Below are 505734 nucleotides of genomic sequence, written 5' to 3'. Positions count from 1 at the left end.
TGCATCTTAGTAGTTCGTTAACTAATATACGTCACCCCTGTTTTTAGTTGTTGATAGCTTGAAACCCGAATTTATCGTAAGTATTCCGCCATATAATAGCAAAGTTGGTTTCGATTTTTGAAATATTTGTAGTGGTGAAGAATAGAAGCTGTAGAATGGTAAATTGAAATTTCAAATTTTATCTCTATTATGACTTTGGTACCAAGTTATATTGGATTCTTAAACACTCGGAGATTATAAACGCTCAAGTACCTGTTGCAGTATATTTGAAGTATCCTTTGAATTCTGCTTTTATCATAGCTGTGATAATAAACATGTGTTATACGAAACAAATCATATCATAATCTTTACTTGCGCATTTAATGCTGTAAACAGAAAATGTACAGAAAATGTTTTCATCCATCATTCATATGTACCTATACTATACCTATCCCTTACTTTTTATAAGAATTAAAACTGACATTTAATTTTTGAAATGTTCACGTAAGCAGCGAGCATTTCCAACACTTAATCAAATTATTTTCTTCACATTTTCTCTCAATTTTACTTACTGCAGATCTTGTAATAGATTTTTCTGAACGAGTGTTAAACAAATTACGAACATCTTCTTGAGTTCTCGTTTTGTCATTTTCAATTCCCTGAGTTTTATATAGATATTCACTTTCGTTACTGACAATTTAAGAACTTTAGTGACACTAGCTACTTCATTTCATTAAATTTCTGTCTTGTATTTTTTGCTTATAAAGAGTATGGCTGCAAATAGTTTTGGTTAGTTTGCTATATGAATGATACGTGAAATCTGACGAAGAATTATAAAATAGATTTAAAAAACTGATGTTAAGTTCAAAAAATTAAGTTGATATCTAAGGTGCTATGCATAAAGGGATTGTCCTGTCGACAGCTGGAGTTTGCTGAAAATACAAAAAGACAAGAGCCTTACAACCCAGTGGAAACCTATAAATTATAAATTAATAACTCTATCCGAACATTATGGAAACTACACAATAAAACAATGAAACACAACAAACGAAAATCAAATGTCTTTCTAAATGTGTGCCTCCAGTCATTTTCTATGAACATTGTGTATATTTCATTTATTTATTGTACATATTTAATACGATTATACTAATTTTAGCTCAAGGTTGGCTACAGTATTTCGGATACGATCAATCATATTTTCAGGGCTAATAGGACGAGTTTGATATACAGTATCTTTTAGCCTACCTCTAAGATAAAAGTTCAGGAGAGAAAGATCTGGAGATATGGCAGGTCACGGCAAAAAATTGGCTCCTTCCTATCCAACAATTTGGGTAAGTCTAATCTAAAAAACTTCTAGCTTCTTGAGAAAAGTGTTCTTTAACTTACCATTATAGAAAAATAATTCTATAATTTCATTACCCAAAATACCACACCAGACGTTTACACTTCATTAATTTCGATAGGCCACATCACACATCCAATAAAGATTCACTGGCTGCCAATAATGCGAATTATGCAAATTGATTCTTAAATTGCTTGAAGAAGTAGCTTCATCGGCTCGTAGTAACCGCAATTAAAAAAATTAATCTTCATCTACCATAGAATTTAGCCAATTGCAGTAATCTAGTATGGAGTCTACATGGTGATCTTTATAGCTTAATTTTATTCTTGTAAAGCTTAAATGTTGTTTAATGTGGACATAGGCAAGAACACTGATGAGTTTTGTTTTGTCCCTAATGCGTGGATTATTTCTATTATTTCTAGGCACTGTATAACGATGAACTCGTCAAACATTTACTAAGTGATTAAATACCATTCTATTAAAATGTCTTCAAATAGGATAATTTACTGACACTGTTGATTAATTGATTACCATTTCCTGGTAAAAATAAATTAAGATTAAGATTTAAAAAAAATCAATAAATACGTCAAAAAGAATCAGTCGTTTAGCTGAAATAAAGTAGTATTTGTTAGGTCATTAAAATAGTAATTGCTTATGAATGATGAGTTGACCTTGGAAACAATAATATTTAGGGATATGTCAAAATCATTATAGTATATTATGCGGCATTTGAGTTACGAGTTTATTTGGCACGAGCGGAGGGTAGCGGAGCTAGTGATTAATATAAGAGTGACTAAAAAGTTTAGCAAACTTGCCGGAAATGTCCGAATTTGCTTGGAGCCGTAGAAACTGATTTGGTAAAGTGACACTTTCCGCATGCCAGATCAGCATCAAGTAACGACATAAAAGATGCATATAACGTTATGTTAGATAGGTAGATTGTCCGATTTGTCAAATTTCACAACCTACTAAAAAAGAAAACTAATATTTTGATGACAATCTCGACAATTAGGAATGGATAATTTTTTCAAAAAGTCACTTGAATCGTGTAATTAATGTACTTTTTTAGTCTTTAACAATGTTGATAAGTGACTACATCTAATTTTTTATTAAAAAAAGTTGATAATGCCCAATATTTGAGAACAGATAACGCTATCACAGCGTAGTAATAACATCTATGGTATTGCAAAAAAAAAAACTAATATAAACCAAGAGAAAAAACAAATTTTTATTTCAATAGCCACTTGTAGATTTGAGATGCTTACCAAAATTCAACTTCTTTTGAGTTTTAAATTCTATAATTTATATTCTAGGTTCGGAGGAAATGCGCTTTTCACTGCATCGTTTTAATTTGACCATCTAACGAAAAAATATCATATCATATCATATCACGTTTGTTAACCTAGGAAAAGCGTGTTTTAACGACTCCAAGATTATTAGAATCCATTAAGCCATTTTAGGGTTATCGGTATTAATTTCCGGAAATGTTGGAGCAACCTCACCACTTTCCTTTTAGGGATAGAGTAAGAAGCATATGACAAAAAATATTTGAACTTATCTCAGCTTTAAAACAGTGTTCACTCTAAGTATCACTAATATAAGAAAAAATTGTCGATAACGGATTTTTAAAACTTAAGATGACAATTTCAGAAACTCAAAAATAATTCCCAACATTTTCTCTTGACCGATTGGCTAAATATATTTCTTTAAAATTTTTATGAAGCAGAAAAAAGTAATAGATCGAAATATATTTAAAAGCAAATCAGAATATACAAATCAAATTTTTTTTCGTTATATCAATTTCATATTTATCTCAGAAAAGTTTGCGACAAAAAGCCGCAGCATCTCGACGTTAATCGGCTTTTTATTTAAACGTTTTTCCTTAATATACGAAATTCAGAAAGGCCATACCATATTAAGATCCATTTTATATTCCCGAACGCGCTGGATTAATTCCTTTGTGGTCCTTTTGCGTTTGCCGGAGACTTAATAGGTTTCTGAAAAGAGTTCGAAGTTTTTGAAGTTTTGCCATTGAAACATTTCGCGTGGGAAGCAGGAATTCGTAGTTCTGGGTAGATTTACGACGAGTGGGTAGAGAAAATTTATGGAATTCGATCATTAATGCAGAGCAAACGTCCCATGTGTTTAGAACCAAAATTTGGAAACAGGTCACAAAAGAACGTAAATGATTCCTATCGTATTTTATTGTGGTGGTATTTTGCACTTGCCGATAATCGGATGGTTCAAAAGACAAAACTTGGTAACCTTTTGTACCAATCTTCTTTCCATGTTATGTTAATAATTCTTTAGCAAATTTTATATTTTACAATTTTGTTATAATATATATCTTCGTTATGTGTTACAGAGCTTGATTTTTGATGGTCGATTTTATTTATTTGACAATTTTGGTAAAGTTTGAAATGGCGTTTTACATTATTTTTTTTGTTTACTTATTAAAATGGCGTGTATGTTTATTAATGAATTTAATTAAAATTTAATTTAAATTTATGAATTTATATAATGAAGAATATTTCTTATTGTCTTATTTATTTTTATAAATGGATTTTCATCAAGTAAAAGCCACCTCAGTTCACAACAAAATAATCGAAGCAACAATCCAATCAATGATCAGTGATCATTTTAAGATTCTTTACAACAGCATAATCGGTATTTTCAGCGTCTACAACTTTTAATGATGTACAAATTAATTGTGATTAATGCAAATTGATTTTTAAAAAGTCCATTAATTTGGGTACGTAAAAGAAATATTTAAAAATATATATCACTAAAACCACTATCGAACTAGCGATCTACAGCACGACCGATAGTTGATATCTTAGGATCTATTTTGACTCTCTCTATAGCTATTCAGTGTTTTCTTCCACTCGCATTAAGCTTAGATGTCTCTTAAACCGGCAGTTGCCCGTCAATAGACCTACCATTATTCTTACGGCTTTTCTTTTTTGGCTTAGCCGGTCTTTCGTTAATTTCCTGGATTCCTTTTTCATCCATTATGTGAAGTCCACCTTGTCCACCAATAAACCTTGAAGAGCCTTCACGGGCTACTTTGTTGGCTCGTTTGTTACCTTCCTGGCCTTTGTGCCCTGGCACCAATGACAATTTACTCTGACTTGTTATCGTATAGATCGCCATTTTCTTGTTACAAATCTTCTTCACTCCACTTCAAATTTTTGTTGCGGTCTTGAGTTCGTATATTCCACCTCTTTCTACTTTTTTTTGTGTAGTCTGTATACCAGAGTTATTGACTGGACATTTTTCCAATGTTTTCTTACCGATATTTCTGTCTTGTAATGTTTAACAAATTAATAGTTGGGTGTGGTTCTGCCCATAGCCAACCCTAGGACTTCACCTGACTTTATCTCCAGTCATATTTCTTGCTATGTTCACCAGTTATTGGTGACTGGTTTTGAAGTAATCTATATTCGAAGGATCTCGCTTCACCTTGAATACAGATTAAATTGAATTGAATTGAATACAGATTGTATTGATTGAATATCCAATAGAACCTCTAGCGCCGCAGTGGGCGTTGTGTTCATGACTCCAGCAACGCACAGGCTCGCTAGCCTTTGCACGCTATTCAGCTGATTTATCGTTTCCTTTTGCATGATTCTTATCTAACAAACAACTGCTCGCTGTACGCCATCACCGGTCTTACTTCCGTTAAGTACAGCCAAAGTGTTATTTTTGGATTTAGCCACAGTTTTTTCCACACATTCTTCTGCTCCTTTCAAGGAGAATGATCCTCTGAATGTTTGTTTTCTGGGTAATTCCTTGGTCCAATGCGACTCCCAACTACTTCGCTTCTTTGAAAAAGTGTAGTCTTATCACATATACTACTATACTACAGGCGGTTTCAGTCTTGTGAGGACTCGCATGTTCGTAGAATAGAAGCCCTCTGCTGACAGATTTTGCAGCAGATCGCCAACCAGTATGCCAGAGGGGAAAGTACTCCTACTAGCGGCCATACCATCCCCCCGCTGCCTTTATGGTTGTCTGTCATTCACGTAGCGCTATTGAAGCTGTCCCCCTTTTTAGCATATACTCTGGCAGTGCCTCATTGGACGTCCTATATAGATTCGAGTTAATATAGATTATTGTAAATATTATTAATTATAGCTGACTTCAAACACTAAACATTTTTATTATATTAATCAAAAATTTGTTGGTCCAAAATAAATATTTGGTACATTTATTTCTATGCAGTTTTTGAAATAAGCAATTCAGTTATTCTACACGATTTAGTTTATATCTAGGTCAATTTAAAAAGACAGTAGCTTTTAAAATATCGACATGAATTCGGGGGTTCTTCGAGATGGTGAAAAATATTAGATTAGAGAAAGTATACTACATTCATTTCCATAGAACGTACCGTTTTCGAGATATTTTATTACACACGAACAAATGGCAACAATGCTAGGTCAACTTTTATTCAGAAATTCATTTGGGCATATGGCATATTAATCACTTGAAGTTATTTAGGTAAATGAATGCCAATGTCAATGTAAATGAGTAAAAGAGTAAAGAAATGAACTGGGTGATCTATTTAGTTTAAATTCAAAATCTTTGGCATGCCTCGCATGTATTTCATTCGTAACCCATTCCTATCATTTGCTTTTCTTTCCTCTGGCTGAGACTTCAGTAGGCGATAGTAACCTATTTGCCTAGGTATCCTGTCCGATGAGAGTGCAGCAGTATTATAATCTGGTGAATTCTTCAGTTTTTTTGAGGCTTTAAGTAATAATAATAATAATAGTCTTTATTGAAAATTGAGATACATAATACACAGTATAAAATAGTAAAATCTTATAGGTCGAAGTCTAGCTGGCTAAGTCAGCTGTTGTACACAATTAATCCATATGTTATACACCTTTTTGACAATTCAATTTATGACAAGAGAACCCGTAGCAAAGAAAAAGAAAATATAAACAAAACAAAAAGAAAGCAAGTAATTAAAGTGATAATTCTATCTTCTTTCGAAACAGATGATAAGTCATGTCTATGCTGATTAAAAGTTTTTTGTACTCCCGCCTGTAAAATACCTAATTATACACCGATCTACCGCACGGGAAGCGTCATTTTACCACGTCAGTTTCGTTTTCCACGAATCCGAGCCACTTCGGACATTTCCGGGATTTTACCGCACGGGTTTGGGAGCAATCGGATGTTTTCGGAGATATTTCCCACGCCTTGAATTTTGTTTGTTTTTATTTGTCAATTCTGACGGTCATGTCAGTCAATGCATTCGTGTTATTTTGCGAAAATGTACCCAAAAACTAACGGTCGTAGAAAAAGTATAGTATGCAACATTTTCGGTAAAATTTCACTCGTTTATTAAACACTCGCTCCGCTGCGCTCAGCTCGTGTCAAATAAACTCGTAAGTCAAATGCCGTTTACCGCACTTGTTGCATAATATACTATTGCCGCATTATAGGTAAACAACCGATCGTAAAGAGCAGATCTGTGTCTTGGCACAGTTAGCGTATTATACCTATTATATTTACATTGTGGCTTCACAGCATAAAACTAACTTATTTCTTAAATCGGGAAGGCTAGAAGCCTTTAAGTTTATGCATATTAACACCATGAGTTAGTTATCTATTCTCAAGCAATGCAATAATTTCATTTTAGGAGGCTCGTGGTCATATTTCCTTAAGCCATACACAAACCTACAACAGTTGTTTCGTATTTTTTGAAGACATTAACTATCAAGGAGTATACATGGGTAAAAGAATACGAGGCAATAGGGCAGACATAATATATGAATCGCAGAGTTTTTTTCTAACTTTAATGTTCAATATTTGGCATAGAGTCTTAAGTAAAAGATAAATTGTTTTACTTAAATTGGAAATGTACTCACTAAATCTTAATGATACGTCCACCATTACTCCCAAGTTTTTCGCCTTAGTAGCAATCGGCAAGGGTTTCCCATTTATCTCAAGATGCATCTTTCCAGCAAATGTATTACAGAGTCGCGTGTAAAAGCATGTCTCTCACTAGTTGAAACCCGCGGCAGATCGAAATTAATATCTGCTTCAGCTTCGTCATAACGGAATGGATCAAAAATATAAACAAGCCGGGTATCGTCAGCAAATGACTGACACATATTAGGGCAGCGCCAAAATTTCTCGGCCTGAATATGAAAGAAACAAAGTAGAGTAACATTTTTTTATTATTTTTCAATATAATCCCCCTTAACTCCAATACACTGATTACATCTCTTTATTAACAACTCAATCCCTTTAAAAAATATATTCTTTTGGTTTGTCTGCAATATGAGCTAAAACAGCCTCTTTTAACTCAACTTCGTCGTTAAACCGCCGTCCACGTAAGTCCTTTTTCAAATATCCAAACAAATAATAGTAGCTAGGGACCCTATCTGGACTATACGAAGGATGATCTATGTGTTGGAACCCACACTCTAAAATGGCAGCTTGTGCAACACCAGCAGTATGAACAGGTGCATTATCGTACAAAAGACGCACGCCTCTCGTCAGTTTTCCTCGACGTTTTACACGTATGCAGTCTCGCAATTTATGTAATAATGTTGCGTAATATTTACCATTGACAGTGGTATTAGTATCTTTAAAATCTGTCAAGAGAATTCCTTCACAATCCCAAAATATCATGGCCATCACCTTTTTTGTTGACTGCCAGACTCTGAATTTTCTTGGAGGTGCTTCACTCTTATGACGCCACTCCATTGATTGTTTTTTCGATAGAGGGTCATAATAGAGAACTATAGTTTCATCTCCCGTGACAATAGTACCTATCACGGCTTCCGACCCACAGAGTTCCAAAAAAGACCGCGCACACTCGACACGGCGTTGTTTTTGAATAGTTGAAAGGTTTTTAGGAACCCTTCTTGCACTAACCTTATGCATACCTAAATGATCATGCAGGATGCTTAGTTTAAATGATCTCTAGGGATTTTATAGAAAACAATTTTTCACAATTCGGTGAAATATTTAACCGGAACGGTTAAATATTTCCAAAACGGCCAGAGCTGGAACGATAAATTCAATACCTGGGAATTTGCAGAATTCAAAAATGCTAACGGCAATGTCGTCAGTTTCATCACTTAGGTTACATTTTATTTTGTTATTTTGGAGGGAATGCCCAGAAGTGTATTAGTGAAAGATTATCGAAATTATAAATATCATTGCCATAGCTCAATAACTAATAGAAATAAAATTAAAAACGTATCTTGGTTGGCTCAAGGTTAAGTCTGGAGTTCATTTAATAAGAGTCTTTGTTACGGGAAGACTGTTGCTATTATCGAATGCAATTGTAAAATTCATGTTGGTGGGTATGGACTTTAAATAGTTCGGAAATGTTTAACGAGATTCTTGACAGGGTGGCCAGATATCGAAAACATAATCTTCATATCTCTTCTACAGCTTCGGTTTTAGATTGAACTTATCAATGGCTAGTTTTTAAAAATTTTCCCATAGGTGATTTTGATATTTGTTCTTAAGTTTGTCAATTAAAATAAGACGGTGTGCAGGAAGATTATAGGTTTTTAAGATGTTTAAGATGATACTTAGTTCCTCAGGAACAGGAACTTTAGTAAAAGGAGATTCATACGTCGTCAAAACCTAACTAGAATATCGTCTGGATCTAATATAATACCTTCTATCTCTTGAATAAGATGAAAAGAAATTAGTAGAAATCAATCATCAAAGATTCTAAAAAATAGACAAAAAAATGTGTACCTGCAAAATACTCTAAAAGGAGAGTAAAACTTTTATTAGGAGCTTCTCCTCTATCAAATTAAACAAAGTCTGGTTCCCTGATTTGCTGGATTTAATTGAATAAAATATATATTAGATTTTCCTCCACGATTTTCGTTTTATCGGCAACGCATTTAGCGTCCCATACTTTCAGATTATCTCGTAGGAAACATCCGCGCTGCACAAAATCCCCAATTATAAAAATGGATTTTAAAATCGGATTACCTGAAAATCTCGCAGGGGCAGAATATAATTTTTAAGAGTAAAAATATTTAAAAAAGCTATTCGTCACTTGTAATTGGTAGCAGACAATTTTAATTTATGTTGCCCTTTCTTAATACTAACTTTACCTACTGAGTTGGTTGCGCCATCTCAAACTAACCAAAGTAAGTAGACTTATGCCAAATTTCCAATTTATCTGATCTATTTTTCAAACGATTGCGAAGATGTTCGTAAGTACAAACTCAAAATTTTCAATATTCGTTTAAATTTTACAATTACAAAAGTAAGGAACTTGACTTTCCCTTCAGAAATAGGTAGGTTGCCTTTCTTTGTGTTCCGTTAAAATATATGTGTTATGAACTTTTTGATTCAAACAATTTTTTAAAACACGCGTTTTATTATATTTCACAAAATTACAGATAACAAAATTTAACACACGTGTGTTGCTATGAACGAATGAATAAACTAAATAAAGACTTCTTAACAAAACTTGGATGTTCTTTCGGAATCCCGTATTTGTAGGGGTTTCTTCCAAGGTTGCACACAATAATTCTTTGTTAACTTTTCATATAACATGCATATATATATCATACAAATAGAACGTTATAAGACCAGCCAATACATCTGACAATAAATACAGTTTTTGAATTGAATCGAATACTTCCCAAGGATACTATTAGCTAGACTATAAACTAATTGGCCAACTTAAAACTAGTACTAAATTCTATCCTTGAAGACATTTTTTTAAACCTTGGTAGAACAAAAAAAAAGAAAAAATTACTAGAAAAAGAAGAACATTAATAATTATGGATTTTGTCGCTGATAAATTAGCCTTAGATTAGATTACTAATTTCAAACTGCTAAGCCTACAGAATAAATATAGATACAAAAACTAGAAAAAAATCAAAAGCAAATAATGGATAAATGGATAAAATTAATAAAGTTGAAATTATCGGTTCTTTTTCAAATCTTATACTGTGGATTTCACCTCTATTTTAATTGTAGTATATGCTTTTAATCTGATTTTAAATAATTATAGGCTTCTACTATTAAGCAATCCTATTGTTTTTGTGAAACTTTTACAAGTAAAGAAAACATATTTGTCCTATCGTTTTCGATATCTTAAGTTTGACGATGGCTTTGTTTATTCTGTTTCTCATAGGATTTTTTTCTAAAAATATTTAGACTGCTATTTTTTGAAAGTAGAATTGTCTTGCTTCGAGCACAACTGATTCATTAAATTTGTGTTGTTGGATAACGCCTATCCTTTTATAAATAATTTTTAAAATCCATCTACTCTTTAATGAGAATATCAACATTTTCCTGGACGTTTGCGCTCCGTTGAGTATACATCTTTTCAAAGAAACATTTACCCTGAATCGTAGAAAGCTTATCATAAAATTAAGAAATAAAGCCAAACTTAAGTTCAAAAAGAACAAAACAACTGAAAATCAGGTCTGCTATTGAGAGGTTAGAAATTTCACTAACAAAGTGATCCAGTGCAAAGCATATATAAAACGGATAAGTATTTTGGAAATTTCTAAAAAAAATAAACGCCATAAACAATTTGAAAAACACGTGAAAAGAATTCAGCCACAACCACCATTTCCAAATCATTGAAACAAAATACCATGAATACCTTTCAGAAAAACTAATTGTTAGGGCAGACGTCAACAACTTTGTTGTTTAATATTCTTTGGTTTGGTATACTATTTAGTTTAAGTTTATTAGTAATCATTCTTAATTCGTGTGTAATACAGCGTGCGTTGAATCGTGTGCGAATTATGCAAAATATGTGCGAGTCTAGTGTATTTCAGGAGATGCTCCCGCCCAAATGTAGAAAACACTATTCTATTGAGACTAAGGAAGGTATAAACAATGTTTATTTGACTCTCATTGAACGTGGTGCCCGCAAGCAAGCATCTTTAGAAGAAACGGCCACATTGACGAAAATTCCAACATCAACTGTATGGGAAATTATGAATAATCCCATTTCAGCGAGAAAAAAAGAAGCGATGCTGACATTTTCTCGAGTGTAGGTGAAAGTGATCAAGATATAATACGGAGTAAAATTTACCTATTATACGAGGAACAAAGCATGCCGACATTAGATATCTTAATTAGGAAGCTTGAAAAAGATGAAACCTATGTTAAATGTGGCAGAACTACCTTATGAAAGTATATTCAACACATGGGTTTTAGATTTAAAAAAATTGACAAAAGGCAAGTTTTAATGGAATCTTTTAGAATTCGGAAATGGCGACTGGAATATCTAGAAAAAATTAGGATTTACACAGAACAACAAAGGCCAAGTATTTACTTGGATAAAACCTGGTTCGACACTTATGATACCCCGGAAAAGGGTTGGGTTGACTCAACTGATAAGTGTAAAACAAACGCACCATCAAAAAGAGGTAAAAGAATAACTATTTTGCATGCTGGCTCTAAAGATGGTTGGATTCCAAATGGGCTTTCTCTGTCTGCGAAAAATATTAAAGATTCTTCTCTGAATTACCACGAAGACACCACCGCTGATTTATTTGAAGGTTGGTTTAAAAACAAACTAGTTCCAAACATTCCTCCAAATTGTAATTGTAATTGACAATGCAAGTTATCACAGTAGATAGTTGACTAAAACCCCTTCCTCATGTGACACAAAAGCAAAAATCCAAAACTGCATGGATAATAACGACATTTATTTTCACGAAGATTATACCGAAAAACAATTAAAAGAGGTTCTACAAAGCTTGAACCTACAAAAAGAATACGTCTGTGATAATTATGCAAAAAATCTAGGCATACAGTTTTAAGGCTTCCATCTTACCACTGCATATTGAACATGCACCATTGAATATGTTTGGCACCAACTGAAATCTGCCATTCGTCGTAACAATGTTTTTCCCCGTGTTAACTGCAATGTCCTCAAAGTTATAGAAACCGAAGTTTTTAACATCCCTCCACAAAGTTGGGCAAATTCTGTTAAATATATAGAGAAAGCAGAGCAATCGTATATCCATATAGCAAATAATATAGAATAAATAATAATTAGAACAGGCGATGATAGTGATACTGATATATTATGTGAATAAGTTTAAGTAATTTAAATAGGTAATAAAAATAATTTGTAATTTTATTTTAGATTTAATCATTAATACATACATAAATAAATAAATATTGTTTAGTATCTTTCCTAACAAAACCCCAAATAATTAAATTCTAAGCAAAGTACGGACCTCTTCTTCCATATTTATTCTTACAGCTTGCGCGGTTCTTTCCTTAATTCGTATCAGTTAGTCACTTTTTTGTATCTATGAACAGATGCTACGGGGCTATAAGATGTTGAGAGTTAAAGTTAAAAAAAGGTTAAAATTTTGCTGATCAAGTTTCTTTAGTGTACCACTCAGTTTTAATTAATCCCTGAAAATTGTATATGCATGTGTGTGTGTGTAAAACTGAGTAGTACACTAAAGAAACTTGGTCTTCATCATTTTAATTTCCAACGTTCTATAGCCCAATAAAAGTCAGTCATCCATGAGCGAAGCGAAACAGGCACTAAAATTAAATAATTACCTAGAAATAATATAATATAATATAATCGAAATCAACTAAAAAATAATAAACTTGAATCCAAAGAAAAAAAAATGACCTCTCCTTACCCTATATACCGGGTATATCTGAAAATCTCAAGATTTTCATAAAGCATAATATTACTGCGCACATGAAAGTTTTATTTTAATGCGACATAACTTCAGTTATCTAAAACATAAACTTCCTTATGAAAAAATAGACACGTCATTTACGAAATACTATGCAACGATTGTGAGGGTATGAACATTGGTCAGACAATCCAGTACCTTAAAAACAGATTAAATGGACAAAAATATGACAAGAAAAGTGAGACCGCCTTTGAAGAGCCATTGCGCGATTGTTTTTTTTTTTTGAAAAAGTAAAAATTCTAAAATCCGAAAACAATACAAAGAAAAGAGAAATCTTAGAAATGATTGAAACTCAAAAAAAGAAAAATGCTATAAAAGTGCAAACTGGCTGAAACTATGAACATATTTTAGCGAAATGTGTACCCACATAAAAAAATATCGAAAATAGGATGTACCTAGCCCGCCCAATTACCGAAGCCATTTTACTTTTTGAAGACATCTCGTATAGAACATTTTCTAATTGTATTTTGAATTGTTAGGTACCTAAACAAACATTGATTTAGTTTATGCATGTATTCTGTTTAATGATAACTTTTGCCTAATTTGTTAAATATAATTATTAATGGGTTTAAACACTTAAAATAGTTTAATAATTTTTTATTCAGTGCATACATTTAAAACTTAATTGCTCTTGGGACAAACAGTATATCAAAAATATTGCACAAGCCATATAATATACGTATCCCTTAATATACATTAAGACAATAAAACATGGAAACAAACAATAGTATTTATTTTATTTAATTAGAATCGACACTTTCGTTGAATTAAAATCCGCAACCTTTGAACTTCCACTAGACTATAAACTTCTGACGGGGTGAAAGTACGAAGCGAATATCGTGTGAAATTGTCAACGACAAAACTTGGGGCATCAGTTGATTTCGAAAGGTTTTTACACTCTAAAATTATTTTATCCGTTACTTGAAGTTCGACATGCAGGAAATGTATTCACGGTCACGCAGCTTCCATTTATATCAATGCCTCTTTTTGTTGTTATAACACCTACAAAATTTTAGGTTCATTAGGTTCGAAAATTACAAGCTGTAACTTTTTACTGCATTGACGAGACAAAGCAATTTCGTCTGAACAATATACACGGTTCTGCGATTGTATTTGTAAGCAGTGCTTAAAGCTCTTGCCTTGAGAAAACTGGCTTTGAAACAATTGCACTGTGGGTATACAAACGTTAAGACTAAAAGAAACAATTTGAAATTATTTAAAATATTCAGACTGATTCATAAATATGTGGGAAACAGAACTTATATTCCTTTAAATGAAACACTCTGTATATAATTGCATTGGTAGATACCTTTTTTTTGTTCTCAATCACCCAATGTATGTTATGGTCTATACTAATACCATCTATTTTCCTCGTGGAGAAAGTATACGACATTAAACAGTTTGCTTTGGCTTAATTTGTATATTTTTGTTTTATATTTTAATTGCATTTTTGAAGTACTAATTTTTTCTTCAATCTGGTATGACTCCTATTTTTTAATAACCTTCTGATTATCAAAATTCCAAACTGTTCCCACGACGTACAAATGATCACATTAAAAAAGATACAGGGATGCTAGAACAATAAAATTAAAATTACAAGTGTTGCGATAATTTTTGAAAATTTTGTTTCCTAATGTTCCCCATATGGGCAGTAGATATATAAAGCTTGATTTAAAAAAGCATGCTAGGTCGTGTTCTTATTTTCTCTTTAATTAATAGCATCTATATATAAATATTGCATCGATCATGGGTACAACTTTATTATCTTTAGAATTTACCTGCTCATTTCAAGTAAATTTTCAATGTCACAAACAATTCTAGCAATGGTAATAATAAAATGGTCATTTTAGTGATGCGTAAGTTAGTTTTGATTATCTATTTCTCGATTATTTTATTTATCAGTATAAGCCCATTGTTTTCTGACATAATTGCATTGCATCGACAGATTCAGTTATTTTGCAGTTAATCACCTCACTATTTTCTTGTAGCGAATTGACATTAAAATCCTCAAAGATCAAGTATTTCTGGCCATACCTCAGAAGAATTTCCTAGAAAAATTGCCGTAAACTCTGTGTGTTGAAAAAGTGTTGGCTATAAACTACATAAACTACACTTTTTTTAGCGTTTGCTCATTCAAACTCTCGCACAAATCAGTTTATTTTACTATCAGCAAATTTCATATTCTCTCTAATGTATATTGACACTCCACCTCCTGTTTCATCATGACAGGAATGAACTCAATTGTAATTTCTTTGGTCCTATAAGAATTTTTTTTTTTTAGCCAAGTGTCTATTAATGAATGCAAATCACACTCATCTTTCGTCACAAACCATGTTAATTAATTTATTAGACCATAAATGCTCGTGTAAGCAACTTTCACTTTTCTTCCAGGCTTCTCCAGTTGTTTTTTGCTCTGTACTAGACTGTGCATCTTTTTTAAAAAATATCTCTGCCTGGAAAACCAACAATATAGAATTATTTTTTTTGCTTGTGCCTATGTTTCAAAATTCAAAATTTTGTTCTAATTTTGACTTTTAATGTTGCCATCGTGAAATATTACACTAGATAGGTGGAGTCTTTCGGATTCACTTAACCTCCAAGGTTTCATCTGCCGACCTAGATTAAACTTAAGTTTAAGCTTAAGTTTATGTGAAATTTTCTTAAAAACCACGGGTAACCTGTTCAGGCGAAAGGCTAAATATTAATTCCAAGTTTTGACGCAACCCGGCAACACCGCACTAGGATAAGGATGAAAAAGACAGGTCCCGACGGGATTCACGCGTGGAACGGGTGTGGGTCGAGACGCTCCGCGAATGCCTCCTAATTTCAATTAATTTTGATATGCAATACAAATGTTTGTTTGTTTCTTTCTGTTTGGCTTGCAGAGTACCGTATATTTATTAAAGTAGTGAAAAACAAAGTTAAGTGGTTATTACTCCGCTGAACCTATCGGGAATTCAAAAAATTCCTAAGTGGTCCTTCGAACTCTGAAAACAGCGTTAGCCCGACCATATTTAAGGTCCCATCGAGCCGGATAAACCGTTCAAGTCCTAACAGAGACAATTTAGTGCAAGTCAAGGTAACAACAACCAAGAAGCAAGCAGCAGCAATTTCAGTGTGGCAAAACCGGCAGCAACAAAGCAAGAAATCAAATCAAGTGAGTCCGTTCCATTTTTCAATTCTATCCTAGTTGTTTTTATTTCTCCCAAAGTCTAGCAATTTCTATTCTAAAGTCGATTCAATTTCGAGCAACCGAACCGAACTAACCGTGTTAAACAAGAAACGGGGGCAAATAAAGTCAAGCTTAACAAAAGCTGTAAATTATTACAATTCTCTAGATCTAGAAAACATTGACAAAAAGACCTATTTTGAATCAAAAGCTCGATTAGACAGAATTCTTCCTCTATTAGACAATTTCAATGACATTCAAGCAGAGATCGAGTTACATTCCGATAAGACTGATTTAGATGACGATGAACGGGATAATTTTGAAACAATTTACTACGATTTAATAGCAAAATTTGAGCTAGTATTACAACATTTTTCTGAAACAAATCTATCCAAACGCGACAGTGACAGGAAATCTGTGCTTTCCAATGCAAGTTCTAGTAATACTTCAAGTGACGATCAAAATACAATTCAAGTTCAATTACCACCGCTTAAATTAATTACATACAATGGCCAATACGAACAGTGGGTGGAGTTCAGAGACATTTTTAAAGCTCTAATCGATACCAATCCTTCTTTATCAAACATTCAAAAAATGTACTATTTACGATCATCGCTGGATAAAAAAGCTTTAGAAATTATACAAAAAATACCGATTTCTGCAGCTAATTATCAAGTGGCTTGGAACCGATTACAAGAAAGGTTCGAAGATAGTCGTTTAATAACTCATTTTCACATACGAGCAATTTTAGATTTTCCACGTATTACAAAGGAATCTCCGAAAGAACTAAGAAACCTATTTGACGCAATTTCAAACAATAAATTCGATTCAAAAACACAGCGCGATTGGGAATCCTATAGTGCAAAAAACAAGAATATTGCAAAAATAAGCGATTTACATAATTTTCTAAAAAGTCGTTGCGAATTTCTAGAAAAATTCGAGATTAACAAGCCAGAAAAACAAAATTCGACTTTAAACAAAAAACAAGTTCCAATGTTTACGCACGCTCAAGCAAACCAATTTTGTTTCTATTGTAAAAAAGATCATCAAATTTATAATTGAGTTATTTTTAAAAATTACACCCAAGACACGATTAACGGAAGTTCAGAATTGTTTACTTTCGAAGTGTCGTAAATGCGGACGACCACATAATTCGTTACTTCATTACAATAAATACATGAAAACGCACGAAAACACACCACCATAAAAAAACCGCAAACAATAAAAGCGATTCAGCAGAAACGCATAATAAAAAAGATTCTCAAAGCGCCGCCGCAACGTCCACCGAGACCCAAGTCCTAGCCGGCTGCGGAACCGCTGCCAATTTTACTAGTCAGGTCCTTCTATCAACCGCAGTAGTTTTAGTTACAGATTCAAGCGGCAACAAAGTCAAAAGTCGAGCTCTTTTGGACAGCGGTTCAATGAGTAACTTTATAACTTTATAACTTTATAACTTTATAATAGTTGATTTACGATTAAGTTCGCGAGATAATGTATTCAAAACAACAGCACCTTGCTTAGTTTTAAAACTAATAACAGACAGTTTACCCATTACTCCCTTCGAGAGAAAAGAAATAAACATACCCGCCAACTTACAATTGGCTGATCCTAATTTTAACCAGTGCAGTCCGATAGACATTTTACTAGGGTCTAGCGTGTTTTGGCAACTTTTACACGTCGGAAAAATTCAATTACAAAATACAAACTTCACCCTTCAAAATAGCAAGCTCGGTTGGATTATTGCGGGTCATTTAAGAAACGCAAATCATTCACATTTAAAGTCGATAAGCTGTTTTACTCAAAATTCACCTTTAGACGATCAATTATTAAAATTCTGGCAAGTTGAAGAAATGGATCACGCAAAGAATCAATTATTAACCGAGTCCGAACAATTCTGTAAAACACATTTTTTAAACACGCATGAACGTGAATTCGACGGTCGTTTCATAGTAAGCATTCCGTTTAGAGAAAACGTTAAAGATTTAGGAAATTCGCGAGAGTTCGCATTGAAACGTTTTTACGATCTAGAACGACGATTAATTAAAAACGAAATATTATACAAGGAGTACTCAAAATTCATGTTAGATTATCAAAAAATGGGTCACATGTTTGAAATTACCGAAAATAACCATTGCGAGCAATTAAATTACTACATACCACATCACGCGGTAATTAGAGAAGCTAGTAGCACGACAAAGGTACGAGTAGTTTTTGACGGAAGCATGAAAAGCGATAGTGGTCTTTCTTTAAACGATGTACAACACGTTGGACCTACGATCCAAAACGATTTATTTTCTATTTTACTTGAATTTCGGACTTACAATTACGTAATGACATCGGATATTTCGAAAATGTATCGCATGGTAAACCTAAAGGCTGACGATACGCGTTTTCATCGAATATTTTGGCGAGATAATCCTACAAGTACAATTAAATGTTTCGAGCTAGCTACAGTTTCCTACGGCACGGCCTCGGCGCCATTTTTGGCAATTCGTTATTTACATCAAGTGGGGGAAATTAATAGAGACAAATTTCCATTGGCGTGCCACGTAATTAAGAACAATTTCTATGTAGACGATCTTTTATGCGGTTCAAATTCAAAGGACGAACTTTTACAATTACAACGCGACATAACTTCTATTCTTTCTGATGTGGGTTTCGAGTTAAGAAAATGGTTATGTAACAATCTAGAGTTAAGCGAGAAATTTAAAATTAATAATCAATTAGAATGTAGCGTTCTAAAAATAGGCGAAAACGAAGCTAACAAAACCCTAGGTATAGTTTGGAATGCAAGTTCAGACCAAATCCAGTATTATAATGTTAATCCTAAAACCAACTAAAAACTAAAGACAACTATCTCGAAAAGATCAATTTTATCAACTAGTAAACATTACTATCCCTAGACAAGTTACAGCGTCCGACTATGTGCAAATCGAACTACACGGCTTCGGAGACGCAAGCAAAAAAGCTTACGGAGCTTGTGTTTACGTACGTTGTAAAACCAAAGACGGACAATTTCATTCACAATTATTCGCCGCGAAATCGAGGGTAGCTCCACTAAAGCAGCTAACTTTACCCAGACTAGAACTTTGTAGCTCATTATTACTAGCACAATTAATGCACAAAACACGCCAATCAATTAAGATCGATTTCAAAACATATTTCTGGTCAGACTCCACAATAACTTTATCTTGGATTAAAGCGTCACCTAAACGGTGGAAAACATTCGTTGCAAACCGCGTAAGTGAAATTCAGCGTTTGTCAAACCCAGCTGATTGGAATCACGTGTCTTCAAGTGACAACCCGGCCGATTTACTTTCGCGCGGTATGTCAATGCGAGACTTACAAAATTCATCGATATGGTTTACAGGATCGTACTGGCTCACTAGTCAGGAATTAGAACTTTGCGACTTCGATTCAGAATTAAATCAAGTAGAAATTCCAGAACAACGGGTTAATGTAAATTTAACTATTTTAAGAAACAGCGAATTATTCAATAAATTTTCAAATTTACGTAAATTACAACGAGTTTTTGCATACATTTTACGCTTCATTTCGAATTGTCGTTCAAATGACAGAAAAACTAATACTCTACGCATGGAAGAATTAGAAAACTCATTACAATTTTTAATTCGACTAGCACAACAAGAATCATTTCCACACGATTACAACAATTTATTAAAAAATAAGCTAGTTCACAAACGAAGTAATTTGTTATCACTAAATCCATTTATTGATAAAAACAAATTAATCCGTGTAGGAGGTAGGTTAGAAAATAGTGACCAAGATTACAATAAAAAACACCCAATAATTTTACCAGCAAAACATGCGTTAACAAACTTAATCTACCACTATGCTACTTTCTTCGATAAGAGAACGTTATTGGCCCATAGCGGGACGTGATTTAACAAGAAAAATAACGCGAAATTGCACCATTTGTTTTCGAGTAAATCCAAATTCCTGTGAATATTTAATGGGTAACTTACCTGAGTATCGAGTTAATCAATATTTACCATTCTATAACACCGGAGTCGATTACGCCGGACCTTTCCTGTTAAAGGATCGAAAAACAAGACACCCAAAATTAACCAAGGCATACATTTGTCTTTTTATTTGTTTATCATGTATGGCTATTCATTTGGAACTAGTTTCTGAACTCACCACCGACTGTTTCTTGGCTACATTAAAACGATTTATTGGTAGACGCGGCAAACCTTTGAACATTTATTCAGATAATGGTAAGAATTTTGTAGGCGCTGGTAACGAACTTAAAAAATTTCAATCTTTCTTACGAGACAAATCGGAGAAAATTTATAATTCTCTAGCTCAAGACAATATAACCTGGCATTTTATTCCAGCTCGATCTCCTAGCTTTGGCGGGATTTGGGAATCAGGAATTAAAAGAGCAAAATTTCACATTAAACGCGTAATAGGAAACGCACCTTTAAATTTCGAGGACTTTAGCAATATTCTTGTTCAAATTGAGTCGGTTTTGAATTCACGACCTTTGTGTCCTTTAACATCCAACCCCGATAACCTAAATCCTCTCACTCCGGCTCACTTTTTGATAGGAAAAAGTTTAACTGCTATACCGGAACCAATTTACACACAAGTACCAGAGAATCGATTAAAACGATTCGAAAGACTTCAACAAATTTTGCAACATTTCTGGACGCGTTGGCACAAAAGTCGCAAAGGTTGTTACGACCAAACATGGTAGTTCTGCTTAAAGAAGACAATGCTCCTCCATTAAAGTGGCATATTGGAAAGATAACGGAACTACATCCAGGTCAGGACGGAATTGTTCGAGTAGTGAGTGTGAAAGTGAACAATTCAATCGTGAAAAGAGCAGTGTCAAAGATCTGCACTTTCCCATTCGAAAATTCGGACGATAAAAATTAAGTAAAAAATTTCTAGTGTTCAGTTTTGAAAGTGTTTTGACCAACACGTTCCAAGGCGGGCGGCATGTTCAGGCGAAAGACTAAATATTAATTTCAAGCTTTGACGCAACCCGGCAACACCGCACTAGGACAAGAATGAAAAAGACAGGTTCCGACGGGATTCACGCGTGGAACGGGTGTGGGTCGAGACGCTCCGCGAATGCCTCCTAATTTCAATTAATTTTGATATGCAATACAAATGTTTGTTTGTTTCTTTCGGTTTGGCTTGCAGAGTACCGTATATTTATTAAAGTAGTGAAAAACAAAGTTAAGTGGTTATTACTCCGCTGAACCTATCGGGAATCCAAAAGATTCCTAAGTGGTCCTTCGAACTCTGAAAACAGTGTTAGCCCGACCATAACCATTATAATGAGAACGAGATTCTTACCAGCAACAATTGTGTATTTTCGTCCACTCATATTATTTTTTTAATACTTTCAAATGATGCATATCGGATTTTGTTGTTAAGAACAAAGTTGGACAAAAGCGTTTGAAAATAATTTTATGTGAACCATTCGTCATATTTTTTCCCTCAATTTTAGAAACAATATTTTTTTTGTTATTTTCATTCTTCAAATCCTCTAGAAAGAATTAAAATACAATCTCATAAATGTGAAAAATCATCTTATTCAGTCAGACTTATTACAAAATAAATAAGAACTAAAATTCCAGATTTTCACGAAATTATATATTTTCACTGACAATTGTTTGGACAATATTTAATCGAATTTAATATTTACAAACTACCTGTTACTAGATATACCGAAAAATGACATTAAAACCTTAATTAATGTTATTGTGAGAATTTAAGCTTAATAATGGAGAAGTATTTAAATCTAATTGAAGCAATACATTTGAATGTCTTATTTTGTTGATCTACATTTGTCCAATTGTCGTCAAAAATGTGTTCTACTGTGTTTAAGTGTGTAGCATAATTAGAATCTAGACTGCTGTTTTTAAACGCTCTTTTATGTTCGTTAATGCGTTTCTTGAAGGATGTAGCTGTTTGTCCAATATAAATTTTAGGACAAGATCCGCATTTCAACCTGGACATTTCGATTTATTGTTTTTTAAAAATTTTCCTTTCGTGTTGTTAGTTCTGAAAGCTATTTTTAAATCACATTTTGACAAATGTTTTGAAACTTTTTCAAAGGGATCTCCTATGTATGTAATTGTTTTAAATTGTTCCGTGTTCTGTTTAGGTTTCGGATAAATAGAGTTTACTATTTTCTGGATTTGTTTTTCATGTATCGAAAATGGACGGATTGTAGCCTTGTTGGGTGCAATTTGTTTGATGAAATTAAGTTCGTTGTTGTAATTGTCTGTTTAGAGTGGCGTATTAAGAAGTCTGTGTATAAAAAAGTGAAATGCAGCCATTTTGTGTGTATAAGGGTGATTTGAGATGTTATGTTTGACTGTGTCCGTTTGTGAAGGTTTATGGTAAATGGAAAAATCAAATTTGTTTTGAGTTTTCGTAATAGTTAAGTCTAAAAAATTAATAGAGTTATCCTGTTCAATCTCGATAGTGAATTTTATACGATTATGTAATGAGTTAATGTAATAAAAAAAAATAATTCAATTATCTGTCCGTTCCAACAAAGCAAGCAAAGACATCATCCACGTATCTATACCACCACAGAAAATTTTTACTTAAAAGATGTTCTAGTATGATATTTTCCAAATTATCCATAAAAATCCCATAATCAAACCTTCCTTAGAGATGTAAATGTATTCACTAAATTGAAAATAATTTTGGTCTAAAGATACTATTAAGCAATCTAATAAATCTTATTTCACCAATGGGTTAACCTGTTTCCGAGTGAGGGTGAAATCTACTACAAAATCTATCACATCCCTAGGTGGGATACTGGGAAATAAGTTTTGTACATTAAAAGACGTTAGAAGGGATTTTGATATCTTTAATTTTGTTGATAAATTCAAAAGAATTTTTTATTGCAAATTTTGGTTTAAAATATTTACTAATTTTGTTGAGAGTTTAACTGCTGGAGCTGTTACATAAGACACGACTGGTCTAATGTTGTCTAGTTGTGAATTCATAATTGTTAAAAAATACTTGCCTTTGTCACTAAATAGTGTGGAATTAGTACTCCAGAACACGAATAATTTAAAACAATTACATACATAGGAGAACCCAGTGAAAAAGTTCCAAAACATTTGTCAAAATGTGGATTAAAAATAGCTTTCAGAATTAACAAACACAATAGGAAAATTTTTAAAAAACAATAAAACGAAATGTCCAAAATTTTAAAAATCAGGTGCCTAAAGGCTGAAATGCGGATCTTGTCCTAAAATTTATATTGGACAAACATTAGCGAACATAAAAGAGCGTTTAAAAACAATAGTCTAGATCCTAATTTTGCTACACACTTAAACACAGAAAAACATATTTTTTAAGAAAATTTTGATATTTTACATACAGCCACAAAAAGTAGAAAATTAAATTTAATGGAAGCCATGGAGATTAATAAAATGAGACATCCAAATGTATTGCTTAACGATCAATTCGACTTAAATACCTCTACATTATTAAACTTAAATTCTCCCAACAACATTAATTAAGGTTTTAATGTCATATTTCGGTAAATATAGTAGCAGGTAGTTTGTTAATATTAAATTTGATAAAGACACGGTGTTGTCGAAACAAATTTCATGTGAAAATCCGAACTTTTAGTTATTACTTATTTTGTTACATGGATTTTCATCAACTAAAAGCCACCTCAGTTCAAGACTTATTACGTTTGTTCGTGGGGTAGGTCAGTTCCAAAGAGAAGATATTCAAACTTCGCGGTAATGTATTCGTCGAAGTTCTGAACTTATTGTCTGCCACCGATGTTTGTCGCAAGCTTTCGGCGTATTCGTTAAAAATTTTAAGTTTTACAGAAAGTGGAGTGCTGTCTAGGAGGAGAGCAAACAATTTATCACTGCCGAAAATAAAATGATTGGTTGTGCAATAATCAAACTTTTCGGCTATTTTATTTTTTAGCCTAAATTGTAGAACCATTGAAATATGAACTATCAAGGAGCGAATTAAAAAATTCATACAATAAAGCAATACAAAAATATAGAACGTATAGAAGGTTAGACAAAAGTTGTGGAACGACCATATACCTCAGGAATTGTTGCAATTAAATCTATGAAATTTAATATACTGGAATTTCTAATTAGGCTGGACGCAATGGTGGCATATGCGACATTGCCACATTTACATTTTTCCCTAAGCCGCCAGACTTTATTATTTTAAATAGAAAGGGAATGTTTTTATCCGATTTTTAGATTGCTCTTAAAAGCATTTTTCATGTAACATACTTATACTCAAATTTAACCGTTTTTACAGGAATCACAAAATACAAAAATAATTAATGATAATTAATAAAAAAGATTTAAATATGAAAACGACTTAATTTATGATTTTAATGAATTGGTAAACTTGATTACCAATGAAAATGATTAAAAAAAAAAATAAAAAAGGTACTATTTACAAAACTTCTGGATTCCTCCAGCCTCCATTGTTGTTGAATCGAACTTGATGACTGTTCGCTTCATCAGAGTTGAACTGAAACTCGCATTCTGCTCTGTACCTGCTTACATGTTGTTTGAGAGGAGCTAAATAATGTCTCGGAGGACTGATTGCCATATTGGTGACAGGATATTTTGGTCCGTTTCGATGTAGAATCCCTCTTTACTAAACTCCGTACTCCTGATATTCGCGACATTGCCTCAGATATATTAAAATCCGAAAATCTGGAACCAAACCTTCCTATCTTAATTGAAAAATAATTGTCTGGAAAAATTTTTTCTTATAACGGTCAAATTTTCGAACATATGTCGTGAACAGCTATGGGTTCTCCAATTTCACCAGTCGTCGTGAAAATATTTATGGTAGCCTTTGAGAAGACACCTTCCATCTAAAACTAAAATTATGGAAACGCTACCTTGATGATAATATTGTTATTTGGCCTCATGCCCACTAGATTGTCTTAGCCATTTAAACTCTACACACCCTAACATACGTTTTATCATTGAAGTAGAAAGTGATAATAATCTCCCATTCTTAGATATTCTCATCAATAGAAAATCAAACCTGATATTTGGTCATTGTTTTTACAGAAAACCTACGCACACAGACCGATACCTTAACGCATGGTCACATCACCATCCGTCACAAAAATCGTCGGTTATCAACTCTTGTTTACAGCCATAAAACTATCTCAGCACGAAGCACTGAATGCAGAATTAATTAAAACACCTTACATCTGCTCTTCTCTCTAATAATTACTACCTTAGAAATCACAAATCCATCCATCACAAAATACACTTCTTCGCAACCTTCTAAAGACAATTCTTTGCAACTCCGCAATTGCAACGGTTTCTGCCACATATTCTTATTCACGTCTCAACATCTTCGATTAGTCAAGGACAAAATTCCGTTGAAGATACCAGGAGTTTACAGCATTCCATGCAGATGCATGTGTTGCCTCGGCTAGCCAATCGGAAATAAACAACAACTGATGTCGTACTTTCTGTTTTCCTTTCAAAACTGAATTACACGCTTACACATTTGGTAATTTAACAAGACAAATTAACAAAATAATACTCGCCAAATTGGCGCGTAGCGTATCCCGCTACCGTCTTCTTACCCCCCACAGTTACTAATTCAATGATGCGTTTCACAGAAAACTGTTGGGCACGACTACCAGGATCATTCGCCCATTGCCGACTTCCGTCGAGGATTCTCGGATCTTCTCCAGGAAGGAGACAGAATTTTGAAGTTTTAAATGTCGAGGATTTTCGTATCTTCTCTGGCGAAGAAGACTGATTTTTGAAGTTCCAAATGTCGAGGATTGTCAGATCTTCTCCAGCGAAGGAGACTAAACTTTAAAGTTCCAAATGTCGAGGATTATCGGATCTTCTCCAGCGAAGGAGACTAATCTCAGAAGTTCTAAATGTCGAGAGTTTTCGGATCTTCTCCAGCGAAGGAGTTCTTTTGAAATTCTAACTAATATATATGATGATTAAAACCAACCCATAGACCATGAGCTAGCAAATCCAAAAGCGGTTATAAGCAGATACCACATGCATCAAGGAATCTAACCACAAGTCGTGCAACAAAATCCATACATCCAGGGTGAAAAAGTGCAGAAAAGGCACTAATAGGAGCGTATAAGCTGGCATCAATGAGGGACTCATACAAAATTTGGGAGTTATTCCGATGCAGAGCACAATCAAACAAAATATGTTCAATATCTCCCACCCCTCCACAAGCACACCGGTTAGATATTTTGACGTTTATCTTGTAAAGATGTGCTGGGGAACTACAATGATTACTCCTCATTCTGCACACTGTTGTAATCTCCTTTCTAGACAGCTGCAGTTTATGGAACCATGGAACTGTGGAGGTGTCTTATAAACTGCACTATAAAGTCTACCCTTTGAACGGCCCCACTCTCTCCACTTGATGGCCCAGATGTGCCACATCTTTGCTCTAATTATCGGGATAAATTCACTAAAACGGGGCCTTAAATTCAGCGGGTCTAAAAGTCTAGCTTCAGAGGCTATTCTATCCACCGTTTCATTATGTCTTATCCCCGAATGGCTTGGAATCCAGCATAACGATATTTTCCCCCCAAGTCTGCGCTTCAAAATATCAATCTTTGCTTTAATATCTAGTAGAATGTAGCTGTTGGAGGCTTCAACCGCACTGCATCCGAAGCTCTGCAGGGCACTTTTGGAATCGGAGACAATTACTGCCTGTTTAATATTATAATCTAATATAAGATCTAGGGCGTAACTAATAGCTACCATTTCTGCAGAGCAAATACAAAACGCGCTATTCAACCCATGCCCGACCCTAACATTGAGAGACGGAATAAATACTAAAAAGCCAACTCTATCATCTGGTCCCTTAGAGGCATCGGTAAATATAAATGTCTCTTCCCCGGTCCACATTTTAGAACAAAATTCCCGAAACTCAGTTTCATTTAGACCCACCCCTTTCTCAATTTTGGAATCAACAAAATTAATAGGCGTAAGCTGAGGGGCCAGGTCCTTATTAAAACACGCTAGAACATCTCCACTATCGATAATATTATGATATGTGGCGGTGTAGTCAAATGCCTCAACTAAGGGTAAATTCGCCTTCCTTCTAAAAAAGTTATGATTTTCTTGTTAGGCAATATATAACCGTTAGGTAGCTAAGAAACTGGGATTATTTCTGATTCTAAGGGACTTGACCAAAAACTTAGAAGCCAACATAATCCTCCTCACCTCCAAACTTGTTTCACAAGCCTCTCCCAATAAAATATTAATTGGAGTTGATTTCATCATACCCAATGTCACTCTTAAAGCCTGATATTGAATCCTATCCAGACCAGACAGGGTTTTTTTCCCACAACACCGCAGTACCATAGAACCATAATCAAGATGGGAACGCACAAAAGCTTTATAAAATATCAGAAGAGTAGACGGGTGGGCTCCCCACCATGTCCTGGATAGAAATCTCATAATATTAATTCCACTAGCTGCCTTGTGAATCATTCTGCCAACCTGTGGAACCCACGTAAGCTTAGCATCAAATGTAACTCCCAGGTACCTAATTTCATTTTTCCAGGGAATATTTACACTGTTAATTACCAAGTCGGGAAGTCCAACCAAAGCAGATCTAGAAAATAAAATAGCAGACGACTTTTGCGGACTAAGCTGCAAGTTAAACCTATGCATCCAATCAGCCACTGCCACCAAGGCTTTATTCATCAAGCCTATAGCAAAGAGGACATTGACATCGCTACATAGAAGAACAATATCATCCGCATACTGGAAAATAGAAACCCTATGAGGAATTACTAATTAATTGAATTTACGTATATATTGAATAAAAGAGGCGCTAAGGGAGATCCCTGAGGGACCCCCTTACTGGTTGATCTAGGTCCGACCAAAAGGTGCCCAACAGCATCCTTAACAAATAGGTTCCTGTTGAGGAGAAGTCGATTGATTAACCCTATAGCATCCCTAGGTATACCCTGCTTATCCATCTCTTTTATTAGCATGGGGATGTTAACATTATCATAAGCACCCACAATATCCAATGCAACCATAACAGTAGGAACACTTTTGCTCTGAGCACACAAAATATGACTTGTTATGATGGAAACATTATCCATAACGGACTTACCGCGCCTAAAGCCGGTTTGAGATTCTGATAACAATCTGTGATGTTCAAGAAACCACTCTACTCGGCACTTTAATATTGACTCCAGCACTTTACCGAATGTAGATGACAAATTAATCGGCCTATAAGAACTAAGAAGATTAGGATCCCTAAACGGCTTTAATATTGGAACAACCAGCTGCGTCTTCCAACTATCAGGTATACTGCACTCATTTCTCAATAATTTGTTGTAAAAATTCACTAAGAACACGGCTCCCTCTATTGGTAGATGCTTTATTAACTCAAAAGAAACTCTATCCAAGCCGGGGCATGTGTTTTTACGACTTCTAACTACAGCGATAAACTCATCAAGAGTAAACAAGGGAGAAACTGCAGTGTTGTTATCCCCCTCTAAACTTGTCTCCTCTACGACAACATCGACATGACCCACTAAGGAGTCCAACAATTCCGCCGGTACTGAAAAGTTAAGTGGGAGGTGACAATTAGCCTGGTTAATAGCCTTTGAAAATCTTTTCACACATTTCCATACATACCTAGCACTCTCATTGGGAGATAAACTCTGGCAAAATTTTTTAAATCCCGCCCTTTTCTTTTCCCTAAGAAATTTTCTACAGCTGGCCCGAGTTCTTTTTACATTAACATAATTCTCTAGAGTAGGGGAAATTTTATAATTTCTAAAAGCCTCTCTCTTTTTAGCGATCATTAACGACCACTCGTGATCCCACCAAGGAAGTCCACATTTACGCCCGCTCTTATGAAGGGGTATGGAAGCATCAGCCGCATCCATGACTACCTTGTAGAACTGGTCGTATGACGTAATAAGGGGGTTGCTTAAACCAATACTCATCAATTCAGAGAATTTGTCCCACTCTGCCTTAGAAACATTGTGCTTCAGGAGATACGCTTGAGCAGGATGATGTAAACTGTCCGGTTTACACCGAATATGACACAGTATCGGGAAATGATCACTAAACCCTCTGTCGAATAACACCCGGAAATCGGCAACATGAGCCAATTCGTGTGAACAAAATACCAAATCGGGGACAGAACGGGAGTCATTCCCTGTAAATCGAGTGGCAGACCCGTCATTAAGAATAAAGAAGTTGTTATCATTAATAAAGTCTGATAGTAAAGAGCCGTTAGCCAGACCGACATAGCTTTTAATTGTAGAGCCCCACTCTTTATTATGAGAATTTACATCACCAGCAAAGAAAACGGGTTTTGACCTAAGTCTATCAACCAAAGTGTCTAAGAACAAACGAGACATAGGAAGGTCAGGAGGATTATACATCGAAACTAGAAAAAGGCTGTCCATCTCCAACACTATAACCTGACATCTATCCGGCCTGGGGATATCTGACACATCTAAAACATTATACCCGATGTTGGAGCGTAAAAAAACAATAATCCCTCCATACCCATCCATACGATCGTCCCTGACAAAGGAGAAACCAGACAAGGAAAACTTGATATGTGGGAGTAAAAAAGATTCATTAATCATGACTATATCCGGACCAAAGTCACGAATAAGTCTAATAATACTATCACGATTATTTCTAATACCGCAAGTGTTCCAGTGAATAATTGAGAAATTACTAATTTTAACAGAAAGATTTGACTGTCGATCTGGTAACATTAATAAATTAAAACCTGCATCCTCCGGGAGGAGGCAGGGAGTCAAAAAGACTCTCAATTTCATGGTACGCACTTTTACTGGATATATTGGACAAAACTTTTTTCTTTAAATTTTCAAACCGATACCAAAATTCACCAGAGGAAGAAACCCCTGGAGAAGCAGTGTCCATCTCGGACTCTGACGATAAGTCATTTAAATATGAGGGAGAAGATTGACTTTTGCCAGTGTGATTCAACTTCTGCCTAGTCAAAGGCGGCACGAGACAATCCCTGTGGGCGTCCCTATCATACCCTGGTTCTATTTGGGGGGACTTACGCTTTTTTGCTATGACAGAATAAGTTTTAGAAGCAGATCTAGGGGAAGGCTGAGAGACGGGGGCAACCGTGTTATGAATAGGAGGGAAATTTTCATTAGAGCGATTAAACTCACTTGATTTGGGGCCTCTTGGAAAGAGTTTGGCCGCTTCAAAAAAGGATAGGTTGTACCATGCCATAGCCTCATTGATTTTCTTCTGTCTGTCCATTTCCGGACATGATCTATCAGTGGCCTGATGAGAGCCTTTACAGTGGATGCAAGTTGGCTTTGGAGATATTTCGCAATTACCCAGGCTGCATTTACCTTCATGATTTAAGTGGTCTGTCGGGCATGGTTTCTTCTTATAAAACTGTTCTTTCAGTTCACAATGAAATACTGGATGATCTCCAGCGCAGAAACTACATCTACCCTTGCTTTTGCATTGGTTTTTCCAATGACCAAACCTGCAACAATTCATACATAAGACAACAGGACTAACATATTTTTCATTTGAACACTCATTTTTATAGATACAGATTGATTCTGGAAGAGTTTTACCCTCAAATGTTATTATATAATCATTAGATGGAACTGTCTTGAAACCAAAAGTGCCAATCAGAACACCTGGGCATTTGACCCTTTTAGTTAGTCTGCGAACATTAACAATCTTAACGCGCTTTAGCGATCTTCCGATGTTAACCTTGACTTTTGCCTCAGAGTAAAAATCATCCTCATCAATTAAGTCACCAATGTCCCTCACCAACCCTCGGCAAGTGACTAGTCTTTGAGGTATATACTTATTATACCCACCAGCTGTCGAATATGTTTCATTAGATAAAAATTTATTTGCAGACTCAGAGGTGTTAAACTCCAAACCGATTTTATTGGCTCCTTTTCTAGAAATTTTCAATATCCCTTGAACTTTCTGCGCTTGAAGTAACTTCCCAAAGTTCATAGGATGAAGAGTCCCCACTTTACCTGTAATCCCCTCCACAATCACCATAAAAGGCCCCTGATCGGTGATTTCATATTTTGTTTTCCGATTTACTGTCCTTCTTATGTTTGCGGAGATTTTGGCAACTTCCCGCAGGATTTCAGCGTCTTGCTCGAACTGATTCTTGATAATCTGGATCTCTGCCGATAACTTTGACAACTCTTCACCTGAGGGCACATCAAAATACTGGAGCCTAGAAATATCTTCAGCAGTTTTTTGGCAATCCGGTGGCAAAATGTTACAAATAATGGCGTTCAACGGACGATTTTGAGAATCAATGGATAAACTGTCATTTTCTTGTGCAGCATTAACCGTCGGGGGGCCCTCGCCCCCCGAAGAGTCCCCCATGGTTAAGGTTAGAGGGCCAAGAGGAGGAAACTACCAGCCACAGAAACTGATATATAACTGGATGCGTTAAATGGACTCACCAAATAACAGAAAACAATTAAGATTAGGGCCGATGCCTAAAGATTTGCACAACAATACTCAGGTAGTCTTCACTCCTTCGCTGTTGTACCGAAAAAACTTTTCCCCACAGTTACTCATTTCGCCGTTCTCACTCGTCTTCTTCTTAACTTCTGACACTTTACCACAAATGCAACTGGGACAAGGTATTGGGCGCACCACATGCACCAAAGGAAATATTGGAGAGACCGCACAAAAAAATATCGGCTAGACTCAAAGAACATGAAAGAGCCTTAAGACAAGGACAAATACACTCATCAGCAATTGCCGAGCACAATCACGAGACCGGACATAAAATTTTACTCAATAAAACTAAAATTCTTGCATGTAATTGTTCTACCAATGAAAAATCCGAGATTCTATAGAAATCTATAAACGATCCAACAATCTTAACCGCGACTCAGGTCTTCATCTGTCACCAGTATGGGAATCAATTAATTGCCCCTCCTTTGCTCCTCCCCCTCAAAGAACATAAAGCAGGTATAGTGTAAAATACGAGCCAGTTTCAGTTAAGCTCTGAAGAAGTCAACAGGTTGATTAGCGAATCGTCACCAACAACCGACACAAGAGGCATCCCACAGTTTTGTAAATAATATTACAGTATGCTGTTGAACTTTCTTTGAAAAATTAAAGAAAAAAAGGTACTTGTTTTAATAAATGCTCAAACTGACATCCTTCTGCTACTTAACAATGTCTTAAGCATTCTGTGAATTCCCGTGTGGTGTCTTGCAGAGAATCCGCTCTTCTAAGTCAGCCAGGGTATTGGATTTGGTTCTGTACATTTCAGTTTTGTGGTGACCCCAAAGAAAAAAATCTAGATTATTTAAATCGGGTTAATGAGGCGCCTACTCGATAGTCCCTCCTTACCCGAACCACCGACTCCGAAACACATGATCCACACAGATCTTGTCAAAACCAATTGTGGTTATCGCCCTATAGATACAACTTGAAAAATTTCGATTGAAAATTGATTCATCCATAACACAACCACAAAATTGCTTGTCCTTGTCGTTGGGCGGTCTTTTACACACCCCAAATTCTGAAACTAATCTGGCCACAGTTGACTTCGTAAATTGAGAGCTATCTGGGACAATGATTAATATTTAAATTGGTTTGCATTCGCTTAAAAACATTATTATTATTATAATTGATGTAAGACAAACTTAATTTGACATGCAAATAAACCAAAAACTAGACAAACAAAAAATAACGAATTCAATTATTTCTCAAATCATGGCAGTGGTGACCTACCATCTTTTTTAGTAATATTTCATTATGTCGTTCATAAATTTGGGTAAAAGGTTTGCTTTTTACTAAACAACACTATAGCAGTTGCCGTCATTGCAAATTAAAAAGTATAATTTTTCCGAAACTTAACTCCTCTGGGAAATTATACAGGGAGTTACTGAAATGACATTATAGAATTTAGTTAGTGATTTTGAACTCCCACCTTAAGCCGAACTGATATTTTGTTCAGTCTAAATCGCATAAAAAACATTTCGGTAATAATTCGCAATTTTGCTGGCATTTTTTTTTTATTGTCTCTTTTTTTTTGTCTCAATTTTATTTTTACGTCTACGTTACGTTTACGCCTTCCACATTATCTCATTAATGTAAACCGCCTAGGAAAGTCTGGAACCCAGAATCACCATCTGGGATCAGTACACAAATATTGCCGTGACGAAGTACAACGAGCAATTTGCTTGCTTCATATAATGTACGATGGTGTTTTCCTAATGAAAATTGAGGTTTCAATATTATATTGCCTACAAAATTTTTATATGTCGCACATCCCAAAGAAAACTGTATTAAGTGCCCAATTAACAATTTTATAGGAGGAGCATTTAAAGAATTGATATAATACATTTTGTTCTCAGAGTTTATTATATTTTCAAAACCCCAAAAAACTTTGATTTTGTTGACTTAATACAGTTTTCTCAAAAAAAAAATCTGTTTTTTTCCGAATTGTCGATGAAAGGTGAATTAAAACAAACAAATAACTCAAAAATTCATTTATTTCTAAGCATTATTAACACTTAGGTTAACACAATTTTAAAATTTAATTTAAAAGTCATAAAAAACATTTTCAAAAAACCATTAAAACAGAGGCTCGTAAAAATGGAATTTGAAATCCTTTTTTTTATTCTCATTAATTGGGCGTTTTGAATTATACGGTTTTTTAAGTTTGAATTCTGCTGGAGTTATGTACAATGATTTCAACGTAATAAGGATAGGACACCGATGTCAGCATTTGGTCACGATGGTATTATGAAGAGACCGTGAGATTCACATTGTTAGCTTTTCGGATACGATCCTTAGTTTTAGTTTTAGTCTTAGTTTTAAGTAATATTATTATTCTTGTTGTAACTGCTGCTGCAGAAACTCTTATTTTTCGATTGTATTTTGAAAATAAAGTTTTTAAAAAGTCACCTCGTCTTCACTTGAAGATAATTGGCGCAGTCGGTAGGATTGTGCCCTCGGAATTCAGAAAACGAAAAAGCAGAGACAATTAATGTGTGTACGTCGCATCGTGCGGAAAAGTGACACTTACCGAATTAGGATACCCTGAGGAGTGGTTTCAACCGCTACAGCGCAATCCAAAGAACTTGTTGGCGAACCCAGAGAAGACTCTCGTAGGCAGTGTGCAACAAAGGATCAGGGAAGGCAAAACCGTAAGTGCGATTTTTTCCTTTCGCCCCTTTAAGATCCTCCGTTAAGGCTTTTTAAGATGTATCGGACCTCAAGTAGTTAGGGAAGTAAAAAAATTTATTTTGTTTTTTTTAAATCGATCAATTTTTGATATTAAATTGTGAATCAGAATCAGAAATTTTCAAAAATCTAAAGTTTAGTGAAAAAAAAATATCGGAAAAAATGACAGACCAAGTAAATTGGAATTTATTTAAATCAAAATTGCAAAACATTCAACTTTACGAAGGTGATAGCAATACCTTAAATAAGTTTATCAACAGATGCGAAAGCTTAATTAATGGTTACGCTTCCCTTGCAAATTTGGAATTTAATATACATATTTTTGAATGTATCCAGGAAAAACTGGTAGGCAGAGCCGCAGTTCTAGTAGGTAATCGCACAGAACACCTGATAAATTTTGGAGGTAGACTTCAATTGTTAAGGAGCGACATTGCACAGCGTATAAATAACGAGTCTAAATATACACCGGAAGAAAAGCTTTCATATATTAAACATTATGATCAAAGCGACCTAAATACATTTATCGCAGGGTGCACAGGTGTCTTAAAAAACAATATGCATTTAAAAACACCGCAAAGTCTCGAAGACGCCATGCCATATGTAAATGAATTCGAAAATTTTGAAAGATTGTATGGGACTCTGAACGAGCCTTATAAATCTCAAAAACCGAACTTCCAAAATTTAAACAGTGCACCGACAAATCAACATCTTCAAAATTTTTATCAAAGACCGTTTAGCAATAATGCGTTTGTACCACCCAATCTCGCTCAATTTCCAAATCAGCAATTTAGTAACCCCGCACAATTTGGTAACTTAACGCAATTCGGTCAACAACCTTTTAATCAAAATTGCTTTAAGCCCCCACAAAAAATGTTTCCAACTGGCCCAGTTGACGTGAGGCCCAGACAACTACCCCCTCAAAAATACTTTACTTTAGCAACAGTCAAGTTTTCGGTAAACCAAAAAATGTATTTAAGCCCGGACAAACAAACCGACGCGATTTGCCCAAGCCTGAACCTATGTCGACAACGTCTAGGACACCTTCCATAAGACGAGACCAATATCGAAACCAAAACGACTATTTCCGATCGAACCCAAACACGTGAATTAACTTTGTCTTTGAAGAATTACATTCAAATGACGTGACGAACTTCGACAACCAAGACTCTGAGGATAACTTAGATTATTTGGACCCGCGTTTTGAAAATAATTTTCCTCAAGAATATTTTGAGACAATCGATGAATCAATACAATGTCAATTAGAAAATCAAAGCAATCAAAACTTAGATGTATCCCAAAATTCTTGCGAAATAAACGTATCTTCGTATAACCCCCTTCCTTACTTGCCAATTAACTCTTTAAATATTAAATTATTAATAGACACTAGTAGTAATAGATCAGTATTAAAACCTATTATTGCAAGCAGTATTTTTGAGGCTACTATAGCTTTACTTACAGAGTTTGGTATCGATTACGAAATCGATTTTATCCTTTTCGATTTTCACGACTTTTTCGATGGCGTTATTGGATTAACTGATTTGATGAAAATGAATTTAAATATTGACTTAAATAACAAAATACTTTGGAATAAAACAATTCAAATTCCTTCTAAGTTCCAGGAACCCGCAGATTCAAAATTTTCATTTTCGATAAACTCTCATGAGAAAATTATTAAGAATTTGCCAGTTAGCGTTTTTGAAGGCGATATTTTAGTACCACCTACTGAAATAAATAACTTGTTTATTCCTAGAACCCTATCCCACGCGAGAAACGGATTCGCACCCGTTGAAATGAAAAACCACACCTATAAAACCATTAACACGACCTTATTGCAACCAATTCCCGTAGAATCATTTATACAGGAAGCATTCGAAATATATTCTTTTGAAACCATAAAAAAATTCGATAAAAATAAATATTTTCAAAATTCTCCTTCAAAAATCGATATAACCAAATTAATACGGCTATCCCACATGCACTCAGAAGAGCAGCAATCAATCACTAAATTATGCGACGAATTTAAAGACATTTTTTATAAACCAGGCGACGCGCTAACATTTACATCCAAAATTCGACACGAGATAAAAACCACTGACGAAGTTCCGGTACACACAAAGTCATATCGTTACCCGTATGCCCATAAAGAAGAAGTAAGGAAACAAATAAATGAAATGTTAGGGAAAGGTATAATCCGTCCTTCAACGAGCCCTTGGAACTCTCCCGTTTGGAACGATCCAAAAAAAATCGATGCTTCAAACGTACAAAAGTGGTGCGTAGTAATAGATTATCGTAAATTAAACCTTAAGATAATCAACGATCGATACCCCATTCCAAACATTTCTGATATACTAGATAAGTTAGGACGATCACAATACATTTCGGCCTTAGACCTAGCGAGCGGTTTTCACCAGATCGAGATCGCACAAAATTCGATAGAAAAAACAGCGTTTTCCGTGGAAAACGGACATTATGAATATCTACAAATGTCATTTGGCTTGAAAAATGCGCCGAGTACTTTTCAACGCGTTATGGACGAGGTCCTTAAAGATCTTCAGAATAAAATTTGTATGGTCTATATGGACGACATAATTATTTTTAGTACAGGCTTGCAGGAACCCATTCAAAATTTGCGCCTTGTATTTTCGAAATTACGCGATGCAAAATTAAAAATTCAACTGGACAAATGCGAGTTCCTAAGAAAAGAAATCGAATTTTTAGGGCACGTAGTGACGCCAGAAGGCATCAAACCAAATGCGAAAATGATCGAGGCCATTCAAAAATTCGCGATACCCCGTACACAAAAAGAAATTAAACAATTTTTAGGCTTGCTCGGATATTATCGTAAATTTATACAAAATTTTGCGAAGATCACCAAACCACTAACTCAATGCCTAAAGAAAAACCAGAAAGTAATACACTCTAAAGAATTTGTGGATTGTTTCCAACATTGTAAAAATATACTAACATCAGAACCAGTACTTGCGTACCCCGATTTTACCAAACCTTTCGAATTAACAACTAATGCATCGAACTATGCTATAGGAGCAATATTATCACAAAATGGTCATCCAATTAGTTATGTATCCAGAACGTTAAACCCCGCGGAAATAAACTATTCGACCATCGAGAAGGAACTCCTATCAATTGTATTTGGTTGTAAGTACTTTAGACCATATTTGTTTGCACAAAAGTTCTCTGTCCTCACGGACCATAAACTTTGGCTTTCAAGTTTAGAAGAACGAAATAGTCGCTTAATTCGCTGGCGCCTCAAACTCGAAGAGTTTGATTGTATTTTAAAATATCAAAAAGGAAAGAAAAACTAAGCCGCATACGCACTTTCGCGAAACCCCGTAGATACTAGCGAAAAGATTGACTTAACGCCTTGGAAACTTTATCTACGACTAATGAACTCGGTGATGCGAACGAAACTATACAGAAATTCTTGGAAAATGCCGAAGAATTACCTGAATTAAATCCGGACGAATTAGAATCAATTCTAGGCAACAATTCCCAAAAGAAAATAAATATTTTGTCAGACATTGTTCTGCGACCCGCTCAATATTCACAAAATCAACCGCCATTACTAGATACTAGCGATTTAGAAACGGTACATACATCTCACGAAAATCCAATTTTTAACATTCCCTTTACAGAAAGAATATTGAATATTTATAAAAATCAAATAATTGTAACCGAAGGAGATATTAATTGAATCCAATGCCAATTTTCAAATATTTTCAATAACACTAGAATTTTAGTAGTATTTCCAAAACTGAGCCTATCCCACATATAATTAAATTCTTAAAGGAATTTATAGACCCCAAAAATCTTTACGCACTTTATTTTAGAACCGAAAAACTAGCTCAAATCTTTACTGTAACACTACAAAAAATAATTCTAAATTATTCCTACAGGTTTGTTCAATGTTCAAAATTCTTAGAGAATATTGAATCCCAGGACGAACAACAGGAAAAATTAAAAATTTACCACACTACAAAAACTTGCCATAGGGGCATCTCTGAAATGAAAATAGCATTGACCACTAGATTCTATTGGCCTTAAATGATCGACGATATCGAGCGGTTTGTAAATATTTGTGATACTTGTCAGAAAAACAAATGCGACAGAAATCCCCCTGTCATTAAATTTAGTCTAACACCTATGACATCTAAACCATTCGAACAAATTCATATTGACTCTTTTAAAATCGACAACCAAATATTTTTAACCATTCTTGACGCCTTTTCTAGATACATTCAAGCGTATTCTCTTAAAAGTCTGAAACAGCTGTCATTGATTGCCTGCTAACTTTTGTATCACACCATGGTTTACCTTTAAAAATCACGTCAGACAGTGGAACGGAGTTTAAAAATAAAGACATAGAGGACTGTTGCAAATTGTATAAAATTGAGTTGCATTATACCACTTCAAAGAACAGTAACTCTAACTCCCCAGTGGAACGTTTTCATTCTTCTATAATTGAAGCATATCGATGTCTTAAAGAGGAACATAAACAATACAACCCGGAACAAATCGTAAAACGCGCTTAATTAGGATATAATAACTCCATACACAGTGTCACGAAATTTACGCCTTTTGAAATAATCAAAGGTCATATAAATGACACAAATCCTTTTGACATTAGTGACCACGTGATAATTTCGGACTATGTTCAAAAACACAAAGAGAGTTCGAAAAAAGTTTACCGATTAATTGCGGAAAATAATCAAAAAACAAAAGAAAAAATAATTGATAAAAGAAACAAAGAACGCGAATTTCGAAATTGAATCAAAACCAACTAGAGAAAGCAATGTATATATTAAAAGGATCTGTTGATAACACGATCAATAATCTTCAGTTATATATAATCTTTCAAAGTGTTTTATCCCAAATTATACTCGACTGTCAAAACCTGATAGATTTTCTGGATAATTTAGAGAACGCAATTGTGTTTGCACACACTAATGCTTTACACAATTTAATAGTTTCTGTTTTGGAAATTTAGAAAATAATCGATTATTTAAAATCAATTTATGATATAAACGAATTACCAAAATTTAATAACACGTTATCTTATTACCAATTTTTAGGGACTCAAGTAATATTTACAGATAGTAAAATAATTTTTGCTATTCACTTCCCTATTTTAAGGCTTAAATATTTTTCTTTCCATCACCTGTTTCCTGTTATCCAAAATAACACGATAATTATTCCAAAATAACCCTATGTCGCACGAGAAAAAAAAGATATGCATTTCAAAGAGTCCTGCTGTCCCGAAATCGAGCATACTTTCTACTGCCACGAAAACTACAACTCGAAGGATGAATGCACGATTCAATTGCTTGAAAATCAGCCTATAAGCAATTGTCGAAAACACCATATCGAATTATTACAACCTCTTGTACAGCAAGTAACGCAAGAAAAAGTGCTTGTCTTACCTGTTAAAAATACATTGGTATTTGCTAAGTATAAAATTGATCGATACCTTAAGATCGATATTCCAACACTTATAGAAATTCCAGCTGCTTGCAAAATTACCTTGGGCAAGAACAATTATTACAACAATGTCAAAATTATGAAAGGAAAGCCTTTGCTTTTATCTGAAGTCTATATAGAAGAATTGAAACCAATTACGTTACCCAGATTAGTGAAGATGAGTCAAATTAACTTGCAAGACCTATATCAATTAAAACAGATAACAAATGAACTACAATCGATTGAAGAAATTGTCCAGCCTATGTCTACAAGTTTAGTAACTAATATTGTTGTTATTATATTTTTTCTAGCGGTCATTGTAGCCCTAATGATCGTTTTTAGAAAGAAACTTCTACCGAAATGTCAACATAATCAATCCGAACCCAATAAATCCAATCAGCCGGAGCAAACTCATTCCATTATGTTTGCTTCTTGAGGAGGGAGGAGTATGTACAATGATTTCTACGTAATAAGGATAGGACACCGTGAGATCTAAGATGTCTATGAAGAGACCGTGAAATTCACATTGTCAGCTTTTCGGATACGAACCTATGAAGTTTTAGTTTTAAGTAATATGATTATTCTTGTTGTCACTGATGCTGCAGAAAATCTTAATTTTCGATTGTATTTTGAAAATAAAGTTTTTAAAAAGTTACCTCGTCTTCGCTTCAACATAAGTCTGGCAAACAAGATACCGCAGATCTAGATTTTCTCGTTGTTTTTTTGTTTAACATTAACACACACATAAAACATGAAAGGCTGTTCCTTTTCTACTTTTACAATTTTAATCTCGGATAAGTAAACCTGTTCATTTTCAACATCTGTTGTTAATTGTTTGACATCTATAAAGTCTTTGTGTGTTAATTCTTTTCTTTCTTTAAGTTTCGGAAGTTTTCGAGAACAGTTTTATAGGAAAAAAAATACATCTTTTTCAATTGTTGAATGTGTGCTGTCTCCTTCATTTTGCGTGTGTCCGGCAATAAGGAATTTATGAGAAATGCTCTTTTATCTTGAGTACACCGTTTAATGTTTATTTGTTCACAAAATTAAAAGTACTTGTTTTATTCTTCGTTATTGACGGTATTTGCCTTCTGTTCTAAGTACTTAAAAGTGCAAGACGTTATTTCAGTAGCACCAGGAGCAAAGGAGGAACCTTTCTCTTTTAAGTTAAGAAAAATTTAACTTTTTTACTGTAAAAATGTATTAAAAACTTATACCACCTTTTTCAAATTTAAAATTTCATATTATAAAAAAATTATTTGTTAAAAAAAGGTATCAATCTAGAATAATACTACCCACACGCGAACATAATTGAAGAATAACGTATTATCCTCATATAATACACCTATCCATAAAAAAAATAGAATTTTCTTACCTTGACAATTGAAGGAAAAGCGTATCAAAGACAAATAATACGTTTTTCTTCGAAAAATTATAAGAAATTTATATCGCAATCGCAAAATCAGAAAATCCGGCGTAGTACGCCGAAATAATACCGTTTTCAACGGGCGACCAACATAATTTTGACCTAGCGCCATCTAGTGCATAAAACATAAAATATTTGTTGGCTTTGTTGGCTTGTTAGGGTAAAGTAGAACCCTAAAAAGGGTTGTTTTTAACAAAACATGAAAAATTGTAATTTTACTACCTAATACGGCTTTCTTCGGGATTTGCGATGTGGTCAGTAATGATTTGAATATGTGGCGGACTCTTTTTATTCATAAGTTTGTGGTAAAGTGCATGCGGAAATTTTGAGAAAAGTGCAGATGTTAGGCCTTTTAAGCTTCTTTTGTCCAATGATCCGATTAAGATGGTTTCACGACTCTGTAGACAAGAGAGTTGATAACCGATGGGTTGTGGACCGCATATGGTATCGGTCTGTATGCGTAGGTTTTCTGTAAGTGAATGATAAAATGTTATCCTGATCCTGTTAATAAGATTATAATTTCTATTAATAAGAATATCTAAGAATAGGAGATTATTATTAATTTCTAATTCAATAGCTAAACGTATATTTGGGTGTATATAGTTTAAATGGTTAAAGAAGCCTCGACGGGATTTTGAACAAGCCAAACCACCAACTTTACGTCTTCATAGGAAATTCAATTTCGAAAAATAGAAGACCACATGAAAACAAGTGTCAAAGAATTAAGAGAATTTATCCTGTCTAGGACAAACCTGCATACAGCTGATTCTGAACACACAAGAAGCAATTTGAGCAAGAGTGAGTTAATTAATAGGATATCTAATTTCGATGAATCCATTCAAAATTCAACACACTCCATTAAAACTGAACTAGAGAAGATCCGAGGCAACTGCATGTTGAATAAGAGAAGGATAGAAAGACACAAAATCTTCGGAGGCAGATGATAGACGTGACAAAAACAAAACTAAAACGAATGTTATTGTATATAAATTATATAGAACAATTAGAAAAAGGAGGGTCGTCAAAAACCGTGTCCAAAACGGTAGTTCTACTTACAAACAATAATGAGAATATTTTAAAAGGCAGTGCGAAAGCTTAATTAAAAAAACAACATCTGTATAAATCGGCAAGTGAAAAAGACGAAAATAAATGTGAAATCTTCATATGTGAAGCAGAAAATCTTTAGCGAAGTTTTTCATTGTCTATTTTAAAAAAGTTCCAACAATTAGCATCCAGTAATTTAAGATATTTTCTGGTGTCAAGGATACACTATTTCGTTTTCTTCTTATTTTTCTTTTGTTGTTTGTTTTGGATAACTTGACACTTGTATTAATTTCAAACAAATTAAATATTGCGGTTAAACTTGTAGTACTTGTGACAATATACCACTTATCAAATATATGAGTAATGATACGCAGATACGTTAATTGTACACTTTGAAAATTTTTAAAACGAACATTTTTCAAAAAAATTTGCTGTAAATTTGGTTAATGAAGGAAAATAATGATGATCAGGTTACTGTTAGTGGGTACAAATTTACAAATTTACAATAACATCTATAAATTTATTTAACTGGAATAAATGTTTTGCTTCACTGAAGCATTGTGAAATGCTTATGCGTAACACAACAATATTAAACCAAACCAATAATAATTACAATAATACCAACGAGGCAAAGAATCTACTTGTTATATTTATAGTAATATAATATCTACTCCTACATGTAACTCATTAGGCACATGGGTATCCATAATTTAGGGTTTAGGTAAAAAACTATGCTTGATTAAATATAATTCAAATCTTATTTACTTTGATATTTTAAATTAATGAGGTAATCAAAAAGTCGTTTGCCCGTCTGAAACATCGATATTTTGACACCTTTTTTAAATTTCGTAAAAATGGGTTTTTCTCTTATATATGCGGGTAGCATATTATATAACCTAGGTGAGAAATACGTATATGATCCTTGTCCGTGTGTTTTTGTTCTAACTGTTTTGTTTTGTTTTGTCTGTTGCGGGAATGATAAGTGTGATTAGCATTAAGAACAAGATTTTTTTCTTTTTGGATGTCTTTTAATATACTAAAGCAGTATAACTGACATATATCGAGAATTTTATTCTCCTCAAACAGTAGGTCCGATGTTTGTTTGCTATAAATTATTTTTAGAAACTACTTTTGCAACACATTTAGATTTTTCAGGTGATTTTTAGAGACCCCGCCCCAACCCAGGATGCCATAGGAGAGGTGAATTTGTACTAATGACATACATAGGTTTTCCAATTGATGCGGCTTAAAAAATCTCGTAGGTAATTAAATTTTGATAGAAGTGATCTGATTTTTTCTACTATAGATTTAATTTGCAGATTCCACTTGAGCTGATAGTCAATAGTAATACCAAGATAATTGAATGATGTTACTTGCGGAATTTCTGTCATTTCAACTGTTAGCTTTCCGATGTTTGGGAGCTGATTTTTGTAGGACGAGAAAGGTAGATATTTGGTCTTCTGTAAATTCAATGTAAGTTTATTGTACTGATACCACTTTTTGAGAGTCTTTAAGTCCTGCTCAATTTGTAACTTTAACAATTGCCATGTTTTTGGCCGTCCAAAAATTACAGTGTCATCGGCGAAACTGAAAACTGTACTATTGGTTTCTAAATTTAACATATCATTTACGTATCTCGTAAACAGTAGCGGTTCGAGAACTGTACCCTGTCGTACGCCACATATTGCTCAAAACACCGTCTATATAAAAAAGCATATAACATTTGCTGTGATATCGAGTAGAATAGAAATAGTGCAGAACAGTTGTGGCTTCAAATGAACTTTGCGGTGTTGTGAAATTACATTCTCTGAATTAATACTTACTGTCGATGACATATCTTGTATAGTAGACTTTTATGTTAATTTGTGTAATATTGAGGAACAAGAAAGGAAATTCCGTAGCTTCGAACTTTATCAGTTATTTGATCAACCTACCAGAATTAGTTCAGAAGGTGCGACACTAATCCACTACATGATAATAACGAACAAAGATTTATTTTCACATGTTGAAATTGATGAAAATGAGTGACCACGTGTTAGTAATTTCTTTTTGCAAAAGACTGTAAAAATATAAAAAGTTTTAATAGTTCACTATTTCATGGAGAACTGCGATCATTACCATGGGATAATATTTTCGAATATTAACATACTGATTACTGTATTACTGATGCCCTTAAACCTACAAAAAAAATCGCGATAAGGCTCTTTGGCACTTATAACACAAAACAAAAATGCAAGGAAGTGGGACAAATACAATTTATTTTCAGTTGGTAAAAAGACAGGAAAAGTGTTTTATAATCAAAAGGTGGTAAAAAAAACAAACATGTTTAATGGTTACTTTCTGAATTTATTATCTTATTTTCCAGCTGACCCTGATCAACATTTTTCTTTAATTTCCTGGCTAATGTAATATTTTGTAATATTAGTTACACATTTTCTGGATTCCTCCTGCGTCGGTTCATTATAAATTAAACTTGCTGATGTTGCTCCAATCATCCTGTGGGCTTGTTTAAAGCTTAACTGGCAACTAACTTAACAATTCAGTTTCAGTTAAGTTCTGAAGAAGCCGAACAGGACGCAGAAGGAATCCGTTTTTTATTGTCATACATTATTTAATTTTTGTATTTTTGTTGCCAATGTAATTTTTCTTGTCAAGCTCTCTAATTCTGTAACTTTCAGTAACATTGAACTAATTATCTTACCTACCTTGTCAACACAGCACTACTGAGCATAACAGACGATATTATTAATGCATTAGAAAAGGGATTAATTACAGTTCTTATAGTGTTCGATTTTACAAAGGCTTTTGACACTTTAAATCATCGTTTGCTAAGCTCAACACTTGAATATACCGGTGTTTTAAATCAGACAATAAATATGCTGTCAAAAGTTCTTGAAAATCAGATGCAAGCTGTAAATTTTTCCACTGGGTTCTGTATTAAGATCTAAAATATATTCTACTTATACTTCAAATTTTCCCTCTGAATGCTTGTCATGTTCATATAATTTTTTTGCGGAAAAAATGCGGTAAGCACTAGCAGCAATAAATTATGATTTGCGTCAGCCAAATTTTCGAAAAAACAGCAAATCCCTGGGGATTATTTTTATTGAATTTAAATCTGTTATTAAATACCAGTTCATGAAAACAAATGTCTATAAATAGCTTACATCACTGTGTGAAATATAGAAGGTATATTTGTGTCATAAAATTGTCAATTAAAAATAACTACCATATCTCTCCAATTAAATAAGTTTTAGAACTGATGTTCCAAATTTTGATATTATCTAGCATTTATCCGGAATGATTGATGAAACGGCAGCCAGTTGGACTAAACAATCACTGATACCGGAAGAATCTAGACCTATTACTGTGGAATTTTCTTTGGAAAATTAAAAATTGCCTTAAGTTTTTCACTTAGATTAACATGCGTGCAACGCCTGATTAAGCAGTGCATAGGTCTTTGAAAATCGAACTACTTTGCAGATATAAAGTTATGCTCTTTTGAAAATCCTAGAATTCTTTCTGTGATAAATTGTTTAAAAATTTTGCCAAGGTATGACATCTATGGAATTGGTTTATAGATGTTTCAATTTTCTGACCTGCTTTAAATATCCGTCTAATTTCGAGCAAGATACATCTTACTCCTAAAGTGAATGAAATGGATCCACAAACTTCATGAAGCAAATTTTGCACCATAATGATAAAGTGACATCCAGACTTAATTTGATAAATTTAATACGAGAGTTTTCCAACAGCAAACAAAAGCATATCATAATGCGTGGACGGACATTAAATATACCATACGGTGACTTGACGGGGGTCTAATGAGTGAGTGGAAGGCCGAAGCAGCTATAACTCGTCCAGCACCATTGTTTAGCAAAATTTTGACCTATATTAATAAATATTTCTTATTCGCCGATTTTTTTCACCGACCTGGATAAAGAAACTAAGGGGTATCGAATGACAAATTATCAAAATCCATTTGCCGGGGTGCTTGCAAAACATTTACCTAACGTAGGAACTATGGTGTGTAAAACTTAACGATTTTAATAGCCGTAGTGGTGTAGGTAAAGTCTGTTCATAGATATAAGAAAGTGACTAACTGATACGAATTAAGGAAAGACCCGGGCAAGCTGTAAGAATGAAATATGGTCGAACAGATCCATACTTTGCTTAGAATTTAATCATTTGGGGTTTTGTTGGGAAAGATACTAAACAATATTTATGTATTTATTTATGTATTTAGGTTTAAATCTAAAATAAAATTACAAATTCTTTTAATTACCTACTTAAATTACTTAAAATTATTCACGTAATTTATCAGTATCACTATCACTATCATCGCCTGTTCTAATTATTATTTGTTCTATATTATTTGCAATAAGGATATACGATTGTTTTGCTTTTTCTATATGTTTAACAGAATTTGCCCAACTTTGTGGAGGGATGTTAAAAACTTCGGTTTCTATAAGTTTGAGGACATTGGGGAAAAACATTGTTACGACCAACGGCAGATTTCAGTTGGTGCCAAACATGTTCAATGGGATTAAATATACAGTGGTAAGGTGAAAGCCTTAAAACTGTATGCCCTAGATTTTTTGCGTAATTATCACAGACGTATTCCCTTTGTAAGTTCAAGTTTTGTAGAACCTCAAAAACATGAGGAAGGGGTTTTAGTCAACTGTCTACTGTGATAACATGCATTGTCCATTACAATTACACTATTAGGGGAGAAATAATTGGAACTAATTTGTTTTTAAAAAAAACTTTCAAATAAATCAGCGGTGGTGTCTTCATGGTAATCCGGAGAAGAATCTTTAATATTTTTCGCAGACAGAGAAAATCCATTTGGAATCCAACCATCTTTAGAGCCAGCATGCAAAATAGTTATTCTTTTACCTCTTTTTGATGGCGCGTTTGTTTTAAATTTATCAGTTGAGTCAACCCAACCCTTTTCCGGGGTATTATAAGTGTCGAACCAGGTTTCATCCAAGTTAATAATTGGTCTTTGTTTCCGAATTCTAAAAGATTCCATTAAAAATTGCCTTTTGTCAATTTTTTTAAATCTAAAATCCATGTGTTGATTACACTTCCATAAGGTAGTTCTGCCACATTTAACACCGGTTTCACGTTTTTCAAGCCTCCTAATTAAGATATCTAATGTAGGCACGCTTTGTTCCTGGTATAACTGGTAAATTTTACGCCGTATTATATCCTGATCACTCGAGAAAATGTCAGCATCGTTTCTTTTTTTCTTAAAGATGCTTGCTTGCTGGCACCGCGTTCAATGAGAGTCAAATAGACATTGTTTATAACTTCCTTAGTCTCAATAGAATAGCGTTTTCTACATTTGGCCGGGAGCATCTATTGAGATACACTAGACTCTCACATATTTTGCATAATTCGCACACGATTCAACACACGCGTGATATAAAAGTCATAAAAGGAAAATATACATTTTTGTATATAGTTTCTTTCAGGAAGTTGTTGACAACGTACGTTCTCGAAAACGGCTGGTGTTGCTCCCAAAACTTAAATTCTCAGAACAACATTAATTAAAGTTTTATTGTCATTTTTCGCTATATATAGCAGCAGGTAGTATTGTCGAAACAATTGTCATGTAAAAATATAATTTCGTGAAAATCTGAACTTTTAGTTCTTACTTATTTTAATAAAAGCCACCTCAGTTCAATATTATTTATTACTATGAATTACAATAATTTAAAAGTGATAGGCAAGCTTTCTGGGATGAATGGAATAAAAAAATCCTCAGGAAATGATAAAAGCTAAATAATACTTATTACTTACACTGGAAGCAAAGGATAACATCGCAATGAGGAATATATTGGATAAATTGACAGCATTAGAATGATAGTATAGTATACAGCTGACGAAATACGAAAACCGATGTAATTGATGAATTGGTGACTTGCACTGATGAAATTGAGATTCGGTTCGTGAGCTTACTGATAGACAGAGAAAGCAGAACTGCATAATAATCTGTAATAGACGTGAAGACACCCTTTTAGAAGACCAAACCGGAGGGGCGCATGATATTGCATTAGCAACTGATATGCCAAATGCCTGATGTAAACATGAATAATTTCGAAGTGTTTCAAGGTCGTTAGAATTTACAACATGCGCAGGCTAATAAAAGTTGTTATGATATCCTCAGCTGATGGAACATGGCTGATGAGGCAATCCAAAGAATTTAATATATCCACTTGTACAAAATAAGTAAACGCCAAAACGCCATATCAATGGATCGAAGAGTAACTAATCGCAAGCTAGCTAACAGAATCTTAATATTGATGGCTGCAGAGAACAACTCTGAACATTAAGGAATTTGACAACCGATACACAGTTTTCAGTCCTTCGAAGTGTTGATCTTTCACGTGGTGGGTCTGTCATGTAAGGATTACTCAGATAGCACACAATATCACCAGTATATCCGGTCAATGTCTCATTTAAGTCGCATGTCCCGGGACATGTGAAGGGTATTCTTAGGATATACGTTAGCATATATACTGAGGATATGCTCTAGAAAACATCAAAGGGATATCCTCTGAATGGATAGCTTGCGGATTTACTGTACACGATATACCACAGATATCCTCTAAATAGCTGGTCTGAAGATATCCCCTTGCGCCATAATGGGAAAATTAGAATAGAAACCTAAAAAGTTAAATTTTGAACAACTGATAAGTTTTGTGGCGTTTTGGGAGACACTTTATTGGCAACGTTTTTGTGCACCGCTACATCGACGTCAGTGTTGGCAAGTCCTAAAAAAAAAACGGAAACAAACCGCCTCAAATGAAATCTCCTCCGTCTCGATGTCCGCCATTTTTTCAGTCTTGTTTTTGTTGGCAGCATACGGTATGCGGCGACTGGGCGTCTATTTTGAGTATTTCATGTGCTGTGCTTACTGCTTTCAGTGCTTTCATTTCAGTTATTTTTTTGTGATATAATTATTACTGAAGAACTAATAATTCATGTAAGTAAAGCTTTATGGTAATATATAATATGAGATTTGATAAATTCTAAGCTTAACGAATTACTGTTGTGGGACTACCAACATCATGCCTTGTTTTTTATTATTTTGCTAGGTCAATGAGATATCAAGATCAGGCGGCGGCAGCAGTTATGAGTTGGTAAAACAAGCTCTGCCCCGCTGACTTCAAATGAACTTGCAATAAAATTTAATTGGTTGGGCATGAAGAAAAAAAAGAAATTTTGTTAAAAATGGTCAAATTAATACTTGGTGGCTAGGTATTATGTTAAAATGGATGCAAGAATCACCCCGCAAAAACAAAGTATTAATTTTAGGAACCAGCCTTCATAAAGTACCAATTTCAAATTAAAATGGTTGTTGGGTTAATTCATGAAAACGTTTTTATACGAGTCTCATTCTTTTTATTTATTTTTTTTATAAAGTCCAGATGTATAAAACCTGTCTTTCTAAAAACTAAAATATTTTCAGATCCGAATAAGAAGGCAAACGCATCACAAACAGGAAAAGAATGTGAGAATTCAATAGTTGCTGGCTGAAAAAAGCTGCAAAGAATGACAGAAAACCTGTCAAATATTAGTTATTCTTTTAGAGTTGCTCTATTTTTAAGATAATTTAGGTTAGGTTGTTCTATATTTTTTCTATATTATATAACTACATTTTTTTCATATCTACAGTAGAAAAAAATTAGATTTGTATAAAATGTGTTTTATTAATTCACTTAAATTAATTTCCTTCACTTTTACCATCAAAAGCAAAATTAAAGATTAAATATTAATCGGAAAAAACTTGAGCATTTCAAATATCGCCTGCTATTCCAGTGATCACCGACCACGAGTACCAGATACTGGGATAGAATTTTTGTAGTTGTACAACCAATTGGACTACTGGACATTACCTTTCCAGCATTTCTGATAGGCTGTTGGAAATAATCTAATAATTAAGTAAGGTCCACTGGTATATCTATATAAGATCCTATATCCTTGAGACAGATTAACAGTTGGGAGAGCTAGCAGTCAGCCTGTCCGTCACTGCGACCCAGAGGATCTATTGTCACTCTCTCCATAGCTATAGAGCTTTATCTAGGTTCGTCTCTCTAACCAGACTCCACAATTTCGATAATGGCTCCCTCGTATAGCTCTCTGCCTTTGGTTTGGTATCGCCCAGCAGATTGAAACGCACTCTCGCTAGGCCTTGGCAGTGGCACAGTACGCGTGCGGCTGTTTCCTCCTCTTCCTGACCGAATCTAGATTCTGTGTTTTCTTCCACTTCCATCAGGCTTAGATGTCTCTTAAGCCTGCAGTGGCCCTCAGCAGACCTACTATTATCCTTACGGCTTTCCTATTATAGCTAGGTAGGTCCGCTGTAAAATTGGCCGATGGGCCCCTTAGGAATTCCTTGGCCTGTCTTTGTCCCGACATGTCCCTCCACTATCGTCGGGATTCTCGGTCCATCCAATCCCTGATGGCTGTTTTTGCAACGGGTTTGGCCACCCCACAAAAGGGTTCTGGTCCAATCAGGCGCATTGACGATCCTTCGCGGGCTGCGTCGTCTGCGCCTTCATTACCTTGTTTTTACCATATTTTACGGACGTCCTTGTGCTAATTGGGTAGTTTAAGACCGATACTGGTGGATTTTAATATGGTCAGTTACCCTAGACTCTGCACTTGGAAATCCCCTGCAGACACTCAACAACATAATAAGAAATCAAATATATAACATCTCTGTTCTAATGAGAAAAGAAACCCTGAATAAAATCAACAAAGGCGTACTCGGGGGCTGACGAACTCCTCAAAATACAATCCAGTTGTATGCAACTTTGAAATTAAATTTAAGACCCTTATGGAAGAAGTCCCCCAATAAAAAATTAGACATAAAACATCTAGATGACAAGAAGCTCAGAAACTGGAAGAATTTTTATATACGGAAATTAGAGAAGTTAATAAGATTCATAAAAGAGATAGGCAGACAACAAATACAAAGTTTCTAAGAGCGATGCAATGCTAGGTTTGTTTAAGAAAAGACAAAAATACAAAAGCAAGAATAAAACAATGTATCGAGAAACTCACAACGAAATAAGAACCAAAGTTAGAGGCGGTAACGAAAAACTATTATCTAAAAAAAAGTTCAAAGAAATACTTCTAAGAAAAGGAACAACGGTTCAAATAGACCTAAAGGAAGATGTAAAGAAAATCTTGCCGTATACTCTACGTTCTCCTTTATCATGCCGAAGCTTGGACTATGGCAAAAACCTAGTGAGCAAACTCAAAGCTTTTGCGATGTATGGGTGTATTCTTCGGATATCTTGGAACAGTGTTTTAAGCAGCCACAGATAACTACTTGATTTGAGGTAACAGTCGCAAATGAGTCCTTATCAATAGTTACCTATGATCCGAACCATCCTGCGATGAATATTATCATTATTCTTAACTCTCAAGGTTTTAAACCAACTGCATATTCAATTCAGATTTATCTAATTTACTCAGTAATAAGCAGTTAATGACGCATGCAGCAAGTTGTACCATTATATAAAAGTTTTGAATTTTCAGAGATTTTCACTAACTGAAAATAGAGTTACACCAGTCGTCAAAGATCAGGTGAAATAATCTTTTAATGCATTTATTACAATTAGTCATTTAGCCCATGATACTTAATTAAGTGCATTTCCATTGATTAAGAACATCCTATGTTGAGTTAATGATAAAGTTGCTAGTTTTATTGTGCAAGGTTGCGCATATGCGCTAGCAAGACACACTTTCCCAGGTGTCTGGAAGGAATCCTGCAAGTAGATATAGTATACACCTTGATTTTTCAAAGCCTTTTGATAGGGTGGATAGCATTGTAATACTCTTTAAACTGGAGATGCTTGGTTTCTGTTATGACCTAATGGCATTGATAAAATTATATCGGGGTAACAGAATACAGTATGTAGAGATCCGAGGTCACCTGTTCCTTAGGTTTATGGCTGGTAGTAGCGATCCCCTGGGAAGCAATTTAGCGCGTAAATTTTGCTCTTTCCTCATGATGTGAAATTATTTAGGATAATTTATGATGCCCATATTACTGCAGAAAGACGGAAAAGCTGTTGGTCCAGATGAGATAAACTGTGAAATACTCAAAATATGTTCAGAAGAAAGTTCATTTATTAAACAATTAGTAGTCCTATTCAACCAAATATATACAACACGATAAATTCCCCTCGACTGGCATAAATCGATCTTCATCACCATACCCAAGAAAACAAGAGCAACAAAATTCGACGACAACGGTTTAATAAGCCTAATATCACACGTTCTCAAAGTCTTCCTAAGAATTATACACACAATTCTGATTTCGAAAAGGCTTGGGGACACGTGAAGCTTTATTTTCTCTAAATGTAGTTGTCCAACTCTGCTAAGATATGAATGTAGATGTTTATGCATGCTTTGTAGATTATAATAAGACATAATAATCAAAAATCTATAATGGAACCAATCAACAGAAAAGAAAATTGGACAAGAAAAATCAGAGACAGTAAAAATAAGTCAAGGGGTGAGACAAGGATGTATTCTCTCGCCACTCTTGTTCAACCTATACTCAGACGCCATATTTAGGGAAGCGTTACACGAATCCACTGAAGGCATAGTCGTCAATGGGAACCACTGGCGATACGCGGGTGATACTATTCTAATAGCCAATAACATGCAAGATCTACAAAACGTAATAAAGTCGTATATCATATTAAGGAAGACTAAATGGATGTTAATAACAAAAAAAGAAAACTGCTACTCACAAACATCATAAAGTTGGAGAGAAATATTTATATACATTTCAATATTTGGGTACCAACGTAAATGAAAAGTGGAAAATGAAAACTAGACTTAATCTGGAACTCAGAATGAGAAAAGACTCGAAGCTTTCGAAATGTATATATGCAAGCGTCTTCTTCGTATTCCCTGGGTACAGAAAGTGAGAAACACGGAAGTACTAACAAGGATGAACAAAGAAAAAGAACTTTTAACAACTATACAAATAAAAATAAAACCAATACTTTGGACATATCATGAGAGGCCCAAAATACGAAATCCTACGTTTAATTATTCAGGGCAAGATAAAGGGTAAAAGATCTATTGGAAGAAGACAGAATATGTTTTTCAGAACCTAATATTTTCAGCGGTGTCCAAAGTTCGTTTAGATGTATGGACCGCCAACCTTCTTAAAGAGACGGCGCGTTAAGAAAAAGATGATGTGGAAAATAGACCGAATATAGATAAATGCTCCGCAATGCCTAAACTAACCAAAACTTTCGATTACAACCTGGCTAAGATATTATTATGTAGATGTGACACTTTTAAACACTTACAATCCTTGAAGGTATATTACCCGCATTTCACCCAGCCAATCCAAAAAACTATTTTTTAATCAAAAATTCTCTCAATCAGTTAATAAAATTATTTCATCACTTCTGTAATATGTTTTTTGTCTTAGTCGCTCCTATTTTACCACATTAATTCACCATAATTTTCTGTTTTACAGGAGAAAATATAGTTGAGCACTTATGTTTTATCGATGAACTCCGCTGTTGTGATTCAAGAGCTTGTCCCTGGTTGTTAGATTAGCTGAAAACAATTTATAAATGATCGAAGTTCAGTAATGTAACTACAAAAAATAGTTAAAAATCACGCAATCAGAATTTCCACAGTTAACGTGTCGAACACCTGCGTTGGCTAAATATAGAAAGGGATGGGCATGGAATTGACCCTTTTCTTTCTTAGAAGTCCTTACACGACACTGGGCTCATTGACCGATTGCGGTTAATTTATTCGCGGAATTAAGTAAGAATATAATTTCCGTCGCTGGGTGCTCGACTTACCTATTTATTCAGGAACTGATTCGATTTATTGATATTGATGTATATTGTTCGTTTTTTGTTTTTTTCTAATATGCAGTATGAACGAGCAATCCCCAGTGTAGATGATCTTTAATGTATAACTCGGCAACTTTAGCAAGTGCAATGCAATAATTTATAAATAACTTGAAAATAGGGTCGAGTATTTTTTATATGGACAGTGCTAAGTACAGTATCATTAAGTAATATCAAGCACAAATAGCAAATAACAAACAAACTCTCCTATGTTAAAAACTTTTCTATACTCTGATGGGCTTTCTCGTCTAAATAATTACTTAATACATTTTTTTTTAAAGAAAAAGGCTACTGTTATGTCTTGGAAGCCAGATGTAGGGTTATAAGACCTTGTCAGTTTTAATGATATTTTGAAATACATAATTTTGTGTCCTGGTGTTTTGTGAATATATATTCCTGCAGTGGATTATTTTAAAATTTTTAAAACGCAATGCTTTATCCAGCTTCCATATTTCTCAATTTCGGTACAAGCCTTTCGTGTGAGTTAATCGGTTTTAATTAAATAAAATATTTAATTTTTATTAGGCAAAACTTGCATCGAATTTAAGTTTACAGTCCCAGAGGTACCCCACACAGGAATCAAATTCCTGAGGTGCGCTAAAAAGTAAGAATTCTATATATTATTAGCATTATATACAATGGAAGTAGAACAAGATGGACAACTCACATTCTTTGATGAAATGATAAACAGCAGCGAGAACATCAAATTGTCGGAAGTTTTGTCCACGGAGAAGTACTATTATGCACGACTACATCTAGAGGCCATCGAAATACATAACACAAACACAATTTTAACAAGATTTCTTTCGAAAAATCGTCACTGGGCGGGGTAACTTTGGAGCGCGTAGCGCGAAGCAGCTTTGTATTTCAAAAGGAAGCCGTTTCGCAGTTTCTTGTCCTACAGGGACGCATTGCTCTTCTATTGTGCTCCGTCCGACCACTTTCACAAAATCGATGTAAATATATTGTGCATACACCCTGGATATAGCGTCTTTCACGTATCGCCGAATTTCAAAGTCACGATAAACTTTGATAAATATAAAAATAACGATTTCCAATGATATTATTCCAAGTATCTCGCGCTCCCTGTATGATAGACGAAACCTGAAACTCTCTTGATACAGTTTACGACACTGCTTAAACCAAATTACCCCATGTTTTGTAGTTTTCAATTTACGACTAATAATTTATCCACAAAAATTGTAATTTTTGGGGTGTTTTAGATTTTTTGACCCATAATCGACACACCCTGTATATATTTGAAAATATCAGGAAATGGAGGTTATAGCCCTGGATCTTCCACGTTTCCTGGTCCAAGAATTTTTACAAAATAGTAAATGGGTTTCGAGAAAATAAGTTTTTTCTGAAAAAATGCAGTCGTAATAATCGATCGAATGGATTTTATCGATTCTTCCAAGGTAAAAAGAGAGAAGAAGAGTTACAAGTGAATGAAATATGGCACAAAATCTTAATGAAAACACTCACAAAACCGTATAAGAAGTACTCGGTAAGGGGTCGGGCCGTACTAACACCCGCTTAGTCCGCCGTCCGTCCTAGTGTTACAAAACAGATAAGACTTCGACAACCGGCACCAGTACCCCAACAGTCGTCGCGATACAGTTGAAAGCTTTGGTAGCAAAACCAATAGGCTAGGGCCTAACAGCCGGGAAAAACTCTGCCTACAGAAGTATCTTATCCTATTAATTTTTAACTCATGTGGAAAAAACCAATGAGCGATGCCCGGTTGACTAGCTGAAATGGACAATAAATCAGACAACGCGACAAGGTGTTTGTTGGTTGGATAATGTCTTTGTCAGTGGAGAACAGAACCGAACAGATCTTGATATATCGGATCATTTTGGACAAACTGTAAACATTTCCATTTCCGTTGCTAAGAAAAATGTGTTCCAAACAAAAAAGAAATTTACACTCATTACTCAGAAGTGTCTATGTATGTTGTGAAACCGAAGAAGACACGTAGAGCTACGATTGGACTCATTTATTATTATTCGCAATAAATCCACTAAAACGTGAAATTCTCAAAACTTTTACTGGTCCTTCGATTACAGCACGACATATGCTTTTCAACCAAATTTCTGATAGATCGTGGGGTTTTGTTGATTGTGTGAACCTTGATGTTGACTGTAAATGTGAAAGGTTTGCAAATGCTAAAATTTAAATTGTTTTAAAATTTATTATGTAAGTTTCCATATTACCATATTCAATAAATTACTAATTTTTGTTATCACATGACAGTTTTTGATAATAAGCGTTATAATAATTACACTTTTTGTAAGTTTGAGCTGACATTTGAGTGCTCATAATTTAGGCCCCCTAACTTTAAATCTGATAAACATTTTCCTCTATCGATATTAAAAGAATTAATAGATGAAAATCTCGGTTTATCAAAATGTCATTTTCATTAATTAAATAACATAGTCATTAACAATAGTTAAGTCCATTTATTTTTTGAAGATCTCTCCCTCTTGGTCGAGAAACTTCGTTTACTGGATTTTCTTGCTTTATTTAAAGCTTACATATCTTACAAACAATATCACCAATAAACGCAGTAATGTTTTTTAAACAGGGGTTTAATTTCGCGTCTAAATTTCTTGACTACAAAAGAACCACACACATAGCAAAACGTGTCCGGAATTTTTTCACAAAGTTTTGGCATAATTCACTCAAAATAAACATTTGAATTAGCAAAAAATTGGCAGAGAGCTAAAAATTGACAGAGATGTTAAATACACCATTATACATGAAATTTCAAAAATTCCCTTTAATTCGACTTGTGCAAAAAAAATATCCAAAGTCAAACTTCCAAAATTGAGATTTTTTCCATTTTTCTCGAAAACGGCAGTACATACAACGACAGTATATAATCCCTTTAAATTCCCTTTAATTCGACTTGTGCAAAAAAAATATCCAAAGTCAAACTTCCAAAATTGAGATTTTTTCCATTTTTCTCGAAAACGGCAGTACATACAACGACAGTATATAGTGAATTATATATCTCCTTTACTTCCTTCAAAAATAGACAGGTATACGAAGGGGATTAGGGAATTAGTCCTTTATCTTATTTTAATTTTTATTTTATTATTTTTTTAATATATTTTTATTATATATTATTTTATTTTTTTATATTTTATTTATACTGAACATCGGATGACCCTGGGAACCTGCTGAGTGTGCAAGACTCGCAACATATCACGATGGGAAAGATGCGCAGTGGGCAGTCAGTTGAAAATATTTATGTTATAATCAACCACGGTCAAATTAGTTAATCGGCGCAGTCGGAACGGATTTTCCGGAATCTATACGTATCGAACGAGTTCGATTTGTTTCATTTCAATCGAATTAACCGAAAAAAAGTACTGTTGGGACACTAGTGAATCTGTTTGACGTAGTGTGGAGTTTTTCCGAACATTGAAAATCTGTCAATCTATCGAAGATCTGTGGATTACAATCAGCTAGTCAATCAACCGCGGATAGGACCAGCATCGTCTATCTTCGCAAGGACCAGGCATTTGACAGGAAACAAATCGCCTCCAGAACTCGAATCTATATAAAGAAGCATGACCAGAGTTGACCTATTGATCTTAATGTAAGTGTATTCGATAATTTAATTTATTTAATCTTGTCTGAACTACAACTTGTAACTATAAGTAATTATAAGATATTGTTCATATATCACTCCAGTGTCTGACGCATTTCACAGTATTTTCATTGCACGTCCAAAGGTCCCGGATGGTACACGGGGCTTGTAGGGATTGACATGCTAGAAGGTGTTCCATTGTCTGGGATTCTCCACATTCACATGTTTCCTTTTCCACATATCCTCATTTCAGGAGGTTGTTCTTGGATCTCCCCATTTGGCATCGGAGTCGGTTGAGGGTTTTCCAGGTACCCAAGTCTAAGTCAAAGCCTGCAGAAAGTTTTTCTTTTGTATTCCAGGTTGGGATGTCGTTGACTGCTAGGCGCTGTTCCCATTTTGCCTCCTTGGTAGCAGTTTTAGAGGCTGTGACAGGCTGTGTAGATTGCATAAGGCCTCGCCTTGATTTTAGTCTGGCCGCTGCCGGTATATATTGGTACAGAGGATGTCTGGCATGTTCACATTGTCTGGTTCGTTCGGCTATGGCTAAGGTTTTCCTACTTATTTGCGCTATTGCAATGCGATATGCTTTCTGAACGTTAGGGAGCGGTCTAATGTAACACCTAGATAGACTGGGTTTGGGCAATGTTGCAGTCTGACTGAGTTACATTCTATTTGTAGTTCCCTTCCCGCCTGTCGATTATTGAGGTGGAATAGGCAAGTCTGCGTTTTCGCTGGATTTGATCTATAATGATCATTCAGTCTTGAGAGGGATTCTGTTATCTGCTCCTCTATCTCTGCGATGTTTTTTGACTGGCAGGTGATAGCTACGTCGTCGGCATATATAAAGCTTCTTGTTGATGAGTCGATTGGTTAGTCGTTGGTATAAACATTGAAAAGCATGGGTGTTTGCACGCTACTTTGGGAAAGGCCATTCTTCTGGTTCCTCCAACGGCTTCTTATTCCTTGGAACTCTACATAGTATCTTCTGTTAGATAGCATTGTTTTTATCACTTTCGTCAACTGATAGTCTCCTGTCATTCTGAAATTTTTTCCCAGTAATATTTTATGGTTTATGGTGTCATATGCCGCCTGTTGTTTCTTTTCTCTCAAAGCCGCCCTCAATGTGTTGGGTGAGGCTTAGTACCTGACCAGTACAGGATTTTCCAGGTCTGAATGCTGTTTGCTGGGGAGTTAGATGGTTCTCGATTTGGGGCCCATACTTGTTAAGTAAAAGGCGTTCGTAGAGTTTGAAAGAGGAGCACAACAGTGACACCGGACGGTAGCTTTTAGCATCTACCCTTGGTTTCCCCGGTTTAAGGACCGCTAGCTTTTAGCCACAATTTTGGGATTGTATTGTTGGTCCAGCAGGAGTTATACATTTGAAGAATCCAGTTCAGGGCTGATGGGCCTAGGTTTATCAGGAACTCATTCAGGATTTCATCTTTGCCTCGGGCCTTCCTGGCCTTCAGAGACTTGATTACAGCTTTCAGATCTGCAATGGTAAAGTAAACCTCATTAGATTGTCTAGGCTGTTGTGCCATCCTGAAGGTGGGGGTCACTTTTACAGTTTGATCAGGCTTACCGTTTAGGAGTAGTTGATGTGCGATTTCGTTGGCGGTGACATTTACTTGGTCTTTGGAAGATGTTGGGTCTCTTGATAACTTTTTTATGAGGTCCAGGCTTTTCTGCTATTGTGTCTCATATCCAGGCCCCCTATCGTGTCTTTCCATGCCCCCTGTCTTTTTCTGCTTATGGAGTCAATCAGCTAGTCTCCTAACTGTATGGTTTCCAGGGAGAAGAAGGGATTCTGACTATAATGTTCTAAATATTCCTCGTATGTGCCTTTAATTTACTTTACTTTTACTTGGAGAGGCCGGGTATATAGAAGTTCTGCAGCCACGGGGAAGGCAGCGCCTCGCTGACTTATTGATTGTAGAGATGAACTCATCATAACATGCTGGGGTCGGTAGAAGATTTCTAATTTCTTCGTCGATCTCTTTTGTAAATTGGTTCCAGTCAGCCTTTCTTAGGTTAAACCGCCTTTTAAATGCGGCATTATTACTGGTCTGAATTTTAGCATAATTGGTCGATGTTTGGAGTGTGGAAGAGGACCCATGACTGTTTTATTGCTAGTTCCAGCAAGAAAGTTGTCGGTGAAAATAAGGTCCGTGTTGTAGCGTCTCATCCATCTGTCACTATTAAAGGAGGCTAGTGGTTTCTGGTCATGGAAGTCTCCTATTACCACATGTCGTTGGTTAAGATGTTGGCGGAATAAAAATCTCTCGTTCGGTGGTTTGTATATTCAGGATATCGTTAGGTTTCCCAGGTTAATCATGATCAGCTCTATGTTGTTGAGCGTGGTGGTAAGTACATTAGTTACTTTGGTTCCTAGTTTTACGCTACTATATTGGTCATGGGGACATTCTTTCACTAGCGTCATACCTGGTATACTTGGGCGGCGTTGTGTTGGAGCTCTATGTATCTCCTGAAGGCATAGGACGTCACTTGAGTTCTCTTTACATAGGTTGGAGATTAAGTCTTGCTTAGAATTTGAAATGCCTTCAACATTGAGAGATATGATTGTCAGACTTGGCTCTGAAAAGGGCCCTTTTTTCATGGATTCGATCTGATCGCAATCAGTGTAGCTCAGTTTGTGGGACAATTTTTGTGGAGAATTGTATGATCTATAACTTTTGCCTGACCTATTTTCACGATAAAACTTACCGTTTTTGAGAAAAATGGCAAAATACTCAATTTTGTACGTTTGACTTTGAATTAAATTTTTCGCACAAGTCGAATCGAAGGGGATTTTGGCATTTCATGTATAAAGGTATATTTAACGTCTCTGCCAATTTTCAGCTCTATGCGTATTTTGTCTAAGTTTTGACTTATTTTTGTCTAATTTGATGGGATTAGCATTTTAAAAAGAAATTAAAAATGATTCCCCGCTAATATTCTGTAAATTTATACAAAATATGTACCAGTGGCTTAGCATTTTTTATTTTTAGGTAATGTTCCTATTATTAAAACAATAAATATGGCATCTTAAAAATCAATTCCAAAACGCTGCGTGATAGATACAAAAAACATTGTTTCTTATTAGTAACTCCAAAAATATGAAAAATACCAACTCACACAATCTTTGTTAAACTTTGTTACTCCTCAGAAAAGAGAATCATACTCGACCATCTTTTAACGGCATGATTTTCACAGCGAATTTCCCAAATCAACGTACGGCGAGCGCAGACTCTGTAATTTAACAACTCGCAACTGTAGGACGGCCGGCTTCTCTCTTTAGGCGTCGCGACGGTACATTCCATTCCGACACGTCTTCGGCGTCGCTAGAGCGCCACGACGTCTCGGGAAACGCGCGCGTCGCGATATCATTAAAGTTATGTGAATAGTTTTAAAACTATTTTAAGAACGCTTTGAGTTTTTAAAAGCTTGGTTTACATGGAGTGCCGCGATTAGCTTCCGCTTAGATGGATAGAAAACAAAAAAATCCGATGATCGAAACAAAATCCATGATCGACTTCGACAATTTCGAAATAAACGATATCAAATTAGATGACTTTGTAACTGACGGGGAGTTTATTGAAAGTGTTGATAGGATGCTCTCCTCCGAATATTTTGGCGGATTCTTTGATGCAGTGCAGGTTAGTCAAGTTAAATAATAATAATAATAATAATAATAATAATAAATATAACAATCAACTTTATTTCACGTTGTGTCACAAATACATTACCTAAATATAATATACCAATCACAAAGGAAATCGGCGTCAAAAAAGGAAAAAGCACTAGATATTGTTGCAAATTTCAATTACATTGTATTAATTAAACAATTATTTAAATATTACGGAAAAAGTCTTCTATGGAGTAAGATTCTAACTCTATCAATAACTTTTTCATTGTGCATTTAAAGATTTTTAGATTTGCAATTGGTTTTACCTCATTTGGTAATTTATTATATAATCTCAGGCACATGTAATAAGGACTCCTTTCAGTTAAGGTTAAACGGTGATTCGGGCAATTTACATTTAGGGTTCTGCTATTATATCTATGAAATATCTGTAGTTCGAAGTCCTTTCGATTTTTAAAAAAGAATATCAATGCTTCATAAATATATAAAGCATGTGCAGTAAAAATACCTTCAGCCTTGAACACCCCTCTACAGCTCTCTCTAAATTGTATTTTTTTTTTTGACAGTGCCAAGAGTGCTCTTTTGAACCACGAAAATTTTCTGTAAGTGACCAAAAGATAGTCCCATACCTCATGCGGGACTGAAACTTTGCAAAGTACATAATTTTTAAAGTTTCCTTATTCATATTATTTCCAACGACTCTAATTCCATAACATATAATAACAATCATAACATTATCAACAATAAACGTCCCTTATTCAACAAAATTCTGAAATGCCAGTTTCTTGACAGGCTTGTCTTTTTTGAAACAAAGTTCATCTTGATTTTTTATGATTACCCAAGAATATTAAATTATTTCTCATTTCGTTATGGATAAGGGAGGGGTACATGAAAACTTGAACAAAATCTACTTTGTTTCTTGCGTTGCCATATTTATACAGGGTGTTCGGAACATGAGTTCGGACACTTGGAGGAAAGATTCAACTTGGTAAAATAATGGTAGTAAGTCATATTTTCTTAGTCATAGCTTGTTAAAAATCGTTTATTTTATTTTATTTCATTTTATTTTTAACACAGTGGGTTTCATTCTCAACGGAATATGCTGGTATTTTACACACAGTGCTGACGTAGTAAAAGTCATCGTTACAAAATAAAATTGTTTCAAAAATCTGTCACTAGATCGCACTTTACCTAGAATTTTTTTTATTTTCCCTGTATTTTATTCATTTATACTGATACTGCAAAATAGAACAGATCGTATTAAGCAGAATAACAAATCCTCAAAAATGTTACTCTTGTTTTAAGTCGATAAATGTTATCGTTTAGCCACAAATCGACTTTTTTATTCTCGGAACGAATCCCCGCACATCTGATTTGCAGAAAAATGATACTGGATATCGCGATATGCATTTCTGTTAAGGAAAAGCAATTGGAAATGCATGCTACCATTATTATTCTGCAGGCGAGGTGCACTAAATTTTTCAAAACAGTATGTTACAAATTAAAAAAGTGAAAAAATGTGTTAAAATATGTTTAATTTAAGTAACATAAACGTAATTAACAATTTCGAAAATAAAAAATATAAATAATAATCGGGAATTAATCAGTTGACCACGTTAATTACAATTAATTTTCCAAATGCCCACAGTTCATTTCTGAACATGTTCTTATACGCCTAATCAATTTCTAATGATTTCGCAACAGTTTATTATTTTTTGTCGTAGATCATTGATATCTGTTATAGGTGTTTGATGCAGTAAAGACTTTAAGTGCCCCCAAAAAAAAGAAGTATATCGGAATAAGGTCTGGTTAGCGAAGTCTGCCCCGACCTATCCGTCAACGTTCAAATGCCTGATCTAAATACCTTCGTACAACCAATGTAAAATGGGGCGGAGCGCCATTTGGCAGAAACCACATGTTTTGTCTGCACTGCAAGGATACCTCTTCCAGCAAAGGTGGTAGTTCCTCTTGGCAAAATTGCAAATACTTTTCTCCATTAAGTGATCAGTTAAAGAAATGATCCGAGCCCACACATTTAAAGGAAACATCATGTTTTCCTTCAATTTTTGCATTTGTGTTTTCAATGTTCCACTGATTCACATTTCGACTGAATGCAGTCAGGTCAGTGAACAAAATGACATTTGAAAATTTGACAATGAGTTTGACAGAATTGCTGATAATTTTGAATTTTTCCTAAATTTTGATGGCATAAAATTACTCTTAATTGCTCATCACCCTCATACATTGTTAAACCCTTTGAACATGAAACGATCGAAGATCATTTTTATGCAAAACTTTCCAGAGTGTAGAGCGAGCTGAGCAGCAAGTTTTCTCGTACTCGTTGACGGAGCAGCCTCTACATTTTGAAGTATTCTTTCTTCTCTTGGAGAGATTCTTTTATACCTTGGTCTCCCTTTATTCATATTATCAAGATTCAATGATCCTCTTTGGCCATTTCTTCTGTGTATGTTGATGAATGTCTTAGCAGATGGCACCTTCCTATTGGGATAAGCCTCGATATAAAGCTGGTCTGTATTTCCATTTGCTCTTCCGTAGCAAATTCAGTATTTGAATATTCCTGACGAGACATCACAGTAGCAGTTGGATGATAAGCTCTTTTAATAGAAACTAATTTTTAACCGATTCTGACAATGACTTTTTCAAATTTCATTAAGTAAAGTTATATAAAATCACATTTATTGGTAAAATTCGAGCCGAGAATAAAAAATCGATTTGTGGCTAAACGATAACACTTATCTACTTAAAGCTAGAGTAACACTAACAGAAAATAAAAAAAGGCCTGTGTGTAAAATGCCAGCATATTCCGCTGAGAATGAAGCCCACTGCGGTAAAAGTAACATTAAAAAAAATGAATTTTGACAAGCTATAACTCGCAAAATAATATGATTTCGAATTTTGTTACATGACTTGCTACCATTATTTTCCTACGCTGAATCTTACCTCCAAGGTTCCGAACACCCTGTATAGAAACAGCAACGCTACATACAAATATTTTAGAGCGATAGAGCAGTAAGCAGTAAGTAAATCCCTTGATTCGTTCGTCAGATACATCTAATAGGGCACTCACTGTGGGCCATCCGAAAAGGATTATTTAATAATGGCAGGTATACTGAATCTTTCCCCAAAAATGCTACATTATTTTGAGTTGTTATTCCTTTTACTTTTAAAGATTCTTAGGTGGCTATCCTCCCGAGAGGTGTTTTTCTTAATAATAATTCTGTTGAAGTAGTTAATCATATATATTTGGGAGTTACTTTTTCTTCTTTGCTTTGTAGGGCAATGGCAGAATCTTCTGTCACCAGAGCCCGACAGTGTATCACTGTTAAGCATGTTCTATAAATCGAAACTGTATCTCCTGGAGAGCATTAATAGGGGTTTTTAATATCATTTAAGCCCAATCTAACTTATTCTGCTCTTTTGCGATTAGAGTGTGGTATAAATCATTTAAAAGTGTAAACTTTCGATCACCAATTAAAATGGCCAGACACTATGCTAAATAATAAATAATCCAAGCACCCTAAAATGCATTTTGCAATCTTTCGAAATTCTCACTACACGGTGTCAATAGTTTATATATTAGTAACTGTTTTCAAAGTAAATAAGCCCTAATTTACCATTCTGTATAGCAAAGAATGTAGCTCAACTTAGAATAACGAATAATCACCTCACAAAATTCATATAAAGTCAATCATACTGAACGTTGCACTGTACCTCGGCGAAAATGAAAGTCTGTTCCATGTCCTCTTCATATGTATGTTTATTTTAAAACATAGATCGTTTCTTATTAACCAATAATATAAATAAAATGTATCATGTCAGGTTGGCATTTTATTATTATCATTATATTAACATATGGGTTTATTTCGTTTTGTATAAATAGTGACTTAATAAATAAAAACGTTTATTTATAATGATGGCGCAAAACGCCCTCTCACTCCGACACAAGCAAACAAGCTGAGGGCAGCGTAGGTAGATTAAAAAGAGCCCTTTTCAACAACTCCAAGTTTATTTTCGAACACGAACAATAATGCAATTTAGTCCCCTGGCAGCCATTCTAGAAACTTAAGAATAATTTCTGGCGTTTACCCTTGGCCGTTTTTTTTTGACACCAAGTCTTATAATCGAATTTTTGCTTGTTGGAATTTTACCTTAATACATCGACAAAATTTCCAATAGGACTCCATGTACGTATGAACCACGAACAACGTATTTTAAAGTACAATGAAGAAGCTTCATTAGTGAAAACTATTTGTCGATAATAAATTTCCGTCTCGGTTATCGACTTGTATCTTTAAAGTTTAAGGATTTATGCCAGGATTTATGCTTTAAGTTCGACATTGTTTTATAACCTAACAAATTGGCAAAACTTCTAGCGAGATTGTTTAGCAAACAAAATAAAATTTTGTAAGTAATGTTTGTGGTAGTAGTAGGGCGTAGTCGTATTAATCTACGACAGAGGCCACTTATCGATTTCGTATTTTCTATTTAGTAATAGTAATGTACAATATGTGAAATTTAATATTATCACCGAGTGATCTGTGAAAGTGAAGTAGCGATTTGAAATTTTGGAGAAATCAATGCAGTTCAATTTACAAATTTTTAACCATATACCATACATGCCACATACCTTTTGCCTTCGCACGAAGGAAATATTTTCTTGAATTTTCTATATTTTTTTATTTTATGACCTCAATATTGTTTGATGATAAGTTAGTTTGAGATGATTGATCTTAAACGATGTTCTACTCATTCAGTTGAGTTTAGCATATGGAATAGTTCAATGGAGAATGTCTAGTGAAAAAAAAATTGAAAACAGAGTAAAGTACGAAAGCGCTGAAAGGCAACTAAAAATAAAATATAGGTTTGAGTTAAATCAGGCTATTTTTTTAAGTATGTCACAATTTCTTCTTAGAAAGATGTCATTTCTGAGTCCTTACTAAAATCAGATTTTCTGAGAAACAAATAAATATTTCTGATATCTCTAAGAAATAGGTTAGAACTTATCTCCTAAAATTATTTATTTATTTTTTCAACGCCTATGTCAATTTAAAAAAAAACAATGCAATAATAAATGAATAACAGCAACTTAGGTAAAAAGCTTTTTTAAATAACCATCTAAAAAAATAAAAAAAAACAGAAAAAAGAAAACAGTGTCACACTAGTCATTTACGCTTCTTTTAATTTTGTCTTAAATGGTCAAAGACCGTGAGCAGAGGGATTGAAAGAGCAGTTAAATAATGTCGAGTTAAGGAGAAAAATAGCCATGGTTGGCGTGATGAAATAGAATACAAAATATTGGTGTAGTGTAATAGTGTAGGAGAAGAACCTACTTCTAAGTTCCAGCCCATTTCTTAATTAATTAATTAATGTGATAGTTATCGCAGATATTTATACCGACTTTATATGCTAGGTACCTCCAAAATGCCCCTTGGACAGTCACCAATCAATCAATGTATTGTGGAGACTGTACCACTCCAGTATACAACTCAGGAGCAATAAATTATACAATAGGGTGTACGATTACGGGTAATAAAATTTAGACTTCATGGCCTTGTTAACAATGTCTTGCAGCTGATCCAAAAAGGCCAGTATACTGTAAAAATCAATAATCAATAAATCAAAGTTGCTGAAGTTTTGCCAATAATCATGTTGGCTTCTTCAGAGCTTAACTGCAGCTGGTTAGCATTCTACTATAAACAACCGATGCAAGAGGAATTCAGAAGATTTGTAAATAGCATGTGAGTATTTAGTTTAAAGTTGAACCTATGTTTTTTTCAATGGAACAACTTTTATGCCCTCAATATTTTTTTTTATTGTTATTAGCTTTTCAAAAGGGTTACTTGAGTTAGTTCAGTATACATTCTTTTAGTTTTATTATTTTAAGAAAAAAAAAGATTAAAATAATTAACGGCTCAAAAATAAAGAATTCTGGAGAAAATTGCTAATTTCAATTTCAGCTTGTGGGGAAATGGGGGCCAGTTTTGACTGTTAAATGGTGACTACACTTTTTGCATTTGCATGCTAGAGTCATTTTCTCGTATTTTTGTTTATTTTTTTGATTTGAGTGTGGCATTGTCAGTGTACCCACTAAAATTCCCAACATATGTGAACATTTTGTTATTAATATTTTAACAAATTTTGATGTTGGAAATGCTCATGAAGAATAAGATTTTTTAAACCTTTATCTTTACCTACTAAAATTGACACATCGCAATATTAAAAAATGCATTTTTTTTAAAAGAAAACCTAAAAAAAGATTTTTTTATTATTCTTTCTACCTAACTTTTTTTTTTTGGTAGATGTAGGAATCAAATCACTTAGATTATCTTGAACACTCGATTTCACAGCAAATCTTCAAATTCACCTATGGAAATGGTAAAAGGAAATTACATGTCATCAATATTTTGAAACCAAATAAAGTTTAGTTTATTTGGTTACCATCTAGAGCGGTAAATGTCTTGAAAAGTACAATAAAAAAAAATAAATTAATGAAATTCCCATATGAGGCCAGAGACAAAAATATATTCGCCTATTTTAAATGTTTACTTTTTAATTATTTTAAACAGGAACCTTTTTCCAATAGTTCAACGCCAGAACTTCGAAAATTTAAATTTAAGAAAAAATTACATTAGCACATAAAAAATTATAAAAAATGCTCGAGTCGTTTTTGGGTTTGGGCTAAATTTAGATATCTTCCCGACCGTGTGTGTGAATTGTATTAATTTAGTTAAAGCCTTAAGAATATCATTAATATGATTATGTTATAGTTGTACAGCACAGTTATTAACAAAAGGATTAAAAAATATATATTAAAATGTAAATGCTCTACAGAAAAATAAAATTTTTATATTTATATAAAGATATTTACATGCCTTGGTGTTATTTCCAATGCATATTGTAATATGCAAATAAGTAAAAAAATGAAATAATTGATATATTTTGACTTTAACGTTAATGTTTATAAAGTGAGTTTATTTAAGTCTTAGTTAATTTTTTATTTAAATTATTATCATTATAAGAGAGTTGATTTGATTTTTAATTCATTATATCTTTTCGATCATTGACAGCAATTATTTCCTTTTTAATATATAACATTTCTTTTAGTCTTTGTTTTTTTTTGATAATTTTTTCCTTGTGTTACTATTCCAGTTTCTTTAAAATTAGGTTCATGGTTTATTTAATTTTCACCTTTTTGTAAAGCAGTTGATGCGTTTGTAGTATATTTATGTCCATTTAGAGCAGTTGTTCTCAATTTAAGAAAGGTATTCAAAGTGGAACATTTGCTTCCTTTAACTGGATTTTTTCCTTGTAATGGTGTAAAAATGATTTTTATCAATTTTAAGTTTTGTGGAAAACTATAATATTTTATTTTCTCAGACAAATTATTTGTATAGGGTATTGCAATTTTTGGATATTTTGTTTACTTGTAATTTTTTAAAAGTTAATTTTTATTTTAAAACACTGTAAAAGCTTTTGATAAAATTTCTGGCTTATTTTCAGGAAAATAGTTAACTTCTTTAGCTTGTTTATGAGCCCCACTCAAAAATACTATTGAGCGCACCTCAAAGATTTGCCATTTTTTCTCATAATCGCGTTGGTAGCATCTATTTACTAATATTAAAAAAAAATAATAAATTGGCCAAATTATTTCATATAAATTAAAAAACATATTGCTGATTTGAAAAATGTCTGGCTGCTCACGTCTGCTAGGTTCTGTGATTATGTGTGTTATAGGAGCAATGTTTAAATGTAAAACACAATTTTTAATTAGCTTAACACGTACTGTTTTTTTAAACCAAATACATAATCGGGACTGATTAAAACGCACTTAAGTGAATATAAATTATATTGAATATTTTGCGCTTCGTGTGTTGAGACTATTGAACCAAAAATTTTGATCGTGCAAAATAATTTGTTCGTGTTTCTAATCCCTGAAATACTATCAATTGCATAGCAGAGCTAGCTAATATTTAATGTTGTCTGCTACTGACAACATTTTCCAACGTTCTGTGTACAGGGTGGGCCAAATTTGAGGCATTTAAAAGGAAAATGAAATTTATATAAAAAAAAAGAAAATGGTAAAAAACGTAAACAGATATCTGTTACCGCTTCAGAGTTATAGTTTTTCCGCAGTTGACATATCTAGAAGTCCCCAAATCAGACGAAGTAAGTTTGCGATAGCGCGCCAGTCTGAAAGGAGAAAATCAATATTAATTGAAGACGAAATGTCGAACACTAAAAATGATATGTTTAATGAGGGAACGGATGTCACTAAACTTATTGAGTGAAATTTGTTTCGTAGCAAAAAGCGGTAAAATGTGAAACTAAGCGTAACATAATATGGCCTTGTTTGTCACAGATGAGATGATAATAAATGTAGTTGCTTGAGCTTATACGCAAATTGCATGAAAACAATATTCACAAAATAATGAAAATATCGTCTTTTTCGGACTGACGGGATTGGAGAAATTCGGATTAACAATGTCACTGGAAACATTCAAAATATTGCTACAGAATTTTCTTCTCGATGACAAAAAGACAAGACCCGAAAGACAAAAATAGCATAAACTGGCAGTAGAAAGGGAGTTCTTTGATACCTTTAACAATAACATGCCCATATATTTCTTCATTTCTCAATATGCATCGGTTGATGAAATCTTATGGACGTTAAATAGTATTTTAAGAGTATACGTTCTCTCTAAACCCAGCTGATACTGAATTAAAGTATATTTTTTGCAAAAATGGAAATGTATATTGACAACAACCAACAGGTCTATATAAGCTTGACACATACCAACACGCGGATCTAAGAGAAATATAACTTTGAACTAAGGAAGAATATACCGCAAATTCCGACTGAAATGAGTTTAAATAGATTTAATAAAATCTGATCTAATATAGTTCTAAATAACGCAACAAAAGGGGATGTAGACAGCGTAGTACCAATGTGTACGTTGTTGGACGATGGTCATTTTCTATGGTGCCCGAAATATAGCAGTCATTAACTTATATATTATATATGATATATATTTTTAGAAAATCTTGAGCACCAGCAGGTAAAACCGTATATCAAAAGGCGTTTGTATATGAAAAACTTTTCTAAAACCATAAAGCTGAGAATTGAGGAAAATTAAGTTCTTAACACTATACCGGCCGTTTAGAAATCCTAATTACGTACGGCGCTTGCCGAAACATTGTCCTGATACCTAACTACCGAATACCGTCAATGCTCAGTGATGTTGTTATAGCTGAGAGCCGGCATATTTTATTTTAAAGTAGGATATAATATTAGGGCTATTTGATTTCAATTGAAAAAACCGGTTTTATTTTTTCGATGGGGGGCAGGGGGGCGAAGTCGGGGGGGCTATCTCGGAAACGGTACGACCTGGGGGGTCGGGGTTCTCGCCATCGAATTCAGAAAAAAATCTCGAGGAGGAAGCGACCTCAAAAAATCGCTTTTGAGGAGGTAGCCCTTTTTCGGTTTTTCGAGGTTTTCGGAGTTATTTGAGGTCGGATCGGGGCGCGGACGGTATATTCGCGTAGAGGGGCCCGAGGCGCACCGGAACCCTCAAAAAGGACGCCCCTCAAAATTGAGGAGGTATTGAGGTTAGGGAGGGTCTCGTCTCCTATGGGACGGATCGAAAATTCGAGTACCTACGTCGACGCGCCTATACCCGGGCGTCGTTCTGAAGGCCCATGTCCTATACCCGTCTGTGGAGTTTTTTTTGAGGGCGCCTCCTCAAAGTTCAAAAAGTTTGCTATCTCCGAGGTTTACCGGCCGAATCGCTTCGAAACCGGCACGGGGGGGTTTCTCGGGTCGGAAACGCCGGATCCGCCCTCAAAAATCTCCTACCTCAAAAACTCAAAAATATGACCTTTTTCAATGTTGTCGTTGAACGCGTCGATTAAGGTCGCGTTAGGTCCGGCCGGGTTCGGATCGATACGGGAGGTGGTCGAAGGAACGGCCTTTCTTACGATACCCTCCTCCCCGATCTCCTCCCAAACGGGGGGCGACAAGGGGGGATCAAAAAAAAGGACCGCGTTTTTCACTTTCCCAAAATCGGAAATCGAAAATTCCGACCTCGGGGCGTGAGTGAGGTCGCGGAGGGGCGTCGAGCGCCGCCTTGCCCTACCTCCTCAAAAATTCCTCAATATTGAGGTAGCGTCGGATTTTTGAGTATTTGAGGTCGGGGGCGGACCCGACCCGGACGCCCCGAAAGCCCTATACTCAGGCCACGCGTCGAGCCCGAGATCGACAATTGGCGAATTTTTTTGTTGAGGTTTTGAGGAGGTCAAAGGTCAAAAAGTTTGCTATCTCCGAGACCGTCGTTCCGATCGGGACCCAACTCGGTAAAGTTCTGGAGGAGGTCGGGGGAGGAAGTACCCGACCTCCCTCCTCCTCCCTCCTCAAAAAAATTTTTGAAAATTTTTCGGCGGCGTCCCTTTCGAAAAATTCCCCCTCCCGCCCTATGGGACCGGGAGGGGCGCCGAATTTTTTTTAAGTAAAGGGAGGACGGGGCTTTCGCCTGACGCGGTCGGATCCGAGGTCGGTCCCATAGGGAGGGAGTGCCTCCCACAAAAAAAATGCTCAGTGATGTTGTTATAGCTGAGAGCCGGCATATTTTATTTTAAAGTAGGATATAATATTAGGGCTATTTGATTTCAATGCTACATATTTCTCAATTTTAGGTTTTTGTAGTATGATAAAATAGTTCACTCGGTTGCTAAGATGGATAGAAATATAGTTCTGTGCAGTGTTTCGATTAATAGATTTTAAAATATTTAATCTTAAAAAAAACAAGAAAAAAATACCAACAAAAATTATTTTTATTATATATTGATTTATTATTTAGATTTAATAATTTTTTTTTGTGTGATAATCCTCAAAACATTTTCCCATACATAAAGGAATTACACAATATGAGCACATGAAACAGGTTTCCTTCCTTTTTCCGTTTTTTTTGCAAACTCTGCAGCGCTTTTGAGGAAACTTCTTATTGCCTGAACTAGTAATTTTCACAATTTTATGTTGTCTCATGTCTGCAGAAAGTCTCATTGGTGCATCTTCGCGAGAAACTCTCTTGGATACATTTCCTGGACTCTCTGAATGAACATATCCTTTTTCAATCCAGTTTTGCGCAATATTTTTCAAAAAAGATGAAAATTTTATTTTTTTTCCTGGATTCAGAACCTTGAAGACAACAAATGAATTGAACAGTGCAGTATTTAATATGAACATAAAAGCCTTCTTTGTCCATTTCACAGTTTTTCTTATAATAGGATTATAAGCAAGGTATTGGTCTGCTATATCAACTCCCTTCATGTACTTATTATATTCCAAAATTGTTTCTGGTTTTTGTATCAGATCGCCAGTTTTTCGATTTATTTTCTGGGTTTGTATCATTCGAGCCTGGTGTATTGTTGAAATCATTCTTACAACTCTTTTATCTTTCCAAATATGTATTAGAATTTCACCTTTTCTACGGAAGTTGTGTTGTCCTTGTTTTAAAGTAATTTTTTTTAGATCGTGTGGTAGCCCGCGGTTCTCTCTTATAGTTCCACAAATTCTTATCTTTTTGTAGAGTAACTTCTGTGCTAACTGAACACTGTTGTAGTAATTGTCCATGTAAACATGGTGCCAAATATTTCCATAACCATCTAAAAGGTTTACGACCAGGTTTTGCAATGTTTCTCCATTGCCACTATATAATTTAAATTTGCATATATATCCAGTGTCGGATTCACACAACATTCTCACTAATAACCCATACTTTGTAATCTTTCCTGGGTTGTACACTCGGAAACTTACTCTACCTCTGCAAGGAATCATGGCTTCATCCAACGATAGATTTTGTTTTGGTTTATAGACTTTATCAAACTTCTCTATAAAGTATTGCATTATTGATTCTACTTTAACAAGTCGACTTGCGTCATCAGGGATTGCACTATTATCGCAAAAATGTAGTGATTGTAGTATTTGCCTGAATCTATTTCTAGTCATGATTTTACCAAAAATTGGTGTTTCCATGTACGGATCAGTAGTCCAATAATCGTTAACATTATTTTTTTTTACTTGTCCCATCAATATATTCAAAGCTAAAAATTTCTTGATTTCTGTTATCGTGGTATCTCGCCACTGCTTTGTGCTTTTTACACGTTTATATTTATGCATGTTTTGCATATAATATCTATTTGTCTCTGTTACTAATAATTGAAAAAAATCATCATCTATAAACAAATCCACCACGTCTGAAATATTTTCTGCATTTCTTGGGAACACTTTAACCCCAGAATTTCCCAAAAATGGGTTTACTGTAATATCGTTATCGATTTGGGACCAATTTGATGTTGAACAGTTCTGTTCGTTTTCCAATATCGTGTCTTCTGAATCGCTGCTTTCAGATTCACTTATAATTGGCAAAACATTTCTTTTTCTGCTACTTTCTGCTAAATCTGTATCGTCGCTGTTACATTCTTCATCATTTTCAAACTCAGATAATATATCGGCACATACCTCATTACATTTATTAATTAATTCAAAGTCGTCTTCTTCCATGATATCGCAGGGCAAACAATTAAATTAATATATAAATTACTTAATTAATCAGTCAATTCGTAAGTTAATTATTGCAGAACACAAGCTAACTCTTAAATTATCAGTTATAATGTGACATTTACTATGACAACAAAAAACGTACTACTACGTCAACGGCGCCTAGATTTACAACCAAAAATAACGTACCACTACGTCCACGGCACCTAGATTTGTCACAATTAATGACGTATTACTACGTCAACGGCTACAAGATTTTGGATGAAAAAAACGTATTAATACGTCAACGGGCACTAATGTGTTAATATAGAAAATAAGTTCCAAATGTAAAAAATTCTTGTGTTTAGAACATGTTACACCAGGTTGTTAAGAATACGTTGATACCATGGACTAAGTCTAAAGGCAAAAATTTCAAGGTGGAAAATGAAAATTTGATATTTTTAGTTATTTTTAGATAGGACTAGTATTTAAGGAAGCAATTTTTGCAATTATTTGCATTAATAAGCAATCAATATTTTTGTTCATATCTTTATTTTTATACTAGGATCAATATTTTAGGTTACCTGGGAGTTACTTAATTTCGTGTATTATTACTCGAATAAATTGAATGAAGCGCAAAATTTTTTCTGTGCACACATCAATAATTTTTATCAACACTTTATGTCTGGATGCCTCAACAGGACATGTTCGCTGCGGAAGGTTAAAAGTCGCTGTAACTTTTTGCTACTTTTCCGCTTATCCACAGATTGCCAGTCATTAGGGAGACAGCTAGCAACAAATATGGTGGAGAAGTAATGTTTTTCATATTTTTTCCTTAAAAACGAAAGTAGATAGTACAACAATAAAATATAATACTTTCTGCATATTTTTTTTAAAGAATTAGAGTATTAGAGTAACCCTGCAATGCAATGACATAAAAAATATTATTTTTGTATTATGTTTTACTTATAAACTTTTATCTCCTGCAATTTGTCCATTATACATACCGTTTCCAAATAACAAATAAAATCTGAAGCAATGCATAACGAGATAAAAACATGTTGATAAAAAAAATATATTGGGATGCTGTCAAGTCTTGTTGCACTATTTGACGTTGCACGATTAGCTGAATACAAAATAAGCCTAGTTTATTAAAAAAAAATATTATCTAATATTTTAATTGTTAAATAAGAACAAATGCTGTTCGGATTTTCACATAAATATATTTAAATGACCGCTGTTTCGGCAACACCGTGCCTTTATCAAATGCATTTTCGGTGTTGCCGAAACAGCTGTCATTTGAATATATTTATTTGAAAATCTGAACAACGGTTGTTCTTATTTAACTATTTTAAATGAATTTTCATTAAGTAAAAGCCACTTCAGTACAATTATTAATTTAATTATTCAATACTAAGAATTTTAATAATAAAAAAGTGAATATGCTAATTCAGGATGGTAGATATGCATTCTGTGTACAGGGTGTCCGAATTAAAGTATTTTTGCGGCGTTATTTTTATATATAAAAAAATAATGTAGAATCCGAAAACTTTTTGACCTCGCTTCGTGTACTATTTCCGAACGCGGATTTGAGCTCGAAAAGAAAAGTTAGGTAGGAGACAATTTTCACATTTTCGTTAAGTTCTTTGATAGTCGGAAGCCGAGGGGTGCCTTACAATGCAACAATGTAACAAGTACCAGAAAATTGCAGCAAAATGAAATACTGTATGGAAAATAAACAACAGTGATAGTTGTTTTACCAAGAGATTCCGATTCGAGGATGATTTTTCCCGATGAGACTGTTGTTCTCTTTCTGAAGGGAAACAATTTAGTTCACACCAGAAGATAATCTGATGATCTCATTAGCAGGTTATGAATATCAATATCAGTTTGACATTAAAATTTGGTTAGGAATTATCGATGATCATTTAATTGGATCATAAGAATTACGTCCTTTGCTAGAAAATGTATCTCTGTTAACCGGAAGATACATGAATTACATGCATGATGATGCTCCGGCACATTTTAGCTTAAATGTGAGTACATTTTTCAATCATAAGTATGCAAACTGATAAATAGAAAGAGTTGGGCTTTATCACGACGATATCCAGATTTAAAATCTTTGGATTATTGTATTTGGAGATCTCAAAAAGGATTAATCTACACTATTATAATCTAGGATATGGAAGACCTAAGCAATCGGATAACTGCGTTTCTTAATGTCATAAAAAATCATCCGGGCATATTAACTTAATGAGGAGGGCGTTTTGAACACTTGCCAGAAGAATTGAATTCTTTTGAATAATTTTTTTGTAGCTACATTGTTTAAATAAAAAAGTTATTAGTATAGTTAACGAGTAAATGTTTATTAATAAATTATTTTCAAAATGAAATTGTTTGGTTAATTTTAGTTAATTGATAAATGTTGGTATAAACTACAACTATTTGCCAGCATCCAACAAAATTATTTTTCTCAAATATTTTTCAACATGAAAAGCTAAACATTTTATATTTGTACTTGAGTTGTAGAATAGCAGGAAGCAAAAAAGTTTATAATAAACGTGTCTGTCAAAATTTATTTTTTCCCATGTCATTGCGAAATCTTTTCTTTAAATATAGTTAAGGGGAATGATAGGAAGAGCCTAGTTCAATCGACTCCATTCATTAAAAAAAAGTAAAATATATCAAAAAGTTGTACAATAGTAATCTTTTATGGTTCCATCTATTTTCGTTTTTAAGATAACAAACAAAAACCTTATTTTTCCGCCCTATTTGGGGCACGATGTCCCCTAATGGTTGGGCTTTGACCCAACAATATATAATATAACAATATATAAAAATCAATAATCAATAATAACAAACTGCTTTTTATTTTTAATAAGGAATCATTTGCTTAAGTTTTTCTCACTTGTTTTGAATCGCCGTGTATTATAGTATATAAGGTAAACCCCAAAAGAGACAGTGACACAGACACCTTCATTTCTATAATTATAGTTATTTGTTTAAATTTAGTTTTGGTTCAGAGCAAAAACAATAACAATAGTAACATAAGCCATCCAAGGCCAATGTCAAAAATACATGTAAAACTGCTTCTCTCACGCAGCGAGTCAATCGAAAAAATGTTAAACTGCAACCAGTACTTATTAAAACCTCATTAATAATTCTAAATTAGCGACGATGCGTTTAAACAGCCTACTGTCTAATGCAAAACAAGAAGAAATAGTGTAAAACGTTCCTCGACATATTCTTTACAATACATTTGAAATGTGTTAGCATTATCTTTCATATTTTTGTTTTACACAGGCACCACTACCTTATCTGAGTAACAATAAAAGATTGAACACAAAATTAATTACAAAGTAAGTCCGAAGCTGCTTACTGGGTCCGATAACTTTCGAACCTGGCCCTGTATATTAATTTCAATCAGATAAGTTATCTGATGGTTCAGATACAGGGGCGATGATATCTTTATCTAAAAAGTAATGCACAGTTGGTACAGAATAAAAAACGCACATACAAAACTGCATTGAAAATTTCACTGAGTAGCACGGAAAATTTGTGGTCGCCTTTCCAATTACTGTAGTGACGAAATCGTGCCAGAATCGAAATTTTAAGTGAACAATTGAAAATAATTAAAATTTTGCCGAAATTGGAATCTTAATAACCATGTCTGGGGAAAAATTAAAGGATTTCAGCTATTTTTAACCCGCCAGCTTTAAGAAAAAAAAGGCCATTGGACCGGAAAGGAACGTCTGGCATTAGGAAACTCCCATTTCGAGGGAAAATCTTTTAATCGAAAATTCTCTTTTAATTTGACGACTGCTTTGACATTGGATTTAATTTATCCGCAATTTAATTCACTTCCCTTACATTTCGCAAACCTTATGAAAAGGCTTACGCGATTTTTTAATTGACGCGGTTTTCCAGCACCAGCAGCTCGATTTACAATCCCCATTGTGTGTTATATTGCTTTTAAGATTCCCAATTTAATTGAGATTAATGCCGGGTGTCTCAGTTAGAGCAACGAGGTGCGATATTAGGCAAAGAGAAATTTCTGAAATGGCCAAAAGATTACACTGCAAACTATATGATTTCACTTCTGATTCCAGTGAGTCCATTCTTGACATCATGCCGGATGTAGCTGTCTAAAGCCATGATTAATGGTAATACCAATCGGGGACTGTGGTCAATAAGTTCTTTAAGATTGCTGGTTGCCCTTAACGCTGCATGGAAATCTTTCCTGGACACCAGGTACAGGTTCTATCCTTCCCTGGTAGTATGGAACTCGTCGGGATTCAAGTCGATCTACTAAAACCACCTCTCTCTTCACTGATAGAATGAATAGAATGAATAACGTTCACGTCTTTAAAGCCTCTCCTTACGCTTCTTTTTCTCGACTTTCATTATAAGCTATTGATCCCAATTATCTAACATTTTATTAATCATATGGTCTGCTGTAAGTGGTCCCAATTGTCCTTCCCATTTGTGGCAGTGAAAGAGTGCTGCTCCGGATCGTCCCTCATTTTGCATTCTTTGTCATATGTCGTCTTCGCTTATTTTTATTTTTCATGTGTACGTTCGGAACGACCCCTGTCCTGAGACAGCCTGATAATATGGTAGTTTATAATCTTTGGATATTTGTACCATTTCACAACGTCTGACATTAATCTTTTCGTCCACTGTGTCTTGTGATGCTAGTTCCACTCTTCCTTTCACTTTCCACTCCATGTCTTTTTTTGTTCTCTGGTCGAATCTTAGTTTCCAGGTTAAATACGATCATCAACACCTGATATAATGCGGTGGCGACCTTACCCTTCTAGTGTTCAGTCCTGTTTCTTTGGACCGATTTATAACTCCAGGGATAATACTTTGTTGGACATCAGCAAGTTTTCCACGGAGCGTTGGCTTCGTCCCTCCCCAACAACAACAATGGCCTCTTCAATTTCTATATCTCTGCACTTTACTATTACAATCTAAAATTGTGTAAAATGTTTTTCTGTTTTTATTGGTTAATAATTATTGATATTGTTCTGTATCCAACGTGTTTAAAACAATTGTATTGTTGATGAAATAAGTTCTACGTACGGCAAGTGAGAAAAATTCATTTCTTTCTCGTGTCTAACAGTATTTTTTTTCCACAATGGTGCTATTTAAATCTTGGCATAATTTTTATTTTAGCAGCTACAAAAATCAAATGGTTTTTTCAAACTACTCTAGCTAAACATACACTTTGGATATTCTCAATTCATACAAGCAGCATAGCTGAAAACTGTGGCATGCTCTTTCAAAGATATCTGCGTACTACCAACTAAAAAAGGCAAAAACCATTCTAGAATCCTTACTAAAAGGTTACAAATATAGCTTATACAAGAAACTTTCTCAACAAAGAATCCTTAGTTGCTGCTCTTTTAAATACACACTACCAAAGAACGTTTCACAATATATAAATCCAATTACTTTTTTTTATCAAAAAAATGTTGACACCAGAATTTCAAAAACCCTTATAATTTACGTAATTAATTTCAGAATCATGTATCCACTGTCTGAAAATGTTTGAATGTAAAAATAAAAATAGTGATTCACTCCACAAGCCCCAATATAAAAAATACACTAATTATAACAAACTCAGATATGATCTGCGAAATACAGATTTGATAGGTGTTTTTGAAGCAAGAGATTTCCAAGTTAAACTTTATAGAAAAAAATACAATTCTTGATAAAACGAGATAGACGAACAATTAAATAAGAGCACTTCTCTAAAAAATAAATTATAAAAATAAACGTTTCCGTGAAAACATTCTTCCCAAAACAACAACAATAACTTAACAGAAAGACATATTAAAACCTTAAACGAGTTGATAAAGAAGATTGAAAAATATAAAAAACAATACAGCGAAAAGCTGAAGGTGAAGGTGAAAAAAGTTTCTAAATACCAACAAAAATGAGATATTCAATTATTTCGACAATTTTTTAAGGAAATTGGTCAGAGTTAGAAATACATCAAATAGGCTGGACAGAAAATGCACTTAATAATAATAATAATAATAACAATCGACATTAGTTACATAACTCTTCCAAATGTCTCAGCTTCAGAACCAAAATAACTAATAAAATAAATGAAATAAAATAGTAAATAATAAATAAATAAATAACTGCTTTCCAGCTTTTACAAACAAGTTGTGCGGTTTTTATATTTCTCAGTTCCTTATTCATACTATACTCATCCACGTGATATTAAAACTTAATCTAAGCTGCGTATCATAAGCACAAACTACTGAATACAATATGAAAAGAAGAGGTCCCAAATGTATAAATTTGTTACACCAGGCGTTACCGGTAAAGAGGAAGAAACTCTGCTCCTGACCATCACCGTTTGATACTCAAATAAGAAGACAAATGTTGCAGTTAAGTTTGGTACAAAACAGTTTGTGCAACACTAGTACCGAGATTTTACCTGCATCCCAGTGTCTCGCTGCCTTATTCAAAATATTGCACAATACAGAAGCTGCACTGTATCCTTTTCTAAATTCTGATTAACGCACTGGTATAACTTTTTCGTTTAACGCGTGTCAAAAATGTCAAATAAAGCAAGGCAAATGGGTCATAAAACTGATCAAAATTAAATTGTTTAAAATACCTAAAGGATACAGTTTTGGGTTTGATTTTTTGCATTTTTATCGCAAGCTCACAGATGGCAACTTGATGATCGGATATTGAACCGGAATCAAACATCAGTGATCCTGTGCTGATATGTCACGGAGAAGTAAAAATTGGATCCAGTAAAGTACCAGTGCTGTAAGATATTCTTTTGACTCATTAATTACCAGACCCAAACCATATTCATTGAAATAGGTAGAAACAATTCTGTCAGGTTTCATAAGACTTATATTAATATTATATCATTAATATAACGTTATTAGGAAAAGGCAATATAAACGAAAGGATGCTATCATGCTGTTCCAAACTCAAATGTTGTTATAAAATTAACTTTGGACTTATTCCAAGATTGTTCAATATTTTCCTCAGAACTAGTATTAATTATTTTAAATTTATTACTATTTCATACATAACCTGCAATAGAAAATGCTTCCAAGCCAATAACATCGGCTAACTAAGTATCCCATATCTCTCGTCTACCAATATGCCTATCCGTATGGTTCTACTTATTAGCGCTGCCGCTTCCAAGTACTCGTAGCGCTATTCTTCTTTGGACTCCTTTCGCCATGTTGCCGAATTTTGTTACCCGCATTTAGTTCGCCCATTCCGGTGCACAGTATAACAGAGTAGAGTCGAAATGGAGGTATCTGATTGATCGCTGGTGGGGTATCAGTCTCCCTTTGATGTGCAGTTATACTTTTTCCAGTCTTATAAGTACCAGCCATTTGTTTCGCTCGCCTTCGGAACTTTATTATTTTCTGCCGCTAGAATTGTGGGTGGGCGCTCACGAAAACCGATCTCGTTTGGCAAGACCCCATCCATACTCTCCAGTTTTTCGACTAGTGTCACGTTGGCAAGTCCCTCGTACATATTGCCCATAGTGTTCAGGAGACATATTGATCTGTATGCGTTATGCTGTCCAGTTTTAAGAATAAGAAACAGTTTGGTCTTCTTCCAAGAATTAGAAAACGTTTGCTATATTAGGAGTTGATTCATTATATAGGGAATTGTATCCGGAGTATATTCAACAAATTTTTTGATAGCCTCCGCTAAGTTCAAGACTCTTCTCGATGTTCTCAATACCCCAGAGGTATATTTGAATAGATTTTAGCTTTTTTTTTTGCTTCTGTGAAATTAAAAATATTTATTTAAAATTGTTGTATGAGAAACGCCTAAAGCACCAGAATCTTTCATTTAGGAATTCGAGGGGTTTTTATTCAGAAACCTGCTTTTAACGATTTTATTTTTAATTATCAGAGATACCGTCTTAGCTGTAAGAAGGAAGTATAGCTGTCATGCTTTTTTTAGGAGTTCTACCGGAGGATCTTTTTGTATTGCTTTATTATTTTTTCTTCGTTTTGCATATCTATTCTCGTTCATTCGATCTCTCCAGAATCTGTTATTCCTTTATCAGCTCTTAATACTTTCATTTCTGTCGTTCAGGGAATGCTTTTTCTGTTAGCTGTTTCTACCGCATATAAGAACACTGATCTCCCTACTATCTTATAGATGCAGATTTTGCTCTCAGTCCATCATATACTTGTTCATCCAATGGTGCCTCTGAGAAAGAAAATTTTTCAAAAATGAAAAAGGCAGTGATCCAAGGTGTCGAAGACTTTGCTATAGTCCAATACTATGAGACAAGACAGTTGCACTCAACAAATCATTAGTAATATGAGGCAAAGCAGAAACAGAGTGAAGAGGTCGAAAACCAGACAGAAAGTCTGGAAGGAAGAAATTGTGTATTGTTTTTGTTCAGTTTTATATCAATATTGTGTGAGGCCCAAGCGTTAGATCTAATACTCATCAGTTTGAATTATTACCGAATGGTTTATTATAATAATTTGCAGGCACAAACCCAGGATCAGTTCTGTGTACTCGTTTAAAGCCTTATCTGACTTGAAACGTTTGTGTCTTAAACGTGACTTATTTGTAAGTGTTGTTAGAAGTTTAAGGTTTTCGGTAATTAAATTCGTAAAAAAGTCAACAAGACTATCTAAGACTATTCATAAATAATTTACCTGAAAAAGGGTTGGACAGCTTAAGATTGCAAGAAACGATACATTGACATGACTCATATAATTATATTTTTTTATTATATTATTTTTTAACAGATCAACATTCAAATCTCTGTCAAACATCAAGAAATCTAATTGATAAATAAGTGCGGTAAGGGCGTTTTCCAGAGAGTCGAGACGTTGAAGTAAGTAACATTTCCTATATATCTATAACTTTAACTTCAAAATAACTGTGATAATAAAAAGCCACCCCTCCACCACGTGTTTGGCAGTTATACTCAATAGTGCTATAACCATCAATGTTAAGACCACCATTAGGTATATGAGTTAAAAACCAAGTTTCCGAAAGACCCACAAAGTTCAGAATCCAAGATCTAATGGGAAAAAAATCAAAGTTAGAAAAAAGCGATCTTATATTTTCCCGCCCTACTTATCTATTTATCGAACACCACGTGGTTGCCCATTACTGTTTTCCTTACACGGTCTCTTCTGATTTTGCCAGCTATCATTGTCGATACCTTCAAAGATGACAATTGCTACCAATTATCAACAATCCATTGTTCTTGTATAAGCCCCGTTGCCTACACAATACCTCCAAACTGTCAACGGTTTATCACTCGGTTAGGAGTAAAGACTTTATTAGTTCATATGTTTATTTTTCCGTCTAAAATCTCGAGACTTTCGACTTTCTCACTGCACTCCATTTAACATTGATGTTTGGATAATAAAACAGTTTACTGAAATATACTTCAAAAAAATGCCGAGTTGTAATACGAATGCGTGTTTGCTATACTTTCGAATCATCGAATATAAATCATGAATTTCTTTTTTCAGCAATTTAACCCAAACGTTCCCATTCAATTTCCCCAATCGTTTTATATATCATTAATTCCGTATTTTCGCCATGAAAAGCGAATGCACGCTTGTGGCCGATTTGTTTTTCTATGCCAAGGGTAAATGAAAAAGATTCGTGGAGATCCATTTTAATTCTCACATCCCATTTCTGTATAATTCGTGTGAATTAAATCCTCATTTGCTATACCCTCACGCCGGTTTATCGTCTGAATATCTAAAAATATTAATGAATATTTTGCAAATTAATTGGCTGATGTCTCGACATTTTTTCAAAAAATTTGAATATTCAAAAGGAATGAGCAATCTCCACACTGGAGAGATTAGATACCAATATATTACTAATAAGCTCAACACGACGCATATAAATGACACTGGTTTTACAGATATAGATTCTATATTTTCTCATATATTGTGAAAGCTTTTTTAGTATAATGATAAAAATTCTTCGTCATTAGTTTTATGTTTTTTAACATGACAATTACCAATTTGAACATTGCTAGTAGAGAGCGCTAATTTGACAATATAATTTAGACAAATCGAAGCATATTTTTTTATCTATCCACTTATGAATCAAATGTGATTAAAATCTTACACAATGTTCAACTCTTCTTGGAAAACTTGAGGCCGTCTAATTTAAAATGATGTTGGCAAGGATCATGGCACATTCTTTTCCATTTTGGGTTGCCCTAAATAATGTATACGTGCCCTAATTTGTTGCTGGGTTTAAGGGAATAAATGTAGTCTTTTACAAAGCGGTATCATAGTTTGAAATCGAGTCCCTGATTATTCAGTAGTTTTCCCATGTTGAGGAATAGCTTGTTCAATTCTGCTGATTATTTCCATATCAGCAGCATTCAAGTCTTCAGTTATCCAGCAACCGAAGTACTCGAATTTCAGTTAAATAGGTTATCATACACGAGTATGTTTGTGGGTGTATTTGGCCTTTTAGTCACAATCGTTGCCTTGGTCATGTCGATGTTAATTTTAAGCGATAATTTGTCTCCTTCGGCTGTTATTCTATTGACCAATCATTGGTTTCTAGTGTTTCTAAACTATCGGCAATTATAACAGTGTCATCCGCAGAGCGTAGGTTGTGGATTACTCGACCATTTATCTTACTACCGTCATTTATCTTTTTTTAATAATATCAAAGTGAAAAGTGTCGAAGTATCTTCCTATGCCGGTTATAACTCAAAAATAATTGCCACTATTTTCTCATGAAAATTTTATTAAAAACTTTTTTATACAGTCGCTTACCTCGCTTAATTGGCCACCCTGTACACTAGCGTCCCTTAGGTCACTTTCATATACGCGAAATATCGCCCTACTTCTTATACAATCAGAGAATTTTCTTCTTTCGACGCTCTTATCGAAAACATTTAAGGATTCATTTGTCACAAACCAAACTTTCGGAAACTGGAGTTTTATTCCAAAGAGCCGGATGGTGTCATCTATTAAACGAAAGGAAAGTTTTGGTACTTAATTTGATGAACCACATTTTTTGTACCCCTCGAAGAGAAAAACGGAAAAGTTTTATGAAGACTGAAAAATGTCAGTATCTGAAGTTATCGTTTTCATCCGAGAAGTAACCCACTTTTATATAGGCTAAGAGAAAATCTGTATTCTTAAAAGTTTTGCTCCAGTTATATGCCTGACGGATTGCTAAAGTGACAAGCTCAATTATTTTCATTTTTAGTGAAGTCTGTCTATGCTAGCATTATATTTCAAAGCTTTATGGATATTGTACTCGTAAGTGTAATTAGACGAGCAGAATTTTTGCGTTAGTTTGAGCAGTTCAGTCTGAAAAGAGGTTATGCGAAAGAACCGCTCAACGCAAAATATCGCTGTATAACTTCAAAGTTCGTTGCTGGTCCCCTGTGGGTTTACTTTTTAAAGTTAACAACATAAAACTAAAGGTTGATTTGTGATTGTTTTGTACCAGAGATAAATTATTCACCATAAAGCTCAAACGATTATTTTTCAAGTAGATGTTTAGCTCGGTATTTATTGTTCTATAAACACAAGTGAGTACAATCGGGAAAATAAGATTATTTTACCCACATACATGCATACATTAAGTCTCGGTGCATACATAAATCAGTAACTAATTGAATATGGGACAATTGGTTTCAAGGAAACTGACTGGAAAAGAGCTGAGGTTTTAATGCCACGAATAATCCACAAGTTGTTTTTTTATTTTTCAGATGGTCTCTCAAAAGGACGCACTAGTTTTTATTCCATATTTTTCAATCTTAGTAATTAATTTGGTGTGGTATATAGTGTTGAAAGCTCTCGTGGATCTTCGAGAATGCAGGAAGCTTCCTTGTCGTTGTTGCCTTATAGATTTATAAACTAATAGTCTAATTTCATTCAAATTTAATCAATCAGAAATTAACTATGATACTTATTTTGTTGTTTCGGTCCTAATTTCGTCCAGTCTCGGAGATTCTTTTCTTTTAATTCCCGAATAATATTGTCTACACCTTTTTTCTCTAAAAATGCGTATCTGCACGAAAGCATGTCAGAATTATCCTATAAATTCCCTCAGGGTTCCATTTTGGAACCTCTGTTATTCTCTATTTGTCTATCGCAATTCTCAAAAGTCTTCTTATGGTGTCTACATCATTATTATGTAGACGATACTCAGATACAGCAATCATTTTAGTTCGATGTGATCAATCAGGCTATTTCTGGGTTAAACTACTGCATTTAAAGGCCCACAGTATTTTTTAAAAATCGTTTAATTTTAATAAGAATCGTAAAATTTTGATAAACCTAAAAAATAGACTTGTTAATTAGTTCAAGTAATTGAGTGATGGCATATTGTGATCGTAAGTACAGTTTACAGAAATTAAATTATTTTTGTGTATGCCTGATATCTGCCATTTTCAAATTTCAAAACACTGTAGTTTAAAACAAGTGTATATTTCCTTATGTCGGATACTAGGTTTAATGTAAAAACAGTCAATATTAATTTATTGTTATTATTATTATCAATATTATTATTATTATTATTATTATTATTAATATTATGCTCTTTCTAACCTATCTATGGAACATATTTCTATTTTTCTGCCCCAAGTCCGACAAATTTCGGAAAAGAAATTGCTGAAACGGTTGGATATCTTATGTTTCTTGGTATTTAGGAACTGTGTTTTTGTATTTTTTCAAAACTGCTTTTGGATTTAATTTTTTTTTTGGTATATATCATTCATACATCTCCATACATCACCTTCAGCTTTTCGGCGTATTGCTTTATACATTTTTAAATACAATGCAATTGTTTTACAAACACAGACAAACATTTTAAACAATTTTGGAATGTAGGTGCTGCCATGTATTTCTCCAAAGAGTAAAAGATCAAGTAGAGGTATGCAATATCAGTGGCAAGCACATTTGTTTGTTTTTGTGTGTTTCAGTGCCGTGAACTTATGGAAGTTGAAGAGGCCATTGTTCTTGTTAAGGAAGGCCGAAACGAACGGTACGTGGCAAACTTGCTGAATGTCCAGCAAAGTATCATCCCTAGAGTTATAAATCGGTCCAGAGAGACAGGACAGTCCACTAGCAGGGCATGGTTACTACCGCATGAGATCTGGTGCTGATGATCGTATTTTACGTATTACAGCTTTAAGACAGCAAGAAGCACTGACTTAAATCCGATTGAGCATGTCTGAGACCATAGGGTATGGCAGATTCGGCAATATAGAAGACCATTTCGATCTATATACCAAAAAATTATTTCTCAAAAAACGGTTAGATTATCGAAAAAATTATAGGATCAAAAGATACGTAAGATCCAGTGCTATAAATCTTTGTTCTCGATAATTGAAATTTGGGTTCCTTTTTTCATGAAAGTTTGCTATAACTAGAAGACCGGCAATAACTAGATATAGCCTGTTGAGGGCCCTAAAACATTTATAGTTAAGGTATTCCGTGCTATAAAAGAAAGTTATTAGGCTATCGACTTCAGATTTGGCAGTAAAGTAGGAGTGCATACCCACAAGTATTTTTGAAAAATGTTTTGGGTTATTTTGGGAAAAACTATTAAGCCGATCGGCAAAATTTTTGAACCAGAAAACGCAGGAGATCGGTAGTTATAGTTATATAAATTGTCGGTAACGTATCAATCCATTTTTCATATATATTCCGCGGACTGAAAAGCCGAATAAATCTCCAATTCAAAAACCAACAAATACAAAGTATACACTAGTAGTCTCCGACGACTACCCTCTATAAACTTTTTCGAAAATTGGCGATGCTCAAAATTTTCCTTGACAAACGATCGTAATTTTTTTTTTTAAAAAGATGTTTTAGTTTTGGTTAGTTATTCATGTGGGAAGGTTGAAATTTTGATGGAAAACGGAAGTCTATGAAGACTCTCTGACCGTAGGACACTGCGTTTAATTTTAATTAATTAAAATTTCGGTAGTTTTAAATAAACAGTAACTGAAGGCAAACGATGGACTACTGCTATCGACTTTTTAGTATGGTTGGATAGAAGAAGGACCAAGTACTACTGTATAAATAAAGCAGATATAAAATTTAAAAAAATTACTATCAAACACTGAGCTGTTATTCAACCGCAAATGTGATTTCGAGGTAAATTTTTAAAACATACTTGGGGAAGCAGAAGTTTTGCATCGGAGGTATATCGGGGACGAAGAATCTGTGTTCCATATTATTTTTCTCCAGTATCAACAAATAGCCTATTATGTATCAATAAAATCATGTGCTGTACCTATGGTATCCGAGATATGTGAAAATATATCGTTGTAACTCGGTATTACTTATGCAAATTTTTACATTTATCAAAATTCGACATGACGCTAAGCCACGCAATGGCACATTATACAGGGTACTTTCACAATATTATTACAGTTATTTTGCGAAAATTCCGTACTGGTCCGCGCAGCAACTAGGTTAACGATACAATATTCTTTTTTGTATAGATTCTTGCTTATTACATTTCAAACTGTTCAACAATATATACATTACTACATAAAAAAATACAAAACATATTTTTTTAATTACATGTGTGTATTCGAATTAGAAATAGCTTACATTCTTCTCTTCTTTGCAGGTACATACGGAAACTAGTGAGCTTCACAAGACGGCCGTTTTCGAAATCAAAGCCAACGGTGCAACTATAGTGATGAATGCTTCGTTAAATGCAACGGAATCCGCTTTCATTCCGGAACTTTTTTATCGGCATTCGGCAGCCATGACAATTATTTATTGTGTCGCATATCTTTTGGTGTTCGCTGTCGGTTTGGTTGGAAACTTTTTCGTTATAGCTGTGGTGTTTCGATCACCGCGCATGCGGACGGTCACAAACTTTTTCATTGTGAACTTAGCCGTTGCTGACATTTTAGTGATAGTTTTTTGCTTGCCGGCTACGCTGATGTCCAATATATTTGTCCGTAAGTACCTAGACTTTCGAATGCTTGAATGTTATTTTTCCGGAAAAAAAATTTCGGTTAATTTGTCATTTTTATAAGTTTATTTATGAAAATACATTTTTTGTCATCGGATACACCATAAATAGAAAATTATTATTAAAAGACGCGAACAGAAATAAAAAGGTAATAATCCAAAAATAATATTATTTTTTATTAGTTGTATTAGGCTAATTACAATCAAAATGTGAAAATTCTGCACATTCTAAACATATAAAATTTTTTAGTTGACAAAAAACAACCGTCAGCCCTTTTCTTCTAGTTCTCGTCACATTATAGGCTTCGCAGAGTTTGTCTACTCTATTTACTTCTCCTTTTGCGGACTTATAGGAAGTTATAATTTCTGGTATGCATTTATCCCCCGTGTCCATATCAATACCATCGCCATCGTGCACAGTTGCAACTGCAACAATAGATTTATCCTCTAACGGAATATATGAGATTAACACCATATATCCTGGATACTGATAGTGCATCCGAATTTTTGGCACTTTTAAATTCATTTGACCGGCCTTTTCAATTCTTGCAAACAGACCTTAATATTAAGATTTCCAGTTGTCGCATGTAATGTTACGACCAGTGCCTGATATAGGAGATAGGAGTCGTTCCATAATACTCAGTTAATTATTCAAGCAGTTTGATGCTGCACTGCGTACATTTCCAAACTTGATCAACTAGGGCAAACATTTTTGTGTCATTATTGGGTTTTTTGGTAAATATTCTTCTTCTGAATGCTAATTGTTATTTAAATTTATAGTACAGAAAATTTTGCAGTTGCTTGCAAACATTTCACCCACTTAACACAGTTGTGTTAAGCGGCATATTATTTTTGTTTTTTTTTATTTATCTCACCCACTTAACACAACTGTGATGATGGACACTTAACTGTCATATGGACACTTAGCACAACTGTGTTAAGTGGGTGTGATAAATAAAAAAAAACAAAAATAATATGCCGCTGGAATCTTCTGGAACTGACGCTCGCTCAGTCCATTGTATTTTTTTCTTGCACATTTTTTGCAGTAAACAGAAAATATACAGGGTGCGTCAGAAGATACATGCCGATACCAAGTTCTTTTTTCTTAATGGAACACCATTTTCAAATTCCGCGTCATATTTCATGCTCAATGTAGTACACCCTATACCTATCTCCTACCTTTAATGAGCAAGCGAATAAAGAACAGAAATTTATGAAATTGAAAAATTTCTTAAATTTTCACAATTATATTTCTGTCATTAAGGAAATTGAATATGGCGCATTTAAATGAAACTCAGAGAATTAAAATTTTAATTTCTATTTGATATGGAGACGAAACGACACTTCAAGAAGAACTTTGTAATTTGTGCGACACAAAATATTGAGAATGACCCATTGTAAGATTCACAGCGAGTGAAGTTACAAAGATGAACTTTTTGACAATGTGGTAATCTAAAACATTACCCGGAATATTTTCATTAATTTGCCTTATTTCGTATCCAATTCAAAATTTTTAATTTTGCGGTCTCAGTTGGAAAAAAATTGGTTCATTTGAATTCAGAAAAGAAACTGGAACAATAGGAATTAAGTCATCTGTGGAAGAAAAAATGTACATTTTCCTCATTCTTACTTTTCTTCTTTTAATACACGCCACAACATTATGTCAAGTAACTTCAGAAGATGCATGATAGGGATTATTCTCAACGTCTAATAAAATTCTGTGTTCTCATCAGTTTTTGAACGACTTGATTGAAAAAGATCTTTTCCATGCCCCATTTCTATAAATTTTCTCTCACTGTGGACCGTGCAAAGGGTCCATGTGTCATAGAAATTAAAATTTTAATTCTCTGGGTTTAATTTACATGCCCCAAATTCACATGACAGACATGTAATTGTGACAATTTAACAACTTTACTGGTACAAGCCACTTACCTGTTCAGTTCAGAATAAATGTTCTTTTTTGTTTTCATTCTTTTGCTCATAAAAGGCAAGAAATCTAGGGTAAGCTACATAATTTAACATAGACTTCGAAAATGGATTTAAAATATGATATTCTATTTAAAAAAAAAGAGAACTTAGTATCAACATCGACTTTTTTAGCCACCCTGTATATTTTATTTACCCCAAGAAATGGGCAAGAATTTTTCTTGACATTCACTACGTGATTTTTAAACGAATTTGTTCAATATTTTTGCCGTTCACTCTATGTGTACAGTGAAATTCGTTGGAATTGCGGTATGTCTCGGTTATGAGTAAAACTAGAGCCTTGCTGTTTTGTTTTTTTGTGAAACATAAGATGCCGTAAACAGATTCTTTTATTCCATTGCGTTTCTGGGCTACAAGCTGATTTTCAAAATTTCGCAATTTGTGATACCCCTCGTATATCTGTTAATATTCAAGCTATCGAAAAAATAAAAATACTTCTATATAGATCTTTTACTTAGACTCCAATGGATTTGCTAGTTTCGGCAATCTTTTTTTTTTATTTTTTGAATTATCACCTAAAGTTTTGTATTTTTAAATCGGACACCCCGTATAATTTTACGTCATTTTATTGCATCTGCCACAAGCTTTTAGTTGTTAAAGTGCAAGTTTTAATCTAATTTATTATTTTAAAGACTTGGCTCTGAACGAAACAAAAAAAATGCTTTGTCTGTCTAGTTATCAATGTTACAAAAATGACTGAATATTACTTCGGCAATTTTAGTAAGACATTTAATTTGTTAATTAAGTTGTTCTAAATATCTGTCAACGAAGAGTTTCAAAATTTTCAAACATATGACATGCTGTGTTGTTTTCTGCTGTGTAGTGAAAATACGGATGAAGCATATAAACTGTATTTACACAGATATAATGGATAATAAAGTATGATTTACTTCTAAGTAACTTTTACATATGTTATATGTATGTATCCAGAACGAAGACAATCCAATAGAATAATATTTAGTAGGTGTAAAACCAACCTAATTAATTTTAGTTCTTTTCGCATTTATCTGCCAAAAACGTATAATAAACCGTATCGAGAAATTAGTAAAATTATTTTTTTGGCGAAAAAATCCAAAATCTACGATATAAGAAATTTTAAAAAAGGACAAGTTTATACCTTATAAATTAAAGTTAGTTCATAATTTGCATCTCGGGGAGCAACAACGAAGAATATAATTTTGTCATTGTTATTTACAGAATAATAACATAACAAATATGATATTCCTGACCTTTTAAATAATCCTAACGAAATTAATAACAATTTCATTATGAACTGCGGTAGTAAATATCCACTTAATAAGAATTTACTAAATTTTTACAATCAAAGTACAAGAAAAAGTTTAATAGATTGCTTGTTTTTTTTTCACAATATTCTTTTTTCACACATATTCTAGAAATTGAATTTCTTGCGATGGGTGTGTATAAATTGAACTTGGAAATGATACTTCTGTGCTTTGATGGAATACTTCCTTTTATCACGAACGTAATCAATAGCTGCATTATCGAATCCGCATTTTTTAAGACTTGGAAAATTTCTAAGGTCATTCCATTACCTAAATCAAAGAGTATCATCATAACAATGGACGAATTAAGACCGATAAGCATCTTACCCGTATTTTCAAAGTTTCTGTTCTGGAAAAACAACAAATTAATGATTATTTAGATATTCACCAGTTACTTCCCTCCTTGCAGTCAGGATTTCGAAAAGGGTGCAACTGCATTCAGCACCAGTGGCGTGCAGTACAATGTATTGCGGGGTAGGCAAAAGGAAAAAAAATAGCGCCGCAGGCGAAAAATTTTTAGGGTTCCACGCCCTAATTATGTTTTCCCATCAATGACATAAAAAATAGAGCGTATAGTAGGCAACAGAACCAAAAAAACGAAAAACTCAAAAGAAACACATGTATTATGTACAATGTACGTGGATATATTACAAAATTTACTTAACATATTTTAACTTTAAACTCGAACAAAATAAAAATCAAATAACAGCAAATAAATTTATTATTTATAGATTAATTCAAAACAGCGATTTTTTTTCAAAAACTCTTTCAATACGTCATCCGTCATCATAAAAGTTTGTGGTCCATTTTAATTCTTAGTTCTGTAATAACATCGGCATTGGCAATAACGCATGCGGCCGGCCACAGTATCGCAGTGCATCCGACGGATCGGACGGTCCCGACTGCTTTCGTGTGTTCATTGCTTGCAGCAACGCACTGCTTTTGCTTGCCCATTTAAATGTAAGCTTCGGCCATACGTTCGACTTCGAATAATGGGATGCGTTTTTTAGGTAATAATAAGACGTTGAACAGGTGGCGTTTGTTTTGTATGATGTTTCCGGCTTTGCAACCGTAATAAAGACTATACTAACTTACTATTTAGAAAAAAAAAAATATGTAGGTCGTTTTAAATAGGTATGTCGTACGTAATGAATGAGCGTTTTTTGATAAATAGATTTTCAATTTATGTTTGTCTTGAATAAACGAAAGGGTAGGCAATGCTTTTTTGCCTATATGTAACGCATGCCACTGCTCCGCACTATTAAATATAACAGAGTGTAATGTAAGCAAGACAACTGCACTTATTTTGTTAGATTACTCAAAAGCTTTCGACAAAATCAATCATGAAGTTCTACTGTCAATACTGCACTATTTGGGTTTTTCAAGTGCTGCAGTCTCTTCACTGACCGCTTTCAGTTTGTTACATCTAAAGGAGAGTCAAGTAATATTACTATTCCATGTGAAGTACCCAAAGGCTCAATATTAGGGCATCTTCTTTTTAATTGCAATTTGAGTAGTTGTTTACGGGACTGCAAAATTTTCACCAGGCTATCCAAATTATAGACAAGGATATTAATCGCATTGAAGAGTTGAAATTCGGTACTAAACTTTGATGGCGATTTGCGTTTCAAGCCCCACGGAAATAAGTGCATTCCAAAAGGCCATATGAGTTTAAAAAACATTTATCCCAGTCGTCACCTTTTAAAAACCAACCTTAAAATTAGGCTGGCACGTTCTCATTTTAATTATGCAGATGCAGTTTATGGTCCTCGTTTGGATCAAGAAGATTGATTGATCTACAGTTTCAGGTGACGTGATCGCATATCGTATAAACTCAGTGAGGCAAATTGGCTATCAATGGAAAAACCTAGACAGTTTCATGCAGTCGTTTTTTACCATAATATAATTTTAAATGACTGCCCTCCATATCTCTTTGAAAAAATAAAACACCGAAATGATATCCACACAATCTTCGACATAGAGGTCCTATTTCGCCTCCTCCGCACCGTAAAGCATTGGTTGAAACATCATTGTCTTACTGTGTCGACAAATAGTATAATGCTGTTCTTAATAACGTAAAGAAACTGATTCCCACAAATCTTATAAAATTATAAGACTTTTTTTATAGTCAATCTATTAGCCAAAGATAATTAGCCGAATTAGATTTCTACTAATGAGATACTGTACATTGTGGTCCGCAATAGAAAATAATTTAATACCTACCTTGGTATACTACTAATACAGCATGTGTTGAATCGTGTGCGAATTATGCAAAATATGTGTGAGTCTAGTGTATTTCAGGAAATGCTCCCACCAAAATGTAGAAAACACTATTCTATTGAGACTAAGGAAGTTATAAACAATGTTTATTTGACTCTCATTGAACGTGGTGCCAGGAAGCAAGCATCTTTAGAAGAAACGGCCACATTGACGAAAATTCCAACATCAACTGTATGGAAAATTATGAATAATTCCATTTCAGCGAGGAAAAAAGAAGCGATGCTGACATCTTCTCGAGTGTAGATGAAAGTGATCAAGATATAATACGGCGTAAAATTTACCAGTTATACGAGGAACAAAGCGTGCCTACATTAGATATCTTAATTAGGAGGCTTGAAAAAGATGAAACCGGTGTTAAATGAGGCAGAACCACCTTATGGAAGTGTATTCAACACATGGGTTTTAGATTTAAAAAAATTGACAAAAGGCAAGTTTTAATGGAATCTTTTAGAATTCGTCATAACAATGTTTTTCCCTGTGTTAACTCCAATGTCTTCAAACTTATAGAAACCGAAGTTTTTAACATCCCTCCACAAAGTTGGGCAAATTCTATTAAACATATAGAAAAAGCGGAAGAATCGTATATCCATATGGCAGATCAAATAACAATTAGAACAGGCGATGATAGCGATAGTGATACTGATATATTATGTGAATAATTTTAAGTAAGTTAAGTATTTTAGATTTAAACATAAATACATACATAAATAAAAAATATTGTTTAGTATCTTTTCTAAGAAAATCGCAAATATTTAAATTCTAAGCAAAGTACGGACCTGTTCGGCCATATTATATTCTTACAGCTTGCCCGGGCCTTTCCTTAATTCGTATCAGTTAGTCACTTTCTTACATCTATGAACAGACTCTATCATAATATGTTAAGATATGAGCAGCTATGAAATTAGGGCTTTGATCTTTTTTAAAATTGTTTCCCTGTTCCTGTTTTTGCACTGTGCTTTTGGTTTACTGCTACTAGATAAATATAAATAATGAAGTGCAAAAAATAAAAATATATTATTATTATTATTATTATTATTATTATTACTAGAGATAGGGATTTTTATAGAAAACTTATCTGGGCTGATGAAGCATATATTAGCAGTGCATTTTAAACAGGCAACGTAGTTACTGGTCCCATATTGTTAACATATTCTCGAGAGTAACAACGCAGACTGGGCTTCAGTATTTCCTGTTTTATTTTAAGAAGTAATATAAGATTTTTGTATATGCGAAGGTAGCTTAACCTCAGTTAAACAGTATATTTTTTCAATAGTCATACGTCCATATTTAGACAATACTTTTCCTAATCGTTGAATTGCCACACGCGGTCTCATAAGATGGCACCCAGGTCTCCCGACTTATCAATAGTTGATAAATTCTTATACCACTAAATGGGAGTTAAGGAATGTGCAAGCCCGCCCCATTATATTACTTAATGCCTACGCAGAACAAGAAAATTTTGCCAATACTGAATTCAACATAATGAAGGACAATTTCAGCAGTTTCCATAACTGTAAATTTAGATTTTTTTTAATAATTAATTGTGCGAGAGGAAAATAGATAACACAAATAAAAATATTTCTTAAATACTTTTTTTAAGTTAAAATAATAATTTAATTTTAAGCATAAAGGGCCTTTATTCGATTTCGAGGGAGATATTTTTAAAAATATGTAACTGTAGGAGCGGCATCCAGCATAAGACACTATTTGTAAGATAAAATATAGCATATAAATTGCATAGACATTTTTTTCAAAGTGGTAGAGTTAATATGTGACAAAAATGGTTTTCAATTAAAAAAAGAAAGGGATAAGAAAAAATAAATTAACACTGTGCATATATACAATTTTATAGTTAATAGTTTTATGATCGGTCTCTATTATGATAAATGTATTGTTGTGCAATTGTAATTTTTTGTTTGAATGAAGTTGTTGAGGTGATTGGTCTCAGATGGAGGGGAAGTTTGTGGTAAGCCTTGGTAGCATGATATATTAAACTGTGCTGGAACTGTGCCGAAGTATTTTTGGGAATGGTAAGCAGTCCCCTAAAGACATGTCGGACGTTGGAGATATATTAATTTTTTAATTAAGACTAAAAGCTGTGATTTAAAACGTTCGTCTAACGTTAGCCATTGAGAATCCTCTAGGCTAGTAGATATGTGATCCAATTTACGAATGTTGTATGAGAATCCGAGACAGGCATTCTGGACACGCTGAAGACTGACCTTGTCCTTTTGAAGTAGGGCAGGTCAGTAAACTACCGTACAGTTTGAAATTGTTGTCTTCAAAAATCGCTTTTATTTTATAATGTTGTCTTTGCAAAGCACACATTGGACATTCACTAATTATGGAGATGTTTGTGGGTAAGAGTTTTGTGTGGTGTAGACACTCTAAAAGCTTTCACTGCTTTAGTCTGCATAGATCTGTGTGCTCATACTTGGCCGTTACTTCTGGTATTGTTTTTCGAAGCAAGGTGTTACATCCAATCTAGCTGCTTTGCCAATCCTGGGGGATTTTTTCGTTAACAAATTGTTTGAATTGTTTTCTTCTTGGTAACAAGTTGTTTGCAGTTATTACCTCATCATCATCATCTATCAGTTCCTAGGCTAAATTCAATTTTTTTGAGACACTCTCTATATCCCATTGCTAAAGGATGTGTAATACTTCTTCGATGTTGTCATTGCTACTTTTCTTCGTAAGTTTAGTGACATCAATCCAGATCCACAGTGGAGTCTGTTTTTGGAAAAGCACCCAGGCAATATCTAATTACCCAATTATGAATACGATCTAGCAGATCTAACAAGCTTTTTATTGCAGATAATTAAAAGATACAGCCATAGTCAATTTTTGACAAGGTTTTGTAAATAACGTAAACTTTTCAGATGGGCTGCCATTTTGTGCGAGAAAAAAGTTTCAGGATAGGCTCTGTGGCCAGTTTCTTAATTTGCCTTTGCCAGATAAGCCTGCTCTCAAAAACAAGTCCTATAAATTTTATTTTTTATTTTTATTTGAGGTTTTTTATTTAAAGATTTTAAATTTCTCTTAATAAATAACGGGAGCTTTCCTTTTACACCTAGTTTTTTGAGTTTTTATAGTACTGCGAAACGCCGGCTCATGTCGAAAGCTTCCTTTATATCAAAAAATATTGATGCCACGTGCTTTCTTTTTCTGAAAGCTGCCCGTATGTGATGTTCGAGCAGTACTGGATGGTCGATTGTCGATAGTTTGTTTCTATATCCTAATTGTCAAATATAACTACTAAGTAAAATACTTAATAATAATAGTAATATATATTTGGACAGTTCTTAGTGGATGCAATACTGAAATAACTACCTACTCCATTGGATTTGGCGTAAAAAAAATTTCTAAACTCTGTTAAATATTAACGGAGATACTAGGGATGCCGTGTACTTTTCAAAATCTCTTGAACACTCGGTACATTGCGCTAGCCAAAATGGTAACGCTACGTATTCGCTGTCTTGTTGATCGCATTTTGAAACTATCGAAACTATGCGCCCATAAATTCAAATGCGTTTTCCAACTTCGCAACTATCTACTTTATTGGATGAAATACATCCTATGTGATATGCATACGATATGACTTGCGAAAGGATAAAGGGGGATCAGCAGAGAAACCACAGACGCAAGTAACACAAAGGGAGTTATTCTTTTTGAATGTCTCGCAGCGGCGATTCCAGATTCCGGAGAAACCAGGCACTTTATTTTAGTTTAGACATAAAATATTTTCTAAAATTTTACAACAATTTTATTATGTCGTATATCAAATATACAAAAGAGTTTGGAATTTATTAACATTTTTTTGAACAAAAACTGAATTTATTTAAGAAAAAAATTAGTGCTAAGGCCAATTTATGGTTAATTATAACTAAACGTGCATTGAAGTGCTTTAAAATAAAGACGGATGTCATAGACCAAGCAATTTTCGATAAGAAATAAATTATCAACCTCTAGACGTTACTTGGTAATTAAATTATCTTACGTAACTTTGTTAAAGGTCGATCCGACGTCGAAATATATATACCCAAACAATAATCCTCACTTGTGTCTGGTACTTTTTTTGAGTTTCCTGTGTGCGTTGTAAGGTTTCTTGTCATTCTTTGCTTCTATAAAAACTAATGAAACTGGGTTTCACATGCTATCCTTCTATTCTTAACAAATCGAAAGCAGCATGTTGAAATAAGGCATGAGGGGGGCAACTTTTGTCAAATAAAAAAATCTCAAGTCCAATCTGTAGATAGAGGCGTACCGCAAGGTACAGTGCTTGGCCCTGTTTTATTTATCCTTTTTATCAATGAACTTTCTGCTTACCTACCTAGTTTGGGTCTATCACAGTTCGCGCTGACGACTGTTCAAGTTTAGTGCCCTCACACTGTTATCAAACTCTTCAAGACAGACCAATGAACTCTTCTTGAATGTCCAAAAAACAAGTGTATTGATATTCAAATGCCCACAAAACAAAAAAGATCTATCTGTGAATGGCAGCGAGGCCGTTGAAATAAAAAAGTAAGCTAAATTTTTTAGGACTAGACCTCGACGAAACCCTATTTTGGAAAACTCAATGCCAATTACTTTCTTCAAAGCTGCACGGTTAATGTTTCCTAACAAAAAAATTGAAAACTGTTTTGACTGGAAAGTGCATGATACATTTCTACTATGCTCACATCTATTCGAGATTACTCTATGGTATTCCATTTTGGGGAAATTCAAGTCATGCGACATCTGCGTTCAAATCTCAAAAAAAAGTCCTTTGGTGTATTGCTGGAGTGTAGCCGGATAGTTTGTGCAGGCCCCTCTTCCGGGAGTTTTTTTTTGCGTGTATATTCATATTAGAAGTTTGCTTATGGGTATATAAAAATAAAAATACCTTACAAAAAAAGGAGATTTCCACGACTATAATACACGTAAAAAAAAAAAAGACTAAAATTTTCAAAAATATATTTTACGAACACCGTTATAACAGTGTGCAATGACTGTCCCCAAATCTAAAGAGCAGTGGTAATGTAAACATTTTAAGTCCAAACTAAAGTTTTTTCTCCGAGAAAACTGTTTTTATAATTTAAAAGAATATTTTACCTATTAATGTTTGTCATCACTGTATTGTTGTGCACTGTCATATATTTTTATTACATAAATTTTTAATGTAATTTTCTGCGTCATTTGCATGATCTATATGACGAAATCGAATTATTATTGTTATTATCCTTAAAAAAGTATTTTTTTCAAAGAAACTTCCACAGGCTACTGCAATACTTCTCACAAAACATCTGGATTCATCCTTAAAAATGATTATTGCATGAGACTTTATAATCACCATCATAAATATGTGCATCAATATTTCTTGAGTCTTCAAAGAATACCAATGCGATTCCAATTACAAGGTTTTAGAAAAAAATATGCATGCGAAAATGAGTGACTTCTTATTCAAAAACGAGGTAATCCCAGATACACGTCCGAAGTGGCACTGCGCTTACAAAAATAACTGATGGCTTGTCTTGTGTTATTCTGGTGGGATTACAGCAAAGCTTTTGATACTGTTTATACTAAAATCCTTTGTCAAAAGTTCTCTTTTTTAGTTTTTAAGATAGGTCCACTAAATTATTTACCTCGGTGTCTATCACTCTTTGTGAGTTCCAGAAGGCTCGATTTTGTGACCTCTGCTCTTCTTAACATTCATCTCTGACTTTGCTTCGGTTTTGAAACAATAATTATGCTGGTGATTTGTAACTACTTTACTCTTCTCAGGCAAGTGAAGTATTTGATGCAGCTACAAAGATTAACGAGGATCTAAATTCTCTATTCGACATATCTTTAGCTCACAACCTTCAGCTTAATGCCCATAAGTCAGTCGTCATATTACTTGAACGACAAAAACAAGTAGACTACGTCAGAAATGATCGAAAGTTAACAATGAATGAAGTGACATTGAGTTTAAAAACAAAGCAAAGAATCTGGGGCTATGAATGCTTACCTACTTTCGATTCACCAAACATGTTAATTGACCCTGTCAATACTCCAATGGATTGCTTCAGGAACTTTATTCAAATCGTGAAATAATAGATTCAAACCTTAAATTATCTCTATGTGCGTCATTAATTTTATTCAGGTCATCATATGCTGATTCAGATTATGGTCCGGCTTTAAAGGCGAGGGATATTGATAGAGTCCAGAAAGTTTAGTATTCACATTACAAATTTAAATCTTCTATATATTGCATTGAAAAATAGTTGCTTTCTTTCACAATTCAGTATTTGTATTTGCATTTGTATTTAAAAAAAAAGATAAGAAAGCCAGTGTAATTTAAGTTTTGCGTCAAAATAAAAACTTATTTTATTATGTATTTATTAATTTCTAAACAAGTCTTTCCAACAGACGGACGCAGCTGTCCACTAAAAGGAAAGCACAAAATGCCACAAAAAATAATTTATCAGTGGATTAGTTTAAATTATTTTTTACAAGCTAAATCTAGTTAAGAACTAATTACAGCTGTTAATTACAGTATGTTCATTGGTATATAATCTTAAGAGTCGTTTAAAGGCTTCAAAGCTCAATAGGTCAAGATGCGGAAACGCGTTCTCTGTTACAAGTACGGGGACATCTGATAATTGGAGAGTTAGAAGAGTAGTTTGAATGATATCTACATACAGCGAACGTTTTCCTGTTTCGAAGAAGGATTACAGTTAAAGTATATTTTTTCCAAATCGAAAGGAGATACATCACACTGTTGCCGATTTTACATAGATATAATAAATCAAAATTTGTTCTACAATTTTCCAAAGACTACGGACAATAGAAATGAAGGTTTTCACTATAACTAAAAAATGTATCTGTCTATTAAATCTATAATTTATAGCCTTTACAAATTTTCGTTGTACACTCTTCACCCGTTCGATATATTTAAGATGCATTGGATTCCAGACTGGCTTAGCAACACGGATCTGACAAGACTGTAAAAAGGATTATTACAGAATTTTTATTATTAAACCCATTAGTCGCCGATAAAATAATTCCAAGACTCTTTAGAGCCTTTTATACAATGCTTTCTATGTGCATCTCAAAAAGAAGCCCCTATCCAATGTAATACAGAGTCCGAAAAAAGTTTGTAATTACCTAGGTAGAGATCACGTATAATTTGCAGTTCTGGTAATTTTCGTGTAAACAAAATACAGTGACATAATAAGGCATAGTGCAAAAAATATTTTTTGAATTTAGTTAATTAAAATTATTGCTTATCACTAAATTCTACATCACAATCTAAATAAAATTATACGGATTTTAATATTGTTCCTGTGCTGCTTTACACAAAACTACTAGCACAGTACAGATAAAATTATGGTAAACCCAATGGACACATAATTTGAAATATCTGGCACTGTAGACATCTTTGTTGATATAGAAGTAGTTTAAATGATTCGAAGTTGCCTTTTCGATCGGAAATGGAATTTTATTAACTACTGACCTGTACACGATGTTTTACCAGTTGAATTAAAATTGATATAAGAAGTTATCTTTTTCCGAGGGATAAACTATCTTGGAATTATGGTGTCCACTATATAGGAATCCCGGTAGAATTTCAGTGGAATTCCAAAGAGCACCAAAATCCATTTTTTGGTTCGAGATATTTTTATGACCAGTGGGGTTTCGACTAAATATTTTTGAAAGAAAGAAAGATAAACCAGTGATTTCTTTCCAAATAAACAATATTTCCTAAATTCTCATTCAATTTGGAGTAAATTTCTGTTTTTTTCATACAACTGTGCAGTGTAGCGTAAAAAGATTCTTTTCTTTACTCATTATTCTAGAATATGATATGATGCACACACGAAGCTTGCAAAATTTTTACATAGTATTTTAACGTTTGCCAGTCATGGCGGTCATGTCACACTCAGTAAATATGCAATTATGCACTGATCAAGCGTACGCAAGTTGTCACTTTAAAACGTCATCTTCATTAAACACTGTTGTGAGCCAATAAAGCGTTTCCTACTATGTCGTAGGTAGCGAGTTCGATCGCTATGTTTTGATCTCAACGGCAATTTTCTACATCATTAAAAATCTTTAATCAATAGGCGAGGCCGATTTTAGCTTGAAGTCTGCAAGGAATCACAAAATACATACCACTTTGAATTTTCCTTCGAGTGCTTTAATGTGGTTTGTATGGGTATATTTAATAAATCTTTTATCTCCTGAAATTTGTTAAAATTCCTCCAAATTTCTCTTATGTCCAAACCCTAAAACATATTTAGTCGCATTAATTAATTGATTGCTACGTATTTTATGATTCTCTACAGACCAAGAGCATAATCGGTATTTCCAGTTTCAGCCGCTTGTAATGATACACAAATTGTAACAGTCATTGAGAGTCATGACTAATTGATTTTTGAAAGAGTTAAATGAAGTTAATTTTGGTAGTTGGTATTATTATTAAAGAAAGTCTATTTAGATTTATTACTACTAAAATTAAAAAGTATAATTTTTAGAAATTACTAATACCTAATCAATTAAAAATGGTTATTTATAGATACATAAGTTTTTGAAATAAGCAATTTAGTTATTCTACATGATGTAGTTTATATCTAAATCAACTTAAATTGATAGTATAGAGGGTGGTACATAATGAATGCACCACAAAAGAATCTTAGATTGAAGTGGTAAAAATAATAGTCTTGAGCCAAACAGGTGTTAGGTTAGGAAAATATCGCCCATTAATAAGATACAAAGTGTTAAAGTTTAGTTATCAAAATTGTTATTTTTCTGTGTCTCCAGCAGTTTCTGAAATATCTACATGAAAAGTTGAATTCGAGGGTTTTTACAGATACCAATTTTTCACATATTACGAGAGGGCTATAGTTATACTCTATAATCTGGCTATTTCATACGATAACTTTCTCCATTGTAATAGACCGAAATAATCAGCAATTGTGCTGTGCAGCTAATTTTTATTCAGAATTTGATTTGGGCATACAATGAACAACAATCTACTAGCGTGCATTTGTATTAATTATCATTATTAAAAACGCCTATGGCACGCTAATCCCTGTCAGTTATTTCATATTAGAACCAAAAAATAGCGTTTATTAATTTATATTAATGCTAATGTCAATGCGAATGTGTTCATTTCTAATCCATTACCTACTTATTCTTAATGAAATGTTTTTGATTCAGCGATGTATCCAGCGAAAAAACTTAGTTTAACTTTTTTGCTCACAAAAATCTTTAAAAGAATGAACTATCAAAAATAACAAAGACGCATGAAACATGAAAACTTGGATTCAGTTTTTTTTAGATAATATGTAGTGGGTGCTAGTTACTTCGCTATTTCAAGCAACACATTTTTGATTGCTACCGCTCCGTTTTTTTTGAAAATTATGGTCATTTCTAAGCAAAAAACATATATTATATGTCTTCGGATAAAGCATACCGTTTTCGAGATACATGCAATGTAATTTTTTTATTTCAAGTAAATCGCTGGACCAGAAAAGTTCATCAAGAATAAGTAGGCTATGGATGAACAAAAGAACACATTTACATTGACGTTAAATTAAAGATTTTTGAACGTTATTTTAAAACGGCATAAAAAATAATTTCAAGTGGTTAATATGTCTAACCATAAAGAATGATGACAGATAATAAGAATGTGCCTTAGTAAATGGTAGCCCAAATTAAATAGTCAAAAAAATATCGGTTTTTGATTGCTTTATAGAGCATTAATTATGGACTCTGTATAACAATATATGAATTTTATTATCTACACAATGTACTAGCTCAGTATGATTTTTAAAATAACAGAAAATAAGTTTAAAGGAATTCCAAAGGATTCCAGTGAAATTCGGACCAGTTATACGTAAAAGAGGAACTATGCTATACACTTTTACCTCTGGGGTTTACGCCTATGTTTTTGCTTTGTCTCAAAAGTTAATATATACCTGAAAACATAATAATAAGTAATTATTACAAGAATTCCAGTGGAATTCTGAAGAATTATACGTAAAAAAGGGATAGGGAACTTGAACATTTTTTTAAATTGCTTTAATACATTTATTTATGTATAGAAAAATTGCGTACCAAATATCAAAACTCAAAACCCAATATTTAGTTTGCAATAAATAATTCAAATTGTTACACTCGACTATTCCTTGTAGTGTTATTCTCTGGTTCTAGGCCGGGAATTAAATTATTTACGTTTATATTTGGGTCGGGGAAAGGTGTGTGTATTTAATCTACGACAGTTTGTATCTGTGCTTAGTGTCTTTACATGATAATAATCGAACAACACAAAAACAATATTATAAATCGTGCCGTCGTGTATGAGTACAACCCGCAAAACGCCAGATAAACTTTTTACAGGAAATAAAGGCCAATATACTTTAAAATTAGTATTTTGGTTTCCACTAGTATTTAAAATCCTTTTTCTAAGAATTTTTAAAAATTTAAAAACCGCTCTTGCAGGGTATCGAGAAAAAAATCATTTGTCCAAGACGATATATGCGATAGGAAAAATTCTTTAACCAAACGATGCGCAAGATCCTGACCAAAAACCTTTATTCTTTATAATTTTTTAAAAATGTACAGAGCGCGTCGGTAATTTGCAAAAAACTGAAAATTGAGGCCCCTTTATATTGATAATTGACCATAACTAGAAGGCTGTGATTCTGTTGTCAGTTTCTTTCACATTTCTATATATCCCGTATGGACAGCTAGAACTTTTGCAATTAAGGTTTTCACAAATTGTACAGGGTGTTCTGAATATTCTGTGCTATATTCTAAAACGTCATAGGTGTCTCAAATTTGTAGCCATCGACTTCAAATTTGGCAAGGAAGTAAAATTTCGTATGCACATCTAAACACTAGAAATTGTCCGTAACGAAATTTCACCAAATATTTTTTTAAAAATTTCGAAAAATTTTTTTCGATTATTTTGTCTACCAAAGAACATGATTCTCGAAAACTATTCCGCAAAATTTTAGAGCCAGAAAACGTGGGAGAACCGAGGCTCTGACTTTTCTTTTAGGCATTTTTTAAGGGTTTTTCAATTGTAGTCTAAAATCTAAAAGTCTGTGAAAATTGTACTTTTTGGGAATAAATTATTCACCGCAAATCAAAATTCGTAAAAAATATGGCCAATCGGTTCAAACAGTGTTGTAGGCCGCATCAAGAGTAACAATTTTTGTATTTGCGGTTTTCGTCTATCACACACGCTGCTCGAGATATAAAAAATATATTTATTGAAAACCATTTACTCCATTGAAAAAATTCTTGGACCAGGAAACGTTTGAGATCTAAGGCTAAAACCTCTATTTCCAGCATTTTTTTAATTATTTACAGAGTGGGTCAATTATGGACAAAAAATTAAAAGGACACTGAAAATTGCCGTTTTCGTGGGTAAATTATTAGCCGTTAATGAAAAACCATAAAAAAGGGAATAATTTGGTTTAAACAGTATTGTAAACTGTATCGAAAGAGTTCCAGGATTTGTCTATCATACGCGAAGCGCCTTCTTTTCTACGCGCTACGATCTTACCCCGCCCCCTGACGATTTTTCGAAAGCAATCTTGTTGGTGCTGCGCATATAATTCTGGTTTGGACAGTTCACTATGACGTGTCGGAAATTGCTTTCTTCGTGTTTTTCTTAAGTTCCCGATTTCAAGAATGAATGAATCTGATTCCCTCATCAAATTAATTTTTCATGTTCTTCTAACTGTGCATCTAGTACCAAAAACTCAACACGTGCAGTTCAACTGGTGATCAACCTTAATTACAAAATAATTCCATACTCCCCTTTAGAGCGAACAACTAATCTCACCACGATTTGTAGTCGCGTCGGTCATTTAAAGGTATTTTGCGGCCTTAAAAGGCTATTACAGGTATAAGCCCTTGCAACTCAAACCTACCGTAAAGGGGTTTGTTATTGCGATTTAATTAAATCATGACGGGTCTTTCTTAGAACATCTCGTAGCAAATGGGGCGCTCTAGTCGTTACGTTATCGCACCTTAATGACTTTGTCACGGAAACCCCAATAAATAGACGGGGGCTATAATTTTCATATCAATTCTTCTGTCCGCTATCAACGATGGATACACTTGTATCGAAAAGTGGGAAGCCTCTCATTACGATCGACGGATATTATTTCCGAATCAGTTTTATAAAAAATGACGGAAATATTTCGTGGCGGTGTGCGGCGAAAGAGTGTAAAGCGGGAGTCGTGACTACTAAAGAGAACGTCGTTCTACAATTTCGGAACTTTCACAATCATCCACGACCGACGAAAATTCCACGGCAGAGACTCGACGATTCAGTGAAACAACAACTCATGGACAACTTGATACGAAGACAAGCGAAATGGTTAAAGAAACGTACCCATTCAGATGGAGTGGACAAAGCTGCCAAAAAGTGCAAGCAGTCGGAAAGTGAGGGCGGCGATGAAACAGGAGAAAACTTGAGTGGCGATGGTTTAGAAAATCGCGTTGCGGTACCAGCACCAGTTTACTGTCAGGCAGGGTTGAATGATTATTGGCAAATGTGGTATCAACACCCGTACATATATTCTTATTATTTCTGGAATTTGCTACGCAGTTACCCTGACCGCAGCACGTAATATGGACTGACTGATATGGCTGCTACGAAAACTTATCGTGGGTACTAATGGGTAGTTGTAGGTTATGTATAAAACAATGCACTAATCCTTTCAAAGCGGTACAATCATTGTACATATTTTAATAAACTTTTTGCTTTCCTTATTCATTATTTTATTATTGCCCAAATCCTTGTCGATACTTGAACACATCACCCGAAGTCTTTATTTAGTTTTCTTTATTGACTGTTTTTTGTGACACTAGTCAATAAATTCGTGAAGTAATTAATTAAATTATTATTATTATTCTACTCCCGTCTGTAAAATGCCCAATTACACACCGATCTGGTGTGCGGGAAGCGTCACTTTATCACGTCAGTTTCGTTTCCCACGGATCCGAACCACTTCGGACATTTCCGGGATTTTACCGCACGGGTTTGGGAGCAATCGGATGTTTTCGCAGATATTTCCCACGCTTGAATTTTGACGTCTGTCAATTCTGATAGTCACGTCAGTGAATGTATTCGTATTGTTTTGCTTAAATGTACACAAAAACTAACGGTCGTACAAAAAATATCTTATGCAACACGTTCGGTAAACTTTTTAAGTCGTTCCGCTCGTGTCGAATAAACTCGTGAGTAAAATGCCGTTTACCGCACTTGTTGTATAATATACTATTATGCAAATCTTGTATTACTTTAATTTTTCCATATAGTCGGCGGGGGCTAAATCGTTTCAACTAAATCTCAATGAATATGTTCCTAAAGCAACAGTCGAACTATCAACTGACATTTTAATGACCTTGATGACATTCCTAGTTGACTCATCATTTGAATTGAGGTGGCTTCATTGTGAAAATCCATGTAACAAGTTAAATTAGGACAAATAATTTTCAAATTTGCACAAATTATTTATTGGTGTATTCCTTAAATAACATATTATTCGGGTCAGCAGATACAGGAAAGACAATCATAGCCATTTATTTATTTAAATATATTTCAAAAACAGTTTCTTAAACCAGACCTATATATCAACAAATAAAACAAATCAAACAATCAAAGCAATAAATACTAAAAACTATTATTCACAACCTCCAACATTATATTTATTAATTAGAATACGCAAATAGTATATGCCAATTAAGAATGTAGTTTAACACTAAAATTTTAGAATCTTAAATTTGTCATAAAGAAATTATTTTGAAATTGTCAATAACGTTAGAGACATTGATGTTTTGATGTACAAAATCTACTTCCGAGTATTCCACCTATTGATGTATTAAACATAATAGACAATATTCTTACTTAGAAACAAATTAACCTCATTATTACACAAAATTTCATAGTTTGTTTAGACAAAAATTATTTTGAATTTAGTTATTAATTTTATATTAACTTTTCAAAGAAATTTCCGCAGGCAACTTTAATAATATTTACCAAACAAGTTGCATGCTATACTTCTCCTACCGCCGTTAGTTTTTGGGTACATTTTTGCAAAACAACACTACTTACGGTCAGAATTGACAAACGTCAAAATTCAAGCAGTGCCGTAATATCTCCGAAAACATCCGATTGCTCCCAACCAGTGCAGTAATATCCCGAAAATGTCCGAAGTGACTCGAATCCATGGGAAACGAATCTCACGTGGTAAAGTGACACTATCAGTACGCTAGATCGGTGTATAGTTAGATATTTTTCAGAAGGGAGTAGAAAAACTTTTTAAGTCACTCGTTTATTGAACACTCGCTGCGCTTGTACCAAATAAATTCGTCACTCAAATGTCGTTTATCGCACTTGTTGCATAGTATACTATTAAAAATCTGCGTCGGTTGTCTAAAAATCAATATTCCTAACGTTTCGCCAATCATCCAGTTGATTTCTCTGCTCACCACACTCGTGACGAAATAGACCGAATCAATACGACTCTCCTCTCCGAGTTTAATACCCTTTCAAATAGAATGCATGACAAAGTCTAAAATATTCGTTTATCTTCTTCGACCCAGAAACACATTAAAAAATTTCTCAAATATCAAGCACTGTGGCGAAAGTATTATCGCACCAACTTTCTAAGACGGAAAAATTAGTTCTTGAAAAATTTCCAACTTCGCCCTTCCCCCATTGTATTTTCCCATCTTAAACAGCTAATGAAATTCCATTTGAAAACGCAAAAATTATTAAAAATCCAAACCTCCAAAAACCGAATATTCCAGGATGTTCTCAAATCTCGAAAATTTAATCCCGACATCGTAATCCTAAAAGCAGATAAAGTAAATGCCACAGTGTTCATGAACAGAACTGCCTATCAGGAAAAAAATCAAGATATTCTTACCCGAACTTATTAAAAGATCACTTTATTTACCCCAGATAAAACACAGATCCAAAAGTTTTTTAAAATAATGAAATTCGAAGGAGGACATAGCAAGAAATTTTCCAAATATCTCTTTAAATCGGATCCCAATGTTGTTTTTAAAGCGGAAAAAACTATAGAAAAGTATTTAAAGAGCAACTAAACTAAATTACACAACACTTAAAAATCCATAGTCACACTAACGTGGACAAAATTTATATTGGAAAAACGGGTAGAACATTCAAGCAACGCATTAACGAACATAATGTCTTTCAGTTAAATAAAAAAATACATACAGCTTTGCTAAATTATCACCTTTTCGTATTGAGCATCGTTTGTTTTAAATTATTAAATGGATTTTCCTTAAGTAAAAGCCATCTCAGATCAGTTAATGAATTTATTCCTAAAGTTATTGACATAAACTGATATTTATTTGACGTTCCAAAATGTAAGTTGACAGTTGAACTAATTCACAGTATTTGTATTATCTTTGTATGTTTTTAGACAATATTCATTTATGATCGTGCTTATTTGGTTCAAATATTTAGGCCACTGTCTGCTCTACAGAAAAGTAAATATTTTACAAGATAATAAAATGTTGCCCTTGCCTTTAATATTGTTGCTAATAATAATAATGGTAATAATAAAAATAATAATAATAATAATAATAATAATAATAATAATAATAATAATAATAATTTTAAAATCTTAATATCAATATACTAATATACTTGCACCTCAAAAGGCGCAGTCTAGCTTAAGATACTGATATATTAGAATCATACTAAAGCAAAAAGCAACAATAATGGTCTAAACTTGGTAAAACAATAATTTCTTTATTACAAGAACCTGAATGTTAGAACTGATCTGGATTGAACATATTTATTATAATTATTATAGAGTTTAATGGCATGATAGCGAAAATAGCGTTAAAATGTTGCCTGGGCATATTCAGAATGTTTTTCATCCGAGTAGCTTTGTAATACCAAAACACGTCAAGTACCATGTTTGAACATATTTCATGTCATTTTAACCCCAATGTTTTTTTGTGATACACGATCAAAGTTTCTCAAACCATAAAGTAATCGATGACAGCTGTTCTCGATTTGTGCTATTCTGGTTTGATCAGCAATAGTTAAGAATGGGTTGTACATTTCATGGCAGCATAGAACTTTAGAAAAGATGTCTCTGCACTAGAGAGTACTGGTAGATTATGTGTAAAATAATGCACTGATCCTCATTATAATAATTTTACATCTTTTCTTAATTCATTCATTCAAATCCTTATCGATATGTTGCAGTCAAAGCATTCATTTAGTAAATGTATACATTTACTAGTCAATGCATACATTTGCTAAACTCCGTAGTTAGTAGCTAGTGGATGGATGTATGCATTCACGGACTGCTTCTAGCCAAAGTGGGAGTGGGTTAAATTTACCAGGAAACCTAAAACCTAACCTCTTTATTCGTGCTGCACCGTTTGCTGTTTGTTGTTTTTCCATTTGAGATTCTTGGTAAGTGAATTGTTTAAATTGTATGTGTCCAGACTAATTAATAATTATTAATTATTTTTTTAGTCATAAATATAAAATGGATAAAGAAGCGATGAAAGTTAAATTCTACGAATATATTAACAATACTCCACAAAAAGCAAACGGCTTTCGTATGACTGCGGAAAGATATACAAAACTAATAAATGATGTTAAATCCGCTAAATCTGCTCAGAAAAAAGAAAATCGTCACTTCCGGTTAATAAAACATTATGATATTATGTGTATGTATGTAATGTGGATAAATTAATTGCACCAATAGCAAATGAAAAAGTGTTGTATTATGTTACTGTTGAAGAATTGTTTGAAATTTTATATGAAACTCATTTATCAATTGGACATGGTGGACGAGACAGAATGAAAAAGGAACTTAACCTTCGCTTTAAAAATATAACAGCACAAGATATTGAAATATTTTTAAATAATTGTGAAGTGTGCCTTAAAAAAACGGAGGAATGAAAAGAAAGGCTTGGTGATTAAGCCAATGGTGTTTTCTCATTTTAATTCAAGATGTCAAGTAGATTTAATTGACTTCCAATCACAGCCAGATGATACTGGACAGGGATTTTCTAAATGCCAATGTAAAACAAAACGCACAACAAATAGATGTGCAAAAAAATTGTGCAATTCCAAATGCCATGGAAGTTTGAATTGTTCAAACAAATAAAGTGTTTTTCTTATTTATAAAGGTTAGGTGCTTTTGTATTTTTATGTTATAACTAGCTCTAGTGCAATAATCATCGAGTCAATAATTAATTAAATTATTCACTACACTAAATTTTATTTTGAAATTCATCAATTAATGCTTTGACTGCAGTTGGTTAGTAACTGCATGCATTACCTACTTAATGCATGCAGTTACTAGTTAAAAGTGTTCATTCCAATAAAATGGAAAGTGAATGTATGCATTGGCTAGTAAATGTATACATTGACTGGAATGTACACTTTGACTGCAACAGATACTTGAACACTGAGAACACATCACCTCAAAATTTTATTTGCTGTTTTTTATGGAAATTTTTTGTAATACTACTTTTCAACTAACAAAAAATTCGGGAAGGAATTAATGAATTATTAAATGTCGTATAACTTTTAGTTTTCCATAGGGGCCATGTCCATTTCAACTAAATGTAAGAGCATATTGTTTCAAAACCAAGAAAACAGTCAAACTTTTAAAACCTTGTAACTATCAAATGACATTTTGGGACGTAGTTCAGTTCCAGTTCATTCCTTAATTGAACTGAGGTGGCGTTTACTTGATGAAAATAGATATAACAAGTTAAATTAGGACAAACGGTTGGTGCATGACAGCTCTTTGAAAACTTCCCAAAATAACACAGCATTTGGGCGAAATATATTTCACAAACCAAACAATTTCTTAAACTATACCTATAATAGCATACCCAATAAGATCCCACTTACTTAAATATAAAAAAAAAGTCAACACAGTCAAAAAGTAATCCCAAACTCCAAAATTGTATTTATTAATTAGGAATTTAGTTTAACATTAACAATATTTTCAGAATCCCACCCTGCCTTCAAACCTTAACTTGCTTTTATGAATTATTTCGAACTAGCCAACAAGGTTGGAGACATTATAGGGGTGATTTTAATTCTATACTAGTTTCTTTTTATGCCCAAAATGTACTTCCGAGTATTCCACCTCTCGATGTAATAAACATAATATACAATATTCTTACTCAGAAACACACTAACCTCATCAGAAATCAAGATTTAATAGTTTGTTTAGACAAGTATTTTTTAGAATTTAATGATTATTTTTAAATTTCTGAAGAAGGGTTAATAATGAAAACACCACTTCCCGAAATTCCGCGATTAGATCTTTTTTTTTGCTGGTATAGATATGTGATTGATGTTTTTGCTTGCTTCATTAACACTAAAAAACAACTACAGACGGTATAAGATAATGATTTAATTCTTCTATACTTAACTACAACTAAATTACAAAACAAATTAGATTTTTCCGTTTACACAATAATACATAACTTAATTCACAATTACATACACAAAATGGCTTTCTTTCATTTTTTTATCAAAATCCTGCTTAACGTAAACATTTGTGCACAATGTTTTCAAAAATAATTAAATATTATCAAAACAAGTATTTTTTAACAATGGTTTTGGTCCCTCTTTGATAGATAAGCTTATAAATCGAAACCGTTTCAAATAACTCGGAATTCAATTTACCCCAGATTAAACACCAATACAAAAGTTTTTAAAATATTAAGCGTGGTCTTAAAGTTGCTTTTAAAACTGAAAACCCATAGGAAAGTATTTAAAAAACAACCAATCCAAATCACAAAAAACTTACGAACGCGGACTTTACAGATCATTTCAAATCGGACAAACAGGTAGAACATTCAAGAAACGCATTAACGAACATACAAGGGCAAATAAAAGTTCTAGTATTGTCATTTACTTAAACTGAATAGTGCACAAGGTTTGATAATAATTTTGATATTTTACATATGCATTAAATGATCATAAACTAAACTTATTGGAAGCTATGGATATAACCAACGCATGGTATTTGAAGCTTATCTATGTATGTTTTTGTTAATTCTACACAATGTTCGTTTATGATAGTCCTTACTTAGTTGAAATTTTTCAGAAAAATAGAAATTATTCAAGAAATGACCTGCCTTTATCACTGCTGCTAAGAATACTAACTTTTTAAACTAATTAATACCAATACATACATACTAATATAGTTGCTTCTAATGTAATAGCAATAGTCTTAGACAGAAAAAGGGTGAATATTGAAAAAGTAAAAATTAATCGCAAAGTATTAAAAATAGTTGATATATTTAATCAAAGTTGCAGGTTATTGTAAAATTGTAATATCTAACTATGCCGTGTCATTTAGGAAAACCTCGATTTTTCAACTTAAATTGACCGAAATATGTTTGTTTATTTTGAACACCCACATGATGCAATTATCATCATTTTTAGCAAAATTCGTTTTTTTAGAGTTGGTTATGATTGAAGACATTCGGAAAAACAAAAATCTTGGCAGACTATTTAAATTAAAAGTCTCGACAGTCCAATCAATGCTATAAACATAGTGAGTTTAAAAAAAATAGATTTCTTTATTGGCAAATGCGTTTATGGACAGTAACATCACTACATTTGCAATACGAGAAATTAAAGTGCTACATGTCATTGTAATACACGACAAATACCTACCCGCAAACATTACAGCCAAATAAGCAAATCTTTGGAAGACTGGTTACTATTTTATTAGAATACGGTTCCTTTTAAACGTCGGTCACTAAAAGAAATAAAACATGCGATTATTAAATTGAAAATAATGTTCTGTTACCTGTAACGAACGACCTTACAACACCGGTTAGAAACACAAAACAAGGAAGTGGATGAATTTAACAATGTGTTGAATTCCCGAGTTAGACGATGTTATGTATGCTTATAAAATAATGGACATTTACGTGGCCATTTTTGTTAATTGCGACTGTAAATATTACTTGATTACTTGATTGAATTTGATTATTTTATTCCCATGTAATTAGTAAAATTTATTTAAAATTTATTTTAGACTTTTCAATTTTGGATAAACAATGAATATAATTCAAACACAATGTATGCGGTCAAAAATTATGTTTTTCGAAATGTCTTTTTCTTATAAAAGTGTATAATAATATACATAATGTATTTTCAAGATCATGTTTGGCGTGATTTGAGCTCTATAGAGAAAAATTAAAAACCCAATTTTTCCTATTTTTTTCGATTCACAATGGAATCATCTTGCGGGCAGATTTAAGATTCAAAATTTAAAATTTTACCACTTACGGACCCTGAATCTCCTATGGTTTCCAATGCTATTCCATTCTTATATTGGACATACTATATATTCACCAACCTGAGTCTGAAAATGACTGTTCATTTTCTGTTAAATATCGAATTATTTTTTTGTACTGCGCGTTATATTTCGGGGCAACGTTTTCATGGAGAATAGCATTATATTATCAAGAATTTCTAGTTCAATTTGTTTAAGGAAACGATACTCTCTACGCGGCGTACACAACCAGCCATTCTTAAAGTACCTAAAACGAAAAGCCTTGGCAACGGTTCATTTTCTTTCACTCTCTTTGCCACGTTGTCAGATTTCGTGGCGCTATTTTGCAATATTCTACCTCAAAATTGACAAATTAAAAATTAATAAGTGATATGCAACTGCAACTCGATATCATCAAAAAAACAATATGTTTTGTTGCATTCTATTTCTGATTGCGCCGGGTTTCCATTAATTTCAGTTTTCAATGCGCTTAGGATTCTCTATTTTATTTTTGATAAACATAATCTCTCACCTTACAGCTTATATAAACAATAATTTAAGCTTACCTACCTACCTAATATACAAGGTAGGTTGTTTGCCGTTATAAATACGCGTGTTGGTTATTGTTTTTTTTTGTCTATCTAGGTTATCCCACTTCCACTTATTTGTTCAATATCATTAAATAGCAAATTGTGTAAACTATAGTTATGTTTCAATGATCCTTTCGTACTTTCTGTCATCGATATTCTCATAATTGACTGTGTTAATTCTCAGATTATGTCTGGTGAAGAAGCTGAAATAATAATAATTCTAATAATAATACTAAAAATAGGAATAATTTTCTTTTTTGACAACTAAATCAAGATATGACAAAGCAACGACAAACAGATACGACTCTAAAAAATATAATTTAAACATTTCGAAATAGCTTTAAGAATCAAATTTAAGGGTATAGACATATCGATTTTGCAACTATTGATAAACGTCCTTTTTATAAGTTTTAATATTTCTGGGTGCCCTTATGTAATTTAATATTAATTGCCATAAAGTATGTTTCTCTTTGAAGTTCCGAAGAATTATGCATGGGAATACTCAATTCACATCTATGTCAATATTTCTATGTCGCCAGCAGATAAATCTTTAGGCTTTAGACAAATCAAAATACAGACCTACAACTTTAATATTATTATCAAAGTTAATGATCAGTTTCATGTGTATTTAATATATTATTCCTAGTTAAATCATTCATAACTCTAAAATAAATCGCTTTTTAAAAAATCTTAGACAATGAAGATAACATGGAGACTGTTATATAATTTCGAATGTCCTTCCTATCCCCCTTCTTAAATACTGGTAAAACCTTAGCATTTTTGGAAATACCTGGTTAGAAAAATATTCATTGATGCCATCAGACAAAAGATGTGCTAAATATTGAGTAGCAAATTTAAGTACGTCTGCTGGGATTTTATCAAATCCAGAGGAGTATTTATTCAGAAGTGACATTATTGTTTTAAATATATCAAAGGGATCTACAGGATTGAGAAACCTAGTGGAATGATACCTACTAACCTCATTAACATAATGATTTCGTAGTTCAAATTGCAAATCAAAATTATCAGCAAAAAGTTGACCTAGAATAAATTGATTGATTGATTAATTGAATACCTATGTTGTTGTATCTATGTTGTTATTTGAGTTAGCTTTTTTATTATCATTGTGATAGTCAGATAGAAACCTTCTATATTTTTTCTCTCCTCTTTCTAAACAATATATTCAAAGCCAGTCAATTTCTGGCACACATAAAGGTCCTTGGTATAATTGCCATATTTACGGATTTTAGTTTTTACCCAAGAAGTTTTAACTATGGTTGTACGTAGCGGAAATCAAGATAATAGTGTAGAATTCTAGATAAAGTATAAAATTTTCTTGAGCTCCTACCGAGGAGTACACTTCCATACACTTTTGTCAATTGTGTCATACAGTTTGAAAAAGTTAAAAAACGTAAAAAACCTCCATCTAACTAATTTTAGATGACTTCTTACGCTACCCTTATCAAAGTCTAGAATTTGGCCATAGTGGTCAGAAATGTTAGCAACATGTATTTCAGTGTATGTATGTATATGTATTCTAGTGAGGTTACCGAAAATGTTGTCAAACTGTGTTTAGTAACGTAAAATTAAAATCGTCGCGTACAATAAGATGATTTGAAGTTTTATATAAGTCATTCAGAAAATCAGCAAGATTCGAAAAAAAAAACCTGAATATGTCCATTTAACTGTTTTTGAATATTGCCGTACTTCGGCCATGCAACCACCGGCATAGTTACCCAAAACATAGTCCAATTAGCTTAATGAAGTTATGTCATCAACTTTTAGGCAATGCTCGGTGACCATAACAATCTGAGGTTCACAGAGTAATACATGAAATTCAATAGTCTTATTGTTTATGCTCTGAAGATTGATGTTGAACAAAATTGTAGTCGACTCATCTACTTTTTCTATACAAGTTACAGAAATACTTTCCTTCTGATTTTCGTTTAGATGGTTTTATCTTTTTCTACAAAATTGGTCCGTCACCTTTAAAATTCAGAATTTTCGTGCTTGACAATTGTCTTCTCTTCCAGCTCCTTAATAATCTTGAGCAAATAAATCGTTTCAGGTGCACCGCCAATTTTAAGACCGCTAGCATACTAAACAGGCCTGGTAACATGACTACTGACATAATTATTTTCGTTTGGCTTGACATCACTTTTAAGTCGGCACCATCTTGAGTGAGTACCACGTTTGATTTCAGGAAATCGTATTTTATTTTATGGGACTAAGATTTACCTGTCTTCTCATTCATAAGTCGACCCCTTTTTTTGTGTAAACAACATAACAATAACAATAAAAAGGTTCCTCAATTTTTTGGTTAGTTGTTTTGCACGATGTTACTGATTGTCTTAGCCCCATGGTTCACTAAGTATTATATACAGTTGTGATGTTCTCTGTTTGGGTCGGTACGAGAGGGATTTTTTTTCCGAATTTAGTGACGGCCTAAACCCTTAGACTTCAGGATCCAGATAAAACACCTCAAAGAATATTGGACCTTCAAGTTATTATTGAATTGTCGAAAAGCATTAAACGAGTTAGCAAAGCAGAAAAGCAGAGCACAAAAGATAGGAAATGTTTCGTTTTATGGTTGGGTGGCTAAAACTCATTCCATATCAGCAACCAAAAAATGGCTACAAAGGCAATACCGACAATGGTGGAAAGATATTCCAGGACAAAAACGTGCCAAGCTGGAAAAGAAATGCTGTAAACACAAAGGTTAATTTATGAGTCACTGCTGGTTTAAGTGAAAGAGAATACCGGCAATGATGTAGAGGAATGCCAGGACAAAGACCGGATAAGGAATTCCTCCGGAGTATATCGATTTAATTTACAACAGAACACTATGCTAGAAAGGAAAAGCCGTAAGGCCGAAGGTCAATTTACTAGTGTCTGTCGGCTTAAATTGAAATGGAGGATCTAAAAAGAGAGGCTTACATAGGTAAATCGATAGGTAATGTAGATAGCATTGATTTGAGTAGAAACTTCCAAAGGTGGAAATCAACAGAGAAAATATTCCCAGTAGCTTTAACCGGATATTGGAAAGTGTGGGCATTCAATGTGTAATAACAACTAGTAATTAGAAGTTGAATAAGAACAAACGTTGTTAAGATTTTCACATAAATATTTATATGACAGCTGTTTCGGCAACACCGTGCCTTTATCAAATTTTGAAAAACGTTTGTTCTTATTTAACTTTTAAATGGATTTTCATCAAGTAAAAGTCAGTTCAGTACAACTAGTAATTACTTTTTTCTACACCTTTCTGTAAAATACCCGATTATACATCGATCTAGAGTGCGGAAAGCGTCACTTTATCATGTGAGCCCCGCTTGGGGATCACCCCGTGTGTGAGGCGGGGAGCTCTCGAAGCCTGGGCGAGAGACCGGGCCGCGGTGGGCTGGAGAGTTGCTCCGGGAATGAGGCAGGCGAGGCTTATGATGGATGGGCCCGCCCTCCGTCGGACCAGGGAGTTGCTTAGACTGACCAGAAAGGAGTCTAGAGCACTAACAGCGGGCTACACAAGACATTGCAGGCTTAGGAGGCATCTTTGCTTGCTAGGCATTGGAGACGACCCGGAGTGTAGGTGGTGCATGGAAGGGGAGGAGACCCTGTATCATCTGCTCAACGAGTGCCCTGCCTTGACATGGGCAAGATTGGGAGTCTTCGGAACGGCCCTGATCGATCCGGACTCAGTGCACGGTATTGGGCTTAAGGAGTTGCTGACCTTCTATAGGAGGGGCGGCATTCTGGACGCCCTCTAGAGCGGCCTGGGGACACAACGGGCCCATCTGGTGGCCTAAGTGCTTGGACGCCGGCGGGAGCGCCCCCCTTTAGTACCAATACCAATACCAATACCACGTGAGTTTCGTGTCCCACGGATCCGAGCCACTTCGGACATTTCCGGGATATTGCCGCACGGGTTTGGGAGCAATCATGTCAGAGAATGTATAGTGCTGTTTTGCCAAAATGTACCCAAAAATTAACGGTCTTAGAAAAAGTACAGTATGCAACACGTTTGGTAAACCACTCAAGTCCCTCAAATGCCGTTTACCACACTTGTCGCATAATATACTATTGAATACTGCTAGACATTGTTCGATATTGAAATTGCGTATATTATTTATCATTTTAAAAATTTCTTTTCCGTATTCTGTTACTCGGAGATCACAGGCTCTGGGCAAATTTAGATTGTGTATATCAAATCGAAACTCAATCATTTGAAAAAGATGATGTTTCAAAATTTTAAGTCATCATGTGCAATCCTTATCCCTTCTTCAGGTTAATACTGTTAAATTCTGACGGTGATAATCTGCTAGAAATCCATCTAAGTCTGTAATGATAATGTTTGAGATGAGCTAAACGAACAGTCTGTTTTTCACTTTTTAAGACTTTTATAAAAATTTGGGCCTTATCAATGATAAAAAATTAATATCTAAACTTTGATTTTATCAACTTTAAATTTTTCTGGCAAATTTACTTTCAAAACTTCAAAATGTCTTTTTAAACACCGTAATGATGTGCATACGTTGACAACATTTGTTATTTAAAAAGTATTTTTCCTACCAAATAGCACAATTAATAAATATAAAATAAATGATTTTACCATGTCCATTTAAAAAAATTGTAAAATATCGTGGTGTAGCAATGACCAGAGGAGCGGATTAAATTGAGAGGGTCCAGAATACAAAATATCTAGGTCTCATAGATCTAAACTTTGAATGATAGGTGCCATGTAGAGTAGGCAATTATTCACAAGCATAATACACGTGCCAAAAAAAAATATAAAAGTGCATAACGTAATACCAATGTAGGACTTCTTAGAATTAAAAATGTTAAAGCATACAACTCATTGACCGATGAGTGTCTAGTTTAGGTAAATGAAGAGCTATAGCCTGCTTCCATAATGTACGTTATTGTGTAAAAAAATGATAAACGCCACACTCGCGTGTTTAAAACTAGTTACTAAAAAAGTTTATCATGATCTTGATATACTTTATATTGCTATCGGCAACACCGCGAACAAAAGAAAACTCTTTCCGAGGAAAGTGAATCTGGCCAAGATTTTATGTTATTTTATAGGTTACTGCTTGGAATAAAATACAAGGGAGATCGCATATGCATTGCCGGATGCCCTGGAAGTAGAGATTTTCTCCGTAATGATTTCGGCAAGAGCTTTTAGAAAGAATCAGCAAATTCAAGTCCGATATGGCTATACGGAGTTAAATAATTTTCTTTAGCGACAATGGTTCTGTGTCCACACCAAAGTTTAATTGGAAGCGAAAATGAAATTTTGCTAGTATGTACTTTGCTTAGCTAAAAGTCAATTTTAAAACTTAGTTATTAAAATTCGCAAGATTATTGGCATCCAAAAAAATACATAATAAGGCAAAATGTTAAATTCTCCTCGCTCTCACCACTTATACACTCTCTCATTAACCCATTCTCTCAGTTTTTCTGAAAAAAATAATACTCCAAGGGGTATATTGTTTTACTCAATAATTCTTTTAGTGAGTTTTTAAATTTGCTTTCATTGGTAACCAGTCTAATAGTCTGGCCAGTAATTATAATTTGTGATAACCGTTAAATAGCTGCTTCTCATGGTAGGACTCAACCCATGCTGTGCAACTCGCAAGTTATTATGTGATCTAGTAATTTAACTGTGAACTTAAGCAGATGTTTAAGTTCTGTTTATGTAATGATATTACAGTTTATGTAATGATATTACAGTAATTATCTTTAGCTCCCTCTAAAGCGTTATTGTTCTTATGATGTTTTTCAGCCATCGTGTAGGCGTGCGATGTTCACCTTGCCATCCCATCCGACTATACATGAAGTTAACATGTGCACAATAAAAGGATAGCATAACCTCTCTATTTACAGAATTTTTCAGTTTCCACAACATAAAAGAGTAACTGATTTGAAATGATCCTCCCACGATAGGTTAAAGTCTAACCGGACAGGAGTATTTTTATAACCTCAGTCAGACTTTAATCTATCTGGGGAGGGTCATTTGAAATCACTTGCTGTCTGGTGGGACTCGTTTATATTTATAACTTCAGTCAGGGATTTTATACGGCAAAGCAAAGTAGTAAAATTCTTGGGCATAAACTTTAGACTTTAATCTATCTTGGGAGGGTTATATAGACAACCGTATATAAGAAAATGGAACTGACTCTGTTTTAGTTATATTCATAGCTAAGCCGTTCTCATCACTGAAGGACTACATCGTCCTTGCACAATCATATGCGAAACCACTCAACTGATGAATATCAGAACTTGCCACAACAGAAGGAAAAGGCATATCTTCTCCAAATAAAATTTAAAAAAAGAACGAAAGAAAGAATTCATATCGCCTCTCTTTTATTCATTTTCTGCATCTGTCCATCCAGATATAAGAATAGCCAACTATAAGGCGCGCCCCGCACTCCATATTCAATAAGTTTCTGCTTTAAATGCTATCGAGCAATAAGTGAATTTCAGAGCCAATAGTGTCGAATAAAAGTATATTAAGAAGACAACTGGTTAATCGGATTTAAAATTTGGTATGAAAAGGACCTTTTCACATGCTCTTTTCGGTGTTATGGCACACTAAGGAGACCGTCTACAGAGATCCAAATTGAGAACATCTGGGCGAAATCTAATTTTGTTGTACAGCCTGCTAAGTTTATTTCGATTGAACATCTTCAACCAGCTTGACCTAAGTAGATGTGGTTAAATATGAGTTCTATGTCTAACTCCATATACCAGTCTAAAAAATGAGTTTTAGACTTTTTGAGTAAGATACTTCTCTATTTTATCTATTGTCCAAGTCACACTGAGAATATAATGTGGTTAGCATAGAGAATGCAGAGTCTTTTCAGCCCATTCAGATCCGGGTAAAGGTGTTTCACAGTGGGCACCACAATCTTTTGCAATATTTCGTCATTATTTTGACCAACAAATCTTCCCTCAATATACAGTACCACTTCCATTCCCGTAGATGAAATCTATCCCCATCTGGAAGACTGGCAGATCCTTTCATAAGAAAATATGTCTCTGGAGAGTGAGTGCGGTCTTTTTTGCCGCAGCCCGACACTTGAGATGCGATGCTTTAATTCTTCGATAAACTGTGATTTTACTGTCCAAAAATTCCATCAGAAGTCTTTTGATTCCTCACACTTTGGAAAGAGTCATCCTTGACTACCAGAAGGAGCCCCTGATCTTCTTCAACTGAACAAAGTGTTTGTCTGTCAGATCCCCTTTCCTTTTCAAAGATTTCCTCTTCTCTTTTATTAATGGAAAAAAAGGTTGTTCTGTTTACATTAAAATGTTGAGCTACCGCTGATAACGACCAACCATCTTCTTGGTCACAGTTCTTGCTTTTAATTTTCTGCTTATATATTGAACCATTTTAGGCTTCCTTTTATTTTTTAACATATCTGTGACAACGCTGTGACGTTTATTTGACAGTGTCAGCATTATAAATATGAAAACAATGAAGTTCGCATAACATCGACTTGGTGGACCATAACACACTACTCAAAACTTTGAAAAAAAGTGCTCTAAGAGTCGTATCAGTTTTTTATGAATCCAGACGTACAGGACAATTAGGTAAAGAAGATACTTCACCGAATCAAATAAAACCAAGGCAGTAATTTTGTTATCATCATAAGGTCCTGGGTTAAAAATAAGTCGCACCACATAGAAAAATGTGGAACTTGTAAATCAACAAGTTATGCGATTTGTGAAACTTATTAGGAACAATCAACCGGTATTATCAATCCATAATTTAATTGACGGTGCTGTGCTGGCGAACTCAATTATTTGAGACAATCTCCTCATCTAAATTACTTAAACTTTCATTGCGAGGGATATTTGGTGTCAAGGTTGACTCTGCCGCATCTATTTTCTAATAATGCATTTCCTAATGCATTATAAGTCATGCTAATACATTTTAGCAACGTCAAAGTGGAAAGTTGGCGAGATGCAAGTTGGAGGTTCGCCAAAATTGAAGTTTTATTGTTTCCTGCTGAACTATCGAGACACCGGCTGCTGAATTCGCTGGCAGTTTTTGGGGAAATTACAATTTTAACGATGCTGACCAACGAGTAATATCTTGCAGTTAGCAAGACATTAAAAATGGACGAACAATATTTGACTGACGGGAAATCATTTTCATGAGCTTGAAGGTGGCGAATGGAATAGAATATTAATGTGCAAGAACGCTCTTTACGGAGAACCCAGTTAACGCGAATAGACGATAAACGACCACTATTATGTTATGCCTGATTATTATTCAATTCTCAAAGTTTAAAAGAAATGTGTATGACAGGATATTGAGTTTTATTGAACGAAGTTGTACAGAAAGAGATGCAGCAGATTTGATAGTCGGCAGCCGAAATTTTATCTGGTCTAATAATTAATCTATTCTAACATGTTCCGTGTGGTCCAAATTCTAGGGACCTCTATGGCATTTGCAGCATAGTTAGCCCAAAAGTAATAGGCATGTTACCAGCTCAATTTTCGAGAGAAGTCAAAAACTGAAAACCCAATTGTGATATGTAAAGGCGTTTTTGAGCTACAGGTTGATTCTCAAAAATGTGCGATTTTAAAGGCCTTCTATAACTTTTTTAATTGTAAGAATGGAGTTTCGGGAGAAAATATTTATTTAAGATTTTTGAAGTGGGAATCTCCCTATTTTACCCATTTTGTCTTAGAGTCTTTAGTTCCCGAGATATCACACAAAGTTATATTTCTTTAAATGGTATTAATGGTATATTAAATTCAATTTTTCTAAAAAAATCCGTTTTCTAATAAAATTTCCTGTCGAACGATGTGCCATACACAAAGATATATGCAATTTTTGATATTTACCATAGTAGGCACTGTACGCGTTTGCAATAATTACCAACCATAAAATAATAAACGGAAATAAAATTATTAAAAGCAATTTTTTTACTTAAATTTTTTTATTAATTACTCACTTAAAATCTGCATCTAACAAGTTTCTTTAATTCTAAAACAAATGCTCAAATTGATGGCTGTTTTCTTCTTAAAATATCCTACATTTTCTCTGGAAGTGCCTCTTCCAATTCCCTTCTAGTAGTTGGGCGATTTGAAAATACAAGGTCTTTGATTCTCCCCCACAAACAGAAGTCACAAGAGGTCAGGTCTGGAGACCTGGGTGGCCAATATATAGGACCTTTATTTCCGATCCAGTTTTCGGCCAACACATTATTTAGCAAATTCTCGTACATTGTGAGGAGGTGCACCGTCATGTTGAAAGTAAAGCTCATTATTTTGGTGAAGTGGCAAATTGTCGATAAACGGAATTACCTGCTTTTCTACAATTTGAAGAAATATATGGTCCAATAATTTGTCCTCTGTAGATGCCTACCCATAACTTAAAACTCAAACTTCCCTGATTAGCTTGTTCCACTATAATATGGGGATTTTGATGTTCCAGTCTGTCGATATAACATTTTATCATGTAGTACTTTTCAAAGTTTTTAAATATTTTTGTAGCTTGACGAAGTCGCCACTTTTGACAATTGGGCTTGTGTATCACGGCAATTGTTTTTATCTGATCACAGCTACCTAGATAGACATCGTAAAACTGCATAGGTCAGAGTTAAGCACGGCCTAATACGGTAATTATTAAAAATTGCAGATAACTTTTTAATCCCTTAATAAAAATAGGTGTATGGCACATCGTTTGAGAGGAAATTTTATTAGAAAATTATTAAAAAAAAATTGTTTATTCTATTAAAAAAAATGTAATGCGTTATATATCGTGAACTAAAGGCTTTAAGACAAAATCGGTCAAATAGGTAGATTTGCCCTTAAAAAATCGTCAAGAAAGTTTGTAATAAATATCTCTATCTTTAGAAATAAAAAAGTTATAGAGGGATTTTAGTAACGCACATTTTTAAAAATCATCCTGTAGCTCAGAAACGCTTTGACATATGATGATGCGGTTTTTAGTTTTCGACTTCTCTCGAAAAGCGAGCCCGTAACTATGCTAACTATGCTGAAAATGCTTAAAGTCATAGAGGTCCCTCGAATTTGGACCACGAGGTACATTAAAAATCATCGAATCAGCATAAGAAAACAAATTAACTACTACTTTGAAATTTTTTAATTAATTCAGCAATCTGGCTCAAATTATAGTCAAATGTTGGTGATTTACGATATTCCTTACTATATTATTATATGTTTCGACTTGGTTGCAAATTCAAAATTTTATATAAATAAAACGTCAAGAAACAAACAGGGCCTAATAATGGTATCAAATCCCTTACTCATATACCGCCTGTCAATGAAATTACTAGCCGCACGATGATGTAAAAAAATTGAATTAATTCGAAAGTATGGCTTTTGATATATAAAACAACCTGGAATACCACTTCCGGTTTTGCAGCAAGTGAGAATAACTTTCTTATTTTAAATGAAAGACCCTATATGGTTTAGCTTTTTTGTATTCTACGGTTTAATCCAAGTAGGAAATGTTCTTTATCTTGCTTAGATAGCTCTAATAGCTAAAATTCTAATATTCCATTTTTTCTTATTCAATTTAAATAGTAGCTAATTTTTTTAACTTTGCTTTTGCCCCAACTAAACTGAAAATTGGAATTTGAAGTAGTTTTCCTGCAAAAACTTCAAATAGAAACCACTCTAAAAGTCCCATTGTTATTATTCTGATTACAGTTTAGAATAATTTTGTATAATAAAGAGTTTCAGTGTATCTCCAACACTTCTTGATATATTTGCGATCTTAATTTAGGAGTCCAACCAAATTTAAACCGTTTGCCTTTCTCTTCCCTTCTCTTCCCTCAGGATCTGTGGATTCGTGCTAACGAACATTACAAAATTTTTATAGCTTTTCGTCTGTTCGTCGTTATTACGACTAGTATGCTTAGACATATTCTGGGTGTTTGAAATTCGAGTATCGATAACAGTGATACAGCGTGACTTAAATTAGCGCAAAGTTGCGAATCGGTGAATTCAATAATATTCCGTATAGAAATTGAAGTTATCTTTGTTACTTCGGGAACTATGGCGGAAAATCTCAAACTTTCGGTTTTCATTTTTATTTTTTTATATCTTTATTTTAAAAGTTAGCAAAAATCTGTAAATATATTCTTACAGGAACCTTTTAGGTTTCATCTTATGACCAGGTCTAAAATGTCTTACGACGTTTCGTTTTTCTCAATTCATCATCAACTTTATTATTTCTTATGGAATATTAGAGTGATGGGGGTGACAGGAGTCTGATAGAGAAGAAGTCTTAATAACAGATTTATGGTTGCGATCCATAGATGAGGTGGGGTCTTTTTTAAGTTGACGATATGATCCATCTGTTAGAATATCTTCAATCTTTTTCTTTCCTTTCCTTTATCTTTATTTAGGATTACGAGGTCTGGACTGGATTTTAGGGATTTTAGTTCCAAAGAAGTATAACGTCAAAACCAGTTTTAGCACTTATCCAAAAAAAAATATGTCAAGGACACTCACATCTAGACACCTGCCTGGCCATCTCGCTGGTTCATTATTCCCGATCCACCCGTCACCGAACATTGTAGAAAGATAATCAGATATCTATATTGTATTGTGCAGGCGGGCGCCATCCTGCTGAAATCTCATCCTGTTGTAGTGTATCAATGTTAAATCATCCAAATAGTCCTCAAGAGCTGACCTCAAAAACCGATAACACGGTTCTCCATTCAGAGTATCGTTAAAAAATATGTTCATTGTTTCTATTGAATATTCCACAATTTGTAACTCACATTTTCGGGATCACCTGGATGTAATTTTTGGGACATATGACTTTTGTAGCAATTGAAACGACTTTTTTTGAGGTGTCTCCAAGAGAAGAACCACCTACATCAGAGTAAACTTGGCGTGTGGATTTTCCCGGGTTCATATTTACCTGCAAAATTCCAACTTTTATTGAAAGAAATAAAATAATTTCAAGTTAATCTTACCTCCTTAACTAAATTTTCTTTAGTTTCCTCATCCATTGTGTCTCCAAATTGTTGTCTTAGTTTTTCAAACGAGGCAAACTCAGCGAGATTTCTATCCAATAATTTAAACAAAGTTCGATGAGGTTGTCGTATTTCGGGATACATGTTATATATATATATATATATATATATATATATATATATATATATATATATATATATATATATATATATATATATATATATATATATATATATATATGTTTATATGTTATATAAAGTTGTATATTATGCGAAAAGTGCGGTAAACGGCATTTGACTCACGAGTTTATTTGACACGGGCGGAACGAGTGTTTAATAAATGAGTGACTTCAAAAGTTTCCTACGACCGTTAGTTTTTAGGTACATTTTCACAAAACAAACGTCAAAATTTAAGACGTGGGAAATGTTTCCGAAAACATCCGATTGCTCCCAAACGCGTGCGGTAAATTCCCGGAAATATCCGAAGTGGCTCGGATCCATAGGAAACGAAACTGATGTGGTAAAGTGACACTTCCCGCACGCTAGATCGGTGTGTAATTTGGTATTTTACAGACGGGAGTAGAAAAATACATTTCCAATTTATTGACACCGCTATTATAATAATGTTTTACCATACCTCGTTTTTCTCAAATTTGAACGACACAGTAATGTACTAGATAATAAAATGTTGATTTGAAAATTGAATATTCATTACTATGATATAAAAGTTTTTGTTCAATATTTCGAATTTGAGGGAACACAAATGCAACTTATGATACATCAATAATATACGGGAAAAGGAAAAATAGACTTGATGATGGTTTGAAAAAAACGAAACGTCGCAAGACTATAAGTACATCAACATATGAAATTGCGAAATTTTTATTTCAAAAATTGTAGAGACTGAGGTAGGCACCTAACATTATTGCGTCTTTAGAGTAAGTCAAACAACTTTTATTGGAAAACTAAATAAAACCTCACAAAACCCGCGATATCACAATTAAAATTTCGTGTAAATTGAATCAAAACTTTCATCAAATTTTTGTCACCAATACATTGTCTATACCGCAATGGAGTTCGTTCGCCCCTTAGACTCAATTATCAGAGTTTTATGGTGGTTTAACAGCGATTCGCGCGTTCTGTAATTACGTCTAGTCCAAATTTCTGGATTATTGGAAAACTTATACATACCGGGTGTTTTACACGACTAACTTGGTGCGGTATCAGGAAAACGGATGGTTCTGATGGTTCTTGTTCTTTAGTCTTAGAAAGAGTGCACAAATAAAAACCATAGACGCAATCTCACAGTTCGAACAGAGTTACCAAAACTTTTGAATGACGCCATGTATATCCTGTACAAATTCAGAATAAGCAAAAAATTGTAAGAACAGGAATGCAGTGGAAATACTAGTAAATATAAAAAAAATCCAAAATAGGCAGCATGCTAATCTCTAGAAGAATTAGAAAAACAACTTCAGACCCAAATGGATTTAAGATGATCTAAGACAGATAATAGAGGAAGGAAAGACGATTACCAAAGGCGGCAAAAAAGAAAAAAGACGAACAGCGGCTAAAACTATCTGAAAACGTGAACAGAACAGTAGGAGGAAGTAAAAGTAGAGAAGCCTGGAAAGTTGTCTCCAACACCTATAAGAATCAACCAATATAGACACCAGCGACTGCCAGAAATATTTCCATGAGCTGTTAAAGGAAGAAAAAATATAGATAGCTCAAATAGAGACCCGATAGTTGGCAAGACTATAGAAGCAGTAGAGGTATAATGGTAAAAGAAATAAATCATGCACGGACAATATCTTTTGGTTGAGACAATTAATCAAAGGTTTGTTGGAGGGATACTGCATGGCACTTACTTTTCCAAAATGTAAACAAGCAAAAAACAGTTTAGATCTTAAGTAGAAATTCAAACTGTATCCTAGATATAGAAACTCGAATAGAATAAGTCAAGGACGAAATATTAAATGGTATATGCTGTATCTTGTAAAATGCCACAAAAAAGAATACCGATCTTTTGTGGAAGGAATAACGTTATATAACGCAGAAACGCAGGACCTCTCAAAAAGTACAGCGCTAAATTGCTGGCTGGGAAATGGATGTGATACGTCGAAATTGTGGATTGTCATGACAGCAGCATATCCCAAAACCATTCAACTATGCTCAGATATCTGAGACAGGAGAAAATAGCGCATTTGTCATGGAAAATGGCGCACGATGTAATTTGATCCGTACGTATAATAATAATAATAATAATAATAATGTCTTTATTTCCACATTGTCTCAGCAATATATAAACAATGTATTCTAGTAACAAACGAAACATATATACATATACAATGCAGAAATCGGCGAAGTTTAGTGATGTACTGACCATAAGTGACCAGACCACCCTGCTCCACTCAACAGTAAACTTAATATGGGAACTATAACATTTGGCACAGCACAAAAAAACCAATACATAATTCTTTGGACCAAAAATCATTAAACAACAGGTGATATCAATCATTGTAGGATTTGTTAAAATAATACTGAAAAATGTGGCGTTTAAAAAGGACGATCTGTGGCGAGGTGGTGTTATGAATCCGCTAAATCGAATATTTATATTATGTACATGGAATCTGAATATAATTTTATTATGCAGATATGTCGGAGATTTAAAAACCGAAGTTCGATAATAAACACTAGCTAAAAGCATTTCTCTCCTACACTTCATACTCAACCAATTAGCATCCTTAAGTTTATATGATATTCGCCCAAATTTTCGGACTCCGTACATCATTTTTACTGACAGTTCATGGAGACTACTAAACAAAAGCTTTAATCTTAACTATGCGCGTTGAATACAATTTGATATATGCTTCTCAAACCTCATTGCAGAATCAAAAATAAGTTCGAGCTTTCTTACATTGTCTTTAATTTCCAAGCTACAGTCTCCTATTTTTATAGTAATGCTGTTTTTTATATTGGAAACGTCATTTTTTGGACCAAAAATCACCACCAACATTCCTTTGGGTTGAGAAATAGGGAATGCTTTAAGGAGATTGTTCTTAGATTTTCCAGATCACTGCTTATTGCTCGACAAGATTGGAACAGATATTCTTTGTGGAATGACAGATATACCTGCGTATCATCCGCATAACAATGGAAACTACAGCGTTCGAGTACTTTAGCGTGAATATTAGAAGTGTAAATAGCAGACAACAGGGGGCTAATAACGGACCCCTGTGGTACCTCACAGTTCATTGGTATCTCTTCCGACACTATTTCGCCAATCTTAACACGCTGTGTTCTTTTACTTAAAAATTTTTCCAAAATTGTATAGCCTCACCACTTAAACCAATATAGTGCAAAACTGCTAACAATGTTTTGTAATTTATTGTATCGAATGCTTTTGAAAAATCTTATAGTGCTAAAACTGTGGCTTTACCCGCGTCTGTAGCCCTGAAGATGTCATCACTGACATTTGCCAGTGCCGAGGAACACCCGTGATACCGCCTAAATCCAGATTGATTTTCGGAAAGAATCTGAGTTTTCTCAACGTGTTCTGACAACTGGTTATTTATAATTTTTTTTAAAACCTTTGAAAGACATGACAGGACACTAACTGGTCTTAAATCTTTGAATTCTTGAGGATACAAAAACTTATTTACTTCGTCGGGGTTATTTAAAACTTCTGGAATATATTTTTTTTGTTTTGAATTCCCCCACAGTATATTTTTTACTTCTTTCCAGATATTATTACTTGTCGCAAATCGCGCATTAATAAAAGCTTTTTTTTCATTTTTGATGGTCACACGAGTTAAGTTACGTAAAGTCTTATAGTACTCCCTATCTGCGTTACTTTTGCTTCTTTTAAATTTACTAAATGCTTTATCTCTTTAGCAAAGTTTGGTAGTTTTTTTGTGATTCTCACTTTTTTTGCATTCAAATCTAGCAGAGTGTTAAGATTTACATTATTAACATTTATTTTATCATTAATGTCGCATACATGAAATATATTCCGCCAAGGAATAGACTGCAAATCATAATTAAACTGTTGTACTTTTATATTTTTAATGTCCCTGTATGTAATGAAATTAATCTTTTTTGTAATACTTGGCAGCCACAACTCGCAAAAGATAAATTCATGATGAGATAACCGCGGTGAAGGCAGTACATCAGTGTTAATCACATGAATGTCATTAGACATAATAAGTAAATCAATAAGAGTACATGATTTGGTAGTTTTTTTCTTAGAAAGGCCTAAATTCTCTAGTAACGAGTAAAACTGTATGACATCGTTCCGAAGCATGTTCATATAACCCAAGTTAAAATCACCCACGCAGCAGATGTCGCTTAATATGTTGATTGAGGTGGAAACATTATCAAAATCTGACACAAAGTTTAGAAGTTTATGGCCTGTAAACACATCCGACAATAAGGTATATGTTACTATAACATATATCTATAACATAACAAAAAACGTACTCTGAAATGAAATAAACCCTTTCTCCAAAGAAACCAACTTTTTTAAAATCCGTTCAGTCGGAATTACGGGAAAACGTTGAGTCACCCCAATAATTTATTTTAACAACTAGGTATTACTCAAAAATAACTCGAATAAAGCTGAGCTTCAAAATGCATTTAATTTTTTAGTATACTTACTACGTGGATATCAGAGAAAAAGTTTAAATGCTCCCTGGCGCTCATCTTGGAAACCTGAAAATATGGCGACTCTAGTAATAAAAATTTTTGCCTCTAGTTTTGTTGAGATGCATTAATTTGAAAGCTTATTTGGACATCTTCAGCTTTTCGGTTCTAAGAATATGGTATAAGTGGCAATTTAAACTGGTAATTCTAATGGTAAAACGGCAAAATAGATTAATAGTCTGTGAATAGAACTTGTAGCTTCGGTAATTGGGAATTTTGAACTAGAACGCGAGAATAGTAGCTATCAAATTATGCTTTAAGGTTTAAGGACGTGCGTACAAGGCAGAAGGTCGCTACTAATTTATCTTGACTATTGAAATATGGAAATGAGTAAATGATGCGATTGGTAGTTTCAGGGAAAACATTAATTTAAAAAGTGTGAAAATTACCAAAGCCGATGTCAAAAGCCGACAAGTGACGTAGCTTTTCACACCTGCCAATCATTTATTTTATCATGTTATTCAGGAATTGGCGCTCTTATATGGGCCTCAACAGTGGCGCCTGGTCTCGCAAACCCAAAAAAAAACTAAGCATATTTTTTTGTTAAAATATATATTTTTTAATTTTTAGTTAATTATTAAATATTTATCATACTTTAGAGGTTTATTCAACAAAAATACAATTAGGAAACTGAAAAATACATCCTATAAAGAGGGGCGAACAGAAATTGAAAAAATAGAAAAATAAATTTATGCACTACTATTTTTAATTAATTGTACTAGACTAATTACAAGAAGAACACGAAAATTCTGCGTGTTTTAAACATATATTTTACATTTTTTACAAGAATATTTTGTTTTTCTGTTATTGTGGCACATATAACGTTTTCTTGTATCTGGTGGAAACTCATTTCCAGTTGGATGTACGAACGATATTCCTGGAACTGCTTGTCAGCTTTGCCGTACTTCCAAAGAAATATTTGTAAGAGAAGCTCTTCGATTTTGATGTTCTCTTCTCTTCTCTTAGAGCTATTAATAACTCCCTTAAGTGTAACCGTTTGATTTTATTTGCTGATTTTGGTCTATTTTTGGATCTTTTAAATTGATTTGGTAGACTTTTTCGATTCTTGCGAACAGTAACGACATATGTAATATTGTGATCTTGATTTAGTTTCCTTATAAGCGGAAATGTGGTAACCCAGTTGTCGCATGTATTGTTACTACCTGTTCCTGATATAGGAGATCCATAATATAGGGTGTTTTTTTTCGATGTATAGAACTTTAAGTTGGCATTACTGTTCAAGATGGCGACCGATTTAACAGCTGTCAAGTGAACAACTCTTGCAAATAGTGCAATTTTATTTCGAAAATAATGGTTCTGTGCGGAATATGTATCGCGCACTACGTCCATTTTATCGTCGACAAAATCGTCCATCAGAGCAGTTAATTCAATTAACCATGGAACGTTTTCGCACCACGTTTACTCTTATTGATAACTCGCATCCCCAGAGATGCCGTACGTTGCGTAGAGAAGAAGCTATTGCTGCTGTAGAGAGTAGCATTGAGGAAGACCCGAATGAGTCCATCCGCCATCGAGCACAGGAATTGGATCTGTGTCCATCCACTTTATCGAAGATTTCGCGGAAGGATCTTGGTTTACGTGTTTACAAAATCCAACTCCTGCAAGAATTGAAGCCAAACGATCATCAAGTAAGGCGTAGATTCTTCAAATGGTCCCAAAACGAGATTGCCGTTTTTCCCGATTGTCATAAGCGAATTTTATTTACCGATGAAGCGCACTTCTGGTTGAATGGCTACGTCGACAAACAAAGCTGCCGTATTTGGAGCGAAGCTAATCCTCAAGTGTATGTCAAAACACCGTTACATCCAGAAAAACTGACGGTTTGTTGCGCTTTATGGGCTGGTGGAATTATTGCTCCGTACTTCTTCAAAAACGATGATCGCCAGAACGTTACAGTCAATGGTGATCGGTATAGAGCTATGATTACTAACTCTTTCAGTCCTGAATGATGTCCACGAGATGTGGTGTGAACAAGACGGCGCAATATGTCACACAGCTCGTGCCACAATCGATTTATTGAAAGACACGTTTGGTGACCGCCTAATTTCACGTTTTGGACCTGTGAATTGGCCTCCAAGATCTTGTGATTTAACATCGCTAGACTACTTTCTGTGGGGCTATGTAAAGTCATTGGTCTATGCGGATAAGCCACAAACGCTTGACCATTTGGAAGACAACATTCGCCGTGTTATTGCCGATATACAATCTTGCCACCCCTGTTTGTTGTTTGTTTAGAATACGTTATGAAATTCTTCAACTTTCTTGTTAATGATAATACACTAAACCTAAACGTATTTCCAATACTTTAATGATTCTAATAGTAACTACTTTTCACACCTGCAAAAAGATAAGACTTAAAAGATAAATGGAACGGAAATTGAATTAGATACTACAGGGTGTTCAGAATAAACAAATATTTTGAAATGGTACACCATATTTATTATCATTTTGTCTGAAAGATGTCACAAACAACTGCAACTTTTATTAAGTATATCATATACTTATTTTTAATAATTTACTTTGCGATTTATTTTAACTTTTCGAATATTTGCCCTTCTTTCTGTCTAAGACTATTGTTATAAAAGTGAACAAGTGAGAGAACTTTATTGAAGCCGTAGATAATGTCACAGTAAGTTATTAGCAATTTTGGTGAAAAGTTTTAAATTCACCTACAACACAACAACACAACATCAACAAATGAACTTGTCCTATTTTTCTGCACTTGTCCCAAATGCTATTCTCTTCTGGTGTTCCAGGGGAATTCACATAATCACGATCTTTAAGATATCTTCATAAAAAGAAATCTAGTGGTGTTAAATCACATAATCGAGGGGGTCATCGAATGGATCCACCTCTAACGATCCATTTCTGTGGGCAATGACTATTTAAAAATTCTTGAGCTACTCGGTGGTAATGCGTAGAAGCTCTATCTGCTTGAAGAAGTTGAGGTAAATCATTCTGCAAAAGCTATAAATATTTATACCCGTTGAGTAGTTCGCGAAAAAAAAATATGGTGCAGGGAAAGAATTTTATTGGAGCGCTAGCAGTAGTTATTAGCAATTTTGGTGAGAGTATTTTGTATACTTGGAATGCAATTTTCATGGGATTCAGGTAAACGCGATATTTAACATTTACCTAGAAATCTGGAAATATTAATAAATGTTTATTTAAAAATTCTCGAGCTTATCGATAGTAATGCGGAGGACCCCCATCTTTTTGCAGTCACATTTGTTGGATTCCAATGTTGTCAAATGCTTGAAGAAGTTGAGATAAATCATTCTGTGAGAACTGTAAATTACTCTACCCACCATTTAAAGGTCGCGAAAAAATATGATAGAATAACTTTAAAGTGGTTTGTTTCACTCCACGCAATAATTGACCAATTGACCAATGGTTTGGATTTGAACTTCCCGTACCCAGGATCGATTAACTCTTAAAGAATAATGCAAGTTATGACGATTAACTCCACCATTACTGCGAACAGTAGCTTCATCGAAAAACATTATTTTATAGAATAAATTGGAATTGGGTTCAATTCCTTTATTCATAACGGCACAAAAGTTAAACCCTTGTACAAAATTACGGTCTAGAATTTCTTGATGTAGTTCCATATGGAAGGGATTATAGTTGTTCAGTGTTACGATAAACGGTAGATTGGGAAGTATCACATAAGCTAGGTACTTGACGGCTACTGACCTAGTTATTATCTTAAACTTGAAGTTCTCTTTCCTCGTTTGCATTTTTAATATTCAATACTACTACTGGCATCAAACCCTTCAATTAATTACTGAAGAGATGGTGTGGTTGGTATACGTGAATTAGGGTACTTCGCCTTGTAAAACCAACAAAGTATTTTTTCCACCTCACCAAGTGTATAAATCATATCACAAATTAAATTAGAACAAAAAATGTTCAGATTTTCACAGTTTTTAGGGTTATAAATTTAAATTTAACAACGGAGACGCATTTAAATCCAATTGGTCACTAAGCAATAAATTCGAATATTCCAACAAATTTAGTTTTTTGCTTTTTGAATGATCATGTAAAATATCAAAATTATCTTCAAAGTTGTGCATTTCTGAATTTAGATAAATAGCATAGTCAGAATCCTAACTTCTATTTTTATACGCCCTTTTATGTTCGTTAATGCGTTTCATAAATGTTCTACCTGTTTATCCGATATACATTTTGGAACAAGTCAACTTGTAGACTCCGGATTTTTGAGTTTTTCGTAAGTTAGTTTAATTGTTTTTTAGAAAATGTCCTATAGTGTTTTCAGTTTTAAAAGCAATATTAATACCAAATTTAGAGAGATGTTTCGAAATTTTCTTGCTAGGTTTTCCTATGTATATTATTGTTTTATAAATTTTGTTTTCGGTGTTTAATATGGGATAGATGGAGTTCAGTGTTATTTGAAAGGGGTCGTAGCCATTGTTAAAAGCAATTTGTTTTATAATATTTAGTTCTTATTCAAAATTTGTCAATGGATTGTCATTAAGTAAAAGCCACCTCAGTCCGACTAAATCATATCAATTAATTCTGATTTGGGAAAGTTCATACTTTTTGTAATTTACTGACACCACAATAAATTTTATGAATTTATGGACTCAGTTTACAGGTAAAAATTTGACAATGTCAAAAAAATTTGAAAAATAATATAAATGGTGTGCCATTTAATACGCTGTAGGATCTAATTCAAATTCAAATTCCAAATATATATACAACGGAATATATATTTGATATATTGATATATTGAAATATTGAAGAAACCATTGGGCTTAGGTATGTATTATTATTAATAATTTTAAAAATATAATTGTTTACTCGTTGCGCTTTTTTAAGTAACTTTAAAATAATTTTAAGTTGTGCTTCCTAACAATCTTTACAACTTTTTAGTATTTCACCTCAGCTTATATTAAATCAAGCAATTACAGGAGCGTCTGATCGTTTGCTTTTCCTCCCTGCTGAAATTTTAATGCCTTTAGATTCTCGGGGTCTCTCAGACCAAGCGCCAATTCTGGACGCTTAAAAATATAACACAGGAAAACTGAATTTTGTGCTTGATGACGTACAACGGATTTTGTTTTTAATCGAAAAGCCAAATGCAAAAGTTACCGCACAAAGTGAAATGTTTTTGGTGATTCGAAAACTAGTCCAGTGAGCTTTCAGATGGCAGTTGCTAACTTCAATTAGTCTCTTCAGACTGGGACAGAAATTTCGGGTAAATTTATCGTTTGATCGCGGTTTCTCTGATGGAGGACTCTGCAGACCTTCTACAACATTTGGTCCTTTAGCAAATTCGACGGAACCTTGTGTTGCTTTGTGATTTCTCACTGCATAAAGATAACTTTCGAACATTTTGGGTCTCATCAGTTTGGCGAAGAAGTAAGGTAATGTAAGGCTTTTGATATGTAACATGTGCTTGATGTAAAGAGACTGAATTTAAAATTGAAAATGAATATCGCATTTAATAATATGAAATTTAATATCTGCTCGTTTCTAGTGAACACATGAGTTTTGGCAACTGGTAATTTTTCCATCTTGTGTACAATCTAAAAGTATTTTTTTCTGATCACCGATACTATCGTGAATTATCACATTTACAAAACAGTTTTCTCGTATTGTCAGGATAATTTTTCAATTTAATCCGATGCTAAGGTGGTTTTAATAGTGCATATTTTTAGAAATAATTTTTTGATCCCGATACTCACAAACAGAGAAATATTTATCTCTCTTACTTTTTGACATGTAGAGATAGAATGAAAGTCTTATAGCTTTTTCTTAACTTTTCGAACAAAAACAAGGAAATATTCAAAAAAAAAGTTTTTTTTTCGTATTGACATTTGTGAAATGGTACACCCTGAATATTGTTTCACAGAAATAAAGATCTTTTTTCCAGTTTTGAAAAACGTATCTTATTTTAAAAAGTTGTTAAAAAAATTTGCTTCAAAGTTTTGAAAATGTGTCAATAAACCCCGAGCCATTAGGGTCATGGCAGCTGATAAACAATTGAATGCGGTAATATTATGTAATATTTTCACGTTTCACCGAGGTCAAAAAGCATGAAATAATGAGTGCAAATTTATTTTGATATAATTTAAAAAAATTCCATTAAATTATTACAACGTATTTCAAAAATTTGAAATTATTCGATTATTTTTTGGAACAAAATAGTAAGATATCTCAAGCAATAATAGAATACAATTATTTGACGAACTTATGCCGTATCACGTTAAATAGTGTATAATCATGTGACCCAATTAAAAAATATTACGTTATACATTGCGAATTATAAGTAAACATCCTGTACATTGTAAGTTGGGCGAAAAAGCAATTTTTAGATATTTTAAAAAGGTGAAATCCGTCAGGTCGAGTGTAAATCAAAATAGAATGCTAATTGCAATCTTTAATAAGTTAACGGCTCTTGGGGATTAAGTAGAGACAAAGAGACACCTGCGGCAACGAAATTTATTTGCCATTCGCAGGTGCAAGTTTAAAAGGATGGGACAATTTTTGATAAGATAAAATTAGCATGGAAAATGGGGACGATAAAATGGTTAGTTAATATCATTTTTAATGGCGATTTAGCGAACGCAAATGAATTTAAAAAAATGGTTTCGATTATATGTCACCTGCGAAAGTGAGTTTAGTTAATTATTAACTCTAGGGATGCCAGAACATTTATCACCATGAAAAAGCTGATTCAATAAGAAAAACATTTCTTATTAACCTATATAATGTCTGCCGTATAGATAGACAACATTTTGTATTCTTAAGTGTTTTAGAAGGAATATTTAGCTGTCATCTCTAATATTCGCAATAATAATAATAATAATGATAATAATTATAATAATATAAACACCTTAGTCTAAAGCAGGCGCTAACCGCTGACCACAAAGCGATAAAGTAAGAGGTCGAGGAGAATCTTTCTTGTACGCGGGAGCCCAAATTCATGTTATTAACTCATCGGCTCTACCTTTGGTTAGTATACTTACTTACTTACTTAGTATACTTACTTTACTAACTCCACGGTAGCTGCCAATAACTACTTTCCACTGAACCTGGCTTCTGCTACTCCTCAAACAAAATGGAATACTCCAATTTTGGAAGAGAAGTGGAGAAATAAACAACCACACGGAAAATACGCAGCGGCTTTGCACAGCATTGATGTAGACAAGCAATTCAGGATCAGATAACGGCGACAAAAATTTTTATTAAGTATATCTAGAAAAGAAAATACCCGATGACCAGTGTAGAAAGAAGAAAGAGATAGAAAATATAAAAATCTATTGGGATAGGGAAATGGTAACAGATAGAGACACTCGCCACAATAGACCAGACATAGTTGAATTGGACAGAGAGAAGCAATGCGCGAATATCTGTGATATCACGATACCACTCGATGATAACATCGAAACAGCGAGAAATGAGAAGTTAGATAAGTATCAGAGAATGACCCTTTAAATAACGGACATATACGAGTTAATTCTGTCACAATTATACCAATAGTTATCTCCGCCCATGGCCTAATTGAGAATCAGCTTCTGAAGCAAGGTGAACTCTGGGTCTCGAAAACAATTGTAGGTCTCTCCCAAAATTCTATCTATCTACATACACCACAGTTATAAGAGCTTTTTGGCGTGAATAAAACGTTGACTAAGCCTAATCCCGTTTTGCATGAAACGTACCGACGCAAGTTGTGGTTAAAATAATAATAATAATAATAATAATAATAATAATAATAATCATAATAATCATAACAAAAACAAAAAAAGGAAGAAAAAAAACTAACTAAAATAAATTGCAGTCCTTAAATACACCTCAAAGGGAGATGAAAATCAAAAATTAATATTCCTAAAAAAGAAAAGACAGACTCTGGAGAAAGGATAATTTCTTTGAGTGTAGAAGCTGATGAAGAAGCAATAATAGCCAGTAGAACTAAGTTGAAAGTTTTAATAGAGTTATATGTGAGTGAGCTCTGAAATGCATCCGTACTACTATACTTAGGGAGTGGCTGCGGTGACCTGTTGTCCTGTTATATACATATCACTACCCGTAACCAGTCTATCATAGAGATATCGATGCTTCCCATACAATGCAATTTTATACACTAACATAGACAGATGTACAAAATACCTTTCAAACAGATTTAACCACTAAGAATCTTTGAGTGACGGAGTTATAAGAACAAATTTACGCAAACCAGAGCTGTATCTCATTTGCATTTATTGCATTTTGCAACTTTTATAAGCTGTATTGGTCTTCCTGTCTTAGAACCGGTCACTATACAACGCCTGCATACCCCAATACAGAGAGTATGAGAAAGTCACACCATTTGAGTCTAATCTCAGTAGATCAGTAGTCTTTATAAATGCAAAGTAATTTCCGTTCACCACAGGACTTCTGCAGTAAGGAAGAAAAGTGAAAATCAAAAAGCAGCTTACTAGCAAGAAAAACAGAATTCATTCCATTTAAGGAAAGTTTTTTATGACCATAAAGAACAACCTGCTTCTTGGAATCATTTAGTATCAGACCATTTGGAAATTCAAGAAATCATTTTAAGATCCTCATTTATGCCATTGAATGACAAAGCTACAGAATGATACGTATATTTGCATAGCGAGAACAATTAAATGCTAAAATGCTGCCCTAAGGCACTCCCCTAAAAATATATAGAAAGTCAAACACCACTCATCCCAACTTAAACGAAGTACTTTACCTTTAAAACAAGAAGATTATGTTTTAATTTATCAAATTCCTTGCTACAATCTAACAAAATCAAACAAGTATTTGTTGAACCGTCCTGAGCGCAAAAAAGATCATCAGTGATATTAACTAGTGCTGTGTTGTCGCACTGTGCCCTGGCCTAAAAGCAGATTTGGAGGCAAACAAAATATTTGGATCAGCAAGATGATTATTAAGTTGATATCCAACCGTCTCCAATATTTCTGACAATTCACAATAGGTATTATATTATATATTTTAAATAATAATATTAAATATTTGCAACAATTTTTTTAGCCTTTTTCAAAATTGTATTACATTTACAAGCTGCAGATTTGTAGTATTTAAAGATATTGGACATGCATTTTTTTTTCTTATATTGCTTTAATGCCTATTGACTAATTACGAATTTGAGGAAATGGAGAGAGAATTAAAAATCAATAAATCGCGTACAAACGTTACTATATTTCATGTTCTAGATTTGTTTTAATTTTGTATGTCAATTAGTGTGACCCGCAGTGGAATACAAAGAAATTCCCGTCGAATTCCTTGAAATTCCGTGGAATTCCAGTGGAAATACGTGAAATTTCGGGGGAATTCCGACGAATTTCAATAGAATTCCAAAGAACTTAATTAACAAAATGCAATTTATGGGGTTTCGACTGAATATTTACCACTTGTCGAAAAATTTCTCATCATCCTCAATCCTTCATATATAAAAATCGTTCGAAATTCCCAAAATACCAGGAATTTACAGAATTCCAGGCATATGCGACAAGGAATACATTCGATAATTCTGCATGTAATCAATCAATCAATTCATCAACAGTCGACGCAGTTTCTTTGAAAAATTATAGATATAATAACTTACAGTTAAATGGTTCATTTCAAACACCACCAAAATCAAAAAGTGTAACTTTTTACGAAACAATAAATGTAAATAAATAAATGTTAACTATATTTATTTATATGTGCTTTTTTAACATACAATTTCAAATAGACGGTAGAGAGTGGTACGCAATGAAAGAAGCAAAAAGCAATCTTAGATTGACATCATAAAAATAATGAGCCAAATATGCTTTTGGAACAGGTCGCCCATTAGTGAGATCCAGAGTGTTAAAGTTTAGTTCTCGAAATTGTTATTTCTCTATGGTTAAACAATTTTTAAAGTATCGACATGAAAACTTAGATGAATCAGATTTCATTCTAGTTCTTCACTTAATATGTTTAGTTACACTCGATAATCTCGCTATTTCATGCCATAGTATTCTCATTCGTCCCGCCTCGTTACTTTTTTTTTAATTTGTGATAGAGTAATGATTTCTAGGTAAAAAAGGTATACTACATTTATTTTCATAAAACATACCGTTTTCGAGATACTTCCATTATAATGAACCCAAAAAGTCAACGCTAATTTCAATGTGAATGTGTTCATTTCTAATCCATAACCTTCTCAATGGACTTTTTTTAGTCCAGCAATTTACTTAAAATAAAATATAGCAATATAAAACGGTGCGTTCTCTGGAAAAAAGGTGGTACAGCTTTTTTGCTTACGGTAATCTTCAAAAAGGACTGAGCGCTACCAACAAATAAAGATGAAATAGTGATATTATAGGATGTAACCAGCGCCCTCTACATGCTATCTCATAAAATAAAATATAATCATCTTCATTAGGACAATTCCTTTTACAGAAATTGTTATTTCCTTACGTTTTTGAGACATGAAAACTTGTGATCGAGATTTTTTCGAGAAGAGAAAGAAGATTACATTTTATTTCGAGCAATAAATTTTTTGTTAGTACCGCCCCGTTACTTTTTTTTTAATTATGGTAGAGTGATCAGTTGTAACCAAACAACTTATACTATATTTATTTTGATAAAACATAGCGGTTTCAAAATATTTGCATTTAAATTTTTTATTCGGAGTAAATCGTTGGACCAAAGAAAGCTCATTAAGAATAAGTGGGGTATGGATTAGAAATGAGCACATTAGCATTGACAATTATTAATCTAAATAGAAGATCTTTGACCATTATAAAACGCAGTTCAAAATAATTTTAATTAGTTAATATGCCATGGCCATAACGAATGATAAGTACCAATCAAAACATGCGTTGGTAAAATGTCGCTCATTATTCCACCCCGTATATGTCCAAATTAAATTGTGAAAATATCGCCTGGGATGTTAAAGGAATTCTGGTTGAATTCCGTGGGAATCATTGCAATTTATGTGAACTTTAAGACAAACTTTAAGGGGTTCACCCTGTTTAATGATCTCTGTCATCGAATAAATACAAATTATTACTCTCTCGCATTAAAAAAAAATAGCATAGTGTTGTTTTTTTTTTAACAAAGCATCATTTTTATCAGATATGAATAATAATAAAATGGATAACATTATTTTTATGATCTATAGGCAAATATTTCATTTACCTCTTAATAATGACTACCCAAATATTGATAAACATGTAGGAGAACAATAATTAATTTATCTAAAGTTTACTCTCTCGCATTCAAAAAAATTGCATAATGTTGTTTTTTTAACAAAGCATCATTTTTATCAGATATGAATAATAACAAAATGGCTAACATTATTTTTATGATCTATAGGAAAACATTTCATTTACCTCTTAATAATGATAAACATGATATTGATAAACATGTAGGAAAACAATAATTAATATATCTAAAGTTATTTAACTAAGTTAAGTTCAATTATATCCAAAGATATTTATATCCATATTTGTATTTATTACCACCTAAATTGCCATAAACGATATCTGTGATTCTTTTGCGTTTTACATTATTTCCGTAGTTTGCAATTTTGTAATTTCGGGTAAATCAATACTGAATATAAGACTTTTTCCGTTGCATTGTATACGCGTTTCGTGTAACCAGTGTATTACGCTGCACAGCCTAAAACATTCCTTTTCCGCGGTGTGTAATAAATCAATGCACCTGTGTTTGGATTCTCTCAGCCAGCTTGTATCCAGGTCACTACCCTTGCAGGTCACCGCACACGCGCAGAATTCGAATCCCCGGTCGTGTATTTGGACGACGACCGCGTAAAAATGATACGCGGTTGCCAGAAGTTTATTGCCGGCATTAAAAGGTCAAGATAAGATTTTGCGTAACTCGAGGAGAATCTGTGCGAATACTTTAACAAACAATTCATACTTGCAACTAAGTAACGTTTGCGGCTCGCTTCTGAAACTAATCGCAGGACCGGTTAGTCCCACTGAATATTTTTTAAGTACTGTTTTATTACACGGCAATTACAGTCAGTCTAAGAGAAAATTCTTCAAAAGGTAAGTCAGGCAAGTTGACTGCCCCTTTTTAAATAAACCAATAAATATATAACGGCGTACGTATATGTTGATAACTAAGGAGCAAGGCAAAATATATATTTTTTGCGTTTTATTTCTGTTTTGTACCGTGCGTTCAATTTATCTTGATAACATTTTAACTGACTGTAACTTTTTTTTTCTAAATGGCGTATAAAACAAAACACTATCAACGTTCTGACATATAAGCCTACATATATATTTTTTAATGGAACACCCCGTATATTATATATGTGTTTAATAGAATATCTTATTCCGATTGCAATGATGTAACACATTTTATATTTTAGTCCACTCGATTTTGAAAAATAGGCAAAAATAGGAAATTTTTATATAATTTCAAAGAGTGCCCTGACTGATTGATTGCTTCTGAAATCCTAAGCCGAAGTTCCACGACATTATTACAAGGACTTCTGTGCACGTTATTTTTTATGTGTCGCCAAAAGAAAAAATCCATTGAAGTCGAGGCTGTCGGCTATCCAATTCATAGTTTTGGTTAGTTTTAGGATATTCCATGTTAAGAAAATTCTTAACTTGCACAACATTTTGAGGAGGAACCCCGTCGTGCTGCCATATAATCAGCGTTGATTTGTTTAGGAATTAGTCTTCTATATATTATTCAATTTGGTGCTCTAAGGTTTGCAAATAATGATCTCCAGTTAGCTTTTGATCTATAAATATCGAATCCAAAATATGACCATCTATGACACCACAACATACATTAATTTATTGTCACCCCTTCGTTTTTATTTCTTGTATTTGTCTACGATTATTTAAAGACGAATATCTCGTATTTGGTCTATTAAAACCTTTTCTAGTGAACGAACTTTCATCAGTCCCTAAAATGTTTTCAACAAATTATTATTCTCATTATGTATATTTCAAAAAATCCAAACGAAACTGCACTCTTCTTTGACATTGTTATGCACTTAGTTGTTGAGTTTCAGGAAATTTAATTGCATTATATTTATATTCTTTCAAAACTGAGTGGATTGATCCACTAGAAATAGCTGTGTCTTCATATACTCTAGTAATAGAGGAAACTGGATGTTTTTCATAGAATCCTAATATGTTTGCCTTATTTTCTTCATTTAAAACATTATGATTCCGGCGTACCTTTTTAGCATTTAATACGTTACCGTTTTCTACAAATTTCTTTGTCAGCCAGCCTTGGAAATATCTGTTTTGAAGGAGCTCGGTGCTCTGGATGAAGTCCAATATACTGACGACGAGCTGTGGTTGCAATTTTATTATTCAGAAAGTATACTTGAAGCATGTCACTTCTTTCACGGAAGCAATATTCGCGAAAAAAACATTTTAACAATAATCACTTGGACAATAATTCAACTATCAACGTTGTTTACTAATATGTCAAAAATAAACATATTTTTATTTGTCAGTCAGAGCACTCTTAGAAATTATATAGCAATTTCCTACTTTTGCCGATTAATCAAAAACAAGTGGATTAAAATAAAAAGTGTGTTACATCATTGTAATCGAAATAAGATATTTTATTAAACACATTTGTGATATACAGGGTGTTCAATTAAAAAATACATGATGTAGGCTTATATGTCAGAAAATTGATTGGGTTTTGTTTTATACGTCACTTGGAAAAAACTTGGCTACTAATCCTACATTTTGTTTCTACCTCGATATCTCTGAAAACATAAAAGTTACTGCCAATAAAAATGTTATCAAGATAAATTGAGCGCACTTTAGAAAACATGTATTTTTTCCAACAATAGAGAATTGTCCGGCTCTTTTCGACACGGCACGACTTAATTAGTTTTTTATATTACAGTAACGCGGGTTCTTGTGTGCCTTAATTTGTATATCAGAAAGCAGTAGAGTTCTCCAAACCATATACCGTTTCTCCAACCTTCTTTTCAGTACGGGTAACATAAGCCAGCATTGTTTTAAAATGTTTGCCGACAAGAACTGTGAAGTGCGGACTGTTGAATTTTAAGAGTAGGGAAATTTTCTTTGATTAATCTGTTATATTAATTGATATTATTGTGCTTTTTATAAATCTTTCTAAAACAGTCTCTACTTGAGGTAGCTCGATTTCAAGTTGAATTTGATTATCAGATAGTGGAGGATTTGAAAGAAATCCAAGAAATTCATGCTAAAAACATACCAATCATATATTTAGATGAGACCTGTTTTTTTAGCCACAATACCGTCAAGCAGGAAATATTTGTTGGATGTGCCAGTTTGGCTGTTCAAATAAATTATCTGAAGCTGGTTGGGTACAGAACACTTTGTTGCTTTCTGCAAAAGATGTCAAAGAAGCAACCACGAAAACATGACAGCAGACATCTTTGAAAAATGGTTTTCTGAAAAACTTCCCACTATTCCGCCAAACAGTGTTGTGGTGATGGACAAGTCAGCTACCATTCTGCACAAGCTAAAAAATACCGAATTTATTATCGACTAAAAAAGTCATTCCCAATTTTTTGTTTGAAAATGATATGTATTTTGAAAATTCATAAACATAGAGGCAGTTAAATTGGTTAAGGCTTTCGCGGCCCGTTGATAAGCTATTATCTTGGTTCGGGTTTAAAGGCCGTCGTCGATTGGAATTACTTCCTAACGTTTCGCTAGCACGAGTGGCGAGCTTCTTCAGAGGTCCTTCCATCTCCGATGTTGGACGTAGAGTCTACGTCTCGGCAGTTATTGGAAGTCCTTTGGTAAGCAAAATAATGTGCACGAGTTGGCCATGGAGCGGGGATTCAAAGGTGTCTTCCATCATATCACCGCAATTTTAATCCGATAGAACTGATATGGGAACAGCCGAAACCCAGTTTATGAAGAAACAACACCTCGGCGAAATTTAGTTCTGGGGCAATAGAATTAATTAGAAGTGAATTAGAAAAACATCTGCTTCTAGTTTGAAAAAATGTGTAGAACGTGTCAACGAACAACAAAATGTTTATAGAAGTTAACTAGTGCCAGAATTCATTATTAATGTGGGGGACAAGTCCAGTGACGATAGTGATTATTTTGATGCAGAATAACTTTTTTTTATAAATATTCTAACATTATTTTGTAGCTAAATTTACTCCTTCATTTATATGTATAATAAACATTTTAAAGTTAAAATGGATTTTTCAATGCACGGACTAATAATAATCGAGGAATCTCAAAAATGAGACTCTACAAAGATCAGTCAGCTTTCAGCATTTGTATGCACGAATTTACTAGAGTTATATACCGGATTATGTCGTAAAAACGGTATATCGTTTGGAGAACTCTATATGATTTATGGAATTACCCAGGATAAACCTTTACTATAGGGTATTACAGTAAAAGCAAAAAGGTTCGTCTTTAAATTAATGAAATAATATTTCAAGCAGTGTTCGATCGTTCAAAGGAGTGGCAGTTTTTAGTATCTTTGTTATCGCCTGTTTGAAACGTTCTTGTGTGCCTTATTTTTCAAAGTGAATTGCGTCTGTGTCTGTCCAGTGTTTGTTGAAATGTCGAAAACTAACTTCTATATGTCGTAGATAAAGAGGTCTCGGGAGTCACTTGGGATGGCACCAATTTGTTTTGCTTATTCAATTTTAACACGGGCTTCAAAATCCAAAAAAATATTTCAGAAGTTTTTATAGGCAATTTCACTGATTTCGAAAACTAAAATTGTTGCGTGTAATCGATTCTTCTATCAAAGAATTTTTGTTTTGTTTTCTTTAAAAAATATTGACCACTTGGTGTACAGTTTTTTGAAATGCAGGAGGAATCCAAAAGTTTTGTAAATTGTATTACAGTAGCCTGTGAAAAATTATGTTGTTGTTTGTAAAGTGCATTTTTCTTTTCTAATTGTAAGCCTCTAAATTGGGATTTTATCATAGATCACAGAAAGCAAGGTCAGGGCTTGAATATTGGACATAAAGTAATATAAATAATATGCACAAAAAGAGAAAACATTTAAAATGATATGCAACAATTTTTTTAGCTTTTTTCAAAATTGTATTACAAGCTGCAGATCGGTAGTAGTAGTATATTGCTTATTACCTATTGGCTAATTACGAATTTGGGTGCCAATAATGGCCAGAGTTGTACAGAGATCACGTCGGTAATTGCTCTGTAGTAATACTTTGTTCCTTAATGAGAGAGAATTAAAAATCATTAAATCACATACAGATGTTACTATATTTGATGTTCTAAATTTGTTTTCATTTTGTATGCAAATTAGTGTGGCCCGCAGTGGAATTATAAAGAAACTCCGCTCGGATTCCTTGGAATTTCGTGGAATTCCAGTGAAAATACGTGAAATTTTGGGAGAATTCCGACGAATTTCAATAGAATTCCAAATAACTTAAGCACCAAAATGCATTTTATGGGGTGTCGACTAAATATTTACCACTTGTCGAAAAATTTCTCATCATCCTCAATCCATCAAATACAAAATTCGTTTGAAATACCGGAAATACCAGGAGTTTACACCATTAAATGCATATGCGGCGAAGAATACGTTGGAGGCACCAGACGAAAAATATCAGCTAGGCTCAAAGAATATGCAAGAGCCTTATGACTAAGATAAATAAACTCATCAAACGCAATCACAAAACCGGAAATAAAATTTTAATCGATAAAATTCGATAATTCTTACATGTAATCAATTCTTCCACCAACGAAAAATCCTAGAATCTATAGAAATCTGTAAACAATGTTCTGCCCCTCCTTTAGCTCCGCCCCGGTCAAAGAATATATAAACAGGTGCACAGTAGAATACGAGGCAGTTTTGACGTCGAAGTTGAAAAACGTTGAACGTTGAAAAATTAAAAGTGGTATTCGTAATTCACACATTGTCTTCTGATGAGATGATGACGTTCATTTCTGGCGCTGGAATTTTAAGAGCTACTTCCTGGTTCAAATGAAAATTTGCTATCTGAAACCGTTTGCCGGCTAGAGAGCGCTTGCTAAAACTCTGAAACAATGTCAACAGAATATTCCGTTTTCGAGTTATTAATACAAAATTCTTATTTTCTTATGAAGCACCCTATATACCGGGATATTACCGCACGGATCTGGGAGCATTACGATGTTTTTCTACGATATTTCTCACGGCTTTAATTTTGACGTTTGTCAATTCCGACTATTATGTTAGTGAACGTATTCGTGTTTTTTTGCAAAAATGTAACCAAAAACTAACATTTCGATCAAAATGTGGATCTTTTTATCTATATGTATCAATAATCGAAAATACATACAAATATTTTCTAAAATATGTATATAAATAAGGGGAAAAATTAAATACTTGATATGATAATTTTGACTTGCATATTTATGTTTATTACGTGTTGCTAAGAGTTTATTCAATTGTTGGTTCATTTTTAACTTGAAATCATTAGAATAATAAAGTTGATTTGATTGATCAGTTGAATTTATTTTTCAATATTTTGTTTAATTTTATTGTTTTTTGATATTTTCACAGGTTCGTTTGTTTAAAATTTTTATTAATGTGATATCATTAATAAGAATACCATAAATATCATTTTTTGGTGTAGCTCTTAAAACAGTCATAAGAAGCTTTTCGGAAAAATTAAAATAAAATTGAAATAATATGTGGCCACTGTTGGCCAAACTGGTGAGCTCTGTGCACATTCAATTAGTAGTTGTAGTAGTAGTTTTCTCCAATGTTAAAATAATTGACATTCAATATTTGGTTGATTGCTTTCATAATAGTATATTATCCAACAACTGTGGTAAATTGCATTTGAGTAACGAGTTTACCTGGCAGGAGTTTAACGCAGCGGAGCGAGTCCATATTTTACGAGCTACTTTAAAAGTTTACCTATCATCCTCTACTTTTTCTACAAGCTTTTCCTCACTCCGCTCGTGCCAAATCACTCGTGGCTCAAATGCCGTTTAACACACTTACGTAATATACTAATGTTTATTTTGTATAGGACTATAATGTGTTTAAAAATTGCATAAAAATCGTCATTTTAATTTTATCTTTGCTTCGCTATCTATTCGCCACTGCCTACGTGTGATAGATAATTAATTGATTTGTTATTTTTTGTAAATGTTAAGTGAGCCATGAAAATCCAAACACGCAGCATTTATTTAAATGTCTAGCTTTTTGTAAAAGTTTTCAAACAAGTTTATTTCATAATGTTTACTTCGTATTGACCGTTAAATAATTATATTCATTGTTATATTATTTAACAAAAATTTGGAAATTATGAAAAATATCACATGATTAAATGTTATGACGATGCTAACGAAAATTCTAACAACGTCGCTAATTATTACCTGTGGCAGTCAGTTTAAACGGTCAAAAGCACACCTTATTCTGCTGCTCTCAAAATCTAAAAATCGAAAAAGGAAACCTATTAGAAATGATCGGAGAGAAATGTTGAAATTAACCGTTTTGGAAACTATGGGGCAAAACCCGTAAGTAGTACTAACATTTTTAATTCATATATTTGGGAGGTTTTAAAATGCTCACACAACTTTTGAGCGGAGGCAGCAGGAACATTTTAGCATTAATGTTTTGAGTTGGGATATTTCGAGAAATATTTATGATAGTGTCTTGAGTTCAGAAATTTAGTTGCGTATTTAAATTCAGTTATTACTTATTTATAAATATTAGAAATTATTTTTGAATATTTAATTTCAAAATAAATAAAGAAATAATTTGCAAATAAATATACTTTTCGTATTGCACTTACGTTGTTATCAATATTATTAAAATTAAAATTTCCGATAATCTGCATGTACATTCTTTACCGGAAAAATACTAGTAACGCATAAATCATCATCAAGCAAATGAGGGAAATATTGACTTTCTATAAGTGTATTATAAGGGTATTTATTTTTTAACAAAAGGCAGAACCTAAAAATGCCAACAGCAATATTTCCAGATTTACCACTTTTACGTTACATGTCATAATTGTTATTTTAAATGGGATGCCGTATTTATTTTAATTGCAATGAATTGCGTATGTCTCTAATAATAACCAGCAGTGTTGACAGATTTACCACTGAATATAGCAAACTTTAGAAGATTTTAAAATTGTTGAACTTAAATCTTTGGACACACCAATTCTTTAAGCTATTTTCTTTTCGAAACTGGCGTCAACAACAGTAAGCTGCAATCTGAGCTTTCATTCTGAAACCACTACAACAATACGCAAAAGTCAATAAACTATTTTTATTGCAATACTTCTGGCTCTCAGACACAACACAACAGAAAGCAACTAAACTTCAAACTATGGAACCGAAATAGCCGACAGCCCGAGTTTTGCTTTGCCGCATATCATGGTAGCCAGCTCGTCAATAAATTATTTGTTTGATTGTAAAATATTGCTTGTTTTTTTCAAAGAAACTTCTGGATTCCTCCTGCGTCGGTTTTTGTTGACTCGAACTAGTTAACGTTTCGCCAATCATCCTGTTGGCTTCTTCAGCGCTTGACTGAAACTGGGTCGCATTTCACTATGTACCTGCTTTTATATTGTTTGAGAAGGGCGGAGCTAAATGAGAGACATAAACACCGTCTCGGATGACTGAAGTTGTTCTATAGACTATCGGATTTTTCGTTGGTAAAAGAATTAGTAGAAGAAATTCTTGCATGTAATCAATTTTTCTACCAACGAAAAATCCGAGAGTCTATAGAAATCTATAAGCAACCTAATAATCTTAAACGCGACTCAGCTCTCTACCTGTCACCAATATGGGAATCAGTCATTCGAGACGGTGTTTATGTCCCTAATTTAGCTCAGCTCCCCTCAAACAATATAAAAGCAGGTACAGAGTAAAATGCAAGCCAGTTTCAGTCAGCCAACAGAATGATTGGCGAAACGATAGCTAGTTCGAGTCAACAAAAACCGATGCAGGAGGAATCCAGAAGTTTTATAAAAAGTATTGCGTGTTTTGTTTCATTTTTTAATTTGCTGCAATACTTATGTCGGATATTTCTGTAATAAGAATCCTGGTCTCTTCGGGCTTTTTGGATTTGCCTAGTTTTATAACGAACAGTATACATGGTGCCCAAATAGTGTGTCATTTATTATTTTTTTTTAGGAAAAAATACAAAAGTTATAGACAAGACTAAAAGAAACAATTTAAAATTATCTTAAAATATGCAGGTTGATTTATAAATATGTGGGATACCAAATTAAATATTTTCAATGGGAGACACTGTATATTATTGCATATCAATCACTTGTCTTGAAATTCGTTCGAATCGTTTATACAGGGTGAGTAAAAATGAAAAATATTAATTTTCGTGAAAAAAATCAAATGTAACACCCTGTATACGATACTTTCATTAATTACTCCACCGAAACTTAGTAATCTTTGATGTATACACATTTTTGAGAATTACTTGATTATTGAACTATAAATAATATTTTCAGACTGTGTCTTTTAGTGTAAATGTAATTGGCTTTGCAAATCTAATTTTAAAAGGAAATAATGTTGTAGTGCCTCTTTTTTTTGTAAATACAGTGAATGGGCAAGTTTACTTATACTTTTTAGAGCAGTTGCAAAATATGTTTTAATTTACGAACTACTTAGATAATTTATTTCTGTGGGGATATGTTACAGACCCGATGTATAAATCTGTCTCTACAATAAAAGAAGGTTTAAAGAATGCGTTAGAGCGTCTATCGAAATCCGGAAGCATTTCGAGCGATAAATAAAGTGAAACTTAATTGAAGAGTTCTTTTTTGTTTTGCTCTCAGCTTTTCAAAGTTTTTTTCTGAACTTTTATCAATATTAATATTTCATTTTTAATATTATCCCTATGGTAAAATACTGTTTAAATTGTTTTTCCAAAGTTGCCAGTTCATAATTTTATTTTGTTTAAATCCTGGATTTAATAAATAGACGAATGCCATTATCTCAAAGAATTATACTTCATTTGTCCCTGTAGTATTTATTTTGTTCTCAATCTTTAGTGATATTTTCGCGCGGTTTGAGAATTTTTTGTATTTGGTTGGTAAAAATGTGTATACCTGAAAAAATACGTTCGAATAAGTTTAGGTATAGGTAAAGCTTAATAAGGTGGAACAGCATTAATAGGAGTAATCAGTGCAAGTATAATATACAGGATGTGCCATTTCATTTTTCCAAGAAAAATCAATATTTTTAATTTGACTCAAGGTGTATAAACCATTCGAACTAATTTCAAGACCAGTATAACTCTACTGCTTTATAAAATTGTTGGCATAATAAAATTGCAGCTGTTGGAAACGGTGTCAAAAATATACGGTATTAAACACAGGCCATTTTTGACTAAAAAATGGGAATAAACACCGGAAACACTAAATATAGACCACAACAACCCTACCATAATATACAGGGTGTTCTGTTTAGACAATATGAATTTTATTTTCATTTCTTTGAGCCACTGTGTATATTTGAAAATAATTTTAATTGTTTCCTGGTCTCATCTATAACTTTGGAATTAAAGATTTTTCTCTAAAAGAAATAATAAAGGGGATATATCTCTTTGACAAACTGTTAGGACACCCTGTAGAGTGATTTCGCTGACTAACAATAGAAATTGAGTATCTACCACAGTTGTGCAAATATCGTAAAAGGTAAACTACTTCACGTAGTCATAAAATAACAACGGTTTCGAGCAGGTCCGATCTGATATCTCCAAATTCAGTATCTAGTTTCCAATAAATTATTTCTTTCTCCCTACTTTACGTTCGAAACATGCCATAACTTCTCATAAAATTGAATTAATGCTTTACGACGTCGTGTAGACGTTGTTAAAGCGTAGCCTGGAATAAAATGAAAAAGGTACGCCGCGACCGGGCCATAATAAAACTGGAAGCACTCCAACGACTTCATCTTAATTTCAAATTTCACGAAACTTTCACTTATCGACGAAATCCAACTTCTAAAACCGAGGTTCAGCGTTGCGGAATTAACTCGCAAAATACTCGGTCTGGGAATGTCTTACTCGCTCCCGAACTCCACATGGGATGGCCAACGATAGAAACACAAAAAGTAATACACACCTTGATCTCAAACTATTGGGACATATTTTTAGATTGTTCTTGTATAAATGGGCATATTTCAGCGGGCGCTAGAGGAGATTAAGCAATGCCAATAAATTTGGATCAGTATGAAGCATGAAAAAACAAATCTATTCCAAATTAAACCAAATTAGAGACCCAACAACTCATAAATCCAGTCTTAGGAGAATCATTCATAAACTTTCAAAAAAACGCCATAATATTTTAAGAATTGACAATTGACAAAGCTTCAGATATACTTCTGCCGAAGGTATAGGTAGCCAATATCACCTCCATTTTCTTTCTCTGCCATTGAAAGTATCTTTTTTAAATTTTGGTTGCGAAATGCAACCCCTCGTGAGTTTGTTTTCTCTATAGATGGATTATAAAATTCCAATGCATTTTTAAGTTATTGGTCAGATTATTAAACCCCTGTTGATTTGGTAAGGGTATATAAACAGGTGAATCCGCGATTAGGTCCTTAAAATAAGCTTCTAAGTTGTAATTGCCAAAAAAAATGGCCCTAACTTTACTGCCACGACTAAATTGACAGACGCCCAATAAAAAGTTAGTGAAGTTAACTTGATTTTACTTCCCTCTAAAACAACTAAACATTGAATCACTAACTCTTTTTGTAGCGCTGCACTCTAAACCATCAAGAAAAAAAAATCCGATTGCCTAAAATATATTTAGAAAATTAATGCATCAGCAAAGGCTTTTCAAATATATTTACCTTATTTATTTCTCTGAATTGTTGAATCAGACTGTTCCGATACATATTTTTCTTGTGTAACATACTCTTGACATTTATAATTCTGGAACGTAACCTTCGCACAATCATCCGTAACTTATGCACTCCCTTTGCAAATTTTCCTAAGTCATTTATACTTTCTTCAAATTTTTAATTAAAAAGCCACTAATTATTTTGAATACTACAGTACACATTAACCGACATTCAGCACATATGTTATTAAATTAAGAATATTAAAGCTTTAAAGTTGATTACTTTGTATTTGATTTATTTATGACTTGCTTGGCGATACTGTTGATTTTTTTCTACTGTTACTTCAACATGTTCCCAATCATCAGCTGTTTCAGTTATTAAAGATGATTTCTCAATTGCATCAGTTGATATTGGAATAGTCAAAATTTAAAAAATAAACTAAGTTGAAGTTAACTGTCAGTTTAAATATAAAAACATGCATCTCTAAAATACACTGGCTTGTTTAATGAAAAAAAAAATTAAAAAAACATGTAAGCATGTGACTACAATTTCATCAGCTGCATCAGTAGCCGAAGAATCATAGTCCAATAGATTTGATTATTGATTAGATAGATTATAGGCATCTTACCTTATTTGAAATATTCAACAGCATCTTGTTCATACGAAGTTTTTGAAAATAACATTATTTCGTCATCTACAAAATCCTCTAGTTACATGCTTAAGACTTTCGCTTCTATCCACAATGAATATTGGTCCAATGACTCACTAACTGAATTAAAAAGCAATATTATAACAAACGAATGCAAGTTGCTGCTCCAGTTTTGTAATTATTCTAATTACCTTACGTTCTTGACGCACCAGGAGACTGGGTCAAGTTTATCAGACCATAAAGCGCATGCCCCGAGTGCCCATTCTGCTAGGTATTAAAAACAAAATATTTTTTTCAATTTAGTTTAGTGTCTAACCCAATCATTTGTTACGAAAACTGTGTAAACATATTATATTTCATTGTACATATCAACAATTTATTCTTATTTTTGCAACAACCACAACTAATCTGTTAAGTAGGTATATCTCTACAAACAAAACACGTTGATATTGTTAATGTTTCCCTTTACTAAATCTATATACGCAAAAATTGTACGGATTATTATAATAAGTAACTTGCTTGTTTACCTTGTCTAATCTTTTCAAGTCATTTATCACTGTCGAGTTTTTAATTACAGCCTCATTTCAGCGGTAGTGTATATGATGAAACATAGGTATATTATACTTGATAGATAGATAGTAGTAGATAAATACTCCGTATTACTTCCATTTAAATGGATTGAACTTAATACAAAAAACATATTAGTTCAGTAGAATTTAAAGCGCTTATACAGTTTGAGTCAATGTTAGAACAAAGTACATTATCTCAAAATCTGTGAGAAAATGATCAATACAAAAGTTGCACAGATTTTTGGGATGTATAATTTAAAATTATTTTAAAGTGAAAGCGAATTTTAAATTTTGCTACGAAAGATGCTAAAGGGCGTTCAAAATAAAGGAATGTATTTGGACCTTTTTCTTTTTCTTCTTATGGCGCCGTCCCCTTTCGAAGGTTGGCGATCCAAATAGCTAACGTGGTTCTAGATACGGCCACACGGAAGATGTCGAGCGATGAGCAACCAAACCATCGTCGAATGTCCTTCAACCAAGAGTTTTGGCGCCTGCCGACCGACCTTTTGCCTTGGACTTTGCCTTCTATGATTAGGCGCAGAAGTTCATACTTTTCACCTCGCATTATGTGCCCAATATAACGAGTTTTTCTTTCTTTGATGGTAAGCATAAGTTCTTTTTGTTTTCCCATGCGATTGAGAACTTCTACGTTTGTTACTCTCTGGACCCATGATATTCTTAGTATACGACGGTAAATGTACATGTTAAATGCGTCTATTTTCTCTTATAGTGATGGGTTCTGGGCCCAACTCTCACATCCGTATACAAAAACCGAGAAAACATAGCATCTGACCATGCGTACCCTGAGCTCCACGCTCAAATCTGATCTCACGAAAAGTCGTCTCATATTCAACAATGTTTTTGTGGCCTGACTTCTGACTTCTTTCCTTGCAGCGTTTTCGCTATAACGCACTATTTGATCCATTAGCCTCTGCAGGTCCTGCGAATTCTCGGCTAACACAAAGGTGAAAGGCAGCAGTTTCATCAAAATCGGGCTATGGCGTGAGAACGGTGTAATACCGAACACCAGGAGGCGACAAGCAACAGTTCAGCGAACTCGGCTTCTGTACTGCGGTTTAGAAAAGGAACGGAACCCTTACTATACAAAAACTTCCAAAACATCGTAATGGCTGACGAAAACAAAGACACGGCCCTCAGTCCGGGGCACCTCTTAGATGAGGAGAGGGTGCTAAGAATCCCCCCACCGTCGACTATTAAGAGCAATAACAAATTAAAATTTAGATTTTCTTGAACGGCATATGATGTACATAATCAATTTTTCTGAAAGATCTTTCAATAATCAACAAGTTTTATTAAGAATGTTATATACCTATTTTTAATACTTTATGGTTCCAATATTTACACATTTTTCTGTCCAAGACAACAGCCAATAGCCAGTTAAAATTAAAAAATGAACATGAGAAATAATTTTGTTGTAGCCGTAGATAACATTAGCAATTTTGTTGAAAATAACGGTCAACTTTTAAATTCACAGAAAAAGTAAATAATATTATATATATAGTAGTACAAATTGAGTAATCCCATTTTTAATTTTTATTAGGGCATATTTTTGAATTTTCGGTACACATGTTCATTATTTTTCGTATATTTCTTGGACCATCCTTGGCATGGACGCGTCTTACATCCTAGTGTTGTGGGGAAATTCACATAATCACGATCTTTAATATATTTCCAAAAAAGAAATCTAGTGGTGCTAAGTCACATGACCGAGGAAGCCATGCACCTCTATCGACTCATTTCTGAATTTCTCGATGGTAATGCTGATGAGCTCAATCTGCTTGAAGGTAAATAATAAATATAAACATTTAGGCTAGTTAAGTGCTGCAATAACTTTAAAGTGTTCTACTTCACACCACACATTAAATGACCAATTGTTTTGGTTTTGCACTCATATCCAGAATGGATTAACTGTTGAGTAATAATTCACGTTATGACAAAAAATTCGATTCGTCCCCTATTGCTTAATTTATAATGATGTAGAAGCTTGCCCATTTGTCAAAATCACGGTCTAGAAGTTCTTGGTGTAGCTCTATTTGGAAGGGATGATATCTATGTTTTCTATTGCATCTACGTATATCATAAGCTAGCTACTTGATGACTGGAGATTATCTTGAATTTGAAGTAAAATTTCCAATTCTTTTGCTCATCCCGGTTTACCATTTTGCGTCCTTCACATTCAATACTTCCACTGGCATGAAACCGTTCAATTAAACACTGAAAACATTGCCTAGTTGTTATACATCTATAACTATGTAAGCTTTAGAAAAATCCATGCTTATTTTTTTTTTTAATTTTTTTTTACTGACACCACAATAAATTTAATGAATTTATTTACTCAGTTGTCAGTTAAAAATTTGAATATGTCATTTTGTCATAGCCAACTAATGTAATAACAATAGTCTTAGACAGTAGGAAGAGTAAATATTGGAAACATTAAAATTAATCGCAAAGTATTAAAAATAGGTATATGACAATCTAAATAAAAGTTTTTTCTAAGGTCTTTCAGAAGTAATGATAATACATAATAACATAAGGCACAATAACAACATTTACTTCTAATTAAATATATCATAAACAAAATAACACATAGAAGCCCAAAACTAAACTGAACAGTAAAAAAGTTTCCTCTCCAAGACATTTAGAAAGTTGATGCGTTAATTGATTAAATGATAGGCTTTTCCAGCTTCTGGAAACCTTGTTCCATATTTTTTTAATTGACATTTCTACATTTCTTTCCATATATGTAAAGTTAGATATGTGTTGGTTAGTTTTGGTTAGCCCCCAGATTCAAGTCCACAGGGTTATCCTAAACCATAATTCCACAGATAAATATAGTTTTTATGTAGGCGTGATATGCTAAAAGGGCAAAATACAAAGCTATCGCATTTGAGAAGTTCTAGTTTTACTTATTCTTCAGGTGTAGTCAAAGGAATACCATCTGAAAAATCACTGGACCTAGAGAATTTAAGTTTGAAAAAAAAAGACATGAAAAGCCACTTTCATAATTGTACTGAATTTGTATTATTGGAGTCAACTTATTAGATTCTGTTTATTGGGTAAATATACAGAAACATAATGAGAATGCGTCAAATATTATACCAAAACAATTTGTGGATTCAACTTTTCGGCTGAATTAGATACAACTCTAAGTGAGCACCTAAAAAATTCTTTGATATTTAAGGGCGCTTCTAAAGAAACTCGGAATACGCTGTTACAGTGCATGCTCGAAGCTTGTTATAAACAAATAATTGAGAAAATTAATAATTCTCCGATTTTCGTTAAGGTAAGTTTCTTTGTAAGAAAATGTTACTCCTACCTTAAATCCGATTAATATAATTTATATTACTATATAATATATTAATCGAGAGTTGTAGAAATTCATTGCAGCGCATTTTAAAAATTGAAGATTTGATTTCGATTGAAACAGTATTAATCATCGTATTAGTATTAATTCGATTTTAGAACACCTAAATATGCATAATGAAATTTTTAAAATACCTCAAAAGTATGCCAATGATAGTTCTTATTCTTCTTCTTTTCCTAATGCTCTCTCTCAAAATATGGACGATATACTTAGAGGCCAAGTTTACAAGGAATGTTCAACATTGACAAGGAACATGAATCGGGTGAATACTTAGGATGTATAATGGTTAGAACAGTTTATAAGCTTGTCCCTTCTGTCAATTCATTATCAGGCAGTAGTCTTACTAAAAAATTATACTCAACCAGAATCCAGTGAAACCGCAAGAAAACTACAAATATCAGCTGAAACTATCATTTTTTGATCGAAACAATTACCATTTCATGTCAATATCGTTCAAACACTATTGCGCAAATTTATTGAAATAAAAACGTTAATAAACCAGTTGATATCGATGTAAAACCCCCTTCCTGGGACAAATGGTTGCTTATTTCGATTAGATTCCGGTCAGAATCTGCTTTTTCAACTCTTATTGTACCGAAATCTACCTTAAAAATGCAGATATGAACTTAAAACCCCTATTTTTGGGACAAATAATTAGTTTTCCCTATTGATTGAACTTTTGAATTTGATAAAACCAATCATCAAAGCACTTTTCCCACATCGATTCGGGCACCTTCAAAACATGCTTTTTAAACGCATCAATCGCTTCTTCTGGTGTCAAACATCGTTGTCCACGTAATTTATTCTTAATGTATGGGAATAAAAAGAAGTCATTTGGTGCTAAATCAGGACTATATGGTGGATGGCTCATCAAATCAACGTTTTTCATGCTCAAAAAGTTCTTTGTTTGTACTGATCGGTGAGAGTTAGCATTGTCGTTGTGGAGAGTGATTCGTCTTCGGCGGTTGGTTTTTCTAATTTCTTCGCAAACTTTCAGCAAACAAGTGTTTGTGTATCACTCAGAATTGACTGTTTTACGTTTCACCAAAAAAACAGTTGCAACGTTTTTTCCTGAAACCATTTGTTTCGAAGTGCTTCACGCATTCTGAAAGACCCACACAATCAGCTGCTGCTTAATTTCAGGTTCATATGCATAGATCCATGATTCATTACCTGTCACGATATCATAAACGTGTTTGGAAGCATCTCGACCGTATTTTTTGAGCATTTCCTTCGACCAATCAACACAAGCCTTTTTTTAAGTTGATGTCAAATTGTGTGGAATCGAACGCGAACAAATTTTTTAGCGGCCAAATGTATGTATGTTGGTCCCACTAATGCCCAAAGATATTTCAATCTCCTGGTAAGTCACATGACGATCCTGCAAAATTAGTTTCCGCACTCCATCAATGTTTTCTTGGATAACCACCGATTTTGGATGACCTTCACGAAATTCATCCTTAAAAAAACTACGATCCCGACTGAAGCCCGAAAACCAGCGATAAACAGTAGTCCTAGATGGTCCTTTAACACCAAAAGTCGAATTAAGTTCATCGATGCATTGTTGTTGAGTTAGTCCACGTCTAAAGTTGTAAAAAATTATTGCATAAAATTCAATTTTTAACCATCACAATTTGTTTAATTTATGACAAAAACACAAACAACATTGTTTCGCCAAAACCTAACCTCAAAATGTCTAACTTCCCTAAAAAAACAGATTTAATACCTCATCAAAACTGCAGATATTAGCTTAAACTATATTTTTTTGATCCAAACAGTTACCTTACCTATAGCAGAGAAGGTGATCCCTGCCAGCACCTCATGATTTTGTTTAATTTGTTTCGTTTATTTCTTTATCGCAACATCGAGAATTTCCTTTGGTTGTCGATTTTTGTTGTAACAAATGGTCGAAACATATATTTTATTCATTTGGCAGCAATGCGGCCGCGCGAACTTCAATTCTCTATGAAACTTTAAGTGAATTATCCGCTGACGAAGGCCAATAAAAATAAATGCCGGAAGTGGTCTGGAGAAATAGGTCACATGAGATACTCGAATATTCAAATGCGGGCGAAATTTTAACCGCCGCCATGAAACTACCAGATCGCGATCGTTTTTTTGGTTTGCTATAAATTTAAACAAATCAACATGATTACTAGCACATCGAGGCTGATTCTCAAAGGAGTCGGTATTGATAATTTTATCTGTTTGTTTAATCCCTAAATACTTTTTTTACGTTTCCCGTTTGGTCGATTTACCCAATTCAAGTATGCGATTTTAAATCGGGCAGAGCGATTTCGTGTCCTCTAGCCCATTTTCTAATATTTTGTCATATTACTATATGCATACATATACTCAGTGCTTAACAATTATTATCCCAAGGTGATGATAAAAATTGTAAGCGGAATGGAAATTTTATTTTTCAAAACGAAACTGCATATTTTCAGAATTTCAGAATTAAAAAATTAAAAACGAAAAGAAGACCAAATAAAAAACAATTATATAAAGGAGAATTGGATAATGGTTTCCCACCCATTCCTGTTACAAAACGTTTTTATTTTAAAAAGCTCACATAAAATATATTCGTTATAGGAGTAGTGATATTTACATTTTTCTGGTGCCTTTGCTTCGCTTTAAAGTTACATGTCGAATAAATGTTCGTCCAGTGATTCGTCGGATGATTCAGCTTTTACCTGTTTCATCAGTTTCTGTTTGCCTGTAAATTTCTTGGAACTTGGAGCTTCATTATTCATCTGAGAACAGTTTTCTTCTTACCAGTTTTCTCTTTTACCCTGCTCCTTAGGTTTTCTTCCCTTGATCTTCTCTTTTTTTCAGCGGTTTCTAGTCCTTCCCTGTGTTGCTCTTTGTCAAGACATTTTTTTTTACTTTTTTTGAAACATTTTTCTTTTATATAGGATCCAAAGTAAGAAAAGAGTTCTCTTTGGATGGGCTGAAGATGTTGAAAATCTATTGGGCAATGCGGCTTTCTGCAGCGAAATCTTTTGAATGATCAAAGCGAGTAAAGCATCATAATTAAACCCGTCTTGATGTAAGGGAATTCGTGAAGTATGGAAGACGGAAACACGTGACGACTTTCAAAGTCAAGTCTAGCGGGTGATCATGATCGCAGCTATGCGGTGAAAGAAACACCATATGACATCAATCGAATTGTGACTATTTCATTCAGTTGGCACCTTTCCTAACCCGACGGTCCGTCTCATAATATTTGTTTACGGCATTGATATGGACACATCACGTACTGGTCAAAACTTTTTTCCATATACCTTTTACTTTGATAATAAAAATGTAATTTAAAGTTGTACGTATTAATATTAATATTTTAAAAAGGAAGCCCGGTCTGCGAGGTGACACACCTCGTTCGCATCCGAAACTAAAATAAAAGCAAGGAAAGTGGCAAAATGAAACGAACTAAATATGACTTAGTTTCATCAGAAAACACAAATAATAAATATTTAGTTATCCCATAAATTCTAGGATTAAAAGCACGTTGGTATTAAGGGCAGAGGCACCAATCGGTGTATTGGTACTAAGAGCATAGACTCAATAGTACTGATTATTTCGACCGTGCAATGAATACTAAGGGCAGCAACAAGCGAACGCAATAAACAATTAACAAGTCAGGCTATAACATCTTGAAGGCCACGGAAACAAGTGGAAATCGCAAGTGGTTGCTTGCGTTATACAGTCAGTGTATACAAGGTGGTTCAAAAAAGCCCAAAAAATAAAACATACATTTTGTTTGTTTGTTTTTTGTAACGTTTTGTTTTAAATTCGGTTTGAAATTCTTCAATTTTTTTGCTAATAACAATAAATATCTAAACCTAGTAGTTTTTCTGATATTTTAATTAAAAAAAATATTAGTTTTGCAAAAAAAACGATAGCGTAATTATTTTTGATGGTAGTTCACTTATATTCGAAGATGATGTCAACGATATATTCAACGGTTTTTGAATTAAATGCTACGAGGTGTTCAAAATAAAGAAATATATTTAGATCATTTTAAATTTAAAAATCTAGATTTTCTTAAATATGGCACGCCATACATAAACATCAAATGACAAAGTGAAATTGTCAAATTTTTACCTGTCAACTGAGTTAATAAAATCATAAAATTTACTGGGGTTTCAAAAAAAAAGTATGGATTTTCCGAAAGCTTAATTAATTGCTAAAATGTATTTACTGGATAAGGCGAAAAAAAAACTTTTTTGGCAGTAAGATTTTACAAGGCGAAGTACCCTAAAGTATAACTACTAAAAAAACTCTTCAGTGTTTAATGGAACTGTTTGATGCTATTGGTAGTATTGAAAAGTGCTGCCCGTTTTTTCATTTCGTCGATGCAGCCTCCTGTGTCTATTATCGCTAAAGCAAGGTATGCAAACTGACTAATAACTTTCATGTCATTAATGCTTTTGATTTCTGGTTTGTTCTTATGATGCCTATCAATAATGATGATTTTTGTTTTTGATTTGTTGTTCTTGTTCACTGTTGGCAAATGGCGCGGGATTATCGGCATACCTCAGATTGCAAATCTTTCCTCAATGTAGCTTTAATAATGTTGGTTTCGCCCTTTGCATTGAAGAGAAGAGGACTAACAACATATCCCTGTCGTACACCTTTTACCTCGCTGAAGGAGTCAGTAAGTTCATCACTAACTTTTACTCCTGCGGTATTGTTTTTATAAAAAAAAATTATGAGGTTTATGAAATGATTGTGTGCTCCCATCGCCTGGAGATATCGCTACATATTTAGTCCAGGCATATATGCGACTTGTTGTTCTGGAATCTCCGGTAGTATATGTCTTTAATCTTTCAACAATTATCCTTAACATGACCTCGCTAGCATGTGGTATAAGCGCAATTGTAATATATTTATCGCATATGCCCCCCCCTTCCCACCATTGAATTTCAGTCCAGTTTTCATCATTTTTTTGGTTTTATTTGTTTGTCAACCTTAAGTATACAAAAAATTATAATATATTAAAAGTATAAGCAAGTCCAAACAACTTTTGTCTGTTTTTTTACAGTTTCTGAGCTAAGGTATAATCCCAGTGAATGTATTGTTTTGCAAAAATATAACCAAAAAAATCTTAAAAAAGTATACTTTGTAACATTAAACGTTGTCCAACACACTCACTTACACTTGATACTGATGTTAATTTTTCCCAGCACTTCACCTAAAGAACGAAATTTGAGGAATAATTAATAGATTTAGCGATAGGTCGAACGGCGCAAAGGGAATAACTTTCGCGTAGTTTTTCAGGAATTATATTAAATCAGTTATTCGCACCTGAAAACGCACATACATGCTCAGGCAAAATAGGCCATGCGTTTTCTCTAAGGTACAATTCGGTTTAAACTTCTGGCCTAGTTCATCCCTTAAAGTTTCAAAGCCCTTGTGTATCACATTGTCGGTCCTTTCACCAAATACCTCTCTCAAAAGTTTCGCAAAGTTCGAGATGATTTGGGTAGCCGGTGGAATTTACATTTTATGTTGTTAGCCCAACAATAATCGTCAGTTAAGTTCAAAGACCAAATACTAATATAACAAGTATTAAGTAAACAAAACTATTGTGGTTGCTTTTTGAATTAGTCATTTTCAAATTAAATAGAAGGCTAAAAAGTTTAAGCGATGAAGACTTGAGAGAAATTGTGAATATGGAAGTACGGAATGTGAAAAAGGAGATTGTAATTTGTTTAACACAAAATATACAGAAATCCCATTACAAGATCCACAAAGAGTAAAATTGAAAGCAAATTTGTAGAGACAGGGTGTAAAGATAAGATTAAACATTGTATGGATGATCCCCATCTCTGAAATAGTTTGAGATAATGATGCTAGCCAACGAATAGCTTTACGTATATTAAAAGGAAAAAAGGATCATCCAAATAATACAAAAGCTTATTAGTGTGCTTAGTATACTTACGGCTAGTATTTATTAGTTTTTGTATTAAGTTCCATAAATGTTCAAGGTTATATACGGTGTGTCGCATTTCAGATGAAGACACGCCTATATTTTGACTAAATAAATAAATACAGATTTGAAGGTTCCTGTTCAATTCTGAAGAAGTCAACAGGATGATTCATCAACAAGTGACGCAGATGGAATCCAAAATATTTGTAAACAGTATTACAGTAGCCTGGGGAAGTTTCTTTTTAAAAAAAATTACTCATCTAAATATTTTGCATCACATTCGAGATATCCGAAAAAGTTATTTGAAAATATGAATATTATTATAACCCCACATACCTAAAAGCCATGATTTCATTCGCATTTTTAATTTTCACATTAATTTGCTCAATCCCTACACACAATTGTTTTATTCGATAAACTAATGTCCTATAGAAAGTAATGTGAAATCATTAACGTCAATCAGATTTAAAAATTACATTAATGATCACCGAATTAAAACCGATTGCTGGTGATTTTTCTAGTAGTAGCAGATAAGTTACTGCAGGGTTTTAGCTAGAGACTTCCGCAACGTGTTCCCATTACACATGGAACATCAGCCGCTCTTTTCAATGAAACTGCGATAGTGATGATGTGCGATAGAAAATAAAATTTATAAAACAATGACCAGAAAAAAAAATTGCTTTACGATTTTGTTACGGTCCCCTTGTGTCCAGCGTATCATATATCTTATATCAAAAAGACATTATTAAATAAGTTATATTGTTTGAGTGCGGTTGAGCTAAAGGAGGTGTAGGAACATTGTATCCGTTGGGATTTTTTGGTTGCTTATAAATTTCTAGGGATTCTCTGATATTTCTTCCTTATTCCATATTTACAATAATGAGATATCTAATAATTCGTCATATTTATTTCACAATCTCAAAAAAATCTGACTTTGTCCCAGATATTCAATTACACCTTTGATGAACTACTTATGAGAGCTCCAAAATGATGAATAATGAAATATCCAGTAAATCGTTATAGTTATTTCGCAATCTCACAAAAACATGACGTCGTCTCAAATATTCAATTCGACTATTCGGCAACTGCACACGAGTTTAGTTGTCATAGTCTTAACGCTCTTTCATGTTCTTTTAGCAAAGTTGATATTTTTTTTTTTACGTCCGGTCTCTCCAATGTATTCTTTGTCGCATACGCATGGAATTACGTATACTTCTGGTATTTCAAATGTAATTTTGTTTTTGCGGGATCGAAAATGTTAAAACATTCTTTAGAAGTTTTGATATGTGCTTTCGGATTCATTGTCTTTGGAAGTTTGTGTTGGAGTGTATTTCCTGATGAAAGGCTTGATATCTCTAATGCGTAAATTATTAGAGACAAGAGCAGATATTAGAAATTTTAATTCAATGGGTTCAATGACCCTGGTTAAGAGAGTTTTACGGCTCTGTAAACGACAGAGTTGATAACCGAAGAATTTTCGCCCAGACGGTGATGTAGCAATAGTTAAACGTATGTTAGAGTTTATAGAGTTCAAAGGGGTAATAAAATCACAGAGGTATTTCACCACAACCATCAAAAGACAATGAGACTGAAAACAACCCCACACTTGCCACTGTTCTCTTCCTTGTATAAAGGAATATAGAGAACGCGAGCGAGTTTTAGATGGGATCTGAAGAAGCTAACAGGATGATTGGCGAAACGTCAGCAAGTTTTATTTATCAACAATGGACGCAGTAGGAATTCAGAAGATTTGTAAATAACGTTGCAGCAGCCTGAGGCTGAGGCAACATAGCATAACCAAAATTGGAATAGTTCTGGAAATTGAATAGTTGATAGGATTTCTTTCTTGCAATTTGTAGTTTTTATAAAAATATTGTTCCAAACGCCAATGTATTCAATTCGTCGCTGGAAATTTCTCACTACCTTCACACATAGATTGCTCATACGAAGTTTTTAACATTAAGTGTTTTATGAAAATTAAGCACCAGGTACTGACATTAGTTTTCATTAATCTCCAACAGAAAGCGGACTTTATTTTTTAACTTTAATATTTACTTTCTCTCGACAAATCTGTAATCGAAACAATATGTAGGAAATATCGCTACAAAATTCATAATAATAGAATATAATGGAATAGAATAAAATAGAAATAGAATAGAACTTTATTAACAGTTATACAACAACAAACTGTACGTCTAAAATAACAAAATTTTGATTCCATTAAACAGAGAACTAACTAATATGAAATACTTGATTGTATAAGATAAAGGCACGGTGTTGCCGAAACAGCTGTCATAAAGCATTAAAAACTGGGAAAATCTGAACATTTTTTGTTCTAATTTAATTTGTGTTAAATGAATTTTCATTAAGTAAAAGCCACCTCAGTCCGAATAATAACTATTATATTACACACAAATCTAATAATGTTAGTATACAAGATACGAAAGTTCATTGTAGCATATTATGACTAAGTAGCTTCAAATATTCATTAGTGTTGTAGAAGGCAATCTGAGAAAAAGAGTTTTTCATTTTTATTGTTTAAAACGTAGGATCTTGATATTTGATAGGAGGACATCTCATCTTATTAGATTGCGAGGACGTCAGTCTGAAGCAACAGGTGTGATCATATCTTATTAGTTGATACTCGATGGACATCAACGTTTTCAAGTGTATATAAAACAAATTGGTACATTCTGGCATCGAAATAAAATGAATGTGAACAAAAAGCTCGCGAATGCAAGGAACTTCTTATAATTGAGAACATCATTGCACAACAAGCAAAATCAACGAAAAGAAAATTACCTGTGGCTTGGATTGAGTATAAGAAAACTTTAGGTTTATTTATGGCTGGTGAAAATACTAGACAGACATAAAATCCACCCATAACTTAGCAAATACTTTAAGATAACATGAAGAACAACACTTCAAGCCAATAGAAGAGAAAGAGATTGAAATCAATAGAGATATTTTTCCCAGGGTGACAGACCAAGTCCAACTCTGTTTTTCAGATTTTAAAATCCGAGGATCTGGAACAAAACCTTCACATCGTAACTGAAAAGTGCTTGTCCGGAACATATTTTTCTTATTTTTCTATAGGTTGTCTATAATCAACAGCGATGACGAATATATATATATATATATATATATATATATATATATATATATATATATATATATATATATATATATATATATATATATATATATATATATATATATATATATATATATATATATATATGGAAGCTTTTGAGAAGGAAGCCCTCGACACCTTCCATTTAAAACCGAAATTATCTAAGCGCTACATTGATACTTTTGTTATTTGGCCTCATGGTCAAAAATCCCTACGAGATTTTCTTAGCCATTTAAACTCTATAAAAGCCAAAATTCCGTTGAGGAGTTTACGCATATGCAAAAAATACTCCTCCAATAGAACATTGGAAAGACCGAACGAAAAATATCAACTAGGCTCAAATAACATGCAAGGGCTTAAGAATACGGACAAAGAAACTCATTTGCTGCCAAATCGGACACCAAATTTTATATATTCTTTAACCAACCAAAAATTCAAGAATCTATAGAAATCGGAGATGAGACGATGTCCATGCCCCCTCTCCTTTAGCTCCGCGCTCTGAAACAGTATATAAGCAGGTACAGAGCAGAATGCGAGAATTATTGCTTTGGTAATAAAAATTTGTACTGCTGCCTCTTGAAAGAAGTGTTAGTCATTAATATTTTAAATTTATTCGGTAGATTATTAAATACTTTTGTCACGCGATAAGAATAGAATAGTGCTTTAGCTTTAAAACTAAGGTTGAGATTATGAACTTCAGTCTGAACGCTATGTGTGAGTTATTTTGCATATTTAAACATTTGGTTTGAACTAGAGTGTGACTAACATGTTGAAATTTCGGAATACCATAGATCAATCGTAAGCAAGAATCTTTTAGCTTTTGTATTCTGTACTTATCATGGACTGTTAAGCTTCCACCATAGATAACATCAAAATATGTCATTTGAGTGAAGCCTAATAAATCGCAAATTGATGATTTGAGGGGTCTATAGAGACTTTTAGATTGAGATTAGACAGACTTGCAGACTTGCACAAGTGCAGACTGGTTTCATCGATCAGAAACGATACATCTGAGTATCATCTGCAAAAAAAGTAATGTAGATACGACAAAACGCTTTTGCCACCAAACGGGTGCTCACTGGTGATAAAATAATTTTTAATAAGCTTTCGCAAAGATACACTCAAACCAAAACGAGCAAAAAGCAAAACGATAAAAACAAAAGGTATGTATTAAACGCTGTACAATAATCTACCACGCTTTACTTGCTGTTCTTCTAGAACTTAAAAATATCATCAGTAATATTGAATATTGATGTTATCAAGGTCTAAATCCAAATTGGCTTTCGGGGATTATATTAAATGTATTTAGGTAGTTAACCAGTTGTCTTCCACTTAGTTTTTTTAAAACCCTTGAAAACGTTGTAGCGGCATTAAGAACTTGGATAGTGGCAAAATTCGCGCCCTCTTCCATTCGTTAGAAAAGACGTTAGCACTTGAATGGCCTAACAAAAAAATTTAAACTACAAGCTACAAGATAACGGGGAGGTAGACTCTTTTTAAAGCGCTAAAATAAGGGTCGTCAGACTATAATTGTACTCGGTGATTCACTACTCGAAAGTTGTTGGGTACTTCCTACTTCTGCCCTGGCCACCCATTTGATGAGAGGGGGTGGGTAAAAAAGAAGCAAGATTAAAGAGACTTTGGCGCCAGCCGTTTTTCACCGGACGTAGCTCATCGAATATTAAAGAACTGATTATCACAAAACGGGAAAGAAGGAGTATTAGCTACAAAAAAAGTCTAGGCCTTAAGTTAACAGCAAGCGTCTATTGGTATTCAAAAAAGTTAAAAAAAAGGGGAAAACCAAAATTATGAGTTTGGTCTCATATAAAGCATAACCTTCCAAAGAAATGGAAATCGTTTCAGCTCTGCGGTCTTGAACGCTCAATCCTTACATAAGCCGGCCGCATAACAGGCACGTAATACACAGATACTCAAAATCAATCTGTCAATCTGCTCTACAACAGTATAAAGTAATCAAAAATACCAAATTTTAATGCTACTTCTATGTTTTTCTCTGGTGGATGTCAATCATGATGGACGGTCCTCAGTTTCAAAGGTCGTCGAAACACGAGCTTCACCTTTCACCTTCTTGGCGGGATTGACAAAAGAAACTGCCTGTGTTTGTTATTTTTATAGGGCCATTTATTATGCCCGGAAATAAAAGGCCTAAAAGGAAGCAGAACCACCCTAAGTACCCAATTACATCATGCCGCGCCAGAAGAGACCACGTGATAGGGAACAAAAAGTGAAATTTGTTAGTGGCCTTCCTCGCTAGTTATCGGCGTTGTTTAAATTCGCTTTACCCAACATATTCAAATCCACAAAACGTGATATCAACTGAATCAACCTTAAAATATGCGTGCGAAACTCCTATGAGTTATATCCACGTTAGCGTTCTAAATCAAAAAGAGCCTGATACTAGCTTGTCCTTCTAATGTTGAAAAAACCAAAAAAAAAAACTCAAGAAGAGAAAAAGCATCCAACCGATTTAATACTCCCTGGCGATGACAAACGGTTGCCACTCTGCTGACTTCTGGGCGAATATATTGACATTTGGCCTGCGATCTATTAAAATAGTTTCGTATATGAAAGATGAATTTTATTGGGGAACAATGCCAAATCAAGTGCATCAATCTAACGCAGCATGATAACATAGGTAAGTTGCTTTCCTTTACTTTACGCGAAAGTGCTTCGACTTTGGTAGTTCTAACCTTAATAGTGTTTGTTTACATTGTAGCTGAGATAAGTGAGAATTAAATTGGGATTCCCATCGCTACCCTATTTTGAAAGTACGACTAGTGTAGCGTAGTTAATGTTTAAATATGTTAGCAATCTGTATTGGAAACCTCGATGTCGGCCGTAAAATTGAGCAAAACCAATTATTATGAACACCTAACTGAACATCAAGTTGCCAAAATTGTTCAATAGTTGAGTAATCGATAAATATTCCTAAAACTGATTTACAAAAATGCTTTCCATTCTTTTTTTTAGCGTTTTACTGGCGCACGCACCATTTGTACTTAGAAGGATGGGAAGTAAGGACGAGACGTGAGGTGAAATATAGGAGAGCTGGAACTATCCCTTTCATATCTGTGAGCATGCCTATTATTTGGTAACTGATAAAATTATATTAATTAATATTGTGGAGTAAACTTAGGGATTTAACTAAAAGCAACAAAGACTTTAATGGTTAAATGTTAATACCGTTCGTTCCGGTAGCTAGGTTTTAATGTTATTAATAATTTCAAGTATTCCAATTTCCTTTATTCGTCAAAATTTTATACCGTAACGCCCCAACAATTCTGCAGACTGTGGCAAGCAATGAAAAACTCAAATGGAATTCAAATTAAATAGAATTAAGTGAATATTTTATGTAACGTAAAATCCCAAGTCGAAAGTTTCAAAATTCTTTTGATAAACGCGACTACACATATTCCAGAAAGCGCGCTTTATTCGAGTCCCTGAGCACGTTTCCCACTCCATTCGAAAAAGCTTTAGTTCAAACTTAGTACTTCCGATATTAAATATTTCGAGTGAATTGGTTTTTCTTTCAATGCTGACGAAAAAAAGAACAGTTACGCCGTTGGTTCGGTTAAAAAACGTATGCATTAGAGTTTTATTTGGCAAAAACGGAATAATCACTAACATCCAGTAAAGTGGAATTTTTTTCCAAAATCCAACGTTTCGTCAGCGTTACGCTTTTTATTGGTATCTTAGATTATGATAAAGATTTTGAGATGCGGTTTTTACTGAATTCCCTTATTTGACTAATTGTAACAAAGTAATATCGTCCCATTTAATCTTTTCTCAATTCTTTTTCGCGAAAATGTCATAAAACGCCATTTAGTGTCAACGTCTCGTCCCTCATAGCATTATTGATAGCCTAGGAAAAGATTTTCTTAGGACTCCAGAATTATTTAAATGCGGCAATTGTTTGGTAGATATGTAGCGTCGCCTTGATAGCATTGTGTTTAATACCAACAACAACTAAATACATATTCGTCACTTTTGTTTTTTTTGTATTTTTTGTGCCCGTTTATTAGAGAATGCTACCGTAACTCAGAACCTGTACAACCTATCTAAAAAAATTAAACAGGAAAGATATTTGGATTCACTTATACTTTGATAATAGTGTTGTATATCCAGGGTGTTAGTGGTTTTGTAGACAAGTAACAATTTTCTTATTTTAAATAAAACACCCTACACGTTAACGAGATTTTGAATTCTTGGAAACTTCCTAGACATATTTTATGTCATGTCATATCTAAGTCTGCATCAACCGTCGGCCAACAATTATTACAATTATAAATAATCTATAGAAATTATTGAATATTATATTTTTTGTGAGGAACTGAATTCACTCATTTGGTTAATTTATAGATTTTTTTTTTAATTCTTGATGTCTGTTGCTACAGGTGAAAGTTCTTTGCAACTGTAAAGGGGAATTTTAGAATTTTAAAAGTTTTCTTTTCTTAATTTTGAGCTTTAGTAATCCGTAGGTAATGTATTTATTAAATATATCAAACTCGTTTAATAAACCCAACAGCAATCGGTCGGACATACTGGGGAAACGAACGAAGCATCTATTCTATTTGTTACTACATACTATTTGTTACCACATACTATCTGCAACAAAAATAGCCGGAACAGTATAATAATTTATTATTTATTATTTATCGTAGGGCTCTACAAGTGCTATATAATAGGTTACAAACAAAATTCTTATGAAAGGTAGGTATAAATGACAATTAATACAAGTAATGTAAAACAACAGTAATACACATTAAATATGACACAGACAGTACATATATCTGGTGCATGCGAGCAACCTAGCGGTATGGGAAAATCAAATCTACAGGTAAAAATCCAGTTCAGATAACCATGCAATGGCAGCGGGGCTTGCATCAGTAAAGTCTTTCCATTGTCCAGTAAATATTCTCAGTGGGCAGTCTTGGACTATATGTGTTAATGTTTGCTCTTCAGCTCCACAGTCACATGCTGGATTGTCGGCAATTCCCCATTTGTGCATCGCCGATCTCGTTTTTGCATGTCCAGTTCTAACTCTATTTAATAGGGACCATGTTTTACGAGGTAGTTGCATCCCTGGGAGCTGTTTATTAGGATCTTCTATGTTGTGTTGATTGACGTTGCTGTTATTCCATACGGATGTCCATGATTCAGAAGCGTCGTAGGTTTTTCCTGGAGCAAGTGCTTCCAAGTTCCATATTGGGGCCCTTGATTTCAGTCGATTCACACAGGGTTCATCGATTACCTTGTGAATAGGCCACGTTCTTGGCTGGTCTGGGTGATTTATCTTTTGCCATTCTTGGAATGTAGCCTGTTGTCTTCGGATTCCTGGGGGAGCGATATTTGATAGTACGTGGAGCCATGGTAAAGGAGTCGACTTCAGTGTCCCTGTTACTACTCTCATGGCTTCATTAAGTTGGGTGTCAATCTTATTTACATGAGAGCTTCTGCCCCATACAGGAGCGCAATACTCCGCTACAGAGTACACAAGTGATTGTGTTGCAGTGCATAAGGTAGCTGCATTTGCTCCCCATGTGGTGCCTGCCAATTTACGTATGATGTTGTTTCGGGTTTTAAGTTTCTGGCATGTCAATTCAAGGTGCTTTTTAAAGGTGAGAGACCTATCGAGGACTACGCCTAGATATTTGGGGTGTTTGTTGTGTTTGACTGGTTCTCCACAAAACGTGACACTTAGTTCTCTGTGCGCCATACTGTTATTTAAGTGGAAGGCACATGTCTCTGTTTTATTTGGGTTCGGGCGCAGTCTCCATTTTTGTAAGTATTGGTTTAAGGTTTCTAAGTCGGCTCTTATGGTTGTTTTTCCTTCTTCAAGGTGTTTATTTTTAGTGGCTATAGCCATGTCGTCTGCGTAACAAAACTTACGTGACGTAGTATTTGGGGTGTCACTTATGTAAACATTAAAAAGTAGTGGAACCAGTACTGAGCCTTGAGGGAGACCGTTTTTAATGTTTCTTGATTTGCTACTTGATGTGCCTAAAGTGACCTTGAAATAGCGACCTTTCAGCATTCTTTCCAGTAATCTGGTTAGTTTCATGCAAGGGATCATTTTCATGAGTTTCACGATCAGCCCATCTATCCACACTGTGTCGTATGCTGCGCTAAGATCGACAAAGGCCACTGATGTTTTTAGGCCTTTCTGAAACTCTGCTTCTATGTAAGAGGTGAGGGCCAGTACTTGTTCGCAGCAACTACGGTTTGGTCTGAATCCTGCTTGCTCATGCGGTAGATGTTCATTTATGATAGGGCATATTCTGTTGTAGATCATCCGTTCCAATACTTTATAACAGATGCACAGCAAGGCTATAGGGCGGTAGTTTGCTGGGTTTTCAGGACTTTTTCCCGGTTTGAGGATAGCGAGAGTGTGAGACATTTTAAATTTATTTGGAAGCCGTGCTGTATTCAGTATGTCGTTAAAGAAGTTTTTAATCCATGTTCTTGCTTTTGGGCCTAGGTGTTTAATAAATTCAGGGAAAATGTTGTCGACGCCAGCTGCTTTCCTTAATTTAAGGCTTTTTATAGCAGTGTTCACCTCGTCGTTAGTAAAAGGGGTTGAAAACTGTGCGTCTTCTTGTAATGTATTCCTCTTCTGATTTAGTTCGTTTTGTACTGATGTCATGTCCTCTTTGCTTATGGTTACGCACTCGGCTCTTTCTTTGATGTGTATCGCAATCTCATTTGGCGATACTGCTGGTTTGGGGATTGGTATGTGGGTTGCAGCCCCCAGTCGTCTCAATAGGGACCAGCTTTTTCGACTTGAGTGGGTAAAATTCAGGTTTTCTGTAGTTTCTTCCCATCTTTTCCTTCTTTGTTGATTTAGAGATTCCAGCAGTCGACTCCCCACTTGAGGATTATTTGTTTCCCTGTACTCTTGATATAAGTTTTCTGTATCAGAATTCCAGCATGGTATGTAGTGTTTTCTATGTCCCCTGGGAATATTTCTCTTGTCCGACGCAATCACGAGGCCAACAAACCTGGTGTAGTTTCCGACTTTAGGTTGAACAAACCGTATATTTGATTCCATTTCTCTTTTGTATGTAGGCCAGTCCGCTTTCCTGAAGTTCCATCTTGGCTTTTGGACTGATTCTATCAGTGGGACCTGTATACCAATAGTTACAGTGATTGGACGGTGTTGAGTACGAGAGAAACTAGGAAGCACCCTCCTCATATGTGGCAAGGGGGTTCGTTCCTCATCAGTGGAGAAAATACATAAGTCAGGGTTGGTATCTGTCTGCCATCGTGCTGAGCGGATGGTTTTCAGGTCTTTAGCGTCATAAATGAGATATAGATCTTGTTGTTCAATCCATTGCGTCAAGGTTTCTCCATTGTCGTCATTAGTATTGTATCCCCAGCTGGTGTGGTGGCTATTGAAATCCCCGAGAAAAATTGTTGGGGTGTTTTTATTTAGGAGTGGAGGATTTGGCCATCTTATGTGAGGTGGTTTATATATTGAGACTATACGTACGGAAGTTCGATTGTTATTGTTTCTATGTCATTTGCATTGGTCTTCTTTCCCACAGTAAAGTTGTCAAGATCACTGCGCAGGTACATGATAGATCCGTACGTTTCCGAAAGGATTGCTTCCACTGCTTTGTAACCGGGGACCTTAGCTCTAGTTGAAATTTCGGTTTCATTTGCTAGATGTGTTTCCTGCAGTGCAATAACATCAATTTGGCTTTCCCTGGCCACTCTGCCAAGGTGCTCGCATTTGTCACGGCTTATACCCTCTATGTTCAATTGCAAAATTCGGACTGAGGGTCCGATATTTATTGTCTTCTTACTCTGAGAAGAGCGTTTTTCTCGTTTTGGTTGCACTTGTTCGTGTTGTCTAGTTCGGCCGCCATTTGTGTAAACTTTTTGCCGCTCTGCTGGCGCAGTGCGTTGCCCAGGGTACACCATCTTGGAGGTTGTTTACACGTCGTACCCCATGATATTAATAACTAGCAACGATAAATCAGTGTCAATGGAATCATTCTTATTGATCAAAAAAAAAAAAAGGTTGGTGGAGGTTGTTTACACGTCGTACCCCATGATATTAATAACTAGCAACGATAAATCAGTGTCAATGGAATCATTCTTATTGATCAAAAACTCACATCGACTACTCATATTGACTATCTTGGCAGGCAGTTCTATAGATATTTTAAAATTAAAATATTTTGGTGTTATAGAATCCAAAGCCAAAGCAGCTTAGAGTCTCGCAGAGAATATTTTGGAAAATACAATATGTTACTTTTTCTTGTCTCTACTCTTTGATAATGTTCACAAAGGTTCATATTAAAAATATTAATAAGCGATGCGAAACGCATGAATATGACATTAGGAATAAAACCATATAGCACCTACCATTTTCATGATTACTTGTTGAACTGCAATATATAAACCATAAAATGCCTAATAACTTATTTGAAATAAATCTCGAAAAGAAAGTGTGAAAATATTAAAATCTTTTTTGCAAAACAAAAACTCCTATTCCGTGAAAAAATATTTTGAATGAAAATATAAAATGATGTTTGATCGAGATTGATCTCCAATATAGACTTTTTTGAATTTGCTTTCATAATTATTTTATTATAATTTTATAGCTGTGTCTGTGTAGCAATATGCAAATTTTGGGACTATACATCAGAATTTCTGAAAAACAAGTGAGAATTTCGAAAATATACGTATATCGCGGGTTTCAGAGATACAGGATGTTTAATGTGTTATTTTTATTTTAATTGTTTCATTAATTGAGTACTTTTTTTATAGGATAGTAACAATAATTGTCCGTTTTAAGTTTTTTGACATGACAGTAACGAATTTGAATCTTATTTGGAGGTTGTTCCTAGGAGGCGGTAGTTTCACCATATTATTTAGAAAAATCTAATGATATTATTTCAACCAATCTGATTTTCAAATTTTCATAAAAATGCCATCTATCTGTAAGTTTTTGCATTTAAAAAGTTAAAAGTATTTTTTCTGTCTTTTTTTACAAATACTGCAATACTAATTTCGATAATATTAATGAAAAAACTTCGAATAAAATGTTGGAATTTCATAATATTTTGGTTTCTATTAGCTCCAGTAGAGAGATGTTTATGACTTACAATATATATATATATATATATATATATATATATATATATATATATATATATATATATATATATATATATATATATATATATATATATATATATATATATATATATATATATATATATATATATATATATCTAATGTTTCGATTCGCAATGTTCCATGTGAAAGTTTTGTCAGAAATTCTGCCGTGTTTTTCAGAAATCCTGACTTTTCTTAAAGAAATGTTCACTTAACTGTAAATAGCAGATGAAATTTTTGAAAATATGCCAGAAATAGTAAAACTTAGGCACAAGAGATTATACATGAAATATATCTAGAACTTTCCGAAAAATTCTAAAATTTTGAAACATACAGGTTGTTCTATTTAAAATAAAAAGTTCTTACTTAAATGAATTGAAAGTCGTAATAACCGGGTACTTTTGCTGGGTATCTTCGATATTTTTGTAGATACAAGTTTTTTGTTTTCGAGACAGTGCGCTACTTTTTCGTGAAACTGAAGACGCCGTTAACAACAGCTTCATAACCATTTTATTTTTTAAGTTAATGAGCTAAATTGAAAATATGTAGGTTGCAGATTTAAAAAAATAATAATAAGAATAGTAAAAATAGAAAAAAAAACCCGGGCGGACGGGTTCTGATGGCGAGCGAAGCAACATAGGGTTATACTTCTCGGACATATTAAAGGACTGCACATAACACAGTGCTTGAAACAAAGAAATAATCTAATCACTAGATCAACTACAAAATAGCTAATCAAAAATAAACTATCGGGGCTACTTTAAATCCGACTTAACCAGTGCTTTTTTAAAGCCACTTCGGAAAAAATACCAAAGTGGATTCCATGGGTCCACAAAATTGAATGACAAAATTATAGCTCTAGACCCATAAATAATACGAGTCATAAATATGCAGTCCATCAATCGACCACTAAAAGTTAAGGGCGCCGACAGGCGTATCTCAACATAACTTATCGAAGATGTGAACACTTATATAACTTTTCCCATTAAACTCAATTCTGCCTACAGAATTAGTACACAGGGCCAGGTCAAAAAGTTTTCGCCCCCACAGTTTTTTAAAAATAGTAAGCAATTTTTTTAGAAATAAGCAAATAAATGACAATTTCCCAAAATAAATACTTAATTTAATTAAAGCCCCTAAAACAAAAATAAATAATCGAAAGTGAGATACTACTTACGAAGAATTAGATACATTTTAAGTTCGATAATAACAATAAGCTTACAACAACAGTTTTGTAGAATAAAGTAATAATATAATAAACCTCAAAAAAACAATACTATGAATAAAAAAAGAAACATAAAGATAATTTTCAAATTGACGATCGCTTGTGCTAATGCGAAAATTGGCACATTTCTATAGGATAATGATAATGATAATGATAATGAGACCAATGGGTCTGATTCGCGAATTTTGAGAAGCTAAACGAAGTCATATGATGTTTTATATACTTCCATATCCCCTTTTTTTGCATATTTTAGGGCCCTACTGAATAAACAATCCTTGTTCAGCTAAGTTTGCTTTCAAACCAGCAAATGTCTCAAAAAATAGTTCTAAGAAACACAAACCTATAATGATAATAGAGATTTTTACACTCATAGTAGCTTCCTCAACTTTGGAAATATAATATCGATGCTGCTTTAGAATTTTCGTCAGTCTTTGTAAAATATACCATACCACATTTTTCATAAATTTCAGCTGCTTTTATTAAAAGAAATGGAAAACAATAACCGCTTTATTTATTTATGAAATTTATTTGTTTGTTTCTCAGGAAAAGTACATACTATTTCATATATTTTTGAAAAGGTAAAATAGGAGCACATTTTATAGCCCTGTATACTATTCCGATGGCTGAATTGAGTTCTACGGAAAAAATTATATAAGAAGTATTTTTCACATTTTCGAATAGTCATGTGGTAGTTCAGATACGTTCCTATTCACCCAAAAAATTCGCATTAGCACAAAAGCGTTGTCAGCTTGCTGGAAAAATTTAAAGCTTTTCAACGATTAGATATTGTTGAGTTGCTTAAAAACATAGCGAAGGACTTAGGTATAGGGCATGAGTACTGTTGCAGAATAAAGAAAAGATTGCGAAAAACTTGTGTAGTGTTTTGTCATCGCCGACCCCGATATTAAAAAGTATGAAAAGTGGTACATACGAAAAGGTGGATGATTCTTTAGTTTTATACTTTACATAGAAACGAGAATGTGGAATACCAATGCCGGGAACCATTCTAAAACAAAAAGCAGTGAGTTTAAGCAAAGATTTGCGGGTTATTGAAGCGGCTGAGAGTATGATGAACGTCAACTGAAAATTTGTCGGAACAAGTTGTTTGCCGATGTATCTGAAGCAAAGAAATTTGCAGGGAATTTTATGAAGCTTATAAAAGATAATGTTTTACAATCAGGGCAGATTTACAATTGCTACGAAACCGGATTGAACTACAAAATGTATCCTCAAGTACCTCAGCTTCAAACACGGAAGTTGGTATCACTGTTCTTGTATGACATTTTGTCTCTGGTAAGTCAGAAAGCCCACGAGCCTTCAAGAATGTTTGTCGCAATGCTTTTCCCAGGCAACATGACCACAATGCTGCTACTCACCTAAGTGCTGAGCAACGTAAAAGTGGGGAAGTAAAAGCATTTTTTTTCCTCCTGTTGTAACTTCTCTCATTAAGCCCATGGATCCTAGAAAATTTGAAACGTAATTACTGGCGTTTGCTATTAGAGCACATTTTGGAAGAAGTAGATGAGCGTGCCGATCTCATTGAATGTCTAAAGGAAATAAACTTAAGCAATGTTGTATATTGAATAGCTTCCGCTTGGAATCACTAATCTAAATACCAAGATATAACACTGTTACAGGAAGAGACCTTTATGAATGGTTAAACAGTGATGGTGTAGAAGATGAAATGACTAACCAAGAAATAGAAATGCTATTCAAATAAATAGTGATGAGAATGATGATGAAGTAGAAGGCACTGACAATATTCCAGTAATAATGTCACATTCAGAAGGATTCCTTGAAGAAAGCGTTAACTTATGTAAAACAACAAGAAAATGCATCTGCCGCTGATGGTGTTTTTATCAAACGTTGGATGGTGCCAAGCGTAAGTGCACTCGTTACACAAAATTACCTCATTTTAACCCTTTGCACTCGTATATATGCTTACCTTCCGCAAATGTTGCTTTTTTGATAGAATCATGTATAAATTTGCGGTTGATTTGAATAGTACCTGTCAAATGAACATTTAGTTTTAACAGTTCTTCTGCAAGTGGCAAGCTCGTATAATATCTCTCGGTGTAAAAATGATATCCTTTTCGTCCTAGCTTATTGTCTAATAATTTTTGGACACTACTATCCTTGTGGTCACAGGTACCTCAGGTCTCACTAAATCTTTCAATGTCAAGCTTGCTTTGTACGGCAAAATTGAATAATCACATCCGGTGTTAGCATCCGCCATTACCTACATAAATTCGTATCCCCCATTTCGTAGGCTTTTTAGGATTATAAGTTAAAAAACTAATTTTATAATTAAATCCAACAACAGATTCGTCTACCGATATCTCTGTTGATGGACCAAAATGTTCTTTGAATTGCTTGTTCAAATATTATAAATAGTGACTGACTTTTTGAGTTCGAGCCCAAAGAGAGATGGTTTTCATGGAAGTGGAGCATCCAAAAAATTTGTAAAATCGTTCTCCTCTAAATATGCTACTAAAAAAAGGTATTTTAGCGGTAGAATTTTGTGACCAACACTCGTGGAAATTAGATTAGATTAGCGTACCCATATTTAGGACAACCCGAATAAATGCAGTAAACTCTTCTACTCTAGTATCTACCCACGTTTTGACAACCTCTTCTGTGCTATTTTATGTCTAGCATTGTTATTTGTTTGTTCCACTATTTTTATTATTAGCTCATCGGTAAAAAAGAGTTGTCTGATACCTGATCGGGGCATGTGACGTCCTGCCATGGACCAAAATTACCAGGTTGTGTTATATTCTCGTTTTCTGCTGCTTGAACTTGATGGTAAAGGTATGGTTGTCTGTCTTTTAGTAATTATAATATCACTCACTACTAGAGTCACTAATATTATCAATATCCAATCATTTCCAGGCTCGTCAATATAAAATTCGTCGTCACTACTTTGCAATTCATTTTCAAATTCATCTTGGAAAAATTTCTTGGGCCTTTAAAATATATATTTTTTGAAATATACACCGAAAAAATACACCGAACTTGTTAGTTATAAAACTGAGTAATATTCAAAATGCAAAAATGGTGCAAATGTGAACTGAAGTGATTGACATCAACAGTTATAAAATAAACAGCTTACGATGGCATGTATAAAATAAATATCATGCTGTCATTTATTTTTACGTAAACTTGTGCTCAACGAAGGTTCAGGAAAGCAATTTAGTAATATTAGAAATGAGCTTAGGGGATGACAGACCGGCCAACCTGCTGTAATGATAAGACATGGTGTGCCGCCTATAAGGCGACATACGAGTTTATATATATATATATATATATATATATATATATATATATATATATATATATATATATATATATATATATATAATATGTCGGCGTCCTTTCATAGAGTTGACTTGCTAGCGTCCAATATACACGGGAAAACTTTTATATTCCAGCATCCCAGCGTCTTTATGTATATTTTTCATTTATTGCGCAGATTTCTGAGCGTCCGAGCAACGTTGCCCGATTGATTTTGTATTAAAGTACATATAAATAGATATTGTATTTAGGACACGCTTCTCCTTTTTAACATAACGGTGCACAGCGGGTATAAGGCGATTCATATTTTCGCCATATTTTGGAAAAGACTTTCTTGCGAACTGTTTTATATTTTTATTTTATTATATTTGTTTTTGGTAGATTTGTTAGTTTTTAAAGCTTTGCTAAACTTAATTTCTTTGTGTAGATGTTTTCTTTAATACGTCGCCCGATTGATTAATTTTAATGCAATATGTTTGCCACAAATATTGCACTTGCATAAAAAGTGAAATCTAAACCATTTTTTTTACAACTTAATAATTGAAAATGAATACTAATATTAATTTTTCAAAGAATCTTCCACAGGCTACTGTAATACTTTTTACAAAACTTTTGGATTTCCCCTGCGTCGGTTTTTGCTGAGTCGAACTTGTTGACGTTTTGCCAATCATGTTGTTGGCTTGTTCAGAGTTTGACTGAAACCAGCTCGCATTTTACTCTGTACCTGCTTATATATTATTTGAGGGGGCGAAGCTAAATCAGGGTCATAAACACGCGGTCAATATTGTTAGATTGTTTGTAAGTTTCTATAGACTCCCGGATTTTTCGGTGGCAGAAGAATTGATTACATGCAAGAATTTTAGTTTTGTCGAATAAAATTTTTTGTCCGGTTTCGTGATTGTGTTCGGCAACAGCTGCTAAGTTTATTTGTCTTAGCCGTAACCCTCTTTCGTGTTCTTTGTGCCTAGTTGATATTTTTTGTCCGGTTTCTCCAATGTATTCTTTGCCGCATATGCATGGAATGCTGTAAACTTCTGACATCTGAAATGGAATTTTATCTTTGACGGACCGAAGATGTCGAGAGATTTTGGATGGACAAGTGGTAAATCTGTTTTTGACGTTATACTTCTTTTAGAACTTTTGATATGTGGTCAGTGATATATATATATATATATATATATATATATATATATATATATATATATATATATATATATATATATATATATATATATATATATATATTCTATATATTGCATATATTTAGATTTAACGTTGCATTTAACATGTCTTTATGTATGTACGAAATAAATACTAATTAAAATTCAAAATTAAAATTAAATTAATTAATATTTCTACGTTTTTTTTAAATAAATTCATAAATTCAAGTAAAATATTTCATAAATGTCTCTAATTATTGATTAATGATATATGAAATTTCGATTATTCGCTTATTATTATTTCATGATTATTATTTTGGATAATCGGGACTGTATAGCATAACCAGTTCGTTTTTATTTATTATGCATTCCCCTTACCACAAAGTGAAAAAAAACCGCTGCCAAATCCGCAAACTCCGCTTTATTAATTAGGATTTTCATAAACGAATTCAAAAGTGGGAAGTTTTAGGGGCTCAAAGTAATCAGTCGAAATTCGCCGGGCTCGCTCCGGTTTAATTCAAACCGGCATACAGCCTGGTGCCTGTCGACAGTGTGCGCTTTGAGCTTCGGCCTAAATACGGAGACGCCGGGCGTCGCGAGCGCGCGGCGTTGCGACGCGGAACTGGGGCACCGACCCGGTCAGCGTAGGTGAAAAGGATAACGAACGAAGCCAAGGCCGTGCAGGTGCATCGGAAAATTTCCTTTCCGTCGATGGCAATATAACTTTCCGGGATTATTACCTTTCAATCGATGTCGGATATTTCGTCTGGAAAATGGGGGCATATAGATCTAAAACAACATTTTCTTGGCGCTCGGAGAGAGCTCCCAGATTCTCTTAGCCATTTAAACTCGACACACCATGAGGAACAGCTATGGGGCCTTTATTTTCACCCGTTATAGCAAATATTTTTGCGGAAGCTTTTGAGTAGAAACCTCTCGACACCTTCCATCTAAAACCAAAATTATGGAGACGCTACGTTGATGATACTTTTGTTATTTGGCCTTATGGTCAAGAAATCCTAGTAAATTTTCTTTGACATTTAAACTCTATACACCCTAATATTCGTTTTATTAGTTGGAAACTAATAACCTTCCGTTCTTAGATATTCTTATCAATAGAAAATCAGACCTCACAACAAGGAAATCATTTCAAATGTTGAGTCTATCCTAAACAAACTGCCATCTAAAACAGCTAATGAAATTCAATTTGAAACCTCCAAAATCCATAAAAAATCAAAACCTCCTAAATCCAATATTACAAAGCCTGAACGCATTACCCTAAAATCTAATCCAGATATCGTAATCTTAAAAGCAGATAAAGGAAATGCTACGGTGGTCATGGACACAAATGAATGTCAGGAAAAAATTCAAGATATTCTTACAGACGGATCATATCGTCAACTTAAAAAACATCCTACATCATCTAGGGATCGTAACCTTAAATCAGATATTAAGGCTTCTTCTCTATCAGACAAAACCCTTAGAGGTAAAACTGACAGTTTCGTACTTAATTCCTTTCACTTCATTAAACAATTAAAGAGCATTAAATTAGATACACAAGATATTCTAGTCAGTTGCGACGTAGAATCCCTCTTTACCAAAGTTCCTATTCCTGAAACTCTCAACATCATTCCAGATATATTAAAGTTCGAGAATCTGAAACCAAATCTTCTCACAGATTATCAACTTCTTTGTCTACAGAGCTGTTAAACCAAATTCCGTAACATCCCAAAGAAAATGATTCGAAAAGCAACCTCACACTTCCCATTGGGGTCCTTTCTTACATTCAAAACATCACTGATCACACAACCAAAACTTTTATGAAATACAACCAGTTATAACACTTCTCCAAACATCTCAACATCCTCGATCTGTCAAAGGCGAAATACCGTTTGAGATACCAGGAGTTCAAATCAATTCATACATATGCAGAAGGAGAAAGAGGACGAAAAATATTAACTAGAACATGAAAGGGCCCCAATACTATGTCAAATAAACTCATCAACAATTCACAGAAATATTTAAGCAACCAAAGAATCTAAACCGCAACTTTTCACCAATATGTAAATCAGTCATCAGAGAAAATAATGTTCGTGTTCCTCCTTTAGTTCTGCCCCTGGAAGAGTATATAAGCAGGTAGTAGTTCTGGAAGTTTCTTTGAATAATTATACTAGGTATACCTGGTGTACTTAATTTGGTTGTAAATGAAAAACATTGAGGTTTCTGCTTATGACGATTAAATTAACTCGAATGTATATTTTATGAAGAAGAAATTAGTTGTTGGAAAACTACTCTCAATCAGTGGTTTCTTACTATCACAGCTCTATTTTAAAATTTGTTTCGGTCCACGAGACATTTTCAAAAAACCAATTTAAAAAAATATATTACACCACCTACTCATTATCACGGAATCAAGTTAGCGAACACACCGAGTGGAGACACAACAAAAGATTATTGCTTCTCAATTGTTCTACACTAGACGATTCTAGATAACTTTTTCAATTTACCTATAGAAGCGGGTGGATGCCCTAAGCTTTAGTTAAGTTCCGTTGGGGCTACCGAGGTGATAACTTTAACAAAAAGTTTTGGCATACCGTGCTTAAAATTAGTTGGAGTACGCACAGATGGTGCATCTTCTATGTTTAGCTTACGCATAGGATTCATAGGAATTTTGAATGAAAATGTAACTGAAGTGAATGTGCATTGTTGATTATATTCATTGCAGTATCCAACTACAGAACTAACCAAAACAAGGACAATTAGTAAATGACTCGTACAGCATATTTGAATGCATTTCATAACAAAATCCGCTTGTGGGAGGCACAGAGATGTCTTCTGGTAATAGTTACCATTTCACCACGCTCTGTGCGTATGAAAATATTGCTTATCCTCAGTAGGTTGAAGAACTCAGGTTATTGTCGGAACAATTTTCAATGCATTTGTAAATGGAGTTGATCGAGATTCGAGGAAACACATTCCTAAAATCTCCGACGTGGAGTTGTGCGATTTCTAAAAAAAAACCTCGACGAAGACAATTTTACGCAGCTTGGAAAATTTTAGCACAATTCGCAATTCTGAAAGTTAATGAATCTTACAATGTTGACTGAGGATAATTTGGAAAATTCTTTACGCCTGTGTATCAGTGGAAGTAGTCCAAACATGGACTAGTCTCGCAAATGGAAGCTCCAGTGTCTCATTAATTTCTGTGAGGTAAAAAGTTGTGCAATGTTAAAGGTAAAACTACGCTCAAACATTGCCGTCCTATGAAATGGTGGCGTGATCTTTCCCCTAAACCTGATATTTAAATTATGCACATGTCTAAATACAAGGCGTCTGTATAAGTACTTAGGGCATTTGAAGTTTATAATTTTATAAAAAAAATGCAAGAAGAATGTAATTCTCTCCTCCTCTCCATTGAATAACCTGTGTTCTTCAACCTACTGAGGATAAGCAATATTTTCATAAGCGCAGAGCGTGGTGAAATGGTAACTATAATCAGATGGCATCTCTGTGCCTCCCCAAGCGGATTTTGTTATGAAATGCTTTCAAATATGCTGTACAAGCGATTTATTAGCTGTAGTTGTTTATGAAGTTTAAAATTTAAATCATTCAAATAAACTGTAAGGTCAGCAAGAAGTGCCAAGTCAGATATTACTTGCATAAAATCCGCTCGTATTGATATTTCAACGCAAAAGCCTTCAACTAGGGATGTAATGTCTTTGAGATCGAATCAAATGTTTACTGATCCAAGTGAGTCAAATGGACTTAAAATACAACTTCTGTAGTTGGATACTGCAATGAACATGATCAACACATTTAGTTCAGTTACATTTTCATTCAAAATCCATATGAATCCTATGCGTAAGCTGAACATAGAAGATGCACCATCTGTGCGTACTCCAACTAATTTGATGTATGCCAAAACAGATTGAGAGGAGTTTTCCAACTAATTTGCCAGGTATGGAATTCTTCTTCGAGATGTTGTTTCATAAAATATACATTCGTGCATACACTGTTAATTTAATCGCCATAAGCAAAAACCTCAATGTTTTTCATTTAAAAGCAAATTAAGTACACGCTCTTCCAGGGACAGAGCTAAAGGAGGGACACGAACATTTTCTCGGATGACTGATTTACATATGACTGAAAAGTCGCGGTTTAGATTATTTGGTTGCTTAAATATTTCTGTGAATTGTTGATGAGTTTATTTGACATAATATTGAGGCCCTTTCATGTTCTAGTTAAGATTTTTCGTCCTCTTTCTCCTTCTGCATATGCATGTATTGATTTGAACTCCTGGTATCTCAAACGGAATTTCGCCTTTGACAGATCGAGGATGTTGAGATGTTTGGAGATGTGTTATATCTGGTTGTATTTCTTAAAAGCTTTTGTTGTGTGATCAGTGATGTTTTGAATGTAAGAAAGGACCCCAGTGGGAAGTGTGAGTTAGTTTCTAACTCATTGGCAAACAAAAGTATAATCAAAGTGGCGTTTCCATAATTTAGATGGAAAGTGTCGAGAGCTTTCTTCTCAAAGGTTTCCATAAATATATTCGCGAAGACTGGTGATAGTGCAGAATCCATAGCTGTTCCCGACGTTTGTTAAAAAATTTGACCGTTATAAGAAAAATATGTTCCAGACAAGCATTTTAAGGTGAGAAGGTTTGGTTTCAGATTCTCGGACTTTAATATATCTGAAATGATGTTGAGAGTTATCTGTATTAGATTTTAGAGCAATGTGTTCAGGCTTTGCAATATTGTATTTAGGAGGTTTTGATTTTTTAAGGATTTTTGAGGTTTCAAATTGAATTTCATTAGCTGTTTGAGGTGACAGTTTGTTGAGAATAGACTTGGCATTTGAAAAGATTTCCTTTTTTCGGATAATACATGGGGCAAGGACGAAGTTGAAAGAAATAATTTTTCCGTCTCCGAAAGTTAGTACGATGATACATTGTTGGTACAGTGTTTGGTAGTTAAGAAGAGTTTGATGGTTTTCTTAATGTTGACTTTAGTTTTTCAAATTTCTGAATATGACTTTGGGTAGTAGATAAATAAAGATTTAAACCTTTGTCCTGAATCATGTTTGAAGGGGTATCAAACTCGGATGGAGACAAAATGGAAAAAACTTCAAGGTGTAGAGACAGAAGAGCCTTATTGAGCCTTGAGATTTTCGGAGAATTTTATAAGCGGATAAGGTTTTTGTTTTATTCTGACGTAAGCTCTTCGACAATAAACTATTTATATGAGTGGTAAATCTAAGAAAACCATCAAATACTAGGTCGAGATTACGCATTGTCTCCTTTATGGGCAACACAGTATCCCGGATGTCAACCCTTATATTGTCCTTTGCACTGTCAATATCTAATTCACGTCCTAATAATAATAAGCAACATTAAGGGATTAAGAAGGAGGGAGTGCTTTAAAGACAATTCTTTCAGTGCATTCAGCTCCCTACTCAATATTTCACAGCTCTCCCCGACGCCCCCCGTACTTAACGACAGATACACCTGCGTATCGTCAGCGTAAAATTGCGCTGAACACTTTTTTAGTGCCTTTAGAAGACCCGATATATAGCTAGCATAGAGCAGCGTGGAAAGAATTGATCCTTGCGGAATACCTCGAAGGAAGTTCAGTGGTTCTGATAATGCAGATTCGATTCCGACACACTAGGATCTACTTGATGAAAACTTAAAAAAAAGAATTATCGATGTGTTACTAAGGCCGACATAGTGCAGAATTGCCAGAAGCAATTTATGATCAATCATATCATATTAACAATACAATGCTACGTATCTTTTCAATGACCGTTGTAGTGATATTGTCATTTTCAACCTCTCCTATAATCAAATCAGTTATCAAACATTCTCGGAACAAAATTTTTTGTTTAGGCAATTGATATTGTATCACGCATAGGAACTAAGGTACGAGTACAAGTGTGAGCTCTTTAGTTTGTTTATACATTTTGCTATATTGTGTTTAAATGATGTATCCTATGTTTGTCAGATTGTCTTGTATATGGATGTGGAATCTGTTAGAGAATAAATTATTATTATTATTATTATTATTATATCGAATGCTTTCGAGAAATCCAATAAAGCCAGCACCGTGAGATTAAGCGGTACTGTAGCAATACACTTTTCACAAGTTCAAGTTCTTATACTACTTATCTACGTATATATAATTTAAAAGATTTTATCGGAGAAACTAACGATTCGAGGCACTCACTCACTTCGCTTATCTTCAGGCGAATATTAAAACTCAAAAGGTTTTAGAACTTGGCTAGCGAAACGCTCGTTGGGTAGGTACCCCTAAAAATGTTTATAGGTTGGTGCTAAAACGCGCATTGTATTATTAGTATAGCGTCGAATCTTCCAATTCCGGCTTTAAGAAAGAAATGGAACAGTTTCCTTCCGGGAGTAAAGGAAAACGTCGGATGGCTATAAATTTAACAATCTGGTATTAACGGCGTGTATTGTTTATGTGCCAAAAGATATTGCTGCATGTTGGGAGTTTAAAATTTCTTTATTTCTTGGTGAACTAATTTAAAAATATTTTTTTAGTAGGTAGTATTATAGAAGCAGTATTAGTGATAACCAAGAGATGACATATTTATATATATATATATATATATATATATATATATATATATATATATATATATATATATATATATATATATATATATATATATATATATATATATATATATATATATATATATATATATATATATATATATATATATATATATATATATATATATATATATATATATATATATATATATATATATATATATATATATATATATATATATATATATATATATATATATATATATATATATAAATATATATATATATATATATATATATATATATATATATATATATATATATATATATATATATATATATATATATATATATATATATATATATATATATATATATATAAATATATATATATTATATATATATATATATATATATATATATATATATATAATATATATATATATATATATATATATATATTATATATATATATATATATATATATATATATATATATATATATATATATATGTATATATATATATATATATATATATATATATATATATATATATATATAAATTTCCAGTAAAGGTAAGTAATTCTACTGGAATCTTATCTGGTCCTGCAGATTTTCCCGTTTTGCAATTTTTAAATAGCGGACCTGTTTCATTTGGTATGATTTCATCATTAAACAGTTCTTCTATGTATTCTGACCATCTCTTAAGTTTGTCTTTTATGTCAATAATGAGTTTATCCTCTTTGTCTTCTAGTGTGGAAGCTTGCCTTGATGTGTTAATACCTGTTAATTATTTGATCGTTCTATGCATATATCCTGCTCATATCTTTTGTCGTATTCTTCTGTTTCCTTGCAATTTTCGGACAACTATCCCTTTTCAGCGTCCTTGATTTTTCTTTTAAGCTTTTGATTCAGTTTTTTGTATTTTGCTTCATTCTTCGTTTTATAGTCTTGTATTTCCTCCATCAGGTTCATAATTTCGTTCGTTATCCATTCCTTCTTCTTTACTTAACTTTATTAGGATTTAGGGTGCTCTTCCCCTGCTCGCAATAATGCAAATTCTATTTTCTTCTACTTGTTCTGGACATCCTCAGTATTCATATTTTCTTCTCTGATGTTTGCGAGATTTTCATTTATTTTCTGAATGTTATTTTTGTGTTTTACTTTCTTTGATTTTATGTTTACTACTGCCACTACAGGGTTATGATCCGACCCCAAATCGTTGATGTGATAAAGTTCTTAAACCTTCTGATTTCTCACTGTGTTATGTTCTCTATTCATAGGTGATTTCTATTTATACAACCTACGATTTGGTAATTTAAATATCGTGTTCCTCATCACCCGTTCATTTTGACAGAATTCTATTAAACGTTCCCCTAGCTAATTTCCCGGACCGAAGGACTGGGTCCATCCTTCCGTTTTAATATTCCCAGCTCTTGCATTGATCTCCCATAATTATATGGTGACCTCTTCTTTTCTAGTAGGTGTTCCAGATTCTGATGGAATTCTTCAATTTTTCAATTCTTCAATTGTTAGTTTTAACCTATATTACAATAATGCGGTCGGAATATGGACTAAAGCTTTCCACTGAATTATTTATTTCTCTTTAAAATATAATCTCCGTTTTATGTTGGACACCTGCCATTGAACATCGCTGACACCTAGTATAGTCAGCTGTAGTCTTTCCATCTCCATCGTTATGTTAGCTAATTTTCTGGATGCAAACATTCTTCTCGCACTCTAAGCAGCAATTCTTATATCCCTTTTTTGTTGACTGTTAGTTTCATAACATTGTCTTCCACTGCTTACCCTGGAATTTTTAGTTTCGAACTTTGCCATGATGATTTTTACTAAGAATGTCCATATGGACCTTTAATGCAATGGTTTTGCAATTCGTCAGGCATCCTTATGCGGTTGATTACTGCTAGTAATTCCTGCCTTTGAGGCCGATTTCTCAACCTCATTTAAACGCTTCAATAATAAAGCACTGTGCTGAGCCAGTGGTTTTGACTTTAGTCCATCTTTTCAACTCGTACAAGAGACGTTATTGGTGCTTTAAAGGTCGGCCTCATGGTTCCTATATTTAAGTTTGGCTAAAGGCCTGGCCTGTCCAAGATAGATGATATAACTGACACCTTAGGCAAGGCCTTGGATTGCTTTAATCATAAAATTCTACTAAACAATCTAGAATGTTATTAAGGCTTTACGGGACCAAAGAATTAATCAGATCTTTATCTTGCAGAAACGGGTAGTAACGATGGGGGCTAACCAACGCGCGCTCTGCCAGCTATTACTTGTTTCCATAAATATTTTGACAGTTCACTCAACAGATATCTTTCAGTAGGTCATTGAAATACACAAAAACAAAAATAAACTTGCTTGTATCCGACCAGAGGAGTACAACTTTTGCTTGCACCTCGCCATAGACAATCATGTGGGCCTCTCCTCTACAACATGAAGATGATTTCCTCTAGATAACTACCACCACAGTTGTTCCAAAGGAACCTAAAGGAATATTTGGCAGGAATGTCTTTTTACTCCTTGTTTACAATTGTATTGTTGATTACATGAAATAAAATGTGTAATATAATAAATTAATTTTTCAATATCCTTGTTCGTTTTGGATATTTTTCCTTTCTTTACGAAAACAAAGAAGAACTGCAGTACAATTTTAAAAATAAGTCAGTTTTATAAAAAAAACCGCTCTGAAAAATCGAATTTAGTTGAAATGCGGCGCGTAGTGGATGGATCAAATTGAATGCAGAACAAATTCGCAACCAGGCTCCAGCCTAATTTTGTAAAACTTATTGGATAGATGTTGCAATTTATTAAAGTGTTGTTTTTACCCACTTTAGCGAATCGACGATAAATCCCCAAACTACACCTCGCTATGCGGGTGATCAATGCAGTGCCCTACGTGATCGAAGTCGTAACTGGCCAATTTGCCTTCTATTGGTTATATCGGCTGGAAAATTGCTGGAATTGAAGCGATAATGAATTCGAAATATAAATTTCAGGCACCGAAACAGTTTAAATATTAACGGTCCTCCAGTGTTGGCAGAGTTTGTTGTCAAAAGAAAGAATAGTTAAAGATAAAACTGTAGCTGAATGTTTCAGGAGTCAACAAACACGATTTTCAATTTGCAAGCCGTAAAATGTGTACAGAGTTATACCTTTAAAATGCTCGTAACTTAGGTGACATTTAGTGTTATGATTAACGGCAAAATTTTCATAGTTCCAAAAATTTCACACATAATTTGTGAATGTTAAAATTTCCGTGGAAATTTTTTCATCTTGGGAATTTTTTGTTGATGGGGGCCTTTTCGAGCCTTATTTCAAAGTCATATAATAATTTATTTTCTAGGTAGAACTAGAGCACACAACATGACAGGTTACAGACACACAAAATAAAGATCGGTCATCACTCATTAAAAAGAATTTAAGACACAATAACGTATACTCAACAAGCAAAGTGCAGCTGATTTAAATTTTGTTTTGAATTTACAGTTAATGAAATTTTTGCTTTAGTTATTCTGCTAATAACTGACAAATCTTTAATGTGTTATAAGTGCATATTTTTTATTGCTTCATCTCCTTTTATGTAATTTTAAACGAGTAACACTCAAGTATCTTCCGCCTGAAGCCATTGTGTAAAAATTGTAAAATAAACATTAATATATCCAGCACATTTTTTTTAAATTTCTTATTGCGTTTATAAGCAACATGATATTTTATTTAAGAAAGGCTTTATTAATTAATTCATGTATTTATATATTTTCTGCGAACTTCAAAACGAGTTAATAAAACACTACATAAAATGCCATTATCATTAAAGTTGTAATACAAAACCTCATTCTTCAGTGTGCACCTCGAAAAAGAATTTAATAGGACATATTTCTGGAAAGTAAGTTAGTCGAAGTATAGCCAAATTTGTACATATATTTTTAGAAGATAATTTTTAAATGGGAATTTGTTGATGGCATACACGATGTAATTTTTTCCAGTAAAGAAATGACACTTTTTTTTTAAATTGTGATACAATAAACAATATGCAAAGATGTTTTTGCCATGGATATGTTTTGTGGGTGTATCAGAAACATCCATAATCACATTATTACAAACGAGAGAAATGAGGATGGGTCGTCACCATTGTTAAAAGCTATTTGTTTTATATTTAATTCTTTTTTCAAAAATTTCAGTGGAAAGTGGTATATTAAGTAATGTATGGATAAATAAATAAAAGACAGCCATTTTGTGTGTGTGATGGTGATTTACGTTATTATATATTACTGTATCCGTTCGTGAGGGTGTAAATGGAAAAATCTGTTGTTTTCTGCAATTCAGGTATAGTTAAGTTCAGAAAGTTTAAAGAGTTATGTATGGTAAATTTTATGCGGTTATGTGTGGAGTTAATATGATTCGAAAAGGACTGTAGTTGAAGAAATATTTTAGTCAGATGTTTTTGTATGATATTTTTTACATTGTCAATTAAAATTTCTGCAACTAGCGGCTAGTTCGATTGCCATAATTAGCAATATAAATTTGAATTTTCTTGGGTTGACTTGTCTCTGAGTGAAACTAACTTAGACGGATATAGTCACATCCTGTTACTTTATTGTTGATTTAAATATTGATATGGTATTTATAATTATATTTAAAAACTGGTATTGTCATCCCTATGGAGTAAGCGTCATTTGGCAGAAATTGCAATATACCTTAAAATTTTAAATGATCTTCAACCATGAAACATAACCTAAATATTTTTTACGCCAAATATGAATACAATACAATTGAATTGGTTAAGGCTTTCGCGGCCCGTTGATAAGCTATTATCTTGGTTCGGGTTTAAAGGCCGTCGACCGACGACGGAAAACTTAGAAAAAAAAAGCATTAAAAAGCTATAGTCAATCCAAGCTTTCGGTACATCAAAATTACTATAAAGTTCAACGGCTATCACAACAGACTAGTCAGGGAAGCCATTGAGATACAAAAACACCCACACAATTTCAACCGAAAGGAGGAGACCCTTAGACTCAACCAAATCTGGAACCCGATCCTTAGGAACGCCCGAGCAGTACCGATCGATATCCCGAGACCAACCGAAGCGGAACAAGCCCCGCCCACCACCAATCGGCATAAATACAACCTGCGCAGGAGAAATCGTCAGTCTACGTCCAACATCAGAGATGGAAGGACCTCTGAAGAAGCTCGCCACTCGTGCTAGCGAAACGTTAGGAAGTAAATGCAATCGACGACGGCCTTTAAACCCGAACCAAGATAATAGCTTACAATACAATTGGTTTTGTTTGTCATATTGCTTCAAAATTAAATTCAATAAATAAATTAATTAAATTAAATCGATTAAATAAAAAAATAACTACAAATATCCAGTCCTGCTTGTTTGCATTTAGTTTTTTAGACGTGATTTAAACTTACAATAAGAACAGCTCAGAGATGGGAGTGATCCCGTGTCATTACCAGAAACTAGCAATAATAATCTTAAATAAAAATAAAGAGGTATTGGGCAGGACCTTTTAACAAGCATGCATCAGACTCCTATTAGCCGATGCTTGTCAGAAGTGAGAGATCTTATAGTGATTATATAATAACGTTCCCCGAAACAGATGAAGAAAACAGGCGTAAGGAGCAATTGTTAGTTTGTAATCAACTGTATATAAAATATTATTTATCAATGAATGTATAGAATTAGGTAAATGGGTGCTTTTCCTTGCACTTATATAGCCCGAATTTTTCCAGTGGTAATCTTTTAGTTCAGGAGACAATGTTCGAGTTTAAATGTTCAAATAGTAACGATAAAATGTTGACTTGTTTTGTTTTTACTTGTATTTTTGAAATTCAATATTAAAAATCTAAAATATTAATATCAGGTTTCCAGGATCGCTGTATGATTAAGTAATAATGAATAGGAAGAATTAGTCTGGCAAATTGATTTAGAGAAAACAGAAAACAGATGATATACATGTTTTTTCATTCAGAGGCGCCTTTCCGAAATCGTATTCAATTTTCTTTTTTAATAATTTTATCACTAGTTGCTATTATTGGAGGCATCTGCAATAAAAATTTGAAAATAAAATCAGAAAGATTAGGACTCAGTTGGTACGATCACAACCCAGAATTAGATAAATATGATTATATGCAAACAATAAATATAAATGCAATTTTTATATATACATATAATGGTTTTTTTTTTCGATGTTTAGAACTTTAAGTTGGCATTACCGTTCAAGATGGCGACCGATTTAACAGCTGTCAAGTGATTTATTCTCAGTTTGGTTTGGCAATTCATCATGAATAGACTCACGTCTGAACAACGCTTGCAAATAGTGCAATTTTATTTCGAAAATAATGGTTTTGTGCGGAATACGTATCGCGCACTACGTCCATTTTATCGTCGACAAAATCGTCCATCAGAGCAGTTAATTAGATTAATCATGGAACGTTTTCGCAAGACGTTTACTCTTATTGATAACTCGCATCCCCAGTGACGCCGTACGGTGCGTACAGAAGAAGCTATTGCTGCTGTAGAGCGTAGCATTGAGGAAGACCCGAATGAGTCTATCCACCATCGAGCACAGGAATTGGATCTGTGTCCATCCACTTTATGGAAGATTTTGCGGAAGGATCTTGGTTTACGTGCTTTAAAGATGCAGGATTGTGATAATTAAGGAATATGATTATTGCCACTGGCTATTGAATTTCGTAGCTGAAAATCTCCGGCTGATGTCAATGATATTGTGGACCGACGAAGCCACTTCATGCACGGTGGACGAGTGACGACACATTGGGCGGAGTTATAATTGGACCGTTCATTTTCGACCAGCCTCTAAAATGGTGAACTATATTTGAATTTTTTAATCGACAATTTGCCTGAGCTTATGGAAGATTTCAATGGCTGAAGTAGAGACTGCTGCATTGAGAATGATGGACGCCAGTTTGAACATTTGGGGCTCCATTAATGACTTTGTCATTTGTGAAGTTGTTTTTTTTTAGTGTTTTAGTATTTTGTTTAGTGTTGGGTTTCCTTTATTGTTACATTTTGTTTAGTGTTAGGTTTTGTTTGAATTAAAATAAGGTTTATGGTGCTAGAAATCACAAACAAGAATAATTCTTTCTAACCTAATTTCCTCTCAATTAGGTTTTATATATAAAATAAAATAAAAGTAGTATCGAACCTTTACTGGAAATTTATATATATATATATATATATATATATATATATATATATATATATATATATATATATATATATATATATATATAAATTTCCAGTAAAGGTTCGATACTACTTTTATTTTATTTTATATATAAAACCTAATTGAGAGGAAATTAGGTTAGAAAGAATTATTCTTGTTTGTGATTTCTAGCACCATAAACCTTATTTTAATTCAAACAAAACCTAACACTAAACAAAATGTAACAATAAAGGAAACCCAACACTAAACAAAATACTAAAACACTAAAAAAAAACAACTTCACAAATGACAAAGTCATTAATGGAGCCCCAAATGTTCAAACTGGCGTCCATCATTCTCAATGCAGCAGTCTCTACTTCAGCCATTGAAATCTTCCATAAGCTCAGGCAAATTGTCGATTAAAAAATTCAAATATAGTTCACCATTTTAGAGGCTGGTCGAAAATGAACGGTCCAATTATAACTCCGCCCAATGTGTCGTCACTCGTCCACCGTGCATGAAGTGGCTTCGTCGGTCCACAATATCATTGACATCAGCCGGAGATTTTCAGCTACGAAATTCAATAGCCAGTGGCAAACTGAGAATAAATCACTTGACAGCTGTTAAATCGGTCGCCATCTTGAACGGTAATGCCAACTTAAAGTTCTAAACATCGAAAAAAAAAACCATTATATGTATATATAAAAATTGCATTTATATTTATTGTTTGCGTATAATCATATTTATCTAATTCTGGGTTGTGATCGTACCAACTGAGTCCTAATCTTTCTGATTTTATTTTCAAATTTTTATTGCAGATGCCTCCAATAATAGCAACTAGTGATAAAATTATTAAAAAAGAAAATTGAATACGATTTCGGAAAGGCGCCTCTGAATGAAAAAACATGTATATCATCTGTTTTCTGTTTTCTCTAAATCAATTTGCCAGACTAATTCTTCCTATTCATTATTACTTAATCATACAGCGATCCTGGAAACCTGATATTAATATTTTAGATTTTTAATATTGAATTTCAAAAATACAAGTAAAAACAAAACAAGTCAACATTTTATCGTTACTATTTGAACATTTAAACTCGAACATTGTCTCCTGAACTAAAAGATTACCACTGGAAAAATTCGGGCTATATAAGTGCAAGGAAAAGCACCCATTTACCTAATTCTATACATTCATTGATAAATAATATTTTATATACAGTTGATTACAAACTAACAATTGCTCCTTACGCCTGTTTTCTTCATCTGTTTCGGGGAACGTTATTATATAATCACTATAAGATCTCTCACTTCTGACAAGCATCGGCTAATAGGAGTCTGATGCATGCTTGTTAAAAGGTCCTGCCCAATACCTCTTTATTTTTATTTAAGATTATTATTGCTAGTTTCTGGTAATGACACGGGATCACTCCCATCTCTGAGCTGTTCTTATTGTAAGTTTAAATCACGTCTAAAAAACTAAATGCAAACAAGCAGGACTGGATATTTGTAGTTATTTTTTTATTTAATCGATTTAATTTAATTAATTTATTTATTGAATTTAATTTTGAAGCAATATGACAAACAAAACCAATTGTATTGTAAGCTATTATCTTGGTTCGGGTTTAAAGGCCGTCGTCGATTGCATTTACTTCCTAACGTTTCGCTAGCACGAGTGGCGAGCTTCTTCAGAGGTCCTTCCATCTCTGATGTTGGACGTAGACTGACGATTTCTCCTGCGCAGGTTGTATTTATGCCGATTGGTGGTGGGCGGGGCTTGTTCCGCTTCGGTTGGTCTCGGGATATCGATCGGTACTGCTCGGGCGTTCCTAAGGATCGGGTTCCAGATTTGGTTGAGTCTAAGGGTCTCCTCCTTTCGGTTGAAATTGTGTGGGTGTTTTTGTATCTCAATGGCTTCCCTGACTAGTCTGTTGTGATAGCCGTTGAACTTTATAGTAATTATGATGTACCGAAAGCTTGGATTGACTATAGCTTTTTAATGCTTTTTTTTTCTAAGTTTTCCGTCGTCGGTCGACGGCCTTTAAACCCGAACCAAGATAATAGCTTATCAACGGGCCGCGAAAGCCTTAACCAATTCAATTGTATTGTATTCATATTTGGCGTAAAAAATATTTAGGTTATGTTTCATGGTTGAAGATCATTTAAAATTTTAAGGTATATTGCAATTTCTGCCAAATGACGCTTACTCCATAGGGATGACAATACCAGTTTTTAAATATAATTATAAATACCATATCAATATTTAAATCAACAATAAAGTAACAGGATGTGACTATATCCGTCTAAGTTAGTTTCACTCAGAGACAAGTCAACCCAAGAAAATTCAAATTTATATTGCTAATTATGGCAATCGAACTAGCCGCTAGTTGCAGAAATTTTAATTGACAATGTAAAAAATATCATACAAAAACATCTGACTAAAATATTTCTTCAACTACAGTCCTTTTCGAATCATATTAACTCCACACATAACCGCATAAAATTTACCATACATAACTCTTTAAACTTTCTGAACTTAACTATACCTGAATTGCAGAAAACAACAGATTTTTCCATTTACACCCTCACGAACGGATACAGTAATATATAATAACGTAAATCACTATCACACACACAAAATGGCTGTCTTTTATTTATTTATCCATACATTACTTAATATACCACTTTCCACTGAAATTTTTGAAAAAGAATTAAATATAAAACAAATAGCTTTTAACAATGGTGACGACCCATCCTCATTTCTCTCGTTTGTAATAATGTGATTATGGATGTTTCTGATACACCCACAAAACATATCCATGGCAAAAACATCTTTGCATATTGTTTATTGTATCACAATTTAAAAAAAAAGTGTCATTTCTTTACTGGAAAAAATTACATCGTGTATGCCATCAACAAATTCCCATTTAAAAATTATCTTCTAAAAATATATGTACAAATTTGGCTATACTTCGACTAACTTACTTTCCAGAAATATGTCCTATTAAATTCTTTTTCGAGGTGCACACTGAAGAATGAGGTTTTGTATTACAACTTTAATGATAATGGCATTTTATGTAGTGTTTTATTAACTCGTTTTGAAGTTCGCAGAAAATATATAAATACATGAATTAATTAATAAAGCCTTTCTTAAATAAAATATCATGTTGCTTATAAACGCAATAAGAAATTTAAAAAAAATGTGCTGGATATATTAATGTTTATTTTACAATTTTTACACAATGGCTTCAGACGGAAGATACTTGAGTGTTACTCGTTTAAAATTACATAAAAGGAGATGAAGCAATAAAAAATATGCACTTATAACACATTAAAGATTTGTCAGTTATTAGCAGAATAACTAAAGCAAAAATTTCATTAACTGTAAATTCAAAACAAAATTTAAATCAGCTGCACTTTGCTTGTTGAGTATACGTTATTGTGTCTTAAATTCTTTTTAATGAGTGATGACCGATCTTTATTTTGTGTGTCTGTAACCTGTCATGTTGTGTGCTCTAGTTCTACCTAGAAAATAAATTATTATATGACTTTGAAATAAGGCTCGAAAAGGCCCCCATCAACAAAAAATTCCCAAGATGAAAAAATTTCCACGGAAATTTTAACATTCACAAATTATGTGTGAAATTTTTGGAACTATGAAAATTTTGCCGTTAATCATAACACTAAATGTCACCTAAGTTACGAGCATTTTAAAGGTATAACTCTGTACACATTTTACGGCTTGCAAATTGAAAATCGTGTTTGTTGACTCCTGAAACATTCAGCTACAGTTTTATCTTTAACTATTCTTTCTTTTGACAACAAACTCTGCCAACACTGGAGGACCGTTAATATTTAAACTGTTTCGGTGCCTGAAATTTATATTTCGAATTCATTATCGCTTCAATTCCAGCAATTTTCCAGCCGATATAACCAATAGAAGGCAAATTGGCCAGTTACGACTTCGATCACGTAGGGCACTGCATTGATCACCCGCATAGCGAGGTGTAGTTTGGGGATTTATCGTCGATTCGCTAAAGTGGGTAAAAACAACACTTTAATAAATTGCAACATCTATCCAATAAGTTTTACAAAATTAGGCTGGAGCCTGGTTGCGAATTTGTTCTGCATTCAATTTGATCCATCCACTACGCGCCGCATTTCAACTAAATTCGATTTTTCAGAGCGGTTTTTTTTATAAAACTGACTTATTTTTAAAATTGTACTGCAGTTCTTCTTTGTTTTCGTAAAGAAAGGAAAAATATCCAAAACGAACAAGGATATTGAAAAATTAATTTATTATATTACACATTTTATTTCATGTAATCAACAATACAATTGTAAACAAGGAGTAAAAAGACATTCCTGCCAAATATTCCTTTAGGTTCCTTTGGAACAACTGTGGTGGTAGTTATCTAGAGGAAATCATCTTCATGTTGTAGAGGAGAGGCCCACATGATTGTCTATGGCGAGGTGCAAGCAAAAGTTGTACTCCTCTGGTCGGATACAAGCAAGTTTATTTTTGTTTTTGTGTATTTCAATGACCTACTGAAAGATATCTGTTGAGTGAACTGTCAAAATATTTATGGAAACAAGTAATAGCTGGCAGAGCGCGCGTTGGTTAGCCCCCATCGTTACTACCCGTTTCTGCAAGATAAAGATCTGATTAATTCTTTGGTCCCGTAAAGCCTTAATAACATTCTAGATTGTTTAGTAGAATTTTATGATTAAAGCAATCCAAGGCCTTGCCTAAGGTGTCAGTTATATCATCTATCTTGGACAGGCCAGGCCTTTAGCCAAACTTAAATATAGGAACCATGAGGCCGACCTTTAAAGCACCAATAACGTCTCTTGTACGAGTTGAAAAGATGGACTAAAGTCAAAACCACTGGCTCAGCACAGTGCTTTATTATTGAAGCGTTTAAATGAGGTTGAGAAATCGGCCTCAAAGGCAGGAATTACTAGCAGTAATCAACCGCATAAGGATGCCTGACGAATTGCAAAACCATTGCATTAAAGGTCCATATGGACATTCTTAGTAAAAATCATCATGGCAAAGTTCGAAACTAAAAATTCCAGGGTAAGCAGTGGAAGACAATGTTATGAAACTAACAGTCAACAAAAAAGGGATATAAGAATTGCTGCTTAGAGTGCGAGAAGAATGTTTGCATCCAGAAAATTAGCTAACATAACGATGGAGATGGAAAGACTACAGCTGACTATACTAGGTGTCAGCGATGTTCAATGGCAGGTGTCCAACATAAAACGGAGATTATATTTTAAAGAGAAATAAATAATTCAGTGGAAAGCTTTAGTCCATATTCCGACCGCATTATTGTAATATAGGTTAAAACTAACAATTGAAGAATTCCATCAGAATCTGGAACACCTACTAGAAAAGAAGAGGTCACCATATAATTATGGGAGATCAATGCAAGAGCTGGGAATATTAAAACGGAAGGATGGACCCAGTCCTTCGGTCCGGGAAATTAGCTAGGGGAACGTTTAATAGAATTCTGTCAAAATGAACGGGTGATGAGGAACACGATATTTAAATTACCAAATCGTAGGTTGTATAAATAGAAATCACCTATGAATAGAGAACATAACACAGTGAGAAATCAGAAGGTTTAAGAACTTTATCACATCAACGATTTGGGGTCGGATCATAACCCTGTAGTGGCAGTAGTAAACATAAAATCAAAGAAAGTAAAACACAAAAATAACATTCAGAAAATAAATGAAAATCTCGCAAACATCAGAGAAGAAAATATGAATACTGAGGATGTCCAGAACAAGTAGAAGAAAATAGAATTTGCATTATTGCGAGCAGGGGAAGAGCACCCTAAATCCTAATAAAGTTAAGTAAAGAAGAAGGAATGGATAACGAACGAAATTATGAACCTGATGGAGGAAATACAAGACTATAAAACGAAGAATGAAGCAAAATACAAAAAACTCAATCAAAAGCTTAAAAGAAAAATCAAGGACGCTGAAAAGGGATAGTTGTCCGAAAATTGCAAGGAAACAGAAGAATACGACAAAAGATATGAGCAGGATATATGCATAGAACGATCAAATAATTAACAGGTATTAACACATCAAGGCAAGCTTCCACACTAGAAGACAAAGAGGATAAACTCATTATTGACATAAAAGACAAACTTAAGAGATGGTCAGAATACATAGAAGAACTGTTTAATGATGAAATCATACCAAATGAAACAGGTCCGCTATTTAAAAATTGCAAAACGGGAAAATCTGCAGGACCAGATAAGATTCCAGTAGAATTATTTAGGCTCATACACGATAGCAAAATTGACATAATGGTAAACCTTTTTAATAACTATAACAGGCTTCATTCCAGAAGAGTGGTTTTCATTAAGGTTTGTGACTCTCCCAAAAAAAAAACAATGCAAAGGAGTGTACAGAACATAGGACTGTTGCATTAATTAATCACACATTGTATTTCTGAAGATTATTCATAAAAAGATTGAGGAAGACATAAGTAACACATAACTGGGATTAGGAACAAGAGAGGTGCTATTTGGTGTGCGTGCATTGATGCAAATATATATAAATATGTGTGTTTTATAGATTTTGAAAGTGTTCGTCATGAAAAACTGTATCAAATTCTCAGGAGGAAAACCAGTGATAGTCGAGATATTAACATAATAACGAACGTGTGTTTTATAGATTTCGAAAATGCTTTTGAAAGTGTTAGGCATAAAACACTGTTTCAAATTCTCAAGAGGAAAAACGAAATTAATGGTAATATTAACAAAATCAACTGTCACTGCTGACATGATAATCTCTAACACAAAAATTGAAAGAGTCAAATAATACAAATATATGGGGTCGTGATTAATGAAAATAATGAACGAACTGGAGAATAGAAATAGTAAGACAGGCTGTTATTAAAATGAAAAGGTTTCTAGGCTGTCGAGAGATCAACTTAAATTTGACAGTTAAAATGCTGTATTATATGGAGGCATGGACCCAAACAAAACAATATCAAAAACATTGAAGCAGCTTAGGAGAATGTGAAAATTATAATGGACGGAAAAAGTGACAAACGAGGATGTGCTGTCAAGAATGGGGACTGAACGTGAACTAATAAAAACTATAAAAAGAAGAAAATTGGAATATCTCGGTCTTATAATGAGGGGCGAAAGATACGAGCTGAGCCTTATCATCCCAGCAAAGATCAAGAGATCAAGTTAAAGAGAAGTGTATAATGTAGGAGTGTCTTCCTGGTTAAAAGATTTGAGAGATTGATGTAGCTCGACAGAATTGTTCAGAGCCGTAGTCAATAAAGTTAGAACAGCGATAATGATTTCCAACCTCCGATAGAAGTAGGAACCATACGAAGAAGAAGATGCCTGCACTGCATACAAAATGAGTTTAGACAGCGGTTGATATAAAAAAGCCTTTAAGTATTCTGTGTAATATTTGTTTAAAAAACTTGTTTTATTATTATGATAACCAATAAATCTGTCGTAGACATGTGTCTTTGTTACTTTTATTTTATGCCGATAAGTTTTCCGATATATATTGAAAACATTTTTTGACCTTTCTATCCTGAACTGCTGAAATGTCAGCTTGGTTCACAAGTGAACCCATTAATAGTTCATTTTTGATTAGAGCTGATTTTTTTTATTCGAAAATTATTTATTTCTCTTTAAAAGTTAATTTTTTATAAAAGGTAAATCCCTAAAATGGTTTGGCATTGGCAAAATGCGTTGAAGCAGCTATTATGGCCAAACAAAGGAATAAATTGAACTATAAAAAAATTACCTGAACACGAATTTAAATAAAACAAACATCCAATAAGTCACAACATCTTACAAATAAAATAACACCACTCTAGAGACCGTACAACAATACATGTATCATACTATAAAAATTGCTAAAGAAAACCAAAACGTCGAAGCGAATAGACGGGTAGGTATCTCATGGATAGTTATGACTCCAGCTATTTTGAAAATGAAAAAAAATTGCTTCTCTCTTTTTTTTTTGTTTAGCGAACGAAAACCTCCAGCTCAGGAGAGCTTCAAATAAACAATGTATGATAGAATTCGCTGCTCTTCCTCAGTATCTCACAACTGCAGTTTAGTAACTTCCCAATTTCGAGAGAAGTTTTCGGATCCCATACTTACGGAATCCGGGAAACTCAAAGGTTAGCGCGGTTAACAAATTTAAAAAAATGTTACCATAAACGAATGTTTGAATGGAAGATTTTACATTAAAAGTTCGCTATAAATAAATTGGAAAATTACTCCGTTACCCAATAAAGTAAAAAAAATCCAAAAAGATAAAAAGCCCAACATAAAATAAATTGACTTTCCTTATGTAATAACTAACAGAAAAACTAACATCATACAAGTGTGCACAGTCAATTTTCCAACAACAATATCCCATGGACTATGGACTTCACAGTCCTGGGGTGCACTCAACATGGTGCTGAAAATGTATTCTATATTATGGCCTATATATTGCACAAATTTATTTTTTGTTTTAAGTATTATAACATTTAAAGATTAAGTATAAGAGATACACAAGAAACGAGTTTTAAAGAATGCGTAACAATATTAAACAGAAACTATGGCCAGAGTTGTTAAACAATTCGTGCTAAGCACAGAAGTAAGTTATTTTATTATTTATTACTATGAAATGGTCTATTCTTAAATTCAACGGGTAACACGTTCGTAGTATAGAAAAATTATATTATTTTCATTTATCTGACTAAACCTTTCCGCTGATTTTATATACATTTAATATACATTTGATTAATGCCTATTTGGGCATCATTTAATAAATCTCTACTAGAATAAATCTTGTTTTAACCCAACATCATCTTCAATGCCTATGTTTGAATGACAATCAACATCTGATTTTTTTTCTTCCACAGGCGACTGTAATACTTTTCGTAAAACTTCTGGATTCCTTCTGCGTCGCTTTTTGCTGAGTCGAACTTGCTGGCGTTTCGACAATCATCCTGTTGGCTTCTTCAGAGCTTGACTGAAACTGGCTCGCAGTTAACTTTGTATCTGCTCTTATATTGTTTAAGAGAGGTGGAGCTAAATGTGGGCATAAACGCCGTCTGGGAATGGTTCTCATATTGGTGACCAGAGTCGCGGTTAAGATTGTTAGGTTGCTTCTAGATTTCTATAGATTCTCGGATTTTTCGTTGGTAGAAGAATCGATTGTATATAAGAATTTTAGTTTTATTGAATAAAATGTTATGTCCGGTTTCGTGATTGTATTCGGCAACTGTTGACGAATTTATTTGTCTTAGTCTTAAGGCGCTTTCATGTTCTTTGAGCCTAGTTGATATTTTTCGTTCCCTCTCTCCAATGTATTCTTTGTCTTGAATTTTGTCCTTGACAGACCGAAGATGTTGAGAGATTTCGGGACAAGTGGTAAATCTGGTTTTGACGATATATTCCTTTAGAACTTTTGATGTGGTCAGCCAAACAATCTAAAAGCAGGTACAGAGAAAAAGGCAAGCCAGTTTGAGTACAGAGATTATATAAAATTTATTAATTTCATTATATATTATACATTATAAGTTTAAATAGAATACTTAAAGAACAAGAACTTGCTCTTATCAACAATAGTCCTTTGCAGAGAGTATAGGTTTTAAATTAAAAAAAGATTATTACCGAAGATATCTTGTGGAACAAACCAATGCTTAATTATTTCGAACTAAATTCTTAATAAATTTCGAGTAAATCATCACCTTACTTTTATGAACGAAACGGCTCTTTCATGTGCCTAGTTGATATTTTTCGTCAGGTCTCTCCAATGTATTCTTTGCCGCATATGCATGGAATTCTGTAAACTCCTGACATCTCAAATGGAATTTTCTCTTTGACGGGTCGAAGATGTTGAGAGATTTTTGAGCAAGTGGTAAATCTGGTTTTGACGATATATTTCTTTAGAACTTCTGATATGTGGTCAGTGATGTTTTGAATATAAGGAAGGACAACAGTGGCAAGTGTGGGATGGCTTTCAGTTTTATTACTATTAAAAGGTTGTGGTGAAGTGTGTTTTGTGATGGAACGTTTAACATCTTTAATGTGGAAATTATAATTGAGAAGAGCAGAAGAGCAGAGGTAACGTATTTTAATTCTGGGTCTCAATTATACTTTTATTGGCTGCATCCAATGCAGCGATACAGTGATTCAATAACGCAAAGTATACCTTTTTCGCATTTTCGTACTCATAAGCTAAATTGATAATATTTCCAGATTAATTCTATAATTTTAGTAAAAACGTGCTCCTGCTATCTTATATTTGAATCTGTAATGTCGCCAAGATTTTATTAGTTTTATTAATTTTGATGGCACAATTGCAGGGGGTCGATTTTGACAGTCAAATCTATGAACAGTTATGTCGGAAATAGTGGAGTTTATCAATTTCGTTAATGAGAAGCTATGATAATTTGATTAATCAACGTTCGGTTTTAAGTAACCTTTATAATACCAACTTTTTATATGATTCATCGTCTCTACAGCTTTCTCGTTTCCCTCAGACAACTTTTCGCCACTAATGAATATGGCGATGTCATCTGCTTTTATGCTAAATAGTTCATTTAGCTAAATATAAAGTGCACTGATGGAGATGGAGACTATTAGAGAGCTACTGAAGGCATTGTTCAATGAGTTTTTGATTCGGTACTCATTAACAGCTTCCTCAATTTTATGCCAAAGTTATTCACGACGTGCCGGCAGTTCCAGTAGCGAACTTCTCCTACCAATCCATTTATGGGGAAAATTTAAATTAAGATTACTTCTTAGAATTAGCGCATAATCATATGGTGCTCCCTGAAACAAAGGTATAATGTCATTTCTTATAGCAAAAAGGTAACTCATCCATCCAATCTATGAAGTGGTGTTGTGGAAAGTGCAATTTAGATGGTTCTAGTACATAATGCCTGCCCACTCGTTTATCTTGAATTCGTGCTGGAAATGTCTTTCCCATACCAAAAGAGAATCTTCTAAATCCCAAGAAGTCTGTTGGGTGGTAGCGTTTTATTGTTCTAAATACTGACTTTACTTATTTATTTAGCGTGTTTAGTAGTATATTCCTTTTCGAAATAAAAATATCTTTTAATAAATTAATAATTTCAAGGAATTGTTACGGTAGAAAGTATTTTACATTGGATTGCATTACATTGCATTAACTGTTTAAAACAATACCTTCTCTATATAGAAAATGCTAGGAAATGACCCTGTCTTATCAGAAATCGAATTTGAGAATATATGAGAAAAATATGATGGTGGTTTTGCTAAAAAATGTGCGCAGGTGGAGCCATCTACAAGTTATGGCAAAACTCATTACAGCATCTAATTTCCGATCGTCGAAATCTCCCACATTCCAATTTTTGTGTCTATACAACATGAAAAAAAAATCACCATGTGAGTTTTAACTTTAGGACAGTCTAAATTTTGAAATACCCTGTACATATGGGAGCCACAGTGAAATACGCACAAAAATATGAAAATGCGCAAAATAGGCAAAATATAATCCAAGCCATACTTATGAGGTAGTTTGCATAATAGCATATTTTCATTGCATGCACATTCACATAAAAAACTTTTTAATAACACAAGTACAAAAGCCTCACTCGGTAGTGATCCACCATACATACCATATATAAAAGCTAGCGAAAACTAGACGAAAACCAAGAAAACCCACACTTCAGATCGACCAGACTCCATTTAAATTCAACACAATCTTTTATGTAATAATTCAATAATCCGGTAAATCCACGGTGCATAAATTATACGCGAAGGCTTCTCTGTATTGTTGGCTGCAGACTACACACGACGCCCAGGCGACAACTTATTATTGCAGATTTGAACGGTTAATTACCGGCGAGACATTCATGCGTTAGTTCGTGCAAGAATAAATTGCTTATTGTTGTACTAGAATTGCGAGCCGAAATTGGAACCTCGACCAGAGTAATAAACTTTACCTTATTTCAGACACATGCGGAGTCTGATGATGAGACAACCGTGGAGTATGTCTACGATATTATGATGATTTAATTACGTGTTCGCGTAAATTTAACAGACTGCAGCCCATACACAGGGTGTTGTAATACAAAGGTGAAAAACTCCAACTTCTTTGTATAGAGTTTTTTCAAAGTTTCACTATTAAAGACCACTAAAAATGCTTTAAAACATAGGATGATAAAAATAAATAAAATGAAACGATATATTTAATAACGAAATATTTTTGGTATCAAGGATTTTAAGTGAAATAATAAAGTGATAAAATAATAGAAAATTTATTGCATTTCATTTCCAAATAAAACTCTGTCCTGCCCTAGATCCCTGTTTAATTGCATCCAGACAATTAGAAAAAGCCAACAATTTAAGTGTTCCGACAGAAAAATTCACGATCCTACCGGATGCTGCATCCTATATGGTTAGGGCAGCACAAAATTTAAAAATATTTTATTCTAGCCTAATTCATTTTGCTTGTTTGTTGTTTGTATAACAGACTAGTTTTCATTGGTAAATAATTTAATTATTCAAATAAAAAAGTATTTCTAATATCACTTTCACGTGATTCATTTTATAAGAAAAATTGTCCGAATGCTCAATGGCCACCCCAACCAGTAATAACTCGCTGGGGAACTTGGTTAGTCGCTTTATTATTTTATGCCGAGAACTTTGGATTAGTTAAAAAAGTTGCCGAAGATCTAAACGACTCGTCTTCTGCTGCTCCAATAATTGCAAAAGCTGTTTTTCCTAACTTGCGGTTATACAAAAATTTATGTCAGTAATTGAAAATAACACGGGCTTCAAAATCCAAAAAAAATATTTTAGCACTTTTTATAGACAATTTTACTAATTTCGGAAAAGTTTTAAAACTAAAATACTGTCTACTTCTGTAGATGCGATTTTTTTTTAAATTTTTAAATATATGTTTACAGATAAAAGACATAATTTTCATTTGGAAAATTTTGTTTTCAATTGTTTTTATAACTGCGAGATTGTTAATTTACGAATTATATGTTGTGCAAGTTGTATCCTAGATTTTTTTTCTATAATGACAAAGAATATTTTGTAATACTTTTATGTTTTGTTTTGCCGTTTGCTATGTAGGTTTAAATGTGTGTATCTATGAATAAAAAACTTTTATGCTTATTCAAATAGGTCCGTGGTATATCTAAAAAAAATATAGGATTTCTGAAGAACGGATTTAATTTGTAAAAAATAATTTTTCATATCATTTTTGAGTTTTCGAAAAAATGAACTTTTAAGGAATCAATAAAAAACTCCAACATTTCTTCCGTTATAAAGGGTGTCCCAAAGAAAAGAGAGAACATTAATAATAAATGTGCTAAATCTAAATCTCCCTTTAGGTGATACTTCGCCTATAATGCTTTTTTTTTTAATTTATCATGGTTAAATTATTAAACTTCGGTTTGGATAATAAAGACACATCATAAACGCCTTAACAATTATTAACCAATTATTTTTTCATTTGGAAACGGTAAGTATAATCTACAAAAATACACGAGGAAAGGTTTGTAAATAAAACAAGAATTGCATATGTTTTCCTTAAATTTAGTTTAAAATAATTATAGGCGTAAATTCAATCTCCTTGTCTCATTCAAAAATGTAAACGATATCCAAAAAGTTTTTTTATAACAAACTGATCTTCATTTTAAACAAGAAATCATCCCATCGCATTAAACACAAGACATGAAGTCTGATCCATTATTATTATAGTTAAAGTCTCATCCTGTACCACGTTCTTTGTGGTTTATTTTCGTTTCAAGAGCATTTTTGCTGTATTTTTCTCAAAATACGTCCATGTGAGGACATAAAAAAATCCTTTCTAGCGTGATCTAAAATGGGAAGAATGGAATTATCGGACGAAAATATGGATCCGAATGCTCCACCACTGACATGTCAGAAAAACGACCATAGGAATGTTTATTATTAGTCAGATAATCTTCTCAAGCTACATTATAAAAACTACAGAAAGGCCTCGTACGGGGCATCTCAGTAATGGCCTGTTTCTACAAAGTGAAGAGAGTCAAATAAGGGCCCAACAGCCGAGTGAACTCGAATCTCAATATCGTTATCCTAACTGAAAATATGAGTTAAAAAAATTGCCAAATAAAACGCAAATTTATTACTTAGGATGGGAAACTTCCTTTAAAATCAAAATAGAATGTTATTATTTCTCTTTTTCTTTAAGTTTTAACATCCTTACACGTTTCCAAATATTTGGTTTAAGCACTAACCCGATCACTAATCAATGGTTTTATGTTTAGTAATTATATTAAAAACTGACATCTGTAAGAGTAAAATGTGAAAATCAATTTTTCAAGTCTTTATTTGATGCTAGTCAAGAAAAAGTTCGCACACCTGCATCATAATTTTTTCTTGGGAGTTTTTTGTAGTAAATAGAGAATATACAGTGTGCCCTCAGAACTAGATGCTTATACCAAGTAAATTTCTTGAAATTCATTTTCGAATTCTGCGTGAAATTTCACGCATAATTCATATAGCGCACCCTATACCCTATATCATTAATTTGCCTTATTTTGTATCAAATTGCAAAGATTAAATCATCTTGTGTTTTTTTTCGTATACTTTTGATTTGAAGTATCCCCATAGTAGATACGCCAATCTACAGAACTTGCAGGCCATTACATCCCCTTCTACCACTTGTCGAGAATACTCTTCACACGAACATGATTTTTGTCTAATTTAACCATCGTAACAACTATCCCTTATAGTTTCCAATATCGTTGGACACACTGTAACCCCGCTTACGGCTATTCCCTGTCGTATTATTATTATTATTATTATTATTATTATTATTATTATTATTATTATTATTATTAAAGCAGAAATCCTTATTTATTACAACATACGATTATCAGTAATAAAACGGACAACAGAAATTTCTCTATTAATCACACTGTTGATAATCTTACTTTTTACACTCTTACATTATACGATGGGGATGATTTTGAAAAGTTTTTTTACTTGCCCGGGATGCGAGCGCTCTTGGCTACTATTTTCTGCAGAGTTTTTCATTTCCTTTAACGAATAAATCACTCCAAAAGCAAGGCCAGCAGCTTGACAAATTTTCCTATTATATGGATGTGTCCGTGTTTGGTTTAATTTACGGACGGGCAATGTATAATTAATTAAAAATTTATCAAACTAAAACAAATTAAACGAGAGGGCTCAAAACCAGTGCAGCAGACGGATATTGAATATTCGGAAATTATCAATGTTGAAGCGTCAACAAACTGCCCATATCAATTCGTTGTCATTGATAAGTGCATTTAATATTATGGACTATATATTGCAAAAAAAAATATTTATTGCTTTAAATATTATAATACGTAAGGATTATTTACTATAAGAGATATAAAAGAAATGAGTTTTAAAGAATGTGTAACAATAAAATGCAGAGATTATGTCCAGCGTGGTTGTACAATTCGTACTAAACACACAACCAAGGTAATTTATTATTTATTAGTTTGAGTTTATTTTTTATTTTATGAAATGGTCTATTCGTAAATTCAACGTTAAATATTTTTGGAATATTGTTAGTCTTGCATTTGAAAAAATACAGGTGATATTGCTTTGTGCAGGTATTTTTGATTTTCTGATTTTATATACAGTTGATTAATTTGTAATCCGTGGGCATCGTTAAATAAATCTGTACTAGAATAAAACTTTGTTTTATGAGTCATCTTCAAGATATATTTTTGAGCGTCAATCAAAGGTTCAATTATGGTGTTATCGACTGCATCCCATATTATGATACAGTAAGTACTAAATCAACTGACGCATTTTAGCATTTTTATAGTCATAACCTGACTAAGCTGATAATATTTATAGATTAATTTTCTCTTCTTATTATAGATGTATTCAATATGCTCTTGCCATCTTAAATTTGAATTTATAATGACCCCGAGATATTTAATTTTATTAGTTTAATTTATTTTAATAATTTTCATTCACTTTTGTTATTGAGAAGCTATGAAAGTTTGACAGCGTTCAGCGTTAAGTAATTATTATTTTTCTATATGTTCTATAGCCTTGTCGGCTTTTACTTTCACTTCAGGCCACTTTAGGACCGTGTCTCCTTATTCCTTCGATATTAAGCTCAATAACTCATTGATGTAGGTATTAAAGAGCACTTGACCAAGCACCGTCCCCTGCACTATGATGAACTTCGAAGTGCATTGTAAGTTTTTATACTCTGAGCTCTATTTGTTATGTCAGATTATTAAAATATTTTAAAATAAAAGCAAATAAAAACTGAAGATATCAAATACACATCCATTGAAATACATAAGACACAAAAAGTCAAAATTCAGGAGTTTAATTCAGGTACTCGATTGGTTAGTAAAAAGTGCCGGAACAGTTTAATATCTCCAAAACTACCAAAGCTGAAACATGTAGAATTCAAAAATGCTGACTGCAATGTTGTCAGATGTCGCGATGATAATAATTCTGGTAACTTTTCACTGATACATTTATTAATTATGTTTAAAAATGTTTAATAACCTTCAAGACAGAATAATTTTTTTTATTACCAGTGGTAAATCTAACAACATTGAATTGCATGTTCAAAAACCCCCAGATATGGAATTTTATGGTTCCAGCCCTAGATTTTGTGCAGATATTTAAGTGTTACGTTGCTATTTACTGAAAAAGCGATGTTAATAGAAACAAACAACTTTACTTTTTACTAAATTCTACATGCCCAATTCATTGCAACAAAAATAAATGTGGCATTCCATATAAAATAACAACATTTTGACGCGTAATCTCTCTATTGGAATATCCAAAAATTCAGGACCTCAATATAACTTAAATACAATGGGATTTAACTTTAAAAAATGGGAGCAAAGTGCTAGAATTTCTTTAAAAAGCGAACTTTTATGTCATAGCTTTTAGATGTTTATCACATTCCCTTGCATTACTCCAGCAGCTTACTCCAGCTATCACTCGGACAGTTCTCCCCTGTAGGACAAATATTCTAAAGAGAATAGTCCCACACTAGGTTATTGTAAATTAGGAAATACAATAACAATAAAATACTAATTAAGACTTAACTTTGCAAAGTGTAAAATCTTTTTTCTATTCCCGTCTGTAAAATGCCTAATTTCACATCGATCTAAGGTGCGGGAAGTATCACTTTACCAAGTCAGTTTCCGCATTTAACGCACGGGTTTGGGAGTAATCGGATGTTTTCAGAGATATTTCCCACGGTTTGAATTTTGACTTCTGGCAATTCTACAACAAAAACTAACGGTCGTAGAAAAAGTGTAATATGCAACACGTTCGGTAAACATTTTAATTCACTCGTTTATTAAACTCAAATGCCGTTTACTGCACCTGTTGCATAATAAACTATTGTGCCCATGTGAGACATCACTAAACTGGGAATTTTACTCTCTTTTCAAGAATCCAACAATGCACTATGGATCCCATAAGAAAAATGAAAATTACACACTCTTACTCGTCCTATCAAAGTGTCTGAATAACGTGAAATTTTGACCGCTGTCAATTTAACCGTTTTGGAGTTAGTGGCGAAAATCGATATCTATCATTTCCTTTTTTTTAATTTCTTATAACTCAAGGTGCAGCAAAATTCAGATTCGATAGTTTTCTTTTGAAATCTTGGCTCGGCTTCCATTTTATACAAGTTTATCTAATATACATAAACATATGTATGTATTTGCTATAACGTATTTTAATTATTGTACAAGTACATTTCACTTTCGATTAAACCAGATAATTTATTCCCATCTATAGATTCCAAGACCAAGACAACAAAGATTTCATTTCGTGTTTAAAACATAATCTTAATATCTCGAGCTTGAACACAATTTATATTTATTTTGAAATGCTCCTGTCAATATTATACCACCAATCGAATTATTTTGCAAAGTTACTAAAATTTTATTTGCGAACGTCTGAAATTTCATTTTCCATTCTGAATTTGGCTATATTGCCCTTAAGCATTCGATTCTGTAGGCTTTCACTTATACAATAAAAAAATGATTTCGCTTTTCTCCTAAACTTGAAATTGAATTTTCTATGACAAATGTCCGAATCATTTAGAACGTCTTCGTCATGTAACGAACGGGCTTACGGGCTACGCTTCAAGGGCAAAAGTTTTGCCTCATAATAGCGTTGAATCTTGACCTTCCCCGATATAAATCGTTTGAAATGAAACGATTTGTCCGACTCTCTTTTTGACGGGGACAAAGCGATATATTAAGCGCATCTCTTACTCTTTAGTCTCTCCGTTCCGGAAGGCGACTTGCCAAAATAGTTATAAATTTTCTGGTTACCCTGTTTTCTTCCGAAATAAGTCCATTTTTTACAAAAATTCGATTTTTATGCCATCGTGTTAAGTACTTTATTGAACCATCCAAATGGTTTTGCTTTAATTTACTAGATGACACTTAAAAACAAAGGATTTAATTTAAATGGCCTGCGGAAATCCTTCCAAGACATGACTTATTTGCCAGTCGTTACGTTTATTTATTTTTTTAGGATTGAAACAATTTCTCCTGGTAAGTAAATTAAGTCAAAAATGTTTTATATCGTTACTGTATTTAGTGTTTTCTAATACAATAAAATATATCAAATTTGGCATTGGACATAAGAATTTTTCATTTTTAATCTAAAATGCACACTAATGTTGGTGATATATGTGAAGTGCTTCTTAGCATGCATAATTATTTTCACAATGACTTTGTCAGCGTCTTAGGTTTACATGATAACCTTTCCATATATTTTGGAATGAAAATCTCGAACTAATTTTAATTTAAATTTACTTTCACAAAACGTTAAAATCTCGTATTTCAGGAAGCGCGAGAAAGAAATGTATAAACTATTTTGAACAATGTGCATTGATATTCGCTACGCTGATAACTTGGTACCGACTACAGTTCTGAAGATTGACTGATCTAAGAGAAGCCTTAAAGCTGTTCTTTTGCTTCTGTATCTGTTGCTTATTCTGTGCAAATGAAGGAATGCTACGAAAACCTGAACCCAGTAGATTCAAAAAATATTCTTCACGATGGTCTTATTTGTCTATTAAAATAGGACTGATGAAAGAGTCCGTTAAAACATTAACTAAAAATGGAGCATGATACAAAAACCTATATGGAAAATTTCCCGCTCTTTCAGATGCAAAATAAAATGAAGGATTTTTTGCAAGTCCTCAAATAAGGTGATTAATGGAAGATCAAGGCTTTGTGAATACCATAATTCAAGCTGAGAATATTGATACTGATGCAATAAAAGGTTTTCTAGGAAACAAAAAAGATCCAAATTCCGACATTGTAGAAAAGATGTTAGAGGAATTTTGGGAAATGAGTAACAATATAGCTATACACCTTTTACACTCACATTTGGACTACAAAGCGAGAGGGTCTCCAAGTTCGAAGCTCCAAGGCTATTAAATACTACGTGACGCTTCCTCTTTGGAGCTTAACAACGAACAAACGACACCTAATGCAAATCAACTGACAACATTACTAATTTTCCTTCAAACTCCAATGCTTTAGATAATTTAAAATATTAGTGTACTCGGGCCTATAAAATTCTTAATGTGCCTGAGAAAGATTTACGAGAAAATATTGATCCCAGTTTAAGGGAAGATGAAGATTTTCTAACTGAAGTCATAGGTCTGGATAATACTAAGAATTTAGAAGCCTTTATAGGCCCATTATCCAAGTCACACTGAAATCACAAATTTTGCTGCTTGGGTCCAAATTTTTATCAGTAAAATTTTTTATTCGTGATCGAGATCACAACTGTCCCCAGAATTTACGCTAATAACAAGATAACCTGGAGATCATCAGCGAACCACATTTCCTTCTCAGTTTTTTCTATGACATGTTGAACATAATTACTCCAATCTTGTACAGTAACATTTTAACGAACTATTACCGAACGAACATGTCCCGTATTTAAATCGGGGTTTTTAAAGGCTAAGCTCAGTGATACGGTGGTAAACGTAATATATTTCGCAGCGATTTCTTAAATTTTTAATTTGTCATACTCATTTCTGTATGCGTGCGCAACTTCCAGCAGCTCTAAACTCAAGTACGATTCGTCAAAGAAAATGTTTTTGACACATTGACACAACTCTCATCTAAATACGTAACATCTAAATATCACATGATATTACAATTTTATTGGCGATATTTCCTGAACGAACTTAAACATCTGTGTCGCCAACTAGTAATGTCTGTTCTATCATCATACTTTTGCTACCGCGCTTCACATATTCAAAACCCATATCATTCACTAATTTACCTAAGTTATTTAAAGAATATTTTATGAAATTCTTATCCCCTCGAAAATTCTTTACTGCAATTAAAGTTGAAGGAACGTTTTCGAAAAAAAACGTTATGAACAATTTATCTGCGCAAACTCTTGAAACGTTCATCATATGGTTAGTTGCGAGAATTTGAAAACTATTTTCTCGCTAAAACCACTCGGTTTTAAAGCGCAACTCACAGCTGCACCTAGACTTAACTTTTTTTTTAATTTTCGCACTCGCACTTGCCCTTGTACTTATTTAACTAATCTAACACACCTTATCTTAAACACTGACACTATTTAACTTTTATTAACTATTTTACAAAGAAATTTAATACACACCGTTCTATCAGTATATCAGTATCAGTAATCCATTTAATATGTTAATTTCTATGTATTTAAAATCATATTATATGTCCGCATGACACACGGGCTGAACCGACGATTCTAATTACCTCCCTATGCCACCCACCTGTATTCTCAGTGATATGTTCTTAATACCTCACAACTTTGCTGATTTGGTTTTATGGACAAAACATTGACGAACCTTCGTTTGCGGCTGGATGTTTGATAATTTCAGTAATTTGTCTAGTAGAGAGGGTGAGTTATGATGATTGTAAATTATGGTTTATGCATATTTTAATATTAAATTAATTAAATAAAATGTCAGCTCTGATACACACAGGTGATACAAATATTGAACTCTGAGTACATATTGTCTTATATTGACCGTTATGTTTAAATCTGACGTGTGTATTTAACTCCTCTTCATCCTTCTTGTATTTACAATAGTATATTATGCAACGAGTGTGGTAAACGGCATTTGACTCAGGAGGTTATTTGACACGAGCGAACGAGTGAGTTAAAAACTTTACCGAACGTGTTGCATACTATACTTTTTCTACGACCGTTAGTTTTTGGGTACATTTTCGCAAAACACGAATACATTCACTGACATGATTGTCAGAATTGACAAACGTCAAAATTCAAAGCGAGGGAAATATCTCCGAAAACATCCGATTGCTCCCAAACCCGTGTGGTAAAATCCCGGAAATGTCCGAAGTGGCTCGGATTCGTGGGGAACGAAACTGACATGGTAAAGCGACTCTTCCCGCACGCTAGATCTGTGCGTAATTAGGTATTTTACAGACGGGAGTAGAAAAAAGTTTTTAATGAGGTATATTCATTCAATAGTGCTTCAATCTATTTTAGAATTTGTGAGTGGTTGTCAGCTGCATAGTGATCGTTTGACTGTGTTTTGGAAAAACTGGATTATCACTTCAATAAAACTGAATTCACCTAGCAGCATTCCAGTAGTAAATTCTTTTGGAAACGACATTTTTGTCCAATAATGTGATGTTATTTAATGTTCTAGAAGCTTTGACTTAACCTCTAATAAACGAGGAAGGGATAAATTATTGCAAACTGAAGTTAGAGATCGAAAAGCTAATGGAGAGAATGAGGTTGTCCTTGGAAGAAATCTGATTGACCTTCGCTATATGTAGTTATGTTCAAGGATTTGTGAAGATTCTCTCATAACTATCCAACTGCTTTTTATCAGAAAATTCTGGGCTTAAATATTAAATAGCTGGCTTTAAACTTAAATGTTGCTTCGAATTTTTATTTTTGAACACTAATCAATGTCAGCTTGAACTCGAGCTGCCTGATCTTCTTGCGAAATACTTTCAGTCGGTAACTATTTATGAAGAAATGCTTAAAATAGGCTTAAATAAAGGCCCTGATCCTTACGCAGTTCTTCCCTTGGTTTTTAAAACTTGTAGTTTTATTTTATCCTGGGTCATCTTGCCTGATTTCTGAAAATTTAATTATTAAAAACCCATTGTTAAAACTGTGACGTGTGCATCTATAGACCCATGGGAGACCAAGATTGTATTCCATGACTATCGAAAAGCTCAATGATAATTGACGAGTGGTTTGGTTTTTTTAACAAGAGGCCCACAGAATTGAATCTGGTTACTTATGATGGTTATCGCCACTCTTGGATGTGGGTGGGGAAGTTAATAATAATATATTGTTCAGTAAATTGAAAGTAGCTAGTCCCCAGGGAACTCTTCTCCACTGGATAACTAGCTATCTAACAGATTGCCTAGACAAATAACTTCTCTATAATTTCTTTTCCAACATATGGTACAGCACAGGGATCCAACCTGGATCCTTATTATTTTTAAGATTTATTGATGACAGGGATGAATGCTTTAAATTTTCTAGATTCTTATGGTTGGCGGATAATTTAAAATGCTATCGGGCTATTTTCTCTCAAAATGAATGTCTTAAACTGCAATCCGCACTTAACAAACTCAATGGCGTGGAGCTCAGTTATTAATCTAATGTGAACATAACAAAGTGTTACTCCAATATAACACTGTCGTATTATATCTAACTATTGCGTAAATGGTTCTCCATTGTCTCGGTTTTCAAACATCACTTGATCTTGGGGTAATAATGGACACTTTATCATCTCTTACTTGCTTACTTTATGTCAAAATTCAAAACTTGAACCAGCTGGAATAACTTTGATTTAACTACGAACCGAATGTGGCAGTAATTTGAAAAAAAAAGTAAATCGACAGACAATTTTGAAAAATATTTTTGAGGTTCTGAAATGACCACCCGAGGGAGTAATTTCCACCTTGATCTTTAATGCTACATTTTCTCATATTATCGATGTTATAGTAAACACATTTTTGCAGGTCAGACAAATTGAAATCTTTTTTGTTAGATGCTTTTTTCTCTATCTTTAAAAGGAATGTGGTACAAGGTTCTCCAACACTTTCAGAAATACGTATCGATAACTCCAAAATACCTTGGATTTTAATAAACTTGTTTTCCTAGATTACCAAAAGTGGTATGAGTGAGATGATTGTGATCGAGTACCTTGCTACCAAATGACTTGTCCTGACACAAGAGTTAAAAAAATTCTTTTTTTCTTACGTCATTGTATAGAATAAAAGAAAGAAACAATAATAGAAAGAAAGAGTTCGAATTTTGGTCAGCATCAGCTCATTGTTTATTTTAGTTTGTATTAGTTTTTTACAATACCATGAAGATTATTAATAAGTTGTGATATTCTTATCTGATTTTTCATAAAAATTTTCCATAAAAATAAGGTTTTCCAATTTTTTCGTTTTAGGATACAGTTACACGAGCACTTTATCTTACTTGCCATAAAAAGATGATTCAGATTAGACATCACACAAAATTATTAAGGGGAATGCGATATAATGAATTTTGACGGTAAAATACGGTTCAAAATTAAATTTTACACGATTTTTATAGTCGACACGTGCATGCTTAAAAGGTTTGAGTGCCTGCATCGTTTTATGAAACCGAACATTACAGCTTTTAGTAATTTTTATTAAAGTGCCTTGAGTTTATCATGCGGTTTTTTTACGTAAAATAATTTTTCACCGAATGTATGGAGACTTTGTTCGCCTTTAAGTTTAAATATTACAATCTGGTGTTTTATATTTTTTATTTTGCATAAAACTAATATATAAAATAAATATAGATAAATTTCTTCAGTATTTGCTTTACTATTTTTACTGAAATAAAAACAGATAAATAATATGTTTAGTTTGTTTTTAAAATCATTTAACATTTAATTATAAAACAGCGTTAATAAAAACGGAAGGAGAGAATTACCAACAATATACGCGGTACAAATAAATGAATAAATAAACAAATAAACAGCAATTCTTTGGGACCTGTTTTAAAACTATACGTGAGAATCAACAGATAAAACATAATAAATAAGATGGACTTTATTCATTACAATAGTAGCAATTAATTGGATCCTACCATATTAAAACCTAACTTATTAAATTGCAGCCCAAATTTATATAGAATTAAATTAGAAGAAAATATGTTCAGATTTTCACAGTTAGTAATTAGTTTATAACAGCTATTTCGACAACACGGTGCCTTTATCAAATTTAAAATATTACAATATTCCCATATCTATAAATAAAGAGGTAGTAATAGATCCACTTAATAAATAATTTGAAAAAAAATAATTGAGGTTAAAAGTAAAAATTTTCTTATAGGCACCCGTTATGTGCTAAGGTGTAAAAAATTGTTTTAAAGACTTTCTAAAGCAATAAAAACTATACTACTTAGTTAACCATTATGTACAACATGAACGTTATGTACATGACATCCATTGATTTCTTAGATAATAAATCAAAGCAACTCCCAAAATTTCATTTTAGCTTTTTTTTTTGGTTATTTATTTAGGTAGAATATATATACAGTGATTTTGTTTTTTTTTTCTTATACTAATTTCTAAAAGGATTATGTTATGATAGTTTTCTCTAAATTGTATTTGAAGTTTTGATGTAACATCTATTTGCAATATTTTATCCAGTCACTGGTGACCAAATCAGTAAGTTGCGCACTATTTTCTCCACAATATCATTACTGTGTCATCGACAAATATATGCTCTCAAGAATTGCAGTCGCAGAACAAAAACGGAAAACAGACATAACTCGACGTATTTTTTTCTATGCAGAAATATGATCTAAATAATTACAGAACGATTCCTTGGAATCCCATTTTCGCCAACTTATTTCTGATGATCTCATGATTAAAAATGTCAAATGTCTTCCATAGGTCGACAAACACAGCAATAACCATCTCACCTTTGTCTAAATAAGCTGTTGAATAGGAATAAAATGTCAAAAGTTTATATCGAATCCCATGTGTGCTAAAAAGTCAAAATTTTTGTTATTTTGCTTTTTTTAAAGGGCAAGTTTCGCCAAAAAATATGTCAGATATAAACTATAGATCTACAAAAATAGTCCTTAGATTCGTTCTAAATTATATGCAACCATATTACTCGTACATACAAGCTTGCACTTAATATAACTGAGGAAGCCTATTTGTGCATCTTATATGCACGAACTATACAATTCTGCTAAGCACATGAAACTTTGTCTTCGCCATTTAATTACAAATTGCTTCCTAGGGGCAGACGCACTGAACTTTCTGAAGCTAAAACAAACAGGCTATTCTAAATTGTAGGTTAGTGGTTATTTTTGTCACTGCGACTAAATAAGATATTTAGTTTGTGGTTGTCACTTTCTCAAATAGGAACAGAGTGTAAGAAAATAAACGCATTCTTTATTGAATTTTCTTTAAATTGTTTATCTCATTGCGGTATTAATATATTAGTCAAAAATTTTCTAAGTTGATAATCAAGGTTATTGTTTGAATCTCCTCTTACTCAATAAGATGTCTATATATTGAGCGAATACCGCTTTTCATACTCCTACCTTTCATGAATATAATTAGGATCATCAAACACTAAACATTAACTCAACGTACTTCATATTCTCACTTTATTTTACACTTCATATTCTGTTAACTACTCCTCAACTCGTTTCATTTTACCGAACATTTAAATAACTGTAGCTAACTTTCATTAAATTCTTACAAGCATTACAAAGTTTGATTTGTTTTTATTTAGAGAGTGAGAATAAAGAAAATCACTTTGTGTTAAAATAATAAAATTTTCAATGAGTTGTTAACATGAAAGTTTTTAAATATTTTTTATGTCTAAAAATGGACCAGCAAGAAAAACAATTAAACATTTACTAGAAAATATCCAGGTGTACAAAAACAAACAAATAATATTATATATTATAAAAAATATATGTTTTCACAAAAAATCTCAATTTTATATATATTTTTGAAGGTTGCAAATAACAAACTTAGTCTTTTTTCAAAGAAACTTCCACGGAGTACTGTAATACTTTTGACAAAACTTCATGATTAATTGGTTTTTGTTGAGTCGAACTTCCCTACGTTTCGCCAATCATCCTGTTGGCTGGTTCCTAGCTTCAGAATTAACAAGTTCGACTCAACAAAAACAATAAACTTAGTCGTTTTAAAAAAAAAACTCTTTATAGACTTGAAATCATTTTTTTATATTATAATAACCGTGCAATGACTAAGTTATGTGGCATAAAAAAAATTGTAGTGCTGCATGTTGTGTGCATGTTCCTTAGTCACAGCATTTTTGCAATGGAAAAACAAAAATACAAAGCCACCCCTTTTTGAAATGCGAAATACAATAAAATTACAAAAAAAAAATATTTTCTGATCTCGTTGAATTTATTAATTTTTTAAATATCCCATCCCCTTCTATAAAGCAGTGATCCCAAATATTCAAGAAACGCTTTCAGTCGGAAATATTTTGATATAAAATTCATCAAATATTTTGATATAAAATTCAGAATAGGTATAGAATATGCAGTGAACTGCCAAAATAAGGAATAAATTCAAATAAAAATCAGGTATTCGATTTTCATAAAAATACAAAATAAAAAAGTCCGTCACAAATTTTTCTTGCGCATTTTTTGCAGTAAATAGAAAATATACAGTGTGGGTTAAAAAGTACATGTCATGTCATATTTCAACCATAATTCATGTACCTTATTCCTATATCTTACTTTTTATGTCTTTACATTATCACAATTACAATTCTGTCTGAAAGAAGTGAAGATAACTTAAGCTGGGATTTTTATGAAGGACATGGAGGCAAAACGAGAACTCAAGAAACAGTTTGTATTTAACGTAAAATATCCAGAAAGACCCATTACAATATGCATAGAGAAAATCCACAAAAAATAAATGTTTGGTCAGGAAGTTTGAATAACAAAAGCATTGGACCTTATTTCTTCAATCAAAATTATACTGAATTCGTGTTCTGGTAATTTCTTTCAAAAGTCGAAATGAACATGATATGTCTATTTTTCTGTTCCTTCCCGAAAAGGGGATGGCCAGATATTAGTGGATGTCACTGGATTTGTTCCTTTAAGAACATTTAAAATAAGGAAAAACAACAAAATTTAGAAGATTTAAAATTTAAAATTACATACGGAAAATAAGACAAATTAATGAAAATATTCCGAGTAATGTTTTAGAAGGATTTATAAACCGATTAGCATATTGTCAAGAAGTTAATTGTGGCCGATAATATGGTATGAAATGGTATGCGAATTGAATTACGCGCGAAATTTGACGGAAAATTCGTAAATCGATTTAAGAAAATGTCCTCTTTAAAAAAAACTTGGAATGGTCATCTTCTTTTTAACTCACGCTGCATATTATAAAATTACTTCAAGAAATGCACAAGAAAAAATTATATTCTTATATATTATATTTCCATATTGTTGCCATTCACTGTATAAGTTATTCATATACTGGGTGTTACTTATCTAAGAAGTAACAAACACCTATTATTTATATTAATTTCATATTTTAAAGTTATAAAGAAATCCAATAGCTTTTGTGTCTAAGTTTTTTGGATAAATACTATACATTCATGTAATATTCTAAATACTTAGTACATCGAGAGAATATTCGACGAATATCCAATGCTTTTTTTGTTGTTAATTGGCGGCTTCGACGTTTTGGTTTATGAAGTTAGTCAGTCTTTACATATTTCAACTCGCTTCTAATCTGATTTACCTCAAAACCGTTAACGAAAACTCTATTTAACGCTCACGTTGTCCACTTACCCATTATGTTATGGCACTACGACACTGGCTTAAAGCCAGCGGTGCTTTTTACGAGTTACGTAACCGTGAACTCGAAAATGTCATTACAGAGTTCATGGTCATTCCTTATGCTCCAATTTTATCTTTCCAGCGATCATTTGACCGCCATAAAAATGACACGATACGATAAGTTCAGAGCTTTGCAATTTTATTTAGTTATATTTATCTTCCTGTGTCAAGTCATATAAGTAAGCTGTATTTCAGGGGAAGCGGGAAACAGGATAATAACTTAACAAAGGATAGATGAATACTGCATTCCTGTATCGCGTTAGTATGCCATTCACATTAGAGACGCTTATACTTCTAAAGTACTAAATTAATGTATACAGTCTGTTCAAGATAAAGATGTTAGAAAAAAGTTGCAAAATTTGAAGGTTATGAAATTCGCCGATTCCGTTTTTTATTTTTTGTGGTATTATTTAAAGAATATAAAAAATTAAGGGTCACTTCTCGTTGCTACTTTTTGAGCTCTACAAGGTAGCATAGATAGAGATTGGAAATGCAACGTTTCGGAGAAATTATCATCAACTTTATTTTTTCACATGGTCGGTGAATACAACGAATATGATTCTACATTGTTTAAATCATGAAAAGGGATTTTTATTAAATATTCAATGCTTTAGTGAAGTAGGCAAGTGCTAGGAGAAGTTCGATCTGCTACAATGTTAAAACTTATACTATAGTAACACCGCTGTAAAAAGCACTAGAAAAAAATAAGGGAAGAAGAAGATTTTTTTCATTTTCCTAAAGGCACTTTTTTAACCTTTAAATTGTGCTACTTCCTTCTAATTTATGCATTTTCGTATTTCTTATGACTTGCAATCTTGGGCATAATATACGCACAAGCAAACAAGCAAAAATTTGATAATTTCAAATGAAATTAATATTGGTGAGGGCAGTTTAGCTAAAATATTGTGGCACTGGCACTGGAAGTCATGTTAACGTTCTTATTTTATTCTCATATTCCCGGAAAATTCTCGATGTTCTGTTTGTATATCTAATACCTAAACTTCACTGTTTCTGAGATATTTAACTTTTTATGAAAATGACGTTTGCAGAAAAACGAGATATTTAATTTATTTCTAATTTCATTTCAAATTATCAACTAAAATTGTCCTTGAAAATATGCTTACCAAATGATGATACATGCCATATATCACACTCTGAGCAAATTTGGTTACACATTTTTCCAAATAAAAATAATTGGTGAATTGCTAATAGTTAGTGTGATTGTTGTATACGAAAAAATTTAGGGAATTTTGTGTTATTAACATAAATTCAATTTAACAACACGGAAGCATTAATCATATTATTTAACAGTTTGTATACAAAAAGTACTTCAGACACATTTTTTTCTGTTTGTAGAAGATGAAGATTATGTGATCCCCATAATGTCCGTCTTTGTTGTGAACATTTGGTACACACCAGTTTTACGGTAATTCAAATACTTCATAAAATTATGTTTCAAGTTTATACTTATGATTTTCATAACAACGACTCCATATATATTCATTTTTTATAGTCCAGTCATATATTTTCTGTAAGGTTCGTTGAAATGTTAGACAGTAAATTTATTTTCGAATCAAAAACTAAAGCAACCAAATCAATAATAAATAAAATAAAAAGTAATGGATTAAGATTGGAACCCTATGGTACCCTTCGCATAATGGTAGTAGAGGGTAGTAATCCCTTATAACAGTGGTGGGATTTTTTTTTTAATACGGGTCATTTGTAATAACTAGATGATCGTAGCGGGCCAAAGAATAATGCTTAATCATTAAAAAATTTATGTGTTTTAAAAACATGTACATATATTGTTACATGTATATTACATATATATTGATTTGAAGTATTATCACGTTATTTTCTGGTGATGGTACATGAGAAAAATGAAATTGAGATTGTTTTATCAAAATTTCATCATAGTCAGGTTCCATTTGCGAAGCAGAAGTTCTTAAAACTGATGAAAGGTGCTCATTTGTAATTCTGTTTCTTAAAGAAGTTTTCCTAAGCTTTTTGAAAAGATTTGTTCACATATATAAGATGAGCCGAACATTGTCATTATCTTCATTGCATGAGCAATTAGATTTGGGAAAATATATGGACTACTGTATGAAAATTTTGTTTCAGGAGAGTATTACAGTTCACTTCTATTAACTCAGGTTGAAATTTTGCATCAACTTCACATTGAATGGGGTCGAAACAATACCAAACTCTGTTTCCATTTTTCTAAAGTCCTGAGATCTCCTTTCAAATTCTGAAGATAGTTTTCTCACATTAATTTAGTATTTTTTAATCTTATTGTTTGATATGGTGAATTTTAAAGATTGTATTCTTGGAAAATGAGAAAAATCAGATTTAAAGATCTAGTTAGCAAATAATAATAGCTGTAATTTGAAACTCTTCAGGTATTGCCAAACATCGTGAAGAAACTGATTTTTCCCTTGCAATTTGAGATTAAGTTTATTCATGTATACGAAGAGGTCTATGAAAAAAGCGAAATCAGAAAGCCACGTTTCGTTTTCTAAGACGTCAAGAAGAAAATTCACAATATCGTCTTTTAAATGTCAAATACTTTTCCAGCATTTAACCAACGAACTTTTGAATAATACAGGATATCAGAATGCTCAGCATGTACGGACTCCAAAAACTGTTGAAACTAGCGATCTAATAATCCTCTGGTACAAATCATGTTTATTAGTTTTACAACAATATTAAGTATATGGTCAATATCTAAAGCCGATTCTCGCGATGGCACTATTAAACGGACCGGATTAAACCTTTCCGCGGGCCGGACTTGGCCCACGGGCCGTAGTTTCCCCTTATAACAACTCGTTTTTATGAGAATCAAAGTTGTTGAATAAGTTTTGCAGAAGGACATTATGTAATACGTTGTCAAACTCCCCAGAAAAATCTGTATAAATAACCTGAACGTGACTTTTCTTGTCCAATTGCTTTAGTTTCACAAAGATTTGTAGATCTAGATTTTTGAAAAACCATGTTGCCTTGTCGATATTTTGTGCTGCACAAAAGTATGTAAATATATTCACATATTGCGGATTCAAAATATTTCAGCAGAACAAAAAAGCAATGATATAGTTCTTAATATCAGTAATATCATATTTTTCAAAAACTGGGAAGATATTTGCTTCTTTCCATGCTTAAGGATACGTGTTTGTCTTTAATAATGTCCTAAGCGGCTCAGCAAAAAAATCAATCATACATTTAAAGATAAAAGGAGGAATACCATCAGGACATATCCCTTGACTACTCACACACATCCTGTTTCAGCTCTATCGTACTTGCTGTTCTTTCTTCACTTAATTTTTATCTAAAACATTTTATGATACCCTGAAACATTCAGCTAATATTCAATCGGGCAGTAAAGACTCTGATTTATCTACCGATAAAACCGAAAATCCTGTGATACCCCAACTAGACAACCAAAGTAGTCCCACAGGCCAAGAATCTGGCTATTCTTCGGATCATGATGCAAAGAAGGTCATTTGATAAAACCGGATAATGAAACACAGTTTAGAGGAAATCAAGATTTACCATCAACACTTCGTATGCTTCAGACTTTTTCACATTACTTTTTCCAAAAAGCCAAAGTGATCTATATAAAATTCAGTGTCATCCAGTATATATACCTCATTCATACAGTTACCTTCCACAAGAAGGTTATTGGAATACGAGTTTCGGTCATCCAGCAGTATCTTAAGAAATGAGCTGCACTAGATTTAGAGTTATACATAGATTTATACATTTCAAGGACAATTTTAGTATGTTTGATAGAGGTCAGTCTGAACACGACAAGTTATTCAAAATTCGGTTATTTCCCAATAAAATCCACGTGAAAAACACATCATAACTACCACAGCTAGGAGTCAGTTGGAACAATGTAACCCCAAAATACCTCACTGATATCCAGATCAGAAACAATTTCGGAAAACCAAAATTGTAAATTGTTTTTTGATGAGTGGTTCATCAACGTTCCCCTGGTAATTTACCTACACAATGAAGCAATTTTCCTTTAGGCACTGTTAGGACCAACTGCATTAATTGCATTTTACCAAAGGAAAAGAAATGAAGGCAACAGATCGTGAAACTATCTCAGAGAAGTTCTTGCGTGTTGATGGTGAAGATATTTCAACCGTATCATGGATGGTATGACAATAAAGTCGTAACGATACTTCCTTGCTACGTTGGTTCCAAATCTATTGGAGCCAAGAAAAAAATATTTTTTTTTACTAAAAAAATACACATAAAATGTCCTAGAAGTGTTTTCGTTTATAATGATTACGTGGGAGGGTCGATCTCCTAGATGCTATGAGGGGATACAAATACGATCAAGAAAGTGGTATTTGCGAATATTTTTCAACTTTTTGGACTTATGTTGGATAAACGGTTGGCTACTATGGAGGCGCCGTCAAAAGAAAATTGAGCTTCAATTTTAAACTAGCGGTATGGTAAATAAGCTTCAACGAAAAGAGAAAAACCATTCTACAATGATTTACAAACTTTGATACTATGAATAAAAAACGTGGACTTACAAACAAGGTTCGCCAGCTAGAAACTCGACTTGATAGCCTTGATCTTTGGCCGGAATGACGTGAAGATTCAAGATCAAGGTACAAACATGTTTCAATTCGATTTAAAATATTTGTATTCCGCAATCAATGTAAGACTTTGTATCATCATGTTCCATAAATATCACATACCAATTTTTTTGTGTATTTACTTCTAAATTTCTGGTAGCACAATAGATTTTCAAACGAGTTCATAATGTCGGATATAATTAGAAATGCGATGATTACGAATAGCAACATTTATCGCAGCCCTTGGCCTCATTCAAGAAGATCGATGTATGCATTAGCTGTGCTTTTGACGTTTAAATCGTATCTAAATGACAGATTCGATATCCCGAATGAGCAGTTTATTGTGCAAGGTCGGGCGTATAATTTTAATTCGAGGTTGCTACACATACCGAACTGTTTTAAAGCTCTCGATATAGGTGGAATGGCAGTGCCCACCTACTTTCAGAAATCCTGCACAACTTTCATTTTTCTGTTAAAAAAATGCAGGCAATGTGAGTCTGATTTACCAAATATGGAACTTGCGGAATTGCAAAATGATGAGTCAGTAAAAATTTTATTTAACATGAAAAAAGATATTGCGATCGCAACCAAATGTGCAAGAAAACGATTGTTATCGTTTTGTCTTCATATTTAGTTAAATATGGATCAAGTGTTGTAAATGATTTACTGATAAAAATAAATCGGCTGGATATAAGACAATGTGGGGACTTGGGACTGACGCTAATTGAAACCCAATGTAACATTTCTGTACGGCAAGCATCCAGAGTAAAAAACAAAGTAGTATATCTTGTTTATTATTTGTTTTAGAGAAAAATATGAAATGATGAGTTATAGATGAGACTAAGAGAAACAATTTCAAATTATTCTATCAAATGAAACTTATATGTTATATATAGATATTCCCTTTTATATTCAAGCACCCAATGTAAGGTAGTTATGGTCTATACTGAGTGTTTTCGGATTCATGGCCAGTTTTTCGACAAAAAGTATCTGTGTTTAATACCCTAGATTTCTGGCTCCATTTCCGACAGCTATAATTTTATTAACCAACAATTTTATAAAGTAATGCAGTCATTTATCCTATACTTGAATTAAAGTTAGTTTGAATCGTTTGTACAAGGTGAGTCAAAATGAAAAATATTAATAATTGTGAAAAACTTCATTCTCTTTATCTACGAACCGTGCGAAAATATGACAAAAGATTGAGAACAAAATAAATATCACCTGAACTTGAAAAGAAACGAATTAAGTATAATGCTTTCAGAGAATACCATTCGTTATACGTTAAACAAAATGTAATGCGGAATTAATTTATTAAATCCGAGATTTATACAAAAATAAAATTATTGACTGCGCAACTTTGCGAAAACAATTTAACCAGTACTTTATGCTAGTGATAATAATAAAAATGCAGTATTAATATTGAGAATAGTTCCGGAAAAAAGACTTAAAACCAAGAACAAAACTGCAAAACAGAAAGGAATTCTTTAATTAAGTTTTACTTTATTTATTGCTCTGAATGTCTAACACTAAGACAGATACACATTCTTACACGAGCTTCAAACGATTGGGCATTATTTGCTTTCATTCATTTCGTTTCATATCCTTGTTTCATCTTTGTTAAATCAGGACATCTAGGTGTATAAGTATTTGAATAGTTCGTAACTTGATGAGCATGGTGTGTATTAGCTCCATCATGCCTTCCCCTTACTTACTTACCTCTTCACTGTATTTAAAAAAAAAATAGGCCCTGCGACGTTATATTCAATTATACATATTTCATAGCCAACTTAAATTTGCACTAAAACACGCGATCTGAAATAGTATATTATGCAACAAGTGTGGTAAGCAACATTTGAGAGCGACTGTTTAATAAACGAGTGACTTAAAAAGTTTACCAAATATGTTGCACAGAAACATGAAAAATTAAAGCGTGCGGTAAAATGTCCGAAAACATCCGATTGTTCCCAAGCCCGTGCGGTAATATCCTGGACATGTTCGAAGTGTGTCGTGGGACAAGAAACTCGCGTGGTAAAGTGATACTTTCTGTGTGCTAGACCGGTGTATAATTGGATATTTTGCCGAAGGCAATAGAAAACCATTATTTATAGTTCAACAACATTTTCTGCTTTAAGAAAGGAAGAATATCCAAATGAATTGAAAGAAAAGACAGATTTCTTTCATAAAATTGAAAGTTTGTGAATTTATTTTTCTTGGCTTATTGCTTTATTTTCTCATAATTTGAAAAGTTTTCAGACCTTTGTTCGTAAAAATGTATTTTCCTCAAAAAATACTAAGTTTAGTTATTGGGAATTAAAGGAAGTATAATATTCAGGGTGTTCCATTAGATTTTTGACTCACCCTGTATTAACTATTAGAACGAACTTGAGGGTATGCCATTTAAAAAATATGAGTTTGGTTTCACACATATTTATGAATCACTCTGTATATTTGAAAATAGTTTTAATTTGTTTCTTTTAGTATTGTCTATATTTTTTTGTATTTAATATTTTTTATTAAGCAAATAGTAAATGAGATATATTACCTTGACAAACTATTTGAATTTTAATTTCAGCTATTCATTGTATGTTTTAAAAATCTAATTACATTATGGGATTTCTTCCTAAAACTTATCATTTAAGTTTCGCAAGTGAACAATGCAATGCACAAAAAAGATTGGGAGACATTATTCCAAAGCAAGAAAAAATTTATTCCACTAATTTAGGAATTATACCGGGTGACTAAAAAGTATTGAGAAGGTGGAATGAGTGTCTAGAATTACGCAATCGAAGATAACAAAAAAATGACTTTAAATATCTAATTAAAAACTGTTCCATAACACGAAACATGATCTTGTATTCCAACCAACTGAGTTGGGGAGGGGGCAAGTTTGCATTCTTAAATGGAAATCCACATTATGACAGACATGAAACCTTATCGACATATTGTCCTAAGTGTTTTTATAAGTAACCTATTTATTAGTACAGGATCTACAAAATTGAGCGGAACTGGACGGAATTTCCCATTTCATTATACTTTTCAGCAATAGACTAGATAGATGTTTTGCTTAAGAGTATGTTGGTGGCCCAATGGTGCCAACGATAGACGGAGGAGGTAATTTTTTGTTGCGAAAGAGCGCTTTTTTTATTCATTCCCGAAGAGGCGAAGCTTTAATGGCAGATTCAATTCTATATTCTATCAGACTATTAGGATCTTTCTTGTGCTCGCTATAGAAGCTGTATGAGAGAAAGTCTTGAATTTTGACATGGTAGTAGGCAGGATTCATGGCAGTGGCGTTTCTTTTGTTTTTAAACTTACTTTCTCCAAGTGCGTGTCTTGGATATTAACGATTTTGATTCAAGCAACTTTGCCATATTTGGTTTGGGGATTTAGCTTCAAAGAATTTTGGTTGCCTCCATACGGATTTCATTTACAGTTTGGAATGATAAGTTAATTTTCGCACTGGTATCACATTATTTCAAGTTTTTATTTGATATTTTCTGTTAGGATATCAACATGCGGTTTTCACTACCTTTTTTAGACTCTCATTTGACCATAGTTCATACAATAAAAATAATATCGTATTTAATTTTAATGCGAAAATATTTTTATTATAGAAATTGTCCAAAAAGAGCCATTTTCAACAAATCCGCAAAAATAAGTTCAGCCATTCTGAAGCTATTGACATTTATTGCCGAAAATATTCGAAAACCTCCACCACTTTTCCTTAACAGATAAATCAGAAACAATTTATCTTAGCCATCTGTAATATTTCTTATTTTGTTTGTTTGCTATTTATTATTAATTATGGGATTATTATTAATTAGGGGATTTAAAATTCAAGAATGCGATATCGCTCCCTGACGGGCATTCATGAAACTTAAAAATAAAACCTCTAGTCTCTAAGATTTTTTACTTTTCGGACGTCCTATAACCGTTTACATCTAAAGTGCATAAAAAATTTCGAAATTTGACTAAATATATCGTTGTTTAATAATCATCCAACAATTCCCCGCGGACTTAAAAATATTATACCACGAATTAGAAACTTCTTATTCAATATCCGGGGTCGGAAACCTCTCGCAGGAATTATTCAGTGGGAAAACCGAACAAACGGCTACGGCGTTTAAAACTCCGCGTATAGAATTTATGCAGTGGAAAATTCCTTCGGTTCTATAAAAGTTTCAGAACGAATTTGAAGCCTTTGTTTGGCGTAAAACAAGAAAAGCAAAGCCCTTCAAAAAACCTTCTTAGGAAAATTCTTTTATGCTGCATCTCGTCCGTTTGGAATATTTTAAGACGGGAAACTTTAGAGGAAATGATGCCGTGAATATTCCTAGTTTACATTTCCGCGATCAATATCAATAATTTGGGGCCAATTGAAGCCGTGAATATTCAATCAAGTGCGGATGGAACGTAGGATGGATTTCTAGTAACGCTAGCTTTTACGCAAAAATGAACTGACAAGGAGATTCTAATTGCGTAAATAGATGTATGTCTGTATATGGCGCTGTGAAAGGTACAATATATAATAAAATTACAAACACACACCCACTTAGAAATTAATTTTACAATAGAAAAATGTGATATATACTGAAATACTTATTTACATATAGGAAATGTACATAATTAGAAAAAAGTTTTAATTGTCTTCTAGAATAGCTCCTGCTTATTACAGAGTGAGGGGAATTATGTAAAAATAATGTAAGATTGAAAGGGAATAAAATAGCCACAGTCTAGCCAGTCTAAAATATCAAAGGTGATGCAACTTTTTCGAAGAATCAGTAATTTCAATTCGTAACGGTCTTTGCCACGATCGTTCATCGATCTATCCATTTTTTCAATTTTGTGCAGAATATCTAAACTTATTATCGTTAATCACATTATGGAAACCGATCCCTCTCAATTATTTGAAATTTAAGTTCCTATATATTTCTACAAGTTGAGTTATTAAACTCTGGAATGCAGCTTTTAAAAACATATATTATGTGTAGCCATTTTAACAATTCCATATTCAAGCAGAGAACTCTTTCAAAAACCCTTTTCTTAAAACATGTTATAAATATTTTTATTTCGTTTTTTTTATGCATATTTACTAATTTTTAAATTAGTTTTAGACAAATTCCCATTGATTTGATCTATCTTCCTAGCTTTGATTTAAAATTATAAAAGAAAATAAATGACATTTAACATTTTGAATGAGCCTTAGATTCTGAGAAAATAAATGTATCACACTAAACAATAATAATTGATAACAAATCTAAATTTAATTACATTTTACTGTGGTAACTAATTATTATAGGAGTAAAAATTGAAGATTTTAAAATAAATATAAAAAAATATATTATTACCATAAATCAGCAATAATATTCAACTGAAAACCGGAGAAGAAGCCAGCTCACATTTCTCGAACCAAATTGAGTAGTTCATTTGTCATGGAGGGTCTCAGGATTTAAACGATTTTTTAAATAAGAAGTAATCCATTGGATTTATATCGGGACTTCTGGCAGGCCATCGCATATGTCCTCGATTTTCGATCCACTTCATATTCGCATTGTCCTAATTTGCATTTCATTTTGAAAATATCTGATTTATCCTCAAGAAGAAAGTTTTAATTGTCTTTTAGAATAGCCCCTGCGTATTACAGAGTGGGAGGTATTATGTAAAAATAATCAAAAATTGAAGGGGAATAAAATATCCTAATGTTATTAACCAAATAAAAAAAACAGATATAAAATATTACTATATTGCCGAATTGCGACAAATTTCTATCCAATTTCGCAAACAAATTTGGATGCGGTTGCACTCATTGGGGATATCGATGTAGCTACCGTTCACTAACAATTCTGGAATTTCTGAGTTTATTGTAAGAAGTACGTAATATATCCCGTTTTTCTACTTTTGAAAGCAAATTTTTTCTTAAAGGTCCATAATTATATACAACAGTGAAAAGTAACTTTACAGTTTTTTATTAACAACTACATCATGTTTCATGGCCACCTTATTTTTTTTGTGTAAATTTCTGTTTGTCAATTCTAAAGCGCTAGTGCTTAGTGAATCGATAAATGTTATATACGTGATTTGTCAAAATGACAAGCTTTTTCGAAATGGGCTAACAAAATCGAAAACTCATAATTAAAACTAGATAATGAGAAAAATTGCAATGAGAATGTGTCATTTGTTTTCATATATATATATATATATATATATATATATATATATATATATATATATATATATATATATATATATATATATATATATATATATATATATATATATATATATATATATATATATATATATATATATGTATATGTATATGATGACACTAAATTCCAGGATATCATCCGTTCGCTCGTTGAACTTCGACTGAAATCCTGCAGACGTTTCGCCAAAATCTCACTTGGCATCTTCAATGCTCGCGCTCCGAGTGTTCGAAGTGTTTTCGGAGCGCGAGCATTGAAGATGCCAAGTGAGATTTTGGCGAAACGTCTGCAGGATTCCAGTCGGAGTTCAACGAGCGAACGGATGATATCCCGGAATATAGTGTCATCACATTTTTCCATCCGTGAATCAATACGTGGGAATATATATATATATATATATATGTATATATATATATATATATATATATATATATATATATATATATATATATATATATATATATATATATATATATATATATATATATATATATAATTTTTTTCTGAACTGTCCCATTTTAATCGCCTTGTAAGTTGTTTTTAATTCCTATCTATTTATTTAAAAATTAAAATTGATTTTTATCAGTGCCTACGGTAAAAAAGCATATCAAAAAATCCCAACGGGCATTGACCTCCTAATGTATTTAAATCTTGACCACAGACATTACTCAGAGATAAAAGGAAATGGGGTTTTTGCCCCTGAAACCACAAAGCGAAACTTGATGGAGAGATGTGTAACCCGGATATAACTACTCATTACGAATGAGAGACCCGGAACGGAAGAAGAGTAATTTCCACTTAAAACGTTTGTGTCGCAGACGGTTTCCAAAACATTTTAAATCATCTCAAATTTTTCTGTTCATTCGAGTATTTAGCGGAATGAAATATGGGAGTACATATACGAATGATTTATTATGAAAGGACGAATAAATTCTGCGAAGCAACGACGCGTGACCTTCAACAATTTTTGCGCGGAGATGCAGACATCCATGCCAGATGTTTCATTTGGTTTTTTTATTATATTGAACCTAATAGAGTAGGTTGTCTGGACCTCTCTATCGCACAATAACATAAACTATCTTCTTATATGCGTGAATTGAGGCAGCCAGAATCATAATAGGAATCTGGTCTTGTCCACCTTAAGTATAAGATTATTACATCTACTAATCAACCAACACAAACCACTCATTTATTCCATTATAAGCTAAACACAAAAGGAAACCCTATGTTAAATGGCGCTTCAAAAGATTCACAAAACCATTAAGGCTGGAATAAAAAGAACAAGATGATTAGAATATGAGTTAGCCACACGTGGGATGAACGAATTAAGTCCAACATTCGTGCGCCTAAAAAAATCTGGTATTTCTAGGCGAAGCTGGAAGCATTAATGAAAAAGGCAATATCAACAATCAATCGTATAATTAAAAAGCTTTAAAAATATGTCAAGAGCTGCCTGACCTCTTCTAACGCTCAATATCTGTGGTTTAAATCTCTCCTGGAGCAATTTAAAGTAATAGCTGTACCAGTCACAGGGGTGAATGTTTGATTTAAAAGCTAGAAACCTCAGAAAGATTCTTTCTGATCTATTCGAAAAGTTTGAGAACACAGCTTATATCACAAATGGGTCTATAGTTGCAGACGTCTGCTTTATTGCCCAAGGATGAAACAAAACAGCGAGTTTTAAAACCCGAGGGAGAAATTCCATCAGAACCAATTACTTAAGTCAAAAAAGTCAAGCAGCTTAGGTCCAAGCTGTCATTTATTATTATTCAAAAACATCAAGGATTGTAGCTCATTTTCACCATGACATTAAAAGTGTTCAACGTCATTGAAGGAGTGTAGCATGTGGCTATTTAGTTTTTTACGTACGTCACTCCCCACCCCCTTCCAGATCGAGTTAGGGTTTTTGTCACAACACTAAAGTTTTACCTTTTATACCTTTTTCTTTCCCTAGAGATTAATGCAACGCTTAACAAAGATCGTAACCTAATAGAACATTAAATAATATCACATTGCCGGCATGCCTTTGATTATACTCGAATTCCAATTCCAAAATGTCGGGACCAAAAGAATTCAATACTAGAGCGCTACTAAGTGAATTCAGTTTCATAGAAATTTTCTTGCCCCAAATTATCAATGACCTTTATAAGCGACCGTTATCAGAACCTTGACAGGAAAATTTAAACTGACGGATACTCCTAATTCACATAACCTAAATATTTGAGCATTGGGCAAGGCTTTCTGTGAAAAAGGCTGGTGCAACTTTTTCAAGAGTTCATTGGCAGGTACGACCGTTTTACATTCTGTATATATTTCCGACATATTGAGGTTATAATTAAATTCAATTTACACTCATCACAAGTCAGCGTATGCACTAGACTAATTTAGTCTGGATATTTAACAATATTTTGGATAAATAAAGCGTTCAAGTCACACTGAGAATACAGTGTGGGTAGCATAGGGAGGTAAATCAACAGACTGTGTTGTTAAAGAACGCGGAGTATTTTCACCTTCCCATTTTGCAGATATATATTTCAATGTCGGGACTTATAATCGGGGAACGACATACCTAATAATCACGTTATTTAAAATTTATTACACAACATTTATTATTTAGAGTCCACTTGGAAATTTGCCAGCAAACTGCGAAGATTTACTCTTATAGGTTTCAGTGTGATATAACTAAGTGACTCTGTTAAATTTTATATTTAAGAACAATGAAAATAAAGCATAACAATCATTATTGGAATCTAAAAATTAAATAATATACAGGGGCGCCATTTAGATCAAACGAGCTATAGCAGCATCTGGCACAATTACTTCACGATGTTTTAGATCGGCGCTAAGTTCTGGGTAGTTTTGGGTGTTTTGAGGGGTATATCCGTTAATTTGATATATCGAAAGTTGCAATTTTCACTAGAGTTTATTACTTTACGTAGAACTCAATGCCCCTTCGGAATTAGTATACAAGACCAGGTCCACAAGTAGTCGGACCCCACTTAATTTTTTTAATGGAACACCCTATATATTTATTGATTATAAAATTTGTCATGTTTTTAGCCTTTCAAATTAATGACAATTTTCCAAAAGTAATGCTTACTTTAATAAAAGGCAATGAATGATTCCTTTAGTAGTAAGAGCAAGCTTGTAACAACAGTTTTGTAGCATAAAGTTAATAATATAACAAAATACAAAAAACTTATGAAAAAAAAAGAGGTACTGGTAATGGTTAAATTGGCTAACGTTTTGTATTTTCTTTTTGAAAAGTGTTAGAAAGAATCATTGTCAATGGTGTTTTATGCAGAGTGTCCCATAAATAATGGTACATGGTGATAGGAGATTCTGTAGCTAAAAATATTACGAATTAACAAAACTTGTTTTAGTCCAAAAGTTGATATTAACCGAGATACAGAGTGTAAAAGTTCCAATTTCATTTTTGATTTTTTTTAATAATTCCTGAAATAATCTAGCCTTTTGCACAAATTTTGACAGATCGGGACGAGAAATCCAGTTTCGTGAATACCTCTACAGCACGCTACATACCTTTCGTGCATTTGATAGTTCCTAACTTTTTTGCGCAGATGTTGAATGAAGAAATTACCTCTTATACCTTTTTTACACAAACGCCTTTTAAATTTCGCCGATAGTGATAGATATTATTCAAACTTTTTCATGCTATCAATTATTTTAAAACAACCTAGATAATGCATTTAATTGAACTACTATGGTACTAGAGACCTTAAAAGAGTTTTTAATGATATTCGATTTTTACAGTACTCAAAAAAACTTCGATGTCAATGAAAATAATGTTATGGAAATTTAGTTTTGAACTAAAGTAAAACACAGTAATTTCCATTTATTAAAAGTGTGCCTGATGTTGAATAATATTTCCTAGTTTCGAAATGATCCAGCGGCATTTTCAATATAATAATTCATCTTATGCATCTTCATGCACTAGCCACTTCATATATACCCAAACACAAAAATTAATAGGATTGAAATCTGCAGTCTTAGACGGCCAAAGTGTTTGACTCCCAATACCAATTCAATGGTAAGGAAATTGATAATTTAAGTATTCTCTGACATATCTCGAAGAATGGTCTATCGAATTGATTTTGCAAAATTTTGCAAAACATTGAGGTACAGCTCGCCATTAAAATTTGGTGGTAGTTCGATGTAATTATCAATTATGCCGCAACAAACGTTTATTTGAAATTCATGTTTGAAACGGCATTTAGTTGTCAAATGTGAATTTTCTAGATCTCACGCATGTTTATTTCAAAAGTTACAGACACTTCTGGGTGTAAATGTTGCTTCATCTGTAAACATTATTTTATCTAAAAAAATTGGTGGCCATTTTACCGAGGAAATCGCCTTCTGAAAGATTTTGCACAGGAGTAAAGTGATATGGAAACAGCTTTTCTTTCTTGTATTCTTTGCGGCATATGCATGCCATTGGAGAGAACGGTCAGAAAATATCAACGAGGCTCAGAGAACATGAAAGAGTCTTCAGACAGACAAATAAACTCATCAGCAGTTGCCGAACACAATCACGAAACCATAACGTCAGCAAGTTCTATTCGCCTACAGCCGATTATATTTATTACATGTTGTAGGCACCCTGCACGACTATGAAATACCCACCATTATATACCTCCTACTACATGCCTACCATGTAGCTTGTACAGGGTGGTCCAAATTCGAGGGGTCTCTATGGCTTCAAACATTTGCAGGATAATTAGCCCAAAACCCAAGCTCAAAAACATTTTTTTAAGCTTTGTTAAGAGGGAATCTTTCTATTTTACCCGTTCTGTCGTAGAGCCTTTAGTTCCCAAAATATCATACAGAGTTATATTTCTTTAAATGGGATATCCCAAATTTTTGTAAAAAATCAGTTTTCTAATGAAATTTCCTATCAAACGACGTGCGATACACCTATTTTTATTAAATAGTTTTAAAGATATATGTGTAGATAAAAGATAAATGTGTAGATAAAATTTTATTGTTTCTTTTTCATACAAAATCAAGTTTCCTACAACACGAGGGGACACAGCAACCTCGCACTTTGATTTCTAGTTTACAATAATTATCAACCCTAAAATAACAAACGGAAATAAAATTATTAAAAGCATTTTTTTTTATTTAAAGTTTTTATTAATTAAACTATGTAACAATTAAAATCTACATCTAACAAGTTTCTTCAATTCTTAAGCAAATGCTCAGATTGACGGCCGTTTTCTTGTAAACACATCCTACATCCTCTCTTGACGCTATTTTCTGCATTAAGAAATTCTACCCGATGAAGCTGCCTGAATTTCCTCCTAGTAGTTGGGCGATTTCGAAATACAAGGTCTTTAATTCTTCCCTATAAAAAGAAGTCGCAAAGGGTCAGGTCTGGAGACCTGGGTAGCCAATATATATGACCTATGTTTCCGATCCAGTTTTCGGGACATTATTTAGCAAATTAGAAATATCTCGTGCATTGTGAGGAAGTGCACCGTCAAGTTGAAAGTATAGCTCATTATTTTGCTGAAGTGTTAAATTGTCGATAAGCGGAATTACCTGCTCTTCTAGAATTTGGTGGTATCTTTCGGCATTTAAATTTCCATCAAATATATGTCGCCCAATAATTTGTCCTCTGTAGATGCCTACCCATACCTTGAAATTGAACCTTCCCTGATTCGCTTGTTCCACCATAATGGTAGGGATTTTGATGTTTCCAGTAATACCAGTTATACCCGGTAAATATTAAATCACCAGAAATCGTTGCCTCATTCGTCCAAATAACTTTCCTGGAAAAATCGGGGTCTTCTTTGCATTTATTTAGGTACCAACTACAAAGTGCACGTCTTGGAACAAAATCTCGTTGCCGTAATTGAAGCATCTGTCGGGGTCGATAGGGCCTAAACTTGTTTTTTAAGCACCCTCACGGCATTGCTGGGTGGAATTCCAGTGTTTCTCTTCCTAGCCCTAGTGGAAGTATTCGGGTTAATTTCGGTTTTTCCCAGAACCGTTACTTCTTCCAACTCTCTTTCTCTGGCTAGGTTTCTATACGTCCTAGGCCGCGGTTTTGTAAAGGGTCCGTATTCTTGTATGTAGATGACGTTTTAATTTCAAAAATATTTTTGAGCTAGGTTGTCTTCTTTTCGGATATCTCTGGAAATATATATTTAACGCCGTCTGTCGATGTTCGTTACATTCAATATAACATTTTATCATGTAGTACTTTTCAAAGTTTTCAAACATTTTTTTATAGCTTGACAAAGACGCCACTTTTGACACTTGGGCTTGTGTATCATGGCAATTGTTTTTATCTTATCGTAGCGACCTAGATAGATACCTCAAAGCTGCTTAGGTCAGAGTTAAGCACAGCCTGCTATGGTCATTTTTAAAAATTGCGGATATCTTTTTAACTATTTAATAAAAATAGGTTTATGGTATATCGTTTAACAAGAAATTTTATTAGAAAACTTTTTTTTTTTAATTGGGACATTCTATTTAAAAAAATTTAACTTTTTGTTATATCTCGTCAACTAAATTCTTTAAGACAAAATCAGTGAAACAGGTAGATTTGTCCTTAAACACTCTTCAAAAAATGATTGTAATAAAAATGTCGATCTTTACAAATAAAAAAGTTATAGAGGGATTTTAGAAACGCACATTTTTAAAAATCACCCTGTAGCTCAGAAACGCTTTGACATATCACGCTGCGGTTTTTAGTTTTCGACTTCGTAACATGCCAATTAGTTTTGGGATAACTATGCTGCAAATGCTTAAAGCCATAGAGGCATTTATTTTGAAACATCCGGTAGGTAATATGAAAATATTTAAAATAGGTATTTAGGTCCGTATTACATCTAAAAATCCTTAAAAACTATAGCTATAAATAAAGCTTAAAGGGTTTTGTTACCTTCTTATTAGTCGCCAGGAACTAAATGTCTCCTTTCCACTTTTTTACATGCTCATCATTTTTCATCTTGCCTCTAAACACATGTTCCGTAACTTTTTTTAAGTATTCCCTGTTATTTATATTACTTCCACATGCATATCAAGACGTTATCTTCCCAACAAATGTCAGACAAATATGTTGGCGTTAATGCGTCCTCGTAAGAGGATCCCGTGTTCATTCCTATCTGAATTTCAGCACCTTTGAACATTCTGCTATCGGTTTCAGCACCTTCGCCTTTGAGTAGTCCAGAGGTTTAAACCAACCAGTAGATTTTGAGCGGGTAGTGAATCGACCATTTCTGTACTGGAAGATTAAATTGCTGGCCAGCGCTTGCAAATGTTGTCCTACTTCAAACTGATAGTCAATGGAAGTTCTAAATTCACATGCAATGCCTGTTTAACACCACAGAGCATTTGGTTCACCAAGCAAAATCAAAGGTCATAGCAGATATTGTTACTCCTTCTTTAAGTCTTCTTTAAATAAACAAAAAAAAAAAAATATTACCAAAACCTTTTGAGAATTCCTCCCTAACGATCTCTGCTTTAATACCTATCGGGCCAGAGTTTTATTGCCGCCGGCAGGTAACTTCCATAATTTCGGGCAAAAGCGAGCACGATGAATGATGAATTGGTTCTCAGCGATGACGAGGAACACCGTCAAGATTTTTTTTCTGAAAATAACTTAATTGTTTTGAATAATATTTAATTATCTTTTCCGATGCCGCTAGTCAAAATATCACCAACCAGGACGATCCCCCAGACTATTCACAGGATGACGAAGATGATCCGGAAATGAATGGAACCCTTGATCAGAGCGAGAGAGTTGGCTAAGTTTACATGTTAGACATTCCCACACCCAAAAATGTATTTCTATATTTGCTTCTATTGTCGCTGGTAGTGACTCAATCTTGCAAAGACAATGAGTCCGAAAGCAACCTAACATTTATCACTATTGTCTCTAAACAACTAAACAACAACCAATGCCATCGCCAAACAGTATATGAGCAGCTATAGAGTAGAATGCGTAAAGTCTGCTCAGTGATATAAGAAAGTGACTAACCGATACGAATTAAGGAAAGAGCCGGGCAGGTTGTAAGAATGAAATATGGCCGAACAGGTCCGTACTTTGCTTAGAATTATTGTTTTTGGGGTTTTGTTAGGAAAGATACTAAACAATATTTATTTATTTATGTATGTATTTATGTTTAAATCTAAAATAAAATTACAAATTATTTTTATTACGTACTTAAATTACTTAAAATTATTCACATAATTTTATCAGTATCACTATCGCTATCATAGCCTGTTCTAATTATTATCTGTTATATATTATTTGCAACATGGATATACTATTGTTCTGCTTTTTCTATATGTTTAACAGAATTTGCCCAACTTTGTGGAGGTCGGTTAAAAACTTCGGTTTCTGTAAGTGTGAAGACAGTGGGAAAAACATTGTTACGACGAATGGCAGATTTCAGTTGGTGCCACACATGTTCAATGGGATTAAATATACAGTGGTAAGGTGGAAACCTAAAAACTGTATAATCTAGATTTTTTGCATAATTATCACAGACGTATTCCTTTTGTAGGTTCAAACTTTCTAGAACCAAAATTAATTGCTTTTTGGTTTAATTTTCTTGAAAATTAATGTCGTTATTATACATGTAGTTCTGGATTGTTGTTGCTTTTGTGTCACATGAGGAAGGGGTTTTAGTCAACCGTCTACTGTGATAACTTGCATTGTCCAGTACAATTACGCTATTAGTTTGTTTTTAAACCAACTTTCAAATAAATTAGCGGTGGTGTCTTCCATGGTAATCCAGAGAAGAATCTTTAATATTTTTCGCAGACAGAGAAATTACATTTGGAATCCAACCATCTTTAGAGCCAGCATGCAAAACAGTGATTCTTTTACCTCTTTTTGATGGCGCGTTTGTTTAACACTTATCAGTTGAGTCAACCCAATCCTTTTCCGGGGTATCATAAGTGTCGAACCAGGTTTCATCCAAATAAATAATTGGCCTTTGTTGTTCTCTGTAAATCCTAATTTTTTGTAGATATTCCAGTCGCCATTTCCTGATTCTAATAGATTCCATCCAAACTTGCCTTTTGTCAATTTTTTTAAATCTAAAACCCATGTATTGAATACACTTCCATAAGGTAGTTCTGTCACATTTAACACCGGTTTCATCTTTTTCAAGCCTCCTAATTAAGATATCTAATGTAGGCAGACTTTGTTCCTCGTATAACTGGTAAATTTTACGCCGTATTATATCTGGATCACTTTCATTTACACTCGGGAAAATGTCAGCATCGCTTATTTTTTTCCTCGCTGAAATGGGATTATTCACAATTTTCCATACAGTTGATGTTGGAATTTTCGTCAATGTGGCCGTTTCTGCTAAAGATGCTTGCTTGCTGGCACCACGTTCAGTGAGAGTCAAATAAACATTGTTTATAACTTCCTTGGTCTCAATAGCATAATGTTTTTTACTTTTGGGCGGGAGCATTTCCTGAGATACACTGGACTCGCACATATTTTGCACACGATTCAACACACGCTGTATTACACACGAAATAAGAATGATTACTAATAAACTTAAACTAAGTAGTATACCAAACCAAAGAATATTAAACACAGGTGGGTATAAAATTATTTTCTATTACGGACCACAATTTTACCTGAATTTAAATTCTTTAGATAATAATCATGTTGCATTGTATGTTAATGACTACCCTTAGGTAATCCCTTTCAAAAGCAATTGGTCACTTTCTTATATCTATGAACAGACCATACCAGTGTTAGTGCTTCTGTATTTCATAGCAGAAGGTGTTTGCACCTCGCATCAGCAACATGTACACTAACAACCATATCAACTTGGCTCAAAGAACGTGAAAAAGCCTTGAGACTGCGACAAATGAACTCATCACAAGTGGCAGGCTACAATCAAATCTTATTAGATAAAACTAAAATTCTCGCTATAAGCATCCTATAATCTTATTCGCGACACAGGTCCTTCCTTTTACCAAATGAACCTGAAATTGTATAATGTTTTGCCAGGTACCGTGAAAAAGATGAGCAATAGAAAATTTAAACATACTATTAAACAATTCCTACAACGTCATTGTTTTTACTCCATGCGAGCACACATTGACACTGTCACTGGTATAGATGCGCTATAAAACTGTATAGTTCTGTATAATTTTGTTTGTATTAGATGTGTTTTTATGTTATTTTTTAATGTGATTTTATTACACTTGAATATAACTTCTGACTTGCTACAATTGTACGTTCCTTTTGTACGAAACGTAGTCAATAAATGAATCTATCTATCTATGTCAGTGATCAGACGGTCACAGACAATAGAAAACCAGGTACAGAGGAGAATTTAAATTGAAAATTTAAAGTTGATCTGCTTTTTCTCATAGGTGAGCCACCCTGTATATTAATAACGGAATCTAAACAAATCGTTAAATTTGCCTTCTCGTACTTAAGCGGGGATTAGTTTATCGTGTCCCTAAATCGACGTAATCAGAGCCTGAGTGAATGTGGGAAGATATTTATTTAGGATAGGGTCGGCAAACTTTAACCCATCACGACACTAAGAAGGGGGATTTTTGGTGTTCCATGATTAAGTAATCCGTTTCCTGCGTTGGGGTCGTTGGCACGTGGATTAAGACTTTCCCGATGCGAAAAAAATATATTTCTTTTATTTGCTTATTTAGTTCACAGGTTCAGGGTGCTTTAAAAGTTAATACGGCACTATCAAAAACTAGAGAAACGTGAACTCAAAATTTTTGTTCTATTAATATATTTATTACTCGCTTATAAATGGAATAGAATGTAGTCGCATGACTGAAGACATCTGGCATCATGCCTATGAAATCGACTAATCGTTTATAGTAGATGGTGGATGGTCTATGATTCCAAGCTCATCAAGTGTCGACACGTTGATTCGGTTTGCTATTCAGGTTAGACAGAAATATAGAGTAATTCCAAAGTATCCACTATGATTCTCGTGGTATTTTTGGTTACTAATCGGTTTATCCAAATCTTAATCGTGGTTAACAAGGTATTATTATTCGCATATCTTAAAGTATTTATCCTTCCGCCGTTGATATATTGATTCCTCATGTAAAGTAATCATTACGTATTCACTGTCGATGTTAAATAGTCTTGGCGACTAAATAAATCACTGACTAATCCCTCTCTGTACCTTAAAGATGTCTTCTATTCTACTTTCGAGGATGGTTGCTAGTGTACAAGTTGGTAATGAGAGGTGCGAGATGGCGGGTGACTCAAACTTCCTTAAATACAGTCCCCTTCAAACAGAATGAAACGCAATGAAATACATAAACACTAAAACTGGGACGCATTCTACTCTATACGTCTTTATATACTGTTTGAGGAGGGCAGTTAACATTGTTTGGTTGTTTGGAGATTTCTATGGGTTCTATGGGTTCTCGGCAACTGCTGAAGACTATATTTATCGTAATCTTAAAGCTCTTTAATGTTCTTTGAGCCAAGTCTTGTTTTTCCAATCTTTGTCTCATGTGTATGGAATTTCCTGGTACCTCAAAAAAAATTTGTTTTTGATCGAAGATTTTGAGAGATGTTCGGACGAGTGGTACATCTAGTGCCACAGAGGCAAATGTGAAGTTGCTTTCGGGCGCTTTCCCTTTTGAAGGTTTTGGTGAAGCCTAGTTTGTGATGGAAACCTTAATATTATTAGAGAGGAGAGCAGATGTAAGATGTTTTAATCGTGAGTTCAGTGACTCTGTAAAAAAAAATGAGTTGATAACCTGTAATATTTGGACCGGATGATGATGTGACAATGAATTAATGTATCGGTCTGTATACGCAGGTTTTCTGTAAAAAGAATGACCCAATGTTCTCGAAAGAATTCTTTGCCATCGTTATCATCGTTTCCCTAATTTCTGGAGTTTAGGTGAAAAGTGTTCAAAAGCTTTCATAAATATATTTGACACAAATTAAATTAGAACATAAAATGTTCAGATTTTCACAGTTTTTAATGCTTTATAGCAGCTGTTTCGGCAACACCGTGCATTTATTAAATATTTTGATATTTGATTTGGTATTTGATAAAGGCACGGTGTTGCCAAAACAGCGGTCATAAAGCATTAAAAACTGCGAAAATCTGAACATTTTTTGTTCTGATTTAATTTGTGTTAAATGGATTTTCATCAAATAAAAGCCACCTCAGTCCGAAATATATTAGAGGTAACTGGGGACCATAGCTGTTTCCGATATTTCTTCGTATATTTGACCGTTACAAGAAAAATATATCCCAGACAAGCATCGTTTAATTAAGATGAGAAGCTTTGATTATAGATTTTTGAATTTAATAAATCTGAAATAATGTTGAGAATTTCAGCAATAGGGACTTCAGTAGAGACAGACTCTACTTGGAAGTTAACCAGAATAAAGTACAAAATGGTGTTACCAATAAGCGGAAGGGATTATCCTGGTTTGTGAATCTTATTTAGTCCGTAGGAACGAGCATATTCAAAGTTGCGTTCCGTAGAATTGCATAGGATCTTTTTTAAGTTAATGATAGGATCCGTCTCTAAGATCGTATTGCATTTTTTCCTCATCTTCAGTTGTGTTCATAACTACCGTATCAGGGATATAAGATTTAGGATGTTTGGATTTTTTGAGGATTTGTGCGGTTTCAGAACGAATTTCACTAGCTGTTTGAGATGGCAATTTGTTTAGGTCAGACATCTGAAATGATTTCTCATTTTGGGGTTATACATATGGCAACGATAAAATAGTGTTTTTTTTCAAAAAGTGATTTTTTTTTAAGTTGGGAAGAGTTTCATTCATAAAAGTTTGTTAATTTCGTTAATCCTGTCGATTTTTTCAGAGCTTTACTGAAACTGGCTCGTATTCTTTTCTTACTTGCTTATATACTGTTTGAAGGAGCGGAGAAAAAGGAGGGGCACGAACATTTTGTCGGATGACTGACTTCAATATTGATGAAAGGGAGAACAATATAAAAGAAGCACGTATGTGCTAAATTCACGAACCACGAACCAAATCATGTTTGTCCTGGAGGGATCTAGCTAGTCAGATACTGCCTGCCCATTATTCTGAGTAAGATTTTATTTACATGGAAGATCGGAGATAAAGCCCTCAGTTTGCATTGGAGTGGCATTAAGAAGCTGTGTTTATATTATTTGTGTCAAAAACTGTCCCCAAACAGATTCCGAATGTTACTCAAGTTCCGGTTGTTCTTGTCACCGGTTGGAATTGGAGAGGTAAAATTGTTTAAGGCACTACTGGGTGTGTAATACTTATTTATTGGGGTGAGACACTGAGTTGAGCTTTAAAGGAAGAAAAAGAACATGCACCAGTGGAAATAAGGAATTTATGTAGGTTTTAGCAAAATTTCGTAGTTTATAATAACAACTAGGGACACATTAAAACAAAAAATTGCTGATTATCGCATCAACTAATTAGTCAAATCGGTAATATAATGTAATTTAATATTGAAATCCAACGGATTATTACAGATTTGGATCCCAAAAATCTAAGACAATATAAGGAAACAAGAAAACATTTGAAACTAATATATACGAGCCTAATCTATTGTTCTGCGGATAAAAGAGAAAAATAATAAAATGAAGTTGACAGAGCAACACAATTGTACAAATATATAAGATGTAAAGTAAGAGTGGGGCAGAACTGCTCTTATTCCTTCATCATTGATAATGGGCTCAAGCAGGGTAAGTTCCTTTCAAACGTAGCACATAACATAAAATTAGAATAGGATTGACACAACAACTGCTTTATTCCGTAATGAGGGACCTACTCCTGGCATTTGCAGACGACGTGGACATGATTGCTAGCGGCACTATCAACCTGAAAGACACATTTTTGAGGTTTAAAAAATTAACGGAAAAACATTTATAAAAAAAATGAAGAGAAGACCAAATATGCGTGTCTCATAGGAATATCATAAATATCTGGGCATGAGTATCAGGGAAGACAATCACGGGGTACAATGGAACAAGGTGGAAACACTCTTTGCTCTTCTAGGTTTAATGAAATCAAAGGAACTTAGTAGAAAAACTAAACCAAATCTATAGAGAACAATCATTAAACCTATAGTAATATTTGGTTTTAAGACTAGACACCAGCCGTTGCATACGAAGAATGACTAAAGACATTTGAAAGGACGGTGCTAAGGAAAACATTCGGCCCAACTAGAGAATAGAACCTAACCAGGAACTCGAAGAACTGCATACAGTTTGAAGATCAAATAAGAAGCTAGTATGGTGGACTGCCCTACAAGAACAACGTCCTTTAGGTTGACCACACCATGGATGGATAATATTGGAAAAGACCCAGGAGTCATAATCCTTCACGATGGCCTGGAGATAATGATAGATAGAGGAAGATGTAGTAAACACAGCAAAATCCCCATAGGAAAATAATTAGTAACTAATATATTGCTACATCATAAAATTGCTTTCTGGCATCTAAGATTAAGAGTGAGTTAAGAAACCAACTAACCTCATCAATGTTATTAGCTCCACAGCACCTTTTCCCCAAACACAACGCGCTAAGCAGATTATATATGTCATATATTGAATTTCACATGCATTATTTTTCCATTCTCCCGTTCTATCCATTTTCGCAAACTGCATTCTGTCGTAATTATCCATCCACGGTTTTTTATTGCTTGAATACAAATAGGATTTATAATGTTTGAAACGCAGCGTTCCGCCGGAATTTGCTGTATATTTCGCTTTTCTGTTCAAGTTGATGTTTAAATTTTTACATTTATGTCTTTACCAGGTTTCTCGGAACCAGACTACATTCAGTTATAGGTATGGAAGTAGTTGCTTAGAGAGAACCTTTTAATAAAACCACAAACACTATTTCAGCAGCATAGGTAGGTAATAATATCGTGCCTATGCAAATACAGGGTGTTTAAAGGAGGCGTTGCAATCTTTAGGGGGGTAAAAGCGTTGGTTCCAAGATATAAGGTCTTAAATTCAAAATATCCTTTCACGGATTTGTTTGAAATTTGGCAACGTTGTATCTAGTGATAAAAGGCTGATTTGATAATTATCATACCAAAAAAAATAGAAAAACCGTTGAAAATGATCATCTCCATGCAAAAATCCTATTTTCTCCTCATGTACTGGCGATCTATATCAAAAATATAACGCTGCCAAACTTCAAATAAATTCATTTTATGACCTTTATGGAAACTCTTTTCATAAAATAATATAAGGAATCACCCTCTTAGATATTGCGTATTTTTTACTAATTTATGGACAGACTTTATTGCAAAGAGTGTAATTTAAATTTTATTGCATAAAAAATCAAATAAAATGTATGATTCGGAAGCTGATCTGGTTTTTTCTTTTTATATGATATTGTCGTTGCAGCACAAGTTGGCTAAAGGTTGTTCTAATAAATTTTAATTATAATTTTAAGAATTGAACTGAAGTAGCTTTTACTTGATGAAAATCCATTTAACACAGTCACAACATGTTTAGATTTTCACAGTTATTTATTGCTTTATGACAATTGTTTCGACAACTCCATATGATAGTCAAATAAAAAATATGATAATATTCCGAAATATGCATATATAAACAGGTAGTAATACATTCTTAATTAGTGTTGTAGGTTATTATTATTATTATTATTATTATTATTATTATTTCTTAGGTACCAATTGGATTTAAATGGTTGTCCGTTGTTAAATATATACTTAAAACCCTACAACGGGTAATTAAGATTCTGTTACTACCTGTTTATACATATCAGTGGTTCTGTCATTGTTGGACCTGTCCAAGGCGTTCGAAACCCTAGACCAAACTAAAACCAATAAAAACAAACACAGAGTGCTCTCTAAAACACCGTAGGGGAATTTACAGACCGCTTAGGACACTGTCAAGTAGCAGAAGAACGTCACTTTGAGCATTTATTAAAATAACTAACCTATATTCTTTGTTTTTAAATAATTTTTATTGTTATCCAAGTTTACCAATTACTTTTTACAAAACTTCCGGATTCTTCCTGCGTCTGTTTTTGCTGAGTCGAACGTGCTGACGTTTCGCCAATCATCCTGTTGGCTTCTTCAGACCTTAACTAAAACTGCTCAGCAAAAACAGACGCAGGAGGAATCCAGAAGTAAAAATTATTACAGTAGCCTATGGAAGTTTCTTTGTAAAATTAAGTTTATCAATTCGTAAAAAGTTTATTTATTAAATTATTAACTACTTTCGTTTTTGTCGTCGCTCCAGAAAAATGGAATATAAACATACCCTTTCTATCTTAAATAAGAAAGTTTGGTACTTTATGGAAAAAACTATCAATGTTGCAACGTTTACTATGTCACCATTAGATTCACCCTAATTAGAAACCTTCGCATACTAAATTTCACAAATTTAAGTCTACTAATTCAAAATTTACTAACCCTGTACATGGTTAAATATGAGTAGTCGCAAGACTAGACTTCGTCTTTTATAAACTTGCAATTAAAACTTTAAATAAAAATATAAGGAAAATATAGTACTTCGCCACGCAATTACTTCTAGTATAAATGCCCTAAAATTTGCGTAAAAGCTTTGTAACCCAGGTATAAGCCCCACTGAAGGTAAATCTGAATAACGTAAGGGAATTCAATGCACCAAGTTCATGTCGCCCTCGCGTAGGCAGTGGGCGTTAAGTAAATAGACCGTTGCTTGATTTTATAAATGATTTGGCCTAAATTCGAGTCGATGGCTTGCATCGGTAGACCACGTTTCCTGAGAGTTGATGGGCTGTGATAAACCTTGACGGATTTATCAGGTTTGACAATCTGAGGTCTTCTACCCCGAATATTTAGGCCAATATCGTTATTGTACCGGGCGTCCCAGTAAAGACCACGAGGTAAGGGATTAATCTGCCAAGACAAAATCATTTTTGAACTTTTGAAATTACCAAAAAGGCAGGGTAATTATTGTCTTAAATATTCTCTAAAAATTTCTGACGTTAACTATATTTAAAGTAAGTGTTTAAAACTTAGATAATTTCGAATCTTTTTTTCATAATGCTGTTTGCTATATCTCTGCAGGATCAGTGGTGGGGGTATTTGAAGACTTTCGTAAATTAAAATCCATATCTCCTAAAAGCTTAACGCATTTTAATAAAGTTGAAGTTGTTAAGAAGGGCTTTTCCTTTGCTAAAACCAGAATGTCCATATGTTGTCTACGTATAATCGATTCCGTGAATTATGAAAGTTATCAAATCCCATGAATAAAAAAGGCTATTCAAGCATCGAGATCAACGTTTTGGAAGAAGTCTTCTGGGCAATAGGCGGAAAAATTGTTGTCCAAGGGTTTGTTCATTGGTTTCAAAAGCAATTAGATGATGGTAAATACAAAAGTTGTAAGGTTGCTAATTGAAGTTTCAAGAACTAAATCATATGATAAAACTAATTTCAAAGACGAGGTCGTAAAAAAATCTGGTAATATAGACTTTAGATTACCACCTTATCAATGCTATTTGAATCCTATAGAAATGATATAGGAGGAATTAAAAAACAGTTATTGGCAATAAGATAACCCACACATAAACGGTGTATTTAAAACTGGGTGGGAATTAATACCAGAGAGCAGTTAGAGAGAGTGTGTTAGTTATGAGAATGAGAATGATAGCAAAAAACTATTTTGATAATTAATTTTATTTAATATGAATTTATTATTTATATAATTAGAATTATAAAGTACGTACAGAATGTATTCATATATTTTGTCTTGCAATTTCCTTACTACTTTGCTTGGCCGGTTTGATGTATTGACCCAAAGATGCCTACGAGCAGATGAAAACGTTAATAGCATTTGGCTATTTGTAATTAGATTAACTGATGTCCACAGAATACTTAAAGAATAGAAATTTAAGTACTACAAAAATATTTATTTAGATATGGCTTTGGCTTATGATTGTAAAAGGAAAATAAAAAATTATTGACTCGAGGAAATCACAGTATGAAAACTGATTGAAGGGGATTTTTTCGCTACGGTCGTATTCGCGGAGGACAGGAAATTGAGAATTAAGTCGACTTGATGTTATTTCCGGTCGAGCAGAAGCATTTCGTATCAAACGATTGACGTTGGGTTGTGAAAGGAATAACAAAATGTCGGCCCTTTGAGAATTCAAACATTTAATGGGCTATCGCTCTTCGTTGTTTACTATTCCATTACAACAATTGTTTATGATTTACAAAATTATCGATAAAATCGATAAAACTGCTTAACCTCCAACAAGTATACAACCAATTACAGAAAATACTAAAAATAAATCTACATCTACATCTAATACCTCCCCAAAAATAATAATTCTTTATATTTAGAAACAACAGGGTACAGTGAGTTAATGTCACACTTGGTTATCATATCAATCTTACCCTTTAAATTATAAAAATTGAGAGTCTATGTAATTATTGACGAGCTTATACGGCGTGGTCATAGATAAACAAGTTGGCCTAACCTTAGGATACAACAATTGGAGTAACAAAAGTTGAACAAATCTCCCCTTGGCGTACTTATTCTTCATGTGCCATGTCCGTCATCGAACGTTGGCTATCATACTTTATCCACGGTAGCTCTAAATAAGGCTGTACTTGACGTATGTAAATTTCGAAGTAATGAGATTCTTCTGCCACCTGGCCTTCTTCTTCCTTCTAGCTTGCCTTGAAAAATGAAGTAGAGAGCATTAAAGCTCTCTGGATGTCGGATTACATTCGCAAAATATTCTTGTTTTCTGGTCTTAATCATTTTAAATTTTTCAGGTTATTTATATAGACGCTCCAATATTTGTTCGCTGAGGATTCTGTCAACCCAGTCTTTTCAGCAGTATTTCCGTCAACGTCCAGCTTTCGATCCCATAGAGCAAAGTCGAGAATATGTCTTCATCCGGAAAAAAAGCAGCTCTAGCTTTTTCTTTGCGAATTTCGATTTCTTGGCTCATATCCCAGTTGTTGTTTATATTAGAGCCAAGGTACGTAATATTGTCTACCTGCTCAAGGTGGACTCCATACGCTGTAATCACATACCCGTCTACCAGTTGTTTACTTACATCATACATTTCGTCTTTGAGTTGTTCATTTTTAGTCCATATTCGTTACTTACATTGGTGAGTCTGTCGCAAAACATTTGTAGTTCTTCCGAAGCATTGGCTAAGAGAACAGCGTCGTCAGCATATCTTAAGTTATTGATGCTAATTCCATTTATTTTAATACCTTCATGGAATTCATCAAGAGCTTCCCTGAAGATATTCTCAGGTTAAAAAGCAATGGCGACATAATGCATCCCTGTCTTACACTCCGGCGAATTGCCACTGTGTCAGAGATGTTTTGGTCAATCTTAATATTTGCTCGTTGATGCCAACAAAGGTTTTTAATTATTCGTATGTTTCTGTCGTCCATATTTACTTGCTGGAGAATTTCTATCAGCTTGTCGTGCCTGACCTTGTCGAAAGCCTTCTCAAAGTAAATAAAGCACATATAAACGGGCTGGTTGACATCTCTGCATCTCTGAACTAGAACTACAAAACAGTGCTTCTCTGGTTCCAAGGTTATTACGGAACCCAAATTGCTGTGATGTGTTATTCGAAGGAAAATTTTCAGGACATGACTCATTAAGCTAAGTGTTTGGTAGTCAGAGCATTTCCTCGAGTTTCCTTTTTTGGGAAGTGTCACAAACGTGATTGATTAGTTGGTATGAGTTTCATATATTTTATTGAAGAGGCACAAAAGTGACTGTTTTCCTTCTCTTTTTTGTTTCTCTTTCTCTTATTCGTCTAATGATATTGAAGGACCCGTTATACAACGTTGCATTTCATTTTCTGATCTATCGTCACCAAACGGTACTTCTATGTATTCCTCCCATGTTCTTAGTTTGTATGTTATATTTCTAATAAGATTGTCGTTCTTGTCAACTAGTCTATGATATCTCTTGATGTTTGCGCCTGTTACTTCTTTCATTTTCTTATGCACGTCGAATGCATCATGTTTCAACTGCAATTGCTCAATCTCCCTACATCTGTTTTCGTACCATATGTAGTCGGTCATCCATTTCTGTTTCTTGTAAATAGGTCTTGTTACATGTCCAATGATCTTCGATATTGCAATCAAGGGATTTTTTTTCAAACTGCTCTTCCATAGATACTCTGAGGAGGTTGTATAAGATACCTGTAACTTAAATTGTAAGAATTTTTAGCATTTATTTTAGACACTCTACAAACTACACGTATTATTTTCGTAGATAGTTGACCAAATTATAGATGAACATTTCAGTTTACTCCTTATAACCATTGAATAAATAGGTTTAAGAATAGCGATATTGGACAGACCTTGCAAGCTTCTAATACAGTAACCCAGTAATTTAGATGAGCTTGAAGTTATCCTTGTTATGTGCTCAATAAAAGTAAAGTAGGTGTCAAACACCACACCAAGATTTCTGAACGTATCACACCACTTCACGGGCACACCGTCGAGACTGTAGTCGAACAGGAGACTTATTTCGATAAAAATACAGAACTTTGCATTTGGCAACATTAAGTTTTAGAAAGTTCACTGATTTACCATGCGTAAAGCCTTTCGCAATTCTTTCACATTATTCTATTGTGATGGCCACAAATATTTATTGGTCATCCACAAACAACAAATAAGGTAAATTTAACATAACGTGTTGATGAAAATCAAAAAACTCGAGGGACCCAAAGTTCGACTTTTGCGATATCCCTGCGTAGCAATAAAATATTTAGAACACACTCGAACAAACTCGAAGGTTCAAAATTTTCACCCGCCAACCCGAACATTTACGAAAATTCAAATTTTCCCGCCAAAAGTGGCTTATAAGCTGCACTAATATACCTACTATAAGTTTATTGATCCCTACATTACTAATGTCATAAACAGCTGGAAGACCGGAAAGGGAATTCCTCTACCCAAAACCAAAACACTAACAACTCTAAACAATTCCACAATTATGGAAAAAATCTTATTCTCTCAAATATTGTCTCAATATTATCAAATATTGTCTCAGTCCGGACAACGAGGTACGATATTATGGTATTCCTAAAAATTTGAAAAAAGCCATGAGAAAATGCTACAATTTATTTTTTGGATCCTAAAATTTTTCAGCAAAATGTTCTTACATTTTTCCTCTATCTCTAAAAACAAAGAGATTGGCGGTGGGGAGGGGGGGATTGCTTCAACATTTCCGGAAATAAATGTCGAAAACTAAAAAATGGATTAATGGATTAATGGATTGTAATACACTTGGAACTTTAAAGAGTTTTTCTTAGGCTAACAATCGTGCTATGAGCGAGATGATTGGCAAAAAAAATGACTTTTTGAAAAAAAAATATACAACGATATGACTTTTTTTACGTCATCACATAGTCTAACAAAAGCCCAACCTAACCTAAAATATGAATTAAAAAATTTAAAACTTAAAAAAAGTTGAATTTTGATAAGTAACTTCACTATATGGATTTTTATTGAAACAAAAGTTCGTTGATATTATAGAAATCGAGCCACTAGGAACGAAGAAAACGTCATGTCCTATGTCCCCATCAATCATCATTTAAGTTTAAGAATAAGTTTTGATTGGGATATTAGCAAAACATCGGTACACCGAATCCTAAAAGACCACTATCTACATCCATACCATGTTGAAATATATCAGACTCTTTTAAAAACTGATTTTGATGGAGATAATGGTCATACTCTATGGTTGATGAGGATCCCAATTTTTTATCACGAAAATTATGGATCAATGAAACAACTTTTTCGAGCAATGGACGAGTCGCCTGCAAAGGTGAGTCTCTGCAAAAGCCTGCAATAAGGGCTGAAATCCATAGGAATCGTGGAACATGTATGTACTAAACCACACAAGATCCCGTACTGCAGAAGAAACCCCATATAAAAAAAAGGTTTTTCATTAATAACAATGGAAACATCTTTACAAATCCAGAAGTGGAAACACCTACAATCTAGTAATCCTTAGTATAGTGCACCAATGTTGGCGTCCTAGTGGAACAACCTCATGCTTGATGATGATATACCTCTATAGGAAACGTAGAGTAAACAAAAAATTAAGGCAATAGATATTCGACAATCTGTTTGATAAAACATAGCACAAATACACGAAACAGCAAATATTAATAATTACTTAATTCAAACCGCCAAGTCAAACTCAACAGTATTATATTATTGTATTTTTGCATTACTCTTTGTAATAGCAATATCCAAAATCACCAGTTTCCGTTAAGCTCTGAAGAAGGTAACAGAATGATTTGCGAAAGTTTGATTTATAATCAACCGAACCAGTAGGAATCCAAAAAACTTGTAAATAGTATTACAGTTGTGTGGAAGTCTCTTTGAAAAAAAATGCTAAAACACTTTCAGAAAGTCACTTTTCTTACACAAAAACAAGCAAAATCATCATTATATTCATTGTAAAGTTGTCAAATTTACGACATTCCTTGCAAACCATATTGCTATTACTAGAGAAGAGGCTACATTTCATTTTAGTGAAATATTTGCAAGATATTATGTTAAGGTACATTGGTTAAGGTTTATGGTGTATCGGTAAAAATCCTCAGCGATATGCAACATGTCTCAGCCTTACAAGATATTATCATCATGTCAAAATGAAAGCAACGCTGTTTTCCTTGATTATATACGAGGTGTGTTCAAACAGTATTGAGACTTTTAACTTTTATCAAAAATTATTTATTTATTCATCAAAATCAATCCTCTTCAAAGTGACCCTTCCCAGATATAATGTATTTGTGCCAACGTTTTTTTCAACCCTCCAAGCACTTCTGGTAAGCGCTTTCTGATATAGCCTTGAGTTCTTTATCTCCTCAATCGTTCCAAACTTCCTTTCATGGGTTTCTTGAATTTTGGGGTCCAGGAAAAAGTCACAAGGGTCATATCCGATGAATATGGTGGCTGAGGCATGATTCTGGTCTTGTTTTTGGCCAAAAGATTAGACACAGGCAAGGCAAGGCAAGGTTGCATTGTCGTGATGCAAAATCCATTAATATTTTTCCCACAATTGGTTAAGTTTTCTTCGTATTGCTTCTCGCAAACGGTGCATAACTTCACGGTAATACGCTTTGTTGACCGCACGAGCTCGTTATAAGATCTTTTGATGTACTACGCCACGATAATCAAAGAAAACATTAAGCAAAACGTTGACATTTGGTGGAACTTAATTTGCTTTTTTCGTTTTCGGCGATTCTTGGATCTTCCATTGGGACGCCTGGACTTTGGTTTCGACTTCATAATGATATACTCATGATTTGTCACCAGTTATAATTTTTTGACGATATCGTTTAATAGCTCTTGAGTGATGCTCCTTCGATGACCCTTTTGTCTAAAATTAAGCAGTTTCGGAACAAATCTTCAGAAAAATGCATGGGACGAGCCAGCAGAGATTCTTTAGTCTTTAGCCAAAGCTCGAATAGTGATTTGACGAACACAATTTGTTTCACTTCTTCAAAGCTTCCATCAATTATTGACCTGCTGGGGCGTCCAGAGCGAGATTGGTCTTCGGCGTTTTCTCGGCCAGCTTGTACCACTTATAAATATTTTTTTTTTTGCTCAAAGTAGATTTACCATATGTCGTTGTCAATATTTCAAGTATTTTGCAACACTGTATTCCATTTTTTACACAACATTTTATGAAAATTCATTGTTCCAAAACACGTCTAACGCCTCTTTCTCACAAAAAAAGTAAACGTGAAAACTGGCTGAAATTGCGAACATATGTTAGGGACATGTGTACCAACCATATAGCTATTAGATAGTATATTGCTCCTACTACGGTAAAAAGTAATGCGCCGCAGGTGGCTATGATATTCTCGTAGAGAAGGTGCACATGCGTCACCCCCAAATAACTGAGTTGCCACATTGCCGTAATTTTTCTGAAAAAAATTGACTAATTTTCATAAGAACGCAAAATCAGTATCTGAAATCCGAATATAATTGGCAATTCCGAGCTAGGAATTGTTGATTACATTTTTGGTGGTTATGATTCTCTTTGTACTTTTTTCGTGTTTTTCTGAAAAACTTATTGTGTTTGTGGTCAAAAGTGTAAGGAAAAGAATGTGCCTATATACGGGTAAGTGTTGCCTTATTTACAAGTTAATTTAAAAGTGGTTTTTATAAGGCTCCCACTCACAAACTTGTATAATTTGTGCTTTCAATACTTGCTCCTTCACGAAATTACAACAAGTGTGGCAAGTATGAGGACCTAATAGGATCTTAGACAAACCCGAGTAATTTAACAAACTGCAAGGTACCCTTAAATAGCTACATAGGAAAGATGCTTGGGTAATATGTTTTAGCATACAAGAATTACAGGAAATATAAGAAAACTATAAAGCTCCAAGTTTTACTAGAACAATCACAAGAAATACTTCTTTACAATTACTAATCCTGGTAAACCTCACTGTAGGAAAGTTTTCGTTTGTCATCACGCTTAGCGAAAATATAATTGCCATTCGGTTGGTCAAAAATTACAGAAATTATTACCGCAGAAAGTGGGGAATTACCAGAACCAGTTCAGCTGCAACTGCAACAGAAAGAATTTAAACGATTAATCTGCAGGATATTTTTGGGAAATCTGAAGGCATTGCAGGAAATTTTTGAGAATTACCAGGAACTCTAGGCAACTATTCAAAATTTTGGGGTACTTTATTTGTAGGTCACCTACTTACTTAGTAAGTGAATACTGCAGTACGTACACACACAATTTGACACGGATTAAATAGAATTAGTTCTATCAATAAATACTGATTTTGTAAATCTTCTTGTTGGATTTGGGACAACTTGAGTAGGTAAAATATTATATGCACAACTTGGGAAGAAGACATCTTGATTAGTGTCCCACTATTTTCCCAACTCTTGCTTTCTATTTAGTACAAGTTTCTGGACAAGAAACTGAGACTGATCCATGTTCTCTATCCCTTTTTTTTGTGGACTTGCATATATTCAATTTACATTTTATTTTTTAATTTACCAATAGATGAAATTGTAAGGAAACATTGGGTAACATTCTTTGTCAAAAATGGAGCTGCCAGGGAGGCTGATAGCTTTAGAAGCTATAGGAGAGGTGGTAACAACTTGATAAAGTAGGCAGTGCAGTGTCTTTTAGGTAGATATTTTGATCAGTTGTAAATCGGGTTACTTGTTTTCTGGTCATTCTGTTTGTTGATGGTACTTAACAGCCAGGCCATATTTAGAATGCAAAATGGTCCCTTTTTTTGTCTCACCTGACTGATAAAATTTATCAATATATTACCAACTTAATAAATAACTAAAATAATTATATTTTTCCTGCAAAATTTGTGACTGAAAATTTTCCAACTCGAACATATGAGAAATTTTTGTTGATAGGGGGATGTTTTTGGGTTTATTTCCAACATGTCAAAATAATAATTTCTTTCCTAGAGCAGACACCTGCAGATCTTTAATCTTCAGTGGTAGTGAAAATAGCATTACAAGTTATAGAGAAGCCTGGCACAAAATAACCAGTGGTCATCAGTTTTTAAAAAGAAATTAAGGCACAGTAACATATTGTCAAGTAAAGTGCTTTTGATTTAAATTTTGTTTCGAATTTACAATTAATTAAATTTTTGGTTTAGTTATTCTACTAACAATTAACAATAGGTTAATGTATAATAAATATACATTTTTTTTATTGATTTCATATTCTTTTTTGTATATTTTAAAGGTGGTGATCCTCTCAAATCAAGTAATATAAAAGTTTCTTGAAAAGAGTAACACTGAAGCATCTTATGTCGGACGCCAATGTGCAAATGAAAAATAAATATTATTATGCTATTAAAAAATGCAGCATTTATTTTTATTTAATTTCTTATTGTGTTTATAAGCAACAATGTACTTTATTCGGTTCAATAAAGGCCTTACTAAATAATCCATGTTGTTATTCATTTTTATTATTACATTGTGTTCATTCTCCAACTATATCTTCTGTCAACTTCAGAACGAGTTAATAAAACACTATATAAAATGCTGTTATAATTAAAGGTGAGTCGTAGTTGTGGCTACAAAACATCTGGAAAAAAAAATTCTTAATAAGACAATTTTCCTTTTAGAATGTTTCACGTGAGCTTACACTTAAAAAAAATTGGTTATTTACATTTGAATCCAGACGGCAATAAAATAGAGGTAAATTATTGTGTAAACGTCATCGTTGGTAAATTGCGACGTTTCGGTTTCACCTCGTAAACTCTTATTATCTTAAATGAAATTCAAAATTGCCAATAACTATATCGTGACCCATAACTCGCTCTGTTATCCCAGAAAAATAAATAATAAATAAATATGAAATACAGAAATCCGCTGTCTAAACCGAATATAATTATAAATTTGTGCATAGGTTAAACCGGATTTCGGGGGCGCTGCAACGCGGAGCTTTATTGACTTTTGGGTATTGACCCAATAAACTACTCAGGAAAGGTAATTTATAAATCAGCTGATAGGCGCACATTTTCAAGTGGAAGGTGGTAGGGAACGCGTGTTCCCGTGTGGCCGGGTCAAAAGAAATCGGGTCAACGTAAAACTCCAGGTCGGGCCATTGACTCGCCGTGCAACGTTGCCGGACCAAACCAGACTGAGATTCGCACAGGTGTTATATCGATCATGTCATTTATTTAGGTACTCCATTATATATTTATGGGACTACCGTTCGTCTGTCCCAACCTATTTCATATAAATATCGGACGTCAATGAAATTACACGCCAAGCGATAACGCTGTCAAAAAAATTGAATTAATTTGAAGTTTGGAGATGCTATACAAATAAACTACGTCTAAATAATGACATATTAAACAATTGAATGACACAACGTATATATTTTTCCATGTTTGTATTCTAAGTCCAACCAGCAAATGTTCTTTGCGCTGTTTCAAAAGCTCTAATAATTTTGGAGATAATAGTGTTCAAAAATTTCAATGTGTCATTGCGGTGCTGCTGTCTGAAACTGATTTAATGATTGCTCGGCACGTATAGTCTGTCTCAATCTTCATCGTGTTGGCTTTAAACGGAACCTCCCCAATAAAACTTTAAGGATATTATTACCTATTGTTATTGGGAAAAGTCATTAACAAAACATATTTTTCTGTAAAATACCTAATTACCCACCGATCTAGCGTGCGGGAAGCGTCACTTTACCACGTCAGTTGCGTTTCCCATGAATGCGAGCCACTTCGGACATTTCCAGGATTTTACGGCACAGATTTGGAAGCAAGCGGATGTTTCAGCGATATTTCCCACGCTTTGAATTTTGACGGTCGTGTCAGTGAATGTATTCGTATTGTTTTGCGAAAATGTACCCAAAAACTAGCGGTCGAAGAAAATATGCAATAGTATGCAACACTTTCGGTAAACTTTTAACTCACGAGTTTATTTGACACGAGCGAAGCGCAGCGGATCGAGTTTTTAATAAACGTTTACCGCACTGCATCATATACTAATCCTTACTTGAGTGACAAGGCAGGGGTGGATCAAGTATATTTCTCTCTTACCTATATATTTCTTGAGTGTTGGCCATTTGCGGAGATGTTGAACAATCATTTTTACTGCGCATTTCGAAACTGTAATATTACCAGAATATAACAATGTCCCGTCGAAATCATTTGTTGCTTGATGTAAAATAGGTTGTGAAAAATGTGTATAAAACTTTAATCAGTAGTAGACTTTAAGATAAACCTGTCTACTTACAAAAACGCCAGTTTCGTCGATATATTATTATTATTAATACTGGAGAATTTAGGAAAAGGAATAAACGTAGTGATATTCAAACACACCGCATAGGCAATAGTGATCAGGACCTAATATATTGTCTTTATCAAAGCGAAGTTGTTCCTGCCTTAAATAAAAAGAAGCTAGAAGAAGTTGAGACTAATATAAATATAAGCCCTGCCTCCCTCCATAGAGTTGTTTGTAAAATGGGATTTAAGTACTGCAAAGTAGACAAAAGACAAGTAGTAATGGATTCACGCAGATTACGCACTTGGAGATTTAATTACCTTCAAGAAATTAAACGATATAGATCAGACAATAGGTGCATAATTTACCTTGATGAAACATGATTGGACGCACACGACACTCACGACTGATTCCATTTAAAAGTGGTCAAACGAATGCACCTTCATATAAAGGAAAACGCCGTAATACACACTGGGTTAGAAGACGGATTTGTCCGAAACTATTTGGACTATTATGAGAATACAAGTGCCGAACTTTTTGAAAAGTGGTTTTTAAACAATCTTTTAAAAAATATTCCCAATAACAATGTTACTGTCATGGATAGCACAACCTACCACAGCCGTCTACTAAGCAATGCACCAGCCTCATCAAGTGCAAAAACTGAAATAAAGGAATATTTGTTGATATTTATTTTGAATTCAGAGCAACTTTTGGAAGTCTTAAATTGCAATTAAAAAACAGGTTGAGCATACTGTCTTACGCCTTCCTCTATGTCATTGGATGTTTAACCTCATAGAGTATTTGTGGAAAAGTAAAATCAAAAGTCAGAGTACTACTACTTTAAGCCCCAGTGTGATAAATTTGATAAAAAATGTAAATAACATTACATTTTATACATTTAATGACATTGTTTTTTATTAGTGCGATTTAATGAGATTATGTATAAATAAAAAAAAAAATCTATTATAACCAAAACTTTTAAGAGGCCGTCCCTAATGTTCAGTCCTTTAATACCTACCGGAACTGAGTGTTATTGCCGTCGGCAGGTAACTTTCAGAATTGCTGGGAAAAGCCAGCGCGATGAAGATTGAGACAGACTATACTTTAATTACCTGCCGGAGATCGTAAAGGCATAATGTACCACTTTTTATAAAACTTCTGGATTCCTCCTGCGTCGGTTTTTGTTGAATCGAACTAGCTAATGTTTCGCTAATCATCCTGTTGGCTTCTTCAGAGCTTGACTGAAACCGGCTCGGATTTTACTCTGTACCTCCTTTTATATTGTTTGAGAGATTAAGATTATTAGGTTGCTTATAGATTTCTAGAAACTCTCGGATTTGTTGTTGGTAGAAGAATTGATTACATGCAAGAATTTTAATTCCGAGAATCTGGAACCAAACTTTCTCACCCTAATTGCTTGTCTGGAACATATTTTTCTTATAACGGTCAAATTTTTGGACAAACATCGGGAACAGCTATGGATTCTCCACTATCACCAGTCATTGCGAATATATTTATAGAAACCTTTGAGAAGAAAGCTCTCGACACCTTCCACCTAAAACCAAAATTATGGAAACGCTACGCCGATGATACTTTGGTTATTTGGCTTCATGGTCAGGAATCCCTAGTTGATTTTCTTTACCATTGAAATAGAAACTAATAACAACTTCCCATTCTTCCCATTCTTATCAATTGAAAATCAGACCTAACATTGGGTCATTGTATTTACAGAAAACCTACGCACGCACACCAATACCTTAATGCATTGTCACAGCACCATCCGGCCCAAAAATCATCGGTTATCATCTTTCTTGTTTACAGAGCTGTAAAACTTCTCAGCTCGAGTTATTGAACCCAGAATTAAAACACCTTACCTCTGCTCTTCTCTCTAATAAATTACACATTAAAGATATTAAGCATTCTGTCACAAAATACACTTCAGCACAACCTTCCAATAGCACTGAAACCGAAAGCAATGCCACACTTAGCACTGTTGTCCTTCCTTATATTGAAAACATTAGTGACCACATATCAAAAGTTCTAAAGAAATATGATGTCAAAACCAGGTTTACCACTTGTCCAAAAATATCAACTAGGCTCAAAGAACATGAAAGAGCTTTAAGCCTAATACAAATAAACTCATCAGCAGTTGTCGAAAAATTCTTGCATGTAATCAATTCTTCTACCAACGAAAAATCCAATAGTCTATAGAAATCTATAAGCAACCTATCAATCTTAACTGCGACTCAGGTCTCTACCTGTCACCAATATGGGAATCAGTCATCAGCCGTCCGCCCCTCATTTAGCTCCGCCCCCTCAAACAATATAATAGCAAGTACAGAGTAAAATGCGAGCCAGTTTCAGTAAAGCTCTGAAGAAGCCAACAGCATGATTGGCGAAACGTTAGCTAGTTCGACTCAACAAAATTCGACGCAGGAAGAATCCAGAAGTTTTATAAAAAGTATTATTAGTAGCCTGTGGAAGTTTTTTTGAGAAAAGCATAATGTACCATTATTCAGAGCATTTGTTTTCTGAATCGCAGTATACTATGGCTTTTCGTCACGCGTTATTGTAACAGAGAATGTATTTCGCGATTCAGAGCACCAGCTGGTTGAAATGCAGTTTATAATGGATTTATATAATTGGCGTTACAATAATCTGTATCACAAGTTAATGCATAGTATTTTTTTGCTTTTTGCTTGTTTTTGACCAACTGTCTTGAATTATCCAACCATAAGTTACTTTAAATTTAATTTTCAGCAATTTATACTTTCGTTTGGGTGTTGTTTTCAATTACAAACATAATTGAATTCGTTTCTGCTCAGATGTGTGATCATTTCGGATCCTTTTACTAATAGCTGTAGGTTGTACCCCTTTGCTGCATGACGATTCCCAAACACAATCGTTTTGCCTTTAGCACATTGTTCTTTTCGTTTTAGTGAATCATTATCAAGGAATCGAAGTAAGGTTGACCTTGGAATGCCAGGTATGGCCTGCTCATAGATATAAGAAAGTGACCAATTGCTTTTGAATGGGATTATCCAAGGGTGGTCATTAACATACAATGCAACAAGATTATTACCTAAAGTTTTGGAATTTAAATTGAGGTAAAATTGTGGTCCGTAATAGAAAATAATTTTATACCTACCTGTGTTTAATATTCTTTGGTTTGGTATACTACTTCGTTTAAGTTTATTAGTAATCACTCTTATTTATCGTGTGCGAATTATGCAAAATGCCCAAATGTAGAAAACACTATTCTACTGAGACTAAGGAAGTTATAAACAATGTCTAGTTGACTCTCATTGAACGTGGTGCCAGGAAACAAGCATCTTTAGAAGAAACGGCCACATTGACGAAAATTTCAACATCAACTGTATGGAAAATTGTGAATAATCCCATTTCAGCGAGGAAAAAAAGAAGCGATGCTGACATTCTCTCGAGTGTAGATGAAAGTGATCAAGATATAATACGGCGTAAAATTTACCAGTTATACGAGGAACAAAGCATGCCTACGGCTTGAAAAAGATGAAACCGCTGTTTTATGTGGTATGGAAGTGTATTCAACACATGGGTTTTAGATCCACAAAAATTGACAAAAGGCAAGTTTTAATGGAATCTTTTAGATTTCGGCAATGGCGACTGGAATATCGAGAAAAAAATAGGATTTACAGAGAACAACAAAGGGCAATTATTTACTTGGGTGAAACCTGGTTCGACACTTATGATACCCCGTAAAAGGGTTGGGTTGACTCAACTGATAAGTGTAAAATAAACGCGCCATCAAAAACAGGTTAAGGAATAACTATTTTGCATGCTGGCTCTAAAGATGGTTGGATTCTAAATAGACGTTCTCTGTCTGTGAAAAATATTAAAGATTCTTCTCTGGATTACCACGAAGACACCACCGCTAATTTATTTAAAAATTGGTTTAAAAACAAACTAGTTCCAAAAATTCCTCCTAATATCGTCATTGTAATGGACAATGCAAGTTATTACAGTAGACAGTTGACTAAAACCCCTTCCTCATGTGACCCAAAAGCAACAATCCAAAACTATATGTATAATAACGACATTTATTTTCACGAAGATTATACCAAAAAGCAATTAATTGAGGTTCTACAAAGCTTGAACCTACAAAAGGAATATGTCTGTGATAATTATGCAAAAAATGTAGGGAATACAGTTTTAAGACTTCCACCATTACCACTGTATATTTAATCCCATTGAACATGTTTGGCACCAACTGAAATCTGCCATTCGTCGTAACATTGTTTTTCCCCGTGTTAACTCCAATGTCCTCAAACTTATAGAAACCGAAGTCTTTAACATCCCTCCACAAAGTTGGACAAATTCTGTTTAACATATAAAAATGGCAGAACAATCATATATCCATATTGCAAATAATATAGAACAAATAATAATTAGAACAGGCGATGATAGCGATAGTGATACTAATATATTATGTGAATAATTCTAGGAATTTAAGTAGGTAATAAAAATAATTTGTAATTTTATTTTAGATTTAAACATAAATACATACATAAATAAATAAATATTGCTTAGTATCTTTCCAAACAAAACCCCAAATAATTAAATTCTAAGCAAAATACCGGCAATATTTCATTCTTACAGCTTGCCCGTGTCCTTCCTTAATTCGTATCAGTTAGTCACTTTCTTATATCTATGAACAGACTTTAACTGCAGTGTCCTCCCCACGGTAGCTTACACGCCCTCTGATGTTTTGATAAGGTTTGGAGACAAGTTTTGGCAATAAAAAGTATAAATTATTATTATCATAACGTTAACTGATGTGTTTTCAAACATTTTTTTAAATTAATTTAGACATGTGAAATTTTACAATAATAAAGATAAAAATGCAAGTAATATATAACTTTTATCTTAGCTTCATATACTCTTGAAGAGATTCTCTTGCAGCACATAACAAAACAAATAATGACTAATGGCAAAACGCAAAGGATTTTAAAATTTCTAAGGTGGATGGGCGGATAAACGCTTGTAAATCTATTTTTTTTTTGTTTATTGTTCTGTTTATTGAGCGTAAAGGCTTTATGATAGGCATGACCATTTATCTTGTGCTGGATTATGCAACTTTGGTTTTGCCTTAGATGGACTTCCTCAGTTGTTGTGTTTTTATTTAGTTACATTGTTTAAATAAACGCAATTATTTATTCATAGTTTACGCAGGCATAGGTAGGTAAAATAGTTTCAGAAATGTTTATTAAAAAGTTATTTCTAAAATGTAATTGTTTAGAAGATAATTGGTAAATGTTAGTACAAAGTGCAACTGTTTGACAGAACCCAATTAAATCATTTTTCACATACTTTCGTTTTGTTATTTGGAAAGTGTAAGTATTATCAAGTTTTTCTTTAAATTTAGTTAAGAAGAGCGATGTACTCCTTAGTCTATCCACAAGATTACATGTACCGTGGATTCAATTTATCTTGATAACATTCTAATTGTAAATATAACTTTTTTGTTTTTAGAGATATCAAAGTAAAGAATAAAACAAAATGTAGGGTTAGTAGCCAAGTTTTTTTCCAAGTAACGTCTAAAATAAAAAACAATAAATTTTCTGACATATAGGCCTACATCATATTTTTTTAACGCAACACCCTGCATATTATATATGTAGGAATGTTTATCGTTAGTCTAAGGTTCTGAGGAAATAAACACAGTCCGACGTTGTGGCAAATTAAATAAGACTATATTTTCAATTATTTACACAGTGCACAACAACTTCTTTTACACTTCTCATGGACAACAACAATTCGTTTACTCGCCTTTCGTCTAACAATGCGTCTACTCGTCTTTCGTCTTATTAAAGAAAAAGATTAAACGGCATGGCTTTCCGCGTTACTCGCGTCTTTTACGTCTTTTTAGTTTAATCGTTTAATACATAATGACCCCGGTCAAGTGTCGTGACCTGCTTTTAAACCCTTCGTCGGTACGCATCAAAAGTAGACTCGAACTCTCGGGAAACACCGCAAAGTGGCTTGTAAACATAACTGTTTATAATTGCATGCAGAAATTATAAACAAAGAAATACAGTGGTGGCGAAAACTAAACTAAAGGATATATTTTATCTACACTCGGCCGTCTTGCTAAGAATCCGCCTCGGATTCACTCAAATTTTTCACCCATGGCTTCATGAACTCGGCGCAAGTTGATGTTCGATACGGCCCTTCTGTGTTGCCGATTTTCACCAAGTCGTAGCGTTCATTCAAGTTGAGTTTGGTTACTTCATATGGCCCCAAAAATTTTTTGCACAACTTTAAACCCGGACCAAACTGAGTTCGTTTAATTGCGACTAACTCACCTACTCTATACGCACGTGGTTTCCTCCTTCTTAAATTATACTGTTTCCGGTTTTCTTCTTGAACTTTAATTATCTGTTTTTTCCAATTATCCCTTAATTCGTCTCTGTCTCTGTTAAACGCTTTGAATGCTTCTTTTTCTAGCATTTCCTAAACAAATAAGTCTTCTTTGTTTCTCATCTTAACACCTATCAACACTTCAAAAGGCGTAGCTAATATGCTGCGTTGTAAAGTAGAATTTAAGGCTCTTTGATTTCTATCAATGTACTTAAACCATTTATTCGGATCATCCATACTTAGTTTACTGTGAACTGAAATTATAATGCGATTGATTCTTTCAACCCGCCCATTACCTCTTGGTACTCCGGTAGTTATAATAACATGATCGATTCCTTCGTCGTTGCAATATTCTTGGAATTCCTTTGAGGTAAAGGCGGTCCCTTTGTCTGAAATAATCCTACTTGGGTTACCAAACGTACTCTGCTGTAACTTCAGTTTATCGATTATCTCATGCGATATCGTGGACTTGGTGGCATACAACCATGCAAACTTCTATTCAGCCAAAATGTGCTGGTAATTCTTGTTAGTCGAAAGTAGAGGTCCTAAATGGTCTGTATGATACGTGTTAAGTGGACCTTCACCTTTAGTTATAGGGTGTAACAATCCGTCTTGGAAACAGCGAAATGTCCAATTTCATGTGCTTTCCTTATTATTTCGGTTTGCATCGCTTTGGGAACCACTACCAATTCTAAACCATCGTCATATTTAGACGCGAGTAACGCGGAAAGCCGTGCCGGTTGCTCTTTTTCTTTAAAGACGTAAAAGACGTGGGTGACGCGGAAAGCCGTGCCGCTTATTCTTTTTCTTTAATAAGACGAAAGGCGAGTAGACGAATTGTTAGACGAAAGACGAGTAGACGAATTGTTAGACGAAAGACGGGTAGACGAATTGTTGTTGTCCATGAGAAGTGTAAAAGAAGTTGTTGTGCGCTGTGTAAATAATTGAAAATATAGCCTTATTTAATTTGCCAGAACGTCGGACTGTGTTTATTTCCTCAGAACCTTAGACTAACGATAAACAATCCTACATTTTGGGGACTCGACCGCGATGGATGGTAATAGGAAATAATTTGTAGTCCGGACGTCGATGTAATCGGTAAAGTGTCAAAGTTTCAGTGTTTTAAACTTTTATCGAACACCGACGGACATTTGAACTGTGAAGGTGGACGTTAACTAATTCGTCGGCTGAAGCATTTTTTGTGTTTTGCCGTTTTTACGGCGAAGTCAGTGTTTCAAGGTAATATGGTGATGGCAGCTGATGGTGTTGGAAACGAATAGTAGATTACCACCAACAAAAAGGTAGGCTGCACGATGCAGGTGTCTATTTACTGTTGTTGGAAGATCCAGACTGTCCAAAGTGTTTTATGTAACAAAAAAAAAACTGGAAGGTGCAGTGTGAGTGAAGTTTATTGGACGTATCTGTTTAACGAGATACATTTTTAATTAAGTACTGTTTTTTTTAAAGCTAATTCAAAGAAAACAGACGGTTCTTTATTGAGTCAAAAAATCGTTTTATTATGTAATTAACTTTTAGTTAGAATTTGTTTTCAACAAGTAAAAACGGATAATTATTTTTTTTTAACTTTAAATATTTTTGTAATGTTTGTGACAATAATTTCCGGATATCAACTTTATGAAATATTTTGATTTTTACCTTTCTGTTTGGTTAAAGAAAAAGAGCAACCGGCACGGCTTTCCGCGTTACTCGCGTCTTTTACATCTTTTTAGTTTAATCCTCTAATACATAATGACCCCGGTCAAGTGTCGTGACCTCCTTTTAAACCCTTCGTCGGTACGCATCAAAAGTAGACCCGAACTCTCAGGAAACACCGCAAAGCGGCTTGCTTTTGTGATCGGCTCACGTCCGTTAAAAGAAGTAATGTAAACATAACCCTTTTATAGCATGCAGAAATTATAAACAAAGAAATACCGTGGTGGCGAAAACAAAACTAAAGGATATATTTTATCTACATATATGTGTTTAATAGAATATCTTATTCCGATTACAATGTTGTAACACACTTTATATTTTAGTCTGTTATTGACACATCGGCAAAAATAGAAAATTTTTATATAATTTCAAAAAGTACCTTGATTGACAAATACGAATATGCTATATTAGTAAACAATGTTGATGGTTGAATTATTGTCCGAATCAATATTGTAAAAATGGTTTTTCCCCAATTTAGGGTCCGTGAAAGGAGTGATATGCTTCAAGTATACTTTCTGAATAACAAAAGTGCAATCGCAGCTGGTAGTCAGTATATTATACTTTATCCAGATCGCCGAGCTTCTTCTTAACAGATCTTTCCAATGCTGGAAACGGTAACGTATTAAATGCTAAAATGGTATGCCGGAACCATAATATTTTAAATAAAGAAAATAAGGCAAACATATTAGGATTCTATGAACCGAATCCAGTTTCCTCTATTCCTCTATAATACATTTAAATTTCATAAAACTCAAAAACTAAGTGCAGAACAATGTCAAAGGAGGATGCAGTTTTGTTTAGATTTTTCAAATAGACATAATGAGAATAATTATTTTATGGAATGATGAAAATTCGTTTAATGGCAATATAGAAGATTTACCCCTAAATATATCAGCGCTGATTATATGTCAGCAAGACGATGCCCCTCCTCACACTGTTGTGCAAGTGAAAAACTTTTTAACATGGATATTCCATGTTGAAGTTGGACAGGGAACCGCGGAACTATGAATTGGAGAGTTAATAACCCCGACTTAACTTTAATGGATTTTTTTGGGGCACATAAAAAATTATCTGCACAGAACTCCTTCAGTTAAGGGACAATCCGGAAAAGTTACTGAATGCAAGACATCATACAATTAGAGTGTATGGGGAATGTGTTCAGGAAAATGGTGGTCATATACAGCAGCATAGAATAGTTAAAGAATTTTTTACTTTAGTGTGTCTTGTCATTTTTAATGTTCTTGTTCTACTTTAATTTGTAAATAATTATTGTTGTTGCAGTCAGTCACGGCACTCTTTGAAATTAGATAAAAATTTGTAATTTTTGCCGATTTGTCAAAAACGAATAAAATTAAATATAAAGTGGGTTACATCATTGTAATCGGAATAAAATATTCTATTATACACGTATATAATATCCAGTGTGTCCCACTTCAAAATATATAATGTATGCTTATATGTCAGAAAATTGACAGTGTCTTGTTTTTTACGGCATTTAGAAAACAAGTTGGCTACTAATCCTACATTTTGTTTTTTTTTTTTGTTTACCTTGATATCTCTAAAAGCAATAAAGTTTCAGCCAATTAAAATGTTATCAAGATAAATTGAACGCACGGTACAATAATACAAAAATATAGCTAGCCATAAAGTTAAAATATTAAACTAGAAATTGTTTTTGCAATAAATTTTCATTGTTAACATTAATCAAGTTGTTGACTTTTGAAAGTTTGTTGAACTCGTACACTGGACTTTGAGAAAACATCAACTAGACTAGAAATATGCATAGTTTTTCTTTATGATAATAATACCTCCGTAATATGTTATTACTCTATCTGCTTTTGTTTTTTTAGATAGAAATGAAAACATTATTTTTCCGCCATTTTAGCGCAACATGTTTCTTATGATCCAACGTTTATTTGAAAAACTACTCTTTATTTGACACAAGGAATCCCCCCGTATATTTTTGGAATTTGTTTTCTTTTTTTAGAAGCAAGGCAACTGCATCAGACCACAAATTCTTAGCTACGTACACAACAATTAGCCTTTCGTTGTTCGTAAAGGATGTTGTTTCTCATTTATGTAGAGTGACCGATCACACTCGAAGCCGCTAAGTAGGAAGTTGACCTACCCAAGATAACTGACATACTTTCTCCATCCACTTACGAAAGTCCTCAACGCGCCGAGGGTTAACAGCCCAAAAAGCTGAATATTTCAAGTTCTATTAACGACAAAAACGATAACTTGGGAGAAACAAATGATCCAAAGGAAGGAAACCCGTATCACTTTCCGGCTACCGTTTGATCCTTCAGTTTATTAATTAATGGTATTTTCAACTGGGTTAAGGTAAGGGCAGAGATAACGTACAGCGGACGCAATTTGGTCAAGTGACTCGGAAGAGAGGCAATTTGTCAGGGCGGTTTTACCTACTTGCTCAACTGAGTCTAATGCTCAAATTATTACAGCGAGAGATTCTGGAAAAACTAAAAAATTTATTGCATGAATATTAATCGTACAGTGCGTACATTTATTTCTCTCGAAAAATTAGAAAACCGTTTTGTGAGTGAATTTGCAGATAGAGAATGCGGTTTATGAATTTTGCTTAGAATTTTACGAGTCTTCAAAAAATAAATTCGTATGTAGCATCGAAAAATATAATAATAATAATAATACCTTTTTACAAAACTTCTGAATTTCTCTTGCGTCGGTTTTTGCTGAGTCGAACTTGCTGACGTTTCGCCAATCATCCTGTTGGCTTCTCCAGAGCTTGACTGAAACAGTTTCAGCAAGTTCGACTCAGCAAAAACCGACGCAGAAGGAATCCAAAAGTTTTGTAAAAAGTATTACAATACCCTGTGGAAGTTTCTTTGAAAAATTAATAATAATACCAGTAATAAGTGTATTGCATAAACCATAATACAACAACAAAATAAAACATTCGAATGAATTTCCTAGATATTGTTTAAGTCTCAATATTTGAAGTATACTGGGTCTCCCAGTGAGAGGTACGTATTGGGGAAACGGATGTTCATAAAAATTTGAATAAAAAACTAAATCGGTCAAAACAAAATGCTGGAAATTATTTTTGCGATTTTGCAATGGCCACCAGAGGGCGTCATTGCCATTTTGAATTGTAAAACCTGTTTTCTGCAAAATTTTCTTATATTAATGATACTTACAATGAACACTGGTTTAAAGCTGACACAGATTCAGTTTTTCTCCATTAAATACTTGAGCTCTTTCTCTAACACTTCTAGCTTAATAGCTCATCTTTATTCTAACCTTAAATATGAATAAAAGAATTTAAAACTCAAGAGGAGTTGACTTTTGGGTATAATCTGCACTCTGCGGGTTGTTATTGAAAGAAAAGTTTATATTAGTTTGTTTATTACTAGGTTGTAATATCCCTATCAGTTTTTTAATAAAATATTACTGTTACTCACTCATCTATATTGTTAAAAGCTAACTGAGTTTATTAATTACTGACGTTTTTAGTAGTAAGGAGAAAACCATAAAAGAAATATAGCATTTCCTTTGACAGAAATTATTCATTTATAATTATATAGATTGCCACAAAAATAAAAACGCTATTCGCATCTTTCATGTCCTTGTTGTGAAAAACTCTTAATTATCTGCCGTTTTAAATAGTCAGAGTTTAAATTTATCTAACATTTGAGTTTTTCTACTGTGATTACGCTTTTAGTATATTATGCAATAAATGCGGTAAGCGGCATTTGAGTGAGTTTATTTGGCACGAGAAGAGCGAGTGTTTAATAAACGAGTAACTTAAAAAATTGGTACATAGTAGAAAGGGGTTAAGGAAATGTTTGCGTTAAATGAATGGGATGCGGTTTTCACTAGGTTATTGGGCTCTTGCCTGACTATCAAATCACCACACTAATAGCACGTTTGATAGCCTAGGAAAAGTTCGTTTTAACGACTCCAAATTTATTAAAATCCATTTTAAAATTATCCACGTTTATTTCCGAGAGTGTTGGATCCCCCTCCACAATTTTCCCCTTAGAGATAGAGTAAAAAGCATCTGACAAAATAAATTTGAATTTGTCTCAGCTTTAAAACGGTGGTCACTCTAAGTATCAAGATGACAATTACGCCCTATGGTAGTCAGTTCAGAACCTCGAAAATAATTTCCTCTTGGTCAATTTATTTATTTGTACCAGTTAAAGGTCACTATTAAAATCTAGCAACAAAACTATGGGAGCTTTCTCACTGTCAGCGGCTACCAACAAATAATCCGTCACATCAACAACTCTGAAAACTAAAACTATGACTGCTTTGCGGCAATATTTTATTTTCCATTACTTTCTCTAGAATTCTGGAGAGTGTGGGTAGAATACCCACTGAACCAAAATGCTCGAATTCAGTTGGAATATTATTTTTTGTAGGGGGAATTATTTCCTCTTGTTTCCAAATGATTTTGTTATATAGGACGGGATTCTAGGGCATTATATTTGCTTCGGTTTTAATATTTTTAATTATGTTAATCCAATAGAGAATTAAGACCAAAAGTTCGCCCCTTGGCTCGGTATTGGCGGTATTTGAAGTAGCAAAATAATTCCTAAGAGCATCAGCTTTTTTAAACTCACTCACTCAAAAATGTAAATAATATATAACTGGGTTACTTTCTTAACACTCGCTTATCTTTGAAACAAACAAAATGTACTAAAATTTTTATTTTTAATAAGGTATCACAATTTATTATTGGATAAATTTGAACTAACCATCATTCGTCCTAATTTTTTTAAAACTTTCTTATTGCGACAGCTATCCAATAAATTACAAGCGATAGCAACAGTGCTTGATACGATTTTTATTTCTATAAAGAATAACGAACGAACTTGTACGATGCGTTAAATTTATCATAATAATATTTTAATTGACTGTAACATTTCTATTTTTAGAGATATCAAGTTAAACAAAAAAAGAAAATGTAGGGTTAGTAGCCAAGTTTTTTTCCAAGTATATAACAAAACCCTTCATATATTTTTAAATGGAACACACTGTATATTATATATGCGTTCAACAGAACATCTTATTCCTATTACAATAATGTAACATAATTTAATGATGTAACACGCTTTGTTTTTTAATCCACTCGTTTTTATTTTTATGTAACTTCAAAAAATTGACTAACAAATAAAAATATGTTTGAATATGTTTGACATATTACTAAACAATGTCGATGGTTGAATTATTGTACGTGACTTACTGCAACAACAATAATTATTTACAAATGAAAGTAGAAGAAAAACACTAAAAATGACAATACACACTAAAGTAAAAAATTCTATAACTATTCTAAATACTGCTGTATATGACCACCATTTTCCTGAACACATTAACTGAACGAGTTCTGTGCACAGGATTATTTATGTGTCCCCAAAAAAAAAAATCCATTAAAGTTAAGTCGGAGCTGTTGGCTTTCCAATCCATAGTTCCGCCGTTTCCTATCCAATTTTTGAAATTTTTAACTTGCACAACATTGTGAGGAGGGGCACCGTCTTGCTGCCATATAATCAGCGCTGATATATTTAGGGGTAAATCTTCAATATATTGTTATATTTGGTGCTTTAAAAGTGGCAAATAATGATCTCCAGTTAACTTTTGATCTATAAATATCGGACCCAAAATATGCACATCTATGAAACCACACCATATTTGCTTCCCCTAGGTTTTTATTTCGCGTATTTGTCTAGGATTATTTAAAGACCCTTGTCGCGTATTTTGTCTATTACAACTAAAATAAATAAGAACTAAAAGTTCAGATTTTCACGAAATTATATATTATGACGTGAAAATCTGAACTTTTAGTTCTTATTTATTTTGGTAAATGGATTTTCATCAAGTAAAAGCCACCTCAGTTCAATTCTATTAGAAACCTTGCTTGTAGTGAAAAAACTTTCATTAGTCCATAAAATGTTTTTCCCAAAATGATTATTCTCATTATATCTGTTAAAAAAATCAAAACAAAATTGCATCCTCCTTTGACATTGTTCTGCACTTACTTTTTGAGTTTTACGAAATTGAACTGATGTGGCTTTTACTTGATGAAAATCCATTTATCAAAATTTATCAAAATAAATAAGAACTAGAAGTTCAGATTTTTACGAAATTTGATTTGATAAAGCCACGGTGTTGTCGAAAATCTGAACTTTTAGTTCTTATTTATTTTGATTTTACGAAATTACTTACTTATATTCTTTTAAAACTGAGTGGATTGATTCCCGAAAAATACCTGTCTCTTCATACACTCTAACAATAGAGAAAACTGGATATGCTTCACAGAATCCTAATATATTTGCCTTATTTCCTTCATTTAAAACATTATGATTCCGGCATACCTTTTTAGGAGCTAATACGTTACGATTTTCTGCAAATTTCTTTGCCAGCCTTGGAAATATTTGTTTTGAACGAGCTCGGCGCTCTGGATAAAGTCCAATATACTGACGACGAGCTGCGGTTGCACTTTTATTATTCGGAAAGTATACTTGACGTATACTAAATTCGCGAAAAACCATTTTAACAATAATGACTTGGACAATAATTGAACATCAACGTTGTTTACAAATATATCAAACATAAACATATTTTTATTTGTCAGTCAGGGCACTCTTTGAAATTATATAAAAATTTCCTATTTTTGCCGATTTGCCAAAAACGAGTGTACTAAAATATAAAGTGTGTTACATCATTGAAATCGGAATAAGATATTCTCTCACACATATATGATATGCAGCTCCATTTAAAAACATATGATGTGGACTTACATTTTGTTTTTTTTACCTTGATATCTTTAAAAACAAAAACGTTACAGCCAATTAAAATGTTCAAGATAAATTGAACTCACGGTACTTGTTTATTTATAGTAGGCTATGCATGATAGACGACAGGGATCTACAACAGATTGACTCTTAAGAAGTTGTATTGGGAAGTTTAAGTATAATATTTGTCGTTGTTAAAATTATGTATTAAAAAATATAAATTACCGTCTAATTTTTTTATTTGCTATATACCAATATCCCATAAATTTTCCGAGCGGGACTGCTTATCGTTCACCATAAACGCCATCCACCTTGAACCACCCTATATTTGAATTAATAGTAATATAATAAACGCTTGTCAAATAATTTCAATTACTCTGATTGCGTTTGCGTCATATACATTTTACGGTAACGTCGGGAAGAACAAAGGTTATCTGTCCGAGGGCAAGTTCCATTTTAATTTTAATTCTCAATCTAGCAAAGCATTTTCGTCTCATCTGATTTCATTGAAACCTAATTTAATTTTATAGTCTGCCAACTGCAGAAGCGTGGTTATAGGATTACGGCGACTTAGACATCTAATTCGCGGTGCTTCGGAAGCAGGCGCTTTAATTTTCATAACAACGGAGCTACGTGAAACAGCGAGTTAAATGAAATAGCAAAACTTTTTTCGAAAATTGCAAAAAAGAAAAATTAAATATCGAAATGTAATTGTTTGAATCGATTATTTCTGAAAGCGATGTTTCCGTGTGAAAAATCAGTTATTTCTGTACCATTTGGTACAGAAAGAGTCTACTTAGGGTATAGTCCAGCATACGATAAATGGTCATTATTTGGGCGGCCTGTAAACGGAAACTCTTTGGCCTTAATTAACCGAACAATGAATAAAAAGCATTTCTCAGTAGAGAGGTATTTTTTTTTGCAACTAGTCTTGTTACTTTCGAAAAATCGCTTGGCAGCGAAACTTATATCTCAGCAACGGTAGGTCCTAGAGGACCGCCATTAGTACAGAAATGATCAGCGTCGAAAAAAAAACTTTTTTTTCTGTTCTCAGTCTCAGGTCTCAGTCAGTCAGCTGACAGTTTACGACAGAGACTACCGGGGTTACGAATTAAGACGTTTCAACGATTGTTCGATTGTCGATCACGATTAGACTTTGTATTGGGCACGCCTCATAATTGTTTACGTACATTATGGATAAGTGGTTGAAAAGAAGCGCTGAAGAAACATCAAATGACGAAAGAAATGCTTCTGAAGATTCATCAAATAAAGTAAGATAATATTTTTAATATTGTTATTACTGCAAACCACCTCTCAATAATTTTGCTATACTAGAAGAATCACGAAATTTACATTATAAATAAGCAAGTACCTACAAATAATACAACCGATCGTTGCGGAACATTGAGTAATAAGTACCTACGTGCCGCGCTAATGTCATTGACCTCCCAAACGCTTTACAAAATTTTCACGCCCATAATACTTCAAACTATGTATTAGTGGTAAATGCTGCTAATTTTTTGGAGTGTAGTATAAAACAATTATCATTTGGGAACTGTTTTTTTAAGCTGTTACCTATTTAAATATTCGAGTATCAATGACAACTGATGGAGCTCCTGCAATTACAGGTATTCATAATGGTTTTATTGCTCATTGTCACAAAGACGAAGATTTTCCAGACTTCATTAGCTACCACTGCATAATTCATCAACAAGTACTGGCTAGTAAGAGATTAAACACGAAACATGTGATGGACATCCTACCTACAATTTTATTTCTAAGAAATATACGACAGAAATTAGGGCAGTGGTAGCAGACTTCGAAATTCGCTTTGGTGATTTCAGAAAAATTGAGAACTTGTTCCAATTCATCAGTTATCCGTTCAATGATTCCAGTGATATCTATGAATTGGCTACAAAATTTGCAGATACATTTCAAATGGAGCACCTGATGTTACAAAACGAAATTATCACTCTGCGCTGCGACATATTTCTTAAAGCAAGGTCATCGTCAGGTCAAGATTTCTGGGCATTGGTTTCTAACGAAAAGTATCCAAATTTGAAGAAATGTGTTGAACAACTTCATTCGTGTTTTGGTTCAACATATTTATGTGAGTCGGCATTTTCCTACTTAAAGCAAACAAAAAGTACACACCGTTCTCGCTTGACAGACGCTCATACATTGGATTCTTTAAGGTTGGCAATCTCCAACTTCAAACCTGATGATGCTAAACTAGTGGAAGATACTCAGACGCAATGCTCACACTATTATATAATATGTAAATAAGCAGTTAGTATGTATAATTTTCACATTTATGTTTTTTTCTCTTAATAAAATAAAAAAATGCTACATGATTGTGTACTGAACTATGCTGTTTCATTTAACATTTCTAGAAGTAGGTATGTAATTGGTAGATCGCACAGGGTCTCGTTAGTGATCAAGAGATATTAGGTCCAATCAAGTTGGCCACCCCTGGCATATACGATCGAAAAAATTCTTTAACCAAACGACGCGCAAGATCCAGACCAAAAACCTTTATTCTTGATGATTTTTTAAGAATGTACAGGGTGCGTCAGTAATTCGCAAAAAACTGGAAAGTGGTCTCCCTTACAAAAATGATAATTGACAATAACAAGAAGGCTGTGATTCTGTTGCCAGTTTTTTTACATAGCTATATAGCCCGTATAAATAGCTAAAGCTGTTCTATTTGAAGTTTTCACATACTGAACAGGGTGATCGGGATATTCCGTGCTATATTCAAAAACGTCATAAGTGACCCAAATATGTAGCTATCGATTTTAAATTTGGCAAGGAAGTAAAAGTCCCCAACTATACAATAGAATCAAGACGCAATCAAGCATCACAAAATATATTTTTTTAAATTTTGAAAAATTTTCTTTGAATATTTTGGCTTCCAGAGAACCATGATTTTCTCAAAAACTATTCCATCGATCAGAAAAATTTTAGAACCAAGAAATGCGGGAGATCGAGGGCTATGACTTCTATTTCTCTATTATGGACAAAAATCTAAAAGACCATGAAAATAGTTCTTTTCGCTATTAAATTTTTAGCCGTAAATCAAAATTCGTGAAAAATATGGCCAATTACTTTAAACAGTGTAATAAGCCACAACGCGAGCTACAATTTTTGTATTTACGGTTTTCGTCTATCACATACGCTGTTCGAGATATTTGAAAAAATCCAAATGAAAATCACAATTTCTCGCCCTCAATCGAATCGCGATGACGTCATTAATTTTTACGGGGTACTGCATGGTTTCAGAAAATAAGCATTTTCTTGAAAACCACTTTTGCCAGAAAATCTAAAAGTTCCTTAAAATTTCCGTTTTCGTAAGTAAATTATTGGCGATAAATGAAAAACTGTGAAAGATGCGATAATTTGGTTTGAACAATATCGTAAACTGTGCCGAGAGAGAGTTTCAGGTTTCGTTTATCATACAGGGTGCGCGAGATATTAAAAAAAAATACAAATACCAGTTATTTGTACAATTTACAACATTTATCAAAGTTTGCCGGCACTTTGAAATTCGGCGAGACCTAAAAGATGCTTTATACAGGGTATATGCATACTAAAATTACATCGATTTTGCGAAAGTTCCATAGTGGTCCGCAGGAGCACAATAGAAAAACAATGCGTCCCTCTAGGACAAGAAACCACCAAGCGCCTTCTTTTTAAAATAAAAAACTGCTACGCGCTACCCGCGTATCCCGAATTTGAAGCAATCGACTTCATATTTGGCACATATAAGCAGCTTTGCCTCGTGACGCATCCTATTGAAAATGGGGGAGCTGAGGGTCGGGAAGTATTTAAAAAAAAATCGCGTGTGCAAAAGTCTACAAAAAAGACCATTTTTCAAAAAACCGTTTACAAGATCGAAAAAAATTTTGAATCAGATCCATAAACTTTTATTTTTGACCATTTAAAAAAAAAAAAACAGCGTGCGCCGCAAATTCATAAAAACTGAAAAATGAACCCCCCTATTATTGAAAATTGGCAATAATTTCAAATCTGTATTTTAGATGTCAGTTTCTTTTACATGACGATGTAGCCCGTATAGACAGCTTAAACTTTTGTATTTACAGTTTTGGTTAGTTTAGTAAGTATTGTACAGGGTGTTCGCGATATTCGGTGCAATATTAAAAAACATAATAAGTACTCCAAATTTGCAGCTACCGACTTCAAACTTGGGAGTGAAGTAGAAGTCTAGAACCGCATTTAAACTTTTTAAATTGGGAGAAATAAAATAACGCGAAGTACTTTTTTTATTTTACATTTTTTTTTTTGGTTATTTTGGCATCCGATAGGAAAAATTTTACATCCGTAATACGTGGGAGTCCCGGCGCTATAACTTTTGTTTCACTCATTTTTTCGATTATATACAAGGTGTTTTATTTATGGTCAAAAATCTAAAAGATTTGTTCATTGTTCTTTTAAAGAGAAAATTATTAACCGTAAATCAAAATTCGTACAAACAATAGCTAATCCTTTTAAACAGTGTTATAGGCCGTATCAAGGGCTACAATGTTTGTATTTATGGTTTTCGTCTATCACATACGCTGTTCGAGATATTTGAAAAAATCCAAATGAAAATCACCATTTCTCGTCCTCAATCTAGACGCGATGACGTCGTTTAATATTACCACGTGTTGCGTGATTTCAGAAAAAAAGTAGTTTATTGAAAACCATTTACTCGAACATTGTTGTAAATATATACAGGGTACGTCGTTTGTTGGCAAAAAATTCTAATAGATCCTAGAAATTTCCGCTTTTGTGGGTGAATTGTGAAAAACTTTTAAAGATGTGATAGTTTGATATGAACAGTGTCGTAAGTAAGATATTTGAAAAAATTAAATTAAATTACCAGTACAAATTTTAATATTAAACGAAGTGTGCCGTACCTTTGAAGTTCGACGAGATGTGAAGGACACTTTATACAGGGTGTATTCACAATCGAATTACATCGATTTTGCGGTCTGCAGGAGCACGATAGAAAAACAATGTGTCCCTCTAGGACAAGAATCCGCGAAGCGCCTTTTTTTTTTAAACAAAAAGCTGATTCGCGCTATTTGCCACGAACTGGCCCCGCTCACCGACGATTTTTCGAAAGTAATCTTGCTAAAGTTATGATTTGTTATGTTTAAACCGTGGGTTAGAAAATTTTGACGACAGAACAAATCAAAACGAAAGTGTCATTTGATTATATGCGACAAGAGTATATGAAGGCAAATTTTGAGTTTGGGAGTTATTGTTCAGAAATTTTCACTAACACAATTTTCGGTAAAACAAAACGTCGGAAGATGACTAACACTGTGTATTTTGTAAAAGAAACAAATTATACAGACATTCTTAGTAGACCACTCTGCGCAGAAAACTGTGAAATTAAGCAAAAATATTTAAGAACACTTATATTTTTATCTTTATTATCGGACTAGCGTAAGACACATTAAGGAGTTAAGGAGGCCCGGTGGAATGGAGGCAAAAATATTTAACTCAAACCGAAATATTTATTAGAGACTCGACTTAGTTCGACACCCATGGCACTATAGAGATGATAATTATACAGTACTCAATACAATAGGTCCTATTGTATTGAGTTACATTTAAGAACTGGCTACTGTGTTTATTTTTTTTGTGATTTTACGATTAAAGATGAACTTTTGAAGTTTACTCCACTGAAAGGACAGACTACTGGACAGGAGTTGATCTCTTATTTAAAAAATATTATTTCCTCCGATAAAATTCCAATATCGAAAATGGTAGGCTTGAGAACCGATGGCGCTCCAGTGATGGTGGGTTGTGATAAGGGTTTGGTGGCGTTATGTCGTAAAGATGGAAGTTTTCAGCAATTTCTCGGTTACCACTGCATTAATCATCAGCAAGCATTATGTGGAAATTTCCTGAAAGTGAACAACGTTATGAAACTGATGGTAAAAATTGTGAACAAGATTAGAGTTCAAACGTTACAAAGAAGATTATTCAAAACCTTGGCCGATGAAGTTGAGTGTCAGTACGGGGACCTACTCCTTCACTCTGAAGTCCGATGGTTAAGTCGAGAACGAGTGCTGAGACGTTTTAATGATGTCCTATCTGACATAGTTCAATTTTTTCAACACCGCGACGAACCGACTCCGGAACTAGAAAATTCAATCTAGAGATTTTGGTTTTCTCGTGGACATTACAGAGAAATTAAACGAACTTAATTCTCATCTTCAGGGGAGTGACTAAAAACTAACGGAAATGATTTCTGATATAAAAGCATTTATCAAAAAGCTGGAGTTTTGGTAGCAAAATCTAATTAACAGCGATGCCAAGCATTTTCCTATTCTTTCAGAAAATATATATCAAAATCCATTATAACCCTATGATAGCATATATAATGTACCTGAAGGATAACTTCAAAAATCGTTTTAAGGATTTCAACGAAATGGCTTTGTTGTTTCACCCTTTATGGAAATTGATATCCGACAGTTTGCAACTTGTGTTATGTAGAACTTTGGCGAAGACATCACTGCAACAGAAATAGAACTGACTTTCGAAATAATTTAGCCTTAAAATCGTTAGTTTCCCTAATACCAAATGTATCTGGTCTAATGTAAGTAAAGAAATATTCAGTTCTATGCCGTGTTGACTTGAAAGTGAAAGCATCATTCACTTCAACCTATTTGTGTAAATCTTATTTTTTTAATATGCAGTTTATTAAGAACAAATATAGCAATCTTACAGATGAACATTTGGATAATTGTATTCCAATGGCTGTATCAGTGTCAGCCTTCTCATTGAACGTGGTTTTTTATTTTTCGATGTTTATGTTCATGATAGTGCGTTACTTTTTTGTTGTTATTATTAACTATTTTTAAATCTTACTTGACTGGATAAAAGTTTGTGTTTATTTTTCACCTTCGTTTGGTAGGTAGGAATGTAGCTATGAACAACTACGTACTATTAATATTAGTTATTTTGTTGTTAGTTTATTATTAGTACCTATGTATTATGTATTACCAGTTAAAGTTAAATAGTAAAATAAATACATATAATATTAAATTAACCCTGGATTATTTCATTTACGTTGCGTTACGTGGCTTCAAATTAACAAAGTAGCTCAACACATTGAAGAGGTTGGCGACCGCTGCAATAGGATGTATCCATATATTCGGTGTTTCAATTTCCTTATTACTAGTCTGGACTAGAGTCATGACCATTTATTGCTTGTTGGCCTATACTGCGTAGTTTTGTTCATTAGGGATGACATATTCACGAACTTTTTTTCTATTTCTCTCGACAATAACATTATTTTTTCTGCCTGTGGATTAGATTTAAATATAAAATGTTGTTCTAGCTGCTTATAGTTTAGTTTAGTTGTTTCAAATATATTTGCGTCGGAATTTTTCAGAACTTCCGTCTCAGTTTTACGGAAATATTGTTTCTTAAGTAATGCAATCTGTTATACTTCAGAAAAATTGTATGTAAAGTGTAATACCGCCTAATTATTTGACTGAGTATATGTGTAGATTGCTGTAGTAAATTTTTCGGAAATTTATTATTAAAACTATTATGATATTTCCTCTGATTCTGTGCCTCAGCTAATGAATTTAATTTATTTTTATTCCTTCATTTATTGTATTGTAATAAGTTGAGTAGTTTAATAGTCTTTAGTTTTTTGAATCCAAATCAAACAGGATTCTTAGTTTTAACCATCGAAAGTTTTTTTTTTATATTGTACGTAAAAAATCTTAAATCAGAATATGTGTCAGATTACATCGAATATATCAATTGAAGTTCAAAATAACTTGGAAACATACCGCCTAATTCTGATTTAAGTGAGTTTTTTAAATAGCTTTGAGCATGTTTTATCCAATTTATATTCTGATTGTAAGAACATTGTTTGCTTTGTATATTTTAATCTTTCACAATTTTAATATGGACGACGTGATAAATGAACCAAAATGACTGTGGGCATTGGATCTGATAAGCATTATGACTGTAACTGGTGGTTTAGATTATGCCGATTATTTTTTAGTATGTTTTAATTTCATCAGTTCAGTGGAAGATTGATCCAGAGTACGCCCTGACACAATGTTCTTTATTCAAATAGTATTGATAAGAAAATCTCACTATTCAATATCTATATAATGAATGTATTTGAAAAGTATAGACAGCTTTAAAAATTTGCTAACAATGTAACTACTTTAAGTACAGCCGTCGAATAACCTATTATCTTGATTCGGGTTTAAAGGCCGTCGTCGGTTGGAATTACTTCCTAACGTTTCGCTAGCACGAGTGGCGAGCTTCTTCAGAGGTCCTTCCATTTCCGATGTTGGACGTAGACTGATGATTTCTCAGCTACTGCTACTGTCTGTTCTAGCCTGCAGCTTGCTTTATGCTCCTTAAGTCTCATTCCCATTGATCTCTTGGTAGTTCCGATGTAGACCTTTCCGCATGAACATGGAATGCGGTAGACTCCTGCAGCTGAAAGTGAGTCCCTCTTGTCCTTCGCTGACCTGATGGTCTGCTGGATCTTTTTTGTAGGCTTAAAGATTGTTTTGATGTCGTGTCTTTTCAATACTCTGCCAATCCTGTCGGTGACACTCGGAATATACGGCAGATATGCGTGGGAGGTGGAGGGTCGTTGTTCGGTATCCCGTGATCTTGATGATCTTGAGCTCATTGATCTCTCGATCTCCCTCTTGCTGTAGCCATTTGCCTCGAACGCAGTTTTCAGGTGTTCAAGTTCCATCTGGAGGTTCTCCGGTTCGCAAATCCTTCGGGCTCGTTCTGTGAGGGTTCTGATAACCCCATACTTTTGACTTGGGTGATGCTTGGATAGAGCATGCAGGTCTCTGTCCGTATGGGTTGGTTTTCTGTACACTGTGTGGCCCAGCTTGTTACCTCGCTTCCTCACTAGTACGTCTAAGAATGCAAGTTGTTGGTCATTTTCAGTCTCCATAGTAAACTGGATGCTGGGATGCTGACTGTTGAGATGCTGCAGAAAGTTGTTGAGCTTGTCCATACCATGTTTCCAAATCACGAAGGTGTCATCCACGTACCGGAACCACGTTGCTGGCTTGTATTCTGTTCCTGTTCGTAAAAGTTTCCCCTCCACACGAAATAGCTACCGGTCAGACAGACTTCAAAAAGTTTGCAAATATTGACAGGAAATATCCTGTTCACCAGGTCCAAGCAACTCTTCAGAGGTACTTTGGTAAACAGTGAGACGACGTCGAAGCTTACAAGGATGTCGTTTTGTTCAATATTGATATCTTGAATCTTGCGCACCAAGTCGGTAGAGTCCTTGATGTAACTGGTGACGTGTCCTACGTGTGGTTGGAGCAGCGATGCCAAGTCTTTAGCCAAGAATTACGTTGGTGATCCGGGTGCGCTAACTATTGGTCTTGGACATCTACTTTGTGTATCTTAGGTAGTCCATAGAGCCTTGGTGGAACAGTCTACGTCCTCACAATGCGCTTCTTGATTTCTTCTGACAGTGATGATGACTTGATGAGCCGGTTGGTAAGACGTAGTCTAGCTTGCGTCGGATCCTTTTTTAGGGGTTTGTAGCTTCCCGGGTCCAAGAGTTCCTCAATCTTCCTTTCGTAGTAATCGGTCTTCAGAAGAACGGTTGCGTTTCCTTTGTCCGCTGGGAGTATGATGATACCCTACGCTACGCTACGCAGTGCCAGTCCTTCACTTCTCGTCAGGTTGGACTTGGGTGGTTTTGCCTTCCTGAGGATGTTGGCTGTCTCGATTCGTATCTCTTCGGCATATGGTCCGGTAGGTTCTTGATGGCTGCTTCCGTGCTGGAGACGATCTCTTCAATCGGAATGTGACGGGGAGTGATTGCGAAGTTCCCTCCTTTGGTTAGCACTGTTCTCTCGACCTCCGTGAGTACTCTGTCCGTCATATTGACCACGAGTCACTCACTGTCTAGGCTTGCTGTTTTGTGCGCTTGTTTTTTCGCAAACTTCTCGTACTTCCTTAACTGTTGCTTCTTTGTGCGGTCCAGTTCGTTCCTCATGTTGGAATGTGAGATTGCATCCATTCTGTCCCAATTCTGTTGTTCGATCTTGTTGCCCAGTGTCAAGTGCAGGCCAAGAAGTTCCACGTCCGTCTTCGCAAGGCTACGACGAGTGTGGTGAATTCGTTCCCGGAGAAAAGCTTTCTCAGTCCTGACGTAGATCCTGTTTGCCTTCGCTGATTGGAGAATTCGTTTCTGTCTAAGGAATGCTGGTCTGATGTTGGTGTCCCGGCAGCGGCACAGAAACGCTAAAGTGGCGGGTAAATGCGCCTTTTGCTTCCTTATTTTGTCCAGTCGTTGATACTGTTTACATGTTTCCTCCCCGTAGAGGCGTCTGATAAATTGGTTAAGGCTTTCTCGGCCCGTCGATAAGCTATTATCTTGATTCGGGTTTAAAGGCCGTCGACCGACGACGGAAAACTTAGAAAAAAAAAGCATTAAAAAGCTATAGTCAATCCAAGCTTTCGGTACATCATAATTACTATAAAGTTATTAGGATTTACATAACGATGGTCGTTCGGCAAGAACAAAATATTTACCCAAATAGCACAAGGATGTCCGTGAAACGTCCTGGGGATATTTGACGGGACATAGCGTATATCAAGGATATACGATTTACTAATTGGAACGTCAACAGTATATCAGATACGTATGTCCGTAGGATGTTTGTTAGGCCATACTAAAGATATCCAGTAATTCTAGTTGAGACGTCGTTAGTATACTGTATACTGTTAGTAGACTGTAAGGATATAGGATCTTATATAAATATGTCAGTGGACCTTACTTAATTATTAGATTATTTCCAACAGCCTATGAGATATACTGTAAAGGTAATGTCCAGTAGTCCAATTGGTTGTACGACTACAAAAATTGGGTATGGTTGGTGAAGTCATCACTGGAATAGCAGGCGATATTTGAAATGCACTAGTTGTTTTCAATTAATATTAAATCTACAATTTTACTTTCGATGGTAAAAGTGAAGGACTGCCGATTGATACAATTAATAAAACACATTTTATACACTTTTTCTCTATTGTGGATATCAAAAAATTACAGGCATATAATATAGCAAAAATATAGAACAACCTAAACTTGAACTAAACTCTAAAAGAATAAGTAATATTTGACAGGTTTTCTGTGATTCTTTGATGGAAGTAGCCCTTTTCAACCAAGCAGCTATTGAATTCTCACATTCTTTTGATGTTTGTTGTATATCTGTATTTTATAGAAAAAAATAAAAAGAACGAGACTGGTATCTTATATATTTTTTAAATATTTAAAAATCCCTACATCCGCCTTTTAAGTAAAGGCTTGATTTGACGCCGGTAGTACTCTCATGGAAGTGATCTCAGATGCTAAACTATAGGATGATTTATGTATTCCATTTCATTAAATACAAACCTCATTTTAAACTTTCATCGGTAAGATCTCTTTCATGAGAATAGATACTATCGCGCGCCAAAAAAAACTAGAACAAAAATTTTCCTAGTTTTCACCAGGAAAACAAGCCTTGAAAAATAGGAAAATTTTTTTTATGAATTAACCCAACAACCATTTTAATGTGAAAATTGTACTTTATGAAGGGTGATTGTTTTTGAATGGTGATTCTCGCATCCATTTTGAAGAAAAAATATACTAATTATACTATATAACTAGAAATATAATTTTGTTATGGGAATTTTCTCTAAGATTGCTTACTTAAATATAAAATTAGTTTAGTTTTATATGCCTAAATTTAACTGCTCAAAAAACATTGTGTGTGTGTGTGAAAGTGGATTTTATTTTTGATTTCAAAACCTAAGCAATGAGATAAGAAAAGAAGTCTAGAATCAAAAAAGATATGTATTCTAAAACATATAGTATTGGTACATAGGTTACAAAAAAGTCAATCAACTAAGCAATCACCCTAATATATATTTTATTAAATTATATTTCTTATACTTTATTTACATTACATTTACGTCCTATTTATTTTTAAAAAACATAATACCCACTTAACAAGTATTAATTTGGCCAATTTTAATTTTGAAAATTTCGCCTTTTTCTTCATGCCCAACCAATTAAATTTCATTGCAAGTTCATTTGAAATCACCGGGGTCAGAGCTTGTTTTACAAACTCATAACTGCTGCCGCCCCCTGATCTTGCCATCTCATTGACCTAGCAAAATAATAAAAAACAAGGCATGATGTTGATAGACACCAACAATGGTTCGTTCGGTTTAGAATTTATCAAATCTTATGTTATATATTACGATAAAGCTTTACTTACAGGAATTATAATACCACAAAAAAATAACTGAAATGAAAGCACTGAAAGCAGTAAGCGCAGCACACAAAATACTCAAAATAGACGCCAAGTCGCCGTATACCTTATACCGCTAACAAAAACAAGGCTGAAAAGGTGGTGGACGACGAGACGAGAGAGATCCGACGAGACCCGAGCGAGTCCGGCACGGCACGACCGCTAGTAGTTACGTCATGGGTTGCAGCCGAACAATGTTGTCAAATGGGATCTTATAAACAAATATATTATTTTTACGTTTTTGTAATTTGTGTACTTTGATAAATCCGTATTTTCTGTGGTATTTTTATTAAAATAGCGTGTCTTGTCTCGTTCGTGTCCAAATATAATAAGAACAAGATGGTTTGAACGGTTTGATTTCGGGTTTTTTCAGGACTTTCCGACACTGACGTCGATGTAGATGTGCACAAAAGTGTTGCCAATAAAATGTCTCCCAAAACACGACAAATCTAAAAAAACTAAGTATTTTCCTTCTCAGTTGTTCAAAATTTAACTTTTTAGGTTTCATTTTGTTTTACGGTTTTTCATTTCTTTCCTTGATTTTCATTCTAATGGTCCCATTATGGCGCAAGGGGATATCCTCAGGAGGATATTTGTGGTATATCGTGTACAGTAAATCCGCAAGCTATCCATTCAAAGGATATTATATCATTAGCATATATGCTAACGTATATCCTAAGAATTTCCTCAAATGTCCCGGGACATGCGACTTAAATGGGACATTGACTGGGGATATGGTGTGCTATCTGGGTATGTCTAAACAAAACTAAAACTTCACGTTTTCAATTGTAGAGAGAAGTGGCGTGAACTAAGTAAACTTAATATTATAAAAAGCACAAGGCAAAGTCGTTTAAACAGAACGAGAAAAATATGATTATATTTTTTTAGTAATGTTTATGTAAGTCTTATATTATAATTATAAATAATTTATAAACTTTTTTTGGAGAACATAAAACGAAATGTAATCTTTTGTTATTAGTTATTGTACATTGTACTTAACCATATTACAAATAGGGAACATTTTACAAACATTCCAGGTTTTACAAGAAAAAATGTTTTTGCTTTTCTCGAAACTTACAAATATCACTCAAGCCATTCAAGAAATAACCGATTCACCGATATTTAATTTTTGGCTACCTTTTTTGATTCAGTTATTTAGTCAATACCATTTTTCTACTCCCGTCTGTAAAATGCCTAAATACACACCGATCTAGCGTGCGGGAAACGACACTTTACCACGTCAGTTCGTTTCCCACATATCCGAGCCACTTCGGACATTTCCGGGATTTTACCGCACGAGTTTGGGAGCAATCGAATGTTATTGGAGATATTTCCCACGCTTTGAATTTTGACGTTTGTCAATTCTGACGGTCATGCCAGTCAATATATTCGTGTATTTTTGAGAAAATGTTCCCAAAAACTAACGGTCGTATAGAAAGTATAGTATACAACACGTTCGGTAAACTTTTTACGTCACTCCCTCCGCTCGAGTCAAATAAACTCGTGAGTCAAATGCCGTTTACCGCACTTGTTGCATAATAAACTATTATCATTATTTATTGTTCAGTTTTAGGCAAGGCGATTTAACGGTATATGTTTGAATGCTAACCTTTATGCTTATTAAAATGTAACTTTTGTCAAAATCTAACCTAATTTCAATATTTTATATTTACTTTGTGTGAAATCTGCAGAAAAATACTTGCCGTCTTCTAAATGAAACAAAACTAAGTCATTTTATTTATATTGAATGCCATTTGTTTTTAATTTGCCATAAATTATAGTGAAGATTTCGAATTGGCAACGTACAGCCAGCAATTTTTTGCAGAATCCGTCAAATAAGCGTTTTTGCTCCATTGATGATTTTCAATTTAAAGTTTAATCCATCCAGTTACCTGTGGGATTTATAAATGTCGAATATATATGAACTTTAGTCTGCAAGTTTATTTAGATCTGGCTAAATGTCAACGCTTGGTTTTAAGCCTAATTGAATTTAAGTTCCTTATTTGGACGTCCATTGGAGCGACCTATCTTAATTGAGCATTTTTATCGATGATGATACATTAATATTTAGTAGAAATATTAACGCAAAAGATGGGGCAATCAGTCGCTTGCCACTATCGTACACCTCTGCTAGTAACTAGAAACTTTTATTGTTTCTTTGACATAACTAACGAGATTATGTTAATGAAACACTCCGCATGCTACTACTCACTGGCAAAAAACGACCGCTAACAACTGGCACCAATTTCAAAATTAAACGGCTCCTTTGATTTTCATGTTTTGGGCGCATATACGAGGTGCAACGGTGAAACGAAGTTTCTGTTGTCAAAATTTGGAGTACCATGTAAGAGGCAACAGCGGTATCAGTTAGCAACTAGAATAACATTGCAATATGATCTTCCCTGAGAGTTTTGTTTTAAATCACATGTTTTCTATTTCTATTGTAGAAACGCCGGTTCAAAGGGAACACCGTAAAAGTATAAAAACTACAGAAATAAATGTCAAAGCCCAAATTAATCAGAAATTGAAAAAAAAGGGATTTGAAAAATAAAAACACATTTTCTTTTGAAACATCGGTTTCTACATACCCCGAAAATTTAACAAGAACTAGACATATTTTTAGAAAATACTGCCATAAAAATACGGCAACCTAACTATCAGCGGCCAAGTTGGTTGTTGAATGCCATAGAATATTGGTTAAAAATAAAAATTTCAAAAAATTTGCATAAATTGGTGTTTCATACGTTTGTGCATTATCAGCATAGTCAGCGAATTTATATTCTTAGTACCTATATGGCGGTAACACATCATTTTGCGTGAAAACGAAGTTGAATCCGATAAAATGGTAGTGGGGAACCACAGCGTTCCGGAGGGTTAAAATGTAGTTCAGTTCAGTTCAGTTTGAGTTTCTAAAAATAGTGTTCAGCCTTCCTGAATATGCTTAAAATCTTTTATTAAACTTTGTATATAATTATAAAGTTCATTATAATTATTGTTATTATTTAATATAAATATTATTAAAATTCGCTTCCTGCTCGGAGAACTCTGTATATATTAAGGTATTTTTGAGCCCTTAGAACTTTCGAGACATATTTTAAGTGTTACCGTTTCTGACATACACTAGAAAATAAATAAACATAAACGCTGTATTTAACGGTTTTCAGAGTACAAAAATTAGTTTTCATATTTTATTTGGAACATCGAAGTTAATAATATATTATGCAACAAGTGTGAGTCATATGAGCCACGAGTTTATTTTGCACAATCGGAGCGAGTTGATAATAAACGATTTATTGTGAGTAATTCGATTATTTATTCCAACGATCCACAACTTAATTATTATTATCGTCCTATCTCTCTATTGTTACACTTTCCCAAGTTTTTGATTCGTGATTAAAAATCACATATATCCAAATCAACATGATAATAAAATTTGGGAATTTCGGTGTACATTTCAACTTCTTTTAAAGTTATGTTATTGATATACAATTTGTTGTTGTCAATGGCAAAAAATCTCTTTGTGTAATTTGACATCGGGTGAGCCCCAATTCTACTCTTCTCTTGATAAATGGCAATGTATTCTGTTTACCAGGAAAAAGGATTCTATAGATATTAACTTAATGCTTGACAATATGCAGTTGAAAAGAGTTAACCAAGTTATAGACTTAGGAATTGTTCTATAGTTTTAATTAAACTTTTTGAGGCTTTTATCTAAAAGATTGTCAAAAAGTGTCTGAGAAATCTGAACTTCTTTATGAGAACTACCAAAAAGTTCAACCATATGCTTTAGAATTCTGATTCCCAGCTTGGAACCCTATTTACATTAAATCAATCATTAGATTAGAAACCACACAAAAATACTTTTTAACAAATTAAACTTCAGATACAACAACGGTCGACACTTTTACTCGTATGAAGAAAACTAAAATATTCTAATTTAAGATCTCTGGAAACTCGAGGAAATTGTATTGATGCTGCATTTCTTTACAAAATTGTAAAAAATCTTCTGGATTCTTCTTTGTGTATAAATTATTTGAGCTTCAATGCTAATCCATGTCAGGTGAAATAGAGATTGACATTTTCTACTTAGCGGTTTATATCGAATTACTCTCCTATAATAAGATGTGCTTATGTGGGCGATTACCTTTTTACTTTAAATTTCAGCGATATTAAAACTAGACTTTTTAAATATTTTATTTTACTGTAAAAATTAAATTAAATACTACAAATTAATTACTACAATGGCAAAGCGTCAAAAACGAGAAACAAATTTCAAATTTTCCATACCACGGTATTGACTCGTTTATCCTATTTAGTCATAAAAGAAATTTCAGTTCTAAAATAATATAAACTCTTTGCACTATTTCATCAACTCCATGTGTGTAAACAGTATTCAGATAACATACTTTCAACATGATATACGTTTCATAAATCTCAAGGTAGACACTCGAGCCATATAAATTCAAATTTAAAAATTCGTTTAATTTTAAAGACAAGGTTATTAAACCGTAATTCAGTAATAACACAAAACATTAACAAAAAAAATAGTTTAAATCATTTCTTGAGACAAAAAAATTAAACATTTATAAATCAATTTTAAAAATGGACATAAAACGGTACTGACATTTAGCTGATATATTGCAGAGTCTCACTTTAAGAACAATACAGGTAACAACAATAACAATACACTAAGAACAATACAAGACATATAAAATCACAGATAAAACAGAATCAGATTCTAAGAAAAGTTTTCATTATCTAATAAACGGGTCACCCGATACCCAATTTATAAGCAACACTTATGTGCTTTGGTCGTTGTGTTTACAATTATTTTATCAACACATCGCAATAATACAGGGATATTATTTTCGATATATAGAACTTTACGTTGGCATTACTGTTCAAGATGGCGATCAATTTAACAGCTATCAAGTGATTTATTCTCAGTTTGGTTTTATTTCGAAAATAATGGTTCTGTGCGGAATACGTATCGTGCACTACGTCCATTTTATTGTCGACAAAATCGTCCATTAGAGCAGTTAATTCGATTAACCATGGAACGTTTTCGTACCACGTTTACTCTTATTGATAACTAGCATCCCCAGAGATGCCGTACGGTGCGTACAGAAGAAGCTATTGCTGCTGTAGAGCATAGCATTGAGGAAGACCCAAATGAGTCCATCCGCCATCCCGCCATCGAGGACAGGAATTGGATCTGTGTCCATCCACTTTATGGAAGATTTTGCGGAAGGATCTTGGTTTACGTGCTTACAAAATCCAACTCGTGCCAGAATTGAAGCCAAACGATCATCAAGTAAGGCGTAGATTCGTCGAATGGTCCACAACGAGATTGCCGTTGTTCCCGATTTTCATAAGCGAATTTTGTTTAGCGATGAAGCGCACTTCTGGTAGAATGGCTACGTCAACAAACAAAACTGCCGCATTTGGAGCGAAGCTAATCCTCAAGTGTATGTCGAAACACCGTTACATCCAGAAAAACTGACTGTTTGGTGCGCTTTGTGGGCTGGTGGAATCATTGGTCCGTACTTCTTCAAAAACGATGATGGCCAGAATATTACAGTCAATGGTGATCGGTATAGAGCTATGATTACTAACTCGTTCATTCCTGAATTGAATAACCATGATGTCCTGGAGATGTGGTTTCAACAAGACGGCGCAACATGTCACACAGCTCATGCCACAATCGATTTATTGAAAGACACGTTTGGTGACCGCCTAATTTCACGTTTTGGACCTGTGAATTGGCCTCCAAGATCTTGTGATTTAACATCGCTAGACTACTTTCTGTGGGGCTATGTAAAGTCATTGGTCTATGCGGATAAGTCACAAACGCTTGACCATTTGGAAGATAACATACGCCGTTGATGCTGATATACGGCCACAAATGTTGGACAGCCGTGGCTGTCATATGCCAGAAATCATATTTAAAATGTAATGCAACAAGATTATCTTTCGGATAAATAAAATTCATGTCAATCGAATAATCCATCGTTGTTTTATTGCAACTTAAAGTTCTATACATTAAAAAAAAAACACCCCTTACAATATTTTTAATGCACGATAAGTTTTTTGTCGGGTTTATATACGATCTTTCATACTTGAGAACCTTTGAGAAAGTTCAGCTACTGCAGCCATCAAAAGCAACGAAAAAATCTTAAACAACGATGTCAAATGCAATTTATCACTTATTTATTAAACGTGGATCGATCCAATTAACTCATCATTTCCTATTAATTTTCCGGCTGACATAGATTTTCTGAACTCGCGCTCTTACTGAGGGTAAGCTTGTTAACCGGTCGAAGATTGCCAAGATATTTAAATTGAGGAATTTAAATTTTCATTAACAGACGTGCATTTAATTAACGACTGCTTGGCAACACTTCTATCTTTGAGCTGGTTGTTTGAGTAAGTAGATAATGCGACCAGGAATGATAAATATTCTTTTCCAGGTATCAATTAATTAATTTACCGGGTGTCTTCCTGAGAGCAGCGAGGCACGGTTATAGGGAAGAGTACGGTACGGTACGGTGTGTGTGTGTGTACACACATACACACACACACACACACACACACACACACACACACACACACACACACACACACACACACACACACACACACACACACACACACACACACACACACATCATCCGTTCGCTCGTTCCGACTGGAATCCTGCAGACGTTTCGCTCTCTTGGCGAAAACACTTCGAACACGGAGCGCGAGCATTGAAGATGCCAAGTGAGATTTTGGCGAAACGTCTGCAGGATTCCAGTCGGAGTTCAACGAGCGAACGGATGATATCCCGGAAAATAGTGTCATCATATATATATATATATATATATATATATATATATATATATATATATATATATATATATATATATATATATATATATATATATATATATATATATATATATATATATATATATATCGGTTATCAACTCTCTTGTTTACAGAGCCGTAAAACTATCCCAGCCCGAGTCACTGAAAACAGAATTAAAACACCTTACCTCTGCTCTTCTCTCTAATGATTTCCACATTAAAGATATTAAACGTTCCATCAAAAAATACACTTCACCACAACCTTCCAATAGCAATGAGGCCGAAAGCAATCCTACACTTGCCACTGTGGTCCTTCCTTACATTCAAAACATCACTGACATATCAACAGTTCTAAAGAAGTATAACGTCGAAACCGGATTTACCACTTGTCCAAAAATCTCTCAACATCTGCGGTCCGTCAAAGACATAGTTCCATTTGAGACGCCACGAGTTTACAGTATTCCATGCATATGCGGCAAAGAATATATTGGAGAGACCGGACGAAAAATATCAATTATGCTCAAAGAACACGAAAGAGCGTTACGACTAAGACAGATAAACTCATCGGCTGTTGCTGAACACACTCATGAAACCGGGCATAAAATTTTATTTCATACAACTAAAAATTTTTGCTTGTAATCAGTTCTTCTACCAACGAAAAATCTAGGAGTCTATAGAAATCCATAAACAACCTAACAATCTTAATCGCGACTCAGGTCTCTACCTGTCCCCAATTTGGGAATCAGTCATCCGAGACGGTGTTTATACCCTTCATTAGCCCCCCCCCCCCACCTCAAGCAATATATAAGCAGGTACAGAGTAAAATACGAGCCAGTTTCAGTCAAGCTCTGAAGAAGCCAACAGGATGATTGGCGAAACGTCAGCAATTTCGACTAAGCAAAAACCGACGCAGGAGGAATCCAGAAGTTTTGGAAAAAGCATTTATATGAATTTGTATAAACATTTGCCATATGTTCCGATATATTTGGGAAAACAAAAGAATTTTTTTGAATCCTCGCAGAACATAAGGTTTTTGGGTAGCTTTTTATCAGAATGTCGATGAAGTTGCAGTTTCAGGAGAAATGTTTCTAGCATTTTTTCATATCTTTCTCTGTTTTTGACATTATTAATTATTAAAAAAATGCTATCATTGTTTACCCAGAGGCACGCAATAGAGTGATTTATATTATTGGAATTATAATTGGATAGAACAATTCCAATTATTTCCTTCCTATTATAAATAACCTTGCAAAATATCAACTCAATCGGCTAAAGTATTATCACACATAGGAAAGAACATTTTTGTTTGTTTATTTGAAAACTCGGTTTGAATATTTTGAAAATTATGACAAGAAACCGCAAAATGATTTCATTATCTAAAGCGCAAAGCAAAGAAATACCCTCCTGCACCTTTCTCATTATGAATCTGCAAAATCGAGTTCGGATGCTGAAATGCTGCGTTGTCTGAAGATTTTAGAGAGAAGCATGTTTTATTTAAAAAAAAAGGTGAAACTCGTAATGCTCTTGAGAGTAAAGTTTCAAAGAAAACGATTTTTTACAGAGAAATTGGCCATTTCAGATTATTTTTTCTACTCCCGTATGTAAAATACCTAATTACAAACCGAACTAGCGTGCGGTAAGCGTCACTTCGGACATTTCCTGGATTTTACATCATGGATTTGTGCTCAATTGCAAAGATCTTTACCGACACACTATATCCATCCTCTTAGATTATAAACACAGTGGTGGACAGGTGTGATGCAAAGATCTGGGCTACCGTGTTAGAAACTGGTGAAGTCTAACGAACCTCTGTATCCTGTACACTCTTTACGCAACATTTATAAAGAGTAAATTGGAATATTCCATTGTAAATTCTATAAAAATTACAGGCATCCTGTGCAACGTAAATGTCTACAATTATGTTTTCCTCCACGAATATTTCATTTTTACTTATTTATTCATCTACGGCCAAGCTGTATAAACTTGTTGATAATTATATAGACAGTCCGTGCTTACGCATCAGAACTCAGTTTTTTTTTTTAATTTTACCCTACAATTCACGCAGTATTTACCCATTTTATTATTTTAAGGGAGGATCAATGTGTTGACTAGAGCGTCTAAAGCATAATTAGTTCATTTTCCTCCTACTTATCTTTTCACCTCCCTTTAATTATCTTTTTATTATTACTATAAACGTTTTTTGCTTTTCCATACATATGCGACAAAAAATACATTGGAGAGACCGGACGAAAAATATTAACTACAACAAGTAAACTCACCAGCGGTTGCCGAACACAATCATAAAACCGAACATCAAATCTTATTCGATAAAACTAAAATTGTTGCATGTAATCATTTCTCAAACAATATATAAGCAGGTACAGAGTAGAATGCAAGCCAGTTTCATTTATGCTGTGAAGAAGGACAACAAGATAATTGGCGAATCCAGAAGTTTTGTAAATACTTTGTATAAAATGTATTTAGTGAGTTGATGAAAAAAAAAGTTTTATTTTTTGCGTTGCATTCACATCCTTGTTCAAAAAATCAATATTTGATTAATGACATCAAGTATTTTTGAAGTTATTGACATTTCTTTCCGAAAATAATAAATAAAATTCTCTACCCTCTACCCATAATTCATATCAGAAAACATTACATTAAATGAATTTTCAAAATCACGATTGCAATTACGCCCCATGTTTCGATTTCAGAAACTATGTATACATATAATTTACAGCCGGTCATTTTTTTTTCAATTTCTAGGATCATCCGTTTTGCTAATATAGTACCTTGTAGCACTTATTGGGATGACAAGTGTACTTTCGAAGAGACGAAATTAATCATTCACGATTTAAAGTAAAATTTTACTGCCAGCATAATAAATAGTAACGTATTTAAACGAAAACAAAATTTAGAATGTATTCCCCAACCACAAAATCGATGAACTACCATGAGAATTTTTTAAACCCAAGGGTATGCAGAGTGACACTGAATTAACATTTAAATATTTGAATATTCAAACATCTGAAACTTGCATTCCGCTCTTTGTTTAAGCCCTAGTTAAAAATTTACGGCCGAAACCTGGGAGAAATGGTTACTTTCCAACAGATGCGAGTTAAATCTGCAGTAAGATAGATAAAGACGTTAGAATAAATGCCAAACACAAATTTTATTGCTCACCTTCACATTACCGTCTTATTCCGCACTGTTATACAATTAATCAAGTGACACTGCGAAAAAAGTATATTGAGAAACCATTAAAGGAATAAGAAGCAATAAGGCAACCCCTATCTCCGAAGTCATGATACTAACAATCTGCAGCTACCGCCAAGTCAACCAACGCTGATCAATCAACTTTTGTGAGTCTGAAGAAGCAGCTTGAAGAAGTTTCTATATGGATGTTATAAATGTAAGGAAACAGATCATATGACAAGAAATTGCCCAAGGAAACCCGGAAATTGTTTTAGTTGTACCTAGTATTATTTTTAACTTAAAATTCTTAAAAGATATTAAAACTGGACTTTTAAAAATTTTATATTCTACCGTAAAAATAAAAGCCTAAAAGGATTTTGTGTCGAAGCGTCAAGAATAAGAAATAAATTCCAAAATTTCTGTTTCTTTCTTTTTCTTAAATGATCTTAGTTCTAAGATCATTTAAACCCCTTGAACTATTTCATCAACTTCATGTTTGTAAACAGTCCACAGATGATGATTCACTAGAGGCTTCATAATTCTCAAGGTACATGACGCTCATATAAATCAATTTCAAACTAAATGATGAATTATTGCATGAGGAAAATGAGTGAGTTTGTAAAGAGTATGAGATTATGGGATGTGTCTTTTAATGTACCACAAGTGCCACTAAAGGCTATATTTCAGAATATCCATAGTCGTTTTAGTTTACCAATTTACAGACGACAACGGGAGTTTAGATCCATTCTTTCTAATTTTTATTAATTCCTACGTGGAACATTTTGATGATTTTTACACAGAAGATTATATGAGTAGTAACATTCATAACTTAACCCATCTTAACGATAAAGTTAGAAAATCTTGTATTTGTAAAGTTTTAACTCATATTCCTTTGAAAACCGATTGCCTTTGTCCGCAATCAAACGCCCAACAAGCAACAAATTAAGTTTCATTCTTGTTGCAGTCGAAGCATGTAAAATGGTCACTAACTGTTTGTTAATGGTTTTGAAAAGGACATCAGTGTAAGTGTCGTGTTTTCTCGTGGTCTTATGCGCCATCTGGCGAGATACTTTATAACCATTTAAGGTGATACTCTGGTTAGCTGAGCTATAAATTGAAACCTTTAGAAGATACAGTCAAAGTAGAGATCCGAAAGCAGTAAAAGCAATCTCACTGAAGATTCATATACACGGAAATATAGGTCACACATTCGTCTTTAGGAAGTATTCGAAATATTATAGGAAGAACAAGAAAACATTGGAAGTTGTTTCTTCAAATGTATGAGCTCCAGTAAGACCATCACTATGGAAAATTTATTTATGTGTATAAGAATGTCGCATTTTCAATAAGATAGAATGCAACTGTGCAAAGTTATCCTTCCTGATTTTAAAGATTTTGTTTTAAATAAAACGAAAGTTCTACCGAAAATCAAACAGCTGTGCCTAGCTACGAGGTTTGACCACCTAAACTGAATTTACAGTACAAAGTTCTTGCGTGGTAGTAAAGGGTGGTAGAAGAGGAGAGGAGTTTGGTGTTTTATTTCAGTTACTTTTGAATAGAGTCTAAAATCAAACAAGAGGAATTGGAAATACGGTAATACTTTCACTTTTGTATAACTTGTATGAAAAAGTCGAATATTAAGCGGAAAATATGCAACGTTCTCTTAGGAAGTGAAATGATTTGAAAAAACTTGTAAATACCACGGCTATAGGAAAATAGCTAGTTCACTGGTTCTGTAACTTTAAATTTTTCCAAAAATTTGAAGTTTTAAATCAAGTTTTCGAAAAGTCTAGACTAGTTGTGTAAACATATATCCAAATTCCGCTAACAAATTCGGCATCGATTTTCCTCATTTTCCAACTACACTGTTTACCTTCTCAAACATTTGAACCCACATTTACCCCCGGAAGGTAAACTAATTTTGGTAAATGAAACCCTAAATTCTATTGATAAAGCTGGACGCTTTGTTGATATTGGAGCGACATTAACGTGGATCTAATTGCTCAAACTCTCGTTCTAATTCAATCTAGTTTTACAGAAAGAAATAGGTACTTATATAAATGTGCTGCAAATGATATTCATCAAAATTCTAAATTAATATTGTATTTTATTTTAATTTATTTAATATTGTTATTAGGACCTGGATTATAATTATTTTGTTTGCTATATATTACGATTATAAAAAAAATTGGAGAAGAAATCGTGTTCTGAAATCGCTTTTGAGATTGATCGGACAATCATGAACCATGAACACAACCTTCAAGCATCATATAAGAAGATTCTATTCTTTGAAAGCCCCAGGAGACGGTGAAGGGTAGATTTGGTTGATTACATAAGCGGTGATACTCTATCGATATAAAATATTTTTAACGCTACCATGTTGCCACTAATACCTTATAATTGTTTTTGAATTATATATTCCTATATCTATCTATCGTAGTATCTGAAAACTTCATTATTACTTTCGACCAAAAGATAACTTTAATTAAATTTTTATTACTGCGACACTGGAGCCAGTAGAAAATTAAAATTTTGTACATTGCTTATAGAGATATTGAGCAGACTTTCTCAATATCGATGTTGGTTGATTGGATGATTTCCGTACTAGATGTGTATTTTCACATATTCGTTTGATTTCTGAAATAAAAGCAAGTTTATCTGAAAACTTTATTACTTTGGCATGATTCACCTTGTAGTTGCAACGAAGCAACATTTTCAGAAGAGGATGTTTTCAATTGAAGTTATAAATAAAATAAGCTTTTTAATTTACGATGAACCATTCCTGCAAATACCGTAAAATCATATCGGATCATAATTTGGTGGTAGCCAAAATCCATGTAAAACAAAAGTAACAGTAAAGAGGAAAAGTGGCAGGTAGAGAACAAAAAGGGGAAGACAGTAGATTGAAATTACAGTTTCCAGTAAGATATGCGATTAAATTTAAAGTCATCTACACTGAGACCAACAGGGGCATCTATTTATGAAAATAAAATTTATAACCCGGCAATTCAAACCAAAATCATGAGGAGGTTATATGGCTTAACGATAGCTATAACTCCCCAAAAGTCATATACACCAAGGAACCGGTTATCTTAAAGAATAAAATAAGAACGGCAACAAGGCGACTGGCCCTAATAACATTAGTATAGAGAAACTACAAGCAACAGGCGAAATAGCCATCGATATATTGTACCATCTGTGGAACAGAATCTTTAGTGGCCAGGTGCTCAGTGATGGAATAGTTTTTTTTCAAATGACAGCAAGGTGATGGTAGCTATCCAGAATGAAAGACTGAAAACTTACGTAATTACCCAGATCCCAGCAGGGTATGCGGGCTTCAACAGAGGTGAAGCCAGCCGAGAGTAGATAACTGAGAAAGCCAGCCACCATATATATGCTTCATCGATCACAAAAAAGCTTTCGATAGAGTCCGATGGTTATAGCCGTGGGTCCAGCGTGAAATGATAGCCACCTCATGCAACAATACTAAAAGGTTTGTCAAACTCGACGTCTTCTGCTCATCTGAATCAACATCGATGTGGAGTGCGCAAGGGCTATATCCTCTTAACAAAATGTTTCAATCTCTACAGAGAGTTTATAATAAGAAGAGCAATGGGACGATTATAGATATTCTACGCTTCGCAGATGACGCTGCATTACTGACATCGTCTGACGAGAGTCTATATGAACTAGTCAATAGAGTAGGGTCAGATAATAAAAAACTTGGACTGGAGTTTAATATCTATAGAACCAAAATTATGATTGCGCCAAAAAAAAATAACAATAGGTCGGAAGTCGCTTAACTTGGATTTAACAGAGGATGAAGTAAGCAGGCAAACACGAAAGTGGCAATGTGAAAGCGCAGCAAAATCTAGCAATACAAAAATATATCAGTAAACATCAAGAAATGCTTAGTACGGCGCCTGGTGTTGTTCAGAGTCTTCGACGATGAGAGAGAAAAGATTGACTGAAATGTTCTGCGGGTGTAAAAATCTCAGAATATCCTGAACAGAACATAGGATGATCGTGCATCGTTTCATAGTTCCCAGAAATCGTCAGGCTAGGCAATGCTCTAAAAATTTTTGGCCATGTCTCATGATCTAAAGAGGAGGTAAAAAAATCAAGAGGGCGTTATACTACTTGATGGATAGAAATAAAAAGAAGAGGCGATCAAAGCAGTAGAGGGTGGGCACTCTGAAAGAAGATCAACGGAAATCACTATAACTACATCGCGTCGATTCACTATTTCATTGTTTTCTTTTTCTTAAAGGAACGTTTTTTTAAGTAGTTTTTTTGGGCTACTTTGGTATGGGATGCTGTTGAACATCATCGGTTAAATCTGGGAAACTAGTGAAAAAGTCATAACTGAAAGTTATAGCAAAGTATTTTTTACTATATAGGTGCACGAGAAATAAAGGTAAAAGAAATATAAATATAAAATTTATAAATTCTAACTATTAAAAACCAGCAATAAAAATGGGAAACATTATTTGAGGAATTCGACTCGCTTATCAAATGGAAGCGTTTAGAAAATCGATTCAAGGGAAATTTCTTTATAGTCCAGTGAACAATTAGCCCAACGTTGAGCGTAGCCGCATAGGGATGTCGAGGAAAAGGAGATTATATACAAGCAAGATTAAAGAATTTATGGTGCTATTAAGTATGTCTTAAGTGTAAATCTGAAAAATCATTCAACATAGGAAACACGCAAAGCAAACTTCAAATATGTTTCAACTACTTCAATATCAATAAACGATATGTAGAAAATAAAACTACTAAAATATCTACGCATTTATTATTAAATTTCACTGGGAATGGGTTTATCTTTTTTCTTTTCTCCTGACTTGATATATCAATATTTATCTGAGTACATTTTTGTAGGAAAAAAGATACCAATATAAAAATTAAAAATACCCTCAGATTGACATTTTCGTCAAAAACCAATCCTTAATGATTAATTTTTTAATTTAATTTAAAGGAAGGAAGGTTATAATTTGATGCAAATATTCAATGAATTCATTTATTTACAAATGACCTATCGGCAGTGATATTTCACTGGTCTCTAAGCGGTAAATTGACAAACTTAAAGAATACAAAAAAAAACGATTTCCGATAAACCATATACACAACATTTACAGGGTGAGCCAACGATCGATTAAAGTTTATTATCTCATTGGCTTCAAACTTTGAGAAAATAATAAATATAGAAGCTGTAAAGATTGTTAGGATGTACAATTTAAATTTTTCTTAAAAATATATAGGGCAGCTCAAAAAAGCGTGACGCTTAAATTTTTTTTTATTTTGATTTTTTCAGATTTTGTATCTAATTTCCTTTAAAATAATTCAACGCTTTTATTAAATATAATACATACCTAAACAAGATAGTTTTAAGAATATTTTAATTTTTTTATAAAAATACTAGTTTTTACACTTGCAAAAAGTTGTTCGACGTAAAAGATATATGTAACGCAACTAGATGCTAGAATATCTTCGAAAAAAACGAATATATTTAGATCATTTTAAATTGAAAAATCTCGATTCTTTTAAATAGCACACCTTTTTTTTTGAAAGATCCTACAAAAACTTACAACTTTTATTTAGTTTGTCTTATACCTATTTATAATACTTTGCGAATTATTTTGACTTTTCCAATATTTACCCTTCTTTCTGTCAGACTATTAATAACTTAACATTAACATTGTTGGTGAGGATGTGATCTAATATAGTGGTGGTAGTTTCTGTTGCTCTCGTTCCATTTTCCGTACTCAATATATTCTGGATTTCGAAGCCATGCATTTCCACAATTGACAGTTTCCACCCGAATGAATGAATAAATATTTTTAATTGTATACATACAGATGATTGCAGTATTCAGTTTTTGCAAGTGTATCGGTACCTTGTTAAACTCTTTCTCTCTACATCTATGTATATTTTTAATGAATGTGATTGCCATTTCTACAGGCACAAATTGCAGTATAATCTGGAAGGACTAGGAAATTTGCTTCATCCGGATATATCCGCGTTTCTTCTTAAATAAAATTCAGTTACTGTAAGTAAAGCGTTCATTGAAATAAATGTTTTTCTTCCCTCACCTTAATCCCCTTTAATTGTGTTACTCCTTGTAACACTTGAATTTTAAGTCATGGTTTGAAAACTTTGCTAATACCGGGCCATCTTCATTGTCTTTGATTCTGTCTTCACGATGTCTTTACTTGTCAGTTACAGTTTCATTGCTCCCAATACTTTTTGAAAAACTTGTTTAGTGTGCTATTTCGAGTTTACTTTTTTTTCACGTCCTAATCTTAATTTCTGTAATTAAATCTTCTGATGCCGATTTTGCTCTTCAAATTTGCCCGATATTTACTAAACTGATTTTTATAATTTTTCATATCATATTCCATTTTCATCTTACTGGGATTAATATATTCGATGAACAATTTGTCCATTGTTTCAGGCAGTAGGCATTTTGTTCACTTTTATTTGTCGTAACCTCGTTTCTGCAACGCCATCGGTAACATATAAGTTTATTTTCTTTGATAAATTTAGCTTGGTTTCCATAACTTTGATGAAAAGAATTTTTGCCGAACTCCGCAGCACTAACGTTTTTCTCGAAATATTTACAATATTCCTTTTGTCTTCTGCTTTAGTTTCTGTTATTGTTACCATAACCTATAAACTTGATTTTCACAAATATAATACCAGGCTAATGTGCAAAAATAAATTATTTTCAATAGTAAAATAATATAATTTATATTTTAAAAATTGTTTTAGGTGATTTTAGTGATGACATAATAATTTTCGACTATGTGAAAAATGAAAAAATGTATAGTGAGTAGTTAGTTACATATTTCCAAAATGAAAAAGTTAAGTCAAAAAATTATTTTTGTTTAAGGCTTGATTTATTGGAAACGGTTTGTCTGATGAAAATTTTCAGTTAGAAATTTTTTATAGAGAATTCAGTTTCCTACAAAAGTATATTCTTTTTTGGCCCCAATAGTTTGATAGTTTCGACGCAATATTGAGATTAGGACAAAAAACAAATTATAGACTTTTTCTCAATAATATTAAGCGTTTCAATTTTCACGATATTTTTTTTTAATTTTTTTGTTCCAGGGAACTATAAATATGTATTTTTCCTTCCGAAATTTTGGAATAAAAATGCCACTTTTAAAACTTGTTACAAAACATAACATAGGAAACTGAAACTACGTTAACTTTTTCATTTTTTTGACGTTTGTAGACGTTAAAGTAAATATTGAACAGCATAATGATTTTGGTAGTAGTTGACCGAGAATAACAACTAGCCAGAAAATTGTGAGCTCGAAAAGTATCGAAGTTTTGAACTCGATATTAAATTCGGCTAAAGGCTTTTAAATTCGGCGGTCGATTTTCGATGATAAGATATTACTTCAAGGGCAATTTTGGGGCCAGTAAGGCGCCGCGCCGCATGTCTAAACCAATATAGAATTTCCGCTTTAAAACTGCATTCCCTTCTTCAAAAACAGCCATGTATTTTCGTTACATTCAATATAAAATTCAGCGCAGATGCATATCTCTTGCTGCCACGTTAATTCAGCCCAGAAAATTACTTAAATACCCCAGTTATTGCAATTATTAACGCAGAGTCTTATGCACAGGGTGACCCCCCTACTTTTTTCTACATATTTAAACATGTTAATTTGTCTTTTTCACAAAGTAACGAGTGCATAAATCCCCATTCCAAATTGGCAGCCCCACGGCGAACCTTCAATGACTTTTCCGTTTTCCATCATTGCCTACTAGTCACTATTCAGCTAACTTGTTTCTTAATGCGAAGAAATTATAAATTATAAATTTGTAATGACAGGGATCATCACCAAATCACCAAATTAGAGTCACAATAATTTATATACAATAAAGTTTTGAGAATGGAAGTAATGTGACAGTGGGTATTTGCTATAAAGCTCATAAATTAATAAAAACAATATTTACTCCATCAGAAAATAAAATTCCTTTTAAAAATAAGTTAAATGTATATTGCACACAAACAATCCAATTTTTGGAGAATAGTAGCAATCGGCATAAATATACTAAAAACTCATCAAAACCATGATTTTAATTTTTAAGGAATTAAAATTTTAACACAAGATAATAATTATCAAAAATTAGTAATAAAAAATGTGATACATAATAAAAAATAAATAAATGCCGAAATGCCTAAATTACAATACAAATGGTGTTCAAAATAAACCACCAATTAAATAAACTCTTAATAAACATAAACTTTAAAGCCTAAATATTAATGTCAATTATTTCATATTTGTACTTTTGAATTAATTCAAAATATCACTAAGGTATGTTAAATATTGTTATATAATGTGTTTATTTGTTGAATATTTCTATATACTTTAGATTCTTGATAAAAACCCACATTGTGTTCGAAATATTGAATAAAATTTTAAAAAATTTAAAGAATTTTTGCTATTACTGAACAATCTCAATCCACTGCACAACTGTACTTTAATAATTATACATGATTTATTTATTTTATTTATTTGTTTGCATTTTGGGACAAAAGCAGATTAAACGCACAATAGTGTCCTTTTACGAACTACAATAGAAGTACGTAATAATATGCAAAGCTAAGTTAACAACACAAAAAAGGGAAAAAGAAAAATAAATATATGTATAGAAAATAAATAATTAAAAACGATGAAGTAAGTTCAGAATAAACAGGAAAGTACAAAAAATAATATTTCAAATTCAAAAGTGCAGCAAATCCACCAAACTTATAATAAAAAAAACTAGAATTATTCTATTTATTTATTTATTTATTTTGTAGTGCACTTTAATACGTGCTTTAAGGAATCGTACGAGATTATGAACAAGTCCTGATGTAAGCGGTGAAAGTTTATAATACATTCTTTCTTTGTAAGAGAGAAATTTCAAAAATTATTAAATTATTATTATTATTATTATTATTATTATTATTATTTTCAAAAAATATTAGCTTTTCGTCCAATATCATCCCCAAAATCCCTCACTTGAGATAGTAATTATCAGCATAAAAAGAGTACTAATTGGGGAATTCTGCATTGGCAGAGGAAACTGGACATAAAGCGTTACGACTCCAACTATATTGCGATGGAGTGTTAATAAAATTAAGTTTATTTATTTATCATATATATTATCATATATGAGAGTGGATAGTTATCAAATAGGTATGAGTAATGTTTCAAAGTTTGTATTATTAATATTTTGCATTTCATTAAAGTAAGAAAACGTCATTTATTATTATTCTCTTCCTTCCTCAGGGCAATGCACTAAGTTTTTCTACGTCGCTCATGTACAGCATATTTATTTGTAATCCCTTTTCTATAAAAGGGACCAAGGATCGTGCATTTTTCTGTGAAAGCGATATATATATATATATATATATATATATATATATATATATATATATATATATGACAATGACGAGAAAAAAATCATAAAAGGTTTGAATTAATGCGAAGAATTCTATCATTAGTATTTTTTTATCCTGACCTTAATACTAAGTGAAAACCGTCAACAATTGAGGTAAAAATATTTGTCTGAATTTATTTTTGTAATTAAAATTAAAATTTTCATCACAATTTCCAAGAAATTAATAAGTTTTAATTGAATTTTTTCATATTGAAAGTATCTCACAAGCAACTCAATATATAAAAAAGAAGAGAATTTATTTTGAAAAGAAGTTTAATGCTTTGCAAGAAAGCTTAATTAATATTTTTTGTCTATATTAGTCTACATTAACAAATATAATATTATAGCACTGTGTAAAATATTATAAATAAATAATTTTCATTGGTTAAATAACATATCTGTTATTTTGAAAATTATTTTTAGTGGATGATATTGATGTAGAATACGAATTTGATTCAATTACGTGGAAAAAAATTTGTGTACAACGAAAAAAAAACAAGGTTTTCATTGTTCCTTTAATCGTGAATAAGGTTCAAAAAATAAAATTATAAAATGTATTAAGAGATCGTTTTTGTAGAGAATTGTATTAAAACGATAAATTGAAAACCAAAAAAAAAATTAATGCTTAAAGCTTGATTTAATGGAAACGACTCATCAAATGAACATTTTCAATCAATACTTTCTTATAGAGGACCAAAAAAACCAACCTTATAAATGAAAATTGATAAATTGGATTAATATAAAGGTCTCAAGCTTTCACGATATTTTCTTCCATTCTTTGAATGATTTTATCGATATACTGATCATAAAACATTATACTAATTTTTTTTTGGCACAGTTTACTATAGAGTAACGATATATATCACTAACTGAAAAACAGTAATTATCCGGATAACTGTTTTGCACAGGCTGTTTGTTTTATAATGTTTTCGTCAGTTGTATTGAATAGGCAACGTGTCACCCTTTTGTCTCAGTTTTGATTAACATAGCTAACGAATGTGAACAATGATTTTCTTTTGGAGTAATGCACCTAATATAAAGTGAACTTGTAAAAGAAAAGAGAAAGTTCCTTACATTGTTTTACTTGCATTATTATTCAAATGCAAAATATCCAGAATCATCCCTTATAGAAACGCATACCCAATCGTAAATGGATTACGGTGCATTTATGTAGACTGACCTTTGCACCGGTCCATAAATCTATACAACATTATTACGATATATGGCCGATGGCGGTTATATAATTCTCAACGAGGAACGAATGCATTGCGTTCCGTTGCCCAATATTCCGACGAATATTTATTTAAAATAGGGTTAAAATTTACCTATGAATGCATTAGTTTTCGGGGAGACTTATGGAATGCCACAAAACTGGATAAATTATGTTGGGATGTATGTTCTGAAGTTCCTAATTTTCCATTCAATTTTTATAATCATGGACGGTTCTTCTATCGTTTATTGTTGATATCAGTATTGCATGGTTTACCATAAGTGCTCAAGGGTACCGATATAGGTTTTTTTCTGTCTGTTGTGAATCACAATTCACACATTTTGGAGAACACTTGCACACGATTTTTGACAAATATAGTGCTCGCAATTAAATTTTGGGATAATACAAGGAAACAGTGAGCTTAAACCTGTTATACAATCCTTCACAACTCAACTAACTATTCTGCATCAGCATACTCAAACAACCTGCTCATTATAGTGTAATTAATGTTTCATTATTTATACATTTTTCAAAGAAACATCCACAGGCTACTGTAATACTATTTACAAATCTTCTGGATTCCTTCTTCGTCCGTTGTTGATAAATAGAATCTTGCGGACTTTTCTCCATTCATCTTCTTGGCTTCTTCAGAGCTTAACTGAAACCGGCTCACATTCTACCTGCTTATATATTGTTTGATTGGGCGGAACTAAAGGAAAGGCATGAACATTGCCTTGAATGACTGATTCGGGTATTGGTGAAATGTTCAATTCATCAACAATCGAGGAATTTAAATTATTCATTTGTTAAATATTCATAGAAAACGCGTAAGAACATGGAACTGATAAGAGAAACTACAAAACCCATTATGTATCTTTCGCGAACTTTAACAGAATCTAAGAGAGAGCGGCGAATACGGTATTAATCTAAAAGGATTCGTTAATGGTTTTAGGGCCCGTTCCGACGAAAATAGGGCTTTTAGTGGAAGCTGAAAATGAACGAGTGTCGTTATGATTGTTTTCGCCAATTTGAGCTAATGCATTTTTAGTGACTTTTTTGGTCTCGAAATTTCAATTGCTTTAGGAGAGCTGCACAAAGTGCAAATTATCATTACCATTCGAAGAGGCATTTAGAGAAAAATAAATTTCAAGGGCGTTCTATAAATCAACTGATTAGGCCTATTAGCCTATCTAGTCTATGAATAATGGCATTGATCTCTATCCCTATCCGCTATCTTTTTCAAAGAAATAGGCTAGTGTAGTAATATTTACAAAGGGTCTGGATTGACCGTGCTTTGTTAATTGATGAATCAGATTTACTGAAGTTTCGCGAATATTCCTCTTGGCTTCTTCAGAGCTTGTTTGACGGAAGCAGAGAGCGATTTCTATGAATTATTTTTTTTTCTTTCCTTTGATAAAAGAATTGATTATATGGAACAATTGTGGGTCGAATAAGCTTTGAGGTTCGTTTTCACTGCTGATGAGTTTAGTTGCAGCAATTTTAAGGCTCTTTCATGTTCTTGTAGTCTATATATCTCAGCCTGCCTCATTGGATAATTATATTGCTTTCATATCAAAATCTATCCATAGATATGATAGCGATTTCAATTTCTTGCATTTTTTAATTTTACCTACTTAAATTGGGAGATTGCAGAGATGTAAATTGCGATATGAATGCATGTTTAGTTGACTATGAAAAGAGTGAAACATGAGAAAATGATGGTCATACTTAAGGAATCCGGGATTAACGCCAAAGACCTCAGAATAATTGAAAACCTCTACTGGAACCAGACGGCAAACCTAAGAATAGAAGGAAAACATATAGAACACGTCAAAATTATGAGAGGTGTGCGACAGGGATGTATACTATATTTAACGAAGCCCTGTATGATATGGAAAAAGGCATATTTCTAAATGGACTCCGATTAAACAACATAAGGTATGCAGACGATACAATTGTATTTGCCGACAACTTAAAGGATCTGCAAACCTTAATGGACAGGATCACCCATCACAGTCAACAGTATGGCCTTAACATCAATGTCAAGAAGACAAAAATGGTGATAATAAGTAACAATAAGATAACAGGAAGACAACTCTAAATAAACCAGATTCCCATAGAAAGAGTAAAACAGTGCAACTATCTTGGTACTATTATAAATGAAGAATGGACCAACAACAACAATCAAGAAATCGGAGCACGCATTGCAAAAGCTAAGTCCACATTCATCCTTTAAGAGCCACAACTTATCTCTTGAGACCGAAATAAGAATGTTGCGTTGCTACGTCTTTTCCATCCTCTTTTATGGTGTATAATCATGCACCGTATATGAAGATATGTGTAGCAAGTTCGAAGCGTTCGAGATGTGGCTATACAGGCGAATATTAAAAATCCCGTAGACTGATCGTGTTACTAATGAAGAAGTATTTCGACGAATGAAAAAAGATCGTGAAATAATCAACACCATCAAAATACGCAAGCTACAGTACTTCGGCCACATAATGAGAAACGAACCAAGATACACCGTGCTTCAATCCATCTTGCAGGGAAAAATTTTTGGAAAAAGAGGCCCAGGAAGAAGACGAACGTCCTGGATGAAGAATCTCAGGTCCTGGTTTAATAATACAACACCACAACTTTTCCGTATTGCTGCTGACAAGATCAAAATTGCCGTGATGATCGCCAACATCCGTAACAGATAGGCACTTTAAGAAGAAGACTGTGTCAACGATGCTTCTGCTTTTGCGGCCTCTGGTGCGGCGGAACATTATACTTCCCAACATTTTCTGTAGCTAAATATGTTTAATTAAAGGGAAAATTGGTAGCTTGGCTTAAAACGATATCCTAAATTCTGATTTGATCGACCAGGACGTGTGCCTGTCTTTTATAATTATTCCATTATACCAGACATTATCCAATATCACCAAATACCCACTATCATAATAAACATGACTGAGTTTCCCATTTGCATGACAAAGAGAATGTTAGGAGAAAATGGAAAAAATTTAGAAATGTTAATTACTACAATCTATTTTCGCTATTACGGAAAGATTTTAAAAAAGTAAAGAAACTAAAAACTGAACGTAGCTGATAAAAAAATACAAAATCATTACCCTCCAAAGTAAGCTGCAGCCTTGCATTTCATTCAATTACTCCAATAAGAGGGATCTACAATTTTCCCGAGATATCTGTACTTGCTTGAGATAAAAAAAATCAACGCCTTACACTGCGTCCGAATATCAATTTTAATAAATGTTTAGCCCAGGTTTCATTGTCTCGCTCATGTCATTTTGCCAAAGTCTTTGAAGCCAAAACTATTTACACACAATTATTTTTCATGATAAAAATGACACAGATGTAAATCAACATCGATTTCGTACTGTACTTCATACTTTCTATCCAAAATATTCATTTTTTGTATGCACAATGGCTTGCACACTTCTGTATGCACGGTAACCAATAGAACTCAGTTTGCTTTTTGGAGTTCCTCATAGAGAACTTTACTTTTGAAACACGGAGAAATTGCTCAGAGAAATTTTTGTGTATAAAATTGTGAACAATTTTATGAAACCTTCCTAAGCAATTATCTTTTAACGCTAGTCCTTATTAAGTGCGGATTAGGAAAACATTTTCTATAGACAGATCCAGATCTAGCTATTTAAAAGCTGTGTTTTCCTAAACAGCGAAGAAACGGACTTATTCAACGTAAGCCTAAATTTGTTTAAAAGAAACATATTTAATAGTCTTTTAATACTGTCTGGTAGGTTAGGAAATATCTAGTCAAATTTCTTTTTATTCACGACTATGTAATCTTACATACTTAATATGAGTTATCCTGTAATTGGACAGCCTCGTCTGCCTGTTGCATAAGCAGTGGGCTTTTAAATAAAATAAAATAATTCAATGGTTAAACCTGTGTTATGGTGTATATAATTTAAATCGTTAAAAAAAATCGAAGAAATGCTTGACCATGAGACCAAGTGGCAAAAGTACCATCAGTATACCGTCTGATGTTTTGGTTTTAACGTCTGTTCCTGGGATTTATTCATTTCAAACAACAAACAATATAACTAGGTACAGATTACAATGCAAACTAGTTTGGTTTGGTTACCCTTCCAAGGGCCTCTCAATACGTATCGGTAAGTTCACATTTTGAAAACCTCGTTTGTATTGAGATGAGGAAGGATAGAGGAAAACCTAGTCGCTGGTTATTTCATAATTAAGCTTGGGTAACGTAGTGCTCAGTAAAGGTAACATTTTGCATCATTAATAGTCTATAAAAAATGATCATGTGAACCAAAATTTTGTTACTCTAACGACAGGCTTACCAATGAATTGTTTAACTCTGTTTATGTTCAGGAAATGGAAGTCTTCTAGGCGATAACTTCATTAACATAGCTACGATTAATTTATGTTTAGCTTTTTTATTGCCATACATGGAAAGTTGGGAAAGTAATTTTCCTCGCCAAAGTTTCGAATTCTGTAACTTTCAATAACATTCGACCAATTAGCAAGGTACCTACTTTTTCCAGAAACTTTTAAACCGAGAAATTGATAAGCATTTGAAAAAAAAAGATATTACCTCAAAACCAGCCTACCAGCCTATAAAGGTTATCATACTTGCAAGACATAACTGCGGAGCATAACAGACGGTATTATTAATGCAATCGAAGAGGGAATTATTACAGTTCTTACATTGCTAGACTACACAAAGGCTTTTGCTGCTCTAAATAATCGTTTACTAATCTCGATCAGGCTATAGATATTCTGTCAAGGTGTCTTAAAAATACAATGCAAGCCTCAAGTTATTATTATTATTATTAGCATTATTTTATTAGTATTTATGGTTTATCAGAAATTATATTTCCACATTAAGCGCACCCTTTATAAACGAATTTCAGCAAAATGTAATTACTCAATCTTAATTGTGCGATAATTCTTAAAATTAGTTACTCATAGAATATTTCCTATTTATACCCCAAATTTTTCATTTGCTTTTTAACCATATTATCACTTTTTTGCAGATGATACATAGAGAGATATTTCGTTTAAACAGCAGTAGTAGCAAGAAACTGTAATTTGTGTCCAACAGAGAAATTTTCCGTAAAACATTGTTCAAATCTTAACAGCAGCAAATCCGCTGGAATTATTTTTGGTAGTAAGGCAAATAGAGAATTTTTCAGAGCTAATTTTTCTCGCCGAATTAGAATTGGTAATAATTTTATTGAATTTAAATCTTTTATTAAATAATAGCACACAGCAGATAGTGAACGCATGCAAAAAAAACAAAATTCCTGTCTCCTACTAATACATAAAATAAGAAAGTCTCAGGGAATTAGTCATAAAATTAAGGAAACTTGTTAGCTCTCTGTCTAACATTCACTTTGTTTGTACCAAGAAATTGTTAATTCGGGATCTCCACCTTTTTATATAAGTTTTAGAACTGATGTCGACAATTTTAATATTCGACACAAATTCGTCCAAATTTACATTTTACAATAACAAACTCCAATAATACATATACTCAATTCCCAAGCTGGTTTTGATATTGATTTAAAATACATCCTTTTTTAGGTAAAACCTAAATTACTATCCGACTCTGTCATATCATATCATAAATCGCCATAATTTTTCCAGATGACTAAAAAGCAAAATGTTATAAGATGAGATTTATAAAATGTTTATAAGATATGTTTTTTTTATATAAATATATAAATTTCCCATAATTTATGGCTGTTCTCCTTCATAAATAATATTATTTGGTGTCTAGTAAATAAGTCAACTCCAAGGTTAGCTGACCAGACATCAAGAGAACTAATATCTTGACGTTGACTGGCTAAACTCGCGTATAGCTTTAACCGGAACAACAAAAAAATGGATGTATTATTGTAGGAGACCTATTGAAGCAATCACAACCTATCAATAATAAAAATGAGTGGCTTTAAATTCCAAAACATAATCTTGCCACAATATGCAACTATACAAACTAACACTACAGCATCTATCCTGGATCACATAATAACAAATAAAGATTTAAAATGCACAATCAAACTGAAGGACAGCGACATATCGGATCACAAAGTATTGAACGTAGAATTGAAGAAAGCGGTAATTATAAAGTAGAAGGAAAAATTAGAAAGAAGTTACCTAAATGAAGATAAGTGGCTCAAGAGTGTACAAGAAAAAATGCAGCAAAATGAACCAAAAATGTTTCAACAGCTAGCTGAAACAATAACAACCACCAAGAAATCCTTTACAAAAATATACATAGTGAAAATAAAACAAAATAATTACTGGATAACTAAAGAATATCTAACCAAACTTAAGGAAAAAGAAACGATATACGTTAGATGGAAAAAAATTAACAACGAATACTGTAAAAACGAATATGAAAAAGCAAGAAATGAATTAAATAGCTTAAGAACAACGCTCCAGAACAATATGCTGCAAAGAAGTTTAATGAGGCAAAAGAGAACTCTAAGAATATCTGGAAGATTTTAAAGGAAATAACACCAAGGAAAACAAAACCAAAAAAGTACATCAAATAATTAATGCAACTGGACAACCGACTAAAGACGATAAAGAAATAGCTAAAGAAGTTAATATACACTTTTCAAAAATTGGAAAAACTTTAGTCAGCAAAATAAAACAAAATTCCAATACCAATTTTGAAGAACGAGAAGTTGTGGCTAGCATATTTTTGGAACCAACAACGATCCTAGAAATAAACGAAACGATTAACTCATTGAAAAATATTTGTGCCCCAGGCATCGATGGTATGACAAAAAAAGATCTGCAGGCACTAATCAATATCATTGGACAAAAAATGGTAGAACTTACTAATAATGTCCTGCAAACTGGTAACTACTCTGAAGAACTGAAAGTGGCTAAAATCATCCCGATATACAAAAAAGCAGCGCACGACGAAATGAATAATTACAGGTCAGTCTCCCTACTCAGCACTTTGTCCAAGGTACTGGAAAAAATGATTAAGGCAAGATTCCAAAGTAAAAGTAGTACACAAGGAGCGGTTGTTGATATGCTGGAGTTTATGACGAATGAATTTGATAATAGCAAATATGTAATAACAGTGTTTGTCGATCTTCAAAAGGCGTTCGGATGTACAAAGCCTAAAATATGCAAACTTAAAAGCAAAGCTTAAAGCACTAGGGTGATAGTGCGGAACAGTTTGAAGAACTTAAAGATTTACAGCAATATTTTGATTGGCTGTGCTATAACACACTTTCCTTAAACGCCTAAAAAATAGTTTATATTATTATATTAATTATTAATTTATTATTATATTAAAACAGGCAGAAAAAGCACGTTGTAACCTAAATATAAAAATAATTGAAGCGGCACTCAAAGAGTGTGTGAATATAAATACCTAGGGCAAACTATCTCTCTATCTCACTTGGGATAAATATATGGCGACTGCAATTGACAAAACTGTACCAATGCAGGGTGCAATAAAAAGATTTACGCATTAACTCAACCAAAATACCAATCAGCTGCTTTATAATAGCTTCATAGAGCCACAGCTGATATACTTGTTAACATGCTGGGGAAACACCAACATAGCACAGCTAAATGAATTACAAAAATTACAAAATAACGCACTTAAAGTAATATTTCTAGTGAACTTTAATATATCTAGTTAAGAAATCTACACAAACCTACCATATTTAAAAACATGTGAACTTAAGATACCAGAACAAACAAAATTAATTTACTTAATTCAAAACAAACTGATTAAAACAAATGTGAAACTGACTGGAAATGGACAGTGTTACAGCTACAGCTCAAGAAACAATGATAAGTTAAGTAATATATACGCAAGGACCAAAAAGAAACAAGACTCGCCAATATACGCATTCAAGTGTTTAATAAAATTCCACAAACTCTATTATAGGGCACCACCAAGAAAATGTGTCATAACCGTAAACACTTTATAAGAAAAAATAGAATGTAAACTTATATTAACAAACTATTATATTTAATTTTACCAGAATATTATTGTTATTAAAAAAATATATAATATTCTGTGCTGGCACGATTTGCGACAATTCCTCATTCAACATCGCCAACGTATGTGACTATTGAATAAATAGTTTGAATAAAACGCAGAACTTCATCATGTCACGTCCGCCTTTGCTCGAAATCTATATGGGTTAGATTTGTAAAAACGCCATGGACCATTCGTGATCTATCTCAGGAAGAGGATGCGTCTGACACCGAGTCGCGACCTTCCCCAAAGCAGCCGGAAATTCCTGGTCACACATTACATCGAAATATCCCCTAAGCTATATTGGATTTCAAACAAATTTTAAGTGGACTAGGGCAAGGTTTTGTATTCAATATTACGGCCAAGTCGATTTGCTTTTGTGCTATTTGAACCTCAAATTCTATTTGCGATGTCCACGGGGAACTTATTGCGCCACATTCCACATTAAAATATTAATCAGCTCTACTTTCGAATGAATTTATACACACAAGTTTATGAACTGAAATATAACAAGATTGCTTTCGAAAAATCGTCGGTGGGCGGGGTAAGTTCGTAGCAGCGAAGCAGCATCGTATTTCAAAAAGCAGTCGCTTTGCGGATTATTGTCAAAAAAGGGACGCATGGTTTTTTTTATTGTGCTCCTGCGGACCGCTATGGAACGTTCGCATCGATGCATTTTATTGTGCATACATCCTGTATAAATCGTCTTGCAGGTATCGCCGAACTTTAAAGAAACGACAAACCTTGATAAATATAAAAAATTGTACAAATAATAACAATTTCTAATGATATTTTTCCAAGTTTCTCGCGCACCCTGTATGATAGATGAAACCTGAAACTCTCTCTCGATACAATTTACGATACTCCATAAACAAAATTATAGTTCTTCATTTATGGCAAATAATTTACTCACAAAAACGGCAATTTTCAGTGATTTTTCTGATTTTTGGACCATAATCGACACACCCTGACATAATCGAAAACATTTCGGAAATCGAGGTTATAACCCTGGATCTCCGACGTTTCCTGCTCCAGGATTTTTTTTCAAGAAAAAAATTTTTTTTCTGAAACTATGCAGTACACCGTAATAGCAAATGACGTCATGGTGAATAGACTGAGCCAGAGGAATAGTAATTTTCATATGGATTTTTTCAAATATCTCGGGCAGCGTGTGTGATGACAAAAACCGTAAATACAGAAATTGTAGGTCTTCTCGTTAAATTTGATTAACGATTAGTAATTTACTCCCGAAAAGAACAATTTTCAAGATCTTTTAGATTTTTCTCCATAACTAAAACACCCTGCATATAATCGAAAAAATGCCAACTTAACCAAACAAAAAACTTTTTTTTTTAAATACTTACCGAAATTTGATTGCACTCAATTTCTACTGTTTAATTGTGGACACAGACTTTTACTTCTCTGCTAAATTTAAAGTTGATATCTGCAAATTTAGAACACTTAACACATTTCTTATATAGCACGGAATATCATGAACACCCTGTACAATAGGTGAAAACCTTAAATACAAAAGTTTTAATTGTCTATACGGGCTATATCGTAATGTAAAAGAAAGTGACCACTGAATCATAGTCTTTCAGTTATAGCCAATTTTCAATAATAGGGGGTTCCATTTTCAGCTTTTTTGAGTTTACGGCGCACCCTGTACGTTTTTAAAAAATTCTCAAGAATAAAAGTTTATGGAGCAGTATCCTTTACATCTCCTTGTTCAAGAATTTTTTCTGCCTCGTCAACGGTTTTTGAAAAATGATCTTTCTCGTAAACATAAGCGATTTTTTAAAATACTTCCCGACGCCCCATTTTCAATAGGTTTCGTCACGGAGCAAAGCTGCATATATGTGGTGCCAAATATGAAGTCGACTGCTTCAAATTTCTGACGCTTATCATATTTCATAGCAATATCCAAAAAAACAGTAGAAAATCGTGAAAAAAGATGAATGCCGGCGTCAGATCGAGGCCATTTCCTACAAACTTATATATCTCGTAGAAAGTTAAAAAGGAGGTAATTCTCAATTTCGTAGCCCAAACGGTTACATTTCGAAAAAATGTAGCCAGAAAGTTTTCGAAATTTTTGCGTTTTAGTAATTCATTCAAAAATTATAAATGTTTGATAAGGAACATAACTTTTCAAGGATACAGGTAACGTAGTGGAATTACGGTATACATGGTGGTCGTAATTGTAGTATTTTAAAAGGAAAACCCCACTTCTGAACTAGAACTTCGACTTACATGTCCAGGGCTCGATTCTGGAGAAATATTTAATGGTTAAAAAGCATAGCGATATCATCATTACCAACTGAGATGCTTGTCAATTTTCTGTCCTTTTGAAAATTGCCAATAACTTTTTTATTTATGAAAATTTTAGAATCATTGCATTTGCTGTGGTGTACTCAGATTTTCTATTCTATCCTTAAACATAAGATCTTTTAATCTCCCTCATAAAAAAAAACTAGAGTTAGATCACACTATCTCGCAGGCCTCAGAGTGAGGCCTCTAGTTCCAATCCAACATTTTCGGTTAGGTCTCTCTAACGCTTACAATCCATGCTGATAATAAATACGTCTTCTAAGAATCAATGGTAGGTCTTCCGAAAATGCTTCCAAACTATTTATATACTCATCCGCTGTCAGATTTTAATTAAGAAAAAAAAATTAACAAAAATCTACCCCGAAAAATTCCCACCCATACATTGAATCCAAATCGGCATTGCCGATTTTGATACACCACAGCATGAGGATTTTCTGTACTCCAGCGATACGAATTGTATCTGTTAAATATTCCGGAATAGTCAATTATTCCGGAACAGTCAATTCTCGCTTCACCACTCCAAACAATGGACAATGGAATTTCCCATAAACCAGTTGCGAAATTGTATTCTACCGTCATCCCCTTCATGTAATTGGAGGACTTTTGTGGCACAATATGGCATGGATTTATGTTTTTTAAAGTAGTAAAAACTTCAGTTTTTCCAGAATTTGTTGCTTCGGCTACTACCCATGAGAATATGCTTGGATATTTCATTACTTCTCCAATTAGATTCATTTCGTGTTCTTCATTTAAATGCCTTGGCTTTTTCAACCTTCCATATTTGGATAAATTATTGTTTGGTTGGTGTCGCTCTACATATGTATTGAAAAAAAGTTCATTGATTGCCTTTGCGTTTTCGGTTAACAAAATGTAACACTCTATCATATCATACTTTTCATGATTTTGGTACATTTTAAGTTTCTAATTGAACAAACAGCTTAAGTTTGACCACTAAAATTAAGGGAGACAGAACACAAAATTGAATAAAAGTTATGTCCTACATACACTGTTTAGTAATTCCTTCCTTCCTCCGTAACTTTTAAATTCGGTTTATCGGATTCTTTAGCATTTGAGTCTTCGTAGCATTGATTGCCCGCCACGGAATCTCACGACAAGAAGCAGCAGTTAATTACTACGCCGCGTGGGAGCCTTACATTGCCATTATTCATTCTCGCCATTTCCATTAAATTAATGGTAGAAGTTTATTGCGGAGATTGCCGATGTTCTAACGTCCTAGTTATTCATTCCTGGATGTATATTGTTTTAAAATGGAATTTAATTATCCTGGTTTATAGGCATATATTTTTGTCACTGGCTGCCAGCAGAACTTTAAATCTGTTAACCTTTATGAAAACCGAACTTTTACCATGACCTTGGTTAATTAATATGTTATAAATCTGATCAGTAGATAGGCTATGTGCGTTCAAGAATAAATTTTCTGATTTTTACATGTAAATTTCCGCAAGAAAATTTTAGGTTCATATTAGCGGAAAACATATAATTACACATCGATTTTAATATGCCCCGTTAGCTCGGCGTTAAAGTCGTCGCTCAACACAGGACGGGTCCCGAGTTCGTTCCTGGAAAACAAATTGAAATGCCGACAAAATTAAAATGCCGCCCGCCAAAAATGTGGTCTAACGAAAATACAATAAAAATTAAAAATTCCTTTATTCCAATCATCAAGACAATGGTGTACCGATGTATTCGACAAATATTTATTTGGTCGTAAAGACTTTCGGTGGAAAAACGTATAGCTAAAATGGCCAAGAGAAAATGCTGGAAATTATGTTTATGTTACTTGAATGGCCGACAGGGGCGTAATCGTATTCTTGATTTTTCAAATGCCGTTCTTCGAGAAATACTCATTACAGATAGCTAAAATGGACAACGATGCAATGCTTTGAAAATTTGAGAAGGAGGACATTTTGAAAACATTCTATGAAAATTTCATCTTAAAATAAATTGGTTATTAAGTAAATATCTATCGCACTTATTTAATTCAAATAAATACAAAACTCCAGTTCCAAAATGAATGAATGAATATTGTGTTGAATTATCCCAAAAAAGCGACAAAAAAATATATATATTTCTGTTCTCTTGTTCTTCTGAGTTTCCGGTAAAAAGTGCTTGTAGCTTATCACGTACGTATACGTACAATAATTACGTTAGTTTTTGATTGAATTCCCGTATTCCAAAAGCATATCAACTTTTTACCATAATAAAACCCCTTTAAAAAAAATCTAATCCCAGAAGAAACTTGATTATTTTTTTAATATGAATTTCTTTTTTGCCTTTCCACTGCATGACCTTCTCGAGAGTTTCTGCTGCATTTTTAATCTTACCGACTTGACAATTAATAATGAATAGGAGCATATTTTGTTTTTGTAAAAACATATTTACTTATCTGGTTTTTTCCTTTATGTGAGCATACTTTTTAACGGATTTTGAAAATTTTGGTGTCAAAATGTTGCGAAAAAAGTACCGGTTTTAAAAATTTTTTGTTCTCACTAGGGTGCTACATAAACTGCCAAATATTTGGAAATTCAGCCTACATTAGCCCGTCCAAATTTCAAATCGTTATCGTTTCAAAAGTTATAGAGTCTCCCACTTTCTTTTGTCACCCGGTATACTTCTTTTAAATAGAAATGCAGCAGATAGCAAAGGTAAAAGAGGAATTAAAGGTAATGTACAATTTAAAAACAAATATTTAGAAATATTTAGAAATCAGAACAATCATAATAATAAAATTCATAAAATTTAGTCTACGGCCGCTTCTAATTAGGCTACAAAACCAAATCCAACACCTTGGCTGACTAAGAAAAACAGATAAAATCCAAAATTCTAGCTACACCACTCTACACGTGGGGTTGTTACTTCAAACTAAACCGAAATGGTGTTCGTTAGGAAAGCAATGATTAACTGTGTCCATGCGTAGCTTTTTCCTGAATATAATCAAGTATTGGATGTTTCATTCGGATATCTCAATAGCTTCCTAGCTCGTTAAAATTTTCATCCCGTTATTTCAGAAATTGTTTACGGAAGTTTTCTTTTGTCAGCTCTTTAATGACTGATGTTGCTAGACCGACAGAAAGTTCCGATCCTATAAAGTTTAATTCGACAGCCCTCCTGGCTAGGAAGTCAGTGGCATGATTTAATCTGGAAAGATGACGACATTGTTGACGACATGTCAACGAGGGCACAGTGACATCCCTATGCTAGGTTTGACGTAACAAAACTTGGGTTATAAAGTAGCAGAACTGCCAGAACTGCCAGTAGTCGACCAGAACTGCAAAGATGATTACAGTTTTACCAGTTACTTTGCGTCTAGTGATTTATTTTACGGCTACGGTAATAGGATAATGCTCCGTGTGTAGCACAATGGGCATCTTAGCCATAGCCATTATAATATCAAGTTTGAGTTATTTGGAGTGCACTCCGCATCCCGAACCATTTTTACTCCTCTTAAAATAGGTTATATTAAGGTAAAAAAGCAAACTAAATCACAATAAATAATTCAAATATGTGACCGTAGTATTTCTGCAAACTGTATCAAAGCATACCATCCTTTCGCAATTAAAATATTATGGTTTAGACAGATTTCAGAATCTCACTCTTCATTTTTGATCTACTGATATACCATGCAATAGAGTACAATAATATTGTCATGGAATTTTTTTGCTGAGAGAGAAATGTTAACAAGATTTTTGCCGCATTATAGCGATGTCGATAACGATGTTCTGACGTCCTATTTATTCATTCCTGGGTGTATATTGTTTTAAAACGGAATTTAATTATCCTGGTTTATACGCACACATAGTTTACAAGATTAAAACGAATCGACATTGTAGACGATCTTTCCCTATTCAAGCATCAACTGGTAGAAGCTGTAAATTGTTTTGCTAATTTAGTTACAAGTTAAAAAATATTTTTAGGTGTTATTTTTGGTAGTCGCAAAAAATCGAGAACGTCGTATTATTTTGCGGGTGTATTTAAACTAAATATAAAACCATAAGTTTTGAATTAAACTCCGAAGTTGAGGTCTAAAAAAAAATTTGTAAAATGTCACACGTGTTTCGCCTACAGACCTATAAAAATAATTCCTTGAATAAATAAAACAGCTTATATAGACCGAATCCGTTTAATTTTACTAAGATTTGAAAAGTTAAATTAAAAATGTTTGGGGTTAAGAAGTAAAAATATAAAACACAGGGTTCCAGTGGTAACCTGCAGTTTATACTATCAAAAATTCATTTAGGGTCAAAATTAAAAACACCATTGTTTGATCAAGTTTTTTACTTTTTGACCACTCATGCATTGTTCGGAGAAAAGTTTTGGTCTCTGCCACCTCAGGATCCTTGTACTTTTTCAGTAAACTAGATGTTTGTGAACTCTGATGGAAATCTTCTTAACAGATTTTTTGAAAGTCCACTTCCACTGACAATTTTCTCCAACTGAGATACTTTATTAACACACTGGAAGCTTTATATTTTCATTTGTTTAATTCTCATCTAACCTATGGCATTACCAGGTGGAACGCGGAGCGCCACTTACATATGGAAGGCTTATATATCATTCACAAATGGATTTTAAAAACTAGATCCCGAAAACCCTAAGCACATATCCAAACAATCCGATATGCAAATCCTGGATGGGAAGAAATTATTATAATGATTAACAACTAAATCATTTAAAGGAAAAACATTACTTGCAGACAACAAAAATGCATATTTAGAAGAAAAGAGAGGCCTCATACCTCATGCTAAGACCGCTCAATATGTTACCAAAATCCATCTAAGATTTGCAGTTTTTCAGAAAGTCTTAAAGTGCGGTTAGGTCTCTTTTTTTGCCGACAGGCAGAGGTGCGATGTAAAACCATTGGAAATACTAGAAAAGACAATTTTTGCTTGAATACTACAATGGACATGATATTATATGAAACTATAGACCATAGTTTTGTGCTTAATAAGACTAATTGAATTCCTAATCAATTAACTAATTAACTATAGTAACACTACTATTCGCGGTAAGGAGGAAACATTTTTATATTGGGTGTTACTGAAATCGGTTGGTGGACCCTTTAACAAAGTTGCTATAATCTATGGTTTAAGAAATAAATATTAAATGAGCTGGCCGTGTAAAAAGAACAAACTTAAAAAGAATGTTTTAAATTGTAACATTATAAAGGTTCAAATGTTTAAATAAACTTATTTTAATACTCAGAAATTGTTCAGCCTTTTTAAGCTGCCAACAAGAGGCTAGATGAGTTTCTTCTTGTTTTTTTTCGCGACGGTACTGGAGCTAGTGGTAATTAGTAGCAGTTACTTATAATAAGTAGTTATAGTAGTATTTACTTATAATAATATTTATTATTATCACCATTTGCTAACGATGGAGTAACATTAACTCTTGACTTTTAAATGACACTTACTTGGCATAATCTTTAAGTAAAACAGATACACTGGATCACTCGAATTTCAAGCAAAGCCTGCAACTTCCAAGTCCACTTGATTGGATTCCTTACGACTTTAATCTCCATAGCATTGGTCGCCGACAAACTGATATTACTACAAGAAGCAGCAGATCGCAGTTTTTACAATACATGGTTTAATTTTAAAACGTTATTTTACTAGTTTGAAATGGTCGTAATTTATAGGTCTTCACTATGCGATATTAATTCATCACTAATTAAGACATAGACATAATTTATTTGTTTATTTCGGTATTTAACATAATGTAGAAACGTTGTATTTGAAGTAACTTGAAATAACCTCAACTTTGTTATTTTAAATGAAACATCCGGTATATTTTTCATTTTTTGGACTCGCCAAAGAATTTTAAACAACTTTTGTCTAACACAATTTATGTCGAAAATCAATGGTATTAGTAGGATTATATTAGTAAATATGCCACAATTCTACAAAAAACATGCACTTATTACACATATCAGTTATTAGAGGAAGCGGTTTCTTTAACTGTCAAAATTCAGATTGTGTTAGTTTTGTTTTGAATCTATGCCAACTACGCGACTCGTATGATTGTTTATAGACGATTGTGCCTTTTTATTGATTTTCTTGCGCAAAGGGATTGTTAACGACGTAAAAAAAGGGCATCTTGTTTTAAATTTTGACGGAATTTGTAGTCGCCGAATTTACCATAATCAAAATTTAAAAAATCTACACGCGATAACTGCCTTTTTTTGAAATGGCGTCAAATTTTGTTTTTAAAGTTTTATTGAATTGCGTTTGGAATGAGGAGTAAGTAACCGCAATATTTTTATTCTGGCTTACTTTGTTTTTTCATAAGATATAAATATTTTGCTATTATGGTAAATTTTTGAACGGTTGTATTTCAATAACTATTGATTTTAGATGTGGAATGTACTAGACAAAAGTTGTTGAGAATTGTTGAGCGAGTACAATAAATTAAGAATGGATAAGGTGTTCATTTAAAATCGCAAAGTTGGGATTATTTCCGATAAAATCGGGATCTAGATTTAATTGTTTTTTTTTTCTGACAGTGTCCACCATATTCAACCCTAGCAAGTTACCAAATTACATAATTTGACCTCATGCCACTTTGAAATGTGGGCAATAGTTTCGTGGTCAGACGGTAAAAAAAAATGGTTCAAATAAAAAAAAATACAAAATTAAAAATCATCAAAAAACATCAATAGCTACTTTTTTTAGTAGAATTGAGAGTCATTTGTACATATATATGTCTATGTGACTAAAGTAGTGATTTTAGAATTAAGAGTCAAGTGATATATGTCTATGTGACTGAAGTAGTGATTTTAGATCATTTGTATTTGAGTAATTTTGGAGTTTACTGCCTAATTAGTTAGTTTTGGTTAGTTAAATGTTTTATTTTCTTACATAATTATAGATCCTAATATTTCAATACATGCAATTTTATTACAGAATATTTTTTGTATAAATAGAACATATGAAACCGATCTTCGGACTGAAAGTAATTTTCGTTTTGGTGTTCAGTTTGGTTAGAATTTGAACACATGACAACTTATACACGTTTTTGAACCTTTTCTATTATGTTTATGTATTTAACATTTTTCCGAATCCATACCAAGAGTATTCCAAGTTGAAAATATGAAAGAATCAAAGATTTAGGACTGTTGGAATTTCTAGAATCTCGCACTATATATTCAAAATTGCGGTACGATTTATTAATTATTGTTTCAATATGTTTCTCAGACAATAACTTGAACTCTAACATCCTACACATGCGACTTTTTTTCAAGGAATATGTTAGTTAAGCTGTAACTAAAATGTAGGTTATTTGAAAGCACTTATCTTTAATTTTCTTTTTCACAATACTCTGTGAAACTATTTAAGTCTGCCTGTAGTTCTCATCAATCACCAATAGCTTAGAGTACATATGGCAATTAAAACTATCTATGATAGATGAGAATTAAAGGCAGACTTAAATAGTTAATGTGAACAAAACAATTTAAAGTGCGTTAAAATAACCTTCATTATAGTTTACATTTTGCTGATGATGTTAATCATCTCATAGTTACCTAAGCCAACAGCAATCTCGTATTAGCTTAAACCAAAATTTTCATTTCCTTGTTTTGTTTCAGCTTGGGTTCTTGGATGGTGGATGTGCAAAACAGTCCCTTACGTACAGGGTGTATCCGTTGCTGCTTCTGTGTACAGCTTGGTGGCAGTATCTCTAGACAGGCAAGTTAATAATGATCAAGATATATTAATTTCATAAATATTGAAATAGGTTCTTACAATTAGTGAATCCCGGGGTCGAGAAAAAAGTAGCAATATTATATTATACAGTGTGTTCGTTTTAGTGTGCAGTACCTTATTTCAAAAAATTGAGCAAAATATTACTAAGGAGAATTGGCTAAAATTCAACGTTTTGCTTTAATATCAAAACAGGGCCTACCAAGAAAAAAAAAAGTTTTTTGTTCGAAAAATAATGATAATTAACATTTTTTTCAATAAAATTAAAGATTGTCGCAAATTATTAAAAATCCGACCAATTTAGCAAATGTCTGTTGCAATTGAATTGAATTTGTAAAAAAAAAATTTATCCATAGAAAAATTTTATATTTGTCGCAACGATATTTAATAATGCCTAAAAAAATAGGCAAAGCATTGCCTATTTTTTTCATTTCATTGCCATTACCTCAATATTAACTTGCATATTTTTGAAATTTCTGAAAATTTGTTCCTCATATTTGGCAAAATGATAAAAACGAAGCTAAAGTTCACGTTTTTGTTATTGATGTTGTCTACTTTTATACAGGGTATCCAAAATTAGGACATAAACATTCAGATTTTAAAAGTCGCCAAAGTCTATTTTTCCAAAAGTGACACCCTGTAACTTACAGTGTTATGAACTCCAAGATTTATTTCTCTATCAAATTGTATTAGGGATACTTTTTCCAAAACTTCTGGATTCCTCCTGCGTCGGTTTTTGCTTAGTCGAAATTGCTGTCGTTTCGCCAATCATCCTGTTGGCTTCTTCAGAGCTTGACTGAAACTGTTTCAGAAGGAATCCAGAAGTTTTGTAAAAAGCATTACAGTAGCCTGTGGAATTTTCTTTGAAAAATTAAAATATATTAGGGATGGCCAAAGCTATTGCGAACTATATTCGAAAAAAATTTTCGGTTGATGATTTTCAATTGATTTGGCCATGGAGAAACAATTATTATTATTATTAGACAATAGAACACAACAATCGTTTTTTCACAGTACGTGAGGTAAAAATGTTCAGCAAATGCGATACTATCAAAAAATAAATAAATATTTCGAATATTGTTCGGTATAAGTATATGTAATACTAGACTTCAAACTTAAAGTTACATAGTCCCCCATTAGGCAAAAAAGAATTTAGCGATTTCAAAAATGTGAATATTAAAGTAGATAACAAAAATGACAAAAATGTCAGCTTGCTACTCTTTTTTAACGTTTTGGCAAATAGGTGAATCAAATTTTCAAAACCTACAAAAGCATGCATTTTCTGGAGCTGGAGGTCCAAGGTCAACTATTTTAAAAACTGTTTTATATACGTACAGGATATACACAAAATATGTTTAGAATTTTACACAGAGTCTCAAATTGGACGAAGAATTTCGTTTCCGGTGCGTAGCGATGTCTATTAACAATGTCGGAATTCCTTTTTTGTAAACGAGCGTAGAAGACGCTCAGTTTATTGAAGATTTGTTTTGCACGACTTTTGACAAAATAGGTCAACAACAAATGCAATTTTCGAATCGAATTGCAGAAGAAGCTACTGCATTCTACAAACCGGTATACGCATGCATTTTAGATATAGCTAAAGCTGCTGTGGAAACAAAACAAACCCAACAATATAATATTGATAATTCGCGACCTTAATGCAAACAAGAAAACTAAAAGAAACATAAGCAACGAACTAACACTAGGAGTAAATGTAAAATCTTTTATAATACTGCAAGGAGACATCCTAAACCTTGTTTTACACCTCTGATTTCTGTCATTATCTTAACTATCTCAGCTGGCATCAATTTCCAAGATGACTTTCAACTATATTTCGGTTTTAATTTCACAGTTTTCGACATTGCAGATTACCAAATAAATCATGATCTAAAAAATGTAAGTGAAATCTACCTTCACCTTAATAACTCTAAATCTCAGCTAGTTTTGTTTTTCAACAGCAACGATGCTGATAACAAAATGGGATTTTGGACTTCACTTATGTTATCTAGCCCAAAAAAGTTATTGAAGACATTGGTATACTGCAGTGTGTCGTACGCACTTCTTCATGAATGAGACAAAACTTCCAACAAAACAGCTGTATAAGGTTTTGTTTAAGATCGAACCGGTTTGATCATGTCTCTTCTTCATATTCAAATTCTAATCGGCTTAGGCTGGAGACTCGATTTTAACTGTGTTTGGTTTTAAATTTACCTTTTCACAATAGCTCTCGTATTTATTTGATAAGCTAGTCAGAGTCTTTGATGTTCGTCATAAGGACATTCTCTGTTATGTTTCAAAGATCGTTTAGTTACAATGCAGTAAAATATTTCAACTTTATTGAACGCAATTTCCGTAAGTGACCAATGGTGTTGGTTAAGTAATAATGCATGTTATGACGATTAAGTGCATCATCACTGAAAAAAGTGGCTTCATCGGAACACATTATTTTAGAAAAAGTATTTCAATCGGCCTCTATTGCTTCATTTATAACGGTGCACAAGTTTGCCCTTTGTTCAAAATCATGGTCTAGAATTTCTTGATGTAGCTTTATTTTAAATTTCTAATTCTTTTTCCTCATTGCTAGCATTCCGGTTTACAATACTATCACCAGCATCAAACCGTTTCATTAAACACTAAAGAGATTATCTAATCACTTTGTAACCAAACTGACAAAAAAGTATTTTATCTGTCTCACTCAGTATATAAATCACATCATTTAGTTTAGCTTTAAAAAAATCCAACTAATGTTTTTGCAATAGTCCGAAACAGAAAGAAGTGTAAATATTATTGAAATTATGATAAATCGCAAAGTATAAATAAATAAAGGTTGTACGTTATTGTAAGATCTTTCAGAGAAAATAATAAGATATATGGTACGCTATTCAAGAAAATCGAAATTTTTCAATTTAAAATCCAAAAAAATTGGTTTATTTTCAACACCCTGTAGCATCTAATTGAAATTCCGGTGCATATTGCTTTTACGCCATCCCCGAATAGGGCTCAAGTGATCTACCTTCGAAAAGTTTTTTTCTTCAAGTGTTAAAACTAATATATTTTTAGAACAATTAAAATATTTTAAAAACTATTAGGTTTCATTATGCATTATAATTAGCAAAAGGTTGAAGAATTTCACAACGAATTCAAAACATCTTTCAAATGACGCGTACTCTCCCCTGGTGTCACAGTTTTGGGTCCCATTTTGCTATAAAAAAATGATAATTTTAAATTATACATCTTAACAATTTTTAGAACTTTTTTATCTACCATTTTCTTATAACTTTGGGACAGATAACCAATGAGATCATGAATTTTACTCTATCGCTGACTCACCTTGTACAATAAATTACCGGTGAATATTAAACGGATTGATCAAAGTAAAAATCAGAAAACTATCAATTCGGTTGACTTGGTCGGGAGGCTTATTATGTTTATATAACACTTTTGTCACGTCTGGTTGGCGTTTTTGTGATATTATGTAAAAAATTTGACATAAATAGCATTGTTATTATTATTATTATTATTGCCATAGTTACGACTAACTTTATTTAATATGTATTTATTATTAATATAATTACAATTATACAGCACGCAATACAATAGAATGCATTCATATATGCTGTCTTTCCATTTCTTTACCATAATAGCATTACTAGTCACGACCATTCACCGTGTGTCGGGCTATGCTAATAAAATATCTTGTTCTTTTTAAAATATGCACATTAATGAGTGAAGAATAAAGGAAAGCAATGAACATTTTCTTTATTTATTTTATTATTTACTGTGTATTTTGATCTCCGTCTATAAGAATCAGAATTATCGCAACAACTAATGGCATGGCAGTGAATATACTCGTTTGCTTTCCATTGAAAATTAATCGGAAGGAGACTGGAATATAGATACTTCGTTTATCAAAACTGAATAAATATTTTTCACCGAACGGATCTCTCAAAAAATATCGAAACTAAATTATGCACCAAAATACGTAGAGAAGGTCCTGGCAACAGATTTGCAATTCCGTCACCTTCACCCAAATTCCAGGGTATTACGATATTTTTCATGGTTCGTTTGTGAAAGATAACCTTTTTTCGCAGTTTTTATCTCTTCCTCTTGGCATCTGTGAGTTTTATTTACAACCTGCTGACGGCAATATATATATAACTTTTAACCCAGTAACAAATCCATAAAAATACTTATATCCATCGTTCGATATCGAACTGAGGCATAAAATTGCAAATTTTTGATCGAAATCGGTATATCAAGGACAAAATTCGATGAGGTTTCAGAGTTTGATAAATGTCTCGTTGGCTCTTCTATCTTTTATTAAACTACGTATCGGACAATTGCTTTCTGCAAAGCTACTTACAATAAATTTGGCATTTCCAATTTCTTAATAATAAGAATATAATAATATTTATTTAGTAAAACACTCTAAACAATAACACATAATTAAATACACGAGCAAAAATCCAGTGAAGCATCAATGCAATGCTTGTTTATGGCGTATCACTTAAAACGCATTTAATATAATTAAAACTAATATAGATTAACACAAAAAAAAATATATATATATATATGTATATATATATATATATATATATATATATATATATATATATATATATATATATATATATATATATATATATATATATATATATATATATATATATATATATATATATATATATATATATATATATATATATATATATATATATATATATATATATATATATATATATATATATATATATATATATATATATATATATATATATATATATATATATATATATATATATATATATATATATATATATATATATATATATATATATATATATATATATATATATAATATACTTAGCAATATAGCAGGCGACACGGTCGGTATATATTTGACAAAATAGGTATAAAACTCTAGTATAGTATATATTGAATAGTGTATTATAAAACAAGTGCGGTAAACGGAACTTGACTCACGAGTTTATTTGACACGAGCGGAGTGAGTGTTTAATAAACGAGTGACTTAAAAAGTTTACCGAACGCATTTTTCTACGACCCTTAGTTTTTGGATACATTTTCGCTAAACAACACGAATACATTCACTGACATGACCGTCAGAAATGTCAAACGTCAATATTCAAGACGTGGGAAATATCTATGAAAACATCCCATTGCTCCCAAAACCGTGCGGTAAAATCCCGGAAATATCCGAAGTGGCTCGGATCCGTGGGAAACGAAACTGGCGTGTTTCACTTGAGTAAGTTTTGTTGTAGACAAAGGATTCGAATAACGGGTTTCATAATAAATTTCGATACATAATAATACAAGGAACGCGAAAAATAAGAATAAAAATGAAATTAAAAAAATTGCCAAAAATTTTTTTTTAATGGAAACTACCCATTCTTATAATCTTGTCATATTTAGCATCAAAAATTGAGATAATTTTATATAAAGTTCTATATGCCTAGTATATTTACTTTTTGAAATATTTCCTTCAAAACATTTGTCACAAATAAGATGCTGTTGCCATTAAATTCAGTTAGTGAAAGGTGGCTATGGCGGCGTTTAAATAAAACAAGTGCTAGAATGCTGCTTGCGTATTATGTTTACCACTAAGGAAAATATTGATATCTTAGAAAGTTACATGTAGTACAATAAAAACCGGGAGATTATATTAGAAAATTTCCATTAAGGCGGCGCCCAGAGAAAAAGATCTTTGACAATATTTACCAGCACTTTAGAATATATGGAACATGGAACATGGAACATTTTGAATAATGAAGAGAAACTTAATATTTTGTTGCATTTTGCAGAGACCCTGAAGATTTAACCCGAATCTGTTAGAAATGCTATTATGTATTTAAAAACCCTTTATACAAAGGGCCGGATATGTGGAACATCTGTTACAATAATTATTATCCTTTGTAAGCTATTCATTTTTTATTGATTGTTCATAAACAAAAAAAAAATCAATAACGTTATCGTTTATCCTTGGTCTAATTTTGTATAAATAAAGCCTTCATAATTTTTGGATCGTCATAAGGGCATCGGCTAGATTATGGTCAACTATGAAATGGTAAATCACAGTGGCAGCACTTTAGAACTTGTTTTGTTCAAATGCCGTCATAGCCACCTTAAACGAACTGAACTTATATTGCAACAGCATAATATTTGTGATAGACAAATACCTTCTATAAAATGGCCTTAATTTTTAATGCTAAATATGACAAGATTATGAAAATGTTGTTTGTTTTAATTTCATTTTTAATCTTATTTTTCGCGTACCTTGTATTAATATATATCGAAATTTCTTATGAAATCCGTTATTCCAGTCTTTCGTCGACAACAAAACTTACTCAAGTGAAACAATAAATGCTTCCGAATGAACAAATTGGCAGATATTTCAAGTCTTGCAAACGTCACTTTTCGCATAAAAAATTAAAAATGTCAAAAACGGGTAGAATTAGATTGTGCACAAAATATGTTTAGAATTTTGTCTGGAATTAAAAAATGAAGTAGTATGCCAGGTGTTTCATTTAAAATAAGAAAGTTGAGACTTGCCCACGAAAAATGAAACACCCTGTATATACAAAAGTAAAATAAATTAAAGGTTTGCAATACCCCAATTAACTTTTGTAAGGTGTGTTTTTTTTTTTCGATGTATAGAACTTTAAGTTGCAATAAAACAACGATGGATTATTCGATTGACACGAATTTTATTTATCCGAAAGATAATCTTGTGACATTACATTTTAAATATGATTTCTGGCATATGCCCGCCACGGCTGGCGCGGATGTAGTCCAATCTGGACGTCAAATTTTCGATGACTTTTTCCAACATTTGTGGCCGTATATCGGCAATAACACGGCGAATGTTGTCTTCCAAATGGTCAAGCGTTTGTGGCTTATCCGCATAGACCCACAGAAAGTAGTCTAGCGGTGTTGAATCACAAGATCTTGGAGGCCAATTCACAGGTCCAAAATGTGAAATTAGGCGGTCACCAAACGTGTCTTTCAATAAATCGATTGTGGCACGACCTGTGGCATGTGTGGTGACATCATGGTTATTCAATTCAGGAATGAAAGAGTTAGTAATCATAGCTCTATACCGATCATCATTGGCTGTAACGTTCTGGCCATCATCGTTTTTGAAGAAGTACGGACCAATGATTCCACCAGCCCATAAAGCGCACCAAACAGTCAGTTTTTCTGGATGTAACGGTGTTTCGACATACACTTGAGGATTAGCTTTGCTCCAAATGTGGCAGTTTTGTTTGTTGACGCAGCTATTCAACCAGAAGTGCGCTTCATCGCTAAACAAAATTCCTCTTTAAATCGTTATCCAGTAGTTTCTTCAGAGATTGCCAAGTAGGTAGTAGGTAACATTTATTGTCAGATTTAGTATATCATTTACATAAGCTGTGAAAAAAACCGGATCAAGAACCCTATGGAAGGCCATATTGCACAGTCCTTGTCCCTCTCCTCGCCTCTACACACAGTTGTCTATCGCACAGATGACTTATAATACAAGGGGTATTTGAATCACTGGATTCATTTTTTTTTGGTAAAATATTTACTGGCTTTTTATGTATAAATATCCCTTCTAAACGATATTATTAAACCAGAGCAATCCAGTATTTGTCCAAGAATTTGAATATTCTATTTTTTATTAAATTTTCAAGAATTTTAGTGCAAATATCGACCTATAACTTCAATTTTATTTTTCACTCCATGTTTACGTATACAGACGTTTCATTATTCCCACCATGAGACAATCCTCAAAACAACCAAATTCAAAGCATTTATTAATAACGAATTCAAAGAAAACAATTTCATTCTTCATTTAATTTAATGATCATTATTTGATCGATATATTATATATAGTTCTTAGTGAGATTCCAATCTAATGCTTCAAAAACAGAAGTAACCTACTTCCATTTAAACAATAAAATGGCCGACAGAAAACTAAATATCCACTTTGATAGCACTTTACTTAATCACAACAAAAAACCACCCTTGACAGGACATTAAGCTTTAATGCACATCTGACTAACAATGCGGTAAAACTAAAAACCAAAAATAATATAATAATATATAATATATATAATAATAGAAGCTCTCAGCCGCCACCCCAACTCAACTACCAGTATTGAGCGACATACCATATTGAAGAAGCCAACAAAAACCGACTACAGTCTAGAAGACCACCAACAAATACTGCAAAAATTGCTATAGATACTGAGTTTGATATCACAGACAAGTGGATTCACGAATGGTCGAGAGCTCAGCTGAACTACAGCTTGTCCTGCATAACAGAAAGAGCCCCTAGATTTGATCTACCCGGTGAAACCTGGTGCACATTGAAGCGCAATAGGGCCCAACAAAGTAAACGCTCATACTTTCTGAACAAGTGGGGAAACCTTTTTTCCCCCTCGTGCGACTGCGGAGGGTCTCAGACAGTCCAACATATAATAGAAAAATGTCCCCAACAATCGTACGGGGGCAGACTTGAAGATTTCCTGTTTCCAACGTCAGATGCGATTGAATATATAGAAAATCTTGATGTTTGTAAATTATTAGCTAGGTTTATTTATTTATTTTTTTTTAGTTTAGTTTTTATTTAAATAAAACAAAATAGTGTAAAAAATACCATACAAGGTACTTGCCAGGTTATTAAGGAGGTTACAAATGAATCAAACTGCCATGGAAATTTATCATATATCTACGATGATGGTATGAAAATTCTAGAAGGTAAATGTATTTTTAGAATACTGAATTGGCAGAAAAAAACTATGAAATAAAATTATAGATAATGATTACAAATCAAAAAATAAGATATCACGATGGAGCATATTCTTGACACCTATTGCATACGGTGCATTACAAACTCAAATTCAGCCACTCAAAAATAAATCGTCGGCAAATCTTGATAATATATCAATGATTTGGAAGGCAAACTGTTTAGCTCAACAAACTATGGCTTGGTTAACGATTCTAGCATTCATGAAATTTTGTATACGTAGGCTTCTAGTTAGGCTAGATCAAACTTTCTTATTTCAAATAGATTGCAGCTAAAATTTTAGATATTTTTCACGTAACATACCATATACCGAAATTGCAGGAATGGCAAAAAAACAAAATAATTATTGATATAATCAAAAAACTAGAATTTATTTTATAAAGGATATACTTAATGCTCAAACTGCCGTCCTTTTGCTACTTGCTTAGGTAAGATGTTTTAAGTTGGTTTGTAGATTTCAGTTTTACGGTGACCCCAAAAAAGAAAGGAATATAAATTTGGTGAACGAGGCATTTGATTCACATATTCTCGTTTTCGTTTGACCGATTGTGTCGATTAACGAAGCCATTCAAACAAAAAGTCACCTCATCCGGAAGTATCTGAATCAAATAACTTACGTCCTTAAATATAAAATTTTAATTTTAATATAAAATTATAATATTTTTCACCGATGAGAATGCCATTAATAAAGTACATATCAAACTGCACTTTTTTGGGGTTTATTTATGCTGTAACAATTTATAAATCTCTACCAGATTAAAAAGTCCGAAACGATACAAACAGTTTAAGTATTTGCAACACAGTTATACCTGTGCATTGCATTGGTTTAAATAATCATTCTCTATTCTCACTTAACTGCATTTTGGACTTACCTGTTTTGATCGAAAGTTCCATCTAACAACATACGTAGGTGGCTAGATAGAGCAGCATTATGTTAGATCTCTACTTATCTATTATTTTGTAATGTTAAAGCACAGTCACTGTTACTAAGTAAGGCCCTCTAACCATCGTCCATTACATCAGAAATTGCAGCAGGACAGGTGTCGTCTGCAAGAAAAGCAGATTGTTTTTCTGATAACATTTTTCTGATAATATTTATTCACAAGTTTATAGCTTTTTTGTTCGAAAATCTTTGACAGTGCCGGAAGAATGGAAATTGAACCAAATTGGTAGTTAGTGGTACATACTACAACTAACCAAAACTAACCACAAATAAACATAATAGGCACTTCTTCAGATGTCTGGCCGTTAATCCTTGTGGGAACTGTCCAATCTAGTAATAGTTGGCTAATATCCAATATCGGCCGACGAGGTCTATGTCATTTAGTATAGCTATCGCCTTATCATGTTGAACAGTGACGAAAGTCGTGATCTATGAATTAGACGGTTTCCCAGAATCACTGCATGAGAGCCTGGTTGTTAAGCAGAGTTTTTTTTGTACCGAAGCCATCTTTATAGACCAAATTGAGACTTCCCAATGTTTTCTTCGTATTTAATGTAGATTTGAAGGCACCGTCTAAATACAACTCGAAAACACATGCGACGCACCAATCAGACTGAGCAAAAATTAGGACGTGGTTATAGGACAATAAATCGAAACGAAAAAAAAAAGCGTTTTTAATAGCCGACCCCGTTTCGTACTTTTTAATAAAAACTGTGACTTTTATGCAGCAAAAATTTATTTTCCATAGTAGCTCATGTCACAATCATGTGTGACCGAGTCCGAACAATTACTACAAAAGAGTAATAGATTCCGGCCTTTGCGTTACCTTCACCCAAATATCGCCACACTCATTGCCGGTCCGTTTCGTTTTTTATTTCTACTTTTGCGAAGTTGGCTCTCGTATTTTCATTTTTTGCTTCACATTTCCACAGTTTTTTAATTATATGATATTTATATTATGGCATCTAACTTTGTTTTGTAATTCGGCCCATATAATTGATATAATATCATGTCAGTGATAAGGTGGTAACGTGGTTAGTAAGTCTCATCGTGTGATTTGGAAACTCGAGATCTCGGTAACGGTAAGTCCTAGAGGACCACCATTGGTACAGAAACGGTCAGCGTCGAAAAAAATTTTTTTTTGTCTGTCCGTTCTCCATTTCTCCGTTCTCTGTTCTAGGGTTTTTCGACGATAAAGGCCACGGGGCGTATAAGATAGGTAAAAATGCCTGCCGTCAAGCTTCGGCGTCCATCTTTTTTTTTTTCGATTTTCGACATTAGACTATGAAACAGGATAAGTGTCCGAAATTTGAAGCTATCGACTTCATATTTGCCACATATATGCAGCTTTGGCCCGTGAAGGAACCTATTGAAAAGGGGGGGGGGGGGGGGCTGGGATGTCGGGAAGTATTTTTATAGAAATAAAAATCGCGTTTGCAAGGGTCTACGAAAAATATCATTTTTCAAATTTACGAGATTGAAAAAATTCTTTATCAAAAAGACGCAGAAGGTTCGGCTCCATAAACTTTTGTTCTTGACATTTTTTTCAAAAATAGGTCCCCTATTATTGAAAAATGGCTATAACAGAAAGAATATGATTCAGATGCCACTTTTTTTCTATTAAGTTATAGCCCGTATAGACAGCTAAAACTTTTGTGTTTTTCACCTATTTTACAGGATGTTCCCGATATTCCGTGAAATATAAGAAATGTGTTAATTGTCCTAAATTTGCAGATATCAACTTCAAATTTAGCAGAGAACAAAAAGTCCGTGCTCACATTTAAATAGTAGAAATTGGATGCGATCAAATTTCAACAAGTATTTTTTAAAGAAATTTGATTTTTTTCTTTGTTATTTTGGCTTCCAGAAAAATATGTTTTTCTCCATAACCATTCACCCCATCGGCAAAATTTTCAAACCATGAGACGCAGGAGATCCGGGACTATAACTTTCATTTAAGCCATTTTGTCGATTATGTACAGGGTGTTTGAGTTATGGACAAAAATCTAAAAGACCTTGAAAATGGTTCTTTTCTGGAATAAATTATTAATCGTCAATAAAAATTCGTGATAGGCCGCATGAAGACCAATTTCTGTATTTAAGGTTTTTGTTTATCACACACACTGCCCGAGATATTTGAAAAAATCCATATGAAAATCACTATTCCTCGGGATTAGTCTATACGCGATGACGTTATTTAATATTACGGCATACTGCATAGTTTCAGAAAACAATTATTTTCTCGAAAACTACTTCTGGCAGTGTTTCAATTATATACTGCTGTGATAACCAACATTTTCATAAACTAATAAGCTGCCTGGTGGGATATTTGGAATAATAATTCCTACCCAATTTGGCACCCAATCTTTTTCCTCTTCATTTCTTTCTATAGTGATGGATATTAAACCGAGTTTCGTCTAATAATATAATAATAAATTGTTGAATTTGAGTTAAATATTTTTGTCTCCATTAAACCAATCATTGGCCCCAGTGATTCATTATAAAGGAATCGAAGCAAGATTGATATTGAATTGCCAAGTAACTTCACTCGTCTCCCAATGGCTCATTTCAGCCCTTTGACGTTTTTGGAAGACCTGGAGACAAATTTTCCATTAAATGACAATTTCTCTTTGGTTCGTTACTATCCTCCATTCAGTGGACAAACTTTTCTTCAACTCACGGTCTGAACATAACAAATAATGACTGGAACACCACTAGAAATACATCCCTGTCCTGATTAAGGCTGCGAAATCGGTTTTTTCTCGGTACGATTTAAGAGTCTTCGGTTATAGCATTCCTCCAACTCCAGTCCTATTTAAATGTATTTAAAGAGCTTTAAAGACATTGAGCATAATAATATTCTCATCTTAAAAAAGCGCAGTTTTACTAATCCTTTTCTCAGCAAAAATTGGGAAACACCGGCCATTATCTAAAATGGACTTTGCCAAAAAATTCAGGAATGTAGTTCTAATATTAAACACCAAGGTTCGTCCACTACCTGTCCATCCCTTTGCCACTCTCGGGAGCTTTGGTAATGATCATGGGTACAATACTACACTAGACAGCTAAGTTCACTAAATTTTGTAGTTCAATAATGATTTAGAACTTTCTCGCATTAAAAACAGAGCATAGTAGGACTGAACAGCATTCTTTTTTTTTTCTTTCATAGATCCGAAAAATATCATTCAATAAATTAATTAACGCTACCTGTGTCAAGGTCAAAAAAAATGCTTTTGATTGTTACATAGGATTCCAAATTTATGAATCCCATTCAATTAAGCAAATATTGACGAAAATAAATCTTATTCCCAATGACCAGCACGAAACATTGCTGTTTTTCCTGCTTGTGATCCAAATGAAGGTAAAAAATAAACAACTTCTGATTGCTAAGTCGAATCACATAAACATACGGTTTTTTATTCCCACTCCGCCACATAAAATTAGTTTTCTTTCACTAAGAACAACTGCTTAATCGCTCGTAAGCTGCCTCAGATTTACACTGGATTTCATAATTCCCTTAAGTTTTGGAAAACAACTTCAAGTGAAAATGCATACGTCGACAAGGTTACAATATTAGTACATGGCGAGCCAATGGTTTTGATTTGGCACTTTACGTACCCAGAATGGATTAACTGTTGATTAATGGATGGATCAAATATTGTGACGATTCACTGCACCATTACTGCGAAAAATAGCTTCATCAGAAAACGTTATATTCCATATAGAAGGGATGACATTTGGGTTTTCTAGTGCTACTGACTTAGTGAATATCTTGAACTTGTAGTAACTTTTCCTATTGTTCCTCACTTTTATTTTTTTTATATTCAGTACTACGACTATCATGAAACCGTTCTATTAGGGTACTTCGCCCTTAATGCTAACCCAGTATATAATCATATCAATTAATTCAGCTTTAGGAAAATGCATACTTATTTTTTTTTTATTTACTGAAACCACAATATTATGGATTTTTTTACAACTAAATGAGTCAGGTACAAATTTGAAAATGTCTTTTTGTCATGCCCAACTAATTTTATAGCAAAAAAACTTTCATAAAAAATGATAATATATTATGTCATATACCATATATAATGTAAAATCGGGTAGCTTGGAAATTTGCTTAAAAGAGACAGCCGCACTGATTGATGGCGTCAGTAGAAATTGAGCATTTTCGCAATTGATTCATTTACAGCAACTATAATAAGAACTGGTTGTTTTTCTTCTTTTTTTTTAATTTCAGCGCTTATATTAAAGAAAAAGTATGGCACCACGTCATCGTTATTCAAAGTATCGAAATACAGAAAGACTCGTTCAACAACCCGAGGAGGCCCTTCTAAAAAAAATAAATGGCAATGAACTCGAACCCAATGTGGCAGTAATCTGCATAGAAATAATTTTTTATTTTATCTCATTAAAGAGATGCGGTATTGTGAGAAAACTTATGTATGCATAATGCAAGTGAGAAAATGTTTTGTTGTTATTTTGGACGACAAAAGTATCTCAACTTAGGTATACAATTCGCATTGGCATCTCCGGTAAATTAGGTGGCAAAAATGATACCAAACAATACGTCTCAGTAATCATCGATGCATTTATCAAATATGATTTGTTATATGTTCTTGAACTGCCGATATAGTTGTTAATTGCTTAAAAGATCTTAAAATTTTTTGGTGTTATTTCTGTTATCAGTTGTGTAAATTTCTTGCTACAGTGAATTGTCATTTTATAGCAAAATTTATAGAGTTATCACATCACCACTTAAGAACACAAAATATAAGGTTACTAGGTTTAATTTAGCAGAATATTAAGTTGGCGAATTACAAAAAAAAAGTTACATCAATAACACTGGAGAAATCTCCTTCACTATCTAAAAATTGCTATATACCAAGTAAAAACATCGACAAGGTCTAAATAAAATTGTGAAAATAAAAGAAAAGTCGGAATAAGTTATTCAATTATTTTACAATTTCTTCGTAAATTTCGAGGTCCATTTGAAATTACTGCAGTTTAAAAAAAGTGGCCGTTGTCAAATTATTAGACACAGCTGTAAGTGCAAAAGTAATTTTTTCGAATTTCTTTTTGATCAGCTTATTCGTGTACCTGATGAGCAAGATAAAGCCAAGTGAGAACCTGGAAATGAGCAACAGCATGAGCCTCTGTCGGCGAATTCTTAAAAGAAATAAGTAATATTTCGATAGACTAAATTCACTCCGTCCTGGCAAAACTAAGTAAAAATAATTTCGGTTTATTTATTTTTTTATTAGTTGTCTTGAGCATTGTAGCAATTTGGTGGTTCAGATTTCTGTTATTTAACTTAACAGGGTCTATCTGGTGGAGGCATGTGTTTGCCTAGTTTTGTTTACTCAGTAAATTACTGGAGATGTATTGTTGTCTGGATAGTTTACATTAAGGTAAACGGTAATACCAGAAGTGGCGTGTGTCACCGGTGTGCATTGCTTTATTGGAGAGGCGTGTGTCGTCGTAGGTGTTAATCCTGATAATCATTGCATTAGTGAAGAGGAATGTTTGCCGAAAATGATTGTAGCGATAAGCAATGCTTGGTTGAAGAGGCGTGTGTCGCCGTGGGTGGTTATCCCGATAAGCATTGCGTTTTTGGAGACAGACATGTGTTGCCCAAGGTTATTGTTTCGATAATCATTGCTTAATTGGAGAGACGTGTGTCTACGAAGGTGATTATCCCGACAAGCATTGCGTTATTGAAGGGGCGCGTATCGCCAAAGGTCGCCAAATATTTCAGTGAACAGTATTTTACTGGATGTTGGTGGTGGAACCGACTTGCAATGCTCTTGATTACTGATGCTTTCATAGGTTTGCGAAATTATATTACATGGCAAGTTGCAAGTAAGTTGATTTTGGTTTACTAGTAAAAGTTTTTGTATATCGGTTAATGTTAATAAGAATAACTGAGAATTGCATCGCGTTTTTTTTATTTTTGTTGGTTAGCCAGGATGGACGAGTGAAGATAAAGCTTTCGAGGTCTAGACGACCACCAGGTGTCCGAGGACGTGCACTATAGTCAGTGTCGGCGCCCTTAGCTTTCTCATATTTCGGTTTGGGTGATTGGATTGTTTATTTTTGATTCGTTCACTTTGCTATGTTACTGAAGTGAACGGATCCCGAAACTATGAGGATAGTCTGGCTTTATAGAAACACTGGTTAAGTCGGATTTTGAGTAGCTCCGATAGCTTATTTTCTCATGGCTATTTTGTAGTTGATCTAGCGGGTCGCGGATCGTTGGATTCTTTTTAATAATCAATCAAGTGGTTAGATTATTCATTTTCTTTAAGAACTGTGTTATGTGCAGTCTTTTAATATATCCGAGAAGTCTAGCCCTATGTGGCCTGGGTCGCCATCAGAACCCGCACCACCGGGTTTGTATTTCTATTGTATTACTTTCATGCGACATATATATGGTGTCCCATTTAAGAAAATCGAGATTGTTCAATTTAAAACTATCCAAATCTCACTCATAAAGAAATCAAATTAAATATGTATTCGTTGCAATTGAAGTGGATCTTTTGTGTTGCGTATTTTTAAAAAGTTCATAACAACGAGCATAATTGATGTTCAAATGAAAAGAAAAAACAAGTTTCAAATTTTATATTATTAATTTTTTTTGTGAGTTTCATAAGGCAACTAAATGAGGTACGAGTTTTCACTTTTTCAGAGGATATCTAGTAATTCAAAATTTTTCAAATTTTCCATTTGGTGGACCCCTTCGTTTCAGAGTTTTATGTTTTCATGGTTTCTAAGTTACTTCGTTTTTCAGATACACATGATCCAATTCACTATAAACGGTTCAGGCAACAATACTTCAGCCATGTTCATAAATATTTACCTAGTGTTGTTATTTCCTTCAAAACTAAAACGCGACTAAAAAACATTTGCTAATAAACATGTAATTTAATTTTGCCAAACAAAAACATTAGTAAACATTTCATGATACGCAGACTAGTGGACTATAATGGAATGAGCTCTGACCACGGGAACCACCGGATGCAGTGTTTTCACTACGGGTACAGTGTGAACCACGGGAGCTGCGTGGACGACAGGAACAGCTTTAACTACGGGAACCACATGATGAGTTTCTACTATGTGACCGGTGGCTACTATTCCCGGAGCTGCGTAAGCATAACACAAAATAGTGGCGAATAAAACCTGTAATAAAAAATTAACATTAGTTGAAATAAAACAGGACAAAGATTTGAATGATGAATTTATTTGATATTTTTATTTCAAATGATACATCAAAAATATCAACTTACACATTGTTTGTGTAAAGAATACACATTGTCATTAAAAAAACCATTTTAACGAATATGAACCCCCTATTAATAATTAATAATCTATCTAGTGTTTCGTGTTGTCATTCACTTTTATAAAATTAAAGATGGCAGATCTCCGTAACTTATTAGCAGTAACAGGCAGGCTTATTGAATGTTAAGAAGAAAAAGAGACCAAACTATTGAATCCAATGAGAAAATAATGTTAATGAAGTCCCCAATGTCCATTTGTTAGACGAATTAAAATTAGAACCACAAGATTAGTGTATTTACCCACGCATAAATGAAGAACTGCTCAAAATTGCGACTCTGCAGATAGAAAAATTCGCCAACATGTTGAATTTACGAAGACTTAAAACATAGTTGTTCCATATCTCTTCAAAGTTAGATATGTTTTCAATGCTTTAATTTTTTCACAGTCATATTTTTATTATATATATATATATATATATATATATATATATATATATATATATATATATATATATATATATATATATATATATCTCACGTATTGATTCACAGATGGAAAAATGTGATGACACACTCGAAGTGTTCGAAGTGTTTTCGGAGCGCGAGCATTGAAGATGCCAAGTGAGATTTTGGCGAAACGTCTGCAGGATTCCAGTCGGAGTTCAACGAGCGAACGGATGATATCCCGGAATATAGTGTCATCATATATATATATATATATATATATATATATATATATATATATATATATATATATATATATATATATATATATATATATATATATATATATATATATATATATATATAGACCACATTTCCTTCTGTTTATCTGTGTGCTCCTTACTTTTGATTTTCCACAAACAGTCATTTGGTCGCCGCTTTGAATGCAAAATCACACAACGACAAGCCATCTTTTCCTTAAACTAGTTGGTATAGTACAGCACAGAATAAATGGTTTGACTCGTATGTAAATGTTGTTTATAAATATAAAATCCAAAAACATAACTTATCCAAGGAATAATTTCTGTATATATTTTGTGTGATGGATTGTTCTGAAAATTTGGTTTTCTAAGTTTACTCTATCGATCTAGAATATCCATGGCTATCGCTTTACTAACTTCCGGTTAAACCTTAAGATGCCAATGGATGGGCTATTAAAAGTTACGCCTTCGGTTTTGCACTAGGTCTAAATTCTACAGCCAGTCTTTTTTTTTTAATACAAAATAATTAGATATACATCTTTCTTTCAACATTTCTTAACGATACAGCTGCAATAGCAAATTCAGCAGTAGTTTTGCAAGATATTTGTCAAGAACAAATATTTTAAAATTTTCAAAATTTGTTTCAACGTACTTCAAATACAACGCACTCTGTTAGTAAAGTAAAAATGTCATTGCAAAATTAATTATAATTATAAATTTCAGTTTTTTGCTATTCTCTTGTTTTTTTTTATTAAAGTTATTGCTTATGTTAAGTTAGATTTTAGGTCAAATTTCATGCCTGTGTTAGGTATACTTTTTTAAAATTAATAAATAATTGGATAGTTCCCTTTTAATATACCATTTTATATTCCCTTGAGAAATGACTATGACTATGACAGCATGTAAGATGTTGGGAATTTTTGTTGTGCAATTTGCAAAGGATTTGTTAAAAAATAATACTCACGTATTTGAACATGTTTGGTTTGCTTAAGTTCTTTTTGTTCTGGAGGCACTTTAAATCGTTGATGTTTACAGCGAAGTGTGACATAAATCGTAAATCTGCGAAACTTTATATATTTCGAAGACGGCGGGTATAATTAGTCACCCTCTTGGGATATTGTCACAAGTATTGTACCAATGACGAGTTTTCCTTCACCTTGTGTTTGTTTTAGATCAGAACGAGAACCGGAAAAATCACGCTATACAATGCCCGTCCAAAGATTTTTCAGTTCTTTAATGTGTGATGCCCAAATCGATCCAAGTCAAATGTGCAGCATACTTTAGGGATTTGTGAAAGTTACGTCGCGATCATTGGCATCAGTTATGGTATTTCATTATTGCTGCAAAAATACTTTATGTGCTCAAAAAAATCTCATTCGCTTGCGTTGAGCAGTATATTTTAAGACACTTGAAGAGATTGATCTTGTAATTCGAAAAGGTACTACTTAAAGATGCAATGAGGTTAAAAATATTCTTCAACCGGTCGTGAAAATTTTGCATTGCAGTTCGCATTGCATCACAAAAGTAAAAGAACGCACAAACACATTTTAACTTTTTCGTTTCATGGTAATCGTGTCCTGGCGTTTACCATAGATCAAACTAGCAAGTTTAAATCTGTGAAAGAGGTAGCTTAAATAATCAAGTTGTATTACTTAACAAAAATTAAATATAAATTTAAAGACCAATTTCCTTCTCGAAGTTTTTCTATTCATACCACTTGCAAATACCTCAACATTTCGCTTCCAAATGGCAAAAATTTTAATTTTGACAAAAAGTACTTCTTCCCAAAATGTACTGTTTGGTGGGAAAATAAATTTGCACACGAATATGTGTATTCTAGACATATAACGTGACTTCAAACAGTACCGTATTAGAAGTTTCTTTTGTTATTCTAATTACGATGTAAATTCAACTTTAGCACCAAATTGGTTTAAAGCTCTAGTATATTCGTTCAAATGACCTGAAAATTTGTTAGGTGCGATTGACGAGAGGTGCCTAGAAACTAAATTCATTTGAACTTATTTTAACTGGAACAATAGAAGGAATTATTTTCGGTTAAACTCATACTCATACTTTCTAGCATTAATATCTCCTTAAATAATTTCGCTTCAATATTGAAATGTCTGACCAATACGAATTTAAACGGAAATATACAGATTCAAAGCAAATAATCGCTTACTTCTGCATTAATTATACTTGCTGCTAATACTGCTACTTAAGTAGTCAACAGCTGTGAACTGGTATCTTAAACGGCCATAAGAATTGAGGCACACAAAGATCTACAATATCCAAAATCAATTATCTTTCTTGACTAATATGTAAATGAAAAGGTATATTGTGACTTCATTGTGGAGCTTGCATCCATGACTCTGCTTCCGCAGTCTCCCTGTCAACAACAAACATTTTATTTTATAAAAGGATTACTATGTTCCCTTATGTCCTTTCTTTAGAGGCTGCTTATGTGCCGTATAGAAATTATAAAACACACGTACATGGTTTTTAATACTTTATAATTAAACGAAAACATTCTCATCAAAATTCTGTACAGGCTGAGTCAATGATAGAGTAACCCTATTTATTTTCAAAGGTTATGAGAAAAAGATAAATACATAAGTTGTGAAGATGGTGGAGGTGCACAATTTAAAATTATTTTAAACTATACAGGGAAAATAGAACACAATATTTTTAAATTTTGTTTGGAATTCGTTCTTAAATTTTTCAACTTTTTTATTAATGATAATACATAACTAAACGTAACGATTTTTTCAATATTTTGTTTTTATAAATAGTACTACTTCCCACACTTGCAAAAAAGTAACGATAGCACTATAATTTTTAAAGGTAGATCACTCATATTTGGTATTAGCGTCTTTCGAAGATGGCGTAAGAGATATGTAAAACGGAATTTGAATTGGACCCTACAGCATGTTCAAAACAAACGAATACATTTCTATCACCTTAAATTAAAAAATCTCGATATATTATTATTTTTTTAAAAAAACCTTTAAAAATCCTACAACTTTTTACATATTTTTTAATATTTTTAATACCTTGCTATTTATCATAACTTTTCCAATATTTAACCTTCTTTCTGTATAAAACTATTGCTATAATATTAGTTGGCAAGCAACAGGCAGTTATTAACAATTTTAGTGAAAATTTTGGCCAAATTTTAAATTCGCAGAAAAAGTAAATAATATTAAATACTTATTACTAAAATTCCTTCCGAATCATATTTTCCACATCTAGGGTTGTAGAGGATTCACATGAACACGATCTTTAACGTATCCATACAAAAAGAAATCTAGTGGTGTTAAAGCACATGATCAAGGGGGCCGATCCATTTCTGTGAATAATGACTATTTAAATGATCTGAAACTTCTCGAGAAGCTCCATCTTGCTAAAACCACATTTGTTTATCAACTTCTCGAATAAGTTAAGGTTCGCAAAAAAAAGGTACAATAACGTTAAAGTGTTTTATTCGACACATTGAGGAAATAATGGTTTTCGTTTTACAATTCTCGTACCCAGAATGGATTAACTGTGGAATAATTATGCATACTATAGTGATTAACTGCACCATTATTGCGAAAATTAGCTTGATCCGAAAACATTATTATTATGTATTTCCATATGGAAGGGCTGATATTTCTGTTTTTTAGTGTTGCGATTAAGAGCAGATAAAGAGGTATCACATATTTGACAACTACTGACCTGAGGAATATCTTGAACTTCAAGTAAAATTTCCAATTTTCTTGCTCACGCCTCAACACCTCATACTATACATACTCAATAAAAGTTGTACTTTCTTGTAGGATCTTTCAAAAAAATTAATTATATATGTGGTGTGAAATTTAAGAAAATCGAGATTTTTGAAATTAAAAATGATCCAAATATACTCGTTAATTCTGAACGCACTGTACGCCATCTTAGAATAATACTAATATAAGTAATGGCACTATCGTTATTTTTTCTAGAAGTCCGAAAACATTTTTTTTTGAACAACAATTCAAAACAAAATTTTTAGTTAGGTTGTTCCAGTTCAAAAAATATATATTTTATTCGTCACACTTTTTTGAGGCATCCCGTATAATTTAAAATAACTTTAAATTGTGCTTGCTAACAATCTTCACAATTTTCGTATGTACCATTTTGAATCTAACAAGAAAATCAACTTTAACCGCTTACTGCATACCTCCAGGTAACGTCTACCGGCAAAATTGTGCTGCTGGGTCTCAAAATATTACAGCTCCGTATGAGTCACGGTTAATATAGAAATATAATCTTCCAAATATTTTAAGCTTATACTATACTTATGCTAAGACTAGAACCATTCTCATTCTAAAAGTTACCTTTTTCATGTGCGAACGTGTAGTATATGCAGTTATATTTGAAAAGCCACGACATTTTGCTAGAACAGGTTTTACGCTAGTCTAATAATATATATTTTATCTCAGGTATGATTTTTTTTATTGTTGAGTATTCAGAAATTTATTTAGCCAAATGTCTGACCAAGAAGATTTTCAATTTGAGTATATAGATGTATCAGAAAGCGGAAGTGACCATAGCGAATCGGATTCGGAGGAACGCGAGGAGGATGACAAATCAAATCATATCTGGCAAAAAGTAAATACAGATATCTTGGATTCAACACCACCACGTTTCCAGTTTATTAATGTCCCAGGTTGTTGGATTATTTCCAATTATTTTTTGATAATGAATTGATAAACTTATTGGTCACCGAATCAAATAGCTATGAAGAACAACAACCACCAAGATCGTCTGATGTTTTATTGCCTACAAAAGCAGAGGAAATGCAAATATTTTTATGTATGAATATAATTCAAGGTATACTAAAAAAGCCAGAAGAAACAATAAACAATCAAAGACATTTTTGCTACTCCAATATTTCCAAAACTAATGTCTTTACGTCGATATTTATACATCAAAGACCAAGACACATACTTTAGAGACGTGATAGATGAAAATAAGCACAATTCAAGAGAACTATAATCTCTAGTAAATGTTTTTCCAAGCCAAGGGAAATTGTTTTTGATCAGGGAATGGTGAATAGTGATAAGGATATATCCAGTGAATTTAATAAATATTTTGTGCAGAATATTGAAGAATTTATATCGGCAATAGCTAGACCATCCATCAATTTGATGTGTTTAGATCTAAACCAGGATACGGAAAATCACAGCGTCACGGAGTTCGTGAGGTTTGAAAACATTTCATTGATTCACTTAAAAAGTTTTGTGCGTGGAATGAAAAATGTTGGTGGGGTGAATTTGGCATTTCAACAAGAGTCTTCAAGCATGCTTTTGCGGTGGTTGGAAACCGAATATTGGACGTTATCAATGCGCCATTTTCTAAAGGCAAGTTTGCAGAGGAAGTCATTTTTGGTGGTTCCGGTGTCGAAGGTTCCAGGTACTAAGCTGCATTCTAATTTTAAATCGATCAATACTGTGCCAGTGTACGAGAAATTATTGGAACTAGTTGCGGAGACATTGTGACGAAAACAATTTAATTGACCGTGACATTCTTTCGAGACTGTGATAGTTAGTATCTGTGATGAATTCGTTGGGGCTATCGATGACAATAGTTTTGTTTTTGCTGTGTTTTTGGACTTTAGAGGGGCTTTTGAGACTGTCAATAGGGATGTTTTAATAGATAAGCTAGAAAATATGGGTATAAAGCACTTAGCCCTGGATTGGCTAAAATCTTACTTACCGCAGAACACAAAAAGTAAAGTATGAGTCATCTGTGTCTGAGTCTATCTTAGTGGATAATAGGGTACCACAGGGATCTGTTTTGAGCCATTATTGTTTATTCTGTATATTTTTACATTATTTGCCGACGATTACATGATATGTGTCGTCGGTAAGGATATTAATTTAAACTTTTGTATTGTCTGAAATTTTATTCTGAGTTTTCCTTTATAATTGTTCTGCCGTGATATACTTTTGTTCTGTGTACTTTTGAACTTTTATACTTAATCAAATTTTACTACTGGCTCGTATATTTAAAATGTAAATACGATTGTTTTCTGTGAAAGCTTTATGCTAAATAAATAAGGTATTTGTTGTTATTTATTAAAAAAACTAAACAAAACTTGACCTATTTATAAAGCTCTAAATAGAAAATTTAGTACATTTTATATACCTGAACGAGACATAAGTGTAGATGAAAGTTTGTTATTTTACAAAGGACGATTGGGTTGGATCCAGTATATCTAAAACGATCTCATTTTTGGGATAAAATTCTACATGCACTACGAATCTCAAACAGGGTATTTTTGTTGGTTCATTATTTATAATGGAAAAGGAACTATAATATCCCAAAAATGTAAAGACCTGCTTATGACTTCACAGATCGTATTGTCGTTAGCAGATTATTACACGTCGCTACAACTAGCAGATTTCCTTATATCCAGTCACTTAAAATAAGCATAAATAATAATTATTTGTGCCTTAAATTTGTTAAAAAAATGTGCATTAAGGAGTTAAGATGGAACTGTCAATACTGATGGTCATTAGGCTTCCTGTAAATGTGGTTGCTAAGTTAACAATAACTTTGCTATGCAAGTGGTTAAAACCGGAGATCCGGAATATCCTTTGTTAGCAATTATTGTTATTTCTCGAAAATGGTTGAGTCAACCATCACCTTTACTGTTAACTTGAAACAGAATCGGTATGATTATTGACAACCACGCAACGGACTACTTCACCACAGCAGTTCGGTATTGTAAATATTAAGTATCGAGAAATAATGGCTGTAATTGTAACTTCGATGGGAAGTTATTGACTCCAAGGTGCTATTAAAGAATTCCAATAAATAACTAAAATTCATATTACCGAAAAAGAAAAAACATTCAGAAACGGAAAGAGCGGATAACCGTGGGAATAATAATGTCCTCCGAAACAAAGCAAAAGTTCTATATTTTTCACAAGAATGGGCTACAATATAAAGGACAGGAAACTGCCTAAAGAACTTATAAAAACACTTAGAAAGCATTCCCGTGAAAACGAAGAACGGTTTCTTTGCGACTCTCAAGTGAGATGGGTATTGTGAATGAATGTTAAAAAAACTTTAGCAAAACACGAAAACTGTAAAAGTAAAATCTTCCTCCGGAGAGTTGTATTTTTTTTTCGATAAACATTTTGATTGCCAACAGTAAAAAGATTAACGTACGAGGATCTAATTATGCCTGAGCTGTCAACTTTGCATATTTCTAGATTTTGCAAAAGCATTGATTCCGTAAAACACAAAATCATGATTTACATCTTGAAGGCTTTGGGTATTAAAATTTTCTGAAAACTTGAAATGCTGTGATATATTGCTACTGGTGATATAATCTAATGTTAATCTTTCTGCAAATTGTGCAAGGTTTTGATATATATTATGATAAGAATTATGATATGATATGTACTATGATGGGACACTGGTGTACCAAATGCTCTTTAAGCCCAGTAATAAGCTCAGAGAAACAATTACGTAGAATGTGTATATGTTTGCTATTGTCCACCAAATTGTGCTAAATCCACTGAATTTTTTGAATTATGAAGCTTTTACCTAGATGGTAAGACAAAGGCCGAGGTGTCATATTCTTAGGAGACATTAACTTAAATACCTTGGACAATAATAACTCACTACAACTCTCTCATGAATATAAATGGATTATTTTCAATATATGAGAATATTGCAAGGCCGGATCCACAAACTTGACTTGACGAAGTTTTCCTCAAAACAAAAATGGAGAAATACCCACCTAATTTAAACGCATAGATTGTTGACTATGACATAACTAATCATTTATTTGTGTTGGTCATTATTTCCTTAAATATAAACAAATCACAGTGTTCAAACAAAAATGATATATTTTTCAAAGAAATTTCCACAGACGGCTAAGTCAAATAAACTCGTCAGCTGTTGCCTACACAATCACGAAACCGAACATAAAATTTTATTAGATAAAACTTGCATGCTTGCATGTAATCAATTCTTTTTCAAACGAAAACTCCGAGAGTCTATATGAAAAAGGAATATAGAAATCATAGAAATCAGCTAACTGAAATTATTACACAAACAAAAAATAATTACTACAAAATGAAAGTAAATGGAAACAGTAAAAATATATAAAAATTACAACCTTATAAATTGAGCTCTAAATGATTATATATATATATATATATATATATATATATATATATATATATATATATATATATATATATATATATATATATATATATATATATATATATATATATATATATATATATATATATATATATATATATATATATATATATATATATATATATATATATATATATATATATATATATATATATATATATATATATATATATATATATATATATATATATATATATATATATATATATATATATATATATATATATATATATATATATATATATATATTTCTCTCAAAAATAGCAGCACTCCTGGTAAGGATTAAATATTCTTAAAAGCTTTAAAAGTAGGGCATAGGACTTTACTAACATTGTGAGATGTACCAAAACATTTTAAAGTCTCTGTAATAAATCCAGCTGTCAAAGCTGGAAACACACAACAAATTTAAAATTACATTATTGATTCACCTATGGGAAAATGTGATGACACTATATTCCGGGATATCATCCGTTCGCTCGTTGAACTCCGACTGGAATCCTGCATCCGACTGGAATCCTGCAGACGTTTCGCCAAAATCTCACTTGGCATCTTCAATGCTCGTGCTCCGAAAACACTTCGAACACTGCAAGATTCCAGTCGGATGCAGGATTCCAGTCGGTAATTCCAAATTGCAAAACTAGTTTTTCTTTTTGGCTGAAACAAGACTGAATAATTTAAAAAATTAACCACAATCGAATACATGACATGATAAAGTCCAGTCAGAGCAATTGTGCAGTTACGTCATACCATGAGATCTTGATCTAAATTGACACAGGAATTTGGTCGTCAGTTTTGAAATCGTTATTTATGGTTATGGTAGCAATATTGCTAAGACATACGGATCATTGTTGATTACGTCACTATAAGCGACATAACTGCACAACTGCCGTGATTGGAGTATAATAGTTCTCAACGATTTTTTTATTCCATATAGCAATTACTAAAAAATCCGTTTAAATATAGAGAAACATAATTACTGACCGGGCACTGGACGTAACTGACTATGCAAAAGGTGAGGAAAGTTGTAATAACCTTCTCCTTGTCCTGTTCTTCCAATATCTCACTTGGGGGTCTCTTTTCTGTATTGCAATTGTAATACCTTTCATAGTCTTCTATCAGTTATCAGTTCCTCTTTTTCTCCTTTGGGGTGGCACCTGCTTAAACCTTTTTTAACTCCCATTTAGCTTCGACTGCGTCCATAATGGATATAGAAATTCCCATTCTATTTTTGCTCTCATCACCTCCGTAAATTGCAACAGTATCTACTTTCGTTTTAATAATCCTTTTAGTTTAAATTTACAGTTTTTTTTACAAAAATAAAGGTAATAAAATATGTGCACGAAAACACTAAATTATGGTTCATGTTAGAAGGATTTCCTGCGGAATTCTTCGGAATTCCTCAAAGAACTAAAGCATCGAAACGCAATTCGTATTTCATGATATTTTTATAATCAGTGGGGTTTCATTTGATTATTTTTGAAAGAAAGAAAGATAAGCCACAGAATTTAATTTTATTGAGTAATATTCCCTTATTTAAACATAGAAATAATACCCGTCCGTCAATACCTCAGTCGATTCGATTATTAACGTTTTTCATTCTGGATTCGGAATTCCGACAAAGCACTGCGGAATAAATAATAATAATAAACACAACCACGACAATCATCAACTTTTTCCTGGCCGCAGAATAGTAAAGTCAGCTTTGGTTAGGTGGATAGGTTAGGTTTGGCGCCAAGCTAAATTTTCTAATCCTTTATCGTGTGGTGGATGAACTTAATGTGATCCGTGGTCATTATTAAGCTATTTGTTTTCCGTAGGGCACAAAACTATCTTCATTATACAATTTTATTTATTTTTTAAAACGGTGTAGCATCGAGAAAGTTATTTTATGGTTAAATTTGTTTTATTGACTTTAACGAAATTTCGAAAGTTAGATGGACCTTCATGAACACCGTTACTATCGAATAATTTAATACGATAGAATAATAATAACGGGTACACTGAATGGAGATTAATAAATGCTGTATTCCTCTATTGACAGATGTGCATATATATATATTTATTTTGTATTTATTTATTCAATAAGAATGAAATAACAATACATGCAGCCCATAATCTAAAATGTCCATCCATTTTCAATAAAAAGCGATATAGCTATTATAACAGTATTAATTATTTATATTAAAATTAAAATTCGAATTTATTCAATAATGAATATATCAGAAAAAATATTGTATGCCAAACCTACACAAAGAGCTAGTGTATATAAAGATTTTTTTTATATATAATATAGGACTTTTCTAGGTATGTAATTGTTATTAAAAATGGAGAAAGTTTGTGTAAGAATTTCTAAATATATCTGAATAAAATAAAAGAATGTCTATGCAGACGAAATTATTTTTCTAAAGTAATGATTTTTTTTTAATGTTTGTTATATAATTTAGAGCAGGTGCGTTAAAATTCTTTTTTACTCCATTGTGTAATATACCTAATTACAAACCGACCTAGAGTGCAGAAAGTATCTAGCACGTCAGTTTTCGGAGATATTTCCGCACGGCGTGAATTTTAAAGTTTGTCAGTAAATGTATTCGTGTTTTTTTGAAAAAATGTGCAAAAAAAAGTAACGGGCGTAGGAAAAATATAGTATGCAACACGTTTGGTAAACTCTTTATCTCACTCATTTATTAAATACTCGCTACGGTCGTGCCAAGTACACTCCTGACTCAAATGCCACACTTGTGGCATAATATACTGTTAATTATTTTTTAAAGATTTTTAAGGTTGTCTTCAGATGTCCCACCCCACAATAATATTAAATATCTTAATAGAGGTACAATGAAGACTTTGTATAATAACACTATCGTTTTGTAAGAAATTCCCGTGAATAGTAAAATTTATTAAAATTAAAATAGCTTTCGAATGCGTATATATATCCAATATTGTCAAAAAAATAGTACGGCTTTAGCGCGGGGATGGATACAGTTGCTACCAAGCATGACCTTATTAAAGGTGTGTCCTTGATTTATCTAAAGCATTGATACGGTTTCGCACCCATGGTATAGGAAAAGCATGCCATCAAAGGAAATGCATCTAGACCTTTACAAATTACCCAACAGATCGGTCACAGCACAGTAAAATAGAAAATGTTATTTGGGAACCAAATATTGTTACAATTGGAATACCCAAATTACAGTACCTGGTACATTGCTTTTTAACATCAATATAAACGAAATTAATGACTTAAACCGTTGGTGCAGAATAGTGACATATGTAGATAATACAGTATTTGTGGGTGAAACAGGGCAAAAAACAACTCTCGGAGTCAATATTTTTTGCATTCATTCGAATTATTATTAAATCGAAAAAATCCAAATATTTCTATAAAAGACGCAAATAGATCAAACTATCCAAATATATGTTTTAACAATATTGTGCACTCCATTGAACACATGAGTTCTTAAATATCTGGAAGTACAAATGGACAAAAACATAAAGATAAAAAAGCATTATTCCATAAATTTTACTATTCACGGGAATTTCTTACAAAACGATAGTGTTATTATACAAGGCCTTCATTGTACCTCTATTTAAGATATTTAATATTATTGTGGGGTGGGAACTTTAAAAATCTTTAAAAAATAATTAACAGTATATTATGCCACAAGTGTGGCATTTGAGTCAGGAGTGTACTTGGCACGACCGTAGCGAGTATTTAATAAATGAGTGAGATAAAGAGTTTACCAAACGTGTTGCATACTATATTTTTCCTACGCCCGTTACTTTTTTTGCACATTTTTTCAAAAAAACACGAATACATTTACTGACAAACTTTAAAATTCACGCCGTGCGGAAATATCTCCGAAAACTGACGTGCTAGATACTTTCTGCACTCTAGGTCGGTTTGTAATTAGGTATATTACACAATGGAGTAAAAAAGAATTTTAACGCACCTGCTCTAAATTATATAACAAACATTAAAAAAAAATCATTACTTTAGAAAAATAATTTCGTCTGCTTAGACATTCTTTTATTTTATTCAGATATATTTAGAAATTCTTACACAAACTTTCTCCATTTTTAATAACAATTACATACCTAGAAAAGTCCTATATTATATATAAAAAAAATCTTTATATACACTAGCTCTTTGTGTAGGTTTCGCATACAATATTTTTTCTGATATATTCATTATTGAATAAATTCGAATTTTAATTTTAATATAAATAATTAATACTGTTATAATAGCTATATCGCTTTTTATTGAAAATGGATGGACATTTTAGATTATGGGCTGCATGTATTGTTATTTCATTCTTATTGAATAAATAAATACAAAATAAATATATATATGCACATCTGTCAATAGAGGAATACAGCATTTATTAATCTCCATTCAGTGTACCCGTTATTATTATTCTATCGTATTAAATTATTCGATAGTAACGGTGTTCATGAAGGTCCATCTTACTTTCGAAATTTCGTTAAAGTCAATAAAACAAATTTAACCATAAAATAACTTTCTCGATGCTACACCGTTTTAAAAAATAAATAAAATTGTATAATGAAGATAGTTTTGTGCCCTACGGAAAACAAATAGCTTAATAATGACCACGGATCACATTAAGTTCATCCACCACACGATAAAGGATTAGAAAATTTAGCTTGGCGCCACACCTAACCTATCCACCTAACCAAAGCTGACTTTACTATTCTGCGGCCAGGAAAAAGTTGATGATTGTCGTGGTTGTGTTTATTATTATTATTTATTCCGCAGTGCTTTGTCGGAATTCCGAATCCAGAATGAAAAACGTTAATAATCGAATCGACTGAGGTATTGACGGACGGGTATTATTTCTATGTTTAAATAAGGGAATATTACTCAATAAAATTAAATTCTGTGGCTTATCTTTCTTTCTTTCAAAAATAATCAAATGAAACCCCACTGATTATAAAAATATCATGAAATACGAATTGCGTTTCGATGCTTTAGTTCTTTGAGGAATTCCGAAGAATTCCGCAGGAAATCCTTCTAACATGAACCATAATTTAGTGTTTTCGTGCACATATTTTATTACCTTTATTTTTGTAAAAAAAAAACTGTAAATTTAAACTAAAAGTATTATTAAAACGAAAGTAGATACTGTTGCAATTTACGGAGGTGATGAGAGCAAAAATAGAATGGAAATTTCTATATCCATTATGGACGCAGTCGAAGCTAAATGGGAGTTAAAAAAGGTTTAAGCAGGTGCCACCCCAAAGGAGAAAAAGAGGAACTGATAACTGATAGAAGACAATGAAAGGTATTACAATTGCAATACAGAAAAGAGACCCCCAAGTGAGATATTGGAAGAACAGGACAAGGAGAAGGTTATTACAACTTTCCTCACCTTTTGCATAGTCAGTTACGTCCAGTGCCCGGTCAGTAATTATGTTTCTCTATATTTAAACGGATTTTTTACTAACTGCTATATGGAATAAAAAATTCGTTGAGAACTATTATACTCGAATCACGGCAGTTGTGCAGTTATGTCGCTTATAGTGACGTAATTAACAATGATCCGTATGTCTTAGCAATATTGCTACCATAACCATAAATAACGATTTCAAAACTGACCACCAAATTCCTGTGTCAATTTAGATCAAGATCTCATGGTATGACGTAACTGCACAATTGCTCTGACTGGACTTTATCATGTCATGTATTCGATTGTGGTTAATTTTTTAAATTATTCAGTCTTGTTTCAGCCAAAAAGAAAAACTAGTTTTGCAATTTGGAATTACCGAATCGATTTGTCTAACTTAACGAGCTGAATTTTAATGGCGTTGTTAATAAATCAAATATAACCAAGATACTTGTTAACCATAATAGCATGGAATAATTCTTACCCACAAAACTTAATTGATAGATTAAATTTAAAAACCTTGTACCCAATTTAACTCCAATGATTGTGACATAACTTTAAGAAATTTTGTTTGAAGAAAAATTGTAGATATAGTTCTTAGGCACTAAATGAGAAGATATTTTTGTCTATTTTTGAAAAGAGAATAGCATATCATTCGCTTTGCAAAAGGGGTCCGCCAGTGTATACATAGAGGTTGATGATATAAACTCATTACAATTCCACAGCAGCGTTGGGTTTCTTGCCTATTTGTGCAATGTGCAACAAAATGAAAAAAAAAAAACGAGAGTTTCGTGTTAATGGAATGCTTTATAAATGTTTTTATAAGTTCTTTAGTCACTTTCCTACCCTTCATCTTGTAGCAAATTCTTGTGTAAACTATATAGTTTCTGCTTTGTTCCGGAGGATATTATTAGTCATTAGTCCTTTACGTTATTTATTAGCGTTTGAATTTGCGTCAACGTTACACTTAATATAGTCCAGCACGCGAAAAATGGTCATGATTTGATTGGCCTATCATAAACGAAAGGCCCTTTATCCTCAATAAAATGCCGATTTGCAGGTATTTATCACTTGAACTTTGCTATTAGTGTTACAATCATTATTTGTTATGTTAGACCGTGGATTGCAGAAAATATATGTGCTGCAGGAAAATATTTTTACGAGCCTATCAAGGTGAAATTTATATAATACTTATGTGTTTATCTTTATTATATGACATTTGCACATATTGTTTCTACGTATTTAAATTTTGAAGAGGTATTTGAAAAGACGTCAGTAAAGATTTATTACAGCCCTGCTGAAAATATAACATAGCACACTAATAATTTATAATTTTTAATTCAATGTATCTGATGGTCTTCCAAGAACGTCAACTGAAGGAAGGAAAGATGTGACAAACGCATAATGAAAGTGTTTAGAAATAATAAAGCAGTGTGAAGTTGCTTAAGTGTATGGTTAACATAAATTAAAAGAAAATCGTCATCAGTAGCGGATTTCTGCACAAAATTGGATTTAGATTTAAAAATATCGTCAAACGTAGTTGCATTAAAGAGACATAACGATTAGTGTAATGGCCAGCAATATAGTTGACTAAAATTCAACAATTTCGCCTAGAAAAAAGAAATATATGCTATTAGACCAGACTTGGTTTAATATGCATCACACTTGAATTGTACTCTACTTTCAGGAAAAACATTAAAGACTTCTCATAAGGCTACCTTCAGGACAAAACAAGTGAACTTTCTGAAAATTGCTGAAAAAATTATCTACTTCTTTCTTACGACTACCCTGGACCGGATTGATTTTATTTACCCAAACAGTTAAAATGGTTAATAGCATTAATACAGTCATGACTATTCATGACCAATACCATTTTTTTATCCAATTCTTGATCCCCCTCATTTAGACAAATCGATAGGCATTCGAAAGCTATTTGATATATGTATACAAACACATTTGTAGTCCATGTTTATAAAACTTCCACAGCATAATTGAAAAATGGAATAGTTAATAAAAAAAAAAACAAGGAATCATTAAAACCAATATCACCACATTTGGAGAGAATGGCACAATATGATAGGTGATTTAATTACCAAATCAACAGCTGTTAAAATAAATTACCAAGGAGCGTAAAAGCAATTTTAAAGTTAACAATAGGTATGTTTTAATTAATGTTTTTCAGAAGCATATTTACTTATCTATCCAATAAGCTGACCACAAGGCTAGGTTAGTTTCGCCAATAAACATCCACTTTATACTTGTCATCGAATAAATCTTAAGTTTATAAATTCTGCTATCTAGAGTTTACTTTCAGTTTTTAGTTCCACTTTTACAATTCTTGACAATGAACTTAATAAAATCTCTACAAAAAAAAAAACCGAATGCGATATCGATTTCCGTTTCATATACTGAGTATACTGAGGTGCTGAGTAGAAACAAACTATTTTTAATACCTATAAAAACATTCTTCAAATGAATACATTTCCAACGCTTTTCCAAAAAAAGATCAAACTGTACTTATTTATTTTCCGAATATAAAGAACAATAATTGTGATTGAGAACAAAAAATACAGTGAATAAAATCATATAACTATTAGTATCTCAGTATCTCTTTCTCCTTTACTAGTTATTATTACCCATAGGATTTAAATTTGTTTACTGCTTCAAAGTTCTTAGATCCTATTTTGAGCAGAATATTGTCAGTTCTCCACAGATACTCTCCTTTATTTCCCTTCTCTTTGTGGTTGGTTCGATATCGGCTGCATACGATAATAGTTCCGATATTTATGTTTCCTTAGCCGATGCTGCACGGCCAGATGAAATAACGTCGCTGACAATCAATCTCCCTGTTTAAGACATTTATTGGTATAAAATTCCTCCGTTTCTCTCCGTTTTGATACTAATTACTGTTCTTTTCATAGTCGTGGTACTCAGTCTTATCACTTTTGGTGATACATTGTTCTTAAAAATTATTCTCGTTTAATTGAGTCAAATGTTTTGTCTATGATTTGTTTTAAACCATATTGGTGTTGCCCAATTATATTCTTTTATTCTTCTATCAATATTTCTTGTATAAGTGTGGGTAAAACTTTGTAAGCTGTATTTCGAAGTGTTATTCCTCGGCAATTTTTACAATGTAGTTGATCTCTTTTTTATGCGTTGTCACAATTTGTCCATTTTACCATTCTTTAGATGTTACTTTTGCCGATAATACAGGTATTTTTTAAACCAACACTTTTGTGTGAGTATGAATTCCGGAATTTTCATATACTTACATGTCTGTATTTATTAGATAAATATTATAACTTCATCGATCGCTTCGATATTTTGGTAGTCATTATTGACGGTACTTTCCGCACTTCAAAAACCGATGGATAAACCACCTTATTGAAGTAAATAATTTATTCAAAACAGTTGATTCACGTAAATCTACTATAAGAACTGAATACTGCGAATACAAACTTCAAATTTTGGAAGGTCGTAAGAGTGAGCAGGGTCATTTATTCTTTGCATACAAAAACTAATTTGGCACATTAAAGTTGAGCTTTTCTCACCTATAGTTTTGCACAGAACGGCACAATATAAAATGTCAATTATTTACTAGGTCTACAACTGTTATTGGTAAAATCGATTTCTAAGATCGTCCCATAGCTTTTGTAAAGTACTTATCTATCTAATAAGGATCCACAAGTCGAGGTGACATAAGGAAAATAGGTTAAAATAGGAAGCTGGACTTCAACTTTCAGTAATAAATCTACATACCACTACTTTATACTCGAGAATGATCGAAGTAGTCTAAACTAGTCTGGACTAGACTACTAAACAAATAAATTCTACTTTCCAGTTTATTGTTAATTTTTAGTTCGACTTTTACTTCCAGCCGAAGATGTCTATTGCATGAATTTATTAAATTATTAAAGACTATATAGAGAAAACGAACTAAATGGAGTCATTTTTGTATTGCAGAGGTGCGCTAAATATTTCTTAGTTCTTCCCTTACTTTTATAGTACGTGTGGAATACAATACAGAACAGGTAAATGTGTACTGAATCCGTACGTCGGGAAACCCAATCGATGTCGGTTTCATATACCTTATCATAAACAGATATTTTATAGTAAAAGTGGAAAAAAGTATTTATAGTAGCTATAAAACCAATGAAACTTTTTCCAACACATTTCCAAAAAAAAAAATCCAACGGCACTTACCTATTGACAGAACATAAGAATTCTAATTGAAAAGAAAAAACAGTGGTTATTGCTATATACCTATTAGATATATCTTTTTTTTTTTTTAATTCTGGAGTGCTTCGATGCGATAGAAAGTCAGAATTAGCTTTACGAAAAAAAGTGCCTCTTCTTAAAAAGTCCTGCTTGGCGAGAAAAAAAGTTGCGCCAGAAATATGTTGATCACAAAAGGTGGCTTCAAAAAGTACCGTACTGTACCGTAGTAGCAGTCGTAAAGGAGTGTGGAATGTGCTATAACACGAACGAATACCAATAACTCAATAAAACACTACTGAAGAGAATTACTTTTATGATAGATAGATAGAGAGATAGATATATAAGAGGTGTTTTTTTTTCGATGCATAGAACTTTAAGTTGCAATAAAACAACGATGGATTATTCGATTGACATGAATTTTATTTATCCGAAAGATAATCTTGTGGCATTACATTTTAAATATGATTTCTGGCATATGACCGTCACGGCTGGCGCGGATGTAGTCCAATCTGGACGTCCAATTTTCGATGACTTTTTCCAACATTTGTGGCCGTATATCGGCAATAACACGGCGAATGTTGTCTTCCAAATGGTCAAGCGTTTGTGGCTTATCCGCATAGACCAATGACTTTACATAGCCCCACATAAAGTAGTCTAGCGGTGTTAAATCGCAAGATCTTGGAGTCCAATTCACAGGTCCAATACGTGAAATTAGGCGGTCACCAAACGTGTCTTTCAATAAATCGATTGTGGCACGAGCTGTGTGACATGTTGCGCCATCTTGTTGAAACCACATCTCCTGGACATCATTGCTATTCAATTCAGGAATAAAAGAGTTAGTAATCATAGCTCTATACCGATCACCATTGACTGTTCTGGCCATCATCGGTTTTGCAGAAGTACGGACAAATGATTCCACCAGTCCATAAAGCGCACCAAACAGTCAGTTTTTCTGGATGTAACGGTGTTTCGACATACACTTGAGGATTAGCTTCGCTCCAAATGCGGCAGTTTTGTTTGTTGACTTAGCCATTCAACCAGAAGTGCGCTTCATCGTTAAACAAAATTCGCTTATGAAAATCGGGAACAACGGCAATCTCGTTTTGGGCCCATTCGACGAATCCACGCCTTACTTAATGATCGGTTGGCTTCAATTCTTGTACGAGTTGGATTTTGTAAGCACGTAAACCAAGATCCTTCGGCGAAATCGTCCATAAAGTGGATGGACACAGATCCAATTCCTGTGCTCGATGGCGGATGGACTCATTCGGGTCTTACGGCGTCTCTGGGGATGCGAGTTATCAATAAGAGTAAACGTGGTGCGAAAACGTTCCATGGTTAATTAAATTAACTGCTCTGATGGACGATTTTGTCGACGATAAAATGGACGTATTGCGCGATACGTATTCCGCACAGAACCATTATTTTCGAAATAAAATTGCACTATTTGCAAGCGTTGTTCAGGCGTGAGTCTATTCATGATGAATTGCCAAACTAAACTGAGAATAAATCACTGTTAAATCGGTCCCCATCTTGAACAGTAATGCCAACTTAAAGTTCTATACATCGAAAATAAACACACATTAGATAGATAAAAAGAGTATTGCAATATAACTGCTCTTCTATGACGTGACCGACGTCTAATTTGGAAGTAAATTTTACAAAATTGTTCTTACAACCCCTACCACTTCCCGTAAAGATATAGAACATAAAGTTATTTACAAAAAAGGTTAGAATTTATCTCTGTTTTAAAATGACGTGCATTTTAGCTATCTTTAGTTTACGACTGTTGGAGATGTAGCCAACATCTTTTATCAATTTTAATTTAAACCCTTTACTATTTGAACTCTTTGTATATCCACTTAACCAAGTAATAGTAAAAAACGGAAAGTTTTCGTCGTACTTCCCAGCTTTATGTTAATATTTAATATACACTTTCCCCACTTCAAAAATGGATAGATACACCACCATTTCAAAATAAATAATTTATTCAAAATAAATACAAAGAGCAAACAGTTGACTCACAGTTGATAACTAACTCATCATAGAAATATAAATAAAGCAACGCGCTAATGGATTATGGTGGCGGTTTTAACAACCGGTATTACGGGAGCTGCGTGAACTACCGGAGCTGCGTGAACCACGGGAACTGTTTTGACGATAGGTGCTGCGTGAACTACGGGTACTGCTTTTACAATCGGCGCAGCGTGAACCACAGGAACAGCTTTTATAACAGGAGCAGCGTGTACTACGGGCACAGCCTTAACAACAGGCGATGGATGGTGGATTACGGTGCTATGACTGGATACTGCTCCATGTACTATGGGCACTTCCGCTAAGCCCGGAGCAGAAGCTGCATAAGCAACAATGCTAGCGAATATTACCTAAAAAATAAAACAAAATATTTTGTATTTTGTGATTCATTAAGACGTGTTTTTTAATTCTAATTGAAACACATAAAATGGAATTGTATTGCAGAATCTTTATTATGACATAAGGAACAATCTTTGTTATTAATTTTTTGTAAATAATTTAAATGTTGGTCGTGGTCTATACCGAGGTTCCAATTTTCGAATATTCGGAACTGGTTTAACAACGAAGGCTTTTGATATAACATAATCTCCAAAGTCCAAGGGTAGGATATCACATGTCCTAAACGCGCTGTGTGTGCCGTAATTCTGTTTTGCTGAAACCAAATGTCCACTATTTCTGTTTCATACTTTTCTGGCGATGTTTCTCCATTGTTGGCATATCGTTGTCGTCTCTCCTGCTTTGCACAAATGCTCCAACCTCTCGAATTTATTTTATTCTCCTTACTATATACCTGTCATTCAGCAGTACCTTGTTATTGGTTTTTCTCTCAAGAACTTCTCCTGTCGTAGTTTTTTGATAAAATCTTATTTTTTGGCAGGTCGTTAATGGCATAAAAGGCTCTGTTGGCCGACACTAGTTTTTTTTTCAATTCAGTATCTCTTTATCATTCACTAGTTATTATTACTCCTAGGATTTAAATTTGTTTACTGCTTCAACGTTCTTATATCCTATTTTGACCACACTATAATCAGTTCTTCCTCCACAGATAGTTATTTTCTTGAACATATTCTCCATTATTTCAATTCTCTTTGTAGTTTGAACGATTCGTCTGAATAGGATAATCATTCCATTATCTATGTTTCTTAGCGTATGCTGCATAAAATAATAATATAATAATAAATAATAACATAAATTATTGACAATGAATATCCTTCTCTGAGACATTTATTGGTATCAAAATCCTCTGTTTCTCTCCGTTCTGTTCTACTGTTTTTTTCATAGTCGTGGTACTCAATCTTATCAATTTTGAAATTATAGTGCTCTTAAAAGTTGTTCTCGTTTAATTGGATCAAATGTTACCACTTTGAGTGTGGGTAAAACTTTGTAAGCTGTATTTCGAAGTGTTATTCCTATGCAATTCTTCCAATATAGTTGATCTTTTTTTTTTAAGTATTGCCACAATTTGCCATTCTCTTGGCACTTTTTCCTTTCTGTTTCTTCTTAGATTCTTTTTATTATTGTAAGTAAATGTACATGCAGCTGTCCTCTCCCATATGTTCATATTTCCATATTAGTGCCATCTTTTTTACAACACGGCTTACAGTTATTACTTGCTCATGTATTCCTCACCGTTCTTCGTCAGTTTTCACTTATCTTTTTTTAACAAAATCTTTGTGTTCCTATTTATGTGAACAACCAACCGTCGGATAATACTCCCCACTTTTGAACTTACCAACAACTTCAAATCAAATAATGTTTCGATTTCGGATTATTAGAATTGGGAATTTTAGAGTCGGGCAGAACAGAAACTTAAATATTTTCTTCTATTACGCACCTCGGTTCACCTTTAAGTGAGTGGAGTAACGCTATCCAACTAATTGAAATTATTGTCGAAGGGGGTGAATTTTAACATATGTATTGTAAGAAAATATTTATATTTGTCAATTAAACCTATGTCTTAAAATGAATACTTATGAAGATGCAGGTGTATAGTAATTGTATTTTTCTACTCCCGTCTGTAAAATACCTAATTACCCACCGACCTAGCGTGCGGGAAGCCTCACTTTACTACGTCAGTTTCGTTTCCCATGAATGCGAGCCACTTCGGACATTTCCGGGATTATACCGCACGGATTTGGGAGCAATCGGATATTTTCGGAGATATTTCCCACGCTTTGAATTTTGACGTTTGTCAATTGTGGCAGTCGTATCAGTGAATGTATTCGTGTTGTTTTGCGAAAATGTACCCAAAAACTAACGGTCGTAGAAAAAGTATATTTTGCAACACGTTCGGTAAACTTTTTAACTCACTTGGTTAATAAAAACTCGCTCCGCTGCGCTCCGCTCGTGTCAAATAAACTCGTAAGTCAAATGCCGTTTACCTCACTTGTTGCATAATATACTACTTTCTACTCTCGTCTGTAAAATGCCAAATTATACACCAATTTAGCGTGTGCGAAGCGTCACTTTACCACATCGGACATTTCCGGGATTTTACCTCACGAGTTTAGGAGCAATCGGATTTTTTCGGAGATATTTCCCACGCCTTGAATTGTGACGTTTCTCAATTCTGATGGCTATATCAGTGAATGTATTTGTGTTGTTTTGGGAAAATGTATCCAAAAACTAACGGTCGTAGAAAAAGTATAGTATGCAACACGTTCGGTAAACTTGATAAGTCACTCGTTTTTAAACACTCGAATCGCTGCTTCAAATGCCGTTTGCCGCACTTGTTGCATACTATTTCTGGTTTTTTATAACTAGCGTTCACTTTTTTTAAAATAAAGACACAAAAATTCGCATGCGGAGGTCTTCCGGGATGTGAAATTAAATTGTGCAATCAGTTTTGTGATAACTTGAAGATGGCGACACCTGCACACATTTTTTTGCAAAAATACCGATATTTTTTTTTGTATACTCCTAAATTTAATTTCAAAGACGGAGTAATAAGTTAAGTAATAAAGTTATTAGTGATTCATAATTTTAAGCCGCTATCAAGATATTTACATTTTTCCCTAGCAATGTATTACAATTGTTGGAAATTATTTATTTGTTACCAGATATTTTTATTTCAAAAAGAAGCATACTACTAAATATGCTATTTTAGTTCTAGTTAGTTTTCTATCTTATAAAATCAAAATAGGGTTTGGTTCTCAGTAAATGTTTTATAAAATTAAAGTAGGCTCTGATTCAGTAAACAATTGAAACCACAAGAGCCATAATACGTTATAATTTTGTCAGTTATGTGGTATTTGAAAATTATTGCTGGTGTTTATATTTCGTTCCGTAATTGCTGATACAAATACCCTAGCATAATAGGTTTTCAAATCGAGAAATGAGAGATATGATTTGTGTTTATGTCCCATGGTAGTGCTGCACTTCGTCGGTATGTAGATATCTTCCCTCACCAGTACCATCCAGACGTAACATTTATGACCATTTGGAGAGCATCAGCATCTTTTCATCAAAAGAAGCACAATGGAGGACGTTCGAAAGTATCGCACTAGATTAGGAAAAAGAAATCCTAGCCCATGTAGCTGATGACCCACCAACAAGTATTCGTCGGTTAAATGCTGCTACTAGAATAAGTTCTAAAAAGTCCCTATTATTTTACACCAGTCTAGGATTTGCGGCCTCCTCAGCTACAAGCAAAGATAAATTTTTCTACCTTTCTTCGAAACCAGCAAAATGAAGATACTAGTGTTATTAACAACATATTATTTAGTAACGAGGATATTTTAATCGTACACGTATTTTTAATGTTGATAACAGACATTCGCAGAAATTAGAATATCCTTATTTAATATTGGAAAGACATTTGCAGCACTAATTCAAGATAAACGTGTGGGCGGGCATAATAAATAAGAAATTACTTGACACTTTTGTTTGACGGAGCACTGCCTCCATTAAGTTATCTTAATTTAAACTTTCGCTATTGGTATTGGTATATGGGTTGGTAGAGGTCCGCTTCTTGAATGACCGAAACCTAGTCCGGATTTTAATCCAATAGATTTTAGTTTTTAGCTTTTGGTAGATCCAATAACTGACTCCCGAATCAAAAACTTGTTTTTGAAAATAAGACAATTGTTTAACGAATTACAAAATGTTTCGCAAGGTGGTCACGTAGAACTACCGTTTTTAAATTTTTGTTTTTTGTAATAATTATTAACTTAGTTAACTAAATTGAGTTTTATTTCATTACAATTAAATGTAACAAAATGTTCCCTATGATGTTTTTTAATATCAATAGTAATAGAAAACTATTAATGAGTTCATTTAAATGTAATATTCTTAATAATAAATTACGTTAGGAAATCCAATTTGAAAATATAACAATAAATTATGATGCCAATTTTCAAATAAGTGTGTGCTACTGATTACACAATCTAATTTCTCATCCCTGACAACCCCCCATGCGAATTTTTGTACCTATATTTTTAAAATTTTGAACGTAACAGTAAGTTTCAATTTTACAACATAGGTTTATTTGGCAAACCGAAATATCTTGATACCAAAGTGTCCTGGCATTCTAACTCTATATTGAATGTTAAAACTAATCTATGTAGACAGTAAAGAATTAATTTTTGCTAAGAAAATCCGTTGATAAATTTTCCACTGTGAACACTTGTCGTACCTATAATCATTTGCTTATTTTTTTTACCTGCTTAGGGCTGGTTGATTCTAGGTTTCTTCTTTGATGTAAGAAATGAAAGCGTGCGAGAATTTTAGGTTGGTCAAGTAAGATTTGATGCCCGAACTCATGAATATGTTCGGTAACTGCTTGATTCCTAAAGCTCTGACATATTCTTTTAACCTAGTTGCATTATGTATTATTTTTTGTATTATTTGCTGCATATGAAGTCTAATTTTTCGAAAGCATACGCGCTTGACAACGAAACTTATATCTCGGCAACGGTTAGTCCTAGGGGGCCCCATTGGTACAGATCAGTTTCGAAAAAAAAACAACTTCGATCCGAACTCGTGGGAAAGTTGAAGCTATCGACATCAAATTTTGAAAGGAAATAGGTTCCCTTGGAGGTATTTTAAAAAAATTACAAATCGCGTTTGCAGGGGTCCAAGAAAAAAAATAATTCTCGAAAACCGTTTATGAGATCTAAAAAAAATGTGAACGAGAAGATCCGCGAGATCAAAGCCTGTAAACTTTTATTCTTCACAATTTTCAGAAATAGTAATTGACTATAACTAGGGGGCTTTAGTTGTCAGTTTCTTTTACATGGTCGTATGCGGATAGTTAAAATTTTTGTATTTAAGGTTTTCATCTATTTTACATGGTGTTCAAGATATTTTGTGCTATATTAAGAATTTCCACTTCAACTTCGCTAGGAGGTATAAGTCCAGACCCACATTTAAATTGCTGAAACTCGGCGCCATCAAGTATGGCTATATATTTTTGAAAAATTTTAGATTTTTTTTTTTTGTTATTTTTGTTGGGTTGTTTCCACAAAAAAATCGTTTTCTCGAAAACTATTAACCCATCGGCAAAATTATTTACCCACAAAGACGGGAAAGATCCAGTTCTATAACATTTTTTATTCTATAACATTTTTTATTTTAAGCATTTTTTCGATTATATACAAGGTTTTTCAATTATGGACAAAAATCCAAAAGACCTTTTCAAAGTAAATAAAAATTCGTAAAAAATATAGTTAATTGACTTATACAATATTATAGACTCCATGGAGATCTACAATTTTTGCAATTGCGGTTTTCATCTATCACATACGCTGCTCGAGATATTTGAAAAAATCCATATGAAAATCACCATTCCTCCGGCCCACTCTAGACGCCATCACTTCATTAACTATTAAGGCGTACTGCATAGTTTCAGAAAAAGATTATTTTCCCGAAAATCATCGACTCTATTGGAAATTTTCTTGGAACAGAAAACGTGGGAGATCCAGAGCTACAAATTCTGTTTCAGAAATTTTGTCAATTATCTACAGGGTGCGTCGATTATGGGAAGAAATTCAAAAAGGCCCGTTAAAATTGCGGTTTTCGTGTATAAATTATTAGCCGTAAATTGTATTGAGAGAGAATTTCAGGTTTCATCTATCATACAGGGTGCGCGAGATACTTGAACAAATATCATTGGAAATCGCTATCATTTATTCAAATTTTTATACTTATCAAATTTTGCCGTGACTTTGCAAAACAGGGTGTATACACAATATAATTACATCGATTTTGCGAAAGTTCCATAGTGGACCGCAGGAGCACGACAGAAAAACATTGCGCCCCTCTAGCATAACAACCCCGAAGCTGCTTCGTTTTGAAATACAAAGCTACTTCGCGCAACGCGCTACAAACTTGCCCCGCCCAGCGAGGATTTTTCGAAAGCTATCTTGTTTTTGGTGTTACAGACGGAATTTGGTTTTTGATGAATCGAAAATGTTGAGAGATGTTTGGAAAAGTGGTAAATCTAGTTTTAACATTATATTTTTTAAGATCCTTTGATATGTGATTGGTAATGTTTTGAATTTAAGAAATGGCCACAGTGACAAGTGTCGGGTTCCTGTCAGACTCATGCGGTGTGGTGAACTATATTTTGTAATGGAACGCTTAATATCTCTGATGTCGATATTATTTGAGAGAAGAGCAGATAAGCAGATAACAAAAGTTTCATCAACGTAGCGTCTCAATAGTCTCCAAGCTATTTTTATTTTATCCTATGTGAATATATATGCACTTAGTTTTTTTCGACTGAAGTTGAAATGGAAATAAATTGTTTTTTAATTAATTCCAGAAGATCAAATGTTAAATCGTTAGATAAATTTTGATTAGTCTCTACTTGCCAAATATTACCATATAAATAAAAAAGTGAGTTTATAAATTCCACTTTTTACTGTTTATACTTAAAGGGGAATGTTTCAAATATCAAATAAAACAACTCAGTCTAAAAGTTGTACTATTATTTGCTTTTTCAAAGTAAATATCACAGATTGTTAAAATACTAGAGATAATTTCTCTCGGAAAGAAGACAGAGGGTAGTAATAATAGAAAATAATAAATAAACGAAATCATGTACTACTGAAAATAGCAGATAGATTATTTTGATAGTCAATGTTTTCCGCAAAATTAAAAAAAAATGGTGCCTCCAAAATACCGGAAGAGAACATAGTTAGACCGAGTTTCAGAATTGTTCATAGAATCCAAAAATAGAACAATTTAAATTGTATAAAATATAAAAATGAAGATAGTGACGCAGTATTGCCAAACCTTCAAAACATTTAAGAGAATTGTTCTAATTCCAATATTAATTAAAATTTGTCCTATAGATGCAATAATGCTCCAAATAATAGAGAAAATCACAGGAACCGCATCTAAGACCTATATTGTGAAAAAATGTGAAAAATGTTTAAAATTAATAGTTGCGAAAAAGCTCCAAATATCCAAATTATTTGAAAAAATATACAAAATTGTTAGAAAACGACTTCATGGCATTCGTATACATTGATTTGCTTGCAAGAAAATTAATTAAGCAACTATCTGAGAGCGACATTGTGAAGAACTACACTACCACCTAATTGCGTATCAGATTTTTTCGGAGCTCTTACCCCAAAAATTTGACTACTAAAAATACAAACCCCACATTTTGGCCGCTAAACGAAAATGCTTAAAATTAAATCTCGCAAAACAAATGGAAATTTTGTTTTCAGTAACTCACCAATTTGATCATCGTGTGTTCCGTTAATTGAAACGTTTACTTCACAAGTTACAGCAGATCGATTGAATCTACAACGTCGATCGGACAACGGTCAGCTTAAATACGGTGCAACAAGTGATGCACCCCCTGCACGAGAGAGTTTCGCCAGTGGCGCGCACCGTCCGATCCGCCATGTAGAAATATGGATTAATTAGATTTATTGTTTTAAAAAAACAATAATTGTAATTAGATTGTCATATTTTTTACGAGAAATTTTGTGTTTAATTAGATTATTTTTGGATCCAGGAAAAAATATATTCTCTTTCAATTATAATTATAAATAAATATGTTTTTATTTTCTAGTTTAAAATAAGTAAGTAAAATTTTACAAAAAGAAATTTAAAATTATTTTAAATAAACAAAAAATTGTTGTTCTTAACATTTTACAGTCCTAACAGTTTAATAAAAGTCTTCTCCGTTAATATTTTTATAGTTTTCTCTGTGGTTGGAATATTTGAACGTTTTTTTTAATCTACAAGAAGATCATAATCGATATAAATTGAAACATGCGTTTTTTTTTAATCAAAGACCTTTTCTTATAAATTAGAAAAATAAGTGGATGTTTAAATCGTTTTTAGTATGCAAGGCTCTTGCCAAATCTATTTGTTTATTTTTTATTTAATTTTTGGTTTCAAGCTGTTAGATAAGATATTGTGAGCCATTGGGTCATAATTTTGAAAATATTTTTGTGCAATTGTTATTAATTTAAAAGTCACGATTTGGATAATAAGCTACGAATTTTTCAAGTCACTTCATTAGTTTAAATATCAAATTTTAAACGGCGGTCCATGGTTATAACTCGACACTTAATTGATTCAGCTTCGATTATTATATATTTTTATTGATATTTATATTTATTATCAGGGCATGCATATTTGGTGGTCTTGATATAAAGGTGTTCGACGTGTTTCTTTAAACGGAAGAGAGTTTAGAGGCAAACAGGACATTTTTTGATATTCGCTTGATTGATTGATACAGTATTATTTTCTGTTAATCAAATATCTTAATTTTAAATTGGTAGGTGGATATCGTAAACATAAGAATACTCGATGCAGTCAAAAAATGTACAGTACATCATAGGATTATGGAAAATCAATTGAATAAAATTCCTAGCTGGAGAGATTAACTTTAAACAGACGGTTATAGTTGTTAATTACTACATAAGTTTAATTTTTCAATTTGAGTAGCAGCGAGTCTAGACTAAAGTAAAGTATTACTAGCGTGTGTGGTTGCAGTGCTTGGGTAAACTTCTCAAACCAATATGGACTTTAAGAAGGTTCTAGTGAGTGAAATAGGAAGGTAGATTCAATATTTTCAAGTTTCAAGTTTTTAAAAATTTCATTTCCGCATTCCAAAAGGATCAACCTGGAAGATTTTTCAACCTGAAGAACCTCTCGGCATCCGATGAGTTATTCCAACAACAGAACATTGGAACAATTGCAAGAAACATGACAAAACTCTTATTTTTTTCGGAAGACTTATTTAATATATTAGTTAATAAGTAAGCCATAAACAAGAAAATGAGGGCTTTGGCGAACCATATTTTAAGCTTAATACACTAATTAAAGGTGTAGCTCATTTTTTTATATTAAAAAAGTGATCAAGTTTCCTTCAATGTTAGAAAATATATTTCTGTGATAAATTAACTATACCGGGTGGCAACGAAAACTACTGTGCACGGCGGAATTTCGAAATGGCTTTAGATAAAAATATATAATGTGCTAAGTTGATAGTTTGATATTTTGAGCTTTGTTATTTTAAATAGAACGAACTGTACATTATTAATTTTAATACAGCCGTTCAAAAATTTACTATCACACTAAAGTGTTGGTTGAGTCTGGTACCTCTAAACTTTTCTTTAATATTTTCCTTGCATTTTTCCTGTTCACCCTAATTTTCTCTTTAACTTGACTGGTGGAAATATTAAACATTTATTTATTTGTGTTTCCACCGACAATAAATGAAGATTTTAAAAATGTTGCACTAGCCACTTAAAGTAAAGCGAACTGTATGAAATTCCATTAGGATACCCTTGCTGATACACTATTTTAAGTTTATTGTAATTGTAATTAATATCTACTTATTCTGATTTTGTAAAATGACTAGTCATATTGTTTTAAATAAAGGAAAACTAAATTGTTTGTTGATAACTATAAATTAAAAATTACTTGCTACACACATGGCTTTTATCATAATTATCATCATAATTGGATGCAGGATAAAAAGTAGGTCAATTTCCAAAAATATTGTTTTTCTAACCAACTAACGAAAAAAATCTAATATTTTGAAATGAATCTGATTTTACAATAAAAATAGTTGTTAAAATAGGTTCGAAATATTTAAGAATTAGACAATTATTCTAATGTTACCTTTGAAGGGTATAAGCATTTTAACTGAAATTCTTAGATATTAAAAGCATAGCAGTAAATAGATAAATTAGCCTTTTAAACTCTTTTTTTATTCTGATATACATTATTTCTGTACACTTGATTGAAAAAAACGGTTTTTATGCCATTTTCGTGCAATAAACGGAGTTTACCAAACACTTTAGATATGTAAAAAATAAACACTATTCAATAAAGTCGAAAGATAAAATAAAATGCTTATGTTAACACTTTATTATGTATTAACGACGTCACATTTACAATGTGGTATTTTGAGATGGGAAAAAGTACTGGATATTTCCTAAAAGTCGTCTGTTTAAAAACTGGAAATTTCTCTCTGTTAAATATAAAACATTATAATAGAGAAGAGAGAAATGTTATAACAAATAGGTGTAAAAAACAAATAGGACAATAGGACAGTTTTAATCTTCTCCTGAAGATGCCGACTTGGTTGGCGAAACGCGCGTCGAGTACGTAAAATTGAGTTTCGGTTTGTGGTAAAACGCGTTATTGTGTGAAGTAGGACAAAGATTTTTCCCATTTTTATAGACCGATTTTTATTATTTCCTCGATCAAGATTTATGTGCTTTTAAAAAACATCCCAGTTAGAATTTTCATTCATTCATTTATTTTTAATTTATAATTGTTGTCTACTGCATTATTAAGCATTATTGTTATTTCTAAATATAACACTAAATTTGTATATATTTTAATTTCTACCTTTGAAGCCTCTAACACTACGGTAATGTTTTATCGAAGTTCGACATTGTCTGCCGTTGTCTGTATGGTCAAATCCATCTCGCTTGCCTTAACCTTGTCTTCGCAGACGCAAATTCAATGTTTCGCAGATTTATCACACCAGGGAAAGCCATAAACAATCTCCAGTTGGAAGTATTGAGGTTACGGTCAGTGGTGGTGCATGTTAGCGGGTCAAGAGTCATGGGACCATTAAGCAATATCTCGGTGGGTTTAGCTGTTTATGATAAAGCTACCCCGAATAATTCTCGTGGAAAATCGTTTTCCTGTTCACGCATGACACGACCGTCGCACCACCAAACCAAAAACTTCAAATTTTTTATACAGGACGTCTGAAAATGATACCTTTCGAAAAATCAAAATTACGGAATTATAGCGAGTCAAACAAAATGAATAATGAATTTTCTTTAAAAACTTCTACATAGCCGAGTAACTTTAAAATAAGCTCCTTTACTAACGTTATTTTTTATTTTGGGGCCAAATTTGACATAAAACCCTTAATACCAAGGGGCCTTAGCTGTCCATGACCGTATAAAAATGTATTTTTTAGGCCTCAACTGAAAAACGGCGATATTTGTTATAAACAGTATATTTTATTGTGGTGTATCAAGAACATTTTCCACACTTCACGCCTCACAATCGCAATGGTTGATAGATTAATATAACTTGGAATGGAGTCTTCCAATTGAAGATTTCTGTTCAACACCCAGTAAAAATTAATTCACGAGTAAATTTTTCAATCATTTCATTTTCTCGATTATGTCTTTATTAAGAGTTGATACTTTCCTGGTACATCTTTTTTAAAGGGTTAAATTTAACAATTAATGGCTTATTTCTTACCAAATAGCCCATTGGGAATAACCGTAGTGCCGACTGTAACAAGATATTAAAACCATATGCAGAAATAGATATTGCTTTATAAAGGTAAATAAATGGAAGAAAAGAATAAATGTAATACAAAAAATAAACGAAATTCGCCACTAAGGCAATGGCAAAATCGAGTTTTTAGAATTTTGTACCTTAAGAAAACCTATAATTCTGCGTTGGATTTAAGTCAAATTTTTCAATAAATCTTATGCAAGTGATAACAACAACAACTTATATCTAAGAAAACGCACAAATTTCGCACAAAATACCAACAAGTATGTAGTTTAACTTTTACACTAACACAATATTAATGGTAGCAGCTAAAAGTCCGTTTAAAATACCTCAAACTCAGTGTTATACTTTTATACACTTGCATTACGAAAACTGTATCGGACATAATAAAAATGAGAAAGTCCTTGTGTTGTAGTAAACTATAACAGCATATTCTACTTCCAAAATAAGCTCTAATTTTCCGTATAAACATATGTCCAGACACGCCCTCTAAGGCTTTATAAGGAATGAGCCTGAAAATTGGTTTATATTAATATTTTAGTAATTTTGCCTTTCTGAATATTATTTAAAAATTATAACTGTAAAATTTGGTCAGTTTAATTGACTTTGAAAGTCAACAAATCTTACATGTAAATCTTAGACTTTTTATTTTTGGCATTCTCTCTCTTTTTTTTGTTATTTACTTTTTTTTCTAATATTTAGTTTACTTTCAGGTATTTGTTGCTTCAAATGTTACAAACACAATAAATTTTTGAGATATTTTTAAAAGCGCTAATGATGTTAAGAATATGAATTTCTGCAATAAATCCTCATCTAGGAAATTATAAAAATGGACCTGTAAAAATGTGTAAGATCTTGGGACTATTTCTTTTTTAATCTTATTTGCTGTAACATGTTCCTTTCCTCTATTTTTTGTATTGTCAGATTGACTTACTGTTTATAGTTCAGTTTTGTTTTTTAAAATATTTAAAACCGTTGTTTTAAATAATAATTGAAATAGCGTACAACATTTCGACTCCCTGAACAGCTGTACAGGGTGGCCCGTTTAGGAGGGGCATATACCTTATTTCGAAACCTACGGGCGTTACAAAAAAAATTAAATACAAAAGTTGTTTCTATTAAAATGACCGTTTTTTGTTTTCCTAATCGTCACTTTTTTATATACAGGATGGTAAAACAAAGATACGCTTTTTTAAATAGAACACCCCAAATTTTATTATATTTTTGGATAGTCGTCTACAAGAAAAAAAGAAAAATACGACATATATGAGTATGGATCTGTGATGCACCGTTTCGAATTTATTAAACTTTTTTCCATTTATTATTTTTACTAAAATAATTTAGGCAATGATCAAATCAAATCAAATCAAAACGATACTTTCCTCGTTTTTTTTTAAAGGAGACAGACTGTATATTACTGGGTTTTCGAATAGACACTTTAATAGCCATTTCAAGTATATAACATAGTACAGGAGAAACACTTCAAAAAAATAATCATTTTCTTAATAATGTAGACCAAATATCTTTCAAAAATATGTAGAAACCTGCTGGTGATAGGCAGATACACAAAATTGATGATATTATTAATTTTTGACCTTGTCGACATATTTTTACAACAGTAGCTTTGAAAACAATAGTAGTTCCATGCTGTGGTAATATTAATGATTTTTTGATAGGTATCAGTGCATTATAATATTTTAAGCGTATTTTCTATTTATTTTATTAAGTTGCATTTTTGTTGAGTTTATTTTGTATAACGTATACGAAGGAGGAAAAAATTGACCTATTAGAATGTTGAATCAATTGAATAACTTTTGTGGTGTTATTTAACAGAAAAAATACGCTTTATTGGAAAATAAAAAATGTGTGAAGTGTGCAATCATTCGATTTTTTAACGAAAATTTCAGAGAGTGGATTGGACAAAACGGAACCATCTCTTGGCCAGCGAGGAGTCCAGATTTGACCCCCATAGACTTTTTTTTTTGGGCACATTGAAAGATAAGGTTTACAAAGATAAGCCGTCAGCAGTTTTGGACGAGCAAATACACTATCTGAATGAAACGAATTACGTCTTAAATACCATTTAGAAATAGCATATACTACTTGTTTTCTTCAAAACGGCGGTCATATTAAAAAACTAATTTAATATATTTTACTTGTAAGTAATATACACTAGTAGTTAATGTTAATTTTTGTAATCATTTCAGGTAGACGCTTAAACGAAGAAAGAGGTAATTTGCGAAATTTGACAACATTGCGAAAAGATTGATATATTGGTTTTAATATGACTTCATAACAATTCTCTAAAACGGTTGTGAACAAATTGATAAGGAGCTTTTATACCAAGTTTTTAATTTTATATGCCAATTTAATTTATGTTATAAAATTGAAATTGCTATTAAAGTGGTTATTCGAAAATCCATTAATATACAGGGTGTCTCATATAAGAAAAATCATTTTGCGAAGCGTGGCAACACGGCGTATTTTAAGAAAATATTTTAAATTTGATCATTGCCTAAAGAAAAGCATTCTGAAGATGATCGCTAATAAGTTCGAAACGGTGCATCAAAGGCCCATACTCATATATATCGTTGAATTTATCTTTGGAAGGACTATCCAAAAAAGCAATAAAATGTAGGGTGTTCTATTTAAAAAAATGTAACTTTGTTTTACCACCCTGTATATAAAAAGTGATGATTATGGAAATAAAAAAAAGCCATTTTAATAGAAACAACTTTTGTATTTTTTTTTGTAACCAGGTTTCGAGATAAGGTATGGGACCCTCTTAAACGGGACACCCTGTACATTAGAGAAATTTCTATTTTTAAAAAGACGATTTTCAGGAAATATCCAGTACTTTTGCTCCTCTCAAAATAACATATTGCAAACGTGACTGCACTAATGCATAATAAACTCTTGCCATTTGGTGTTCATTGTTTATTGTTTGTATATCCAAAATGTTAAAATTAGGGAAACCCCGTTTTTTGCAAGGAACTGATACTATGATAGCTGCCCAAACAGTGATAGAAAACTTATGTAGAAATGAGCTTCTTCCGATTTAAAAAGAAAACGTCTAAATGTCAATACCCACAATAGAATTATTGTAGGCCGTTTTTTTCACCTGTATTTCTCAAAAGTGATATCACTGACCAAAATTTTACACATATGTATTTAATCAGATTCAGGATGCCAAAATTACTAAAAAGCAAAAATTGCAAACTAGTTTTTGACCTGTTTCGGGAATATTAATAAAAACAAATTTTCAGGTCCATTGCTATTAGAAACGTTGGAACAATAGGGCTTCTTTTGGAAGCATAATGTGCTACTAATCTTTGGTCCACTATACAGGGGAAGTATATTACAAGGGTATTTCAAAATTCGATGCCCTCTGTTATATTAAATAATATTAATATAACTTTATTTACGGCAATCCGAATTTGTTTTCCATCATAACTGCAGAACTAGTTCGTTTAAGTATAGGAACGTATTCGATAGAACTTGTTATTAACTTATCGTTTTGACTATAAAATAAATTTAAAAAATTTAATTCACAAAGAAAAATCCATGTTTGTGGTTGACAAATGTTTAATATTAAACTTATTGTTTCTGATACATTCCAAAATTTGCCGAAACTTCTGTTGCTAGTACTAAAGTTATTTACTGGCAATTAATTTTTATATTTACTTAATACTATTTGTTCATAAATAAAATAATTAAATTTTTATCATATTAATTTACTAATACACGTTCACATAGATCAACGAATCATTCATTCCCTAAAATTAAGTTATCGTCACAAAACTTCAGAAAATAAGAGTCTACTTGCAAACTGATTTACATAGCAGTAGAAAGACTGATTGTTTTCATTATAAACATTAAGACATTTACATTACATCAATACATCACATTGCTACAAAAAATTATGTAACAATACAACAAATTTTGAACTTAACATACATTTTTACAAAGCTTCGCATGGATTTCACTGTACTTAGATATATTTATTGAGTCCAAATCAATAGGCAAACTTTGTTTTGGGGGACCGCCATATGGGAAGTTACAAACAATTGTATTTGGCAACATGACTTCCCATAGACACGCTTGAGACATCACCTTCTTAAGATTAGTAAGAAAAATTGATTGACATTTCGCACAAGGTAAGCGGTTGTTACTGTGCGACAAGGATTAATTATTTTATGGAAATTAGAATCACAATGCCGAATAAACCTTGTAAAATAGAAGGAAACGCTATCTATTATTAAAAGATCTTAGGGTCTTAAAATCCAATCAATCAATGGCAGTACAGTATACAGGGACTCACTGCAATGGCATGTATGGTTTTCGATAAACAAAACCTTTTTAATACAGTTACTTGGATTCGATTTTTATTCAAAAGGGACGTTTTCCGACTTAATATCACGTCGGCAAGCCAGGAAATCATGGTCATCACGAAAATGATGTTACAGTATAGTAAAATATCTCGAAGACTTTCTGCTAAAATTTCGAAATGCGCAAAGTATCACATTGTCGTCAGACACTTCGGGCTTTTCGGGTATTTTAATCACTGGTTTGCGAGTGATCAGAGTTGTCAGTGCTGAGGGTAACATCACCTCTTCTTTAATTTGTTTGTGTATTATTTTTCCAAGCACATTTGAGAATGCGGATAACGTATTGTGATATATTTTAATTTAGGTAATGGAAGGAACTCATAAAATGTCCTAATCTAAGCGAATAGGATTTTATCCGCGAAAATGCAATAATATATATGGTGTCCCATTTATAATTTCAATGTTGAAGCGGCAACGTCGCAGCATTAAAAATATTTTGTATCGAAAGAGCATCGCGGACAAAATTTTTAGAACAATCGAATGTACCGCCGTAAAGGTCTAAGGCACCATCAACCGTGAAACACCCTGTATATATTTTTTCATAATTTTATCAGGAAGATGAACTAAATTTTTTTTTAATAATCATTTTCATCCTCCTTTTTGTCAATATTTATGACCAAATTTGTATTTCGTTTAAATGATTGTGCATTGGTTTGGCAAATAAAACATTTATATATTATTACTATTGTTTTTATTATCATTAATATTATTATCAATTATTATTATTGTAATTATTATTGTACCATACCATACATTTTATAGCAGTATATGCCCAATGATACTCACCCTCTCCGATTTACCCCCCGTTATTTGTGGTTTGGAGTGTATTTTTGAATGCAAAATTGATTTTTATGATCCGGATAATCAAAAATACTATTCAACTTGTTTGGTTCTTTTTCTTTATGAAAACATATACATTACATAATAATACCTAACTAGTGCGTTAATATGTAACAATTTATGGAAATACAGTACATTTGTTATACTAATAGAACAAAATTTAAATATACTAAAACAACGTATAATTATGGTATTATTACATACGCGGAAAAAATAAATAATTCTATAAACAAATATACATAATTATATAATAACGAAAAATTTATGTTTAATGTTCACCTCTTCTCTCTGATTTTGATCGATTTTTCTTTTCCTCTTTATTTGTTCTCTTGTCGTTTGCTCTAGACTGAGCAACCTTTACATGTTCTTCCTCAGCTCGATCACTTTTTTCCCCTTCCTTCCCCTTTTCTTCTCCGTGCTGAATTTTCCGTCCATTTTTCGAATCCCGATGAGTATCATGCTCTAGACGATGATGGCTATCCTTGTCTTTTTCTTCTTTCGGCGATTTTTTGTCTTCCTTCCTTGCTTTAGACTTTTCTTCTTTATCTAATTTTGTAGTATCGACTTTGATGTCGTCTCGCTTTCTATCCTGCGACGTATGGTGAGACGGTGGACGTAATGGTACACTCTTTACAGATGGGGCATCACTACTGCTATCTCCTTGTGCTATTGCAGTAGACGATTTGGATACTACGCCGGAAGTAGACCATGTTACAACAAGTGCAGCAATGCACACCTACAAGTTAAAAAGACAATGATTATGAAACATAATGTTATAAGTTATAATTTATACATATTCCTACACATGAATTGCTAACTGCAGAAAGGCAACAGTCACATTTAAAAAATTCTTAAGAAAACGAAATAAACTTTTTAAAGGAACTGTAGTTTAATTCAATTTTTTTGCAGAACTTTTTTCATTTTGTTTGTTTTTTTATTGATTTGCTGTCAAAATTGACAGATGGAGCCGACGTTTTCTGCATTAAAATAAAAGCACAAGCATTTACTATGACTCTCTCGAATGAAATCACATTTTTTTCACAAAGACTAAACTAACTAAGAAATATAAAATAACAAATTAACGTCGTATCTAAAATATCTTCGGACATGTTTTTTTTCTACTCCCGTCTGTAAAATACCTAATTACCCACCGATCTACCGCGCGGGAAGCGTCATTTTACCACGTCAGTTTCGTTTCCCACGAATCCGAGCCACTTCGGACATTTCCGGGATTTTACCGCACGGATTTGGGAGCAATCGGATGTTTTCAGAGATATTTAGACGTTTGTCAATTCTGACGGTCATGCCAGTGAATGTATTCCTGTTGTTTTGCGAAAATAGACCCAAAAACGAAGGGTCGTAGAAAAAGTATAATATGCAACACACTCGGTAAACTTTTTAACTCACTCATTTATTAAAAACTCGCTCCGCTCGTGTCAAATAAACTCATGAGTCAAATACCGTTTACCGCACTTGTTGCATAATATACTATTATTGTGTTCAATATGTAGGTCTTTTTTTTCTTGGTTTAGGCTTTTTTATACAATACGTTATTTCTTCTAAATTAGTTCGATATATTCCTGCACAGTACAAATGTAAAGTAATATTTGTATATCTTTGAATCAGCTCAACCAAACTCATTGAAAAGCGAATCATTGTATTGTTTTTATTTTGCGCACAGCAATTATCGCAAAAAATATACAATCTTGTATACTTCTTATTCTCTTTCTCATCTACGTAATGTTGAAAAAAGGAACAAACCTCATCCGCGTTTTTACCCACCTCTACTTGATGACATTCGTAGCAAGACATATTTTTGGTTTTTTAATTGTGAATTCCAAAGTTACAAATGGTCAGCTGGCGAAAATAATATAGATCCTGTACAATTTCCTAATACATCATCGTCCTCTTCACAAAGTTTGCTACGTCTCTTGCGAACCATAAGGTCAGTGATTGCTACCCTACTAGCATTTTCTTTCAGAGTCTCACTTTTAATTTTTGCATTGAGCTTCCCACAAGTACTACAAATATCCTTCACGAGCGACCAATATTTAAATCACAGTTTTCTTAAAAATGGGACTATAAAAATTTGTAAGAAATGTTATTACTCCGATGTCTTTGTTGAAACATTTCCAACATTGTTTTTACAGATAACACACGCTAACAAAGATTTTCTAATTCGCTATTTTTCATATTTTTCGAGTTATAGGAATTTAATTTCTAAAACAGTGTTTTTTTTTTGTTTTTATCACGCAACATTTTGGAATTCATTTTTGAGATGTCATATTTATTATTTTAATAATAGGAACATTACATAATATTCTAAAAATTGAAATTACTACGCCACTGACATAAATTCTCAGAATAATTCTACAGAATATCAGCGAAGCGAATTTTAATAATGGAACCAGGCGATGAGCCAATCGATCACCATGATGCATTCTGCATGTGCAATGTTCGTGGTTATAATACTAAAAATTTGAAAAATAATGTTTATCCCAACCTCAAGCCTGCAATTAGGCCAGTACCACACTGCCCAGATGTTTCAATACCTGAGAATCCAGTCAATTTAGAAGATACCACCAGTTTTTCTGAACGTGAAATGGTTAAAGATACCCTACGCGATGTTGGTGATATACGGAGTTATTTTGATAATCAGCACTTAATGATCTAATGAGAGACTTAGGTGTACCTAAGAATCTTTCCGAAATTTTAGCATCTAGACTATTTTGAACAAAGTGCTTCACTTGTTTATTGCACCGATATTCCTAATCTAATAATACTTTATATTACTTGATACAGATTACAATTCTGAGGACTGGATTCTTTTTATTGACTCACCCAAGATTTACCGAAGATCAAGGCTTTGTGAATACGATGATCGAATGATGTTATAAAAGGTTTTTTAGGAAACAACAAATATCTAAATTACAAAGACGTTGTAGAAAACACGTTCTAGAAATTTAGGGAAATGGGATTCAAAACCAGTATAAAACTACACTTTTTACACTCACATCTGGACCACCTTCCCGAAAATATTGGTGCCGTGAGTGAGAAGCAAGGTGAGAGGTTCCAATATAAAATATCAAAAAGGGACAATCCGGCCAAGAAAATCCACAAAATAAATTAACCATTGTTTGAGACTCTGTTATTTAATTTGGATTTTTTCCTTCGGTTTTTGTTCTTGTACTAATAAAAAAAATGTTAAAATCAACCGATATTTTCATTGACTAATTCTTTTAATGTTGATAAAAATCCTTACGAGATAGAGGAAAATGCTTATCATATTTAAATTTAGAATGCCTAAATTATACACACTCAAATATCAGATCGAAATCAACTGTCAAAAATATAAAATATTTGACAGTTGTGTGTGATAGTGATTTCGGTTTACTAATAACTGAGACAACAGGGTTGCTGTCATTCTCCTTCTTAAAATTGTATGTATTTCTACCAAGCTTTGCAAGCGCAAATCTTATTGATCCTCGTTTTCAAAAATAAAATGACCGAAGCATGTTTTTCCTTTGCACTCAAACCACTTAAATATTTCTTGTAGCAACTAAGAGAACAACAATTACTATGCCACTGGCAACTAGAAAAATAAAAAATACTTATAATTCATTATTCATCTCCAGAAATCAATTTTGCAGGAATAACTTTTCATAATAATTTGCACAACTTGCACTTTTGCATTCCTGATAATATTTATCTTATAATTGTCACTATTTATAACACCTATTTTTTTGTCGGTCTATCTGATTTACTTTCTGAGTTCGAAATCATTTCAAGCTCTAAGCCAATACCACACAAGCACGTGTTATTTTATAAATTAAGAAATAATCAAAGAAGGTAATCTACCTGGGACTAAAGGAGGTACTTATATAAATAACAACGCCAGATTTTCAACAATATCGGCAAAAGAAGGTTTGAAATATTAATAAAATTGGATTTCACAACACCCTTTATAACGAAAATACGGATTCACTTGCTTTACCTCTCGGAAAATTGATGTATTGAGTTCCGTACTTTATTAACTTTATTCACTTAGCAAAAATCGTTTTTGACGGCGCATTATTTCCAAAAAATTAGGTTGTCACGCAGACGGCACTGATATTTTGGTAGAGCAGCTAATGATTTTCCTCTCATGTCTCCACATTTCTCTCTCTACAGTATATTTAAAACTATTTAATTAATTAATTTAAAAATTATTTAATTGATAGAATAACCCAACTAGTGACCACAATATTTATGAAGAATATAGCTCGTTTAATTTTCTTTGCATACGCACATATACTTTGATCTTGTGGTGGTGGATATAAAAAAATATATTTGGGATAATAGATTACCACAGCTAATTTCAACTGTGATTGAATCTGAGTGGAGTCTCCGAGGTTTTAGTATGTTAATTTACTTTGGGAATACTAATTCCCAATTCGTAAAATATTTTTTGCACACTTCCAATGCTGCCAATGTACCGTGCGTTCAATTTATCTTGATAATATTTTAATTGGCTGTAACTTTTATGTTTTTAGAGATATCAAAGTAAACAAAAAAACAAAAGGTAGGGTTAGTAGGCAAGTCTTCCAAGTGACGTATAAAACAAAACACTATCAATTTTCTGACATATAAGACTACATATTTTTTTTTTAATGGAGCAAGCTGTATATTATATATGTGTTTAATAGCGTATCCTATTCCGATTACAATGATGTAACGCACTTTATATTTTAGTCCACTCGTTTTGACAAATTGTCAAAAATAGGAATTTTTTATATAATTTCAAAGAGTGCCATGACTGACTGCAACAACAATAATTATTTACAAATTGAAGTAGAGCAAAAACACTAAAAATGACAAGACACACTAAAGTAAAAAAATCTTTAACCATTCTAAATACTGCTGTATGTGACCACAATTTTCCTGAACACATTTCTCATATACTCAAAAGAAATACTTCATTAAAGTTATGTCAGGGCTGTTGGCTGACCTATCCAACCCCTGGGATATTCCATGTTAAGAAAATTTCTTACTGCCATATAATTAGCGCTGATATATTTATGTTGTTCTATTTGGTGCTCTAAGTGTTGCAAATAAATAATAATCTTCAGTTAACTTTTGATCTGTAAATATCAGAGGCAAAATATGCCCATCTATGACACCACACCATACATTCATTAATTGGTACCCCTGGGTTTTTATTTCGTGTATTTGTCTAGGATTATCTATAGACCAATATAGCGTATTTTGTCTATTACAACCCTTTGTTGTAGTGAACGAACTTTTACCAGTCCATAAAATGTTTTTCCCAAAATTGTTATTCTCATTATGTCTATTTAAAACATCTAAACAAAACTGCAACCTACTTTAACGTTGTTCTTCATTTAGTTTATCGAGTTTTCGTTAGTGAAATGGTTAGTTAGAAATTTAAATGCATTATATTAATGTTCTTTCAAAGCTGAGTGGATTGTTCTCTGAGAAACACCTGTCTCTTAATATACTCTAGTATTAGAGGAAACTGGATGTGCCTTTTAGAGTTTAACACGTTACCGTTTTCTGCAAATTTGTTTGCAGGCTTGGAAATATCTGTTTTGAAGGAACTCGGTACTCTGGATAAAGTATAATATACTGACGACGCGATGCGGTTGCACTTTGGTTGTTCAGAAAGTATAGTTAATATCACTCCTTTCACGGATGTTTATTTTACCATCAACGGTGTTTACCAATATGTCAAACATAAAAATATTCTTAATTGTCAGGCAAGGCACTTTTTGAAATTATATAAAAATTTCCTATTTTTGCAAATTTTTCAAAAACGAGTGGATTAAAAGTGTGTTATAATCGGCATAAGATATTCTATTAAACATATGTATAATATACAGGGTGTTCCATTAAAAAAATATATGATGTAGGCTTATGTGTCAGAAAATTGATAGTGTTTTGTTTTATACGTCACTTAGAAAAAAATTTGGCTACTAACACTACACTTTGTTTTGTTTTTTTTACTTTAAGATCTTTAAAAACAAAAAAGTTGCAGCCAATTAAAATGTTATCAAAATAAATTGAACGCACGGTGCACTCGATAAAAAGGAGACCGTACACCTGGCTTGCTGACTACACCAATGAGCGAATCAATTCACAGTAATTTTTTCAAGTAAGAACATTTATATGATTCGCAAAAGAGACTTTGGTATCAATTATTATTGCCAGGTCCTTAACTTCACTTACTTGCTCTAATGCAATGTAAATTGTTTTACGTTTGAATTCAATGGTTGAAGTCTTATACAAAATGCGTTTAAATTTGTCGAATGAAAATTTCTGCAAATCCTAGGATTTGGATATCGCCTGATATTGGAATGTTAATTTTAATTTTTTGTGCTGTTTAATAATATCGTATGCTTATCGTAGAATGCTTAGAATATCCTGCGAAAGACGAACAAGACACCAGAGCTTATGCACCTCATATAATACATAAATTTTGGCGACGTTATGAAAATCCAAAAATACGAATAGATCCGTCTTATCATCGAAGGTCAAATCAATAAAAAGAGGTGCCAAGAAGAAGGCGCAACTCCGGGCCTAAAAACCTACGACACTGGACAAATATTACCCCCCTTTAAATATTTAGAGCCACCACATATGGGATTAAATGAGCAAATGTCCTTTAGAAGAAAAAGATTTTTTTTTCTGTGTCTGTCTGTCATTTGAAAATTCTATGAATATCAACTACCTGAACAATATATGCAAAAGCATTCAACAGAGTCTCTTGGAGAGTAAAGGACTTTGCTAGTGCACATCACCCTGAAATGCGCTCGGTGTTCTAAAAATATCCTTCCAGAAGTCTGGCAATGAAGGATTGAAAAATGAAGGAACACGATCAGGACCACTAGCAAGTTTTGACTTACAGACCTTAATCATCAAATACTGACTTGAAATTATTTTATTATTGATTTAGATACATCGAATTTGATCTGTTTAGCTTACTGCCATGTTTGCACTGCATACGAGGCTCCTGAGCTATCTTTTACTAATTTTCTCACTGTAGCATATTTACTTTACTGTAGACTGTTTATTTTATTTTAAGAGATTAACTTTTCAATAAAAAAATGTTTGAGGTCAGGTGAAAACCTGCTAGGAAAATTAGAGCTGAAAATAATAAATTATATTGTAAAAGTTCTCTTAAGCTGAATTGCTAACAAGCCCTTAAAAAATACAGTAAACGGAGGCTAGAAAATCACTTATGGTTTATACCTTAAGTTTTTATTGGTTAAGACAAAAAATTATGCTGTTTATTAATTAAATTATATTAATTAATTAATTAAAAACATTGAAAATGTTTCACCTGATTAATTGAATTTCTCTGCGTTTTTATACCTAAATAAATCTAGTATTTATATTAAAATTACGGTTTTAACTTACCAGTTTCAACATAATTCCAAACCTTAATGACGGTCGACACAAATATCTACTCTGGTGCAATAAACTACCGTTTATGCCTTGATTAAACAGATGAATTTATTTATATTTGTCCTGCCGCCCCGCTTAAACCAAATTAAATTCAAACCTTTTCATATGATTAATTAGATATTTACCTTGATGTTGAATTTCATTGATTTTGTTTTACGGTTCAGCGGTAAAAAAAAACTGGTGATTAAGTAATTTGCCAACGCGTTACGCACTATGTGTGTTTGTCGAATTGAAATTAACACGGTTGAATGCGAAGCTATCTATACCTTATACTCCGTCGTAAAATCAATTAAATAAAGAAATTATTCAATAACAATCCAAAATAATAATTGACGACGCATTCAAAAAAAAGGTATTGAAAGAAAAAACACACAAAATAGCAGCAATAATCCATTTCTTAAAAAAATAATTTACAATGCCAGGAATCATTAGACAGGGTTGACACCTTACAAGATATATCGCAAAGTACAGATAAAATATAATGATAGCCTCCGATACATTCCGTACTTCAGTTTTTTAGACCTACACATCTCCAGTCGTTCCCAAAAAGACGAGTTTGGTGAATGAAAGTTGGTGAATAAAAATTGTTATAGAGATGGGTAGATAATTGAGACATATAAAGAGCTTTATTGCTTTAACCATTATTAACAAAAAAATTACAAAATTATATCCCGAATTAAACTTGGTAGCAAGAGGCTTAAAAACCTCTCTGTCTTTTAACAAGGCAAAATTTTCACTATTGAAGAAGGATGGTCAATTACTGTCCTAGTATAAATTTAAGGCAGAAATAAGAGCATAGTTCTGGAAATTAAAAAGCGTTATGGGCAAGAAAGGTCGTTGAAAGGAAAGCCGGGTTCCCGTAGTTCTAAAATTTGCACTCCTCATGAAGATTCTATGCTTCTCGACCCCTGAAAAGAGACAGTCCCTTGAAAATAGCGAGGCTATAAATAATACACTTTCGTGGCACTCGGCTTACCTCATTCTTTATTTTTTAATTGGTTTATCCGTTCCATTATATTAGAGACAAGATAAGGGCTAAACAGACTTTTCTAACAGTTGAATGGTTGGGACTTCATCCCAAGATATTCTTCTCTTTTCTGGTCCACCGTCTCTGTCATTTACTAATCATCATGTTTTTGGACTTTTCTTGGTTAAGTACTAAGTCGAATTCTAGGCTCGCAGCCTTGTCTTACCCCACGAGAAATCTCGATCTGATCTGATATTTCGATGTCTACTCTTACTAAAGATTTTTGAACCCAACACTGATTATCACCATCTTTTAGCGCTTCTATCATTTTCTCATCTTAGCATTTGTCAATTACCTTTGTGGAAGTCAAGAAGCACGTGTATACATCGCAGTTGAAGACGCTGATATCCTGGAATTATCTTTGGATGACAAAATGTGCTTCACAGGTTCCCGAATCTGAAAACCGAACTGCACGACACTCATATTTTCTATACACTTGCACAATTTTCAATGAATGTTTTTTGTTAATAGTTTTAACCCATGTAACAACTTCAGAGGAATATCATCTAGTACACGAGTTTTGCCATTTTTAACAAAATTTATGACATATTGTATTCTGATTAGTTAATCTCTAGCCCTTCTGCGTATTGGGGTTTTAATATGCTTAAATAGTTCTGCAATATTTCAATATAGGAATTAAGTTCTTCTTGAGTATCCATTATGGTACTTCCAGTGCTGGTGAATGATATTATCCAAAGTATTCTTCCTAGATGTTACGAAAGACTCCTTCATTTCGTTGTGCTTATTAAATATGTCATGTTTTATCTCCAGTTGTTCAACTTCATGGCATTTGTTGTTCATCCATTCCTCATTTGCTTGTCTAATTTTTAATTCTTATGTGTTGTTGTACTACAGGCACTTGGACTTTTAAAAGGATGTACACGCCGGAAAAAATGCATAATATAAAACATGAAATGAACAAACTAGATAGGGACATCTGGAGTATTTGCGAGACAAGATAGCCCAGCAGTGGAAAGACAAAGGTCGGCGACACAGTATTATTATACGGCGGAAAACTAACGAGCTGGTCGATTCTCAAATTCGACGATAAAATTTAAAGAGAAATTCAAATATTTTAGTCAGAAATAAAGCAACTACTACTATACTATACTATATTATATACTATACTACACTACCAATATACAAAACATGATGAAGTAAGCCTAATTCTGGCACTCCCTAAGATACGTTTTTCCATTAAAAAAAAACTAATAACAACCTCCCATTCTTAGGTATCCTTATCAGTAGAAAATCAGACCTAACATTAGGTCATTGTGTTTACAGAAAACCTGCGCACATAGAACGATACCTTAATGCATTGTCACATCACCATCCGACCCAAAATCATCGGTTATCAACTCTCTTTTTTACAGATCAGTAAAACTATCTCAGTCCGAGTCATGGAACCCAGTATTAAAACACCTTACCTCTGCTCTTCTCTGTAATAATTTCCACATTAAAGATATTAAGCGTTCCATCACAAAATACACTTCACCACAAACCTTCCAATAGCAATGAAAACGAAAGCAATCCCACAGTAGCCACTGCTGTCCTTCCTTATATTCAAAATATCACTGACCACATATCAAAAGTTCCAGATTTACCACTTGTCCAAAAATCTCTCAACATCTTCGATCCGTCAAATAGAAAATTCCATTTGAGATGCCAAGAGTTTACAGCATTCCATGCATATGCGGCAAAGAACACATTGGAGAGACCGGACGAAAAATATCAGGCTAGGTTTAAAACGTGAAAGAGTCTGAAGATTACGATAAATAAACTCATCAGTAGTTGCCGAACACAATCACGAAACAGGACATAAAATTTTATTCGATAAAACTAAAATTCTTGCATGTAATCAATTCTTCTACCAACCAAAAATCCGAGAGTCTATAGAAATCTATAAGCAGCCTAACAATCATAACCGCGACTCAGGGCTCTACCTGTCAATATTTGCATCAGTAATCCGAGATGGTGTTTATGCCACTCATTTAGCTCTGCCCCCCTCAAACAATATAAAACCAGGTACAGAGTCAAATGCGAGTCAGTTTCAGTCAAGCTCTGAAGAAGGCAGCAGGATGATTGGCCAAACGTTCGCTAGTTCTTTGTCAGGAGGAGAAATTGTTTGCTTCTAACACCTGGTTCAAATTACTACCCGGACGATTTTATCACTTGAAGTCACCAAGAGACACACCCGAATTCAGAAACCAAATTGATTTCATATTAGCCCAAGATATAAAGAAACTGTGTTTAATAAACATACCCACTGTCAGATGTTGGTTCGGACCATAATCCAGTTATCGCCAAGATCAGACTGCGACTAAAAAAATGAAAAAAATCTTCAGAATGCCAGATTTAAACTTCCTATGAGATAAATGGAGGATAGAGTAAAGTTTTGCACTCACAAAATCTACAAAATGCACAGAGAAAACGTGAAGAAAATGCAAGACATTTGGGAGCAACTCAAAATCTCATGAACCACTAGTGGTCGTAAACAACGATCAACAGCAACATGGATAGCCGATAAAATATTACTGCTAATGGTCGAATAGAAGAAAGCTTAAAAAAATGCGCCGAGTTCCGCCAATCATGAGTGACATATTGTAATTATTTCTAGAAGTAATGCGAACCGCATAAAAAGAATGCGACCAAGACGTCAATGGCAAAACAGTTGGGTTTTTGGGGAGGGCTAGGAACCCGTGAGGCGTTTTTTGCATTGTCGATCTTAACTGCAAAAAACCAGAGACCACCGAAAGGTATATGTGTTTTAGCGATTACACCAAAGCTTTTGAATTTCCAAGCATAAAGAGCTGCTAGAAATACTTAAAAGAACGATATAAAGATCATACAGAATTTGTACGAACACCAAATAGCTTCAGTAAATCTCGCTAGTCATGAAACGAAAAAAAGTGCATATTAAATATCTATTAAGTCAGGGTGTAGACTTAGTCCAATGTTGTTTAATATATACTCCTAGGCCTTGAAAAACGCACGATGGCATAAGCAACAACAGACGATATGCAAACGACACAGTCATAATTGTAATAAAAGTAATCGGATAGGGCTGCAAATAAACATAAACAAGACAAAAACTCTTGTAATAAGCCGAAATCCGAACCAGCTACATTAGAATACACGAGACAACTAATGCAGAAGTTTAGATATTTGGGATATTGGATTGGTGAAGATCTAAATCTAAATCCATGAATTTGCCAGACTAATTGTCAAACTTTAGTAAATGGAGCAAGTACCTGAAGAAGAAAATTTACTACTCCTACATATCTTTTTATATGCATTCTTGACCTTCCAAAGTTCTTCCATCTGTGATTTTGTTTATTATCCAAAGCTAATTTTTATGTTCTTTTTTTGTTGTTAGTAAGGGTTTGTTTTACTAATAATCTTGTGTTCACTTCGTAAAATATTTTTAAGTGTTACTTCTTTTAATGATCTCCAGGGAAGAGTTTGGCCCAACTAATACACTGCCTCAAGTGACCTAGTAACAAGGCTCAATAATCAATATTTAATTTGTTCACATTTTTATAAAATTAATATAATAATAACCATATTAAATATTTATTAAATATTATTGTTATAACCATAATTAACAGTAACATTAACAAAGTTTTGGTTAGTTGCAATGGAATAACAGGTCATTAAGTTTCTGCCGATTGAACATTTTAAAGCCAGCGTGACCTAACCAGATATGGTGAAACATGAGCTCTACATCAAACTCCATATACCAGCTTAAAGTTGAGCTTTTTTAATACGATACTTCTCTATATTATCCAGATAAGTATTCATGTCTGTTACAATAATTGAACTGTGATAGTGCTAGAGTATTCACTATCCTGTGAGAGACACATTTTAATGTGTTTTGTAAATTTTATTCAAGAATCTAGAGTAAGTCCTAAACATTTGCAACTGCTACAAAAAGGCAAAACGGAGTTCTTTATATAGAATTTTACTTTGCTTTTAACATTATGAATTTGATTGACATTTCCAAATATCATCACTGAGGATTTATTAGGCCTAAGTACGAGCAAATGTTGATTGACAGAATAGTAAAATCTATTTAAATCAGAAAAGTACAATTAAGTGTTGTCGGCATATAGACGATAATTACAAAACTGCTATAATATTGTACACTTGAACCTAAAAATCGCAAAACAGAAGTTGACCTAAAATACTAAAGTACTCCCTAGTTAACAGTCAAGTGCCCAGAGGTTAATACGATAAGTAGTACTTTTTGTGTTCTATGATTTATCATGTCAAAGGCTTTGCTAAAATCAAGTAAAATCAATTAATTTTGTTGTCTTCAAAATACTGGAAATATTGACAAATGCTTCTATTTGCTTGTACATTATTTACGAGAAAAATATTTTCGGGAAAATATCATATTCTCGGATTTGAACATATAGAAGTGAAAGAAATTAAATACCAAACTATTAGTTTTCGCTCTAAGAGGTTTTGATATAAACGCTTTTTTCTCTAGAGAGCCGGTTGGAAAACCTAGGCACTAGGTTCTCCAACCACTAGGTCGACAAGTCAATCCCCATTGGTGAGCCTTAGAGAGTGCGTACATACTAAAAATTTAATGGTCATGAGGGGTGGCACTCGTTCTAGTAGCAAGTTTAAGTAAATAGTATTATATTAGCATGTGGTCAACTTTTTGAGAACCATTTTTGACAGGAACGTATCCCTCTCGAATTAGGGGGGAACCCTTTTTGATATAACGTGACGGCATGAGAAATTGAATACGTTCTTGGAATATTTAAAAATAATAAGTTCCCTGGGCTTGATGCCATTCCTTATGATTTTTTTAAGGAACTTTCTACAATACTGATCTTTTACTCCAATTTTTTTAAAATCTTACTCAAAGGTAAAGTGCCCTCGAGCTGATGCGACATTCACAAGCAAGGAGACAGAAATGATCCTCGTAACTTCAATCAATTGCTTTGGTGAATACGGTTGTGAAAGTATCTACGAACAAACTCCTGAGGAGGCTTCTGCTGTCGGCATTATACGAGAAGCCCAGTCAAACTTTCACAACGGAAGGCTGTATTGATAACATCTATTATCTGCTATATCTACTATTGTATAGGGTGTTTTTTTCGATGTATAGAACTTTACGTTGCAATAAAACAACGATGGATTATTCGATTGACATGAATTTTATTTTTTGCCAACATTTGTGGCCGTATATCGGCAATAACAATTCGAATGTTGTCTTCCTTCTTACATAGCCCCACAGAAAGTAGTCTAGCGGTGTTAAATCACAAGATCTTGGAGGCCAATTCACAGGTCCAAATTGTGAAATTAGGCGTTTACCAAACGTGTCTTTCAATAAATCGATTGTGGCACGAGCTGTGTGGCATGTTGCGCCATCTTATTGAAACCACATCTCCTCTGGACATCATGGTTATTCAATTCAGGAATAAAAGAGTTAGTAATCATAGCTCTATACCGATCACCATTGACTGTAACGTTCTGGCCATCATCGTTTTTGAAGAAGTACGGACAAATGATTCCTCCAGCCCATAAAGCGCACCAAACAGTCAGTTTTTCTGGCTGTAACGGTGTTTCGACATACACTTGAGGATTAGCTTCGCTCCAAATGCGGCAGTTTTGTTTGTTGACGTAGCCATTCAACCAGAAGTGCGCTTCGTCGCTAAACAAAATTCGCTTATGAAAATCGGGAACAACGGCAATCTCGTTTTGGGCCCATTCGACGAATCTACGCCTTACTTGATGATCGTTTGGCTTCAATTCTTGCACGAGTTGGATTTTGTAAGCACGTAAACCAAGATCCGTCTGCAAAATCACGAGTTGGATTTTGTAAGCACGTAAACCAAGATCCGTCTGCAAAATCTTCCATAAAGTGGATGGACACGGATCCAATTCCTGTGCTGGATGGCGGATGGACTCATTCGGGTCTTCCTCAATGTTACGCTCTACAGCAGCAACAGCTTCTTCTGTACGCACCGTACGGCGTCTCTGGGGATGCGAGTTATTAACAAGAGTAAACGTGGTGCGAAAACGTTCCATGGTTAATCGAACTAACTACTCTGATGGACGATTTTGTCGACGATAAAATGGTCGTAGGGCGCGATACCCATTCCGCACAGAACCATTATTTTCGAAATAAAATTGCACTATTTGCAAGCGTTGTTCAGGCGTGAGTCTAATCATGATTGCCAAACCAAACTGAGAATAAATCACTTGACAACTGTTAAATCGGTCACCATCTTGAACAGCAATGCCAACTTAACGGTCTATACATAAAAAAAAACACCTATTACAATTGCAGTTGCGACTGAAAGCAGAAAGTTTTATGCCGTCTTTGTTGATTTTCGTAGTGCTGTCGACTCTGTCAGTCATAACTTACCTTGGGCACTAGCTATGGTGCCAGTCTCAACTTTATCAATCTTATAAAGAACTCATACGAGGATGCTTCAGTCTCTGTCAAAGGCTTTGACCGATGTTCAGAGAAGATCTCTAGACCTTCTTGACTTCTTTAAGCAATACGGTGTGTCAATTGATGCCACCAACGAACTTCTTATGTTAATGACTCGAGGACTCTGAGACGGACATTAGATGCAAGCTAAAAACTCTTGAAATACATTCAGTTGAACAATTTATTAGTTAAAATTTCAAAAACCAAAATCATTTCCTTTGGTTTTTCATTTTTAACGAAATGCCAGAATCTTGCGTAACCAGGGTAAATCCTTATTGCTCAATAATTTGCCTTCTTGACGGTTTAAAAAAAAAATGTTGAAGAGATCATTTATCTAAAATATTATTTAACTTTGTTTTGTTTATTGCATATTTTTTCCAGTAAGTGTTTGTAGAATTGACCGAAGCAATAAGAACGCATAACCCTTTAGATATTCTTGTGCTACGAACGTTTGTATTTCCTTATAAGCAATAATTGATTGATTACTGTACCCTGTAAAAGTTCCCTTTTAAACAGAAACTGTCTACCTATCTATATGTCAATTAATAGAAAAGTAGAATGCAAAAATAATCTGAATGAAGCAGTGAATTTAAATTTTAATTATTAGAAGAGACAAAATATTTTAATTCGGTAGGGCAGACTCAACTCAAACTGAGACTCAGAAAAATCTATTTTCTGTTCTCCGTCTAGTCAACCATCGACCGTCAGTCACCCAGTACTTAAATTGCTTTCTAACAAAACAAAACAACCTGATACAGGTCCTTATTACTTTCGAAAAATCGATAAAATCCATTTTTTCTAAAGTATACGGGCTTGGCAACGAAACTCATATCTCGGCAACGATTGGTCCTAGGGGACCCCCATTGGTACACAAATGATCAGGGACGAAAAAAAAATTTTTTTCAATATCTGTTCTCCGTTCTCTGTTCTCTGTCAATGCTCATAGGAAATGGCTGCGATTGGAAATTGGCATCTGTCTTTTTTTTGCGATTTTCGTACGTTTTTCGTACATTGCTATAAAACACGATAAGTGTCCGAGATTTGCAGCGATCGAGTTTAGTCCCTTAACGGAACCCATTGAAATTGGACAGACTGGGGGTTGGGAAGTATTTTTAAATATTTATAAACCACATTTGTAGGGTATCGAGAAAAAAATCATTTCTCAAAAACAGTACATATGTACAAAAAAGTTCTTGAACCAAACGACGCGCAAGGTCCGGACCAAAAACATTTATTCTTGATGATTTTTAGAAAATGTATGAGGTGCGTCGATAATTTGCAAAAAACTGAAAATTGGGCTTCCTTTTAATCATAATTCACTAAAACTAGAAGGCTTTGATTTTGTCTTCAGTTTCTTTCAAGTGATTATATACCCCGTATAGACAGTTAAAAGTTTTGTATTTAAAGTTTTCACATATTGTACAGTGTGTTTGGGATATTCTGTGCTATATGCAAAACGTCTTGGGTGACTCAAATATGTTGCTATCATTTTAAAATTCAGCAAGGAAAAAATTACCCGTAGTCACATCCAAAAAGTAGAAATTGAGCACAATTAAATATTAATAAATACTTTTAAAAAAATTGAAAATTTTTCTTTGATTATTATACAGAAAACCATGATTTTCTCAAAAAGTATTCAACCTATCGGCAAAATTTTAGAACCAGGAAACACGTGGTTTTCTAATTATGGGGAAAAATCTAAGAGACTGTGAAAATTGTACTTTTCGAGAATGTTATAGGCCGTATCAAGAGCTACAATTTTTGTGTTTACGGTTTCCGTCTATCACATACGCTGTTTGAGATATTTGAAAAAATTCAAATGAAAGTCACCATTTCTCGCCCTCAATCTAGACTCGATGACGTCATTTGCTATTACCACGTACTGCATGGTTTCAGAAAACAAGTATTTTCTTGAAAACTACTTACTCTGTTGGAAAAAATCATTTACCAGGAAACGTGGGAGATCCAGTGCTATAACCTCTATTTTGAACACTGTTTGAATTATATAGAGACTGTGTCGTTTACGTGCAAAAAAATCTAAAACATCCTAAAACTCTCCGTTTATATGGGGATAGATGAAAAACTGCTAAAGATGCTATAATTTGATTTGAATAGTATCGTAAACTATGTCGAGAAAGAGTTTCAGGTTTCGTCAATTATACAGGACGCTCGAGACATTTGAAAAAATATCATTCGACAACGCTATTGTTTGTACAAATTTTAATATTTAACAAAGTTTGCTAAAACTTTGAAGTTCGGCGAGGCTTGAAAGACACTTTATACAGGGTGTATGCACAATAAAATTACATCGATTTTGAGAAAGTTTCATAGTGGTCCGCAAGATCACGATAGAAAAACAATGTCTCCCACTAGAACAAAAAACTGCAAAGCGTTTTCTATTCAAAATACAAAGCTGCTTCGCTCTACGCGCTACGAAATTGCCCCACCCCCCGTCAATTTTTAGAAATCAGTCATATATTGATTTTGCAAGGAAATAAAAAAACCACTTGGAAAATTTCAATTACGATACAAATTTTATTAAACAGTCAATATTAAAATCACAGTCTACCATAAGGCACCATGAGCGGCATGCACGACTGGAGCGGCGTGGACGGCAGCAGCAGAGTGGACAAGAGACTGAGCTTGAACGGACTTGTGAACCACCGGTGCAGAATAAGCAGCGACAACAGGCTCTGCGTGTACTACTGGAGCAGCGGCGTGAACGACTGGCGCTGCGTGAACAACAGATTGAGCTTGAACGGATTTGTGAACCACAGGTGCTGAATACGCAGCGACGACGGGTTCAGCATGGACCACCGGCGCGGCATGGACTACCGGAGCAGCATAGGCGACAGGCGCAGCATGTACAACTGGGGCAGCATGTACTACTGCTGGCGACGGATGAACAATGGACGAAGCTTGGACGCTCTTGTGGACTACCTCACCAGCTGGGACAACCACGGGAGCAGCCTTAGCGACGGCGACGACAGGCTCTGCGTGAACCACGGGGGCGGCATGGACGGCTACTTGCACTTTGGGGGGGTCAACGATAGTTTGCTCTTGGACGCTCCTGTGTACAACCTCGCCGGCTGGCACTACCACGGAGTGTGGCAAAATTCCGGCTGACGCGTAAGCCAAAGTGGCGGCCAAAACTACCTGTTGGGAGAGAGAATATACTTTTCAAGTCACGCCTTGAAGTTCAGTTTTTCAAAAAGTGTTTGACTTTTAATGGTATAAGGAACATCTACTTTGATTCCATAGTTAAAATTTAAAAAAAACGCGATAACTTTAGTGGATCCCTTAGAGCATATTTTGAAGCCCGTTTCGGAAACGCCACCTTAATCACGAGTGTATGTGTCATAAGTAGAAGTTGCAAACTAGTCACCGAGTTATATGTCACCGTCAGAACTAACCAACATGAAAGTCTACCGAAAATGCTGGGATTTCTAATCAGAAATTTATTCAAATTGAAAAAAATTGAAAATACTACGATTTTACATTATATATATACAACATCCCTCAATTTATACACACTTTGACAAAGAAATTTTTAAGATTTGTGTTTTTTTAAAAAGCATCAGTTATCAGACTTTCGTAGATGAATTTAGGTTTATGTCTTTAGAAGTTAGAAGGAAAATTGCATTTGCAATATTTCGATACAAATAATTGAACTTGAATTGAAATGAGTTTTAATTTGTAGCCTATTTTTTAACGTTTGAAAAAGAAGTCTTACTGTTTTTTCAAAGCCGTACCTGTATAAATTTAAGCTATCCACTCTATAATATACTTGTTTGCTATATATATGTATATATGCTATATAAATGTGTTTTTCTAGTATATAACATTAATAAAGAAATTTTAAAATCGTTGGAAAAATTTAGAAATAATAATGATAATAATTCTCGGCATTCTGTCATTTTAACGATATTGGTATGGCCAAGCAGAGAAGAGATTTTTATTTGTTTAAGCGAAAACCGGACTAAAAAAATCAAGAAATTAAATTTCTTTAATAATTATTGGAGATTGTAAGAATATTTTTGTTCAATGTTTGCCAAAACAGAGATGTGATATTTCATACGCCTGCCACTGGTGTATTTTAAAAACATTGTTGTACACTAAATTCACATCTTCATATGCCGCTACATATATGCCAAATTTCATTAAGATATCTAAAGTGGTGTCACAGATATTTAAAAAAATATATTTGTTTGTAAATATATATGTATCTCAAAAGTTAATACGTTTAGAACATGTTCACACGAAGGAGGACATGTTTATGTGAAGTTTTTTTTTTATTGGGCCCAAAAATCGCCTCCTGAATTGTTGACATTCAGTTAGAAAACACCCTGTATATTAGTTAGTTAATAAAGTATCAGGAAACGGAATGTCGAATGAGAAGAGGAGGAAAAAAAAGCGACAAAATGAGAAAAAATAAAAAAGAACCCAGAACGGAGCAGATTGGAGAAATAAAACAAGTGTGTAATTTATGAAAAAATAAAAAGATACGATAAAATTTAAAAAAAGATATATCCATGCGAGAATTGATATCTAAAAGAAAAAGTTTGAAGCAACACTTAAGCATGTATAAGGAACAGAATAAATCTATAGAAAACCTTTATCTTAACCCTCCGCCACTAAAAGGTTGATGAAATATTTATATTGTACAAAAAAAAAGTTCTGAAAAAACTCAAAATTATATATATATATATATATATATATATATATATATATATATATATATATATATATATATATATATATATATATATATATATATATATATATATATATATATATATATATATATATTAGAGCCTAATGTTCAGTTTACTTTCACTTTTCTGCGAAATATATTTTTGTTTTGATTAATATACGTATGTTTAGCAATATTTCTAATTTAACATTAAATAACAACATTTCTTCACTTTAAGCTTGCCAATGAGTAAAACTTGATGTGTTCCATTTTACATATCTTCAATTTTTTTCGACACACTCTTTCATCTTCAAATCCTCGTTAAGAAGATCAGCATCTTAATAAAAAGAAACATGACATATTGACGTTGTTTTACCAAAAATATGCAGCCTAAAATTTCCGAAATCTATATCGGAATCTTTACAAGCCCAAAGCGAAATAATTCAATGTACTTACGAACTTGAACATTTTTGAACTATTTGGTTACTGCTTGACTGTTTGTAAAGCTATAATGATTTATTTATTGTTACGCCAAATTTATACCCGAATTTGGCGACCACGCGATGGATTGTAAAAACTCGCTTCCTTGTTGTTCTCTTCAATTTTAGGCGCGCCGGAAAATAAACCCGCTGTCATTGGCATTTTTAATAACGTACCGAATGGTACGTAATTTCTTGAAGACCAAATGAAAAAAGTATCGTTTACCGGAAGGTATTCCTCCCTACGTTATACCTTTACTGATGTACGAGTTATTTTTTTTCCAGTTTGACCGAGGCCTTATTTAATTATGATAGCATGATAATGCAACACGAAAGCGTACATGGGGGGCCTGCTTTTTACGGCATATACAGGATGATTGTATTTTTGTGGACTTACTTCTCCAATTATATTGAATTCCCGGATTTCCTGTTCTTCATTTAATTGGATTTGATTTTGACTTGACTTTTTCAAACTTTTTGAAACTGACACTGGTTGATGCGGCTCTGGATATGTATTGAAATAAAATTTATTGACTCTCTTACATGTGACAAAAGACAAAATTCAATAAAGAATAAAAGTTATTAAGAAACATTGACAGCTATATGCACGGCCTACTAACACAAAAACAAAAAATGCACTTTATTTTCCTAAGACTACAACAAACTATGTTTGCCATATAAAATAAGAAAATTGTATTCATGAATGTGGAAACGGAGAACTGTAGAAAAAATCTGGCTACGCGACTGCATTTGCCTTAAAAAAACCGCCCTATATCTCGGTTGGTAGTGAAGATATCGCTATGTCATTTTAACCGCTTTCCACTCGAATTACTACCACCACCACCACACTGTGTCCAAAAAGTACAGATTTCAAAAAATTACGCTTTGCATTTTAAACACCCTATATCATAATGATAATAAAAATGGAATCCTAAACATCTTTTTAAGCGGAAAACAGTGGTTTACTCAGATTTTTTTCAAGAAATATGATTTTAAAAATTCGAACTTCGAATGTGATGATTTTTGAAAATTTGTTTGCGCTTTTTATACGTTTCTCAAAAGTATATGATTATCTAAACATATATTTTTAATAGGCTTATATTTTCACATTTTAGAAAATTTACTTCAAACTGATATCCAGCCTATAATGCGAATTCTGCTTTTTTTAAATGTATTGTAGTGTTGTAGAGAAAGAAATTAACAAGGATAAATATTTATAATTGTTTTTTAAAATATTCCTTAACTGTTAAACATTTTTGAATAGCGTATATATAAAAAGCGTAATTGAATTAAAAAAATATATACGTCGTGTTTTATATACCTTTATTTTGTGTCTTTACACTTATACTTTATAAAAAATCAGCCACTGAATTCTGGATTCCAAGTTCTAGACCAATCAGTTGGTGGTAATCAGTATGAGATGTTTTTTTTAAGTTTGCTATTTTTAGAATTTAACAATAATAATCCTCGACATAATAATATGTTAACTGAAATACGCCACGCATTCTAAGCAAAAATATTCAGTTTTTATAATCCCATTAAGATGGAGTGTGTTTGACATACATAGGACACCTGAAATGGACGAATGCTCTTTTTCACCCTATGACTAAAAAAGCTAGAATTGTTTTGATAACGGCATCTTTTATTTCTCGAAAATTGAGCGCATCATAGTTCTATCTCTAATAATAACTGAGATACTCCGCAATAACAACGAAAAATGAAATGAATGGAAATCGGGGTTGTGGATTTGAGAAAAATGACTATTAACGATTTTTATTTCATGTTTCCATTTCACTATTACTTTTTATTCACCTTGTGCTTATTCGTTTTAAAAATATCAACACTAAAGTATCTTCGATTCTGTAAGGAAATAATTCTCCAATATATAACACAGATGGAAATCAATATTTAGAACTGCAAAATAAATATGAAATATGAACTATGTCTACCAAAGCTCCGAGGATTCAAAAATGTCTTCATCTAGAGGATATTATATTTTAATTAAAAAAATCTTTCCAAAATTGAGAAATTTATCAGCATTAGCTGACCTTTAGAATAACTTATACTATAGGTTGATTGTCTTAAATATTCTACTAATATCTATTTAAAAAGTTATTTCTTTCAACAGATAAAATCGATATGATAGTCAACTGTCTTGGTGACAACATATTGACTATGCTTAAAACCCAGCAGAACTTCTTTATTCTATGACCTTTAGTGACCTATAATACTGCTGTCTGGCGACGGGGTAAGCACGTCGTGAGAGTTCGCATCGCATTGCAATTAAATAATTAAAAAATAGAAAATACTCACTGTAGCATCTATCTCACTGTAACTATTTGCTTAATATTGTAACATTTGATCATAAAAGCAAATTTTTATTTAGAAATATAACAAAATAAATTCAAAATATATGTACATATACAGTTTTAAAAAATTATCTGGAAAGTGCTTAGAAGCGCTGGTACCAAAGACAAATAACAAACAAACGACGCATCTAAGTTAAAAACTATACACTAACACATCTGTCTGGTATAAATAATTACTTAAGTTTACAAATGATTTTTGACATTATCAGGAAGTGGATTATGTGTTGGGAGCTTGATAAGTAAGGTTATATAAGCCATTGTTACTTTTAATGTTATTATGCTGTTTATAATCTTGTGTCCTGGTATGTGCGAATGTATATTTCTGTAATGGAATATTACTTTCAGATACCTAAATTTAAGTAGAGGGCCCCTTGCATCGAATTTAAAAAGAAGGAATTGTATATATTAATCTTAGTCTTCCTTTCTCTACAGTGTTAGTGTAATTTTACTAGAAATGTCCAATGTGGTCAGTTCAACTCTACTTATTGTCAATTAAAAGTTCTATTGTTCACAATTATAGATTCTGTTCTATCTACATTATTTTTGTTTTTCATTTAACTCTTAATAAATTGCCATTGTTTCTTGGAATCATTGCCACAGTCGCAACATTTTTATCTAAAGTATTGATTATTTAAAGTTTTAATATAATTTGTTAGTTTGTTTTTGTTATAGTCAGGGTGTTTATTCATGGTCATCCACTTACTGCTTTCATGACATCTTATAATTTTTATATACTCCCCCAGCTTTGCGTGTGATAAGGACATCTTGAAATGATGCGAAATATACTCACAATAAATAGAAACAATTCGTGTGTTCAGCGACATAATCATTAAACAATTACTAATTAAATAGTAATATTATTAATAATAATAAAGTTTATTATTCCAATACATAAAATGGCAAATGCAACAATACACAGAAAGAATAATCGGCTCTTAGGCAGCTTCCTTCCAAGTTGAAATCAACTGAGCCTGAAAAATGAAAACTAATATGGCTCTACAAAAGAAACGCATTAATTAGAAATGCAAATAAAAAACAGACGCGAAAAGTGCTAAGAAAGAAAGAGAGGAGAAAGATGTGGTTTTACGAATATTAGCGAACCACTATCTAAATAAATGCTCACATATAATCATGTTCTAAATTTACACTTCATTTGTTTTTCAAATGAACTAATGGATATCATTTACCATCATTTATTTTACATTTACTAACTGTAGTATTTAGTAGAAAAAACACTTCTTAAAAACTCTCTTATGTTCTGAACATCGATACGGTAGGTTATTTTTTTTTAAGAAGATATGATGGATATTGGAATTTAATTATCTTGTAAAACAGACATATGACTTTAGCCCATACCACTGAACCACAGAAAGTCTTCCAAAATCTTCACTCCTATTAGAATCTCTCCGCCCATATATTAGCTGTACATAATAATTTTGAACTCTTGGGATCCTTTTAATATCAATAGAATCCAAGAATGCACCATAAATTGTGTCACATAAAACAGACTTAGTTCTATGACAATGGGAGCACAACAATGTTAACATTGAAAATACCTTCTTTATACATAAACTAAAGTTTTCTTTAATTTTTTTTATTGTCGTCGAAGACCCAAATTTTTAAAAGAGTTTTTAGGTGAGATCATACTATTCCCAATTCTAAATTTCATTTTTATACTTTTGGTTAGTTCATCGCGAGCGTTATAAATCGTAATCATAATAGTATGGATCACACACACACACCTGAAGAGTGCATTCTCAGAGAAATGCTCAAGGTTCTCAAGAGGAAACATGCAGCAAATTCCTTGATGAGAATAGCAGCTCAATAAGACCGAGGCTATACGCCATTAGAATAAGATCAACATGCTTTAAAATGGTAAGTCATCACCATCATGGCTCTAAGCAGGTTTTTCTCTACTCAGAAAATGAGGGATTTCTCATGGTTATCCAGGCCAGACTTATTAAAAACTCGCAACTACGCACAACACTTCCTGATGCTGGAGGTCTCGACAATGCACACCTAGGACGTCACAATCAACCAGCTCTCAACTATGATCTTCAGACATGCCCATTCAGTTACGAATACCAGCCCCATACAGTTTTAGAAACAGATAGTGCGGTGCTGTACTTGGTCAGGTCTATATTTCAGTCTAGAGCAGTAGACTACAATAGACCAGACATTGTCATCATTGACAAGTATAAGATATTAGGGCGGAACTAAGGCAAAGAAAATCATGAAATACGAAAACTTAGCCATGGAGCTCAAAGACAGCTGACTAATGTAATTACGATTCCACTAGTGAAAGGATTATTTCGAAGTCTCGTATGAAATCTTCATAAAATTGGACTATCCCAGAACATCATAGGATTCTTCAGTCGTGACCAAATACTTACGTTAGGTTACTTACGCGAGTCTCTCCATATTACCTAAACTGCGAAATAAGTTTCTACATGGTTTCCATTTGGGAATTGGTCATCCGTGAAGCAATTAAAGCCTACCATTCAACCCACCTGGTAGGTATTTAAGAACAATGATCAGCATCAGTTTTGGACAGAGCTCTAACGAAGCAACAACAACCAGACGCAGGAAAAATCTTTCTTTATGTCCTTAAATAAAATTCGTTTGTTTTTGTTGTTTTCCTTTACGGTTCGTTTGTTTATTTCAACAAATATTTTAAATTATTTTTTAATTAATTAAATAAATATCTATCTATTTATCTATCCACCAAGCTAATGTTAGATAAATAACTACAAAAATTTAGGTTTTCAGTTGAGAACACCAAAAAAAAAAACGATAAAATCCAATATCAGAGCAAACTTTAAACCCCAAAAAATATTGTCTCTGCTCTCGCTTAACGGCCTTATTTCAAAACGAACATTGAAACTCGTCTCGGTTCAACTGACCTACAATCTCATAAAGCATTTTCACAATAATAAAGTTCAACGCTGTTGCGGGAATACTCCGAAAAACTTTCGAAAACCGAGTCAAGGCGAGCTCAAAGCCTGTGATAAATTGCCAGATATCATTTTCTTGTTTTTAGATTAACGTTAAGACCGGCCCCAGATTTATGATAAACTTTCTTTCTACCGATTTTTCGAGAAGTATCCCGCAAACCAATACCCAACACTTTTATGAAGTTAACTCTCCGGGGAGTTTCAACCAAAACTCCTTAAATTGCATTTATAATAATATCATTTTATTCTAAATCCATTACATCACATAGGGCGAAGTTGAAGTTACCGTTCCTCATCAAACTTACATTTGTTTTCTATAAATTATTTGAAATTACTCAGTAACAGTTAACAGTTTATTCTATACAATATTCAAACGAAAAAGCAATGTCAAGACATGTAACTACTCTTATCTATAGACTGGCTCGGTTATGAGGCACCACTACCTTATCTCAAGAACTAGAAAAGATTGATCAAAAAGTTAAATACAAAAGTTGCCTGGGTAAATTTGAACACTCTGTATGTTAATATTGACTTAGACAGCCGTTTCGCACTGAGCAGCGTTGCATATTATGCAACAAATGTGGTAAATGGCATTTGAGTCGGGAGTTTATATTATTGTCGTTTATTTTTGCGAAACTTAAAAGCGCTAAAAACAGACACTCATGGCTCCAAAACAACAGAAGAGAATGCCTCAAATTAAAATTATAAGAATCATATGTAAATTTAATTTTTAGAAATAGATATTCAGAGCTTTTACTGATTGTTTTATTAAAAAGTAGTATACTAATAGCGCCCTCCCTGCATGTCGAATCACACAATTTTATATTTTTTTAAATTATGACTTGAAGATATCTTTTCTTTAATATTAGCAGTTTCACTTAGTTCCCAAATTACTAGAAACAGTTAAACACCTAAGAACTTCGTTATTAAGAGTAATTTACAAGAGATTCTTGCTTAGATCTCTTGTTTGGGAACGTCCATGCAATGGCTTTTTTTTAATTAAATCCTCATTTGACTCATAGATGTTCTCTAGACGAAATGAACGGTACAATTGAGTATCAACTTATAAACGAGCAGATGCGTATTTTACATCAGAAGTTAGGTGTGATTTGTATCGTGTCACAGTCGCAGGATGGAGCTCTAAGGAATAGGATTAGAAACTTTTTAGGATTTTAGGCGTTGAGACCGAAGCCATCTGTACCGCTCCATAACCAAAATTAACTTATTTTTTAGGCTGTCAATTTTTGTTGAATAATTTAGAAGAATCGAAGCCTTCAGTTTACCAAGATCTGATGCCTGTAGAATGTAGTAACGCAATAGCAGAACTCCGATCCTCACTAAAGCGACTGAATAGATGGCATAACTTATATCGCTCCACAGCTCCAGAACGGAGACAAGGCAAGCAAATTACTTATGGGTCTTAGATCTTTTGATCACTTGGGGAGGAAACTTTAAAGGTCGGAAGCAGTAATTTTGCAAGTATTTTAGGAATGCAACAATATATTTTATGAAAAACGGAACCGAGTAAACATTGTCGAAAAGCAAATTCACCCATGTTGCAGCAAAAATGAAACAGCAATAAGGCTTTTGTGCATTCCCTAGCTTTTCGTCAACAGCCGGGTTAGATTTAGAATAAACATTTGCTATTTACAAATCTTCTCGATTCCTCTCGCGAGAATTGTTAATCAACAGAACTTGCTGATGTTACGACAATCATCCTCTTGACTTCTTAAGAGCTTAATTGAAACCGGCTTGCATTCTATTCTTTATACTATACTTTCAAACATGAATATTGTCTCGAATGACTGAGCCGCGATTAATAATTTTGGTTTCGGACTTTTCTCTTTTAGAAGAAGGACTACAGTGGCAAGTGTATATTGGAATGCAAAGCTTAAAATCTTTAATATAAAAAATAATTGAAAGAAGAGCAAATGCTAGGTGTAAAACTCCTGTTAAATCCGTGAAATCTGTGACATCTTTGATATCTGTCTATCTGATAAAATTTTGTTAGTGTTTTGAATATTTTCCAATAAAAATAAACAAATATTATATATATATATATATATATATATATATATATATATATATATATATATATATATATATATATATATATATATATATATATATATATTAGCGTGTTGATTCCTGGGTTTTAGGTCTGGGTATAACAAAAGTGCTCAAAAAATTGCCAGTTTATTGAAGTTTCGGTCATTCATGACCTTCCTCAGAATAATTAGTGTAAAACAAGTTCTCCACAAAACGAAAAAGGGGAGCATCACGTACCATTAACACGTTTAAAAATACAGTGGGTTGTTGTCGTATATTATTATCACTCTTGTAAATTTCAAATGCATGTCGATATAAATTCTATAAAGTATACACAAACAAATATGACCAGAAAAAGTCAAAACACCAAAATGGTGTTAATTAATTTTATCAAAACATGTATTAAATGTTAAAGGAAAATTAGTTAGTGGACTTTGGTTTCTATTAACATGTGAACGTAAACACTAAACCAAAAACAAAACTTATTTAGTCTGTTTTTTATAACTCACTTTGAGAAGTAGTTTGATCAAATTAAAGCCTAACTTACGGTTTCGGACTTAAAGTTTGAGTTCTCAACTGATTGTCCATTCAAGTATATTAACTAAGAAAATGTCCTGCATCGTTTTTCACATTTCATAACTTTCGTCGTATGTTTGTTATTATTAAATAATATTAATTAATATTAATTAATTATTAATTAATAATTAAATATAATCTTCCCTTAAAGTTCTCAACGAAAATATAATTAATACGATCACTACTAGCCCATTGCAAAATTTATAGCGTTTTTGATTGCCTTATGAAGTTGGGGTAGGTGACAAAATGAAAAATAATAAAACAAGAGCGCTGTGGAGCAGAAAATGGCTCCTAACACCTTATAGCGCAGGGTATACTGTTGCAAATTTAATATTATAGGCTATTTTAGAAAATTGCAGAGTCATAAAATTGAAAATTTCGCACAGTTCAATTTTAGTATTGGCCATAGGCGTAGGTAAACTTTTGATTGGAATTATCGTTGTGGTTAACCATCAAAAATACGGAATTTGAAGATAAAGAAAGAAATGTTACATGTAGCGAAGCCGCAGGGTTAACATAAATAAAATAGAGACAGATAATAACAAAAACCACACTGATACTACCCAATTTCAACCAGTATTAATATTCACTATACTAGTATTGGCGGGGAATATTCAGATAGAATAAATCACCAAATCACCAAATTTTAAAGAAAATATTAAAATGTATAAAATTTAATACATAAAAATATATAAAAGCTTTTACGAAATTAAAATCGCCGAGGTAAGACAAATTATTAGAAATTTAAAACCAAAGAAACCTTCCGAATGTGATATTATAAATAAAGAAACTGTGTAGCACGTGACTCATTGAATATCACCACTATTTACATATTTACTAAATAAAGATTTCTCTGATCAATACTTTTCTGACTGTCTCAAGATTGGTATAATCAAGTCCATATGCAAAGGAGGAGACAAAAGTAAAATTGAGAAAAAGTAAAAAAGTAAAATAATAGAAAAAAATACGATTTACGATACATTAGATTCGAAGCAGCCTAGTATATACGCATTTTTAGATTTCTCTAAGACATTTGATACCGTCCCTCACTCTAGATTTTTGTATAAAATGAGACGTTATGGGTTTCGAGGATGTATTTATCAACTAATAAAGAGCCATCTCGCTAACAGAACTCAATACGTTGTTATAGAGGGATCTATCAGCAGTGCGGTATACCGCAAGGCACTTTTCTTGGGCCGCTGCTATTCTCTATCTATATAAATGATTTAATGACAATAAATTCCCTTGGAAAAATATTAACTTTTGCTGACGATACTGCAACAGGCAAATACCTGGCAAAATTTAGAGAAATGCATAGAGAGCGATTTCATGATGTTTGCGTTGTAGTTTCAGGGCAATCAGTTAACGCTGAATTTTGATAAAACTTGCCGAAAATAGATAACCACACAGAGATTTTAGGAACTGAATCCGTTAAATATCAGGGAATAATTAATAATTTTTTAGATACCTGCGAAACTTTCTAACCCTTTCATAAGATAAAAGCTTATATACTTATATACTACACTTGTCCAGTCACACCTGTGTTACTGAATTATTGCTTGGAGTAGAATTGCCGAATGTCATTTAAACAACTACAGAAATGTTTTTTCAAAATAATATATAAAAAAGATTTCAGTTACTCTAGCGACGCTTTGTTTCGTGAGAGCAGACGACTAGACGTGCAGCAGTTTTATCTTACTGAAGGACATATAGAAAAAAAAACATTTTATTAAAATTAGTGGAATACAAATACGAGACTAAGGAAAGGTCGACTTATATCACGACATGTTCAAAGCAACTGGCCAGCGCACAAGTAATTATTTTGCACCGAGGCTATATATTATGCTTCCGGATCATATTGCTGCTATAAATACATTTAAAATGATTCAGATAGCTGTCGAGACTTGGATACTCGATAGTGGCAGAAAAACTTTCGCTTGCGCTTCTGTTAATATGGGTATCTATTGATCTTGATATTTAAACCGCTTAAATTAGATTGTGTTTTGCTAATTTTGATTTTATACTATTTAGATTTCAGGCGCATACATAATGATTATTTGCATTTATTTGTTTTGGTTTGTATTGAAAGTATAATATTAATAATATAAAGTATATCAACAAACATTATTAATATTATTATTATTATTATTATATTTCATACTCCGGCGTTTACACCCGGTGCTTCAGCGGAAGTCGGCCTTAACGGCAAGATTTTCGTACGAGTTTCCATTCTAGAAATGATCTCAGGATATTTGTCGCATCCAGAACTACAGACTTTTGCATCGTTCGATGAGTTGACGCAGGAATATCAATGTCCTTGAGCGAAGTGATCAGTTTCTTTGGAATCAACCCCATACATGATAAAACAACCGGAATGATTTTGACTTTTTCGAGATTCCACATCACTTTTAATTCTCTTTTTAGATCAGCATATTTGTTCAGGTGTTTATTATATTTCTTTTCTATTAATTGGGACCGCTATGACAATTAATAGCGCTTGGATTTTTTTTTAATAACTGTAATATCCGGCCTGTTGTGTATTACTGTTACGTCTGTCATGATGGTTCTATCCCAATGCATCTTAATTGCCTTCTATAACTGGAGGTGGTTTATACTTGGAGCTCAAATCTTTTTAGTATTTCAAAGTAAACTGTAGAAGCAACTTTGTTGTGCCGTTCTAGATATTCTTTGATATATAGGCTATTTTAGATAATATATTTTCTACGGTTTCTTGGTTTTTATTGCACTTTCTGCACTGTATTTCTTCGTTAAGGATATTCTTTTGATAGGTTTTTGTTTTAATTATCTGATCTTGTATACCAATAATAAACCGTTCATTTTTTGGACTGACAGCACGCACGCTCCACGTATTTTTGACGTCCTCTGTCAGAGATATGTACCTTTCAACTCTCTCTGTGTTTTTTATGTAGATTTGCAGGTGATGGAATAGCAACGTCAATAAAAGTAACCTCGTCCTTCTCCTTGTGGTAGATTACGATGTCAGGTGTGTTATGATGTATTGGTTCGTCCATCAAGACTTCTCAATCCCAGTAGACCTTGAAGCGAGTTTTGTGTGCCCCCCACACATGCGGCATTGTTTCTGATCGTCATTCCACAGGTTGATGTATCTGCCCTGAAACTCTTTTTGTTTCCATCTGGCTAAAAGAGCAGGGATATTATAATCTGCACCACATTTATATCCTGGATTACTGAGCTTTATTGGCGCAAAGTTGGTGTCCTGAAAAAGTGTTCGACCTCGAAAGGTGGAATCTTTCTATACAGGCTTGTTGTGTTCAGTAAAACAAACCCGCACCATACGGTTCAACTCTTTCAAGTTCGTCATTGACCATTGAATCATACCAAAGCTGGAGGTGGCAGCTGGTACGGCGTAGGCTTTAATAGCAGCTACGATGTTGTGTCCTGAAAGTTTTGTCCTGAGAATGGCTCGAACTCTCTCCTGCAGCATAATTTTTAGTTGATATTTTACCTGAACAAAGCCTAAATATTTGTACGTTTCTCCCCTCTCCATACTAGTCACAGTTTCAGATCCCGATGCCTTAGTTAGAGAAAAGTCCCCAGCTTCGTGCCACACACCCTTGTGCATTCGAAGACAAGTATCATACTGATGTCATTGGAAAATTGTTCGAAAGAGCGCAGTTGTTGTTTTATACCTTTCTCAGTTGTCGAGAACAGCTTGATATCATCCATGTACATCAGGTGTGTGAGTTGCTGGTCGTTACTAATTTGATGGCCATTGTTTATTTTCGCCGAAAGCAGCACAGCCGTTGTTATTATTATTATTCATTATCTTTTCTCATGTATCTCCTGGCCACGGGAAGCGTTTATTCAATTATTATTATTATTATTATTATTGTTATTATTATTGTTATTATTATTATTATTATTATTATTATTATTATTGCTGTTTTCTAAAAAACGTTGTCGAGGGTATAATAGAAACAAATAGTTTAAGCAGTTTCACCAGAGAAGTATCAAAAGGCCATCCGACATGTCATTAAAAAAGAGGAAAATATGTGGGAACTGGACTACTTGATCGATGGAACGGTGGCATGCTGGTGCGAAACGCGGGAATAAAGGACTACTCGCCAACCCATCTTAAACGTTGTCTGATCTTTAGTAACGAAATAAAAAACGGGGCTTGTGTTAGACAATTTTGTGGAAAATAAAAGTTCACCCGATGAAATTGTGCAAGCAGCCGCCGAAACAAGGTTCGACATATTACCTTCGAAAACCCGTTACGAAGAAATACCAAATTTTCGAACAGTATCCAACAAAAACTTGTAAACTGGCATATTTTCCAGAAAGACCAGAAGAACCAGAACTTAATGAAAACGTGAATTTTAACATTACCGATTAAAAACGTTGCTAAGAAATATAATTTATTTAGTTAAGAGAAAGTTAATCAAATATTTTGGCTCTTTGACAAATAAGGTACATGCTATTTACAAATCTTTTGGATTACTCCGGTGTCGGTTGTTGATAACTCAAACTTGCTGACGTTTCGCCAATCATCCCCTTGGTTTCTTCAGAGCTTAACTGAATTGTAACTATTCTTATACTATACTTTCAGACACGAAAATTGTCTCGAATGACTGAGCCGCGATTAAGAATTTTGGTTTCGGATTTTTCTCTGGTAGAAGAATTGATAAGATGAAAGAATTTTAATTTGGTCGCTGATGCCTGATGAATTTACTTGTCGTAGTTACAAAACTCTTTCAATTACCTGTACCTGCTTATATAATGTTTCAGTAGTATCTCAAACAGAATTTTGTTAAAAAATTTTTGGAAAACAGTGGCAAGTATGGTTGCGTTCGGACTCATTGTGTTTGGAAGGTTTTGCTGATGTGTATACCTCTAATATGTAAATAAGACAGTTGATAAGCGATGATTTTTGAGCCGGATGGTGATGCGACTTTAATAGCAAAATAGTTAAACTTACAAAATTCTGATGAGACCGCTATTGTCAGGGTTGGGAGATTCTATCAATAATAAAATTCAAATATTCCTTTCAATTGTGAAATTTTAGGATCAAGCGCTATCACTTTTATGGCAATTGAGGCCGTATCAAAATTTCTTCCATTTCCCAAAACTCAAATATCACAGCGAAATCAGAATTACATAGTTGAGGTGATTGTTCGTGTACTAGCTGTACCATTAATGTTTAACAATGTTTATTAAAATTAGATAGGGAAAGTTGTGCAAATGAAAAGTGATTATTATTTTGGATTTTAGCTACACTGAGGACCGCAAATGTTAAAATACAAAAATCTTATACCGTTCACATGCAGTGCACGAAATATGTGTTTCACACACTATTTCTCATACTGTGTCAGGATACCGCAAGCAAGGGTCACTTCACATATTGTTATCAATACGCGAACCTTAGACGTTTGTAGAAATAATGCCTCTAATTTGATTTGATTTTTTTTGAAATTCAAGTGTAAAAGTTACATTAACGTTACTAAAATTACATGAAAAATATAAAATCAGCGTGAAAAAGTCTAAATGAATGGTAGTTAATTGTTCACCTAAATATTTGCCGATATAGGGATTTACCAATTTGTCTTCTTGAAGTGAAGTATTTAAGTAATGTCGCCAAAAATCATATACAAATTGGCTTTTACATTGACATTTCAATTAACGCTCGACGTTGTATGAACGGCAAACTGTTGTCAACAAAAGTAACAAAGTACTACTATTTTCAGTCTCAATTAAGCTTTCAAGAAGTCAACAGGATGATTGGAGTGACGATTGAATTTTCCCGTTTGTTCTATTTATTTGCCCTTCTATCGTGTTGTTCATTTGTTTCAATTAGCTTTGTTTTTGACTTTTATATGCTTATTTCTTTGCTTATTCTTCTCATTCATTCATTAGTGTGAATCTCAAGGTTTCTATTAAAAGTCCTCTCGACTTTAGCTATTAGTACTATTTAAAGTCATCTCGTCTTTAGCTATTACTATATTTTCTATTGAATGGATTGGACGGCGTTTCCAACTTGCTGGATATTTCTTGTTTTGTTCTTATGTAATTTGTTGTTTTGGTATACAGCCTGTGAACTCTTCAGAATCGAATCTCTTCTATTCTTCTTTTCCTCAAATTACTCGACATGTCTTTTTTTGATCTTATAGATCTACCTGTTGTTCTGAGATATTATATTTCTGCTTCGGGTAGAGCTTTTACTAAAGTTTATATTTTTTCTTTTCGTTTTCTGTATACTTCGTAGTATGGTACGTATGGTACTTAGTTATTTTTTCTACAACTTCTCATTTTCTCTTTGTATAGCATGTATAGCAGTTTTTTCTTTTTCTATTTCTGTTGATTATTTGTGTATTCGCACATGTTGTTTCTGTAATTGCCAGTAAAGTTTCTTCAAGATGTCTCCATATCTCCATATATATTTATTTATATATATATATATATATATATATATATATATATATATATATATATATATATATATATATATATATATATATATATATATATATATATATATATATATATATATATATATATATATATAATTTGTTTTTATAGTAATTATTATTAACGTTCCATAAGACACGGTGTTGTCGAGACAATTGTCATGTAAAAATATATAATATTGCGTTAACTTGCGTAACTGCGTTAAATGTAGGAAAAGATCAACGTATCAATCCAAGGTTGTTTTTAAGATGAAAAAATATATTCGAGTCGCTAGGAATTTGATTCTTGCTATTGGTCAATTCGCATCCACGCTTACGCACATAGTATGGCGATAGACGGAATTTTAATACGCCGGTTGTATTTGTATTTAATTAATAATTTCATTAATTAATTAATTAATATATTAAATTCTAGCACAACTAGAGTTTAGGACGAACACTCACCGCATAACAACTGCGTGGTTTTAAAAGTATTTGAAGGATATTTATGTTAAATCGGGAAGAAAATTTTAGTAAAACGTGTATTGAACTAAGTTTGAACTATCGAGGCTGCAGGAGAACGACCGGTCATGCTTATTACAACCAATTGCGTCCAATATTTAGCAGAGTAAGCCTTAAGGGCGTTTGACGTAATAACCCAAAACAAAAGATATAAAAACAATCTATCATCGCTTGGGCAGGCTCGCGTTGCCTTGACTCGGTTTATTCGATAAATTTTTTTAATGAAATCCGGGCTCGTCTTGTCTGTAGCAACTGGTGCGTGCTAAAAGCCGAATGACTTGAAAGAATTGCAGCTTTATATTCTACACCGTGTCCATTAATTCGTCAAATTGAAAGTGCTACTTCCCTTATAACTCGTGCAGGTTTGAACGACGCACAGAAAATATATTACTCGAATTTAACGAAATATTGGCAAAACAATTAACTATTGTAATATAGCATAATGGCCGAATAAATTCAAAATTTAAAAACTCATATAGATAGATATGATTATACAGGGTGTCCCGTAAGTACACGGCAAAACAGGTGATTCTTTAGGTAAAAATATTATCATTTACCGTGTGTTTGGGGACAATTTGTATAGGCCGCTACGTTGAAATTTTAAGTGCATCATTACGTAAGATTTAAAATTTCATTTTTTTATGCCATTAATTTTAAAATAACCTAGATAATAATAGTTGAACTTTTATTAAAAAATGTAAATAAAAGTAAAAAATAATACCATTTCCCAGCTGCTACATGGTTATAATTAAGCTTTCCATACATGAAAACAAAAAGTATTTAAAAAAAAGGGTATCAAACTATAATATGTAACCCCTAGTTTCACTATTTAACATATTTGTAAGAGACGAAAATCATAGGAAAAAGGAAAATTGTCCCAGCTTTAATTTATAAAAGTTGCAAGAGAAGATGAGAAATCATTTACGGTGAATATATAAGATAAATAAATAAAACGGTATGTAGTAAGATGGCGTGGCACTTATCGAATATATAAGATAAATAAATAAAACGGTATGTAGTAAGATGGCGTGGCACTTATCGTTGATTCAGAGAATAACCTACAATGGCTTTTCAATCAAGAAGCTAAGGGATAGTGAAAATCAACAAGAGATTCAATACACAGCGACATCTAAAGACCCGATAAGATATTAATTAGAAGTTGTTGCTAAAATCGTTTGAGAGGTCAATCGATTTACCTGTCTGAACCTGAACCCAAAGATGAAAGCTTTTCGTATTTCTGGATAAAAGATATTGTATAAACCTTGGATCACAAATAATATTTTTGTTTTTCTCCAATAATATACAAAACTATATAACATTACTATTATAAAACACACTTTCTCCGTACTTTTTTATTTTTCTTATAAATGGAGGAGATTAAATTACACTTCCCCCATTATTCCTCTTAACTAATTGTAACGAACACATAAAAGCATATTTCTTATTTTACATTTAATTTATATACATTCGTCTTTTGCAAATTTTTCATTGTACCTACAGTTTCCAAATAAAAACATAAAATCTAAAAGAGTGCATGAGAAAATAAAACATGAATTCGATTAAAAAACACTGTAGTAGGCTGCTATCACTTGCTCTATTTCCCAGCTGGTTTGAACACAAAATCAAAATTATCATTTAATCGTTCAATAATAAGGGTGTTTATGTCAACAATTGCGCATGCAACTAATGCAGAAATGGTAGATTTGCACGGCCACGTAAACGGACATTCCTCGGAAGCTTGTAGTTTTTATACACAAGCGTACCCTAATCTCTTTGTTAAAAAATGTACCTCTATTAACTAGAAGAGACATATATTACATGCATGATGGTCCCTCATCAGATTTCCGCTGGATAGAAAGAGGAGAGTTTTATAATTGCCCGCCTCGATTTCCAGATTTAAATCCCCTGAATTATTGTATCTGGAGATATCTCAGAGTCTACGCCATCTGAATACAGGATACTGAAGCATATTTAGACTCAATGATGCATGAATGCGATAAGTTTTATGAAAAAATTTCCCCAAACAAACATTTTTCTAATAAACCCCTCAATCTAAATTGACTTGTTCCCATATCATTGCATTCTCTTAAAATTTAGCCAAGAATGAGAATGTTGATTGTTGATGAATCGAACTTGTTGAGGTTTCGCCAATCATCTTGTTAGCTTCTTCAGAACTTAACTGAAACTGCCTCGCATTTTGTACCTGCTTATATATTGTTTGATGGGGGCGGAGCTGAAGGCGTGGCATGAACATCGTCTCGAATGAATGTGAATGTGTGAAACCATTTTAAATTCGATTCAGGTTTTTACCTTTCATTAATTTCATAATGACAATCAGACATTCCAGACGATGTTCATCTCCCTCCTTTGCCTATTCCCTTCTCAAACAATATACAAGCAGGTACAGAATAGAATGCGAGCCAGTTTCAATTAAGCTCTGAAGAATTCAACAGGATGATCAGCGAAACGTCAGCAAATTCAATTCATCGACAATCGACGCAGGAAGAATCCAGAACATTTTGAAATAGTATTAGAGTAGCCTGTGGACGTTTCTTTGAAAAATTAATTACGCCTTCTGGATGCCAATTCAGAAACTCAAAAATAATTACGAGCATTTGCCCTTAGACGAATGACAACTTTTTTTTTCTTAATTTCAAACAACCGATATAAATACAATTTGGCGGCAACACAATATGTTTGTAAGTAGGATTTTAAGAAATTCAATTAATTTTATAAAAATTATTGATGGAAAAAAAAGTAACAAAATAATATATTTTAAATTTTTGAATGGCATTTATTTCAACCCAATGTATTTTAATGTTGAAAGGCAAAACTCGGGACTCTGTTTTATTTTTGTGGAGGAATATTTAAAAACTGATGTTGTATACCATTGCATATATTTAATTTTTAATTAAGTTTCATATATCAGTAATAATCAATTATTAAGTTTTATTATCAATGCTAATATAGGCTACTTTTATTAATGTTGAACAAGAATTTTTGACACTCCAGCAAACAACGATTGCTCAATTCTATTTGCATCTAAATATTCCTTGTCTTATTATAAATCAATTACTTTTTTCTACTTTTATTTAATAATATATTATCAATTAATAAATATTATAAATTATAATAGCATATTATGCAACAAATGTGGTAAATGGCATAGTGATATTCTATATAAATTAGGTTTTGCGAAATATGCCCGTAAATATGCGAGATACGTCCGCAAAGACGACGGATAACGCTTTGATCTAACCACAAGTAAGCGCCAAGGGAGAATGACCCTTCTTCTCTGGTTTATGTTCACTGATTGTCGGAAGCACATATATTAAAACCATGACCTCCGTTTGAAATTGCGAAACTAAGAAATCATTGCAAACAGAACCTAAACTACGACATCAGACATCTTCTGAAGCAAACAAAATGTTAAAATTAAATTAAACTTGCAACGCAACAGAAATTGCTATCAAACTAGCTGAAGGAAAAAGTAAAAGAACAACTTGGGTATTAAAATTGTTGTCTGAAAGGTCAAAAAATTAGATGCAATATTATAATCTAGGTATTAACCAGCAGACAATAACTTATTTACAGGTAAGGAAAATAAAAAAAAAGTTATTCTCTGAAGAGGCCAAAAACAATATTCTAGGAAACTCTTCCAAGTTTAGCTGGTACGCTTAATCTTAATTGTTTAGTTAATTTAAGTTTTCTAATTTAAATTAGGATTGAATCATTGTAGGTTTGTCGAGTCAAACAACCATTGCAATTTCAATATTGAAATAATGTAATATTAATAATTCAAAAATATTTTTCGCCAAAACAGAAAAAACTTAAAAAAAAAGTTATAGGAAGAATAAATAAAGTCACAGGTGTTAGCATAAAGCGAAAACATTAGCAAAATTATTTATAGCCTCATACATGACTGCAAATTGGAACCTCTTGATTCTTTTACAAGTTTTTTTATCCAGTTGATTGAGAACGTACTTTTATAGCACAATATCATTTTTGTGTTACAGATGCAGCTGCAAAAATCAACTTTCATTTAAGCCAAGCCTGTAGAAGTTGTATAAACGCGTGTATAAGATTTTTCAATGCCCACTGTATTTTTAGGGTCTATTTACATATTGTATGTTTCATTTGGCTTCTCTCGACGTTAAAAAAAATGTTTTTTATCTTCGTCGTCAATCTACTCGTATTTCTGCGATATGGCGAGATTCCATAAAATCATACCAGGCAACAAGTGTGGGAAAATAAGATATTTTGGAAGAAAAAATTTATAGTTTTAAGATTAATTAAAAACAATTCCTAGAGCTCCCACTCCTCCGACGACAGCTTCATCCCTCTATGCCCAAAAAACAGCGTCCAAAGGGGTTCCTAAGGCGTCCTTCAGCTTTCTTTTTTTCTTTTAAACCATAAATTTAACACAAAATTGTTATATAATGTGTTTGCGTATCTCCATCTTTTGAAAATAAAGCTAGTGCATAGCAGGAAGAGGAAAATTAGTCCAGTTCAGTTTTTTTATTTTTATATATATTTTTATTTCCAAATTATAAGTGTGAGCAAAAAATTGACACAATTAAATCTAAAGAGCAGTTCTTTCTCTACAAGGCCCACATAAAATAAAATGTTTATGAGCAAACTGTGAGTAGCCATATGATAAAATTTTATACTTGTGTCTCTCTACTTTGACTTTGTTGTCACACTATCCTTGACGTAAAATCAAGTTCTAGGTCTATTTTTTCAAGTGGTCCTTTTCTTACTCGTTCCCTGAACATCTACCAAAAATCGAATCCTTTGGATCTACTGAATGTAAACAATTATATTTGATATTTCATGAGTGAGTACTCATATCTCCCTCAAGGATGGTGTGGAAACGATCTGTAACTACAGAATAGTATGATAAAGAATATATATATATATATATATATATATATATATATATATATATATATATATATATATATATATATATATATATATATATATATATATATATATATATATATATATATATATATATATATATATATATATATATATATATATATACAGGGTTTTTCACTTAAAACTCCGCACGCCAATAACTCCAAAACGAAAAGAAATATTTAATTTATGTAAAAAGTACTCAAAGTGTGGGGTCAAGTAGATATTTCCTAAAGTTTAAAAAATTCGACGCCTGCAAAGAGCTGGGCGTCGCGACGCGTCGAAAAATTATTCGATTGCAGAGACTTTGGAAATACGCGCATACGAAAGTACATATTATTTAAAAACTTTTTTGTTATTTACTCAAACTTATTTACTTTACCCGTTTCTAAGTTGTACCGATTTAAAGTAAACATTTCTTGATTAATAAAAAATGTGATTAACGCTTATTTTTACAAGTATGCCATGAATATTAGTTACTATGGCAATCATTGTTATCGCAGTTGTTTTAAGTGCAATTACAAACAATAGATTTCAACTATTTTAGTATGATTTTATTTATTATTAACATGATAAATAAATGAAAAAACAGTAAAATACCTACAAGTTAATAACCAAAATTATTATTGCAATTAACTACATAATAAGACATTTCAAAAATTTTGTTCAAAATTATGTCCATCTGCTCGAACACAACTATCAAAAACTTTTAACAGATGAGCTTGGGTCACTTGTAGGAGAGTCCTTGTGATAGCGGCACACGCTGCACTAATTTTGTTAATGAGATCAGCCATATCTTCGATAGGTTCTTCATAGATAACGTTTTTTAGGTAGCCCCAAAGAAAATAATCTTGTGGTGTAATGTCCGGGGACCTCGCCGGCCACCTTACCGGTCCATTAGTACCAAACCATCTATTGGGATATTCTCGGTTCAAATACCTCGTAACTATTTGGGCATTATGTGCAGGCGCTCCATCCTGCTGTAGCCACATATTCATTCTAGTGTCAAGAGGCACTTCTTTTAATAGTTCCGGAAGTGTAATTTGAAGAAATCTTAAACAGCGATCTACATTTAAAGTTCCTTCGTAAAAGTAAGGAACAATAAGGAATCCATTTAATATGCCGTACCAAACATTGATACTAAAAATTCGTTGGTTACCTCTTTCTGTAATCCAACGAGGATGGTTTTCGGACCAAAAACGACAGTTGTGTCTATTAACGATTCCATTATTTTGAAATCGACTTTCGTCGCTCCATAAAATTTTCAAGAAAAAATTTGCATCTTGGCTATACAAATCGGACAAAGTCGCTAAGAAATACATTCTTCTAGCATAATCGCCTGCTTCTAGTTTATGAACTAGTTTACTTTTGTACGGGTGAAAAGAGTTTCTATGTAGAATTCTCCACGAAGAACTTATGGTAACACCGGTATTTTCTTTTATCTCTGATAGGGATATCTTGGGGTTATTATCAACCTGCTGTAGCTGTCCTGTTCCTATCTCTTTTAGGTTTTATGAAGCTGCCATATTCTCTTAAGTTTTTACATAAACTTGAAAAGGTTTTTGCATCGGGGACTCTTCTATGCGGATAACGCCGTGCGTAAACTCTTTTTGCTTCTCTACAATTGCATCCGCATTCTCCAAACACCAGTAACATGTCTACTTTTTCCTCATTGCTAAATTGCACCATTTTCACATAATAATTCTTAGTTTTTTTTAAACCGAACAAATTTGGATATTTCTTGTGACAAAATGTGACAATTTTTTGATACAGCAATAACAACTTACGTTTGTAATTGCACTTAAAACAACTGCGATCACAATGGTTGCCATAGTAACTAACATTCATGGGTAAAAATAAGCGTTAATCACATTTTTTATTAATCAAGAAATGTTTACTTTAAATCGGTATAACTTAGAAACGGGTAAAGTAAATAAGTTTGAGTAAATAACAAAAAAGTTTTTAAATAATATGTACTTTTGTATGCGCGTATTTCCAACGTCTCTGCAATCGAATAATTTTTCGACGCGTCGCGACGCCCAGCTCTTTGCAGGCGTCGAACTTTTTAAACTTTAGGAAATATCTACTTGACCCCACACTTTGACTACTTTATACATAAATTAAATATTTCTTTTCGTTTTGGACTTATTGGCGTGCGGAGTCTTAAGTGAAAAACCCTGTATATATATATATATATATATATATATATATATATATATATATATATATATATATATATATATATATATATATATATATATATATATATATATATATATATATATATATATATATATATATATATATATATATATATATATATATATATATATATATATATATATATATATATATATATATATATATATATATATATATATATATATATATATATATATATATATATATATATATATATATATATATATATATATATATATATATATATGTATATATATATATATATATATATATATATATATATATATATATATATATATATATATATATATATATATATATATATATATATATATATGTATATATATATATATATATATATATATACATATATATATATATATATATATATATATATATATATATATATATATATATATATATATATATATATATATATATATATATATATATATATATATATATATATATATATATATATATATATATATATATATATATATATATATATATATATATATATATATATATATATATATATATCGCTAGCACATCTATTAGTACTTTATAAGACTAATTCGGTTAGCCTAATTTGTAAAAAGCAATGACCTAGAGAATTTTTCAAAGAAACTTCCACAGGCTACTTTTTTAAAAAAACTTTTGGATTCCTCCTGCGTCGGTTATTGCTGAGTTTCAGTTAAGGTCTGAAGAGGCCAACATGATGAGTGGAGAAACGTTAGCAAGTTCGACCCAGCAAAAACCGACGCAGATATTTTTTTAAAAAGGTTTACATCGTAAAAAAAATTAAAAATTTTCTCTTAACGTAAAATCAAATACATAAAATATTGAGATGAAATAAAAATATTTTAAAAAATAAGGAAATATATTTATATTTGTAGGTAAATATTTTTTAATAGTTGTGAATAACACCAGAATGGAACATTTCTAAAATATATAAATCAATCTTTTTTTCTAATAGAAAATATGCAAGAAAAAACTGTAACAATCTGCTATTTATTAAAGCCACATAAGTGTATCACTTTTGAATTTCAGACACAACTTCACATGTATAGGATAAGTCAACGATACAGTAACGTTCATTATCTTATTGGTTTCAAAAGTTACAAGGTGTCTCAAAAAATCGTGACCAGTAAAACATAAATGTTTTAAAATGGAACTTTATCCAAATTTTCATTTAATTCGTTTTGAAATTCTTCAACTTTTTACACACCTAATAAATCTCGCTTTCTTTTTAAAAGGGCAAAACTTCAAATTTTATTAAGTAGCTCAAATACCTATTTTTAATACTTAGTGGCTAAAGCTATTGCCACAATACTAACTAGTTGGCCGTGACAAAACTATTAGACAACGGAGCTCTGTTTAAGATTAAAAATAAACAGAAAAAAGAACTTGTTGCAGCAGTAGATAAAGCAACAGACAGTAATTAGCAATTTTGGTGAAAATAACCGCTAAATTTAAAATTTATATAAAAGTTAAGTAATATTAAATACCTATTACTACAAAAAAAGTTGAAAAATATGCCCTTCTAATTGGGTACACATGTTTAGTCTCTTTCTTATATTTTTTTGGAAGTTTATTTGCACACATGGTGTTATTCTCCTGCAGAAGTTTACCCTTTGATCAAAATCACGGTGTAGAAATTTTTGGTGTTTTTTCATATGAAAGGGATGATATTTGTGTTTTCTAGTGGTACGATTAACGATAGATTGGAATGAGTCACATAAAACAGCTACTTGGCGACTACTGATCTAGGGGTTATTATATAAAATTCAATTCCTTTTTTGGTAGCATTCCGGTTTCCGTTTTTCATATTTAGTACTACCACTAGCATCAAACCGTTCCATTAAACACTGAAGAGATTGTATGGTTAGTATACTTCTACTAGGCTACTTCGACTTGAAAAGTTTTAATTACTTCATATCAATTTACTGACACCACAATAAATTTTATGAATTTATTTACTCATAACTAATGTTACAAAAATAGCCTTACACAGAAAGAATTGTAATTATTGGAAAAGTTTAAGTAAATCGGAAAGTATTAAAAGTATATGACATAATCAATAAAAGTTATAAGTTTTTGTAAGATGTTTCAATTTAAAATGATCCAAATCTTTTAGTTTATTTTGAACAGCCTGTAGTATCTATTTCAAATAAGGAATTTCAACAAAATTTTAATTTGAAAAATATTGCTTATAAAAGTAAATACAGTTCATAAAAAATAATTTCGTTGTTGTATGTAACAAATATGAGCAACTAAAAAATGTAAAATTTAAATGCTCTTTGAAACGCGTTGTCATGAGCTTTGTAACCGGTTGTGACGTCAATTCGCTCGTTAGAATACGCACCAGCCGGGCGATAGCATAGAGAACCCCTAGAGTCTTGATCCTGTCGCTTGCTTTTGTTACCTTGTGTTTAGTATCAACAGGAAAGTTTTGAAAATGACCGAAGCCGATTTTTTAAAAGGTCAATCTGATAATTTAGCTTCAGTGGATATGTTTATGGTGACATTTTACATACAAAACACCGAAAGTTTTTCTTTTGCTGAGGTTCACTGAGTTAAAGCTAAAAGGTGTGTTCATAGAAAATTTAGCCACTAGTTTTATATCAATATAATATTATAATTAGCTTAAAGTTCTCTCGTTTTTAAAATTTAAATGGTATATCAAATAAAATGTAAATTATTCAACAAAAAGTCAGAAATAGGATTTTTTTGAGGTATGTTGCCATTGATAACTTAAAGTGTTCTTTATTTTATATAGCGATTCAAATGGACACTGCAATTAGATGGGTGCAAGTTCGAACATATTTGCACGGTTAAGGCCAATAAAAATTTTATCTGGCGTTTTACGGGTTGTACTTAAACACGATGGCACGATTTGTAATGTAGGTTTTGTGTTGTTTCCATTATTATTATGTAAAGCACACTAAGCACAAATGCAAACGGGCGTAGATTAAATACAAAGACACATTTACACGAGCCAAAAATACACGTAAATCATATAATTCTCGGCCTACAACCTGACAAAAACATCGATCGATCGAAAAGCAGCGGTATGACATCACGATCATTCTCGAGCGTTTAGTGTCGTTTAAAAGGAATAGCCGGGTGCCGCAACTTGAATTATTTATGAATTATTTATGAATAACGGTATTTGGTGTGCGTTATTTCTATACATAAACAAATATATTTAAAAAAAATAATAAAAAAAGAGTTCAAACTCACTGATCCGTTGCGTAATCTTTTACGTCATTTCGAATAACGCTAACATTAAATATGAGTGATCTGCCTTCAAAAATAATTGCGCTATCGGAAGTTTTTTGACAATATTAAAAGTTGTATTTTCTTAGAAAAATGTAAATATTGGAAAAACTATAAGGTTTATGTATGTAGTATTATTAATAAAGAAGTTGAACAATTTCAAAACGAGTTCAAAACTAAATTAAAAAATAAGGTGTTCATTTTATAAAAATACATGGTGTACTCATCACGCTTTTTTTTTTGTATACAAGAGCTGTCAAAATTAGTACTTTGTCCTACTTGTAAAAAATATTTGATACCTGACACTGAAAATACTGGTCTAAGGTATCTCAGAAACTAGTCCTGCGAGAAAAAAAAAGTTATTCTCTCATTGAGGTTACTATAACGATAAATTTGTTGAGAAACTTACAAGGAGATTTTCAAATGTGACTAAATAGGGCGTGTAAAATATAAACGACGTTAGATAAGAGACTAGCCATCCTCTTGGCCCTAATAACTCTGCGGTAACTTGCTGAAAGCGTTATCAAAAATACGTATTACTCGAACCAAGGCTGGCAATAAATTGCAAAGCAGATAAAGTATGCCTTTTTAAAAGATTTTAAGAGTATAGCTTTATGTTTTGGTTGATAAGCACTAATTTACTTTAACAAAAATTGCGAGTCATTTCTTAATAAAGAGTCTATAAAAAATTATAATTTGTTCTTTGATGACCTACATTTTGCAGATGCAAATGCTTAATATAGCGGTGAAACTTTTATTTCATGATCATTAATTATTTTTATCTGCATTTGTGAGAACATTTAAAAATACACAGATATGAGCGAATTCGTTCAGTACATAAGAGTGGTAAAGAATGTTAAAATCGCAGAAATAAATCATGGATGACAACATATAATATTCAATGTAGGTAAAGATCAAAATCATCACATGACTTAAAGAGGCGGGATTGTGAACATTTAGTGGAGTACGAAGAAGTACCAACTGCACTACAAAAACTACAATGGCGGGAATTTCAAAGAGAAGAGAAAAAATCATATTCAGCCCAAGCTCTTAACTCATAAGGTAAAAATACAATCAAAAATGTATCCAAACAAATACCACTATATTGTGATTATCGCTCATTATTAACTTAAGTGTTTTTAATATTTTTTATAAATCTTATATGCATTGTCAGTACCATTTTATGATACCCTTAAATTTCAAATTAACTTGGGAAACTCTGACATCAAATCTTTAAAAAAAATGTTAGTATCTTGTAGTAATTGTTGATAGTCACTTACACCAATTTTCAGATTTTTTACAAAAATTTTGCTATGTGCTAGCTCAATCGCATTTAAATTACGAAATTTTAGTAAGGGGAGGGTGGGTCACAAAAATGAATATAAAAAATTGGTTTTGAAAGGGATAGGTACTTTTTACAAAACTTTTGGATTCCTCCTGCGTTCATTAGCTGTTTGAGGTGGCAGTTTGCTTAGGATAAACTCATTTGATATGTCGAGTCTATCCTAAACAAACTGTCATCTCAAACAGCTAATGAAATTCAATTTGAAACCGCAAAAATCCAATATAGCAAAGCCTGAACGCATCGCATCTCTAAAATCCAATCCAGACCTCGTAATCCTAAAAGCAGATAAAGGAAATGGACACAAATGAATATCGAGAAAATATTCAAGATATTCTTACAAACAGATCATATCGTCAACTTAAAAAAAAGATCCTAAGTTATCTATGGATCGCAACCTTAAATCTGTTATTAAGGATTCTTCTCTATCAGACTCCGTGAAAAAATCTGTTACCCCTCACGACTCTAAAATTCCTCGTCTCTACGGACTTCCCAAGATTCACAAACCAAGATTACCCTTTCGACTTATTGTCAGCACCATTGGTTCTCCAATCTCTAGCAAAATATCTAGTTTAATTATTAAAACCCCTTACAGGGAAAACTGACAGTTTCGTACTTAATTCCTTTCACTTCGTTGAACAATTAAAAAGTATTACATTAGATACACAAGATATTTTAGTTAGTTTCGACGTAGAATCTCTCTTTACCAAAATTCCTATTCCTGAAACTCTCGACATCATTTCAAATATATTAAAATCCGAGAATCTGGAACCAAACCTTCTCACCTTAATTGAAAAATGCTTGTCTGGAAGATATTTTTCTTATTACGGTCAAATTTTTGAACAAACACGAATATAATTATGGAAGCCTTTGAGAAGAAAGCTTTCAGCACCTTTCATCTAAAACCAAAATTATGGAAACGCTACGTCGATGATACTTTTGTTATTTGGCCTCATGGTCAAGAATCCCTAGTAGATTTTCTTAGTCATTTAAACTCTATACACCCTAACATACGTTTTACCATTGAAATAGAAACTAATAACAACTTCCCATTCTTAGATATTCTTATCAATAGGAAATCAGACCTTGGGTCATTATGTTTACAGAAAAAAAAACCTACGCACAGGGACCGATACCTTAATGCATGGTCATATCATCATCTGGCCCAAAAGCCATCGGTTATCAACTCTCTTGTTTACAGAGCCGTAAATCTATCTCAGCCCGCGTCACTGAACCCAGAATTAAAACACATTACCACTGCTCTTCTCTCTAATAATTTCCACATTAAAGATATTAACAGTTCCATTACAAAATACACTTCACCACAACCTTCCAATAGCAATGAGGCCGAAAGCAATCCTATACTTGCCACTGTGATTTTTGCTTATATTCAAAATATCACTACCCCATATCAAAAGTTCTAAAGAAATATAACATCAAAGCCAGATGCATATGCGGCAAAAAATACATTGGAGAGACCGGACGAAAAATATCAACTAGGCTCAAAGAACATGAAAGAGCCTTAAGACTAAGACAAATAAACTCATCGGCAGTTGCCGAAGACAATCATAAATAGTATGACTTGCAAGATCTCCAGATAATACTCCACTGGATTTTTGAACAAATTTATTCCATATTTTAGTAATTTATTGTATAGCACAATTGTTAAGAGCGTCATAACATATGGATCAGGAATATGATCAATTAAGGAAAGTACGGAGCAAACCCTAAGATTACCGGAAGTGGACTTCTGAAGGCGACCAGCCGAAATCTCTAGAAGACAATGAACAACCCATGAGTAAGAACTGGTACTGGTAGAACTGGAAAGAATTCCAAAGCAAATACCGGTTTGGCAATCGGAAGGACAAAGGACACCAGGTGGACCACGAAAGAATGAGATAGATAAAGATGTTAGCGAAAGAGAGCTCAAGGATGACCTGTGGAATGGCACAGAAAGATGGAAAATGGAAAGCGGAAGGCGTCGAAGAACCAATTAGAAACAGATGAACAGGCCGCTATAGCTGCTACGATTTATCATTCCTAATATTAATATTTAAAATATTGTAGTTTCTAAGCGCAACGTCGATAATGTAAATTAAATTCCGTATAGTTGTCGGTACGTAAAATTGCCTTACGTCGACTTTTCTCCAAGCGGGATGATTTACGGCGCTTTCCGAAGTCATATATCATTTGTGACGAAATTTGTTGCATTGGGCGTGTGTTTTTTCTGATGGGCTGATGATAGAAAAAAAAACGAGTCGAAGTTTAACGATATTTTAAAAATACGGGAATAGCAACCGTGGTTATAGAAACAAATTGGACATTCATTTGAAATGAAATGAAGTGGTTTATTATCATTAGCATACATGCTATTACGCACAAACATTACTAAAAAAAATTGACATAAGCAATGCGTGATTATATATTCGAATCGTAGTAAATTACATTTATATAAAAGCAAAAGCTAATTCACATTAATATTAATATAAGAATCTTTTACAATTTTTTGGAAGCTTTTTTCATTCGCTAAATTTTTGGTGTCTGTCGGCAGAGCATTGAACAATCGAAGTCCATCACTAAAGAGGCATTTGTAGAGTTTTAACAAACTGAATATCAAAATCATTTTTACACCTAACATTATAAGAATTTTTGCACTACCTAGGAATGAAATAATCTTGTAAGTAGGATGGAAGCAATTTATTTTTTATTTTACATATCAGTAAAACTCAATACTCTGAGACACCGACAACCACTGTAAAGACCCAAGCATTACACGAATGGGAGTGGACCCAGAATAGCCCGCATGGCTTTATTTTGTAGCACTTGTATTCTATGAACATCACTGTTTCTACAAGAAATCAAAAGCCCATTACAATACCAAAAATGAGGACTGATAATCGCATTAAAAACAAGACGTCTACTCCAGTGGCTAATATGATCTACATGTTGTGAGAAATTTAATCTAGGAATCTAGAACGATTCCCAAATACTTTATTTGTGAAACATTTCCTATTAACCTATTATCAATATAAATCTTAAAACTATTTTCCAAAAATACATTTCAATTTTGTTTACTCCCAAATACCATATATGCTGTTTTAATGAAATTTAACCTGAGTTTATTTACGCACAATCAGTCACTAAATAACCTTACTTCCGAGTTCATATTGTCTACCATTTTTCAGTAATTTTTCCCAGAAATTGATGGCAAAGTGTCATCCGCGAAAAGGTTGACAAAACAATTTTTCAAAATTTTGTCTAAATCGTTCACATACAGAATAAAAAGCAAAAGTCCTGATACACTGCCCTGGGGCACACCTATATTGTTTTCTAACTTATCAGACACCATGTTATTAATCCTTGTTACAGGAATCTGTCACATAGATAATCAATTATCCGCACAAGCACATTCTCTCTGACCCCATATGGAAACAGCTTACCCACCAGACTAACAGACAGACAAAGTATACTAAATTATAAGACACTTTCCGAATAATAAACTATATTACAAGGAGAACATTTTTCGCAGCTTAAGGGAAAGTAAGGGCTGGATATGAAACCTTAGCTCTTATAACTTTTTTAGCTTTCTGAGAAAACCATTGAAATTACAAGCTTTCTATGACGCCCAATAAATATCGAAATGTTTTAAAATTTATAAAATTGCATGGAAGTCGCTTTTCTTACTATAAAATTTTTGTTGCTGGTGAATTAATTTTTTTAAAATAGTTTAATTGGGGTTTAGTTGGGGTTTTACAGCCAGTCCGAAATGAAACAATCAACTTATCGCCTAGTAACTTTTTAAGCTCTACACGATAGTGTTGAGAGATTTGAAGGGTTTTTATTAAATTTTCAATGTTTTGGTGTAGTCGACGCTGACATAAAAAAAAATCAAATGACAGCTAAATAGATAGGTCACGTCACGTGTTAATTCAATTAAGAAATTTCTTAAAAAAACTACATACTACATAAAAAAATTAAATTATATTATCACTCAAACAAGTGACCATTATTTTCCAAACGCAGATAATTCCTTGCAACTGTTAAATTTAAAACGATTCATCACATATCAGTTGTGATGTTTTGAAAGGCTTCAAGACCCAGTCTTTTCAGTTGACCCTTATTGTCAACTCGCTGGTAAACATAACTTTCTGCAACATCCCCATAAAAAAAAATCAACTGGAAATCTCTTAGATAGGTACTGTTGACACCAACAGTTTCTAACTTGTCGTGCTCCAGAAGACTGCAGTAACCCTCAGAGTTAGGAGAACCATTATAAAAAAAGGGTTTATTAAATGTGTTCCATAAATCGCAACCCACATATTAAACCCAAACCGATGTTGATGTCTAGATATAATGAGCGGGTGGCAGGTTAAACATTTTTTTTTTTTGGTAATATACTTCCGTCCTGTCATATAATTTTATGTGTAAAGTGTTCATCAATACGACCCTTGACACAATTAGCAGTAGATAGCTAACAATATCTTATTTACTTTTTCTTTATTGCCGGATTTATTTCTTTATAAAACTGGTTTCATAAACGCACCACACTGCTTAAGAATTGTAATCTTCCAAAAATTATAGCATATCGAATTTCTCCTCAGATAGAAAAGCACTTTGTATATCAAAAAAGAACCAACAAAAAAAAGCGCAACAACAAACAACGATCCACCACCAAAACATTGAAAATTTAATTAAAACCCTATTTTGTTATTTAAATAATGCAGAATCATCGATGTTACAAACAAAATTGTATCTTGAATTGTTGGATAACTCCGCATGCATAATTCCTGGGTGGACTGAGAAGCTCAGTAATCGTGTTGCCGGTAATAAGCTCTGAAAAAGGAGGAAGGTTGCCGGATCAGGCTGCCCTACCCCACGTAAAACAGAACCACGGCTCACACAACAACTCTGCCTCGGAAAAGGGCTGATTCATTGATGATAACCCACGCACAAAAAAGGATAACACCCAGGAAGAAAAAATATCTGATGCGAATTGGCACATGGAATATAAAATCATTCAATAACAAAGATCAAGAAACCCTTAAAGAACTGAAAGATAATTAAATCAAACATATGTGCCTTGCAAGAGACCAAAAAGAAGGGTAAAGGTCAGTTGCAATACGATGACTATCTACTGATCTACAGCGGAGTCGAAAAGCAAACAAGAACGCAAGAAGGAGTAGCAATCGGAGTATCAAGAAAGTACCAAACCAATATAAAAGACTGCAGTTGTGTATTCTCGCGTATCGTGGTTGTATCAGTTTACTCACACGAAGACAATAAACCAAAACAAAATACAATTCAATTATTGCCAATCGACCAACAAGAAATAATTCCTGAAGACATCAACGTCAGCATCGGAAATCAAATAATCCCTGGAGTCAAGCAAAGGTTCAATGAAAACGTACTGCACGACAATGGAGAACTTATGATCGACTTATGCGCATTCGATGAGCTACATATCAACAACACATTCTACCACCATAAAGAGCAACACAAGTTCACATTCGGTAACACTAGAGGTCAGAGATCTACAATCGACTATATTATCACAAATATATCCTCCCACTCCAGATATTGGATATCAGAACCCTTAACTCAGCCGATGTAGGAAGTGATCACAGTCTGCTACTTGCAAAAATCAAATTAAAATTCAAACCTCAAAAGAAAATAGAACAAGTGTCTCAAGAATCAAAAATAAATATCGAATCGCTATGGGACTTGTCGATCATACGAGAAAAGATTAACAATAAAAATTCAAGTAAACCCAATAAAAGCGGAAGATAGCACAAACACCTCCTGGAATTAACTAAAAAACAACATTAAAGAAATTGCTTTAGGCAGTCGGATTATAACAATAAATAATAACGGGGACATAAATAAAACCCCTTACAAAAAACCTCAGCTACGAAACATATAAACAAATCCGAAACGAAACAACAGCACTAGCAAGATAAATAAAAAACCAATCTTGGGAAATTTTCTCGAAACGGATGGAAAGAACTTCGAAGTGTTTTCGGAGCGCGAGCATTGAAGATGCCAAGTGAGATTTTGGCGAAACGTCTGCAGGATTCCAGTCGGAGTTCAACAAGCGAACGGATGATATCCCGGAATATAGTTTCATCACATTTTTCCATCCGTGAATCAATACGTGAAAAAAAAAAAAATATATATATATATATATATATATATATATATATATATATATATATATATATATATATATATATATATATATATATATATATATATATATATATATATATATATATATATATATATATATATATATATATATATAACAAATTTAAGTTAATTGGGGTATCGGTCCTGATGAGGGCTCAAATAAAAGGCTTTTGTGCTACACCAAGCTTTCGAAAATGTTTATTTTCTTCTTCAGGGGCTACAATATGAAAGCGGCTCTTAGTTATTTAATACTAAAGTCTTATAGTTAAAGTACTTACTGCTACAGTGCCATTATAGGCCAACACCAAACTCATCCGGATAACAGAAAGAATCAAATACGACCGTTAATTATTATAACCGAGGGCAGCCATCTAGACGAAATTGTTATTACATTTTATTTAAACGAATTTTACTTCAAACGCAAAACGCAAATGATGGAAAGGTTTTATTAGTATGACCACCGCCAGCCGTCCAGTTTTTTTCCCTTTCTTTTTTTTCCCCTTTTTGTTACCTCCTTTTTGCTTACAAGGCACCTAATGTATAGAGGCTTGGGACTACTTTTCTAAATTATAATTACATTGTGACGACACTATTATCAGCAAACGCAATTCGATTGACGGTTGGTTGTAAAGTTAAGACATTAGAGTAGATCACACTGAGGCCATCAATGTCAGATCTTTTATTGACCGATTTCGGTTCCAAGAAAATCTCCACCATTTCCAAAGTTGCTCTTTTGTTGTAGTTGCTTTCTTTATGGAGAATTTTTGTTTCAACAAAGTTAACATCGTGATCCATTTGGTTAGAGTGTGTTGCTAATGAACAGGTGTTCTTATTGAGTCTGCAATCACTCTTGTGTGACGTAATTCTATCTTTAAGTACTCGCGATGTCTGTCCTATGTATACCTGATCACACTGATTACAGGGGATGCTATAAATTACTTCTGAATTCTTTTGTACCTCATCCTTATCTTTTAGTTTGCTAAAGACACTCCCCAATGTTTTTGTTTGTTTATATGCTATCTTAATATTTGTTTGTGCTCTCAGAATTTTTGTGAGTGTGGTCGTTAATTCTTTAATGTATGGCAATGAAAAATAAAAACATCTATTTTTCATTGCCATACATTAAAGAATTAACGACCACACTCACAAAAATTCTGAGAGCACAAACAAATATTAAGATAGCATATAAACAAACAAAAACATTGGGGAGTGTCTTTAGCAAACTAAAAGATAAGGATGAGGTACAAAAGAATTCAGAAGTAATTTATAGCATCCCCTGTAATCAGTGTGATCAGGTATACATAGGACAGACATCGCGAGTACTTAAAGATAGAATTATGTCACACAAGAGTGATTGCAGACTCAATAAGAACACCTGTTCATTAGCAACACACTCTAACCAAATGGATCACGATGTTAACTTTGTTGAAACAAAAATTCTCCATAAAGAAAGCAACTACAACAAAAGAGCAACTTTGGAAATGGTGGAGATTTTCTTGGAACCGAAATCGGTCAATAAAAGATCTGACATTGATGGCCTCAGTGTGATCTACTCTAATGTCTTAACTTTACAACCAACCGTCAATCGAATTGCGTTTGCTGATAATAGTGTCGTCACAATGTAATTATAATTTAGAAAAGTAGTCCCAAGCCTCTATACATTAGGTGCCTTGTAAGCAAAAAGGAGGTAACAAAAAGGGGAAAAAAAAGAAAGGGAAAAAACCTGGACGGCTGGCGGTGGTCATACTAATAAAACCTTTCCATCATTTGCGTTTTGCGTTTGAAGTAAAATTCGTTTAAATAAAATGTAATAACAATTTCGTCTAGATGGCTGCCCTCGGTTATAATAATTAACGGTCGTATTTGATTCTTTCTGTTATCCGGATGAGTTTGGTGTTGGCCTATAATGGCACTGTAGCAGTAAGTACTTTAACTATAAGACTTTAGTATTAAATAACTAAGAGCCGCTTTCATATTGTAGCCCCTGAAGAAGAAAATAAACATTTTCGAAAGCTTGGTGTAGCACAAAAGCCTTTTATTTGAGCCCTCATCAGGACCGATACCCCAATTAACTTAAATTTGTTGTTCAACTAGCCGGTCACGACTACCGTTTTGTGTATATATATATATATATATATATATATATATATATATATATATATATATATATATATATATATATATATATATATATATATATATATATATATATATATATATACGTATTGAAATTTTGGTTTTCAAATATTTTTGGGTGTTTTATTTGCTTTTATTATCCTAGTACTGTATTTAATTGCAATAAAAATTGTTACTCTAATACACAATTTGAGTATGAATTTTGAAAATGAGAAAAATAAATACATTTTATGATAAGCTACGTTTTGTAGATAAACATTAAAAATGTGAATTAAATGTTAATTTTTATTTATTAATATAATTCATTAATTGTTTTCATATATGCTTCAAAATTTAAATTATGAAAAATTCCTTCTAACATAATTTTTCATTTTTACTCATCTTTAACAACTTCCCGAAATAAATAACTTATTTCTTAGAAGATGGTCAAAATATTCTTCGCAATTCATATTTTCCGAATGCGAATTGGAGTGAAAAAAGTGTTTTGAAAAAAACAGTTCAAATTGAATTTGTGGGGGATTAATATTATCGTCGGAAATTTCCAAAAAAATTACCGCAATACTTTAAGAGCACTAATAGTGACAGTTAATGCACATGCACATGCACAGACGCCCTTTTTGTCATAAGAGAGATAACAGAACTAGACACAACCGAACTTCGCAGAATAGCTGGAAAAATACAGACAGAGAGAGAAATGAGAGCATAAGAAGAGCATGCACGATGGAAAATGTAAATGAATAGATACACAATAGAAGGAAAGAATGGAACGAACACATCAGCAGAATGGAAGACAGAAGGATAGCAAGAGTTGGACGCGACAAATAACCGCTAGGTCGCAGGAGTGTAGAACATCTTCGAAAACGTTGGTGCGACAACTTGGCAGTCTAACTGGCAGAGACGACAAAGGAACAGGCGACTCGCCAAATATGAAGAAGGAAGAAGAAGAGGAATTGTTGGATGTTGAAAAGATTGCTAGTATTCCACTTTCCTAACAAAATCAAATTTTGGCCTTGATTGTTTGAAGTAGAGTCCATTACATCTTTTTGTGATGCCAATATTCTGCTTGCTGTGTGATCTAGTAAGTTTTGCAACTCTACGTCAACAGATGATTCTTTAATTTTACTGAGGTTGGACTTTTTTTTGAACTTTCAACCCTTTCTATATGAAGGAAACATATGGTTTATTTTGGAATTAATAATAATTTTTAATAATATATACTGATAATAATAAGGGATACGACTTCATGTGTATTATCTATTTGGTGACTTTTCGAAGACCTTCGTCTCTTTAAATAACAGAAAAAAATAAAAATGAAATCACCAAATTTTGTTTTTTTTGGCGTCTCTTCGGAAGGAATTTGTTTTATTTTTCTCAACAGCACATTATTAACCTTTAAATTTTGTAATTCAACTGTCTTCGTATCTCTTATTGTTTCCAATATCCCAGAGATAGGCATCTTTATCTTGGACGCGCTGTATATTTAACCTTCAGGCTAAAATGCATATCGAAACTAATCCGAAAACCAAACCGACCATCTGGCACCATAAAGCCAATAAAAATAAATGGATCGTTCAAAATGAATAATTGGCGCGGAGACAAAGCAAAAACCACACAAGTTCCAGTCTAATTTTTCCGAACCCGCAAAAAACAAACGTAAAAATATATCCGAAGGGTTGTTAATTACAAGGAAACGTTCACTTTTATTGGGTACTTTTCGGCTGTGGAAATTGTAAAAATGAGGGTAAGCTGGGGATCAATTTTGTCGTCCACTGTCCGCTTAATTAATTTATTTTGTGGGTTAAATATTGAGTCCACCCAGCGCCACATTTACATAGCTGACTTACATAACTGGCCCTGGCCCTGAAGCATTCAAAAATCGGGGGGGGGCCCATGACATCTTTTGTCTCTTTTTATTGTTAAGGAACAAACAAACGAGTATAAAAAAATAGTACAGGATATCTTATTTGAAAAGAATTTAATTTAATTGGAAATTTAATTTAATAAATTAAACTGAATAGTAGGTATCTAAATGTTTGATTCGATGCAAAATATTAAAGTATATCGAAACTCAATAAAACAAAAATATAACTAACTAACAATAATAACATAATATGAGTTTCTCAGAAAGTTTTAACCAAATTTAAAATAGAAAATGATCTTTCTCCTGAAGCGTTACTCACAGGAAGTATGTGTGAAGGTGGATGAACAAGATGATGATGAATAGATCCCAAACTTAAGGCAGCTGACGCCATAGTAATAAAGCGTATTAGGTGTATTAGATGCAACTTGCCTTGTCTTGTATTCTAATGATTCATTTGTTCCTTGTTCGTCTCTCCATTGCCTCGTCAACTTTTTCTCCTACGATCTTCTTGTCTAAATTTCTTCCGTCGTCCACTGAGACTCCAATTAGTAACCTTGAGCAACCACCTGTTTTCATTTGCTCTTCTGATGCGACTATATCACATTAATCGCTTTTCTTCAATATTCCCTAGATCCAGTCTTGTTAATCTAAAGAATCTTCTCCAGAACTTCATTTCTGTTACCTTTGTTTTTTTTTGGTATTTTTTATTTTTTACGCAGTTTTCTGCACCATACGTTATGATACTCCTCACCATGGTGCTATATATTCTATTTTTTGTGTTCCTGGTCATATGTTTGTCCCACAAAACTGGATTTAGATGTTTGACCAAACCTGCTATTTATTCCTTCCTTTGTTGTTCCTTCGTCACTTATCATAATCCCTAAGTACTTAAATTTCTTTGCTGTGGTTATGTGGATATGGTCGTCAATTTCGAGTTTATTTCGAGTCCATTCTTTATGTATTCTTTTAATAATTTGAGAGTTCGTTCAAGGAATATTTTAAATAACGTAAGCGAAGTTAAGCATCCCTGAGAAGTCCTTTTGTTGTGTGCAATTTGGCACAAACTCTGCTTTCTACTCTCCCATATTTTATGAGCTCTGGCGGTATTCCTCCAGTTCCGGGAGATTTATTATTTTTTAAATATTTTGTGGCCCTTCTTCGAATATGAGTTGTATGGCCTGTTGTCCATCTCCTGTGATTTGTTCACCTATTTCCAAAAATTGTGCTCTATGTTTTGTAAGCAATTCTTTGTAGCATTCCTCCTATTGACAATCTTTACTTATATTTATTTTTATTTACTTTATATTTGGTGTTACTTTTTATGACCCTCCATGATTCTAAATTCTTAGTTCGTCTTAAAGGTTGTTCTAAATCTTTGCATGTCTATCATTGCAATAAATGTAGTTAATTAAATTTTATAATATTGGATTTTTCATTAATTGCATTTAAAAATGATTTAAGGACAATGCATGTTATTATTTGACATAATATAAACTAACCAAAACCTAATTAGTTTTGATTTAGATTAGGTAGGACTCAGGCATGCAGTTTCAAGAGAAGCAATAAAAAAATTCAATGCAATAAAACATTTGAAAAATTGAAACGATATGAAATTTTACTACTTAAATACGTCAATAGTTAAAAAAATAGGTTAAATTTTCAATGGAAAAATGAGTGATAATACTAAATATTTGAAACGGTTAAGCATGTGAAAACATGTTAATTAGGTTCGAGATATTGCATTTTATTTGACAAATTTGGGATATTTAGAGATTCATAAAATTCAGGGAACAGAAAATTGAAACTTATTAAAATTATTAATATTATTTTTTAAAATATTATAAATAAACGATCAAATAATTGAGAAAAAGCTTTCACTGCGTTGTTTGTTATTTGACTACCAAATGACATAAAAAAGTCATATCGTTGCATTTATTCTTTTCTCAGAAAATTCTTATTTTTTAAGATTATGCCAGAAAACCCCACCTTATCTCAACATAAATAATAAATGCACCTCCACCACTTTCCCTGCTGTAGAGTAAGCAGCGTTAAACAAAAACATTGATGTTTCTATCGGCTTTAAAATAGTGCGCACTATAACTGAAGTTCTAAAATTCAAGACAACAATTACGCACAAGGGAAACTCGAAAATAATTTCCATCATTGGCCGTGTAATTTCAGAAATATACAACAAACGAGTTTCTGACAGCTATAGCAACTAAAAGACTAAAAACAGTTTTTTTGAAGTTTAGGCGAAGTTTGCTGTTGTAAAACCATTTTATGTAATCTACGGGCTTCATAGTAAAAACCCGCGTCGTCTGAAAATGCTGTAGCGCTTGCCCCACTCATCACCTTCAAAAGGTCATTAATGTAAATAATAAAAAAGACTGGGTCAAGGACAGTGCCTTGGGCAACTCCACAGGTCAATTCTAAAGTATCGACATTTATTTCCACAGACTGTCTTCTGTGACAAACGTAGGTTTTTAGAAATTCTAAATCAGGTCTTGAAATAAAATTTTCTTTAATTCTTTGATCAGCAATGAGTGAGAAATGGTTGCAACTTCAAAGATGTCACTTTGCATCCTAAATAATAAGTTACTGTTGTATGTATATATAATTAAACATTAATAACAGCTCATAAAGTTGCATTTTTTCAGGAAGATTGATTTTTTTGGGATAATGCCTATAAACGCCCCCCAGTGACATTAATAACAAAAGCTTAAAAATAGTGCTAATTATAAATATTACTGAATTATTGAATTGTAAAAACTGAGTTTTAAAATTCAAGATAACTTTTGTGTCCCCTGATGGCCATTTCAGAACCTCGATAATAATTTACACCATTTTCTCTACAGAGAATTTCAGCTTGAAATATAGCAGTTACAATATGTTGTGCAGGTAGATCGAATTTTTTAATACAGTGCGTGACAAGACGGTCTCTTTCGGTAACCAATGTCACAGGGGAGAATCTCGACCTGTGAAAACGGAATCGAGCTAGCTGCACAATGCGCCATAATAAAGCAAAGCGGATTCTTACTCCCGCAATGCTGCATAAACGCTGGCTGGATCTCTCAATTTCGATGCCGCACGGGTCAATGCGACAACGAATAATATTCGTCGCGTGAAAACGAAAATGAATTTTTGAATTCTTAGAGATTTCGATGTGGCATTCATAATGTATATGGAGTTGGTGGTTTAAATGGATATTTAAATTCTACTAAAGCCAGAATATATTTGGAATGGGTGAGGAATAGCAGGACTGTTAATTGAATATAAGAACACAAAATATACAGGGTGATTCAAAAAGTAGATGCCGATACCAAGTTCCTTTTTTATGGCTAGTCGGGCTACAACAGCGTACGGCGGCTTATTTGTGCTTTCGACAATAAATACAATAAAAAAAATCATTGTAGTTTTGTGCGAGTAACATCAGATAACATCTGCAAGTGAAGGCAAGTTTACCACAAACAAATAAAGCGCAAAAGAATAACTACACCCACACCCTAGATGATATTATGACGAAGTCAGACTCCATGGAACAAAAATAAAACTTACTGTTTACGAAGCTCAATGAGCAACTATTGGTGCCAAAGGACTTGGATAAAAATTTAATAATTCAGGGTGTCTCATACAAAAAAAAGTTGGAAAGTTCTTAGGAATACCTGCTGGAAAACGAAAAATGGTCTGATAAGGTTGTTTTTTAATATAAGATCAAGATAAAATGACTGAAGACTGAAAAAAAAGGAAGAAATGAAGAGCCAATGATTTGGGATAGGCAGGTTAACCACGATTTAACAAAAGCAAACCGGAAACTGTTGCAAAAAAGAAAAGGGATACAAATATCTACGATACAAAACGAAAACATTAAAACCACACTTGTGGACAATGAAGGCATTTTAAAAAACTAATTGAAAATAAACGTGAAACCGAATCGTTTGTTACCTTTATGAAAATTCTAAGCATAAAAAATAAAATAAATGAAGTGCCACGCTTATTAGTAAGGAGTTTCACTTTATGTTAAAAAATGTATACAATTACAAGAACGTTGTAAATTTAAACTTTGGGATATACTAAGCTGGGATATATGGGCGAGGTCTATAAAAATACGTTGTTGTTAAATAATTATTTTATTAAAAACACTATTTAACCTGATCATGCTACTCGCAAAGTAAAGCAAAGTAAGCTTCAAATGTTATTCCCCCGTAGTGATTAAAGACAATATTTTGTCTGATCGTATAGAGCCATAGAATCAGTAAAGACCAAACCAATAGGGTTGTTTTTAAAGACAAGGAGATCAAAATAATACGTTGCTGACATTGCCGTTTAAATATTTTAGATATTTTACTCATCTGAAAATTAAGCGCTGTTAGCACTTCTTTGCTTTCGTCTGTGGACGGTTCAAAAGCTTGATTTTTTACAATGGTGAAACTCGGCTTGTGTTCGAGAACTAAGGAAAATGAACATAACTCGTACACAATTAAATTAGAACAAACAATGTTCAGATTTTCACGGTTATTTAATGATTTTAATGGTCAATTCTATATTGCTAAAGAAGGATTAATTATGGGAAACCTACTTAGTCCACTACTTGCAGAAATTTTCATGTACAATTTAGAAAATATCGTATATAAACATCCTCAAGTAAAGGATTTCTCTGGTGGTATATCTACGTAGATGATGTTCTTGCTTATTTCACTGGAACAGAAAGGCAACTGCAGTCCTTTTTGAATCATATTATTTCCATACATAACCGTATAGAATTTACCATAAAGACGAAACTAGGTAACTCTTTACACTTTCCGAACTTAATCGTAACTAAACTACAGAACAATTTAGATTTTTCAATTGACGATAAACCCTCACACACGGACATCCTAATAAATAATAACTCAAATCACCCTCGCACACACACACACAAAATGGCTGCCTTTTATGCTTTTATCCACAGACTACTTAATATACCACTTTCCACAGAAAATTTTGAAAAAGAATTAATTATAAAACAAATAGCTTTTAACAATGGTTACGACCACTCTTTGATAGATAAGATTATAAATAAAAAGCAGTTTCAGATAACTCTGAACTTCAACTATCCCATATTAAACAGCGTACCCAACATTGATAAAACAATAAAATGGAGAGCAGAACCTAGCAAGAAAATTTCGAAACATCTATCTAAATTGGGTCTTAAGATTGCTTTTAAAACTGAAAACACCATGGGCATAGAATTTTTTTTAAAAAACAAAAAATCTAAATTTCGAAAAATTCAAAAATCCGGAGTCTACAAGTTGAAATGTGGATGATATCTCAAAATTGAAATGCATTAACGAACATAAAAGGGCGTATAAAAATTTGGATTCTAACTATTTTAACTAAACATTCATTTAAATTCAGAAATACACAAAATTGATAATTTTGATATTTTACATAATGAATCAAAAAGCAAAAAAGCTAAATTAGTTGGAAGCTATGGAGATTAAGAAAATGAGATAGTCGAATCTATGACTTAATGATCATTTGGATTTAGATGCGTCTCCGTTGTTAAATTTAAGTTTATAACCCTACACCGGTAATTAAAAATCTGTTATTACCTGTTTATATATATATATATATATATATATATATATATATATATATATATATATATATATATATATATATATATATAAATAAGTGTCGGAATATTGTCATATTATGTATGCACGGTGTTGCCGAAACAGCTGTCATAAATCATTAAATAACTGTGAAAATCCGAACATTTTTTGTTCTAATTTAATTGGTTTAAATGGATTTTCATCAAGTAAAAACCACTTCGATACAATAAGTTGTACAGCATAAAAGTTGAGAAAACGGAAGACTGAAAACAATATTTTATGATTGTGTGACTCAAAATCTTTACTGAAGTTGAAATAAAACGGTTATAATAAATCAATAAATAGTAGTGTTGAAATTTTAGAATCATTTACGTTGTGATTACAGTCATTTTTTGTCATGTTTATACCGTTTTTACATCTTTAAATAAAAAAAACTGTTTGGAAAGACATCAGTAAACGTAGATTACAACATTCGTGAATGTTTAATGCAGAAAATAAAAAAATCAGCTATTAATTTATATTTTTAATGCAGCTCCTCTAGAGGAAAAAGAAATCAATTATCTCGATGGAAAGTTGGGTGCGTCTTTCGTTTGGGTTGTTCTCCTTACTCCAATATATTTTCTAGTTGTAAGAGAGCGGCCTTTTATAGTTCGGGATTTTCTTGAACTAGTCCCGCCATCTGGCGACTAACGTTTTTATAGTAAAGTTTGACATTTTCAGGTTAGGTTTACTCAGTTAGGTTTTGACGAAAGAGTGTTGTTTGTGTTTTTTGTGATAAAAAAGCATTTTCTTTTCTTTCCTAAACTTCTAACTCGTTCATCAAACTTAATTCGACTTTTGGAGTTAAAGCACCATCTAGGACTACTCATTATGGCTGGTTTTCAGACTTCAGTCGTGGTCGTAGTTTTCTTAAGGATGAATTTCGTGAAGGTCGTCCAAAATCGGTGAAAACATTTATGCAGTGCGGAACCTGATTTTGCAAGGATCGTCATGATGTATCTTTGGGTATTAGTGGGACCAGCATACATACAATTTTGCATGAACACTTACCAGCTAAAGAAATTGTGTGTTTATTGGTCAAAATGCTAAAAAAATACGATCGCGGTGCTTCCAAACACGTCTATGAAATCGTAACAGGTGATGAATAATGGATATGAACTGAAAGTAAGCAGGAGTCGGCTGTGTGGGTCTCTCAAAATAATACAAAGCCCACAGCAGTTCTTCGGGCGCGAAGCACCTCGAAACAAATGGTAGCCTCTTTTTTCAGGAAAACTGGTTACGTTGCAACTGTTCCTTTGCTAAAAGGTAAAAAAATCAATTCTGAATGGTACACAACCATTTGTTTGCCGAAAGTCTGCGAAGAAATTAGAAAAACCAACCGCCGAAGACAGTGGAAAGTGATTCCACGACGACAATCACCGATCAGTGCAAACAAAGAACTTTTTGAGCATTAAAAACGTTGAATTGATGTGAAGGATACGGGCTTTCTCTGAACTTTAAGAAAACAAAATATATGGTTGTGTCAAAAACCAACAGTCACGTTGGCCAACTCTCTATAAATAACCAGTATATAGAACGAGTTCAGACTTATGTTTATCTCGGAACCAAGATAAGTGAAACGTGGGATCACTCTCTGGAGATCAAATGCAGAATAGAGAAGGCCAGAGCCGCATTTCTGAAAATGGGAAAACTATTTAAATGTCATGATCTATCACTGCCAACTAAGATCAGACTATTGAGGTGCTATGTCTTTCCAGTGCTATTCTACGGGGTGGAATCCTGGACTTTAACTGAGGCTGCCTGTACAAGAATCGAGTCATTTGAGATGTGGTTATATAGACGTATTTTAAGAATCCCATGGATCGACCATATAACCAATCTTAGGGTCCTAGAAAGAATGGGTAAACACAAGGAGCTGCTTCTTTTAATAAAAACACGCAAGCTTGAATATCTGGGACACATAATGAGGAACAGCAAGCGGTATGACTTGTTGCAGCTGATTCTGCAGGGCAAGGTGGAAGATCGGAGGAGGCCTGGTAGACGAAAGATATCTTGGTTGAAGAACTTGCATACAGGGTTCAATACAACAACAGTAGGCCTTTTCCGTGCAGCAGTTGACAAAGTACGCATTGCCATGATGATCGCCAACATTCGTAACGGATAGGCACCACAAGAAGATGAGCCATCCGCCATATAGTCTTGATTTAGCACCTACTGACTTTTTTGTGACACCAGAAGAAGCGATTGATGAGTTTAAAAAGCATGTTTTGAAGAAGAAGATGAGCCATCCGCCATATAGTCTTGATTTAGAACCTACGGACTTTTTTGTGACACCAGAAGAAGCGATTGATGAGTTTAAAAAGCATGTTTTGGAGGTGCCCGATTCGATGTGGAAAAAGTCATTTGATGATTGGTTTTATCGAATGTTGAACTGAGGTGGCTTTTACTTGATGAAAATCCATTTATCAAAATAAATAAGAACTAAAAGTTCAGATTTTCACAAAATTATATATTTTTGCATGACAATTGTTTCGACAACGCCGTGTCTTTATCAAACGTAATATTTACAAACTACCTGCTACTATATATACCGAAAATTGATAATGAAACCTTAATTAATGTTGTGAGAATTTAAGTTCAATAAAGGAGAGGTATTTAAATCTAATTGGTCGTTAAGCAATACATTTGAATGTCTCATTTTGTTAATCTAAATGGCTTCCAATAAATAACATTAATAATAATTTGCTACTTTTTGTGGCTGTATGCAAAATATCAAAATTGTCGTCAAAAACATGTTTTTCTGTGTATAAATGTGTAGCATAATTAGAATCTAGACTATTGTTTTTAAACTCTCTTTTATGTTCGTTAATGCGTTTCTTGAAGGATTGAGATTGAACAGGAAAATTCTATTAATTTTTTAAACTTAACTATTATTAAAACTCAAAACAAATTAGATTTTTCCATTTATCATAGACCTTCACACAAGGACATTGTCATACACAACAGCTCAAATCACATACACAAAATGGCTGCATTTCATTCCTTTATACCCAGACTTCTTAATTCGCCACTCTCAACAGAAAATTACAACAAAGAACTTAATATCATTAAACAAACTGCACTCAACAATCCGTCCATTATAGATAAAATTATAAATGAAAAACAAATCCAGGCAACAGCAAGCTCTGTTTATCCGAAACCTAATACAGAACACGAACAATTTAAAACAATTACATACATAGGAGAACTCAGTAAAAAAGTTTAAAAACATTTATCAAAATGTGGCTTTCAGAAGTAACAACACAATAGGAAAACATTTAAAAAACAATAAAACGAAATGTCCAAAATCTCAAAAATCAGGTGTCTACAGGTTGAAATGCGGATCTTGTCCTAAAATTTATATTGGACAAACAGGTAGATCCTTCAAGAAACGCATTAACGAATATAAAAGAGCGTTTAAAAACAATAGTCTAGATTCTAATTATGCTTCACACTTAAACACAGAAAAACATGTTTTTGACGACAATTTTGATATATTACATACAGCCACAAAAAGTAGAAAATTAAATTTATTAGAAGCCATGGAGATTAACACAATGAGACATTCAAATGTATTGCCTAACGATCAATTAGATTTAAATCCCTCTCCTTTATTGAACTTAAATTCTCACAAGAACATTAATTATGGTTTTAATGTCATATTTCTTTAAATATAGTAGCAGGTAGTTTGTAAATATTACATTTGATAAAAACACGGTGTTGTCGAAACAATTGTCATGTCAAAATATATAATTTCGTGAAAATCTGAACTTTTAGTTCTAATTTATTTTTTCATCGAACGGAACAGTGTATTGATCATCAGGCTGAATATTTTGAGAAACAATAAAGTCATATTAGTTGGTATCTTATATTTTTACATCACATAGTTTGAAACTGTTGATGCCATATTTATGCCGTTGGCCTGAAATATATTGCCGAAAACTAAGCCGACATCTGAAAGGAACGATCGTCTCGTCAATACAAAATTCCTTGTTGTAAGTACATGCTGCTTGAACCGATTGGTAGGATCCGCTGTTTCGTTATTTGAAAAGCCTCAATCGCATTCTGGATATACTAATGTATTTTCCAACTTTGATAGGCTCTTTGCGTAATCCCATCCGCAATAGCATTTCCATAAATGCCAATATTTCCGATTAATCGTTATATTTCGGAAAAGTTAGCAACGATTTGTTTCTGATGGTTTCATTTGCTATGCCATGAATAATTTTTTCCCACATATTGCATTGTTTCCTGAACCACCGTGGATATAATACGAAAAAACTCTTTAGAGTCCCAAAATAGGCTTTTTTGGTTTATTTTACCAGAACAATCATGCCAGATTACGTGAACATCATGTAACTTGACCAAGAAAGAGAGACGTTTTAAGTTCATATCAGCAGGTTTATTGTAGATTTCGGTACAAAAAGTGGCGCAAATGCCAATTTTGACTAGAATCTAATAGAAATCGCAACTATTTGACCCAGGAAGGACAGGTTTAAGTTGATATCTGCTGGTTTGTTGATGTTTTTACAACAATAAGATCCGAAGATGCCGGTATTGAATGGAATTTGATAGAAAAATAGAAAAGGTAACTATTGGGAACAGGAAATGAGGTTTTAAGCTGATATCTGCAATTTTGGTGCCGGAAGACCAGGCTTTGACAGGAATCACTTTGAAATCAGGATGAAAAACCTACTACTGGCCAAGAAAGGGAGCTTTTAAGTTGATATCTGCAGGTTTAATGAAGGTTTCGGCCCAGTAAAATGCTTTAATCTAAATCTCTGTTGCCTGTTTTTTGGGTAAGTTCACGTCACTATCCAAACCAATGTTCACAGCCCCGGTTGGATGAACATGATTCTACTGCCTCGATCTCTTTTTAATTACGTCAGTATCGAACGACTATCACTATGACATTGTCCGAATCACCTATACTGAAATGTCGACAGTCGATTCGAATTCGTATTAGATAAAACCTAAGACTAATCTCTCTAAACTTTGGCCAAAAAAGTTCACTTCACACTGATTCCATGAATCTATATTTGAACCATTTATCTGGTCTTTTATCATAAACTAGAGCATATGCAATATGCATTTATGTTAATAGAAAGCGTAACGGCATAGTGTACACGACTGATTAAACATAGCCAATGCTTTTGACCATATACGGACACACAGTTATTCATAAAAATTAGATGTGTATATACTTATTTATTTATGTACTTATATTTTCATCCTTATCGCGAACAAATGGTTCTTCTTATTTAAGTTTGAAAAGACGTCAGTCAATGTTTACTATAACATTCCTGAAAATTTAAAACAACATGCTGACTCAAAATTTGTCTTAACTGGTATTCCAAGGTCATCCTTGCGTCGATCCTTCATTATCGATGATTCATTAGAAAAGAAGGAACGATTTCACAACGGCATAATGGAATTGTATAATGGCGATGGACGAAAAGAGAAACTAAAAGAAAATGGTTGATATACTGGCAATCGTGAAACATCGTCGATTTCTGCACAAAATCGCATTTAGATTTAAAAATACTGACAAGTGTTGTTGCATTAAAGGGGCCCAACTATTGTTAGAATATCAACAACATTTTTTAACTCAAATTCATCAATTTTGCATATATATATATATATATATATATATATATATATATATATATATATATATATATATATATATATATATATATATATATATATATATATATATATATATATATATATATATATATATATATATATATATATATATATATATATATATATATATATATATATATATATATATATATATATATATATATATATATATATATATATATATATATATATATATATATATATATATATATATATATATATATATATATATATATATATATATATATATATATATGATGATGACACTATATTCCGGGATATCATCCGTTCGCTCGTTGAACTCCGACTGGAATCCTGCATCCGACTGGAATCCTGCAAATCTTGCATCCGACTGGAATCCTGCAGACGTTTCGCCAAAATCTCACTTGGCATCTTCAATGCTCGCGATGCCAAGTGAGATTTTGGCGAAACGTCTGCAGGATTCCAGTCGGATGCAAGATTTGCAGGATTCCAGTCGGATGCAGGATTCCAGTCGGAGTTCAACGAGCGAACGGATGATATCCCGGAATATAGTGTCATCACATTTTCCCATCCGTGAATCAATACGTGAGAATATATATATATATATATATATATATATATATATATATATATATATATATATATATATATATATATATATATTCTCACGTATTGATTCACGGATGGAAAAATGTGATGACACTATATTCCGGGATATCATCCGTTCGCTCGTTGAACTCCGACTGGAATCCTGCTTCCGACTGGAATCCTGCAGACGTTTCGCCAAAATCTCACTTGGCATCTTCAATGCTCGCGCTCCGAAAACACTTCGAACACTGTGTTCAGTGTTCGAAGTGTTTTCGGAGCGCGAGCATTGAAGATGCCAAGTGAGATTTTGGCGAAACGTCTGCAGGATTCCAGTCGGAAGCAGGATTCCAGTCGGAGTTCAACGAGCGAACGGATGATATCCCGGAATATAGTGTCATCATATATATATATATATATATATATATATATATTACTATTTCTTCCTGAAAGATCTTACAAAATCCTGCAACTTGTACTAAGTGTGTCATATACCTATTTTTAATAATTTGCTATTAATTTTAACTTATCCAATATTCACCCTTCTTTCTGTCTAAAACTTCTTCTACATAAACAAAATAAATAAGAACTAAAAGTTGACTTTTCGAAGTAATTACTAACCCCACACTATTTAATAACAAAGTCAAATATTTTTTAACAATTATGAATCCATAACCGCCGAAATTATATTCTTTAGTTAAATTACATAAACAAGATAAGCCCATTATACCAGCCGGGTCTCGTGTAACAGCTCCAGCAGTGAAACTCTCAACAAAAGTAGTAAATATTTTAAAGTTCCACACAGATTTTAAATAAAAATTTGCAATAAAAAATGCATTTGAGTTAATCAACAAAATTAAAGATATCAAAATCCCTTCTAACGCAACACTATTGTCTTTTGATGTACAAAACTTATTTCCCAGTATTCCACCTATGGATGTGATAGATTTAGTAGATTTCACCCTAAAATACGAAATGGTAAACCGGATTTTCTCCTAATGAGAAAAAAGAATTGGAAATTTTACTTCGAGTTCAAGATAATCCCCAGGTCAGTAGCTGTTAAATAGCTAGCTTATGTGATCAGAATCTACGATTAATCGCACCACTAGAAAACACAAATATCGTCCCATCCATATGGAACTACAAAAAGAAATTTTAGACCGTGATTTTTCGCAGTAATAGTCGTCATAACGTGCCGTTTCATTCAACAGTTAAAACATTCTGGGCACGGAAAGTGCAAAACCATCACCATTGATGACTTAATATGTGTTGTAGAATAAAATACTTTAAAGTATTTGAACCATTTTTTTGGCGAACAATTTAACGGGCCTAGAGATATAAACTTTTTTACAGAACGATGTACTTCAACGTCTTCAAGAAGTTGTTCAGTGTTAATTAAGAGCGGAAAAATGTGAATTCACCAAGATGAGCCTCTCCGAATTACCATCGAGAAGTACGAGAATGTTTAAATAACCATTACCGACAGAAATGGATCATTAGAGATGGATTCATTGGATGACCTCCTTGCACTCATTAACACTACCAGATATCTTTTTGTGATGTTGAAGATCGTGTATATGTGAATCACACCAGAAGATATGAAAAATACGAATCATTATTCGTGCAGGAGAATAACACTGTTTATGCTGAGGAACGTAGAAAAGAAATTATACGAAAAAGACTAAACATGTGTATCCAAGTAGAATGGCATATTTTTGAACATTTATAATTACAAATATGATAAGTTAATTTGTTTGTAGTAATCGATATTTAATATTACTTACTGTTGCTTTATCTGTGTCCAACTAATATTATAGCAATAGTCTTAGATAGAAGGAAGTGTAAATATTTTAAAATTTAAAACAAACCGGAAAATATTAAAGATAGGTACAGGACATCCTTAATAAAAGTTGTAAGTTTTTGCAAGCTCTCAGAAGAAAATCGAGATTTTTCAATTTTAAATGATCCAAATATATTCGTTTATTTTGAACACCCTGTGGTATTTAATTCAAATTCCATTGCATATATCTTTTACGTCTTCTTCGTATAAAACTAATATCAAAAATAACGGCGTTATAGTTATTCTTTTGCAAGTGTGTAAACTATTATACTTTCAGAAAAATTAAAATATTGGAAAAACTAGTAAGTTTAGGTATTTATCATTATTAATAAAAATTTTCAAAACGAATTCAAAGCCATGAAAAAATTGAAAAAAATTGTGTTTTATTCGTCAAGCGGAAATACGGAAAACTATCATTCCAATTTTGCAACATAACCTTTAAGTTTTCCACGCTGTTTAATGATCTCTGTCATTGTCAAATTTAAATTTTATTATTCTCTCGCATTAAGATCCTAGGCATAGCATTTTGGATAGGTTACATTGATTTTTCTGTCAAATTTCGTGCAATTTGTTATTGTCTCTAATAGGGAAAAGCGTCTAGGAAAAACATTGTTTATCTCACTTAAACGCCGTTAATTATTCATACATTAGAATGGAAAAATACTTGCAAAAACGCATCGTCTATAATGGACTTTAAGAGCGTCATTTGCACACCAGAAATCGGTGAAAATTTCTGAAACGGACTTTACCATTGACGCATTGCAGAGGATATATGGATATGAAATAAAGCCTTCGATTTAACCCTCGGATTGGTAACGGTTACATGGTAAACTACACGGAACGTCATTGATTAAAACACAACCGGTCGGTCATTTAATAAAGAACCGATTAATCGTTATAGTACACCCACTTTTATTTTGCTTTAAGTGCCGCTTTAAAAACGAATACATTTTCGCCGACGAGAACAGAACGAGAATTAAATGTGGGTCATGGCACAAAAGCGGAACATTTATCAGTCGTTATTAATAACATTGCGGTTATTTTTTCGTATTTTATAATACTAACGACGAAGGTTTAAAAAAATGGCTAGGTTTAAATAGTAGGCGGCCGAAGAAAGACGCAATAATTTAAACGCGGTTCAATTCGGCGCTTTTCTTTTTCGACGAAAACACGATTTGCATAACAAGAGCTTCTGCTCGATTTACATACGTCGGGTTAATAGTATTTACCTAAAAAATCGGTCATAAACATCGAACAAGAAGCCACCAAACAACATAACAAAAACTACCGAGGAAAATACAATAAATGGAATAAAGAGGATAGATGTTTTACATGAAATTTGGTCACTTATTTATATAAAACGCATTTGGTTGATGGCAGAAACAGAAATGATACCGGATGTCCTAATAAGGACAACGATGTATCAACAAAAAAAAACAAAAGTGGGCCTAATTGCCAACTTGAATTCTAAATCTAGTTTTCTTTGCAAACTTTTCTTATATGCTTAAGTGCTGTTTCTAACCTATCAAACGAGCTGTGATGCCCCCAGATGGCGTTTTCAGACATAATAGCAAAAAAATAATTTTCTGAAAAAAAAACGTAATGATGAAGAGACCAATACCCTTGTGAGAATCGCACCTTCTCCTAATCTAAAATATGAGCAAAACAATTTAAAACTCAAAAGAAGTTGAATTTTGGTAAGCGTCTATCGCTGCATTGAACCCGACATGGACTGCATCACTCTCCAGGTCAAAATCAATATTATAAGTCAGTGATGTATTAAAAATAAATTGCATTAAAGTCAGCAAGTGTAATGTGTCTTCTAACCACCTCACAAAAACTCCTATATTCTTTAATTACAGTATGGATAGTAGTATCCTGACTAGCTTTGCCACTGTAAAGGATCTGCATTTTATTTCACATGACGTTCTCTTTTGTACCTCACACTACTAAAATGGTTTCCAGTGCAATGCAAATTTGAGGATTCGTAATAAGAATGGTCCATTGAGAGTGTGCTGAGAAGGTTACTGATGTATCTAATGTTCCTAGAGTAAGCTCACTATCATGAGAGGGGAGTTGATCATGATCTTCTACTGAGAAGGTTCGCTGAGCTTACGCAGAGACTTGCATTCTGTACCATTTCTCTACAAGTTAGTTCATTACGGAATCCATTGTCCATTTCTACTGGAACAATTACGTTTTCATTTTCCGCGGCTGGAACTTTCTTACCGCAGTTCCTAAGATCCAACATCCATTTTCAACACCATATTTGCAATATATGTGTTACCTTGAACGAATCATCAAAGCACTGTGATTTACAATATGGTGGTCTCCAGGCGATATTTAGGCAACTTCGATTGGCGTGGGATTGTCTGTACTGACCAGTCCTATCCTTTTCTTTCTTCTTATTTCTTTTTGTTTTAGTTATCACATTAGTAGAATTAGGGTTAGTTTTATATCATAATATTTATATTCAATATTTCCTGTAATTGGGTCATATTACCTGTTGGAAATAAAAAAATATATATTTCCGGCCAGGACAACTATAGTCAACATTAAAACCGTTTAAAATATGAATGGAATCCCACAATTCTGTAGAAGAATTGTTATTTTTTATTAGAATTTTACTCATATAGTTTTAATTGACGATTCTTATTAAAGTTCTAACTCTGTCTGTCTGAATATAGAGATATCAACAAAAAATTCTCGGAAATGCATCATATTTGTTTTACAAACTTTAATATATTAAATGGAAACAAACAAAGGAAAAAATATTGATGAAGTTATACATTAACTAACAATTGATACGTGAAATTTTCACTCATAAATCCGATCGGATTTAATTTAATTTTCTTACAATTGTAGTGCTCCCGCGATAGTCGATGGAAGTTCCTGGAACTGTGCGAGTTGGGCGAAGGGGGGGGGGGGGGGGGTTAAAACGGTAACGCTGGAAACGGACGAGTAGTATGGGGTTACGAAGCGAGGAGTCTGGTTCATCGTTTTTGAATCTGGACCCGGTAGGCCGCCTCAGAGAGTGTTATTTTGTTTTGATTGTTTGTCGTGGGACAGTATTGGGTTCCCAATACTGCTCCTCTCAAGTGTATCTTTGGTTGCCGCAAATATACGTTGTTTATTACTCCAGAATTCCACGAGATTTTATGTGTTTTCACGTAACCGCAGAACAGTATGTGAAGACCGCAACACAATGCATCTCCACAAATTTTCAACTAATCTCTCGGCAAATTACTGTATACCATTGTGCTTCTGTTCTTTGGGTATGAATGCCATCAATACTAACAAATTCAAAGCTACTATTAATTGTGTGGTAAGTATATCCATGCGATGTTAGGTTTTGTAAGCATTCCACTCTTCTGTGTGGAGAATGGAATCCTTTGACATTTTGTTGAATTATGTCGATTAACGTAGATATTTCTCGTTTGCTGTCACGACAAACAGCGTCTAAAAAAATAGTATAAACGATTGCATACATTACGTTGAAAATTAGGAATATCGAAAAAGTTGAAAGTTGGTTTTAATTATTATCTTTTTTTGTTAATGGGAAAAGTAAATAAAAACTAATTTTAATTTAATTTAATTAACTAAATTAATTTTTCGTTGCTGTCAGTTAGTTATGGTTACTGCTTTGGTGTTGTCAAACCGCTGCAGGTCAAATGTCTAGGGGGGCTACCCTGGAGGCGGTATGTATTAGATTTCAAGTATTCTAAAGTGTGGAAAAAGAAAATGGCGCATTTCCAAGAAAAATTTCTTGTATTTTTTGAGTCAGGTATACCTTTTTTATAAAACTAATAATTTTATGTAATCGATTTCAAGTAAAAGAAATTGAGACCACCCACAATTGTAGAGCCAATTATTAATTTATTTTATTTATATATTAATTTTCAACAATTTTTAGCACAATATATTTTAACACCTACTATTATCGTACATTATGAACTGAAAATCAATGACGTCAAAAACAGATCTAACTGTAACACCTGTAATTTACCAATATAAACCTCCTTAAATATTGCCTTTCATTGCTACATACATAATAAATATATAATAATTAATTTTTCAAAGAAACTTCCACAGGCTACTATAATACTTTTTACAAAACTTCTGGATTCCTCCTACGTCGGTTTTTGCTGAGTCGAAATTGCTGAGGTTTCGCCAATCATCCTGTTGGCTTCTTCAGAGCTTGACTGAAACTGACTCGTACAACCTTTCGATAGCAATGAGGCCGAAAGCAATCCTACACTTGCCAATGTGGTCCTTCCTTACATTCAAAACAACACTGACCACATATCAAAAGTTCTAAAGAAGTATAACGTCAAAACCAAAAATCTCCCAAAATCTGCGGTCCGTCAAAGACAAAATTTAATTTGAGATACCAGGAGTTGACAGCATTCCATGCGTATACGGAAAAGAATACAGTGGAGAGACCGGACGAAAAATATCAACTAGGCTCAACGAACACGAAAGAGCTTTACGACTAAGACAAATAAACTCATCAGCTGTTGCCGAACACACTCATGAAACCGGGCATAAAATTTTATGCCATAAAACTAAAATTCTTGCATGTAATCAGTTCTTCTACCAACGAAAAACCCGAGAGTCTATAGAAATCTAAAAACAACCTGTGTTTCTACCCCTCATTAGCGACCCCCTCAAACAATATATAAGCAAGTACAGAGTAAAATACGAGCCAGTTTCAGTCAAGGTCTGAAGAAGCCAACAGGATGATTGGCGAAACGTTAGCAATTTCGACTCAGCAGAACTTTTATAAAAAATATATAATAATTAGTTATAAATGATAACAACAGGATGATTGACGGAACATCAGCCAGTTCCATTCAACAAATACCGACGCAGTTGTGTAAATAGTGTTACACTAGCCTGTGGAAGTTTCTTTGAAAAATAGATACATAATTGCTTTCCTGCTACTGAATAAAAAGGCAGTTTACTCCGGAGAGTTTTTAAGACACAAATTATAACTTTTTAATACTTAATAGTTTGTTATAATTCAAAATTAAGAAAAAAAGAATAATAGGTTATAAATTGTGTGTTTATTTTTATTTAATTTATTTTAAAAAGTGCACGGAAATTATTGTCCCTCCTATAAGATTTTAATACATTTTTTTATATTTTTTTCTTTATCGCGCAAGGCAGTAAGACAAAGAGCCCCACCTGACTTTCTAAAGGGTCCAACAAAAAATTACAGGTAGGTTTTAACTTAGCAGCAGTAGAATTGTAATATTTTTGGCGTACATCGATTTTTCATGAAAGAAAAGAATCTTATAAAAAAAAATGTATAAATAAAACATTAAAAAATATACAGGGTGTGCCATTTAAATTAAAAAAAGTTGTTGTTATTGTCGGTTTTTATGCTACAAATGTTCACAATATTTAACCCTATCAGCGTACCCAATTGCATATTTTTATCTGAAGCTATTTGGAAATGCCATGGACAGTGGCTTCGTTGTCACCGTGTATAAGAAATTGAAGGTACTATAGATAAATAATATCACATGATTATTAACGAAATTAATTCAATGAACATTCAAGGTAGAGAAAACGCAAGCGTGAAACGGACGTTTCATTTTAATTCGTCCATTAAGGAAGACCTTAAGGCAATCAAAAAATCTATTCTTTAATTTCACGTTTTCTATTTTATATACTTAATGTATAAAACCGCATGGCGATATCTACACTATCAACCCAGATATAGGGCGTTTTTTAATTTTATACCCTTCTTTATTTACGAAAATTTTAGATTTGGATGAAAACATTATTAAGGCATATTTTAAGGCCAATGTGGGGTACTCAGATTTTTTTATACAGTTCTTCGTTTTCTCATAAATGAATACCACTTTTTTATTTTATATGGCAATCATAGTTGGCTATGGCTATCGAATAAAAATGCATCATGATCATCGGATATTTGGGGCTTGCAATACTGAATTTTCACAACAAAATTTAAACCTTTTTAATCCCCCAATTAACTAACCACCACCGATTTCGTGTAAATTTAGGGTAGCAATTCTACATATTCTCCTATGAATGTAATCATTAAGGTGAATAAATTTTTTGGATCCACAGTGCCACAAATTATATTATTCGTTTGAAAAAAAAACGGAAAGTTTCAATTTTTCTTCATACCTGTTGCTTAGCATAAATTTGAGTCCGTATGCTTACTTTATAAATCGATATGATGCCTCTAGAAACAAGCTTACGCACCGATCTTAGAGAAATATTTAATGCATCGGAAACACGCTTCAATAAGACAAACTAAGTACCTATCTAATTATTTTCAGAATCGTAAATTGCTCATTCATAAAAAATTATGGAGATGACAAAAACATTGTGTACAGCTTTTTCAAAGAAACTTCCACAGGCTACTGTAATACTTTTTATAAAACTTCTGGATTCCTCCTGCGTCGATTTTTGTTGACTCGAACTAGCTAACGTTTCGCCAATCATCCTGTTGGCTTCTTCAGAGCTTCACTGAACAAACGTCGAGAACAGCTATGGGTTCTCAACTATCACCAGTCATCGTGAATATATTTATTGAAGCCTTTGAGAAGAAAGCTCTCGACACCTTCCATCAAAAAAATCCCTAATAGATTTTCTTAGATATTCTTATCAATAGGAAATCAGACCTAACATTGGGTTATTGTGTTTACAGAAAACCTACGCACACAGACCGATATCTTAATGCATTGTCACACCACCACCCGGCCCAAAAATCATCGGTTATCAACTCTCTTGTTTACAGAGCCGTAAAACAATCTCAACTTGAGTCATTGAACCGAGAATTAAAATACCTTACCTATGCTCTAATAATTTCCACATTAAAGATATTAAGCGTTCCATCACTATATACACTTCACCACAACCTTCCAATAGCAATGAAACCGAACTAAAAAAGTCATTCCCATTTTTTTGTCTGAAAAAGATATGTATTTTGAAAATTCATAAACATAGAGGCAGTTATTGGAAGTCCTTTGATAAGAACAATAATGTGGACAAGTTGGCCATGGAGAGGGGATTCAAAGGTGTCTTCCATCATATCACCGCAATTTTAATCGGATAGAACTGATATGGGAACAGCTGAAACCCAGTTTAAGAAGAAACAACACCTCGCCGAAATTTAGTTCTGGGGCAATAGAATTAATTAGAAGTGAATCAGAAAAACATCTGCTTCTAGTTGGAAAAAACGTGCAGAATAAAACGTTTACAGAAGTTAACTAGTGCCAGAATTCATTATTAATGTGGGGGTCCAGTGACGATGGTGATTATTTTGATGCAGAATAACTTTTTTTTATAAATATTCTAACATTGCTTTATAGCTAAATTTACTCTTTCATTTATATGTATAATAAACATTTTACAGTTAAAATGGACTAATAATAATCGAGGAATCTCACCCATGAAACTCTACAAAAAGCAGTCAGCTTTCAGCATCTGTATGCACGAATTTAATAAAGTTATATACCGGATTATGTCGTAAAAACGGTATATCGTTTGGAAAACTCTATATGATTTATGAAATTATCCAGGATAAACATTTACTATAGGGTATTACAGTAAAATCAAAAAGGTTCGTCTTTAAATTAATGAAATAATATTTCAAGCAGTGTCCGATATTCAAAGGAGTGGCAGTTTTTAGTATCTTTGTTATCGCCTGCTTGAAACGTTCTTGTGTGCCTTATTTTTCAAAGTCAATTGCGTCTGTGTCTGTCCAGTGTTTGTTAAAATGTCGAAAACTAGCTTCTATATGTCGTGGATAAAGAGCTCTCAGAAGTCACTTGGGATGGGACCAATTTGTTTTGTTTCTTCAATTTTAACACAGGCTTCAAAATCCAAAAAAAATTTTCAGAAGTTTTTATAGGCAACGTCACTTATTTCGAAAACTAAAATTGTTGTGTGTAATCGATTCTTCTATCAAAGAATTTTTGGTTAGCTTTCTTTAACAAAAATTGACCACTTGGTGTACAGTTTTTTGAATTTATATTGTGTTACTATTTATTAAACTTCTGGACTAATCCTGTTTTGATTGTTGTTTTTCAGAGCTTAACTGAAATGACCGATGCAGGAGGAATCCAAAAGTTTTGTAAATTGTATTACAAAAATTATATTGTTGTTTTTAAAGTGTATTTTTCTTTTCTAATTGTAAGCCTCTAAATTGGGATTTTTGCCATAGATCATAGAAAGCAAGGTCAGGGCTTGAATATTAGAAATAAAGTAATATAAATAATATGCACAAAAAGACAAAATATTTAAAATGATATGCAACAATTTTTTTAGCTTTTTTCAAAATTGTATTACAAGCTGCAGATTGGTAGTATTTAAAGATATTGGACATGATTTTTTTTCTTATATTGCTTATTACCTATTGGCTAATAACCAATTTGGGTGCCAATAAGTGCCAGAGCTGTACGTCGGTAATTGCTCTGTAGTAATACTTTGTTCCTTAATGAGACAGAATCAAAAATCACTAAATCACGTACAGACGTTACTATATTTGATGTTCTTAATTTGTTTTCATTTTGCATGCAAATTAGTGTGGCCCGCAGTGGAATTATAAAGAAACTCCGCTCGGATTCCTTGGAATTTCGTGGAATTCCAGTGGAAATACGCGAAATTTTTGGTGAATTCCGACGAATTTCTATAGAATTCCTAATAACTTAAGCACCAAAATGCATTTTATGGGGTGTCGACTGAATATTTACCACTTGTCGAAAAATTTGTCATCATCCTCAATCCGTCAAATACAAAATTCGTTTGAAATACCGGAAATATCGGAGTTTACACCATTCCATGCATATGCGGTGAAGAATACGTTGGAGACACCAGACGAAAAATATCAGCTAGGCTCAAAGAATATGAAAGAGCCTTATGACTAAGATAAATAAACTCATCAAACGCAATCACAAAACCGGACATAAAATTTTATTCGATAAAATTCGATAATTCTTACATGTAATCAATTCTTCCACCAACGAAAAATCCTAAAATCTATAGAAATCTGCAAACAATCTAACAATCTTACCCGCGACTCAGGTCTTTACCTGTCACCAATCTGGGAATCAGTCATCCGAGGCGGTGTTATGCCTCTCATTTAGCTCCGCCCCCCTCAAACAATATAAAACCAGGTACAGAGTAAAATAGGATGATTGGCGAAACATTAGCTAGTTCGACTAAACAAAAACCGACGCCGGAGGAATCCAGAAGTTTTATTAAAAGTATTCCGTACAGCGTTTAAGCAGCGCTGCATTTTTTTCTGGACTGAAATAATTCGCAAGTTTTAAAATAAGGGCTTGCTTCCTCTTCTTTACCAAATCGTTGGGGCATTTTGAAATGATTTAATTGACCGCTAAATTTAAAAATTTTGATCTTGAAGCGGCTTTTGACACTAATGTCAAAAGTGACAAACAAAATTACTGTGTCAATTGACGACATCCAGTAGAACTAGATAAAGATGTCATGCTTTGAAGTAACACTACAATTGCTCTGACTGGACTTTACCGACCGACCTTTGTAAAAATTTCTCATAACATTTTTATTTGCGAAAATTTTTTATTCGGTTAAAAACATTACTAGAGAATTTTTTAATTCAAATGTAGTGACGTACTCAGATTTTTTACACAGTTCTTCGTTTGATCATAAATGAAAACAACTTTCGTATTTTATATGGCAATCATAGTAGACTATGGTCTTAAAATGCCTGTATCGAGCCCATTTCGACGGTAGATTTGTTCTTATCCGTGAATGTGTTCTAAATTCGGTTTCCAAAATAAAAAAAAAGTGAAACACGCCCGTTGCATTTATATGGACAATAATGCAATGGCAGTAATAATAGTTTTTCGCAAGTTGTTCCAAAAAAATGAAAATTGAAGAGTAATTTTGTTAATTTTCGGATAATTGACAGGATAAGCCAAGACCAAAAGTTCATTTTTATTTTGCTTTTCTATTTTATTTCTCATTTTAAGCCTAAAAATAATTTATTTTGTTCTAATTTTTTCTTCCGGACGCAACAAATGTCAAATAAATAATAGTACTGTCTCAGTTCGTCCTGACTTCATTGGAAATTTTTCTAGTTACTAGATATTATATTTATTTTTGAAAGCTTTTGTCTTTTCCTTATGTAAAATTTAATTTAACTTACATTTGTGTGATTTTTCTCTGTTACTCACAAACTTGTATAAAAAATTTTAAGATTTAGCAAATGGTGATGAATATCTGAAAATAAAAAATATGAAATTGTGCTTTTAGTTTTGGACTAGGTCAATAACCTCAAAAGTAAATAAACCCAAAATTAGTCGCAATTTTAAGTTCCTAAATAGCATGTGGTTAAGTAATAAAATCAGCAACTTTGCACCCATTTCAGTGGGATTGAATTTGAATTTCCCTGTATAGCTTTAGAATTGAAAGAAAACATCGGAACAGACTGCTATCTAAAAACCCACCACTAAGAACCCACAAAGTGCTAAGGCTAAACCATCCATCATTCAGAATAGAGAATAATGCACAATTTTTAGGGCTCAATATCGACAGCCATCTATTGATAGCAACATATTGAGGGTCTCGCGTCCAGCTCGGCAACGCGTCCTTTGTGAAATTTCAAAAGAGTTCGGTATATATATGTATATGGAATCGGAAATTTATAATAAACTACCAACGAGATAGAATGAAAGAAGAAAATGTTTTCATGTAATTCAAAAATTACCTCTATTAAAATAACTTTTAATCTCTCGCTGGGTCTTTTGACCGCCGGTATTATTCGGATAATTTTTTATCACTGAAAAGTTCTAAATTGACAGATGGGCACAATAATTCAATAATTATAAGTCGGTTAGTGGTCGATTTTTACTGCCTTGCAATGAAGTCAATACAAAAACAGATCACTGGCCCTAGAAACGAAATGCACCAAAAATAACACTGTTGAAAATAACAACTGATACATTTAAATTTGTTATAAAATCTCGATGACAATACCTATAAACTATTAACGGTTCATTGAACACAGGTTGCTTTTACTTTATGAAAATCGATTTAACAAAATAAATAGGAACTAAACATTCAAATTTTCACGAAATTATATATATATTCACATGACAATTGTTTCGACAACACCATGTCTTTATCAAATGTAATATTTACTAACTACCTGCTACTATATATACCAAAAAATAACAATAAACCCTTAATTAATATTGTTATGAGAATTTCAGTTTAATAATGGAGAGGTATTTAAGTCTAATTGATCGTTAAGCAATATATTTGAATGTCTCATTTTGTTAATGTCCATGGCTTCCAATAAATTTAATTTTCTACTTTTTGTAGCTGTAAATGTAAAATATCAAAATTGTCGTCAAAAATGTTTTTTTCTGTGTTTAAGTGTGGCATAATTAGAACATAGACTATTGTTTTTAAACGCACTTTTATGTTGGTTAATGCAATTATTGAAGGATCTACCTGTTTGTCCAATATAAGTTTTAGGACATGATCCGTATTTCAACCTGTGGACACCTGATTTTTGAGATTTTGGACAATTCGTTTTATTGTTTTTGTGTTGTTTTTCTTAAACCAGAAAGAACTTTTCCAATGTATCAAACACGATCCTACCGAGTTATATAAAAGACAAGTCAAGGAAATAATTACTAACTCCACACTATTTAGTGACAAAAACTTCTTAACAATTATGAATCCACAAACGGCCGAAATTATATTCTTTAGTTAAATTACATAAACAATCAGTCGTGTCTTATCTAACGGCTCCACCATTTAAACTCTCAACAAAATTAGTAAATATGTTAAAGTTCCACACAGATTTTAAACCAAAATTTGCAATAAAAAATTTTTTTGAATTAATCAAAAAAATTTAAGATATCAAAATCCCTTCTTACGCAACACTATTGTTTTTGATGTACAAAACTTATTTCCCAGTATTCCACCTATGGATGTGATAAATTTAGTAAATTTCACCCTTACTCGGAAACAGGTTAACCCATTGGTGAAACAAGCTTTATTAGATTGCTTAATAGTATCTTTAGACCAAAATTATTTTGAATTTAATGAGCAGATTTACATCTTTAAGGAAGGTTTGATAATGGGAAACCCACTTAGTCCTTTGTTAGCCCAGAGTTTTATGGATAATTTGGAAAATATCATACAAGAACATCCTTAAAGTAAAAGTTTTCTATGGTGGTATAGAAACGTGGTTGAAGCCTTTACTTGCTTTGTTGGAATGGATAGACAATTGATTTCTAATCGTATAAAATTCACTATCGAGATTGAACAGGATAAATCTATTAATTTTTTAGACTTAACTATTACGAAAACGCAAAACAAATTAGATTTTTCCATTTACCATAAACTTTCACAGACGAACACAGTCATACATAACAGATCAAATCACACTTATACACACAAAATTATACACTATTATACACAGACTTCTTAATACGCCACTCTCAACAAAAATTTCGAACAAAGAACTGAATATCATTAAACAAATTGCACTGAACAACGGCTACAATCCGTCGATTATAGATAAAATTATAACTAAAAACAAATCCAGATAACAGTAAACTCTATTTATCCGAAACCTAAGACAGAACACTAACAATTTAAAACATACATACATACATAGGAGGACCCTGTGAAAAAGTTTCAAAACATTTGTCACAATGTGGTTTAAAAATAGCATTCAAAACTAACAACACAATAGGAAAATTTTTAAAAAACATTAAAACAAACTGTCCAAAATCTCAAAAATCAGGTGTCTACAGGTTGAAATGCGGATCTTGTCCTATAATTTATATTGGACAAACAGGTAGATCCTTCAAGAAACGCATTAACGAACATAAAAGAGTGTTTAAAAACGATAGTCTAGATTCTAATTATGCTACACACTTAAACACAGAAAAACACATTTTTAAAGACAATTTTGATAATTTACATACAGCCACAAAAAGCAAAAAATTAAATTCATTGGAAGCCATGGAGATTAAAAAATGAGAGATTCAAATGTATTGCTTAAAATTTAAGCAATACATTAAGCCTTAAATGAATTAAGGTTTTATTGTCATTTTTTGGTATATATATTAGCACGTGGTTTGTAAATACTACATTTGATAAAGACACGGTGTTGTCGAAACAATTGTCACGTGAATATATATAATTTCGTGAAAATCTATTTATTTTATTAAAGCTTCATTATGTTTCTAGAAGCACTTTTTAACTTATTCCGGCGCGAGAAATTTGAGGAAATTTATATTCTTTTTTTATTCTTTTCTATTTCCTATTTTTTATTTTTGTCTGTAAAGCCCAAGATACGCCTGGAAGTAGTTCCGGGTGGTCCTTTTATGTACCAGTACCACTATCTTAGAAACTAAAAGAAATTGAACTAAAAGGTTAAATACAAAAGTTTCTTAGGTTAATTTGAATTCTTCATTTATTATATTTCCACTTATAAATGAACAACTCTTACAATATTGCCATACTTGGCGTTTCATCAGTTTCCCTTTTTTTTCAAATGCACACCCCCATATATTATGCTATGCTCGATAGACCACTAAAAGACGAATTCAACCATCTATAGCATGAGTCTACAAATCACCGTGTCTGAATTATTAGTAATTATCTTCAGTAAGAAGACTATTTTTCAAATTTAATTTACTTCAGAACACACCGTTAAAATATCTACAGGAAATTTTGAAATATCCTTTTCAATTCAAAGACATTTAAAACATCCAAATAAACGTGATCCAGTATTGAACTGAGGTGGCTTTTACTTGATGAAAATCCATTTATCAAAATAAATAAGAACTAAAAGTTTAGATTTTCACGAAATTTCGTGAAAATCTGAACAAGAAATGTTAAAATTTTCACAGTTTTTGATGCTTTATGACGCTGTTTCTGCAACACCGTGCAAATACGTATTTCAAAAAGGTACGGTGTTGACGAAACAGCTGTTATAAAGCATTAAAAACTGTGAAAATCTGAACATTTCTTGTTCTTGTTCACTATGTTCGAAGTGTTTTCGGAGCGCGAGCATTGAAGATGCCAAGTGAGATTTTGGCGAAACGTCTGCAGGATTCCAGTCGGAGTTCAACAAGCGAACGGATGATATCCCGGAATATAGTGTCATCATATATACATATATATATATATATATATATATATATATATATATATATATATATATATATATATATATATATATATATATATATATATATTCAATATATGACTTAGGGACCGCCCCAAATTTCATGAACGGTACCAATAAAAGATGTTAAAGCTCATCGTAGATGGCAATTTATTGTTCAATCAAGCTTTCGCCCATGGATACAGGCTTCATCAGGACCCTAGGACAATATATAATACGAAGAAAAATATTCCATCAGAGCCAAACAATTAAAATATATATAAAAAAAACTTACACAACGTGCCTCTTTCAACCTCTACACCACAGGGATGACAATAAAGTTGAAATTAAATGATAAATGTACATACACATAACCTCCAACAAACAATCCAGGCAAAACATTCAAGTCACGTTATTATACGAAAATAACCGATATAACATTAACACGGACCCAGTCAAACACAAAACATAAAAATTGTTAAAAATTATTAAAAATACATGAACGGTAAAAAATTATTCTTCCCTAAAAATCGCTCATTTTGATGATAAAACCATAAATAATCAGGGCAAAGAGTCTTTGGTTTGAAGTGGCAGATAATTGTCAAATGTGAAAATGCTACCAACCCAGAAACATTAACATCTCAAAAATTTTATGTTCTGTGCCGACAACGGACAAGCAATATACAATAAAGTTAAAAATCAATTTAGTTATAGAATTATTTACTTAAAGTAGAAAAAAAAAGAAAAATTATTAAATAATAATGAAGGCAACCAGTATTGCCCTCATATACAAATAAACAACCAATGTGATAACTGATGTGAGCGAGGTATTTTTATTACAAAACTATTTGGCACCCACTACAGACCACTCACTGTAAAGAAATCGGGCAGTTTTATTTTATTTTTTGTATGGTTTTGATGGAGGAGATAGGTATATATATTGCTAAGACCCTCCACATCTTTCCTGCGGTTAAGACTATTAGCACAAAAATTAATGAAACACATCTCCAAAAACTCTGGTTTAAAGAGATTCTGTTCGGTGTCTAACACCACTACTTGGTCATACAGAACCCTATGGCCAGTGTCATTAACATGTATGCTCAGGCTAGTGCTATTGGATTTTAGTCTACAATCACTTATATGTAAAGTTTTTTTTTTTTTAATTCTGCGATGTATTACCAAATTACAATCATGCTGCAAGCCATATACCACATGGGACTTATGTAGGGGTGGGGTTTTATCTTTCAGTTGGGAATAGAAAGATCCGAGGGGCCTTAGGTTGTACTTGGCAATTTTTATATTTGTGTCTTGAAAGATTCTAATGAGAGCCGGTAACAATCTCTCGATATACTGTAATTTACCATATTTAGTTAAATTGTTATTATTATTATTAAGTGATGGCACTAATAAACTGTAATTATTATCTGTAGTGTCACCATTACATAATAAAATTTTACTCATTAATGATGGGGGATACTTATTATTCACAAATATATTGTTCAATATTTTAAATTTCTTATCTAACAGAGTATGATGGCAAATTTTTGTAATGTGGTTCTTTAATGCTAAAATTGTACTGATTTTTTGCTTCTTAGGATGGTAGGAAGAAAAAGGGATATATCTACCTGAACTAGTGTTTTTTCAATCTAGAATGACTGTATTGTCACTCGTCCCAATAACGCTGGTATCAAGAAAGGGAACAGAACGATCTAACTCAGTCTCCACGTAAAAGTGAGATCTCAGATCTCCGAAAACAGTGTTCGAAGTGTGAAACTTGATATCACGTACTGTTATTAGATCCTTTGTTGCATAAATAAATAAGGGTTTCTCTTAGAATTAACTGTAGTATTATTACAGATTCAGAGATCCTGGTTAAGGGAATAATTTGTATTTCCTTATGAAAAATAAATAAATAATAATAATAATAGAAAGAGGGAAAGTTTTGAAGCCGAATTTTGGAAGCGTTATTTTTCGCCAGCAATGGCAATCCTCCACTTTTAAATAAAGGAGCGCGACAATCAGATGTGATGCGCTGGTTATTTTAAGTATAAGAAAAATTTGGTTCTAAAGATCTTATCTAAAATTAAAAGTAATTCCCCGTCTAGTCTGCCGATCTAAAAACTTTGTTTACCTCCTAAGTAGGATCTGGAGTCGGACAGGACCCTTGAGTAGGAGTTATTTTCTTTGTTCTTGGATAATTGCTACGTTAAATACGACACATATTTATAGTGGACTAAAAGAACCTCGCTTCCTGATGCCTTCCTTACTATGAAGATCATTTCAAGGAAGCGGAAATTTGGAAATAATTACAAATTGATTTTTTGGCCATGAGCAACAAAACTTTTCGAGATTATACTACAGCGTATTGGAAAATAAATCTTATAACTTAGAGACCTAAAACAACCAAAATTTAACAACACTTTTCGTCGTTGAACTACAGCATCGTAGAGAATAAATAATATATCTAAGAGACTATAATACTTATGTCCTCCATATCGGTGAATTTTTTTAAAATTAATAAGATCAAAGAACGAACTGTCTCAATATTTAACAAATTTGATTAGTGTCCGATAATAGTGTCGTACAGCTGCCAGCTTTAGGTATTTCGTCAATTTTATTAATAATCAAGATGTGTGACAGATACATGACATCCCTCCAGTCGGCTCATCACAGTTTTTTAAAATTTTGAATTTTTAAAATGGTGATTAATTTAATATTATAATAATTATAACATTTCACCTGTAATGATAATATAATAGAATAACGTTCATTGACCCTTAGCAGTTGGGTATTTTCTAAAAATATCTGAAATGTAGGTTTATTTATATTTGTGATGTTATGTTGTTTGTTCTTATTGCTTAGTAAAACTCAAATTCATTTTATTGGTTTGAGTTCTGATCCTTGAACTCGGTACTGTCAAATTAAACGCTCCTTTCGTCTCATGAGAATGATGAGAGGAAAACGTTGGCATATCATTTAAATGTATAGAGATTTCGATAAGTCTTTCTAATATATATAGACAAGGCAACGTTAAGAATTCGAGTTTTTTTGAAAATCGGTCTAGCATGTACACGAATTGAAACACTGGCAATCAATCTTATTATCACACTTTGCAGGATGAATACTTTGTACGATGATTTTCTCCCTAACAAAATACCATGCTTAAACTGTAAACAAGAGCATAGGAAACTGTTTTCAATACATTATAAGTAAGTTTAGATCAATACTTTTTACAAAATTCCTGCGTCGGTTTATGCTGAGTCGAACTAGTTTTGGTTAGTTTTAGTTTCAGTCAAGCTCTGAAGAAGCCAACAGGATGATTGGCTAAACGTCAGCAATTTCGACTAAGCAAAAACCGACGCAGGAGGAATCCAGAACTTTTATAAAAAGTATTACAGTAGCCATTGGAAGTTTCTTTGAAAAATTAACAGTTTAGATTAAATTAGATTAGAATCTAACATGACTGAAAGAAGCTTTACAGGCCCTAACTTTTCATCCCATTTGTCGGATGTAAAAAGTATATTGTGTGTCTTGGTTTCACATAATTTTTGATAAAAGTAATGAGTCGTTCCCGTTGCAGTGTATGCACTAATTTTTACAAGGAGAGCCTAGTAGAACTGAAGTTTTTATACTAGAACATCAATCGTAACACAACATCTTGCTTAAATCACACATAGTTACATTAGTTTTAACTCCTTCATCGATTCCTTCTCCTAAGTTCTCAATTAGCTATAGCAGAGCTTATATAGTCGATTTCTAATTAAGAAAGTCAAACCGACTCTTAGATGGTAATTGTTTATGTTCAATATACCACATACATATAACATACACTACGGCTAAATATTTTCTATTGTGTATATTGCAATGCTGAAACTACTACTATCGAACTGCTTAAGTTAAAACATTTAGTCAGCTATACACAATGTTTCAAATATTGGAAACAATTGAAGAAATTTCAAATTATAAATTCTTTAAAATAGAACAAAATTTTATTCTACCCTGTTCCCAGCATCAAGAATTCTAATATATTAAATGCTCAAAATGATTTGGGATGGAGATCGAGAGTGATCTAAGAAAAATGCCGATTGGTTATATTGAAATTGGTTCAAAATTAATATTGACAAAACTAAATATATTGTTTTCTAACAGAAACATAAATATTTAAATGAAACAGGAAGGAAGTTATTCAAATTACATACTTAGGAATAATTAATTAGTAGTGCAGATATTTTGTACCCCAAAATTACCAACATATAAACACACAAAAATACTGAAAATTTAACAGTACAAACTTAAAATCAATGTCGGAAATGAATATAATAAAGCTAAACTAACTATGAAACAAGGATAATAATATGTACGGAATTATAACCAATTGCAAAATCAAAAAGGACAATTAATTTTTGTTAAGAAATTTAAAAGACATATTCGATAATATAATTAGTGAAGATGCAAATCGCAAATCGCAAATAACAATAACAAGTTTTTTGTTTTAATTCTCGTTCTAAAAGTTTCATCATCAATTCCGACTTTTTTAAACGTTTTGTAGAAGTCAATCTTTCACCACGAACCATAGAGCTTATGATTATTGATGGCTGCTTGTAGTTCTGAGTATTTACCACAACCAACCAAAACTAGTCAAAAAGCTAAAAACGAATTTGCCTGTGCAACATTTTCAAATAAACAAGGCGCGTTGGAAATAGGAAATTCAAAGCGTTTGGGAAACAATTTAAATTAGTTTCATTTCTGTTTTCATCGTTCGAATTCAGCTACATTCAAACCAGGGCACTGGGTCGTGCGTTTGCGAACCTCCAGAGAAAATTTTGAGATATTAAGAACGGATTCCAAACGGAAGGACTTCCGGTATCCAGTGCCACTCCAAGGCCGTTTAAAAATTAAATTCTAAAATTTTCAACTCGTTCTTGCAGTATACATTCTTTAAATGTTTGAGACTGCTCTTCTTTTGCTCCTTTGCTCCGCTCCGTTTTGTTAAACACAATTGAAAATCTGGGTCACAAGGAATTATTGTTTTACTGGATACGAGGGCTACCTTTTATATTTCGGCATTTCCAATAAAAAACTGTAATCTACAAACAAATGTGACTTTATTGTTTCTCAAAATATTCACCCTAATTCGCTTTTTCTGGTGTCAAAAATCGTTGCCCACGTAATTTATTCTTAATGTACGAGAATAAAAAGAAATCATTAGGTGCCAAATCAGGACTATATGGCGGATGGCTCATCAAATCAACGTTTTTAATGCTCAAAAAGTTGTTTGCACTGATCGGTGAGAGTTAGCATTGTTGTCGGAGTTTTTCTAATTTCTTCGCAGACTTTCGGCAAACAAATGGTTGTGTACCATTCAAAATTGATTTTTTTACCTTTTAGCAAAGGAACAGTTGCAACGTAACCAGTTTTCCTGAAAAAAGAGGCTACCATTTGTTTCGAGGTGCTTCGCGCCCGAAGAACTGCTGTGGGCTTTGTGTTATTTTGAGAGACCCACACAGCCGACTCCTGCTTACTTTCAGTTCATATCCATTATTCATCACCTGTTACGATTTCATAGACGTGTTTGGAAGCAACGCGATCGTATTTTTTTAGCATTTTGACCAATAAACACACAATTTCTTTAGCTGGTAAGTGTTCATGCAAAATTGTATGTATGCTGGTCCCACTAATACCCAAAGATACATCATGACGATCCTTGCAAAATCAGGTTCCGCACTGCATAAATGTTTTCACCGACTTTGGACGACCTTCACGAAATTCATCCTTAAGAAAACTACGACCACGACTGAAGTCCGAAAACTTAAGTTAAGAAAAATTAAGTTCCATTTTTAGCCGTCAAATTTTTTTCAGTTTATCACAAAAAACACAAACAACACTCTTTCGCCAAAACCTAACTGAGTAAACCTAACCTTAAAATGCCAAACTTCCTTTTAAAAACGTTAGTCGCCAGATGGCAGGAATAATTTTAAAAAATCCCAAAATATAAAAGGCAGCCCTCGTATTAATTATCATGTTAAAAACACTTCTTCTTCTTAAGGTGCCTAGCCCTCAGTTGGTGTTGCGAAAGGCAAACTCTTGTCGGTTTTGGACGGTTCGCAATATCGAGTGGGCGTCCGGATTTGTCCAGTCTCTGATATTTTCCAGCCAAGATTATCTTTTTCGACTGATGTCGCGATTTTATGCTATCTTTCTTTCTATTAATAACTTCTCTGTTTTGCTAATCCAACCTCTGCGTTGATTTTATGTGACGTTCAGGATATTTTTAATAATCATCTGCAAATCCCTGAATCTGAATCCCAATGGTACACAGTACACAGTTTTGAATAAATATTTTCAATTTATTCATTAAGTTAGTAAATTTTGAGATTATTTATTATCTATTTCCGAAAAAAAAGTTCTTTATTCAAGAAATATCAATAAATGCATTGATAGAAAAAGAATTCTGTTAAATACTTTTGCTTAATGACATAGTTTTCAGTTAGTGCGCATGCTTGTAACTTGTAATAACGTTCTGCGCAGGGTGCCTTTGCTTCTAGGCAGACGAGAGTCAGTCGGTCTCCAAGTCGCACACATAAGCGAAAAGAACTTTTGTCGGTACTAAGAATGTCGGGATAATTTGTTTCTTTTACAAAATGCAGTGTTAGTCATCTTCCGATGTTTTATTTTACCGAAAAATTGTGTTAGTGAAAATTGCTAAACCATAACCCTCAAAACAATAACAAATTCTATACCACCATATGAAAATTTATACCTTAACACAGTATTACTAAAAAAATATAAATTTTTTAGATTTCGTTATTTGAATTGACTTTATTACAGCACGTGTAAAATTGTTCTGCTGCGTCATTTACGACTTTCATTTGTTTGAAATACCCTTCACTTTCCTTATAACTCTCATCTGAAGCCCACAAAGCAATGTCAACATAAAGGAAATCATATGGTAGGTCAAAGATTTTGAACAAATTCAGTGATTTTTTGAATAATCTAATAATTGATCTTCTTTTGATCGATTTCAATTTTTGTAACCCTAGAATGTATACCATCTCGAGTTTTTACAGTTTCTTTTTTATATCGAGTGAAACAGTATCAGCAAACAGTGATAAATTACCAATTAAATTGGCTTAATGATCTATTGGTTGGATCTATATGATTATTTATATATGTAAGTATATGTATATGTAAGTACTTTTTAGAGATAACTAGCAACAAGCTTTTGTGTGTCAGAACCAAAAAAATCGTTTTTTTTCCCACCCTAACGAGTATGTTTGTCGATTTCGCTCAAATACCATTTACTACACTTGTTGCATAATATATTATAATTTCTCTATCGTCTTCCCAGTAATATGTCTAGTTCTTAATGATCCCGCTGGAGCGCTTTTCTTGATATATTAACAGAAAATAGCAAAATTCGCGAAAAATTTAAAGGAAATAAAGAAAATTTAAATATCAGAAATTTTTTAAAAATCGATATTACACTCACAACTTTTCCCATTTATTTGTTTCTTTTTTCAAAATCCATTCATAAAAATTCAAAAATTATTAATTTTGAATTTTTGAATTAGTTCAACAAAGAAATACACGTAGGGCCACAATATTCAATTGATATTATAATATGCAAGAATATGAAAAGTAGGCAAAGGATGAACAACAAATACCTAAAATCAACTTTTCGACAAAGTTTGTGTTGACAATATATTTATTATAGAGGCTGTGTAATTTGTGTTTGTTCTGCACATAAGTAAAACCTTAAAACTAATAAAATGCCTTTTATATATGATGAGTGGGATATATTTTGAATGTCTTCAATTGCGGCATTAGCTCAAAAAGTCTACAATGCTAAAAGTTTTCCTCGTTTAGTGCAAAATTTACGTAACTTTGGAAGCTTTCGACCTCAATTGCGAAGATGATCGGCTGGACCAACGGAACTCAATATAGTTAGTACGAGAACAAGGTCGCTCGCGTTGGGTATATCATGTACGTATGGTTACGCATGGTTAGGGAAAATATCCGAAATTTTTTGGACAGATGAGACCACTTTTATAAGTGATGTCCGTTTTGGAGTCTATTTTCTTGGTCACCCTATTCCCCAGACCTCACTTGTTTGGACTTCTCTCTGTAGGGTCGGTTAAAAGATATTGTTTACAAAATTCCACCAAGGACGAGAGACGACATGACAATACGAATACAAGAGGCCATTTGTACCCTGCCAGCAGCAGAAATTGAAGACGCTATAATATCCACGCATGAGCGGCTTCATCAATGCATCGAGTGTGATAGATGACAGTTCGAACATTTAAGGAAGCATTAGTTTTATTTAAATTTTATAAATTAAGAATACTTTTATCGTGAAAATAGACAAATAAATAAAACTTTATAAAATTTTTAGGGTAAATAAATTTTCTCACTACGATATTTTAGGTTAGTAATAAGATCAACATGCGGTTTTCACTAGCCTATTTTTATTGAAGAAAAAGTCATGCTATTGCATTTTAATTTTTACATAATTTTGCAATTTTCTGTGAAGAACTAGTTCTGCATAATTACTACTTAAGTATAATACTCATCCTCCTATAAAATTAGAAACAAAATGCGAACCATGTGCAATTGTTTTTTATTTTAAAACACAAAGTAATTAGATATTCCCAGCGTTAACTCCATCAAACCTACGAAACGTACTGTTTGTCCCTCTCCTTGTAAGATCATCAGTGATGCTTTCCCGATATATAATTCCGTTCTCCTCACAATTTCTCAAACATTTTGGTTTTGGTTTGCCTTTATGCAATTCAAAGTAAGATACTTGCGACTTGCTTGGTTGAGGAATGTGATATCAATTATAATTTGATAAATTAGTCATGACCATTCTGATATTTTCAATGCATACTCAATAGGGTATATCAGGATACTTGTGGCAAAATGTTTAGAAAACACTGGATCCTGGATCATATCATGTGTGATGGACATTGAGATAGAAAACGAATAGACCGAATAGGGAATAGCAGGGAACCTATTTTCATAGTCGCTTCTCAACCAAAATATGACTATGACTGTTGCCATAAGTATCTGATAAACTGTTAGGAAAGACAAAACTAGCACACTATTCACAGTCACAAGTCACTCACGAGTTAGATTAGAGTAACTATTGTTTACATTAGAAATTATTTTTATGGATACATATCTAATCATGAACTTGCGAAAACAGTAACATAAATAAAACTAGTAGAGCATGATCAAATATGAACGGACAATCATGGTTTGATACTGAGTTATAGTTTTGGAAATTACGGTGCAGTTTTCAAAAGTTGTATTTCGTAAAAAATTGTTACATTTGTGGAGTTCGTATAGAATGGTAATTCAGCGAACTGATAAGTAGATATTAAGATGTACAAAAATGAACTTTTTGAGCAGTGGCTATTGCCGAAAAATAACAAAAACTGAACCTATCCTTAATTAGGATAGAAATATGGACGTCGCCAGACATTTTTTTTTTGGTAAATATAACTTCTGGTTGAATGAAGATTTTCGAAATATGAACAATGAATACATTGTTCATTTTATTTACTTACGTTGATTACATCCATTTTTTTTTCTTTAAGAGAAAGACGTAGGTTGTTGATAAATCGTACTTGATGATTCTGTTGGCTTCTTCAGAACTGTTGATTGATTCTACTGTGTACCTGTTTATTTACTGTTTGAGGGGGCGGAGCTAAGGAAGAAGCATGGGCATTATCTCGGATGATTAATTTCAATATTGGTGAAAGGTAAAGACCAAGATTGTGTGGTTAGTTTTGGTTAGCTTGAGACACCAGCAGTTTTCTGCATTCGAGAACTCAATGAGAAGTTTGTAATTTGCGTAACGCAAAATATCCACTGATCTACAGTGAGTAAAATTCAGAAAAATATATAGGAACACAGTTTATTGATGAAGTCAGGTTTTGTTTAAATGGTACGGTAAATAAATAAAATTGTAGGTATTGGACTACAAATAATCCTCTATGAATGAGAGAAAATTATACACAACTGCCAAAATAAATCAATATTTGGTCAGGGATTTTGACTATTGGACTTTATTTTAAAATATTGTTATTAAATTCCTTCTCTCGGAAATTCTTACCGAAACATAGACAGATTTTTTTTCAACAGGATGGTGCTTCGCAACGTTTTGCTCGAAAAGTAAGTGAATATCTCGAGGTATTACTGGAAATACTTAGAATCAAAAGTATAACAGGAAAAATTACAAAATTTAGGTGATTTAAAATTAAATACGAAATAAGACCATCCTGAGTAATGTTTTGGTTAGTGTTGGCTAGTTATTAGCATATTCTCAAAAAGTTAATGGAGGTTTTTACTCACTGTGGATCTTGTAATGGGTCTCTCTGGATAATTGGAGTTATACAAATGACAAACGTCTTCATGAGTTCTCATTTTGTCTCCATATTCAATTCTCTGAATTTCATTTAGATGCGCCATATCCACTTTCGACGAAAATATAATTTTAACAATTGTTATTAATTCATAAGATATATGCTACATGAATTATGCCTCAAATTTAACACAGAATTCGAATATATCATATCTTGGTTGCCATTTTTCTTGAAATCCAATATCCGATTATTAAATGAATTTGTAATACCTTTTACCCGTTCAATTTATAAGCAGGTACCATTACAGTTAAGCTCTGAAGAAGTCAACAAGATGAATGCCGTGACTTCAACAAGTCCGATTTATCAACCACAGATGCAAAACGAATCAAGAAGCTTTGTAAATAGTATCCTGTGGAAGTTTCTTCTCCCGGGCATTTTATTGGTCTTTATAGCGGGTGGTATATTCAGAAATTCTTATGAGAACGGTTTTGAGTGGGTCAAAAATATGTTTTTTAAATTGGCGAATGCAAAAATTCTAGTAGTCCTTTTATGAAGTTTTACTACATTGCACTGCACCCATTATTTGTTTAATTTGTCATGATTAAAATGTAAAGATTCTTGCTTTCTAGATAATAAACCCACAACAGTGTTCGGATCCAAGAAGCATCTTTCCTCATATTATATTTTGCTCGGTCTACTATTAAAATTCACTGACTCGGTACTTCTTTTTCAGATTCCTGGCGATATGGTGGCCCCTCAAATGCCAGATCACCAAGAGACGCGCCCGAATCATGATCGTCTTCATTTGGTGCGTCGCTTTAACAACCACAATCCCGTGGGCTTTATTCTTCGATTTGGTCGTTATTTTCACCGACGCACCGGACGTCCAGCTCTGTCTGGAAGTGTGGCCGAAACCTCTCAGCGGCTCTCTCTACTTTTTAACCGCAAACTTGTTATTTTGTTATATTCTGCCCATGATACTCATCACCATGTGTTACGTTCTCATTTATATCAAGGTCTGGAAACGAAACATTCCTAGCGACACCAAGGACGCCCAAATGGAACGCCTGCAACAGAAATCGAAAGTGAAAGTCGTCAAAATGCTGGTAGCGGTCGTCATTTTATTCGTCATATCTTGGTTGCCGTTGTACGCCATTTTTGCGAGGATCAAGCTGGGCGGGGACATCGAACCGTGGGAGGAGGAGATTCTTCCGATAGCTACTCCAGTAGCGCAGTGGTTGGGAGCTTCGAATTCCTGTATAAATCCGATCCTGTACGCGTTTTTCAATAAAAAATTTAGGAAAGGCTTCGTGGCTATCATCAAAAGCAGGAAGTGTTGCGGGAGGCTCAGGTACTACGAAACCGTAGCCTTGATGTCGTCATCGACTAGCATGAGAAAGTCGTCGCACTTTTACAACAACAACTCTTCGACTAGAAAAATACCTATTAACGAAAACATGGCGGTATCCTATATTTGCAACAACACTGGGGTGTGATTGTCCTGGAAATGGACGCCTCAGCGGAGGAATTTTGAGGATCATTTTTAGGCACACGGTTCGAGTTGCCATTTCGCTCGAGGTTTCGAGTGTGTTTAGGACTGAGTTTAAAAATGATTAGAAAAGTTTTGTTGTGGATGTCTAAAGTTAAGAGATAATGTTATATATTCAAATAAGAAACAGGGCAGAAAGCGAAACATACCCATTTAGAAAACAATATATGTAACATTTGTAATAGCTTGTGGTAACAATAAGCTTTAAACGATGTACGAGAAATTTAGAAACAAAAAATGATATGTCTTACTTTTGTTAGGGAGTAAGCATCACCTATGCGTGTCTTAAGACTATCCTCGTTTTGAAAATAATTTTGGTATGGAGTAGCAACCCACATGCATTTACGCTTACTAGTAGAACTCTAAAAATTATTTTTTTAACAACTTTTTAGGTTTTTGTGTATCGATTATATTTCCGTTCATGTTTAGGTGTCTAGTGTGAGTAGAATATCGTAGACTGTTACATCATAACGCAACTAAAACATACCATTAACGTTTTAAGTAATTATTACGAGGCGAGTATGAATAAATATTGCTGAATTTCGTAGGTTTTAACGTTTTTCCAGAATCTTCAGAACTATTCCGGCTTTGATGATTTGTACATATATTTTTTACTACCCGTTTAGAATAATATCGGACACTACGTATTTTTCAGTACAATAATATTTGTAAGTGCCGGCTTATATTTGTTAGATAATAGGTTATGTTATAGCAACCTACAGAAACGATAGAAAGGACTGTTTTGGTGTTTCATAGCTATCCGTAATGTGCACCTATATGGAGGGCTAATAACAGTGAAGCTTATTGATCGACAATCGTAAACTTCAAATAAAAACCTAGCCAAAAGTCGATAAATTGTATTTGCCTCACCAGGTAAAAATTAAGGTAAAGTTTGAAATTGCAATCGCAATTAGCATTAAAAAGTAGAGATAATTTTTACTTTAAGTAAAGCCAACCTTCATTTTGCCTATCACGGTTGCTTGCTATCATTAGCTCTTCATTTGCGAGTTGTGTGGAGTGAATCGAATTATCATGATTCATTTAAGTGGGTGCCTAAATAAAGTGGCATATTACGATACAATGCAAGCCGCATGGTGGAGTCGTTCCCCATACCTCAAATAAAGTTTTTTTCAAAAGCACACGACACCTTACCCCTTAGAAATAAACTTTATTTTCTCAACAAAAAAAGATAAATACAATATCACTTTTATTGCAACAAAATTTAGCCAAATGATATCGCCATCTTTGGGAATATTTTTAGAATACCTATTTTAAGAAAAACGTATTTAAATTTACTGTTAACGCGTCAAAATTATATTCATTCATTCATTCAGACACTAAACTCAAGCAATAACACAGGTCATATATTTGCGTTTTGATTCCGGATACTCCATTCCGCAGATTCTAACCCAATTGGTTGCGTTTTCAGTGTTATGAAAATAAACGCGAATTATATCAAGCACTTCTACATGTAGAAAAGGCGTTTTTTACAAAAAAGGCCACCGAAATACATTATGGGATATGGGTGCTCCGCCGCTTACACAAAAAAACATCAAAATAAAAAAGATACATGATTATTAATTAATTAGTTTTTTTGTTGCTTCTCTTTAATTCAAACCAAAGCTAATTGTTAGAGACGCAAGAGGCGAAAAAAATTGAATGGTAAATTCAGTCATGAAATAATTAAAGGGAGTAGATGAATTTAGTTGGTTTAGGTCCTCACACATAAGCAACCTGTTACACTTTACAAGTTTTTTGTTTGTTCTGAGGTTATATTATAGGCATTTTGTTCATTTGCTATTATTAAGTTTTATAGTAAAAGTGCTAGTATAATCAGTTTTTTCGCTTATATATATATATATATATATATATATATATATATATATATATATATATATATATATATATATATATATATATATATATATATATATATATATATATATATATATATATGATGACACTATATTCCGGGATATCATCCGTTCGCTCGTTGAACTCCGACTGGAATCCTGCATCCGACTGGAATCCTGCAAATCTTGCATCCGACTGGAATCCTGCAGACGTTTCGCCAAAATCTCACTTGGCATCTTCAATGCTCGCGCTCCGAAAACACTTCGAACACTCAGTGTTCGAAGTGTTTTCGGAGCGCGAGCATTGAAGATGCCAAGTGAGATTTTGGCGAAACGTCTGCAGGATTCCAGTCGGATGCAAGATTTGCAGGATTCCAGTCGGATGCAGGATTCCAGTCGGAGTTCAACGAGCGAACGGATGATATCCCGGAATATAGTGTCATCACATTTTTCCATCCGTGAATCAATACGTGAGAATATATATATATATATATATATATATATATATATATATATATATATACATAAGCGAAAAAACTGATATTCCTAGATATCATCCGTTCGCTTGTTGAACTCCGACTGGAATCCTGCATCCGACTGGAATCCTGCATCCTACTGGAATCCTGCAGACGTTTCGCCAAAATCTCACTTGGGATCTTCAATGCTTCAATGCTCGCGCTCCGAAAACACTTCGAACACTCGAAGTGTTTTCGAAGCGCAACCATTGAAGATGCCAAGTGAGATTTTGGCGAAACGTCTGCAGGATTCAAGTCGAAGTTCAACAAGCGAACGGATGATATCCCGGAATACAGTGTCATCACATTTATTTATTTATTATATTTATATATATATATATATATATATATATATATATATATATATATATATATATATATATATATATTTATATATTTATATATATATATATATATATATATATATATATATATATATATATATATATATATATATATATATATATATATATATATATATATATATATATATATATATATATATATATATATATAATTAATTTTAAAAACAAGGTTTTCTAGTTGAAGATTCCAAATTAACCGATTTTCTAGTTAAAGATTCCAAATTAACCGATCTCTTTAAAAAAATGCTGTCAGCTAGTCACTAGGACCAATATTAAAGTTCAAAAATATTTAAATTCAAGATGGTCGGGGACACCACATAAAAAAAACTAATCAAGATAGCGAAATAAACATCACGTGCTCATCTATATCTTATTCACAACTAATGATGATAACGACTTGACAAAACAAAAATAATATTCCTAATTTCGACAATAAAATTCTGCAGCATCTTTTGAAAATTCTGATTTGAACCTTATAGGAGATCTAACTACTAACTTACTATATTATAAAGAACTTAGAGGTCACGGAAGAGTAATACATATTATAAAGAAGTCCTGAAACGAGTAATTAGTGTATTGAAGTATATTACTACCCGAAACTCAGCATTCTAAGATTACAAATTGGTTTGGTTCATCCTTAAATAAACCGTTTTTGGATTATTAGAGTCTACAGCAAAATTCTATAGATGTCATAAACAACACATAGAAAAATATAATAATTGCGGCAGCAGCGGAAGAAAGTGTTATCGCCGGAACACCAAACGATGCGCGTTCCGTATTTAGTACTTGTGACACCATTCTATTTTTTCAAATACGTTGCCAATGTTTGATTTTAACTAGAATGGATAGTAACGAACAAGATCCTTTGCTGGGTATAGGAAGCAAAGGGTTGATTAATTTGGATCTCTTTGATTGAATCAAGCATACCAAGTATACTCTAAAAATACACTCAATATGCCAAAGTTTTTGTATTTTATCCTATCATTTCAATTGATTTAAAACGTACCCCTATCATCAGAAACCCAAGGGATGCGAGATATGCTCCGAAAAAAATTGTTATTTTAGGTATAAAGGGCACCCCTAAAGAGCTGCATGCTTGATCATAATATGCAACATTTCTTGGTGTGATTTGGCGTGTACCGCGGCATCTGTATCAGTAATTAGTAATTCTAGAATGTTAAAAGGTTTACTTCCCTACTTTCAAAAAAAAATTATCCCCATGATAATTCTAAGAAAAATTAACACTGCCCATTTGGTCTACATATAAAACGAATTTTGTATGTCAGCTTTGCTTTTAGAAAATAAGTTTTACAAGCGCTCTGTTTTAATAAGGGTGTACAAAATAAATTAATAACTAAAGTTTAAAACAAAGAGAAATACTTATAACTAAAGTAAATTATATTCCATGTCCAAACGACGATATTAATATTCAATATACAGGGTGTATTTCAAATGCCTTCTTAATTTGCTCATTACGTTCTAATAGAATAAATTACAAACCAAGAACCGTGTTGCTTATGTCTAGAACGCTTAATTCTATTAAAACAGATACCGCGAAAAATTGTTTAAATTTATATTTTAGATTTACGTAGGGCCTAGACTAGCATCATTCTCCTCTGTGGCTATCTTTGTTTCGGTGCGTTTTTCTCTGATTTGTTCTGAACTGCAAAAATTTTTCGTAGAAAATCAATGTTTCTCATTAGTTTTCCTTTTAGTATGGGGTGATACTTATCATAAAACCTGTTAAATTTTTAAAAAAAAATTGAAACACAAAATTGTTTGGTTTCACGCATACTTTTAAAATTCATTTATTTATTTATGTACTCTAACAAGACGAACTAACGTCACAATTTACAAAGACACACTAAGAATAATTTCATTTATCTTAATTCAAAAGAGTAAGTCAAATTATTTCTAAACCAAAGAAACAAAAACAGAAAAGTCAGTGGAAATAAATGAGTTCAGTTTCAGCGAAAAACTTTTGCTTGACCCCTCAACTAAATGACAAATTAAAAATATCCATGTACAAGAGTAACTATTACGTAACTATTATAATTTGTTTGCAAAAGAGATATTGGTGAGTTGTTTCCTAAATTGGTACTATATCTAGGCGCATTGAACAAAGGAGGCGTTCTAGTCATTACCTCCCTAGCATTAGAAGATAATTTTTTTAACAGTTTGGGACATTTATTTATTTATTATTTGTTATTTACAATATTATGCAAAAAAATACCATTGTATACTATTCGTCTAACAGATTTCACCATATGAAAGACGTCAGGAAATCATGTGAAAAATAAACTTTTTTGAATGTTTCGAATTATAGTATTCTAGTATTGGGGAGTCGATATCACACCGCCAAACTCAAGTAGAAACCGCACATAGGCGTTATAGAGTATGATCAGCAACTTGGGTACTTGAAATTCTTTGCTAACCCCTAAAATAAACCCCAAGTTTTTATTTTATCACTATATTTTAAATATGAATTTCAAAACTTACTTTATCGTGTATGGTAATTGAAAATTCCCTGATTTGCTGCACTTCTTTTATACTTACACCGTTGAATCTATAATCAAAAGTTATACCATTTCGTAGGTTACTAAAGCTAAGATAGTAACATTTGTCAATATTTAAAAAATATATTGCGTCTGCTACGAACAAAGAGAACAAACAGCAGAGGTCCCAAGTACGGTCTCTGAGGTATGCCAAACATGATATCAGTAGATATAGATTCAGTTCCATTTAGCTCTACAGCCTAATTCCTAGAACTAATATTTGATTAAACAATTTGATAAGGATAGGCGTGTTTACCGAAATTTTTAAGTTCTACTAACATTGTAGCTTTATCAAATGTCTTGGAAAAAACCTACAAAGAACTACCAAAGAACGTACCTAAATTTAAAAAATAACCCCTCTGTTATAATTGCTTTAAGCATTTTGCCCGAAATAGAAAAAATTGATATGGGTCGATAGTTTGTAATACGAATCTTGCTACCGCTCTTATGAACAGGTGGGTGATAAAGTTTTATTAAAAAGTAAAAATAGAAGCAGTCTTAAACGAATAATAGAAAAATGTTACAGTTTTTTTAAAATTTCATATTTTTACAATAAACTATGTTATGAATTTGTTTTATTTGCTATTACTGTTATTGCTAATATGTCCAAATGTACAGGTTTTTGAAATTGCTTTTATTATATTATGTATTTATTTATTTACAAAATATATCAATACCGAGGACTAAAGTACATAGTACAAGAACATCAACTCCAAATAGGAATCGATAGAAATATTTAGGCCTGCAAACGACATTTTTATATATAGAGAGATAGGCAGATGCGAAATATATTTAGAACTTACCAAATTTAAGAAAATAATTAGTAATAATGATTAGTTTCATCAATAAACATGTGGTGATTGTGTGTTGTGGTAATTAATTTCAAGAAATTAGTTATTTTTTTCTTAAGATTTTATTTTTTTAGGTAATTTTTCAGTTTTTATTTATTTTATTGGTTATTCGAAATTAAGAATTGAGTTTGGAGATAATCAATAATTTAATATTTAATAACAAAATAGAAATAATTTACATAAGAATTTTGTTTTAAAATTAAATTGCATGACTATTATTAATAGACTTTTCCTTAGTTCTGAAATCGACAACTTTGATGTGTCACAGAAGAAAATAGTATCAGCCTACGCCCAAAAAAAGAACGTTTATGCATCATTAACATATTTACCAATGAAGAGAATATCACTACTGGAAATTTTAAATTTGCAGTGGTTTTTAAAAGATCTATTTCATTCTAAAATTATTATTTTGAAAAGTTAATTGCAGTGAAGAAATTCATTATGGAATAACAGGTTGTCAGCTTAAATCAGCTCTGATCCTTACGGTGCAAACTCGCCGCGTTTCATCAACTTCTTTTTTTATTTCAAATTTATGCAAACCATATTTAATTTCAATAGTAAGAATTAGCAATAACAATAAAAATTTACGAATTTAATGTTGTAGGTGAGTTATTTTTTATTAAACCGTTTAAGCGGAAAATTCCCTTGCTCCTTTACTCTCTCGAACCATGTAAAAACGGTGGACTATACTTTTAGTTTTATATTTTTATAATAATTTTTCATACTTATACATAATTAATCGATTAAAAAAGACAATTTTATTCTTTTTATGTCTCATTTGGTTTCTTATACAAAGGTGAAAATAATAGTTTGAAACTGTTAAGCAATTTTTCAATACAAAAGAAGCTGTTGCGCTTTTGGGACACCGCAATTGATTATCATTATTTTTTAGTATGATAATAATTATTATTATTGAAACTCTAAACATAAATATAACTAAAAATCCTGCCATTAATAGAACAATTTAAATCTGTCTCAAATAATAAGGCATAAAATTCATCTTCTTTATAGCATTTTATACCATGAGCCAAACAAGTAACATGAAATAAGTTAAAATAACCACAAAACAAATATAATTTTCACGTAGTGTTGTTTTACTGATTTGCCATGCTGATCCACAATAACTTAAATAATAATAACCAACCAATAACCAGAAAAGCAATAATTAATTTGGGTTAATTTTCGTTAAAAACCAATTTAACTTCTACTGAATAAAATGTTTATTTAATGTTTGTAAATACATTAAAATTAACATTAACTATCAATAATTTGCTTGAATACGTAATTTATAAAAGCCAAAATTTCATAACATATCTTTCAACTATTTTCCAAAACAAGGCACACAAGAACGTTTCATGTAGACGATATCAGAAATAGTAATACTTTTGGTATCACTGTTCTTTTCTGTTACTATTCATATAAAGACAGCAGTAAAGTACCTGAGTCGGCCCCCAACTAATAAATGCAAATCTACAAATACAAAATGCAATAAATTCTCTATTATTGTAAAAAATGCATGTTTTGTAAAAAACAGACAAAAAAAATAAAAAATTCAAAAAATACATTTTACATTTTCTCCACTCATGACTCATTAGGTAAGCAAAGGGCCTACAGGACTGGCCCAAGGAATATTTAAGTCACTATAGAACATATTATAGAATTCAGTTTGCAAGAATAATGCGGTGTAAGCAGCACAGTTAGGCCATGTTTCTCTGTTTTATCTTTCAAGGCGTATTTGGTAAATTATTTTCTTCAAATTCAATATTAATTTTTGATAGTTAAGACAAAGTTGGAGTTTTCCCTGTGTATCGTGGGTTATATATAGCTTCTAGTGAATCAGCCTTCTCCGTCTTCGTCGTAATCTCCCACGTGGCTGAAAAATTAGCCAACCTCATCTTTTCTACAATTTGAAAACCCTATATTTCAAATCTTACTTTATGGTTATTGTTTTTATCATTAGCGAAAGGATCAAATCTATTTTTTCCACACTACAAGGAAATATGATTAGTTCGCTGACCGCTTACATGTACAGTTTTTTATTTTTTCTCCGAAATGCCAAATAAAATGACACAATTATTTTAACAGAAACAGAAAGTAGATCGAATTTGCAAGAAAACCCCTTGAAACCGCGTTCAAGAGTTGCTTCCAGAAGAGCTTTTTTTATAGTCAAGCAGGAATAAAATTTAAGGAGTTATAAATCTTGTTCCATGAATATTTTTCTTAATAACCCCTCTCAAACGAGACATAATTTGCTATAAAATGTTGAGTTAAACTAATGTTACAAGCATTTCAATCAGTCAAAAATCTCCCATCTCTCCGGTCTTAGTTGATATCCTAAAATTCAATGTGATAACATTGTCCCCCAGCGGCATAGAGATGAACTTGACGAACGATGAATTATTTTCTTTTGGTCGCAATTCGTAGTTTCCTGTGCGCCCTGTTCACTATGGTCCTTACAAGACTACCCACTATTCTACATGGATATGGAGAAAAAAAATTAATGCAAGAGTATTATAGTTTGTTAAGATATTTTAATTTGAGATTTTTAAAAGACATACCCTACATTTTTGTGCATTTTCAATTATCTGTCAAAAATATTGCGGCGCTGCATGCTATCAAAAAGGCAGGAAGCGATGAAATGGGAAAATAAGTTTGCTTTAATTTGAGAGTTTTGCTACGTTTTCATGTTACTATTGTGATTTTGGAATAAACAAATAAGACCCTTTTTAAGAATTTATAAAAACGGGGATATACTAGGGTGCCAGCTAAGTCGGGATTTTATACCACTAGATGTTTGTTGTTATATAGAATGTAACAAAATCAAAAAAAAAAAAAAAATCGAAGAAATTAGTAACATATGTTAAGAATAAATTAATAACGCTTAAAAAAGACTTTGCACTTGCACTTTTCCTTGTTATCTGTTTTTGTTATTTATTTAAAAAAAAAATCAAATCCTCTAATCAGTACAAGTCCCGCGGATTTTTGATATTCAAGCAACGGCTTAATTTTTTTGTCGCTAGCCGTAAATATACAGCTGCAGTTAGCTAACACAACTACTCTTCTTGCCAATGTTTTTAATATTTACGCGTAGATTATTATACGGAGCAGATGATTACCCCGTTCAAACTTCATCAGCTCTCGCAAATCAAATACAGAGTTGTTCTGTATGGGTTAGTCGGTCATAACCAAGTAAGATCCTTTAGATTTTTTTTTTGTAGAATTTGCATCCTCATAATCCCTATTATACCACATAGACCCCACACAGGAATTCTCCTTCTTTGTTTCATCATCATAGTAATATTGATCTTGGATACTGCTACTCTAAATAGATCTGCATAAGATATTTTGAACCATTTTCGCAGATTCCGCAGCCATGATATCCGTCTTATCCCAATTGACCTTCTACTTGCAATGGATGCATGCATGGATTATCAAGTGAAGTATCTTATATTATGGACCCGGATAGATGATCTTTCTTCTCTTACTTTCTTTAACACCACCAACTCTTTGTTTCATCTGATAAGCTCTTCTACGCTATAATACAGCACCGAGAATACATAAGTAGCATACGTATTGTAAGTTTTAAGGTCAGATCGCTTTCTTTATGCGACTTTATCTAACCCTCTATAATTGTTTTCTGTCTTCTTGCTTCTTGCTTAAGGTTGGTTTTTGTTATAATCATGTATTTGTCCTTTTTTGTATTAAGTGTCAAGCCTTATACCCCTTTTGAGGGTCAGTCGCCGCTACTTAACAATGATCCTGATATCTCGCTTGTCTAGGTTTTTCTGGTTTAGCACTTCTACTAGTTAGTCAAGCAAGTGTAAACTTCCTGATCCCTGTTGAATAGGGCTGTAGAGTCTAAGTGTTGTTTTTCAATCACCTTCGACACAGGTACTAGGTCAACAGCAAGAGGTATTCCGCTTTTTCTTGTTTCTATTGCTCACTCGGCCTCTTCTTTCAGAACGGTAGACCTCATTTGTTCCTCGACAGAAAAAAACGCACCGTGCACAGTTATTTCAGTTTTGTTAGTCGCATACTTTCTTATTTCGAACATTGCACCAAACATCGAAGATAATTTGTTACATTCGTGGTATGCAGGCTCCTTTCAGTCAAGACTTTGATGTATAATTAATACTAATTAATTAATATTTTTTAAATATGCATTTCGTTTTGTCAATGTTGAATGTTAACTTAAGATCGCAATTAACTTAATGCTTTATATTCTCTGCGTTGAGAGTAGAGCAGAGTTTCAAGGATAGAGACTTGAGGCACACCACACTCCCTGGTTTCCATCTCAATCGAGTAGTTGTCCAGTTTAACATAATGTTTTCTATTTATTAAAAACGCTGTCAAGAGATCAATTAATTAACCTTAATTTATTGAGTCTGATGTCGTGACTACATCGAAAACATTTTTGTGATTGACTACGATAGCGCTTAGTGTTGAACTGTTTTTAATAAAGCCGCATTGAATTTTTTTAATAAAGATCAGCATTCTTAGCTTAATTATTTTTTCGGCTATGTTTCATAATGTACTAAACAATGCTTATGGATCTACAATTATTATTACTAGTGCATTTTTGAGAAATCTATCCAACAACAAAAAAGCCAAATAGAACCATAAACAAAGATTTTACAAGGGTTTACGGTTCTTAAGTATTATTCGTAGTGTAGGAGTGATCAAAAATGTTATATTCAGTATTTACATTTAATGACTCATTCAAGTTTTTGACCGATTTATGTAGCTCGTGAAAAAATGCCTTGCTTTCTCACAAGGGCCCACATAACCTCAAATATCTTAACAACTACGCAAAGTTCGACTAAAGCTTAAATAGGTAAGACAGGTTAATTTTTGACAACGAATTGAAAAAAGTTTAAATCTATAGAAAAAACTGCTATATTTTAAAATTTCTCAACAAATCATTAAACTTTTGTAATAAAGCTTTTTTCTCCTTCTGATATATTTTCAAAAAGCACAGTGTTATGTGAAACACGGTGTACATTTTGTAATATTGCTTCAAACCGACACGCTTAAATGAGACCCCATACTTTTTAACTATTATATTTTGAACCGCCTCTTTACTATTCTTCTTTGATTTGAAACGATAATACGAAACAGAAATTCGTAAATTTAAAAAAAAAAGTTTTTAATTGACAACTAATCTGACCATTATTGAGAGATTATATTGATTTCAGCTAGTTCAATATTACCAAGTGCCTTTGTTCATTGGCGTCAGTTACAGGTAAATTAAAGCCCAATTAAAACTTCGATACTTACAAAGCGGAGCGATAAGTTTGTTGGAAAATGTTGGAGAAAAAATATTGTTCCAGAGACGTGTAAAAATTATTTTTGTATTTCGCCCCTTATTTTTATTTATCTGCTAGGTGACACAAAATTAAACTAATATATAGCGCGTTTGAATGTTAGTTTTCTAGGCAGTTAAAGGTGTAGGTAGACTTGTACTAGGTAGAGCAATAAGGTTCAAAATTTACTAAAATTTAAACATCGTTATTATAATATTATTGTTCATATAATTAGTATCCCAACCTTTCTTTCTTAGCAGTACCTCTTGGTTTTCTATAGGACAAAATTTCCTAGAAGTAACAAAAAATGTACTGCTCGCACTAGTGTGCAAATTTATTTCATTAAGAAATTTTATTATAATTATTATTATAATTAATTATATTATAATATTAATTATTATAATATTATTAATTAAATACAAATTCACGAAATTTGATATGTTTTAACTCAAGTTCAACTTCGAAAAAAAATTGTTTTAATCAAATTCTGTGTAAAGATGGCGTAGAGCAGTAACTTTTTTAGGTTAATTTGCAGTGTTAAAAGGTTACAATTTTTCAATGTCCTACTGTTTCACACAACGAATAAAATTTCCGTTGTTATAAAATAAAGATAGCTGCTTGAATACATATTTTTATCCGTTTTATATGAACAGTCGCTGAAACTCTAGTCTTCAGGAACGTAATAGGCCGTGAAACTTATAAAACTGAATGAATAAAACCATATCACATCCCTTTAGGATACAAAATATTAATATGTGATATTTTAGTTTTATTTTTGAAATAATGCAATGAGAAAATATATTATACAAATATTCTGACTGCAATAGTGCTTCAAAATAATGTACGGATATGTTCGAATAAGTACAAATGTTTTCCATTATCGAAATCCATAAATGAGGAAAACATTTTAGGAGGTATTTATTACAAAAAAAATAGTGGATACGAGCATAAAATTTTAAACTGCTACATCCTAAACCTTATACTTACCAACTTAACAGAATATTTCCGTTTTTTTTTTGTACTTTCAGGTGACGTTTTGCGGTTATATGGTTTTAATAAATAAAATGTTCATTTTTTATTCTTGAATAGTGTTAAAAAAATAACATTTCTAGAAAGGAAAAAACTATCTCACTAATAGAAATATTGAAAAAACCCATCAGTTGAAAAATCAGAGATCTTTCTGAGGGATGGGATATGCACTATAGCAAAATTAAGGCAAATTTTGAGAATGAAAAATATATGTAGGTAACCCTTTAGGAGTCCAGTGACTGTTCCAGGTTTTATTAGTACCATCATAACATATAGAACTGAAATGTCCCATATTTATCATTGTGATAAATTTTTCGCCTATTAGAAACTGGAGAGCAAATTTAGATGAATTTGTTGACGAATTAAATTTATTTGGTAACTAATACGAACCATTTAAATTATTCAGTTTAGAGCAATCGGTAAGGTATTAGCAGCTTCCACAGTAAAGTGATTTTCAAAGGTTTTCTGCTCAAATTCGACATTTTAAACAGTAGTGAACGGACAGATTTTGGGTGGAAACTTACAAATTGAAGTATGAAAACATATCAAAATTTCGAGCAGACTCTCTTAAATCGGAATATAAATTTTGAACCTTTTAAAATTAGACATGTTTTTAAGGTAACGATGGCAGAAAACTTAACACATCGTGTAGTAGCAAAGTGAAATAAGGATATTTAGTTAATAAATTATACCTATTCTTATACAAGTAGGTACAGCAAAGATGTTTTATCCCGTATGCTAGAATCCTAATATTTTATGAAAGTACTTATCTCAGACATTTGAACTCAAATATTTACGATAATAAACAAATTTTGACTGTGGAACGTTGTTTTAATCTTCCTGCCGCTGTTTGTACTTGTGGATGGTCTGTTTATCCTTCCAGAACATCAACCTTCATTGCAAATATGGAATACATTGGCTATGCATATGAAACGGAAAATAAATCAAACCATTGCAAAAAACCTCAAATCTGCCAGTGACCAGTGCCGGCTCTAAGATTTAAACGGCCCGATGTAGATCAGTAATTGCCAAATAAGCATGGGCTAATCTTTTTTTTTTGCAATAATTAAAACATTTTAAAAATGTTAATCTGATGGGTATTTTTGATGATAAGTGAATAAATTGTCAAGTGCTTTTGTTAGGTCATTTAAATGTGCAAAATATCCACCATCAACCCAAGTTATGCAGACAGAACAGTGTGAAGCGCAAGTATTTTTCTGAAACTCCTGGTAATAAAACTTGCCAAGGCAGAAGTTTCGCGGTATTGAGCTGGTAATTGTGTGCAACGAAGCCAAATACGTAAGGAAGAAGAACGTTTTTGGTTATGTTTATTTTTTGTAAGCGTACGTAAAAAATGTATACGCTCCTCTCAGGTTTTTATCGGTATATTACACAAAAAGATGAATATTGTGTTTTAATTTTAGGATTAGACAATGCTGGAAAAACTGTGTGTGTTTTTTTTTTTCAAATTCGAAATATTTTAACAAAAAATATTTCTAGACGTATTTAGAAGTGGCTAAAACAAAGCTATTGAAGAACTATAAAGCGATTCATCCTACAAAAATAACCACGACCGTTGGATTAAATATAGGCAAAATTGATATTGGTGGAATGCGGTTAAACTTTTGGGACTTAGGGGGCCAAAGTGAGCTACAGTCGCTTTGGGATAAGGTATCTGGAAACAGGAAGGTCTTAACTGGCAAGCAGAACAAATCTAGTTTATTTGCCTTTTTTAGTATTACGAAGAGTCACATGCTGTGATCTATATTGTGGATTCATCTGACAGGGATCAAATTAATGAATCCAAAGAAATATTTGGTAAAAATGCAAACCTTGTAACATATACCGATTATAATATTTTTGTAATATTGTTTTAGATAAAATGATAGCCAATGAAAATCTACAAGGTGTTCCGTTATTGGTTTTGGCTAATAAACAAGATCTTCCAGATTGTATGGGTGTTAGAGAAGTAAAACCTATATTTAACAAAAATGCACATTTAATAGGAAAACGTGATTGCATGGTTATGCCCGTATCAGCTTTGACGGGGTAAATATAGTTTGTTATGATTAGTCTTCACATGTGTAGTAGTATCTTAATTAGTCTAGATTAACTTAACTGAAAAGAATAGGAAGATTTTATACTGGCATCTAATAACCTCCACATTAAATTATGATTTCCTTGCACTACTATTGTCAGTTTGATCTTTTTAGATGGCTTAGTAGAAGGATGCTATTCTTTAAACTTTTCAGTGCCTATATGAGGTAGTAATTTTATTTTTGTTGCCTTTAAAGGTGGACACAAATGTAGGACACATTTCTAAAACCTTTTGAAAAAAAGTAACTTAAAAAGTTCTATTTTTGTGTACTTCTTTGTCATCTATTTCCATTACATTAGGTACTTCCAGCACTGGACTATCTTTATATTTAACATTACTGTTTTAAGTAAGAATTAACATTGAAATAGTACTAAATGTTTTTGGGTACACTTATTATTTTTATACTAAGAGCTGAACAAGTGGTTCTATGTTTTTTTTTAATGACTTGTGTAGTTTTTGAACTATTTCACCAATTCCACATCTTCTGGTTAACCAGAAGAAGAAATATTCCCTGTTCTACTATTAACAGTCAAAAATCTTATGTAAATATATATCCATTGATTATCTATCAGTGAAGATATTATATTTTGCTTTCGATTTTGCTTTACATGAAACGATAAAGATATTTCAATGATTTTGTTGTAGACATGTGGTTATATGCACAGTATCAATTAGAGGTCCAAATTACGATAAATTTTTGAAAATGAGTGACATAAATTTAAGAAATTGTCTTTTTCAGAGAAGGTGTAGATGAAGGAATTCGATGGCTTGTGGACTGTATAAAAAGGAATTCCTTTATTAGACCTCCAAGGAATAGTGATGAAAATTAAGAACAATAACAAATAAATGGATTATTTGTAACATAAGTTGTACATATAATAAATATATATACATGCTTTTGTATATGGATGGTTTGTTCCGTACATAGCGATAAAGAAAAAGATAACTAAACTGAAAATATCCTCTACCTAACATGTATATTGCATTTGTTGTGGTTTATATTTGTTTTAATGAAAGCGATAATGTGGGCTAAGACGTGGCTCTTAATTCTTGATAAACCAACAACTTGGCAAAAAATTTTGTGTCAAACATTTTTCAATGGAAATAGAGTAAGCTTTGTTTTCAATGGAAATAGAGTAAGCTTTGTTATCTCTTGTCCTTTCACTATGCCTCCCGATACCAGATAATTTTTTATCAGGCATAGCTATGAAATAACGTCAAATGATGAAAAATACTTGAAATTAGCATAAATATTCGAAATAAATAAGAACTAAAAGTTCAGATTTTCACGAAATTATATATTTTGACATGACAATTGTGTCGACAACACCGTGTCTTATCAAATGTAATATTTACAAACTACCTGCTACTATATATACCGAAAAATGACCATAAAAACTTAATTAATGTTGTTGCCAGAATTTAAGTTCAATAAAGGATAGGTATTTAAATCTAATTGATCTTTAAGCAATACATTTGAATGTCTCATTTTGTTAATCTCCATGGCTTCCAATAAATTTAATTTTATACTTTTTGTGGCTGTATGTAATAAATCAAAATTGTCGTCAAAAATGTGTTTGTGTGTAGCATAATTAGAATCTAGACTATTGTTTTTAAACGCCCTTATATGTTCGTTAATGCGTTTCTTGAAGCATCTACCTGTTTGTCCAATATAAATTTTAGGACAAGATCCACATTTCAACCTGTATACACCTGATTTTTGGGATTTTGGACATTTCGATTTATTGTTTTTTAAATGTTTTCCTATTGTGTTGTTAGTTCTGAAAGCTGTTTTTAAACCACATTTTGACAAATGTTTTGAAACTTTTTCACTAGGTTCTCCTATGTACGTAATTGTTTTAAATTGTTCGGGTTCTGTATTAGGTTTCGGATAAATGGAGTTTACTGTTGTCTGTATTTGTTTTTTATTTGTAATTTTATCTATAATGGAGCGAGCAAGCAAAGACATCATCCACATATCTATACCACCATAAAAAACTTTTACTTAAAGGATGTGCTAGTATATTTTCCAAATTATCCATAAAAATCTCGGCTAACAAAGGACTAAGTGGGTTTCCCATAATCAAATCTTCTTTAGAGATATAAATCTGTTCATTAAATTCAAAATAATTTTGGTCTCAAGATACTATTAAGCAATCTAATAAATCTTGTTTCACCAATGGGTTAGCCTGCTTCTGAGTTAGGGTAAAATCTACTAAATCTATCACACATCCATAGGTGGAATACTGGGAAATAACTTTTGTACATCAAAAGACAGTAGTGTTGCGTTAGAAGGGATTTTGAGGTGTTTAATTTTGTTGATTAATTCCAAAGAATTTTTTATTGCAAATTTTGGTTTAAAATCTGTGTGGAACTTTAAAATATTTACTAATTTTGTAGAGAGTTTAACTGCTGGAGCTGTTACATAAGACACGACTGGTCTAATGGGCAAATCTTGTTTATGTAATTTAACTAAAGAATATAATTTCGGCGGTTGTGGATTCATAATTGTAAAAAAATATTTGTCTTTGTCACTAAATAATGTGGAGTTATGTGTATGTATCCAATGTATCAAACACGATAGGATCGTGCTTGATACATTGGAAAAGTTTTGGTTTAAGAAAATTGTTGGTTTTTGAAATATATTCTGGGAGATCGATAGCTATGACTGTCTTCCTTTTATCTGCACGTGTAAATATTATGTTATTTTCACAAGCTTTGTTTTTGATAGTTTTTACTAGTGACATTTGAGAAGTTCCTTTGTGATTGTTGTTATCTATTAATTGAGAGTTTATTATGTTTGCTATTACATGTTTGTTTAAATTAGCATCGTTAATGTCCTTAATTGGTAATTGACAATTGAAAACTAAACAGTCTACTTCTCTATTAATGTACGAGTGTTGTAAATTAAAGTTGAAACCTTTTTCCAGAAATTCAACTTCATTTTTAGAAAATGTTGTGTCTGTTAAGTTTATGAACCTGTTGTAAAATTGATGGTCGGTATACTTTTTAATAACTGGCTTGCTTTCAGCTATTTTTGAATTAGAAATTAATTTGTCTAACTTTAGTTTTTGTCTAATAAACTTTTTATGAATGATAGAAGAAATATCTGTTCGAACTTTATAATCAATGTGTCAAATTCTATGGGATTAAGTCTATGAGACAATTCAGAATGTATTACCTTTACATAAATGTTGTTTTCTATACTCGTGGCTTCGTTCTTCCTTCATCCATTTCGTCTGGCCTTGCTGGGCTTTCCTTGCAGCGGGACTTCTGTTGTTGGTTTTTAATTTCCCGAATTTATTAATTTCTATTTCAAAAATAGCTGAAACCAGCCAGTTATTAAAAAATATACCGACAATCAATTTTACAACAGGTTCATAAACTTAACAGACACAACATTTTCTTAAAATGAACACTCATACATTAATAGAGAATTAGACTGGGATCGATTGTGAATTAGCAATTAAGGACATTAACGACGCTAATTTAAACAAACATGTAATAGCGAATATAATAAACTCTCAATTAATAGATAACAACAAACACAAAGGACCTTCTCAAATGTCACTAGTAAAAACTATTAGAAACAAAGCTTGTGAAATAACATAATATTTACACGTGCAGATAAAGGAAAGACAGTCATAGCTATCGATCTCCCAGAATATATTTCAAAAACCAACAATTTTCTTAAACCAGAACTTTTCCAATGTATCAAACACGATCCTACCGAGTTATATCAAAGACAAATCAAAGAAGTAATTACTAAATCCCCACTATTTAGTGACAAAGACAAATATTTTTTAACAATTATGAATCCACAACCGCCGAAATTATATTCTTTAGTTAAATTACATAAACAAGATTTGCCCATTAGACCAGTCGTGTCTTATGTAACAGCTCCAGCAGTTAAACTCTCTACAAAATTAGGAAATATTTGAAAGTTCCACACAGATTTTAAACCAAAATTTGCAATAAAAAATTCTTTGGAATTAATCAACAAAATTAAAGACCTCAAAATCCCTTCTAACGCAACACTACTGTCTTTTGATGTACAAAACCTATTTCCCAGTATTCCCCTTATGGATGTGTGATAGATTTAGTAGATTTCACCCTAACTCTGAAGCAGGTTAACCCATTGGTGAAACAAGATTTATTAGATTGCTTAATAGAATCTTTAGACCAAAATTATTTTGAATTTAATGAATAGATTTATATCTCTAAAGAAAGTTTGGGAAACCCACTTAGTCCTTTGTTAGCCGAGATTTTTATGGATAATTTGGAAAATATCATACTAGAACATCCTTTGAGTAAAAGTTTTTTATGGTGGTATAGATATGTGGATGATGTCTTTGCTTGCTTTGTTGGATCGGACAGACAATTGAATTCTTTTTTAAATTACATTAACTCAATACATAATCGTATAAAATTCACTATCGAGATTGAACGGATAACTCTATTAATTTTTTAGAACTATTACGAAAGTGTAAAACAAATTACATTTTTCAATAATGTCATAAACCTTCACACACGGACACAGTCATACACAACATGGCTGCATTTAACTCTTTTACACACAGACAAAGAACTTAATATCATTAAACAAATTGCACTGAACAACGGCTACAATCCGTCCATTATAGATAAAATTATAAATAAAAAACAAATACAGACAACAGTAAACTCTATTTATCCGAAACCTAATACAGAACACGAACAATTTAAAACGAATTTAAAACAATTACATACATGGGAGTGAAAAGTTTCAAAACATTTGTCAAAATGTGGTTTCAAAATAGCTTTCAGAACTAACAACACAATAGGAAAACATTTAAAAAACAATAAATCGAAATGTTCAAAATCCCAAAAATCAGGTGTCTACAGGTTGAAATGTGGATCTTGTCCTAAAATTGATATTGGACAAACAGATAGAGCCTCCAAGAAACGCATTAAAGAACATATAAGCGCGTTTAAAAACAATAGTCTAGATTTTAATTATGCTACACACTTAAACACAGAAAAACATATTTTTGATGACAAATTTGATATTTTACATACAGCCACCAAAAGAAGAAAATTAAATTTATTGGAACAGATGGGAGATTAACAAAATGAGACATTCAAATGTATTGCTTAACGATCAATTAGATTTAAATACCTCTCCTTTATTGCACTTAAATTCTCACAACATTAATTAAGGCTTTTTTGTCATTTTTCGGTATATATAGTATTAGGTAGTTTGTAAATTGATAAAGACACGGTGTTGTCGAAACAATTGTCATGTCAAAATATATAATTTCGTGAAAATCTGAACTTTTAGTTCTCATTTATTTCGATAAATGGATTTTCATCAAGTAAAAGCCTCCTCAGTTCAATAAATATTCGAAACCAGTTTTATTTATCTGATCCATGGTTGTGACTGGATGTTTATTGGGTGGCACAAAATTAGTAGTTGTAACTGCAATTTTCACTAATCATGGTCCACCACTGTACACCACCTTGTAAATACAACACATAAGACTTACCAGACACTAATTTTCTAGTGAAGGTTCACTACGTTCACAAAACTCGCATTAATAACATTGACAATATTGATCAGCAGTTCTATAAAACACATGGTGATAGCAATCACAAAATGAATCAGAGAAGAGCGCGAGACGTATTGATTCACAACAACAAATAAATGGAATACATTCTTTTAATCATAATCGACACATTTCCGAGTGTTCTCAAATCACTTAACCCCAAAGCCTCGCTGAAAACTGTCGACTTCACGTACTATCGGGGAGCATGTTGATGGTGCAACGCCGCAAGCACTTATCCACATTTTTTTATTATAGCTTCAAAAGCATAGACAAAGCCTTACGTATCTATAGTTTGAACATTCAAAATATATTTTGTGAATATAGAAGCTCTTAGTAATGTGGGGTTGCTAGTCCTGCATCGGGTGGCGGTTAGGGGGAAGCATTCCAGATATGGGTGGTGGTACCGGGGCGGACCAAAACTAGCATGGTGAAGGGCAGCACCGATCATCATTACCACTTTCAAACGCAAAAAAAGTTTTCCGGACCTATTGGAAAGTGGACTTCCATGGGCAAAACTGTTACAGTTCAACGGCCATGGTACTGCGATGCGGAAGAGAAGAGGGAAACCACCGCATTAACTCTCCCCAGGATATCCATCCGATTTCAGTCTTATCATGTTGGAAGAACAGAAACAAGCGGCCTCCAGTCCCGGGCAGACCTTAAGTGGTCAGGAGGTGCGAAGAACCTCCCGGTTCCGACTAGATAATAAGATCAAAGTGGCAACCTGGAATCTGCGAACATTATTTGCAGCTGGGAAACTCAACAACTTGATAGGCTGAGTGACGCGGTCCACGGACAAAGTATTTTATTATAGTGTTACTGACGACATAGATAGAAAACATCGTCATGAAATGGGCATCCTAATAGAAGAGAGCCTAAAAAAATCGGTAAAGAATTTTGTCCCTGTTTCTGAGAGGGTTGCTCTTTTGCGGAGGATCGATAGACATTAACATAATTCAGAAATATGTTCCCACTTCAGAAAAAGTTGAACAATTTTACGGGCAGATGGAGCAGGAATATCCTATTGGGCGGCTTGAACACAAAGGTCGGCAAGAGTAGAGTGGAAGGTATTGTAGGTCACTGAGGTCTCGGAGAAAGGCACGACAGAGGCGGAAGACTCATTCAATTCTGCGATGCGAACAATCTGGTCATTACAAATACTTGGTCCAAACTCGAACCTAGAAGATTATGTACCTGGAAATCACCCCAATTGAATCCGATCATGCTGATATCAGACTGAAATTAGCCAGGCCAGAAAAGAAAAGAGGCAGCAAGATATTCGACCCCAGATTACTTAAGAACAGCGACATTAGGTCAAAGTATGATAACCATCTTAAGAGCTATCAAACATCAATGCGACAGACGACATCGAGGAATGCTGGGCTAACTTCAAAAATACATTTGGAAACGCCAATAACACGCATCTACTACAACGCACACAATGTAAGATTCGTAATGATACAACTGGCTATCGATACTATCAGAGGAGAACTCGCAATAAAATCAAAATTGCTAAGGAGAAGTGGCTTGCATGCATGGATGCATGGAAGCAGAACACCTTACCAGAATGGCAGGTCTGTACAAGAAAATAGCAACAACCCACAGCCGAAATGAAGAAGATGAAATAATACTAGAGCCCGAAAATCTGCTAGAAACGTGGAAAATTTATGCAATTAACTTTTTTAATAATGAAACCTTCCAGTTCATAATTGATCAAAACAAAAATAATAACAAGATTTTTTAATAATATATACGACACTGGAAACATCCCCATAGACTGGCTTTGTTCCAAATTAATAACCCTACCAAAATCAAATAACGCACAAAGATGTAAAGACTATTGCCTTATTAGCTCAATGAGTATATTTCTTCTTCGAATGATGCACACAATACTCTCCAGAACATGCGAAGAGGTCAGCGGGTTCAGGCGGTTTGGCTTAAGACACGGGTTTAGAACCAAAGAGGCCACCTTCAGCATGCAGACATTGGTGCAGGAAGACCAAAGAAAGAAAGGATTCATATGTTTCATTGCTTACGAAAAGGCATTTAATAACGTAGACATGAACTCCTGGTAACATATCTTCAAGAACTTGGATTAGACGACACAGATGTAAGACTGATTGCTGATCTATATTGGCACCAGGCGGCTGAAATACATCTTCAGCAACAACAAAGGAATTTGAAATAAGGAAGGGAGCAGGGCTGCATTCTATCCCCAGTGCTTTTCAATCTCTATGTGGAGAGAGGTTTTGCTGAGATAATATCTGAGAGACCCATGGGTATTATAGTTAATGGTATGCCAATTAATAATATACGCTACGCTGACGATACAACATTAATAGCCGATAATGCTAACGATCTGCAAACCCTACTAAATACTATCAATGAGGCAAGCCAACAAAGGGGCCTAAAGATTAACACCAACAAAACGATGTTTATGATTATATCTAGAGATGTCGTGCCAAACCTATATCTTCAACTCAATAGAGCGGGTCAATAAGTTTAAATATTTGAGAAAATTGATAATATTGAAATTAGATGCAGGATAGAACAAGCAAGAACAACTTTTCTAAAACTAAAAAAAATCCTCACCAACCGGAATCTAAATTTCAAACTCAGGTACAGAATCGTTAAGTGTTGTCTGGTCAGTTCTTCTATATCGAGCGGAAGCGTGGATGCTTAAAGCTGTTTCTATCAACCACATTGAAGCGTTCGAAATGTGGACTCTGCGACGGATGCTAAAGATACCGTGGACGGAAAGGGTCAGGAACGAGGTTATGCTTAGGACGGCTGGATTGGAAGACCGAGAACTCTTCGAATATATTAAACAACGAAAGATCTCTTACCTGGGACGCATTATACGGGGAGAGCGATATGACTTTCAACGTCTAATACTTCAGGGACAGATTGAAGGTGGAAGACTAAGTATCGGAAGGAAAAGGGCGTCTTGACTCAGAAATATTCGCCAGTGGACGGGTATAAGCGACTTTCAGTCGCTCCAGGAAGCAGTAGTAAATGATATGGAAATATGATACGAAAAAGGGAGGACGCCTAAGCAGCTATCTGCATGGCACCTAAAGAAGAAATTTACGGCCATATGTAGACTTAAAACTAATAGAATGGGAATAATGAACTGGATTTATTATTAAAATCAATGCAATTTACAAGATTTATTATATTTTGTATTTTGAATGTTATATTCGTTATTTAAAATATATAAATTGTTTCCTATCTTTGCTATTAATTAATAAAAATACATGACTATATTATACACCTTACTGTAATATTCGTACACTATATATATATAATATGTTTTCTTGTTAATCTGAGTAATCCATTGTTTTAATAAACTCAACAGCGGCGCAAAATTGTGTCCACCAATATTGTTCTTCACCACTCAGTTGACCTTGAAAACTATTCACAAACTGGATTGTTGAAAGCAAAGCTTCCGGGTTAACCTAAAAATTATTTATTTATAGTTCCAATTTTTTTACTGATTTGGATCATACTATATCATAGTTTTTCAATTGGACTTTAACGTATAGCGACAAAGTTCCAAAGTTAGATTTTATAGAATTGGTAAATATGACTTGGCGGTAGATATTAAAATAAAATACGTACCGTGCGTTCAATTTATCTTGATAACATTTTAATTGACTATAACTTTGTTTTTAGAGATATCAAGGTAAAAAAAAAACAAAATGTAGGGTTAGTTGCCAAGGTTTTTCCAAGTGACGTATAAAACAATACACTATCAATTTTCTGACATATAAGCCTACAAGAGATATTTTTAAATGGAATACCCTGTATATCATATATGTGTTTAATAAAATATCCGATTACGATTACACACGGCACTCTTTGAAATGATAAATTTTTTTTTGCCGATTTATCAAAAACGAGTGGACTAAAATATAAGGTGTGTTACATCATTGTAATCTAAATAAGATATTCTATTAAACACATATTAATATACAGGATATTCCATATAAAAAAATATGACGTAGGCTTATATGTCAGAAAATTGATAGTGTTTTGTTTTATACGTCACTTGAAAGAAAAAAGTTACAGCCGATTATAATGTTAGCAAGATGATTGAACGCATGGTACATACACCAAATAAACACAGATATGTGAATATCGTGTGCATACGACTGTAGGAAAAAATCATAAAGGTATAAAATAAAAGTGCTGATCACTTTTTTTTTATGCAGTTGCCAGGAAAATTAGAAGAAATTTCTCAGAAATATGTGCACCGTGAAAGGCGTTTCTGTTGTGTTCAAGATGCTGTAGATAAAGTCAAAGGCTAGCACAGATTTGTTTGGATAAAATGTTACTCTGTTAGAAAAACCTTCAGGATACCATTGTTATACTATTAACATATTTGATAAATAGCTGTACAGGAGAGATAATTTACCCAGAATTGTTTAGAAAGTCAAGAGGATACTGGAGATAAAAACAACCAATAGCTTTGATGCCGATCTTATCAAAGGTGTTCGGATATCTGCTAAAGCAGCGACTTTTGTAAAGACATTATGGGGGTTTCACGAACAAGCTATCAAACTTGTTTGCAGTTATTTGGCTGACCGGATTCAGCAGTCCTGTGGGGGTAAAGTATCTGGAATTCTGACGCTCAGTTCTTTTTTTAGTTCATTATTATCTAGTTAAACTTGCTGGCTATCTTTGCTGGTGATACCACAGCACTACTTAAAAA

At 33.1% G+C, this 505734-nt stretch overlaps 8 protein-coding genes and 1 long non-coding RNA gene across 11 annotated transcripts in view; 2 read left to right on the top strand and 7 right to left on the bottom strand.

The window, feature by feature from the left end:
- Positions 1–30033: 30033 nt before the first annotated feature.
- On the bottom strand, positions 30034–31943 carry LOC132700918 (uncharacterized). Of its 2 annotated transcripts, none has more exons than XM_060668511.1 (2): positions 30997–31943; positions 30034–30700 (listed from the first exon to the last, which is right to left on the bottom strand). In XM_060668511.1, exons 1-2 carry the CDS (start codon positions 31576–31578, stop codon positions 30662–30664), a joined length of 621 nt encoding a protein of 206 aa, XP_060524494.1. In that variant the 5' UTR covers positions 31579–31943; the 3' UTR covers positions 30034–30661. The 2 variants fall into 2 exon arrangements, with proteins under 2 accessions (XP_060524494.1, XP_060524495.1); XM_060668512.1 differs by having other exon boundaries at positions 31047–31943.
- Positions 31944–61195: 29252 nt separating this feature from the next.
- Positions 61196–480813, top strand: LOC132700385 (neuropeptide SIFamide receptor-like). Its single transcript, XM_060667660.1, has 4 exons — positions 61196–61515; positions 88666–89005; positions 329486–329585; positions 480051–480813. The coding sequence occupies exons 1-4, from the start codon at positions 61342–61344 to the stop codon at positions 480811–480813; spliced, it is 1377 nt and encodes a 458-aa protein (XP_060523643.1). The 5' UTR covers positions 61196–61341.
- LOC132700389 (uncharacterized) lies at positions 323362–333066 on the bottom strand. The gene is made up of 4 exons (XR_009618638.1): positions 332931–333066; positions 329423–329577; positions 327317–327452; positions 323362–323465 (listed from the first exon to the last, which is right to left on the bottom strand). It is a non-coding gene; the product is annotated as an uncharacterized LOC132700389 (long non-coding RNA).
- On the bottom strand, positions 346254–348412 carry LOC132701157 (A-kinase anchor protein 14-like). The gene is made up of 2 exons (XM_060668871.1): positions 348295–348412; positions 346254–346528 (listed from the first exon to the last, which is right to left on the bottom strand). Exons 1-2 carry the CDS (start codon positions 348376–348378, stop codon positions 346322–346324), a joined length of 291 nt encoding a protein of 96 aa, XP_060524854.1. The 5' UTR covers positions 348379–348412; the 3' UTR covers positions 346254–346321.
- On the bottom strand, positions 367126–374946 carry LOC132700388 (A-kinase anchor protein 14-like). The gene is made up of 2 exons (XM_060667663.1): positions 374874–374946; positions 367126–367539 (listed from the first exon to the last, which is right to left on the bottom strand). Exons 1-2 carry the CDS (start codon positions 374883–374885, stop codon positions 367225–367227), a joined length of 327 nt encoding a protein of 108 aa, XP_060523646.1. The 5' UTR covers positions 374886–374946; the 3' UTR covers positions 367126–367224.
- On the bottom strand, positions 384202–391697 carry LOC132700387 (cylicin-1-like). Its single transcript, XM_060667662.1, has 2 exons — positions 391576–391697; positions 384202–384895 (listed from the first exon to the last, which is right to left on the bottom strand). Exons 1-2 carry the CDS (start codon positions 391585–391587, stop codon positions 384428–384430), a joined length of 480 nt encoding a protein of 159 aa, XP_060523645.1. The 5' UTR covers positions 391588–391697; the 3' UTR covers positions 384202–384427.
- Positions 401656–404298, bottom strand: LOC132700386 (A-kinase anchor protein 14-like). Its single transcript, XM_060667661.1, has 2 exons — positions 404254–404298; positions 401656–402260 (listed from the first exon to the last, which is right to left on the bottom strand). The coding sequence occupies exons 1-2, from the start codon at positions 404263–404265 to the stop codon at positions 401670–401672; spliced, it is 603 nt and encodes a 200-aa protein (XP_060523644.1). The 5' UTR covers positions 404266–404298; the 3' UTR covers positions 401656–401669.
- A 13796-nt stretch (positions 480814–494609) lies between the features above and the next one.
- LOC132700971 (ADP-ribosylation factor-related protein 1) lies at positions 494610–496475 on the top strand. Of its 2 annotated transcripts, XM_060668577.1 has the most exons (6): positions 494610–494710; positions 494762–494784; positions 494838–495008; positions 495074–495155; positions 495215–495386; positions 496175–496473. In XM_060668577.1, the coding sequence occupies exons 1-6, from the start codon at positions 494692–494694 to the stop codon at positions 496263–496265; spliced, it is 558 nt and encodes a 185-aa protein (XP_060524560.1). In that variant the 5' UTR covers positions 494610–494691; the 3' UTR covers positions 496266–496473. The 2 variants fall into 2 exon arrangements, with proteins under 2 accessions (XP_060524560.1, XP_060524559.1); XM_060668576.1 differs by having other exon boundaries at positions 494648–494784; positions 496175–496475.
- Positions 496476–501439: 4964 nt separating this feature from the next.
- LOC132700492 (GTPase-activating protein and VPS9 domain-containing protein 1) overlaps positions 501440–505734 on the bottom strand; it is a 39072-nt gene continuing 34777 nt past the window's right edge. The window contains exon 16 of the mRNA XM_060667850.1: positions 501440–504478. Within this exon, the coding sequence (XP_060523833.1) occupies positions 504341–504478 (138 nt within the window). The 3' untranslated portion in view covers positions 501440–504340. The remainder of the gene's footprint in view (positions 504479–505734) is intronic.

The sequence above is a fragment of the Cylas formicarius genome, unplaced genomic scaffold (assembly GCF_029955315.1).
Source record: "Cylas formicarius isolate icCylForm1 unplaced genomic scaffold, icCylForm1.1 PGA_scaffold_4__25_contigs__length_36172078, whole genome shotgun sequence".
Lineage (NCBI taxonomy): Eukaryota > Metazoa > Arthropoda > Insecta > Coleoptera > Brentidae > Cylas > Cylas formicarius.
The sequence above is the reverse complement of the archived record's forward strand: the minus strand, read 5'-3'. Positions and strand labels throughout refer to the sequence as shown.

Bases quoted from the DNA above. Each gene is read 5' to 3' on its own strand.
- LOC132700918 (XM_060668511.1), bottom strand. From the start codon at position 31,578: ATGGGGGACTCTTCGGGGGGCGAGGGCCCCCCGACGGTTAATGCTGCA. The intron at 30,701-30,996 runs GTGAGGGACATT...GAATTGTTGCAG, and splicing joins TAGTCACTTGCCGAGGGTTG to GTTTGGTCATTGGAAAAACC.
- LOC132700385 (XM_060667660.1), top strand. From the start codon at position 61,342: ATGGATAGAAAACAAAAAAATCCGATGATCGAAACAAAATCCATGATC. The intron at 89,006-329,485 runs GTAAGTACCTAG...GTTTTGTTTCAG, and splicing joins GATGTCCAATATATTTGTCC to CTTGGGTTCTTGGATGGTGG. The intron at 329,586-480,050 runs GCAAGTTAATAA...CTTCTTTTTCAG, and splicing joins GTGGCAGTATCTCTAGACAG to ATTCCTGGCGATATGGTGGC.
- LOC132701157 (XM_060668871.1), bottom strand. From the start codon at position 348,378: ATGTCACACTTCGCTGTAAACATCAACGATTTAAAGTGCCTCCAGAAC. The intron at 346,529-348,294 runs GTGAGTATTATT...TTTTTATTACAG, and splicing joins AACCAAACATGTTCAAATAC to GTTTTATTCGCCACTATTTT.
- LOC132700971 (XM_060668576.1), top strand. From the start codon at position 494,692: ATGTATACGCTCCTCTCAGGTTTTTATCGGTATATTACACAAAAAGAT. The intron at 494,785-494,837 runs GTGTGTGTTTTT...AAATATTTCTAG, and splicing joins TAGACAATGCTGGAAAAACT to ACGTATTTAGAAGTGGCTAA. The intron at 495,387-496,174 runs GTAAATATAGTT...TGTCTTTTTCAG, and splicing joins CCCGTATCAGCTTTGACGGG to AGAAGGTGTAGATGAAGGAA.